Source organism: Rhipicephalus microplus, chromosome 8 (assembly GCF_043290135.1).
Source record: "Rhipicephalus microplus isolate Deutch F79 chromosome 8, USDA_Rmic, whole genome shotgun sequence".
Lineage (NCBI taxonomy): Eukaryota > Metazoa > Arthropoda > Arachnida > Ixodida > Ixodidae > Rhipicephalus > Rhipicephalus microplus.
The window spans coordinates 118,071,396-118,612,692 of record NC_134707.1 but is presented as its reverse complement, the minus strand read 5'-3'; the positions used below and the strand labels follow the sequence as shown (position 1 = coordinate 118,612,692).

Here is a 541,297-nt window from a genome sequence, read left to right as displayed (position 1 = left end):
CAAACGAAACTATTGTACAGCCTGACGTCATAGCAAATAGGTTTAATGCGTTTTTTCAATCGGTATTTACCAGAAATGCATCTAACGACCCCCTGCCCCATTATCAATGCAACAATCCAATGCCAGAAATAGACATCACTCAAGAAGGAATTTATCGCCTCCTACAAAAACTGCATGTAAAAAAACCTCGTGGTCCCGACCTTATGCCTTTTTGCAGAAAAGCGCAGATTGCATGTCAAGTTATTTGTACGTAATTTACAAGCGATCATTGGAAACAATGGTAATACTGAACGACTTGTGAAAATAGTACCTGCGCATAAATCTGGCTCTAAACAGAAAGTTAATAGTTACAGGCCAGTTTCATTAACATGTGCGTACTGTAAATTGTTTGAAAATACTATTTATAAGGCCATCATATTACATTTAGAGCATAACAGCTTACTATACAACCAGCAGCATGGTTTCTGTTCAGGACTGCCAACTATCACCAAACTATTTGAGATAAGTCATAATATAGCTGAATGATAACAGCCAAATTGATGCAAGTTTTTTAGATTTCCTCAAAAGCATTTAATTTTGTCCCCCATGCAGGCCTAGTTACTAAATTGCCATTGGTATACACAAAAAAGCAGTTTCATGAATAAAGAGCTACATTCAAAACAGGATGCAGTGCACAGCAGGGAATAATTGTGTGTCTGATTACCTTGACGTTTATTTTGGTGTGCCGGAGGCTCGGTGCTTGTGCCACTAATATTCCTGATCTACATCATTGATATTCAATCATGCATTTATCCACATGCTCAGATGCAATTATTTGCTGATGATTGCATAGTTTACAGAACAACAAATAGCAGGGACGACCAAATAGAATTACTATTTCCTTAGCTTCTATACAAATCTGGTGCTACAAATGGGAAATGAAACTAAATACAACTAAAACAGCTAGTATTCCCTTTACGCATAAACAAAAACCTCTTTAGTATCAGTAATTGATTGATAAATGGGGGGTTAAACGACCCAAAACCACCATATGATTATAAGAGACGCTCTTCAGTATCAGTATACTATCAACGACGTGCCGCTGAAGAAACGTGACGAAGTCAAATATCTTGGGGTAACGAAGAAATTAAACTGGGAATGTTATATAAATAACGTATTGTAACCGACTTGTAAAAGGCAGAGAAGAGAAAGAGAGGAAGACGAAGAGTCTTGGCATGATCACAGTGCGCTGCTGCGAAGGACCATCGCTCACCTCCTGTAAATAAAACCATTTCATCACAGCTCGCTCTGATGAAATGGCTCAAAAGGCTCTAAGCAAGCTGCATTTGTTGAGAAAAAACTACAAACGCACCTTTCAGCATTAAACGTAACACTCATTAGACCAGCTTTAGAGTATGCGGACATAATATGGTCTCCACACCAAAAATATTTAGCCAATAAATTGGAACACATACAGAACCTGGCATTGCGGTTTATATATTCAAAGTATTCCTGACAAACATCCATTATGAACTTGAGGGTCAGGGCTGATATCCAACCACTTGTACAACGCAGACTGGTTTCTACACTAAAATTTTTATACCTCCTTTATCAAGAATCTTATCGAATACCCGAAGCGACATACATTCATACGCAATTCAGGCATTCAACTCGGACAAATCATAACAAAAAAAATGCGCCAACAACCCTGTCATACTAACACTTTCAAATATTCTTAATTTCCTCTAACCATTTCCCATTGGAATGTGCTGCCTGCCGATACTGTAAACTGCTCCATTGTCGAAGAATTCATTAGCAGCATTCAGAATTTAGATTTCAAATGATAAAATAGTTGGTATCATTAGTATTTCACATGCTACCTTTTCAACATTGACAGTTATAATACTGGTTGCTGTTTATATGTAGACCTTGTTTACTGCATAATATTCATATTTCTTGTCATTTATATGGGCTCATGCTTATGGCTCTGTATAGATGGTTTTTTTTTTTTTCAACCTACTCCTGCATCGACCTGAGGAGGACCTGCAGCATTGTGAAATAATAGTAATAATACTAATAATAATAACACGGGGGAGGCGAGCATTTCGGGGGGCTCCAGCTTACTCGTGCCGGTCCTGGCTAGCGTGTTGCTGTTTCGCTATGAATGGCTTAGTAGGCTAGCTGGTGATGCATCATGGAAGGCTACACAGCACACATTGCTGGAGACGAAAGAAGAACACTCAAGGCATGTGCATAGCATCATGTCTTGTGTATTATTCTTTCATTTCCGTCTACGTGTAGCTTCATACTCTTGCAATATTTTTTCCTCCTTTCTTCATTTTTCTATGTCCTTTGGGTATGTCTTTTTTGTGTTTGCTAAATTGTGTGGCAGCTTGGGCTAGTTGGTATGGCATGGCGATAGTTATAGCGCGAGAACAAAACGACGACACAGAGACTTTCTTTCTTTCGACGACACAGAGATACAGAAACGTTCCTTGGCTGCTTGAATCTTATCTTGTAGCGTGCGCGCAAGTTCTTGTCGACCACATGTGTTTTTATTCTTGCATTCCTTTTTAATTTTCTTTTTTAGGTGAATGGTTTTGCGTGAAACCCAAAAGTTTTTTCTATTAACGCATTTTTGCCAGGAGAGAATGTAGTTTTCTTCTCAAAAATATACAGTTTGCTTAAAATGTAACCATCACGTATTTACAACTTGTATCAACGAAAACTGTAGAAAACGAGTGCCTAAATAATGCGAGATGGCATGTTCATTTGATTCAGAGTAATCTTTGATGACAGTTATTGACGAATTTACATGTTCACTGTTGCCTGAAATAGGGCAGTAGAATACGATGATTTTGTGGTCTGAGATACCACTTTCATAGTATTATCATGAAATAGACTGCTGACAAATATCGGATCGAGAAGAGAACATGAGAGGCCAACTATTCTGGTCGTTTCAGAAACTAATTGATCTAGAAAAAAAGGAAATGACATATACTACAATTGTTCAGCACTTGTGTCGGTATTTTCATGCGAACGGTTAGTCCAGTTAATTCCGGGTGAATGGAAATCACCTGTGATGGTAATATTTGAATGTGAATTGGTGTGCTGTGCAATATAACCTTGCATGACATAAAGGTACTCGGTCGTAGCATTTGGAGGTTGGTGCATACCGCCCAGCAATATACTTGTTCCATGAAAGGTAAGTTTACACTAGACGCTTTCATGACTCCTCTCTTCCAGCCCCTCCTCTTCTTTCAGCTTCTGTGGAAGCCGTACTAATGTGGCAGACGAAGGTGTGCTCCCTTCAATTCCAGAGTTGCAAGTGTACCTCATAGATGTAACTATGTAAGAACACCTGAAATTCTGAATGCTAAAAATCTCTGGTGTTCTATTTTACGAACTTTCTACTGGAATTCAGGTCCTATACAGCATTAATTGAGCCTTCACCTCTGTCACATTTTTAATTCATGTTGGAATCGGCGTTTTCTTGAGTCAATATATTAGCAACTGTAGCGAAGCCTGAAAGGCAGCTTTGATGCAAGACGGAAATCTGATTTGAAGCAGATTGAAAATCATGAGGGGCCACTTTCAATTAGATGTTGACTTTATCTTTGGGAAGTTCTACTGATAAGGGAAAAGGTGTGGCAAGTTGGGCAGATTGGAATGGGTAGTGCAGAAGACACAAAAGGTAGAGACGTACACGGCAAAAGCAAGAGCGGAGACTGAAAGGCAGCTTTGCCTCAATGGGATAGTGTAATGAGGTGAAGCGTATTGAAAAGCTGAAGGGTTCATTCATACATTGACCGTCTTTGGAAAGCTCACTCATAGTGGAGACCGAAAGTCAGCTTTGTCGCACTATGAGTGTGATGAGGTGAAGCATGTTAAAAATGTGAACTCGCTTTCAGCCGGACAATAATAGCATTTGTCATTGGGCAGTTCGAATAGTACGAATTCCAGTGCGAATCGAATAGCAAACAATATTAAAAATATATTTCAAATGTCAAATATATGCTCACCCTTACTATTAGCTTGTATATTACTGATTTGCCATACCTTCGTTTTGTTGCAACCCTGCAAACTAGCATCACTGGACCACACTCACTGCAACCATGGTGTGTTTTAAGTAAAACAATTTTTAAGTGCTTTAGTTTTTGTGATAGATTAATTCATGGCAAAAACTTAAGCACTTAAAAATATTTTCTTTCTCATAACCATAGGGATTTGAAACACACTTCCAAATTCAGAGCTAATGATGCCAAATTTTGTTCAGTCTTGCAAAACGTAAAACAAAACGAGGTCAAGTGACAAAAAAAAAAAAGGAAATGACGAAACAGGGGTTTGGAGACTGCTCCATGTGAGCAGGCTGGGAAGGCGCGTTTTGTTGCTATCATTACGTTTCCGCGCGGCGTGCCCTGTCGGACTAAAGAGCCCAGCAAAGGAAGCCCGTGTAATCGAAATCGCTTCTCTGTGGTTTTCATCGACGTGTCGATCATGTGTCGTGTAGGTATTTGAGGATAATGAGTTATCGAGGGGAGTGCCAAGTGAGAGCGGCCAGTCATGATTGATTTGTGGGGTTTAACGTCCCAAAACCACCATATGATTATGAGAGTAGCCGTAGTGGAGGGCTCCGGAAATAACGGCCAGTCATGTAGTCTCCCTTTTTGTGTGGTGGCAAACATACCTAGAAATATGTTCGCCTGCATTTGCGGATACGGCTGTTAGCACCATACAATTTACATCAAATTAATCCACTGAAGTTTACAGGTGTACAGGCAGCAGTCTTCCCGATGGCCCTTCGGTTCCCTCGCGGCGTTCGCTTCTAATTTTTGAAGTGAGCAGTTGACAACTACAGGGGTCAAGAAACTTGTGTATAACGCCATAATAGTGCCGTTGTTGTATGACGCCATAATGGTGTGCCCCAGCACCCTCTGGTGCCATGTACTGTAGTTTGTTACACACGTCAACACACGACTCGCCAGTGAGATGAGAGAGAACAACCGGTACCACCCGGCGGTTCCAGTGAAACGAGCACTCGCTCTTGTCCCTCGCTAGAAGATCAACCCGATCGTCGCTGCTCAAAATCCGAGGTGGTAGCATTTTTGATGGAGGCAAATATACATGAGACCCGTGTGCTGAAATGCACAGTAAAGGACCCCAGGTGGTCGAAAACTGGGTCCCTCATAATGTGATCTGTTTTGGGGATTTTAAACTCTGACAAATATTACTCTTCGGCCGATGGAGAGTGAATTGGTGCAACGCAGAAGCAAACGAGTCACCAAGTTAACGCAGCGTGGATGACGACCACAGGAATGTAAGAAGTTGAAAACGAACCATAACGGAAACAAAATACGTCTGTTTTTTTACCTGACCTCAAACTCTCTTGACAAGACGTAGCCATTTGCAGTGCCATTTGAAGCTGATCGCTTTGCTAATGAGCTCATATGTGACTTTCATGGAGGAAGGAAATATATAGGAGAGGCCATGACGTCATATTCGTGAAGCGACTGCATGGATGGATGGATTGATGTGGCTGTACCCTTTAGATCGGGCGGCGGCTAACGCCACCTAGCTGTAATACTTAGTGAACCAACAACTAGATTTATCTTTTTTTTTTTAAATAGTGAAGTTGAAGATTGGTACTTTGCAGTGAAGGGCTTAATTTTTACTTGCACCTTGACTTTAGCCAGCAATCAGATAACCTCCTTCTAGTTAATGTTACACGCTTGAAGTCTATTTTGCCCTCCTTGTCCCTAAGCCACAGTGCTTTAAAAAACTCTGCACCATCATCCTGAACTATACAGTGAAGCCCTTTACCGATAATTATCAAGTGTTCGGCAGTTTCCTCCTCCTCTCCATATGCACTGCATACCATGTCTACCCCTTCGTATTTGGCCCGATATGTCTTGTTTCGCAATACTCCCGTCCTGGCCTCAAACAGTAGAGAACTACCCCAAGTATTATCATAGATTTTTTCCTTGGCGATTTTCTGCTAAAAAGTTCGATAGATTTCTAGTGCGGACTTCTTAATCGTGCCAATTCCCCACATGTCAGTCTCCATTTCCTTCACCTTCTTAACAGATAGTTCTTTTTGGTTTGGCACCCGCTGTTTTCTAAGTATTTACCAGTCAATTTTCTCATTTGCTTCTTCCATTTTGTATCGACAATCTTCATGAATAAGTAGCTGAAAACCTTCCTAGCCCAACACTCCTCCCCATTTCTCTCAATCGCTTCTCAAATTTTATCTTGCTGCTAGCTTCCCTGCCCTCAAATGATGTCCATCCCATATCACCTTGTACTCCCTGATTTGGTGTATTCCCGTGAGCTCCCAAAGCAAGCCTACCTATTCCACGTTGCTTAATTTCTAATCTTGCTTGAACTTCTGATCTCATGCACAAGACCGCATTGCCGAACGTCAGACCAGGAACCATGGCCTTTTTCCATATTCCTCTCACAACATCATACCTATTGTAATTCCACAGTTCCCTATTTTTCATAACTGCTACATTCCTGTTAGCTTTAGTCGTTGCGTATATTTCGTGTTCCCTTAGGTACTCGGTCCCATTGCTTATCCATATGCCCAGATATTTGTATTTATCTGTTATCTCTAGCGTGACCTCCTGTGTCCAAAGCTCTCTACCTTCATTATTATTAAGAATAATGACTGCTGATTTTTTCCTAATAAATCTGAAATCTAACCTACCTTCCTCATTACTGCAGATGTCCATCAGTCTTTGCAAATCTTCCTTGTTGTCGACCATTAGCACTATGTCATCTGTGTACATCAATGTTTGTAGTGCCTGTTAAATGAGTTTTTCTTGTTTGACGAAAGAGAGATTGAAGCCAAGTCCACTTCCCTCTAATTTGGCCTCTAATCCTTGTAGGTACATCAAGAATAACAAGGGTGACAGAGGACACTCCTGCCTAAGCACTCATTTTACCTCTGCAGGCTTGGATATCTGTTTTCTCACTTTATAACTACCTTGTTACTTTTATAGATATTCTTTAAAAGATTAGTGATGCCATCTTCCACACCTAGTGTGTCCAGTATTCCCCACAAGTCCTCTTGAACCGTGCTATCGTACGCTCCCTTGATATCCAAAAATGCTAGCCACAGGGGCCTGTGTTCCTTTTCTGCTATTTTGATGCACTGTGCAGTGAGAACAGATTGTCTTCCAACCTCCTTTGTTTTTGAAACTCATTCTGCAGTTCCCCCAGCACCCCTCATCCTCTATCCATGGCTGCAGTCTTTCTTTTATAATCTGCATCGCCAGCCTGTAGACCACTGATGTCACTGTTATAGGACGGTAGTTGTTTATGTCAGCTTTGTCCGTCTTTCCTTTATAGATTATGCTCAGCCTGCTAAGGTTCCATCCATTGGGGACTTCACCATCGATTGTTGTTTTGCTAACTGCCTCCCTCAAAGTCTTTTTAGACTTCGGACTTAATGTTTTTATCAACATAAGTAGAATGCCATCTGGGCCTGTTGATGGAAGCCTCTTCTCAGCCCTTTCCCGCTCTCGTTGTGAAAATAGAGCCATTGCGCCACTTGATCCATCCTTGTCTATTGTGGTGTACAAGGCACTTCTGTGTTCAAATTTTTCTGTCACCCTTGTTCTTATATATTCCATAGCTTCGCCCCCTTCTAGCCTAGCACCTTTAGCTGTAGTTGTAAACCTCTGCTTTAGGCTCGTCTCATTTCTTAGCGAGTTTAGATGGTTCCAAAATTTCGCAGCTGCCTTTGTCTTTTTTATGCACTTCTGCCAGCCACTGAGCTCCCTTTCTTCTAATCTTTTCATTGATCGGAAAGGATGCATCCCTTTTACAGCTTAGAAAGATTTCCCTTTTTTTTTTCCCCGACATCATCTGTCCGTTCACACTGCTGCTTAGCAAGTCTGCGTTCCCTAGAGGCTTCCTGACATTTTGCTATGGCTCTCTTAACTTCCTCATCCCACCAACTCTTGGGTTTGTGTCTTCTTTTCCGGGGTGACTTGTCACGTGCCTTAAGACTGTTTAAGCTCTAACTTAAACAGTCTAATTATATTCGTGTATGTCCACACTGTTTTATTGTCCTCAGTGATTACTTTCTCAATTGGTTTAGTGGCTATTTCTATTTGCCTTTCTGAATCAAAATTTTCCTGCAGTTGCTCATCTTGTTTCCTTCCCACTTTCACTGCTCTTCCGAAACTTAGCTTGATACGTTTGTGATCACTACCCAGATTTCTGGAGCCACATTCATCTATGTGCATTCATCTATGTGCATCATACACCCTCTGTGACATTAGTGCATAATCTATCAACGACTGCAGCCTTCCTACCTCCCATGTTATTTGCCCTTCACACTTCTCAGTACTGTTACAAATGATCAAATCAAGCCTTCCACACATATTCATGATCATTTTGCTGTTCGGGCTGGTATACCCATTTATATCTTCTATGTGAGCATTCATATCTCCTAGTATAATTATCTCGCACTCTCTTTTTCATTTCTCAGTGTCCTTTGATATACACTCCACCATTGCCTGGTTTTCCTCTCTGGCCTTTGCTCCCATCCACAAGCACACCAAACCAAGAAGTGTCATCTGCCTAGCTACTTTCCCTTTTAGCCATAAATGTTCCTTTCACTCCTGCTTGGCCCTTTGCCAGTCTGTACTTTTATGAATGAATGCCCCAATACCACCCCCCTTTCTGCTACCTTCTTTTCTATTACAATATTTCCACGCGTAGTCCGCATTGTCAGGAGGTTGTTCCATGTCCCGAAGGTGTCTCCACAAACCCATATACCATCAGCTTCTCCTGCCTCAACTGCTCTTCTATCTCTTCCCACTTTAACCTATTCCTGCCACCCTGCATGTGAACATAGCTTATGTCTGACTTAGCTCGGCCCTTGTGCTTGCGTCGATTTCTTCTCCCACGGGCTCTGTGTGGCTTGAAGTTGAAATTTATTTCAGGCAAAAGCAAAAAAAAAAAAAAGGTACAATTTGCCTAGGGGACCAACGAAAAGGCATAAAAGCCTGACAAAGCACCTGCCCCCTGTAAACCCAAAACCCACCAAAATAACACAGTGCTCAGTGTAAAGTAAAGAGTCAATAAGAAATTAAGCATAAATAAGTTTCTACATGCAAAACGTGTACAGGAAAACATAAATGAGCGAAAAATTTGCGCAGGCAGTGAAATAAATAAAGCATATGCGTGTCCGAGATATGAAGCAAACTGTAGAGGACATAAACAAACACTAATGTAAGACATGTGAAATGCCTAAAGAAACTTTAAATTTGAATACAAGGTTTCAACAATCAAAAGACAACAACATCAATAAGGAATATGTTTGACCAATAATTGAAACACAGTTTAAATAACATAACCAAACGTTAATGTGATTTACACAAGAAAATACTTCAGGGAATATGAAACAAAGATGGTGACGGTGATTACGTTTGTGTAGATAGGAAGTGTTCCTGTATCTTCTTTTTAAAAATGCCATATGAGACTGTATTATCAATTAGAGAAGCTACAATCGGTTGTTCGTTCAGGAAATGTGAAATTTGATACAGTAGTTTTTGTGTGCCGTAATTTGTACGTGGTTTCTCATATGTATACACCCTGTGCCGTAGGTTGTGACTGTGATCTCTCAGGAGAAGCCTCTGATAAAACCCTGAGCGATCCGTTTGTACCTGTTTATAAATAAGCATTGCCAATTTTTGTTTCATGACGTTGGTTACCGTAAGTATTTTATGTTCCTTAAAGAGAGGCGCGGTATGATGCCTGATTGACACCCCTGATATTAGTCGTATAGCTTTTTTTTGCAAGGTGTGAATTTTGTCAGTGTTTGCTTTAGTCGTATTCCCCCATACAAGAAGACAATAATGGAGATGTGAGTGAACAATGGAATAATATAGTTGTTTTTTCAACCACAGAGGGAGGAGTTGTCGCAATTTGCAGATTATACCCGTGGATCTGGAAATCTTGGTACGAACGTGGTTGGTGTGTAAGGACCAGTCTAAGTGTTCTTGAAAAAGTATCCCAAGAAATTTATGCGCTGTGACACGTTCAATTTTCTGCCCTTCAAATATTATTGTAGGCTCGCTTGTGATAGCCTTATTGCGTGGGCGGAATAAAACATATTTTGTTTTTTTGGTGTTTAATTCTAATCTATTACACTTAAGCCAGTCAGATGTGTCAGCCACAGGTTTGCTTGTTGTTCAAGGTGATTGAGAGAATTACCGGCGAAGAATATATTGGTGTTGTTTGCGTAGAGAACAACACCGGGTGTTAGCAGTATGTTAGGTAGATCATTGATATGAATCAAGAATAGCAAAGGCCCCAAGATTGATCCTTGTGGAACGCCACAAATTATATTACCTACGTTTGATTTAGTGTCGCCGAGACTGGTGTACTGTTGCCGATTGCTTAGATAACTTTTTATAAGTTCTAGAGCCTTTCCTCCAATTCCATATGAAGCGAGTTTCCGTAATAAAATATGGTGCTTAACCGAATCGAACGCTTTTTTTGAAGTCGAGAAAAATCCCTATGGTAAGTAATTTATTTTCAAAATTGTCAAGTATTTTTTCTTTAATATCCAGTTGTGCTGTTTCAGTAGATTTTTTCTTTTGGAAGCCATACTGTTGTTGTATTATCACATTTTCTTGCAATAAGTAATTTGAAAGTCGTAGGTTGATAACTTGCTCAAATATTTTAGAGAATATAGGTAATAATGAGATAGGCCTATAGTTATTAAGGTCATTTTTATTACCACCTTTAAAGATGACAAATACTTTTGCAATCTTTAGCTCATCAGGAAAAATGCCTGAACTAAGAATTGTGTTAGCGATATGTGAAAGCGGCTTACTTATGGTATGGGCAACTGCTTTAATAGGCTGGAGTTTTAAGACAGCCACGCCACATGCACAATTATTTTTTAATTTTTGCAACAGTTTGTATATTTCGGATTCTGATGTGGGAAACAAGAAAACAGGATGAAATGTTGCTAGTTCCATAAGTATGATTGCTTATCTCCCCAGCAGTAGTCCCACAATCGCCAACTCTAAGGAAGTGTTCATTGAACCTATCTGCAAGTGGCGGACCTGAGCATGGTTCACCGTCTATCACGAGCTTCGATATAACCGATTTATCATCTTTGCACATAAGGTCATTGACCTTTTTCCAAACTTTTCTGGAGTCATTCGATATACCAGCAAACATATTTTCGTAGTACGCGAAACGCGCTTGTTTAATATCAGTGGCAAGTTTATTTCTAATTTTTTTGTATGTAGCTAATGTGTCCCAGTTTTTTGTTCTGATAAATACACTAAGCAGACTATCACGCACTTTTATTCTTTTTAAAAGGTGTGAATCTATTCATGGTTTTCTAGAACTACGGGTTTTTTTAATCGTTGTCTTAGGAAATGCAATGTCATAGAGACCTTTGATAGTGTTTGGAAGGAGGCGGTATGAAGCAACGGGATCTTTGATCTCTGTCACAGAGTTCCAGTCTGTACCTTCAACTAAGTGTTGAAAAATCGCAATCTTATCCGCAGATAATATTCTGCATTTAATGGTTGTATTCTGAATAGTTTGGTTATGTCTGGACAAGTATGACTTGAAGAAAATAAATAAGGGCAAGTGGTCGCTTAAGTCTGCTATCAGTACACCTGCGTCGCATTCAAATGGCTGATAGTTTGTAAAACATAAGTCGAGTAGCGTTTCAGATATGTCTGTAATTCTTGTCGGCATGTTAATTACATTTTGATACCCAAAAGAGCAGAAAGTATCAACAAAGTTTTGCCTATTAGATGTTGTTGCCGATAAGTCTATATTATTGTCACCACAGAAAATCGCAGGAAATCCAGATTGACAACAGTATTCTAGAACACTTTCAAGATAATTAAGAAGCACAGTAACAGAACCAGAAGGGGGTCTGTACATGAGGACAACAATTGTGCCGATGCATTTGATAATTAAACACTCATAGCCAAGTTCAATATGGGAGTATTCCAAAGTATTTTCATATTGGAGGGAGTTTTTAATATAAATCGCCAGACCACCTCCTCTTCTGTTCTCTCGCGATATTTGAATACATTTGTATCCAGCGAAATGTACATCAGGGTTATCACCAGAAAACCAGGTTTCTGTGAATGTCAAGATATCGAAATTATGTTCGAGTGTATCGAAAAAAAGGCTTATAGATTCTTGTTTGTGCCTTAGACTACGGGCATTTAGATTTAACAAGGATAGGTGTTTGACGTTTCGTGTAGCTTTTAATTGCCGAAAAGAAAAGGCATCATAATAATTCTGCGCCTGTGTGAAAAAAGCCATGAATTAAGTCGGCCAGAAAAGGAACTTTCTAGTTTTTTTTTTTTTTTAGTTACCGCAGCCCTTTTAGATCTTCAGCAGTTCTTATGTTAACAATTTGATGACGTGGGCTTCGTCGCATGAACATCTTTCCATTCTTAACCCAAAAAAACTGATAATGCAGCTCACGGGCTTTACACCTCATCAGCCAGAACAGCTTTTTGTTCTGTGCAGTTAAGTTTTCATTGAAAAAGGTCTTGGACTTCGATTTCCTTAGTTCTTGTCGCTGTTTGAGCCAGATATCTCGCGTCAGTCGAGATGTGAAGCGTACCAATATAGGGGTGGGCTTATCAGCCTCGTCTTGCCCTGCTCTTTTCGGAAGCTTATGGGCGGCTTCTACATCCGATTCTGACAGCCTAGGCAGCTTCAAGTCATTTGCAAGTATGTTCAATTTTTCGAGAACATTTTCATTCATTTGTTGCGGAAGCCCGTGAATTTCAAGGTTTAGTCTTCTGCCGTATTGGTCTAGATCGTTCACTTCTTGCTTGAGTTTGTCAATTTTCTGCTCTTTCGCGCGTTCTTCAAGCTTTTTCATTCGTGTCTTTAGGCAGTCTATATCTGCACCTTGTTTTTTCATTTGTGCTATTACTTCATCGTACTTATCGGACATTGCTTGTACGGACTTTTAAATGGTATCAACGGTGGCAATTATGCCTTCTAGTGCGTCCACTTTCTCTTTGATTGTCAGTAGTATGTTCAGTTTACCGTGTATTTCAGCAATTTCATTAGCAAGGTCTATTTCACGGTCCATTTTTTTCTTTTGCATTACTCGGGCCGCCTCGAACATTCGAGGTTCTGCAAGTCGGACATTTCCAAGAAGTTCTGGCCTCACACTATTTCTTTTTGTATGCGCTTTCGGTAACGCCTGAGCATGAACCGAGATGATACTCATAATTGTACTCTGAACATGATAAATACACAGAATCAGTTGGGATACACTTGTGACAGGCAACGCAGTTTTTTGCCATTTCATTCAGCAGCAGCGACAACCAGGTCTCTCGCTAACGTTTAAAACAGTGTAAAAGAATAAGGTCAAGCACCAACCTGCAAGTTGGAAGACGGTCATTAGGGATACCGCGAACAGGCCTTTCGGTGCCACTGCTGCTGAGCGTGTGTGCTATTGCGCTCAATGTTCACTGCTTTTGAAGATGGTCCTTGATGACGTAGGTCAGCACGTGGTCCTTTGGTCGTCGCGTGTTCATTCGTATCCTGCTCCTGTGAAGCTGCTGCGCGTCAATTCCTGCAAGTTGGAAGACGGTCGTTAGGGATACCGCAAACAGGCCTTTCGGTGCCACTGCTGCTGAGCGTGTGTGCTATTGCGCTCAATGTTCACTGCTCTTGAAGATGGTCCTTGATGACGTAGGTCAGCACGTGGTCCTTTGGTCGTCGCGTGTTCATTCGTATCCTGCTCCTGTGAAGCTGCTGCGCGTCAATTCCTGCAAGTTGGAAGACGGTCGTTAGGGATACCGCGAACAGGCCTTTCGGTGCCACTGCTGCTGAGCGTGTGTCTTGAATATGTGTGCCCCTTTAGAACCATCTTTGGCTCACTGTTGGCCTCAGGGCTCTGGGTCCCCCTAAAAAACCTGTGGCTTGACAGCCCATTCTATTAACGACCCTCCTGCCCGTCGCACCGCTGTAGTGAATGTCATCCTGTGCAAAGGGGCGAGCGCCGGGCTCGTACACGTCTTGGTTCACCTCCATTACGCTGTATCCGAGTTGCTGGCTCATACCCTTGACCACACAGTTGGCCTCCACTAACCTCGTTTCAATCCCACAAGACTGCTCCCAGACCTCTGGGACTGTGCACATGGTCAGATGCACACTCCCAGACGCTTCTCGAAGCTTATGCATCCCATCCTCTAACTGTCTCTGAACGTTCTAATCCTAGCCTTTCAACACATCATTGAGCCCAGCATGAATAATGACGAGATTTTCACCCTCCATGCTGTCCTCTACAACCTCCTGAGCTTTGGCCAGTGCATCCACCATGCTCTTCCCTGACTGATCCTCCACCCTCACTCTCCCATCTTCCTTCACTGTCGTGAAGACGCCATCCCTAACCCTGGCCACGTCAGAGTCCCCCACCACTAGGACCTTTCTACGCTCCAAACGCTGGCTTCCTGTTTGTGACTGCGCCCCTGTTCGCTTCACCTGTTTTTCTCTCTGCCGTCTGTCCTGCCCTGCTCGAAGACTGCCGCGCCACCGAGCTGTACGTATGTTCTCGGAGCCTCGTGCTGTGGCCAGACACAGCGGCCCCCTGACCTCCATTCTCGCCTGTCCCTTCCCGCCTGTCGCCTTCTCCGCTACCCATGCCTTCCGTGTCACACCGCTCGGGGCCGGGGCAAAGCGCCATCAGATTCTTTACCCACTGCTCGAGCCCGGTCCGCCCTTTCCGTTCTTTTCGAAGGTCGCCCTTCATTTGCTCTAATAGGCTGGCGGTAGCCTCCTCCCGCTCACGCGATGCTCCGAGCTGTTTTTGGAGTTCTATCCTCTGCTCCCGTTCCGCCCTAAGCTCCCCCTGAAGCCCCTCGATACTAGCCTCCATGCGCTGCACGGCCGCCTTCAGTGTCTCGCACAGCCTGCACACGGAAGCTCGCCTTCTGGGCGTCAGTCCAACTGAAGAATTCTGTCTCGTCCAAGTAGCACCAGCGCTTGCATTATTCGCCCTGCACCAGCTCATTCTCACCCGTGGTTTTCCTATAGCCTCCTTAACCATCGCCCGCCCGACCATTGGACCAAGCGCCCGACAGCCCTAAGCTCAACCCTAATCCCGCTATCGAGCCGCCTCCGCTAACTCTCCTACCTCAACAACTGTTAGAAGCTGCCACCTACACCGCACACACATGTGTTCAACCTCGCTAGTAGACTCTCACTAGATCTTCTTAGTGTTCGGCTCTAGCTGTTTAACAACTAACCGGGCGCCGTGTGCAGGATCGCGTGCGCCGGCTAAACCAAGAACTTCTATGGAAAATTGTGGCAGCAAAGGAATGACTTCCGTCAGATCATCAGTGAACGGAGGGCTGAGGCAGAAAATTGTTAGCGGGTTGGCCACCATATCAGTCCCAACAGCGCGGTGATCTAAACAGATAGAGACCTTCGCCGGCGGCTCCCCTTCGAATCCTGACACATTCAGCAGACAGTGGGAGATACTAACCGCACCACTGGGGACACTGCCCTCCATCTACTTCCAGGGCTTGCAACGAGTCGTGGCAAACACCTCAGGCCTCCTCACCCCTGAAGAAAAAAAAAAGAAGAAGCTGATCAGGCTTTAAACATCGGGTTTAATATTAAAAATAGTGGCTGGAGTTTTCTGTTTTTTTTTTCATTTTTCTGTTTTCCCTACCAAGCAGACTTCTGCCTAATGCTCACCTTTGCAATAAATACAAATATCTGGGCTGCACGCCCTGAACCCGGAGATAAGAGCTCGTTGCTGTGTTTTGTAGCCTGTCTACATTCCTTGGGCGTACAAAGAACACAAAAGCTCGGGTATGAGTAACTTGAGCCTAGGAAAAGCCCGTGTTGTCAAGCTTTTCGCAGAATGGACTGGGCGAACACAATGACGGGTGAGGAACCGCCGAAATTGCTTCCGCGTGTCAAACCTGATTATGAATAGAAATGAGTTTGAATTAAAAAAAGAGAAATAAAAAAAAAAACGGGCGCTGATATGCTGTTTCGGTATGGAGTCCTAAACTGCAGGTGTGCTGGCAAAATGTTTAGAAGCTCCTCAAGTTCTCAGGGGGCCACAGAAATGTTGGACCTCATTACAGTTTCAAGGAATTCGTTTTTGCCAGTGACTAAGCGTCGCTCACGGCAGGAGCGTTGTGTGAATTCCTGCCCCCTTCCTCCTTGGAATCCAGTCGGAAAGCTTTCAACGTATCACATGGCAGGAAATGATACAGCTGATAGTATGTGTTGTCACCACGACCTCTTCTAGAGTTCACTACATTTACAAAACTTGAAACTCGTCGAGATGGTGCTGTTCTATTGGAAACGTTTCTAGCGCAAAACAGTACATCGAGAGGGAATTCACAAGCGCCTATCCCGTCTCTCTCGTTCTTGTGAATATTTTGTTTTGCGCTCCGTAATTTTCCAATCACCACATTGATTCGTGCAAAAAAGGAAGCGGCGTCTGAGGACAAACAGTTAGGGGCGCTTAATGCTTGCGAATCGCGCTGCTCTGTTGCCTTGGAAGCCGCATGATTTATGAAGGTGGAATACAGTGCTCATTCTCCGCTGATTTGGTACGTAAATGTAGATTAAACTCAGTGTAAATCACGATGCTACGTAATGAAATTCCTGGGAGTTGCACATGTGCCGGAACATGTTGCACAACTCACTTCCATGCCCTCTTAGAGCCATGTTCATTTATTTAGAACAATTGTGAATTACACTAGACACACAATAATGAAGATACGGATAATGATTCAGTTTTTCCTCTCGTTATCATCGCAATCCGATATGCGTTCTGCGCTGAGAAAAGATCATACGAGTTTTGTGGCATGCATGAGCATAAATTGCTCATAATACTTTGCCATAGTTTGCGAACGGTGTACTCTATAAAGTATAAACGCATTACCTATTAGCATTAAAGTAGAAGCCAGTGCGATGCATAATATCAATATTACATCACCACAAATAACGGGCTTTTAGGAGCAACTCCTAACGTCTTGTTGGAAATTCTAGCTTCAAATTGTGAAATCACGGGACCAAATAAACTGCAAACAAATTTACAAATAGCTGTGCACCTCGGAAGTAGACAGTATACCTTAGTTTCTTAGTCATGTTAGCATATTAAGGTTGATATAAGGAAACACGCGCACGTTAATCAAACGCTGTGCTGATTTCAAAGTGCCATATCAACATTTCTCATTCGTGCTTCGCTTATCATCGATTCCCACTGTACGTGTGATCTGCCAATTTTTTTTTCTTTACATTCGTCAGATCAACGCAGCCGATGTCAACTTTTTCTTGACGCTCACGCGTTAAAATTACCCATGTGTGTTCTCGTCGTTCCTGGCTAGATATGAAGTGTCAATCACCTTGTAGCACATACCCACCGGCGGGTATTAGGCACTGCCTGGCGGAAAGTGTTTGAAGACGTACGCAACGAGATTGTTAAATTATGCACGTCATGACCCGCGAGTCGTAATCGTCAAACCGTCCTTCCATACTAATATTGGTTTACCGTGGAAGTGATCACGAGATCACCAAGACGTGGGCGGCTAGACAGACAGACAGACAGACAGACAGACAGACAGACAGACAGACAGGCACCTTTGCGAGTTTAAGGTACAATTAATTTTGTGCCCGAGTGTAAAATTTAGCACTCTTCAAGAATGAAGGACGTAAAGGTGCTCAGTCAAATTAATACAAGCTGAAGCCACAAAGGTTTGGCAATGGTTGTCAACAAAATATGGTACAACTTCACAGATATTCACATTATTATTATTATTATTATTATTATTATTATTATTATTATTATTATTATTATTATTGTGTGTGAGTTTACATAGAAAGCAGAAACAGGAAATATGGAGGGAACACAAAAAAAGTCACATGAGAACTGTCTGTAAACGTGATAACGAATCCGTTTTTTTTAAAGAGAGCTGAAAGGGCTCTATGAGCGTGGAACAGACATGAAGACAATTAAAACAAAACACTGATGCAAGCAAATAAAAGTAAGACGTTCCGACTCCCGAACGCGAGTCTTGTTCACAAATGAAAAATAAATATTCGTGAACCTTTTTCAAAAGTTTTTTTTTTAATTGTGCACAAGTACGGGAAGCTTGGTCTTGCTTTTATGTGCTTGTATCGTGGTCAGTGTGTTGTTTTAATTGTCTTCATTGTAGCTTAGCAATGAGACAGAACAGTGAAATGAGGGTGAGAAGGAGTGATCTGAGAGGTACGAAGAGTCTAAGGAGGAGAGTAGAGGCAACACCTCGTCGGAAAACTCCAGCCTCGAGGCTCTTTCTTCCGATGGAGGCGGAAATGTTGTAGGCCCGTGTACTCAGATTTGGGTGCACGTTAAAGAACCCCAGGTGGTCAAAATTTCCGGAGCCCTCCACTACGGCGTCCCTCATAATCATGAAGTGGTTTTGGGACGTTAAACCCCACATATCAATCAAATCAATCGAGGCTCTTTCCTTGTGACGTCACTCGATAGGTGCGGACTAGTGAAACAGAGGGGGCTGCTCGAGGGAGGTTATTCCCCCAACCAGGGAGACTCTTTGACAGCTGGTATGGACAGATACGATTCCAAAGTGGCACCAATATCTAAGATAGGTAGAGTCCGGGGCATAAATAGACGTAGCCACGAGCGCCGAGCCAATTCAGACATAGGGTATATTAACATGCAGGGTGGTAGGAACAGGCTGAAGTGGGAAGAGATAGAAGAACAGCTAAGGAAAGAGAGGCCGATGGTATACGGTTTCGTAGAAACACATCTCGGGGACATGGAACAACCTCCGAACAATCCGGACTACGCGTGGGAATATTGTAACAGAACAGAAGGCAGCAGAAAGGGGGGTGGTATTGGGGCATTCATTCATAAAAGTACAGACTGGCAAAGGGTCAAGCAGGAGTGCAAGGAACATTTATGGCTAAAAAGGAAAGTGGCAGGTCAAATGACACTCCTTGGTTTCGTGTACTTGTGGACGGGAGCAAAGGCCAGAGAGGAAAACCAGGCAATGGTAGAGTGTATATCAAAGGACATTCAGGAGTTAGGCAGAGAGTGCGAGATAATTATACTAGGAGACATGAATGCGCACATAGAAGATATAGATGGGTATACCGACCCGACAGGCAAAATGATCATGAATATGTGTGAAAGGCTTGATTTGATCATTTGCAACAGTACCGAGAAGTGTGAAGGGCAAATAACATGGGAGGTAGGAAGGCTTCAGTCGACGATAGATTATGCACTGATGTCACATAGGATGTACGATAAGCTCAGGGGAATGCACATAGATGAAGGTGGCTCCAGAAGTCTGGGTAGCGATCACAAACGTATCAAGCTAAGTTTTGGAAGATCAGTGAAAGTGGGAAGGAGACAAGATGAGCAACTACAGGAAAATTTTTATCCAGAAAGGCAAATTGAAATAGCCACTAAACAAATTGAGAAAGTAATCACGGAGGATAACAAGACAGTGTGGACATACACGAATCTAATTAGACTCTTTGAGCTAGAGCTTGTTAAGACGCGTGACAAATCACCCCGGAAAAGAAGACACAAACTCAAAAGTTGGTGGGATGAGGAAGTTAAGAGAGCCATAGCAAAACGTCAGGAAGCCTCTAGGGAACACAGACATGCTAAGCAGCGGGGTGAACCGACAGATGATGTTGAAAGAAAATGGGCAACCTTTCTAAGCTGTAGAAGGGATGCATCCCTTCTGATCAATGAAAAGATTAGAAGGAAGGGAGCTCAGTGGCTGGCAGAAGTGCATAAAAAAGATAAAAAGGCAGCTGCAAAATGTTGGAACCGTCTAAACTCCCTAAGAAATGAGACGAGCCTAGAGCAGAGTTTTATAACTACAGCCCAAGGTGCTAGGCTAGAAGGGGACGAAGCTATTGAATATATAAGAACAAGGGTGACAGAAAATTTTCAACAAAGAAGTACTTTATGCACCACAATAGACAAGGACGAATCAAGTGGTGCAATGGCTCCATTTTCACAACAAGAGTGGGAAAGGGCTGAGAAAAGGGTTCCTGGTAGTACATCAACAGGCCCAGATGGCATTCCAATTAGGCTGATAAAGACATTAGGTCCGAAGTCTAAGCAGGCTTTGAGAGAGGCAGTGAGCAACATAATAATCGATGGTGAAGTTCCCAATGGATGGAAACTTAGCAGGATGAGCATGATCTATAAAGGAAAGGGGGAAAAAGCTGACATAAACAACTACCGTCCTATAACAGTGACATCAGTGGTCTACAGGCTGACGATGCAAATTATAAAGGAAAGACTGCAGGCGTGGATAGAGGATGAGGGGGTGCTGGGGGAACTGCAGAATGGGTTTCGGAAACACAGGAGGTTGGAAGACAATCTGTTCTCACTGACGCAGTGCATCGAAATAGCAGAAAAGGAACACAGGCCCCTGTGGCTAGCATTTTTGGATATCAAGGGAGCGTACGATAGCGTGGTTCAAGAGGAATTGTGGAGAATACTGGACACACTAGGCGTGGAACATGTAGTCACTAATCTTTTAAAGGGTACGTATCTATAAAGGTAACAAGGTAGTTATAAAGTGGGAAAAACAGGTATCCAAGCCTGCAGAGGTAAAACGGGGGCTTAGGCAGGGGTGCCCCCTGTGACCCTTATTATTCATGATGTACCTACAAGGATTAGAGGCAAAATTAGAGGGAAGTGGACTGGGCTTCAACCTCTCTTTAGTCAAACAAGGAAAACTTATTGATCAGGCACTACCAGCATTAATGTACGCAGATGATATAGTGCTAATGGCCAACAACAAGGAAGATTTGCAGAGATTGATGGACATCTGCGGTAATGAGGGAGATAGGTTAGATTTTAGATTCAGTAAGGAAAAATCAGCAGTCATGATTTTCAATGACAACGAAGGTAGTGAGCTTAGAATACAGGAGGTCACGCTAGAGATAACAGATAAATACAAATATCTGGGCGTATGGATAAGCAATGGGACCGAGTATCTGAGGGAACACGAAATATACGTGACGACTAAAGGTAACAGGAATGCAGCAGTCATGAAAAATAGGGCACTGTGGAATTACAATAGGTATGATGTTGTGAGAGGAATATGGAAAGGGGTCATGGTTCCTGGGCTGACGTTCGGCAATGCGGTCTTGTGCATGAGATCAGAAGTTCAAGCAAGATGAGAAATTAAGCAACGTGGAATAGGTAGGCTTGCTTTAGGAGCTCACGGGAATACACCAAATCAGGGAGTACAAGGTGATATGGGATGGACATCATTTGAGGGCAGGGAAGCTAGCAGCAAGATAGAATTTGAGAAACGATTGAGAGAAATGGGGGAAGAGCGTTGGGCTAGGAAGGTTTTCAGCTACTTGTACATGAAGAATGTCGATACAAAATGGAGGAAGCGAACCAGGAAGTTGACTGGTAAATACTTAGAAAACAGCAGGTGGCCAAACCAAAAAGAACTATCGGTTAAGAAGAAAGTGAAGGAAACGGAGACTGACATGTGGAGAATGGGCATGATTAAGAAGTCCGCACTAGAGATCTATCGAACTTTTAAGCAGGAAATTGCCAAGGAAAGGATCTATGATAATACTCGGGGTAGTTCTCTACTGTTTGAGGCCAGGACGGGAGTACTGCGAACGAAGACATATCGGGCCAAATACGAAGGGGTAGACACAGTATGCAGTGCGTGTGGAGAGGAAGAAGAAACTGCCGAACACTTGATAATGTTCTGTAAAGGGCTTCACCCTATAGTTCAGGATGATGGCGCAGAGTTTTTCAAAGCACTGGGGTTTAGGGACCGGGAGGGCAAAATAAACTTTAAGCGGGTAGACTTAACCAGAAGGAGGTTATCTGATTGGTGGCTAAAGTCAAGACACGAGTGAAAATTAAACTCTTCACTGCAAAGTACGAATCCTCAAACTCACTTTTTAAGGGGAAAAAAATAAATATAGTTTTTGGTTCATTAGGTGTTACGGCTTGGTGGCGCTAGCCACCGCCCGATCTAAAGGGTACAGCCATATCCATCCATCCATCCATCCATCTCGCAGATCTACCATGCGCAATGTTTTTTTTTTTCAAGATCGAGCACGTATATATTTTGAAGCAAATCTAATAAAAGTATAGGATCAATACATCGATTTAAACAATCGAGATTCGTTTTGTGCTCGTGGCACATGAGGAGCAATACACCTCTTCGTTCTGAGGAGGTTGGGATCGTCTTTTTTTTTTATCGGCAGCGTCCAGAACTGTGCCATTTGGCTCAACCCAAAAGTCCGTCACCAATAGGTTCCTGCGGCACTACGGGATTTGTTTTAGCACTGTTTTTTCTGACCATCCTCACCAGTGCGGAGGTCGGATTGCTCCTCGTTCACCAGAAATTGCAGTGTCAGCTTGGTGACGGCACGGCGTTTCTCGGTACAAATACCTCGCGAAGTCCGTGTGTTCGCGAACGACAGAGGTTTTGATCACTTTGTCCACAGTCAGCACGTCTCTGCATGTCAAGTAGCTCAACGTCTTCGGGCACTACACATTCTGCCTGGATCAGAAGGACGTCCGGATGCTTTGTTAATAGCCTTCTTATACTTGTAATAACGTAGCATCCAGGACGTAATGGCCCTCCCGCTTGCAAACACAGACCTATAGGACTTCTACAGTGGAGATAACGGGAAGGTACTCTGCAAGCTTACCATATAATTCTCGGAGATGATAATAATAATAATAATAATAATAATAATTTTTACCATCAGTACAAAAAGTAATGATGGAAGTGGTGGGGAAAAAGCAACAATCTGCTTTACGGAGCTCGTACTCGACCCTATCGGAAAAAAACGAATGGTGGGCATGGTGGAAACCACCACCCACCATGGCGCATGGTGGGTATGGTGGGTGCTGCAGTGCCGGCAACACTTGAGCGCGAAATGACGTCAGAATCACCGTGATGAGCTGCCACAAAAAATAAAAAAGAATTCTATAAAAACGGTATAAAAAACACCCGTCCTGTAAAAAAAAAATGGCGTTACGGAGGATCGAACGTGCAACCTGCGCATTCCCATTCGAAGACGCTAACCACTGCGCCACACCAACATGACGGTCATTGCATGTTAAATACTTAGTTGGGATACAAACTTAAGGTTCAACTTAAGTTATGTTTGTCGTGTACACAACATAGATGAGATCTACACCTGCTACTAAATATTGCACATTTATTAAACACGAGCAACTGCGGCCTGTAACGATTGCCACTATGTTAATGGCAGTAGTGCTATTTTTTTTTACAGTTCACAACTTCAATGAAAAAAAAAACCAAGTGGACTGGGGAGCAGCAACAGTTTACCGGCGGGGTCTGCCAAGTTTAATATCCGTTTCGCGCTCGTTCTAAAGGGTGACATCTGCTCACGCTTTATGACGCTTCTAGGCTCATTTCATAGATACGCCCACCTAATTTATTTGATTGAGTATTGGGATGCTTTTCGCATAATGTAGAGGGTGGTCGCTCCAGCGCAATGCTGTAGCTCTTTCGCTAAAGCAACGACTACATAACGGCTTGGCCAAAACGAATGCAGTGTGCCGGAAACATTGCGCTATCATAATGGTTCACCAAGCACATGAATTGCCACGTCTGAGTTCTCGTACAAAAGCTAGAGAAGTGCCGGCGAGTGCGACCGGCGGCTGTCGGTGAGAGGACGCTTAATTACGTTCTCTGGAAGTGCTTTAATCGCGTCGCATCGATGTTTGTTGCTTCTTGAGCGGACACCTTACACAATGAAAAATGCTTCATTTAGGTTAACTGCATGATGCCATATGGCTGCACTGTATTGTCATACTTAATCGTCGTAATCGTGTATTCTGAAACCCGGAAGCACGGATAACACAATTGTACGGGCTCGGTCAGTAGGCCTAACCTTTGGTGGAAATCATGGTGGTAGAACATGTAGTGTACAGATCCCAGCTTGGTACACTATATGAATTGCCCGCCATTATAAGCCCACCCATCATCTGCTTACTGCTTCCCAGCATTATCGCGATGGTGGTCAGAGCTTCTCAGCTTGGTACACCATGTGGCCCACCATAACAAGCAGCACCCATCATCTGCTTAGTGCTTCCCAGCATTATCGCAATGGTGGGAAAAGTTTCTCAGCTTGGTACACCATGTAGCCCACCATGATAAGCACCACCCACCATATGCTTAGGGCTTCCCAGCATTATCGCAATGGTGGGCAGAGTGTTCCATTATTGCCCACTATCTAGCCTCTGCTTTCCACCATCATTTCCACTTTACCCATCATCTGTACACCATACAACCCAGTATGTCCCGGCATAACCACCATATTTTCCACTACGTCCCACCATGCCCACTAATATTTCCACCATGCCCACTATTATTTCCACTACGCCCACCATGTTTTCCAGTATTCACCATGGCAATTTTTCCAATAGGGTCAAGTAGCGGCAGCGAGGCACACACACAGATACAAAAAAATTACAGTTCCATACATATGTAAAATAAAGTGATATGCGTTTAAACTAGCGTGAGAAAAGAAATTAAATGAAAGAGAAAAAAATCATAGCATATCCACGGAGTCAATGATGATGAGTCAGGTGAATCTTCGGAGGGTTTTAGGTAAACCGTGAGTCGTCCTTCAGTCCGTCTGCCTGTCCATCAATTCGTTTGCACCTGCTGAGTGAACAATCGACCTAGGCGGTCACGTACGAGCTAGTGAGGACAAACCCATGGCTTTGCGAACTTCGCCCCTAAAACACATAGCCGGAGCATCACCGCATCGAGAGGTTTCCCGTGGTACCACGCGTGTCCATGTGTTCCCCAGTTTTCGCTCGCTTGGGAAATCGAGAGCACGCACACGCACCTTCGTGTACCAGCCGGTATAGTCAACGTGGCATCATGGTATGCATAATTCGCACGCCGTCTCCGCGTCCTTTCTTTAAATAAACCAAAGCTCGCAGACTGAACATACTCACAGCAACACGCAAAACATGAACACCTGAACGGCGAAGAGATGCGCCTGGAAATGCTGATGCTGCAGACGCTCGCCGAACGCGCGTTTTCGCGACGTATCGCGGTGACTGGTCGAACACGATTGCCACCTCAAGCGTCCGCCCCGTCTGTGCGAGTAAAAACTAACGGAAGGATGGTTGGATGGATGAATGTGAAGCCTTATTTGAAGTCCTGAGGTGCAAGACTCAAGGCACAGCGGGCCACTCCCCCGTTATGACAGTCAGGCCAAGCTCTACCACCGCGTCGTGGGTCCTATGGGCAGCCCACAGTTGATCCCCGACATCGGAGCTCTTGAAAGCGGATAACCACTTTTCTTCATTGCACTGGTTCGTGCCCCGCAACGAGGGACATCGTTAGAGCATGTGATCTGTAGCTAGCGAACTCGTTGCAGTGCCTGCAAGAACTATTAGGAACGAAACTACTGCCATCTTTTTTTTTTTTTACTAGAGGGTGTGATTAAGGGCGCGACTGCTTCACAATCGAAGGTTTCCTTTTGAGGCTTGCCAGGGATGCACGGGTGAAATGCCAGGACGCGCTTGCACAGGCTGAATTGGTCCTGTCTACCTCTTCTCCGGTGTCTCGTACCAGGCGTTCTTTAAGATCCCCAAATAATGTCTTTTCTACTAGCTTCCTAATATACGCTCCTTAAGTTTATCAGAGGACAGCTTAATTACTGCTCCGCATTTTCAACAGGTATTGCAGTGAGTGCACCTGCATTTTTTTTGTCACGTTCACTGAAGAAATTTATGCGCATAGCTGGTTAATAACAGTCATGTCTTCCTTCATTTCAGATAAGGAGCTCTTCGGACGTTGTTGCAATGGAGCGAAGAAAGCCTTACTCCCAAATTATAGACGCCATCTCACGAAGTCCAATCATCTGCCCTGAACTCTCGAGGGCAGCATTGGAGTTTCGAGCATGGAAAGGAAACGTGCTTTTCACCACGTTCCCCAAAAGTGGTACATACTAGGTGATGTACGTTACACAGTTGATTCTAAAGGAAAGAGAACCCGTAAGTGGCTTGCAAAAGTTTACGCGTGACATGCGCATGCTTGGAGTCGTCCAAATCGATTGGTGGAAGCCAAGTCTCCCACTGTGCCTGTTTGCCACCCACCTGCCCCTACGGAAAGACTCCATGAACCAAGATGCGAAGTACGTATACGTGGCAAGGAATCCGTGGGACATGTGCGTCTCTGACTTCCACCACACTAGCAGTTTGGACGTGTATCGCTTCTGGAGTGGAACATTCGAGGAATTCTTCGACGCATTTCTGGAGGGCGACTGCGCTGGCAATGGAATATAATTTGATCACGTTGCCTCGGCTTACGCCTTCAAAGACGAGCTCAACGTTTTCTTCGTCACCTACTAGGAACTGAAGGTGGATACTCGAGGGGCGGTTCTTAGACTGGCTCGGTTTCTCGCCGACAAGTAAAGCGACAATCTGGCAGAGCATGAAGGGGAGTTAACTTTTACGTCGATGCACTAGCCATAACATGAAACGCGTTGTTGCACCCACTAACCTTGGAGACATCGATCCTGAATGGCGCAACGCGGCCGTACGTATTATGGCATCCAAAAACGGGCCGCTTGCAGAAAGCGACAAGCAATGCAGCTACGTCAGAAGTGGCAGCGTAGGCGGCTGGTAACCATACTCCTCTCGGGACCAGCTGCGACGCTGAGAAGCAATGATAAAGGAGCTGTCGCGGCATTTCTGTGCAATGAACCTTTGGAAGGTCATACGAGAAGTAGCGCGAAGGCTAATTGGTGTAATTGATTGAAATAAATGGCGAAAAAATATCCTAATCGTGGTTCAATATAAAAACAATCGTGGGGTGTTTACCAACCTTTTCTATTATGTTTCATAACCTTTTCTAAGGTCTGCTAGCACTCGCAATGATCATGACAGCCAACACAAACTCGTCACGATGGTGGCGGTTGGTAGTTTATATGAAAACTAATACTGCCGTTTTGCGTGCAGTGGCGCAATTCGTACTTTAAAATTCATATTAAGTACATTCCAGGCTATATTATCCGTTGATATTTCATACATGATGCATGTGTATCCACACGAATCCAGCTCACAAGTTATATTTCTTTCGAGGTTTACAAAAAGCAAGGGGGAAGCAGGAAAAAGGCAGAGAGGGCGTGGCAAAGACACAGCAGTTATTATCTGGGGAGAAAAGCTGAGAGAAAAGTCAGGCCGCCTGGCCACAACTCCCAGATGGCAGAGTTCTCGTAAAAGAGCCTTTAAGAAAGCGCAGAAGTGTCCTGTCTTCTCTCCCCCCCCCCCCCCCCACTCTTTAAGAAAGAAGACACAGATTCGGTTCCATTCACACGGTGGATAAATCCTCCCAATCGCAATGATGTCACGGATTATCGAGTATGCGCGACCTCCCCGCGCCTGCTCGAAAGATACGGGGACCTTTTCTTATTGCTTTTTCCCTAGAGGGCTAAAACACTATTCTCCCCGCGGCAGGTGTTTGGCCACATTGTTGCGCTTGCTCCCGTCTGCAGCTGGCGAAACGGGAGGTGCTAGACACCAGAGTAGATGGGAAACACTGACCTCCTCCTCCATTCTCTTCGTACTTTGAGGGCCTGGGAACATTTGAGGGGAATTCTCCTCGCGAGATAGCGTCACTAGAACCCGCCTTTATCCCCCCAGGAATTGTCCCTCGTGTGAATGCCAACCAGTCGTTCAAGGGTTCTTCACGCAGCTGCGCTCGGGTGTCTTCCAGCGCACAGGGGACTGGGAGGGTGGCCATTGTAAACCAGTCCTAAAAAACACTATCCTAAGTTGTTGAATCATGCTTATTTCTTTCATTGTATCTGAGAGCTGAGGTTATCTGGGACTATGAGGTGATTTTCAATGGCACGTGTGAACATAACTTCAAGCAAGTGAAGGTGTAAGTTGTTGAAAATGCAAAATCTCAGGAGGGACTACTGTACAGGATCCACCCTCCCCTCAGTCTAAACACAAAGAGGAGTCAGGATCCCCCCCCCCCCCCCGTGATTTGCGCCACTAAACAGTACACATACTTGGTATGGCTGAAACTATGCAAAAAAAAAAAAAACCACATTTGCGATGGATTTTCTGGGTTATCGTTTTGACGCGTTCCCTGTAACTGGGGGGCCTTCGACTTATATAACGTCTGAACGTCGCATCTGTACCATAAGTCTGCGCTGAGCTTTACATGCCTTTGACGAGTGGGCTGAACAAGCCTATGCTCTCTGTGGGAGCCCAGTTTTCTCGCGCTATCGCTGCAGTGCAGGCGTCGTTTTCTATCTCCGTATGTCGGAAAACAGAACATTTGAATAGAATATAAAATTAGTTCAGGCTTGCAGATCTGCACCACGGCTTGACGCTGTGCTCAAGTTGCGGGCGCTTCATCGGAATAATTTTATCCGCATAAAACATTGAAGCAAAAGCAGCCTCGGACAGCGACAAAAAGCTAAAAGAACGCAAAAACAAGCTAAACAGTAAGATTTTAAGGGCGCGTTTCTGCATGGTGAACGCACAATGTTCCAAGAGACCGGCAGGTGCTGGAGGAGGAGAAAAACTTTATTCAACAGAGGAGTTTGGAGCACGCAGGCTCCCGGGCCCCCGCACGACCCCTTTGCGCTCAAGCGTTCATTTGGTGGTGGTCCATGACGCTGGCAGCCCGGTCGGCCGCCATGGTCTGCTCAACCGGGTCCTCTGAGCGCAGTAGGGTCTCCCAATCCTCCCAAGTCTTTAGGTGCTCTAGGGCCCGCGGGGGAGGATCCGCCGGGCAGTGAGAAAGGATGTGTATAGCAGAAGCATGAGGTTCAGGGCAAAGGGTACAGGCTGAGGTGAGGAAAAGGGGGTGATAGTGCGATAGAATGAGAGGAGAGGGAAGAGTGTGAGTTTGTAGCTGGCGCCAGAGGGTTGCCTGTCGGTTGCTCAGGGACTTGTGCGGTGGGGGATATAGCTGACGTGCTGCCCTATAGGCCTGAGTCAGCTCGTTGAAAGTGCGCGCGCGGTCCTTCGTGAATCCCAGATCGGAGGCCGCGGGAGCCCGGTTTAAAGAACCTCGGGCTAAGAGGTTGGCGGCCTCGTTTCCAGGATTCCCGCAGTGCGCGGGCACCCAAATCAACTCCACTTGACGGGGCGGGGTTGCAGCGGGCGAATCCAGTATGCAAAAAGCAGGGACGTGAACTCGGCCTCGTGCAAAATTTAAGATTGCGGTTTTGGAATCTGATAAGACGTACCGTGCTTCTGTGTTTACGATTGCTAAGGCAATGGCAGCTTCCTCTGCAGCTTCGGGGGACGTGTCTGGAGGGAGTGTGTGTGTACCTATGGGAGAGAGATTGTGATCCACCACGGCAGCGACCGCTTCATCACCCACGCAGGCTGCGTCTACCCATACGGCGTCTGGTTCGGCGCCGTAACATAGGTGTAGAGTTTTAGCGCGAGCTCTGCGACGTTTATCGTGGTGGTCGGGGTGCATGTTACGTGTGGTGTAATGAGGAGTTCGCGGTGCAGGGGTCTTGGTATGGGGAGTAATGTGGGATCATTGGCGGGTATCTGGATTCCAAGAGAATGTAGAATATGCCGACCAGTGTCGGTTTGTGTGAGACGAAGGTATTGTGCTTGGCGGTGCGCGTCTATAAGTTCCCCGATAGTGTTGTGAAGGCCTAACTTGAGAAGTCGATCGGTAGGTGTACTTATGGGAAGGTGGAGGGCTACTTTGTATGCCCGACGGATGAGGGCGTCCAATGTTTCAGTGTCGCGGCGAGAGAGTTGGAGGTAGGGGGTGCAGTAGAGCACACGGCTGAGTACAAAGGCATGAATAAGGCGACATAGGTCGCCCTCCTTCATGCCTCGGTAACGGCCTGAGACCCGGCGGATGAGGTGCGACATCGCCCCTGCAACCTGCTTGAGTCTCCGGATTGTGTTTGTGTTCTTCCCATCACTCTGGATATGCATGCCCAGTATCCGGAGGGTGTCGACCTCTGGTACCGATCTGCCATCCAGTTCGATGACGATGGGTGGGGAGGGGGAGTTGCGGCTTTTGGGGCGGATGCAGAGCAGTCCGGACTTCTCTGGAGAACAGGTTAGTCCTACGCTAACTGCATAATTTTGCGTTAGGTTGGCGGCTGTTTGGATGGTGTCCTGTATGTCACCGTCACTGCCATGGGTAGACCAGAGCGTGATGTCGTCTGCATATAGGGTATGTTTCAGATGAGGAACAATTGCCAATTGTCGAGCTAGGGGGATGAGTGTGATATTAAACAAGAAAGGTGAGAGGACGGACCCTTGAGGGGTGCCGACACTCTTTAGTGTGTATGTTGGGTGGGTGAGCGGGCCGAACTGAAGTTCGGCCGTGCGTGCTGTGAGAAAGGCCTGAATGTAAGTGTACGTACGTGTACCCACGTTCAGTGGAGAAAGTGCTGTCAGGATCGCATGATGCTCAACGCGATCAAAGGCTTTGGATAAGTCCAGAGCCAGCACTGCCTTTGTGTGGCCCGGAATGAGCTGGTCGAAGATGTCGTGAGTGATTTGTAGCATGGCATCTTGAGTGGACAAATGGGGGCGAAAGCCAACCATGCTGTGAGGGTATAAGTCACGGTCTGTCATATGCTGTGAAAGCCTCGCCAGTACAACATGTTCGAAAAGCTTGCCCAAACACGAAGTTAATGAGATTGGGCGAAGGTTTTGGAGTGTAAGTGGTTTGTTGGGCTTCGGTATGAACATTACTTTCGCGTGACGCCAGGACTGGGGAAGCGTTCCTTCCTTCCAACACTGGTTGAAGTACTCCGTGATGCGAGTGATCGATTTGTCATCCAGGTTGCGGAGTGTTGTGTTGGTAATCAAGTCGGCTCCGGGTGCGGATTTAGTGCGGAGAGTCAACAGCGCGGCTCTGACCTCCGTCTCGGTTATATCTGTGTCGAGTTCGGCATTCGGTTGTCCTGTGTATGAGGGAAGAGAAGTTGGTATGCCGGGCGATGTGTAGGTGTCGCGGAGTGTATCCAAAAGATCATTGGGGTTGTCCATGTGTGCGTGTATAAGCCGGGTGACGTGGTGCTGGGTAGTGGTTTTCGTGTGCGATGGGTCGAGGAGGTGTCGGAGGAGATGCCACGCCCTTTTGGTGGTCAGTCTGCCAGCAATGTCGTCGCATACCTGCCCCCTATTGGAGCGAGCGGCACAGCTCCTCCGAATGTATTTGGATTTGGGATTGTAGAGTGGCTAAGCGTTTCTTTAGCGTCCTGTTATGTTTACCCCGCTTCCACCGCTCTAGAAGGCTGTGGTGGGCATCCCATAGGTGAGCGAGTCGGTTGTCTAGTGTTGGAGTGTCTGTGGTGGTTTCAATTAGTTGCGTGTGATGTTGAATGTCAGTCTGAAGAGATTCCACCCAGTCGTTGATGTCGGTTATGGGATTGTCTGCACGGGTGGTACGCGCAGCACGAAGAGCGTCCCACTTAATGAGTTTGTGTGTCATGTATGTGTGCCGGGGTGGTTTGAACGGGACAGTGACTTGTATAATGTAGTGATCACTGCCCAGTGTGTGCTGTGTTCTCGTCCATGTGACAGTACGGAGGGAGCGACTAAGCACCAGATCCGGACTAGTGTCCATACTGACACTGTTGCCTATGCGTGAAGGTGTCTGAAAGTTGTTGTGGACGGAGAGTTGGAGGTTCTGCATGAGCAGCCAAAGCCTGCGACCTCTATGTGTAGTTGTTTTGTATCCCCAGTCAGTATGTTGACTGTTGAGATCGCCACCGATTAGCAAGGGATGTTTCCCCGCCAGTCGGTGCAGCTCCCAGAAGAGGGAATCCAGCGAGGCCATCGGTTGGGATGGGGGGTGGTAAATGTTGGCAATAAATATGGAGGGGATGGTATGTGTGTGGTGGATAATTTCTGTTATTACACAGGGTGTGTCTGATGTGATGTAATGTGTCTTGTATGTGAGAGCGCGGTGCACAAGGGTAGACGCTCTGGGTGCGTTTGTGGTGTCAGAGTGTGTGGAGCTGTAACTAGGAAGTGTGGCCTGTGTGGCAGTATCTTGGAGAAGAAGGACTTGGGGCGTTGGGGAGAGAGTAGGAAGTAGAAGCTGCAGGGGCGCGCGCTTGCCCCGAAAGCCACGGCAGTTCCATGTTATGATATGAATGGAATTGTTATTGGCCCGCACTGCCATAATGGAGCGTAGGGGGATGTATGAGCGGTGTTAGACTCTCGTTAATAGAGGTGTGGAGATCCGTGGCGGCACGTTGTTCTGTGAGGGGAAAGGGGGTGGCAAGCGGAGGGAGCTGTGTGAGGCATGTCTCTAGAAGGCAAACCATCCTCTGGAGAATAGTTTCCATGCATTGTTCTATCCATGCCTCTAATTTTGTAGTTATGTCACTGATAAGGGCGTTGAATTTACTTTCGATGCGACTTTCAAGTTCCTGGAGCTTCATGTCGAATTGGTCGGACAGATTTTTCAGCTTCGCGTTGATATCGATCGATCCGGAGGTGGGGGGATCAGTGCGTTGTTTTTTGGAGGGTGGAGGATGGGGAGGGATGTTAGCATGCGTTTGAGTAGAGGGTGGTGAAGGTATGAGAGAAGGGGTGCGAGGGGTTAGTGAGCGCTGTGTTATAGCTTTAAGGCGGCTTACCTCCTTCCGCAGTGCCCGGAGCTCACCATCGTTGTTGTGGTTCGGAGTCTGCTGGACGGGGGCTGGCGGCGATTTTTGTGCTCGATCGGCCCAGGTGAGGTCCTGCTTGGGTTTGAGGCTCCGGTCACGGGAGGCGGAGCGCGATGCATTGCGCGATGGCTTCTGAGGGGCTGGTTGTTTTTTCTCCTGGGATCTGGACTGGTGTCCGGCCGCTAGTTGGGTCGTGTGTGGCGGCCGGCGGGCGTAGCGGTACTTGCATTCAACGTTCCCGGTGTGGTGCCCGTCCCCGCAGACGATGCATTTCGGTGGGCAGGTTGGAGGCTCTGTTGGAACATGCTGATCGCCGCAATTATGACATCTTCCGCTTGCTGGGGCCGGACAAACGTCTTGGCGGTGCCCGATGCGGCGGCAGTTGTAGCACGCTTCCACTTTCGGTCGATGGGGGAAACATGTGTGGATGCCCGCCCAAAAGCGGATAGCTTTGGGCAGAGGGCCGGTGGCCAGGGTGATGAGGACGGATCGCTTTTTCCCAAATGGTCGAGCATCAATTATTGGGAGGTCCGGGTTGTAAGGGACAAGTCCCTCCAAAATTTCTCTGTGTGGCTCATCATTGTAGGCCATGTGAATAATGCACCGCACGGCATCGTCGGGAGGAGCGAGGTAGGCGGTGACATCTGTGCGGCTAGTGCCGAGAGAGATGGAAGTGAGCTCGGCATAAGCCCGCGCCCGAGCCTCCACAGGGGTGCTGAGTGTGAAGGTATTGTTGGTCGGATGTAGCCGCAACTGGTCTTGGGCGAGGGCTTCCTGCAGGGAAACTGCTGTCGTAGAGGAGATTGCTGTTAGAAGCGTGCGAGGGGTCTGCTTGGTTACGTCCAAACCGCCGCGGGGTCGGACAACGACCTTGAAGTCCCCCCTCGAGGGTTGCGGGAGAGGCGCGCGTCGTAAATGGCGAGGAGGAGCTGGTGGAGGAGACGGCCTTGAAGGCGTCGGCGTCCCATCTTGCGATTCTCCAACGGTTCGGCGGCCGTCGCTGCCACTGATTTCCAATTGGCCGATAAAGCTTGCTGGGCGTTGGAGACAGTTGTCAGCCGTCGCAGGGCGGTATTTGTTTCGGAGACGTAGGACGGTCTCCCATTCCCCATTTCCGAGTTCGGTTGCGTCGATATCAGTGCCATCTACGCGGTATTCCATGGCTAGGCGAGCGGTGACCACACGGAGGCGAGGCCTGGCGTAGGCCTAGCTCCGACGGGCACACAAGAAAACAGCACGGATCGTGGCACCGATCCCGGCGGGCTAGCGACAGTCAGGTGAGATCAAAGTGGGCGGCTGACCATCCCGAATGCAAAGCGGGGGAAATCGAGAGGATCCGGTCGAAATATAGGGCTCTGGTGAAAGTTGAGGCAGGAGCGCATGTGCAGCGCGTCCGCTCGCAACGGCTCCCAAAACCGGTCTCCGCAGGTGCTGGCAAAACCGTTTATTGACACAAACTAACGCTGAAGGTGGCGGTTCTACTGTCGCCATATTGCGAGTAGTTCTGGAAAAAATACCAGACGGCGCCACCAAGTCAGGACTGGAAGGCCAACATTTCGGAGGTGAACTGCCACACGTGTGCCGGCGCGCCACACTGCATGACGAGGGGGTGCAAATCGCGCTGACACGGTTCGAAGAAATGAGGCACTGAGCAGGGGCTTTTTTTTTCTCCCCTTCAACGACACCTCCATCTCTCTCCATGCTCACTAGCCCCTGACCCCTGCGGTCGCTGCTTTTCAAGAGATCCCTCATGTAGGCTGCGTAGCCTGCTTGGCCAGCTGCTCTACGTTCCATACAGTGCCGGAATGCGGGGTTGAGTGAAAAACTCTATCGCGGAGGTCACAACAATGTATACAATGGAGATCAAAACTTGGACTATGAGTATTCATGCGAGGTTCAACGGAACAGTTCGTTCTACAAATAATTGGGGTTGCTGGAGCATGATGCGGTTCGGTAGGACAGGAGAAGGCAAATTATATTTGACTAAGTATACTTCCTTCCCAGTATGACCTAAGCTTCCAAATTTTCAAAAAAAAAACAAAAAAACGGGTAGTTAGGCAAATCGCGTGCTAAGAAGTGCGGCCGCTGTGACTCACGGTGCCCAACACATGCCGACTGCATAATCATTAGTTTTCCCCACTATACATAGCGTAATTTATTTCATTAGAATTGAAACTTCAGCAGGCTACTATGAATTCATGTTTTGGTTGATGCAGCGTTTATTTATCACGTTGCCGTACGCAAACAATCGGACTAGTCGACAAACTATTTTTATGACGAAAATGAAGCAATTACCTCTTGTGTGTCATATGAGCGAGACTCGCACATGCGTAGCCTGAATGGTCCAGGTGCGTTATTCCCTTGTCCAAGGAACGACTTCTCTATTCGCGTACGCTATTTCAACATCATTTTTTTTTTTCCTGTAAAGGTCGTGGCAATAACATGAAGAGTGATCGTTTCGCCCAAATCAGTTATTGACTGCAAGCTCGTAGATTCGAGGCCGTTCCCTCAAGCTCTATAAACATCTCATGATGAAAACTGGGGCGGATTCACACAAACCTCCCAGGAGTGCAACAAGGGAGCGGAAGACTTATGGTACAGTGCATCTCCCATGCATCTTTCTACACAGCCGCTGCTTGTATTACTTCTATGTCGTACCCATTTCGAGTTCGTAAAGCGCATGCAAGGCAAAAACATGGGTACACAAATACAATAGTTGCAAAGAAGTTGAAGAAAAGGTCTTGTCGCACTGGATAAGGCTTTTGGATGCATGATTGGTCAATTCAAATAACTATGTCGGCTAACATATCTTCAAGCAACGAGTCTTAGTGTTGTGTATATGCCATGCAATGAAGGGCTGTCACGCAGTAAGCAAGATTGAGTCAATACACGTTGTTGTGACAATTTATTTAGTACGAAACGAGCGTCGGTAGCACTTGGTTACAGCCACGAATACACCTGAACATCACACACACACAAAAGCCCGCAGAACTACAACGCATACATTCAGAGAAATGTGAAATCGCACAAAGCAAAAGTACATATAATCACGACTTTCGGATGCGAACTTGTGACAGCAGAAAATGAAGGTGTATGTTTTATTAGTATTTTCCGTTATCCTATATCACACACGAACTTTTTACAAAAGTTCATTGGCGCTTCTGTGGTCATGTCTCTCGGTCATTGCTGCTGCAGAACGCACGTGAATGGCTGATGACACACCCGACACAAAGAAGTGAATTGCTACCTGATAGCTTGTTCGAGAAAGAGTCTTTGCTATCGTCAAATCTGAGCCTGCATCTGCCATTCGATATATACAAGGTCGTTCTCCTAATGTGCAGTTCTTTAGAGCGAAGCTCTTACGCACATACTGCTGCGTTGAGCGGCGGCGCCTGTTGGCGTCGTCGGCATAACCAATAGAGCGAACAAGGACGAAAGAGAGCGAACGCGGAGTCTGCTGATGTCACTCGCCACTGGCCTCTAACCTCGCCTTCTTCCTCCGTCACGCTCGCTAGCCTCCCCCCCCCCCCCCCCCCGGTAGCAGCTCGCGCGCGTGCAGGGCTGGCACGTGCACTGCGGCTGGCTTCGCTTGTCGTAACGGGGCTCTCGGCATTTCGCTTGGTTCGCGACGCCTGCAATGCACAAAGTGGTATGCGTAACGCTCGAGCACTGGCAATTCGCGTGGAAATATGTAAATAGCTACAACTGCAGATGGCCGAAACTACAGACGCACTTGGCGTTGCCCCAACACGAAAGTGCGCTCAAAATCACCATTAGAGAGCATCGTCACAATTGGTGAATTTCTTGACAGTGCACGCGCCCAGCAGTCCTACGACTCAAGGCTGTGGAAAATGTCCGAGTCGCCACTCTGCTTTGCCTCCTTGTTCTTCATCGAAGCTTGTTTAGACTGCTGGCGTGACTCAATTGCTTTCACATTCCACTGTGGTCTGCGTATGGGTATGCTGCGCGTAGTACGGGGATCTACAATTTCAGGTAACATGCAGTCTCTGTAAAATCTGATTAGTTGTGGAAGCATTCTGAATTTCCAAAAGTCATTATCTCTTTCGATCCGCTGTACGTGGATGCCCTTCGACGTGCAGACGACGAAGTGGCAGAAACTTCTTTTAGTGATATGCAGCTGGCCTTGCACTTGGTAGAAATAGTTATGAGAGCAGCTCAATTTGGATGGTTCGTGTACTTGGCTCCTTTGATTGTACTTTTTAGCTGCCTCGGATGGCTCCATGTCCTTCGCAGTGAATGGGCACTTCACCTCCACGATACCGTCGCTCGCAATTAATCCGTCTGGCGACGCCGCCAAGAATCCGTACTCTGGGTAAACAAATAACCCGCAAGGTTGCACAGCAGTTTCCATTTCTTGCTCGTATAACCGGAGTGCAACACGTTCCTGTTGTCTTCCATGCTCAAGAGCGGCACTGGTGAAATTTTTCTTATAGAGCAGGGTCTTCACGAGCGTGTCACTCGGTGTCCACTCCCTCCTTCGGCATACTGCATAGAAATTCGACGCCATTAGGCGCATGTTTCTTTCAAAATGCCATGTAGGATTATCAGCCTGTCCTCGAGTAGCCTTCTCAATTTCAATCTGCTGTTTCTCATTCACCTGCAGGCTTGCTAAAACAGCCCGTTCTTTCTCGGCATATTGCTCTGGTGGCATGTCTGGCTGCTGGCAATTCGGACCATAATGAAGCATTGAGTCGTTCACCGTAGACTCCTTGCGCTTATGCTGCTGGTGGCCATTTTCTTCAAACAGTTTCCTTCTGAGAGACGCTTTGTTTGCTTTCTGAGCCGTCTTCTTGCTTGCGTAGCGCTTCAAGACGGCTGCGGGGCTCTTGCAGGTTACAGCCTTGGATGTGGTGCAGTGCCACTGTGGCCCCAGCTGAAAGCTGAGCCCAGCTCAATAACAGCGGTGTTCATAAGAGCCCTTTTGACATCTGTTGATCTGTTTACCACCAGATAGTTTGGCTACCAGTGCCATGACTGCCTCGGCAAGATTACTTGTATCATCTGTCACAAGACGGTCAGCTTTTTCGGCAATTATATTGGCAGCGGTAACTATTTTCATTTGTAGCACCTTAGGCATACCATCATAAATGTGGTCACCTTTGGTGCCATCACAGAAGTAGTCTTTGCATGTGTCGTGGCAACCAAAAACATGTTTTAGGCCATTTATGAGGTCACCCGCAAGCTGGCACGTAAGGTCGGCTTTCTGGGCACGCTGCTTTTGTGCAGTACCCTGTACATCTCTAAGAATGTTTGCGTAGTGCTTTATGGCCTTCCGTGCACCATTCTTTAACCGCTTAAATCTAGGGCCACTTAGGAAAGCTGAACTGCCCTTTGTTTCTTTGGCTATGCCATAGAGCCGAGTGGTGTAACATTTCACAACATGGTTTGCACATTCCCTCTTTTTTACAAAGCGCCCGTACTCCACTTTCGTGAGTATCTGATGTAAAACGGACGAATCCCCGTTCCCTATGAATATCCGGTATTCCACACCATGCATTTCCACGCTTCTCTGGAAGCCTTCAACGATAACATCCGACTCCATTGCCCCTGAGCTTTGGTTCCAATTCTTGTAGCGCACATGGTCTTTCTTGCCCTTTCCCGTCCTAGAATAGTGCTCACAGGTACTGCACAGCTTGTTTCGTACTCCTAGGTAGAGGAGCTTCTTCGTGCGTTCTCCTATAATCACAGCGACACCAGAGTTGGCGGAATACCGGTGTCCATGACTGCGGTGTGACCACCCACCATCGACAATCACTGTAATATAGGGGGTTATGCCATCTTCACAGAAAGCCCCAGCTTCTTCCGCGAGTTTTTTTTCTTCTTTTCTGGCTTTTATCATTTGGTCAAAAAGGACGGTTTTCCAGCACTGCAACAAAACAAAAATTACAGCAGATTACAACGTCGAAATTGTTTTCACAATAGCGATGCCGCACTTTGTAATTGCGTCAATGCGCGAGTGAGCGCCTAGACAGGGCGATTACTGGCTCACTTGTAATCCTAACATCTCACGATCAATCGTTTCATTATATACGACGAAATGTTGCAGAGAAATTCTCATCGTGCCGTACTCCCGTTCAAAACGCTTGCCATGCACGTGCCACTGTCGCTTCACGTGAATTTTACTAAAAATAAAGCGCTGTACATCCTCCATCGTCTTCAGAAAGAGAAAATAAATATTTATCAGCTTATTTACCTTTCCCAGGGACTCCTCCCGGCGTAGAAAAGCCCCTTTGCTCATAGCAGGAATTTCCATGACTGCCATTGCTTCCTCGAACTGCGAGTGGCCCGATCCGATACTCATGAATGCCCAAACAGCAGCATCATTGACTCCTACGTTTGCTTTGTCAGTGAGGGACGTTGGTTCTGTGACGGGGTCAGTCGTCAACTTTCTGATTTCCTGACATTCACTGCAGGTAAAAGTGAGCTCCGACCAGAGCCCCACTCTCCGTTCTTTCACGAGTGCAAAACGTCCAGTCAGCTTAGGACAGCTGTGGTCGTCGAGACTACGAACAGCGTTCACGAAATGGGCCAGCGACACAACTCGTCTTCCGGTGATGATCGGCTCCTCTGGCTGAGTTGTGACGCTTGTCTCCAGACTCAGGCCCGGCAGCGACTCCTCGACGATGCCGAAATTGTCCCAGTATTCAGACGTTGCGTCATCCTCTCTGGCAAAACCACTGTCGTCCAAGCATGGCGTACAGGCGGCGCTTTGGCGTTGCGGTCTGTTGCTCTCCGGCGAATTCGCCTTCCTAAAAATTTTACAGGAAAGTACATATATGTGGTTAGTGAGCTAGCACCAGATGCACAGGGATCGTAGCAACTACACTTCCAAAGCTGGCATGAATAATAAGCTGGTGTGGTGAGGGACCGATGCAAAACTCAAAATAAAAGGGATAATTTTCTCAGTCGGGATAATTACTGAAAAGAATTTCTCCCGACAGTCGTCTACTATGGGTTGCTTGAATGTCGATAAAAGGCAAGATAGACGATACAGGTGTTTGTGCTGCCTTCCTTGAACCTAATCAATCAATCAATCAATCAATATATCAATATATAAATTAAATAATTTTGTTTCCAAAAAAGCATATTTACGGTAGAAAAGGGTGGCCGGGATAAAATATGAACCATTATGGATTGACAAGTGCGTCATAGCGTTTTGAGAGGATGGTTGGGCGGATAGGGCATGTGACACGCTGTGTGCGCGCGTGTCCGTTCGCTGTGGGATAAGCGCTCGTGTGTACAGAATCATTTGATTCGGTGCATCTCGCATCTTTTTTTTTTACTTTGAACACAGTCTAGCTTTTATAGAACACTTTCTCAGTTACAGTGCTCAGCTCTCAAGCACGCCGCGTGCTTGCGAAAAAAGCAGCATCAGACAAAAATCCACCACTGCTCAATGCCACCACTGCTCAATGTTCCGCCCGCAAATATGCTGTTCGATCGGACAAGTGCAGGTCAGAAAGATAGACGGAGCACAAGGTCACGATAAATAAAAGGCACCCAAGCAGATAAACACGCAAGCAGGAGCGTTGTGACGTACACACAGCGTGCTGTAGGTCCTGATTCGCCCAGACCTCTCGTCACAGCGCTAAGAAGCACCTACCCTTAGCCTTTTGATACACGGCAGCGACATTTCAGAGACACAAAGAAACAAGGCTTTTTATAGACTCCACACGTCCGTAGATCTTAGCACTTTCTTCTCACGGGCGCGCATTATCTAGAAGTGACTACGTGTCCAGCGTCCTGTACACGCACCTAAAGGCGCTGCAGCGACAAAGTACGGGCTATAGCATTGGACAGTTTTGTTCACCTGAAGCCGTAAAACAGAAGTTCTAACGAATCATCTTTGTACATATATAGCCGCCAAAACTAACATGCCAACATAAAATAGAGCAAAGTATAGCAGTGTAGCTGGCAACGTAAAGCTGATCATAGAAAGAATGTCGCCCACAACGTGACAACTTGCCTTCTGCTTCCTTCCTTCCTTTACGGAGCCCACATTGCGTCTGGGGTACAAAACGAGCTCGCCACCGTATCAAGAATAGGCTTCTATAATGTTTTTTTTTCTTTTCGCTGCTGTAGCTGCGCGCTTTTATTATCAAAAGAAACCACAATAATCGAAATGGTCTTACCTTGAATGGTGTGAAAATGCAGCTGCTGCCCGTGCTCGACATGTCGCGATGGCGGCTCTCTTCCTCTTCCGTGAAGCTCTATCCTTATGATTTGTCATGACTCATGTGAAGCCCGGCAAGGCACTCGTGCTGCAGGTACTCCCACAGGCACTCGCAGCGCACGCTAAGCAAACTCTAAAGAAGCCCTCTATGTGGGCATGGACACCAGAGGATGCGGCAGAAATGCATTCTATCTCTAGTGTCTCACGCTACTACAGCACTGTCGCCTTCCGTGCTGAGCACGCATTTTTGTGTCCGTCTTCATCCTCACTCAGTCCGCCTCCCCCCTCGTCATGCTGCCTCGCACCTTCAGGCTATCATAGTGGCTGTTATTCCACATCTCCAGCCCTCGTGCGAGGCCATCTAGACTATTCAGGTGTTATTGGTGTCGCCTTGGGCACCCCTTCTTCCCATGGAAGCACCTGGTAAAACGCGTTCCTCGCTCACTATTGACGGGGGACTAGCTGGAGGAGAAAGGCGCGTCGCGTTCGCACATTGTTCACTGATAGGCGCGTGGCTAATTTACTTATACGTACGTGGCTTTGGAAGTCTGCCTAGTTAGGAAGCACATGGCGGCAGACACCGGCTGTGTGTGAGAGAGGGTCGGGAGAGGAGGCAGTTGTCGTTACTTATGAAAAAGGGTTTATTGGCGACTGTTGGAACGGTGGTCCTACGAAGAAACACGATCGTGCAAGAGCAACGGTCAAGCAGATGCCGGCGACGATCAGCACGAGCCGAGCGAGCGAAGCCCAGCACCCAGTACCCAAGCGGTGGCAATGTTGCTTGCCAACGATGCTCTTTCTTCTTCACACTTAGGTAAAAGAGAAAAATTTAGCGGACTTTAGTCCCGAGAAGCTCTTGCTTTCTGTCCTCGCAGCTGTCTTGCAGTGTGCGAGAAGTGCACACAAGGCAAACACGACGAGTGGTCAGCGTTCCTTTGTCGTGAAAAGTGCTCTGGGTCGACTTACCCCTCGAAATCCAGACCTGCCTGGCGCATTTGTGCGATACGTCTTTCTAGCGCATTACCCCCGTTTACATGGTCGTGATGCGCCAGTTGTCGCATTCGTATAAACGCTGTGCGTGCCGTGCCGGCTTACGGCGAACTGTCGACGCCCGGCTGTACGCAACCATGCTTTCTTATCGAGGAAAGACGAACTGGACCCCACTGCCAACAACCGTGGAGACGGCGTGCCGCCCTCTTGTTGAATGAAGTTAGTTAGTCGCCCCAGCTGGCAGCCGACTGACTGGCATTTGCCTCGAGCTGTCAGGCTGTAATCAATTTTACACGAATGCCAGAGTAGCCCATCGACTTTGCAAGCGCGTTTCGGAAAGGTGATGCGACGCCGTTTGCAGGACCTCTCGTCTTCTGTACGCCGCAGCTACCATGTGGTGTCGGATTACAGCGAGCGAGTATCGGATTACAGCGACTTGTAGCTGGGCGAGTTGGTTTATGTAAAAGAATTAAAAAAAATAACTCATTAGCTTAGTCGTGCCTCGAGCATGGGAAACAGAAATTCGCACAATTTTCTGCGCGATCAACCACTATAGAAATAGGTACATATTAGCGCGAGCAAAATAACAATGATTTGAGAAAGGAGTGGCAAAAGGCAGGAATATCCCACCTCCCGACATTTCTGCTTCGTCCCACTTCTTTCTCGAGGGTTTTTGTTTTTTTGAGCTAATATTAATTCCTTATAGCGAAAGAGGGACGCACGAAGTTCGCACAACGGGGGGCCACCATTCCCCTCATCGTGATTTACGGCCCGTGAATCGACCGGCACTTGCAAAACTGCCCATTTTCTACGCATTTGTGCAATGCGCCTTCCACTGCTTACATGAATGCGAAGCGCATGTTTCGCACTCATGTAAACGTGTTTTATGCACACCGATGTCACCACACTTTCTTATAAACTTATCCTTTTCAGAAACGTTTCTGTTCTTTTCGAGCTACTAGGCGTAAGTCCAAGATCGGCTATTTCTACTCGTCAGCCTTATGACTCACGCTAACGAGTCAAGGAGCTGCTATCTTGACGCATTGACAGTTCTCCGCACGCCAGACTTCCCAATGACGAATTGTCAGCAGGTGCCGCATGCCCTTGACATTTTTCTCTATTCTTTTTCTCCCCTTCCCCCTCCCCGTGTAGGGTAGCATATAAGCCTTTCCTTTGCCTTTCTCTCTCTCTCTCTCTCCTTCAGGCGAAAGCGTCGGCAAGGTGCCTTGTCGCATGGTGTTGTACACTGGCACTGAAGAAAACCAACAAGTTTCTACTCGACGTTGCAATCCTTAGATTGAGTGGCATAAACCCTCAGTGCATAGGAAATATAGATGGGCTTCACCACTGCCGCTCCCCCACCAGACCTGCTCAGTGGGAGCATAGTCAAAAGTTATCCGCCTTTCTGCCTCCCTGAAGGACCTCACTTGTCGCGGGTGCTTCAAAGCATAAAAAAAAAAAGAGCCCTGGTGCCTCATTGCTGTCCCCGCACCGAAGTACTTTCTTACACCACGCCGTGCATTCAGCAAATTTCATGCCACTTCGCTTCGTTGTTACTGGCTGAAAAATCTGCAAGATTTTCAGGCAGTAGCATGATTTTAGCCAGTTTATGCAGTGAGCAACGGAATAAATATTGCTCGGTTTTGTGGTTTATTGAAACCGATGACGGATATTCACAGCCGACTCCGAGAAAAAAGTTTGCAAGCGCCCGCGTCCCCTTAGAGCGAGTTTGCAGTGATTATGAGGAGCGCCGTCATGGGGTAGTCCAGAACATTGGTGTTCGCGCATTTCGGCGCTATGGAAATGTGCGCTTGTCGTATATAAAGGCGGAAAGCGAACACGCGTCCTCAACTCCTGCCGCATCCATAGTTTTCCCCAGAGTAAATAAATGAAATAAACACGCAGAAAGTACAAAACAGACTTCATCTCATTCCTGTAGGTGTGCCTCGTTTCGTGTTTGTGCTGTTTGTTGTGATGGGTTCATACCAACAAGCGCAGCACGTCTGAAGCTTCGTATATTTCACAATAAAAAAAAAGATATTCACAAATACCTTACCCACGCACGTCTGCTCAGTTCGCTCGTATCGCTCGTCTGTCGTTCGTTTTTCTGCTTTCTTCTGACTGTCGTCGCACAGCCCTCGCTTTTCGCTATAGTCCGTGGGGGGTGAGGAGGGCGACAAAGACGTGCACACATAAAAGAGGGGCTTTCCAAGAATTTGGCTTTTCTTTTCCCGTGAAGACGCTCACCCCATCCTCTCGGAGGATACTGCCCACCTGTTTTCACGCTCTCCCGCGGTACCGCGCAGCCTCATGAGACTCTGAGGGGAGGAAGGCTTACAGATGACGGTGCATGGTTTGAAGTTAGAAAAGACGTTTTTTCCTGAGGCAAAATGTTTTTGCACGCCGGATTCGGGGAGACAGGGAACCTTCAAACTCAGCGCTTTCCTTATTTCTGTTTAGGTGGCGCTAGGGGAAGATTTTCGTTGCAGCAGTAATGCAGAAATGCAGCAGTAATGAAACACGGAGCACTTTGGGGACACAATAAGTACGAGGTAGTACGAGGCATCTGGAAAGGGGTAATGGTGCCGGCGCTCACGTTCTCTAATGCCGTATTATGCTTAAAGTCAGATATCCTGTCGGGGCTGGAGGCTAACCAAAAGGCAGTCGGCAGGTTAGCTCTGGGAGCTCACAGTAAGACTACAAACGAGGCTGTACAAGGCGATATGGGTTGGGCTTCATTTGAGGCGAGGGAAGCACAAAGTAAAATACGGTTTGAGGAGCGACTTAGACATTTAGATGAGAAGAACTGGGCAGCCAGAGTGCACAGATACATGTACCTGAAAAGTGTGGACACCAAATGGCGGAAGAGGACGCGAAAGCTGGCGACTAAATATAACTTGACCGCGGCAAATAAGCAAAGGGGGCCAGTTAAAAAGCAAGTGAGGGAAACAGAGACGCTCATGTGGAAAGAGAGGATGGAAAAGAAGGGATCGCTGGGAATCTACAAGGCAAGCAAACAAGAGATCCGGAAAGAGAACTTTTATGACAACAATAAAGGTAGTGCACTGCTCTTTGAGGCGCGGGCTGGCTGCTTGAGAACTCTAACTTACAGGAGCAAATATTCGTCACAGGATGAGACATGTGTTGGATGTGGCATCACATAGTCATGGAATGCCAAAAGATTCAGCCGGATAGAAATGGGGGGAAGGTCACACTTCCTGAGGCGCTGGGCTTCGCGGTTGATGGAAGCATTAACTGGTCAGCAGTAGGTATTACTAAGCAGCGGCTGGAGTATTGGTGGAGGAAAAGCAGAGAAGTCGATAAAATAACATCCCAGCCAAGAGTAGCGGCTGGGCAAAATTAAAAAGACATCCGAGTTGAGGGACAGAATTTAAACTCGAACTATTAAGGTAGGCTAGATGGCGCATGCCGTCACCCCGATTCAAAGGGGAGGCCTTTAATCATCATCATCATCATCATCATCATCATCATCATCATCGTTGTAGGGATAGGAATAATGTAGATTTCTCAATATTCCTGCAGTTCTTGTGTGCGATTTGTGTGCATAAGTATACCAGGAGACAGTAACTGTTATATTTTAGGCTATGCATGCTTAGATTTCAGCGCTATTTCAAGATAACGATTTTGTTGATGTTTACGGCACGATAAATTAAGACAATTTGCGAGCTTTGTTTCGTATTTCTGCTTGCTTTATTGAAAAACGCTACGTTGAGGAAATAGATCAGGGGTTCTAGTTTATCCACGTGCAAATTCAGCTAACGAACTTCAGTAGTTCTCCGCGAAAATGGGCCACGGTAGGTCTATCTAATGACAATATTGGACAATTTAGATCAATATAATTAAAAAGCGAGCGGGCGTACATAAATAAAATTGAGCACTCAAACGAAAAATGCCATCCTCTATATACACCCAAAAAATGAATTTTCTCTAGCGAATAGGTGCCGGATAGTCCGCATCGACATTTACTAAATTTGGCTATTTTCAAAAGCTAATCAACAATACAGTAAAAGTGCTAGAATAATTTGCTACGTTGAGGAAATAGATAAATATGTCTTAAATGTTCTGCGCAAAGAACAGTGCTGTATCTGGAGCAGATTTTTCAGAAAATGGTCACTGCTGACACACAGTCAGACCAAACCATGTAACTAGCGCTTATTCTTGGCTCTCCCTACCCAAATGCTAAAAGCTTACTTATTTTTAATAGATATGTTTAAAATGTACAAATATTAAGCTTTTCAATGACACATAAGTCAACTATATAGGACAAGAAGAACAGCCGCCACGTCAGTTGGAAAAGTGACAAAAACGATGTGTTCGTGCCGCCGGAGTGAGACCGCCGCCTGAAGAAAGCGCGCTCCTCCGATTTCTAACATCAATGTGAAAAACAGGCACCCAGCCGACAAGACAAAAGCTGGCGCAACGAAGAAACGAACATCAAAAGAAGCTGCGCTCATGCTTCTCCCTCCCTAGAAAGAGCCGCTGCCACGCCGATCAACCTCCTCGGATCTAACAACGAGCGAACTGTAGAAACATCTGTAAAGAAAGGGGCGTGGTGCTGCAGAGTTGCGTCGCGGGGCGCGGAATTAACCTACCGGAAAGATGTAGCCCTTTCCCCCAGACGATAATTATAGCGCGAGAACAAAACGCCGGCACAGAGACAAGAAGGACACGAAATACCTTCTTGTCCTTCTTGTCTCTGTGTCGGCGTTTTGTTCTCGCGCTATAACTATCGTCATGCCATACCAACTAGCCCAAGCTGCCACACTTTCCCCCAGCTTTGGCTGTGCGGCACGCCGACGAAAAGCTTGAAAATTTTTGAGGACACAGAAATAAGCAGTGGAGAGTGGCGATCAGCGAGTGAAGAGTATGTTTTTCGCCAGTGGCCGAAGGCGTGTCCTACAGTAGCAGCGTGTCAGGGGCCGATGTGTTGCCGGCGAAAAAGTTTCGTTAGTGAAGTGCGGTCAAGTGACGACGCCAGAGTTTCCGGCAAGAGAAACCTCGGACGCAGCGGGGCGACAACCGGTGCTGGATTTTTAATGTTTCTTGGCAGAGAGGCATTTAAGGTTATTGTCAAGAACTTTGGACTCGTTTGACGAGCATTTTTGCCTATTGGTTAGTTAATATTGCATTGTAGCGCGTGTTGTTGTTTGGGCCATTGTTTTGCAGATATTAGGGTACCTTGTGAGAATTGTCGTATTGTATTTGATAACTGCCGAGTGTACACGTTTGTTTGTAGTTTGTTCTGTTTTATCGGATATACATTTTTAGTTTTGCCACAGCCTGCGTTAGCTGGTGCACCAAAAGGACCAACACTTAATTTCCCACGCTTTCGGGCTGCATTTGGGGGGGGGGGGGGGTGATACGTCAGCTTTTGGAACCATCCCGGTGATTGCCTCCCTATCAACAGGAGAAGTGACATTTATACACATGTAAAATTGAACTTATTCGAGAAAAAATGCCCCCACCCTCCACTGGCTACGCCACTGGTTGAAGATCTAGCAATAGGAAAGATTCACCCTATTAGTGTCGAGCCTGACTAAGTGTAGATCCGGGCAGCCTTCTTTGTTGCCGTTTGACTTTCTCTTTGCGTCCTCCTTTTTTCTTGTTTTTTTCTACCAGGTTTTTCCGCGTTATTTCCTCTTTATTTCTATTTTCTTCCCATTTAATTTATCTCACTCTCTTTATTTATAGCTTGATTCCTCTTTCACTATTCATCATGGTTTGTGTTGTCTTTTTTCCCTAGTCATGGGCATAGTAGTCACAGTTTCTTTAGTCAATAACCACACTTCGAAAAATCATCAAAGCACTCGAAGAGGAACGATTCTAGGGACCTTTTTTCTTCTTTTTTTATTTTTAAAATTTATTTTTATGCCGTTTACGAGTGCCTGTCCATCCTGCCGTTTTCTGCTCAAGAATTTATTTCGCTACTGTCTGACAAACAATTAATGCGATTTAGTTCATATCAATGCACGCAGCTTGCGAAGGAATCACGATAACATTAATTATTTCCTTCACCCTACCAGACATCTTTTTTCATTTATATGTGTATCAGAAACCTGGCTTTCCGCTGTCGATTGTGATCTGTATAGCTTTATGTCGAACAAATCGGAGCACTGTCACCGTGCGTCTGACACCCATGGTGGCTCAACCACTTCCATTTATTCTGGCATTAGTTATAGTCGCAGGTTGGATATTTCAATTGCTATTCCACATTGATAATCAGCTTGGATAGAAACTGACCCGCAGGTCGCGGGTTCGTATCCCGGCTGCGGCGGCTGCATTTCCGATGGAGGCGGAAATGAAGGAGGCCCGTGTGCTCAGATTTGGGTGCACGTTAAAGAACCCCAGGTGGTCAAAATTTCCGGAGTCCTCCACTACGGCGTCTCTCATAATCAAATGGTGGTTTTGGGACGTTAAACCCTACATATCAATCAATCAATTCGTAATCTTAAAGATACTTCTCCCGGTGTGTATAACATTTGTGGACATCATTTAAACATGGTTCCTCATATCATTTCTCAGACCTTCACTTATATTATCAATCTTATTTTTTCTAAAGGTTCTTTTGCTGACTCAATTAAGGGACCGACAACTGATCTTGCTCGATTCAATTTTTTCCCGGCGTGACAAAAAGTTTACCTTTCGTATTGTTCGTAGCTGCCGTAGTTAATCCCAAAAGCACGTAGTCATTTTACAAGCAGTATTTTTTTATCTAAAAGGCTCTGAACACGGATGAGCCCTTTCATCCGGCAACGCTGAAAATTGATAGTGATGCCAGTAGCCTTTCTGGCGACTTGTGCATGCTGTCGTTGTTCAGCTTTTGCAGGAGTTCTTGGGACTATGCTTTAACCACGTTTGTTCGGAGCTTTACGGCTATTTTTTGAAAATAACAAGCCTTTACAATGAAGCGACGTGGCTTTATACAGCCTCTTTGTATTTGTACCGTGTAGTGTAACTAGTGCAACTAGTGTTCCGTGCGCTCACGCCCAAGGTTGTTGCGTATGTGTCGTGGGTGCTTGTCCCGTCGTCATTACTTTCTCGACACACGAGCCAAGACAAGTCACTGAAAACGTCACTGCGCATATGCGCGGTCGTGCCGACTAGCAGCTCGCACATGTGATTTCTGAGACAAGTTGTAAATAGAGAAACCACGTCACTCCAAAAACTTAGCGACCCGGGAACTGCGTGCACGGTTTCATGAGCAAGCAGAACTGAGAAAAGTTGCTCAAGACGTGCTGACGTAACTTTCGCTGACAAGCATTGAATTATTACGTGCGTCATGCGAAGGCAGCACTACTTTAATGCTTACTCTTAACACAGGCCTATATGTACATTTTCTATGAAGTAATATACTTTACTATCAAGAATGAATGAATAAACTCTCTTTGAAGTCCGGCAGTTTCCTCTGGGCGAGTTGGAGAAAAAGGGGATTAACCCCTGCCTTTTCCCACCCTACGTAGATTATGACGGTGGTGCCTCAGGCGACCGCTTGAAGTCCTTGGACCCGGGCTTAGAACACCTACCACGCTTGCCGGATGGCCCAAAGATGGTTGGCGAGCTTGTCGCTGGTGTGTGCGTGCACTATAGTTTACGACCACATGACAGGGCAGATCGGATAATTGAAGTTTCTGCCCCCAGGGGGCACCATAGTCTACTTTCGGGATTTTCAATGAAATAAAAATATAACTCAACTTTTTTTTTTCTACGAGGAAAACAGGGTTGGTTTGAGTCCCTATGAAGAACAGTCAGGCTATGCGTGCAGTCATTTCATTTCATGCTTTGGGCAGTTGTCGGTCCCTTTAAAGCGTGCAATGGTTATACCAACATTTAGGAAAGGTAATAAGGAAGATATTAAAATTAATAGGCGTATTAGATCTATTCTCTCATCATTAAATAAACTACTTGAACATCTATTGGCAAATCGTCCTAATGCTTACCTTTCGAAATTTAATGTTATAAAGCCTTCCTAGTTCGGTTTTCGTCATAAAAACTCCACTAACCATCCTGTGCTTTCTTTGACCGACTTCATGAAACATTACATTGATACCGGTAGCTGTTCTCTGGCGGTAATTAACTTGTCGGATTCACTCTTCTTGAATTTATCCAAAGCATTCGACACGCTCGATCACATTCATTCTTATCAATAATTTCGATTCTTAAATATGGTATTACCGGACCACCTCTAAGCTTTCTGAAGAGTTGCCTGTTCAACCGAAAAAACGTTATAGCTGGTGCTCTAACACTAAGGTTACTAATTTAAGCTAGATGTTCCGCAGGGTTCCATTCTCCCCCCCCCCCCCCATGTATTATTTTTGGTAGTGATCTTCGTGATGCCATGCTCTACGAAATAAAGTCATTGCCATACACATACACTTTGTTATGGAACTCTATTCCGCCTGATATCAAGTCTTTAGCCAATCTATTATATAAAAAACTTTGAAATTATATATCTTCCATAGCCATAAATTATTCTGCTATCCTCTTTGAATTGTGATTTAGCGAATGCATTATTGTAATTGTGCTTAATACTATTTTTATCGCTCCGTTATTTTATATAGTTGTTTTATAACGTCATTCTGTTGATGCTACATTGTTTTTCTCTTTTTTCTTGCATTTTTTTACATCCCTCCTTTATCATGGGCCCCCCACAGTCTTCCGACTGTAAGACGTCTCGTTCATTTCACGTATCGCTACTTTGTTAATAATAAACTTGGAACTTCAAACAGGTAGGCGCTGCGCCGTGCTCCCTACCGGACTGCAGAAATTAGGTGCCCTCTTTCTCTTCTAACCACTACCACCACCACCAAACAGGACGAAGACTTCTCTATGGCGCGAGCGAGCGCTCAAATGCCAATATGCTTAAACGTTCGCCAAGAAAAACGGCGGAGGGGGGGGGGGGGGGGGCTGAACTGCGGCTGCTTCTCCTAGATGAACTACTATTTGTATATAGTGTGCAGAACAGTAGTTATTAATCTTCTTACACTTTCACGACGAAAGCCTTTTAAGGTCTGCCACTAAATCGCGGCATTAATGTTCGCACATTGCTGGCCTGTTCTGTGTAGCGCTTCTACAGCTGGCAGCGCCGTCTCATGGTGTGCACAGCAGTCGTTGTAAAAAGTTTCCGCCGCACGGTACACTTCTATTCTCTAGTACAAGACAAAGTGCCCGCGCAGTTCGTACACCAACCAGTTACTCAGCAGTCACGCAGTGTCATTCCCGGTTATTCTCTGGTCATTGTCATGCCGTTCCACTAGACCAAGTGATACTCGCTAGTAACTTTCAACTCGCTCGAGTGATCCTACGTTGGGTTTGTTTCGAAGCCCTCGTTTCCCTCGTGCGAGGCACTCGGAACCACATGGCGGCACGGAAGCCTACTCACGCTTACGTTCAATACAAAGATGGAGACTCGGCGATCGTCTCTGTCAGTCTCATCAAGCACTACAGTCCGGACGACGTGATCGACCTGGCAAGCAACAAGGTCGTGTGCTGGAGGAAGAATAGGAAGGGATACTTATCCGAAAGCTACTTCCGCGGAGACATCTTGACGTTGGGATGTGAGTATATCCGTCATGTATACTTTCACGCGTGTCATGCAACGGCTTCGATCTCCTATAATCAGCTTACATTTCGTGACGCAAACTGTGTTTTAGCGCTACATTTCAGGCGATGTCCTGTTTGTAACGATTTCATTCAGTTAGACTGTGAATTTATGGCGCTCTCCAATCGTGTTCTTTGTTCGGGCTGTGTCCGTGGCAACGTTACGTAGGCTTATCCGTGCGATCAGCCCAACACTTAAAATTAAACGATACGGCGGCATAACATGGGTGCACTGCCGCCCCTGAAATTGCGGCCCCGTGTTTTGGTGCCCGTAACATTTGATACGATCCGGATGATGGCGGTTCACAGCGTTCATGTGATGCGACCGGGAAACGAATCGTGAAAGTACAATGGCGGTTGTGGCGCGCTGCGCCGTACATCGCTGTCGCGCATCGCACATGTTGACGGCGCATTTTAGCTCACTGGATTGACAACGGTGCTCAATTGCTGATTGATCTTTCATATAAGGAGGCCTATTCAATGCGATGACGAACATATATGGTAACACTCTGAAACAAATTGTCAATATTATTAAACCGATTAATTTGCGAAGGCCTACAATGAGATAACATGTCCTCGAAAGCTACATGCAGGTATATTGATCTGAAAACAGATGCTCTACTTTTGTGTGTGTTTTATAAGTGTGTGTTTCTTTTCTTTTCCATGCTCTTAATAACCATGGTTACATGTGAATAATGTTCTTTCTTTCTTTGTCTGTGTTATACCCGTGCCACACGGGCATAGAAAATGACATTTGGTGGCGAAGGCCTTCAGTTCCCGAATGACATTCGTTTCGCCGGCGCTGCTACACGTCCAAAGCGAATGACATTTGACTTGATGATGTCGATCACAGCACCTTCGAAGTGAGCATTGAGTGAATAGCAATAAAAAAATTAAGAAGCATTTACGAGCTTCATACACATCAGATAATCATCAAATGTAGAAATAAGCGTATTACGCTGTCCTAAGTTTTAGTTTCTTGCTTTGTTTTACAACGTTGCAGCCGACCGTAGCAACCTAAGTCAACACTAGTCAGATCCACAGCGTAAATAGACACTAAAATTGACAAGCGTTTCATTATCCATACTTTATTTTCTTCGTATAACGTTCAAAGCATCTTTTTAAGACTAGTGCAAATAAAAGACGGGAAATTTCATTTTTAGCTCAATATGATTTGTTTTATATACTTTCAGGTAAATCGCACTTCGCGAGCTGTGTCGTCGAGAGTAGGCATTTCTCAGTCAACTGAGTTCTGGCGAAGGCAGTTGGTGGCGAATGGCATTCGGACGAATGCCATTTTGTTCGCCCGTGTGGCACCGCGCGAATGGCAGTAAATCTGAAGGCATTCGGGGGTAAATGCCATTTTTTCTGCCCGTGTGGCACGGGTATTAACGATTGCAATTTCGTAAATGTAGACAATATTTTATTGTTCTCCTGCATGCTCAGTGTATTATGTATTGGTGACTTACAAGTATATATCGTAAACATATTGGGGCAGTTATCACCAATGAGGGGGCCTACATCCTCGTCAAGCTGTTTAAACGACAGCTTTTTCTACCCACTTCTTCATATTATTACACTATATTGGTGCGAAAATAAATGTCACTGTCATATTGCGTGTGATTATTGTTTATTCATAACAACAAAGTTGCGAGGATGAACAGGCAAAAAAGCTGCATTGAGCAGCTTGAGGGGAACCTGGCCACCTCATTCACTGGGCAGCTTCACAGCGATCACACAAAAACATGGTATACATCATGAATGAACTAACTTAAAAAACACAAAAACAGTAAACATCCATGGTCGGAATAAATAAACAAGGCCATTATAGAAACATTTGAAAAAAAGGGGAAGAAATAAGCGAAGTGCTAAAGACAGAGAAAAGGACAAACAAATAAGCCCTTAGCAGCACAAGCAATCACATAAATACGTCGCGTAGCTTTTTTAGCGACAGAGTTGATACACTGAGACCATTTTCTTTGTGTAGTTGATTTAGCACAGTAGGTAAACAGGATGGTAGCATTTGGTCACCGTATGTAGTTCTGTTTTTGTTAACAATCCAAGGATTAGAACACTGCACGGACCCAGACTAGCCTTAAAGCCCCTGGGCTGGCTAATGTATTGTCGGATTGAACCTTTAATAGGCCAGGGTCTTGTAATACATTGTAGTGGTTGTAGGTTGGCTAATGTTTTTTTTTTTTTGGCTTATGGTGTTGAACATCCCAGAACAACTCAGAATATGCGAGACGCCATAGTGCAGTGCTCCTGTAATTTAAGCCACTTAGGAGAGTAACCACATTTGATGGTAACCACATTTGTGCTAACAGCACATTCCAACAAAATTTGTGTTCATATGAAGTCAAGCTATGCTTTGACTTACGAATGAAACAAACTCTCCAGTCACTGTTAGTCCATAGATAAAGTTACTAATTGATTCTATGTTTCGAGAAGGGTCTTGAAACAAGCGAGACAGATCTCTGCCAAATTGTGTCTGCCTTTGTACAGCATCACACAATTCAAAGTAATTCTCCAAGAGCGAGAGTACTTTCTTGAAAGAGAGCTGAACAAGAATAAATAAATGTGATAATGGGTTCAATCGCAGAGCAAAAAACAATGAGTTAAAGCAGCAGTACTGCAAAGACTAATCGAGTCCAGTATGATGTGTTGCATGGAAGAAAATCGATTTCATTGCAGGGTTGAGAAGCTTGGCAGACTGTTGATTGCATTAATGCTCAACATATTGTCGCGGTACAGCGCGAACCAAAGGCAGATAAACGTTGACACAGCGACTCTCAGCAGCCGAACAGCAAGGTCGCCTTCTTTATCTTCAATCAGCCAGAGCTCCACTACCTGGTGCCCGCCAAATCCCCTTATCGTCGTTACTCTTGTTGTTGCTGGATTTGCAGGCGCGCTAGTTGCCTTGCTTCTTCCGCTCGTTCTGTAAATATCTCGGCGTCCGGTTCGACGTCGCATTCGTGCGCTAGCATCGCATCTAACATGGTTCGTACTTCCCTTCCGTGAATTTGGCTGAACGGGGTCATCTGGGTTGTTTCTTGCTTGGCAGTGTTGTATGCAAACGTGATATATGGCAAGATTTCGTCCCAATTTTTGTGTTCGACGTCTACGTACATTGAAAGCATGTCTTCAATTGTTTTGTTCAGACGCTCTGTAAGCCCGTTCATTTGCGGGTGGTAGGCGGTGGTCTTACGATGGGTTGTTCCACTCAGCATGAGGACTTGTTCCAAAAGAGCTGCCGTAAATGCGGTTCCTCTGTCTGTGATTACGACGCTTGGTGCACCATGCTGCAGGACAACGTTCTCGATGAAAAATTGTGCCGCCTCCGCTGTTGTACCTCTCTGGATAGCCTTTGTTTCAGCATAACGGGTAACGTAATCAGTCGCGACAATAACCCAGCGGTTCCCAGCCGTAGAAGTAGGAAGTGGGCCTAAAATATCCATGCCAATCTGGTCGAATGGTGTTCTTGGGACCTGCACGGGCTGCAGGAGGCCAGCTGGTTTAGTCGGCGGTGACTTCTGTCGCTGGCAGTCGAGGCAAGTACGAACATGGTGTTTTACGGCTATAGTCAGTCTTGGCCAGAAGTAGCGCTGCCGTACTCTGGCCAACGTTCTTGTGTAACCTAAGTGGCCTGAAGTCACCTCGTTCTGGCATGCTTCCAGTACTTCGGAGCGAAGAGCTGCTGGGATGACGAGCAAATACGCAGATCCTGTCGAAGAGAAGTTTCTTTTGTATAGTACTCCACTCCGTAAGCAAAATGATGACAGCGCTCCTACGAAAACAGTTGGTGCCTTCTGAGATCTTCCCTCCAGGTAATTAATTAGGGCAAGTAACTTAGGGTCGCCACGTTGTTGCTGTGCAATAGCGGTTGAGTCAAGCACACCGAGAAATGCTGTTTCCTCCTCATCGGATAGAGTTTCCGATTCAATGGGTGAGCGGGATAGACAGTCGGCGTCCATGTGGCGCTTTCCTGACTTGTGTACGACAGTCATGTCGTACTCTTGCAGCCTGAGACTCCAACGCGCTAATCTCCCGGTAGGATCTTAAAGATTTCTCAACCAACACAGTGAGTGGTGGTCGCTGATGACTTTAAAAGGGCGGCCGTATAAATATGGGCGAAATTTCGTGACCGCCCATACCACGGCGAGGCATTCCTTCTCAGTCGTGGAGTAATTAGTCTCGGCGCGTGTTAATGTTCGGCTTGCATAGGTGATTACTCTTTCTGTGCCCTCTTGCAGCTGCAGAAGCACAGCTCCCAAACCAATATTGCTGGCATCAGTGTATAGCATCGTTGTGGCTTTCTCATCAAAGTGGGCAAGCACTGGAGGCGCCTGTAGTCGCTGGCGGAGGTTCTTAAAAGCAGCTTCCTCTTCGTTGCTCCATTGGAAAGCAACGTCTTCTCTCGTGAGGCGGGTCAACGGCGATGCGATGCGTGCTAAGTCCGCGATGAATCGCCTATAATACGCACATAGTCCGAAGAATCGTCGGACAGCCTTCTTATCAGTCGGCACAGGGAACTGTGCAACAGCTGCGATCTTTTCAGGATCAGGACGAACGCCTGCGTGACTGACAACGTGGCCAAGAAATTGCAGCTCTTCATAGCAAAAGTGGCACTTTTCAGGCTTCAACGTCAAGCCCGCAGACCGTATGGCTTGTAAAACTGCCTCAAGTCTTTTAAGATGCTGGTCAAATGTTGCGGCGAAAACTACGACATAATCAAGGTAGACCGAGCAGGTTTTCCACTTCAACCCAGAAAGTTCGGTATCCATAAGTCTTTGAAAGGTAGCAGGCGCTGAAATAAACCAAAGGGCAACACTTTAAATTCATATAAGCCATCTGGTGTCACAAAAGCAGTCTTCTCGCGGTCTCTTGGGTCTACCTCGATTTGCCAATACCCACTCCTTAAGTCCATCGATGAAAAGTAACGAGCATGTCGAAGTCTGTCGAGAGAGTCATCTATACGAGGAAGTGGATACACGTCTCTCTTTGTCACCTAATTGAGTTTTCGGTAATCTACACAGAAGTGCAGGCTGCCATCTTTTTTTTTAACGAGTACTACAGGTGACGCCCAGGGGCTTTTTGAGGGCTGAATGACGTCATCTTCTAGCATTTTGTTGACTTGCTCTTGTATCACTTTGCGTTCCTTTGCAGCCACGCGATAGGGGTTTTGGTGAATTGGTCTCGCCATGTCCTCGGTAATTATCCGATGCTTGGTTAGAGGCGTGCGGCCAACTCTTGATGTTGTCGAAAAGCAGTCTTTGAATTCAGCCAGTAGCTCAAGAAGCCCCTTTCGCTCGTTCTTGGGCAAAGTAGTGCTAACTTCAAGAACTGGTGTCAAATAAAGTTTTGGCGCCTCGTCGACTACTGCCAAGCAGCCTTCTGCGTCCGCGATATCGTCGAAGTAAGCGACGGTCATGCCTTTTGGAAGGTGCCGGCGCTCATCACTAAAATTTGTCAGAAGCAAGTCCGTGCGTCCAGCGGCGATATTGACGATACCTCTTGCGACGGAAATGCCGTGTGTGAAGAGGAGCGAGGTTATTCGGTCTGCTACTCCTTCGCCGTCAAACTAGACAGCGGCTGCCACAGAAACAAGCGTACATGACCGAGGAGGGAGAACCACATCCTCATCAGTTAGACGCAATTGGTTTGGTTGCGCCTGTGTACAATCAGGTGCGCCCGAACTGTTGCGGAATGTCATCAAACTGTCTGGGATATTGATGACGGCGCCGTACTCTCGTAAGAAGTCCATACCAATAATTAGATCCTTGCAGCATGCGGCGAGAACGACGAACGAGGCAACGAAAGAAGAACATTTTATGTCAATTCTCGCTGTGCATCTTCCATGGGGCATCAATAACTGACCACCTGCCGTCCTTATTTGAGGGCCTGTCCACGGTGTCTTCACTTTCTTGAGGCGGATGGCGAGGTCCTGACTGATGATAGAAAAGTCGGCACCGGTGTCCACTAAGGCTGTTACTTTCTGGCCGTCAAGAATAACACTCAGGTCAGCGGTCACAATGTCGTCGCTCTCACGTCTTGTCGGATTTACAGCGTCGTGTAATGGGGGCTTTTCGTCGTCATCTTCATGGCCTGCAACCCTACCCCCGGAGGTCACCGCCCTCAGTTTCCCCATCGCGGGCTGGGTGACCTTCTTGCGTTAAGGTCCGCGGAGGTACGTCGGTGGGACGAAGGTAAATGAGCGGGAGAAGGAGAGCGGGATTGACGTCCCAAACCTGGCTGGCGGGTAGGTATTGCCTCCTCGTCAGAAGTACGGTATTCGTAAACGTGAGAACGGGCTCCATGGAAAGAGTCGTCCTCCCAACGTGGTATGTATTCTCCGTTCGCACGTCGATTGTCAGACCATGTTCGAAGAGGGCGGAACGAATCACTGCGGTGCCAGCAATGACGGGCAATATGACCTGCACCTCCGCAGTTAAAGCCTAGTGGACGTCGATCGATTGTGCGCCATGCGTCTGTTCTTCGGAGCGGTGGACGTCTGAGCCTCCCTTCTTGCGACGATGTCCATGGTGCTGCTGTGGACGCCTGGTGGTACGTCGGTTGGCTTGGCGGTCGGCTTAGGGTCTGCTCTTGCCGCGATGACCAAGGGGGCGTCGGCACTGGGTGATATGGCAGCGATGTACCAGATGGTGAACGTCGCAGAGCATCGGCAGAGCTCATGGGACCGTGCTCGTCACCAGGACTAGCGGTAGAAAATGCGTGGCGGATTTCGTCACGTACCAGTTCAGCGACGGATGCAACGGGGGTTTGAGCAACTGGATTCCGGAACTTTTGCAGTTCTTCGCGAACTATCTCCCTAATGAGGTCTCGCAGGGAGCTTTGATCCTCAGGTATGGCGGCAGCATTGATTGGGGCGCTGCTAGACATTCGATGATACTGCCTGCATCGTTGATGGAGCGCCCGCTCGATAGCCGTAGCCTCCTTGATGAAGTCAACTACGGTACTTGGAGGGTGGCACATTAGCCCGGCGAAAAGTTGCTCCTTAACGCCGCGCATGAGGTAGCTGAACTTCCTATCTTCACTCATGTTCGGGTCAGCTCGACGAAAAAGACGAGTCATATCTTCAGCAAACATAGTAACGCTTTCATTGGGTTTTTGAACCCGTAGCTCCAACAGCTGCTGCGCACGGTCGCGTCGATCGACATTGGTGAACGTATCGACAAGCTGTTGTCGGAAGTCACCCCAAGTTAACAGACTGGCTTCTCTGTTTTCATACCAAATTTTCGCACCGCCATCAAGGTAGAAATAGGCGCGTGAGAGCTTTTCTTGTTCAGGCCACAGATTAATCTTGGCGACACGCTCGTAGTGCTCAAGCCAGTCGTCCACGTCTTCATGGGCACCGCCACTAAAGTGATAGGGAACCAGCGGTTGAAAGATGGTTACCTGTGAAGGCTGTGTTGGCGGGGAGCCTTGGGGCACCGTTTGCGGACTGACGTTGGCCATTTGGAGAGGTAATCGGCACTTGCGAGGTTCTGTGGAAGGCGTGAACTCTGGAGCGAGGCCTATCAGCCGCCGACTGAACCGGTGCACGGGAGTTGCAATGGGTGACAATGCGTCCGAGGTAGATGAACGGCTCTCAGTGGGAGCATGGAGCATTAGGTAGGGTTGCGTCCCAGTACTTCCACCAGTGTCGCGGTACAGCGCGAACCAAAGGCAGATAAAACGTCGACACAGCGACTCTCAGCAGCCGAACAGCAAGGTCGCCTTCTTTATCTTCAATCAGCCAGAGCTCCACTACCTGGTGCCCGCCAAATCCCCTTATCGTCGTTTTGGTTCACCAGTACACACGCGTCAATATTAAGCTAAAAGTTGCAACCACTGCTGGCATGATGAGAAGAGGTGCCAAATAAATACTTGCAAAGGTGGAAGTGCTGCTCCAAACTGCTCCAAAAGAGAAATACTGCTCTAATGTGCAATGTTTACTGGTAACTGCTTGAAACCTGCTCCAAAGTGGTATTGGCAAACTAAAGAGAATGAAGTTGAACCATGGAACCATTCTGTGAGCCTAAGTGAAGCCAAAAGCAAGCTGTATACACTATCATCCTAGTATGCTACTCAGTGGCGTAAACCCAGAAAAATTTCAAGGGGTGACACATATCAGGCCATGGTCTCCAATACGTATCTTGTATTTTTATTTATATAGGAATTAAATCGTGCTTTCCAATAAAATTAAAAAAAATTGAGCATGGGGTTTGAGCTCTAGCAATTGCATTGTTTCGTTCAGTCTCTTTTTTTTTTCACCTTTTTTCGATGTCTATAGTTCACACAGCTGAGAGCATTTAACACAGGTATGCAGTAAAAGGTAAAATGCCTCTTAAAAAGCTAATTGTGCTATACTTAACTGTTGATTCAGTTATATCATGTGCTAAAGCTATATCTCGAGTGGGACACTTGCAAGGGGTGTGCTCCACAGCCTGAACATCAGGAAAGTCCAGACTCTATTGACCTCCAATGATCTACGCCAACTATACTGCTTGCACACTAGCTGCATACTACCATACAGCATGTTTAATAATAAATATAAATATTTATTAGATGCTTACATGATGTTTTAGACTTCAGGAGTTTTTGTAAACATGCATCTGCTCCAAAAACACCAATAGAATAACACTCAAGCTGCCCCAAAGACACTTGAGCCTGCTCCAAAGCACCATTTTTTCTGTTCCATAATCGGCTCCAAAAAGCAAAATGTCACTTCCATCACTGTACTTGCATACTGTTGAGCACTGACTATTTATTGTTGTTTATCTGCGATATTTTACGCAGATAAACAGATATCATGTTTTTTGAGGTTTTCCACCAGTGTGACATGGTTCACTGCTGATTGCTGCGAAGCTCCATCGGAATCAAGTTTGTATGCACTGCTTAGCTCCCTTCCGGAGTTTGCATAAAAGAGTCAATCGTGATCAGAAAAGTCAATTTCGATCAGGCTCAATCATTATCATATGTGGCCGCATGGCACAGGTGTCTTGTCGAGCCTTGGCAACTTCGTTATTTTATTGTTTTCTTATTCATTAATAACCTTAGTTGGCATGAGAAGTTCCGAAAATCAGTAGCTTGCACTATTTGAGCTTTCGTTGCTCCCTAAAGTACATAATGATTAGGAAAGAGTGAGTATCGTTTACTCATGCATCTTATTATGTAATATACACTTCACTGAAATAAGTGGGAAAAAAAAGATTTTAAGTGAAATATAAACATGTTTTATTTGTCGCATAAATCTTGACTAGCTTGAACTTCAAATTTTTGTATTTAATAAGTAATCACAGAAGTGTTTTCTTTTTTTTTTTTTTGATACGTAACAAATGGAAGGCATTTTTTTGGTTACCCTACATTTGCTTTATTAATTTCTCTTGGGTGTTGCCAACTCCTTTACTACAGCTAGTAATCTTGGGACCTTCTCTTGCATATTCACCTGTATTGTATTATCTGAATATGTTATATTGATTGATTCATTGATTGATTATTCTTCAGGTGGCATGGACAACCTAGTCTCTCGTAAACTAAGGCAAGGAAGGATTGTGCCAGAGCAAGTGTTTGAAGAAAGCTGCCAAGGCACTCGCCTCAAGAAGTCAACGCTCCAGGTCATCATTATGTTGACGATATTAATAACAGAAAATTACACTTTTTTTTTTTTGAGGACATCTAATCGACATGAAAGCTTGCCACTGAGCGAGCTGGTTCATACTTGCAAAGTGTAAAATGGTTGCATGCAAACCTGACAAAGACACAGAAGACTTGGATACGTGTAAACATGGACCTTTTAGATAGGCAAATTGGGATAGTTGGTGCATATTTACTGCAGACATAACTACTTAGCACCAAAAACAAGGGACAAGGCAGAGGTAGATGGAGCACATAGCTTCAACCAGGCTGAAGTTGTGTGCTTTGTTTGAACGCATTGTGCTTGTCCATGTATTTGCATACTTGTTAAGTTTGCGAGACCATTTTTCTTCTTTGCAAGTAATGGACAAGAATGGCAGCTTTGTAAAAGAGTGTTATTATTGATCAGTGCCTGCGCTGTAGACAGCGAAGTGATAATATAGTAGGAAAGCAGTGGTTGGCGTAGCAGTGCGGGCCGTTGGCCATGTGGGAACGTTGGAGAGGCCAGATTTGTTATATAGCCTGGGTTGCAGGGAGAGCCTGGCATTAGCAGTATCAATCGATTGGCAGTACCAGGGGTTGGTTATACAGCTGCGCCAATTTGATACAAATCCCCATTTCTGTGTCAAGCTGCGCCAAAACCATGAAATTTGCTGAAATTATGCCAAAATGCCCGACGAGCCTGAAATTGATCTCAGTTGCGCTTATTAAGCGAGAAATAGAAGCAACGTTGGTCACCTGCAGTTAGCGTCATCAACCAATCCAAGCGCGCAGACCCTAAACCACGGGGTCAGATATGTTGCCGTTAGGTCAGTGAGACGCGATCGACCAGCTAAAGCTAAAGATCGACCAGCAAAGCCGTACACCCATCGGTCCGCTGACGGCAGCGGATACTGCTCGGCAGGATGACACAACTTCTAGACAAAAATTCATTGCTGTAGCCACCAACACTTCGCAGGAAATACAAACTTCCTAGTCTGCAAACATGGCTATGGCATATTAGCAGCTATAGCTGGATGAGATTACCACGTTTTTCGCACACAAGCATGGTCGATATGCTGTGAACGCCAGCGTTTTCGGCGACCGCATTGCTTGCCATAGCAAAAGCACATTAAACATTTTTCTGTCTTTAAGTCTGTTATTTGTGTCATCCCGGTGATAAATATCTGGTGCTGTCATCGGATCAACTGGCGCGTGCCGTTGATACTATATCTGTTAGACCCCCTCTTGCATGTAAGCTCAGAAGTTGGGACTCAAACCTCACCCCCCTCGTGAAAAAAAAAGAGAGAGAGGGTGGAGGGGGCGTAGTGGTGTTCTAAAATTTCTTGGCCTTGCTCTAACCCATGGAGAACGCTGCTTAAACCACTTTTGCCGCGGTACACTAGTACCCCACAGAAAAGCGTTTAATGATGATAATGGGAACTTCATTTACTTGGAATGGGCTCTTAGCACCGTCACGGGACACAGCTAATTTCGTTCGCTTACTCATGTGTGTATAAGCCATATAATTGCTAGTACAAGTATGATTGCTGACTTCTAAAAAAATGTTACGAGCAATCATTTGGAGCTGTGTATGACATTGCTGGCACCTAAAAAGAACTGTGCGCAATTTTTTTTTGCCACACCTACTCCTCAGTTTCATTAATTCCCTGGTTTTCAATGTTGCCGGCTTGGCAGATCCACATTGAATTTGCCAAGTCTGTCAAAGCATTTGAAAGATGCGGCAAATGCTAACGTGGACTTTATCATTGTTTGCTCAATGTGGTGGTTCAAAATACTACTTTTATTGAAATAGCAGGGCTCATGTTTACTCTGCAGGATTAAGGTGATGTTGAAAGGTTTGTGTATACTTTTTTTTTTCTAAATGTACGCCTTTTTTTATGCGGCTACAAATTGAGTCTTTCGTGGTTAACAATGAATGTTTTCTTTTTTCTGAAAACTGCTCCAAAAGTGAAATTTTGCTCCTTTGAAAATTACTCCGAATTCTACTTCGGCTGTTTCACCCCTGCATTACACAAAACTCAAACAGCTGACTTGATCTGCTCGCACTAGTAACTGGACACACTTTTGTATACCAGTGGACTGTTTTGTGCAGTGTTGCTTGCATATAGTGTGAGAGTTTAATGGCAAAGGAAACACTTTCTCTTTCATAAGGCAGGTTAGTCTTCGAATATCCTTTCAAACCAAAGTTACTTGAACTGAAGCCTTTTATTTCAGTCATGGTCATTGATACTGCTGATTCAACAGAGCATAGGTTAAAGGGACACTGAAGCTATTTTGCAATAGCAAATTTATTGCAAATTCGGTATTTGCGATTTCTTACAACATGCCTACAACGGCCTTATTTTTTCATTTTCAAATAAACAACGGTGCTATAAACGAGCAAACTTTAACTAAGGCACCACCCCCCCCCCCCCACCTGGCATGCACTGAGCGCAGGATAGAGCATGGGAGACACGTGGGGAGGTGGCGTCATCAAAAGAGTGAGCCGTAGGCATACCTACCAACCTGGCAACAAATCAATTCCTAAAACCCCCGAGCAGGGAAGGGGGGAGAGGTGTAACAACATTTTTTTTTTTTTCATTTGTAGCTGTGATTGATTTGCTTTTAACGATAAGTGTAATCATGTTTTGCCGCTCTAAGTAAAATCGATGCACTAAATTATTTTCCCCCATTCTGGGCACCAAAAGAAAGCAAAAAAAAACATTGCAAAAGACAAGAGGGGGGGGGGGGGGGGTCCCAGCAAGCGCAAACACGGCGTTGCGGTCTCATAATGGCTTGGCGGGGCCAAACACAGGACTCAGTGGGCTGCCTGACTTCCACGATGCTAACTTCGAATCTCTGTGGAAAGAGCAAATCGCGAGCCGTTGCACAGACGCCGTTCATCGCAATCATGCTCGATCGGGGAACTAGTAGGCCGCGATCTCCCTGTTGCAGAACAGCTTGTAATGGCACCTTTAAGGAATATCTATTAGATTTCAGTCTTATTCGCCAACGAATGAGACCGTGTAACACGGGCGCTTTATTTTAATTCTGGCTAGGGTAATATTTTTCGATCGAAATCCAGAATCGTCGATGTGTTGATGGAACAATCACTCATATGGTAATCCAGACAACATTTAATCGTCACTGTGACATTCGATCACTGCCCAATACCACCACCTGAAGCATGATTGTAATGATTGATAAGTGGGGTTTAACATCCCAAAACCACCATATGATAATGAGAAACGCCGTAGTGGAGGGCTCCGAAAATTTGGCTACCTGGGGTTCTTTAACGTGCACCCAAATCTGAGCACACAGGCCTACAACATTACCGCCTTCATCGGAATCGCAGCCGCCGCAGTCGGGATTCGATCCCGCGACCTGCGGGTCAGCAGCTGAGTACCTTAGCTACTAGACCATCGCGGTGGGGCTGAAGCTTGATTGTAGTCCAAGCTGTTCACGTAGCAGCACTTAATCTAAATAAAAGATTTCTTGATTTCGATGATTGCTTGTGGGGCACTGAGGGAGTCTACCAACCTGGAAAAGTCGGGGAATTTCTGAAAAACTTGGCCAGGTCATGGAAACTGACAGAAGTTCTGTGCGGCCGCCACAAAATAAGCATTACCATTGATCAAAGCTTGTAATGTTGCTCTTCCAACTGCAACTACAGTGAGCTGCTAGAAGAGGTGGGAAAAAAGAAAGTGCATAACTGTTGCTTTTTAGTGTAAACGCGAAAAGATACACAGACTCATGGAACACAAAGTTTACTGACGCTTCGGCATTCAATATGGGAGAGAGCCCTGTTTACAATAAAAGCCATAAGAAATGCACGGCGTACCTAAGTATGCCTAAATACATGATGTAAGCAGTGAGAGAACATTGTCAGAAGTGTCCCACCACTCCTGTTCAGCGTATGTACAGTCATCAGTATCTGGATTCCAGGTGCATGCATGATGCGAGCTTATTTTAAATGAGGAGCATTTTATAGTCACACCTACTCGCAAATTCTGCGTTGGTGGTGGTGTCTACACACCTAGTGCGCATGCTCGCGTCTTGTGCCAACTGTTGCTCCCCCCCTTTCTTGCCTTGCAAGGCTCACGCAGGCAGCGTCTGCTAGTAAAATCTGACTGCTCACACTGCACAATCGTTCACTGACCACTCCGTATATGTAGGCACTGGATTTTGCGTTAAGAATTCAATTAAGGGAGTCTTTACTTGGCTTTCGCTTGACTTGATGCTTTGCTTACTTCAGTAGATGCGATGGAAGTAACAGTACCTTCAACCAGTAGTGGGGCACAACCCAACATCAGTGTCCCACCGCTCGTTGAAGACACCGCTGTTCCTTCATTCAATACATACGAATATTAAAGACAAAATAACAATTAAGCATTCCCAAACCATGTCCAATTATGCAACATTCACGCGAAGCCCCCAGCACTCTGTGACGCATTTAGTCGAGTGCCCCCCCCCCCCCCCCCTCCGTGGAAACATGCGGGTTTTTTCTATGTCCATAACACACGTGTTTGACTTGTCTATTGGTGGTCTGTGGATTCTGCGTGTTCAGCGAGCACAGTCGAGGCCATGCATTGTTTCTTGGCATCATATTTCTATTGTTTAGCTCTTTGCTTGAAATCACCAGTGTCAATGATGTACTGGTTGTCACAATTGTGGTAACTTATGGCATAAACAAGACCAAGGAAATCCCTGCTTGGCAACTTGTCCTTCACATTGGCTAAAGCATTCTTTAGGTTTCACGTTGGTACATGCACTATTTTGATGTTTGTTGCTTCTACATATTGCACAGCATATCTGAGTTTTGAACCACAATATTACGTCTACAAATTTATGCATGTTTGGCTAGGCCACAATTTTGGTTCGGCTTGAAGGCCGTCTGGTTTGTCTAGGCTAGTACTGCCGTCGGCAGAAGCCTGCCGTATTATTATTATTATTATTATTATTATTATTATTATTATTATTATATTAATATTACTATTATGATTATTATTGATCATGCAACAGCAAACGTGCTTAGATACACACTTATTGCTGGTAGCTCGTGTTTCAAGGCTAGCACTTGTGTAACCTCAGGTAAATAAATTTCTCATGTCAGTTTCGTGAAATATCGTAAAAATAAATCTGTAATAATTTTTTCGCGTGACGTCCACAGAAGAGTACGAAATTCAAGGCAATGTACCAATATCCATGATTCATCTGTGGAATCAAGGTAGCTGTTGCACCTTGACAGATTGCTTCTTGCCAACACATATTCAGCTATCGGCATTTTAAACGCTGTCCCCAGATTTCATTGCAGCCGTCCAAGGACTTCCGTTGCACTTCAAGCGTCAGAGTCCTGAGACAGAAAATACAAAAATGCATGTGCTTGTCGGAAAAAGAAAGAAGGAAAATTTTGCAATGCGGCTCTGTTCGTGCAACGTTGTCGTTATAGAGTTTCCTAAAAAAACTAGAGGGGACTCTGGCGCTGCGATCATTCAGGGACCATGGGAATGATGGGTAGTACACAGATTTGCCTGGTCTTCGTACTTGCAGGCAGCGAATTGCACTTGCGGCTTTGTTTGTTGCTGGATTCCGTTTCGTTTTGAAAAAAAAAAAAAAAGACGCATCTTTTTGAATCTCGTGACCTGATTCGAATTGGTAAGCCTAAAACAATAAGGTGGTGAAGCCAACCGCTGAAAATTTGCTGATTTTTGTTACGTGAAACAAAACAACAGCTCCAGGGCACACGAACACACATGGAGCCAGAAGTACGAAGATTAGACAAATCCGTGTACTGCCCATTATTACCATGCTCGCTGAAGCACCATGCACTGCAGCTCCCATAGACACTAGCGATAGAGTTCCCTGTTGTGTATATTTAGGAAACTCTATGCCAATGACCAGTAAAAACTTAAGTTGTAGCTTAATATAGTTTGTAAAAACATTCAGTCGACTATTTTTCCAAAAAATTGCAAGCACGTTGTCTTGTAGCGCCATCTTTGTCAGATTGTCAAATGCTTTAAAAATATACGCCATTTAAAATCTGACACGCAGGGCTCATGTGCTTCGAGAGGAAAAATTGAAGAAAGGGCGGTTGCTTTGGGTGACCACCATGCTGAAAAAGGATTCTATAACTGAAATGTTGAAAGTCTGTAAGTTAGAACCGTTAGAATTAAGTCTGTGCGAACAGAGGTTGAAAATGCTTTTCCAGACCTTACATTCAGGGGTGGAAGTAAATAAGAATGGTTATTTAACGGGCTCTTATAAAAGGTTTCCGAGAACAATGCACAGGACACTCATACATCCAATGTATGTTCGAAAAGATTTATTCCAATTTTCCTTCTTTCCCGATGCTATTAAAATGTAGAATGAGTTGCCGAATGATGTGGTGCAAAAAAGTACTTTGAGTGAGTTTAAAGTTACTTTTGACAGACATCTTGTTGATTATGGATAGATTATCAGTGTTCATGTATGTGTTTCCTTACAAATGTTCCATAAGTCATAAATGCTATGTTGCCAATATTATGAGTAAAAAATATATAATTGTGTGTCTCATAGAAGTGTGCTTTACATTACAAAATTCACCTTTGAAATGCTCTTCAAACATTTATGTAATATTGTGAAACTCAGTACTTCATTCTCCCTGTGTACAGAATTCATCTTACAAATGCTCTTCAAATATTTATGTAATTTTGAGCGACTCAATACTTCATCCTCCTTGTAACGATCCTCAATTAAGTGAGGGTTAATAGTATGACTAAATAAAAAAAAGTACTAGATGGGTCTCACCTGTAATTTGCATACTTGTGTCTTAACGGAGTAGTTGACAGCAACGACGCTTTGACATTTTCAAAGCGGGCTAACACAGATTTTGTGCACATAACTTTGCTCTTAATATATTTTTTTTTTACTAGGATACAAAACAAATATGCCACCACTCAAAATTGCTGAAGAAACCTGGAAAAGGCAAGATATTAGGGAAAAGACGCAGGGAGGATTTGGACTCTGGGACTGATGAAGAAGATGAACTAGTGCCTTGCAGGCGGTTCCAGGAAGCAAAGGGCAAGATTGCAGAGCTTGAAGGAAGACTGCGAGTTTCGAGGGAGCGGTTACACAAACAGCGGCAGCGAGACATCAAACTACATATTCTTCTTGATTATAAAATGGGTAAGCAGTAATCAAGGGTGCAACAGCTGGGCCAATTGCGCCAATTTGATACAAACCGTCATTTCCGTGCCGAGCTGCACCAAAACCATGAAATTTACTGAAATTGCACCACCCTGCACCAAAATTCCTCACTAGCCCCAAAATTTGCTTAGTTGCACGAATTTCAGCGAGAAATTGAAGCCACTTTGGTCACCTGCAGTTTGCGCCATCAATCTAAGTGCGCAGACCCTAGCCCTGAACTGCGGTGTCAAACATTCCCATAGGTTTAGGGCACTCGCAAGACGCTATTGATTAGCTAAAGTAACAAAGGTGCACCCCATCGGTTCGCTGACCACAGCAAATACCTATTGGTTGGACGACGCAACTTCTAGACAAAAATACATTGCCATAGACACCAACAATTCGCGGGAAATATGAACCTCCTTGTCAGCAAACGTGGCTATGGCATGTTAGCAGTTATAGCTGAAAGCGCGTATAGAGTTTTTCGCGCGCGAGCAGAATAGGCGTGCTGCTAACACCAGCGTTTCGGGCGACCGTGTCGTTCGCCATAACTGAGCCACCCGAAACTTTTTTCTGTCTTTAAGTTGCATTAGTTGCATCGCGCGGCGATAAATATACAATACTGTCGCCACATCGACGAGCGCATGCTGTTACTTTATCTGGTAAAATGTGTCTTGCAAGTGAGCTGAGATGTTGCGTCCTCAACCTAACTTCATCGTGGGGGGAAAAAAAGAAAGGAGGGATTTTAGCGGTGTTAGAAAACTTCATGGCCTTGCTCTAACTCGTGCAGAACGCTGTTTAAGTTACGTTCGTCACAGTACGCCAGCGTCCTGCAGAAAAGCGTAATGTTTTCTAAGGGCTCTTAGCACTAGTCGCAAGACGCAGCTCATTTTGTTCACTTACTCATACGTGTATACGCATCAAAACTGTGAGTACTAGTATGATTGCTGATTTCTGAAAATGTTATGGGCAAGCATTTGGAGCAGTGTATGACATTGTTTGCAACTTAAAAAAAAAATGCGCCCTCTTTTTTTTTTTTTCGCCCCCTACTCCTCACTTTCACTAATCCCCTGATATTCAAGATTGCCAACTTGGCAGATTCACATTTAAATTTAAAGTATTTGAAAGATGCGGAGAATGCTAATGTGGATTTACCATTTTTTGCTCTGTGGCGTGGTTAGAAATACTAGTTTTATTGAAATAGCAGTGCTCATCTTTACTCTGCACGATTCAGAGGATGTTGAATAGTTTGTACATACTCTTTTTGTTTTCTAGATGTGAACCTTCTCTTTTTATACTGCTCCAAATTTGGTCTTTTGTGACAAAAATTGAATGGTTTTTTGTCCGGAACTTGCTCTAAATTTGCATTTTAGTGCTTCAAAAGTAAACTTTTGCTGCTCCAAAAACTGCTCCAAATTTTATTTCAGCAGTTGCATCCCTGAGTTCAGTTTTTCTTCAGCACATCCTTTTTTAATAGATTCTTTTTTCTCAGTATAGAGTTTTCTAGTGAGAGTGTCTCGGGCGTTACCTTATCTTTTGCACGTTGTTGTAAATGTACGATCATGAGTAATACGAGTTCGAAGAGCGCACGTCAAACAGCCTCGAACTCTACATCGGCTGATTTGCAGCGGTCGCTGATAGAGATAAAGTGGAAAGTGTACCGCTTTTCCGCTATTTTGTTGCAAAGAGAGAGCTTGTCAGTGACCGCTAGCAGTGGTATGAATTCACTTCAACGCACCAGCCCAATGCCGTGACCCATCAGGGTATGTAGCAGCTGAGATATCGCCTGTTATATAGCCTGCCGTTATGCACAGGCCATGCTTGTATTATTATTATATCTAGGTGATGCTGACGGGAGATTTTGATACACATGTCCTATATTTATTTTTATTTTTGTGGGAATTCTTTTTTCAACAAAAGCTGTTATGAGAACACAACTTGGGTTACGCGCAGCGCCGTAGCTGTCCGCTGCCGGTGTCCGTAACCACTATCGCACGAAATAAGAAAAAAAAAAAAAACCTCAGTATCGAACCCGAGTCCGCTGCGTGCCAGCCTAGTACTATTCTACCACCGAGCCATGCCGGTGCTTGGGACTTGTTTCCAAACTTGCCTTGGCTGGGCTTGATGTCGGAAGAATAATTGTGTTAATATCAGTAATAAAGTGGACAGCAAAAGAACCAGGCATTGCACTATGTGAATAGCATAATGAGTGGGTCACCAATGCTCCAACCCATTGCAAAACCTTGTTCTTGATCACCTATTAACTGTGGCACATACCCACTTCAGGCATAATTCTTCATCGTCGTCAGCCACTGCATAAACAATTAGCACAACATTCCTTTTACGTGTTTAGCCGATACCGCGTTTCTCAGAAGAATGACCAAGGATAGCATAGCGAATGCTGGCCTACCATCCAGAAATTATTGCTAATGTTTTAGTGGGTACCCAGCAAGTGTGCTTGCAGCAATCCCCAGAATGTATAGAAAAGGCTCTTTAAGGCCGTTCTTCTAGCGTTCGCTGTGACTATGCTGCTCCTCCCGCGCAGGCTTGGAGTTTCTTTTTTTTTTGCATTATCATTTTTCGCGGCCGTTGCCACGCAATCGGCAGCCCTTTTGCAGCAACATTAGTGAAACTGGAGTGCCGACAGTAAGCAGAAGAGCGTAGGGTGAGCATTCGGTGTGGGAGGATTGCCTCACTAGTTTTAAGGATATTGCACAGCATTACAGACTCGCCAGGTGCAAATTTCTGTCACCACATTAAGAACTGAACAAAAAGCAGGCGGTCACGGAGTGACAACGGCTGACGAAAATGTTTCTGAATCCGGTATCTTGAATTTTCTGTTACCCAGAGCTTAATTCGCCACACTGAAAGTTTTTCGAGGCCAGGGCAACCCTGGAACATATGTCACGGTAGTGTAGTGGAGGTGGGGCTCCAGACAGGGACGCAGCCTTGAACTGAATGTGCTGGGAGAGTGCCCTCGACGAGCAATTGCGAGCCATCCCGCGAGTCGAGGTAGCTCACACCTAGGCGGTGATATTTGCCCAGATTCCTGAATAACTCGCCGGGAATTTTTTTCTTTTATATAATAAAGTCGCATCTCTCTTTTCACATTCCCACAAGGGGAGAAATGCGCCCTTGTTGCTAAGACATTAGTTACCGTAATTACTCGAATCTAACGCACACCTTTTTTTCGGTTTAGCGAGTTCATAAATCGCATGTGCGTTAGAATCGAGTACGAAAAAAAAAAAGGAATACGGTCATTCTATTGCCATCGGCATTTCCAAAATGGCCGCCCCCTATGTGCATCGGGCATGGCGCGTCGGCCATTTCTGCCTATGTGTTTCCCATGTGCACCACTTCGTACATGTGCTGAGGAATTTGTCATCTTGTAGTGCATTAGCACCGACAGCATGGAAGGGCCGTCTCCAAAAACTCGAGTGCACCACGATGTCGCTTTTAAAAGTCATCGCGTGTGCAAAAATGGACGAAAATCGGGCCGCATCGCGGTCGTTCGGAGTTCCCGAAACGTGCGTGCGGGACTGGCGGAAACAAAAGCAGAATATTGTCGACAGCAAACATTCACGCAAAGGCTTCAGTGGACCATAGCAGGGTCGGTTTCCGCGAATTGAAGAGCTGCTCGGCGAGTATATGATTGAGCAGTGAGCGGCCCGTGACGACAGAACTGCTCCAAGTGCAGGCTATGCAGTTAGCCTTAGAAAAAGGGCTAATGCGGAGCCAGTTTAAAGCGAGCAGGTGCTGGCTACCTAACTATATGAAGAGGAAAAGCTTTTCCTTCCGAAGGCGAACGGGCATATGCCAAAATTTGCCGGAAAAGTACGAAAGAAAAGCTTCACAGTTTTCAGAGGTTCGTCCTAAACTTGCGGCACAACAACGGCTACCTGCTTGGGCAAATCGGGAATGCTGATCAGACGCCTCTTTACTTCGACATGCCTGGCACCACAACCGTCGAGAAGAAGGGGGCGAAGCAAGTTCGTGTGCTGACATCGGGCCACGGTAAAACTAGAGTGACGGCAATGCTTCGTTGCACATCAGATAGGCCCAAGCTTCCCCGTACCTCATATTTAAACGGAAGACGCTCGCGAAAGGAGTCGTTTTGCCGAGTGGTGTGATCGTGCGGGCCAACGAGAAAAATGGGTGTGCTTTGCAATCGATGTCTTACTTCTTTTTTTCGTCGTAGAAACCGGGTGCGTGTTACAATCGAGGGCGCGGTAAAATCGAGTAATTACGGTAATATTTAATGTATTTAGTTAGAAGGAGAATACACTGCTTCAAAGTATATCCCAAGTTATGATGCTGTTGAATTTCAGACATGTCGACCGTTTCTTTACTACCGTATTTACTCGCGTAATCTTCGCACTCGAAAATTCTTGCATCCCCGATATCGCTCGACAAAAATAAATTTTTTTTCCTCAAGTAATTATCGCACCCCTGAAATTTGCCGCAATAATGTTGTCTGCTCGTTCCAGCCACTGATGATGATAGCATGCGCTGTCTGGCCCCATCTCTTAAGCATAGAGCGTACTATTATTGCACCGAAATTCAATCCAATCCAATACAAGCCAAAGTGGCTAGTGTGCGTTGCGGCGTGATTTGTATGATGTGTATGTAATCTTGTTACGTTATGAGGCGATATGGAAGCTACACAGCTGCTTTCAAGTTGAAAGTGATTAATCATGCACTAAACAACGGCAACAGGGCCTCCAGTAGGCCCTTCGGAATAGATGAGTTTTGTGTTCGCTACTGGTGACAGCAGCTGAAAGCCACCAAGACATGTGGGGCCTTCTGTGCTCCTAAGATTGGGATTGATGGTAAACTTTATTTCTTCAGAAGGTAACTGTGGACGATTCTGTTAAATGGCCATCAGCCCAATACTGACGTCCTTCGCTTACCTTTTGTCGACTCCTGTTGAGCGACGAACGCTACCGCTACGTCCACAAGCTTTGCGTACGGTATTCTAATTCTCAGGTATTTCATTGTGCCTTTTGTGTCTCAAATAAATGTAGCCTTGTGTTGAACCTGTCCTTTTATTGTTCTGGTGTGAGAATCCTGGCTTGCAGCCTCTTCGTTTTCTTTTTCGCTCTGTACGTTTTTGTGGAAAGTTTTCCCCGCGTAATTCTCGCACCCCCCAACTTGGCATCGGTTTTCTGTCCAAAAAAGTGCGAGGATCATGTGAGTAAATACGGTATATAGACAGTTCGGTTGAAGTCTTCAAAGCTATTTTTTTGAAGAAACTAATGAATAGGTCATCATGAAAGGTTTTTTTTACTGTTTTTTTCATAGGCTGTGCATTCAAGCAGAATTATTGAAATCGAACTGTAACTTTGCGTACCATGGCTAATTGTATGCAAAATGAATCTGCTAACTATTAACTTTTTTAATCTCTTTGTGATAGCGTGCCTTAGCTTAGAGGTGTGGTGATTGTGGAGGTTGGATGTACAAGGTAGTATTCTCACTACGTATCTCCCACGTCGTGTTCGAATTGCACCTCGAATTTAATAGTTATGACTGTTGGTGCAGCACCTATTTTGGTTCATTTGGACATTAAGTCTTATTGTTCACATTTTTAACATTTCATTGTTATAAATATTAAATTTACTGAAGCACTACAAGCCGAAAGCATAATTAATATAACTTGGACGGAAACAGTGAACTTTTTCGAACTTGATGACGTGCCTAAAGGTTGGCAGCACAGAGTGTGAATTCTGGCATGCGTTCGGAAATGCTCGCAATGATCATTGATGATATCGATAATGACTTTTTGTGTGCTTGCTTGTGTAGGTCATAGTTGCAAACAGTTCTGATTGCATTTATGTGGATGTTGCACCATGCAGATTCAATGGAGGCCTCGATCATTGCACTAATAAAGTTGGAACTGCATGGTACACGGCCTGCTTCACAGGTATGTAATACTCTAAGCTGGCGTTGGGGGAGAGCCGAGTTTCATTATCTTTCATTATCCAGAAATGTGTCGCATCAATGTTTCTGTCGTTGACATTGATTTTCACATTAGGCTCAATTTAGATGCCAGGTGCCATATTTATTTGCAAAATTATGGGATTCTTAAAAAATGAAATGGCAGACATTTAGATTTCCAATAGTTATGAAGCATAAATGTTCGTTGAAAAAAAAAATGCTTTTGAGCTTCACGAATGTAAGCATATGTCGACGCTAGTTCAACTCATTTCCTGACAAAGGGAGCTTTCTCGCGAAATTGTTGGAAAATATATATCATTGCGGATGACTCTCCCTTTCTGTTTTAAACCCATATCTTAACAAAAACAATTGGCCCATATTAAATTATTACTTTCACTGAGATATATATATATATGGGTCATTTCATGCCAAGTGTCCCAGACGTGGCGCTCAACCATTATGGATTCTGCCGATAAAATTTACACTCTTTTCGTATACCTCAAGGAGAATTGCGGCCAAACATTCTTGCTCGAACAATATTTTTGAAGACTGTGGCACCCCTTCAAAGTTAGCTTGCTTTTGCCAAAGTGTGCACAATAGAAAAATGTATATAAAATGATATTTTTTTGCGGAACTTTGAAAGAGTGCTTGAGCTACTAAAGGGGTTCTGTTTAGTTGTGCTACTAAAGCATTCAGAAATGTCTGCATTTATCTAGCAGTTAATTTTTTTCAAAAACCACAAAAGTCTTCAAAGTTCGCTATTTTTTTATGCTAGCTGGAATTCTCTCTAAGAAATCTTCATATTGTTGTAGTTTTCAGGAAAGCTTACTTTCGTACAAAAATGTCTAGGGTGGAAATAGACTTCAAATCTTCCTGGGAAAAATATTTGAATATGGCAGAAATATGCGACTTGTCTCATATTTGAGTGCATTTTTCGTACTGATGTGGTCCAAAAAACTTCTCGCGATGTAGCGTTTGATAGACCACTTTATGGTTAAAAAAAAAATTTGAAGTTGGCTTTCAGAACGCTTTCTGCGTTTCTTCGTTGCCACTTCATTGCAAAGCACGTGGTGGTCCCTTTGGCTAACACTCATCACAGGAAGGGACAAGGTGCGAGATGTATGTAAGTGGCTTGTGAGTAGCGAAAGTCGTGTTGCTTTGATGTCGAGGCCACGAGTATTGAGTTCGCTTTACGATGTGAGCTTGCTTGGCGTGCCGATTGGGAAGTATGGAAGCTGTACATCAGCTTGCACTATCGTTGGCACATTGTGCTACAGGGCTTTCTGCACTTCTAGTTCACAGAAACCGAGACAACTCAAGCACGTTGTGTACACTTTCCCTTACGTACACTGGTTTCTCTTGCGATGAAACTTTAGCTTTTCCATTGCTCTTCAGGGCAGGATTACGCCTGTGTCTGTGCAGGTGCTGACTTAGGCACGCAATGTCGCTGTGGTTGCAACTCCTTTTTGGACATTCAGAAAAAGCACCTCTGTCTCATTGGCAACACGGTGAAAGATTACTACTGGTTCCTCACTTCTGGACACTTGCACAACCACACAGTTTTCGCCAGTATGCTCACCTGCTCAGTTCTCTTGGGCCTATAAATGTCAGTGCCAGTTGCTCTGCTGCAAGTGAGTTGAGTGACGATTCTTTCAAGTTACCTTTTGACTACTGATTCAAAATCTGATTCGCTGAATGTCAGTCCATCATATGAGGTGCTACTTGCGAGTTGAGACTCGGTTCTTAATGAATGAAACAACATCACAAAAGTGTGCACGCCCAGATGATGCTGACTGGATCGAAGGCGACTTTTCTGCCTTCGAAAGTGTTTCCATTTGATGCCACTTTGTATACTTATATTTGTACATAAGTGAGGTATGTTTATTGCGGCATAATTTTTTTTAACTGTTATATGAGCTTTTTCTTCAACTTATCTTGCACTTGCTCAAAAATAAACGAAATGTTCGTAACAATAGTCCCCCCATAAAACCGCAACATAAAAAAGTTTTGTGTAAGAAATGTAAATGTGCAATAAAAAAAATTATGAACCATTTCTATACAATTCAGCATACAATTCAGAGTCGTTACTACCACATATCTCAACGTATGAAGACAACTCAAATTAATCAAAGTGGGTTTGCGGCGCGTGGTATGATTCATGCGAGAGCAGATTTGATATATGTATTCAAGCTGTCGCTTTCGGATATTTGCAAGCGTATGGTAGTATATCTTTCGTTAGATTTCTTATCATGTCGAGCAGTGAACTTTCTGGAAAACACGCTGCGTTAACATGAGCATTTAATCATCGTCCACGCCAGAGCTGCGACAGTGGTCCTTGCAATGTGAATCACGTGTCAGATATTCCCGAACAAGTAATAATTAATGCGGGAGGGAGCCCACTGTGTGTGTTCGCGCGGCAGAGTTCTTAAATTTGCATTGTGGACTTTGCGGTCATTTACATATTTCCATGTGGTGTTTCTAATGGCGTTAAGGGTTTCTTTAGAATGTTTACCGTGTTTTGTTTTTAGATCCAATCCTCCTTTCGTGCTTTGTCATCTATGCGCACGGTTTTGTGTTGAAGTTATAGATTTCGTACATTCGTTTCGCTCAATCAGAGGCCGTGACTTTTCAGGTGTTGTACTCATTACTAACCTATTAGAGAAGTGTGGCAGTTTGGGCTAGTTGGTATGACATGATGATAGTTATAGCGCGAGAACAGAACGACGACAAAGAGACAAGAAGGGCACGAGCGCTAACTTTCATGAAGTGTGGCAGCTTGGGCTAGTTGGTATGACATGACGATAGTTATAGCGCGAGAACAGAACGACGACACAGAGAAAAGAAGGACACGAGCGCTTCGTGTCCTTCTAACGATCTATAACTATCGCTACCTCCCAATTGAGTTTATTGCGCAGAGCGCGAAAACATGTAGAGGAGACAGTAAATCATGTGGCACAAAGAGCAATACACGAAAAAGGAAAAAAAAAAAACACACAAAGCAAAGAAAAAGGCAAAGAAAAGTCTAAAAGAAAACGAAACAGAAAAGTAAAAGTAATATAACTACATGCACGCACCGAACCTTTCGAGGAACCTTAGTTCCTTCTCGGGAAAAGACACGGAGGGCTTGATAATGCATAACACCAGTTCGCGTGCCATCTGCGCGACCTCGACGTTAACTCGGGTGCGCTCATCCCTGTTAGAAATGCAAGAAACGGGAAAGATGATTTTCTTGCTCAGCATTGCACTGAGTGTAACTGTGAGCCCCTTTTCAAGGGTACAGTGACGCTGTGTAAGCACAGAGATGCAGCACACCGGAGTTACGGTCAAGGCCGTGCAGATGGCACGCGAACGGGTGTCATGCATTAGCAAGCCCTCCGTGTCTTTGCCCGAGAAAGAACTAAGGTTCCTCAAAAGGTTCGGTGCGCGCAAGTAGTTACATCACTTCTACTTTTATGTTTCGTTTCTTTATAGACTTTTCTTCGCCTTTTTCTCTGCATTTGTTTTTTCTTTACTCATGCATTGCTCTTTCTTTGTGCCACATAGTTTTTGTCACATGGTTTATTGTCTCCTCTATATGTTTTCGCGCTCTGCGCAATAAACTCAGTTGAAAGCTAGCACTTGTGCCCTTCTTGTCTCTTTGTCGTCGTTCTATTCTCGCGTTATAACTATCGTGATATTAGTGAAGCCTTCGCTTCCAGTTTTTTGTGACCTGGTGTGTTCGCCATGCTTTCGATACAGCGAGGCGCACGCGCCCTTCTATTTTCGCTTGTACAGGTTACAGCCGATTCACGCATTGTGGCTCTTCCTGTGGGTACGTCCCACTTTCAGACCGCAGGTTATCACAGTCATGTTTTCATTTTCTTCGTTGCTTCTTTTTTTCTGCAGTTGCATAGCGAGGCTGGTACAAAAACAATGATTGTTAGGTTGTTTGAAAAATAAATAGAACTACCTAAAACTCCTTTATCAATTTATCATAGCCATTGAGAACTTTGTCGGTTCGTTTTGCAGTCGATTCTTTGTGCACTTACAGCGCACTTATTTAGCGAAATTGGTGTACTCGGTTGATGACAATATTCTTTTACAATAAAAATGTATATGCAACCTCGTGAGTATTCTTTATACTTCGCCACGGTATAAATTTCGAAAAAAAAAAAAAACATCACCTGCATTTATGTTAATCATTGTCCAAATTGTATCGTGTTGATAAATGACGGAGGCAACAGCAAGGTGCAGAACAAGAATGACTCGTTTTATTGCATGCGCCGTATTTATACCTTGGTAGATGTACACTGCGCATGTGCGGTGCCATATCGGTTGTAGGGGAATAACACGTGCCTGATACATCCTTCTGCCAATACAAAAGTTTTACAAAAGAGTTTATACTAGCTGCTGAATGTTTGCATCGTACGCAAGGCGCTGAGGTGGCTTGACTGAGCGTGTTGACGTAAAAAATACTTGGATGAGGTATTTTTTACCTCATCCAAGTATATAGATTTCGTACGTTCGTGTGTGTGTGTATAGATATATATATATATATATATATATATATATATATATATATACACACATACATACAGAAGAATAACTTCGGTTGCCGCAAGGTTACAAATATGAAAGTAGATGCGCTTTCACATAACCGTTTATTCTGCCGACGTTTCGATGGGAGTTCCGTCTTATTCAAGGCATAATAATATTTACACATGTTCGGTGTCTTCTTATAGCCTGTCGAGACAGGAGTCAAAAGAAAAGAAAAGGGGTCAAAAGAAAAGTAAAAAGAAAAAAGATACAACAAAACGGGGGGAGAAACGTTAAAAGTATAAAAAAAATCTAGGAGAAGAAGCAAGACCGACACGGGGGAATTAGAAAGGGGCAGCATCTCAACAGAGTAGGGTAGAGGTAGACGAGCTATGCAATCATTGTCAACAATACCTCCCCCGCACTCACTCTTCCCCAAGTGGGCAGTGTGCCGCCGTTCTTGTATTTCACCTTCCCGTGTAATCTGCTGGTGGCTCATTCCTCTTTCAAGTTTAGGACAAATTGATGGGGAGAGCTTAAGTGCTTCGTGTGCATGCTGGTGGCATTGGGAGAAATGAAAAAGCCGGTAATTGAGACGCTGCCATCGATATTCACTATATGCAATGTCTCCTGTCAATGAAAAAACAGAAAATGTGCGTTAAAAAAGGGGGGGGGGGGGCTGTACGACATTCGGGACCGCTTATCAGTGCTATCTGGCTGCGCTTGAAGAGGCAAACCATTTTTATATTGTCAGATGCATAGGCTAAAAGTTTTGTTAGCGGGTAATAGTATTGTAATGAGAACGGACTGATTAGAGAGAAGCGTTTGCGTCTTTAGTGGTCGTAACGCTGACAGAGTGCTCGGGTGTTCATTTATTCCATATTTTATGTTAAATTTGTAGATAAAATAAGATTCCCGTTGTTCCCGTTCTCTGATTGTTCGAAAATTGTTTTCTAATAGTGTAACCCTGATGTCATCAAAGCAGGGGTCTTTTAATGTGCTGTGTTTTGAAAGTGGAAGGCCTGGCAGGGATCGCACATGTGCCCGATGGTTGTTGAATCAATTCTAAACAGAGTGTCTGTCTGGCGCACGTATTGCTTGTTACATACCCCACATTCCGGGAGGTATATGACGCTGCCTGAGTCACAGTCTAGTGCAGCTTTTATCTCTTGCTTAAAATCCGAGTGGGTGCTTTTCGCCACTGTCATTGTCTGCTTGTGTTTGCATACCTTGCATCTGCTTTTTCCGCAAGGGTGCCACCCAATTTGAGATTTCACGCCTATCTTTGAATTTATTAAATGATCCTTTATATTTTTCGGCCGTCTGTATACCGCACAAAGAGGTGAAGTGAAAATTTTGGATAGTTGCACGCTCTGTTCTAATATGTTAAGGTGTTTTCTTAGGACCTTGTTTATGTTTGGTGGGTTGCTCGTGAAAGTTAATAGCAAGTTTTTGTTGCGGTGTTGATCGGCGTTTTTCTGGTGGTTGAGAAGAATCTAGCGGTCCAGATTTTCAGCTTTTTTAATGGCGCCATCGATGACAGCTGGCGGGTATACTTGATTACGGAGTACTTCGCGCATAGTGTGCTGTTTTTGTGGAAGTCCTCGGTGCGGGAGCAGATTCGTCGGAATCTGTGTGCTTGGGAATAGGGAATGCTGTTCTCACAATGTTGAGGGTGGCAGCTTTTGAAGTGCAGGTATTATTGCCTGTCCGTAGGTTTTCTGTATATGCTAGTTACCAACGCACCATCGTCAACTCGAATGATTACATCAAGGAAGTTTATTTCAGTGTTAGAGTAGGAGTGTGTAAAATTTATGCTGGGTGGTACTTGGTTAAATGCCTGTATGAATTTGAGGAGCTCGTTTTCCGAATGCGTCCAAATTATGAATATATCATCTAGGTACTGTTTATATAATAATGGTTCGATATCACACGATGAAAGAAAATTGGACTCTATGTGGTGCATGAACATGTTAGTGTAGTTTGGCGCCATTCTTGTACCCATTGCCGTGCCGCTGATTTGAAGCTAGCACTGGTTGTTAAGTTCAAAGCTGTTCAATTCGAGTACAAGTCTTGTTAAGATTTCAATTACTTTTTTGCTTGGATATGCGACAGGGTTGTGGGTGCCATTCGATTCAACAAGCGCCCTTACACCATCGTCATTTGGGATATTTCTGTAGAGTGAGCTAACATCCGATGTTACGAGAAATGCACCGTTTGGAATTTTTATGCTCGATATTTCCCGAAGGAAATGGTTTGTGTCACGTAAGAAGGACTCATGTGTGGGTGGCATGTCTTTGATTAAAGAATCGATAAAACTGGAAATAGGTTCCGTTAACGTTCCCGTGCCTGATATAATGGGTTTGCCAGGGTTTCTCTCTTTATAAATCTTCGGCAGCATGTAAAAACGACCAGGCGCCGAATGTACCGTAATAAGTGCCTTTTTAAGCTTTGAATCAATGGCGCCTTCGCGTGTGAGATCCTCTAGGGTTGTTACAATGATCTTTTTGTGCTCGGTGGTAGGGTCAGAGTCGATGTGTTTGTAAAATTGTTTGTTATTTAGTTGTCGCTTGCCTTCCTCAATGTAGTCCGATCTATTCAGAACAACAATCGCGCCTCTTTTGTCTGCTGGTTTATTGACGAGATCTTCGCAAGTGCTCAACGCGAGTAGTGCCTCTTTTTCTCTTTTTGACATGTTATTCATGCTTGGTTTGTGCACCTTGTATGCATGTATAACATCTTTTTGAACCGCGTCTATATAGAGATCCGGACGTCGATCTGTGTTGGCGTCTGAGGTCCATTGCCGTGATCTCTGTTGGCGTCTGGGGTCTACAACCTGCTCCTCGACCTACGGAGGCCATACATCACCAACTGGCTGGACAACGCGCCACAACCGGAGGCGGATGTGTACGAGCTTCGGGAGACGCCATCCTACTCCTAGGCACTGCGGCGCGACCCTCCCAATGCCACCTGTCGAGGCAGCGAAGGAAGAAAGAGAACCAAGCAGCCCCAGAAACAGCCGCTGTTCCTTCTACTGGCCAGCATATCCCGTTGGGAACCCCCTCACCGAGTGCACAACCGCCATCACGCTTGCCACGGCTGTCGACGACGCCTAAGAGACACACCCCAGAAATGACGGTGAAGGATAATCCGGGCCAATAACGACGGCCAGCTGTACCACAATGAAGAGCAACCAGTGGCCAGAATCAACCACCCGCAAGCAGAAAAAATCTGCAACCAACATTATCCAAGAGCAAGCAGCAACTACCAGCAGCCAACAGCAGTCGTCTACAGGCCAGCTCGTCACGGGAGGCTCCAACCCAAACCAGGTACGACCTCCGGGTACCTTGCGGCTCTATTCGCTGCGTCTGTGCAAAGTGACATACTGGCTGTGCGAGTGGGCAAACATCGTTCGTTTCAGATGAATTAGGCCATAGAACGGGTCCAAATTTTCTTAAATTTAGAAAAGTTATTGACAAAAGAATACGGCACGAACTTCACGTGCAAAGCCTCGAACAATATGTACTGGCGAGTACAGCTCCGAAGGGGCTGCGCTTGTGGCTAACACCATCGATGCATAACTTTGCCGAAGGTGAAATGAAACGGTGGAACAAAATTCTCGATCGCGCCACACAGGAGCTAACTAAGGTCACCATTGAACACTGTAGAAAGACTCCAAACGCACTGACAGACGAGGAGCGGTATGTAAGAATTAAACTTTCCTCTTTCGGAGTGGGAAGGTAAAGAACTCGACATATTTGAGCCCCAAGAAACGGAGGAAATAGAATAACTTGAGAGGAAGAAATTCGCGCGAGACTGTGTCACAAGCTATACCCACTGCTGCTTACAGAAAAAACACCAAACCACCTCACATTCAAAAAAATTTGCCACCGCACCCCAAAGAGCCAAACGTTATTAACCTTTCCGATAAAGAACTTAGCAAAGAAGAATTGAGTGTACTATTACGCGGACTTACATTCTGCCCTGGCAACGGAAGGTACGATGAATTCACGCTCCTAAAAGACCTAGACGACTTCGCACGAAATTTACGATTGGAGAAATATTTCTTCGATAAACCCCAAAAAGATAACGCACTTTTTCGAGGGGTAATCGCACGGCAATGGACCGAAGCCGCCAACAGAGATCGACATCTGGATGTCTATATAGGCGCGGTTCAGAAAGACGTTATACATGCGTACAAGGTGGAAACGTGAATAACACATGCGTTCAAGGTTATACATGCGTACAAGGTGGAAGCATGAATAACATATCAAAAAGAGAAAGAGAGGCACTACTCGCGTTGAGCACTTGCGAAGATCTCGTCAATAAACCAGCAGACAAAAGAGGCGCGATTGTTGTTCTGAATAGATCGGACTACATTGAGGAAGGCAAGCGACAACTAAATAACAAACAATTTTACAAACACATCGACTCTGACCCTACCACCGAGCACAAAAAGATCATTGTAACAACCCTAGAGGATCTCACACGCGAAGGCGCCATTGATTCAAAGCTTAAAAAGGCACTTATTACGGTACATTCGGCGCCTGGTCGTTTTTACATGCTGCCGAAGATTTATAAAGAGAGAAACCCTGGCAAACCCATTATATCAGGCACGGGAACGTTAACGGAACCTATTTCCAGTTTTATCGATTCTTTAATCAAAGACATGCCACCCACACATGAGTCCTTCTTACGTGACACAAACCATTTCCTTCGGCAAATATCGAGCGTAAAAATTCTAAACGTTGCATTTCTCGTAACATTGGATGTTAGCTCACTCTACAGAAATATCCCACATGATGATGGTGTGAGGGTGCTTGTTGAATCGTATGGCACCCACAACCCTGTCGCATATCCAAGCAAAAAAGTAATTGAAATCTTAACAAGACTTGTACTCGAATTGAACAGCTTTGAACTTAACAACCAGTGCTAGCTTCAAATCAGCGGCACGGCAATGGGTACAAGAATGGCGCCAAACTACACTAACATGTTCATGCACCACATAGAGTCCAATTTTCTTTCATCGTGTGATATCGAACCATTATTATATAAACAGTACCTAGATGATATATTCATAATTTGGACGCATTCGGAAAACGAGCTCCTCAAATTCATACAGGCATTTAACCAAGTACCACCCAGCATAAATTTTACACACTCCTACTCTAACACTGAAATAAACTTCCTTGATGTAATCATTCGAGTTGACGATGGTGCGTTGGTAACTAGCATATACAGAAAACCTACGGACAGGCAATAATACCTGCACTTCAAAAGCTGCCACCCTCAACATTGTGAGAACAGCATTCCCTATTCCCAAGCACACAGATTCCGACGAATCTGCTCCCGCACCGAGGACTTCCACAAAAACAGCACACTATGCGCGAAGTACTCCTTAATCAAGTATACCCGCCAGCTGTCATCGATGGCGCCATTAAAAAAGCTGAAAATCTGGACCGCTAGATTCTTCTCAACCACCAGAAAAACGCCGATCAACACCGCAACAAAAACTTGCTATTAACTTTCACAAGCAACCCACCAAACATAAACAAGGTCCTAAGAAAACACCTTAACATATTAGAACAGAGCGTGCAACTATCCAAAATTTTCACTTCACCTCTTTGTGCGGTATACAGACGGCCGAAAAATATAAAGGATCATTTAATAAATTCAAAGATAGGCTTGAACTCTCATATAGGGTGTCACCCTTGCGGAAAAAGCAGATGCAAGGTATGCAAACACATGCAGACGACAGTGGCGAAAAGCTGCCACTCGGATTTTAAGCACAGGATAAGAGGTGCACTAGACTGTGACTCAGACAACGTCATATACCTCCTGGAATGTGGGGTATGTAACAAGCAATACGTGGTCCAGCAGACACTCCGTTTAGAATTAGATTCAACAACCATCGGGCACATGTTCGATCCCTGCCAGGCCTTCCACTTTCAAAACACAGCACATTAAAAGACCACAGCTTCGATGACATCAGGGTTACACTATTAGAAAACAATTTTCGAACAATCAGAGAATGGGAACAACGGGAATCTTATTTTATCTACAAATTTAACATGATAAAATACAGAATAAATGAACACCCGAGCACTCTGTCAGCGTTACGACCACTAAAGAACGCAAACGCTTCTCTCAAATCAATCCGTTCTCATTACCACAGTACTATTACCCGCTAACAAAACTTTTAGCCTATGCATCTGACAATATAGAAATGGTTTGCCTCTTCAAGTACAGCCGGAACGCACAGATAAGCGGTCCCGGATGTCGTACAGACCTCCCCCCTCTTTTTTTTTTTTTAAAGCACATTTTCTGTTTCTTCACTGACAGGAGCCATTGTATATAATAAATACCGATGGCGGCACCTCAATTACCGGCTTTTTCATTTCTCCCAATGCCACCAGCACAAACTTAAGCTCAAACTTAACACAACTTAACACAAGCTCAAACTTAACACAAGCTCAAACTTAACACAAGCTCAAACTTAACACAAGCTCAAACTTAACAGCACAAACTTAACACAAGCGCTTAAGCTCTCCCCATCAATTTGTCCTAAACTTCAAAGAAGAACGAGCCGCCAGCGGATTACATGGGAAGGTGAAATACAAGAACGGCGGCACACTGCCCACTTAGGGAAGAGTGAATGTGGGGGAGGTATTGTTGGCAATAATGGCATTGCTCGTCTACCTCCGCCCTACTCTGTTGAGATGCTGCCCCTTTCTGATTCCGCCGTGTCGGTCTTGCTTCTTTTCCTAGATTTTTTATATTTCTTTAACCTTTCTCCCCCCCGTTTCGTTGTATCTTTTTACTTTTCTTAGACTTCTTTTCTTTTATTTTGACATTTTTTTTACTCCTGTCTCGACAGGCTATAAGAAGACACCGAACATGTGTAAATATTATTATGCCTTGAAAAAGACGGGGCTCCCGTCGAAACGTCGGCAAAATAAACGGTTGTTAAGTGAAAGTGCATCTACTTTCGTATATATATATATATATATATATATATATATATATATATATATATATAGTGGGAGTAATAATTCAATGGGCCAGTTAGTCTTTGTGAAGGTATGGGATATGGCACAACGGGAGCGTTGTCAACAAGGATAAATATATTTATTTCCCACCAGTTTCGGGAGGGGTCCTCCCTTCATCAGGGGATGAGTTATACTGACATGAATTTCCAAACTTCGTTGCTGCCGCGTCCCTCTCGCCTTGAAACATGTTTGCGAGAGTGAGAGGGAACTAAAAAAAGGGGGGGGGAAAGAAGAAGAAAGAAAAGAAAGACAGTAAAAAAGAGGAAGAACCACTGTCAACACTGAGAACGAAACCAACTGTCCGTGTACGTCCACATACGTTTCTTATCACGTGCTGTTCAGTTCTCGACGTGTGTTGGGCCACCCAAGATTGTCGCCGCGGTGCCGGGAGGGTCCGTGACGGCGTGCATAAAGAAAGGGTTTTCCCGCTTGCAAACACAGACCTATAGGACTTCTACAGTGGAGATAACGGGAAGGTACTCTGCAAGCTTACCATATAATTCTCGGAGATGATAATAATAATAATAATAATAATAATAATAATAATTTTTACCATCAGTACAAAAAGTAATGATGGAAGTGGTGGGGAAAAAGCAACAATCTGCTTTACGGAGCTCGTACTCGACCCTATCGGAAAAAAACGAATGGTGGGCATGGTGGAAACCACCACCCACCATGGCGCATGGTGGGTATGGTGGGTGCTGCAGTGCCGGCAACACTTGAGCGCGAAATGACGTCAGAATCACCGTGATGAGCTGCCACAAAAAATAAAAAAGAATTCTATAAAAACGGTATAAAAAACACCCGTCCTGTAAAAAAAAAAATGGCGTTACGGAGGATCGAACGTGCAACCTGCGCATTCCCATTCGAAGACGCTAACCACTGCGCCACACCAACATGACGGTCATTGCATGTTAAATACTTAGTTGGGATACAAACTTAAGGTTCAACTTAAGTTATGTTTGTCGTGTACACAACATAGATGAGATCTACACCTGCTACTAAATATTGCACATTTATTAAACACGAGCAACTGCGGCCTGTAACGATTGCCACTATGTTAATGGCAGTAGTGCTATTTTTTTTTACAGTTCACAACTTCAATGAAAAAAAAAACCAAGTGGACTGGGGAGCAGCAACAGTTTACCGGCGGGGTCTGCCAAGTTTAATATCCGTTTCGCGCTCGTTCTAAAGGGTGACATCTGCTCACGCTTTATGACGCTTCTAGGCTCATTTCATAGATACGCCCACCTAATTTATTTGATTGAGTATTGGGATGCTTTTCGCATAATGTAGAGGGTGGTCGCTCCAGCGCAATGCTGTAGCTCTTTCGCTAAAGCAACGACTACATAACGGCTTGGCCAAAACGAATGCAGTGTGCCGGAAACATTGCGCTATCATAATGGTTCACCAAGCACATGAATTGCCACGTCTGAGTTCTCGTACAAAAGCTAGAGAAGTGCCGGCGAGTGCGACCGGCGGCTGTCGGTGAGAGGACGCTTAATTACGTTCTCTGGAAGTGCTTTAATCGCGTCGCATCGATGTTTGTTGCTTCTTGAGCGGACACCTTACACAATGAAAAATGCTTCATTTAGGTTAACTGCATGATGCCATATGGCTGCACTGTATTGTCATACTTAATCGTCGTAATCGTGTATTCTGAAACCCGGAAGCACGGATAACACAATTGTACGGGCTCGGTCAGTAGGCCTAACCTTTGGTGGAAATCATGGTGGTAGAACATGTAGTGTACAGATCCCAGCTTGGTACACTATATGAATTGCCCGCCATTATAAGCCCACCCATCATCTGCTTACTGCTTCCCAGCATTATCGCGATGGTGGTCAGAGCTTCTCAGCTTGGTACACCATGTGGCCCACCATAACAAGCAGCACCCATCATCTGCTTAGTGCTTCCCAGCATTATCGCAATGGTGGGAAAAGTTTCTCAGCTTGGTACACCATGTAGCCCACCATGATAAGCACCACCCACCATATGCTTAGGGCTTCCCAGCATTATCGCAATGGTGGGCAGAGTGTTCCATTATTGCCCACTATCTAGCCTCTGCTTTCCACCATCATTTCCACTTTACCCATCATCTGTACACCATACAACCCAGTATGTCCCGGCATAACCACCATATTTTCCACTACGTCCCACCATGCCCACTAATATTTCCACCATGCCCACTATTATTTCCACTACGCCCACCATGTTTTCCAGTATTCACCATGGCAATTTTTCCAATAGGGTCAAGTAGCGGCAGCGAGGCACACACACAGATACAAAAAAATTACAGTTCCATACATATGTAAAATAAAGTGATATGCGTTTAAACTAGCGTGAGAAAAGAAATTAAATGAAAGAGAAAAAAATCATAGCATATCCACGGAGTCAATGATGATGAGTCAGGTGAATCTTCGGAGGGTTTTAGGTAAACCGTGAGTCGTCCTTCAGTCCGTCTGCCTGTCCATCAATTCGTTTGCACCTGCTGAGTGAACAATCGACCTAGGCGGTCACGTACGAGCTAGTGAGGACAAACCCATGGCTTTGCGAACTTCGCCCCTAAAACACATAGCCGGAGCATCACCGCATCGAGAGGTTTCCCGTGGTACCACGCGTGTCCATGTGTTCCCCAGTTTTCGCTCGCTTGGGAAATCGAGAGCACGCACACGCACCTTCGTGTACCAGCCGGTATAGTCAACGTGGCATCATGGTATGCATAATTCGCACGCCGTCTCCGCGTCCTTTCTTTAAATAAACCAAAGCTCGCAGACTGAACATACTCACAGCAACACGCAAAACATGAACACCTGAACGGCGAAGAGATGCGCCTGGAAATGCTGATGCTGCAGACGCTCGCCGAACGCGCGTTTTCGCGACGTATCGCGGTGACTGGTCGAACACGATTGCCACCTCAAGCGTCCGCCCCGTCTGTGCGAGTAAAAACTAACGGAAGGATGGTTGGATGGATGAATGTGAAGCCTTATTTGAAGTCCTGAGGTGCAAGACTCAAGGCACAGCGGGCCACTCCCCCGTTATGACAGTCAGGCCAAGCTCTACCACCGCGTCGTGGGTCCTATGGGCAGCCCACAGTTGATCCCCGACATCGGAGCTCTTGAAAGCGGATAACCACTTTTCTTCATTGCACTGGTTCGTGCCCCGCAACGAGGGACATCGTTAGAGCATGTGATCTGTAGCTAGCGAACTCGTTGCAGTGCCTGCAAGAACTATTAGGAACGAAACTACTGCCATCTTTTTTTTTTTTTACTAGAGGGTGTGATTAAGGGCGCGACTGCTTCACAATCGAAGGTTTCCTTTTGAGGCTTGCCAGGGATGCACGGGTGAAATGCCAGGACGCGCTTGCACAGGCTGAATTGGTCCTGTCTACCTCTTCTCCGGTGTCTCGTACCAGGCGTTCTTTAAGATCCCCAAATAATGTCTTTTCTACTAGCTTCCTAATATACGCTCCTTAAGTTTATCAGAGGACAGCTTAATTACTGCTCCGCATTTTCAACAGGTATTGCAGTGAGTGCACCTGCATTTTTTTTGTCACGTTCACTGAAGAAATTTATGCGCATAGCTGGTTAATAACAGTCATGTCTTCCTTCATTTCAGATAAGGAGCTCTTCGGACGTTGTTGCAATGGAGCGAAGAAAGCCTTACTCCCAAATTATAGACGCCATCTCACGAAGTCCAATCATCTGCCCTGAACTCTCGAGGGCAGCATTGGAGTTTCGAGCATGGAAAGGAAACGTGCTTTTCACCACGTTCCCCAAAAGTGGTACATACTAGGTGATGTACGTTACACAGTTGATTCTAAAGGAAAGAGAACCCGTAAGTGGCTTGCAAAAGTTTACGCGTGACATGCGCATGCTTGGAGTCGTCCAAATCGATTGGTGGAAGCCAAGTCTCCCACTGTGCCTGTTTGCCACCCACCTGCCCCTACGGAAAGACTCCATGAACCAAGATGCGAAGTACGTATACGTGGCAAGGAATCCGTGGGACATGTGCGTCTCTGACTTCCACCACACTAGCAGTTTGGACGTGTATCGCTTCTGGAGTGGAACATTCGAGGAATTCTTCGACGCATTTCTGGAGGGCGACTGCGCTGGCAATGGAATATAATTTGATCACGTTGCCTCGGCTTACGCCTTCAAAGACGAGCTCAACGTTTTCTTCGTCACCTACTAGGAACTGAAGGTGGATACTCGAGGGGCGGTTCTTAGACTGGCTCGGTTTCTCGCCGACAAGTAAAGCGACAATCTGGCAGAGCATGAAGGGGAGTTAACTTTTACGTCGATGCACTAGCCATAACATGAAACGCGTTGTTGCACCCACTAACCTTGGAGACATCGATCCTGAATGGCGCAACGCGGCCGTACGTATTATGGCATCCAAAAACGGGCCGCTTGCAGAAAGCGACAAGCAATGCAGCTACGTCAGAAGTGGCAGCGTAGGCGGCTGGTAACCATACTCCTCTCGGGACCAGCTGCGACGCTGAGAAGCAATGATAAAGGAGCTGTCGCGGCATTTCTGTGCAATGAACCTTTGGAAGGTCATACGAGAAGTAGCGCGAAGGCTAATTGGTGTAATTGATTGAAATAAATGGCGAAAAAATATCCTAATCGTGGTTCAATATAAAAACAATCGTGGGGTGTTTACCAACCTTTTCTATTATGTTTCATAACCTTTTCTAAGGTCTGCTAGCACTCGCAATGATCATGACAGCCAACACAAACTCGTCACGATGGTGGCGGTTGGTAGTTTATATGAAAACTAATACTGCCGTTTTGCGTGCAGTGGCGCAATTCGTACTTTAAAATTCATATTAAGTACATTCCAGGCTATATTATCCGTTGATATTTCATACATGATGCATGTGTATCCACACGAATCCAGCTCACAAGTTATATTTCTTTCGAGGTTTACAAAAAGCAAGGGGGAAGCAGGAAAAAGGCAGAGAGGGCGTGGCAAAGACACAGCAGTTATTATCTGGGGAGAAAAGCTGAGAGAAAAGTCAGGCCGCCTGGCCACAACTCCCAGATGGCAGAGTTCTCGTAAAAGAGCCTTTAAGAAAGCGCAGAAGTGTCCTGTCTTCTCTCCCCCCCCCCCCCCCCACTCTTTAAGAAAGAAGACACAGATTCGGTTCCATTCACACGGTGGATAAATCCTCCCAATCGCAATGATGTCACGGATTATCGAGTATGCGCGACCTCCCCGCGCCTGCTCGAAAGATACGGGGACCTTTTCTTATTGCTTTTTCCCTAGAGGGCTAAAACACTATTCTCCCCGCGGCAGGTGTTTGGCCACATTGTTGCGCTTGCTCCCGTCTGCAGCTGGCGAAACGGGAGGTGCTAGACACCAGAGTAGATGGGAAACACTGACCTCCTCCTCCATTCTCTTCGTACTTTGAGGGCCTGGGAACATTTGAGGGGAATTCTCCTCGCGAGATAGCGTCACTAGAACCCGCCTTTATCCCCCCAGGAATTGTCCCTCGTGTGAATGCCAACCAGTCGTTCAAGGGTTCTTCACGCAGCTGCGCTCGGGTGTCTTCCAGCGCACAGGGGACTGGGAGGGTGGCCATTGTAAACCAGTCCTAAAAAACACTATCCTAAGTTGTTGAATCATGCTTATTTCTTTCATTGTATCTGAGAGCTGAGGTTATCTGGGACTATGAGGTGATTTTCAATGGCACGTGTGAACATAACTTCAAGCAAGTGAAGGTGTAAGTTGTTGAAAATGCAAAATCTCAGGAGGGACTACTGTACAGGATCCACCCTCCCCTCAGTCTAAACACAAAGAGGAGTCAGGATCCCCCCCCCCCCCCCGTGATTTGCGCCACTAAACAGTACACATACTTGGTATGGCTGAAACTATGCAAAAAAAAAAAAAACCACATTTGCGATGGATTTTCTGGGTTATCGTTTTGACGCGTTCCCTGTAACTGGGGGGCCTTCGACTTATATAACGTCTGAACGTCGCATCTGTACCATAAGTCTGCGCTGAGCTTTACATGCCTTTGACGAGTGGGCTGAACAAGCCTATGCTCTCTGTGGGAGCCCAGTTTTCTCGCGCTATCGCTGCAGTGCAGGCGTCGTTTTCTATCTCCGTATGTCGGAAAACAGAACATTTGAATAGAATATAAAATTAGTTCAGGCTTGCAGATCTGCACCACGGCTTGACGCTGTGCTCAAGTTGCGGGCGCTTCATCGGAATAATTTTATCCGCATAAAACATTGAAGCAAAAGCAGCCTCGGACAGCGACAAAAAGCTAAAAGAACGCAAAAACAAGCTAAACAGTAAGATTTTAAGGGCGCGTTTCTGCATGGTGAACGCACAATGTTCCAAGAGACCGGCAGGTGCTGGAGGAGGAGAAAAACTTTATTCAACAGAGGAGTTTGGAGCACGCAGGCTCCCGGGCCCCCGCACGACCCCTTTGCGCTCAAGCGTTCATTTGGTGGTGGTCCATGACGCTGGCAGCCCGGTCGGCCGCCATGGTCTGCTCAACCGGGTCCTCTGAGCGCAGTAGGGTCTCCCAATCCTCCCAAGTCTTTAGGTGCTCTAGGGCCCGCGGGGGAGGATCCGCCGGGCAGTGAGAAAGGATGTGTATAGCAGAAGCATGAGGTTCAGGGCAAAGGGTACAGGCTGAGGTGAGGAAAAGGGGGTGATAGTGCGATAGAATGAGAGGAGAGGGAAGAGTGTGAGTTTGTAGCTGGCGCCAGAGGGTTGCCTGTCGGTTGCTCAGGGACTTGTGCGGTGGGGGATATAGCTGACGTGCTGCCCTATAGGCCTGAGTCAGCTCGTTGAAAGTGCGCGCGCGGTCCTTCGTGAATCCCAGATCGGAGGCCGCGGGAGCCCGGTTTAAAGAACCTCGGGCTAAGAGGTTGGCGGCCTCGTTTCCAGGATTCCCGCAGTGCGCGGGCACCCAAATCAACTCCACTTGACGGGGCGGGGTTGCAGCGGGCGAATCCAGTATGCAAAAAGCAGGGACGTGAACTCGGCCTCGTGCAAAATTTAAGATTGCGGTTTTGGAATCTGATAAGACGTACCGTGCTTCTGTGTTTACGATTGCTAAGGCAATGGCAGCTTCCTCTGCAGCTTCGGGGGACGTGTCTGGAGGGAGTGTGTGTGTACCTATGGGAGAGAGATTGTGATCCACCACGGCAGCGACCGCTTCATCACCCACGCAGGCTGCGTCTACCCATACGGCGTCTGGTTCGGCGCCGTAACATAGGTGTAGAGTTTTAGCGCGAGCTCTGCGACGTTTATCGTGGTGGTCGGGGTGCATGTTACGTGTGGTGTAATGAGGAGTTCGCGGTGCAGGGGTCTTGGTATGGGGAGTAATGTGGGATCATTGGCGGGTATCTGGATTCCAAGAGAATGTAGAATATGCCGACCAGTGTCGGTTTGTGTGAGACGAAGGTATTGTGCTTGGCGGTGCGCGTCTATAAGTTCCCCGATAGTGTTGTGAAGGCCTAACTTGAGAAGTCGATCGGTAGGTGTACTTATGGGAAGGTGGAGGGCTACTTTGTATGCCCGACGGATGAGGGCGTCCAATGTTTCAGTGTCGCGGCGAGAGAGTTGGAGGTAGGGGGTGCAGTAGAGCACACGGCTGAGTACAAAGGCATGAATAAGGCGACATAGGTCGCCCTCCTTCATGCCTCGGTAACGGCCTGAGACCCGGCGGATGAGGTGCGACATCGCCCCTGCAACCTGCTTGAGTCTCCGGATTGTGTTTGTGTTCTTCCCATCACTCTGGATATGCATGCCCAGTATCCGGAGGGTGTCGACCTCTGGTACCGATCTGCCATCCAGTTCGATGACGATGGGTGGGGAGGGGGAGTTGCGGCTTTTGGGGCGGATGCAGAGCAGTCCGGACTTCTCTGGAGAACAGGTTAGTCCTACGCTAACTGCATAATTTTGCGTTAGGTTGGCGGCTGTTTGGATGGTGTCCTGTATGTCACCGTCACTGCCATGGGTAGACCAGAGCGTGATGTCGTCTGCATATAGGGTATGTTTCAGATGAGGAACAATTGCCAATTGTCGAGCTAGGGGGATGAGTGTGATATTAAACAAGAAAGGTGAGAGGACGGACCCTTGAGGGGTGCCGACACTCTTTAGTGTGTATGTTGGGTGGGTGAGCGGGCCGAACTGAAGTTCGGCCGTGCGTGCTGTGAGAAAGGCCTGAATGTAAGTGTACGTACGTGTACCCACGTTCAGTGGAGAAAGTGCTGTCAGGATCGCATGATGCTCAACGCGATCAAAGGCTTTGGATAAGTCCAGAGCCAGCACTGCCTTTGTGTGGCCCGGAATGAGCTGGTCGAAGATGTCGTGAGTGATTTGTAGCATGGCATCTTGAGTGGACAAATGGGGGCGAAAGCCAACCATGCTGTGAGGGTATAAGTCACGGTCTGTCATATGCTGTGAAAGCCTCGCCAGTACAACATGTTCGAAAAGCTTGCCCAAACACGAAGTTAATGAGATTGGGCGAAGGTTTTGGAGTGTAAGTGGTTTGTTGGGCTTCGGTATGAACATTACTTTCGCGTGACGCCAGGACTGGGGAAGCGTTCCTTCCTTCCAACACTGGTTGAAGTACTCCGTGATGCGAGTGATCGATTTGTCATCCAGGTTGCGGAGTGTTGTGTTGGTAATCAAGTCGGCTCCGGGTGCGGATTTAGTGCGGAGAGTCAACAGCGCGGCTCTGACCTCCGTCTCGGTTATATCTGTGTCGAGTTCGGCATTCGGTTGTCCTGTGTATGAGGGAAGAGAAGTTGGTATGCCGGGCGATGTGTAGGTGTCGCGGAGTGTATCCAAAAGATCATTGGGGTTGTCCATGTGTGCGTGTATAAGCCGGGTGACGTGGTGCTGGGTAGTGGTTTTCGTGTGCGATGGGTCGAGGAGGTGTCGGAGGAGATGCCACGCCCTTTTGGTGGTCAGTCTGCCAGCAATGTCGTCGCATACCTGCCCCCTATTGGAGCGAGCGGCACAGCTCCTCCGAATGTATTTGGATTTGGGATTGTAGAGTGGCTAAGCGTTTCTTTAGCGTCCTGTTATGTTTACCCCGCTTCCACCGCTCTAGAAGGCTGTGGTGGGCATCCCATAGGTGAGCGAGTCGGTTGTCTAGTGTTGGAGTGTCTGTGGTGGTTTCAATTAGTTGCGTGTGATGTTGAATGTCAGTCTGAAGAGATTCCACCCAGTCGTTGATGTCGGTTATGGGATTGTCTGCACGGGTGGTACGCGCAGCACGAAGAGCGTCCCACTTAATGAGTTTGTGTGTCATGTATGTGTGCCGGGGTGGTTTGAACGGGACAGTGACTTGTATAATGTAGTGATCACTGCCCAGTGTGTGCTGTGTTCTCGTCCATGTGACAGTACGGAGGGAGCGACTAAGCACCAGATCCGGACTAGTGTCCATACTGACACTGTTGCCTATGCGTGAAGGTGTCTGAAAGTTGTTGTGGACGGAGAGTTGGAGGTTCTGCATGAGCAGCCAAAGCCTGCGACCTCTATGTGTAGTTGTTTTGTATCCCCAGTCAGTATGTTGACTGTTGAGATCGCCACCGATTAGCAAGGGATGTTTCCCCGCCAGTCGGTGCAGCTCCCAGAAGAGGGAATCCAGCGAGGCCATCGGTTGGGATGGGGGGTGGTAAATGTTGGCAATAAATATGGAGGGGATGGTATGTGTGTGGTGGATAATTTCTGTTATTACACAGGGTGTGTCTGATGTGATGTAATGTGTCTTGTATGTGAGAGCGCGGTGCACAAGGGTAGACGCTCTGGGTGCGTTTGTGGTGTCAGAGTGTGTGGAGCTGTAACTAGGAAGTGTGGCCTGTGTGGCAGTATCTTGGAGAAGAAGGACTTGGGGCGTTGGGGAGAGAGTAGGAAGTAGAAGCTGCAGGGGCGCGCGCTTGCCCCGAAAGCCACGGCAGTTCCATGTTATGATATGAATGGAATTGTTATTGGCCCGCACTGCCATAATGGAGCGTAGGGGGATGTATGAGCGGTGTTAGACTCTCGTTAATAGAGGTGTGGAGATCCGTGGCGGCACGTTGTTCTGTGAGGGGAAAGGGGGTGGCAAGCGGAGGGAGCTGTGTGAGGCATGTCTCTAGAAGGCAAACCATCCTCTGGAGAATAGTTTCCATGCATTGTTCTATCCATGCCTCTAATTTTGTAGTTATGTCACTGATAAGGGCGTTGAATTTACTTTCGATGCGACTTTCAAGTTCCTGGAGCTTCATGTCGAATTGGTCGGACAGATTTTTCAGCTTCGCGTTGATATCGATCGATCCGGAGGTGGGGGGATCAGTGCGTTGTTTTTTGGAGGGTGGAGGATGGGGAGGGATGTTAGCATGCGTTTGAGTAGAGGGTGGTGAAGGTATGAGAGAAGGGGTGCGAGGGGTTAGTGAGCGCTGTGTTATAGCTTTAAGGCGGCTTACCTCCTTCCGCAGTGCCCGGAGCTCACCATCGTTGTTGTGGTTCGGAGTCTGCTGGACGGGGGCTGGCGGCGATTTTTGTGCTCGATCGGCCCAGGTGAGGTCCTGCTTGGGTTTGAGGCTCCGGTCACGGGAGGCGGAGCGCGATGCATTGCGCGATGGCTTCTGAGGGGCTGGTTGTTTTTTCTCCTGGGATCTGGACTGGTGTCCGGCCGCTAGTTGGGTCGTGTGTGGCGGCCGGCGGGCGTAGCGGTACTTGCATTCAACGTTCCCGGTGTGGTGCCCGTCCCCGCAGACGATGCATTTCGGTGGGCAGGTTGGAGGCTCTGTTGGAACATGCTGATCGCCGCAATTATGACATCTTCCGCTTGCTGGGGCCGGACAAACGTCTTGGCGGTGCCCGATGCGGCGGCAGTTGTAGCACGCTTCCACTTTCGGTCGATGGGGGAAACATGTGTGGATGCCCGCCCAAAAGCGGATAGCTTTGGGCAGAGGGCCGGTGGCCAGGGTGATGAGGACGGATCGCTTTTTCCCAAATGGTCGAGCATCAATTATTGGGAGGTCCGGGTTGTAAGGGACAAGTCCCTCCAAAATTTCTCTGTGTGGCTCATCATTGTAGGCCATGTGAATAATGCACCGCACGGCATCGTCGGGAGGAGCGAGGTAGGCGGTGACATCTGTGCGGCTAGTGCCGAGAGAGATGGAAGTGAGCTCGGCATAAGCCCGCGCCCGAGCCTCCACAGGGGTGCTGAGTGTGAAGGTATTGTTGGTCGGATGTAGCCGCAACTGGTCTTGGGCGAGGGCTTCCTGCAGGGAAACTGCTGTCGTAGAGGAGATTGCTGTTAGAAGCGTGCGAGGGGTCTGCTTGGTTACGTCCAAACCGCCGCGGGGTCGGACAACGACCTTGAAGTCTCCCCTCGAGGGTTGCGGGAGAGGCGCGCGTCGTAAATGGCGAGGAGGAGCTGGTGGAGGAGACGGCCTTGAAGGCGTCGGCGTCCCATCTTGCGATTCTCCAACGGTTCGGCGGCCGTCGCTGCCACTGATTTCCAATTGGCCGATAAAGCTTGCTGGGCGTTGGAGACAGTTGTCAGCCGTCGCAGGGCGGTATTTGTTTCGGAGACGTAGGACGGTCTCCCATTCCCCATTTCCGAGTTCGGTTGCGTCGATATCAGTGCCATCTACGCGGTATTCCATGGCTAGGCGAGCGGTGACCACACGGAGGCGAGGCCTGGCGTAGGCCTAGCTCCGACGGGCACACAAGAAAACAGCACGGATCGTGGCACCGATCCCGGCGGGCTAGCGACAGTCAGGTGAGATCAAAGTGGGCGGCTGACCATCCCGAATGCAAAGCGGGGGAAATCGAGAGGATCCGGTCGAAATATAGGGCTCTGGTGAAAGTTGAGGCAGGAGCGCATGTGCAGCGCGTCCGCTCGCAACGGCTCCCAAAACCGGTCTCCGCAGGTGCTGGCAAAACCGTTTATTGACACAAACTAACGCTGAAGGTGGCGGTTCTACTGTCGCCATATTGCGAGTAGTTCTGGAAAAAATACCAGACGGCGCCACCAAGTCAGGACTGGAAGGCCAACATTTCGGAGGTGAACTGCCACACGTGTGCCGGCGCGCCACACTGCATGACGAGGGGGTGCAAATCGCGCTGACACGGTTCGAAGAAATGAGGCACTGAGCAGGGGCTTTTTTTTTCTCCCCTTCAACGACACCTCCATCTCTCTCCATGCTCACTAGCCCCTGACCCCTGCGGTCGCTGCTTTTCAAGAGATCCCTCATGTAGGCTGCGTAGCCTGCTTGGCCAGCTGCTCTACGTTCCATACAGTGCCGGAATGCGGGGTTGAGTGAAAAACTCTATCGCGGAGGTCACAACAATGTATACAATGGAGATCAAAACTTGGACTATGAGTATTCATGCGAGGTTCAACGGAACAGTTCGTTCTACAAATAATTGGGGTTGCTGGAGCATGATGCGGTTCGGTAGGACAGGAGAAGGCAAATTATATTTGACTAAGTATACTTCCTTCCCAGTATGACCTAAGCTTCCAAATTTTCAAAAAAAAAACAAAAAAACGGGTAGTTAGGCAAATCGCGTGCTAAGAAGTGCGGCCGCTGTGACTCACGGTGCCCAACACATGCCGACTGCATAATCATTAGTTTTCCCCACTATACATAGCGTAATTTATTTCATTAGAATTGAAACTTCAGCAGGCTACTATGAATTCATGTTTTGGTTGATGCAGCGTTTATTTATCACGTTGCCGTACGCAAACAATCGGACTAGTCGACAAACTATTTTTATGACGAAAATGAAGCAATTACCTCTTGTGTGTCATATGAGCGAGACTCGCACATGCGTAGCCTGAATGGTCCAGGTGCGTTATTCCCTTGTCCAAGGAACGACTTCTCTATTCGCGTACGCTATTTCAACATCATTTTTTTTTTTCCTGTAAAGGTCGTGGCAATAACATGAAGAGTGATCGTTTCGCCCAAATCAGTTATTGACTGCAAGCTCGTAGATTCGAGGCCGTTCCCTCAAGCTCTATAAACATCTCATGATGAAAACTGGGGCGGATTCACACAAACCTCCCAGGAGTGCAACAAGGGAGCGGAAGACTTATGGTACAGTGCATCTCCCATGCATCTTTCTACACAGCCGCTGCTTGTATTACTTCTATGTCGTACCCATTTCGAGTTCGTAAAGCGCATGCAAGGCAAAAACATGGGTACACAAATACAATAGTTGCAAAGAAGTTGAAGAAAAGGTCTTGTCGCACTGGATAAGGCTTTTGGATGCATGATTGGTCAATTCAAATAACTATGTCGGCTAACATATCTTCAAGCAACGAGTCTTAGTGTTGTGTATATGCCATGCAATGAAGGGCTGTCACGCAGTAAGCAAGATTGAGTCAATACACGTTGTTGTGACAATTTATTTAGTACGAAACGAGCGTCGGTAGCACTTGGTTACAGCCACGAATACACCTGAACATCACACACACACAAAAGCCCGCAGAACTACAACGCATACATTCAGAGAAATGTGAAATCGCACAAAGCAAAAGTACATATAATCACGACTTTCGGATGCGAACTTGTGACAGCAGAAAATGAAGGTGTATGTTTTATTAGTATTTTCCGTTATCCTATATCACACACGAACTTTTTACAAAAGTTCATTGGCGCTTCTGTGGTCATGTCTCTCGGTCATTGCTGCTGCAGAACGCACGTGAATGGCTGATGACACACCCGACACAAAGAAGTGAATTGCTACCTGATAGCTTGTTCGAGAAAGAGTCTTTGCTATCGTCAAATCTGAGCCTGCATCTGCCATTCGATATATACAAGGTCGTTCTCCTAATGTGCAGTTCTTTAGAGCGAAGCTCTTACGCACATACTGCTGCGTTGAGCGGCGGCGCCTGTTGGCGTCGTCGGCATAACCAATAGAGCGAACAAGGACGAAAGAGAGCGAACGCGGAGTCTGCTGATGTCACTCGCCACTGGCCTCTAACCTCGCCTTCTTCCTCCGTCACGCTCGCTAGCCTCCCCCCCCCCCCCCCCGGTAGCAGCTCGCGCGCGTGCAGGGCTGGCACGTGCACTGCGGCTGGCTTCGCTTGTCGTAACGGGGCTCTCGGCATTTCGCTTGGTTCGCGACGCCTGCAATGCACAAAGTGGTATGCGTAACGCTCGAGCACTGGCAATTCGCGTGGAAATATGTAAATAGCTACAACTGCAGATGGCCGAAACTACAGACGCACTTGGCGTTGCCCCAACACGAAAGTGCGCTCAAAATCACCATTAGAGAGCATCGTCACAATTGGTGAATTTCTTGACAGTGCACGCGCCCAGCAGTCCTACGACTCAAGGCTGTGGAAAATGTCCGAGTCGCCACTCTGCTTTGCCTCCTTGTTCTTCATCGAAGCTTGTTTAGACTGCTGGCGTGACTCAATTGCTTTCACATTCCACTGTGGTCTGCGTATGGGTATGCTGCGCGTAGTACGGGGATCTACAATTTCAGGTAACATGCAGTCTCTGTAAAATCTGATTAGTTGTGGAAGCATTCTGAATTTCCAAAAGTCATTATCTCTTTCGATCCGCTGTACGTGGATGCCCTTCGACGTGCAGACGACGAAGTGGCAGAAACTTCTTTTAGTGATATGCAGCTGGCCTTGCACTTGGTAGAAATAGTTATGAGAGCAGCTCAATTTGGATGGTTCGTGTACTTGGCTCCTTTGATTGTACTTTTTAGCTGCCTCGGATGGCTCCATGTCCTTCGCAGTGAATGGGCACTTCACCTCCACGATACCGTCGCTCGCAATTAATCCGTCTGGCGACGCCGCCAAGAATCCGTACTCTGGGTAAACAAATAACCCGCAAGGTTGCACAGCAGTTTCCATTTCTTGCTCGTATAACCGGAGTGCAACACGTTCCTGTTGTCTTCCATGCTCAAGAGCGGCACTGGTGAAATTTTTCTTATAGAGCAGGGTCTTCACGAGCGTGTCACTCGGTGTCCACTCCCTCCTTCGGCATACTGCATAGAAATTCGACGCCATTAGGCGCATGTTTCTTTCAAAATGCCATGTAGGATTATCAGCCTGTCCTCGAGTAGCCTTCTCAATTTCAATCTGCTGTTTCTCATTCACCTGCAGGCTTGCTAAAACAGCCCGTTCTTTCTCGGCATATTGCTCTGGTGGCATGTCTGGCTGCTGGCAATTCGGACCATAATGAAGCATTGAGTCGTTCACCGTAGACTCCTTGCGCTTATGCTGCTGGTGGCCATTTTCTTCAAACAGTTTCCTTCTGAGAGACGCTTTGTTTGCTTTCTGAGCCGTCTTCTTGCTTGCGTAGCGCTTCAAGACGGCTGCGGGGCTCTTGCAGGTTACAGCCTTGGATGTGGTGCAGTGCCACTGTGGCCCCAGCTGAAAGCTGAGCCCAGCTCAATAACAGCGGTGTTCATAAGAGCCCTTTTGACATCTGTTGATCTGTTTACCACCAGATAGTTTGGCTACCAGTGCCATGACTGCCTCGGCAAGATTACTTGTATCATCTGTCACAAGACGGTCAGCTTTTTCGGCAATTATATTGGCAGCGGTAACTATTTTCATTTGTAGCACCTTAGGCATACCATCATAAATGTGGTCACCTTTGGTGCCATCACAGAAGTAGTCTTTGCATGTGTCGTGGCAACCAAAAACATGTTTTAGGCCATTTATGAGGTCACCCGCAAGCTGGCACGTAAGGTCGGCTTTCTGGGCACGCTGCTTTTGTGCAGTACCCTGTACATCTCTAAGAATGTTTGCGTAGTGCTTTATGGCCTTCCGTGCACCATTCTTTAACCGCTTAAATCTAGGGCCACTTAGGAAAGCTGAACTGCCCTTTGTTTCTTTGGCTATGCCATAGAGCCGAGTGGTGTAACATTTCACAACATGGTTTGCACATTCCCTCTTTTTTACAAAGCGCCCGTACTCCACTTTCGTGAGTATCTGATGTAAAACGGACGAATCCCCGTTCCCTATGAATATCCGGTATTCCACACCATGCATTTCCACGCTTCTCTGGAAGCCTTCAACGATAACATCCGACTCCATTGCCCCTGAGCTTTGGTTCCAATTCTTGTAGCGCACATGGTCTTTCTTGCCCTTTCCCGTCCTAGAATAGTGCTCACAGGTACTGCACAGCTTGTTTCGTACTCCTAGGTAGAGGAGCTTCTTCGTGCGTTCTCCTATAATCACAGCGACACCAGAGTTGGCGGAATACCGGTGTCCATGACTGCGGTGTGACCACCCACCATCGACAATCACTGTAATATAGGGGGTTATGCCATCTTCACAGAAAGCCCCAGCTTCTTCCGCGAGTTTTTTTTCTTCTTTTCTGGCTTTTATCATTTGGTCAAAAAGGACGGTTTTCCAGCACTGCAACAAAACAAAAATTACAGCAGATTACAACGTCGAAATTGTTTTCACAATAGCGATGCCGCACTTTGTAATTGCGTCAATGCGCGAGTGAGCGCCTAGACAGGGCGATTACTGGCTCACTTGTAATCCTAACATCATCGTTTCATTATATACGACGAAATGTTGCAGAGAAATTCTCATCGTGCCGTACTCCCGTTCAAAACGCTTGCCATGCACGTGCCACTGTCGCTTCACGTGAATTTTACTAAAAATAAAGCGCTGTACATCCTCCATCGTCTTCAGAAAGAGAAAATAAATATTTATCAGCTTATTTACCTTTCCCAGGGACTCCTCCCGGCGTAGAAAAGCCCCTTTGCTCATAGCAGGAATTTCCATGACTGCCATTGCTTCCTCGAACTGCGAGTGGCCCGATCCGATACTCATGAATGCCCAAACAGCAGCATCATTGACTCCTACGTTTGCTTTGTCAGTGAGGGACGTTGGTTCTGTGACGGGGTCAGTCGTCAACTTTCTGATTTCCTGACATTCACTGCAGGTAAAAGTGAGCTCCGACCAGAGCCCCACTCTCCGTTCTTTCACGAGTGCAAAACGTCCAGTCAGCTTAGGACAGCTGTGGTCGTCGAGACTACGAACAGCGTTCACGAAATGGGCCAGCGACACAACTCGTCTTCCGGTGATGATCGGCTCCTCTGGCTGAGTTGTGACGCTTGTCTCCAGACTCAGGCCCGGCAGCGACTCCTCGACGATGCCGAAATTGTCCCAGTATTCAGACGTTGCGTCATCCTCTCTGGCAAAACCACTGTCGTCCAAGCATGGCGTACAGGCGGCGCTTTGGCGTTGCGGTCTGTTGCTCTCCGGCGAATTCGCCTTCCTAAAAATTTTACAGGAAAGTACATAATGTGGTTAGTGAGCTAGCACCAGATGCACAGGGATCGTAGCAACTACACTTCCAAAGCTGGCATGAATAATAAGCTGGTGTGGTGAGGGACCGATGCAAAACTCAAAATAAAAGGGATAATTTTCTCAGTCGGGATAATTACTGAAAAGAATTTCTCCCGACAGTCGTCTACTATGGGTTGCTTGAATGTCGATAAAAGGCAAGATAGACGATACAGGTGTTTGTGCTGCCTTCCTTGAACCTAATCAATCAATCAATCAATCAATATATCAATATATAAATTAAATAATTTTGTTTCCAAAAAAGCATATTTACGGTAGAAAAGGGTGGCCGGGATAAAATATGAACCATTATGGATTGTATGGATTGACAAGTGCGTCATAGCGTTTTGAGAGGATGGTTGGGCGGATAGGGCATGTGACACGCTGTGTGCGCGCGTGTCCGTTCGCTGTGGGATAAGCGCTCGTGTGTACAGAATCATTTGATTCGGTGCATCTCGCATCTTTTTTTTTTACTTTGAACACAGTCTAGCTTTTATAGAACACTTTCTCAGTTACAGTGCTCAGCTCTCAAGCACGCCGCGTGCTTGCGAAAAAAGCAGCATCAGACAAAAATCCACCACTGCTCAATGCCACCACTGCTCAATGTTCCGCCCGCAAATATGCTGTTCGATCGGACAAGTGCAGGTCAGAAAGATAGACGGAGCACAAGGTCACGATAAATAAAAGGCACCCAAGCAGATAAACACGCAAGCAGGAGCGTTGTGACGTACACACAGCGTGCTGTAGGTCCTGATTCGCCCAGACCTCTCGTCACAGCGCTAAGAAGCACCTACCCTTAGCCTTTTGATACACGGCAGCGACATTTCAGAGACACAAAGAAACAAGGCTTTTTATAGACTCCACACGTCCGTAGATCTTAGCACTTTCTTCTCACGGGCGCGCATTATCTAGAAGTGACTACGTGTCCAGCGTCCTGTACACGCACCTAAAGGCGCTGCAGCGACAAAGTACGGGCTATAGCATTGGACAGTTTTGTTCACCTGAAGCCGTAAAACAGAAGTTCTAACGAATCATCTTTGTACATATATAGCCGCCAAAACTAACATGCCAACATAAAATAGAGCAAAGTATAGCAGTGTAGCTGGCAACGTAAAGCTGATCATAGAAAGAATGTCGCCCACAACGTGACAACTTGCCTTCTGCTTCCTTCCTTCCTTTACGGAGCCCACATTGCGTCTGGGGTACAAAACGAGCTCGCCACCGTATCAAGAATAGGCTTCTATAATGTTTTTTTTTCTTTTCGCTGCTGTAGCTGCGCGCTTTTATTATCAAAAGAAACCACAATAATCGAAATGGTCTTACCTTGAATGGTGTGAAAATGCAGCTGCTGCCCGTGCTCGACATGTCGCGATGGCGGCTCTCTTCCTCTTCCGTGAAGCTCTATCCTTATGATTTGTCATGACTCATGTGAAGCCCGGCAAGGCACTCGTGCTGCAGGTACTCCCACAGGCACTCGCAGCGCACGCTAAGCAAACTCTAAAGAAGCCCTCTATGTGGGCATGGACACCAGAGGATGCGGCAGAAATGCATTCTATCTCTAGTGTCTCACGCTACTACAGCACTGTCGCCTTCCGTGCTGAGCACGCATTTTTGTGTCCGTCTTCATCCTCACTCAGTCCGCCTCCCCCCTCGTCATGCTGCCTCGCACCTTCAGGCTATCATAGTGGCTGTTATTCCACATCTCCAGCCCTCGTGCGAGGCCATCTAGACTATTCAGGTGTTATTGGTGTCGCCTTGGGCACCCCTTCTTCCCATGGAAGCACCTGGTAAAACGCGTTCCTCGCTCACTATTGACGGGGGACTAGCTGGAGGAGAAAGGCGCGTCGCGTTCGCACATTGTTCACTGATAGGCGCGTGGCTAATTTACTTATACGTACGTGGCTTTGGAAGTCTGCCTAGTTAGGAAGCACATGGCGGCAGACACCGGCTGTGTGTGAGAGAGGGTCGGGAGAGGAGGCAGTTGTCGTTACTTATGAAAAAGGGTTTATTGGCGACTGTTGGAACGGTGGTCCTACGAAGAAACACGATCGTGCAAGAGCAACGGTCAAGCAGATGCCGGCGACGATCAGCACGAGCCGAGCGAGCGAAGCCCAGCACCCAGTACCCAAGCGGTGGCAATGTTGCTTGCCAACGATGCTCTTTCTTCTTCACACTTAGGTAAAAGAGAAAAATTTAGCGGACTTTAGTCCCGAGAAGCTCTTGCTTTCTGTCCTCGCAGCTGTCTTGCAGTGTGCGAGAAGTGCACACAAGGCAAACACGACGAGTGGTCAGCGTTCCTTTGTCGTGAAAAGTGCTCTGGGTCGACTTACCCCTCGAAATCCAGACCTGCCTGGCGCATTTGTGCGATACGTCTTTCTAGCGCATTACCCCCGTTTACATGGTCGTGATGCGCCAGTTGTCGCATTCGTATAAACGCTGTGCGTGCCGTGCCGGCTTACGGCGAACTGTCGACGCCCGGCTGTACGCAACCATGCTTTCTTATCGAGGAAAGACGAACTGGACCCCACTGCCAACAACCGTGGAGACGGCGTGCCGCCCTCTTGTTGAATGAAGTTAGTTAGTCGCCCCAGCTGGCAGCCGACTGACTGGCATTTGCCTCGAGCTGTCAGGCTGTAATCAATTTTACACGAATGCCAGAGTAGCCCATCGACTTTGCAAGCGCGTTTCGGAAAGGTGATGCGACGCCGTTTGCAGGACCTCTCGTCTTCTGTACGCCGCAGCTACCATGTGGTGTCGGATTACAGCGAGCGAGTATCGGATTACAGCGACTTGTAGCTGGGCGAGTTGGTTTATGTAAAAGAATTAAAAAAAATAACTCATTAGCTTAGTCGTGCCTCGAGCATGGGAAACAGAAATTCGCACAATTTTCTGCGCGATCAACCACTATAGAAATAGGTACATATTAGCGCGAGCAAAATAACAATGATTTGAGAAAGGAGTGGCAAAAGGCAGGAATATCCCACCTCCCGACATTTCTGCTTCGTCCCACTTCTTTCTCGAGGGTTTTTGTTTTTTTGAGCTAATATTAATTCCTTATAGCGAAAGAGGGACGCACGAAGTTCGCACAACGGGGGGCCACCATTCCCCTCATCGTGATTTACGGCCCGTGAATCGACCGGCACTTGCAAAACTGCCCATTTTCTACGCATTTGTGCAATGCGCCTTCCACTGCTTACATGAATGCGAAGCGCATGTTTCGCACTCATGTAAACGTGTTTTATGCACACCGATGTCACCACACTTTCTTATAAACTTATCCTTTTCAGAAACGTTTCTGTTCTTTTCGAGCTACTAGGCGTAAGTCCAAGATCGGCTATTTCTACTCGTCAGCCTTATGACTCACGCTAACGAGTCAAGGAGCTGCTATCTTGACGCATTGACAGTTCTCCGCACGCCAGACTTCCCAATGACGAATTGTCAGCAGGTGCCGCATGCCCTTGACATTTTTCTCTATTCTTTTTCTCCCCTTCCCCCTCCCCGTGTAGGGTAGCATATAAGCCTTTCCTTTGCCTTTCTCTCTCTCTCTCTCTCCTTCAGGCGAAAGCGTCGGCAAGGTGCCTTGTCGCATGGTGTTGTACACTGGCACTGAAGAAAACCAACAAGTTTCTACTCGACGTTGCAATCCTTAGATTGAGTGGCATAAACCCTCAGTGCATAGGAAATATAGATGGGCTTCACCACTGCCGCTCCCCCACCAGACCTGCTCAGTGGGAGCATAGTCAAAAGTTATCCGCCTTTCTGCCTCCCTGAAGGACCTCACTTGTCGCGGGTGCTTCAAAGCATAAAAAAAAAAAGAGCCCTGGTGCCTCATTGCTGTCCCCGCACCGAAGTACTTTCTTACACCACGCCGTGCATTCAGCAAATTTCATGCCACTTCGCTTCGTTGTTACTGGCTGAAAAATCTGCAAGATTTTCAGGCAGTAGCATGATTTTAGCCAGTTTATGCAGTGAGCAACGGAATAAATATTGCTCGGTTTTGTGGTTTATTGAAACCGATGACGGATATTCACAGCCGACTCCGAGAAAAAAGTTTGCAAGCGCCCGCGTCCCCTTAGAGCGAGTTTGCAGTGATTATGAGGAGCGCCGTCATGGGGTAGTCCAGAACATTGGTGTTCGCGCATTTCGGCGCTATGGAAATGTGCGCTTGTCGTATATAAAGGCGGAAAGCGAACACGCGTCCTCAACTCCTGCCGCATCCATAGTTTTCCCCAGAGTAAATAAATGAAATAAACACGCAGAAAGTACAAAACAGACTTCATCTCATTCCTGTAGGTGTGCCTCGTTTCGTGTTTGTGCTGTTTGTTGTGATGGGTTCATACCAACAAGCGCAGCACGTCTGAAGCTTCGTATATTTCACAATAAAAAAAAAGATATTCACAAATACCTTACCCACGCACGTCTGCTCAGTTCGCTCGTATCGCTCGTCTGTCGTTCGTTTTTCTGCTTTCTTCTGACTGTCGTCGCACAGCCCTCGCTTTTCGCTATAGTCCGTGGGGGGTGAGGAGGGCGACAAAGACGTGCACACATAAAAGAGGGGCTTTCCAAGAATTTGGCTTTTCTTTTCCCGTGAAGACGCTCACCCCATCCTCTCGGAGGATACTGCCCACCTGTTTTCACGCTCTCCCGCGGTACCGCGCAGCCTCATGAGACTCTGAGGGGAGGAAGGCTTACAGATGACGGTGCATGGTTTGAAGTTAGAAAAGACGTTTTTTCCTGAGGCAAAATGTTTTTGCACGCCGGATTCGGGGAGACAGGGAACCTTCAAACTCAGCGCTTTCCTTATTTCTGTTTAGGTGGCGCTAGGGGAAGATTTTCGTTGCAGCAGTAATGCAGAAATGCAGCAGTAATGAAACACGGAGCACTTTGGGGACACAATAAGTACGAGGTAGTACGAGGCATCTGGAAAGGGGTAATGGTGCCGGCGCTCACGTTCTCTAATGCCGTATTATGCTTAAAGTCAGATATCCTGTCGGGGCTGGAGGCTAACCAAAAGGCAGTCGGCAGGTTAGCTCTGGGAGCTCACAGTAAGACTACAAACGAGGCTGTACAAGGCGATATGGGTTGGGCTTCATTTGAGGCGAGGGAAGCACAAAGTAAAATACGGTTTGAGGAGCGACTTAGACATTTAGATGAGAAGAACTGGGCAGCCAGAGTGCACAGATACATGTACCTGAAAAGTGTGGACACCAAATGGCGGAAGAGGACGCGAAAGCTGGCGACTAAATATAACTTGACCGCGGCAAATAAGCAAAGGGGGCCAGTTAAAAAGCAAGTGAGGGAAACAGAGACGCTCATGTGGAAAGAGAGGATGGAAAAGAAGGGATCGCTGGGAATCTACAAGGCAAGCAAACAAGAGATCCGGAAAGAGAACTTTTATGACAACAATAAAGGTAGTGCACTGCTCTTTGAGGCGCGGGCTGGCTGCTTGAGAACTCTAACTTACAGGAGCAAATATTCGTCACAGGATGAGACATGTGTTGGATGTGGCATCACATAGTCATGGAATGCCAAAAGATTCAGCCGGATAGAAATGGGGGGAAGGTCACACTTCCTGAGGCGCTGGGCTTCGCGGTTGATGGAAGCATTAACTGGTCAGCAGTAGGTATTACTAAGCAGCGGCTGGAGTATTGGTGGAGGAAAAGCAGAGAAGTCGATAAAATAACATCCCAGCCAAGAGTAGCGGCTGGGCAAAATTAAAAAGACATCCGAGTTGAGGGACAGAATTTAAACTCGAACTATTAAGGTAGGCTAGATGGCGCATGCCGTCACCCCGATTCAAAGGGGAGGCCTTTAATCATCATCATCATCATCATCATCATCATCATCATCATCGTTGTAGGGATAGGAATAATGTAGATTTCTCAATATTCCTGCAGTTCTTGTGTGCGATTTGTGTGCATAAGTATACCAGGAGACAGTAACTGTTATATTTTAGGCTATGCATGCTTAGATTTCAGCGCTATTTCAAGATAACGATTTTGTTGATGTTTACGGCACGATAAATTAAGACAATTTGCGAGCTTTGTTTCGTATTTCTGCTTGCTTTATTGAAAAACGCTACGTTGAGGAAATAGATCAGGGGTTCTAGTTTATCCACGTGCAAATTCAGCTAACGAACTTCAGTAGTTCTCCGCGAAAATGGGCCACGGTAGGTCTATCTAATGACAATATTGGACAATTTAGATCAATATAATTAAAAAGCGAGCGGGCGTACATAAATAAAATTGAGCACTCAAACGAAAAATGCCATCCTCTATATACACCCAAAAAATGAATTTTCTCTAGCGAATAGGTGCCGGATAGTCCGCATCGACATTTACTAAATTTGGCTATTTTCAAAAGCTAATCAACAATACAGTAAAAGTGCTAGAATAATTTGCTACGTTGAGGAAATAGATAAATATGTCTTAAATGTTCTGCGCAAAGAACAGTGCTGTATCTGGAGCAGATTTTTCAGAAAATGGTCACTGCTGACACACAGTCAGACCAAACCATGTAACTAGCGCTTATTCTTGGCTCTCCCTACCCAAATGCTAAAAGCTTACTTATTTTTAATAGATATGTTTAAAATGTACAAATATTAAGCTTTTCAATGACACATAAGTCAACTATATAGGACAAGAAGAACAGCCGCCACGTCAGTTGGAAAAGTGACAAAAACGATGTGTTCGTGCCGCCGGAGTGAGACCGCCGCCTGAAGAAAGCGCGCTCCTCCGATTTCTAACATCAATGTGAAAAACAGGCACCCAGCCGACAAGACAAAAGCTGGCGCAACGAAGAAACGAACATCAAAAGAAGCTGCGCTCATGCTTCTCCCTCCCTAGAAAGAGCCGCTGCCACGCCGATCAACCTCCTCGGATCTAACAACGAGCGAACTGTAGAAACATCTGTAAAGAAAGGGGCGTGGTGCTGCAGAGTTGCGTCGCGGGGCGCGGAATTAACCTACCGGAAAGATGTAGCCCTTTCCCCCAGACGATAATTATAGCGCGAGAACAAAACGCCGGCACAGAGACAAGAAGGACACGAAATACCTTCTTGTCCTTCTTGTCTCTGTGTCGGCGTTTTGTTCTCGCGCTATAACTATCGTCATGCCATACCAACTAGCCCAAGCTGCCACACTTTCCCCCAGCTTTGGCTGTGCGGCACGCCGACGAAAAGCTTGAAAATTTTTGAGGACACAGAAATAAGCAGTGGAGAGTGGCGATCAGCGAGTGAAGAGTATGTTTTTCGCCAGTGGCCGAAGGCGTGTCCTACAGTAGCAGCGTGTCAGGGGCCGATGTGTTGCCGGCGAAAAAGTTTCGTTAGTGAAGTGCGGTCAAGTGACGACGCCAGAGTTTCCGGCAAGAGAAACCTCGGACGCAGCGGGGCGACAACCGGTGCTGGATTTTTAATGTTTCTTGGCAGAGAGGCATTTAAGGTTATTGTCAAGAACTTTGGACTCGTTTGACGAGCATTTTTGCCTATTGGTTAGTTAATATTGCATTGTAGCGCGTGTTGTTGTTTGGGCCATTGTTTTGCAGATATTAGGGTACCTTGTGAGAATTGTCGTATTGTATTTGATAACTGCCGAGTGTACACGTTTGTTTGTAGTTTGTTCTGTTTTATCGGATATACATTTTTAGTTTTGCCACAGCCTGCGTTAGCTGGTGCACCAAAAGGACCAACACTTAATTTCCCACGCTTTCGGGCTGCATTTGGGGGGGGGGGGGGGTGATACGTCAGCTTTTGGAACCATCCCGGTGATTGCCTCCCTATCAACAGGAGAAGTGACATTTATACACATGTAAAATTGAACTTATTCGAGAAAAAATGCCCCCACCCTCCACTGGCTACGCCACTGGTTGAAGATCTAGCAATAGGAAAGATTCACCCTATTAGTGTCGAGCCTGACTAAGTGTAGATCCGGGCAGCCTTCTTTGTTGCCGTTTGACTTTCTCTTTGCGTCCTCCTTTTTTCTTGTTTTTTTCTACCAGGTTTTTCCGCGTTATTTCCTCTTTATTTCTATTTTCTTCCCATTTAATTTATCTCACTCTCTTTATTTATAGCTTGATTCCTCTTTCACTATTCATCATGGTTTGTGTTGTCTTTTTTCCCTAGTCATGGGCATAGTAGTCACAGTTTCTTTAGTCAATAACCACACTTCGAAAAATCATCAAAGCACTCGAAGAGGAACGATTCTAGGGACCTTTTTTCTTCTTTTTTTATTTTTAAAATTTATTTTTATGCCGTTTACGAGTGCCTGTCCATCCTGCCGTTTTCTGCTCAAGAATTTATTTCGCTACTGTCTGACAAACAATTAATGCGATTTAGTTCATATCAATGCACGCAGCTTGCGAAGGAATCACGATAACATTAATTATTTCCTTCACCCTACCAGACATCTTTTTTCATTTATATGTGTATCAGAAACCTGGCTTTCCGCTGTCGATTGTGATCTGTATAGCTTTATGTCGAACAAATCGGAGCACTGTCACCGTGCGTCTGACACCCATGGTGGCTCAACCACTTCCATTTATTCTGGCATTAGTTATAGTCGCAGGTTGGATATTTCAATTGCTATTCCACATTGATAATCAGCTTGGATAGAAACTGACCCGCAGGTCGCGGGTTCGTATCCCGGCTGCGGCGGCTGCATTTCCGATGGAGGCGGAAATGAAGGAGGCCCGTGTGCTCAGATTTGGGTGCACGTTAAAGAACCCCAGGTGGTCAAAATTTCCGGAGTCCTCCACTACGGCGTCTCTCATAATCAAATGGTGGTTTTGGGACGTTAAACCCTACATATCAATCAATCAATTCGTAATCTTAAAGATACTTCTCCCGGTGTGTATAACATTTGTGGACATCATTTAAACATGGTTCCTCATATCATTTCTCAGACCTTCACTTATATTATCAATCTTATTTTTTCTAAAGGTTCTTTTGCTGACTCAATTAAGGGACCGACAACTGATCTTGCTCGATTCAATTTTTTCCCGGCGTGACAAAAAGTTTACCTTTCGTATTGTTCGTAGCTGCCGTAGTTAATCCCAAAAGCACGTAGTCATTTTACAAGCAGTATTTTTTTATCTAAAAGGCTCTGAACACGGATGAGCCCTTTCATCCGGCAACGCTGAAAATTGATAGTGATGCCAGTAGCCTTTCTGGCGACTTGTGCATGCTGTCGTTGTTCAGCTTTTGCAGGAGTTCTTGGGACTATGCTTTAACCACGTTTGTTCGGAGCTTTACGGCTATTTTTTGAAAATAACAAGCCTTTACAATGAAGCGACGTGGCTTTATACAGCCTCTTTGTATTTGTACCGTGTAGTGTAACTAGTGCAACTAGTGTTCCGTGCGCTCACGCCCAAGGTTGTTGCGTATGTGTCGTGGGTGCTTGTCCCGTCGTCATTACTTTCTCGACACACGAGCCAAGACAAGTCACTGAAAACGTCACTGCGCATATGCGCGGTCGTGCCGACTAGCAGCTCGCACATGTGATTTCTGAGACAAGTTGTAAATAGAGAAACCACGTCACTCCAAAAACTTAGCGACCCGGGAACTGCGTGCACGGTTTCATGAGCAAGCAGAACTGAGAAAAGTTGCTCAAGACGTGCTGACGTAACTTTCGCTGACAAGCATTGAATTATTACGTGCGTCATGCGAAGGCAGCACTACTTTAATGCTTACTCTTAACACAGGCCTATATGTACATTTTCTATGAAGTAATATACTTTACTATCAAGAATGAATGAATAAACTCTCTTTGAAGTCCGGCAGTTTCCTCTGGGCGAGTTGGAGAAAAAGGGGATTAACCCCTGCCTTTTCCCACCCTACGTAGATTATGACGGTGGTGCCTCAGGCGACCGCTTGAAGTCCTTGGACCCGGGCTTAGAACACCTACCACGCTTGCCGGATGGCCCAAAGATGGTTGGCGAGCTTGTCGCTGGTGTGTGCGTGCACTATAGTTTACGACCACATGACAGGGCAGATCGGATAATTGAAGTTTCTGCCCCCAGGGGGCACCATAGTCTACTTTCGGGATTTTCAATGAAATAAAAATATAACTCAACTTTTTTTTTTCTACGAGGAAAACAGGGTTGGTTTGAGTCCCTATGAAGAACAGTCAGGCTATGCGTGCAGTCATTTCATTTCATGCTTTGGGCAGTTGTCGGTCCCTTTAAAGCGTGCAATGGTTATACCAACATTTAGGAAAGGTAATAAGGAAGATATTAAAATTAATAGGCGTATTAGATCTATTCTCTCATCATTAAATAAACTACTTGAACATCTATTGGCAAATCGTCCTAATGCTTACCTTTCGAAATTTAATGTTATAAAGCCTTCCTAGTTCGGTTTTCGTCATAAAAACTCCACTAACCATCCTGTGCTTTCTTTGACCGACTTCATGAAACATTACATTGATACCGGTAGCTGTTCTCTGGCGGTAATTAACTTGTCGGATTCACTCTTCTTGAATTTATCCAAAGCATTCGACACGCTCGATCACATTCATTCTTATCAATAATTTCGATTCTTAAATATGGTATTACCGGACCACCTCTAAGCTTTCTGAAGAGTTGCCTGTTCAACCGAAAAAACGTTATAGCTGGTGCTCTAACACTAAGGTTACTAATTTAAGCTAGATGTTCCGCAGGGTTCCATTCTCCCCCCCCCCCCCCATGTATTATTTTTGGTAGTGATCTTCGTGATGCCATGCTCTACGAAATAAAGTCATTGCCATACACATACACTTTGTTATGGAACTCTATTCCGCCTGATATCAAGTCTTTAGCCAATCTATTATATAAAAAACTTTGAAATTATATATCTTCCATAGCCATAAATTATTCTGCTATCCTCTTTGAATTGTGATTTAGCGAATGCATTATTGTAATTGTGCTTAATACTATTTTTATCGCTCCGTTATTTTATATAGTTGTTTTATAACGTCATTCTGTTGATGCTACATTGTTTTTCTCTTTTTTCTTGCATTTTTTTACATCCCTCCTTTATCATGGGCCCCCCACAGTCTTCCGACTGTAAGACGTCTCGTTCATTTCACGTATCGCTACTTTGTTAATAATAAACTTGGAACTTCAAACAGGTAGGCGCTGCGCCGTGCTCCCTACCGGACTGCAGAAATTAGGTGCCCTCTTTCTCTTCTAACCACTACCACCACCACCAAACAGGACGAAGACTTCTCTATGGCGCGAGCGAGCGCTCAAATGCCAATATGCTTAAACGTTCGCCAAGAAAAACGGCGGAGGGGGGGGGGGGGGGGGCTGAACTGCGGCTGCTTCTCCTAGATGAACTACTATTTGTATATAGTGTGCAGAACAGTAGTTATTAATCTTCTTACACTTTCACGACGAAAGCCTTTTAAGGTCTGCCACTAAATCGCGGCATTAATGTTCGCACATTGCTGGCCTGTTCTGTGTAGCGCTTCTACAGCTGGCAGCGCCGTCTCATGGTGTGCACAGCAGTCGTTGTAAAAAGTTTCCGCCGCACGGTACACTTCTATTCTCTAGTACAAGACAAAGTGCCCGCGCAGTTCGTACACCAACCAGTTACTCAGCAGTCACGCAGTGTCATTCCCGGTTATTCTCTGGTCATTGTCATGCCGTTCCACTAGACCAAGTGATACTCGCTAGTAACTTTCAACTCGCTCGAGTGATCCTACGTTGGGTTTGTTTCGAAGCCCTCGTTTCCCTCGTGCGAGGCACTCGGAACCACATGGCGGCACGGAAGCCTACTCACGCTTACGTTCAATACAAAGATGGAGACTCGGCGATCGTCTCTGTCAGTCTCATCAAGCACTACAGTCCGGACGACGTGATCGACCTGGCAAGCAACAAGGTCGTGTGCTGGAGGAAGAATAGGAAGGGATACTTATCCGAAAGCTACTTCCGCGGAGACATCTTGACGTTGGGATGTGAGTATATCCGTCATGTATACTTTCACGCGTGTCATGCAACGGCTTCGATCTCCTATAATCAGCTTACATTTCGTGACGCAAACTGTGTTTTAGCGCTACATTTCAGGCGATGTCCTGTTTGTAACGATTTCATTCAGTTAGACTGTGAATTTATGGCGCTCTCCAATCGTGTTCTTTGTTCGGGCTGTGTCCGTGGCAACGTTACGTAGGCTTATCCGTGCGATCAGCCCAACACTTAAAATTAAACGATACGGCGGCATAACATGGGTGCACTGCCGCCCCTGAAATTGCGGCCCCGTGTTTTGGTGCCCGTAACATTTGATACGATCCGGATGATGGCGGTTCACAGCGTTCATGTGATGCGACCGGGAAACGAATCGTGAAAGTACAATGGCGGTTGTGGCGCGCTGCGCCGTACATCGCTGTCGCGCATCGCACATGTTGACGGCGCATTTTAGCTCACTGGATTGACAACGGTGCTCAATTGCTGATTGATCTTTCATATAAGGAGGCCTATTCAATGCGATGACGAACATATATGGTAACACTCTGAAACAAATTGTCAATATTATTAAACCGATTAATTTGCGAAGGCCTACAATGAGATAACATGTCCTCGAAAGCTACATGCAGGTATATTGATCTGAAAACAGATGCTCTACTTTTGTGTGTGTTTTATAAGTGTGTGTTTCTTTTCTTTTCCATGCTCTTAATAACCATGGTTACATGTGAATAATGTTCTTTCTTTCTTTGTCTGTGTTATACCCGTGCCACACGGGCATAGAAAATGACATTTGGTGGCGAAGGCCTTCAGTTCCCGAATGACATTCGTTTCGCCGGCGCTGCTACACGTCCAAAGCGAATGACATTTGACTTGATGATGTCGATCACAGCACCTTCGAAGTGAGCATTGAGTGAATAGCAATAAAAAAATTAAGAAGCATTTACGAGCTTCATACACATCAGATAATCATCAAATGTAGAAATAAGCGTATTACGCTGTCCTAAGTTTTAGTTTCTTGCTTTGTTTTACAACGTTGCAGCCGACCGTAGCAACCTAAGTCAACACTAGTCAGATCCACAGCGTAAATAGACACTAAAATTGACAAGCGTTTCATTATCCATACTTTATTTTCTTCGTATAACGTTCAAAGCATCTTTTTAAGACTAGTGCAAATAAAAGACGGGAAATTTCATTTTTAGCTCAATATGATTTGTTTTATATACTTTCAGGTAAATCGCACTTCGCGAGCTGTGTCGTCGAGAGTAGGCATTTCTCAGTCAACTGAGTTCTGGCGAAGGCAGTTGGTGGCGAATGGCATTCGGACGAATGCCATTTTGTTCGCCCGTGTGGCACCGCGCGAATGGCAGTAAATCTGAAGGCATTCGGGGGTAAATGCCATTTTTTCTGCCCGTGTGGCACGGGTATTAACGATTGCAATTTCGTAAATGTAGACAATATTTTATTGTTCTCCTGCATGCTCAGTGTATTATGTATTGGTGACTTACAAGTATATATCGTAAACATATTGGGGCAGTTATCACCAATGAGGGGGCCTACATCCTCGTCAAGCTGTTTAAACGACAGCTTTTTCTACCCACTTCTTCATATTATTACACTATATTGGTGCGAAAATAAATGTCACTGTCATATTGCGTGTGATTATTGTTTATTCATAACAACAAAGTTGCGAGGATGAACAGGCAAAAAAGCTGCATTGAGCAGCTTGAGGGGAACCTGGCCACCTCATTCACTGGGCAGCTTCACAGCGATCACACAAAAACATGGTATACATCATGAATGAACTAACTTAAAAAACACAAAAACAGTAAACATCCATGGTCGGAATAAATAAACAAGGCCATTATAGAAACATTTGAAAAAAAGGGGAAGAAATAAGCGAAGTGCTAAAGACAGAGAAAAGGACAAACAAATAAGCCCTTAGCAGCACAAGCAATCACATAAATACGTCGCGTAGCTTTTTTAGCGACAGAGTTGATACACTGAGACCATTTTCTTTGTGTAGTTGATTTAGCACAGTAGGTAAACAGGATGGTAGCATTTGGTCACCGTATGTAGTTCTGTTTTTGTTAACAATCCAAGGATTAGAACACTGCACGGACCCAGACTAGCCTTAAAGCCCCTGGGCTGGCTAATGTATTGTCGGATTGAACCTTTAATAGGCCAGGGTCTTGTAATACATTGTAGTGGTTGTAGGTTGGCTAATGTTTTTTTTTTTTTGGCTTATGGTGTTGAACATCCCAGAACAACTCAGAATATGCGAGACGCCATAGTGCAGTGCTCCTGTAATTTAAGCCACTTAGGAGAGTAACCACATTTGATGGTAACCACATTTGTGCTAACAGCACATTCCAACAAAATTTGTGTTCATATGAAGTCAAGCTATGCTTTGACTTACGAATGAAACAAACTCTCCAGTCACTGTTAGTCCATAGATAAAGTTACTAATTGATTCTATGTTTCGAGAAGGGTCTTGAAACAAGCGAGACAGATCTCTGCCAAATTGTGTCTGCCTTTGTACAGCATCACACAATTCAAAGTAATTCTCCAAGAGCGAGAGTACTTTCTTGAAAGAGAGCTGAACAAGAATAAATAAATGTGATAATGGGTTCAATCGCAGAGCAAAAAACAATGAGTTAAAGCAGCAGTACTGCAAAGACTAATCGAGTCCAGTATGATGTGTTGCATGGAAGAAAATCGATTTCATTGCAGGGTTGAGAAGCTTGGCAGACTGTTGATTGCATTAATGCTCAACATATTGTCGCGGTACAGCGCGAACCAAAGGCAGATAAACGTTGACACAGCGACTCTCAGCAGCCGAACAGCAAGGTCGCCTTCTTTATCTTCAATCAGCCAGAGCTCCACTACCTGGTGCCCGCCAAATCCCCTTATCGTCGTTACTCTTGTTGTTGCTGGATTTGCAGGCGCGCTAGTTGCCTTGCTTCTTCCGCTCGTTCTGTAAATATCTCGGCGTCCGGTTCGACGTCGCATTCGTGCGCTAGCATCGCATCTAACATGGTTCGTACTTCCCTTCCGTGAATTTGGCTGAACGGGGTCATCTGGGTTGTTTCTTGCTTGGCAGTGTTGTATGCAAACGTGATATATGGCAAGATTTCGTCCCAATTTTTGTGTTCGACGTCTACGTACATTGAAAGCATGTCTTCAATTGTTTTGTTCAGACGCTCTGTAAGCCCGTTCATTTGCGGGTGGTAGGCGGTGGTCTTACGATGGGTTGTTCCACTCAGCATGAGGACTTGTTCCAAAAGAGCTGCCGTAAATGCGGTTCCTCTGTCTGTGATTACGACGCTTGGTGCACCATGCTGCAGGACAACGTTCTCGATGAAAAATTGTGCCGCCTCCGCTGTTGTACCTCTCTGGATAGCCTTTGTTTCAGCATAACGGGTAACGTAATCAGTCGCGACAATAACCCAGCGGTTCCCAGCCGTAGAAGTAGGAAGTGGGCCTAAAATATCCATGCCAATCTGGTCGAATGGTGTTCTTGGGACCTGCACGGGCTGCAGGAGGCCAGCTGGTTTAGTCGGCGGTGACTTCTGTCGCTGGCAGTCGAGGCAAGTACGAACATGGTGTTTTACGGCTATAGTCAGTCTTGGCCAGAAGTAGCGCTGCCGTACTCTGGCCAACGTTCTTGTGTAACCTAAGTGGCCTGAAGTCACCTCGTTCTGGCATGCTTCCAGTACTTCGGAGCGAAGAGCTGCTGGGATGACGAGCAAATACGCAGATCCTGTCGAAGAGAAGTTTCTTTTGTATAGTACTCCACTCCGTAAGCAAAATGATGACAGCGCTCCTACGAAAACAGTTGGTGCCTTCTGAGATCTTCCCTCCAGGTAATTAATTAGGGCAAGTAACTTAGGGTCGCCACGTTGTTGCTGTGCAATAGCGGTTGAGTCAAGCACACCGAGAAATGCTGTTTCCTCCTCATCGGATAGAGTTTCCGATTCAATGGGTGAGCGGGATAGACAGTCGGCGTCCATGTGGCGCTTTCCTGACTTGTGTACGACAGTCATGTCGTACTCTTGCAGCCTGAGACTCCAACGCGCTAATCTCCCGGTAGGATCTTAAAGATTTCTCAACCAACACAGTGAGTGGTGGTCGCTGATGACTTTAAAAGGGCGGCCGTATAAATATGGGCGAAATTTCGTGACCGCCCATACCACGGCGAGGCATTCCTTCTCAGTCGTGGAGTAATTAGTCTCGGCGCGTGTTAATGTTCGGCTTGCATAGGTGATTACTCTTTCTGTGCCCTCTTGCAGCTGCAGAAGCACAGCTCCCAAACCAATATTGCTGGCATCAGTGTATAGCATCGTTGTGGCTTTCTCATCAAAGTGGGCAAGCACTGGAGGCGCCTGTAGTCGCTGGCGGAGGTTCTTAAAAGCAGCTTCCTCTTCGTTGCTCCATTGGAAAGCAACGTCTTCTCTCGTGAGGCGGGTCAACGGCGATGCGATGCGTGCTAAGTCCGCGATGAATCGCCTATAATACGCACATAGTCCGAAGAATCGTCGGACAGCCTTCTTATCAGTCGGCACAGGGAACTGTGCAACAGCTGCGATCTTTTCAGGATCAGGACGAACGCCTGCGTGACTGACAACGTGGCCAAGAAATTGCAGCTCTTCATAGCAAAAGTGGCACTTTTCAGGCTTCAACGTCAAGCCCGCAGACCGTATGGCTTGTAAAACTGCCTCAAGTCTTTTAAGATGCTGGTCAAATGTTGCGGCGAAAACTACGACATAATCAAGGTAGACCGAGCAGGTTTTCCACTTCAACCCAGAAAGTTCGGTATCCATAAGTCTTTGAAAGGTAGCAGGCGCTGAAATAAACCAAAGGGCAACACTTTAAATTCATATAAGCCATCTGGTGTCACAAAAGCAGTCTTCTCGCGGTCTCTTGGGTCTACCTCGATTTGCCAATACCCACTCCTTAAGTCCATCGATGAAAAGTAACGAGCATGTCGAAGTCTGTCGAGAGAGTCATCTATACGAGGAAGTGGATACACGTCTCTCTTTGTCACCTAATTGAGTTTTCGGTAATCTACACAGAAGTGCAGGCTGCCATCTTTTTTTTTAACGAGTACTACAGGTGACGCCCAGGGGCTTTTTGAGGGCTGAATGACGTCATCTTCTAGCATTTTGTTGACTTGCTCTTGTATCACTTTGCGTTCCTTTGCAGCCACGCGATAGGGGTTTTGGTGAATTGGTCTCGCCATGTCCTCGGTAATTATCCGATGCTTGGTTAGAGGCGTGCGGCCAACTCTTGATGTTGTCGAAAAGCAGTCTTTGAATTCAGCCAGTAGCTCAAGAAGCCCCTTTCGCTCGTTCTTGGGCAAAGTAGTGCTAACTTCAAGAACTGGTGTCAAATAAAGTTTTGGCGCCTCGTCGACTACTGCCAAGCAGCCTTCTGCGTCCGCGATATCGTCGAAGTAAGCGACGGTCATGCCTTTTGGAAGGTGCCGGCGCTCATCACTAAAATTTGTCAGAAGCAAGTCCGTGCGTCCAGCGGCGATATTGACGATACCTCTTGCGACGGAAATGCCGTGTGTGAAGAGGAGCGAGGTTATTCGGTCTGCTACTCCTTCGCCGTCAAACTAGACAGCGGCTGCCACAGAAACAAGCGTACATGACCGAGGAGGGAGAACCACATCCTCATCAGTTAGACGCAATTGGTTTGGTTGCGCCTGTGTACAATCAGGTGCGCCCGAACTGTTGCGGAATGTCATCAAACTGTCTGGGATATTGATGACGGCGCCGTACTCTCGTAAGAAGTCCATACCAATAATTAGATCCTTGCAGCATGCGGCGAGAACGACGAACGAGGCAACGAAAGAAGAACATTTTATGTCAATTCTCGCTGTGCATCTTCCATGGGGCATCAATAACTGACCACCTGCCGTCCTTATTTGAGGGCCTGTCCACGGTGTCTTCACTTTCTTGAGGCGGATGGCGAGGTCCTGACTGATGATAGAAAAGTCGGCACCGGTGTCCACTAAGGCTGTTACTTTCTGGCCGTCAAGAATAACACTCAGGTCAGCGGTCACAATGTCGTCGCTCTCACGTCTTGTCGGATTTACAGCGTCGTGTAATGGGGGCTTTTCGTCGTCATCTTCATGGCCTGCAACCCTACCCCCGGAGGTCACCGCCCTCAGTTTCCCCATCGCGGGCTGGGTGACCTTCTTGCGTTAAGGTCCGCGGAGGTACGTCGGTGGGACGAAGGTAAATGAGCGGGAGAAGGAGAGCGGGATTGACGTCCCAAACCTGGCTGGCGGGTAGGTATTGCCTCCTCGTCAGAAGTACGGTATTCGTAAACGTGAGAACGGGCTCCATGGAAAGAGTCGTCCTCCCAACGTGGTATGTATTCTCCGTTCGCACGTCGATTGTCAGACCATGTTCGAAGAGGGCGGAACGAATCACTGCGGTGCCAGCAATGACGGGCAATATGACCTGCACCTCCGCAGTTAAAGCCTAGTGGACGTCGATCGATTGTGCGCCATGCGTCTGTTCTTCGGAGCGGTGGACGTCTGAGCCTCCCTTCTTGCGACGATGTCCATGGTGCTGCTGTGGACGCCTGGTGGTACGTCGGTTGGCTTGGCGGTCGGCTTAGGGTCTGCTCTTGCCGCGATGACCAAGGGGGCGTCGGCACTGGGTGATATGGCAGCGATGTACCAGATGGTGAACGTCGCAGAGCATCGGCAGAGCTCATGGGACCGTGCTCGTCACCAGGACTAGCGGTAGAAAATGCGTGGCGGATTTCGTCACGTACCAGTTCAGCGACGGATGCAACGGGGGTTTGAGCAACTGGATTCCGGAACTTTTGCAGTTCTTCGCGAACTATCTCCCTAATGAGGTCTCGCAGGGAGCTTTGATCCTCAGGTATGGCGGCAGCATTGATTGGGGCGCTGCTAGACATTCGATGATACTGCCTGCATCGTTGATGGAGCGCCCGCTCGATAGCCGTAGCCTCCTTGATGAAGTCAACTACGGTACTTGGAGGGTGGCACATTAGCCCGGCGAAAAGTTGCTCCTTAACGCCGCGCATGAGGTAGCTGAACTTCCTATCTTCACTCATGTTCGGGTCAGCTCGACGAAAAAGACGAGTCATATCTTCAGCAAACATAGTAACGCTTTCATTGGGTTTTTGAACCCGTAGCTCCAACAGCTGCTGCGCACGGTCGCGTCGATCGACATTGGTGAACGTATCGACAAGCTGTTGTCGGAAGTCACCCCAAGTTAACAGACTGGCTTCTCTGTTTTCATACCAAATTTTCGCACCGCCATCAAGGTAGAAATAGGCGCGTGAGAGCTTTTCTTGTTCAGGCCACAGATTAATCTTGGCGACACGCTCGTAGTGCTCAAGCCAGTCGTCCACGTCTTCATGGGCACCGCCACTAAAGTGATAGGGAACCAGCGGTTGAAAGATGGTTACCTGTGAAGGCTGTGTTGGCGGGGAGCCTTGGGGCACCGTTTGCGGACTGACGTTGGCCATTTGGAGAGGTAATCGGCACTTGCGAGGTTCTGTGGAAGGCGTGAACTCTGGAGCGAGGCCTATCAGCCGCCGACTGAACCGGTGCACGGGAGTTGCAATGGGTGACAATGCGTCCGAGGTAGATGAACGGCTCTCAGTGGGAGCATGGAGCATTAGGTAGGGTTGCGTCCCAGTACTTCCACCAGTGTCGCGGTACAGCGCGAACCAAAGGCAGATAAAACGTCGACACAGCGACTCTCAGCAGCCGAACAGCAAGGTCGCCTTCTTTATCTTCAATCAGCCAGAGCTCCACTACCTGGTGCCCGCCAAATCCCCTTATCGTCGTTTTGGTTCACCAGTACACACGCGTCAATATTAAGCTAAAAGTTGCAACCACTGCTGGCATGATGAGAAGAGGTGCCAAATAAATACTTGCAAAGGTGGAAGTGCTGCTCCAAACTGCTCCAAAAGAGAAATACTGCTCTAATGTGCAATGTTTACTGGTAACTGCTTGAAACCTGCTCCAAAGTGGTATTGGCAAACTAAAGAGAATGAAGTTGAACCATGGAACCATTCTGTGAGCCTAAGTGAAGCCAAAAGCAAGCTGTATACACTATCATCCTAGTATGCTACTCAGTGGCGTAAACCCAGAAAAATTTCAAGGGGTGACACATATCAGGCCATGGTCTCCAATACGTATCTTGTATTTTTATTTATATAGGAATTAAATCGTGCTTTCCAATAAAATTAAAAAAAATTGAGCATGGGGTTTGAGCTCTAGCAATTGCATTGTTTCGTTCAGTCTCTTTTTTTTTTCACCTTTTTTCGATGTCTATAGTTCACACAGCTGAGAGCATTTAACACAGGTATGCAGTAAAAGGTAAAATGCCTCTTAAAAAGCTAATTGTGCTATACTTAACTGTTGATTCAGTTATATCATGTGCTAAAGCTATATCTCGAGTGGGACACTTGCAAGGGGTGTGCTCCACAGCCTGAACATCAGGAAAGTCCAGACTCTATTGACCTCCAATGATCTACGCCAACTATACTGCTTGCACACTAGCTGCATACTACCATACAGCATGTTTAATAATAAATATAAATATTTATTAGATGCTTACATGATGTTTTAGACTTCAGGAGTTTTTGTAAACATGCATCTGCTCCAAAAACACCAATAGAATAACACTCAAGCTGCCCCAAAGACACTTGAGCCTGCTCCAAAGCACCATTTTTTCTGTTCCATAATCGGCTCCAAAAAGCAAAATGTCACTTCCATCACTGTACTTGCATACTGTTGAGCACTGACTATTTATTGTTGTTTATCTGCGATATTTTACGCAGATAAACAGATATCATGTTTTTTGAGGTTTTCCACCAGTGTGACATGGTTCACTGCTGATTGCTGCGAAGCTCCATCGGAATCAAGTTTGTATGCACTGCTTAGCTCCCTTCCGGAGTTTGCATAAAAGAGTCAATCGTGATCAGAAAAGTCAATTTCGATCAGGCTCAATCATTATCATATGTGGCCGCATGGCACAGGTGTCTTGTCGAGCCTTGGCAACTTCGTTATTTTATTGTTTTCTTATTCATTAATAACCTTAGTTGGCATGAGAAGTTCCGAAAATCAGTAGCTTGCACTATTTGAGCTTTCGTTGCTCCCTAAAGTACATAATGATTAGGAAAGAGTGAGTATCGTTTACTCATGCATCTTATTATGTAATATACACTTCACTGAAATAAGTGGGAAAAAAAAGATTTTAAGTGAAATATAAACATGTTTTATTTGTCGCATAAATCTTGACTAGCTTGAACTTCAAATTTTTGTATTTAATAAGTAATCACAGAAGTGTTTTCTTTTTTTTTTTTTTGATACGTAACAAATGGAAGGCATTTTTTTGGTTACCCTACATTTGCTTTATTAATTTCTCTTGGGTGTTGCCAACTCCTTTACTACAGCTAGTAATCTTGGGACCTTCTCTTGCATATTCACCTGTATTGTATTATCTGAATATGTTATATTGATTGATTCATTGATTGATTATTCTTCAGGTGGCATGGACAACCTAGTCTCTCGTAAACTAAGGCAAGGAAGGATTGTGCCAGAGCAAGTGTTTGAAGAAAGCTGCCAAGGCACTCGCCTCAAGAAGTCAACGCTCCAGGTCATCATTATGTTGACGATATTAATAACAGAAAATTACACTTTTTTTTTTTTGAGGACATCTAATCGACATGAAAGCTTGCCACTGAGCGAGCTGGTTCATACTTGCAAAGTGTAAAATGGTTGCATGCAAACCTGACAAAGACACAGAAGACTTGGATACGTGTAAACATGGACCTTTTAGATAGGCAAATTGGGATAGTTGGTGCATATTTACTGCAGACATAACTACTTAGCACCAAAAACAAGGGACAAGGCAGAGGTAGATGGAGCACATAGCTTCAACCAGGCTGAAGTTGTGTGCTTTGTTTGAACGCATTGTGCTTGTCCATGTATTTGCATACTTGTTAAGTTTGCGAGACCATTTTTCTTCTTTGCAAGTAATGGACAAGAATGGCAGCTTTGTAAAAGAGTGTTATTATTGATCAGTGCCTGCGCTGTAGACAGCGAAGTGATAATATAGTAGGAAAGCAGTGGTTGGCGTAGCAGTGCGGGCCGTTGGCCATGTGGGAACGTTGGAGAGGCCAGATTTGTTATATAGCCTGGGTTGCAGGGAGAGCCTGGCATTAGCAGTATCAATCGATTGGCAGTACCAGGGGTTGGTTATACAGCTGCGCCAATTTGATACAAATCCCCATTTCTGTGTCAAGCTGCGCCAAAACCATGAAATTTGCTGAAATTATGCCAAAATGCCCGACGAGCCTGAAATTGATCTCAGTTGCGCTTATTAAGCGAGAAATAGAAGCAACGTTGGTCACCTGCAGTTAGCGTCATCAACCAATCCAAGCGCGCAGACCCTAAACCACGGGGTCAGATATGTTGCCGTTAGGTCAGTGAGACGCGATCGACCAGCTAAAGCTAAAGATCGACCAGCAAAGCCGTACACCCATCGGTCCGCTGACGGCAGCGGATACTGCTCGGCAGGATGACACAACTTCTAGACAAAAATTCATTGCTGTAGCCACCAACACTTCGCAGGAAATACAAACTTCCTAGTCTGCAAACATGGCTATGGCATATTAGCAGCTATAGCTGGATGAGATTACCACGTTTTTCGCACACAAGCATGGTCGATATGCTGTGAACGCCAGCGTTTTCGGCGACCGCATTGCTTGCCATAGCAAAAGCACATTAAACATTTTTCTGTCTTTAAGTCTGTTATTTGTGTCATCCCGGTGATAAATATCTGGTGCTGTCATCGGATCAACTGGCGCGTGCCGTTGATACTATATCTGTTAGACCCCCTCTTGCATGTAAGCTCAGAAGTTGGGACTCAAACCTCACCCCCCTCGTGAAAAAAAAAGAGAGAGAGGGTGGAGGGGGCGTAGTGGTGTTCTAAAATTTCTTGGCCTTGCTCTAACCCATGGAGAACGCTGCTTAAACCACTTTTGCCGCGGTACACTAGTACCCCACAGAAAAGCGTTTAATGATGATAATGGGAACTTCATTTACTTGGAATGGGCTCTTAGCACCGTCACGGGACACAGCTAATTTCGTTCGCTTACTCATGTGTGTATAAGCCATATAATTGCTAGTACAAGTATGATTGCTGACTTCTAAAAAAATGTTACGAGCAATCATTTGGAGCTGTGTATGACATTGCTGGCACCTAAAAAGAACTGTGCGCAATTTTTTTTTGCCACACCTACTCCTCAGTTTCATTAATTCCCTGGTTTTCAATGTTGCCGGCTTGGCAGATCCACATTGAATTTGCCAAGTCTGTCAAAGCATTTGAAAGATGCGGCAAATGCTAACGTGGACTTTATCATTGTTTGCTCAATGTGGTGGTTCAAAATACTACTTTTATTGAAATAGCAGGGCTCATGTTTACTCTGCAGGATTAAGGTGATGTTGAAAGGTTTGTGTATACTTTTTTTTTTCTAAATGTACGCCTTTTTTTATGCGGCTACAAATTGAGTCTTTCGTGGTTAACAATGAATGTTTTCTTTTTTCTGAAAACTGCTCCAAAAGTGAAATTTTGCTCCTTTGAAAATTACTCCGAATTCTACTTCGGCTGTTTCACCCCTGCATTACACAAAACTCAAACAGCTGACTTGATCTGCTCGCACTAGTAACTGGACACACTTTTGTATACCAGTGGACTGTTTTGTGCAGTGTTGCTTGCATATAGTGTGAGAGTTTAATGGCAAAGGAAACACTTTCTCTTTCATAAGGCAGGTTAGTCTTCGAATATCCTTTCAAACCAAAGTTACTTGAACTGAAGCCTTTTATTTCAGTCATGGTCATTGATACTGCTGATTCAACAGAGCATAGGTTAAAGGGACACTGAAGCTATTTTGCAATAGCAAATTTATTGCAAATTCGGTATTTGCGATTTCTTACAACATGCCTACAACGGCCTTATTTTTTCATTTTCAAATAAACAACGGTGCTATAAACGAGCAAACTTTAACTAAGGCACCACCCCCCCCCCCCACCTGGCATGCACTGAGCGCAGGATAGAGCATGGGAGACACGTGGGGAGGTGGCGTCATCAAAAGAGTGAGCCGTAGGCATACCTACCAACCTGGCAACAAATCAATTCCTAAAACCCCCGAGCAGGGAAGGGGGGAGAGGTGTAACAACATTTTTTTTTTTTCATTTGTAGCTGTGATTGATTTGCTTTTAACGATAAGTGTAATCATGTTTTGCCGCTCTAAGTAAAATCGATGCACTAAATTATTTTCCCCCATTCTGGGCACCAAAAGAAAGCAAAAAAAAACATTGCAAAAGACAAGAGGGGGGGGGGGGGGGTCCCAGCAAGCGCAAACACGGCGTTGCGGTCTCATAATGGCTTGGCGGGGCCAAACACAGGACTCAGTGGGCTGCCTGACTTCCACGATGCTAACTTCGAATCTCTGTGGAAAGAGCAAATCGCGAGCCGTTGCACAGACGCCGTTCATCGCAATCATGCTCGATCGGGGAACTAGTAGGCCGCGATCTCCCTGTTGCAGAACAGCTTGTAATGGCACCTTTAAGGAATATCTATTAGATTTCAGTCTTATTCGCCAACGAATGAGACCGTGTAACACGGGCGCTTTATTTTAATTCTGGCTAGGGTAATATTTTTCGATCGAAATCCAGAATCGTCGATGTGTTGATGGAACAATCACTCATATGGTAATCCAGACAACATTTAATCGTCACTGTGACATTCGATCACTGCCCAATACCACCACCTGAAGCATGATTGTAATGATTGATAAGTGGGGTTTAACATCCCAAAACCACCATATGATAATGAGAAACGCCGTAGTGGAGGGCTCCGAAAATTTGGCTACCTGGGGTTCTTTAACGTGCACCCAAATCTGAGCACACAGGCCTACAACATTACCGCCTTCATCGGAATCGCAGCCGCCGCAGTCGGGATTCGATCCCGCGACCTGCGGGTCAGCAGCTGAGTACCTTAGCTACTAGACCATCGCGGTGGGGCTGAAGCTTGATTGTAGTCCAAGCTGTTCACGTAGCAGCACTTAATCTAAATAAAAGATTTCTTGATTTCGATGATTGCTTGTGGGGCACTGAGGGAGTCTACCAACCTGGAAAAGTCGGGGAATTTCTGAAAAACTTGGCCAGGTCATGGAAACTGACAGAAGTTCTGTGCGGCCGCCACAAAATAAGCATTACCATTGATCAAAGCTTGTAATGTTGCTCTTCCAACTGCAACTACAGTGAGCTGCTAGAAGAGGTGGGAAAAAAGAAAGTGCATAACTGTTGCTTTTTAGTGTAAACGCGAAAAGATACACAGACTCATGGAACACAAAGTTTACTGACGCTTCGGCATTCAATATGGGAGAGAGCCCTGTTTACAATAAAAGCCATAAGAAATGCACGGCGTACCTAAGTATGCCTAAATACATGATGTAAGCAGTGAGAGAACATTGTCAGAAGTGTCCCACCACTCCTGTTCAGCGTATGTACAGTCATCAGTATCTGGATTCCAGGTGCATGCATGATGCGAGCTTATTTTAAATGAGGAGCATTTTATAGTCACACCTACTCGCAAATTCTGCGTTGGTGGTGGTGTCTACACACCTAGTGCGCATGCTCGCGTCTTGTGCCAACTGTTGCTCCCCCCCTTTCTTGCCTTGCAAGGCTCACGCAGGCAGCGTCTGCTAGTAAAATCTGACTGCTCACACTGCACAATCGTTCACTGACCACTCCGTATATGTAGGCACTGGATTTTGCGTTAAGAATTCAATTAAGGGAGTCTTTACTTGGCTTTCGCTTGACTTGATGCTTTGCTTACTTCAGTAGATGCGATGGAAGTAACAGTACCTTCAACCAGTAGTGGGGCACAACCCAACATCAGTGTCCCACCGCTCGTTGAAGACACCGCTGTTCCTTCATTCAATACATACGAATATTAAAGACAAAATAACAATTAAGCATTCCCAAACCATGTCCAATTATGCAACATTCACGCGAAGCCCCCAGCACTCTGTGACGCATTTAGTCGAGTGCCCCCCCCCCCCCCCCTCCGTGGAAACATGCGGGTTTTTTCTATGTCCATAACACACGTGTTTGACTTGTCTATTGGTGGTCTGTGGATTCTGCGTGTTCAGCGAGCACAGTCGAGGCCATGCATTGTTTCTTGGCATCATATTTCTATTGTTTAGCTCTTTGCTTGAAATCACCAGTGTCAATGATGTACTGGTTGTCACAATTGTGGTAACTTATGGCATAAACAAGACCAAGGAAATCCCTGCTTGGCAACTTGTCCTTCACATTGGCTAAAGCATTCTTTAGGTTTCACGTTGGTACATGCACTATTTTGATGTTTGTTGCTTCTACATATTGCACAGCATATCTGAGTTTTGAACCACAATATTACGTCTACAAATTTATGCATGTTTGGCTAGGCCACAATTTTGGTTCGGCTTGAAGGCCGTCTGGTTTGTCTAGGCTAGTACTGCCGTCGGCAGAAGCCTGCCGTATTATTATTATTATTATTATTATTATTATTATTATTATTATTATTATTATTATTATTATTATATTAATATTACTATTATGATTATTATTGATCATGCAACAGCAAACGTGCTTAGATACACACTTATTGCTGGTAGCTCGTGTTTCAAGGCTAGCACTTGTGTAACCTCAGGTAAATCCTTACTTGTGTAACCTCAGGTAACCTCAGGTGTGAGATCCTCTAGGGTTGTTACAATGATCTTTTTGTGCTCGGTGGTAGGGTCAGAGTCGATGTGTTTGTAAAATTGTTTGTTATTTAGTTGTCGCTTGCCTTCCTCAATGTAGTCCGATCTATTCAGAACAACAATCGCGCCTCTTTTGTCTGCTGGTTTATTGACGAGATCTTCGCAAGTGCTCAACGCGAGTAGTGCCTCTTTTTCTCTTTTTGACATGTTATTCATGCTTGGTTTGTGCACCTTGTATGCATGTATAACATCTTTTTGAACCGCGTCTATATAGAGATCCGGACGTCGATCTGTGTTGGCGTCTGAGGTCCATTGCCGTGATCTCTGTTGGCGTCTGGGGTCTACAACCTGCTCCTCGACCTACGGAGGCCATACATCACCAACTGGCTGGACAACGCGCCACAACCGGAGGCGGATGTGTACGAGCTTCGGGAGACGCCATCCTACTCCTAGGCACTGCGGCGCGACCCTCCCAATGCCACCTGTCGAGGCAGCGAAGGAAGAAAGAGAACCAAGCAGCCCCAGAAACAGCCGCTGTTCCTTCTACTGGCCAGCATATCCCGTTGGGAACCCCCTCACCGAGTGCACAACCGCCATCACGCTTGCCACGGCTGTCGACGACGCCTAAGAGACACACCCCAGAAATGACGGTGAAGGATAATCCGGGCCAATAACGACGGCCAGCTGTACCACAATGAAGAGCAACCAGTGGCCAGAATCAACCACCCGCAAGCAGAAAAAATCTGCAACCAACATTATCCAAGAGCAAGCAGCAACTACCAGCAGCCAACAGCAGTCGTCTACAGGCCAGCTCGTCACGGGAGGCTCCAACCCAAACCAGGTACGACCTCCGGGTACCTTGCGGCTCTATTCGCTGCGTCTGTGCAAAGTGACATACTGGCTGTGCGAGTGGGCAAACATCGTTCGTTTCAGATGAATTAGGCCATAGAACGGGTCCAAATTTTCTTAAATTTAGAAAAGTTATTGACAAAAGAATACGGCACGAACTTCACGTGCAAAGCCTCGAACAATATGTACTGGCGAGTACAGCTCCGAAGGGGCTGCGCTTGTGGCTAACACCATCGATGCATAACTTTGCCGAAGGTGAAATGAAACGGTGGAACAAAATTCTCGATCGCGCCACACAGGAGCTAACTAAGGTCACCATTGAACACTGTAGAAAGACTCCAAACGCACTGACAGACGAGGAGCGGTATGTAAGAATTAAACTTTCCTCTTTCGGAGTGGGAAGGTAAAGAACTCGACATATTTGAGCCCCAAGAAACGGAGGAAATAGAATAACTTGAGAGGAAGAAATTCGCGCGAGACTGTGTCACAAGCTATACCCACTGCTGCTTACAGAAAAAACACCAAACCACCTCACATTCAAAAAAATTTGCCACCGCACCCCAAAGAGCCAAACGTTATTAACCTTTCCGATAAAGAACTTAGCAAAGAAGAATTGAGTGTACTATTACGCGGACTTACATTCTGCCCTGGCAACGGAAGGTACGATGAATTCACGCTCCTAAAAGACCTAGACGACTTCGCACGAAATTTACGATTGGAGAAATATTTCTTCGATAAACCCCAAAAAGATAACGCACTTTTTCGAGGGGTAATCGCACGGCAATGGACCGAAGCCGCCAACAGAGATCGACATCTGGATGTCTATATAGGCGCGGTTCAGAAAGACGTTATACATGCGTACAAGGTGGAAACGTGAATAACACATGCGTTCAAGGTTATACATGCGTACAAGGTGGAAGCATGAATAACATATCAAAAAGAGAAAGAGAGGCACTACTCGCGTTGAGCACTTGCGAAGATCTCGTCAATAAACCAGCAGACAAAAGAGGCGCGATTGTTGTTCTGAATAGATCGGACTACATTGAGGAAGGCAAGCGACAACTAAATAACAAACAATTTTACAAACACATCGACTCTGACCCTACCACCGAGCACAAAAAGATCATTGTAACAACCCTAGAGGATCTCACACGCGAAGGCGCCATTGATTCAAAGCTTAAAAAGGCACTTATTACGGTACATTCGGCGCCTGGTCGTTTTTACATGCTGCCGAAGATTTATAAAGAGAGAAACCCTGGCAAACCCATTATATCAGGCACGGGAACGTTAACGGAACCTATTTCCAGTTTTATCGATTCTTTAATCAAAGACATGCCACCCACACATGAGTCCTTCTTACGTGACACAAACCATTTCCTTCGGCAAATATCGAGCGTAAAAATTCTAAACGTTGCATTTCTCGTAACATTGGATGTTAGCTCACTCTACAGAAATATCCCACATGATGATGGTGTGAGGGTGCTTGTTGAATCGTATGGCACCCACAACCCTGTCGCATATCCAAGCAAAAAAGTAATTGAAATCTTAACAAGACTTGTACTCGAATTGAACAGCTTTGAACTTAACAACCAGTGCTAGCTTCAAATCAGCGGCACGGCAATGGGTACAAGAATGGCGCCAAACTACACTAACATGTTCATGCACCACATAGAGTCCAATTTTCTTTCATCGTGTGATATCGAACCATTATTATATAAACAGTACCTAGATGATATATTCATAATTTGGACGCATTCGGAAAACGAGCTCCTCAAATTCATACAGGCATTTAACCAAGTACCACCCAGCATAAATTTTACACACTCCTACTCTAACACTGAAATAAACTTCCTTGATGTAATCATTCGAGTTGACGATGGTGCGTTGGTAACTAGCATATACAGAAAACCTACGGACAGGCAATAATACCTGCACTTCAAAAGCTGCCACCCTCAACATTGTGAGAACAGCATTCCCTATTCCCAAGCACACAGATTCCGACGAATCTGCTCCCGCACCGAGGACTTCCACAAAAACAGCACACTATGCGCGAAGTACTCCTTAATCAAGTATACCCGCCAGCTGTCATCGATGGCGCCATTAAAAAAGCTGAAAATCTGGACCGCTAGATTCTTCTCAACCACCAGAAAAACGCCGATCAACACCGCAACAAAAACTTGCTATTAACTTTCACAAGCAACCCACCAAACATAAACAAGGTCCTAAGAAAACACCTTAACATATTAGAACAGAGCGTGCAACTATCCAAAATTTTCACTTCACCTCTTTGTGCGGTATACAGACGGCCGAAAAATATAAAGGATCATTTAATAAATTCAAAGATAGGCTTGAACTCTCATATAGGGTGTCACCCTTGCGGAAAAAGCAGATGCAAGGTATGCAAACACATGCAGACGACAGTGGCGAAAAGCTGCCACTCGGATTTTAAGCACAGGATAAGAGGTGCACTAGACTGTGACTCAGACAACGTCATATACCTCCTGGAATGTGGGGTATGTAACAAGCAATACGTGGTCCAGCAGACACTCCGTTTAGAATTAGATTCAACAACCATCGGGCACATGTTCGATCCCTGCCAGGCCTTCCACTTTCAAAACACAGCACATTAAAAGACCACAGCTTCGATGACATCAGGGTTACACTATTAGAAAACAATTTTCGAACAATCAGAGAATGGGAACAACGGGAATCTTATTTTATCTACAAATTTAACATGATAAAATACAGAATAAATGAACACCCGAGCACTCTGTCAGCGTTACGACCACTAAAGAACGCAAACGCTTCTCTCAAATCAATCCGTTCTCATTACCACAGTACTATTACCCGCTAACAAAACTTTTAGCCTATGCATCTGACAATATAGAAATGGTTTGCCTCTTCAAGTACAGCCGGAACGCACAGATAAGCGGTCCCGGATGTCGTACAGACCTCCCCCCTCTTTTTTTTTTTTTAAAGCACATTTTCTGTTTCTTCACTGACAGGAGCCATTGTATATAATAAATACCGATGGCGGCACCTCAATTACCGGCTTTTTCATTTCTCCCAATGCCACCAGCACAAACTTAAGCTCAAACTTAACACAACTTAACACAAGCTCAAACTTAACACAAGCTCAAACTTAACACAAGCTCAAACTTAACACAAGCTCAAACTTAACAGCACAAACTTAACACAAGCGCTTAAGCTCTCCCCATCAATTTGTCCTAAACTTCAAAGAAGAACGAGCCGCCAGCGGATTACATGGGAAGGTGAAATACAAGAACGGCGGCACACTGCCCACTTAGGGAAGAGTGAATGTGGGGGAGGTATTGTTGGCAATAATGGCATTGCTCGTCTACCTCCGCCCTACTCTGTTGAGATGCTGCCCCTTTCTGATTCCGCCGTGTCGGTCTTGCTTCTTTTCCTAGATTTTTTATATTTCTTTAACCTTTCTCCCCCCCGTTTCGTTGTATCTTTTTACTTTTCTTAGACTTCTTTTCTTTTATTTTGACATTTTTTTTACTCCTGTCTCGACAGGCTATAAGAAGACACCGAACATGTGTAAATATTATTATGCCTTGAAAAAGACGGGGCTCCCGTCGAAACGTCGGCAAAATAAACGGTTGTTAAGTGAAAGTGCATCTACTTTCGTATATATATATATATATATATATATATATATATATATATATATATATATATATATATATATAGTGGGAGTAATAATTCAATGGGCCAGTTAGTCTTTGTGAAGGTATGGGATATGGCACAACGGGAGCGTTGTCAACAAGGATAAATATATTTATTTCCCACCAGTTTCGGGAGGGGTCCTCCCTTCATCAGGGGATGAGTTATACTGACATGAATTTCCAAACTTCGTTGCTGCCGCGTCCCTCTCGCCTTGAAACATGTTTGCGAGAGTGAGAGGGAACTAAAAAAAGGGGGGGGGGAAAGAAGAAGAAAGAAAAGAAAGACAGTAAAAAAGAGGAAGAACCACTGTCAACACTGAGAACGAAACCAACTGTCCGTGTACGTCCACATACGTTTCTTATCACGTGCTGTTCAGTTCTCGACGTGTGTTGGGCCACCCAAGATTGTCGCCGCGGTGCCGGGAGGGTCCGTGACGGCGTGCATAAAGAAAGGGTTTTCCCGTAATGGGTCGGTCGGCATGCGGCGTGCGTAAAGGAAGGGTCTCCCGTTAATGGGTCGGTCGGCTCTTTTTACCTTTAATCTTCGTCCGTTTCCCTTCGATGGTCATCAAGTGGTAGGCGAACGAAAACACTTTGTATGTGCACGTGGAAAAAGGAAGAAAAGAAAAAAATGAATGGAGAAAAAAACGAAAGCAAGAATGGACAGTGTACACGTACGAGTCAGTCAGAAAAAAAGCATGGTCTCCAGCTGTCAATCTTTGTCACCAATTTTCTCCTGGCTTACTTCTCGGAGGCAGTTGAGTTTACCGGGGTCCTCGTTGATGCCGGCTACTAATGTTCGAAATTTGAAAGTAAAGTATGCCTCACGCTGTTCGCGCTCGCGTCTGTTTGAGAAACCGGACTGCAAAAGAGTTACGCTGATATTTTCAAAACTGTGGTTTGGCAGGCGCAAATGTCTAGATAAAGGTAGCTTCGGCAGTGAAGTGGCGTGGTACCGGTGATTATTGAACCGCAGCCGAAATGGCGTGTTTGTTTGGCCGATATATTCTGGTCCGCAGATGTTGTAATGTAGCATGTATATTACGTTACTGGAGTCACAATTAAGGCTTTCAGTTATGCAGACTTTGAAATCCGAGAAGTTCGCTTTGGATTCACGTGTTGTGACCATCTGTGGGCATACTTTGCATCGAGCTTTTCCACAGGGATGGCACCCTGATTGAAATTTGGGGGTGGTTGTTTTTGCTCTGACAAGAATGTCCTTGAGATTTTTATCCCGGCGGTACACCATGTGAGGTGGCTTCGCGAAGATAGAAGTTAGTCGTTTGCTTTGCCTGATTATGTTGAAATGGCGGGACAGTATGTTGTTGATTCGTGGCGCTGATGAGGCCTACCGGTACCGAAGAAGATGCACCGATATGCGGGAATTTGACAGACACGCGGAACACCTAAAGCATTCTTTATTGAAACAAAATTATCCCGAAGACATTATTGACGATGCCATACTACGTGCTCGCAACGTGAACAGGAATGATATTATTAAGGGACCAAACAGAGTATCTAAAACGACTTCCCAAACGAACCTTGTTAAAAAAAAAAAAAAAAAGGTCCACCTCTTAGCCAATAAGCACAGATTATTCCAACTGCGGGAGCGGCCGCGTCAACAGCACGGGTAAGTGAGCTCTGCACATGTCTACCTATAACTTTAGCAATTTTATTCCTAGAAGGGTCAGAGTGGTGTCTATTTGTTAGTGAAGATACAAGGAGTTTAACCGCTACAAATATTGCTATTACAAACGAAAATTTTAAATTTTACGAGCGGAAAACAGTGTGAATCTGTGAAAACAACAACAGTCGGACCACGTGCCCGATGCCGCGCAGTTTCCAACCGGAACAAAAAAAAAACTGCGAGTTGATGGAACTACATTAATACCTGTGTCACACGGGCGCGCAAAAAGTCTTTTAAGTAAGCGGTCTTTTACGAAGTTGAAGGACTTTTAACAAAGAGGTGTTTGCGGCGCAGACACACGGCAGCAACGATCTCCTTTTAGTGTTTTCGTTCGAAGACGCTAGCGAAAGCGTGGCGCTAGCAGTTAAAAGAGAAGCAATGAAAATTAAACGATGTATCACGATGTACAAATTAAAGACTTGTTGCACTGCTCGTTTCTTCAAATAAATTTAAGAGTAAGAGATGAAGAAACACCAATGTGAAAGTTTTTTGCACTAGATAAGGAAGCATTCCCATAACTAGCGACGTGCACAAGTCCGTCTGGCACCACTGTGCTTTTATTTACCGTATTTGTTTTTCGCTGCTCTCGACTGCTCTCGACACGTTATGGGCGACCGTACGGGAGAAAAAGCGAGGATCGCAAGCCTCACGGCCTGCCTTCTCGCTCTGGAAAGCGAGGCAGACGCTGCAAAAGCCGCCAAGGAGAGGATAAAGCAGCGCAAGACCGAGCGTCACCACGTGATATTACCGACGCGTTGTAGCTGCTTACGAGAGTAGAAAAGGAAATAACCATTAAAAGAGTTCATTACACCTTCTGCAGGATATGAAATTTGTTTTTACAAAGAGTTTTGGTGACAGAAAAATAAGCATTCGCTCTTTTTTTCCCACCACTCGAAAATTGCTGGCGCCCACTGGTTTCGAGGCTACTCATTCGGAGCCGTAAAAGAGATCGACGAACGCCGTTTACGAAAAAGACCGCTTCTGAAAATGAGTTCACTCTGTGCCGTGTGTCTGCTGTCAGGAACTCCTTTTCGGAAAAAGACCGCTTACTTAAAAGACTTTTAAGTGCCCGTGTGACAGGGGTATAAGAGGCCTGAGGTGCGGCCTCACCGGTAACCACCGCCGGGAACGCACTCCCTCACCAGAGAAGGATTGGCCACCCTGGTGCAGTATTTGGCCACTACCTTCCACATGAATACGCCAAATAACTCACGGCCCTCAGTCCTCAGCAGCTGCCAAGCAACTGACTACGGCAGCGGTCAGATCTGCGGACAGGGTGCTAAGAATCTCTGAACTACAGGCCGCCATTGGAACCTGAACTTGGCAACATTTAACGCTAGAACCTTATCTAGTGAGGGAAGTCTAGCTGTACTATTCAAGTAACTAGAGGGTGTTAAATGGGATATAATAGGGCTCAGTGAGGTTAGGAGGATAGATGAGGCCTATATGGTACAGAATGGGCACGTCCTTTGCTATCGGGGCTTGGCTGACAGAAGAGAACTGGGAGTGGGGTTCCTAATTCGAAGAAACATAGCTGGCAACATAGAGGAATACTATAGCATATAATGAAAGGGAGGTAGGTATCATAATTAAACTGAATAAGAGATACAAGATGAAGGCCGTACAGGTGTACGAACCTACATCCAGATATGACGCTTCAGTTGAAAGCTTCTATGAAGACGTGGAATCGGCAATGAGTAAGGTAAAAACACAGTATACTATACTGATGAAAGACTTTAATGCAAAGGTAGAGAAGAAGCAGATTGGAGACCAGGCAGTAGGAGATTATGGCATCGGTACTAGAAACGCTAGAGGAGAGCTACTAGTAGAATTCGCAGAACGCAATAATTTACGGATTTTGAATACCTTCTACCAAAATGAGGAAACCGCAAGTGGACATGGAGGAGCCCTAATGGCGAAAATAAAAACAAAATAGACTTTATAATGAGTGCAGACCCAGGCATCGTGCAGGATGTGAAAGTGGTTGGCAAGGTACGATGCAGTGACCATAAAATGGTACGGTCTCGAATTCGCCTAGACTTGAAGAAGGAACGACAGAAAATGATACGCAAGAAGCCAAACAATGAGCTAGCACTGAGAGGGAAAGTACCGGAATTCAGAGTCTCGCTTCAGAAAAGGTACTCGGCTCTTAGTGAGGAAACTAAACTTAGCGTAGATATAATGAATGATAATGTGACAGGTATCATTACGGAGTGTGCAGTGGAAGTTGGAGGCAGGGTAGTTAGACAGGACACTGGCAAGCTTTAGCAGGAAACAAAGAATCTCATTAAGAAGCGTCAAATCATGAAAGTCTCAAGTAGAACAGACAAAATAGAACTGGCAGAGCTTTCGAAGTTGATTAATAGGTGTAAGGTATCCGACGTAAGAAGGTATAACATGGAGAGAATTGAACACGCTCTGAAAAATGGAGGAAGCATCGAAGCAGTGAAGAGGAAACTTGGGATAGGCAAAAGTCGGCTGTATGCACTAAGGGACAAAGAAGGCAAAATAACTACCAATACGGATAGGATAGCTAAAGTGGGGTAGAAGTTTAACAGAGGTTTGTACAGTAGCCGGGACAACCACAACCTTAATACTATAAGAACTAGCGATAACCCAGATGACACCCCACCAGTAATGATAGAAGTCAGAAAAGCTTTGGTGAGCATGCAAAGAGGCAAAGCGGCCTGTGAGGATCAGGTAACATCAGATCTGCTGAAATATGGAGGACAGATTGTGTTAAAAAAACTAGCCACCCTAGACAGGAAGAGTACCAGAGTCTTGGAAGAATGCTAACTTTATCCTAATACATAAGAAAGGAGATGACAAGGACTTGAAGAATTACAGGCCGATCAGCTTGCTCTCTGTAGTATACAAACTATTTACAAAGGTAATTGCTAACAGAGTAAAGAAAACATTAGAATTCAATCAATTGAACTACCAGGATTTCCAACAGGCTACTCAACAATTGACCACATTCATACTATCAATCAGGTAATAGAGAAATGCTCAGAATATAACCAACCACTATACATAGCCTTCATAGCTTACCAGAAGGCGTTTGATTCAGTAGAAATATCAGCCATCATGCAGACACTTCGTAATCAGGGCGTCGATGAAGTATATATTGTGAGCGCTGACTATGTACTTCATCTTCATCTGTATGACCAAACCATTGTAGTGATCATCATCGTATGTCACGCGGGCTGGCTCTCTGGCTCGTGCGTCTGGATTAAAAAAGGATAACCTGGTTGCTGCCGTACCGGACGTGGTCTCATAAGTGGTGGAGCGTGCTTTGGTTTCCACGTCCTCCTGCTCTACCCGTCACCCCTGGAGCTCCGGTCTGGTCGACGGTTGTGCCCTCAAGCAACAGCGATGGCAGAACCCAACCCGCCCGCTGCTGCAACCGCTCCTTCTCAGCCACATAGGCTTCACTACACCGTAAGTACCTCTCATCGAGACCCTCCGGTATTTTCCGGCCTTCGCAACGAAGACGTCGAAGAATGGCTCGACAGTTATGATCGAACCAGCGTTTGTAATTATTGGGACGAGGCGCACAAACTGCGCTACGTTCCTTTTTACCTCGATGGCGTCGCTAAAACCTGGTATTACAACCACGAGAGCGACTTCTCCAATTGGTCGGCCTTCACGGGGCATTTCCGTCAGGTATTTGGCACGTCTGCAGGATGTTCTGTAGTAGCGAAACAGAAGCTCGCAACCCGCATCCAAGGGGACGACGAATCGTATTTGTCCTACATTGAAGATATTCTGGCTCTCTGTCGCCGAGCACAAAATGACATGACGGAGGCCGATCGCATTCGACATCTACTGAAAGGTATCAACTCTGTGGCCTTCAATGCTCTCGTGATTCAGAATCCGACCACCGTCCGGGACGTCGTCCCTACATGCCAACGCCTGGACGCGCTTCATTCCATGCGCCTTCCACACGCCTCCTGCGACGCTCGCTTTACCAAAGAGCATGAATTGCGGGCCCTTATCCGCACAATTCTCAGAGAAGAACTTCACGGCCTTATTCCAGGCAACCCTACCGTTGCGTCTGTTCACACACCTCCTCCCAACCTGCGAGAGATTATCAAGGACGAACTGGCATCAATGACAAGCGCTGCACATGCCCCGTCTCCTGTGCGCTTCCCAGTGCCTTCGTACGCAGAAGTTGCATCGCGGGCCCCTGCACCAGTTCCAACTGTGCCTGCGGACGTCGGATGCGACCATGTGGCTGCGATGAAAACGCAAGCGCCAAGGCCACGCCACTATTCAACATGGCGTCCTCCCCGCCCCATATGCTTCTACTGTGGCATAAGGAGTCATATATCCCGTTTCTGCCGCCGCCGTCAGCAGGATGAACGACGTGGTTACTCAGCTTACGAGAGAGACTATGCCCCGAAACCCGATGAATACGATCCCGCACCGTATCCATCCACCTTCCGTCAGTCGCCCTCCCCTCCACGGTCTCATGCTGGGCCTCATCCTTCTCGTTCATCTCGCCGCCGTTCTCCGTCACCGTTTCGGCGTACGTCATCACCCTTGCGTCCCGCTCCGATCTCTCGGGACTCGGAAAACTAGAAGGTGCAGTTTTTGGAAGGGAAACTGCTTGTCGTCGGAGCGCTACAACTCTTCCGTCTCGTCCAGCTAATTTACTGCCTGTTTCTGTGGAAGGTGTTTTTGTTGACGCTCTTATAGACACTGGAGCCGCAATTTCTGTAATTGAACGCGAATTGTGTTTTCGCCTGCGTAAAGTGCAAACTCCTTATGCCGGTCCCATGTTATGCGGTGCTAATGACAGTCCAATTCGCCCGACCGGGTTGTGCACTGCTCGTATTCTCATCGATGTAATCCGTCATCACATACAATTGGCTGTGCTGTCTTTGTGCACTCATCAGATAATCTTAGGCTGGGACTTCTTGTCAGCGGCGTCTGCTGTAATTTCGTGTGGTCGGCCCCTCATTCGTATTACGGACACTGAGCTTTCTTCTGCTGCCAACCTTTCGTCGCCCAACCTTGTGACAGCTGCGGATTTCCTCCTGCCTCCCGGACGAGAACGTGTCCTTACGATCAAATCACGAGACATTCTAGATGGTGACGCTGTGGTTGCTCTTTGCCAGCGCTGCATTTTTCGAGGGATCACCATCGCATCTTGTTTAGTGCGGTTCTCCCGTGGTTATGCAAGCATCACGGCCTGCAACACGACGCCAGAACCACTTTTTTTGCCTGAGGGGACCACTGTTGCCAGCATTACCGAAGGAGCACCGCTTTGTGTCGTCACTGGTTCATCTGCTTCGTCATTCTCAAAGTGTATGCCAGCGGAAGATGCATTTCCTGCTCTCAAGGCCACTTTGTGTGAACATCTCAACCCAACGCAAACTGATGCCTTGCTAGCGTTATTAATGAAGCACAAAACTTGCTTTGACGTTTGTTCCGAAGGTCTGGGTCAAACAACAGTGACCGCCCATCGTATCGACACCGACGGATCCCGTGTGATTCGCCGCCGCCCTTACCGTGTGTCGGCTTCTGAGCGCAAGCTTATAGAAGAACAAGTCAACGACATGCTCGCGCGCAACGTCATCAGGCCTTCGACAAGCGCATGGTCTTCTCCTGTCGTACTAGTGAAAAAAAAGGTTGGCTCAGTACGGTTTTGCATTGATTACAGATCACTCAACAAAATCACTCGTAAGGACGTCTACCCAATGCCTCGCATTGACGACGCTCTTGATACTTTACAAGGTGCCGAGTACTTTTCAAGTCTCGACTTGCGCTCCGGTTATTGGCAGATTCCAATGCACGAGTCTGATAAAGAGAAGACTGCGTTTGCTACGCCAGATGGGCTCTTTGAAAATTCAATGTAATGCCTTTCGGCCTGTGCAATGCCCCAGCCACATTCGAACGGATGATAGACACGGTACTGCGGAGATTAAAATTGGAGACCTGCCTTTGCTACCTGGACGACATCGTCATTTTTTCGTCGAGCTTCTCACAGCACCTGGAACGGCTAGACGAAGTCCTCACCTGTTTAGCTAAAGCTGGTCTCCAGCTCAACACTAAGAAGTGTCAATTTGCCAGTTACAGCATCAAGGTATTAGGTCACGTCGTCAATAAACATGGCGTTGAGCCCGATCCTGACAAGGTTGCCGCGGTACTGCACTTTCCTTCACCAACCACACAGAAAGACCTCCGCAGCTTCCTTGGCTTAGCGTCGTATTTCCGCCGCTTTGTACGTGATTTCGCTACTATTGCGGCTCCTCTGCACAAACTTCTGACCACGAGCGCACCCTTTGTCTGGTCGGATGACTGCGAAGCCGCTTTTCACACCCTCAAGCGATGCCTCACATCACGGCCAGTGCTTCGCCATTTCGACCCTGCAGCACCTACTGTGCTACACACTGACGCAAGTGGACTTGGCATCGGTGCTGTCCTTCTTCAGCGGTCGTGGCCTACGCGAGCCGTAGGCCACGACCGAACAAGTCGTGGCCTACGCGAGCCGTACTCTGTCACCTGCTGAGCGAAACTACAGCATCACTGAGCAAGAATGTCTCGCCATCGTGTGGTCCATACAAAAGTTTCGTCCTTACTTATACGGCCGGCATTTCACAATAGTGACTGACCATCATGCTCTGTGTTGGCTATCGTCTCTCAAAAATTTGTCGGGACGCCTTGGCCGTTGGGTACTACGATTGCAAGAGTATGACTACAGCGTCACATATAGGTCGGGCCGAGAGCACCAAGCTGCCGACGGTTTGTCCCGTTGCCCGCTCTCGCAAAGCGCCGAAGTGTCACCTTCCATCTGTTCGTCACCGCCCGCCAAAGTGACCAAACAGACGGCTGCTGCTTCGAAACAGTTAGTTGCCTCGGCGGAACTTCTTTCGTCCACAGATCTCGCCTCGCTCCAACATGCCGATACCTACTGCCGCACAATCATCGATCGGCTCACTGGCTTATCGCGTGCTCCAAACAGCCGGCTAAGACGACAACTTGCCCGTTTCAAGCTTCAAGAGGGAACATTATGTCGGCAAATTTACCATCCTCTCGATAACCAATGGGTTCCCGTCATTCCTCGCTCACTTCGTCTGGAAGTTCTACAAGCGTTTCATGACGATGCGACAGCTGGCCACTTAAGGTTCCACGAGACCTACGACCGCCTCAGGACTCGCTGCTTTTGGCCTGGTTTCTCCACTTCTGTCGCCAAGTATGTCGCTTCCTGCGCGTCATGCCAGCACCGAAAACGTACCACGTCTCTTCCCGCGGGGCCATTGCAACCACTGCCGTGCCCGTCCACTCCGTTTGAATTTGTGGGCATAGACTTATACGGACCTCTTCCGCTTACGCCAGCCGGTCACCGTTGGATTGTTACTGCCGTAGACCACCTTACTCGCTACGCGGAGACGGCGGCTCTTTCATCTGGTGCTACCTCTGAAGTAGCCGATATTTTCCTTCGCGCCATTATTTTACGACATGGCGCACCGCGTGTGCTCCTTAGTGACCGTGGCAAGACATTTCTTTCACATGTCCTTGCTGAAGTCTTACAGGCCTCTAACACCATCCACAAGACCACATGAGCGTATCACCCAGAAACTAATGGTCTGACTGAGTGTTTTCACCCAACTTTGTCCGACATGATCTCTATGTACGTGCAACCAAATCACAAAAACTGGGACACAATACTTCCTTTTGTCACGTTCGCATATAACACTGCCATACAGCGTACAACGAATTTCAGCCCTTTTTTTCTCGTGTGTGGCCGTGTACCGACTTTTGTTCTGGACACCACCTTTTTGTCCACATCCTCCAATCCATCTTCATCTCTCCCGGAAGAGTTCGCCGCTCGCGTCGCCCGCTGCCGTCAAATCGCCCGCGCCAACACTGCTACCATTCAGGACAAGAGAAAAATCAACCTTGATGCGAAGCGCCGAGTTGTGTTCTGCCCAGGCGACGAAGTCCTTTTGTGGACACCTGTTCGTGTACCTGGGCTCTGCGAAAAATTCCTTCACCGGTATCTCGGTCCATACACCGTCCTGGAACGAACATCTGAAGTCAACTATCGTGTTGCTCCTGTCAACGCGGCTTCTGATCGTCGTCGCCGCCACACCGAGATCGCCCACGTCTCTCTACTGAAACGATATATTCGGCTTCCCAACCCCTTCTAACTTACTGCCCTCTTTCGCGAAGGGGGGAAAATAGTGTGAGCGCTGACTATGTACTTCATCTTCATCTGTATGACCAAACCATTTTAGTGATCATCATCGTATGTCACGCGGGCTGGCTCTCTGGCTCGTGCGTCTGGATTAAAAAAGGATAACGTGGTTGCTGCCGTACTGGACGTGGTCTCATAATATAAACATCCTGGAAAAATATCTACAGGGGATCAACTGCTACCATAGTGCTTCATAAAGAAGGCAACAGAATACCAATCGAGAAAGGTGTAAGGCAGGGAGACACAATCTCCCCAATGTTATTTACCGTGTGCTTACAGAACATCTTTAGAAGCCTAGAATGGGAACAGTTAGGGATAAGAGTTAATGGAGAGTACCTTACTAACCTGTGCTTCACCAATGACATTTCATTGCTGAGTAACTCAGGGGATGAATTGCAACTAATGATTACGGACTTAGACAAGGAGAGCAGAAAGGTGGGTCTTAAAATTAATCTGCAGAAAAGGAAAGTAATGTACAACAGCCTCGAAAGAGAACAGCGCTTTGAGATAGGTAAAAGGTGCACTTCAAGTTGTAAAAGAGTATGTCTATTAGGGCAGGTAATAACCGCGGAGCCGAACCACGAGATTGAAGTAACTAGAAGAATAAGAATGGGGTGGAGCACATTTGGCAAGGACTCTCAAATTATGACAGGTAGATTGCCACTATCCCTCAAGAGGAAGACATATAACAGCTGTATCTTGCCGGTACTTAGCTACGAAGCAGAAACCTGGAGACTTACAAAAAGGGTTCAGCTTAAATTGAGGACGACGCAGCGAGCAATGGAAAGAGAAATGGTAGGTGTAACCTTAAGAGACAAGAAGAGAGCAGAGTGGATTAAGGAACAAACGGGGGGTTAAGGATCATCATCATCATCAGCCTGATTACGTCCACTGCAGGATAAAGGCCTATCCCATGTTCCGCCAGTTGACTCGGTCCTGTGCTTGCTAGTTGAAATCAAGAAGAAATGGACATGGGCCGGGCATATAGCGCGTAGGCAGGATATACGCTGGTCAATAAGGGTGACTAACTGGATTCCCAGAGAAGGCAAGCGGGTTAGGGGGAGACCGACGGTTAGGTGGGCAGATGAGATGAAGAAGTTTGCGGGTATAAATTGGCAGCAGCAAGCACAGGACGAACTTAACTGGTGAAACATGGGAGAGGCCTTTGTCCTGCAGTGGAGTAGTCAGGCTGATGATGATATAACCGGAGAAGCGTATGTCGCACTCGCGCATAAATAAATATAGCTTGAGTTTATTCCTGCAGTCTCACGAATTCGTTTCAGGAGTTGAGGCCTATTATTGCAAGCATGTTTGCTCTAGATATAAACCACCCCTCGCCAGTGTGTGTGTGTGTGTGTGTGTGTATATATATATATATATATATATATATATATATATATATATATTGCCGCGAACCATGCATTGGGTTTGTTTATTTGTGTTTTGTTTTTTCGGCCTGGCTGCGCCGGCCTGTGCTATCACTGTTTTCACAGCGTTTCGAACAAACGCTATCACAGCGTTTCGAACAAACGCTATCGAACAGCGCTTCGAGCGTTTCGAACGAACAGCGTTTCGAACAAACGCTATCACGGCGTTCTCGATACAATTCAACTATTCGAGAAACCCTCGCGCCGAGGGATATAAATTTCCGCACAGCCGATGCCACGACATTCGATCGCCGACGCTCACTAGCGTGCCCGTCGTTTTTGCCGGCCGCTGCTTCGCCGCCTGTGTATTCTTTCAGTTGTTAGGGGAGCACAGGTTCGCTCCAATAAACTTGTTTTCCTTATAGACAACTGTGTCGTCCTTTGCTGCATGACATCTGGTGGAGGTGCGGGGTACATGAACCCTAAGCCATTGCCAAGCCGACAAGCAAGCCCAACACGACAAGCACGCCCAACTCGTGTCAGCCGCCGACAGCAAGGCCTTCAGCCAGAGTTTGGACTGCTCCCGGATAAAAAAAGGAAAGAAGACGTAAAAACCATGATGATCAACGCAGGCACCATGACCAGCGCTACCATCCCTTCCGTCGTTCTGCAACAACCTCGTGAGCCCCCATCATTTTGAGGATCTCCTGGTGAAGACCCGGAAGAGTGGCTGGAGAAGCTGGAGCGCGTCCGCATCTTTAACAGGTGGGATGACGAAAAAACGTTTCGTCATGTCTTCTTCTATTTGGAGGATGTAGCTCGAACGTGGTTTGAGAATCATGAAGGCTCCCTAACCGACTGGACTGTCTTTTAGAGCAAATTCCTCAAAACATTCGCTACGGTTGTACGGAAAGAACGAGCCACCCTTTTGTTGGAGACGCGAATGCAACACCCTAACGAAGGTGTTGTACTGTTCGCTGAGGAGATGAAGATGCTGTTCCGGAGAGCTGACCCCGAAATGGCAGAAGAGAATAAGGTGCGCTTTCTGATGCGGGGAGTTAAACAAGAGCTCTTCGCTGGACTCATCCGCAACCCCCCTAAGACCGTCGCTGAGTTCGTCACCAAATCTTCGATGATCGAGAGGACCTTGGATATGCGTTCGCGGCAATACGATAGACCACTCAACACCCTTTCGGTGAACCCGGTAAACGCCCCTGGATTGGTGACGGAAGACTTGCGGGAGACCATCCGCGCCGTCGTTCGCGAGGAACTGAGGAAATTGTTCCCAGCAACGCCGCAGCCCCAAGTTGCCTCCCTCACTGACGTCATCCGCGAGGAGGTTCAGCAAGCACTGGGGAATTCCACGCCGTCGGAAGCATCTTGCGAACCACAAGCGATGACCTACTCCGCTGCTGCTCGTCGACCCCGACCCGTCCCAACCTGTTATCAAGAGGCCCCGCCGTACCGCCGCCCAATGTCGCCCGTCCGACCCCCTGTAACCCGAAACCAGGCGCCCAGGAAGACCGAGGTGTGGCGAACGCCAGATAATCGTCCGCTGTGCTACCACTGCACGGCGGAGAGGCCGACCACGTCTACCGCCGCTGCCCGTACAAGAGGCTGGGTTTGCGTAGGTTCTCCGTCGACGCACCCCGCCCGGGAGCCGGCCAGCGCCCATTTGAAATCGAATACCTGTCGTACATCAGCCGTGGACCATCCCGTTTCAACCGTTCGCCGTCGCCCTACCCGTACCAATCCCCCAACCGTCGCAGCGATGCTGACTTCGCCCGGGGAAGGTCCCCCAGCCCACGAGGGGAAAACTAAAAGCAGCAACTTCTGGAGGTGAAGTTGCACAACGGCGAGAAAATGAAAACCCTCCAACGACGCAAGACCGTGATTCACGACATGCCCTCATCCCGACGACACCCTGACGAGACCCCCCAAAAACGACGACAGCTACGCTGCGCGACGCGTACCCGAAATGACGAAGCCTGCCGCTGAGAATACGACGATGACGACGCATAGTGCCCGACCATCAACACGCACAAGCCGCGATACGACGCCCCGACGCACCCAAAATTCGAGGAAAGCGGCATCCGACGTCCAGTTGTCCATCGACGGCCTTGACGTAGTCGCCCTCATCAACACGGGAGCCGACTACTCGGTCATGAGCTGGTCATTCGCGTCCAAGCTAAAGTAAGTTACGACCAGATGGGACGGTCCGCACATACGCATAGCAGGAGGCCACCTCGTGACCCCAAGTGGAATGTGCACATCGCGCGTCACCATAGACGGCACTACGTACCCTTCGGAGTTCGTCATTTTGCCTAACTGCTCCCGCGACAAAATTCTCGGAATGGACTTTTTGACGGACAATGGCGCAATAATTGATATGCAGACCAGGTCGATAACGTTTTCTTCCGATCACTCCACGACGCCGCAGCCGAACTTCGGACACCGTGCTGATGTAAGGATCGCCGACGATCACGTCACCCTGCCACCCCGCGCAAGCTTGATGATCGCCGTCTATTGTGAAGGTGCTGCTCTTGACGTCGACGCTATCGTGGAGACTGACCAAACGTTGCTTCTAGACCGCGGTGTGTCTGTCGCAAGAGGCATTGCGTAGTTTAAGCAACGCATATCCCACGTTTTGGTCACCAATTTCACCGAGGAGTACCAGCATCTAAACAAGGGCGCTGCGATTGCGTTCCTCGAAGAAATGCAAGAAGCGAGTCAAGTGATCGCGGTCACCACCTTTGAACGCGCACGCGCAGATGCTTCCAGGCTGCCACATCCTTTCGACGTGAACCCAGCGCTGTCGCAAGAAAATCGGGACAGATTACTGGAGTTGCTCCGTCGCTAGAGCGAGTGGTTTTCCTCGAACTCGACGTTACGTCAGACACCTTTGGCGAAGCACCGGATAATAACCGAAGATGGAGCCCGACCAACCAGACAGTCACCGTACCGCGTTTCTTCAGACGAGCGCGAAGCCATCCGGACTCAAGTAGATGACATGCTCAGCGACGACATAATACAGCCATCGAAAAGTCCGTGGGCTGCGCCGGTTGTACTCGTGAAGAAAAAAGATGGCACTTTAAGATTCTGCGTTGACTACCGGAGACTAAACAAAATCACCAAAAAGGACATGTACCCCCTGCCACGAATCGACGACGCCCTCGACCACCTCTGCCACGCCAAGTACTTCTCATCCATGGATCTGAAGACCGGCTACTGGCAAATTGAAGTGGACGAGAGAGACCGAGAGAAGACTGCATTTATAACCCCAGACGGTCTATACGAGTTCAAGGTGATGCCGTTTGGGCTGTGCACGGCGCCCGCAACGTTTCAGAGAGTCATGGACACTGTGCTAGCAAGCCTGAAGTGGCACACTTGCCTCGTATACTTCGACGACGTTGTCGTATTCGCCCGGACTTTCGACGAACACCTCACAAGGTTGGAATCTGTACTCGAGGCCATTCGTACGTCGGGGTTAACGCTGAAGCCTGAGAAGTGCCGTTTCGCGTACGAGAAACTCAAGTTCTTGGGTCACGTCGTGAACGCCGCGGGAGTCCTACCTGACCCGGCAAAAACATCAGCCATTGCGAACTTCCCAAGGCCGAAAGATAAGAAGGGTGTGCGAAGGTTTCTCGGACTGTGCGCATACTACCGGCGCTTCGTCGCAAACTTCGCACGCATTGCAGAGCCACTCACGCGCCTGATGAAAGAAAGCACCCCTTTCAGCTGGGAAAACGATCAAGAAAAGGCATTCTGCGAGCTGCAACAACGCCTGCAAAACCCGCCCGTGCTCGCTCATTTCGACGAAAACGCCGAAACGGAAATGCACACGGACGCCAGTGATATCGGTTTGGGTGCCGTCCTCATCCAAAAGCAAAGCGGTTACGAAAAGGTAATCGCCTATGCAAGCCGTGGTCTGTCGAAGGAGGAGAGAAACTACTCTGCCTCCGAGAAAGAGTGCCTGGCTATCATGTGGGCCATTTCAAAATTTCGCCCATACGTCTATGGTAGACCGTTTAAGGTTGTGACAGACCATCATGGGCTGTGTTGGCTCGCCAATTTGAAGGACTCCTCTGGCCGTCTTGGGCGGTGGAGCTTGCGCCTGCAAGAGTTCGACGTTACAATATTCTACAAATCCGGCAGGAAACACTCCGACGCCGACTGCCTGTCCCGCGCCCCCGTCGACCCACCACCACAGGACTCCGATGAAGACAGTGCGTTCTTCGGAGTCGTGACAGAGAGCGACCTAGTTGCCCCAGCAGCGTGTCGACCCTGACCTCCGCGCCATGATTGACTACCTCGAAGGACGCAACGTCGCCGTGCCTAGGGCATTCAAGCGCAACTTACCAGCATTCAGCCTCAAAAACTACATCCTAGTGAAGAATTTCAACCCCGGAACGAGAACGAATTATCTACTTGTCATCCCCGCAGACCTTCGTGACGAAATTTTGGAAGCGTGCCACGATGACCCGTCTTCCGGACATCTCGGAACAGCTCGCATGATTACAAAAATCAAGGCGAAATACTTCTGGCCCCGCCTTACATCCGATGTCACCCACTACGTCCGGAGCTGCCGTGACTGCCAGCGACGAAAAACACCACCGACGAGACCCGCCGGACTTCTGCAGCCGATTGCCGTCCCAACGAGGCCCTTCCAACAGATCGGAATGGACCTTCTGGGCCCGTTCCCTACATCCCGATCCGCGAACAAATGGATTGTCGTAGCGACAGACTACATGCCGCGCTACGCAGAGACCACCGCTCTTCCTAGGGGAACTGCACAAGAAGTTGCAAAGTTCTTTATTAACCAAATTGTGCTGCGACATGGAGCCCCTGAGGTCCTAATGACGGACCGCGGAACGACCTTCACTGCGGAGCTCATGCAAGGAATCTTACGCTACAGCAACACAGATCACCGAAGAACGACGGCGTACCACCCCCAAACGAACGGACTAACGGAATGGCTGAATAAGACAATCGCGGATATGCTGTCTATGTACGTCGACGTTGAACATAAGACGTGGGACGAAGCCCTCCCGTACGTCACGTTTGCGTACAACACGGCTATCCAAGAAGCCACGCAGATGACACCGTTCAAGCTCGTCTACGGAAGACGGCCGACTACGATGCTCGACGCCATGCTTCCGCGCGTAGAAGACGGCGACCTCAACGCCGACGTCCAAGGATACCTCCAACGTGCGGAGGAGGCCCGCCAGCTCGCTCGAGTTCGTATAACGGACCAGCAACTGGTGGATGCCGGACGCTACAATCTCCGACGCCGAGTACCATCCTGGAGATTGTGTGTGGGTTTGGACTCCCATTCGACGACGTGGACTCAGTGAGAAACTTCTACGACGCTATTTCGGACCCTACCAGATTCTACGACGTGTTGGCGAACTAACATACGAAGTGATCCCCGATGGGGACTCCCGTACATCACGACGACGCATGCGGCCCGAAGTCGTCCATGTGGTTCGCCTAAAACCTTTCTACGGACGATGACGAACTTTTATTTTAATTTGTTTGGACTGTCTCTTATGTTAGCATCGGGTCGATGCACTCTTAGAGGGGGGGTAATGCCGCGAACCATGCATTGGGTTTGTTTATTTGTGTGTTGTTTTTTCGGCCTGGCTGCGCCGGCCTGTGCTATCACCGTTTCACAGCGTTTCGAACAAACGCTATCACAGCGTTTAGAACAAACGCTATCGAACAGCGCTTCGAGCGTTCCGAACGAACAGCGTTTCGAACAAATGCTATCACGGCGTTCTCGATACAATTCGACTATTCGAGAAACCCTCGCGCCGAGGGATATAAATTCCCGCACAGCCGATGCCGCGACATTCGATCGCCGACGCTCACTAGCGTGCCCGTCGTTTTTGCCGGCCGCTGCTTCGCCGCCTGTGTATTCTTTCAGTTGTTAGAGGAGCACAGGTCCGCTCCAATAAACTTGTTTTCCTTATAGACAACTGTGTCGTCCTTTCCTGCGTGACAATATATATATATATATATATATATATATATATACATACATACATACATACATACATACATACTACCGTGTACCGGGTAGCATAAAAAATATTCAAATTATGTTTCTTTGATACGCTTTCAGAATATAAAAACTGTGTCCAAAAAAAGTCCATAAAAGTGTCCAAAAATTATTGTCAAGCATTCCGGCTGAGAAAACACGATAGTGCTGAATAAACGTCACTATAATCAAAATGTGTTAGTTTAAGACATCTTCGTAAATAGAACAATGACTTTGTCACGCATTGCGTGCCATATTATTCAGTTACATGAATTGTGGATTTTTCTGCCAGCCTCAGAGCAAGAAGTTGGTTCTAAAAAAAAAAAAAAGATCAGGTGCTCGGCACGCACAGGAAAAATCAATTGGATTTTCACTAAATAGTGCCCCGTAGTCTACTAAATGTGCGATATGTCATCACTGACAAATGAGATTTAGAAAAAACACCGATTAGAACAACTGAGTGGGTGTTTGTCACCTACTCAGTTGTCAGCTGGTGTTTGTCACTGTTGTGACAAACACCAGCTAATTTGCTGCGGCTGCGGCCCCCCGAGGGAGCCGCCGCCACACGTTTCCCAGTCTCTCCCGTCCCAGCCCCGTCGCTCTGCAGCGGTCGCAACTGACCTTACGGCTGACACGCGTTCTCCCATAGGAAGCCGCTCCACGCGGTAGGCCGTACTGTGCTCTCTTTGATGCAGCGGCTGTGCATATACATTAAATTCAAAAATGTTTTTATTGCAGTTATTGAGCATCCAAATAGGTCAGGCTACACAGAAACAACAATATAAATGTTTTCTTCTCCAAATAGAAGAGGATTGCTGCACCACGTTATACATATACATTAAGTTCAAAAACATTTTTATTGCAATTATTGAGCATTGAAATAAGTCGGGCTACACAGAGAGAACAATATAAGAGTTTTCTATCCTAATAGAAGAGGATGCATTTAAAAATTTCTCTTTAACTGGTGGTGAAAAGTCAGCCAGCCACCCACTTGACTTAATATAGTCACTTTTGGTTCATGCTTCCTGCATTCAAGCTAGTTACATGAACCTATAGTTGTATATTACATAATGTAGAGTCTGTAATACAATGCATTTTATAGGCACTGTATGGAAAGTTACAATTATAAATTTCCAAGATACCAAACTGTATATGAATTTGTACATTTACACATTTCAGGTTCTTCATTTTCAAGTGTGTTGTAGTTAAAAGCTAATTCTCACCCCATGGGGTTCTTTACATGCATGTGAAGTGAGTTTACTGAAACATTTTCGGTATCTGCAATCATTATGTTAAAAGCAGTCTTATTGAAAACAAAATAAAATAGTATATATAACAAAAAGGTGTACCATAGAGAAAAATAAAATAACTTTGAGTACAGACAAGAGCATATGTGATTGCACAATCACCAACTGTCAGTGTGTAAAAAAGGAAGGAATCACGGAATTTTAAAGAAATGCTTGTTTTTATAAACTTACTAGTATTTGTGTATTCATATACCCTAAAAGCATTCTTGAGTATTATATATGTGTCATAAAAACATCGTGTTTATGTAGAAGTCACATTCAATATTTAGCATCAGTGTTTCAGCAGTGTGATGTTGAACTAATCTTACACAAATTCTGCCAAAATAGTCTGCTTGTGAGTTAAAAATATACGGCTAAATGAGATATAAATTGACTGTGCTAGTATACACGCGACCTACCAAGATGATAGTGTATGGCTTGTTGTTTAGACTCGCTGGATGATCATCAAAATTCACTGCTTAGTTTTCCAATGCCATTTTAGGAGGTGGCTTGGTACAGGTTACTAAAGAAAATTGCTGTTTGGAACAGCATTTCTTTTTTGTACCAAATGGAGGAGCATTTTAACAGTGGAATATTCAATTATTTCATTTATTTATTTTTAATACTGCAGGGCTCTTTCCGAGACCATAGCAGGTGGGCATATAAATTTGACAAACAGGTGAAAAAAACAAAAAAACAGGAAGTTTAGCAGGAATTCAAGCCGACATCCATGACATGTGTCTGTAACATACCCTCATCTATTTGCCATTGGTGTTAGCTCTTGAGTTGCATTGTTTATTCTATTTTCATTCATGTTAATCACATGTTTGTGCACTTTTGACCTTGTATAACCACACATCTGTATTATGTTACCTGTTTACATAATTTTCATTCCCGTCTGTTAAAATTCCGCGTATTTTGTACGCCCACTCCTGCCATAGCGCACTTAGCGCTGCAGTATGTGTAAATAAATAAATAAATAAATAAATGCTGTGCCGTGATCACAAAGGTATGCAATGTAAGTTGTTATTAATAACTGTCAAAGAATATCCAAACATACATATGGAAATCACAAAGAAACACAAATCAGTACAGAACAGAAGTAATAATTAAATATACAGATGATTTACGGATGTTACAAAAAGTATACATAAAATAGAAGTTCTGTGCATACATGTTACAGAAAACCAGATAACACTCTGCACTGAGCACTAGGTCATTGACATGCCTGAAATGGTGATGAAATGAATCACGGACTGGGAACATTACTGTACAATCAGATGATATTTTGTATTTTTGATACAAAGTTTGACAATGAATTTGCGTTAGTAATGAAGGGAACTAAACAGTCCCACTCTCTGACAGAGCATGAAAAGAACGAGTGTTTGAAAGTGTTATTGTGGTAATTGTACTCTCTTAGTGTGATTGAATATTTGTGTCGGGTTACGTGGGACTTTAATGAATAGATGTACAATTATGTGTCAATTTTATAATAGTTGTGTAGAATAGAAGCTGGAAAAGAAATTTCATGCGCGCTTGCTTCGCTCTAACTGCCAGAGTTTGGAGACCACAGCTTGTGAGCATATTTGTGGGAGAATCAGTTTTTTTGTATTTGTTGCAGATGAATCTCGCAGCCTTCCCTTCCAAGTTTTCCAGTTTTTTTTCATGTCAGTGACTGTGTAAGGAAAAAAAACACTGTGTTAGCATATTCTAATACCGGTCTAATGTACGTGGTATAGGCTAAAACCGTGGTAAATTGAGGGGCCAGTAGATCCGCGAAGATAAAATAGCTTTCGCACAGCAACTGCAGTAATAGTGGTGATGTGCGCATCCCATCGAAGATCTGAATTCAATAATACTGTAAATTTTGATGCTAATTCAAACAGGAGCAGCATTTCAATAGTAGCAGGCTGAAAATTCAATAGGAAATACAGGTTATGTTGGAAAAATTCTTATACTGGGCCAGCATACGTAGATATTTAAAGAAAAGGCGAATGAAGTGCAAAATTGAGACTTCGCGGCGGTACGGAATTTTTCTGACAAAGTGGTTTCATGACAAAGCAGGTCTATTGCGCAGTGAAACAATCTTTGGAGTGGGTGACATGTGGTGGAATGTCTTTTCAATCAACTACTCTCAAAGTTTGAGTGCTCATCACAGGAAATTTGACAACTGTAATATTACAGTTGTCAAATTTGCTCTATTTTAGTTGTCAAATTTCCTGTGACAGTTAGAGTTACGAGATATTAAAGTTACTGTTAAAGATAGAATTAGATTAGAGTTACAGTTATAGATATTAAATTACAGATATATATTTCTAATTTGACAAGCACTCTCAAATTATGACAGGTAGATTGCCACTATCCCTCAAGAGGAAGGTATATAACAGCTGTATCTGGCCGGTACTTAGCTACGGAGCAGAAACCTGGAGACTTACAAAGTGGGTTCAGGTTAAATTGAGGACGAGGCAGCGAGCAATGGAAAGTAAAATGGTAGGTGTAACCTCAAGAGACAAGAAGAAAGCAGAGTGGATTAGGGAACGAACGGGGGTTATGAATATTATAGTGGAAATCAAGAAGAGGAAATGGACATGGGTCGGGCATGTAGCGCGTAGACAGGATAACCGCTGGTCGTTAAGGGTAACTAAGTGGATTCCCAGAGAAGGCAAGTGAGTTAGGGGGAGACAGAAAATTAGGTGGGCAGATGAGACTAAAAAGTTTGCGGGTATAAAGTGGCAGCAGCAAGCACAGGACCGAGTTAACTGGCGGAACATGGGAGAGGCCTTTGTCCTGCAGCGGACGTAGTCAGGCTGATAATGATGATGGTCTCTAATTTAATATATCTAGCTGTAACTGTAATAATAACCCGATATTTGCACATAACTATTCAAAAATTAACTGACTAAACAAAAGTTCTGTGGCTAAACCGCTAAAACATGTTGGGGAGGGCTAGTTCGTATGCATCCAGACAGGGACATCATAAGGAGATGCCTCCATGCGTGCTACAGCACGCTGTGGGCGATGCTATCGCGGAATGCTGCGGAAGAGTGGGTAGGTGCATCGTTGTCTTCAGCAGGCTCGGCAGATGATACATCCGTGCGGCTGTTGCACACCTCCAAGCCTTCCACGGTGTCACCGCATCGTCGAGCCATGTTGTGCAGCACACCTTGGCTAATCATTGCCATAATGTGTGCGGAAAACGACGTCGCATATGAAACAATTTTCATAAACAAACAATTTGAACAATTGCTATAAAACGAGAACAATGCTGGGTCATCTTGTCGATTTGCTCGTTTCGCACCCGGGTTCTTTCTTGAGCTCATTACAGATATATCTCGTTTGCAGGACTGCACCTGACTGGGCTAGCTGGTCAGTACAAAGAGTGCTCGACAAATGGCGTTTTTTGTGTGTGTATTCTATGCTTTTTCGTCGAAGAAGCTATCGTGAAGTACTCGGGAGTCATGAGCTCTCCAGGGAATTCCGATAAAGACATCGGTGAACATAATGTCCGCATCACAGACCTCTGCAAAATTATCGAGTAGAACTTTTTGCGCTTGTAGTAGCTTTGTTCTGACTCAGCGGGTCTAGCAATTCGCACATGACATTCATCGATGGTACCGACAATGTCCGGGAGCCCCGTTCCGCGGCGAACGTACTTCAAGAAAGAGCTCTTGTTCCGCTCTTTCTCGTCGTGGTCTGACCAACTGATCTTCTGAGCACTGATGGAGTCCAGAAAGTTGAGCACTCGGCTGATACGCATGCACAGTGGATTCACTGATATCAAACTTGTCGGCTATCTGATACATAGTGTGCTGTGACCCTAGGTAGGAAAGAGCCACAAAAAGCGTCTTCTTCACCATTATTCTCGGGCGTCCCCGAAATGTTGCTGGATAGAAGCGAGATCGCTCGTATTCTTCCAGAAGAGCTCCACATGTTCTTCTTGATAGCCGGAACAGCTTCTGAAACTCGGATGTCGAGGTATGGTAGCACAACATGCTCGACGTACAAAGGCACCCTGTGCCGATCGTGCCTCTCCAACTTTGCTATCAGCAAAGTCATGACAAACTCGTCGCCGCTGCAGTCCTCGTCATTGTCGTAAATGCGTGTTCTGAAAAGGAGCGAAAAAAAATGCAGTGGCCGTGGCGAGCCGCTCTATGGCAATCAATTTTGTTGAGAGTGTGACGAAAAGAGACCAGCTTCACGAGCAGACGACGGCCGCTACTCCTGCGTTCGATTTTGCAACCTTCGGGCTGTCGCCAGGAGCGCGCGTAGCCAGCCTACGTCATTTTCTATCAGAACCGTATGCAGCGGTAGTTTTCGGGGAGCCCGCGGGTTTCCAGAACCAACCGAGGAATCCGAAAATCGAAGAGCCCCACTGGTTGGTGTTCTCACGAGGCAGATGAAACCACAGCATCGTGCCATTGAGAGTCCTTATAGTACATGCAAGGCTGTGGCCCTGCATAGGGCTCCTGGGCCCAGTGTACATGTATAGTATTCACAGTCTTCATTGCTCATTAATAAAGCCATCGTGATTGTAAAGTGTTTGCATAACTGTTTCAAGAGGAAGGCTGTGTTTCGTCCAGGCTTTCATGTCTAGAGACCACCACAGATTGTAGTGGGATTTACCCACAAAAAGTTCATAAATCTCACTGTGGATATGGGCTACTCCTTATCTTATTCCCAATGCTCACTACTCCCTTAAGGGGACAGACTGGTCTTTGGGACCAGAAAGGGGTAATTTTTTTGTAGTGTCATTCTAACTGTCCAGATTCTCTGTGCTGTTAACATGCAGAACCTGCAAAAAAAATGGGGAACAGACTTCGAGGCTTCTTTATAATTTGCCGGCACCCGTGTTAGAAGCTCTGCTTCGAATTTATGAACACCTTTATGAGGATTGCAAAACAAGCATACCATGATTGTTGCTCTTTGAAGAAGCTGTGTTTTCAGTTTTTTTCATTTTTCTCAAAAAAGTAAACTTATGAGTGTTCAATTTCGAGGCCTCAATATCTCTGTAGCTAGGGCAGGTACAACAATAATTTTTTTTTGCAACGGAAATCTGTATGTGTGTAGAATGCAAGTATGGGAGCAGAATTCAGAGCATAAACCTTTTGAATTAATTACTCATCAGAATTGTAACACAATTTTAACTGCTTTTGAAAATGGATATTTCATTTTGCTATAAAATAACCAAGAAAGGCCTAAAAACAAAAACCTCTTGCATACTTTCAATCTATAGTCATTAGTCTATCTTGGCATATCTTAAGTATCACTTTTAAAGGAGCACTTTTTTCTGTGGTGGCCTTAAACAATAGAGGGTGAACTTAAGTTATCTCAAGAAGAAGATGAGTTACAAGAAAACTAAGTAAATATTTGAAATCAGCAGAAAAACTTCATAATCCTGTGCAGTTTGATCAAGATCACTGCAAAAAATAAACAAAAAATGTATAGCCCCCTTAACTCACCAACACACCCGCTACTCACTACTACCACAAACTACCTCTACGCCCACCACTGCTTTCACCACCACTCTCACTTCAGTCACCCACTTCATTCAACCCACTTCATTCAACCCACTTCATTCAACCCCCTGAACGCCACCTGCTTTTTGGTTAGGAGCTCATCATGTGAGGCAGTCAGCCCATTTCAGGCACCAAGCAGTGCCCTCTCTAGAAAAGCATGTTTAGCAAATATGGGGCCGCATATTGTTGCTGTGACTGTGGAAGCACCTGACGACCCTTCGTGATCCTGTACAGCTCTTCGGGCATGGCAGCTACACCGGACCCTCCGTCTGCATTGTGGAGGTCACATTGGATGATGATAGGACGTCTGTTGTCCACTGGAACTTGGATCAAAAATGTAGCATGGCTGGTACCACCAGCGTAAGCACATACGGGCTGCAGTGCGTGTGTCCGTGCAGTACACTTGCATCACATTAAGGGCTCCCGAAGTTCAATTCTAGACAGAAGGTGGACGAAGGACTGCGCCCGACCTGCAACACTTTCATTGCATGCGGTAGATTTGAGAAATGGTCTAAAGGCTGATGGCAAGGCCTCTTTGGGTCACTTTTCATCCTATCATCTCAAGGCATCAAAGGTCATGATATTGCACTGACCAATTTTCGTGGAACCTTTTATCCTGCTGCGTGCACCCTGATACAAGAATAACATCCATGGCCTTGCAGACTGTCTTGCGGCACGGATCACAGCAAGTGGATAGTGAAAGCTTGCTGTGTTTAAATTGCTTGCCTGGCTGCATATCCCTCGTCAGCACATTCTGCTTCTTATGTCTAGTTTCCGACTTAGGAAAACTTGCCATGATCCTTGGTTGGGTTCGTGACTTGTGTGCAGACGGTGACATTGAGGGTAATCCTGGACCTGTGAGCTTCCCAACAACATACGAAAAAATGTCTGCACCTACATTCTTTGAATGGGCCCAAGACAAGGAGGGGCAAGGTACAGACATGCTCTCCGGTGCCAGGGCCTCTGTCAGCAACCATACGTGTGCTGATGTCAATACTGCCGTCACTAACAACGCTACGTGGCACTCTGGTCGGCTTGGCGAAGTGAAACGTCTTAGGCTGGGCACTTGGACAACTCTTTTGTACCCCACCAGTGTTCACGGCCCGCAGCAACTCCTCTCTGTCGCAGACATCAGGCTTGAGGACATTCACAATAAACATGTTGACTCTGTCCCTTCCCAAGATCTTTGTTCTTTAGACAACCCCACTACTGCATTGCAAGCTGGTGCATTCCGAGCTAAAGCAGAGCCGTGCAAAGGCTCTTGCATCTTTGGCGTAGACTCTGCACAGCCAAATAGCTAGGCTTGATCTCGACCAGTTGCGAAATATGCAGATGCTGCAGGCTGGCAAAGGCAGCTTTTGCACCTGTCTCCTCCTTCCGCCCCTGATGTAGTTGTGGCTGCAGTTGGACGCACCGGGAATGTCCTGAGTTGATCCACGGCCATGGGGAAAGGTGTGGCTTTTCCTCTGTCTAATCTGGGTCATTATCCATTTCTTAGTCGGCAGGGCACTGGTGCCATTGTCATCGGCAAAGGCGTGTCAGATTGTGGCACACTGACTGGACTTACCTATGCCTACCGCATCCCCATTACTGTAATGCAGGAAAATAAAGAAGGCTCAGCAGTGGTCCAATTGGTTGGCGAGATAGTACCTGAAGGAGATGCAATGGCACGGCGAGCCTTGTGTACTGAAAACAGTCCTACGCTAATGCTGCCTGATGGTTCAGGAGTGTAACTTGTAGGAGAGTGGCTTCCGGTGGAGGGCAACGGCACACCTACTATTTCGCCCATTCGGCAGTGGGGCCCTCCCTGCTTTGTGTACAAGGCCGAAATTGCTGCCCCCAGAGGCACCACCCTCACTTGCTCTGTAATGACCAAAAAAGAACGAGACCGCTTGAAGCACACGGTCATTACTCGCGACACTGACATCCCGAAGTTGTGTATGTTGATAAAAATTCTGGATCCCACCACATGCAAGGTGAGTGCTTTCAAGCTAGGCTTAATGTTAGCACGGGCCAACTATGGTGTAGAGTACGCTGCCCGCTTTGATGTCTTGACTGGCCAATCTCAAGTGCATGAGCCTGAAGTGTTCATCAAGAAAGATTCAACCATTACACGCCTCTTCAACAGTTCTGGTGTGCTTAAGGAGGACTGTGGGGGCCTGGTTCAGCCTACTTTTCTATTCTGTGGGTACTGGAACCGTGGGCACATAAAATTTTTTGCCAGTGAGCATTGTGTCCTCGATGGTGTGCGCTACTTGATCCTGCCTTCATGCTTCGAACAGGGGGGTAGCTTCGCTGAGGCGGCAGTTTACCTGGTGAGCCTGCTTCCCTGGCCCTGGGACAACATGAGTATCATGCTGGAAACTGCGGTGGATGGTGATCCCACTCCACGTAAGCAGATATAGATGTGGTATGGTGCCACCATGGTTGTGGATGGAGAACTGTATTTAAATGTTGTCCTCCACCAGAGAAGCACCATATTCTCTTCACCTGAAGAGTATGACGAGCCTCACCTTGTACAGTATCCCACCATGGGCCCCACTGCCGTGGCATTCTGGCATCTCTTTTCCCCCATTCCTGTCAACTTCAAGCTAGGCAAGGATCACTTTGTCCCAGCGTCTGCCTTTGCGGCTTCCTGGGCTCTGGGATATGACGTGGCCACCATCAACAGTGTACTTGCCAAGATCCAAGTGCACGGTTTATTCAACAATGTGGGCCGCTGGGTGTTCAAGGCTCCCTCGTTTGCAGTGAGTCACGCAGGGATCATGGCGACCCAGAAAGTGCAGCTGATTGATGTTCCAGCAGAGGAAGGTTCCGTGAAACCACTGCCCCCAACCATTCTGCCAACATGGACGATGATGATGATGTGCTGCTGTTGTACAGATGCTGGGCTGTGCCTGGCTACCGAATGCGTCACATTGACAAGGATGTCGTGTGGGCAGATGTTATTGAACTGCCCTTAGACGGACTGATCACACTGCCGCTCATCACCACTCTCAGTGCAGTGAACTGAGAGTGGGCTCTGGCACTTTGACAGCCCATTTGCTGGCACTACCGTTGGCATGGATCGCCACCTGCTCTCTGCCATCCAATTCGTCGCTAGTGAGCAACTATTTGTTGCTGGCACATTTTTCACTCCGCTTTAGGTACCGCCACAGACAGTATGCAGCTTGGGAGTTCAGGGCAGCTGCTTGGGTACGGAGAAATGCTGCTTTCCCGTGGACTGTTTTGGGAAGGGGGTGTACGGCCGCCACGCTTTGGCAGGTTGGTCCAGGATGTAATTGCGAAAGTAGTCAATGGCCCCGTTCTCACCACTGCCACCGGGCTGCCTCTTCTTTACAGACTCTTTCGGCAACGAAACTGGGAGCCACAAGTTCTGGACTTCACCAATGCTGTCCGCATTTCCAAGGCATGCCCAACACCAATGACTGACATTGTGGTATTCAAGTATTCAACCAGCAAGCTGAGGGAATCCCTTCCTTCCTTTTCTTGTGAGCCGCGCCAGCCTCGGCAAGAGGGACATCTTCGATGGAGAAATACAGGGTTGCCCCTTCTTCACCTACATTGGACCTTTCTTCCCATCACAAGATGGTTGCATGGAATGACTTGCCAAATGTGCTGCCCCAGTCTCTGTCGCAGAACAGGCTGATGCACAGCCAGTCAATGTATGAGCTTCGAGACTACGCAACTGGTGGCTCTGTGGCAGGGGCTCCAGCCCCGGGTGAGGCACCAACGGAGTTATTCAGGGGCTGTGACGAATGGGCAGATAATTCTTTTGATTTTGGCTCCAAGATGAAACCCTACCCATCTTTCTCACGATCTGGAGTGGCTGGATGGACTCCGTCACGTGTCACATCCTGGCTCTACAGCAAGAAGGGAAATGGTCTAGGTGGCAGCGATTGCTGGCTAACGGTGTGAATAGCGAGGCCTCGGGGGTGTGGTTTGCTTCTGGAAGAATTCCATGATAACGCTCTGTTCTGTGGCCGCCTGAAGGGTGTTGCTGTGCATGAGCACTGCGCACGTCTCAAACAGAAGGAAAAATACACACATATAGAGAAAACAATCACTCTAGGCTGTGTTATGTAATAGGGGAATGTTTGGGTTGTGAGTTGCTCCACCACCAGCCATTTAGCCCATCCACTCCTGCGCACCTATTGTAGAAGCAAAAGGAGAAAAAAGGCGTAGGGTTTGTGCAATAACTTTTTGTATACTTGAAATTTTTGTTGCCGCTGATTCAAAAGACAAGAGAGTCCAATATTAAAGTTGCGTTGTGATGACCTGGAAAGATGTTACCGGGCTTTTTAACTTGGTTTGTGGTCGATATATTAAGTGATCTGGCTGGTCACTGTGCGAATGAGACAGCTGCCGGTGATAATTAAAGTGTTGGGTTCTATACAAGCGACCTTCCTGGGTATGGAAGGAATGTAGTGCAGAGTTTTTGCTTGTTGTCGCTCTGCAGTGGTTAAAGGAAGTTGCTGAATAATTCCTTTGTTATCATGCCCCTTGCTACTCGTGTCATTACATCGATGTTATCCTCCTGTTACATCTGTGATTTTCGGAATAAAAAGTTTTAAGAATAAGGAATGGGGTTTTAAATTTTGTTCGAAGAACTCGTTCTCAGTGCAATTCATAGAGATCAAAAAATATTTTTTTTCTTCGTTTGTGCAACAATACAAGATCGTCATGGTGCTGGTGGCAAAAGGTGACATTATAAGAAACGTCACCTGACTAAGCCTCCAGCACCATGCACAAACAATCATGTGCGTGTGGTAAATCATTAACAAAAGTACTAGTGTGCATAAACAATATAAATGACATGTAGACAGTGGTTGAAATGCGTAAAAACAGAAATGCAGCTGTAGCTTTGTACGAGATACATCAGATACACAAATAATACAGACGGAATCATAGGAAAACGGACACATTGACCATAATAGCATTGTAATGCACAATAGACTAAACGAAGCTCTAAATGAGTAAACATTCAAAAATTGTATTTATGAAAGTTCACTAGCATCACAGCCAAGGAAATATATTTTGGATTGCGTGCGGAATGCGGCCAGCCTGCGATGTGCAGTGATACAAAACAATAAATCTTTGTGGGTATTTAGGAAGTTTGGAATTTGCCAGGTTAATAATTGTTGTCCATAATTTGTTCTGGTCTTCAACGTAATGTATGCAGAATGTCTCAAGTGGTACTTGGGGCAATTGTTTGTATAAGTGAATAGAAACGTTGCAGAGTCGGTTGCATATTGAGAATTGCGATTGTATTGCTGTCCTCCGCAATATATTATTGCTTGAGGGAGATATAGAGACTAACCCAGGACCAGAAACGACAAGCATTCTCATCGAGCTGAAAAAGCTGTCTGCTGGACAGTCCAAGTTACTAGCAGAAGTACAGGACATCAAAACCCTACTCCTTGCGAACAGCACTGCCATTTCTGACCTAAGCACATGTTTGGCCAGCATTGAGAAGAACTGCCATTGTATTGAACCCATGCCGGAGCAGCTGGAATCGATGCAATCGGACCATAGTTGGTTCGGCTAGTCCAATTGTAAGATTGGAGAACCGCCTTGACAAAGCTGAAGACCATTCAAGGCATAACAACTTGTTGTTCGACGGCATTTCTGATAATGACCCAAAAGAATCATTCGTGCGCTCCGAAGAAATAATTATTCGCCACTGTGCTGAACACCTCAACTTCACATTAGACCCTCAAATAATCAAGCGAGCACATCGACTGGGTAGACGCACTCAAGGTGGAAACCGACCAATCATAGTAAAATTCAATCTTTACAAAACCAAGGAAGCGATACTATTCAACGGCCGTAAATTAAAAGGCACTCCTTTCGGCATTAGCGAAGACTTTTCCCGGAAAGTGCAAAATGTGCGAAAGCGACTGTCTGCTTTTGCAGAAAATAAATCTTCCTTACTCGCTCCGTTATAAATCTCTGCACGTACCTCGAACGAGTCATCTCAAAGTGTCGAGTAACTAACATAGCTATCACGTCGTACTAAAACGCCCTGCTACGCTACACGTTCTGCTCAAAGATCGTGTAGCACGTGCTACACGCGCTGCCGCAAAGATCGGTAGGGAAGCAGAGGTGGTGGCATCCTCATTGTCGTTAAGAAAGAACTTTCATTTCGTACCATTGATATACATTCCGACCTGGAAATTCTATGGATCCTATGTTGTTCCAAGCCACAACTTGCTCTCGTAGGTGTGTGCTACTGCCCCCCAAACAGTTCTTCAGATTTTTCTACGAAATTAAACAAAATCCTAAGCCAGCTAGTCAAAAAGTACCCGAACGTGCTCCTTATACTTTTCGAAGATTTTAATTACCCCAACATTGTTTGGTCAAGCCCTCCACTAAGTACTGGAGTCTGAACTCTAAAGAATTCATAAATGTCTGCTTAAACTTCAACCTCACTCAACTGGTAACCGAGCTAACACGTGTCATGCTGGATAGTGCTAACATCCTTGATCTAGTATTGTCTTCAAGCCCTCAAACGCTATCTTCCATCACCTACCGTAATGAAATAAGTGACCACAAAGTGATTCATGCCACTTTTGCTTTTACCCAGCCCGTGTGTCAGTCACATAAGAAAGTCATCCCTCTCTATAATTACTTAGCGATCAATAATGAGTTTGAACAATTTTATGAGGAATACGAAGCAAAATTTCAAGAGCGCGACATTCATGAAAACTGCTCTCTTTTCAAAGAAAAAATAGCATATTTCAGAGGTAAATACATTCCAAAATTATCAATCAACGCTAACCGGCATAAACCATAGTTCACAAAAAAACTTGAAAAACTTGAAAAAAAAGCGACTTTTTCGCCAGGCTAAGTAAAATACACAGCAGGATTCATAGGAAAAGTACTACGATGCAGAATGTACATATCCTACCGCTATCCGACAAAGCAAGTTCACCTTTTTTCACTACAACCTGGCTAAGATGATCAGCGAAAACGCTAAGAAATTTTGGCAAACCTTCAATTCACAGTCAACCCGCACTATATCTTTGTACAACGAACAGGGTAAAATGCTATCAAATAAAGAGAGCACTAACATGTTTAACACCGCGTTTTTTTGTGTTTTCACCGAAGAACCTGATGAACCATTACCTACATTTCTTGCACCTTTTGAGGCTACAGTGCCTTTTATTACATTCTCGATAGACTGCATTTCAAACATAATTGCCCACATTAAACTGTCATCATCCGCTGGTTTCGATGAAATCACATCGAAATCACACCAAATTCATTTCTGCGGCTCATCTAACGCTGTTGTTTGCCCAGTCTCTGTCATCTGGAAACCTACCAAAAGAGTGGAAAATGGCTAAGGTCATTCCAGTCTACAAATCAGACAGCAAGAGTTCACCCCTAAACTACTGCCCCATCTCCATCACATCAGTGCCTTGTAAGATCATGGAACATGTCATATACACTCATATAATTAGCTTGCTTGATTCAAAAATTTTTTTTCACTATTCTCGGCATGGGTTTCTCAAGGAACGATCCTGCGAAACACAATTAGCTGCCTTTCTCCATGACCTGCACCTTAATCTAGACGCTAACATTCAAACTGATGCAATTTTTCTTGATTTCGGGAAAGCATTCGACAAAGTTGCTCATCAATGCTTATTACTAAAGCTCTCCCGACTGAATATAAACCCCGCAGTTCTAACATGGATTGAGCAGTTACTCACGAACCGCCTGCAGTAAGTGCGCGTCAATAACAACAACTCCGAGCCTCTTTCAGTAGAACCCGGCTTCCCTCAGGGTTTGGTATTAGACCCCCTACTCTTTTTAATATGTATATATTAATGACCTACTATTGCAGGTTACTAGCGAAATCCTCATGTTTGCCGATGATTGCGTTATTTATCATTCAGTTGTTGACATTACTGACCATTCTGTTCTTCAACAGGGCTTGTACAAAATTAAAAAGTGGTGTCAGTACTTGTTAATGGTTTTAAATACTGGTAAATGCAAAATAATGTCATTTTCTCGCAGTTCTAGCCGTTAAAATTCAGATATGAAGTAGCAAACCAGCAACTAGAGACCGTATGCCAATAAAATACTTAGGTGTGACTATATCGAATAATCTCAACTGGTGTGTGCATGTGACCAACGTTATTACATCATCTAACAAAACATTTGGGTTTTTACGATGTCATTTGCAAAGTGTTCAACAGTATGTCAAATTGCTAGCTTCCAAAACACTAATACGGCCCAAACTAAAGTACGCATCAGCCATTTGGAATCCTCGGCAGATATTCCTCACAGTTGCCCTTGAGGCTTTTCAGAATCGTGCCATTCGTTTCATTCATTCCGCCTTTTCATACGATATCAGCGTAACATCTTTGAAATTGGAATATGGTTTACAAGCACTTTCTAATCGACGCCTCATTGCTAGTTTATTATTATTTCATTAATTCTACCACAGCATGCTAAATCAAGCACTGTATATTTTACCACCATCACGCATATCCCATTGCATTGGTCACCCCTGAAACGTAGCCCGTCCTCATGCTCGCACAGTCACATTTGCGTCTTCTTTTTTTTCCTCGAGCAGCCAAGGACTGAAATGACCTTGCACAAGACATCGCTAACTCAAGCCGTATACTGCTTTCATTGAAGCGATCACATCACAATATACCGTTTAATAAAGTGTTCAACCTATTGTATATATCGTAACCCATTCATTATGTAATACCCCCTAGTAGGGTCTTTAAGGAATAAAAGTGAAAGAGAATTAATGAGCTTGGAGAGTCGATGAGCAAACATTGCACGAATTCTGAGTATTTGACTCACATGATATAAGAGGTGACATGTTCATGATTTGATAAATTATGAACAATATCGAGAGCTTTCTTTTGCATAATGAGTAACTTGTTGTGATTGTTTTGAGATGTAACCCCCCAAACAAGTACCGTATATACTCGCAAAATGATCACACTTTTTTTTTTTTTTTTTTCAGAAAATTGACTCCAACTTCGGGATGATCGATGATTACGCTGGGTAACTTTTCCGGGGAAAAAAAATATTCCGAGCACCGAAAATGCAAAAAAGTTGCTAATAAAAATTCTTACGATAGTTATTATTATAATAACCAAGAATAAAAGTAAATTAAGGCTTACCTTTGTAATAAAATGCACGCATTATGCAGGAGCAACATGCATAGCATGCTGCCCTTTTATTTTTTACCTTTCTGAGCCCCTAACGTTCATTCAGACTCCGAAGCGTCACTGGCGTCAGTGTCGTCACCGCACGATTCCCTATCGGAACCAGCAGTGTCTTCACTGTCCCACAAAGGGTCATCTTCCGTTCCGTTGAGCGCGTTAGAAATGCCAGCGACAGTTCATTCTGTCGCATGAAGCGTGTCGTTCAGCCGGTACTGGCGCGGAAGTGCTTTGTGGCTATTCCCAGCCTCCGAGAAACTGTGCGCACCTGCGTCCGTATCATGTCTAACGACACTGCACAACCATCCTTGCGCATGTCACCAATTTGAGGACTGCCTTTTCAATGTAGGGGAACTTGTCCGATTTAAATCCGCAAAAAGCCCGTCGCGTGCTGTTAGTAGCCATGAGCTTGTCGCGCTGTTTTTTCTAATATTGGATGCGGATTTCGTTGACGCCGAAACGTCTGCCGGCAGTGCAGTTGCAGTGCTCTAGCGCGTAGTCAAGCGCCTTCAGCTTGAACGCGGCAGTAAAGCTCGCATACCGCCCCATGATGAAAGGGCGCTTCCACAGACTACAAAGCACACCAAAAAAAAAAAAAATGTGGTCTCAGGAAAAAAAAACATTGCTGCAGGATGAACACGGGTCGACCAACAGGCGGCCGCCCCTGTAACAGTGCGGGATGTAAAAACAAACGTGGTGGCTGACGGAGCAAAGCAACCGCATTTTTTTCTTCTTTTCATCAGTTATGGAGGTTGTGAGTTCGTCAGGCACGTCAAAACAGTTTCTTCCATCTAAATAAGGTATGCTTTCATTTAAATCAGTAAATTTACGGCTTTCAGATCACAGAAACAATGATAGGCACGTTCAGCTGCCAGAGACATAAAAACACATGGCAGGCATTTAGTGAAAACTGCACCATTTGCCCTTACTGCAATCCTAAATGGCACGTTTCCGCCAATGGTGGGCAAAAATTAAGAATATGTTTGGTGCGTGCAGTTGGCGACCTTTAGAGAGTTATTAATGCAACATTCGACAGATAATAAAGGCAATGATCATTGGCGAGACTTGGCACACGACATATTGATGCGGCAAGATCGGGTGCGATCATTACGTGGGGAAAAAAATCGAATTTAGACGACAAAATTTAGCAGTGCGATCATTAGGCGAGTGTGATCATTACGTGAGTAAATACAGTATGCAGTAATGAAGGCAAGAATGTATTAAAAAAAAGTAAAGCTGTTGTTTAAGGTATGTAGGCAGTAAATTGCAATGTTTATTTAACATACCTATTGTTTTGGAAATATTGTGTATCGTGAAATCCACATGCTCAGTCCATCATAAATTCTCTTGAAACTGAACTACTAATAGTTTATATTGCATAACACGCTCAATTTGTTCACACCGAAATGTAAAAGTATCATCCAAGGAGGAGGAGGACGAATAAATGAGGAAGGACAGGAAGGTTAGCCAGTTCAGTATCATCCAATATCACCGATTTATTAATGGCGTGAAATACCGTGAACTTCGTTTTACTGACATTTAACTGCAGACGATTAGTATACAACCAAGCTTATATATTGTATAACCAGTAGTTTACCAATTGTACAAGAGTAACTAAGTCAGCAGAAGAATAGAATATGCTCGTGTCATCTGCATAAAGAACTATATCTGGGGTGGATGAACTAGAAACTATGTCATTAATGTAGAAGAAACAATGTTGGACCTAGCATTGTTTCTTGAAGGACGTCATACTTAATAGATTGCAAATCTGATTTTGTCATGAATATCTACAAACTGTACTCGATTTGACAGATAGGATTGAATTAGGTCTGACACATACCATGTATTTCATACATTGATAATTTAGTAAAGAGGATGTCGTGTCTAATAGAATCAAGTACCTTCTTAAAGTCTAAAAAGATGTCAAACTATATAAGTAATTTTTCATGTCAGACAGTAATCTTTTCTTAATATAAAGTAATGCACTTTCAGTCGATTTACCTTTTTGGAATCCATATTGATGTTGTGATAGTAGCTTGTGCTTGTGTATATAGGTCGCTAATCTAGAATGGATAACTTTCTCTACTATCTTAAAGAAATACGGGATTACAGATATAAGCCAGTAGTAATTGAAATCATCAACTGAACTTCCTTTATGCAATACAGCAATTCTTGCGATTTTCATCTTATCTGGAAATACTCCAGTAGACAAAATAACATTTGCTATGTAAATAATACTACACTTAAGATATAGGAAACTGTGGTATTGTGTGGCAGATGTGCCGCACGGATAACACAGGGCACGGCGCTGAAGCGCCGGCCGACAGGTGGTACGCAGCAGCCCGTGGTAGCCAAGCAGGAACTCCCTTTATGTACACAAGCATCTCAATATATACATATGTACAGCGCCCCTAGGGGCCAGCCTACCATATCCAAAACCGGAACCGAAACCCCGATACCACATCTTCCCCCCTTGAATACGAAGCACACTCGGGGTCCTACCAGCTAACACATTGCCTTATGATAATGAGCACGTATACTGCATGCATACCAAAAATACAACAGTATATCAGGCAAAGACAAATACACAATAGAATAAAAATGTACGGTATACACAGACAAGTGAGGAAATTCACAATATAACACGTAAAAAATTCCACAGCAAACACAGAAATGCAAGGCACACGCCACACACCAGCCTATCATCCCCTTCCTCGAGAGAGGATGTCTGCATAGGCATTGTCTCGCTTAAGTCTACGGCGTCGACCCCTGTAGTGGTGCCATTTCCACGACAGGCACTGTCGCCGCCCACAGCAGTCTGGTGCTACGTAGGAATCGGCCCATGTGCTGTCCTTCCAGGGTATTTCTGGCACACAGTAGGGGCAGGAAACAAGCATGAAGCGACGCTCTGACGGGACGCGGCTCAGCGCCACCGACGCAGGCGTCGTGCACAAAACAGGAACTGGCACGACCTTGCTATGACGATCCATTCTGAACATCATTTTACAGTCCTGCGTAATGGGCACGAAGACAATCAGCATTGAAAGGATCAAGCCAGCACCCATTCTGACAAACTCTGTCTGATCATATTTTTTTTTTTGCAAGTGCCCATGGCCACTTGTTTGCAGGGGGGGCCATCTGTGGTGTACTTTTCTTCTTCTGGCATGACAAGCTTGGGACATGAATTGGCAGTGGGTAGTCACCAAAAAAAAAAGAGGTAGTGGGAACGATGGCGGAATAAACCCCGCTATGTTTTCGAAACCGCGTCTCAGTGTTACAAGTGGTTATGATCCTTGAAGGCATAGCAGAAGACTGCTCGAGGGACGGAACTGATAATTTCGGTATCGTACAATACACATACAAATGATCACTTAGGTCACAAGTAATAACACTGGCACCAGTAACACCGCCATCTGAGATAGTTAAACATGAACCAATCAAAGATTCACTAGTGGGTGTATTACGAGAGGGAACATCAATAATATTAGTAAACCAAATTGAGTTTTTGCCATTGAAAAACTGCAGAACGGTCGGACCGGTTTGAAGAGTGTCAATATTGAAGTCACCAAAAATTACAACCGGTATATCGGACGAGGCGAAGTGATGTAGTAATGAGTTAAGGAATTCAAAGAAATCAGTCAGAGACCCAGAAGTTGGGTGCTAAATAACACCTATAACAAAGGGCCTATATTTGACAAACAGGGCTTCATGGCTAGGAAACATAACCAAAATTTCAGGAATAACATCGTACACAATATATTTCTTTATGTTAAGTACAAGGCCACCCCCAGTCTTAAGATCTCTGTATAATGCTTCATAATTATATCTCGAAAGTAAGAGTATGTCACAGCTACTGGTGTACCATGTTTCACAAAACGTAAGGACATCGAAATCATGTCGAAAAGAGGAAAAAGACACGTCCAATTCATCTCTCTCAATTCTCAAACTACGCGCATTTAAATGATACAAAGGGAAGAAGTTCCTAAGATTCTTATCCTTGAACACAGTGCTTTGAAACGATTTAACATTGATATAGCATGAGCCAGCCATTGCTTAAAAAAAAAAAAAGCAACTGAATAAACATTGTGTGAATGCTCGTGACCCTCATCACTCTGATCTCGAATGCGCATTGCTCTATCACCTTGCCCTTTGTGCACGAAGATGTGCCCACTCTTTTGCCAAGGAAAGTGATAGTTCCTTTCCTCTCCTTTCGATCGAGTAAGCCAAAGAAGCCGTTTATTCATGTGAGTCAAGTTATCGAGAATTTTTAGATCAGTCTGTTTTTCTCTCAGAAAGCAGCGACTTTTAATTCTTTTTTTTTTTTTTCAAGAGCTGCGATGAAAATCGTGCGATGGCAACCTGTGCAGGGCTTCCAAATCTGATTCCATTAGTTGAGGAAGTTGAAGCTCATGTTCCAAATTCTTTATGCTTCTCTGTGTCATGCTTCTCAGAGAGAAGTTCCATTGACTTTTCCATTCCACTCATCACTCATTGCTTCAGTGAGGGCGTCAACCTTAGCGACAAGTGGGAGAAGCAATAAAATCTCCTGATTCAGCTCAGTTAGCTTTCCATCAATATTAGAAACCTGGGAATAATTTCTCACTGGCGCCCCTCTGGCCTTGGCCGTCATGCACGTTATGCAGATCGAAGTGTTGCAAAACATTTCATTTTTACTGCACAAAGATGCAGCAGTTACATTTGCTGTTTATTGATGTAGCACCGGTTCTCTCGCTTGTTATTTGTGAGTTGCATTTAAAGTAGTGATGACTGAAAGAATGTGTTAGCTGTGGCTCAAGAGTAGGAAATATCTGTGTCCTATTAGGGAGCATGGCACAGTGCCATCGGGGAAGGAGAATTGATGGTGTTCTTGGGGGGGGGCGGGGGGGGGGGGAAGGATACTGCTATTACAAAATGGCTGGCCTGATCAATGATTTACTAAAAACAGTCAGTGCACAGCAGTCCTGGAAATGGAACCCAACGCCTCCCATATTTGGAGTGGATGCTCCATGCAAACTATCTCTGCTGCAGTTGTGAAGGATGTGTTGTCACTGAAACCAGCTGAGGAAAAGTGGGGAAAAAAGGAAAGAGAGATGACAAAGGATGGTGGAGCTGGCATGACTGGCAAGTCTCGGTGACTTACCATAAGATCCCAAGTAGGCACCTCCTGTCAGCAAGTCAAAATTACTGTCATAAGGGGAGCAGGGGCCTTTTGAAATGGCACCAATATAAACAGGAAAAAAAAAAAGAAAAACTCACTGCATGTGGAGTTGCTCAGAAGTCTTGCTCTCATTTCTTGCATGGCACATTATGATAGCTCACAAGCACTGGAAACGCTAAAGCAGCGTGACAAAACCATTACATACATGGCCTGAAAGAACCTCCAGTATTGAGCACACACAGTAGGTCTGAAAGATAAACATCTCGGAGGCCTTACGTTTACTAAATACGTCATCCTAGGTACCATCTTCATGAACACATCTTGAAGGCCATGCCAAAAGGCCAAAATGAAGAAAAATCTATGAGGCTTTACTTTTACCGGGGTGTCTACCAACCTAGAGAACCTGGAAGTCAGAAAATTTGAACCCTTCTGGTAGTCATGAAAAAGTCGAGGAATTTCTGGAAAGTCTGGCCCAGTCATGTAAACTGACTGTAGCCTGTGCGACCATCACAAAAATGAGCATTACCATAGATTAAAGTTTAGGAAGCTACTTTTTCGGCTGCAACTACAATGAACAGCTAAAAGTGGTGGAAAAAAAACAGTGCGCAACTGTTGCTTTTTAGTAAAGACACAAAAAGATGCACCTACCAAAAGAATACAAAGTTTACTGAGATTATGGCACCCACTCCTGGAACCTTATCCACAAAAATAGCCACAAGAAAGACAGCGTCCTAATACAGTTTTTTTTTTACTTTGGGACCCTCGCCTGTATATTTATTGATCTTGTAACTTTTTTTGAAAACAATAAACTGAAAATAAAAAAATGAGATGAAGTACACCTAAGTCACGTAAGCATTAGAAGTATATTGTTGAAAGCGTCCCATCACTCCTGTTCAGCATATGAACAGTTGTCTGCATGTGCTGGTATTTCAGGTGCAGGCATTATGCAAGCTTTCCTTTGGCCAGAACATGCGCACTTGACCAGTCAGTTTTGGAGGCCTGTGGAACCACATGTTCAGCGAGGGCATACGAGGTCACGTAGTTTCCTGACGTCATTTTCATGTTATGTTCAACAGCGAGGAGCATAAACTTTTTTGTAGATGTTCGATTCTGGGTGATAATGAATTGGGAATTTTTAGCTCTTTTCTTGAAATCAGTGGTCTCATCGATGTATTATTGGTTGCCACAATTGTGGCAGCCTAAAGTAAAAAAGACAATGGAAATTTTTGCTTGGCAACTAGTCCTTCACATTGTCTAAAGCATCCCCTAGCTTCCATATTCGTACATACACTATTTTGGTGTCTGTTGCTTCTACATATCACGCAACATATCTTACTTTCCAACCACAACATTCACGTTGTTAAATTTGTGCATGTTTGTCTTGACCATGATTTGGTTCCGCTTAAAGGCCTTCTGCTTCGGTTAGGACTGCCATTAGCAGAGGCTTGCTAGGCTATGTCATGCCTTTTATTATTATTATTACTATGATCATTATTATTGACAATGCAATGGCAAGCGTACTCAGCCACACACCTATTGCTGGTAGGTTGCAGTTCAAGAGTAGAGTTGAGAACTTCATCTAAATTTCTCATTTCAGTTTCTTGAAATGGTATTATTAAATCTGATTACATTTTAGCCCTATATCCATATAAGAGTACACAAATGAAGGTAACCCACGGGCATCCATGAAAAATCTATAGAATCGAGGGAGCTGTCGCGCCCAGACAGAGTCCTTCTTGCCAGCGCATGTTCAAACGTCATTGCTTTAATACCCCTAGCCTTCATTGTAGGCATCTGAGGACTTTGTCGAACTCTCAGCATCGGAGCCCAGAGAAATCAGTCGTTAACATGCATGTGTTCGTCGTGGAAAAGAAAAGAATGAAATAATTATGCAGTAAGGCTTCGTTCTTGCAACGCTGTTAGTCATTGTTCAATGTAAGGTGCACTAGTAGTGTTTTTTTTTTTTTCCTGAAAAATATATACTAGAGGTGTGTAATTTAGGTGGGGGGTGTAAATCAATAGTAAATATAGCAATCCATGTCGCATCAGATCTAATCCAATTTAAAACTTAAATATAAATAGTTAAGTGAATAAATACATGTCGATCTAATCTAATGCACATCCTAAGCGGCTTGGGCTGTAACCATTATAGTGAACTAGAATATATTCCAGTGGCGGAACCGACCATGCTCCGGCGTCCTTCTTTTACACAGATGTCTCAAGATGGTGCCTCTAAGTTTTCAAACAGCTATGGCTGCATTGCAGGACTGTTGTGGGCTTCTTTAAACTGTTAGCTGTAGTTAATTTTAACTTGTGTGTTTGCTTTCTGGTTCTTCCAAACGTTAAACAGCCAGCTTACTTGCTCTCTCACTTGGAGGTTTCATTTTGGCCAGATGTACATATTTTTTCATACTTACCCCGCGTGCTCAGAATATTTTGAGCACTTGTGGTACATTTATTTACTTATTTTATAAGAGCGCCTGATTTTTTTATCACTCGAGGGTCTGTTTCCAGTGCATAGAGTTTTCCAAGCAGATGTGGCAGTCATGGAATTGGCTTCAAACTATCATGGAAAACCTGAAAAATTCAGGGAACCTTGAAAAAGGAAATTGGTAGACACCCTATTTACTAACTACATCATCCTAGGTACTATCTTCAAGTACGCGTCTTGAAGGCCAGCCATGTTTATCAAGGCCATGCTTGAAGGCCATGCTGGTCATTAAATGTGAAATGCACGCGGAACCCCGAACATCGTCATGGGTGTCTTGTGCGAAGTTTAGGGTGCGATCAATACAGTGGGGTGGGATGGGGTTGAAAGGGGGATTAAATTTCGACGTCAAATTCTAGGTGCAGGCATCTAGAGTTGAGCTGCAAAGCTTGGATCTGATTCAAGCAGGTTGGTGTTGCATGGAAGCGTAATTGGTGTGTGTAGTCGGAGAGAAGGGAGGACCCTTTCTCGGAACAGCGTGGAAACATGTGGTCAGCTGGGAAATGGGAGATCAAGCAGATATAACTGCAATAGCAATTATTAGATACTTTCAGCTGATTTTTGTGGTCGCCGTCATGCATCGGATATGTATATGTATCTGTACATACAAAAAGGCGCATAGAAAAATAAGTAAATAAAGGTGCCCTCCAAAGATTCAAACCAGTGAACCCCTCGCTCCTCAGCGCACGGCATTATAAAACTAGGCAATGCTGCCCATTTTTTATTTTTGAACATGGTATTTAACCGAACGCATATTATGCTGTCTATCTCATTAACAGCAAGCTGTATACACACACACACACACCATTAACCACTGGTTTATTGTCAGTGGACTTGAAAGAAGCAATCTGGAACAGAGCTTGGATGTCTCACTTGTAGTTATGCAGCTCGAAACATGGAACGGCTAGTTCATCGTTTTTCAAAATTAAAATTATCTTTTATATTGATCGCCAATTATATGTCCAATTCCCTGTGGTGGGTGAAAGCCATATGGGTCATTCCATGCTAAATCATTTGTTTTTCTGACCATCAGGAAAGGCTGAAAAAATTTTCACATGTTTCACGAAGTGCAAAACTCGTCCTGCTTGTTTATTTCTGTCGCCAAAAAATTTTCCTCCGTGTTTATTAGAGTCTGTAGTTTTGCGTTCATTGAGCTAGAGAGCGTCAAATAGTTTTTTTGAAAAGACGTTTTTCGAATGCACTCGATAAAATAGTATTTACGGCAAAATAACAAAGTAATCTAACTGTAAAAATAATGACTGACTTATGTATATCAATTTTTTGAGGGCTTTTCTCATGAGCAATAGTGAATAAAGCTGCCAAATCTGGGATTTCTTCCCGGGAACATGGCAAGATCAAAGGACACAGATAAAATATGTGCCGGTGGCTTGTTTGACATTCTACAAATTGAAAATGATTTAAGCGCTGATAGTCTGAAAAAAAAAAAATTGCAAATTTTCACTTCTTAGGGGAAAAGCTCTGTATTCAGCGTCGAAAAACTCGTCTTGATAGTCAGACTGAAAATGGGCACAATATGTTATAGGAAAGCCCCATGTATCAGCTAAAGATAACTGAAGTTACTAAAGTGTATTATTTTTTAAATTTTTAGAAATATTTTTAAAGTTATGCATCTCCACCAGGTTTTCGTCTATAAAGCTCAAGGGGCATGACGCACTCGCAAGAACAACCTTCAGCAGAAGTCCACTGACATGCGATGCAGACAGCAAACTTGATGTCCTCTACAGAGCAATCGAAATGGAAATAGGGTTATCATCCGCATTCGATTGTCAAAAAAAGTGCACTACAAGGAATGGAGTCAGTGTGTTGACTTTCAGGTGAGCCATGCAGCTTTAGAGATTTAACCTTAGAAAGTCCGGGTAAAGAAATGGTCATAGAAAAAAATCTGATATCTTGTTTATTTGCTCTTGAGCTACAACAAAACATATTTACAAGTTACAGTGGTAGGGATGTTACATATAAAAAGTACAATTTTTCTCATATATGATACAGTGAGCTTTCCTAGAAAAATATTAGCGGCGCGCCAGTGTCATGCTTTAGCATCTGTAATAAATCAAAAACACAATTTCTTTCCTTGCTGAGGCAAAGTGTGATGCCACGTTTTGCACAAATGATGGAACCGAGCTTAATCTCACTTGCCAAACAGTTCCTATGGTGCTGCCACTGGTTCGTCACCAGTGCGTAATGTCCAACACCATATTTCTTGATGTCAACATTGGGCTCCCTTAGTAAAATTCTTCTCTTTCTAAATAGTAGGTGATGGTAAGCTCAATGGACGTCCCTTTTTGTTTTTCCTTACATCAGGCACTTTGACAGCCCAGTGATGAACACATATAGCTTGATTGTCTTGGTGATGATGAAGATGGATGCCTAAATGCATGAATCTCACCCACATGGGGGGATTGGCCAAGAAACGAGTAATTAGAGGGGCTCACATAATTGTAAATTTATTAAATTAGAGTGCACATTCACGTAACACCGCTGAATTAGATATGGTACAGGCGAACATACTTCGCTATCGTAGAGTCCCAAGCTACGGGACATCCCCCAAGTTTATACCTAGAGATCAGATAATGTATGAGGCTGAACAGTTCACGAGAGGTTTCAGAAAAAATACGTCATAGTTACATTTTATAGTGTAAAACGTTCAAGCTGGAATTCTATCACTTGCGGTGCTCAAATCGGTCATCTTCGATAGTCAGCTAGCGGCACTCTGGTGGCAAGAACTAGAAGCACGGAGGTTCTCTTCAGCGTTCCCTAAGGGCTACTAAAAAACTTTCGCTTTTTCACTTTCAGTTTTTAGCAGCAGGCGTAGCTTCAAATTTGGTGTAGCAAATATGATACGCTGGGCATTGTGGAGTAAAGAAAGAAATTCTACTTTCCTGGGGAGTTCTGCAAATGCCCAAGATCTGTTTTATGCATTTTATAAAAATATATAATCATATTCAGTACATAAGTCTTAGAGCACGCTCGTAGCATTGGTGCAGTACACTGATAAACACTACCGTAATACAAATGCTTAATTTTTTTCCGGCTTTCAGGAGAGTATCCAGCTCCCCGAGACGCAAAGCTTGTCATATGACTACATGAGTGAAAAACAACAAAGAACTGGTAGCCAAGCCAAGTCTTGTTTATCATATGCGTAACATATTATTGTATGCTGTATATCACCAGGAGCATAGAGAAGCTGCTTAATTTCCCCCCCCGCCCACAGTCCAGATATTTTTCAGTTGTGCATGTGCATACATTTGCTAACACATAGAAACACACGTACGAATGTACATGAAGTATATCGAAACCACCTTCTTTTCACACACTACCCTTGCCCTCCCCCCCCCCCCCCCAAAGAAATTTCCTGTGGCCACGTTCATTGTAGCACACCTTTGTTAGCAATGGAGTGCAGATGATAACCCCCTTCTCATTTCACTTGCTCTGTAGAGAGCGCCAAGTTTAATGTCTGTGTCCCAGGTCAGTAGCCTTGGCCTAAAGATTGTTCTTGCGGGTATGTCATGCCGCTTGAGTTATGTAGACGAATACCTGGTGGAGAAGCAAAGTTGCAAGAGGATATTCATCATCATCATCATCAGCCTGACTACGTCTTCTGCAGGCCTCTCCCATGTTCCGCCAATTAACCCGGTCCTGTGCTTGCTGCTGCCAATTTATACCCGCAAACTTCTTAATCTCATCTGCCCACCTAACCTTCTGTCTCCCCCTAACCCACTTGCCTTCTCTGGGAATCCAGTTAGTTACCCTTAACTACCAGCGGTTATCCTGTCTACGCGCTACATGCCCGGCCCATGTCCATTTCTTCTTCTTGATTTCGGCTATGATATCCTTAACCCCCGTTTGTTCCCTAATCCACTCTGCTCTCTTCTTGTCTCTTAAGGTTACACCTACCATTTTTCTTTCCATTGCTCGCTGCGTCGTCCTCAATTTAAGCTGAACCCTCTTTGTAAGAGGATATTCCTCTAATTTAAAAAATAATATCATCTAGTAACTTCACATATCTTTAGCTGATACATAGGGCTTTCAAATAAGATATTGTGCATATTTTTAGTCCCACCACTGAGGCAAGTTTTTTGACCCTTAATACAGAGCTTTTCCACAAAAAAAGTGAAATTCCCGATTTTTTTCTCAGACTATCTGCTACAACTTCAATGCCTAAATTATTTTTAATTCGAAGCATGTCAAAACAGGCCACCACTACATATTTTTTGTGTCCTTTGAGCTTGCCATGCACCTGGAAGAGAATCCCGAATTCGGGAACGTTATTCAATATTGCGTGTGGGAAAAGCCCTCGAAGAATTGATATTCGTAAGTAATTATTTTTACCGTTAAATGACTTCGTTGCCTTGCTGCATATACGATTTTATCGAGTGCATCCTAAAAACGTCTTTTCAAAAATATCGTTGTTTGACATCCTCTAGCTTAGTCTACGAAAAAGTACAGACTCTCATAAATAGGGATGAAAATTTTTGTCAACGGAAATGAACTAGCAGGGTGAGTTTCGCACTTCGAGAAACGTGGAAATTTTTTCGGCTATATTCGTGATAGTCGGAAAAATACTAGATTATTTGGCATGGAATGACCCGAATATAAAAGAACAAGCAAGCAAGTAAGCTTCTGCCACCATCCAGCTGCTTCCGGCGTCAACAACCACATGGCAATGTCTGTGACAATCTGAGGTGAATGTTTTGGTGAAGTGCATTACAAGTGCACCTTTTGCTACCATCATCGTTAACGTCGACTGACACCAAGGATAGAAATGCTGGTGAAAATGTTGTACGTGGTTCGGCTTTTGTCATGCCGCCGCCTGTCGTACGAAGACCTATAGAATAGCTCCAATGGAATGCTAGTCACACTGAAGCAAGGCAGGCTTGCATATATGGCCAGACACGGGAAGAGCATACTGCTGCGCTTGCAAGAAAAACTGCAGCTCAGTACATGTTGAAGCATGTTCACTACTTCGTAAAACAGTCCGATGTGTTGCTATCAGATTCTTTGTTTCGGCCTTGTGCGAAAACTGTGACTTTTTCTATAGCCTCGCATATATGTTCTAATACCATGTCGCCGTTTAAGTCTCCTATCTAAAATAACCGCAAATTGTCAAGTTTGCATGCTTCCGTGATGGTACTGAAGTGGAAGGAAAGGCTGTGCTTTAGATTAACGTAGACAGGACAAGCACTGGTCCTGCTGGCAGCATTTGTTCTCCTGCTCTCTGCTGTACTTTCTTGTGTTGCCATCTTTCCTTTTCCTTTTTTTGCTGTTATGTGGTCTAGCTTATTAGTGGAGAAGTGTGAAGAAGATGAATTCTTGTGTTTCATTTGAATTAAAAAGCAATTGGTGTGCTAAGTTAGCAGCTGCTCAGCTCTTGGAGCAGCCGTTGTTCATTTGCTATGGCAGCCATAGTCTGTGCCGTCACTTCTGTGCCACAAATTGCATCAAACTGCGCCAAAGTCTCGGGTTTGGAGCTGTCTATCACTGGCAATAGCCACGGCGGTACGTCAACACATGTGCAGCTTGTTCTTGTGGCCCCCAATATCAGACCCACGTACAAAGAATTATTCTGCTGAATAAACAGCGGTCATGCGTGCGTCCCAAGTATTCCACGATGCTGTGGTCGGTGCCAATGCAGCTTCTGATGTTTAATTCGGCTTTATGGCAAAACGCGCTCTCCTCAGAAACTCGTGACGAGTAGGCCAATGTGTAGCGTGAAGCGTGGCAGCGATTCATTGACGGACACCATTCATTTCAAAAACACTGTAAATAGCTCGTTAAAAATTACACTGCATGTAATTAAAGCAATTTTCACTTATGACTGCCTGCTTACTACCAGAATGTCTGTCATGTGTATTTTCAAACATAATGGAATGAAATCGGAGAATATCATAGGAATAGATAATAAGGAACAATGTCAAGTTCTCCGTGCTTTGCGTCCACAGCAAAGCACGAAGATGTAGGTGCCTAGATTGATAGATACTGATGGACAGATAGACAGAAAGACAGATGCTCAAAGTACCTACAGTATGCAAAGAAGTGCTTAGCAAGTAAAATTTTTGATACTTACCCCCCCCCCCCCCCTCTTTGTTGCGGTAACCATCTGGATTGGGACTATTTGAAGTTGGCGGGTAGGCCTGAAAGCTGGGCCAGTTGGTGATAGTACATGAACATATTTTAACACAGTGCACAACTACGCGGTGTCAAGAGAAGAACAGAGAAACCACAGCACTGACTCGCAACTGAATAACTGAATATTTATTATTTTTGCCACACTAAGGCAAAAATAATGTTCATAATATCAGCTGATATTTTTGTGCCTTATTGTGGTCACATGGGTGTGACGGTTGTAGTGTTCCTTTTTCGTTCATGTTTTTTTTAATAAAAATTTAGTTGCGAGTCAGCACTGCCGTTTGTCTGTTTTTCTCTTGTGTCTGCGTAGTCGTGCGCTGTGTTAAAATATGTTCAAAAAATGGGCAGGTATGTAAATGCGTATGTGCCGCAGAAGCACGTGTCAAATATTAGAAAGATTTAGTCTGTGTAACTCATAGCCATGATGACGAGTGTGGACACTCTAAATTTGCATGCTCATCAAAACCCGATGAGGGAACAACCACCTCTATAGCTCCATAAGAGGATAGGGCAAGTAGTGTGAAGGTTGCAGGTTCAGTATCGGCAGGGGCAAGTTGTCTTTTCGTCCACTTTACTTTGTTGTTGCAGATTCACTATCTGTGGAGGCAAGTTGTCTTTTCGGCCACTTGTCTTTGTTCACAGCTATTTTGTAGTAGCTACAATACACCTCTGCAGTACAACTAACATCCCCTATACTTTCCTTGGCTTTTCGTTTTTATCATTAAAATTGCATGAAACAGAGAAGCATGACCTCAACATTTCCTGCCTTCACGAATTTATGCAGCAGTGAAGTCGGTATCTAGTTGCTTTAAAATATATTATAAAGTACACTGCACTCACTAATTAGCACTGCTGTAGCAACTGCTAAGCTGCTATTGTGCTCAAGGACCACTATTGCAAAGGTGCTCTGTGGTAATGCCGTCCCTGAAACACGTCAGAAGCTACACATATAGTACATCACTATGAAACATTCTCAAGAATCCCTGCCTCACCTGCCAACCACTCTACTCCACCTGACAAAGCAGTGCTGGCCTGTGTGGGCGATATGCTCTCTTGAGGAGATTACTTGACGGGAAAACCATGAGGCATTACATCACATATTATTGCGATAGCAATTATATGGACACTCTCGGCTGGATTTCTCCGCCGGCGTTAGCATCACTCATCGTATATGTATACGTGTCTATATTGCAGGACAGCATCGATATCGTGGTCTTGACGCCAATTATTCAGCGAAGTCTCCAGACCAAATCTTCAGTTGAAAAAGATGCGCACTGTGATGATGATTATGTACAGGTGAAGAACAAACACAGTGAATTTTGTGCTCACACTAATTTCCCCTTCGCACGGAAGCAGCCAACTTTGCCATTGCTTAGGCTGGTGTGCATCTTAGGAAGTGTGTCAACCAAAAAACGTGGACAACCTCCGTGTCGCAGCAACGGTGGTCGGAAGGCACGACAGCGGGAGTTACGTGATAGTTCACTGGAGAAGTTCGCTAGACACTTAGGGGACGATAAAACGCGACTGAAACTTCTCGGACAGGCCGGGGACTTGCACTGGCGTCCACAACTGCGCTTCGTCTCCAAGATTAAACTCAACAATGCAGTGAGATCTATCGCAGCGAGTCCTCCCGTCCTGCTGACTTGCCTCCGTATTTAGGTGAGCCTGGTGGCGACGACTGGCAAGGCGAGAGAGTAGGTTGCTACTCTATGGCGTCGACGAATTGACAGCTGCATCAAACAGAGAGACGTCGAGATGAGATGTCGCTTGACGGCCGTAGAGGAAGAAGAAGGATGAATAGCTCGTGGTGTGCTGCATAGCAGTATTGTACGCAAAGGTCACAAATGGCAGGATGGTATCCCAGTTGGTATGGTCGGCGTTGATGTACATGGATATCATATCTGATAGAGTTCGAACGAAAGTGCTCAGTGAGGCCATTATTTTGTGGATGTTAACTGGAGGTCATTTTAGGAATGGTGCTACATGTGTGTAGAACGTCGTCCAGTACTTTTGGCAGAAACACCCTGCTACAGTCACTCAAAAGGACGCGCAGCACGTCGTGTCGTAGAAAGATGGCTTCCAAGAAGAAAGTGGTAATGTCCTGCGCTAATCCTGAAGGTAGTGCAGCTGTTTCGGCATACCTCGTCAGGTGATCAAACGCAGTGATAACGCATCACTTTTCGCTTGCTGATATTGGCAGTGGCCCGCAGAGGTCTATACTAATAACTTGAAATGAAGCCTCAGGACATTAAATAGATTGTAGCAGTCCAGCTGGAGATGATGTGTTTCGTTTGCGACGCTGGCAAAGCGAACATGAAGCAACCTATCGGGCCACGCAAGTGGGTAGCCCAGGCCAAGCAAGGCGACTGCGGATGCAGTCATATGTTTTGTGAAAGTCGAGATGACCAGCCTAAGGGTCGTCGTGAATTGCCTCCAATATCTGTATCTTGAGTGAACTAGGAGCGATGGGAACCCAGCACTGTTCTTCAGGACGAAAGACATAACGGTAGAGAATAGAGTTTTCAGTCTTGAAGTTCCGTACCTGGCGACGGGCGCGAGCGTTAGGAGAACGAGAATAGCCGTGAAAGCGTTGCATAATAGAGTGAAGTTCGTGTCGCTGCGTTGGCGAGACGCAAGCGTTTCGTTGAGAAAGGAAGGATGCGCATTGAGAGCGGTGAGCGAAATAAGTGCCAAAGATGCGTTGACGGGTTCGCGCACGGATGGTGACATGCCGGGTATATTGGACGATGGAGGCAACGGACAATGGCTAAGGGCATCGGCATAATTGTGTTTCTTGCCGGATATGCACGTGACGTCAAAGTCGTACTCTTGAAGGCGTAGTATCCAGCAGCCGAGACGTCCAGACGAGTTTTTTAACGTTGACAACCAGCATAAAACGTAGTGGTCAGTACGACGGTAAAGTGGCGGCTGTGGAGATATGGTCTAAACTTCTGAACAGCCCAGACGACAGCGAGGCACTTCTGCTGAGTGATGGTGTAGTTTTCCTCAGCTGGTGTTAGCGTCTGACTTGCGTATGCGATAACACGTTCACCAGAACAGCTGTGTAGTTGGGAAAGCACATTGCCGATTCCTTGACCACTGGCATCAGTACGGAGAAGAATGGGTGTTGCCTCATGGAATGACAGCTATGATGGAAGGGCACACTTTAAGGTGTTAAAAGCCATTTGGCACTCGTCGGACCAGACACATGATGTTCCCGAAGAAAGTAGCTGGTTGCCGAAGTAACCGAAGAAAGAAGCTCCAGGAGGTCTCGAAGTCAGAGAGGACTTAAGGATCGACAGCCGCCTCCACCGGTCTTCAAGACAGCAACGATATCGTGGTCTCGACGCCGTTTATTCAGCGGAGCCGCCAGAACAAATTTCCGGACGAAAATCATGCTCACAGAGATAATGGTTATATACGAGTTAAGAGAATGGAGAACAAACGCAGTGAATACTGTGCTCACAATATATATGAAAGTGCAAGAAAGAAAAATAATTAAGAAAAAGACTCTAGCAGGGAATCAAACGTGGACCTCCGAAGTGTGAGTGAAAGGCGTTATACACTGAGCCACTAAGGAGCACCTCCTTCGACGTTCAAACTGCACGCTATTTATATCTACTACTTACCACTAGTGATGAGCATCTCAGTGGAAAGAGCGTGTTTTCAGTATTACCAGCAAGATGGTGCAATGAGCGCGCGTCGCCACATCGTCACAATGCAGCAGGGCGCGCTCTCACCTCCCAAGCGGCTACCAGCTACTTTCTTCGAGAATGTCATATGTCTGGTCCGACGTGTGCCAAATGGCTTTTAACACCTTAAAGTGTGCCCTTACGTCATAGCTGCCATTCGATGAGGCAACACCCATTCTGCTCCGTACTGATGCCAGTGGTCATGGAATCGGCAATGTGCTTTCGCAACGACACGGGTGTTCTTGTCAACGTGTTATCGCATACGCAAGTCAGACGCTAACACCAGCTGAGGAAAACTACACCATCACTGAGCAAAGTGCCTCCCCGTCGTCTGGGCTGTTCAGATGTTTAGGCCATATCTCTTTGGCCGTCACTTTACCGTCGTGACTGACCACCACGTTTTATGCTGGTTGTCAACGTTAAAAAATTTGTCTGGACGTCTCGGCTGCTGGATGCTTCACCTTCAAGAGTACGACTTTGACGTCACGTACATATCCGGCAAGAAACACAATGATGCCGATGCCCTTAGCCATTGTCCGTTGCCTCCATCGTCAAATATACCCGGCATGTCACCATCCGTGCGCGACCCCGTCAACGCATCTTTGGCACCTATTTCGCTCACCGCTCTCAATGCGCATCCTTCCTTTCTCAACGAAACGCTTGCGTCTCACCAACCCAGCGACACGTACTGTCACTCCATTATGCAACGCTTTCACGGCTCATCTCGTCCTCCTAACGCTCGCGCCCGTCGCCAGGTGCGGAACTTTAAGACTGAAAACTATCCTCTACCGTTATGTCTTTCGTCCTGAAAAACAGCGCTGTGTTCCTGCACTCCTAGCTCACTCAAGATACAGATATTGGAGGCATTTCAGGACGACCCTTAGGCTGGTCATCTCGACTTTCACAAAACATATGACTGCATCCGCAGTCGCCTTGCTTGGCCTGGGCTTCCCACTTGCGTGGACCGATAGGTTGCTTCATGTTCGCTTTGCCAGCGTCGCAAACGAAACACATCATCTCCAGCTGGACTGCTACAATCTATTTAATGTCCTGAGGCTTCATTTCAAGTTATTAGTATAGACCTCTGCGGGCCACTGCCAATATCAGCAAGCGAAAAGTGATGCGTTATCACTGCGTTTGATCACTTGACGAGGTATGCCGAAACAGCTGCACTACCTTCAGGATTAGCGCAGGACATTGCCACTTTCTTCTTGGAAGCCATCTTTCTACGACACGACGTGCTGCGCATCCTTTTGAGTGACTGTAGCAGGGTGCTTCTGCCAAAAGTACTGGACGACGTTCTACACACATGTAGCACCATTCATAAAATGGCCTCCAGTTAACATCCACAAAATAATGGCCTCACTGAGCACTTTCATCGAACTCTATCCTATATGATATCCATGTACATCAACGCCGACCATACCAACTGGGATACCATCCTGCCATTTGTGACCTTTGCGTACAATACTGCTATGCAGCCCACCACGAGCTATTCATCCTTCTTCTTCCTCTACGGCCATCAAGCGATATCTCCTCTCGGCGTCCCTTTGTGTGATGCCGCCGTCAATTCGTCGATGCCATAGAGTAGCAACCTACTTTCTCGCCTTGCCACTTGTCGCCACCGCGCTCGCCTAAATACGAAGGCAAGTCAGCAGGACTGGAGGACTCGCTGCGATAGATCTCACTGCATTGTTGAATTTAATCTTGGAGACGAAGCGCAGTTGTGGACGCCAGTGCAAGTCCCCGGCCTGTCCGAGAAGTTTCAGTCGCGTTTTATCGTCCCCTAAGTGTCTAGCGAACTTCTCCAGTGAACTATCACGTAACTCCCGCTGTCGTGCCTTCCGACCACCGTTGCTGCGACACGGAGGTTGTCCACGTTTTTTGGTTGACACACTTCCTAAGATGCACACCAGCCTAAGCAATGGCAAAGTTGGCTGCTTCCGTGCGAAGGGGAAATTAGTGTGAGCACAAAATTCACTGTGTTTGTTCTTCACCTGTACATAATCATCATCACAGTGCGCATCTTTTTCAACTGAAGATTTGGTCTGGAGACTTCGCTGAATAATTGGCGTCAAGACCACGATATCGATGCTGTCCTGCAATATAGACACGTATACATATACGATGAGTGATGCTAGCGCCGGTGGCCAAATCCAGTCGAGAGTGTCCATATAATTGCTATCGCAATAATATGTGATGTAATGCCTCATGGTTTTCCCGTCAAGTGATCTCCTCAAGAGAGCATATCACCCACACAGGCCAGCACTGCTTTGTCAGGTGGAGTAGAGTGGCTGGCAGGTGAGGCAGGGATTCTTGAGAATGTTTCATAGCGATGTACTATATGTGTAGCTTCTGACGTGCTTCAGGGACGGCGTTACCACAGAGCACCTTTGCAATAGTGGCCCTTGAGCACAACAGAAGCTTAGCAGTTGCTATAGCAGTGTTTCAAAATCTCATTGCCATTGGTGCACTGCGCTGCTAAAGTAACTGTGCAGGAGCCACTCCTTAACCATGACATTGGGAATTGTCTGCTAAGCCAAGTCCTGAGTGGTTCCTGCACACTTGTTTCCACATGCAACTGGAAGGGAATCACAGCAGTGCTGCCCACTGTTGGTGTGATATGCTGCACATGGTAATCGTAGCTAACCTGTCTCCACACACCATAATACGGTGGGGTTTCTGAATTTGCAAGTAGCAACAAGTTGCAGAAGCACTGTTTTTTGAGTTATTTCCTTGCACCCACAATTATTTATCTGTGGGTCTTTGTAGACTTAGATCCCCCTGTCCTCATTGCAGCTTTACTTGAATGACTGGTTGGTGCTTTCACGAGGCAGATGCAATCACAGCAGTGTAGCATTGAACTATTGTTGGGCCGTTGCAACTGAACAGAGGCACAGTTCACATTGTAGATAGTATGGGCAGTCTTTCTCCTTGTTCATTAGGTGAGCTATCCTTCGTGAAGTGAAGTGTTTGCATAAGTGTTTTAACAGCGACAGTTTTTTGGTTGCGGCATTTCATGTCTGGGGACGACTGTAGATTGAAGTAGGATTTACCCAATTCGTGTGGGTAAATCCGACTACAGTTATGTGCCACTCCTTTCACCACTCCTATTACTCTCTACTCCTGCTAATCAACATTATGCCCACTACTGCTCCCACCAGTCCCACTGCTCTCTGCTCCCACAACTCGCCACCACGGCCACTGCTGTCTCGGCCACTCGTTCTACTTCAGTCACCCACTTCATACCACGTCATTCCCACTTCATTCAACCCCACTGCACGCCACCTCCTTTTTGTTTAGAAGTTCATCACGCAAGGTGACTAGCCCACTTCCATCATTCAGTGGCTGTGCCTTCTCAAGAGAAGTATGTTTAGCATTTAGGGAAACGGATATAATTGCTGTGACCAAGGAAGTGCCTGACGACCTTTTCTGATTTGTGCAGCTCTTCCGGCACGGCGTCGACACTGGACACTCCGTCTGCTTCGTGGAAGGCACATTAGACCATGATAACGCATCTGTTGTCCACTCGAGCTTGGAGCAGGGATGTGGCATGGCTCGTATCACCAGCTCAAGCACAAGCGGGCTGCAGTGCGTGTGTCCGTGCGGTACATGTGCACCACGTGAGGGGTTCCCCGAGTGCAAGTCAAGACAAAAGGTCGACGAAGAACTGTGCCTGGCCTTCAACACTTTCATTGCATGTGGTAAATTGGAGAAGAGTCTAAAGGCTGATGGCAAGGTCTCTTTGTGTCACATTGCGTCCTGTCTATCATCTCAGGGCATCAAAGGTCATGTTATTGAACTGACCAATTTTCGTGAAGGCTTTTATTTTGCTGCATGCACCCTGATGAAAGAATTACATCTATGGCTTTGCAGACTGTCTTGGGGCACGGAGAACATCAAGCCGATAGTGGAAGCTTCTCGTGTCTTGAACTACTTGCTTAGCTGCATAGCCCTCGCCAGCAGTTTCTGCTTCCTATGTGTAGTCTCTGACATTGAAAAACTTGCCACGATCACTGGTTGGGTTCGCGACTTGTCTGCAGACGGTGACATTGAGAGTAATCCCGGACCTGTGAGCTTCCCAACAACATATGAAGAAATGTCTGGGCCTACATTTTTTGACTGGGCCCAAGACAAGGAGGGGCAAGGTACAGACATGCTCTCTGGTGCCAGGGCCTTTGTCAGCAACCATGCGTGTGCTGATGTGAATACTGCCATCATCAACAACGTTTTATGGCACTCTGGTCGGCTTGGTGAAGTGAAACATCTTAGGCTGGGTACTTGGACAACTCTTTTGTATCCCACCAGTGTTCATGGCCAACAGCAACTCCTCTCTGCCGCAGACATCAGGCGTGAGGACAGTCGCGGTAAACACGTTGACTCTGTTCCTTTCGAAGATCTCCATTCCTTAGTCAATCCCACTACATCATTGCAAGGTGGTGCATTCCGAGCTAAAGCAGAGCCGTGCAAAGGCTCTTGCCTCTTTGGCGTAGGCTCTGCACAGCCAAATAGCCAAGCTCGATCTCAACCAGTTGCGAAAGATGCAGATGCTGCAGGCCGGCAAAGGCAGCTTTCGCACCCGTCTCCTCCTTCCGCCCCTGATGTAGTTGTGGCTGCAGTTGGACACACCGGGATTGTCCTGAGTTCATCCGTGGCCATGGGGAAAGGTGTGGCTTTTCCTCTGTCTGGTGTGGGTCATTATCCATTTCTTCGTCGGCAGGGCACTACGGCCATTGTCATCGGCAAAGGTGTGCCAAACAGTGGTGCACTGACTGGATTGGTATATGCCTACCGCATCCCCATCACTGTAACACATAAAGGTGAAGAAGGCTCAGGGGTGGTCCGATTGGGTGGCGATATAGTACCTGAAGAAGATGCAGTGGCACTGCGAGCCTTGCGTACCGAAAACAGTCCTACGCAAATGCTGGCTAATGGTTCAAGAGTGTCACTTGTTGGAGAGTGGCTTCCTCTGAAGGGCAATGGCACGCATACTATTTCCCACATTCGGCGGTGGGGCCCTCCCTGCTTTGTGTACAGGCCCGAAATTGCGGGCCCTGGAGGCACCACTCTCCACTCTCACCTGCGCTGTAATGACTGAAGAAGAGCGAGACCAATTGAAACACACAGTGATTACTCGCGACACTGACATCACAAAGTTGAGGCTGTTAATGAGTAGGCCCTATCCCACCACTTGTGAGGCGAGTGCTTTCAAGCTGGGGCTGATGCTGGCATGGGCCAACTATGGGGTACGGGACGCAGCCCGCTTTAACATCTTGACTGGTCAATCCCAAGTGCATGAGCCTGAAGTGTTCATCAAGGAAGACTCAACAATTACGCGCCTCTTCAACAGCTCCGGTGTGCCTCACGAGGATTGTGGGGGCCTGATTCAGCCAGCCTTCCCATTCTTTAATGGCTGGAAGCGTGGGCGCCTCGCTTTCTTCGCCTATGAGTGGTGTGTTCCCAGAGGTGAGGGCTTCTTGATCTTGCCATCATGCTTCGAACAAGGGGGTGGTTTTGATGAGGCAGTAGTCTACCTGTTGAGCCTGCTTCCTTGGCCCTGGGGCAACATGAGCATCGTGCTGGAAACTGGGGTGAAGGGTGACCCCACTCCACGCAAGCAGATGTATACATGGTATGGTGCCACTACTATTGTGCCTGGAGCACTGTGCATAAATGTTGTTCTGAACCAGTGTTGCATTGTAGACAGGGAGTATGGCGAACCTCCTCTGGCACAGTATCCGACTATGGGCCCCACTGCTGTGGAATTCTGGCCTCCGTTTTCTCCCATTCCCGTCAACTTTGAGGCTGGCCAGGACCATTTTGTGCCGGCGTCTGCCTTTGCTGCATCTTGGGCGCTGGGATATGACGTCGGTACCATCAGCAGTGTACTTGCCAAGATCGAAGTGCACGGTTTATTCGACAACGTGGGCCGTTGGGTGCTTGAGGCTCCCTTGTTTGCCATGAGTCACGCAGGGATTATGGCAACCGAAAAAGTGCAAATGCTCGACACTCCAGCTGAGGAAGGTCACGGGAAATCGCTGCTCCCGACTATCCCAACCAACATGGATGACGCTGATGATGTGCCCTTGTTGTACAGATGTTGGGCTGCACCCGGCTACCGCATAGGCCACATTCCAAAGAATGCAGTGTGCGCGGATGTCCTCCTTCCCCCTGACGGACAAATCACACTGCCTTACATTCCCACCCTCAGTGCAGTGAACTCTGGACTCTGGCGCTTTGACAGCCCATTTGCCAGCACTGCCATCAGCGTGGATGACCCCCTGCTTGCCGCCATCCAGTTTGTCGCTAGTGAGCAACTATTCGTTGGCTGGCACATTTTTCACTCTGCCTTAGGTATCGCCACAGACAGTATGCAGTTTATATTTTCGGGGCAAGGGATAGGTGGAGGAGAAGACAAATACTTTAGGGGACTGTTTGGGTATGGGTGTGGAGAAACGCCGGGCTTGAGCAACTTGGTCCAGCGTGCTGTCACCAAGATAGTCAATGGCCCTGTTCTCACCACTGTCACAGGCGTGCCTCTTCCATTCAGACTCTTTCCACAGCGAAACTGGGAATCACAAGTGCTGGACTTTACCAATGCCGTCCGCATTACTAAAGCATGCCCAACACCGATGACTGACATTGTGGTATTCAAATACTCAACCGACGTGCCGAAGGAGTTCCTGCCTTTTCTTGTGAGCGATGCCACCCTCGGCAACAAGGACACCTTTGATGCAGAGCTACAAGAACTCCCCCTCTTCCATGGACTCCCCGACTACGGCTGCATAGGGCCGTTCCTCTATGAGGGGGGTGGACCGGACTGCAGGAGAGTTCGAAAGGATGATGTGGTGGAAGTGTCAGCCCGGTCTCTGTGGCAGAACAGGCTGATGCACAGCCAGTCAATGTACGAGCTGCGTGACTATGTTACTGGAAACCCCGTGGCAGGGGCTCCCGTCGCAGGTGAGGCACCGATAGAGATCCCCCGGGGCCACGATGAATGGGCAGATTGTTCGTTTGACTTTGGCACCAAGATGACGCCCTACCCATTTTTCTCAACAGTCTGGAGTGGGTGGATGGACTCTGCCACACATCATGTGCTTGCACTACAGCAAAATGCAGAACAGTCTGCGTGGCACAGATTGCTGGCTAGTGGTGTGGGCAGCAAGGCCTCGGGAGTTCGGTTTCTTTTCTGAAGAGCCCCGTAATAACGTTGCTATTCTGTGGTCACCTGCAAAGTGGGGCTCTGTACTAGCACTGTGCATGTCTGAAACAGAAGAGAAAACACACTGAGAGAAGGAAACAAAAAAGAAACTATGTCGTGTTCGTGGTATGTGAGTGTGAAAGTTTTGGTTTTGGTGTCACTCCTTGCCAGCTTTTTAGCTTTCCCTCCTGCGCACCTACTGTAGAAGCAAGAAGAGAAAAGAAGCGTGTGGTTTGTGCAATAGCTTTTTTTTTTTCTATATTTGATAGACATCAAACTTTTCGTAGCAGCTGACTCGTGAGACAAGAGAATTCAGTATGAAAGTTGCATTGTGATAATATGTCAAGATGTTACCGGATCTTTTAAGGTGGTATGTGCTTGTAATACTTAATCGACCTGACAGGTTACTTTGCACGGAATAAATGGTGGCAAGTGATACACTGTTTAGTTCTTTTGAGCAGCCTCCCATGGTATGGAAGGAATGTAGTGTGTACTTGTTGGGATTTGTCCCTATGCAGTGATTAAAGGAACAGTCGCTGAATAATGCTTATGTTCATCATCTCCCTGCTTTTAGGTCTGTATCGCATCCACATTACGTTCCTGTTGAGTCTGTAATTTCTGGAATAAATGTTTTTCATAATAAGGAATGGACTTTTGATTTTTTGTCCGAGGAACGCTTGTGCAAAGCAGTTCACGGAGATTCTGTTCACTGGTGCAGCATCGACTCTCTCTTTTCTTATTTGGGAGCTGCATTAACAGTAGCAACGGCTGAGAAGTTGTTTGTGGCTTAATGGGGGCAAAAATTGGAACACGGTGAAGTGTCGTTGGGGGGAAGGGGAAATGGTCATTAAAAGAAGAAAAAAATTAAGGCAACTTTGCCCTAGTGGTGCCGAGCCTGAAGGGATTGATTTAATTGATTGATGGATTGACTGATTGATGTGTGGGGTTTAACGTTCCAAAACCACCATATGATTATGATAGACACCGTAGTGGAGGGCTCTAGAAATTTCGACCACCTGAGGTTCTTTAACGTGCGCACAAATCTGAGCACACGGGCCTACAGCATTTTTGCCTCCATCAAAAATGCAGCCGCCGCTGCTGGAATTCGATCCCGCGACCTGCGGCTCAGCAGCTGATACTTTAGCCACTAGACCACCGCGGTGGGGCGAGCCTGAAGGGACTGCAGATTTTAGCAGCCTTCATTGTTTCTTCTTGGTTTCCTTTTTTTTTATTTCCCTCTTGGTCTTTTATTTCAGTTTTCTCTGTTTTTTTATTTCTATTTTTCTCTCTATTTTTAGCCTTCTTTTCACTATTTCTTGTTTTGGGTGATTTAGTGGCTAAAGTACTCGGCTGCTGATTTTCATATGTGGTTTGCGTTGTTGTGTTTGTGTAGCCATAGTAGTAATTTCTGCACTTTACATCATGATCAAGACGCCCAAAGAATGAGCGGAAGAAGATCACTCTGGCGAAGAATAACAAAGATCTAAGCCGGTTGGTGCGCATTCATTCTGAAAGAGGCAGAGAATGCAAACATGGACACAAGATGGAAGTCTGGACAGCACAAACACCTCCGAACAACTGAAGATGCGCACAATGGCAAAAAAGAAGGAAGGCTCAAAAACTTGCACACAATCTGCACATGCCCATGCAATGTGCAAACCTATCAATCAGACACGCATGTTGGTCTACGTGAAAGATAACTGTTGAGGCATTCGACTTCATCTTTGTGCAAGTTAATGGACAGCTCACGCATGTGTTATTGATATTATCAATATGCGATGCTTCAATAATCGGGTGCCTTCATTTTTATGCCGGCACAAAACTGCGCATTCATTGAACTTTTTTAAATTTTGGTGTGTGTTTCCACCAAAATATACAAAAATTAGGGGGTGAGCGTCCGGTTAGTGATCTCTTATGTTCTAATAATCTCCTATATTCTGGAGGCTCACCTTCTAATCTGCAATTTTTTGAAGGAGGATATTTCACGTATGAGGGTGAAGTAGATCTTACAAGCGCTGGACCTGCAAACAGAACTTTGGCTCCTGCTTTCTACTTTACATTCTTGTGTGGCCATCTTTCTTTTTCAATTTTTTTTTAGTAAGGTGGTCTAGTTCTTTAATTTACTTTAGCTGAAGGGTGAAGAAGGTTAACTCTTGTGTTTCATTTGAATTGGAAAGCTATTACTTGATGCGCTAGCCTAGCAGCTGCTTAGCACTAGGAGATGCCCGCTATCACATGTCATAACAGCCATAGCTCAAGGGGGCAGACATGAAGAAAATACTCTTGTATTTTAATTTAGGTGTGTAGAGGCAAACCGGCAGTGTACCACAGAGGCATACTTTATCGTAATGGTCACTCTACATAAATGGGCTGATCCCAGGGTGGGATGTAATTGTCCCCCTAATGCCCTAGAAATGTACAGCCAATTAGAAGCAAGTCTTCTGGTGTGTCAGTGAATGCTGGTTGTAGCCCAGAGACAGTGTTAAAGACCGTAATTGAGAGACACTTCACGCACACACGCACTTTGCCTTCTACGTTGCTATAAATCTCGGGTGGTTGTATGTCTAGGGTGGTCTGCGAACAAACTGGGGTAAAGGAAAGCACAGTTGAAATCAAGGAGAAATGGACATGGGCCAGGAAAGTAGCGTGCAGGCACGATAACCACTGGTCATTAAGGGTAGCTGACTGAATACTAAGAGAAGGCAAGGATGAGAGAGAGACAGTAAACTTGAGGGACAGTTGAAATTGAAAAGTTAGCAGGTATAGTGAGGCAGCATAAAGCACAGGACAGGGTCGGCGCATTTGCAGCCCACGATTTTATTCTATTTATGTTGCAGTTGTATGGGACCAGGGATCAGCGTGACAGCAGGTGCGTGCATCAGGCAGCTAGTGCTGCTGCGTTTATTCAGTCCGTCACATTTATAATACACTCTGGGCAACGCCCCTTTGATCAACACGCGATAGCATCAAGATCGGGCGAAGCCCCTTGAGCTTATTGTGCGTAGCGCACGAGTTAGGCGCGATACGATACATCCTTTTTTCTCAGGAAAACAAAGAAACTGTGCAGTTATTTACATATGCTGAAAACACGATAGCTTGAGGTGGCACTTCGTAACAAATGAAGAACATTTGGAAACAAAGGGAGAGTTCAAGCAATTTGTTCAAAGTCTTGGTCATATTCTAGTCGTCGTGGTGGTGGTCTTTGCGTTCTCAGCGACCTTCTGGGTGCTGGCGTTGGACTACTCTGTGTGCCCGCAGTAGTTGGGTCATTGCTTGACACTGTGTCTTCGATGTGCCGTGCAGCTGTCGAGGTGCTTGGCTGTACGTTGCTCCCGTTGGGAACAGAGTCCTGCTGGAAGGATTCTCCAGTCGGTTTGCAAGTGCTTGCGGTTGCGCCGGAGGCAGCGCCCTTCCTGTGTGATTACGTGGTACGACCTTGGATAAGTTGACGGCTTCAGAACCCGTGCTTTGATGGCCCACGAGCCGCTCTGGACTCGCACAACGTCGCCTTCATGGAGTGGGGCTAGTGGCTGTGTGGACGGTCGAGACTGACGATGCTTGACGACTCGGTGGGAAGGGCCACACTGGTAGTCGGGTAGCTGCGTCCGCAGCCGGCGGCCCTGGAGGATCTCTGCAGGTGTCAGTCCACATTCCAAGGTTTCACGCTGATCCCTGATCCCACTTCTGATACCATGTATGGGACCAGGGATCAGCATGACAGCAGGTGCGTGCGTCAGGCAGCTAGTGCTGCTCCGTTTATTCAGTCCGTCACATTTATAATACACTCTGGGCAACGCCCCTTTGATCAACACACGATAGCATCAAGATCGGGTGAAGCCCCTTGAGCTTATCGTGCGTAGCGCACGGGTTAGGCGTGATACGATACAGCAATAAAACATGACTGATGGCAGGTAATGAAGTATTTAATTGTATGCTAATGATGACTGACAGTAAATTTCGCTAATTAACACTGTGGCCTTTTTCTTGGAATGTAATACTGAGTGCTTTCAAATTATCTTAAGTGAATTTTATGCATTCGCAGATAGTGCATCGTAATCGCATGTGAAGATATAAATCCTGAACTTATGTTGCATAAGCAGTGTAAAAGGCTGTAATTTTTGTCATCCTGTGACTTCATTTTCAGTGCAAGCACGACGCCAAACTCTCTTGTTTAGTTAGCCTTAGACCTGCTCTGCACCCCTCCCTGATAAAGTCCTCCACCACCGCATGTGATGTTAGCTTATACGTGAAATAGCCGGAGGCCGACGGTTCGTCAATCATAATGTAGTTAGAGTTTTTTTTGCCACTTAACAGACCATGGCTCTAGGCAATTCTTCAGTAACTTCCACAATGCTTGAGTTTTCCGACATAGCACGTGCATTTCATTAAGTTAAAGCGATGCTGCTGAGTGTGGGGCTGATCAAAATGGTGATACAGACAATGCCGCCTCGTTTCGGTTGACTTCAGAAGCTGTTGCGCTCTTTTGCAGTCCACATTTGTAGCACTTCGTACTCGGTGCACCCCAAAGGTTGTCTTGATTCATCGGGTTGCAGCCAAATGCCATAGCGGCAAATGAGTGGGTTGTCATATGCGGGCGAGGGCGGGCACAGTTGGCACGCTTGTTTGCGGTGGCAGTACGCTACACGTCTTTCACTTCGAGGCTCAACAAATGTCCGCAAGGGTGTGCACTGGTTACAGTGCTCACTTGCTTACCCAAAGGTAGCTAGTTCAATCTCGACCGTCCTCGTCTGATTTTGGTGGAGGCAAAAATGCTAGAGGTCAACGTACTTTGTAATGGCAGGGCTCAACGAAGTACATCTTATTGTCGAAATTTGCAGACCCCTCTACTCATCATCATCATCATCAGCCTGACTACGTCCACTGCAGGACAAAGGCCTCTCCCATGTTCCGCCAGTTAACTCGGTCCTGTGCTTGCTGCTGCCAATTTATACCCGCAAACTTCTTAATCTCATCTGCCCACCTAACCTTCTTTCTGTCTCCCCCTAACCCGTTTGCCTTCTCTGGGAATCCAGTTAGTTACCCTTAACGACCAGCGGTTATCCTGTCTACGCGCTACATGCCCGGCCCATGTCCATTTCTTCAGCAGCAGCAGCAGTTTCGTTTAACAGATTTTCGTTTACTGAGAGTCTACTGTATACATATCCGGGACATGACGGGGATGGCAAAAATCCCGGAAGAGTGTTCACATAATTGCTATTTCAATAAAAGTAATAAATAATTAGGTTTTAGGTAATGTAACTTAATTTTGATATGCAGTTTTGTTTTTTGAATATGTATGATATGTTTTTTGTATAGGCAATGTAACAGCATAATGGCCCTATGCTGCAGTGACGTTACCTTTGCAGCCAGTCTACATTGTGTGAAATAGATATCTTTGTTTTGAAGACATGAACATTTAAGAAATGTTTAAGTTGTGTCAAGCTGAACTTGATTAGTGTAATATTTGTTTATATATTCTCGATGCTGTATTATTCACAGTCTAACTGTTGCTTATCTAACCTGCATAATAGAGTTGCTTATGTGCTACTTCATAATTATGGAGTGTGCTTCAACTATTGATCGTTGTCTCGGAACTCGACTCTGTAAACTTGGTGCTTTAGGTTAGCATGCGAGCAACTGCCATCTTGTGTAAAGGTCACATGCTAAGCGACACTCTTTGGCAAAAAGTGTTCCACACTCATCACCTTGGCAGTGAATGCGCTGACTGGCACTCTCATGGACTCACATTCAGAAATTCAGCTCAATTGGTAGAGCATTGAACATGTAATTTGATGGTTGGGGGTTTGTATGCCACCAACACAAAAGAATATTTTTCTTTCACTTCTGTTCACTTCAGTGTTCGTCACTATTACTGCTCCACAGCTAAAGTCAGCAGTTAATGGCCCCTATGCTTGCTCTGGCCTAACTGTCTGATGGTTGCATCTACGGAAATGAACGATGCCCTCAAAAGAATTGCCTGTCTTTCGCTTGAATAGAGGGTATTTTCGTCTCTGTACATATGGAACATCTGTAAAATTTGAAGACTTCGTTCATAGATAAACCGGGTTTTAAGAACAAATACGCCTAGAGAGATCGAGCAATGCGTCTCAAGACACTCGATGCTGCCGTTTATTCTAGCCAAAAAACCCAAAGTGCCACATGGCATCACTTATTTTCCTCCTCTGCTAGTGTATGCTATGTTCACTGTTTTTAACATTATCCGCGTGAGCTGTTAGCGTAAATGGATAAGATGAAGCTAGCCATAGTGTTCTGTATCATTTCGAAGATACTGTTGCGCACATTTTGCATGCGTCGAATTACCTCGTTTACTGTTTTCAGGATTGGGCCACCTCGACTCCTAGAAAGGAGACGCCTGTGGCACCTGATCCTCCGCCAAGTCAGCCTAGTCGTGTCCTTTCATCACCTTGGGATGAACAAACATGCAGCCAGGAAGCCGTTGCTGCGTCTTTGTCACCTTCCAGCCCAAATAACGAAGTAAGATTGTCTATAGTCAATTGTATCTGTTCAGGCTTTTTTTTTTAACAGTGAAACTCTTTCAGCTAGCTGCAGTTTGTGCGACCAATCAGGAAACTATCGTCACCTTAGTTTATCAGAAACCTTGAATTACCAGAACTTGAGGTATTGAGTCCACTGTACATATTAGACACCTGTGATAACCCTTCAAGGCTTCAACATGCTGGAATAATAATAATAATAATAATAATGCAAGGGGGTTTATTAGCGATGCCAGGTAATAGGCAGACAGCCGGTACAGAAACAAATGCTCGGGCAGTCCAGTGTCTACAGCTCGTGCTCCCGCTCGCGCTTCGCACTCAGCGATGGTCCCACTAGTCATTGCCTTGCGAATTCCCCACTACAATAATAATAATAATAATATGTGATGTAATGCCTTAAGATTTAGTCGTGTACTAGTTATCTCCTCAAGAGAGCGTGTCACCCACTCAGGTCGGCACTGTTTTGCCAGGTAGGAGTAGGTGGCACATGAATGGTAATTCTTGAGGAAGTCTTATAGGGACCTATGTGTAGCTTCCGTCGCACAGGAGAGCCCGAGTCGCCAGAGAGCACCTTGGCGCTGACAGCCAACAGCCCTTGCGCACAGTAGCAGCTCAGTATATTCTGCCGCAGTGCTTCAATATCACTGCGCCACAAGAGCAACTGTTCAGGGGTTATGACTTCACGATGACATTGGGAATCGTCCATTGACCCAAGTCCAGGGTGGTGCGTGTGCACTTGTGTCGTTCACATGCACCTGAAAGGGAATCACAGCAGGGTTACCTGTTGTTAGTGTCATGTTCTGCACTTGGTAATCATGAGTGTTCTCTATCCAGTCAAGATGCAGAGGGGGGGGGGGGGGGGGGGGTTGCTGCCTTTGCAGGTGGCATCAGGTCACAGGAGTGCTAGCTTCCAAGTCCTTTTCTTGCACTCACAAACATTTGTGTGACCTGATGCCACCTTGGAACCTCCCTATCCTCATTGCAGCTTTACTCAGTTAGATTGAGTGTCTGATTGGTGTTTTCATGAGGCAGGTGCAACCACATTCCACTGAGAGTCTGAATAGTACTTTCATGGACTTGGCCCTGGATAGGGCTCCTGAGCCCAGTTTACAGTGTAAATGGTATTTGTAGCTTTACTTTTTGTTCATTAGGAAAGCCATGACTGTGCGTCCAAGTGTTTTCATAAGTGTTTCTACGAAGAAGCTGTTTTTGGCGGAGGCTTTCAGGTCCAAGGGCCATTATAAATTGTAGTGCGATTATCACGGAGAGTGGGCAAATCTCACTACGGATATGTTCTCATTTCCTCACCACTCCCTCTACTCACTACTACCACAACTGACGGCCGCTACTCTTCCAACCAGGCCCACTACTCACTACTTCCAAAACTCACTACTATACCCACTACTGCTTCTGCCACACCTCCTACTTTAGTCGCCCACTTCATTCAACCACACTGCAAGCACGTGCCCTGCTTATTGTTCAAGAGTTCATCATGTGAGGCAGTTAGGCCAGTTGAATAATTCAGAGGCACCACAGCCCTTTAAAAAAAAAGCATGTTTGTTTAGCATGTATGGGGCTATGTAGCTTTATGTGGCTAACGAAGCACCTGACGACCCTTTCTGATCCTGCGCAGCTCTTCTGGCATTATACCGGCTCCGGGCACATCATCTGCTTCGCGGAGGGCACATTGGACAATTAAAGCAGCTGTTGTTCATTGGAACTCGGAGCAGAGATGTAGCATGGCTCGTATCACCAGCTCAAGCACAACTGGGTTGTAGTGCGTGTGTCCGTGCAGTACATGTGCGTCACATGGGGGGGTTCCCGGAGTGCAGTTCTAGACAGACAGTGGACGAAGGACTGTGCCTGACCTGCAACATTGCCATTGCACCTGCTGAAATGAAAGAGGCTCGAAAGGCTGATGGCAAGGCCTCTTTGTGTCACACAGCATCCTGTCTATTATTTTGAGACGTCGAAAGTCATAACATGGTACTGACCAATTTTTGTGAAAACTTTTCACCTATTGTGTTCACCCTAATGAAAGAATTTCATTCATGGCTTCACATACTGACTTGGGGCATGGAGCACAGCAATCAGGCTATGGAAACTTCCTGTGTCTTGAACTATGTGTCTTGGCTGCATTGCCCTTGCCTGAATCTTCAGGTTCAGATGCGTAGTCTCGGACTTGAAGAAACTTACTGGGCCCGCAGGGTGTGTTCGTAACTTGTGTGTCGATGGGGACGTCGAGAACAACCCTGGGCCTCTGAGCAGCCCGAGAACATTTCAAGAAATGTCTGGTCTTCCATTCCCTGACTGGGTTCGAGATAAAAAAGGGCAGGGCACAGACATGCTTTCCGGTGCCAGGGACGATGTTAGTGCAAAGATTTTGCACCCTCACGCACGCCCGAATGTAAATACTGCCGTCATTATGAATGAATAGTGGGACCATGGCCTATGTGGGGAAATGAAACGTTTTGGTCAAGGCAGTTGGACAACAGTTTTATACCCCACCAGTGTCCGCAGCTCGCAACGACTACTCTCTGCCATCGACATCAAGCCCGAGGACACCCGTGGTAAACACGCTGACTCTGTCCCTTGCCTAAAACTCTTGTCTCCAGCCTATACTACTTCTCCGAAAGCACAAGATGGTCTATTCCCACTTGTTCAGGTCACCCCAACAAACGCACGGCCCAAGAGGAGCCCTTCCTCTTTTGCCAGAGGTCCTGCACAGCAGTATGCCCTAGCACAAGCCCAACCAACTCTGGAAGGTGCAGGGGGAGTAGACCATCAAAACCAGCCGTCACTTTCACCCAACCACGAGGTAGTTGTGGCTGCAGTTGGGTGCTCTGGTGAAGTGCTCAGTTCATCCAAAGCAATGGGGCTAGGTGTGGCTTTTCCTTTGTTTGATGTAGGTCACTATTCATTGCTTCACAGGCCGGGCACCATAGCCATTGTCATCGGCAAGGGAGTGCCTGAACGTAGCCCTCAGAGTGGTCTGACCTATGCCTGTCGCATTCCCATCATGGTAACTCAGAAAGCTATATGAGACACAGCAGTGGTACGTTTTGGTGGCGAGATCGTACCAGAATGTGATGCAGCTGCACTTCGAGCCTTGCATACCAAAACAAGTCCCACACAGATGCTGGGTAATGATTCCAGAGTGTCACTTGTTGGTGAGTGGTTTCCACAGGAGGGTAACGACGCACATGCAGTCTTGTGCATCCGGCAGTGGGGCCCCCCGTGCTTTGTGTACAGTGCTTGTTTTACTGTCCACGAAGGCACTGCTCTTACTTTTGATGTGGAGGCCAAGGAACAATGGCATTACTACATGGAGAGGACGGTAAGCGCCCTTGACAAGCTGTCTTTGACAAGCTGTCTTTCAACCCTCCTCCCTCTCCGACAACATGCGAGGCAAGTGCCTTCAAGCTAGGACTCATGCTGGCATGAGCCGAATATGGCATATCACGTGGAGCGTGTTGCTACAACATCCTCACTGGCCAATCGCAAGTTCACGAGCCTGATGTGTGCATCAAAAAAGATACACCTATTACGCGCCTGTTCAACTGCTCTGGTGTGCCTGACGAGGACTGTGGGGGCCTGATTCGGCCATCCTTCCCATTCTTCCGTGGATGGCAGCGTGGGCAGATAAGATTCTTTGCCAGTGTGCAGTCTGTTCTGAAGGGTGAGTCCTACCTCGTCATGCCGCCATGCTTTGAAAGGGCAAACAGCTTTGCTGAGGCTGCAGTCTACCTGATGAGCCTGCTTTCCTTGCCCTGGGACAACATGAGCATCGTGCTGGAAACTGGGGTGGATGATGATCCCACTCCACGCAAGCAGATGTATACAAGGTACGGTGCCACTACCATTGTGCCAGGAGAATTGAGTATAAATGTTGTCCTCGAACAGGCGAGCTACCATACTCGTCCGAACCTTCTATTCGACTGCATCCAACTATGGGCCCTACTGCTGTGGAATTCTGGCCTCCATTTTTCCGCATTCCTGTCAACTTCAAGCCAGGTCAGAATCACTTTGTGTCAGCGTCTGCCTTTGCTGCATCCTGGGCACTAGGATATAATGTGTAGGATATAATATGGGCTCGGTGGCTGTGCCACGAAACAGTCGACTAAGCCACTTCTTTTCAACATGCAGGTGTTTGCTTTTGCTTTCATCTGTGCTGCCCTGCTCGCTACCATTTCAACCGTCCCGCACTTACCTTCATCTTGCGTGGATCAGCGCACTGGCTATACACCAATTGTTCTTCGTCAAGCGATGCCAGCCACACCCCAGCTTTCATAGGCAACACCTGGCGTGAGCCTGAGCACCACTGCGTCATGGGAGCTGCCTACAACACTAACGTCAACCATCAGATCAGCTTTGAAAGAGCAACATCCTCGGGCACCCACCTGTGGGCTCGGTGGCTGTGCCACAAAAAAGTCGACTAAGCCACTTCTTTTCAACATGCAGGTTAGTCATTCATACAGCCTTTTTGCAAAAAAATCAAGTGACTACCTTTTGGTACTGCTCCCGAGCCCTCAGTGTTTGCTTTCAATTGTTGTAGAGTGTGTTCGTGTCTTGCGCCGCTTGTTACTGCTCTCGGGTGACGTTGAAAATAACCCTGGCCCCGTTGAAAGAAACCCTGGTCTTGATCTTAACACTAACCGAATTTCAGAAGTTATCTGCTGGACAATCTGAATTAATGACCGAGATAAAAGGTCTGAAAGGCGAGCTGGTCGTCGAAACCAGCAGCACAATATCTGAGCTTACCAAAAGGATGAACTCCGTCGAGAACCACTGCCAAAACATAGAAACCCTGCAGCGACAGGTCGAATCAGTTCAAGCAAACGCTTCCGAGACGATGCGAGCTATCTCTGATATGTAATCACGAATCAACGACGCTGAAAACCGAGCCCGTAGAAATAACTTAATCTTCTTCGGGATCTCCGACCCTGGTCCATCTGAATCTGCTGCTCTTGTAGAATAAAAAGTCATTCGGTTCTGCGCAGATCACTCGGACATAACCTTGAACCCGGAGCATATCGAGTGCGCGCATTGTCTCGGCCGCCACTGCAATGGTCGCAACCGCCCCATAATAATGAAATTTTTGTTGTTAAAGATAAAAGAAAAAGTCTTGTCCAATGGCCGCAAACTAAAATGCACAAGCTATAGAATCGGCAAAGATTTTTTCGCCCTGTGCAAAACACACGTAAACATCTTAATGCATTTGCCAAGAGCAAATCGGCCCCTTTTTCATTGCGCTACAAAACATTGTTCATAGGTTCAACAAAGTGCATCTACGATGAAAGTACAAAATGCGTAAAAGAATCCAAATAGCAATCCTTACGGCTTGGTCAAACAACCCGACGTCCGACAACGTCGCCTAGCCCTACCACTATTTTCTCAGCAATCTATACTAACATACGAAGTTTCTTACCGAAACGTGACATCATATCTAGCGTTGTTCTTTCTTTCGGGTGTAGCTTATTAATACTCACTGAAACATGGCTAACAGATGGTATTTCCGATGCGGAGGTCCTTGGTGATCTACCCGGCTTCAATGTCTTCTGCAACGACCGTCAGCATTGCCGCGGTAACGGAGTACTCATCGCTGTTAAATATACGTTGCCCTGTTCGGTTGTTGCTAACCCAAGGGACCTTGAAACGTTATGGCTGCTCTTTCGTTCAACTCCGCAAGTTATCTTACTTGGTGTGCTACCGTCCCCCTCAAGCAAACAGTGAATTTACTGTTAAACTGAACTGTGTGCTAGACACACTAGCAAAAAGATACGAAAACACGCACGTTTTGCTATTCAGAGACTTTAATTTGCCTCATATTAAATGGAATGACAATCCTCCGTCGTCACTATGCCAAGTCGAAAACCGTTTTCTTGATGTTTGCTTCAATTATAACTTTACACAGCTTGCGTCGGAAAACACGCGCGTCACACAGGACTCAGCCATCATTCTAGATCTCATTTTAACTAACAATCCTTTCAGTTTATCTTCAATGACTCAGCTGAAAGAAATTCGTAACCATAAAGTGATTCATGCCACTTTTGCTTTTGCTTTTCCGAAACGAGAATTATGGGATAAAACAATACGCTTCTATGACAAAGGTAACTAGGATGCGATCAACAACGAACTTATCTCCTTCTACCCTATCTACTGTTCCGAATTCCACAACCACACACTTCAAGATAATTGGTCGATATTTCATAGCAAACTTACTGAACTCGCTTCTAAACATATTCCTGTTATAACTGTCTGGGCCAATCATCATAAACCATGCTTCACAAAAAAGTTAAAAACCCTTAAAAACAAGAAGAAAAGGCTATTTTGCTCCGCAAAGCAACACGATTCCCCTGTGACGTGAAGCAAATATTATGAGGCAGAGAAAGACTACCTCTTAGCTGTTAGTCGCGAAAAATGTTCCTTCTTTCATGATACCTTACCCAGTGTATTGGATAACAACCCCTCAAAATTCTGGCAAATCTTGCAACCCAAGGTACCTGAAACTGTCATCCTCACAGATCATAATGACATACTGATCACTGACCAAGAGTGTGTCAATGCGTTTAACGTCGCGCCTTCATATGTCTTTACTACTGAACCTGCCACTCCTGGTCCTTCACCGCCAGCACGTTCAGACTCTGTCATGCCACCCATCGAATTCATCGAAAATGGCATAATGCTAATAATCAAAAAACAAGTTATCATCAGCACCCGGGGTAGACGTTCTCAATTCTAAACTGTTAAAAAATACAAAACATGTGTGTGCATCTTACTTGAAACTAATATCCGCCGAGTCTTTATCATCCTCCAGTATTCTCATCGATTGGAAGAGCAGGCAGGTCATTCCAATTTACAAATCAGGAAATAAAAATTCACCTATTAACTACTGTCCAATCTCTCTTGCAAGTGTACCCTGCAATGGAACATATAATCAACACCCGAATCATGCACTTTCTAGACACCACTAACTTCTTTCACCCTGCCCAACACGGCTTTCGCAAAGGCTTATCATGTGAGATGCAACTTGCCATCTTCACCCATGACTTGCACATTAACCTCGACAGAAACACCCAGGTTGACACTATTTTTCTCAATTATGCCAAACCATTTGACAAGTTACCTCATAAACGGCTGTTTCTAAAACTATGCAGTTTGAACTTTCCCCCGACCATTCTAAACTGGATTGCTGAATTTCTCTCTAACCGTCATCAGTCAGTGCATGTCAATAATCATACATCCGCACCTCTCCTCGTTACGTCTGGCATCCCGCAACGAAGTGTCCTGGGTCCCCTACTCTTCCTTATTTACATTAACGATCTTCCCTTCCATGTCTCTTCTCATATTCGTCTATTTGCCGAGGACTGTGCTATATATCGTGCAATTAATAACGACTCTGACCACAGTGCCCTGCAAGACGACCTTAACAAAGTACAACGCTGGTGTAACGACTAACTATAATGACCCTTAACCCCAATAAATGTAAAGTAATTTGTTTCACCCGCCGCCATCAGCCCTTGTATATGCCCTATAACATCAGCAATACTCCCTTGGAAAAAGTAGACTCATCTAAGTACCTTGGTGTCATTCTTTCATATGATTTAGATTGGTCTGTTCATGTGTCGCGCATTACTACCTCAGCTAACCTAACCTTGGGGTACTTAAAACACCATTTACGTCATGCACCCCCTCACGTCAAACTACTAGCATTTAAAACACTTGTACGTCTGAAACTTGAGTACGCATCCCCGATATGGTCCCCACATCAAGCATATCTCATCAATGCACTCGAAGCAGTCCAAAATCGCGTGGCAATATTCATTCATTCATCATACTCATATCACACAAGCGTATCGCTACTGAAGGCACGATCCGGCTTAGATTCATTGTCATCCCGGCACCGCATTGATTCACTAATCCTTTTTCACAAGTTCTATTACAGCTCGTTTCAACAGACACCGTACATCTTGGCCCCACCCTTACGCCTCTCCCTTCATACTAGGCATCACTTACAAGTAAGCCGTCCACGCAGCCGCACTACTATCTTCTTGGCCTCCTTTTTCTGCCGTTCATTGACTGAGTGGAACGGCCTGCCCCGTCCTATCGCTGATATCACCTGCCCATCATCATTTGCTGAGAAGCTTAAGCTCTAATTTACTCTTATGTTTATATGTGGCTACTAACTATATACATATCTGGTTGATGTGCATAATTTACAAATGTATGTATATTGTTTACGTATAATTTTTTTATTTAAATTGTGTATTATCATTATGTATATATGTGACGCTATGAGGAATGGCAGACGTGGCCTGGCTCATACCCCATGTTTATTCAGTTCTGCACTTCTTCCTCCTCAGCTTCTACCAATCATCAGTTCATACGTCACACGATTCCCCCTCCCCCTGAAAGAATGCACGAGCTACAATCTAGAAAGCATGAAAAAATGGAGTCTTATAAAAAAAAATAATGCCAGAAAATGCAGTAGTTCCATGCCACACGGCGGTTCCATGCACTTGCACAAAATGTTCACAGGAAAGGCAGTCCAGTGATATCTAGGAGACCTCAGGTGGGCGAGGTTGGCTGTTGCGTTCTGGTGAGCATAACCATGCCTTCAGCGTTAAAAATGATGATGGTACAACCTGGTTAGTATTGAGGAAGGAACAAGGCTGGGATTCCTTGTAGCGTTGGAAGGTCGGATGTCTCATGCGTTGGATTCTGAGACGTGGCTGCGACAGACGCTTTGTTTCTAAAATGCGTGCTTGTTGACGGATTGTGACGGCGTGATGCCTGCGGGCTGGCGGTATGCAAGAAGTGCGTCCGCATGTTTCTTGGCGTTTTCCGTGGTGTTGCGGTCTGTGTAACTCCAGGCGCAGAGAGCGTCTCTGGTGACTTTCCTCTGTGCGAAAAAATTTGACGTCTTGGAATGCTTTTTGGGTTAGAGATCTTATTTTCCGCTGTTCTTCAATTGGTGAGTGTGCTTCCGTTGAATTTCGCGTTCGTCGATGCCTTAGTTGCAGTCTATTTTGTTGTCGCATGAGGTTGCGCGCTTGGCTATGCTTGCTTTGCTGATGCTGCTCAGGAGATGGCTGTAGTGGCAAGCCTTCCGGAATGGGACATTCATTTACTTTGAGGTTTGACGCGTCCTGTAGAGAGCTGATGCATGGTGAACAGGTTTCTTGATTATCTGGCATGGTTGGTGGTGCGCCATCATTGCTAGCCTGCTCTTCAGAGGCTTCTGTGAAGTGGTTGATTACGGACGCTTCTGAAAAACAACTGCGTACGAGGTTTGATGTATGATTTGCTTCTGAGTTGGTTCGAATCTTGGATTGGTGACCACTGCATGAGAATACCACATGTGACGTCGCATCACCAGGTTTAAAATGCAAATTTTGGCATGTCTGCGGTGCCGTGGAAATGAACTCTTGCGACAAAAAACATTCAGAGTTGACAGATAGTTCATCAGGGGCTTCTTCTTCGCGGCTCACTATGAGTGGTTCTTGCGCCTCATAGCATGTGACGTTCGATGCGTCTGAGCCTTCTGTGTTTGGAGTTTCTAGTGGCTGCGCACTAGACGGCAACACCGCAACAGGGGTAGTTCGGTAAGGTTTGAGTTGTGAATGGCCCTCTTTCTGTGCAACTAACGATGCGAGCTGTTCTGGCGCATGAATCTGGATGGTAAGTCCAGGGCTTTGCGTAGCATCGTCCAAGCTCCGCAGCTCTATCCCGACCATTGTGAGCGTGCTAGATGTGAGATGAACATTGGGAGTCACGAAAAAGCCAAGCGATGGAAAACCAGGAGGCGGGCCAAGTCTGCGAGATGGGGAGTAAGCTGCTCCAATGCGTGAAGACTGACTTTCACTCTTTGAGTCATCTTGGTGTTGTTTGGTATTTTCCCCATGTGTCAGCTGGTCTACCATGAACAAGGCGTCCTTATGACACAAATAGTGACCGTTAGGAGCAGAGCTGCGTCGTAGAAAACCAGATGGTGGACCATGTATGCGAGACGAAGCTTGAAAAGCATCAGTAGGGTGAGCGACGTCTCGTGTCGTATGTTGGTGCCACGACTTTGGAAATGCCGACTTTCGTGCACAAGGGAGCTGCGCTTGATGGTTGGGTTTTTCCGAATATACGCATGGCCTTCTGTAAGTAAACGCATGGGCCACTTTGTCTTGAGGCACTTGTCGATTCGCGCTGGACTTTCGAATGCTTGAGGACTGCTTAGGAAATTGACGATAGTGTGCAGTGTTCTCTAGCTGGTTGGCAATGACTAGGTCTTGGTCATAGTCATTAAAACGGGTAATCATCTCCTCTTTGATTTTTCGCCATGACTCGTCGTTCTCGAATATGTGAATTAGGTAAAATTTAAATGCCTCACCGGTGACGTAGTCACTGAAGTTCGTAACCATCTCCCGTTCCGACCAAGATGCAGCGGTAGCGTGGAGCTCGTACAGGTAGAACCAGTCCTGCACGGGTCCATCGTCCGCTGCTCCGGTGTACTTAGGAATGGGAAGGTCATCTGATGCTGCTGTCATGATGCTTGGTGGTCTTGGTGGTCCGCGTTCTTCTGTGGTCCGCGTTCGGTCACTGCGTCTCGCTGAGGTCTTCGATGATGATGGCCGGGCGATGAAGTGGTTGCAAAGTCTTCATTCTGCCGACTTGTGTGACGCTATGAGGAATGGCAGACGTGGCCTGGCTCATACCCCATGTTTATTCCGTTCTGCACTTCTTCCTCCTCAGCTTCTACCAACCATCAGTTCATACGTCACATATATATCGCCCAATTGTAACCCCACCCCTTATATGTGATACCCCCCTTGAGGGGGCCCTCAAGGAAATAAAAAGTGAAGTACATGATCAAGATTGTGCTTGCCAAGATCCAAGCGAGCGGTCTCTTCGACAATGTGGGACGGTGGGTGCTTGAGGCCCCCTTGTTTGCCATGAGTCACGCATAGATCATGGCAACTCAAAGTGCAATCTCTCAGTGTTCCAGCAGAGAAAGGTTTTGTGAAACCCCTGCCTCCCACCATCCCTGCCGACATTGATGGAGATGATGTTCCTCTGATGTACAGATGCTGGGCTGCTCCTGGCAACCGAATGAGTCACATTCTCAAAGATGCTGTGTGGGCAGACATCACGTTGCCCCCTGATGGGCTGATCATACTGTCGAACATCCGCACCCTTAGTGCAGTGAACTCTGGAGTCTGGCGCTTTGACAAGCCATTTGCTGGAACGACCATCAACGTGGACAACCCGCTAATCTCTGCAATACAGTTCATCGCCAGTGAGCGACTATTTGTTGGCTGGCACATTTTGCGCTCTGCTATTGGTGTTGCCACAGACAGTATGCAACTTGGGAGCTCAGGCGAGTGGCCATGGCATGGAGAAACCATACACTTTGATGGATTGTAGGGGACGAGTCAGGACGACTCCCACGTTTGGGTGGCTTGGTTCAGGACATCATCGCCAAGGCAGTTGTGGCATACTTTTCTTCTTCTGGCACGACACACTTGGGACATAAGCTAGTAGTGGGTAATCTGCTGGGGAAAAAGAAAGAAGGGGTTGGAACAATGGCGGAGATGCATTAATAAACTGCGCTGTGTTTTCGGAACCGTGTTTCAGAGTGCTATATTTATTGGTGACCCGGACTACGAACGCGACCTTCCATGGAGCAGCTTGAGCATCTCGACAGCCTCAGCTCTGGTACCGCTGCCACTGCACCCAGCCATGTACCCTCATCGGGTGTTGTTGGAGGTACTACTACCATGACGCTACCACAGCTGTGGCTTGCCGATCCCTCCTTATGGTTCATTCAAGTCGAGAACAAGTTCTGGATTCATCGCATCACGTCAGAAGTTCGCAAGCATGAGCTCCTCGTTGAAGCGTTGCCACCACAGGCAATGGCCGAAATACGCGACATCCTCGTGGGCCCGCCTAGTGACACTCCATATACGACAGTCAAACAGGCTCTTCTTCACCGACTCGTTCCACCTAAGCATCGGCGCATTCAGCAACTTCTGTGCAACGAAGAACTCGGGGACCGGCATCCCACACAGTTTCTACGTCACCTGCAGCACCTGCTTGGGGACCAGCCGGACGGCTCGGAAACATTCATACTACGTGAGTTGTTTCCACAGCGTCTTCCACCTACCATGCGAATGGCTGTTGTCCCAGCTCAGGATAAGCCGCTGTCGGAGCTGGCAGAAATGGCCGATGACATGATGGACACTGCTTTGGCAGTCATAAACGCTGCCCACACCTCTCCGATTTCAGAAGCAGATTCCCTTCGAGAAATGGTAAAAGATCTCGCAGCTGAAGTCGCCAACTTGCGTCTGCAATTGCTGAGCATTCGCAACTTAAATGACCAGCCTCATCCACATTGACCATTTCTCACGTCAGCTGCTCCGCAACGGCCTCTCCACCAGCCCGAGCACTGCTTTTCACCTCAGAACACATGCTATTATCACCGGCGTTTTCGTGCCGCGGCTCGCAGATGTGTGCCACCCTGCTCATGGCGCATGGGAAACGCTCCGGCCGATCGTCAATAACAGCGGCGGGCGATCAAGGCCAAGCATCAAGCCGCCTCTTCCACATCACCGACAGAACCACAGATCTGCGCTTGCTGGTGGACACTGGAGCAGAAGTCAGCATAATTCCAGCGTCCTAAACTGACCGGCGTCTTCGCGAGAAGTCAACTCCTTTACAAGCGATCAATTCTTCGGTCATCGCAACTTACGGACAGAAGTCTCTGACCCTTGATCTCGGTCTTAAGAGGAAACTGCAGTGGTTATTTTGGATAGCAGACGTACGCTACGCAATCTTAGGTGCCGATTTCTTAAGGCATTTTCATCTGCTCGTGGATATGAACCGCTGTCGCCTGGTGGATAGCTATACCGGCTTATCAGTCAATGGTTTTCTGTCATGCGCTACGGCCCTAAACCCCACTTTCGTGAAACCGCCCACGTCACCATATACAGCTCTGCTCAACGAGTTTCCGGAGACTACAACGCAGTCTCCCAGGCATAAGACGCCCAAGAACACTGTGACCCACAGCATCCTTACCACAGGCCCACCGGTTCACTGCCGCTCTCGCCGACTTGGCCCTGATAAACTTCGAATTGCTCGCAACGAGTTTGAGCATATGCTACAGTTGCAAATCATTCGTCCGTCATCAAGCTCGTGGTCGTCGGCGCTACACATGGTTCCCAAGAAGAACAATGACTGGCGGCCCCGTGGTAATTATCGGGCTCTCAATGCAGTCACCGTTCCAGATCGATACCCATTACCCAATATTCAGGACTGTACTGCCTTTTTAACCGGCACAACTGTATACTTGAAGATTGATCTTGTGAAACCTGATCACAAGATCCCCGTTGAGCCTTCAGACATTCCCAAAACTTCAATAATTACCCCATTTGGGCTCTATGAGTATTTACGAATGCCTTTCGGTTTGAGAAACGCAGCTCAGACATTTCAGCTTTTTTGTAGACGAAGTTCCAAGTGTGTCGTGCCAGAAGAAGAAGAAAAGTTTGCCACAGATAGGCCCCCCTGCAGACAAGTGGCTGTGGGCACTTGAAGAAAAAAAAAATGATCAGACAGAGCTTGTCAGAATGGGATTGTAGGGGACGGGTCAGGACGACTCCCACGTCTGGGTGGCCTTGTTCAGGACATCATCGCCAAGGCGGTAAATAACCCCGTTCTTACCAGTGTCACCGGTGTGCCTTTTCTGTTTCGGCTCGTGCGACAATTCAACTGGGAACCACAAGTTATGGACTTTACCAATTCCGTCCGCGTTTCCAAGGCATGCCCAACACCAATGACTGACAAAGTACTCCATCAGTTTGCTGAAGGAGTTCCTTCCCTTCCCAAGTCGTACCATCTATTTCAACCAGGACATTTATGATGAGGAGCCGCCGCTTGGAGTACCCCCACCTTTTACTATGGTCCATTCATCTGTGCAGGTGGACCCATGTGCAAGAGGGTTCGAGAGCACGAAGTACCAAAAGTGTCACCCCACAGTCTGTGGCTGAACAGGCTCATGCACTGTGAGTCGATGTACGAACTGCGGGACTATTTCAACAGTGATCGCGTTGCAGGAACTCCTGTCCCAGGTGAGGTGCCTATAGAGTTTTCTCGCGGCCATGATGATTGGGCGGACAGGCCTTCTGACCTTGACATGAAGCCTACGCCGTTACAATTTTTCTCAACGGTCTGGAGCGGCTGGTTGGACTCCAGCACACGACACATGTTGGCACCACTGCAAAGATCTAGACCCACCGACATGTTCTCGGGGGTGAGGGTTGTTTTTGATGGAGCTTCATAATAACATTGGTAATCTGTCGCAAACTTCAGGGTGCTTTCACGCTATAGCTGTTCTGTTCAGGTCACTAACCAGCATGGTTACCTTGTACAAAACAAACGACTGCAAGCGAGTAGTTATGGTGAGTTTTGGATGAGCAACTTTCCAAGGTATGGAAGGAATGTAGCACACATTTGTTGCAAGTTATCCTTGCGCAGTGACCAAATAAACAATTGCTGTATGATGCCTATGTTCATGATTCTTCGCATTTCTTGTGCTATATCACTACCACATTATGTTCCTGTTCCTCCCATGTTCTCCCAACTGTTTCCCCCAAATTATGTTCTGGCTTTCCCTCAATTCGGGAATAAAAGGTTTTCAGACAAATTAACGGAGCTTTGATATTTGTTCGAGAGACTCCTGCTCAGTGCAGTCTCGAAAGGTCGGCTGTTTATTTGTGCAATATTGGCTGTTTCGTAGTTTGAGAGCTCTAGTGGGGAGAGAGTGGGTGGGCTGGAAGTGTGCATTAGTGATGGCTTGGGGATAGTAAAGATGCATGTCTCTGCAAACCATGAGGTAGCATGGTGCAGGTCAACTAATGGGAGGAAGGGATGGAAATGGGGAGTGAAAGAGTGAAAAATGCCATATTCTTCAGGAAGGAGTTCCCAAGCAGTCCCTGATCTGGTATCTTTCTGTGCTTGGGCAAAGGAGCGGAACGCAGAGGGAATAGGTCATCAGTTTTAGTGCAGCTTTTGACCGCCAGGAGCTGCCACTGGAGTTGACCAGTTTTTGCATGCTCTCTCCCATGAACTAATGTCGTGGTTGCATTCAAAGATGCTAAATTGTTCAGTTTCTGGCTCCATTCGCACTGTTTAAAGTATAGGTAAAGCTTGTAAACAATTATTGTGAAGCACTTATTGTTTGCGGCTATTTGATCAAGGTGCTCACACGTCATCTGCTAGGCCAATACCGGATAGCGCATGCCAGTGATATGCAGAAGATTGTTTTGTCCCCATCATGGTCGCTTGACTGAGAGTCGTTTTTTTTTTTACTTTATGAAAGTCTATTTTGAAAGCAGCATTTGCCAAGAGGTAATACTAAAAGCTTGGGTGCTCAGAAGTTCCCTCATGCATGCTACCATCTAGTGGTGTTTAACATTATACGCAAGCCATGAGTTCGTGCTCTAAATAGCACAAAATGACACTTGACTGCTTGCAGGGATACACTTGATCACTCGTTCCCTTCGTAAAGCTTTTGAGAATGACATGTTGCCACTAAAAAAAAAGCAACAATGAGAAAACGAGGAGCTATGCCAGGCATTCCACCATTTCAGAGCGTAAAGAAAAAAATCGTGGTGGTACGAAAGACAATCAAAAGAAAGTGGGGGACGTTTATGCTTTGCCTTTAAGAGTTGAACGCGATAGTGAAAACCGGTCCCTAGTGCGCCTTTCAACCGCTAAGTGCATGCTTATTAATATGTTTTATTACATACGTGCACGGACGCAGTAGATTGTACCAGCGCGCGCGCGAATGGTACATGCAGGTTTTTGATCTAAAGCAAGAGTCGCATGGCCTCCAAGACACACGCTGCGCGCTCGCCATCTCGTAGGCCATAAAAAGTCTCACAATGCCTCACAGACAGCATAACATTATCTAGCACTTGCTGCTTGCTTGATCAACGCCTCTGGAAAAGCATGATATGTTTTCCACTAGATGTACATAGTTGTCCATTTTTAAAGCTGTTTGAAAGTTCCTGTGCGTTTTTAGCGGCAATGGCTACACTATCCCGGCCTTTTTCGACGTAGTTTGAGGCCTCCCTAATGCGCCTACAAATCGCCAAATGAGCTCGTTTTCGTCGTGACACCTTTCAAACAAAATGCGTTAAAGGGGCCCTGAAACACTTTTTTCTGTAACCATTGAATGAATTCACTAGAAGAGCTTATTGCCTCACGAATTCAATGCCGCAAAAATTTTAAGAATCCGTCCAGTGCGAGTGGAGTTACAAAGGCTTGTCGCATGATGAAATTGTATTATCTCTTCTCTCGTCCCGACGAAATCGCTGGAAGATGAGCAGGGAGGTTTGTCAGGGGCAAAGAAACTACGTTACCCGTGCCTCGTGACCTTGAGCACTTTTTTTTTCTTCAAATGCCTAGTTTCTTCAGTGTGATCGCGCGCACACACGTGGACAAGTACATGCCGCCTCCCACAGCAATCTTTGTAACTTGCTTTTTTGTTCACAACCAACGGGCTCGACGCCGACGACGGAATTTATGCGACACAAGCTCTTTAACGCTATCGCGTTAAAATTTTGCTCTTCAAGTGTAAAGTCTTAAGCCGATTCTCAACTGGAGCCAAAAATTTAATGCCAACTTTAAACTCAAGCTAATGTGAAGGCGTGAAAAATGCGGCGTGTGGTCAGTTGCTTAGGCCCATCTTTGTATTTGCTAACAGATTGTTGTAGCCTAACCCCCGTATTCAGAAATGCTGCTTGACTTGTACTTGACTTGCCATCGACTTCAATGCAGCACATTGAATAGCATTGCCTTTGTGATGGCTACGGACGTTCATCACATTGCTTGCGACTGACGGACAAGAAAGGGTTTGAAGGATGTAGCATTGCCCCTGTGATGGTTAGGGACGTTCGTCACTTGGGTCGGGACTGACGTATGAGAAAGGATTTGAAGGAGCGCTTTAGAGTTAAATAGAAAAAAAGAGAACTTTGTAAAGCTCGCTAGTGAAAAGGAGATAGGAAAGCGATAAACTGAAAAATTATATGTACAGGGCAATGGTAAGAACGCGCAGCAGTAAGTTCTAAACTGTTCAAAGTTCGGCTTCGTTACTGCATGACGCTGTAGAGCATGTAGAGCTCTGGACTGATAAAGGAAAATAAGAAAAACGCCACCTGATTGTTCGGCAGCACTGTCCATTTGTCGTGGTGTGTGAGTCGTTGTGCAGCAGGATAGAAATGGCATGGAGGGTGCACGGTCGCCACGCGGATTTGCCACCATGTGCAGCACCGTTGTTGAACTTTTGGTGGCCAACCCAGCACGGCGGGCCGCGACTTTCGAGCACCATGATCAGTCAACAGTCTATGAAAGCAGCACCAGGCCGGCCTCGTCTACCAAACCGCTTCTGCCCACTGGACCCAGGCAGGAGCCGCACCGCAAGTCACGTCCTTGCACCTCGAAGTAAGCCATCGGGGCTGGACCTTGGACAGACTCGACATGGTCCCACGCCCGCATCAGGAATGCTGGCTGATTCTCGTCATCTGCAACCGTGCTCCAGAAGCCCTCGTGGCTTCCTCGGCTCTTCATCGCAAGGTCTTTTTTTTTTTTTTTTCCACACGTTGTGTCCTTGCTCATTCCTACTTCTTCTTTCGCACCCCACGCCACCTGCCCTCCGCTAATCAGTTTCTGTTTCGGATTGCCACTTCAAGTCATTTATGCTTTCGCATGACCCATAAAACATGACTTGTGCACCCTTTTGTCACAGCCTCCACAATCAGCTCCAACAAGGTTTCTAGGGCTGCTTTTACAGGGCACAAACGCAGTCTGTAATTGCCACGTGCTCTACGTGCTTATTCGACTTATTGACAACGCAGTTACACACTTTGTCTTTCACATTGTGCTAACGTGTATAGTGTAGTGGAGCTTCCATAGGCAGCAATGGTGTATCTCTGCCATCTACTGATACGAGTGCGACGGTACTGACTACGAGAACTGCTGCATTAAGCGCCACTGAAATACAACGGCATCGATGGGAAATGTCGCGCAAGTGAGTTCAGTGCAGTGATGGACATGCCAGGGAGAAGCATGAGGCCTTCGGGCGTTCATGAATCAATATGGGAACTCTGTGTCCTGTGTTTGTGAAGTTGAGCGCATCGCGACCATACAGATACTGTATGGGCTGCCGTATAGATACCGATGCTAGACCGAAATTATCATATCTTTGCTGAAGCGCCCTATCAGGAGGACACTGCTCACCAACACGACGCTGCATGCCAAGCACTTATTCACAAGATAGTCGCCGGCCTGCAAATCATGCTTCTTTAATGCAGCATACTCTCAGTTCAAAAAGGATTGATTGAAAAGTCGTTTGGTTTTGCTTGCACAGTTTGCGATCGCCTGACAATCAAATGCAATTCGCACAATGCTCCTGTGTGTGCAATGTCTTCGGAAAATGTTTACCGGTCATGAGTCGTTGAGTGTCGTAGAGGGCAAGATGCGCTACTAGATGTCAACATGAGTGCATCAACTTATCTAAGGGTGGTGTAGCCACTAAATACCAACAGACATTTTATATCATTGTATAATAAACATTGAACTACTTCTGTGGAGACAGGTTTTACTTTAGTGTGTTAGACCGATTTCTGTGAGAGTGATCAACTACATTTTTTTCTTCCTTTTAGCCTCCGTGGTAGTGAGCAAAGTGGTAGTCGAATGACTATCGACCTGTACGCTTTTGTTTCGCGGGGCAACCTGCTCAGCCTTTTGAACACATTTATTACGATACAGTGCGTGATAACTGTTGCTTATTTTGCTGATAACTCATGTGGTGTTTATGGGCTCTGATTCGTCAGCTTAGGGACATAACGTTAGCCTTACACATGACAGTCATCACGAGGTAGTGTTGCTACTTATAGACTCATTCAGTGACTATTTGGACATAGCGAAGTCACGTTTAGTGACACTTGCAAATGGCACGCTTGGTTTCGCATGATTGATGTGAGAAATCATTGTTACATGAGGGCATTTCCGTATTATGTCGCAGATGGTAAAATTTTGTGACGTGATCGTAACGTTGCAATACATGACGTCATTATATTACATTGCCCTATGGGCAAAATGGGCCTTTCACAGAAGCAGTGCTTAACCAGCTGAGGGGCAGATAGTTAGCTTTGTCTCCCATCCTTGAGGCAGTAAAAAAACCACACTAGGTGCATAAATATGTTGGAGGGGAGCAAAAGATGTTCAATCACTTGACTGGTAAGACAAATGGCTTTTGCCTTTGCAGTCATCTGAGGGGAATCCATAAGAGACCCTATGAGTTGTCTTTTTTTCATTATCAATAATTGGAAATAAAGAATAGAATCTGATTTCTTATCATTTAATTTGAAGTCATCAGAGGGGAATTTATAAGGGACCCTGTGAGTTGTCTTTTTCCGTTGTCGATAATTGGAAATAAAAAATAGAATCTGATTTTTTTCCGTTTGATCTGCAGAGTGGTACACAACAGTATGACATACTGAAGGATGCAAATGAAGTTGCAGTGGCCTTAAATAGAAAATAAATGTGATTAGTACTATAAAACTCAAGTGCTATCGAACCCATAGCACAGCCCGCGGAATTCGCACAGTGGGCATGGAAAAAAATGCGGACATAATGTATCTACCTTCTTTGCTGATTTGCATTTATTTTTAGGTTGTAGCCTGGATGATTGACAAAAAGGCAGAGCCATCTATGATACAATCAGAGACAATCTAGCATCTTTTCAGTGCCATAGTTATGAACGGAGCAAAAAAAAAAAAAAACGCATGGAACTTATGTTGGGGTCCACAACGGCTCTGCTGACGTGTTTACATCACGGACATGATGCTGTCAATTATATACTACATTCAAACCTCGTTAGTAAGTACCCGCTTTAAGCCTACTAGCGATTAAAACATTGTTGTGATGAATTCCTGACCGAGTCTCATGGAGACTAATGCATTCGCGAACCACCTAAAGCTGTAGTTAATGTTCATCTTATGCCTACTGGTTAGTGTGCACTAATTGCATACTGCGATAAAATTTTGCATTGGAAAATTTTACTTCACTGATGAACTCGCAGATGCAACAATGTGCCGCGAACGTTTTCCTGCCATGTCGATAAGCACAGATCAGCCTATCAGTTCAGCGCGATTGTGGCGATGACATTGCAAGTAATCATCGGGAAAAAACGAAGGCAAGGTGGCAATCACCGACAAACGCGCCAGTGTGGCTTATCGCCGACAAAAAGCCTCATCACAGAAATAATCCCCGGCTATCTGCTTGGGCATGCACGTGGGGTGTAACGCGACTTTAAGCCTACTGCACGCTTTTAAGGCGACTACCTCAATTTACTGAGTTGCTGATCGCTGCCACTTCGTCGTGAGGAACCGTGTTCAAGCGTGCTCCACTTTACAGAAATGAAAGCAGCTTGCTGTCGCGGAGTTTAGCATTGCGGGTCACGGGCACTAAGAAACCGTGCTGCATTATGCTAATGCATGCACTGTACAGCTAGCGTAGCGCTTCTACACGCACTCATTCAGCGATAGCCCAAACGTTGTTCTGTCCGCTGCCAGGACTGCTGGAGAATTGCGAAGAGCGTGTGGCTTGCAGAAAGCTTTGTGCATGGCCTTAAGCGGAGTGGGGGTACTCTACTGCAAGCGGATCGACAGTCACGTCGTGCGCCATGTAGGCGAAGCGCTGCACGCAACTACCCATGCAGTGAAAGATTTGGCTTTGTTACCGTACCGCACTAAAAAAATAACTGCGCCAGCTATACCTTAAAAGCAGACGGTGGAACCCATGTATCATGAACTGCCGATTATGCCCATTCTGTTGATGTATGTACTGGGTATCCCGGACACCGCATGCTATCGAACGGTTGTGCAAGAGTGACATAATCTTTGCACTTTGGCAAAAAGAAAGAAAAGCTTTGCGGTGGGCACTTTAGGCAATATATCCTGTGGCACTGAATTAATTCCTTTGTTGGCCGTGATGGTGCATGTCAGGAGATGCAATGCATAGTTAAGTTGCACTCTTCGGCAAGTAGGTGTTATCAGGGTTTCACTGTAATATACTGCAACGAAAAATAAGAGAAGGAAAGATTCTGTTGCGAGGCGTCAAATTAGCGCCCTCACTATCCCCAATGCGCAGTGCTAACCAGGCTAGACAACGTCCACGAAGTGTACGTTGTCAAGCCTGCTAATGGCAAGCCATTTATATACACCATACACTATTTGGCGGAGCTCAGAGCTCTGTAAACTCCAACGCGTGTTTGTCATCAGTAGCAATATGGTGCGATGTGCTCGTGTTGGGCGCGCCAAGGTCATCGCCTCAAACCTTTGGTTGAGTGCTGCCTCCAGGGAGCATGGTTTTTCCTGCCCACGCCCTTATCAGACACGTGATTCGAGAGGGCCCAAAGGTCACTTCGCTTGCGCCTGCGTTTACGAAAGGAGCACGCTGCTTACACACCAAGAAGTCAAGATTGTGGCAGTTACTTGCGCTTGCTCTGTGTATACTTCCGGGTTTGTTTCGTGCATGTTTACAGTTATTCCGCGCTTGTCCGGTGTATGCTCCTTTCGTGCGTGCTTTGTGCTTGAGATGCTTTGTGCGCTGCAAGTTTCGCGCTGCTTCCACTTCTTTGTACGATTTTGCAATTTGTTGCTGTAGCATTGATTCTTTCGCGCTTGTGGCCAAACGATGCACAATAAACGCTCAACTACCTCTGTGAAGAGACGTTTCATTTTCGTGTTATACCAATTCTTAGAAAGAGGGATCAGCGACGTTTTTTTTTTTTTTTTGTGTGTGTGTTTCTTTTCATCCCAGATGTACCTGCGAAACCCCGTGAGAAAGATGAATGCAATTAAAAGGGTCGTGAAAAGGTCCCTCCTAAAACAACAATGCGGATCAGCCAGCATCCACACGCACTATCTAGGTGATGTCAGCATAAGTAGAGCAGATCTGCATGGACGCTTTGGCCACCAAGGAAGGCGGCCACGTCGTGTGGAGGTAAAGCATGCGGTTAATGAATTGAGGGGAGAGCGTCTGCCCAGGCACTGCAAAAATAAAGGAAGTCCTATCCCAAGACATCCAGCGCCAGGCATGTGTACCTGCTTTTTCTCTTACAAAAACCACTGGGCGCACTGCCGTACTTCAAATCAAACCCAGAACTTCCCACATTGGCAGCGGATGCTCGTTGCCATGCCATGATTGCTGCAGGTTGGAAGGATGTGTTGCCACTGAGGGTAGCTGAAGGAAGGGGCAAAATAACTGAAAACGGTGAAGCTGGCATGACTGCAGCGTCTCGTAGACATACATATTGTTACGGATGTGATGGGTTTATTTACACTGAAAATGCCAGCACTCAACCGTCACAGCAGAATCACCGTTGCTCAAGAGCGTCCTCTCTCTTCTTTTTTTTTTTTTTCGCTCTTTCAGTCCGTGTTACATTTTCCTCCGGGCAAAACGAGGCTCACCGAGCGAGTAGAAGCGATCGGTTGTTGTAGGGCTTCAATCGGGCAATGTGCACAATTTGCGTCTTACGCGAACGCCGGTTCTGAGCGGTCACTTTCGCAACAACGTAAGTGATGTCACTTAGGCACTAAGTAATGACGAATGGTCCTGAGTACTTGGAAAGAAACTTCTGGCAAGGTCCCTTCCTTTGAATGGGCGTCCACAGCTAGACGAAGTCACCTATAGCGAAAATCACAGGCGGGTGTTTTGCGTCGTAATGGTCTTTCGCGCAAGCATGGGCGGAAAGAATTTGGAGCCAAGCAAGTCGACGAGCTTCTTCGGCGTGACACAAAATCTGCGCGACACTGGCGTTTTCGTTCGTTTAAAAAAGAAGTATGGTGTCAAGGAAACTTTGGGGATGACGAGCATAGAGGAGAAAGAAAGGTGTATAACCTGTGACCTCGTGTTTCGGGGTATTAAAGGCGTATGGAACAAAAGGTTATACAGCATCCCAGTTTTTGTGATCCGCTGCGATGTTACAATATACATAGCAGCTTCCAAGCGAACATTTTCTAGCTCCACATGTGCATTTAAATACTCGCGCTGTTCTGCATGCTTCTCTATCTAAAGCAGTGGAAAACTGGTACGTTTGCACGCTTTCACGATGGTACTGAAAGCCAGTCAGAGAGGACACAGGAGGGTAAAGTAGACTGTATAACTGACTGTCTTGCTGAGAGAACTTGCTGTCACGCTCTCTGCTTCACTTTCTTGGGTTATTGTCTTTCTTTTTCTTGTGATCTTTAGTAGGTCTCTGGCTGCTTTGTGTCTTTTTACACAGTTACTAATTACTATAAATTATTAGATTTAGTTACACTACATTATTCAATTTAGGTATGCATTATATAATAAGGTGGTCAAAACAATCTCATAGCATACTTCAAAGGCTTGTCTTGTAACGATTGTCACACACCCTGTAAATGGGATGCTGTTGCTGAGCTGATTTCAGGGTCTGAATTCCCCATGAAGGTGCAGACAATTAAAAGCCGATCCTGTTTTGTACCAGTGAATGCTGGTTGTGGTCCTAAGACTGATTCAAAGCTCAGAGTTGACAGAATACTCAGAATATGAGCATTCATATTTCAGCACATCTGCAAACATTCTCTGTACATGTGAAATTGGCTTTCATCGCTGTGAATTTTGGATGGTTATAACAAATCTTGGAATCGGCTGCTGCAAGCACTGCTGTCCAACCTATTTCTTTAACATAAGTGCACTGCTGTTGACTGCTGAGTTGATAAGTGTAAAAATGTTCCAAAAGCCAGGTTTATGATTAAAAATATAAAGCCAGGTTTTTGATTAAAAATATACTCCACTTAACACAACAAAGTATAACGAAAAGTACACAGACATTTCACCACCTATGGAGGTGGCATCCTCAGTATGCACTGACACCAAATGAGTGAAGGTCACCCAGTCTACTTCTAGTTTTGTATGCCTCTGTACACATCTGGTAAAAGACCACGAATGTTGTTGAATGTCGACTTGTCGTGGCAGATGAACCACGACTCATGAAGCTTTCTCTTGCCCCACCTTTGTTTCCGAGCCAGCATTGTCGCATTACTCAAGTTGAAGGCATGCCTCGTTTACCAGCAGTGTTTGACAAGTTCAGTTTTGGAATGTGTGGCTTGGGTGGCTACAGCCATCTATTAACACATCCCGTGTATGCGGTGGAAACCTGTCTGCAATCAAAGCTCCGTCCCAATGATTTATTTCCATTACATCAGGGAGCACAAGCAAGCTGGAGATTTCGAAAGGAACAAATGCATCGAGGTCCATCGCCACAAACTTGCTCGATTGTTGCATCATTGTCAGCCGGTACGTAAGAGTTTCAAAGTGGTACACAACCTTCTTTTCGAGGCAACCGTTCAGGCAACTGTCTAGACAACCACATCCCTCTTTTTTGGCAAAACAGGGAAATCTCGTTGCCATCGCTATCGAGCAATGGCGGCGCCCGTGCTTGCTGAACAGCGGTGGTTTCTGGTGGTGCCAATGCATGTTTTAGACTTCGTTAACATATTTTCAGGATCTGAAAATGCATAAAAATGTTAAATATTCGGGTTACTGTATAGCAATAAGTATCTGAGCCTGGAATCGCATCGTTAAATTTCGTTAAAGCGGGGCGGCAGAAGAAAAAATGTTCGTTGTGGCGACAGTATTTATGCATTGACTCCTATGGACTGCTGGCGGGGAAACGTGAATTTTTCGTTGTAGTGGGAATTCTGTTGAAGCCTTTTTCTTTCTAGCGGGGTTCAACTGTAACCGATAATTCATTATATACGAATTCGTTTTATCAAGGTTTGAGTGTATAACAAAACTCACTGATTTTCTAAAGAGTTCTTTATAAAGAGAATTTCATTATATGCAGGTTTGATACAAAATTCTAAAAATAAATGTACAAATAATGAAATAAAAAAGGTACTGAAAACAGTGCTCACCCAAAACACTTATTTTGCAATAGCAAATAGGACACAGTCAGTAGGTTTTCGCCATTGCTGCCATGTTCCGTAACAAGTTAAAAATGATAACATGCCCCCGCACATAGTAAGTTTTATGAGCGGGTAGAAGTGAGTGAGCGCTGCTACAGCTGACGTCAAATGAACCCGCCCGTCTCGATCGCATGAAGGATGCATACGATAACATCTCCTCACATTTTAGAACTGTCATCGAATGCCCATCTCAAACAAAAAAGAAACCACCTGTCTTGAACGAGCTCGAAACAAAAGGGCGGGGGTAGGGGGGGGTCGAGTAGCATCTGCAAACTTTGATTTTTACGGCACGGCGTACGTGCTATCTCGGCAAGCATTAAGGCATAAAGACTGTGTGAAAAAAGCACTTCTCTCTAGAGCGACCGTATTTGCACGGGTGACAAAAACTGTGCATTTTGAGCATTTTCGATACGTTTCCATTTTCTTGCACCGAGCTGCTCCAAAAACACAAAAATCATGAAAAGTCCACCAAACTGTTCCGAAAGAGCCACAAAGCAAGAATTTTGATGCCAAACTCAGCTTCAACTACATAGTTTTCTTAATAGCACCAGGAATACCAAGAAAATGAGACGCACCCAAGCATGTTTTCTACTTTGCATCTTTCTGATGATGAAAGCTCCCATGGTGCTACCATAGTCTCCTCTAGGCTGTTGTAAATTCTATGTGCGACCCTGCAAAAATGTGCTTCCATGCATCAAGCTGTTGCTATCTAAGCTGTGTGTTCTTGCGCCACTCTCACTTAGCGAAAATCACAGAGTTAGCCACACTAACCGAGTGACATCCGTAGCGGGGTTACCTCTCGGGTACTTTGTTGTGCGCAGCAGGTTCCTCCGGTCGTTGTGGTTTTCGTGTCGACTCTACTGCGTGCAGTCACCTACACGCATGCGTTCTGACATCCCTCTGCATGTGACGTGTCTCCTGGATGCTCTGGCGTGTTGGTTCTCAAACTTGGTTCCGTGAGTGTCAGAATGCGTGCAACCCGCTCTTGGTTTACCCCATTAGCAATTAATTTAGTTAGATAAGCAAACTTTATTGAATTTTGTGATAAAAAAAGCCATTGCATGCCAAATTCACATATCGTGTCTGCAGGTAGCAAGAGACCCACTTTGTAGCAGCACTGGAGACTCGTTCATAGTGCATGCTATGAAACTTGCACGATTTGCGAAGCTTTGATGCACATAATGTGCGTTAAACCATTTTGAATGGGCACCTCAGCGCTTCATTAATGACTCATGCCGCGTCGGAGATTAGTGGCACAGGTTTCATAAGCGGTGATTTCTGATATGGCTCCATTTTGTAATCTAAACTCAGAATCAGCTTTAAGGAGGCGTCACTGTGTTGTGCCGGCTCTGTTCTGCATGAGCTGTTAGGCTTAGCTTTATATTAGACTGATGTTTCGCTCGATGACTGGCATGCATTCTTGTTTTTTTTTTCTTTCTTTCTTTTTTTGCAACAAATCTGGCCTTCGTACGTTCGGTGGTTCGTTTTATGTGGACACATCACTTACCTAGCTGCGCTGTGCGGTGCGAGTGCTTCACGCAAGTCACGGAGCGGCATGGGTGGCAATCGCAAGTCTCTGTGTTTTTGGGAGTTCTGGATCAACGGTGATGGCATACGATATTAAAGAAAATAGAACAGGCCAATGTGGGCAGTATTAATAATGTGTTGTTGCACACATTTGAGAGGCGTTACGAGTACCATTCGCTTACCGCTTAGTGCCATACACACACATTTCACAAGATAGTCAGAGTGGCGAGGTTTTTTGGCTTTTTTACCGCACTATTGAATGCGTTCCAGTACGAGGTGGCCACGTACAGTAGTGCAGGGCACTTTTCTTGCCTGTTAAAAGTAGTGCAGGGCACTTTTCTTGCCTGTTAAAAGTTTGCAGTATTCTTGATGCTGTGCCAACTGCGCAGTTGAGCAGATAGAGAAGCAGACGTATGAAAAGTGAATGCAGTAATATGCTAAATAATGTCACTGTTTTTAAGGGGAGGCCCATTGTTACGGAACTATGATTCCTGTGCAATCACAATGTTTTTATTCTTTATGGGTGTGGTGCATTTTAATGTTTCTAATGAACCGAGTTTTCAAAACCTTTTTTTTTTTAATATTATTTCACATGTTTGTTGCGAGGGCTAGATAAGTCATGTGGTATTTAAAAAGTAGTGCAGTGCATACTTGGCAATAATCTGTGCAAAAACATTTTTCAAATTCTGTTTCAGTGTAATGTGTAATATAAGCCAATATGCACTTGTCCCCACGTTGCTAAATTTTTTTTTTCAAGCTCCTAGGATGACATATAAAATGCCACTCACTGCTCCAAAGCAAGAATTGCCTGCTCCAAAATCAAAATTTTGCTGCTCCAGAAACTTCTTCAAATTCAGTCTCGGCCGTCTTAACCCTGTATTTACTTACACCAGCATTTTGTAGGAGTTCCGGGATGTCAGATTCAGAAAAGCTGGCTGCCCGCCTTACTTCATAAAACGTTACAATTTGTTGCTATTGTGTTCATTGCATTGCATTCAAAATGATGTCATGTTTCCAGAGCCAATCGACTAATCGCAAAAGATATGGTCCCGCGAACTCGCAGCGTGCAAAGCGCGTGACAGCTGGGCGCCTTAGGTTCTTGATCTCTACTTAGCGCAGATACAAGGGAAGTATTAATAGTTGTATTACTGGCTGCATCGCATTGCACGTGCCATTTCGAAGAAGCCACCAGCATCAAATTTCATTAATACATGCTCGACATTATCATTCTCAGCATTTTTTTTTGTTTTTTTCTCATAGTGGAAGACTAGAATGACCTTTCTTCTGCAGGTGCCGACATAATGTGCCCATCATAATTTTTACATGTACCTGACCATTGTCCACCCGATAGCCTCCAAGTATTTACTGCTTTAAATGTTATCTATGTCTGTTAATATTCCTGTGTGTGTGTTTGATGTCTCTGCAAGTCGTCTTCATTGTCTGTAAAATATAAAGATGTGTATATGATTGTGCGGCAATGGCGTAGTGGTTAAAGCATCCGCCTCGCGTGCAAAAGGTCCGTGTCTCAAATCATGGTGCCGCTCAGTTGCCAACCGGATTAAAAAAAAAATCCGCGTGTTGATGGAACTGCATTAAGAGGCCTGGGGTGCGGCCTCACCGGCAAACACCGCCGGCAGCGCACTCCTTCACCAGAGAAGGATTGGCCACCCTGGTGCAGTATCTGGCCACTACCTCCCACATGCATACGTCAATTAACTCACGGCCCTCAGTCCCCAGCAGCTGCGAAGCAACTGACCACGGCGGGGGTCAGATCTGCAACGCAGCAGAGGGTGCTAAGAATCTCTGGATCCGGACAGGCCGCCATTGGAACCTGAACTTGGCAACGTTTAACGCTAGAACCTTATCTAGTGAGGGAAGTCTAGCTGTACTATTCGAGGAGCTAGAGGGCGTTAAATGGGGTATAATAGGGCTCAGTGAGGTTAGGAGGACAGATGAGGCATATACGGTGCTATAGAATGGGCACGTCCTTTGCTATAGGGGCTTGGCTGACAGAAGAGAACTGGGAGTGGGGTTCCTAATTCACAGAAACATAGCTGGCAACATAGAGGAATACTATAGCATTAATGAAAGGGTGGTAGGTATCGTAATTAAACTGAATAAGAGATACAAGATGAAGGTGGTACAGGCTTACGCGCCTACATCCAGCCATGATGACGCTTGAGTTGAAAGCTTCTATGAAGATGTGGAATCTGCAATGAGTAAGGTAAAAACACAGTATACTATACTGATGAAAGACTTTAATGCAAAGGTAGGGAAGAAGCAGGCTGGAGACCAGGCAGTAGGAAATTATGGCATCGTTACTAGAAACACCAGAGGAGAGCTACTAGTAGGATTCGCAGAACGCAATAATTTACGGATTTTGAATACCTTCTACCGAAAACGAGGAAAACACAAGTGCACATGGAGGAGTCCTAATAGCGAAAATAAGGATGAAATAGGCTTTATAATGAGTGCACACCCAGGCATCGTGCAGGATGTGGAAGTGGTTGGCAAGGTACGATGCAGTGACCATAGAATGGTACGGTCTTGAATTCGCCTAGACTTGAAGAAGGAACGACAGAAACTGATACGCAAGAAGCCAATCAATGAGCTAGCACTGAGAGGAAAAGTACAGGAATTCAGCGTCTCGCTTCAGGACAGGTACTTGTCTCTTAGTGAAGAAACCAACCTTGGCGTAAATACAATGAATGATAATCTGACAGGTATCATTACGGAGTGTGCAATGGAAGTTGGAGGCAAGGTAGTTAGACAGGACACTGGCAAGCTTTACCAGGAAACGAAGAATCTCATTAAGAAGCGTCAAATAGAAGAAGGTAAAGTAACTACCAATATGGATAGGATAGCTAAAGTAGTGTAGGAGTTTAACAGAGATTTGTACAGTAGCCGAGACAACCACAACCTTACTATAAGAACTAGCAGTAACCCAGATGACACCCCACCAGTAATGATAGAAGAAGCTTTGGGGAGCATGCAAAGAGGCAAAGCTGCTGGTGAGGATCAGGTAACATCAGATCTGCTAAAAGGTGGAGGACAGATTGTGTTAGAAAAACTAGCCACCCTGTTTACGAGGTGTCTCCTGGCGGGAAGAGTACCAGAGTCTTGGAAAAATGCTAACATCATCTTAATACATAAGAAAGGAGGTGACAAGGAGTTGAAGAATTACAGGCCGATCAGCTTGCTTCCTGTAGTATACAAGCTATTTACAAAGGTAATTGCTAACAGAGTAAAGAAAACATTAGACTTCAATCAACCAAAGGAACAAGCAGGATTTCGAACAGGCTACTCAACAATCAACCACATTCATACTATCAATCAGGTAATGAGAAATGCTCAGAATATAACCAACCACTATACATAGCCTTAATAGATTATGAGATGGCGTTTGATTCAGTAGAAATATCAGCCGTCATGCAGACACTGAGGAATCAGGGCGTCGATGAAGTATATATAAACATCCTGGAAGAAATCTACAGGGGATCAATTGCTATCATAGTGCTTCATAAAGAAAGCAACAAAATATTAATCAAGAAGGGTGTAAGGCAGGGGGACACAATCTCCCCAACGCTGTTTACTGTGTGCTTACAGGAGGTTTTCAGATGCCTAGAATGGGAGCAGTTAGGGATAAGAGTCAATGGGGAATACTATAGTAACCTGCGCTTTGCCAAATGACATTGCATTGCTGAGTAACTCGGGAGACGAATTGCAACTCATGATTACGGAGTTAGACAAGGAGAGCAGAAAGGTTGGTCCTAAAATTAATCTGCTGAAAACGAAAGTAATGTACAACAACCTCGTAAGAGAGCAGCGCTTTGAGATAGGTAATAGTGCACTTCAAATTGTAAAAGACTAAGTCTACTTAGGGCAGGTAATAACCGCGGAGCCGAACCACGAGATTGAAGTAAGTAGAAGAATAAGAATGGGGTGGAGCACATTTGGCAAGCACTCTCAAATTATGACAGGTAGATTGCCACTATCCCTCAAGAGGAAGGTATATGACAGTTGTATCTTGCTGGTACTTAGCTACGGAGCAGAAACCTGGAAACTTACAAAGAGGGTTCAGCCTAAATTGAGGACGACGCAGCGAGCAATGGAAAGAAAAATGGTAGGTGCAACCTTAAGAGACAAGAAGAGAGCAGAGTGGATTAGGGAAGAAACGGGGGTTAAGGATATCATAGTTGAAATCAAAAAGAGAAAATGGACATGGGCCGGGCATGTAGCGCGTAGACAGGATAACCGCTGGTCATTAAGGGTAACTGACAGGATTCCCAAAGAAGGCAAGCGGGTTAGGGGTAGACAAAAGGTTAGGTGGGCAGATGAGACTAAGAAGTTTGCGGGTATAAATTGGCAGCAGCAAGCACAGGATTGGGTTAACTGGTAGACCAAGGGAGATACCTTTGTCTTGCAGTGGACGCAGTCAGGCTGATGATGATTTAATTGTGAGATATGTACAGATTTGTATGTTAACATTAGTGAGCCTGCTCTTCATGTAAAAAGCCCACCTGGGGTGTTTAAGAAAAATAAACTCTCACTGACTTTATCCTCATGCTGAGGTTTGCCTCAGGAACACAAGGGAACACTGGTGACTGTGCTTAGGTATCCCACGTTACGTAGCCAATCGAGACCCCAAATAGTAGGCTTGTGCAAATGGTAAATTTTAGGTTTGAAGCGAGACCAAAGCAAATAGTGATTTAGGTCGAATAGTTTTGAACCGAATTCGAATAGTTTATGTCACACAATTTTAAAAAAGACATATTTGACATGGCCCAACTAACCCTGCATAGTATTTTAAAAAATTGAAACAGCCTGTGCAAGTGGGATTCGTTTTGGTTCAAAGGAAGTGGGAAAAACTTCAAATAGTTGCAGGTTTTGATTTTCAGTAGAATGCAAGTGAGAACCTGTAAATTATGTGGTTTTAAGATTTACTAGGAGCATATAAGCAGGTATAACAAAATTTTAAGCTTGAGCAATGATGAAACAATGTGAGGATAGGTTCATTTAACCTTGAAGTGGGGATTCGTGCCAGTGTGGATATTTGTTTGAAAGGCGTTCTCATGCCTTAGCATTGCTCCACCATAGTGAAACCACTTTTACAGGTGGTTACATGCGGACTGTTATAGATCTATTCTAGGCCTGTGCGAATATTTGAATTCTTCGAATATTTCAATGCATATTAAAATGTTTGAATTCACTTCGATAAGAATTTAAATTTTGAAATTTTGAAGTTTGAAGTAAGAGTACTATATTAATCCGCATGTGACTGCCTGTAAATATGGTTTTACTGCGGTGGAGGGATGCTAAGCCATGAACGCGTTTATGTAATGAAATCCACTTTGCCGCAAATCCCCCTTTCACATTTAAGGGAGCCCTGCAAAACTTATTGAGCATGGTCAGAAAAGGCTTCCAATCGGTAATCTAGGCAACCAAAAGCATGCGAGCCAAACATTATAGCGAAGCACGCAGCCTATTATTCACAATAAATTGTCCAAATAAGCAAAAAATTACTCTCTTCATGGCAAATGACACTGCAAGCTTAGAAATCACTTGTCACAACCATTGACTGATTTGAGCATGGCGCGCCCAGTTGTTACTGGGGACACCGCGCAAGCCCATCACTCTTCCACACGTACGTGCACGATCGCACTGAAAGGTGGGCTAATCGAAGAAAAAAAAAAAGAAAAAGTGCTCAAAGTCAGGAGGCGCACGTGACATATTTTCTTTTCCCGTGCCATCCATCTCTGCTTAGCTTGCAGCCTTTTGTCGGCACGAGAAGAAAGAATGCAATTTCAGAGTGTGGCAAATCTTTGAAACTCCGCTTGTTCCAGACGGATTCTAAAAATTTTGTTGTGGTGTATTCTTGAGGCAATAATCTTCTTTACTGAATCTATTTCATGGCTGCTTGAAAAAAAAAAAAAAAAAGTTGCAAGGCCCCTTTAAATGAACATATTACCCGCAAATCAATTCATCATATTACTAAGCTTGGAAGCTTGTTATGATGGCTTATAGGCTCCATGTATAATAAATTTTAAAATGTTACATATTTTACACGTTATCACTCGCATCTTACCAAAACCCAAATCTTGCTTCTACTCAAAGCTGTTTTGACTTCCTTTAAAGGAAAAAAAGGTGTCATTTGCATAGAGCCCCTATTTCAATTTTAAAAAATATTGTGCAGGTTAGTTAGGTCATAATAAATATTTCAATTTTTTTACATGTCATACTTATCATTCGAATTCGATTCAAAATTATTCAACCAAAATCACTATTTGCTTCAAACCTAATATTACTATTCGTGCAAGTCTAATCTATTCGTTCATTTCGAATGCTTCGAAATTTTAAGAATTCAAATTATGGTTGACGCAAATTCGAATACAGTACTATTCGTTGGACTATTCAAAGCATTCGAATGTTTGCTCAAGCCTACCGAATAGTTGTGTCTTCTTTTAAGTACATGCATTGTTTTTGGATTTCAGGGAGTAAGAGTAGTGGTATCTGGTTTTTTTTTTACAGATCCACATCGGCAATGGCTATTTTATCCCCGCTGGAGAGTGGTCCTTGCTGAAGGAGTTTCGTGCAGATGGGACCTTTTCGAGAGCATTGATGAGGTGCCTCTGGAAACGGGAAGAGCTGTTGAATCGAAGGGTCACAGGAACCGTGTGCCCGAGGTTCGTGTACCAGAGAGGAAAAACCAAGCCTGGGCTGTCCCCTCAGAAACGCGATGCTCTGCAAAGTAAGTGGATGCAGCCTTAGCAGTGTAATACCTGCATATGGTATAGCTGTTGTTTAAGCACACAAAGGACTACAAAAGAACACAGAACAAGCGTTCCTTCGTAGTCTTTCTTTGTCCTTTTAAACAACAGCTATACCATGCATCTCAACCAACTAGCCCAAGCGGAAATTTTCTTGTAATGCCTGTGTCATACGGGCGCTTTTAAAAGGCCACCGAATCGATGGCCGTTGAACGCCGCAGCTCCATTGACTTAATAAGTGGTCACACTGCTACAAGGCAGTCTTCAATAGCCATTCAGTGGCTCAGGTGTTTCTCGATGAAATTTTTGGTGCTGCAAATCATTGTTTTGAAAAAGCTGTTTGCCCGTGTGCTCAGATTTGGGTGCACATTAAAGAACCCCAGGTGGTCAAAATTTCTGGAGCCCTTTACTACAGCGTCTCTCATAATCATATGGTGGTTTCGGGACGTTAAACCTTACATGTCAATCAAATCATTATTTTTGTTTTTGTGTTATCGTAAGTGCAATGGTATAAATATATATAGATACATTTATTGGCAGCAGCGGCATCCTCCGATCGCCATCTAAGCCTATCCTCTGTTTTACGCAGCCGTCCTTGTCGGTAGCTGTTTCTTCGGTGATCGTCTTCGTGGTGCTGTACTGCCGATTCACTCTCTTGGACGGCGCTGAATCACCCACATGGGGTGAATCTGCGACTGTGCAGCCGCTTCGAGCTGTGTTGCTGGCATCGACAAATTCACCGCTGGAGATCGCTGCTATCGCGGCTAGCCCTATAAACAAGCCGGCATCGATGCCCACTCTTCACTGGCAGCAGCGGCATCCTCCGATTGCCATCTAAGCCTATCCTCTCTTTTACGCAGGTATTCCTACGTAGGCTTTTTTTCTTGTTATTTATTTTTCACTGCTGCTGCTGCTGCTGCCACCAAGTGTTCTTTTGTTTTTCTCTTTTTCCCTGAGTTTTCTTTTTTTTTTTCATACCTGTATCATGCCGACGAATGCAGAACTGTCTGAAAGAGTGGATGAGTTGTAAGATAAACTGAACAACTGAAGGCACGCATGAGCTCATGTTTGGTAAGATCCTACTGAGGATGGAAGAATCTGGAATCGATGTTGTTGAACTTAAGAGAGAAGTTTGTTCGCTGAATACCAGTGCTGAGCACTTGAATGCACTTGTTGAGGAGCTGCGTAGCCGGAACACTACATCAACAGATGAAAACAAGCAACTGAGGTACCAGAACCAATCATTGACCCGCAGGGTCGAGGAGCTTGAACAGTACTCTCGCCTTAGCAACGTCGAAATCAAGGGAGTTTTCTGTTCCTAAGAAAAAGATTGTGTTGAAATCATCAAATCTGTGGGGGATGAAATTGGTTGTCCCATATCGTCGAATAGTCTGGATATTGTTCATCGCTTGCCTACTCGATCAAATAACAAGAAAAACATCATCGCACAATTTTGTTCTAGAGCCAAGAAGGCTGAATTTGTTAGCAAAGCGCGTAAAGCCAAGCTCTGTCTTAGTGACATCGGATTCCCTGGCCCTCACAATTATCCCGTGTTTGTAAGTGAGCACCTGAACGCATGTAACAAGGCTCTCTTCTCCAAAGCTCTAACTCTGAAAAAAGAGAAAAACTGGATGTTCCTGTGGACGGACAACTGCCAAATCAAAGCTAGAAAAATAATTAACAGTAAAGCTCTGCAGATTCGAGATGAATCCGACCTAAACAGAATAGAATAGAGCTTATTGTTTAATTATTTGGTGCAACAAATATGGCTTCCACATTAAAACTAGATTAAGTGCATTCTTTCTTGAATGAATTTCATTCCATAATTCACTTTAACACGAGAAGTCTTCTTGGACACTTTGGCATTATTGACGATTTTTTCACTTAGCTATCTTGCTCGTTTTCGTTGATCACCATAACTAAAGCTTGGTTATCTAACAATGACAAAAATTCGTATTGCTTTCATAATTATAAATCTGAGTACTGCAATAGAGTAGCGAACAATCATGGTGGTGCAGCTATATATGTTTCTTCTGGTATTGCTTATCGATGAAGACATGACCTAGCACTAACTGTTGCCAATTGTGAATCCGTTTGGATTGAGACTGATAACTGCTTTTTAACTAGAGATAAGAAGAACCTCATATTTGGCTGCATCTACCGCTCTCCTTCATCATCAGTTAAGGATTTCTGTACCTGTCTTGACCATTTTTTTGCATACTATTTCACTAGAAAACAAAAATGTCATCATAATGGCTGACATCAACATCAGCTTACTTGATGAAGCATCACCTGCCTGTATTAACTATACCAGTTTGTTTCACGGTCATGGATACGACTGTTTAATTGACGTTCCGACACATGAAGATTTTAACGGCTCAGGAAAACTTATTGATCACACTCTCTCTAACCTGCTTGATCAACCAGAGGCAAAAGTTTTGCACGTAGACATTAGTGATGCTTAAAGCTCGCCTTATGCTTCAAAACTAATGTACTCTTTTGTACTTCTTCTCGCACCAGATATATTTTAGATAAAGATGGCTTCATAACGGCCATTGCTAACACCAACTGGTCTGAAATTAAGTCAATGAACGATTCACAGAAAGTGTTTTCAACATTTATTTCACTAATTACATTGCATTTAAGGAAGTTCACTTCCAAAAAGAAATGTAAAAAAAATTGTTGCTTTTGCTCACAATCCGTGGATCTTGCAACAGCTATTGGCAGAAATGCGCAAAAGAGATAATTTATATAGGAAAACTAAAAAACAACCATTTAACAAGAAATTACGTTCTCGTTATAGGAACTTATGTACCGTATTTACTCGCGTAAGCCTCGCACTCGCATAATTCTCGCACCCCCCACATCGCCCAAGAAAAAAATACAATTTTTTTTCCTCGAGAAATTATCGCACCCCCGAAAACTGCCGCAATAATGTCATCTGCTCGTTCCAGCCATTGATGATGATAGGGCGCACCATCTGGCGCCATTTCTTAAGCATCAAGCGTACTATTGCACGGAGATTCAATCCAATTTAAGCCAAGCCGAAGTGGCCAGTGCGCGTTGCGGCATGTTTTGCGTGTTGTGTTGGTAATCTTGGCACGTTATGGGGCGATACTGAAGCCACACGGCTGCTTCAGGTTGCAAGTGATAGATAATGCACTAAAGAATGGCAACAGGGCCGCCGGTAGGCCCTTCGGAGCCTTCAAATTTTGTGTTCGCTACTGGTGACGGCTGCTTAACGACACCAAGACGCGTTGGGCCTGCTGTGTGCCTAAAACTGGGATTGATGGTAAACTTCATTTCTTCAGAAGGGAACTGCGGATGATTCTGTTAAATAGCCATCAGCCCAATACTGACATCCTACGCTTACTTTTTGAGGGCTCCTGTTGAGCGTCGACCGCTACCGCTACACCCGCAATGCCCACAAGCTTCGCGTATGGTATTCTAATTTTCGACTATTTGCTTCCACTTTTTGTGTCTCAAGTAAATCTTGCCTTGTATTGAACCTCTGCTTTTATTGTTGAGGTAAGTTCTAATTAGTACTTCTTAAAGCTTGCTGTTAGTTGCTGGTGTGAGAATTCCGATTTGCGGCCACTTCGTTTTCTTTTTCACTGTCTGCGTTTTCGTAGAAAGTTTTCCCCGCGTAATTCTCGCACCCCCCAACTTTGCTTCGGTGTTCTGGCAAAAAAAAAAAAAAAGAGCGAGAACTATGCAAGTACATACGGTAATATTCTTAACTGCGAACTTAAAGCTGCAAAAAAGTTTTATTTTGAAAAAAGAATCTTACAGGCAGCTAACAACGCTAAAAAGAAATGGGAGATTGTCGATTCTTTTTTAAATAGAAACACGCGGCAAGACGAGGTACGTCAAATTTTAATTGACAGAATAGATCATGATTGTCCTTCCGATATAGCTGAGGATTTCAGTAGTTTCTTCTTCCCGGATAATTCAAATTCTCCTTCAGAAATTATCAACATGACTCGTTTACCCCACTCATTCTTCCTATTTCCTACTACACTGGACGAAGCCATTGCTGTAAAATGTAATCTAAATTGACAAATGCTGGAATAGATGAGATCTATCCCGCTAACATTAAATCTATTGTGCACCTAATAGCTGATATATTTTCATTTATTGTTAATTTATTATTTAAAAATGGTATATTTCCTCGTGAACTTAGCGTGGCAAAGTGATACCTGTACTAAAAAAAGGCAACAGATCTTTATTACATAACTATAGACCCATTTGTATATTGCCGTTCTTTGGAAAAGTAATTGAGAAGCTAATTGAAACACGGTTAACAAAATACCTCTCTAAGTTTAACATCCTCTCTTCTTGTCAGTTTGGGTTCCGCCATAAACATTCAACTGACATAGCGCTTATTCATATTACTGATCAGCTAAAAATGTTAATCGACGAAGGATTTCTAGTTGCCTCAGTATTCATCGATCTAACAAACGCATTTGACAGTATAAATCATAATATTCTGTTCACTAAACTCGAGTCAATTGGCGTCTAATAAAAAGCTACTTATATGTATAACAGAGTTCAAGTTGTTTCTATATCAGGCATTCATTTTCGACAGCGAACTACTGACATCGGTGTGCCCCAAGGCTCTATTCTGGGGCCAATTTTGTTTTTGATTTATATTAATGATTTACCTAATTGTCTTTCTTCATCCCAGTGCATTCTGTACGCCCACGATACGACTATATTCGCCTCTCATAAAGGTATCTCATCTCTCGTTAATATATTGGAGGCTGATTTAGATAATATTTTCAAGTGGTGTAATACCAACATGTTATCTATTAATGCTACTAAAACCAAATTTGTTGTATTCAATTCTCATCAGCGTAACGTACCATCAATACCACATATCAGTTTTGGTCCCCACTGCCTCTCTCATAGCCCAAGTTCACGCACCACATTGCTGTCTCTCTATTACTCCTTCGTTCCTTCTCATTTCACTTATGGTATAACATGCTGGGGAAATGCATACAATACTCATATTGCGTCCCTCCAGATTGTCCAGAACCATACTATAAGAATAATTACTTGCAGCCCACGCCTTTCCAATGCCAAATCACTACTACGCGAAAATAACATTCTCACCATAACTGAACTCACTAAATACAACCTAGGTATTTTTTTCTACAAGCTTATGAATAACAAACTTTTGCCAGCCATTTTTCCATCATATAATCTCATGATCTATAGCACTACTCGGTTCGCGATGAACAACAATTTTCTTTTACCCAAAATTCGGACTAACTACGGGAAGCAAACTGTAGCATTCACTTTTATTTCACTTTGGAACATTCTTCCCCTTATAAAAACCTCAAGACCATTACATCGTTTTAAGAAGGAACTAAAAATGCACTTACTTTATTTCGAATAACGAAAGAGTAACTTTGTCTTTCATTTAGGATACACATGCTTTGGTGTTCAGTGTATTTTGTGTATAGATCACTGTTGTATTACTTGTTTGTTTGTTTTTTCCTCTTCTCTTGTCATTTTTCTTTTGCTGTGATATGTTAAAAGCGAATTATTTTATGTAATCACATGTATTATTTTTCAATGTTTCTTAAATAACTGATCTCGCTACTGTTGCTACTATGATGTGCTTTTTATCTGAGTTTATTTTGTACAGGAGGTCCCGATGCAGTCTCTTGACTATGGGACCTCCTCCTGTATACAACGCGTTTATAACTTCACTCAACTTTTATTAATAAATTCTGATTCTGGAAAGCACAGGTGCCTGTAATTTTGGTCTAAACATTTCAATTAATTGTTGATATATATTACTGTGAGTATATATTTAGTTTTTAAGAAGTTGTTAAGCAGTGAAACTGTGGCCACGTTGTCATCACTTGTCAATGTTCGCATGTCTTCGCTGTTTCCGTTTTCGTTGCTCACTAGCCATCGAAGCTTCAACGGAGGTGTGGGTTGCTCTATTGATGTAGCACGTGCTTTACTGTTGAGTCAGTACACCACCGGTCCAATGATTTTCCAAACGCCTGTGTGACTGCAAATGCCTGTGGGCTCTGTGGAGTGTAATTACGAAGCTACATAGGTATTCACACGCGCGAGAAATCCTCAGGGGAGAAGTGGGACATTACAGGTGACTGAGTGTGTGCTAATGCATGATGTCATCATCGTGTGATCTGCAATTTTTTCTTCCCCCGATTCACATGGGGGACAAATTCTCAAGGGATAAAAATGGAGCCTAGTGATGTCAACTCGCGAGGAGATTTCCCCAGTAATATCGCCCGCTCACCCAGACGAGGCCAATGGAGGGGGAGGGCAGTGTTACCAGGCTACTCTGGTGGCTTGTACCGACCGCTTCACCTGCTGCTCTCGACGAAACCACCAGCGTGTTGTCGCTTTAGGCCAGAGCAAGTTCAACAGTGTGGCCAAACAGCTGAATGTTCAGCTAGAATAAGACGTGAACAAACAGCGCTGGACATGGAATAGCAGACAAAGGCACCGAGTTCAGCGCCTTCATCAGTCGTTCTCTCACCGTCCCATGTACAGGGCTGCATGTTTAACCAGCCTAGTTGGGTGCACTTTTGCAGTTCAGCTGGAAGCAACAAAGGCGGCAAATATATCGGCATAGTCAAGCAAAAAACTGGTGTTAATCGAATTTGTGCAGGGGGTGAGGAGTGCGAATTGAATTGAGTGGCTGTAACATATAGATAAAAAAAAACATGGCTGATCCCCCTATATAGGAAACAGTATAATACGAAAGTGAAACGTAGCTTTACAGAAATAGTTGAGTGTTTATTGTGCATTGTTTCAGGAACAGCAACAAATTATGAGGCCATGTTAAAAACGGCAATCAGCTCAATACTTGCAGCGCACACCTCAAGCAGAAAGCACTTAAAAAGTTAGCATACACAGAACGAGTGCAGACTAACAACTGTCACAGCACGATACATTAAGCACGCTGTTAAAACAGAAATACACTCAAAACGAGCGTATAAGTATACTTAGGACAAGCGCAAACAACTGTCACAATTCTTCCTGTGTCGTGTGTCATCAGAACACTCTTTTTGTAAACTCGGCCACGCAGCATGCAATGTGACCTTGGTCCTCTCTCTAATTAGGAGTCTGATAAGCGCGCGTGCTGGAGAGACCACACATTGTGGAGGCAGCGTTTTGAGGAAGAAACGACTTTTAGAGCGCGCCCAAACCCGAGCTCGTTGCGCTATCTCGCCACTGATAACAAAAACTTGCTAAAGTTTCAAAGCTCTAGAGACAACCAAACAGTGTATGGTGTATATAAATGCCTTGCCTTTAGTATTCTAGACACGGTTCGTTCCGTGGCATAGTGGCTAGCACCGCGCGCTGAGAATCAAGAGGTTGCTGGTTTGATTCCGTGTAAATGACTTACCTTCTACTATTACTTCCAAAATTTGTTTGTTCGCTGACGACTGTGTGATTTATCATAAAATATCTAATGACAATGATGTTCATTCTCTGCAGGCTGATCTCAATAACATACTTCATTGGTGTCATATTTGGAAAATGGAACTAAACATTCAAAAATGCAAGTCTATGAGGATTTCTCGGTCGAGTACAACTTGTCAAACTTACTTTCTTCACAGTCACCCCCTTGAAACTGTAACATCTTACCGGTACCTCGGCGTCCACATAACTAACACTTTGTCCTGGAAATTGTATACAGAACATATAGCGTCCAAAGCTAATAAAACACTGAATTACCTTCGAAGAAACTTCTTTCTTGCTTCATCGTCACTAAAGTTATTACTATATACCACGTACGTCCGTCCTCAAATGGAATACGCTTCATCTGTTTGGGACTCCGGTCAGGTAACATTATCACACATGTTGGAATCCATTCAAAATCGTGCAGCTCTTTTCAATTTGGCTAACTACCATCGTTCAGCTAGTGTAACTCAAGTGAAGGCATCTATAAACCTCATCCCACTAGTTACCCGCCAAAAGCGCACTCGCATTTGCCTGTTTCATAAAATATTCTATCATAATCCGAAACTCCTTTCCCGTTTAATCCAAGCTGCTCCGTTCATTTCTCTTCGCCGTAATCACCAACAAAAAGTCACAGTCCTCCATTGCAACACAGTAAAATATGCCCAATCATACCTCCCAAGAACTTGTAATGAATGGAATTCCCTGCCTGCATCAATAACAAGCATCAATGAACCCATTTAATTTAAGAATGTCCTTAAAACAATGATTACCTAATTACCCCCTGTATATATGTTTGTTGAACAGTTTATTTGTATTGCTTTGTGCCTTCACCATGTAATAAAAATAAAATTAGTGTTATCATTTGCTTTATTATGATGTGAGTTGTTAGGAGTAATAATCTTTGTACCCCAATAAGTGACAACATTTTTATGCCATTAGCTTTGTATTCCTTGTTTTTTTCATTGTTGTGCATGCCCTTCCCCTCTGAAATGTACTGTGTACCCTGAGGGTAAGATAAATAAATAAATAAATGTTTGCTTTCTTGTTTTGTTTTGTTTTTGTTTTTTTTTTTTTCATTGCAATCTCTTAGTATATATTTAGCCGTCACTTCCGGTGACGGGAGCATGTCAGTGGAGCCGTGGTGGGGCCCCGGCATAAAACACTTTCGTGTTAAAACATAGCAGTCCAACCGAAAATTTAATTTGCATTAACCAAAAGTTTGAATTCTCGATATTGTACTATATTTCTGTAGTATAATGTATTTGCTTTTAAACTTTACATGCACTTGAGTGTATGGGCTTTTCGGTTGTACTCAGATGTGGTTTCCGTTGTATTTCTCGTGCAGTGGCCTATTACCCCTGAGTGAAGACACATCCCGACACAATGCACACTGCTGACAGGAGGATGAGAGACCTCAGCAAGCACCTCGCATCTTTTCTTCATGATTTGTCAAATAAGCAATGCTTTAGATGATATGTAGCTGTAAGTTCTTTGCTCCAGGCAAAGGGGTTTTAAGCAACAAGCTCTACAAGGTGTCTCTTTTTTTCCTGAACTGACGAATTACCGGATTTACACTGTGATCATCTGGCCTCTATCATTACTATGTTTTTGGCCAATATTAGATGTTCAATGACAGTTTTACTGGAACATAAGGAAGGACTCTTGAATACAGTTTATATCAGTTATAGACTTTTGGGTGTGTGAATGTACAGTAAATTCCGATTATTCAAGTTTTTAATTCAGACAAATCTCAGATTCTCGGTTGTACTGATTTGAATATAAAGTCAAATGGCCTGATTGCTCAAATTTGGTTTATTTAGAAGTTTTCGCTTATGCTACTTGAGACTGGTAGTAACTACAGAGCCAAATTATGAGAGTAAAATAGCTAGAAGAATAAGAAAGGGATGGATCACATTCGGCAAGCATTCTCAAATCATGAATCTTAACGTGCCATAAACCTTCAAGAAGAAGGTATATAACAGCTGCGTCTTGCCAGTGCTTACCTACAGAGCAGAAACCTAGATGCTTACAAACAGTGTTCAGCTTAAATTGAGGATGACACAGCGAGCGATGAAAAGGAAGATAATAGGTGTAATCTTTAGAGACAAGAATAGAGTAGAGTGGATTAGTGAACGAACCAGGGTTTTAGGATATCATACTTGAAATCGAGAAGAAATGGACATGGGCCGGGCACGTAGCACATAGGCAGGATAACTGCTGTTTATTAAGAATAACTGACTGGATTTCCAGAGAAAGCAAGCACATTAGGGGTAGACAGAATGTTTGGTTGGCAGATGAGATTAAAAAGTTTGCAGGTATAACGTGGCAACAAAAATCACAAGACTGGGTTGAGTGGTGGATCATGGGAGAGGCTTATGCACTGCAGTGGGCATAGTTAGGCTAATGATGATAATGATGCTTAGAAAATGTTTTTTTTTTTTTTCAAATGAAGTTATAGAAATGCTGCTACAATTTCTCCAAACTGCTCCAAAAAGAGAAATGCTGCTTAATGTGCTCCAAATTGTGAATTTTGTCAATAAATACTCCAGAACTGCCTTAAGATAGATCTGGGAAACTGAAAACGGTGTACTTTAATTGCGCGACCATCCGGCGAGCCTAAACAACAACTTGCTCTATACTAGCAGATTGAGAATTTTGCATATACTAACATAGATATATATTTATCTGACAGACTATTTTTGTGAATGTGTGCGAGATTAGTTCAGCATCATAATGAGTACTAACTACACTAACTGCTGCTGATCATGATGACTGATGGGGGACTGATTACATTTACCACTTTATCAGCTTTGAGCTCATTTATGTCAACAGAAGTGGCGTTTCAATTGTATATTTTACTTCCAAAATATTTAAGGCCGACAATTCTGGTAAAATATGAAAATAACATAGAGCACATGTACCGATTTTAAACTATTCCTTTAACAAGTTGAATGTGGCAATGGCTGCTTTTGTGATTTGATGCTCAGCTTTGTTGCTTTTATATGATATCTATTACAAGTATTGGCATTTCAAATATAGATCACTCATCCTACTTAGTGTTCAGTGAACATCCATCTGCTTGATTACTTGTTTTGTGTTATTTCAAGTTCTTATGCACATGCAATATATTTGATAAGTATTCATATTTACTAGAAGTTTAGATGACGCTTAAACTCTAGGGACGGTTTGGAATATTTTGCCATCTGCTCCGGAAACATCAATAGTTATTCCATACTAGCATAGTTTTTCTTCTCCAAAAACACTTATGGTTGTTCCAGAGCACCACTTTTTCTTCTGTGGAATCTGCTCCTAAAATCAAAATGTTGCTTCCATCACTGCAAATGTGTATACTGTATCTGTATTGAACCTAGTTTTCAGACCTAATATTCTCCTGGTTTCTGTATTCTTCATATGTTTTTTCTGTTTTTGCCATGGGCTAACTGGTGCTGATCTTAATGTGATATTTTAACATGTTTCATGTTAAAATTAACTTTTGAATTTGCTTTTGTGTTCCTAAAAAAGAAATCTATTTTCTTTGTTCTATGACGTCTGAGCAAATCTATGAGTGAAGAGACTTTAGCCAGGCAGAGGTAGTCTGCCTTTAGTTACTTCAACCTACACAAATTTTCTTTTTGCCTAAATAAACTAAATGAACAAATGAATGCAATACCTGTTGCATTTGTTGCTTGCAGCTAGACATTCATGCTTTTATGTGCAAATGAACATATTGCTTGCCTACAAAGCGCCACAATAACCATCAATGCACAATTATAAAATGGGTCATTTACGTAAGTTTGCTTTATTGCAGAGTAATGATACGATTCCAAGAACAGCCAGGTTAGGGAAGTTTGCCTGCTTGCAATGTTCATCATCCTGTAGTGTTTACATATCGAAATGCTGAAGATATTACGAAATCGAATGTTAAAATTTCAACTGCTTGCAGCTATAATCTACATAACTAAAGAACATAACAAAACATGTCCGCCACGGTGGATCAGTGGCTAAGATACTGGCTGTTGAAGCAAAGGTCGCGGGATTGATCCCGATCGCGGCGGTCGCATTTCGGTGGAGGCGAAATGGCAAAGGTCTGTGTACTCTTATTTTATTAGGTTTCACTTAGCTGTACGTTTCTGTGCTACTAGGGAATCACAGCTACTGAAGCTGTCCGAACAGCTTTTACCTGTCCTCCGTGTTACAACTTTTTTTTTTTTTGGCAGAACAAATTTTAGTTTGAACCACACTAGAGTACACACGTCTGGTGTGCTCCCGCATTTTCACTTGGCTTCTAGTTTTTCTGTGTGAAGTGCGATTATTCACTGGCAGTGAAGCTGAAAACACCAAACCAACATGTAAGTTTTGGTCGTCGCAGACAGTGTAAAGTAATAGTGCTGTCTTGTTGCGCTGCTTGTTCTGACATCCAAAGAGGACGCAGTAGTGCCCAGGTGAGCGCTTAAAGAGGTCCTGCAACGCTCTTCAAAGTAACCATGGAATAGATTCACTAAAAAAGCTTACTGCTTCACGAATTCAAACATATTTAAAATTCATCTAGTACAAGCGGACTTTCTAAAATTTGTCACATGCTGCAATTGCATTTTCTTTTCTCAACAATAGCGCTGGAAGCTTAGCAGGGTGGGGTGACTTGGGGAAGAAAATACATCTTGCCCGTCTCGGGACCTTAAGCATCGTTTCTTTTTTTTTCTGCAAGAGCCTGGATTTTCTGTGATATCGCGCAGTCGTCAACTAGTTACGACCTCTTGTGGCAGCCCCACTAACAGCTGAGCGTGCCATGCTTAAATCAGCCATGTTTGGCCTGTGACGCAGTGATTTTTGTAGCGTGATTTGTTGAGAAAATGGGTATAAATTTTTACCTGACGGACATTTCGTTATAAATGTCAGGCTGCATGCCGCGATATAATGATTGGTTCGCATGTTTTCGGCAGCCCCGACTACCGATTGGCAGCATTCTCCGACCCTCATCAAAAAGTGTTTAACGGCCTTTTTAGCGCTGTACTACCTGCAGCGTTTTGCTGGTGTTTTCTTGGGTTGTGTCTCTCGGCGTGGTGACATAAATGCTGCCAGAAAGGGCGGCCAACCACATGAAAAGCACTCAGGCCAGCGCAACGAGACAAAAGGAAATGAATCTGACACGTCGCCAAGCAGTGTGCGGTGTCTGTGAATGGATTAGCGAACAAACAATATTCCTGATTACAGGTTTTATCCATATTTTACCTTTTATGCCAAATTGCAGTTCTATATTCAGGGGAATGAGTCCCTCTGCCATCAAAAGGCCTTTTCTTTATTTTACTTGTAGTGCCTGTTATTGAGAATAAGAAGAACCACAAGCCCGTAGCTTGACACACATTTTTGAGGTCACATATTCGGCCAATATACTCAAACCTGCTAATTCTACGGACAAATTTGAGGATGGCGGTCGGAAAAGGCGAGAAGAAATCCGGAGCGTATTTGCTGGGGAAGCTTCCGAGGAACTGGCTAAGTCTAATCACAAGATTTGTGGGTCACACCTAGCATGGCGACAACCTAATATATTCAAGGCGGGTGGAAGCTGGAAGCACCGAAAGTGCTGTACATAGCGGAAGTCACTGCCAACCGCGCGCTGATTGGTTCTCTATCCATCAAACCGCTTCCGGGCTCATGCGGAGTGGTTCTTAAGAGAAAGGAAGAGAAAAGTGAGCCCCGTTATTGCCTGCTTCAGTGAGCGACACCGCCACAGAGCTCACAAAGGGATGGGGGTAAGGAGGGATAAAAGGGTAGAAGTAAAGGTATAGGAAAGAGGAAGAAGAAGCAACAACAAACTGAGGGGATAGGAGAGACAGGAAAGATCGAAGAACGGTCACTGGAGTCCGAGGACGGGGTACACTTGCGAGAGATGTTGTCGGCGTCTGTAGATGGCGTAGAGCAGGTCCAGTAGGTCAGAGCTGCGCTGTCACCGAAGACAGCCGGCGACAGGAGGTGACGTAGGGCCAGCCCAGTCGGCCAGAGCTACGATAACGCCGAAGGTCGCGAGCGCGCGGAGCGCGCGGGCGCACAACCGGTCGCCACGAAATCCAGGGAGCGTCCCCGGGCTCATGCTGACGCTGTGGTGGCTAGAGAGACGTAGTGTGATGGACTCTGCATTCTCACTGGGGGTGGAGTACACTAAAGCTGTTTAGTGGTGTGACCGCGCCATGCGGCCTGATGTCTTCCGCGTTGCGTAAAGCCCCTACATGCATTTTTCATCGGCTAGGTGAAGTAGCGCCAACTCGTTTTTCCCCTCTCCTACAACCAGTAGTTGCCGCCATGATGTTTCTGCTGCTTTTCCGGTTCATGACCCACCTCACGAACAGTCCCACCAAGCGGGGAGGAAGATAAGCTCTCACTACTTGACCCACCCACCCCGCCTCATTCATGTTGTCCCACCGCTCGGCCGTCAACCCGATCGGGCAGCCTCGTGCGCAGCAGCGAGGTGGCATTGGTCACAAGCTTAGGATGAAACTCAAGACAACACTTGTTGATCATAAAAGAAAATATTCACTGTCTCACATGTTCAGAAACAAGATGAAAAAAAAAAAAAAGCGGAAGTAAGTGGCGCAATAACTGCCTTTAGGAAGCTCCAAAACCGGAACTAGGCAGCAGGGGTGGAACAACGATTGGCGCTAAAAAAGCGGCAGCAGACGCAATGAAGGGGTTTTAGTGTTGCCCGTAGAGGTGGCGCTGCAGTCGATTAGTACTGAAAGCACAGCGCTCCACGCCCAAGAACTGCTATGTGTTTCGACTCCCCAGCAGGCTATTTTGAATCCATTTTTCTTGTGCCTGCCTATCATTGACGTCTAGCACATGCTGTCATAACCCTTGAGCGATCACACACCAAAGTACAGAACTTTAGCTCAATAAACCCTTGTGAAATATCAAAAGTTATTTATTTTTTTGGAGTTAAATTTAAATGATTACAGTAGTTATGAAGACTATGAGTAAAAAATACCTGATCAGCATAGTGAGGCCTTATTGTCTCAGCAATATTACACACATTACATGAAGTTAGATGTGCTTCAAATTACGCTTGTACTCTTGTACTCTTGTGCTCTTGTGGCTCTTGTACTCTTGTGAAGATCAGAATTGCTCTTGTACTCTTGTGAAGATCAGAAGGCTAGGTCTATACAGTTGGTAATGCATTAATGAGAGAGAACTTGACTTTGGTGATTCTATCAATCATAACTATTAGGAGCTAAAATACCCAGCCAAAAGTGCACCGATCCAGGAGGTCGTAAATACAGGAGGGAGAGGAAAGCAATCTAAACCTCCTTCACCACGACACTTTTCATGCTTTTCAAAAGCTGTTTTATGCCCCCCCCCACTGAAAAAAAAAAAAATCACAGCATATCTACGAGGTGAATGATAACGAGTGGGGCGAAAGCGGATGCATGGACGGACTGACGAACGCTTCGCCCCACTCGTCATCATTCGCTCTAGGTATATGCTGTGACACCATTTTTATTGACATGCAATGCAGTGCAACTCGTTTTTACGACAACACGGGACATACGACCCACGGTGTAAGGAGCTTCACCTCTGAAAAAATCTTTTGTGTTGAACCTTTGCCATTGGCGAAGCTGAGTATAGCGTGTCTCCTTTCAAATGTGCAGTATAAATTTGACTATTCCGACAGTACGAGGTCTCAAAAATATTTGAAGCCTGAAGTAGTGTGCTAAAGAACTGTTGCAACCTTGAAGTGTCAGCAACCTTGCGTATTAAAGAGGTTACAAAAGTTAGTAAGCACCCAAGAAAGTAACAGCTCCTATTACTAACTCTTTGCATGTGATTACAAGATTTCTACTATTTTTTAAGAGTGCACGCCTAAAGGGCCACTCACCAGGTTTGACAATTTTGAGCTGACAAGCGCAATGCGTAGACGAGGCGTTCATGATGACGTCTGCCAAAATTTGCAACGCTACGCGCCGCGGCAATGGGTCAAATTTCAAGATAAAAGCTGCTCCCCCTCCCTTCTAACAGCGCACGCGTAGAGAATGAGGGCATGAGGTAGGCGTAGGAATGGCCCTACGTACACAGCACTGCGGTCACGTTGGTCCTCTACGTAGACGACTGTGCTCTGACGTTGTCAACAGTATACCACGTGACATGGCAAAAATTATTTAACACAACATGCGTAGTTTATGTATTTGTTGCTTTAAGGGATGAATAAAACTTGAAATAAATAATGAGACACAATAAAAAATTTTGCACGTTTTTCTTACATTTTTTTTCGTGAAATGCTACGAGATGCGGGGCTAATGTGCCAGCGTTTCACATGCGTTCCGGTTCCCGCGGTCAGCGCATTGAGCAGACGACCACCTTGAAACACTCCTACGCATTCGCGCACTCATTGTGCTCATCTACTCTACCACGTCTAAGCCAGCGTTTCCAAACAATCCCGCAGAAACAGGCAGAAGACCACAAAATAATGCTAGTCAACAAAGCAACGCCGCTCGCGTGCACGGGGGCTGGGCTTGTTCGGGCACGTCATGCAAACGTCACCTCTTGGTCGGATGCCGGAGAGTGTGGGGAAGAGGTTTGGCTTGCGAAGGCTACGCGGAGGAGCGGCAAAGGTTTCGAGCTCGTCTCCTCTCACCCTCGTTTCGAGCCGCTTCAAAAAAGCTGTTTTCTCCGCTCGTAATGAACCAATTCGAAAAATTTTTGTGGCAAAACGTTCCTCATCGAACATCCAACAACTTCCTTCCACTGTCTAACTAAGATTTGGTATGGGGCCTGGTGAGTGGCCCTTTAAGGTACAGCAATTCTGCCGTGAATATACATGAAGGATTTATTCGAATACAGTTCAAGTTCAACAAACAACTCAAAATGTAAGTGTGCGAGCTGCACCCTCACATTTCGAACTGGCAGATATGCTCAAATGTAGTAATTACTCCATTCTTTGTAAAGAGGCTTTATTAATAATAAAGTATAAATAGAGATTGCAAAAAATGCAATTGAAAGGGTGACAGCAAGGACAAATCTGAGTGCGCCTGTAGCCACAAAAATTTGGTGTTTCCTTCAGTGTCCAGGACTCGGGGTGCTACAGAATCTGGCACTGTACTGGACTCTACGTGCTATGCTTAAAAGCAGCAGTGAAGAAAAACTGCGCACAAAAAAAGCAAGTGAACAAGATAAAAGTTTCAACAAAGCAGTGTGGTAAGGCATCTTAAAGAACAAGATATAAGTCATTGTACTAATTTGTAATAAATTAGTGCATTGTGATCATATGTGCTTGATGACACTTGTATTTCATCTACAAAGAACAGACTTATAGTGAAAAATAACTGGATTGAAATTGGCAAGATCTTTAAATTCGTATTGATCTAGACAAGCAGGCGTAGTTTGAATAAATGCGAGCACGATTTAAGCACAAGATAGAACTAGCATTTTTTTTTTTTTTTAGTGAGTGTGCAGAGTTATTGGCACCTGTTTGAAAAATGCAGAACGGATGTTCTCTGGCATGTGCACGGTGGACACTCAACACTAAATATTTTTGTGCAAACCATTGCTGGTGTGTTCACTTACAAGCTATGCCATTTCTCTACGAAATAAAAAAATTCTCACTAACAATATCGATAGTACTCTACAATATGAACATCACATCAGAGGAAATACGTAACAGGCATTCATATCGAATGGCAGTGAAAACATTCAAGTTCTGGCTTACATGGCGCTGAAAAATGGGAGCTACGCAGTGAAACAACAAAGAAGAAAAATTCATCTCGAAAAAACACAGTGGTCGTTTCTTTGTTCAATGCAATATGCCCAGGCACGCCACACTCATACAAAGAGTCTTGCAGGTTGCAACACAACACTTGTGGAAGCAAGCACAGTACAGTACACTCTCAGTAAATGGAAATCAATAAACTGAACTAGTACTGCTTGAACGGAACTGTTATCTCTATAATGCTTGGTTTCGGGCTTGTATTCTGCACCCATGTTCACCTCTCAGTAAACAGTACTCCTGTTAAATGAAACATATTTTCGTGGTTCCTTCAGGTTTCGTTTACCGAGAGTCTACTGTACTCTCATATGAGTCCAGCACACCACTTATAGAGGCATCTCCACTACTATCTTCTGATGCGACATCAACATGCGGAAAAGAAGTCGACTCCGGTGTGTGCATTCTGTCCGTATCAGTTGAACCTTAGTGGACGTTCCCAGGCGCAGGAAAGTCGCACATGAACGGCTCGACAACAGCATTGAGTCGAGGTTGCTTTTGTCATCGATAAACAGCTTCCAGTGGCTTTTTCTTTCTTTCCGTTACTCTAGCTAGAGTATCTGATTGTGTTCACTCAAAAATTTGAAAAATGAGTCTGCTCCACCGAACTTGAAATATTCTACATAAATACAAGTCTGGTATGACTTTCACACTAAAACGAAAGTCGCATGTACGATTTAAAGGAGTTACAGTTTGTTGCCGTGACTGTATAGAAGTGCACGCCAACTGCAGATTGTCGGCAATGGAAATGCTGGGCGTCTGCCAAAGTTCCATGCACTGAGTATCCTAAACTTTCGCTCAAAGACAGACTGCCACCGCTCGCTCTGGCAAAGTCGTCATACTAGTAAGTTACTTCGCAGTGAACATAAAATCGGCATACCTGTGCTGCCAGCAAAAACCGCAAAGAGGCGTTATATACGCACTTTAAATAGAGTGCCTCAATGTGCTCGTTCGGGGGCGTGCACATTGAGGTGTTCTAACCTTAAATTCTTGAAAAAGCAATTGAAAAAAGAGCGACTATTACATTGCTTATTAAAAAAATATTAAGAGCAGCTTCGAGACGAGGCTCACTTTTACGAGATTAAAAATGCATAAATGCAGCAACGTTTTGGATGCCATGAAAACATAATGCACATAACAAAAATATAACGTCAATGCTCTCGATAACAATGGTCAATTCGTGATGCCGATGGGGAGTTTAAGAATGAATTTGTTGAAGCGGTATAAGGGATATGCCATATGTAAAACGTCAAAGGCATTGCTGACCTGATTCATCGGTTGGAAAAAATGCATGCGAACTGTCGCTTTGCAATGAGGAATTATTTTTTATCGAAGTTTTGTTTTTACAGTGTGTTTTTTTTTCTTATAACAGCACAGTCATCGCTTTTTTGATATGTGGTTTGGCATTTTTTAATCGTCAGCAAAACATACATCGATAGATGTTTCAAGAGAAGCAATCACTTCTGTCAAAACAGTCATAGCGCACGTGCGTTTGCACAAAACATCTTAATGACGTTTTGAAGTAAGAGTTAGGAACTTGTTTCGGCTCTAAAACGAATAGTGGCTTCAATGTAAGCTGAAAGAGGGAGGCCACCATACTCCAGAACACAAACTAACATATTTTCAGAAACCTCTATTTTAGGTCTTCTCAAAGACCAAGACATCTATAGCCGTTCGTACCCGTTTCAAGACGTTTTGTAGAGGTTTTAAGTTTCGTGGGTTTTATGTTATTTTTTTTCAATTGTGATTTAGCAATTGTATTTTTGTAGTTGTGTGTATTACTATGTTTCATCATTTAATTATTTTTCTATAGTTGCTTTGTAACATTGTTCTGTCGATACTACATTGTCTTTTAATTTGCCCTGGCATTTTTTTATATGCTTCCTTTATCATCGGTCCCCCTACAGTCTTTGGACTATGTGACTTTAGTGACCCTAGTCTGTTAAACGTACCCTTCATTTTATGTATTGCTACTTAGTTAATAGTACACTTCAAACTTCAAACAGATTGACGACTTCTCTTCGGTGCATGCGAGCACTCGATATGCTTGAACGTTCCCCAAGCAGCACGGCTGGATGGATGGATGGACACGGCTCTGCCCTTTAGATCGAGTGGCGGCACCTAGCCATAAAGTTAAATCATCATCATCATCATCAGCCTGACTACGTCCACTGCAGGACAAAGGCCTCTCCCATGTTCCGCCAGTTAACCCGGTCCTGTGTTTGCTGCTGCCAATTTATACCCGCAAACTTCTTAATCTCATCTGCCCACCTAACCTTCTGTCTCCCCCAAACCCGCTTCCCTTCTCTGGGAATCCAGTTAGTTACCCTTAATGACCAGCGGTTATTCTGTCTACGCGCTACATGCCCAGAATACGCGTCTACGTGCTACAGAATAAGAAGGGGTGGAGCACATTCGGCAAGTACTCTCAAATTATGACAGCTAGATTGCCACTATTTCACAAGAGGAGGGTATATAACAGCTGTATCTTGCCGGTACTTAGCTATGGAGCAGAAACCTGGAGACTTACAAAGAAGGTTCAGCTTAAATTGAGGACGACGCAGCGAGCAATGGAAAGAAAAATGGTAGGTGTAACCTTAAGAGACAAGAAGAGAGCAGAGTGGATTAGGGGACAAATGGGGGTTAAGGATATCATAGTTAAAAGTTAAATACTATCACTATATATTGAAGGACTGAATTTCACTCACACCTTGATTGTAGCCATCAATCTGTTAGCCTCTTCCTGGTTATTTCTACCCATTTAAAGTCTATTTTGCCTTCACTGTCGTTAAACTTCAATGCTTTGAAAAATTTCACGCCACTAGTGTTGCACTATAGGGTGGAGCTCTTTACATTATCAAATGTTCAGCCATTTCTTCCTCCTCTCCACACACACTACATAACATGTCTGTGCCTTTGTATTTGGCTTGGTACGTCTTGGTCCGTAATACTCCCGTTCTGGCATCGAACAGCAGACAACTACCCCAAGAATTATCATAGACCTTTTGCAATTTCCTGCTTGAAAGTTCAGTAGACCTCTAGTGGTGATTTCGTAAGCATTCCAATCTTCCACATGTCCCTCTCTGTTTCCTTTACCTTCTTATTAACCGATGTTTCCTTTTGCCTTCATATTATGCTGGTGTCTAAATACTAGCTTGACAATTTTCGAGTTCGCTTTCTCTATTTAGTATCAACATTTACCATGTGCAAGTACGTAACTGAAAACTTTTCTAGCCCAACACTCCTCTCCCATTTTTCTCAATCACTCCTCAAATTTTACCTTGCTGCTAGCTTCCCTGCACTTGAACGATGTCCATCCCATGTCGCCCTGTACCCCCTGATTTGGAGTATTCCCGTGTGCTCCCAAAGCAAGTCCACCTATGCCACGTTGTCTTATTTCCATTCTTGATTGAACTTCTGATCTCATGGAGAAGACCGCATTGCCGCACATCAAACCCGGAACCCTGACACCTTTTCAAATCTCTCTCACAACATCATAGCTATTGTAGTTCCACGGTGCCCTATTTTTCACTACAGCTGCATTCCTGTTACCCTTAGTCATTACGTATTTTCCGTGCCCCCTTACGTACTCAGCGGCGTTATTTATCTAAATGCCCAAACATCTGTATTTATCCACCATCTCTAGCGTGACTTCCTGTATCTTATGCTCACTGCCTTTGTTATCATTAAAAAACATCATTGCCGATTTTTCCCTGCTGAACTTCATATTTACCTATCTCCCTCATTACCACAGATGTCTATCGATCCCTGCAGATCTTCCTTGTTGTCGGCTATTAATACTATATCATCTGCATACATCAATGCTGGTAATGACTGTTTAATGTGTTTTCCTTGCTTAGCAAAAAAGAGGCTGAAGCCGAGTCGACTCCCCTCTAATTTTGCTTCTAGTTTCTGCAGATACAGCATAAATAACAAAAGTGATAAGAGACATCCCTGTCGATGTCCTCTTGTATCTATATTTGTTCAGATACCTGTTCTTCCCATTTTATAACTAACTTGTTACATTTATAGATATTCTTTAGAAGATTAGATATTCCATCTTTCACATCTAATGTGTCATGTATTCCCACAAATCTTCTAGGGTCACACTATCATAAGCTCCCTTGATATCTAGAAATGCCAGCCACAGGGGCCTGTATTCTTTTTCCACTATTCTATTTCAATACACTGCATCAATGAAAACAGATTGTCCTCCAACCTCCTTTGTTTACAGAACCCAGTTTGTAGTTCTCTTAGCTCCCCCTCATTCTGCCCCCATGTCTGTAGTCTTTTCTTTACTATCTGCATCACCAGCCTGTAAACTACTGATGTCACTGTTATAAGATGATAGTTGTTTATATCAGCCTTGTCCCCTTTTCTTTATAGATTATGCTCATCTTGCTTACTTTTCACCTATTTGGGGGCTTCACCATCCATTATTGCTTTGCTCACTGTCTCGCTTAATGTTTACTTAGAGTTTGGTCCTAGTTTCTTTATTAGCATAGTTGGGATGCCGTCAGGACCTGTTGATGTGCTATTAGGAACCTTCTTCTCTGCCCTTTCCCACTCTCGTTGTCCCAGCAGAGCCACTGTGCTAACTGGTCCATCCTCATCTGGTATAGTGCATGCAGTGCTTCTTTGGTGTTTAAATTTTTCTGTCATCATTGATCATATATTTTCTATTGCCTCATACCCTTCTAGCCTAACCCCTTGAAGTGTAGTTATAAACCTCGGCTCCATGCTCGTCTTATTACTCAGAGAATTAAGATGTTTCCGAAGCTTTGCAGCTACCTTTATATCCTTTTTGTATACTTTCATTGTCCATTGGCCCCCTTTCTTCTAATCTTTTCAATGATCAAACTGGACACTTTCCTTCTGCAGCTCAAAAAGTTATCCCTTTTTTTTTTTGACATCATCTTCCGGTTCACCCCTCAGTTTAGCATACCTGTGTTCCCTGTAGTCTTCCTGACATATTACTATGGCTCTGTTAACTTCCTCATTCCACCAGCTCTTGGATTTGTGTCTCCTTTTCCCGGTTGATTTGACTCTTACTTCAGCAAGCTCTCCCTCAATCTAGTTAGATTTGTGTACGTCCACACTGTTTTAGTATCCTCGACGATTATTTTCTCAATCTCTTTAGTGGCTCTTTCTATTTGCCTTTCTGAATAAATATTACCATGTGGTTGCTCATAATACCTCCTTCCCACTTTCATTTCTCTTCCAAAACTCCGCCCGATACCTTTGTGATCACTACCTTAGCTTACGGACCCCCATTCATCTATTTTCATCATCTTTAGCTTATCATACATCCTATGTGACACTGCATAATCTATCGTCAACTGCAGCCTTCCCACCTCCCATGTTATCTGCCCTTCGAACTTCTTGGTACTGTTGCAAATGCTTAAATCATGCCTTTCAGACATATCTAGTAGCATCTGCCTGTTGGATCAGTATAGCCATTCATATCTTCTATGTGTGCATTCATATATTCTAGTATAAACCTCACACTCCTCTCCTAATTTTTCAATGTCATTTTCTATGCACTGCACCATTTCTTCGTTTTCCTCTCTGGCTTTTGCTCCTGTACACAAGTATACAAAACCCAGGAGTATCATCTGCCCTGCCACTTTCCCTGTCAGCCATAAATGTTTCCTCCTTCACCCTTTGCCGGTCTGTACTTTTATGAATAAATGTCCCTATGCCAACCCCCTCTTTGCTGCCTTCTATTTAATACAATATTCCCATATGTAGTCCGGATTGCTAGGTGGTTGTTCCATGTCCCTTAGATGTGTTTTTGCAAACCCATATACCACCAGCTTCTCCTCCCTTAGCAGCTCTTCTATCTCTTCCCTCTTCAAGCTACTCCTGCCACCCTGCATGTTAATATACCCTACGTCTGAATTTGCTCGGCCCTCGTGTCTTGTCAATTTCTCCCGCGGACTCTGTGCATCTTAGATATTAGTGCCACTTTGAAATCGTATCTGTCTATACTGGTGGCCTCAGAGCACTGGGTCCTCCTAAAAAAGCTGTGGCTTGGTGACTCACCCTTTTACTTACCCTCCTGCCCATAGTACAACTGTAATGAATGCCATCTCGTGCAAAAGGACAGAAGCCAGGTTTGTACAGCTCTTTGTTTACTCCCATTATGCTGTAGCCGAGCTGCCGGCTCATACCTCTGATGACGCAGTTAGCCTCTATCACCCTCTTTTCCATCTCGCGAGATTTCCCCCAAACTTATGGGATGGATGATCATATGCACACCCTCAGAATCTTCTCTAAGCTTACCCACCCCATTCTTTAACTGTCTCTTAAGATTCTGGCTCTTTCCTTTCAGGACATTGTTGAGACCAGCATGAATGATGACGAGGTTTTCAGCCTCCATGCTGTCCCCCATCACTTCCTGTGCTCTGGCCAGTGCATCTATCACGAACTTTCCTGACTGAGCCTCCGCTTTTACTCTCCTGTCTACCACAAATCTTGTGGCCAAGGCGGCTTTCCTTTGTGCGTAACGTCTTGTAAATAAAGTGAATACCTGCCTATCGTATCATTAACTTCATGCAGTGGCGGCATCATATGGAGTTTGTTGGTGGTGGTCAGATTGATGAATGTATGAGAAACTTTGTTGGTCATGAGCTGCAAGACTTAACACTCAATGGGCCAGATAAAAAAAATTACATATTTGGTATGCTGCATGATAAGCTCATTTTATTTCCAGCAAAACTCTGTTTAAGTTCGACTGCTTTGCCCTGGTTTCCACTGGTGGCCATCTTCACTACCGAATAAATATAGCAGACAAGCGCCATTTGGTTTAGAAACCAGCCCAACATCATTCGACAGGAAAGTTAGAGAACGTACTTTGCTCGCCTGTCCGCTTGGATGCAATGCTGCTTCCTTTTTAATGGATATGATTAACGAGGAAAAACGCAGACGAATACGTCCTCCTTCATTACTGCATAATGTTGCACTTGAATACGCGGCAGTACTGCCAATGCCTTTTGGTTTTGTCACGGTGATCCGCGCCCACACATACCAGCCACCACTCTTGTCTGCGGGATCGGCGGAGAAGTGCGCGCTTTGACTTCCAGGGCCAGGACGGCCGTTGAAACTCCAGCGCTGCTTCCTTACAGGATAAGCAGATTCATGGCTGCTTCTCCTGGAAGAACAACGATTTGTATATAGGGTGCAGAACAGTAGTGCTAGATGCGAAGCAGCTCTATGACTAACCTGCGTAACGCTGTCCCTCCGTCTGCACCACTCCCCTCGCCGCAGGTGTTGGAGCGGTGCCAAGTAGCTTACGCCCTCCTAGCAATGCGCCGTGACGTCTCTCCCTTGCATTTCCGCCTCCATCGGAAATCCAATATAGCCTGTCTATGATTCTGCATAAATTCACCGTAACCAGTTCTCATTTTGTATGGACAGCTTAAATAGTGATGCTCTCCAAATATTCTATTGGCGTAACACCATTGCCACAAGCCAGCAAATTTATAATGCCGTTTTGTACTATAAGTGTAGTTCCTTCATTAAGTGCCAAAAGTGTAGGCAGGCAATGGTGCATTTTGTTTTGAGAAAATTAACTTGTGTATGTACACAATAAACACACACACACACACACATATATATATATATATATATATTGATAGTACACCTTTAGTGGTGAGCAGAAGAGACGTTTACTTTGTGGAAAACGTAGCGGTAGAACCGACCAGCTGTCAAGCGGAGCGAGCGCGAGCAGCAACAACACTCTTCCTTCTCTTCTTCAGCTGGCGTTCCGGCCTGTGCCAAATATCAATGCTACAAATCACTCCCCCCTCAGAAAAGGAGCCATCCTGGCGACCTATGGAACGGGTACGACGGGTGGGTCGTAGTGCGGCTTCAATCGATCTACGTGAACAGTCTCGCGGCCTCGATGCCGTCGGTCCGTTGATGGTTGAACCGGCTCAACAATATAGTTAACCGGTGAGGCCTGACGTAGGACTCGGTAGGGGCCTTCGTACTTCGGCAGTAGCTTGGTGGAAAGACCAGGAACAGATGAGGGAACCCGAAGCCATACCAAGGCGCCAGGCGAATATGACTGCGAAGACAGGTTTTCGTCGTGACGGTTCTTCTGGTACGCTTGATCTTGGGCGGTTAAGGAACGCGCGAGTTGCCTGCATTCTTCTGCATAGGTGGCGACTTCAGATAGAGTTGTGGATTCCGAAGCGTCTGGATGATACAAGAGAATGGTGTCCATGAATGAGGAAGGTTCGCGCCCGTAAAGGAGGAAGAACGGAGAGAATCCTGTCGTAGACTGAGTGGCGCTGTTGTAAGCGTAAGTTACAAAGGGTAGTATGCGGTCCCAGTTGGTGTGATCAGCGGACACGTACATGGATAGCATGTCGCCCAGTGAGCGGTTAAACCGTTCGGTCATTCCATTCGTTTGCGGATGGTATGCGCTGGTTGTCCGATGCACAACGTTGCATTCGCGAAGAAGGGCTTGTACCGCTTCGGAGAGGAACGTACGGCCGCGGTCACTGAGTAGCTCACGAGGCGCGCCATGGCGTAGAATGAGATTGTGAAGGATAAATAAGCCAACTTCACGTGATGTGGCCTCTGGCAGCGCAGCAGTTTCAGCATAGCGTGTCAAGTGATCAATGGCGACAATCACCCAGCGGTTCCCGTTAGGCGTATAGGGAAGGGGACCGTACAAGTCAATTCCGATGCGGTCGAAAGGGCGGGAGGGGCAAGGCAACGGCTGCAGTTGTCCATTGGCTATGTGTGGTGGGCTTTTTCGGCGTTGACATTTGGAGCACGAACGCACGTACTGTCGGACAAAGCGGTACATTCCGCGCCAATAGTACCGCAGCCGGAGACGTGCATACGTTTTTATCACACCGGCGTGGCCGCATTGAGGATCCGCGTGAAAAGAGTCGCAAATGTCGGCACGTAGGTGGCGAGGAATCACAAGCAACCACTTGCGGCCGTCAGAAAGGTAGTTGCGACGGTACAGGAGTCCATCGCGGATGGTAAAGTGTCGAGCTGTGCGCTGCAGTGAACGATTGGGCGTAACTTGGGACGGCCGAGACAGTAACTCTATCATAGAGGCTATCCAAGCGTCTTGGCGCTGTTCATAGGGCATGTCCGCGTACGAAAGTGCCACAGCATCGAGGCTGGATACAGAAGTACTTCCGTGTTCATGGGGAAGTGGAGAGCGGGAGAGAGCGTCGGCATCTGAATGTTTGCGGCCTGACCTGTAGACGACACGGATATCATAGTCTTGGAGGCGTAACGCCCAACGAGCGAGACGGCCAGATGGGTCTTTTAGTGACGATAACCAGCAGAGGGCGTGGTGATCAGTCACGACGTCAAATGGACGGCCATAGACGTAGGGTCGAAATTTTGTGATTGCCCAGACGATGGCTAGACATTCTTTTTCTGTGACTGAATAATTCTGTTCAGCCCTAGTAAGAGTGCGACTGGCATAAGAAACGACGTACTCGTCGTATCCAGACTTGCGTTGAGCAAGAATAGCGCCAAGTCCGACTCCACTTGCGTCGGTGTGTATTTCTGTAGGGGCATCAGGATCAAAGTGACGGAGAATCGGTGGAGATGTCAGCAATTGACGTAGTTTCGCGAATGCCTTATCGCAATTGGAAGACCACGCCGAAATGCCCTCGGTGTCAGAAAGTAGCCGTGTTAAAGGGGCCATGACAGATGCAAAATTACGGACAAATCGGCGAAAGTATGAACATAAGCCGATAAAGCTCCGGAGTTCCTTAAGTGTCGATGGCTTCGGAAACTGGGCGACAGCACGGAGTTTTCCAGGATCAGGTAGAACGCCGTCCTTGCTGACAACATGCCCTAAGATGGTGAGCTTCCGGGCGGCAAAATGGCACTTTTTCAAATTTAGTTGGAGCCCAGCATGTGTAAGGCAATGCAGGACACTTGCGAGGCGCAGAAGATGGGTATCGAAGTCTTTTGAAAAAACGACGACGTCGTCCAAATAGCAAAGACACGTCTGCCATTTAAGGCCTCGAAGTATGTTGTCCATCAGACGCTCGAAGGTGGCTGGGGCGTTACAAAGGCCGAACGGCATCACGTTAAACTCGTACAAGCCGTCCGGAGTTACAAACGCAGTCTTGGCGCGGTCAGCTTCATCCATGGGTACCTGCCAGTATCCCGATCGAAGATCCAGCGAAGAAAAGAATTCTGCACCTTGCAAACAGTCGAGAGCGTCGTCAATTCTGGGGAGCGGATAAACATCTTTGCGCGTGATCTTGTTAAGGCGCCTGTAATCCACACAGAATCGGATGCCCCCGTCCTTCTTTTTGACCAGTACCACCGGGGAGGCCCACGGACTGTTAGACGGCTGTATAACGCCACGATTGAGCATATCAGACACTTGATCGTCTATAACTTGGCGTTCGGCGTGGGAGACCCGGTATGGACGCTGACGCAATGGTGCGTGGGTGCCAGTGTCAATACGATGGACAATTGCAGATGTTCGGCCCAGACTGGTTTGTTTGAAGTCGAACGATGAGCGGAAGTGGTCGAGAAGTGTCAAGAGTTGAGTTCGTTGGTCAACAGGAAGGTCAGGATCAATCGATGGAAGGAAGACGTCGAGGGAAGAGGTGGCGGATGTGAGAGCGGAAGTAACACTGGCGATCTCAAGGCTTTTTGCTTGATAGGGCAGTTGACTGGTGCAAACACAATCGATGTCCTCAAGGCGGCCGATGCATTCGCCACGGAATAGGGTGACTGGTACAGAAAGGAGATTCGTGGCATAAATGTTTGCGCAAGTGGCTTCGACCGTCAGAAGAGCAAAAGGCAGAAGAACGTTTTTTCGAGAAGTGAAGTCTTCTGACGGCGTGAACATGACGTCCGAAAAAGCGGCATGGTCGCACGAGATCGGCACAATAACAGAAGACATGGGTGGAATATCAGTCTCCGCGGCGACGACAACACGAGAAATAGAAGGCTTATTATAATCGTCGTCGGAGAGCGATGACAATTCTAGTTCGGCCCGGGCACAATCAACAACGGCATGATGTGTGGAAAGGAAGTCCCAGCCTAATATGACGTCGTGTGAGCAGTGCGGAAACACGATAAATTCAACCACGTACAGAACGCCCTGGATGATTAACCGAGCCGTGCACGTCATAGAAGGGTTCACGTGATGCGCTGTTGCCGTACGAAGGGAGAGACCAGAAAGCGGAATCGTAACTTTTCTTAACTTGCGACACAATGCTTCACTCAATACAGACACGGCAGCTCCGGTATCTATTAATGCTTGAACGGGGATACCTTCAATCAAGACAGTTATTTCATTATTCGGTAGAGAACGAGGCCTTGTGGAGTTCGACGGTGGCGCAGTTCTTGCCTCCGGAACTGCGATGGTCAGTTTTCCGTTTGGGCAGGTGGTGCACGCCGAAGCATTGGTGAAGGCGAACGTCGGCGCGGGGAAGGCGATCGGCGTGGGTTGAAGGCGCGGCGGCTCGGCGGAGAAGTGTCCGAAGCTGCATGGAACGGCAGCGTCTGTGGTGGTTCTGTGGGGGCGTAGCCGTAGGTGCCATCAATAATGCCTGAGTGAGGGACGCGCCGGCGACAGAACCGCTCAACATGGCCAGGCTGACGACAGTAATAACAGATAGGTCTGTTATCCGATGTACGCCAAGGGTTGTTGGGAAGCGTTGAAGGACGGCGGTAAATGGGAACATGCGAGCCTGCCGGTACGTGTGTTGCGTAGAAGGCGTTCGCTTGGTGGGCAGGGTCGACGACGTTTGACGGCGCATGTACCTGCCTTCGCGCGACGTCAGCGTAAGTCAGGGGAGCGGACACAGGTGGTGGCTGGTACGTGGGGGGAAGTGCCTCGCAGACTTGCTCTTCGATGGTTTGGCGCAGTGACGAGGTCAGCCCATGCGTATTGCTGGGAAGCAAGGGGGCAAGGGACAACTGGCGTGCCACTTCCTCTCGGATAAATTGCTGGATTTGCGGGGTCAATACAGTCTGTTCTGGAGATATTGCACCAACGGTCAATGCTGGCGTGCTGGTCATGTCGAAAGTAGGCCGTCGCGTTGAAATGCGCTGTTTTCGCAACTCATCGAAACTTTGGCAGTGTTGGATGACTTCCGAAACTGTTTGCGGGTCTTTAGCCACCAGCATGTGGAAGGCATCGTCCTCGATGCCCTTCATAATGTGTTTTACCTTGGCGGTTTCCGACATGTCAGGATCAAAGCGACGGCAGAGGCCTACGACGTCCTCAATGTAGGACGTGAAACCCTCTCCCGACAGTTGGGCGCGATCCCGCAAGCGCTGTTCTGCACGGAGCTTGCGCACTGTCGGTCGGCCAAACACGTCCGCGAAGGTGGTCTTGAAAGTGGCCCAGTCGGTAAGCTCGGCTTCGTGGTTGTTGAGCCAGAGCTCTGCTACTCCTCTGAGGTAAAAGTGGACGCGGCCCAGTTTGTCGTTTTCGTCCCACCTGTTGTTGACGCTTACTCGTTCGAACGAAGAGAGCCAGTCCTCGACGTCCTGCTCATCGGTGCCGTTGAAGATGTCTGGATCTCGCTCTCTCGGGACGCCGGGACAGTGGACAGGTGGAGATGTAGGAGCCGTCTGCTGTGCAGCGTCGATGGACATTGTTGATGGCGAAGGTAGAGTTCGGTTGCGGAGTTCCAGGATGGAAAAAGGTACCCAGCACTCTCCACCACTTGATAGTACACCTTTAGTGGTGAGCAGAAGAGACGTTTACTTTGTGGAAAACGTAGCGGTAGAACCGACCAGCTGTCAAGCGGAGCGAGCGCGAGCAGCAACAACACTCTTCCTTCTCTTCTTCAGCTGGCGTTCCGGCCTGTGCCAAATATCAATGCTACAATATATATATATATATATATATATATATATATATATATATATATATATATATATATATATATATATATATATATATATATATATATATATATATATATATATATATATATATATATATATATATATACGAGTACGAACATTCAAGTCGCACGTCACCGCCCCATTAACAATATTCCTGCAGTACCCCTTAAAAGAGCCGCTATTTTTACGTGTGGTGCATTTCTCGTCCGGCTACATTAGACTTGATCTAGTTTTGAGACCTGATACTGTCGAAAAGGTGATATTTACAGGGCATATTTGTACGAAGACACGCTGTATTCAGCTTCGCCAACTGTAAACATTCGGTGAAAGGCTCCCGGTATTTTTTTATTTTTTTTTTGAGCGGAGGAGGGTGCATCAGAATGACTAACTATGGCAATTGGTGGTCGCTGTGAATTCGTGTAAATGTTTTCGTTTACCCTGAAAAGTTAAATTACGAAAATAATTCATGGTGTAGGGGGTTCAGGTTCGATTCTTTCCGCTTGCTTCTGTACCTAATTACGGCCTCCTGTTCTGCGTGCGTTTGACAGGGTATTTTTTTTTTATCTCACAGCTTTCTGAGCACTGCTAATTTCAATAAATTGGTTCAGTTATTCTGAACAATGTAGACGCCTAACCAACGAAGCAATAGTTAAGAGAGAAGCAATCAGAATAAGACACGCCCTTTCAAAATAATTTTTGGTCTTCCACAAGAAATTTTATGAAGCTCAAATTCAGTGTATTGGCGTGTCGCATTTCGAGGGTTATGGCGTCATGTGTTATACACGAATGACAGGCAGTTACGAAGAAATCTGGACCCAAAAAAGCGCGCCAGAGGGCCCAAGCGCAAAGCAGTTTGTGCGCGCGGCGCACGGCTTTTTTTAGTACCATTCGACTGCAGCGCCGCCGCTTCGGGCAGCGCAGATGCACTCTAGCGGAAGGCATCAGGCGGCGAAGCGCGGTCAAGCCGTCTTAGCGCATGCTCTACTACGACATCTACTACGACATACCAAAAAGTTCGGCACGGTTTTAAACTTTACGTTGATGAGACGAAGAAGAAGACAACATGCACTCTGATTGGCAAGAATGGATATCAAGCGTGCAGGTGCGGAATCGGTCGAGAGCATTCTTCAAGCCCCGTCGCTGGCGCAACGGCAAGAAAAAAAGCAGGTATGGAACCGTCACCGACGAAAAAGCTCACGGCCGATTGGGCTTTGTGCGGCAGCAATGTATGTGCACAGGGTTCGTGTCGATGTCTCGCTGCAAGTGTTTTTACCTCAAGATGTTCAGTATCTTCTATGGACGGAACTTGGAAGATGCCGAAAAAGTCCCGGCGTCGAGCGATGCTGAAGGAATGTCGAAACCTGCAGTGTCGCGCCCGTGTCTGATCACTGTTGGCTCCGCAGAATGGTACGCTGCCTTAGAAAAGCGCCTGAGCGTTATAAAGAAGTTCATCATCCCAAAACAGCGACCGTTAGATGGGCGCGTCCACGACGTCGAAGACGTGATGCCCAGTATGACAGCGGAGATGCAGCACGAGGTAGAGGCAGCCTTGGTGTCGACGCCGCCCGACGAAGTCCTTGCATCGGCCTTCCGGCTCAACATACGTAGGGCCGACATGCAAACACTCGCCGACAACCAGTGGTTGAACGATGAAGTGATAAACTTCTATATGAATCTCCTCGTGCAACGATCGGAGCAACAAGGTTCTCCTCGTGTCTACGCCTTCAACACATTTTTTTTCCCGATACTGGAGAAAAAAGGCTACGCTGCTCTGAAGAGGTGGACCCGCACTGTTGACCTATTTTCATATGACATCCTGCTGGTGCCCCTGCACTTCGACAATCACTGGTGCCTCGCTGCTGTTGATTTCCGCAAGCAATGCATTGCCTACTACGACAGCCTCTACTCGGAACGTGCACAGACAAGGTGCTTGGCCACGCTGCAGCAGTACCTGGAAGACGAGAGCCAGCACAAGCGGAACCACGGTCTCAATTGGGACAGCTGGACATTGAGAGCGATGGATGTGCCGCAACAGCAGAATTTCAACGACTGCGGCATGTTCACTTGTCAGTATGCCGAGTGTGTCTCTCGGGACGCTCTCATCTCATTTGGTCAGCAGCACATGCCGTACTTTCGGAAACGTGTGGTCTACGAGATTCTTCACAAGGCTATACTACCTACCAGCGTGAGCCAACGTCAGATCACACACACTAGCACCGCCAACGGGCCCGCAAGCGCTTATGGGAAAAGTTGGCAAGGTGTGATGGCCTGTCTACGGCCACAGTTCAACCAGCTGAGCGGCTCATAAGCGTCAGTCCTCCTTCGGCGTAAATAAATAAAAACAGTACAACTTGGTTGCCTAAAAGGTGCAAGCACTCTCCATGAATTCACGGATGCATTAGGAATCAATGTTCTTCGACGCTATTTACGAGTAAATTGTAAGGTTCTGGTATATGCAAAGGTTGCTCTATAAAGAAGCGCAATTTCGTAAAATAAAATACATTGACTAGACCACTGCGCGCCGCTCGCAGCATATGCATCTACCAACTTCCCTTGCCACTGTAACTGCATGTCGAGGCAAAAATAAAGAAGTAGGACCAGGAAAGAAATATGCACACCGGAAACGCCCACTCACGACTGAAAGGTTATAGCACGTGTCAACAAACAACAAAATGGGGCTGCATCGTGAATGTTACAGAGAGGGGCAAAAAGACTAACAACTGACGCGCGTGTTTACAGTTGATTACAGCGATAGCAAATGTTAATAATTGACTTAGACAAGGTGCGCTGTTCTTTATGGTATATATCCGAGATTTCTCGCGTGGTCTGGTTAGGGTGACTGTGCAAGATGAGCAGGCCTTCAAATGTGAAATTGAATGACTGAATATGCGAAGCGCGATTAGACTGCTTCATTCAATGAATTTTGATGCTCTCTGAGGAGCGTGTTGATACAACAACCCGTCCGATCGATGTACATATGTGAACACGAGAGGAATCCGGTTACCAATCCTTGCACAACAATTGAAGCAACGATTGGCATGCCTCTCATAGTACTTTTCTCTGCCCACTGCAGACGCATGCGATCTTTTGCGCTCTACGGAAGAAATGTTACTAGGCTTAATTGATGGTGCGGAAAACACAACCCTCACTTCGTATCGCTTCCCTCGGACTGTGCAGAACGTTTGCATGTGATAACTTGAATATTTCTAGTTTCTTCGCTAGTGAAGGTCGTCCGATTTAATCTTTGTTCGCAGTGCGAATGAGCTGCTAACGAACCGATGCAATATGATATAAGCAGGAAACCGAGCCTTCCTGCAGCGGGAAACTATTGCTCATTTGTAGCGCCCAAGTTTTTTTTTTGTTTCTTTCTTCGCCGAGCGTAAGCACATGAATATTCTTCATTCAACAACATTTTAATGCGCCGACGCGAAATTCAGTAGTGGTCTCACTCAATGCGGAATATACTGCCAGCAAACCGCAAATTATCAGAGCAAGGTATATGATAGGCTCGCACGCGCGAATTCTAGTTCCATCTCTGCGTCGTTAAACACTCTCAGAATGTGCTTACTTTTTCTTTCATTTAGCGCGTGACTTTTCCATAAACATAAAAAAAAAATCTTAGCGACATGGAAACTGCGTGCGCGGTTTCATGAGCGCGCAGAAAAGTTGCTCAAGACGCGCTGACGCAACTACAGTGGCCACTTATTGCAATGTTCGTTGACAAGCATGGGAAGATTGCGTCATGATTTATGGCTAACGCAGGCCTATATGTACATTTTTATGGATACCGGGTTTTATGTATCTTTTGCCATAAAGAAGCGGACGGTTCATTTTTTTTTTTTCAATACTGTTCGGGAAATTGTTGATCGCGTACACTAGTTCACGGTCACATGATAGGGAACATGAGATAATTGAAGTTTCTGTCACCAGCCGGCGCATTACACACCTTCGCGATTTTCAAATAAAATTATAACTCCACCATAACTCCACTTTTCACGAGAAAAACAAGCTTGGTTTGAGTCTCTATGAGTGACAGTCTTTCCATGCGTGCAGACATCTCATTTCATGTTCTGCACAGTTGTGGTCTCCTGAAAGCGTGCAAAGGTTATACCAATTTTGAAGAAAAAGCAATGAAGATGATCATTGGAAATTATAGGATCATGAGATCTTTTTCTCCGTCGTTAAGTAAACTAACAGAACATTTATTTGTAAAGCCTCTTAACATGCTTACCTTTCGAAATTTAATGTTATATAGCCTTCCCAGTTTTGTTTTCGTCATGTGCATGCTCTGCTTTCTTTAACCGACTTCATGAAACATTGCATAGATAGCGGTAACTTTTTGAGTTCACTCTTTATGGGTTAGCTAAAGCCTTCGACACGATCAATCATCCATTTTTTCAATAAGTTAGATTCTTATGCTATTCATACACTGTAGTATTACCGGAATACCTCTGAACTTTCTGAAAAGTCGACTGTTTAACAACAAAAAAAAAATAACGTTGTCCTTATTGGGGGCTTTTACTATAACACTAATATTGCAAAGCAATTAAGCTAGGTACGTGTTACGCAGGGATTCATTCTTGGTTCCCTCCTATTTATTATTTATATTAATGATTTCCTTGATGTCATGCAGCTTGTTCTACGACACAAAGTCATTGTCATTCACAGCCATTTCGTTATGTAACTATATTCTACCAGATGTAAAGTCTTTAGGTATACCTGTATTAACAAAAAAAAAAACAACATTCAAATTGTATTCTCTGCCATATATTATTCTAAACTGTCCTCTTTTTATCGTGATTTAGCAATTGTATTGCTCTAGTGTGTTTATTACATTGTTCTGTTGATGCTACATAGTTTTTTTTTTCATTTGCCTTGCATTTTTTTACATGCTTCCTTTATTATGGGCCACCTCCACAGTCTTCTGACAATGGAACCTTAATCTGTAAGACGTCTCCTTCATCTCATGTATCACTGTTTTGTTAATAATAAACTTCAAAAAGGATGAATACTTCTCTTTGGCGCGACCCAAACAGCACGGCGGCAGATCTGCGGCTGCCTCTCCTAGAAAAACTATAACAGTAGTTATTATTCTGCTCACAATTTCCCGACGAAAGCCTTCTAAAGTCTGCCACGCACATGGAGAAAGAATATTTGCCACTTAATCACAGCAATATGGTTCGCACCTAGTAACGTTTCAGTAATGTTGGTTCGCACCAACGTTATTAGCCTGTTCACATGGCTGGCAGTGAAGTTGTAGCGCTTCTGCGGCTAGCAGCGCCGTCTCGTGGCGCGCATAGCAGACGTTGCAAAAAGTTTGCAGCGCACGGTACACTCTTGATTCTCAAGTACAAGACACATTGCCCGCGCAGTTCGTACACCAACTAGCACTGAAAAGTCACGCAGACATTCGCGGTTATTCCCTGGCCATTGTCATGTCGTTCTACTAGCCCGAGCGACACTCGCTAGTAACTTTCAACTCGCTCGAGTGATCCTACGTTGGGTTTGTTTCGAAGCCCTCGTTTCCCTCGTGCGAGGCACTCGGGACCACATGGCGGCACGGAAGCCTACTCACGCTTACGTTCAGTACAAAGATGGAGACTCGGCGATCGTCTCTGTCGGTCTCATCAAGCACTACAGTCCGGACGACGTGACCGACCTGGCAAGCAACAAGCTCGTGTGCTGGAGGAAGAATAGGAAGGGATATTTATCCGAAAGCTACTTCCGCGGAGACATCTTGACGTTGGGATGTGAGTATATCCGTTCACGCGTTTCATGCAACGGCTTCGATCTCCTTACATTTCGTGACGCAAACTGTGTTTTAGCACTTTTTCAGGTGATGTGATCTTTGTAACGATTTCATTCAGTTTGACAGTGAATTATGGCGTTTTCCGATCGCGTTCTTCGTTTTGGCCGTGTCCGCGACAACGTTCCGTAGGCCTGACCAGGCCAACGCTTGCAAATAAACGATACAGCGGCATAACATGCGTGCACTGCCGCCCCTAAAATCGCGGCCCCGGGTGTTGGATTTGCTGCCCATAACATTTAATCTGGTCCGGATGATGGCAGTTCAGAGCGTTCATGTAATGCGATTAAGAAACGAATCGTGGAAAAAAAAAAAAAAAACAGTGGCGGTAGTTGCGTGCGGGCTACTTTGTTGTCGCGTGCTGCCTGATTGACAGGACATTTTAGCTCGATTGATAACGATGCTCAATTGATGTATCTAACTAACGTCATAGCGAACACATGGTAAACAAACACTCGGAATAAGTTGTCAAGATTATTAAGCCGCCTAATTTGAAAAGGGCCACAATTAGATAACATGTACTCGAGAGCCATAGGCAATTATATTGATTTAAAAACAGATGTATTTGATAAAGCTTCTGATACCTTTCACTTACAATTCTGGTGTTTGTTATACACGCGCGTTTTTTTTTTATGCTCCCTGTGACTATTTTGGGAGCATCTTTTTTTTTGTCTATCTGAAGGACTGCAATTTTTTAAAGTTAGGCAGTGTTTTATTATTATCCTGTATGCTCATTGTATCATGTATTGTTGACTTCAGTTGACATATTGTTAACATATCGCTGCTTTTTCTGCCCGCTCATTCGTATTATTATACTGCATGTATGGAAAAATAAATGTTATTGTCATATTGCTAGCAATTAGAGCATTGCTTGAACCCAGACTAGCTAAAAAGCTGCTGGGCTGGGTTACGTGTCATCAGACTGGGCCTGTAATAGGCCAGTCTCTTGTGCAAGCATGTAGTGGGAGTTGGTACGTTAATGTTTTTTTTTTTTTGGCTTGGAGGTGTTAAACATCACAAAGCGACTTGAGGCCGTGTGAGACTTCATAGTGGAGTGCTCCTGTAATTTCGCCAACTGTTCTTAGCTTTGAACTATCTAAGGCACATCTTCCGCTCAGTCCCATACAGACAGAGCCACATGTCAGTGAACCTCACTTGGCGCACACATCATTGCTTGAGATCTCTACTTCATGCTGTAGCCTACAGTTTTTTTTTTATGCGTCTGCTTTTGTGTTTACACCTGCAAGGTTCTCGTAGTTCGTTTAGTGCTAAAGGAACAATTTCCTCCTGCATCTACCAGCTATGTTACTTAATACCTGATAAACTTACAAAGGCCGATTTTGATCCTCTGTGCAACTTTAGGCAAGAAATGAGACTATTTTGTTAGTCGTGCCACAGAGATTACTAATGTCGTGCATAGTATCTTTTTTCTCTCTCTTTCGTTTCTTACCCTAGCGTTTAAAATGCGTTGGAAATGTTACCAAAGAGCATATACTTGTGCTTATACAGACCTGTCTATATATACTTGTGTATCAGGTAAAAAATGCAAATCTGCATTTCCATTCATAGGCACATATTTTTTTTTTTGTGCATATATAAATATATATTGATGCATACAAACTTTGTTTTTTTATTGCAACTGTATTTTGTATCACATATTACTTTATTTTTAATGTGTTGTACTTATTCTTTCTCTGCAATGTGCTGCTGCTATTGTTTCTAAAAGGGGGCAGGACCTCTGTCAAGCTGTGTAGCTTTTAGTCCTGTCCCCACTCTTTCAAGTGTGAAGAGAAATAAAAGTGATTGATTGATTGGTGTTTTTAATCTATGCGATAACAAGGGGCACATCCGTGATGTTTCTGGCTATTAGAACAGGTTTTTTTTATTTTCTCTGCTCTTTGCAGACTTTGCCACGTGCTCTCGGCACAACACGTTCAAGCGAACCTGTGATTTCTACTTTGTCTACCTGTCTTTACATGCAATCTTTCATTCTATGAGCCCCGCTGCAGTGGTCTGGTGGCTGAGGTACTCGGCTGCTGACCCACTGGTCGTGGAATCCAATCCCGGCTGCGGCGGCTGCATTTTTCGTTGGAGGCGAAAATGCTGTAGGCCCATGTGCTCAGATTTGGATGCACGTTAAATGAACCCCAGGCAGTTTAAATTTCTTGAGCCCTCCATTATGGCATCTCTCGTAATCGTGTGGTTGTTTTGGGACGTTGAACCCCACATATAAATCAATCATTTCATTCTATAAAAGATCTTGTTCACAGCCTGGCATAGACAGTAATTTTCAAAGTGTAAAGCAGATTGGCGACAACCCAGAGAGGGAGGTATATAGGTGCACAGTCTGTTGTCATCGTATCTTACTCTCGATCAGCTATTCTCCATCGTCTGTTTTTTTTTTATGCCCTTCGCTTGTGCCATGCTGCACGCTTACCCGAATATACTAACTTACCAACTGGCCCAGCCTCCTGCGTCAAATATTTAACATTTGGCAATAAGCAAATGAGAATTAGCGTTAGACTTGGATGTCTGTCATATAGAACACATTTTTGATGAATCCCAAGGCAGCGTCACTGTTTGACACAGTTGGTCTGTGATTCATTAATTTCGTCGTTCGTGGAAGCATGAGTGATATTGCGGCGCTCAAATATGTGGAAGTGCCCCCGTAATGGAAATGAACAGGCACCTAAGGAACAGGGTTACGAGAACAGGTGTATTGCATACCACATAAATACGTAAATGAAAAAACCACATCCATCGTAACTGAAGACATAAGATCCTCATCTTGTTGAAAATTTAAAGGTAGTCCAAACAAATTTTCCAAGTAATAAAATGGCACCTGTATCAAGCTTTATGGCCTCGTGAATTGATTTCATCAAAAATTTCTTGAATTTATCAAGAACTTGCTATTAGAGAATTAGTTCAAGCTGTCAAGCTAATCGCATTATTAACATGTCTCTTGAAGCCGACAATGGATGCATGTCTGTTGTCCTAGAGTTAAAAAGCATCTCCAACGAAGCAAAGAAAAGTGATGTGTGAGAGAGATCGGATAAAATAGTCCATGCCAGAGCCCTTTCACCTTTGAGACATGCGGTGGAAAAGTGACAAGAGCTTTCTTTGTTAAAACCCGAGTAAAAAAGGGGCTTTGTTTGCATCTAATTCAACACAAACGCAAACCGACAGCCTATTGCAGTAGCATCACGCCTTCCTTCCTGTCTTCCTCAAAGAGAAGCCAGCGCATCCTGCTAGCATTAACAGGGTTGGAACAGCTGCATCATTGTGCACCAAATTTGTATAGGTGCACCATCCTGTGTGAAACCACCCCGGTTACGCCACACTCGCTTATCAGTGCCGTACTGTGTCTCAGCACCCAAACTTAGATGCAAGTTTTCCTGTACCCAGAAGTTTGGCTGAAACATTGCGTTTTCAGTTTTATCGCAACAGTTATTGTTCATAGTTTCAGTTTTGTCAAGCAGCAGCTGTGATCTTTGATTGTAAGGTCACGATCGCTGGAGCACACGCTATCTCTACAGGCATCGGTGTGAATAGCTCGTGAACCCTTTTACGTGATGCACTCCCAACGCAAGGAGACTGCTAAAAAAGCACCTTTCAGTGATTCGTAGAGTTGCGTCATATCGGACTAAAAAGTGTTAGCTGTCACCCATATAACATTTGCTGCTATCGCACTCATTGCTTTGTCCTTGCGGGGAAACTTTCGGCAACTTGATGACAGCGCTGATGAAAAAAAAATGGTGGTAACAGTGTTCAAAAGAAGAGCCAGTAGTGTCAGGCTCTCGGAACAGCCTATTAAAGACCGATGCACAGGACGGCTCATCAAGTGCATGCTTGTGTTCTTCATTTCACCAGTGGGGTCCTTTATACGGCACTTATTGACTGTACATTGCTTATTGGCTGCACATATCAGCAGAAGGGCGAAGCAACAAATGCGACAGCAACAAATTGTAATGTTTGTTGACACAAAAGAAAGTTTGTTGAATGCAAATCGAGTGTTTATCGTATTCCATTATCACGCCAGAGTTTTTATGCCAGACAAATGGAAAGGTGTGTGAACGATTGTCTTGGAGAACATCACTATCAATGTAATAAGGCACCCACAGATCATTTTCTTGCAATTCATTGCCAAGAATGCGCATCTGTGCCGATGCTTCAAAACACTGTCATTATTAGAAAGAGCAACTGCGAAGTCGCTCGATTGATAATAGGAAGTGAGCAAATTGGCTATTACGGTAGCTCTTGCATCAGCAAGACTTCGCGAACACTGTCTGACAAAGAATTTAGTTTCCTGCACAAACAGTCAAAACTGCCATCTTTTGTCTGATTCTGCTGTAGTGATCTTTTCTGTTGATTCATGCGGTGTTGTCTGGTTCTTGTATATTACGAAGGTCACGTGATTTTGTGGCGTGCAAGGAAAGGCAATTTCGCTTGATGCAATCAAGGAATAAACTTTATTGTTGTAGTAGCACACACGTGCCTAGTGTGCCTTTTTATTTGTTCTCGTCAACACCAGCGCTAAGAAACTGTTCTTCTTGTTCCTCTTTCTCCTCCATATTTTATTGTGTTCTACCAGTGTGATATGGTTCATTGCTGATTGCTATTGAGCTCTATAAGGATCGAATTTGTATACAGTGATTGGCTCTCTTCCTCATGGTTGGATAAGAGAGCCCATCATTATCAGAAAAGGCATCTGGATTGGGTCGATTGTTACCAAAAGTGGCCACATGACAGCTATTAGCACTGCTGTAAACCATATGCAGTGATTGGCTGTCTTTTCGAAGTTGCATAAAGGAGCCAATCATGATCAGGAAAGTCAATCTAGATCAGGTTCAATGGTTATCAAAAGTGGCCAATGACACAGGTGTTAATAAGCTATTCTGTAGAGTTTTGGCAGCCTCATTATTTTCATGTTTTTTTATTGGTAACTTTAGTGGCCGTAACAAGTGCTTAAAATCAGTATCTTGCATTATTTGCACTCTATAATAACCATTTGCTTATTAAAATACACACTAAATAGGACAAAAATGTGGAGTATTGTTTACTAGTACGTTTGATTCTTTGTTAATTTCACTCTTCAGTGAAATAAACAAAAAAACTTCTAGGTGAAATTTAAACATCTTTTATTCATTTGACAAATCTTGCACACCACTAACTTCAACTTTTTGTATTTATGAACCTATTAGCTATCATGAAAATATTTGTTTGTCTTTTTTTGCGTGTTACATCTTGAATGCATTTTTATTATCCTAGATTTGCTTTTTTTCATTGCTGTGTTGTATTGCCAAGTGGATGTACCTACAGCTTGTAACCTTAGAACCTTCTCCTGCACTTTCATCTCCATTGTAATCTCTGAATGTTACTTTGATTGATTACTTGATTGACTAATCTTCAGGTGGCATAGACGACCTAGTCGCTCGTATGCGAAAGCAAGGAGGGACTGTGCCAGAGCAAGTGTTTGAAGAAAGCTACCAAGGCACTCGTCTCAAGAAGTCAACGCTCCAGGTGATCATCATGTTGCCGATATTAATAACGGCAAATTACACTTATTTTTTGTACGACACCTAACGGACATGAAAGCTTGCCATTGGTCAAATTGGTTCATACTTGCAAAGTAAAAAATGGTTGCACGCAAACTTGACAAAAACACAGGAGACATGGATACGTATAAACACAGACCTTTTAGATAGATGAATTGGGCAAGTTTGTGCATATTAATTGCAGACATAACTACTTGGCACCAGAAAATATGGACAAGGCAGAGATGAAAGACGGGACGGAGCACATAACTTGAGCAAGATTGAAGTTATGTGCTCTATTTGAACGGATTGCACTTGTCCATGTCTTTGCATCCTTGTCAAGTTTGCGAGAGTATTTATTTTTTTTCTTGGGAATAGTGAAAAAACATGGCAGCTCTAAAAGAATGTTATAATATAAAATGACAGCGATGCAGACAGAAAAAAATGTGATTAGGGGGTCGCTACCATGTGCATACCTGCCAAGTCTCCCGGATTGGCCGGGAGACTCCCGGATTTGGACCGTTTCTTCCGTTAGTATGGTTTTCATGAAAATCTCCTGGAAATCGAAATTTCTGTACGTGATCTGGCCGCATCGACAAAAAAGCAGCTTGGTATGCTCCAGGCTTTTCTAACCTACCCCATTTTATTACGAATGAGTTTAAGAAGTGTTCATCTAAGCGTACAGTAGAATCACAGGGATGCGAGACCGTGGCAGATACGAATTCGTGAAATTCCCCAGCCAAATTCCACTATGTCTACTGGGTCCAAATTCAAATGTTCTGAACACATTTCCTAATCGCGGCGGGTGATACGGACTTTAGCACGAAAATCGTCGAATGAAGGCCGAGAGCAGCGTACTCGAAGCTTTGGAAGTACGCGTGCGACCAGCGCACGCACTGTCTTTTACAGTGCGTGTGGTTGTCGTTGCCACAACCGCTGTGGATGAAACCGTGGTCGCTCTTGATACAATCATATATGGTGACAACGTAACTGACAGAGCCCCGAAAGTGTGCGCTCGACCAGTCAAAGCACTGCCGCTTTCCGCAAACTCTGCGGACAAAACTGTGGCAGATGCGATCATAGATGGCATAAAATGACTTAGTTTTGAAGGCGCGTGCACAGCCAAGCACACAGGGATTGTAAAAGGAACTACCTTTTTCCGCAACCGCCGCACACAAAACCGCAGTCCCAGCGATGCGATAGCGATATACGAACTCCGGGGACACGCAGCGGTAGATGAAAGGCCGTTAATGCGTAAAAAAAAAGTCACAGTTTTGCCGTAAGGGCGAAGCAATGAATGCAACAGCAACAACTTGGAGGGTCACGCTGAGAATGGCAAGCAGATCGAAACATGCAGCGCGCTGCTCACTCACAAATGATGCACGAAAATGACGCACACAAGACGAGAGCGAAGTAACGTTTACCGCTCGACACGTAATGCGCTGTTTAAAGGGCCAGTAAACAGCTCTCGTGTCCAAAAATTTTTAAGAAGAGATATATGAGCAGTTTTATTGCATAGAATATGCTGCACAGTTTATGCATATATAAATGCGCACATTTATTGCATAGAACATATTGCAGCAGAACATGCTGCTGTATTAATTTTGAAAATACGTGCTATATTAAAGAAGTTAGAGGGGTTAGAAAATCGGTCTAAGCTGTTTTCAAAATTTCGCGTGGCCTCACCCTTTTCTTCCTTCCATGAAGGGGAAGGTGTAGCCCATTGTCGTGACTCCGCCCACTTCAGTAACCTGACACGTCAGCGATTGACATCATCGGCGAACTCAATCAGTGGCAACGCACTTCCGCTTACGGTGAAGCATGGTTGTTTATTATTTGCCGTACCAGCCGCGGGTCAACCGTGTAAGCGCCGGGTGCGAAGTGTCGGCCTTAAATGATCAGGTCCCCTACGTACGTCGCTGGATGGCCGATTCGCTTCATCCATGCAGCACGCAAGGCCTTATCGTGAGGCACTCGGTGTCGATGCTTCCCCGCTGCCCAGTCGCTCGATTTGCAGCCGAAAACAGAGCAACGCTTTTTATCCATGTTGCTCATGTCAAGGGCGAAGTACGTTCGTGGGTGCGCACAGGCGCTCTAGTTGAGCGAGGAGTGTACACGTGCATGCGACAACTGCGAGACTGGTTCTTTCACCGCAGTGTCAAGAAACAAGGAGCAGTTTCGTAGCTGTGGGTGGGAACAGGAACTGACGTTGACTTCGCTACTGTTTTTCACACCTGATTAGGCCAATCTGCGAGCTGCGTGCTACATCACGTCCCTGATCGCGGAGTTCACGTCACTGCGCATGCAAAGGGGTCGATCAGGCATAGGAAAGATGTGCGGGAATTGTTTTTTTGGAGTAGAGGCTTTGTGCAGTGGCAGCGCTGTAATATTCAGAAAACGTGATTGCTGTGGTCTAATCTACGAATTGCCAAGCTTGCATGGTGGTGTAAAAAAAAGTCGGAGCCTGCTTATTTTTTTTTTATTTATTTATAAATACTGCGATCCTTCAGCTGAAAGATCATGGCAGGGTGGGAAAAAAAAAAATGTTCGAGAATCGGTACATACAAAAAAATAATGAAAACACAATGAATCGTACGATTTGAATATACAAGGCGAAGGTTCACAAACGCTTATTTCAACAAATTTTTCGAGTAACATAACACATAATAACGTAACACGTAGAATACGGGTTATAGACTAACACAATAATTACAATAAAACAAATAATACAATGCAATGTGTAGTGATGGTTTAGGCGATGCTGTTTTCAAACAATGACAGTTTCTTCTGTAAAACGACATCATTTGTCAGGCTATTCCAGTCATTAATAGTTCTAGGGAAGAACGAATACTTGTGGCAGTTAATCCGTGAAGGTAAAGGAGTTATCGTTTTACTATGTCGCTTGCGAGTTGCGTAACCGGAAGAATACCGAAGAATGCCTGCATTGTCAACATTTAAATGACCATTTATTAATTGATAGAAAAACTTAAGCCGGCAAGTGCGGTTTCTGTCCACAACGGGTTGCAGACCGCTTTTTACCAATAATTCAGATACGGATGTTCTACCGTAGGAGTTATAAATAAAACGTAAGCCCTTGTTCTGCACTTTTTCTAATTGATTAATGTTACGTTTAGTGAATGGATCCCATATTATTACAGCATATTCCAACATTGGACGAATGAGTGTTTTATATGCCAACATGCGTACAGACGGGGTAGAATATTTTAAGGATCGCTTTAGAAAAAAAAATTTCCGTAGACATTTACCTGTAGTTATATCGACGTGTTTGTTCCAGTTTAGATCATTAGTTATCCATACTCCAAGGTACTTGTATTCTGCAACTTCTGTAAGATTGACGCTATTTGTGCCGTACTGATAACATAAAGGATTTTTCTTTAGTGTTATTTTCATATAAACAGTTTTGTTGTAATTAATTGACATTTGCCATTCCTGGCACCAAGAGACGACCTTGTTGAATTGATTATTGAGCCTTATCTGATCTCCAGCAGTTGATACCTTCGTGTATAATACACAATCATCAGCATAAAGCTTTACACTTACAGAAAGGTCATTCATTATATCATTTATATATAATAGAAAAAAAAGAGGTCCGAGGACCGAGCCCTGAGGTACGCCGGAATCCACAGGTAGTTTGCTGGAACAACTGTCATTAAATGAAACAAATTGTTGCCTGTTTTCAAGATACGCTCGTATCCATACTATAAGTTTCGGATTTTTCAAGATATATTGCAATTTATGAAGTAATTTTTTATGTGAAACTTTTTCAAAGGCCTTTTGGAAGTCCATAAAAATGGCATCTAGCTGTTCACCTTCATTTAGTGCGGTAGCAAAATCATGGATGGTTTCAACCAGCTGTGTAGTGGTAGAATATCCACGTCTAAATCCATGCTGCGCTTTTGTTAGTACTTTGTGTTCATCAAGAAATGTAACAATCTGTTTGTGAATTATGTGCTCGAGAATTTTACAAGCTGTAGAGGTTAACGAAACTGGTCGATAATTCTTTATTTGAGTTTTATCACCTGCTTTGTGTAGAGGCTTAATTCGGGCAATCTTCCAGTCCTCAGGGAGTACACCTTCGTTCAAAGACCTAGTATATAACACACACAAATATTTCGCGCACCACTCTGCGTACCGTTTTAAGAAGGCATTCGGTATCTCATCTGGTCCAACAGATTTCTTAACATCCAGATTTAGCAATAAATTAAAGATACCCTCTTCAGAAATAGTGACATCTGATATTGGTGGTAGGTTCGCATCGAAAGGTGGGAGATGATTATTATCTTTTGTATAGACGCTGTTGAAATAGTTATTAAAGGCCGTACAGACAGCTTTTTCATCACTCTCTAATTTTCCATCTAAAAGAAATACATCGGTAGAGCACGTGCCCGGAGTGACCTCTTTCCAAAATTTTCTTGGACACGTTTTAATAAATGACGGCAATTTTTCGTTAAAATACTTTTCTTTGTCACGAAAAGATTTTTCTTTAATTTCTTCACGTATATTGCAAATAGTTGTTTTTAAATTAGGACTGTTAGCCTTGTTCGACCTTTTTTTTAACCGTTTCAACTTTCGCTTCAGCTGTAACGTCTCTCTTGTTATCCAGGGATTGTGATTCTCTACTTTCTTTGTAATTAAAGGGATAAAACGCTGCACACAATCTTCAATCATTCTCTTAAAGCAAAGCCACAGATCTTCAACGCTACGATTACTTGCATTGAAATGATCATATTCAAAGGCCAGAACATCAATTATAGATTCATCATCTGCTTTTGAAAAATTGGGAAATTTCTTCACCATCCTCTGCTGACTAAGTTCAACTCCCTTTAGCTTTAGTACCACAGCCTTGTGATCCGATATGCCATTTGTGACGCTGCACAACATGCTTTCTTTTATATTGCCACTTACAAGATATATATCTAGGATAGATTTCGTCCCCTGATCTATTCTGGTAGGGTCGGTGACTATTTGCGTCAAATCATATTGAAACATGATATCGGATATTTGAGTATCCGCAGCTTGACATGGGTCTGATATAAACGTTTCCCAATTCATATTTGGCATATTAAAATCTCCCGCTATGATTAATTTATCTTCGGTTTTTACGTGACAATGAAGGTAATCCTTAAGCTTTGCGATAACATCAAGGGAAGCATTTGGTGGCCTGTAAACGACACCAAGAAGATATTTAATATTGCCAATATACACTTTACAGAAGATGCTTTCTATGTCTTGAACGTCTGGCATTTTTACGACACGTGTATTATTCCTAAAAAGAATAGCAACGCCCCCTCCCCTCCCATTTCGATCCTTACGGAACACTCTGTAATTTTTCGGCACAAACTCACTATCAAAAACATCATCTCGTAGCCATGTCTCAGTTAGTAATACAATATCTGGGTCATGTGCTAAAAGCATGCCTTCCAACTTCTCAGCCTTATTAACAATACTGCGGCAATTTACATTTAACACCACTAAGCATCGTTCATCTAGTTTCCCCGAACCTTAATTTGGTTAGATAACTTATATCTTGTACTGGCCCTTTAAAGAAAAACGATGCACGATATATAATCACAAGTACAGATGAGTAGCACAAACTAAGAAGTGTCCCAGTTATACTTTGCTGTGTATGAAAAGCACGCTCTTTTCACAATGGGGACCTGTGCAGAGACGGAAGTGACCTTTGTGGGCCGGGCAGCTAACACAATCGTTCCAGTGAAAGCCGAAGGCACACAATTCTCCCCACCAAAGGATAAGCACGCGTGCGCAAGTACAAGTATCTACCCCCCTCCTCCATCTGCGGGGCATAGTACGCGTGAGAGATAAGCGTGCGTCGGCGCATTGCGACGAGCTGGGCGCCGAGTGCGGGCGACTTTTTTTCTTCTTGAGTGCTCGTATATATAGGTATATAGATACGTATACATATACGGTGAATGATGGCGGCCACGGCAAAACACCAGCCTAGACTGTCCATATTGTCACAAAGACACAGGCACGCAGGTACAAAATAGGGCGTTTACTTTCGCAACCCAAGGGCCAGAAACGCGAACACCAGAGCACGCGCACACAGATCTACTTCGTTGTCCTCTTCAGATGCTGGCTACTATAGTTGCCAGCCTACCTTGCGTCAATTCCCCCCTTTCAAGAGAGACCGTCCCGGTCGATTGATTGAGATGCTAGAGGTGGCCATGAAAGAAAAAAAAATGATCACGTCAATGAAAAAAAAAAAAGCCGACGCTGTTGTGGATAATAAGGAAAAAGTTCGAAGTGTTCATAAGTCGCGGGTATGGTACGGTTTCATCCGTACTACATGGACTACTTCTGGACGTGGACGTCTTCGGTTTAAACGGGTGTCGGAGCTTTGGGGAACTACCTCGTAATTCACGTCACTGAGGCAGCGCACAACTTCGTAAGGGCCAAAGTAGCGCCGCAATAGCTTCTCCGAAAGCCCACAATGTCGAACTGGTGTCCACACCCATACATAGTCACCTGGTTGATAGTGGACGCTCCTTCGGCCTTGGTTGTAACGGCGAGCGTCGATATCTTGCTGCGCGCGAATGCGGTTCCGTGCAAGCTGGCGGGCTCCCTCGGCTTTTTCAACGAAGTCGTCAACGCTGTCATTTCCGCTGTTGTCCTGGTCTACAGGGAGCATAGCGTCTAACGGTGTTGTGACGCGACGGCCATAAACAAGCTCGAATGGTGTTAGGTCTGTGGTCTCTTGCACAGCGGTGTTATAGGCAAACGTGACGTACGGCAAAATTTCATCCCACGTTTTGTGCTCTACGTCAACATACATAGATAGCATGTCGGCTAATGTTTTGTTTAACCTCTCCGTCAAGCCGTTTGTTTGGGGATGATAAGCTGTTGTTTTCCGGTGGTTGGTGTGCGTCAGCTTGGTGACTTGTTGCAATAACTCTGCCGTAAATGCTGCTCCGCGATCGGTTATGAGAACAGCAGGTGCACCATGGCGCAAAACAATGTCGTGGACAAAGAATCTGGCGACTTCAACTGCAGTTCCCTTAGGCACAGCTTTGGTTTCTGCATAGCGAGTCAGATAGTCGGTCGCGACAATTATCCACTTATTTTCTGAGGATGACGTAGGGAAGGGACCAAGAAGATCCATTCCTACTTGCTGAAATGGTGCTTGAGGTGGATCTAAAGGTTGGAGGAAACCGGTGGGCTTTGCGGGTGGAACTTTACGCCTCTGACAGTCACGGCAGGTGCGGACATAGCGCTGAACGGACGAATACAGCTGTGGCCAGTAGTACTTCTGTCGGATGCGCGCTAATGTCCGAGCAAAGCCTAAGTGACCGGCCGAAGGATCGTCGTGGCACGCCTGCAAAACTTCCTCACGCAGTGCCATTGGAACGGCGAGGAGGAAAGTTTCCTGGCTGCTCTCAAGATTTCTCTTGTAGAGAACATTGTTCCGCAGGCAATACGTAGCCAAACCACGCGAGAGTCGGCGTGGGACGACAACGTCTTCTCCTTGAAGATGCTGGATGACAGGAAGTAGCTCAGTGTCCTCACGTTGAAGCTCAGCCATCCGCACCACATCGACGATGCCAAGAAACGGTAAATCTTGTTCAGTGTCAGATGACGTCGGGGAAATAGGAGCACGAGACAGGCAGTCAGCATCTGTATGCTTATGTCCTGATCGGTAGACCACCGTTATGTCGTACTCTTGAAGGCGGAGGCTCCAGCGGGCGAGGCGGCCTGATGGATCCCGTAGATTGGCAAGCCAACAGAGCGAATGGTGGTCACTGACCGCTCGAAATGGCCGGCCGTATAGGTAGGGTCGAAACTTGCTAATGGCCCAAACGACTGCTAGGCACTCTTTTTCGGTGGTAGAGTAATTAGCCTCTGCTTTTGTGAGACTGCGGCTCGCGTAAGCGATCACACGCTCTGCGCCGTTCTGCCATTGAACTAGAATGGCTCCGATTCCCACGTTGCTGGCGTCTGTGTGGATCTCGGTGTCGGCAGTGTCGTCGAAATGTGCCAGCACTGGAGCTGTCTGCAGTCGATTGCGCAGCTCTACGAAGGCTTGTTGTTGTTCTTCCGTCCATACGAAAGGTACATCTGGCCGTGTCAGTCTTGTAAGAGGTTCCGCAATTTTCGAAAATCCTTCGACAAAACGGCGGTAGTACGCACAGAGTCCGAGGAATCGCTGAACAGCCTTTTTGTCTCCCGGGCGAGGGAAATCGGCAACGGCAGCCAACTTCTCCGGATCTGGTCGAACACCGCTCGGGCTAACCACGTGGCCGAGAAACTTGAGTTCCTGATAGCCGAAGTAGCACTTTTCGGGCTTGATGGTAAGGTTCGCTCTCCTTATTGCAGTGAGGACACTTTTTAGCCTTGAAATATGCTCGTCAAATGTGGTTGAAAACACAACGACATCATCCAAGTATACAAGACACGTCTGCCACTTTAGTCCAGCTAGTACAGTATCCATCATGCGTTGAAACGTGGTGGGAGCGGAACAGAGACCGAAAGGCAGCACTTTAAATTCGTACAGCCCGTCAGGCGTCACGAACGCGGTTTTCTCACGGTCGCCTTCGTCAACTTCAATTTGCCAGTACCCTGACTTGAGATCTAGTGATGTGAAGAACTGGGCGTGGCGTAGACGGTCTAAGGCGTCATCAATCCGTGGCAGGGGGTAAACGTCGCGTTTCGTGACTTTGTTAAGCCGTCGATAGTCAACGCAGAAGCGTAGTGTGTTGTCTTTTTTCTTTACTAAGACTACAGGTGATGCCCACGGACTTGTCGAGGGTTGGATGACGTCATCATTCAGCATTTCTTGAACTTGACGCTTAATCACCTCTCTTTTCTTCGGGGACACACGGTATGGATGTTGGCGAAGAGGCCGCGCCGACTCCTCGGTAACAATGCGGTGTTTTGTAACGGTGGTACGCTGAACTTTCGATGCTGTGGAGAAGCAGTCCGAGAATTCCCTCACAAGGTTTAGCAGCCGCTCTTTTCGTGAATCTGGCAAGTCTGGATTAACGTGAATGCGGCTTCCCAGGTCAGCACAAACTTTTGCATGTGGTGAAGTCGTATCCATTGTGCTGATATCGAAAAAGTCGGCTATTTCACTGAGGAAAGCGACAGTAGTCCCTCTAGGAACGTGCTGAAACTCATTGCTGAAGTTGGTCAGCAGAACTCGAGACCGTTTATTCTCTAACCGAACAAGGCATCGGGCTATGCATATGTTTCGTTTGAGCAGCAGCGGGATATTTGCCTCAGCAATACCTTCATAGTCGTTGAATTCGTCGAAAACGTCGCAGGCTACCAAGGTGAACACGCTACTCTTCGGCGGTAACGTGACGTCATCGTCAACAATTCTCAGAGCATTGACGTAACTGCCGTGAGGGTTGCGCGCTAAAGCGTGTGCCGTAGAAAACGTCACTTGCGACTGTTGCAAATCAATCACGGCTCCATTATCACGCAGAAAGTCCAGTCCGAGAATTAGGTCCCTCGAGCAACTCGGCAGTATTATAAAATCTCCGAGATACGTAAATCCGTGAATACTGACTCGCGCTGTGCACCGCCCCACCGGAGTAAGAAGATGGCCCCCTGCCGTACGTATCTGCGACCCAGCCCACTGGGTGGAAACCTTCTTCAGCCTGCAGGCAAGACCCATGCTCATAACAGAGGTGTCTGCTCCAGTGTCAATTAGCGCCATTACTTCTTCGTCGTCCACAGTTACCGCAATGTTTGATGTCACCACTCTTCGCATCCCGTTTGACTGCGTCTGTACATCTTTTTGCTGTTGTCGCTGTCGTCGTAGTGGAGGATCTTCCGTAGAGTCAGCGTCAGCGGCCTCACCTCCGGAGGTCGCTGAACTCATTTTTCCCGACTTGCAGGACTGGGTGAACGGCGTCTTGGAGCGCCGCGTGAATAGGCTGGGCTCGGTGACCTGTAGCGAGCAGGCGACGACGAGCGAGGCTCTTGTGACCGATGTTCAATACTGCGACGATTCGAGATGAAACTCTCTATTTCCTGTGGTCGCTCGCCAGGTCGTGGACGAGGGGCATTAGGCGAAAATCCACGGAGACCCACACGACGGTATGGACATGTCCGGTAGACGTGTCCGGCTTCCCCGCAGTGGAAGCAAAGGGGCCTGTGGTCGGGTGTACGCCAGATATCACTCTTTCTCGGTCTTGCTTCGGCGATCAACGGTGAGCTGCGAGGGCGGAAGCCTACCTCCATCTGTTGAGCGTGTCGCTCATTGGGGTAACATACGCTGGTGGAACTGCACGATGGACGACGTCGCACTGCTTCCGCGTAGCTCACCTCGACGCAGTGCCTCTGTTGTGGCGCCTCGGATGGTTGGGGAGCGTGAACGGCTTGCCGTAGCTCGGCGCGTACCATCTCCGCAACGGAGAGCTGCTCTGCAGGTGAAGCAGTCACCTGCATCTTTTGTAGCTCTTCCTTAATGAGAGCTCTGATAAGCTCTCGCAACGCGCTGATGTCATTGCCGAGAGTGACAGAAGTGACCTCACTTGGGTTTACACCACGGTTATACTGTCTGGCACGCTGTTGAAGGGCCCTCTCCATGGCAGTGGCTTCCTCATGGAACTCCGCAAGTGTCGCAGGCGGGTTTCGAATCAGGCCGGCAAAAATCTCTTCTTTAACACCACGCATTAGGTGGCGAACTTTCTTGGATTCGGACATGGAGGGCTCCGCACGCTTGAAAAGCCGATCCATGTCCTCTACGTAGGTCGTCACCCTTTCGTTAGGGCCTTGAACCCTTGCCTCTATAGCACGCTCCGCTGTCTCCTTCCTGTCCTCTCGAGCAATTGCCTTGAGAAACTTCCGTTGAAACTCCTCCCATGACGTAAGCGCTGCTTCATGGTTCTCAAACCACGTTTTCGCGGAGTCCTCCAGGAAGCAGTACACATAGCGTAGCTTACGCTCTGGTGTCCAATCGTTGATGACGGCGACCCGGTTGAAATGCTCGAGCCAGTCGTCGGCATCTTCAAAAGCAGCTCCATGAAATGTCTTCGGCGTCTTGGGCTGGTTGATAACCAGGTGCGCTGGTGCTGGCGCGGTGACGTTAGGCGGGGTTTGATTCATAGCCCTCTGACGTTCAGGCAGCAAACCGTGCTGTGGCTCGAGTCCCTGGAGACGACGGCTGGAACGTACGTGCACAGGGGTAAGTTCGGCTGAGCTACTCGATGGACTTGCGTCAGGGGTGCTCTCAGGGGACCGTATCATCTACCGTACCCAGCACTTCCACCAGAAAATGTCACAAAGACACAGGCACGCAGGTACAAAATAGGGCGTTTACTTTCGCAACCCAAGGGCCAGAAACGCGAACACCAGAGCACGCGCACACAGATCTACTTCGTTGTCCTCTTCAGATGCTGGCTACTATAGTTGCCAGCCTACCTTGCGTCAATATAACTGTTATCGCAATAAAAAGGGCCAGGCGCGTTTTTGGCGTTCCTGTCAAAAGAATCTAGTAGTGAGCAAAGCTTTGACCTGCACTTTTGTGGCAGCCAGCTGTGCCGTCCCATCCGTTCACGTGTGCCCAAGAAGACATAGGTGAGTTGTTTTGAAGGAAATAGATTCTTCTAGCTGTGTTGATCCTTTGAGACTCTCACCTTAGTGGGAAACCCTACCCTCGTGTGTTCAGCCACTCCAAGCCACTATAAGACCACATCGCTGATGTTGGAGCTTGTAAATGAGACCCTCCCCCACCCCCTCTTATTTTTCACGGTGTGTTTTTGCTTGTTCGTCTATGGGTTTTTCTTTTGGTGCAAAAAAAAAAAAAAACGGGCAAATAATTCATTGCACCCCCCCCCCCCTCTTTGTTGCGAAAATCTCCCGGATTCAGAATCCTTGAACTTGGCAGGTATGCATATGGGAACATCGGAAAAGCCAAATTTGTTATATAGCCTGGGTTGTAGGGAGAGGTAGGCATTAGCTGTATCAATTGATTGGCATTGCACAAAACTCAAATAACAGTAAACAATTGTATCGGGCCAGTTTTTTTTTTTTGAAGTGTGATGCCAAAGAGTTTCAAAGTGTTGCTGTTTTGACACTTGGAGTATTTGAGACAGTTTGTCAGCCTCTGAAACTAACACATGAAATGCCATATGATAATACGCTCAGGTTCCTAGATCTTTCGTTGCAATTTCAGGATGACCACGTTTGTTGGCTTTATGAGCCCAGGAGCAAAAAGCCTTTGTTGCCTTTCTCTTCTGCCCTATCATAGTAGTGAAGAGGTCTGTCGCACGAATGTGCCTTTTTAATTCCTTGAAAAAGTCTTGTTTTCACCTTGTGAAGAAGAGCTTTGAGCAACAGGTTTTGCGACTGCAGGCAGCAGGTTACCCGCAACGAATGGTTATAGGCGTCGCTGAATCGCTACATAGGGACCCAAAGAAACAAAATAGGCAGAGTATTAACACTTCCCTGCAGCAGCGTAAAATGACTGTTGTCCCCTATATCCATGGTGGGGCACACAATCTTAAAAAGATTGGAAATAAGGTGGGCGTCCGAGTGGTCATGTCTGCTCCAGAGAAACGGTCAAGAATATGTCACAAAATTTGTCCTGTTTCGAAAGAAAAGAAAGGATGCCAAATTAAGCATCGCATTAAATATGTTGAGTGTGCACTGTCAGTTGTTTACAGAGTGCCCTTGTTATGTGGTCTTGTTTATGTGGAAACAGCTGAAAGGTGCATAAATGAGCGGTTAAAAGAGCACCACAATAAAGTGCAAAAGGGTACTGATGGTCACTTGGCGATCCACTGTAAGGAGTGTGGTTGTGTGCCGTATTTCGATAACACGTGCCTGTTATATCTAGACAGAGATTTATTAACCTGTTTGATAGTAGAAGCTGTGGAAATGACACGTGATGATTTTGAGTGTGTTAATGCACCCTCTCTCACTCACACGGAATGAACTTTGTTTTTTTGGATGGGGTGATAGATAATAACGAATAAGTAATGTACGGGACTGCCACGTGGGCTTTTTGTTGTCTGCCTTTTATTATTCTTTTTTCTGTTTCACCCCCTTTATAAACGTTTGCAATAAACGTTTAGTTGAAGTTAAGCTGACAAGGACTTGAAAAATTACAGGCCGATCAGCTTGCTCTCTGTAGTATACAAGCTATTTACAAAGGTAATTGCTAACAGAGTAAAGAAAACATTAGAATTCAATCAACCAAAGGAACAAGCAAGATTTCGAACAGGCTACTCAACAATCGACCACATTCATACTATCAATCAGGTAATAGAGAAATGCTCAGAATATAACCAATCACTATACATAGCCTTCATAGACTATGAGCAGGCATTTGATTCAGGAGAAATATCAGCAGTCATGCAGATACTGCGGAATCAGGGCGTCGATGAAGTATATATAAACATCCTGGAAGAAATCTACGGGGGTCAACTGCTACTATAGTGCTTCATAAAGAAAGCAACAGAATACCAATCAAGAAGGGTGTAAGGCTGGGGGACACAATCTCCCCAATGCTATTTACCGCGTGCTTACAGGAGGGTTTCAGAAGCCTAGAATGGGAACAGTTAGGGATGTGAGTTAATGGAGAGTACCTTAGTAATCTGCGCTTCACTGATGACATTGCATTGCTGAGTTACTCAGGGGACAAATTGCTACTCATGATTATGGAGTTAGACAAGGAGAGCAGAAAGGTGGGTTTTAAAATTAATCTGCAGAAAACTAAAGTAATGTACACCAACCTCGGAAGAGAGCAGCGCTTCGAGATAGGTAGGTAATAGTGCACTTCAAGTTGTAAAAGACTATGTCTACTTAGGGCAGGTAGTAACCGTGGAGCCGAACCACGAGATTGAAGTAACTAGAAGAATAAGAATGGGGTGGAGAACATTTGGCAAGCACTCTCAAATTATGACAGGCAGATTGCCACTGTCCCTCAAGAGGAAGGTATATAACAGCTCTATCTTGCCGGTACTTAGCTACGGAGCAGAAAGCTGGAGACTTACAAAGAGGGTTCAGCTTAAATTGAGGACGACGCAGCGGACAATGGAAAGAAAAATGGTAGGTGTAACCTTAAGAGACAAGAAGAGAGCAGAGTGGATTAGGGAACAAATGGGGGTTAAGGATACTGCCACAGAGACTGTTTACACTATCCGACATTATGAAGAATCAGCGTCCACAGTTTTGTGCGCACTCCTGCTTGTGGCCGCACGACTCATGCCTCTTGTTCACGGGCACGAGTCAGTGTGGGTTGGAGCTGCGAAGAAGGAGAAGGTGCGTTGGCAGATGAACAGTTTTTGTTTTGGGAACCCTCTAGCGGACTCTTCTATCTTTCTGCACATAATTTTCAGGGCACAAGTTCGCCCATAATAAACTAGTTTTTGACGTTTCTTCTCTTGCACCCGTTACAATATCATAGTTGAAATCAAGAAGATAAAATGGACATGGGCCGTGCATGTAGCGTGTAGACAGGATAACCGCTGGTCATTAAGGGTAACTAACTGGATTCCCAGAGAAGGCAAGCGAGTTAGGGGGAGACAGAAGGTTAGGTGGGCAGATGAGATTAAGAAGTTTGCGGGTATAAATTGGCAGCAGCAAGCACAGGACCGGGTTAACTGGCGGAACATGGGAGAGGCCTTTGTCCTGCAGTGGATGTAGTCAGGCTGATGATGAAGAAGTTAAGCGCTTGTGTTGTATGTTCTGTGTAATAGTGGCTGTGCTTCCTACCAAGAAAGAAAGAAAAGAAAGATCAAATAACAGGCTTCCTAAAATCTGCTTGCACTGGTGACTGAACACACTTCTGTACACCAGGGGACTGTCTCGAGCTGTGTTCCTGGCATATACATTTGAACCCTTTTATAAGAGACAAATGGGTATAAGAGACACCAGCGTGTCTGTAGTAAGGCAACGTTCTGTCCGGCGTTGCATTAGTCAGTGTTGCCAGACTGCTGCCAGATTTGGTGCCGAAATTTGCCTCTGTATTTGCGCTTTCCTTGTGAGGGCTCTGTGTCGTCTGCGGTGCATTTTGCAAGTGCGACGTTGGCCGTTATAATTAACGAAATGAACGACGTGTAGCAGAAGTCAGGGCGCATTGCGTTGCTGTGTGTGCTGCTGGGCAATCAAGAGGTCGGTCTTGATCGTGCCTCAAAATTGGGGAATCGACGACGCGTCGTCTGCCGCGCCATTCGCTAGTGCGTGTGCGACGTTGTTTGTTCGCGAACGCATGGGTGGTGTTGGTCGTTTTTTTTAACGGAATGAATGGTGCATTGCAGAAGTCAAAGCGCGGTCTGATGCTGTGTGCGCAGTTGTGCAATTAAGAGCTCGATCTTCATCGTGTCTCAGCATTAGGGAATAAACGCGCAACAATGCATATGAGTACACGAGGGGAACTGAATATCAAGCTGAGAATCCCGAAACACTTAGTAATTGAAATTTTGGTCATTGGTGCTTATTGTGGGTTGGGCCCTGCAGGCGACGGCAGCTCGCCAAGTGGGGTCGCATTTCCAGGTACGCGCGAGATGCCCTTAGTTTGCTCCAGCAGTGGTGAAAAAGCAGCCTTCTGGGTGTATATAGCTGTAGCATATACGACTATCCAGCCCTGATGTTTATTCTTCATATGTACATGAGTCCGAAGGATATGGCTTGTGCTGACTGAGCTAGGAGGAGGGTAGCGTCCCCGTCGCCACGCATGGTCAACGCGGAATGATCAGCTGTGCAGAGAGCTGGACTCCCGACTTCTGAGATATGATCGGACGTGATCAGAAAATGGAAGCGCACCGTCTGCTGTGACGCTATTTGGTTTTCCTAGAAAACACGTCCTTGTGCGCAGTCAACTAGCTACGCACAGCTGCGGAGATATGCCAAGCTGTGGGGACATGGGTCCGACGTATATTGAAATGCGACATACAAATCCAGTTCCCCTTGATTGTGTACTCGTACGCGCCTTCATTCCTTAATTCTGAAACACTGTCGAGACCAACCTCTTAATTGCACAGCTGCACACACAACAAGAGAACGCGCCTGAACTTCTGCAATGCACTATTCATTCTGTAAACTTAAACGGCCAATGTCGCACAAGCACTCAGAAAAAGCACCGTGGACGACACAGAGCCCTCTCGAGAAAGGCACAACTACAGGGGCAAATTTCTCTGCCAAATTTGGCAGCAGTCTGGCAACACTGACCCCTAAAGTCTGTAATCGACTTAAGCAACACCAAAAAAAAAAAAACCTTGCCTACAGTAACATACGGGTGGATAAGAAAATGCATACAAGGTACGCTGCTTGTAAGAGACATTTTATGTAAAAGAAAAGAACTGCTGTTTAGAGCATGCCTCTCATACTCTCATAAAGGGGTTTGACAGTAATTGCGAGAGCTTGATGGCAAAGGAAGCACTTTCTCCGTCATAAGGCAGATTAGATTAGTCTTTAGATATCCATTTCAACCAAAGTTACTTGAACTGAACCCTTTTTATTTCGGTCATATCATTCATGCTGCTCTTTCAAAAGAGCATAGGTTAAAGGGACATTGAAGCGGTTTTGCATTCGCGAATTTATTCCGAATTCGGTATCTATGGCCTCATACAACATGGCTATGACGTTTTTCTTTAGTTTTTTGAGTTAGTTGACGAGCACGCTCTTACCACAGCCGTGATCAGCTTACTGTGCTGCCTGCTTCCACGATGCTAACTTCGAATCTCGGTGGAAAGAGCGGATCGCGAGCCGTTACGCAGACACCGTTCATCGCAGTTATGCTCGATCGGAGAACCAGTAGGCTGCGATCTCCCTGTTGCAGAACAGCTTGTAATGGCGCCTTTAAGGAATATCTATCAGATTCAGTCTTGCTTGCCAACCATGTAACACAGGCGCTTTATGTGGATTCTGGCTCGGGTAATAATTTTTTAATCAAAATCCAGAATCATCAATGCATTGCTGTAACAAGCACTCATATTATGATCCAGACAACATTTAATTGCTACCATAGCACTCGATAACTGTGGAATGCCAGCACCTGAAGTATAATCGTAGTCCAAGCTGTCCATGCAGCAGCATTTAATCCCAAAGGCTTTCTCCATTTTGATGATTGCTTGTTTGACACTGACTCATCGCATGCTTCTTGTTCGCTGTGAAGGGCGATACTGACTGCATCAACAACGCTGCCCTCTGAGCAGTTAAATCCATGATCACTGATGTTTCCTTACGGTGGTTGGGCGGACAGTGCTGATACATGGCAAAAAGCCAGTGCCGATGCTGCTGTTTCTTAACGGATTTAATATTTACAGTTCGACTTATTATTTGTATCAGTTTACTATAGTGAAATTAAGCACTGACATGCATCTTATACGTACCAGTCTGTGTTTCCGATGTCGGTGAAGGTGGCTGGTCGTGACTCGCTTTCCTGTGCCACCTGGGTGCTGACATCGTCTTCGGTCGTCGCTCTTATATTAGCGACGGGCTCGAACATGTACAGATAGATGTACAGCGAACTCATTACAACTCCCACAGTTTGTCATACTAATAACTACCCGATTTCAAGAGATGGCCCGGCATCGCCTTCCCGCGAGTGCAGTCAGCTGTCCTCATCTTCCTGACAATCATGTCACGGAGCTTCGACTAATCACAGCAGCGGCGAGACTCGCGATGGCGGTAGCGGTGCCTGTTGCTTGTTTTTGGCAAAATAAAGTTATTTGCGTTGGTTTATGCAAATTTTCTACTTGATTTTTGAGTTTGCCCTACGAAATTGTGCATCACGTCACAACCTCATTTTCTTTTGAAGTGTTTCAGTGTCCCTGTAACGCTTGACAATTTTTTGATTGTAAGAGAAAACTGAGATTGCTCATGCATGATGTTGTGATGGCATACTTCAGGTTGCTGGGAAATGCCTCGGCACGCTTAAAGAACTCTTACTACATACATCTCACCTGTAATTTGAATACTTGTGCCTTGACAGAGTATTTACCAGTGACGCTTTAACATTTTGAAAGTGGGCTAAAACAGATTTTGTGCAACGTAGCTTTGTTCTTACTATATCTGTTTTTACTAGGAAACAAAACAAGTACGCCACCACTCGAAAGTGCTGAAGAAATATGGAAAAGGCAAGATATTAGGGAAAAGGCGCAGGGAGGATTCGGACTCTGAGACTGATGAAGAAGATGAACTAGTGCCTCGCAGGCGGCTCCAGGAAGCAGAGGACGAGATTGCCGAGCTTGAAGGAAGACTGCGAGTTTCGAGGGAGAGGCTACACGAAGAGCGGCAGCGTAACATCAAACTACAAAACCTTCTTGAACATAAGATCGGTAAGCAGCGATTCCGTTTTTCTTCGGCACGTCCTTCATTCGATTCTTATTTCTCAGTCTAGAGTTTTCTAGTGAGGGTGTCCTGGCCGTTACCTTATTTTTTTCAAGGTGGTTGTAAATGTACATGTCTTTTCTGTTGTGAAGGCGAAATTTGTGTCTCATCCAACGCAGCTCTTGCAAAATGCGGTGCACAGTACCAAAACCACCATGACCTGAAAAATTCAATAAAAATTCATGTTTGAGCTGGAATTCAGCCAAGGTCTTCTGAAAGGAGTCAGGTGTTTTAGTGCAGAGACGTACCAGTACTTCACACCACTTTGGAGAAACGCCTCATGCAGTCATGTACAGCAAAGAGTTATGTTAGCTGGAATCGAGCCCAGGTTTTCTGTGCGACAGTCGGGCGTTTTACCACCGAGTCATACCAGTACTTCACACCTCTTTGGAGGAATAGAGAGGAAAGGCGGGGAGGTTAACCAAGCTTGGCTCGGTTGACTACCCTACACTTGGGGTGGGGGAAAGGAGGACTAATAGAAAGGAAAGAGAAAAGAAGAGGAGTAAGAAAGAGAGTGATGAATAGTGAGCTCGAAACTACACAGCACAATCTCACGCTGTTCTTTCACAAACGCTCGTGAGGTATGGTAGTCCTTAAGAAGTACAAGAGGGCTTTCATGGCTTTGCGCATATGCGAAACTGTCGGCCAAGGTTTCAGGATCTTCTTTTCTGTAAGTGGTCGTAAATCCAGCTGACAGAGCTTAGCTTCCATAATACATCATTCAGACTGGTATGCTGGGCAGTGGCATAAAATGTGCTCAAGCGTCTCCTCGCTGGCGCAGATGTTACATGCTGAAGCACCCCATGCAGTCATTTGCGGCAAAGAGTTATGTTAGCTGGAATCGATCCCAGGTTTTCTGTGCGACAGTCAGGCGTTTTACCACAGAGCCATGCCAGTACTTCACACCACTTTGGAGAAACGCCCCATGCAGTCGTGTAGGGCAAAAAGCAAAGACCAAAGATTCGAACACCAAGCAAGAAGAGAAAAGGCAAAAAAAAGTACGGACGGCAGAATTTTACAATGCTAGATTATATTCACAACAGCATCTTTGAAAAAAAAACTGGATCGCGTACATTTACTACCGATGATGACAGATTACTTCAGTCGACTGACGTTTTCAGAAGAAATGATTGTGCGTACGAGACAGTGTTAGAAAACGAGACCTTGACTTTTCCTATAAGCAGATGTGAGTTATGGTTGGTGAACGAAGAGTGGCATTGTGTTGATATATTTTATGAAAAAGTGAAATGCGAGCTTGCTTCCGGCGAACGACAAGTAGTGGGATGTTAAGAGCTTTAATTTCTGTTACGCTTCCTGTACCGTGATAGTTCGTTAGTATCAAAAGACAGAGTGATTTTTCACGGCACCATTCGTGTCAATATGGATTGATACGGATCCCAAATCGATGATGTATACTCTAGCTGAGGACGAATATGTGTGGTGTAGAGCAGTAATTTTAGTAAAGATGGAGCGAGAAAATGATTTCTTTTGATGTATACCAGAATACTGTTACCTTGGGATATTATGGGTTGGACGTGACGTTTCCATGAGAAATCGTTAGTTATGGGGATGGATGATAAGGGTATGATATGGCAGATTCGAAATGGAGTTATTTATGACATATGCATTACCTGCGAAGTCTCTCGGATTTCGACCATTTCTTTCGTTTGTGCGGCTGTCATGAAAATCTTCCAGTAATTGTAATTTTTGTGCATGATCTGCCCGCATTGACAAAAATGCAGCTCAATCCGCTCCAGGCCTTTCGCACACCCACCTCATAAACGAGTTTAGGAGGCTTTCATTTAAATTTACACTTGATGCGACCCCGCGGCAGATACAAATTCGTGAAATTCCCCAGCAAAATCCGCTCTGACCACAAGGGCCAAAATTAGAATGTTCTGAACACTTTTTATGATTCCAGTGGGGAATATGAATTTTAGTACCGAAACGGTCGAACAAAGGCCGAGAGCAGTGTGCTCGAAGCTTCGGAAGTGCGTGTGCGACTAGCACGTGTACTCTCCTCTACAGTGTATGTGATTGTCGTTGCCACAATCTTTGTGGACGAAACTGCGGTCATTCTTTACACAATTATATATAACAACAACGTAACTTACAGAACTCCGAAAGTGTCGTGCATCCAACGCTTGATCAGTCAAAGCAATGCTGCTTTTCGCAAACTCTGTGGACAAAACCATGACAGATGTGATCGTAGATAGCCTAAAATGACTTAGTTTTATGCTATCTTGTGCGCGTCGCTGTCATATATCGTATCTTGTGCGATTGTGATATATGAGGTTTGAGGGCATGCAGCAAACGCAGCGGTAGATTAAAGGCAGTAAAGACTTTAAAAAGCCTAGAAGCATGCCTAGAAGCGTTTTTGCGTTCCTGTCTAGAGAATCTAGTAGCAAGCAAAACATTGACCTACATTTTCGTTGCAGCCAGCTGTGCCCTCGCGTCTGTTCACGCTTGTCCCAGGAAGGCATACACGATTTGTTTTGACAGAAATAGATTTTGCTTGTTGTTTTGATAATGCGAAAGTTTGGGAGTATTTGCGCTCTTTCTTTGAAACTATCACCTTAGCGGGAAACCCTCCGTCTGTTCGACCTCTCCAAGCCATCATGACATCACAGCGCCGATGTTCGTGCTTGCGATTGGGACCCCCCCTCCCCCCTGATTTACGTTATGATTTTTTTCGTGGCAAAATGAAAAAAAATGGGGAAAATAATTCAGCGCAATGCCGTCCTTTCCTGTTGCGAAAATCTCCTGATTCAGAATCTTTGAACTTAGCAGATGTGCATATGTTGGACATGCTGCGTCAAAGTGTGAAACTCGCGTGTATTTGTATTTCTTAGTATTGAGCTTCATGCGCCAAGTGACCCACCAGTTGTGGGCGTGCTTCAGATCAGACTGTAGATTAGTAACATCATAGGTAGTAGTTATTGTGCAATATTTAACACAGTCATCAACAAATAAAAAAATATGATTGGGTAGAAGAGGACCCAGAACGGACCCCTGAGGAACGTCAGCTTTAACAGGGGCCATATCAGACACACTATCATTTGGGGCGACAAATTGATGCTGAGGCAGAAGAAATGCTCGAATCCATTTAATGATTGCAGGGTCTATATTTAGTGCGCTTAGTTTATGCAAGAGAAGCTTTGTCAATGGCGTTACAGAAGTCAAGAAATATGCCGTCAATGGGAAAGCCAGAGTCAAGGTTAGAATGCGGGTGATGAGTTAATCAAAGCAGCTGTGTTTCGCAAGAGAAAGATTTGCGAAACCCATGTTGAAATTTCGAAACAAAATTATTATCTTCAAGAAAAGTAACTACACGAGTGAAAAATGACGTGCTTCATTATTTCGCATATTATTGAAGTAAAGATATTGGTCGATAGTTAAGAGGACTACAGTTGACGACTGATTTTCTTGACCCTCAAGGGACCTCAAAAACGTCTGTAATATTGGGCAGTCCGGAAAGAAAAACAAATGCACGCGAAAATGCAACTAGCCCAACTTTCGATTCTGTTGCACCTTTTTTTACAGGTATATTTCGCTGAAAGAGAGGGCAATGAACTGCTCAAGCTCACACTCTCATCTTCTCGCACGTCTGCTCACATTCATTAGACAATATACCGCTTAAAAGTATGCTCTAAGGTACGATTCTGGTGACATATTGACTGTTTCTTTATTATATGATCATTCACTGTAATCTTTAAAGGTATTTTTCTCAAAACATGATTTTCGGCGACCTGAACTTATGCAAACTGATACTCTTTTTCTAATCAATATTTTCTCATGAAGCTCTCTCTACAATTTTTTTATTAGTAGAACTGTTCATTAAAGCATAATTATTGAAAACGAGCAGCAGCTACGTATCATGGCAAATTGTGTGCAAAATCAACCTGCCAGATACGTACCAACTTCTAACATGAAAGTGTTTCATGCCTGGGTCCACTCTGCTGATGTATTTTCGTCACTGTTATTAGGTAAAATGTATACTGCCAGATAGCCAAGAAAATAAATGAGAAGGCGTAGCAGGACGTTGAACCAGCAACCTCTCGCTCCTCAGCGCGCGACATTAGCCACTTTGCCATAAAACATTTGTTGCTGAACATGTTAACGGCGAGCCGTTTATATACACCATGTACTGTTGGCAGTCTTCAGAGCTGGGCTACTTCAGCGCATTTTCGTTATCAGTCGCAAGATTGTGCCAGGGGTGGGTGTTGGGCATGCGCATCCCAACTGTCGTCGCTTCGCGCCACCCTGTGCGTTGCGATGCGTGCACACCTCCAATGGTGTGGTCAAAGTGTGTGTAACTGTTCTCTGCCATGGTCGCTCACCCGTGCGCGTGCTTATCTCGGGTATAGGACGCTTTGTACTTCTTGTGCTCCTAGTGCAAGCTTGCTTTGAAGTTGCAGTGGTTTGAGAGAGCACGAAGGTCTCTGCGCTCGCTGCCGCGGCTGCGTATGAAAGGAGCATGCTGCTCACACAGAAAGAAGAATTCTGACAATTGTTCGGGCTCGTCTGGTGTGTTTTCGTTTTGTGCGTCTTTCTTCCTGTTTGAGCAGTGTGCTTTAAGTGTCGAGCTGTGACAGTTGTTTGTCCACGCTCTTCCTGTCTATGCTTATTTCGTGCATGTTTTCTGCTCGGGTGCACGCTGCAAGATTCTAGCTGCTTGTTGTTTCTTGCGTGGCATTGCAATGTGTTGCTGTAGCACTCATTCCTTCTCCTTTGGGGCGAAACAACGCACAACAAATGCTAAACTACTACAGTGAAGACATGTTTCGCTTGGGTGTAATGCCGATTCTTAATAAGAGGAATCAGCTATGTTTTTTGTTTCTTCAGTTTTTTTGTCATGACGTGCCATAGCCTAGAGATGTGGTGATTGTGGAGGTTAAATGCACAGGGTGGTATCCTCGCTGCGTATCTGCCTAGTCGCGTTCGGATTGTACAAAAAATTGGAAGTCATGACTGCTGGTGCAACACATATTTTGGCACATTTTGATTTTCATAAATATTATTGTTGACATTTTTAGCAGTTTCATCATTCGAAACCTTAAATTTACCTAAGCCCTACAAGCCAAAACCATAATTAGGTATAACTTTTGGACGGAAACTGCAAAATCTTCTTTTTTTCCAAGGTAGTGACCTACTTTCAGGTGGCAGTGCAGAGAGTGAATTCTGGCATGCGTTACCTAACGTTCGGAAATGTTCGCAATGATCATTGATTATTTTGATAGTGATATTTTTGTGCCTGCTTGTGTAGGCCATAGTTGCAAACAGTTCTGATTGCATTTATGTGTATGTTGCACCGTGCAGATTCTATGGAGGCCTCGATCATTGCATCAGTAAAGTTGGAACTGCGTGGTACACGGCCTGCTTCACAGGTATGTGATACTCTATGCTGGTGGGAGCCAAGTTTTATTATCGTGAATTGTGTCTTGTCAGTGTTTCTATCGTTTACATTGATTTTCACATTAGGCTCAATTAAGATGCAAGCTGTCATATTTACTTGCACAATTATGGGATTTAAAAAAAAAGGGTGCACATTCAGATCTGCAATAATTACGAGGCATAAATTTTTATCGAAAAAAAAAAATGGTTTTGAGCTTGCAGAATGTAAGCACGTCACAGGTTGGAATTCTTAAGATGGCTATCATGAATACGAAAATAAATCATGAACAAGGTATATGTTATGAATGCAGACAGAGGCGTAGCAGAGATTTTAAGCTGCCCTATTATCGTTCATGCTGTCATTTGTGTTATTACACAATGGAAGCATTGTCAATAATAATATGCAGTCGGTCACCGGATATATCAAACTTGGATATTGCCACATGTTGTTAGGCACCTACCGAAGTCTTGCGCCACTTCCTGCTCTTATGAATTCTGCCACACCAACTGACAAGCCAAACGGGCCAAGCTAAACGCGCCATGCAACGCTGGCTTCACGAAGAAAAAAGGCTTGCGGTTTTTCGAAGGAGTGGCACGCAGCGAGACGCATAAAAAAGTCGTTGACGAGGTTTTTCACGAGTGAGCTCAGGACAACCTTTGTGTATTTAGTTGATGGGCACAAGTTTGCCATAAATAAATAGTTGTTTTAGCTTCCGGCGTTGTACTTGTTTGGTACAATATATCGAATTATCTGGCTATATCAAGTAGTTGAGAAATTCTTTTGAATTTCCCATGCAAAGGTATAAAGTATAGGACCGGTGCACCCGTATATCGAACTCCTGCAGACCGGGCCTCTGCTATATCGAATATTGGACCGTGCCAAAGCCTAGAAAGTAAATTTTTCTACCAAATATTTATCAACTTTTGGCCGCATTCTACCAAGTTCCAGTCTGTTTTCGTGCGCAGGTGACGAAAAGGCGGTGTTATTCCATCACGCTGATCTGGTTCGTTGCGCGGTGCTTGCGAGTGCACCGCTATGTTTGTCGCAGCCCGTGCAAGCGCTGGATGCGACAGACTTGCTGTGACGCACCTTTGTTGCTTACGATGACCACGAGAACGGACTCGAAATAGCTGCTGAAGCTGTCATTCGCGTGAAGAAAAGTCTGTAAAAGTCTATTATGGACTATTCGAAGTGATCTTCCAGCTGTTGGGCCGAAGTTAGTGGAAATAAACGTGCTTTGTTCTTTATTATTTTGCTAGTTTTTTGCCTTCCCACGGCTGTTCTTCTCTGCGCGGTGGGCTGCAGTGATGTTGGGTAGTGAGTACATTCTCTCTTGCTGGCTAGTTGTCGCTAGAAATGGATAATGGCTATAAAGAACTAGTGGTTATAACGAAGTAAATACGACTCCCCTTCAACTTCGTTGTAACGAGGTTTGACTGTATACATATGCCGAAGTGCTCCTCATAGAAAGATTATGTGCTCCAGAACTAAATTTTTACTGCTGTCAAATGCTTCTAATAGCAACATTACCTGCTTAAAAATGCTCCAGAACTAAAATTTTGCTGCTCCAAAGTGCTCAAAAAGTAAAATTTTAATGCTCCAAGATGTCCTAGTCACAAGATTACTTGCTCCAAAATGCTTCAAAACTAAAATATTACTGCTCCAAAATGCTTCAAAAGTAATACCTTACTGCTCCTAAGTGCTCCAAAACTAATATCTTACTGCTCCAAAGTGCTCCAAATCGGCAGTCCCCAGTGGGATCACTGCAGATGCGACCGTAGACGGCACAAAACAACTTGACTTTGAAGGCACGTGCCTGGCCAGTGCACGCCGATTGATAAAGGAACTACCGTTTGCTGCAACTCCCGCGCAGAAAACCGTGGTCACGGCCAGAAAATAGCGATCTGCGAGCTCTGAGGGCATGCGGCTAACGCAGCGTTAGATTAAAGGCAGTAAAAACACAAAATAGGCTAAAAGCGTTTTGGCGTTTCAGTCTGAAGAATCAAGTAATGAGCAAAGCTTTGATCTGCAGTTTCGCTGCAGCCAGCTGCGCCGTCCCGTCCGTTCACGTGTGTCCCTGGAAGACATTCGAAAATTGTTATGTGGGAAATATACTTTGCTAGTTGCTTTAATCATTTGAGACTCTCCTTCGTGGGAAACCTACCCTCGTGTGTTCGGCCACTCCAAGCCACTATAAGACCGCAACGCTGATGTTGGTGCTTGCGATTGAGACCCTTCACCCCTCTTGCCTTCCCCGATGTTTATTTATTTTTTTTTCTGGTGCCAGAAAAAGTTGCAGCAAATGATTCAGGGCAACCCCTCGCCCTTGAAGTTGGGGAAATCTCCCGGATTCAGAATCCTTGAACTTGGCAGGTACTATGAGCACGGTGCAGGGCCATTGGGGAAGGAGAAATGATGGCGTCTTGGGGGGAAAAGGGTACTCACATTACTGAATGGCTGGCCTGGGTACCTCTGACTTATTTACTAAAAGCTCTCAGTGTGCAGTGGCTCTGGCATTGAAACGCAGCGCCTACCACTTTTAGGGTGGATGCTGATGCTCTGTTCTAGCAATCACCACGGCAGTTTTTAAGGATGTGTTGTCACTGAAGCCAGCTGAGGGAAAGTGTGACAGGAAGGAAGGAGGGATGACAAAGGTTGGTAGATATGGCATGATTGGTGAGTCTCGTTGACTTACCATAAGATCGCCCCGCCGCGGTGGTGTAGTGGCTATGGTACTCGGCTGCTAACCCGCATGTCGTGGGATCGAATCTCGGCTGCGGCGGCTGCATTTCCGATGGAGGCGGAAATGTTTTAGGCCCGTGTACTCAGATTTGGGTGCACGTTAAAGAACCCCAGGTGGTCTAAATTTCCGGAGCCCTCCACTACGGCGTCTCTCATAATCATATGGTGGTTTTGGGACGTTAAACCCCACATATCAATCAACATACCATAAGATCCCAAGTAGGTGCCTCCTGTCAGCAAGTTGAAATTGCTGTCATAAGGTGAAGAGGGGGTTTTCGGAATGTGATCAAAATAAACAAGCCAGCAACAATGTTGTGGTGCCAGGAAAAAAAGTTAGGAAAAGAAAGAAACAGAGTGCACGTGGAGTTCCTCTTGTTTGTTTCATGGCACATGGCACATTACGACAGCTCACAAACACTGGAAATACTGAGGCACCGTGATGAAACCATAGAAAGCACCTCCAATGATCAGCACACACAGTAGGTCTGTAAAATAAACAAAAATATTGGATGCCTTACTTTTACAAACTACGTCTTCCTAGGTACTGTCTTCAAGTACACATCTTGAAGGCCGTGCTTATGCACGCGTAACCCTGAAAATCGTCATGGGTCCCTTGCATGAAGTCCAGGGTGAGATCAGTATGGTGGGGAGGGATGGGAATAAAAGGGGAATTATGTCTTGACGTGAAATTCTAGGGGCAGGCATCTAGAGTTGGGCTGCAAAGCAGTGTTGGATCCGATTCAAGGAGGCCAGTGTTGCATGGATGCATGATTGATGTGTGTAATGGGAGAGAAGGGTGGACCCTTTCTCGGAACGTCCAGGAAACCTGTGGTTAGCTGAGAAATGGGAGATCAAGAAGATGTAGTTGTGATAGCTAGTCTTTGGACACTTTAGGCTGATTTTTGCCATTGCCGTCATGCTTCAGATATGTATATGTATGTATATATACAAAGAGATACAAAGAAAAATAAGTAAATAAAGGCGCCTTCCAGAGATTCAAACCAGTGACCCCTCGCGCCTTAGCACACTGCATTATCGAACTAAGCCATGCTCGTTATTTATTTTTTTTTACCGGGATATTCAATAGAACGCGTGTTATTATATCTATATCACTAACAGCGAGCTGTATGTATATGTGACGTATGAAGCGATGGTTAATAGAGGTCGAGAAGGAAGAAGTGAAAATGGAATAAACACGGAGTATGAGCCAGGCCACGTCACCCAGTCATCGTAGCGTCACACGAGTCGGCAGGATGAAGACCTCGCAACCACTTCATCGCCCGGCCATCATCATCGAAGACCTCAGCGAGACGTAGTGACCGAACGCGGACCACAGAAGAACGCGGACCACCAAGACCACCAAGCATCATGACAGCAGCATCAGACGACCTTGGCATCCCTAAGTACACCGGATCAGCGGACGACGGACCCGTACAGGACTGGTTCAACCTGTTCGAGCTCCATGCCACCGCTGCATCATGGTCGGAACGGGAAATGATCACCAACTTCACTGACTACATCTCCGGTGAGGCATTTAAGTTTTACCTGATACACATATTCGAAAACGACGAATCATGGCAAAAGATCAGAGAAGAGATGATTGCCCGTTTTAACGACTACGACAAGGACTTTCTCATTACCGGCCATCTGCATACAACCACACGCGGCCGTCACAGTCCACGCTTATTTCTCAAAGAACGTAGCTTTCCACCAGGTTTCCCTTCACGAAAGCCGGTATTTTCAAAGTTGTCGCTCCAGCACACGACACGAGACGTTGCTTACCCACCTCATGCATTTCATTTTTCGTCTCGCATACGTGGTCCACCACCCGGTTTTCTATCACGCGGCTCTTCAAGCGTTCCTGACGCTCACCGTTTGCCTCATGAGGACACCATGTTCACGATAGACGAGTTGACACACCGAGAAAATGCCCAGTCGAGCCATGCTCCTTCCGCACGGGTTCATGCATCACCGCCCGGTGCATACACACTCGACAGTCGAAGCAACACCGAAGGGTTGGGCACATCGAACGTCAGACGCTGCCATGCGCAAGAGCCTCTTGTAGTGAACAGTGCAGAAAAAGCTTCTGAAGAACTTTCTATCAACTCTGAAGCATCATCTTCATTGCCTGAATTGCATGACAACTGCTCAAAGACTACCAGCTGCCGACAGGAGACCCCATCAGGTTGTCATGAAAACCAGCGCGATGTTCAAGAAGGGCTTCCACCGCAATATGGTCCACAGCAACGTCAGCAACGCCAGCAAAAGCAAGTCCGTGAATCGCAGCCACTCCAACGGACACACCAACAAGGACGACGACGCAAAGCAAGCCTCTTAAAACAAATTCAAGAAGCGAGACAACTTCGCATAAAGGATCGGCGCCAGAAACGCATTTGGCACAAAATATCAAGACTGCGCCTAAGATTACAGCTCAGAAACCTCAGGAAACACCGAACAAGACAAGAAGTTACCAGTTCTACCATGCAAAGATTCAGACACCATCCCATTAGTTTACGACAACGGAGCCAACGCCACAGAAAACTACGAAAGAGACTGAACGTTATAATTTGTACAACGCATGAACATAGACATAATTCCTTGAACTTCAGTTCTTGTACACGCAGGCTGCAAGCACCAATTCTGTCTCAGCCGCGACACAAAATACAGCGCGTACGACAGAGGATTCGGCGCCTACGACATTCGACCTTCAAGTGCTCCAATGACTTCCAACCTTGTTCGTTCCTCGCAGCTGCTCAAGTCATGTCATGGTCAGTGCAGTTTTGCAGGACGTGGTTACTATCTCCAGAACGCCACAGCCAACCTCGCCCACCAGAACTCCCCCATTCACCGGACTGCCGCACTCATTTCTGAAGTTTTGCGAGTTTACGGAACACCACTGGGACATGAAACCAATTGTGCATTTTGACATTTGTGACTTTTCAACCTCTCCTTCTTTACTTTTTCTTGTTCGTAATTCATGCATTCTTTCAGGGGGAGGGGGAATCGTGTGACGTATGAAGCGATGGTTAATAGAGGTCGAGAAGGAAGAAGTGAAAATGGAATAAACACGGAGTATGAGCCAGGCCACGTCTCCGATTCATCATAGCGTCACATATATATATCATGTTAGTTAGAAAAACAGTCGGAGTTGGGCTTGCCTGAAAGTGCCAGTGTGATATCGCTGTGGCATAGCCACTTTCTCCACCCATCAAGGCTGTCTTTGAGTGATACTATCAATCTTGTTTAGAAAATGTCACCACAACACTGTTAGAGCCACTCGTTTTTTAGAGGGTTGATTTCATGCGACAAGGCGGTGCGGTCGAGTCTATTATTGTGGATGACTGGGTTCTTTAGATGGAGCAAAACGCACAATGGAAAGTGACCCTGTCATGGCATAGAATCCGTGATGCATTCGATAATGATTCATAAAGTGTGTTTGCAAAGAAAATCACATTCAGACTCAGCAATAACCTGTGTATTAACAAATACATTCAGCCTATTAAAAGAGCACTGGCACAAAAATTTCGCATCTTATTTTTTCTCTTTTGCAATAGGTAGCTTATGACGCATTTATCATGGCAAGAAACCTCATTTGTGCGCAACGGTTATTTATTTAGAGATATTATCCGGAGCGTCCAGTCACAGTTTTCATTTCAAAGAGCACTGAACTGAGCAGGAGCAGTTGCGATAGCAAGGTAAACGCGGCTGGCCACGTTACCACGCAAAACTGTCACGTGGCGGCTTGAGCGGGTGCTGCATCCAGCATACGCAGACCTGCAGGCATGGAGGAAGAAATCGCAAGTAGCGCAAGCACAAGGTGCATGCTGGCAATCATCCAACAAAAGTCTTGATGTAGGCTTGTTTACACTGGCACCGTGCTGATGTCGGCATCGTGAGGGGCTCCATACCTCGCTGTTTTAGGCTATGTTTGTCCTTGATATATCGTAGATGTTGTGAATGTCTTTACAGTAATTTATCTCACTCATTGTCTTGCCTTTGAAGTTTTGTTTTGGTGGTCCCTAATCAGTCTTTCTGTTCAAATTCGGTTGCGGAGATGGCAAATACATTGTGAACCGCTCGGGGTTGTGATGACCTTGGTTTGATTTATGTGCTTCTTGTAAATTTATTAGGATTATCTTTTTGAAGCTTTCTTTTAACATTAACAGTACTGCTGCTATGGAGCACTTGTGACAGTTAAGGTGGAAAGTTGGGCTAGTTGGTATCGAGAATATTAACTAGCCTGTAATAGGTCAGGGTACTAGGGAAACAAGAGACAGGGTTGAAAAGAAGAAAAACGGAGTTATACCAGGCTTTATTACGTATCCACATCCTCACAGCAAGCTCAGCGCTGCGGAGGCAACAGCGGTAAGAAAAATACTGACTAACACTTACATAAATCTGCACACTCTTCACCTGATCTACCCCACGGCGTACAGAGATATGTGCCCGTGGTGTGGAGCCACCCCAACACTCTTTCACATCACGTGGGAGTGTGCAGAGCACGACGAAGAGCACGACACCACTGGCACGTGGGAGGAATGGGAGGCGCTGCTGTCTAGCCCGCCCCAGTGGATCAGCTGCGACTGATCCAAAGAGCTGAACGGATGGCTCGCGCCAGTGGGGCCCTGGAATAGGGGCACTACCCTGCCGGAGAGACTTCGCTCTCCACCCCGTATATTCTTCGGGGCACTGGAGTTCAAGCCTGTCTGGATTATGTATATAATAAAGTTTTGTACTACTACTACTACTACTACTACATAGATCCTTCTAGTATATGCAGGCACAAATTGGTGGCGCATGTGCACAAGGGTACCATTGAAGTCAGAAATAGATCGCAGTGCCCGTTGTATCAACTTCTACGCAGATGCTCCTTGTCAGAGTGTGCCAGCGAGGGACTGCTGCCAGTGTCTATATCTTACGTGAAGCAGCTCTCTCACCACTTGAAAAAGATTGCGGAGAAGTGCGGCGCGCCCATTAATTTTATGGTGCCGAACAAGCTTGCATGCGTGTGTCGTGTTGAATGAGCAAAGCCCAGATGGGGCACAGTAAGTGACCTATGCCACCCGTTTTATTTAGTGCAGAAAGGCATTGATGTACATGGTTTTCCTGTCTTGCGGTCAATGTTGTATCGACCAAACTAGCTGGTGTATAAATGTAAGGTTGCAGGAGCATGGAGCGGCACCTTGTAGACCATTGTGGAAGATGCTCGTGTCACCCGCACTACAAAAAAACCGCAGTGCTGTGCTGGTTTGCAATGCTGGGGGAGAGAGAAACTTAAGAACCTTTTATCATTAAAAAATAATAATAAAGCTTATGCGTGTGTAAGCAGTTCCTCGCTGTCACTGTGACAAGGAGCTGTATTATCTGTGTGGAAATTGGTACCACAGGGATGGAAATGTATTTCTCAGTTCAATTTTACACTTGTGTGCATGTGGTCACCAATTAGTATTTCTATATGATTGAATGTTCTTCGTAATAAAGTTTAGTTCAAGTGTAGCGCAGTTTCATGGTTCTTCCTCTCGTCCCTGTCCCTTATTTGGCTAGTACCGCGACACAAATTTGCATTCAAGAAAGAAATATGCCTGCAGCTTCTCCCATTCTTAAAATGGCTCAAGCAAAACAGTGAGAGCGCTGGGCCAGTGTGTTGCTGCATTGAATGTTGTGACATGGGCAAACCACAGACATGCTTGCTTTAGTAGGCTTGAAGATAGGACTCCTAATAGTAGTGGTCACCAAGTTTCCAACTGTCGTCGAATCTCGTGCGAACTTGTGAAACGCAACTTCAGCTGCTGCTGCAGCCGAATGCTGCGCAAACACGGTGCATAGGCTGTTGCAAAGGCCGTAGCTCTATTGGTATGGTAAGAATCTCGAGGGAGTGAACAGGACGCTGCGCCCATGAGCAAATCGCTGCAAATCCCACCATGGACGCTCTCTTTATTGGTAGCATAGTGGCAGGTAAAGGCGCAAACCAATGCAGCGATCATCACTCCTCTCTATGATGCCGCTTCACCCTGTTTCTCTCTCTCTGCCAACCTGCTCTCCTACACTCTGTGTGCGTTGACAGTTATCGTGCACTCTGGACCCCATTCTCCGATTTTTTCACATTTCCCTAAACAGTCGCTCCCTGTGTGAGAAGCATTCTTGCTGCTGAAGTTTGAGTTAATCTCTGCACAAAAAATTACATCGGTGTATTATAAAAGGTAAACATTGAGAATTACCGATACATTTAAAAATTGAGAATTACTGTATATAGTGTTTTTTTAACATTAGGGGTGTTCCAATCACTGAGGACCCTCAATGCCCCAATGGGAACAGGCTATTGGGCAATCAGCTTAGTTTCTTTCATATTTCTTTTGCTAATGCTTATTGGTCTGTGGCTTACAGAATTGGCAACAGGAGTCCCCTGCAGTGAGGAAGAAACTATATCAGCTGTTTGCCCGGAATAAGGTATGTATCTCTGATAGAGCAAATTCTAGTTGTTTTTTTTGATGCCGTGAAAAACGGTATAGGGAACATTGAGTAAATTATGATATAGTTGGATTGCTGAGCGTGCATAAAGGACCTGACACATATAGGGGTGTTTCACATAACTCGAATCAAATATTCACAATATGAGAGAGTAACAGTAACTGAATAAAACCAACAACATATGTGGGGCTGGTTTCGGTATTTTTATGTTGTGCTTGATTGGTTAATGAACTATTATGAAAAATACAAAATTTTAAAATTTTATGGCCATGTGCATTGTGTTACATTGTTGAGGGCAATCCAAAACAAGTGATCCTTGTTCTTTTATTTGGGGGGGGGGGGGGGGGGGTAGATGTGCATGTTGCTATGTTGATTTTTTTTTGGATAAAACTGTGAAATTAACAGTAAAACCATAAGAGTGCACTTCGCACTCAAACGTGTACACCAATGTTTATTGCTAGGGATAAGCTAATGGTGAACCTTGGGCTGAAAGTGAACGTCAAGGGAATAGTGATTTGGTAGAATAATTATGAATTGAATAGTTTCGATAGTACATGTGGCGAGTTTTATGGAAAGGAAAGCGTTTTTGTTATGACCAAGCCAACTTTTTAAGAACAAGAACTAGGCTTATGTTAATGCCACCTTATATATTTGAAGCTAATTTTAATTGTACCAGGATTTGAGCTGTGGCAAGCTGCAAGTTATGAGGAGTATAATGCGTGCATTATGTTTTGAACTCTGCCACAGTTAGCTGACATGAGCTGGCATTACTTGCTTGTAAATAAAAATTCAAGAAAACAACTGCACGCAGGTAATACGTAGTGTTTGGGGATTGAAGCATGACAACTGAAGGCTAGATAATACATGCTTAATATTTATTGAAATATGGTGCAGGACACTGATAGCTTGTTACATTTTATGTTGGAAAAGAGATGGCATGTTTCCGAGAGGTGTAAAAATACTCATGTTAAGTCAAGCAAAGGCATACTGCTGGTCGATGAAATAGGAAGGGCAGGGAATGCCTACGTGCATAGAATGGCCTGTGTGCTACAGCCCCAGATGCTGGCGCAAGCTATTGCGGAAGCAATATTTTCAGGCTCTGCTGACGAAATTCGCTGTCCCTATAAGCCTGTGCAGCGCATCTTATGCTTTTATTGTGATAGCAATTATATGGACACTCTCGGCTGGATTTTGCCGCCGACGTCGCCGTCACTGACCGTATATGTATACGTATCTATATATATATATATTGTGATGTAACGGTGAAGGCAACCTTTATTAGGCCCAGAAGACACGATGAAGTGACCACGCCCAAGGCACAGAACTCAGACAAGCCAAGTCCCCACAGCAGAAGAAGATGACGACCACACATGATGATGAATATGTGTAAAGATAGATGATGTGCTTAATGAATGCCTACACTAACTTCCCCCTCACGTGAAAGTGGTCATCCTGACCGCAGTTCTTGGCCCCATTTTAAAGCGAAGATGAAAGCCGTATGAAAGTCTTCATGCGGGATACGTGGACTATTTCTGCTGCCCTGTAGCGGCGGTCCGTCGGAAGAAGAACAGGTGCCATGCGATAATTCACAGGAGACGTTTGCTCCAAGACAGTGTAGGGGCCAATAAAACGTAATTGAAACTTCTCGCACAGTCCGGAAGTGCGAATGGGTGTAAGAAGGAGGACTTCGTTGCCAGGGCTGAAAGACACGGCACGATGAGAGGCATCATATTCAAGCGTGCGATCCTGTTGCTTGGCTTTAGTGTTGACGCGAGCCAGCTGGCGGCAATGAAGTAGACGAGACACGTATTCTTCACTTGAAGATGAACATGGTTTGACAGGCGCAGAGAAGAACGAAACATCGAGGAAAGAAGAGGGGAAGCGACCGTGGACGAGGTAGAACGGCGAGTAACCGGTTGTGTGCTGTACAGAGGTATTATACGCAAAAGTGACAAATGGCAAAATGGTGTCCCAGTTTCTGTGGTCGGGTTCGATATACATCGCAATCATATCTGACAGTATACGATGAAAGCGCTCAGTCAGGCCGTTCGTCTGAGGATGGTAACTGAAACTTGTTTTGTGTGTAGTGCCAGCTGCCTTGAGCACTTCTTCGACGAGTGATGAAAGAAATACTCTTCCACGGTCGCACAGGATTACACGAGGAGCTCCGTGTCAAAGGATTACTGCTCGAAGGATGAAGTCGGCCACTTCCGAAGCTGATGCAGAAGGCACGGGAGCTGTTTTGGCGTAGCGGGTCAGGTGGTCGACAGCTGTAACTATCCATCGATTGCCTGTGACAGTCATAGGAAGCGGACCATACAGGTCAATGCCAACTACCTCGAATGGTTGCAGGGGAAACTGGAGCGGTTGTAATTGTCCACTTCAAGTTGATGTAGGTAGCTTGCGATGCTGACAAAGGGCGCATGAGGCAACGTACTTCGCGACACAGGGGGACAAGCCCAGCCAGTAGTAGTGACATCTTATGCGGTCATACATTTTCTGGAAGCCCATGTGTCCAGCAGACATGTCGTCGTGATTTGTCTTGAGGACTTGAGCCCGAAGAGAGCGAGGTAGAACGGGCACCCAGCGTTGACCATCAGGGTGGTAGATATGACGGTACAGGACGTGGTTGTTGAGCTTGAATTGCATCAGCTGTCGGCGAAGACGGGCGTTAGGGGGCCGGCAAGTCCCGTCAAGGCGGTCCATGATGCGGCGACAGTAAGGAAGGGTCAGCACGTTGGTGAGATAAGAACAAACCACACTCGCTTGGAGAAGTTGGGTCCAAAGTAGTTAATGACGAAACATGTAGTCAAGAGACGGCCGAAAGCTTCTCGTGTGCGGCAGTGGCGGGTTTGTTAAGTGGCTCCGAAGAGAGCGGGCAACGCGAAAGTGCGTCGGCGTCTTGATGCTTGTTTCCCGACTTGTATGTTATAGTGAAGTCGTATTCTTGTAAGCGAAGAATCCAGCGACCAAGGCGGCCGGACAAGTTCTTGATTGTCGAGAGCCAGCACAAGGCGTGATGGTCCGTAACCACAGTAAAGTGGCGGCCGTGGAGATAAGGTCGAAACTTTTGTATCGACCATACGACCGCTAGGCACTCCTGTTCGGTGATGGTATAATTCTTTTCAGCAGGGGTCAGTGCACGGCTCGCTGTAGGAGAATTCCACTAATGCCTCGACCACTAGCGCCTGTATGCAGGACCGTAGGCGCGGTTTCGTCGAAATGGCAGAGGACTGGTTCGGATGTGAGTGCACACTTCAGTTGGGCAAACGCGCTTCACATTCAGGAGACCACTCAAAGGCGACACCTGATCCGAGCAACTTGTGCAATGGTGAAGCTATTGAGGCGAAGTCTCGAATGAATCGGCGAAAATAAGAAGCGAGGTTGAGGAAACTGCGCAAATCTTTGGCTTTTTCAGGGCGCGGGAAGTGTTGGACAGCGGAAATCTTGTCAGGATCGGGACGAATACCGTCCTTGCTTACGACAAGGCCTAACACTTTAATCGTCTTGCTCGCAAAACGGCACTTCTTGGTGTTCAGCTGAAGGCCTGCGTTTGCAAGGCACGTAAGAACTTCGTCCAGTCGTTGCAAGTGCTGAGGGAAGGTTGACGAGAAAATAACGATATCGTCTAAATAGCACAAGCAAGTCTTCCACTTCAAGCCTCGTAAAACTGTGTCGATCATCCGCTCGAATGTTGCTAGAGCATTGCAAAAGCCGAATGGCATGACGTTGAATTCATACAGCCCATCTGGTGTTGAAAACGCTGTCTTTTCTTTGTCATCCTCGTGCATGGGTATTTGCCAGTAACCTGAACGCAGGTCTAGGCTTGAGAAGTATTCAGCACCTTGCAGTGAATTCAAAGCATCGTCTATGCGCGTCATGGGGTAAACATCCTTGTGGGTAATCTTATTAAGTGCTCTGTAGTCCACGCAAAATCGCACGGAGCCATCTTTTTTCCTTACTAAAACAACAGGGGATTACCAAGGACTCGCGGAGGGACGTATAATGTTCCGTTGCAGCATATCGGCTACATTTTGTTCAGTGACCTCACGCTCGGATGAAGAGATGCGATACGGTCGACGGCGTACGATGGAAGTGCCATCGGTCTGGATACGATGCCTAATAATGGACGTCTGTCCCAGAGATGAGGAATGGGCATCAAACTATCTCCTATGCTTTTGTAGCAAGGCAAGCAACTCATCTGTCTGTGAAGATGTCAGTTCTAGACTAATAGTCGCAGCAAGAACAGAAACGCTTGATGAACGTCTAATAGAAGGAAGGTCAGAACACGCTGGCATAAGCGGGACAGCAGAGACAGGTTGAGATTCAGAAACGCAAGCCATTGTGGTGCCTTTAGGAATGAGAATTGTCTCAGAAGTCTGGTTTGTAGCGTAGAGAAGTCCGGAGCCATTGTGGAATCGCGCTAGACCTGAAGCAAGGGCTATACCTCTTGCGAGACAGCGTGCAGATGGTTGGACAAACACGTCACCAGAGTCGATCATATTAGAAGTGATGGCAACTATCCGCTGATGACCAGGTGGTAGCTCGGTCTCTTCAGCAGCGAGCAAGTGAACGAGCTTGTCATCCGCATACAGGGCATAGTCAGTTTCCATCATATGAACAACATTTTCTCGACAGCAGATGGAAGCGTTCGCCGTAGACAGAAAATCCCAGCCTAATATAATCTGGTGGGCACACGAATTCAGCACAGCAAATTGTACAAAATGAAGAATACCAGCTATGAAAACACAAGCGGTGCACATAGCGGCACGTCTAATGGCGTCCCCTTGAGCAGCGTGCAGTGTAGGTCCATCATAAGGGGTGGTGACTTTTCGTAGACATGAGCACAAAGAACGATCAATCACAGACAAAGAAGCACCAGTGTCTATTAAAGCGTCCACGTACACACCTTCTATTAAAACAGCTATCGTATTATATGGACGCACTGGAGGAATTTCTGTCTTTTCGTTCGATGCAGCTTTTCCTCCAAAAGCTGCAGAGGTTAGTTTTCCGGGCGTTGGCTGGTGAATTGCGAGACAGGTCGCAATGGAGACGTGGAACGGCGGAGGGGTGAAGGTGAGTGGCGTCTAGTAGAGAGGTAGGAACTGGTTGGCTCAGATGTCGCAGTTGGAGACGGTGAGCGGCGTAGCGGCGGATCATAAGGATGACGTTGGAAAGCGTACCAGCTTGTCCCATCATCCCGTCCGTAGGTGTCGAGTCCACGACGCTCGTCCTGCTGACGCTTCCGACAGACGCGTGCAATGTGGCCCCGATAGCCGCAGTAATAACAGATCGGACGATGCGGCCGCCACGATGGGTGAAAGGGCTGGCTAGTCACACTCGGAGTTAACGAAGCCAGCGGGACAGGCATCGAGTGTGCGGGCATCGGTTGTACCACGGGTGATGAGCCAGCGAGGACTTGTGCATACGTCGGCTGGAGTCGAGGTACTGGAGAGTCTGCATACGCTGGCCCGGTCATGGACGCCAACTCCTCTTTGATAACATCCCGCAAAACAGTGTTGGAGGGGGGAGGTGGACTCGGTGTCATTGAGAGGCTGAAAGATTGCAGCTCTTCCCGTATAATCGCCGGATCATGGCACGCAATGAGGCATCAGTCGTGGTAGTGTTTTTCAGAGCTGTCCGGCGGTAACCGTTGGGATTCAAGTTCCTCTAGGCGTTGGCACGGGGCAACAACGTCAGCGACTTAGTCGGGTTTTGAATGACCAAGGCATTGAACGCGACCGTGCCTATCCCTTTCAATAGATGACGAACTCTCTCTGATTCAGACATGGACGTGCTGAAACGGTGACAGAGAGCAAGCACATCTTCTATGTACGATGTGTAGGACTCACCGCATTGTTGCTTGCAAGAATTCAGTGTCTTCTTCGCGAGAGCTGCACGAACCGCCGGGGTGCCGAAAATTTGGCGAAGCTGTTGCTTGAAACGTGGCCAGTCCGTAATGTCCGTTTCATGATTGAAAAACCATGTTTTCGCTACGCCTGTGAGGTAGAAAGAAACACGGTGAAGCTTGGTAGGATCATCCCAGTTGTTAGTGGAACTCGCTCGATTGAACTGGTCCAACCAATCCTCCACATCTTCACCTCGAAGTCCGGCGAATGTGGGCAGCTCACGCTGGTGCGCGGTGATAATCCACGATGGATAGGCCGTGGTAGCCGGGGCCGTGGAGGTAGACGCAGAAGCGCCGGTTGGCTCGTCCTGAGGCATGTTACCAGACACCTGGCACAAACGACGACCTGAGCGCAGCTCCAGGAGGCAGATCGGGCTGGGAGAAGACGGAAGATCGTAGAGCACACTCCACCACTTGTGATGTAACGGTGAAGGCAACCTTTATTAGGCCCAGAAGACACGATGAAGCGACCACGCCCAAGGCACAGAACTCAGACAAGCCAAGTACCCACAGCAGAAGAAGATGACGACCACTCATGATGATGAATATGTGTAAAGATAGATGATGTGCTTAATGAATGCCTACAATATATATATATGTATATATGAAAACCTGAGAAAGAAAAAAAAATCCAGAAAAAGACTCCCGTTCGCGGAATCGAACTTGGCATTATTGAGACGTGAGTGCGAGGCATCAACCACTGAGTGATGGAGGAGCACGTTCCTGTACGTTCGAATGGCAAGCTATTTATATCTACCACTTACCGCTGGTGCTGGGGATCTCGGAGGGACTATCGTGTTTTCAGCATTACCAGCAAGACGGCGGAATGAGCGCATGTCGTCACATAGTCCTGACGCGGCTGCGCGCGCTCATTTCTCACGCATAGTTTGCTCCCGCATAGAGTATAAGGGGTGGGACGCTCGATTGCGCGCCCTTATCTCGCAGCGGGGAGGATCGTACATTTTGGCTAGCCTTTGGGTTTTGCCGGAATGATTTTTAGTAGTTCCTGGGCGCACAAAGGTCACTGCAATTGTTACAGTCTCCGTTTGCGAAAAGAGCGCGTTTTTTATACTCAACAAAGTAACAGCTGAGATGCTTATCCGTTTTCATCTGTACCTGTGAGTATGTTTCGTTCGTTATTTGTGCGTGAGAAATGCGGGGCATGTTTTGATCTGCTTGCCATTCTGTGTGTGACCTTTCAATTTCTTGCTATCGCGTTCATTGCTTCGCCATTGCGACAAACTTTTTTTTTGGACAGCCAGCCGATTCATGAGTCTTGTGACGAGGTCAAGCCCACACTTTTTAGAAATCAGCATAGTTGAGGAGCTGGTGTTTCTGAATAATAAATAATGCAACAGCCATCTGATCAAAGTCAATCCTGTATGTAAAATGAATGTTTATTTCTTAATTCACTATGGTTTGTTGGTGATTGGAGTGATGTGCTTCGTTTGCAAGTTTCACTGCACGGCATCATTATTGAGAATATTATGCTGCACCTAATAAATGTCCTTGTATAGCATGAGCATCCTTGAAATACAGTGCTTCGGTGTCCGCGTTCCTGTATTTGTATTTTAGGGTAGCTTTCTTGTCTTGCTAAGGATCTCAGGTATAACTTGTCATATACAAATGCATCTAGGTGTTGCACACTCTAGGGAGGCTTCGCTGGTCTAGCAATGGTGTATCGGGAGACTCCCAGGCTTCGGACCTACTCTTCTGATTTCCGCGTACAGTTCAGTAATCATGAGCTGTAATTTTTCTCCAGAATTACTCATCAAGGCAATGTCATTGGCAAATTGCAGGTTACTAAGATACTCTTCATTAACTCTTACCCCTAACTCTTCCCAATCTTGGCCCTGGGAACCTCTTGTAAACACGCGATGAATAGCATTGGAAAGATCGTGTCTTCCTGCATTATACTCTTCTTTATTGGTATTCCACCAGTTTCTTTATGGAGGATTACGGGGGCTATGGATCCACTGTAGATTTCCTCCAGTATGTTTATGTAGCGTTCAACGATGCCCTGATTCAGAAGTGCCTGCATTACTACTGATGTCTTGACTGAGTCAAACGGCTTCCTTTAATCTGAAAGCTATGTACAGGGGTTGGTTGTATTCCGCGCATTTCTTTATTACCAATTGATAGAAAGAATATGATCTGTTGTGGAGTTGCCTGTATGAAATTCTGCTTGGTCCTTTGGTTGATGGAACTCTAGTGTTGCCTTAACTTTATTATCTATTCTCTTTGTAAATAGTTTGTAGAAAATGGACAGTAAGCTGATGGGCCTGTAATTTTTCAAGTCCTTGACGTCTCTTTTTTTATGGATTATGATGATGTTGGCGTTCTTTAAGATTCTGGTACCCTTCCCGTCAAGGGACACTTCGTACATAAAGTGGCCAGTTTTTTTAACACAATTTCTTCGCTATCTTTCAGCAGGTCCGTTGTTAAGTCATCCTCACAAGCGGCTTTGCCTCTTTGCATTCCTTCTTGTAGCTTTCCTTATTTCTTGTGTCGTTACTGTTAGGATGTTGAATTCCTCTGGGCTGAATTTAAATGGTTTAGTAGGTGGATGAAATGGTGTCAGATTGAGTTTGTGGCTATTTCTCGTGGGTTTCAGTTTATCTGAAGACAAATATTCGTTAGTTAATGCTTAGCGTGGGTAGTAACAAGAATATGGAGCAACTTTAGGCCTTCGATATGTTTCGAATGGCTTTCTTTTGAACTGATTTCAGTGTGTTGATGTCAGATACTTTATGAGGGTTCCATACAGGGTAGGCAGGGTAGGATTGGACGGATGAGTGCTTTATATGTGAGCAATATCGTTTCGGACGAGTATTTTTAATGTACAATTTAAATAGCCCAGTTTCTCTAAAGCTTTATTGCAGGTGTATTCGATATGTTTAGACCAAGACATCTTGGCTCTTCCGCCATTCTACTTGGTACTGTGCTTGCTGCTGCCACTTTACACCTGGAATCTTCCTAATCTCGTCTGCCCACCTAGCTCTTTTGATATAAACACGCGTGATTGACAGGTCCCAGCCCGGGCAGCTAGGACTTCATCTCCAACTGAAGCTCAACAGATGATACCATTAGTTGGGTGAATATGCAGTCAAGCGAAGCACACTTGCGGGTTATATGAAAAAGGCTCTATTGTGTGCATCAGTCATCGTATAAAAATTTTTGATGTGTTTTAATCTACCGGCACTTCACTCTGGACCTTGAAGTATGGCTTCATGGCAGCGTGGATTTTTTCTTACTATCGCAGTCGAATCCTGCTACAACGAAATTGATGGGATGTGCGAAAAAATGTATGATTGAAGATTTTCATTGTAGTGAAGTTTCACCTATAGACCACAATCAAGATGGGAGCTGAAAGATGGAAACAACGTAGCGGGATAATCAGGGTGAACAGTGAAAGTGCCTCAGACAGGCTGGCTGCCGTTTCAATAGGAGGACCTATCTTTGTCAAAGGCACTGTGTCGTCCTTCGCGTGCTGGTTTTAAGGGGGTTAGTAGCGAAGTATCAGGGTAAACAGTGAAAGGGCCTCAGACAGGCTGGCCGACATTTCGATAGGAGGACCTATCTTTGACAAAGGCGTTGTGTCATCCTTGGCATGCTGGTTTTAAGGGGGTTAATGGTGAAGTATCAGGGTGAACAGTGGAAGTGCCTCAGACAGGCTGGCTGTCATTTCAATTGGAGGACCTATCTTTGACAAAGGCGCCTTGTCATCCTTGGCGTGCTGGTTTTAAGGGGGTTAGTAGTGAAGTATCAGGGTGAACCGTGGAAGTGCCTCAGACAGGCTGACCGACTTCTCGATAGGAGGACCTATCTTTGTCAGAGGCGTTGTGTCATCCTTGGCAAGTTAGTTTTAAGGGGGCTGGTAGGGCCGAAGATGATGAATAAAACCGGGACACCAGCAATGAAGATGAGCAGATCGTTCAGCGATGTCTTTCAGATGCTGCCCTCGGAACTGTGACTTCGTCACAGTTCCGAAGGCAGCATCTGAACAGTAAGAATGTTTTACTGTTGTGGGATCGCATGAGAGTAGCCACGGAAATGCCATTTCGCGCTAGAGAGGAACCAGATGCAGATTACGCTTCCGGCTGAACTTCACTTGGATTGGTGTTAGTTCCTGCTTCTTTGATTTAGCTGATTATTGCATACATGTCTCTTTTTTGGGGCGAACTTTAAGTGTCGGATTGTTTGCCATTTTGGGTAGTATTAAGGGGAGATGCGAGTCGAAAAATCACGTTTTTAGCGAAATTTCTCTTATTTCTGATTTTTATTGCATTGTAATCTTCAAACCTTCTTCTTTCATCTGTGAAAATTTCAAAACTAAATTCGAACCGCAAAATGCAAAAAATGTGTATGAAGGCATAAAGGTGGTTCAAAATTTCGTGAATTTGCGCCGATATTGGCCATCTTTGACTGCGCGCTGCTCCCCGTTGCAGTGCCGCCCGCCATCGCGATCGGTTGGGAAAGTTGCATCCGGCCTTCTTCTTACAGCTCCGACGACCGCCAGTTTCGTACGTGGGCAAAAAAATAAATAAAAAACGGGGCCTTTTTATCACATGGTTTGAGCGGTTTGAAACGCGCGGCACCCTAAGCCGCATCGCCATTGGCTACCGAGTCATTGTCAGCTGTGTTGGTGGCGGCCATCGGCATTTGGTCCGTCTGCTTTTCTGCGCATCTACGCATATTTCTGCAATGACAAGCCCGAAAAAGTGCAACGTGAGACCGCAGAAGTTTCGAACGAAGCACAAGTTCAAGGGAAGGCGGCGTAAAGCGCCCCGAACGACGGCGACGAACGAGAATGCGCCTACGTGTGCTAGGCCTGACGGCGGCATCGACGAGTGCGCGAGCGACAGTGGCTGCGATGAAGGGATTGACGCTGCGCTTTTTTTCGTCAGTGCTTCGGAAAAGAAGCTCGGCTTCTTCAAAAAAGACGAAAGACAGCGCGATGAGGTTTGTGCAACGACAGTTTTGTGCGACACCCTCTTGCTGACGGCACTTGTGGCAGGTGCGGCATGCCCTGCTTGCGGTATTCAAAAACTTGCTGTTCGGGAGCCGGCAGAAAAGCGCAAGGGACTTTCGTCGCTCCTCGAACTTCATTGCGAAAACAGCGAATGCTCAGCGACTGTTCTTTCGTGCTCCTATACGTCACTGCATGTTACGGCGGACGGCAGCAGCCCAGTGAGCCAACGGTACGACAGTGGGAACTCCCGAGATAGTTTCGCTGTAAATGTGAAGGCGGTGGTGGCTGCACGCAATGTCGGCATTGGGCATGAGCAATTGTCGAGATTTTGCTCCATTATTGGACTCCCAAAGCCAATGCACCACCGAGGATTTTTTTCGATAGCAAAGAAGGTGCACACCGCTGCCATGGCAGCTGTGAGTGAAAACTTGCGCCGATCCAGAGAGTTGACGAAAGAAGTAGCAGGCGAAACTGATGTGGCTGTTATGTTCGACGGCACTTCGCAGAAGAGGGGCCACAAAAGCCACAACGGGATTGGCGCAGTTATCTCCTTAGATACTGGCCTCTGCTTAGACTTCGAGGTCATATCAAATTACTGCCTGACATGCAGTAGGCACAAGGATATGGGCCCAGACGAGGAAGTGTGGCAGGCATTCCATGGCCCAGTCTGTGAAAAAAATGTAGACTGTTCCTCCCATGCCATGGAAACGGAGGCTGCAATGCGCATTTGGCAGAGAACATTGACTTATGACACCCCACTGCATTTCATGACATTCTTGAGTGACAGTGACAGCAAAGCATATAGTGCAGTCGCAGAGTCAAAAGTCTATGGTGCTGTCAATATAGAAAAAGAAGACTGCACTAATCATGTGGCCAAGAGACTTGGCACCGCGCTACGGAAGCTGCATGTGCCATTACCACGAGGGCAGAAAATGAAAGAGCCAGCCATTCAGAAGATCCAAACATACTATCAGATTGCCATAACAAGCAACAGGGGGAGTGTACGGGATATGTACACTACAGTATGGGCTTCGTACTTCCACTCATGCTCTACTGACAATGCTGGCAGCCACAAGTTTTGCCCTGCAGGAACAGAATCGTGGTACAAACATCAACGCGCTAAAGCACTTGGTGAACCTGCACCACGCCACACACCTCTCCTGACAAAAGCACAGGGATTGGCTGTTTTGCCCATTTACAAGAGGCTAACGGATGAGAAGCTCCTTGCTCGATGCATCAAAGGGAGCAAAATTTGGCTACTTTGCCCCAAGACTAAGTTTGTCTCCCGAACGGTTGTCGAGACTGCCGCAGCTATGGCAATCCTGTGGTTCAACAAGGGTCATGCTACTTTCGAGCACATCCTGGAAGAGCTCAACATACTGCCATCTAGAGATCTAGTTACTTTCAGTGATTCCCGCGATGCGAGGCGCATCAAGAGAATGTCCGAGCGTCTGACAGCAGAAGCAAGGGCCCACCGTCGTCGTGGAGTGAAAAGGGCACGGCTAGAAGAGAGTGCTCGCAAAGACCGTGAGGGCACAACCTATGCTGGAGGACAGTTCTAGAAACTTGCAGTGCTTTTCAAAGTTCTGTTGAACATTATGGCCAAAGATTATGCATTTCTAACAACTCTGTGATAAAAAAAAAAGGTTTCAAACTTTCAAATGCGTTTTTCTCCTTTTGCAGTTTTGTGTGATCTGTGCTTCTTATACACGCTAGTTCGTATACTTAGAATTGTCATACCTCTATGAAATTTTGCACATAGCATGATGAAGGCCCATAGAGTGCAAGTATCTATTCAGATTGGCAGTGCTGCTTGATTATGTTTTTCAAAAATTATATAACATTGAAAGCCCTTGGCAACTAGAGCCAAAGTAAATTTTTCTATTTTATTACTGTACTTCACCTTTTTACACACAAAATTTATAGTTTTTTGCACTCTACAGTTCCAAAGGATCATAGTCAGCTATATCTGCATGCTTTATCTCGAATTTTTATAGGTCAGAATTGTTGCATAACAATGGCCATAATTTTGCAGTATCTGACCTGCAGAAAGAAAACCAAGCAATCTACATGAAAATAAATGACATATTTGAAAAGAGGAGAAAAAACTCTATCAGCATGCCAATTTGTGTTAAATTCAGACTCTTATTAAAGAAAATCGTTTTTCAAGTAGCATCTCCCCTTAAAATGTGTTTGTCATGTCACCGCAGACTCGCGTCTCTCTCCCAACTCCATGCACTGCGAGCGCTGTCGAGATAAAATTGTGACATAGAGGCAGCATTCAATGGCCTTTATGCTTGCTCTGGCCTAACTGTTTGATGGTTGTGTCTACGAAAAAAATTGATGCCCTCAAAAGAATTGCCTGTCTTTCGCTCAACTATAGTTTTGAGATGCTGTCCATGAATGGAGTGTATTTTCGCCTCTGCATATGGAGGATCTGTAAAATCTGAAGACTTCGTTCGCAGATGAACCGGGTTTTAAGCACAGATATGCCTGGAGAGATCGAACTGTGCATCTGAACGCTGCCCTTTATTCCAGCCAAAAAACCTAAAGTGCCACATGGCATCCTTCATTTTTGTCTTCTTTCGGCGCGTACTATGTTCCCTGTTTTTAACAACATCCTCATGGGCTGTTAGTGTAAATCATTGAGGTGAAGCTAGCCCTGGTGTTCTGTATAGTTTCTAACAAGTGTTTCAGTATACTGTCGCACACGACATTCCGCATCGATCCTATTGGCTTGTTTATTATTTTTAGGATTGGGGCCCCGTGGTCCCTAGAAAGGGGATGCCAGTGGCAGCCGATCCTCCACCAAGTCAGCCTAGTCGTGTCCTTCCATCATCTCTGGAAGAGCAGGCATCCAGCCAGGAAGCTGTTGCTGCGTCTTCGTCATCTTCCAGCACAAATAATAAAGTAAGTATGTCTATAGTCTGTTGTCTTTGTTCAGGCTTTTTTTAAACAGTGAAGCTCTTTAAGCTAGCTGCAGTTTGTGCGGTCCATCAGAAAACTATCATCTTAGTTTAATCGTAAGCTTGAATCATTGGACCTTGAATTACTGAGTCCACCGTGCCTGTGATAACCCTTCAAGGCTTCTGAATGCTGCAATAATACTGATGATGATAATGATGATAATAATATATGATATAATGCTTTATGGTTCACCTGTGTAGTAGTGTCCTTATGTTTGTTTGTTTTACTTGTTTTATATGAGCACCAGATTTCTTTTACCATTCGAAGGTTTATTTCCAGTGCACAGTTTTCCGAACATGTTATGGAATGTGCTTCTAATCATCATGGAAAAGCTGGAGAAGTCGGGGAGTTTGTAAAAATCAAATTGGTAGAGACTCTGTGAGAGTTTGAATACACTCAAACCTCATTATAACAAAATCACACCTGCTAGAAATACTTTGTTAAATTTGAAAATTCGCTATAAAAATAAATTTGCACCACTGTATCTATGACAGAGCTATTCTTCATTTACTTTGTTGTAACCGATAATTCGTTATATCCACCTTCGTTATATTGAGGTATGAATGTAGTACTTTCATTGTATTGGCCCCTGTATGGGGCTCCTGAGGCCAGTTTTGAGTGTAAGTAGCATTTGCAGTTTTACTTTTTGATCATTAGGAAAGCCTTGACTGTGCGTCCAAGTGTTTTCATAAGTGTTTCTATGGGGAGGCTGCTGTTGGTGGAGGCTTTCAGGTCCAAGGACCATCATAAATTGCAGTGCGGTTACCACGGAAAGTGGGTAAATCTCCTAGGGATACGTGCCACTCCTCTCACCACTCTCTCGACTCACTATTACCACAACTGACCACTACGCCCACTACTCTTCCCATCATGCCCACTACTGACCACTCCAAAAGCTCACCACCACACCCACTACTGCTTCTGCCACCCCTCTTACTTCAGTCAGCCACTTCATTCAACCCCACTGCAAGCCCCCTGCTTTTTGTTCAAAAGTTCATCATGTGAGCCAGTTAGGCCAGTTCAATAATTCAGAGGCACCAGGCAATGCCTTCCCAAGAGAAATGCATGTTTAGCATGTATGGGGCTGGGTGTAGCTGCTGGGGACAAGGAAGCACCTGACGACCCTTTCTGATCCTGCGCAGCTCTTCCGGCATCGCACTGGCCTTGGGCACTCCGTCTGCTCCATGGAAGGCACCTTGGACAATGATAAGACATATGTTGTTCATTGGAACTCGGAGCAAGGATGTAGCATAGCTTGTATCACCTGTACAAGCACAAGTGGACTGCAGTGTGTGTGTCCGTGTAGTACATGTACACCGCGTAAGGGGATCATTGAGTGTAATTATAGACAGAAGGCATATGATGAACTGCGCCTGACTTGCAACACTGCCATTGCATCCGGTGAATTGCAGGGGTCTCAAAAGGCTGATGGCAAGGCCTCTTTGGGTCACACAGCATCCCGTCTGTTATCCCGAGGCATCGAAGGTCATGGCACTGTAGTGACTATTCTTTGCGGTAACTTTGATCCTGCTGCGTGCGCCCTGATGGAAGAATTCCGCTCATGGCTTTGCAGACTGTCTTGGGGCATGGAGCACAACAAGTTGACAGTGGAACCTTCCTGTGTCTTGTGCTGCTTGCCTTGCTGCATATCCCTCGTCAGCATGTTCTGGTTCCTATGTGTATTCTCCGACTTGATGAAACTTACTGGGCTCACAGGTTGGGTTCGTGACTTGTGTGTTGATGGGGACGTTGAAAACAACCCCGGGCCTGTGACCTGCCCGAGGACATATGAAGAAGTGTCTGGACTTCCCTTCATCGATTGGGTTCGAGATAAAGGAGGGCAGGGCACAAACATGCTTTCTGGTGCTTTGGCAGATGTTGGTGCTTGGGCAGATGTCAGTCCAGCGACCATGCTCCCCAACGGCTTTGTGTGCACAAATGTAAATACTGCCACCATCATGCATTGTTCGCACCTTAATCCAGATGGCCGAATGAAATCTTTCAGGGATGGCAGTTGGACGACAGTTTTATACCCCACAAGTGTCCGCAGCACCTTACAACAACTCTGTTTTGGCGACATCATGCGTGAAGACAGCTGTGGAAAGCACGTTGACTCTGCAGCTTCCCAAAAACTCTGCTCTCTAGTTGACAGCCTTTCTCCCAAAGCTCAAGAGGGTCCATTCCCACCTGCTCAGTTCAGCCCAGGTAAAGCACAACCCAATGAAAGCCCATCTTTCTTTGCCGAAGGCTCTACACAGGAAAACACCCAGACGCAACCCCCGATAGTAGTAGAAGGTGCAAGCAGTGCAGCCCATCAAAGACGGCCAGCAACCATCCCCGAGGTAGTTGTGGCCGCAGTTGGGCGCTCCGGTGAAGTGCTCAGTTCATCCACAGCAATGGGGCAAGGTGTGGCTTTTCCTTTGTTCGATGTAGGTCACTACCCATTTCTTCATAGGCCGGGCACTGTAGCCATTGTCATAGGCAAGGGAGTGCCTGAACATGGCGCTCAAAGTGGTTTGACTTATGCCTGTCGCATCCCCATCACGGTAACTCAGAAAGGTATAGGAGACACAGCAGTGGTCCGTTTGGGTGGTGATATCGTACCAGAATGTGATGCAGTGGCACTTCGAGCCTTGTATACCAAGACAAGTCCCACACAGATGTTGCATGACGATTCCAGAGTGTCACTTGTCGGCGAGTGGTTTCCACAGGAGGGTAACGGCACACATTCGATATCATGCATTCGGCGCTGGGGCCCCCCCTGCTTTGTCTACAGTGCCTGTATGGCTGCCCACGAAGGCACTGCCCTTACTTGCACTCAGTTGGCAAAGGAACAATGGCGTCACTACATGGAGAGCACGGTAAGTGCCCTTGTACTTGAGTTTGACAAGCTGTCTTTTCACCCTCCTCCCTCTCCTACGACATGTGAGGCGAGTGCCTTCAAGCTAGGACTCATGCTGGCATGGGCCGAATATGGCATACCAGATGCAGCGTGTTGCTACAACATCCTTACTGGCCAATCACAAGTTCATGAGCCTGATGTGTTCATCAAGAAATATACAACTATTACGCGCCTGTTCAACAGCTCTGGTGTGCCTGACGAGGATTGTGGGGGCCTGATTCGGCCAGCCTTCCCATTCTTCCGTGGATGGCAGCGTGGGCAGATAAGATTCTTTGCCAGTGTGCAGTGTGTCCCCAGGGGTGAGCCCTACCTCATCATGCCGCCATGCTTTGAAATGGCAAGCAGCTTTGCCGAGGCGGCAGTCTACCTGATGAGCCTGCTTCCCTGGCCATGGGGCAACATGAGCATTGTGTTGGAAACTGGGGTGGATGGTGATCCCACTCCACGCAAGCAAATGTATACGTGGTACGGTGCCACCACCGTTGTGCCTGGAGAACTGTGTTTAAATGTTGTCCTTCACCAGTACCCCATGTGCTCGTTATTTGGTGAGGATGCTGAGCCTCCAGTATTTGCACTGTATCCAACCATGGGCCCTTCTGCTGTGGAATTCTGGCCTCCATTTTCCGAGATTCCTGTCAACTTCAAGCCAGGCCAGAATCACTTCGTGCCAGCTTCTGCCTTCGCAGCATCCTGGGCACTTGGGTATCATTGGGGGGACATCAAGTGTGTGCTTGCCAAGATCCAAGCCTGTGGTCTCTTCGACAATGTGGGCCGTTGGGTGCTTGAGGCCCCCCTGTTTGCCATGAGTCATGCAGGGATCATGGCGACCCAAAAAGTGCAAACGGTCACGCCTTCTGCAGACAAAGGTTTCGTAAAACCTTCGCCCCCAATCGTCCCATCCAATATTGATGATGACGATGTTCCTCTACTGTACCGATGTTGGGCTGCTCCTGGCAACCGAATGAGTCACATTCCAAAAGATGCTGTGTGGGCAGATATTTCCTTGCCTCCTGACGGACTTATCACACTGCCCAACATCACCACCCTGAGTGCAGTGAACTCTAAAGTCTGGCGCTTTGACGAGCCATTCGCTGGGACGACCATCGACGTGGACCACCCGCTGATCTCTGCAATACTGTTTGTCGCCAGCGAGCGACTTTTTGTCGGCTGGCACATTTTGCACTCTGCTATGGGTGTTGCCACAGACAGTATGCAACTTGGGAGCTCAGGCGAGGGGCCAGGACGTGGAGAAACCATACACTTTAAAGGACTGTTTGGGGACGGGTCGGGGCGAATCCCACGTTTGGGGGACTTGGTTCAGGATGTCATCGCCAAGGCAGTAAATGGCCCTGTTCTCACCACTGTCGGCGGTGTGCCTTTTCCTTTTAGACTCTTTCCACAACGCAACTGGGAACCACAAGTTATGGACTTTACCAGTGCCGTCCGCATTTCCAAGGCATGCCCAACACCGATGACTGACAATGTGGTATTCAAGTATTCAACTAGCTTGCCAAAGGAGTTCCTTCCCTTCCTATGTCACCCCGTTTATGGCAACAAGGACATCTATGACGAGGAGGAGCCGCATGGAGTGCCTCCAGCCTTCTACTTTGGGCCATTAATCTACGCAGGTGGACTTGAGTGCACCAGGGTTCGAGAGAATGAAATACCCAATGTGTCACCCCACAGTCTGTGGCTGAACAGGCTGATGCACAGCCAGTCACTGTATGAGCTGCGGGACTATGTTACAGGAAACCGTATTGCAGGCGCTCCCGCCCCGGGCGAGGCGCCGATTGGGTTTCCCCGTGGCCATGATGAATGGGCGGACAGGCCTTCTGACCTTGGCATGAAGACTACGCCATATCCGTTTTTCTCAACGGTCTGGAGCGGCTGGATGGACTCCGGCACACGTCACGTGTTGGCACTTCTGCAAAGATTCACACCCATAGTCCGTGCCTCGGGGTCGAAATATGTTTTTAAGGGAGCTCCATAATGACATTGTGGACCTTTCAGCAACTGCAGGGTGCTGTCTCACGCTAGTGCCATGTGCATTCAGGTAAAAAGTAGCAGAGAATGCTAAAAAAATTGCATGGTTTGTGCGATTGTAAGCTTAATAGCTAGATAATTTTGGTGTTGGCAGGTTCAGGAGAGTTCAATATAAATGGTATATTTTGTTATTTTTGAAAGGTGTTGCTGGCCTTCTTTGAGGTGTTCTGTTCAGGCACTAAGTAGCATGGCTGGTTACTCTGTACAAAACAAACAACTGCAAGCGAGTAGTTATGGTGAGTTTTTGATGAGCAACCTTCCAAGGTATGGAAGGGATGTAGCACACATTTGTTGCAAGTTATCCCTGCACAGTGACCAAAGAAACAGTTGCTAGTTGCTATAAGATGCCTATGTTCATTATTCCTTGTGTTTCTTGTGATATATCACTACCACATTATGTTCCTGTTCCTCCCAAGTTCTCCCAACTGTTTCCCCCAAGTTATGTTCCGGCTTTTCCTCGTTTCGGGAATAAAATGTTTTCAGACAAAAGAACGGTGTTTTGATATTTGTCCGAGAGACTCCTGCTCAGTGCAGTCTCTAGAAGTCGGCTGTTCATTTGTGCAGTACCGTCTGTTTCGTAGTTTGAGAGCTCTAGTGGGGAGAGTGGGTGGGCTGAAAGTGTGCATTAGTGATCGCTTGGGGATAGAAAAGATGCATGTCTCTGTAAACCATGAAGGAGCATGGTGCAGTGTCCTTAAGCAGGAGGGGGAGGAGGAGGAAAGGCGAGTGAAATGGGAAATGCTACATTCTTCAGAAAGGAGTGCCCAAGCAGTGGCTCCTCTTATCTTTCAGTGCTTGGGCGAAAGAGCAGGGTGCAGTGGGAACCGGCCATTGGCGTTACTGTGGCTTTCAGCTGCCTGGCACTGCCATTTCGAGTAGACTTGATAACTCTGCAGTTATCAAATACAGTACAACTCACAAGGTACTCCGATACACTCAAACCTCGTTAAAACGTAACGGGATATAGCGGAATAGATGAAATTCCTCTTGAAAGCTCCATTGAAAACCATGCATTTTAAACCTTGTTATAACAAAGTAAAATCGACCAGAAAATGGATATAAGATGAACTAAATTAGTCTATAAAAAAATACCGACCAATGTGTGTTATATACATCGTTTTCTGCAGAGTTTGACGCTCGTTCGGAGCGGCTCTTTCAAAGCTTTCGCGCCGACCTTACAGCCACGCCACGTGCAGGCGAGAGAGCCGTCCTCCTCTCAGAGCCAGCGGAGAGGACTGAGGAAGCGTTCAGCGAGTCACGTGACCGAGAAGTGGCGCTGCGGTGCAAAGTGATTTCCCTCTCACTTAATGGGGCAGACTGGTCTTAGACATTTTTCGTTTATTCTTCAGTGATCACGATCAAACTGCACAGGGTTATGCAGTTTTTTCTGCTGATTTCTAATTTTTAATTAGTTTTCCTGTAACTCACCTTCTTCCTGAGATAATTTAAGTTCATCCCCTATTGTTTATGGCCGTCATAGAAAAAAAAGTGCTTAATAAAAGTGATATTTAAGATATCCCAACATAGACTAATGACTATAGATTGAAAGTATGCAAGAGGTTTTTGTTTTTAGGCCTTCATTGGTTATTTTGCCGTAAAATGAACTATCCATTTTCAAAAGCAGTTGGAATTATCTTAAAATTTTGATTAGTAATTAATTAAAAAGGCTTGTGCTCTAAATTCTGTTCCCATACTTGCATTATACACACATACAGATTTCCGCTGCGAAAAGAATTATTGTACCTGCCCTAGCTGCAGAGATATTGAGGCCTCAAAATTGAATAGTCATAAATTTATTTTTTTTGAGAAAAATGGAAAAAACTGAAGACACACAGTTTCTTCAAAAAGCAACTATCATGGTGCGCATGTTTTGCAACCCTCATAAAGGCGCTTATAAATTGGTAGTAGAGCTTTAGACACAGGTGCTGGCAATTTATAAAGAAGCCTCAAAGTCAGTTCACCATTATTTTGCAGGTTCTGCATGTTGGCAGCATCAAGAATCTGGACAGTTAGAATGACATGACAAAAAAATTACTACTTCCTGGTGTGTGAAAATTTGCAGAGATATAGAAACATACTTGCTAAAACCAAAAATGTGAATTTTCAAAAATTAATTTTTTCGTCACTTTTTGGTCTCGAAGACCAATCTGCCCCCTTAAGAACAAACGATGGGGAAGCTTCAAAAAACTTACATTTATTCACAAATCAGAGGACATCCGTCATTAATTGAAGTAATTGGTGATGCGCGTCTGCACACGTTGCCGCAAGTCAATCAATTACGCACGCAGTTGGCAAAGCATAGTAGCGCCCGGCTAAGTCCAGCGCCAACACTCTCTAAAGAGGACGGCAACGACTGCGTCTCCGCTGCTACCCTCTGCACCGAGAAAGGAGAACTCTCCGTGACAGTTCTTATTTTTTCCTCTCTCTCCGTGTGCGACCTTAAAATGAGAAGGGTCTCTACGTGCAGAGACTGAAAAGGGAGAAGCGTGGCACAGGCGCGTCGCAGATCGGCATTGAGAAAGAGCAAACAATCCGCCACAGTCTTTTCTTTCCTTTTCTTTTGTCTTCGCGTGCAGCGTTGAGAGTTGCCGCCGTGGGATTAGGCATGGCGCTGAGAACATTTTAGGAGGACGGTATGTTCGAAATAATCGTCGCTAGTGCTTGCGCGTTCAAATTACAGGGCGTTTTCATCCATTGGAATACATATAGCTTTGACGGGACCACAGCGCGAGTTCGAAGTAACCGAAGTTCGAATTAAGCATGTTCCAATTAATGAGATTCGACTGTGTTTATTTTCCGTCGCACGCCTGGTCGCGTAGCGGTTCATCGGGCCGCGAGGCGGTTTCCTTCTTTGCATGCTTATAGGTGTGCGCCCATCTGAGCATACATTGCCACAAACTGTTATAATCCATATAAATAAATAATAGATATAACAAAATAATTGTGGCTCCCCTTTGTTTTACCGAGGTTTGAGTGTACTTTCACAACGGGCACAAACAACGGTCGGTCTTTGGTCAGATCTTAAAGTTGATAACAAAACAAAATATATTCATTGTGAAGGCAGTGTAAACAACACACAAACATGCACACTCGACAGTTATCAAGTACAGTGCAACTACCAAGGTGCTCCGATACGTTCACAACAAGGGGCACAATTAACAACTCATGCTACAATGCAATTTCATGCATTACCAACTAAGAACGCTAAAAACTCGAATGTTGATTCAGCATATTCAGTCCAAATTTCTTGGACTAATAATCTAGAATGTCTCCTTTCCGGGAGGGACTCGCACCAAATCCAGCATTAGTCGTCGTCTGGTTTATCCAAGGTTTCTCTTCCAGGAAGCACTCCTCAGAACTTCCCCACTCTCACATTGCCCCCAGAACTTCCCCACTCTCACTTGAGTCTTCCAGATCGGCTGATGGCACTTCATCAACAAAACCTCTTTGCCGAAATCACCATCGGCCACTCACGCACTGTCACTGCAGGACAGGCACTCTCACACTGGCTACATCACATACTGACTTTCTCTCCTGCTCGCCTCCCTATATTGCTTGCTTATATCCATTTGCCACGATATTCTTGAAGCTTCCAGGTCTTTTATCTCTAGGCATTGCCAATGTTAGTGAAAGGGCGACATCTTTGTCATAGTTTTCACACGTCGTGGCGTGACACTGCATTGCATCACCCATTCCTTCCAGATGCTTCTGGATTTCCCTCGGCGTTGAATCTGATACTGCTGTTGGTGGGATGGCCGCTGTTTAGAAGGGGAGGGGAAGAGCGTGCGCGGCATTTTTTTGTCCTTGTTTCTTCGTTGGGTTGGCTTCTGTCATCTCACATTAGTGCCTGGTATTTACGCAGCCATTAGAAATTGGAGGCATGCGCTTTCTTGAGCACTGGTTTGTGACATTCACCTGTTTGACCAACACCCTAGATGAATTAGTAGAAGCACGCAAAACGGCCCAATATGAGAGACTAGCACTAACAGGAAGATTCTTGAATGCCATTATGTAGGCTATGCAATGCAGGAGAGAACCAAGGCCGGTATATCACGAGGTATACGCAAAGGGATAAACGTTCTACTAATTCCAAGAGATATGCACCCAGAGCAAAACATTACAAAGTGTGCAGAGAGGGTAAAGACTCTCAGAACTGGATATGCAAATGTCCAGGACCACACACCCAAAAAATGGCAGTAGCAGCCATAAATAAACATGGTAAGATAACACCCAGTTGGTCATTGACGCTTATTTCAGATTTCCCAAAAAAGGTAGGGGGGTCCTCGCTCGGGTAGGGGTGCTTCCTCAGCATTTTACGGTAGAGTGGACACTGGCGTTGCGACCATTCAGCCATTATAAAATTATGGGAAGTACACAGATTTGCCTAGTCTTCGTGCTTGCAGCTTCATACGCACTAGTGGCTTTGTTTTGCTGTCGTGTTTCGGTTTTGTTTCGAATAAAAGACAGGACCGTTTTCAACTTCGTCACCCAATTTGAATCGGCGGGCCCATTTGGTGAAGCATAACTCCTAATCTTTAGCTTAACTGCATATTGCGGCAAAGTAAGTTCAGGCCACATGAAGCCAAAAGAACGAAGATTAGACAAATCTGTGTGCTGCTCATCATTGCCACGCTGGCTGAAGCATCGTGTGTTGGAGCTCCCGTAGACACTAGCACCAGAGTTGCCTTTAGTGTATTTGTAGGCAAGTCAATGCTTTGCTGACTAAAGCAGCAGACGGTGGTCTGGCGCCTTCTCCAAATGAACACTTATCTGAAGCCGGGGGCCTACAGCTGTTGTTACACCGGCCTCGCCGCGGTGGTGTAGTGGCTAAGGTACTCGGCTGCTGACCCGCAGGTCGCGGGATCAAATCCCGGCTGCGGCGGCTGCATTTCCGATGGAGGCGGAAATGTTGTAGGCCCGTGTGCTCAGATTTGGGTGTACGTTAAAGAACCCCAGGTAATCCTAATTCCAGAGCCCTCCACTACGGCGTCTCATAATCATATGGTGGTTTTGGGATGTTAAACTCCACATATCAATCAGTCAATGTTGTTACACTGTCCGATACGATGGTGAGCTTTGCCCATGGGCCACTGGCAAGTGGTGACCATTTGCCAGTAGCCCACGTTCGCCTCGGCTCATAGGCGGTTACGTCACGCGCTAGTGATTCAAAAGTCCTGAGCCGGTCCAAACGGCCTCGGGCCACCTGTGTGCTTGATGCTGTCTGCATCCGCTGTGGCATCTGCAATGCCATGTGCTCCGTCCATGGCTGCAACACTGGCCACAATGCCGTTTCAAAAGAGAAATGCTGCTCCAGGCTGCTCAAAAATGCAATATTTTTTAGTAACTGTTCCGAACCTTCTCCGAAATGGTGTTGGGAAAACTAAAAACAATTAAGTTGAACCATGTAACCGTCTATCGAGCTTAAATGAAATAAAAAATAAGCTGTATGCTGTCATCTAGTAGCTGCGTACTAGAATATTGACAATGCTATGCGTACTATCATTTTCTGTATATAGTTGTATATTGGAAGCAGGCTATTTTGGTGAAATGCGTGAGAGCCTTCCTGGTTACACTAGCCGCTGCTGTGAGGACTTTGATATATACATGTGACTGAATACATTGAGTACTTTCATCACCTTTAACCTCGTTTATGTCACAGGTACAAGCAGATTAAATGTTAGTTCATTAAGCTTATTTGATTTCTTAAAATTTCAATGCTGTTTACTTTCATAAATTATGACAAAAATTATTGTTGTTCATTCACCATCCATCTGCCTAATTATGTTTCCTGCAATTTGCAGTGATAATTATATCTGGAATATGTTTAATAATTAGCAATAATATTTAGAGGAGGCTTAAGTTATGCATTAAGCTCCAGGAGTCATTTGGAACATTTTGCTGTCTGCCCTGGAAACATCAACAGCTACACCACGCATTTTTCTGTACTGAAAACAATCGAGGCTGCTCCAAAGTGCCAGTTTTCCTGCTCCAGAATCTGCTCCTTCTCCTGGCGAGTATCGGGAATACCTTCGGGAATAAGCACACACTCAGCGGGGCCAGAACGCTGACGACAAGAAGTGGGTGCGCTAACAATGCAAAATCTAGGAACGTGCGAGAAGCAGGTAGTGAGCAAGAGCGCGTCGAAAATTTCCCGTGTCTAACTTAAGATGGCTGCAAAGTCGTAAGCACTGCGTCGTCATCTGCCAGCGGCCCTGAAAGAAATCGTTTGGACAGTCCCGGGCCGCCCGCAGGCCTCCATGAACACGTCCGAGTGGGCCCGGATTTGTTGGTGGAGCTTCCAGTTGGTCCTCGAGAAACAAGAATGCGGCGGTGGTGTCCTGGGCCCTCAGGAGCCGCTTGGGATTTGAAAATTGAAAAAGCTTGATAAATGCCAGTCTTGCGAGGAATGGGTGGATCTGATACGCATTCTGTGAGCTTGCCCTCAAGTGTCTTTCATCACCATCATCAGCCTGAATATGGCTACTGCGGGGCAAAGGCCTCTTCCATGTTGCACTTATCAATCCAGTCCTGTGCTTTCTGCTGCCGCATTGTACCTGCAAACTTGTCAATCTCATCTGCACACCTGATTTTCAGTCTCCTCTCATTCATTTGCCTTCTCTTGGAATCCAGTCAGTTACTCTTGATGACTAGTCAGTTACCCTTGATGACCAGCGGTTGTCCTGCCTATGTGCTCTGCACCCTGTCCATGTCCATTTCCTCTTGATTTCAACTATATCATTAACCACGGTTTGTTTCTTGACCCACCTTGTAATTTAAGTTGAACCCTCTTTGCGAGCCTCCAAGCTTCTGCTCCGGAGGAAAGTACTGGTAAGATGCACCTGTTATATACCTTCTTAAAGGATATAGGAAGACTGCTATTTATGATTCGAGAAGGTGTCTCTAGAGGACCACAAAACAGGTAATGATGGTCAGTCGGAAGTTTTACTGCTGAGCTCGAATCCAGAAGAGCACCTCTGGGCCGTCCAGCTTGCCAAAAACGCCGCCAGGACTCTAGGGATACTTGACGTCATTTACGTGAGGAGCTGTGTCCCAAAATGCTGCATCCAACAAAGCTATTTTTCTCCGGCCCTCTCTCATTGAGGAGCCTTCCTCCTCCTTTCCCTCTTTCTTCCATGCAAGCATTTTTCATCCAGTTCAAGCCACATTCACGTGCAATTTAAAAGCGAGGGTCTCCAAAAATTTTATTCACCAGTGCGCAACTGAACTCGCTTTCCTTGCTTCAACAAATGGGTGTGAGTAATGTAGGTTCCTTGCGCTGTTCGCACCTCAGGTGCCCGAAGTGACTTCGCAAGTGCGAAACCAGAGAAAATTTAATCAAGGCTCTCCGCAGGGCCCTCCTCGCAGAACCCGGAAAAACCCCCGAGGAGGGCCCTGCAGAGCCCCTAGGTTTTGTAGAACACACTTGAGGAAACCATGTGGTAGAGCATCGGGTACGTAATGCGAAGATTGTGTGTGTTAAATGCCTCCAATAGGAATAGTGTTTTTTTGTCCTCTTCAGTTCATTTCAGTGGATGTCAATATTAAGTGCGAAGCACTTTTGTATCAAGACGTGGAATCTGCAACAAGTAAGGTGAAAACACGGTATACTATACTGATGGGAGACTTCAATGCCAATGTAGAAAAGAAGCAGGCTGGAGACCAGGCAGTAGGAGATTGTGGTATCGGTACTAGAAATGTCAGAGGGGAGCTATTAGTAGAATTCGCAGATCTCAATGATTTACAGATCTTGAATACCTTCTACCGAAAATGAGGAAACCATAAGTGGACATGGAGGAGCCCTAATGGCGAAAGTAAGAACGAAATAGACTTTACACTGAGTGCACACTCAGGCATCGTGCAGGATGTGGAAGTGCTTGGCAAGGTACGATGCAGTGACCATAGAATGCTACGATCTTGAATCCGCCTAGACTTGAAGAAGGAACGACAGAAACTGACACGCAAGAAGCCAATCAATGCGCTAGCACTGAGAGGGAAAGTACAGGAATTCAGAGTCTTGCTTCAGAACAGATACTTCGCAGTTATCGAGAAAACCAGCTTCAGCATTGACGCAATGAATGATAATCTGACGAGTATCTTTGCGGAGTGTGCAGTGGAAATTGGAGGTACGGTAGTTAGACAGGACACTGGCTAGCTGTATCAGGAGACGAAGAACACCATTGAGAAACGTCAAAGCATGAAAGCCTCGAATACAATAGACAAAATAGAATTGGCAGAGCTTTTGAAGTTGATTAATAAGCGTAATGTATCCATTGTAAGAAGGTATAACTTGGAGAAAATTGGAACATGCTCTAAAGAATGGATGGAAGTGTCAAAGCAAGGAAGAGGAAACTTGGGATAGGCAAGAACCACATGTATGCACTAAGGGACAAAGAAGGCAAAGTAACTACCAATATGGATAGGACAGCTGAAGTAGTGAAGGAGTTTTACAGAGATCTGTACAGTAGCCAGGACAATGACGACCTTGATATAAGGACTAGTAGTAACCGAGATGGCACCCCATCAGTAATGATAGAAGAAGTCAGAAAAGCCTTGGAGAGCATGCAAAGAGGCAAAACTGCTGGTGAGGATCAGATAACATCAAATCTGCTGAAAGATGGAGGACAGATTGTGTTAGAAAAGCTAGCCCCCTTGTTAACAAGATGTCTCCCGACAGGAAGAGTACCAGAACCTTGGAAGAATGCTAGCATCATCTTAATACATAAGGAAGGAGATGACAAGGACTTAAAGAATTACAGGCCAATCAGCTTGCTCTCCGTCGTGTATAACTATCGACCACCTTCATACTATCAATCAGGTAATAGAGACTATAGACGAACACAGAATCCAAACACTATACATAGCCTTCATAGATAATGAGAAGGCATTTGATTAAGAAGAAATACCAGTGTTCATGCAGACACTGCAAAATCAGGGTGTCGATGAAGCATATATAAAAATCCTGGAAGAAATCTACAGGGGATAAACTGGTACCATAGTGCTTCACAAAGAAAGCAACACAATATTAATCAAGAAGGGTGTAAGGCAGGGGGATACAATCTCCCCAATGCTATTTACCGCGTGCTTACAGGAGGTTTTCAGAAGCCTAGAATGGAACAGTTAGGGTTAGGAGTTAATGGAGAGTACCTTAGTAACCTGCCATTCGCTGATGACATTGCATTGCTGAGTAACTCAGGGGAGGAATTGCAACTCATGATTACAGAGTTAGACAAGGAGAGCAGAAAGGTAGGTCTTAAAGTTAATCTGCAGAAAACGAAAGTAATGTACAACAACCTTGAAAGAGAGCAGCACTTCGAGATAGGTAATAGTTCACTTCAAGTTGTAAAAGAGTATGTCTACTTAGGGCAGGTAATAACCGCGGAGCCAAACCACGAGATTGAAGTAACTAGAAGAATAGGAATGGTGTGGAGCACATTTGGCAAGCACTCTCAAATCATGACAGGTAGATGGCCACTATCCCTCAATAGCAAGGTATATAACAGCTGTATCTTGCCGGTACTTAGCTTCGGAGCAGAAACATGGGGACTTACAAAGAGGGTTCAGCTTAAATTGAGGCTGATGCAGGGAGCAATGGAAAGGAAAATGGTAGGTGTAACCAGAAAAGACAAGAAGAGAGCAGAGTGGATCTGGGAACAAGCCGGGGTTAATGATATCATAATTGAAATAAAGAAGAGGAAATGGTCATGGACTGGGCACGTAGTGTAGACAGGATAACCGCTGGTCATTAAGGATAATAATGGATTCCCAGAGAACGGAAGCGGGTCACGGGGAGACAGAATGTTAGGTGGGCAGATGAGATTAAGAAGTTTGCAGGTATAAAATGGCAGCAGCAAGCACAGGACCGAGTTGACTGGCAGAACATGGGAGAGGCCTTTGTCCTGTAGTAGATGTAGTCAGGCTGATGATGATGACTTTTCCATCTACGTATCTGTCTAACTATCTATCTAGCCGCCTACGACAGGGTGCCCTTCTGATTACCCCCTAACTTGAGGTAAACCAAAATTAGTATGGAAGGGCAAGATGACTTGACGAATATGACTCACTGGTTATGACGTGAATAATGTTGCAATTCCATCGCATATGCCACCTAATTCATTCCGCCAGACATCTGGCTTATACCAATTGGCAGATATTGGCCACACACTTGTGGTATGCGGGTATGTGCCACAGATGATGGCCAGGAACGGCGAGGACAGATACGAGTAATTTTAATGCGTGAGCGATAAGAAAAAACTGACACTGGGACCGTTGACCCAACTAATGCAAAGAACTGTCAGCGTCCTAGCAGGAATCGAACCCCAGTATTCTGCATGGCAATCAAGTATTGTACCACAGAGCCACTCCAGGTCTCTTAACTATTTATACCCTAATGTTCGCGAAATGTGGATTGTGGTTGCAGTGCTGGCTGTCCAATGTTAAAAACATTACTTATATACTCCTATGATACTGCCGTCACGTTGGGCTAATGTCAATCAGAGTTAGGCACCATCAGCTGAGGTTGACTTGTGAAGCAGTGTCCAGGTCTACAATCCTCGGGAGTGCCAGCGCTTTATATCAGCTTACCGCTTGTGGTGTTGCTAATATTTATTTTGCTGTTGGCGCCGTTGCACAAGTGTAAACAACTGGTTAAATAAAACATATGGTTGTTTAATGTATGTCTGTGCTTGCATTTGTACATGTGTTCAGTGCCATTTCATAATGTTTCGCTAAAAAAATTACAACACCGTCGCCTTTCATACGCATGCTTCACATTACATCGATTGCAAGGTACGTGGGATCTGCCGAGTTTTTATTGCACTTCAGTTTAAGGCAACTGTTAATGACCCCTGGCCTAATTATCTGTTCAAATAATTTGACTTCGTCTAACAGAAATGAGCATCTAGATTAAGTGTGCTGTTTTTCGCTGAACTATCGTTTAAGGACGCTGTCCATGAATGAAAGGTATTTTGCCTCTATCATTTTGGAACGTCCTCATCTTACTTATTTACAGCTTTTACTTAAATAAGTAAGATGAAGCTTATCATGGATTTCTGTATCATTTTTAAAGAGTGTATTATACAGGTGTCACATGGTGCACTGCTGAGCACAGTTAAGCCTGATACTGATAAAATTGCTCTATCTTGGCTCTTTCTGCAGACTGCGTAAAAGCCAATCATAATCAAGAAATTCAATCGAGATCAGGTCTGATAGTGATCATAAGGGACTGTGTGACAGTGTTGGTATTTTATTGCAAACGGTATTTCTCATCCGTCATATTGGCTTCTTTTATTGCTTTCAGGCCATGGGCGTCGTAATCCCTAGAACTGAAACACCCGTGGCAGCCAATCCTCTGCCAAGTCAGCCTGGTCGTGTCCTTCCACCTCAGGAAGAAGAGGCAGACGGCCAGGAAGTCGTTGGTGTGCCTTCGTCACCTTGTAGCCTAAATAGTGACGTAAGATTGTCTGTTCTATTGGTCAGGCACTTCTTCTCTTGTGTCTTCTGCTAGAATCAACAAGTACAATTAGGCGATATCATGTCAGCGATTCTGTATCCCTTAAGAGCAAGAGTGTTCCGATCACTCAAAGACTGTGAATGTTTCGATGTCCGCCTCGGTGTAACAGTGGCTTGGATGCTCGGCGGCTGACCCAAAGGTCTGGGTTCGATCTTGGCGGTTGCAGGCGAAATGGTTGGGGCTTGTCTAGCATGTGTTGTCAACAAGTGTTAAAAAACACCAGATGGCCGAATTTCACGAGCCCTTCAGTACGGCACCTCTCATATCGTTGTTTTAGGACATAAAACCCCAGATATCATGTGAGTGTCTTAATGTGAACCTGTAATTCGGCAGCTAGCTTACTTCGATGTTTTGAAATGAATTCAATTGATTTTAATCAAGTGCAAGAAAAAAACTACACTTCGTAAAGACAGGATTAAATACATTGATGCCTGATGCGGTCCTCCCATTTACTGATGGTTTGTGAATGCTTATTTATCTGTGCCCATCAGGATTCACAACAGGAGGCCACTGCTGTGCGGCGGGAACCTGCTACGCCACAGAAGGTATGCACATTTCAAAAATGTATTTGTATCTCGGTAGTGAAATATTTGGTAATCCATGGATTATGTAATAGTAGTGTGTCGCGTAGCACACTGGTATCATTACTTTTTATTTACACTTTTTTATTTATTTATACTTACACCTACAGCACCCTCTGGGGGCATTGTTGTAGGGGGTTTACAAATTCAAAGTACATTTAAATCAGTGTGGACAAGTTGAATTGCATGGCACACAAAAAACATGGCACACAAAAAATAAAAACAAATCAAAAATAGCTAAATCACAGCATGCAATATCATTGTGTGACCTCATACTCCTTTAAAAGGGAAGAAAATGCTGTGGAAGGGGTGGTCACAATGTTTTTGAATCCACTGAATGTATTTCTTCTGTTATTTTTTGTTGGAACGCTTCGTGGTTAGCTCGGATAGAGCTAAGTTCATCAAGAATGGCAGACTGAGAGATCTGCATTGAAGGTAATGTCATGATGGTTTCGAACATCTGCTTTTCCTGTTGTGGTGTTAGAGGGCCTGGGTTTTGCTTTATATCCCCAGATAACAGCAAAATTGTTTTCATCATATGACCACACGCGACAGCATTCGCGTGCAAGGCCGACAGGTAGCAAAGCACCGAACAAAGAACAGCAGTGGGATCTGTCGCCGATTTCTTGAATGGCCTACCGTATACAGGGAGGTAAAACTAACTAACCTGAAGAAATACTCGACGTAAGTTTCCGGCAGCCATGTCGGCACCAGATCCCAAAGTGGTTGAATGGTGGCTGTGCTTTTGTAGTGCTTCGCTGTCACGGTGCTTCCACAGTTGCCAGCTGCATATCCGCCCGCAATGGAACGTTAATATCGTTGGCAGCGCCGTCATGTCGAGTGGCATTCGGACCGCAGCAAAGCAAGGAATTGCAATGAAGAAGTCTTGCGTCACAGAAATGTCCGGCAGAGCCGGACACACCGCTGATGCTGTGGCGTCCCGGGCAATCACTGTCATCTGCATCAACTGAAGAAATACTCGACGTAATTTTCCGGCAGCCATGTCGGCACCAGATCCCCTGGTCGGAAATGGTCGGAAATGAACTAACATATGTCCATACCTGCCAAGTCTCCTGAATTGGCCGGGAGACTCCCGGATTTGGACCGTTTCTTCCGTTTGTACGGTTGTCATGAAAATCTCCCAGAAATTGAAATATTTGTGCGTGATCCGGCCGCCTTGACAAAAAAGCAGCTCAATCCGCTCCAGGCTTTTCGAACCTACCCCATTTTATTATGTATGAGTTTAAGAGGCATTCATCTAAGCGTACAGTAGAATCTCAGTGATGCGAAACCGCGGGAGATACAAATTCGTGAAATTCCTCAGCGAAATTTCACTATGCCTAATGGGCCTAAATTCGAATGTTCCGAACACATTTTCTAGTCACGGCGGGTGATTTGAACTTTAGCACGGAAATTGTCGAACGAAAGCCAAGAGCAGCATACTTGAAGCTTGGGAAGTACGCGTGCGACCGGTGCACGCACTGTCTTCGACAGTGTGCCAGATTGTCATTGTTACAACCGCTGTCGACGAAACAGTAATCACTTTCAAAGCGATCATGTATAGCGATGATGTAACTGACAGTCCCGAAAGTATGCGTGCATCCAACACTCAACCAGTCAAAGCAACACTGCTTTTCGCAAACCCTGCAGACAAAACTGCGGCAGATGAGATCGTAGACGGCATAAAATGACTTAGTTTTGAACGCGTGTGCGCAGTCAAGTGCATGGGGATTGAGAAAGGAACTACCATTTGCCGCAACCGCCGCACACAACATCGCGGCCGCGGTGGCGCGATAGCGATCTACGAGCTCTGAGGGCACACAGCGGTAGACCAAAGGCAGTAAATACGTAAAAAAATGTCACAGTTTCGTCTCAAGGGCGAAGCAATGTATGCGACAGCAACAACTTGGAATGTCACATTGAGAACGGCAAGCAGATGGAAACGTGCAGCGCACTGCTCACGCACAAATGACGCACGAAAACAATACACACAAGACAAGAGCAAACTAACAACGTTTACCGCTCGACACGTAGCGCGCTGTTTAAATACACAAAAAAAGCGATGCTCGATACATAATCACAAGTACGAATAAGTGCAAACAAGTTTCCCAGTTATACCTCGCTGTGTATGAAAAGCGCGCTGTTTTCGTGAACGGCGCCTGTGCATAGACCGAAGATACTTTTGTGGGCCCAGCAACTAACCCAATCGTTCCAGTGAAAGCCAAAGACACACGATTCTCCCAACCGAAAGATAAGCGTGCGCCCACAAGCATCAACCCCCCCCCTCCCCCTTCCCATTCCTGCGGGGCAAAGTACGAGTCAGAGATCAGCGCGTGTCGGTGCATTGCGACGAGCTGGGTACCCAGCACGGGCGGCTTTTTTCGCTTTTTTTTTTTCATTCTAGAGTGTTAATATATATAGATATATATAGATATATATAAATAAGTTTACATATACGGTGAATGACGGCGGTGGAGGCGACGGCAAAAAACCAGCCTAGACTGTCAATAACAAAAGGGCCAGATGCTTGGGGTTCCTGTCAAAAGAATCTAGCAGGGAGCAAAGCTTGGACCCGTGCTTTTGTGGCAGCTAGCTGCGCCGTCCCGTCCGTTCACGTGTGTCCCAGTAAGACTTGCACGAGCTATTATGAAGGAAATAAATTCTGCTAGTTGTGTTGAGCCTTTGAGACTCACCTTAGAGGGAAACTCTACCTCCGTGTGTTCGGCCACTCAAAGCCAACTGCAACGCTGATGTTTGCGCTTGCAATTGAGACCCCCCCACCTTCACTCCCTCTTGTTTTTCGCAATGTTCTTCTTTGTTTGTTTGTCTTTGGGTTTTTTTTGGTGCCGAAAAAAAAAAAAATAGGAGCAAAGGATTCTGCACTCCCCCACCGCTGCGGAAATGTCCCGGATTCAGAATCCTTCAACTTGGCAGGTATGTGTCCAAGGGCGGAAGGAGGACTTTTCTTGTTCTAGGCCAAGCAAAGTTGGCCACCGTTCAGCTATACAGAAAGCGCAGGATGGCCTGTGTGGTAAAGTGTCCGATTCCAGGGATGGCAGAATCATGGAAGCAGTATTTTCGGCCTGTGCCGATGAAAGGGGCTGTCCATCAATGCCTGTACAGCTCTTCTATTTTTTCTTTTCGGTCACCCAGCCATTGAGACCTTGCTTTGTGTTGAGGTTGAACCTGTGCTACCCGCACTGAGCACTGAAAGCGTATTTGAGAGCCTGTTCTTTCTTAATGTGTTATTACAAAACAACCATCTAAGCACTGCAGTGGGCTTCTGCAAATGTATATAATCGAGGTTGCTTTGATTTGAATTTGAATTGAAATTGTGAAGTACTTGAAATGAATTAATAAATGTGTACAAGTCCGCATCAAGCCCTCCTTCCCCTTCTTGCAAAGGTTGTTTTACTGCGGTGCAGAAGTGCTGCACCGTGAAGACACCTATCCAGGGGAAATTTGTTCTCTAATGTTAAAGGGGTACTGACACGAAATTTTTCACATATCGTTTTTTTTTTGTGCATCGAATGATAGCCCAAGCCCCTCAGAGCATAGGAAAAGCACCGGTAGGAGTGAGTGCGCCCTGAAAAATTAATTACAGCATGCTTTTAAAAGCTAGTTTCGGTTCCTACAATACCCTGACGTCATGACGTGGTATAAGCAGCACCACGATGCCGGAGTAGTAGTAGTATGTGCACGTGCAAGTTTTCGTGGCGTTTTCTCGTCCATGCATCGCTACTTCAATCGTCTGCTGCACGCCGCACGCGTGGCAATTGTCGCGGCAGGAGGACACAACGTTGGGGTGCCATCACTCTTGAAGGCCAACTGAAATGATATTTGGCACTCTGCAAAAAGTCAATATATATGTAGTTTAGTTAGAGGCTGTGCTTCCTGCCAAATGTCGCCTTCGAAACACAAAGACATACCTTAGAATGCAAACGACGGTGTTTTTGAGAACAAAATTTAAAAAAAAATTATGCCTTTACAGCTGACCAGAAGTGACGTGAACGACAGAAATATTGTCTGCTCCGTGCTCCTCGAGTATGCACATCGCAGACGCACCCCTTAGTGTGTGGTTTTTTTTATGTTAACTTAAAAAAGCTGCGTGAACATGCCTCTTATTGAACACTGGTCCGTGCTTCCCACTGGTGGGTTTGCAATGTCTGACACCCGTATTCAGAAACGCTGCTTGACCTGAACGTGACTTGCCATCGACTTCAATGGAGCATGAACGCGTTTCGAATGCGCTGTCTTCAGGCGGTGCCAAGCATAGGAAACCCTTTGGTGCCAAGGCAGCACAAGTGCACAGATACATGTCAAATGCACTGTATTGAAAGTGGTTTCAATGCAGGAAAGAGCCATTCAGCGGCAGGGAGGATTGCTCACAAGGAGCGACACAGCGACGTTGTGTGGTAATCGTCATATCTGGTTCTGTCCGATTTACCGATGTAGCAGAGTAAACTGCGCTTGGTTTCCACCTCAGCCCCACTTGTCTCAGCACCAGATCGGACTGGAATCGGTGGAACTTGCACCTACTGACCTTCGTTTCACTTTCACAAGACAATTCGCAGGGAGAAATATTGGTGCCATGACAAAAAATTCGAAATCAAACGATTCATTTGCCCTTTGATAATCGTGTATCTTGTATTCGCGTGCACGCACACTATTCCAGACTGCTAGATTGCTTCACAGGTATGCTGGATGACAGTAGGGGATTTTAGCTTGTACATATGCTTCTTTATGCTAACGTCTTACCGGAACGCATGTTTTTTAACGTTTTAGCTCCCCAGACGTAAATGTTAACGTACGTACGCAAACCTGTGCCTTTACATTTTCGCAAACCATAAATGGTGATGCTAACTGACTTTAAACTATCTTTAACTGACACAGAATTGAATCACTGCTGCGGCAAAATCACAAAAGGTTTCTTTATCAAGTACAGTGTTCTCGTATGTGGAAAAGGATGAAGGAATACAAGGTTACAGCCACGATGGTATCGACATCTTGTGATACTTTGTGCAGCCAGTCATGAACACGTTGGCTTACGCGTAATTTTTTGAGCTGAAAAGGATTTAAAAGGTAACTCATTCCTAATAGCGCCGCTGCGCGGTTTTTACGCCGGATGTACAACGCACAATGTTTCAGCAATAACAATTTTGTGATTTCCTAGTTTACTTTGGCCCCATGAGATGGCGCCACCCATGCAGTCGTCAAGGGGCTCACAGGTTCACGATTTTGATGGTATAATAATAATCTGGTGGAAACAATGTAATCGCTATTGGCTCTCACACTTCGACTCATTTTGACTCGACGGCTGGAGTCTCCGCAACGTGGATATTGCGAGTTCCTACGAACGAAGATGGGTTGGCGAGATAGGGCCGCAAACGTAGAGCTTACTCGGCGGGTAGCTTATATTATGTAAAGGTTTATGTTCTGTGAAGACCTGCGTATGCGCAGATTCTATTCAGTATCCGGTAACGCAGTAACGTAAAGAAGTGTACCCACGGGCCGAAGTCCCAAATGACCGCACGGCACAAGCAGACAATCGAGACTGCGACGTGCAAGCTGCCATTTTTAGTGTTTTGGTGCTTCATGTCAGCACAACTTGCCAGACTGCTACTTGAAGTCACCAGGATTAGTACTGTAGCCTGACGTCAAGTTAGTGTCAATGTCGGTAGGTGTGCGGTAAGAAAATTATTGCGCCGGAAAAAAAAATGCAGGGCACATGGATTAAAATGTTATTACAGTGAACTTTATTTAGGCCCAGTATTTGTTGTTCCTCGGGCGTCTTCTGACTCATTTGTAGCATGGCACATTGCAATGCTGAACAGCTGTTTCGAGCGATATATGTAATGGCTGGAGGCTACGAAGTTTCCCAATGCATGCTATTGGCAATCTTGATGGCCTCTCTAAAAGGAATCCTGTTGCTCACGGCACGTCCTATTTTTTTTTTTCTTGCGATCAAGGCAATTGAAGAGCGCATCGTTCACGTGTTCGCTGAACACTGGTGCACCATTATTGAGCTTCCGTTCAAGTTTTGCCTTTCTGTAGTTTAGCTGCAGCAAATTATCGAAATTCTTTTCCCATTCCTGTATCCGCTTCCGGTCGAGCTTGAAATATTAAGGCATCTGGTGGACATCCTTTCCGTTTTCTCGATGCCATTGAATAACCTCGATTCTCTTCGCCACTCTGTAGGACTGCGTAGGCATAGCTGACCTGTCACTGCAAACACAAAGCAACAAATGGCGCAGAGCTTGTGTTGAGCAATCGGGCTGTAGTGCAAAGGAGGATTGGGTTGGATTGGAATCGTGGTAGCAAGCAGGACCACAAAAAAAAAAAAGCAATATTTGTGAAAAGATCTACAGAAACTTCTTGTCAACTGGATGTGGCAGGCCACTATATTCTGGGTGTGTTGTCGCAGAGCAGTGGAGGATTGGGTAGTTTGCTCGGATTCTTACAGTATATTGTGCAGGCTAGTTGGGTCATGACAAATATGCAAATTTTTCTTTAGAATATGATACTTACTATTAATTTAGAGCCTAAAACTTCCTGCTTGCACAAGCATAAAAAACAAATTTTGTTTTAAAACAAACGATTTAATTCTCTTGTGTTCATTGTTTATTCGAGCTGTATGCTTGAGTTGCAAGTTTTAATGTGCTGCAACATTATTTATGCCGTCACACTGCTCTTAATGACTGTTCGTGAGCGTCTCCGAAATGAAAAGGCATTTCAGCATCTGTTGCTGTATTTGTATTCGGAGATACTTTTCCCCTCTGTTTACATAACTTTTGCTGGAATAACCTGTTATGTCAAAGGCAAATGTTGCTCAGTATCTGTATTTTATCCTTCCAGCTCATGTACATCGTAAAAAATTCTTTTGGGGCCAGTTGGTTTGGTTCATTGTAGAGCAAGGAAAAAAGAACGGGAAAACACACCCGCAAAAGAGAAGACGACAAGGACACTCAGGCTAGTTTTTAGTTTTATTGTGTGTGAAAGCACAATAAAGGCTAGTTGCTAGAGTGCTTCTGTCTTTGTGTTCATGGGCCTTTATTTAGTCTGTGTTCACTAGCTGTTCCTTCTAAGTGTGAATTTTCAACTCGCCCAAGAAACAGCACTATATTCTTGGTTTTTGATGATATGATGCCTAGATTGCACAACAGCTGTGCATGCTTCCGTCAATGCCGTATAATTTTAGGTAGCACTGAGCTTCATCAATTTACTAAAGTCGTGGACCAGCCACCGGTCATCCGCGAGCGCCTCGGCTTGTAGGTGGCTACGTCACATACATGTGATCCAAAAGTCCCGAGCCAGTCCGAGCGGCCTCGGGCCATCTGCGCGCTTGATGCTGTCTGCATCTGCTGTGGCGTCTGCTATGCCGTCTGCTCCGTGGCTGCAACACAGGCCTTAACACCGTTCTGATTCCAACCTCAACAGCAGTTAGTGAATGATACCCATTGCCGTTGCAATGCAACTTACTGTATACTTGGGCGCACACGCATCGAACACACGCGTGGGCGCACCACCGCTTTTCTCTTGGCGAGTACTACGTGTGCTTGTTCCACTTTCGGGAATACACACATGCTCGACGTGGCTCAGAACGCCGATGACGAGAACTGGGTACGCAATCAATGTGAAATTCAGAAACATGCGAGAAGCGGACAGAAAAGCGGAAAGTGAGCAAGAGCGCATCGAAAATTTCCCCTATCTAACTTAAGATGGCCGCACAGCCTTGCGCACCACGCAATCGTCTGCCGGCGGCACGAAAGAAATCCTTGGACAGTCTCGAACCATCCACAGGTCAGCAGGCACGCGATAAACGAACGTGCATCCGAGCGGTCCCGCACCAGTGGGCGGAGGTTTTGGTTGGTTCCTGAGAAAAACGAGTGCGGTGTCGACGCCCGGAGCAGCCGAGACGTGTAAGTCGAAAAAGCTTAGCTATAACCAGTGTCTTGGATTCATTTAGTTGTCCAACTAAGAAACAAGCACATCGATGAAACTCTCTGTCTCTTGCTCGACTATTGTTTAGAGACACTGTCTGTGCTTCCATGAATGGAGTGTATTTTGGCCTCCATCATTGAGAAAGACTCTCACTGGCCTTTATAAATTAAGGATGCTCTGGTGTTCTGTTTAACTCCAAAGAGTGTGTTTGTGTTCTGTTGTACGCAACATTCTGCATTTGTTGCAATGCCCCTTTTATTGTTTTCAGGATCGCCATGCCTCGACTCCTAGAAAGAAGATGTCAGCGGCACCTGGCTCGCCTCTGCCAAGCCAGTCTAGCCGCGTCCTTCCATCGCAGGAAGAACAGGCTGGCAGCCAGGAAGCCGTTGCTGCACCTTCATCACCTCGCAGCCCAAATAATCATGTAAGATTGGTGTTCAGGCTTCTTTTTCTCTATAGTTTTTTTTTTTAAGTGAGGCTGTCTGGTGCTAGAATCAAGCAGCACAAGTAGGCAAGATTTAGGGTGGCAACAAATCCGACACAGCCGCTATATTGTGTTATAGCACACAGACACAGACGGTGGCAGATGCCTTGAATAAAAAGGAATAGTAAGAATACTGTTGTGTTAATTCATTATGTTTCTGTAGTCATGACTTGCGTTTTTTGCCATGTTTGCACGTCACCTTAAAGGATCTGTGCTACACTTCTGTAGCCTGGTTTTTTTTTAACACTGTCAATTGGTCGCCTTGGGTCCAGAGAATGTGCGAGCCAGACATTATATTGCCTGGCCTAGCACTTGTGATTAATTGCCGAAATTGACTAGAAATCATTCTCTCTTCTCCCTCCAAATGATGCCATATACCCAAATGACCAATTATGCCCAAATTCACTGGCATTGGCTAATTTAAGCATGCTATGCTGCATAGTTATCGCGGCTGTGACATTAAGCTTGAGTGAATATTTAAACACTAAATATTTGAACGAATAGTAACATATTGGAGATTGAATTCTTGGAAATTTAAAATGTATTCAAAATGAACGAATAGGCATATGTTAGTCCGCATGTAACTTTTGGTAAAGGTGGTTTTGAGGCATTAGAGTGGTGCTCTGCCATGGATACACCTTTCCAGGGAAAATTCGCACTGCAACAAAGCCCCGCTTTAAGGGGAAGTGAACCTATTACCATCAGATTGACTCTTCCTTTTTAGGGGTGAAGCTCCTTAAAGCGGCACCCGTTCGTCCCTCGTAGTAGTCATATTCATAGTAGTGTGTAACCAGTCTTACGTTTTGATCTCCAAGGTGGTGCCAGTGAAAGATTTCCCCTGTGCGTTGTTGAACAATAAAAAATTCGCAGCATGCGCGTTAACTAAAAGCCGAATTATCCTGTCTTTCGTTCCCCATTAGCAGCCATTGGCATGTACATTGAGCACTATCTGACAAGAAAGGGTTGCCACGTTATACTCGCTGAGCGTAACCTCCTTGGTTTTAGAAAGGTTTAGCGAGCGTTGAGCCGTAGTGCCATGAACACAGTGAACTAGTTGTAGTGGAGCATACGCACTAACGCGTATGCGCCTTCCTAAGAGAACGAAAAACCCCGTGCTTTGATTGCGTGAGAACCTGTGCTGCCTTTGCCAGACTTGCCGTACGCCCATTTTCCGTCGCGACCTCGTTGCGACTCCACTGTTCGAATAAACATCATCGCATTTGGTGGAGGCTGCTGAGATCCCTAAGCAGACCTGGAGCTCTGCTCTCGCGAGTTGGCCGAAAGACCACCGTACAACATGACTGACGCAGTTGCCAACCAGCCCGTCCCAGCACAGCCAGCACCATCGGCTGCCCCGTCGACCTGCCCCGGTGCTACCCGTCAGCGGCACTCACCAATCTTCAGCGGCAGTGGTGAGCAAGATGTCGAAGACTGGATCTCCTTGTACGAACGCATAAGTGCCAGCAACAAGTGGGACAACGACTTTAAGCTCGCCTATGTTATCTTTTACTTGGCTGACGTCACTAAGCTATGGTTTACCAACCGCGAAACCACCATCGCCAACTGGTCCACCTTTAAGACCCTCGTGACCAAAGCGTTCGGTCGACCAGAGGTCTGCAAACTCCGCGCTGACCAGCGTGTACGCCACCGAGCCCAGCAGCCTGGCGAGACGTTTATTAGTTATATTGAGGATGTGCTCGATTTCTGCAGGCGTGTTAACCCATCTATGCCTGAAGAAGAGAAAATTCGACAGATTCTCAAGGGCATCGAGGATGGCGCATTCCAGATGTTGCTGGTGGAAAGCCCGACCACGGTGGCAGTCCTCGTAAGCCTGTGCCAGAGCTTCGATGAATTGCGTCAGCGTTCCATCACCTGACAGAGTGTCCTATCATCAGATTCGATCTCGGCCGTCGCACTCGCAAATGGCAACGCTCGCCAAGGAACTCTGTCGAACCAGATTAAAGACTTCATCAGGGAGGAAGTCGCCCGACAGCTCTTTCTGCTGCCATATAGCGACGCGCCCAACACAAGCCTGCCTTCGACACTGCAGCAGGCCATACGCACTGAAATTTGCGATGCCCTCCCTACAGTTCCGGCTCCTTACCCATGCACTTCGGTACCATCTGATCTCTCAACTGCCGGCTATGCGCCACCTGTGCCACCTTCACCTCTCAGCTACGCAGCTGTGGTCGCGCGCGGCCCCCACCGCATCCAGTCACCTGATCGGCTCCACCTCTTTCGGCCTCACCTCGTTTACAGGCCTCCATCTCGCTTTTTCCGTCCACCTAATAAGTGGCGCACCCAAGACAATCGTCCTATCTGCTTCGCATGTGGCATCGCTGGCTACATTGCACGCTTCTGCCGCTGCCGTCGTACACCTGCGCACACATGCTTCGGAACTCCTACCTACGCGCCGCAGCAGACCACCACGTCTGCATATGAACAGAAGCACTCCGACTCGGATCGCCGCCCATCAACTGCTCGTTTCCCATCCCCTCGTTGCCAATCGCCATCGCCTATCCATCGTCGACCACCTCCTGAGGAGGGAAACTAATCAGTGCAGTTCAGGAGGCAAAACTGCAACTTGTGCGCAGTTCTCAAGGCCTCCATTTTCGCCGCAAAATGATGTTGATGTCAATGTAGAGGGAGTCGCCACATTAGCGTTAATTGATACCGGAGTCGCCGTTTCTGTGATGGACGCAAAATTTTGTCGGAAACTGAAGAAAGTGACCACATCTCTCTGTGGCATGGTGCTGTCCACGGCTAGCGCGCAACGCATTCATCCCTCGGCTGTGTGTACAGCACGCATCGTCATCGAAGAGGTTTAGTACGTCAAGCAATTTTTTGTTCTATCATCTTGCTCTCATTGCCTTATCCTGGGTTGGGATTTCTCATCAAGTCATGAAGCTATCATCGATTGTTCCCATGCCGAAGTGTCCCTTGTGCCAACATGTGAATTTCCACCATCCGACCGTTCTCCTCTGCTCTGCAAACTCGTCGTTGACAACGACATCACCTTGCCTCCGGAAGCTTCAGTCTCTATTAGCCTCTCATGTGTGGCGCAACCTGGCGTCACGGTGGTGTTTACGCCATCTCCGGTTTTTACTGAACGCAAGGGCATCGTTCTCCCATTTGCCGTTCTTACAATTGCATCTGGTTTAACCGTAATGCTGGTTACCAACTACTGCAACTACCCAATTGGCTTACTTCGTGGTGAAACGTTGGGATATGTGCAACCTGTCGACCATATCGACGATATTATTCTTCCCGACGAAACGCCATGTCACATTGCCGCAATCACTCATGCGTCTGAGCCATCAAGTTCGTCAGCCTTCGACAATGCTATTGACGCAGACCTTTCCCCCTCGCATTGCCGCCAACTTGTTGCTCTCCTTAACAAGTTTCGCTCTTCTTTTGACTTTCAAGAACCTGCTTTGGGCCGCACCACGACTATCACTCATACAATTGACACCGGCTCACATTCGCCTCTGCGACAGCGTCCTTACCGCGTTTCCGCCAAAGAGCGCCGCGTCATTACGGAGCAAATAGTTGACATGCTTAAACGTGGAGTCATGCAGCCTTCTCAAAGCGCTTAGTCATCACCTGTGGTTCTGGTAAAGAAAAAAGATGGCACTGTTCGATTTTGCGTGGACTATCGCCACTTAAACAAGGTTATGAAGAAAGATGTCTACCTGCTACCATGAATAGACGATGCTCTTGACTGTTTACAAGGTGCCGAGTACTTTACATCCTTGGATCTGTGTTCTGGGTATTGGCAGGTGCCAATGGCTGAATGTGGTCGCGTTAAAAGAGCCTTTGTAACGCCGAATGGCCTATATGAGTTCAAAGTCATGCCATTTGGGCTCTGCAACGCGCCTGCCACATTTGAGCGCATGATCTATACCATCTTGCGTACCCACAAGTGGAAAACTTGCTTGTGTTACCTGGACGATATCGTAGTCTCTTCATCTGATTTCCCGACACATCTTGTTCGTCTCCATGAGATTCTGACGTGTCTAACCTCTGCAGGCCTACAACTTAACACCAAGAAGTGCCACTTCGCAGCATGAAAACTAAGCATCTTGGGATATGTCATCACAAGAGACGGTGTTCTTCCGGATCCCAATAAGCTTCGAGCTGTCGCTCACTTACCGTTGCTCACATCACTAAAAGCCCTATGAAGTTTCGTCGGCCTCTGCTCCTACTTTCGTCGCTTCGTGCGCAACTTCGCGTCCATCATCGCACCTCTGACGAGTCTGCTTTCCAACAGCAAAGGTATATCTGCATGGTCACCTGCATGTGACGGCGCATTTCGTCAGCTGCGCCACCTACTGACCTCACCACCTATTCTTCGTCACTATGACCCCACTGCTGCCACAGAAATTCACACCGATGCAAGTGGCATCGGTCTTGGGGCAGTTTTGGCACAACGGAAAGGCACCCAAGCCGAATACGTAGTCGCCTATGCAAGTCGGGCTCAAGAAGGCTGAATTGAATTACTCTGTGACAGAGAAGGAGTGTTTGGCCATAATCTGGGGGTTGACGAAGTTTCGCCTGTACCTTTACGGCCGTCCTTTCGAGGAGGTCACAGACAATCACGCTCTATGTTGGCTGTCCACCTCGAAGGACCTGTGCGGACGCCTGGAACGTTGGGTACTTCGATTGCAGGAATACGACATTGGTGTCATATATAGTTTCGGTCGCAAGCATGCGGATGCCGATGCACTTTCGGGATCGCCATTAACACCAGATGTGGCTTCTCTGTCACCCCGTTTTACCACCTTGTCACCAATCGACACCACTGACATGCTTTCAGAGCAGCGTAAAGACCATACCTTACATTGTTACTCGACTACCTTACCGATCCGTCTGCTGTCCCTTCCAAGAGAGCGCTACGCTGGCAAGCAGCCCACTTTTCCATGCGAGACAACATTCTGTACCGCTGCAGTTAAATGCCTGGTGGTCGGAAGTGGCTCCTTGCCGCCCCAACTCATATGCGCTTTGACATCTGCATGAATTTCCATGCAGATCGCCAAAGTGCTCACGCAGGTGTCCTGAAAACCTACGAAAGGCTGCGCCAACGATATTACTGGCGAGGAATGTATCGTTTTGTGCAGAAATACGTTCAGTCTTGCACTACTTGCCAAGACACCTCCGCGGCATCTTACTGGCATGTTACAGCTGCTCCCGTGCCCAGCTCGCCCATTCGACCGCGTGGGTATCGACCTCTATGGCCCCTTTCTATGTAGTGGCTCTGGAAACTGGCGGATTATTGTTGGCGTCAATCATCTATCACGCTACGCTGAGACTGCAGCTACACCGACAGCGACTGCCCACGAAGTTGCACTCTTCATTGTGCACAGCTTCATTCTCCGCCATGGGGCTCTACGGGAATTACTCAGTGATAGGGGTCGAGTGTTCCTGTTGGAGGTCATCCAAGCTATTCTTGCTGAATGCAACATCATCCACCGTAAATCTACCGCATACCATCCACAGACGAATGGTCTCAGTGAACGGTTCAACTGCACACTTGGCGACATGCTGAGGATGTACACCTTCTCCGACCACACTAACTGGGACGCTGTATTACCTTTTGTTACCTTCGCTTACAACACCGCGACGCAAGCGACTACCGGTTTTTCACCATTCTTTCTGTTGTACGGCCGCGAACCTTCCCACCCGCTCGACACTATACTCCCGTACTGCCCTGATGCATCTGAGTGCTCCCCGCTTTCGGAAGTCGCCAGATACGCTGAAGACTGCCGTCAGTTGGCTCGGTCTCTGACAAGTGAGGCTCAAGCTCTACAAAAGACCTGACATGACGACGTTCATAACGTAGCTCCTACGGTTCGTACTGGCTCCCTTGTGTGGCTTTGGTTGCCCCCGCACGTTCCTGGCCTTTCTTCTAAGCTTCTGACCCGGTACCATGGTCCATACCGTGTCATTGACGCGACCTCGCCGGTGAATTACATCATTGAGCCCCTAGCACAATTGCCAGATTTGCGCTGTTGAGGACGCGAGACCATGCGCGTCGACCGTCTCAAGCCCTACTACAACCCCCTCATTGTGCGTACTCCCTGAGTCGCCAGGATGGCTACTCTTCACCCCTGGGGTATTGTAGTGGAGCATACGTGTTAGTACTAACGCGTATGCGCCTTCCAAAGAGAACGACAAACCCCGTGCTCTGATTGCGCGAGAATCTGTGCTGCCTTTGCCAGACTTGCCGTACGCCCATTTTCCGTCGCGACCTCGTTGCGACTTCTCTGTTTGAATAAACATCATCACATAGTATATACTATGAACTCGAGGTGGGTAAAAGCGGGATGTAGATATGAAGCGCAAGCCGTAAGAAAGTAAAAGCCGAATTCTCCTGTCTTTCATTTCCCATTAGCAGCCATTGGCATCTACATTGAGCACTATCTAGCAAGAAAGGGTTGCTACGTTATACTCGCTGGGCGTAACCTCCTTGGTTTTAGAAAAGTTTAGCGAATGTTGAGCCGCAGTGCCATCAATACAGTGAACTAGTATATACCATGAACTCGAGGTGGTTAAAGGTGGGAAGTAGACATGAAGCGCAAGCCGTAAGAAAGTGTGCGTGTGCCACCTCTCGTTTAGTCCTTGGAATGTCCGCTGGATGGTGGTGATTCTATATAGGGAATATATGATGAAAAGATGCGAGATAGTGGTACTTGGAGTGTTGAATAGATGGATGAACGGACACACAGACAGATGCATGGACAGATGCACGGACCGATGGACGCATGGACGCACGCACGAACGAATGCAGGGACGGACGCACAAATGGACGTGTGGATGCACGAACAGATCCACGCACTAACGGTCACACAGACCGGACGGATGCTTCGCCCCACTCTCCATCATTCACTCCGGAATATGCTGCGATTTTTTTTAGGCTTATAAGCTTGTTATTCTGTGAAGCTTGTTATCTTGATATCCTTGTTATCCTATGAGAGACACCCTCTGCTACGGTGTCTCTCATAGTGTCACTTCGGTATAATTATTGGTGCGAGATTGGGCTCTCGAGTTATAGATTTAAGAGGCTGTTTTAGTTTGTAATTTCTTGTTCATCTTGAGTTTGTCTATGACTGTCCCTTCTTTTTAATAATAATAATTGATTTATATTGATTGATCGATACCTACACTGTGCAGAGTAGCTGTAACAGCATTCAGTGTTGAACATTGGCTCATCAATCCTGCTTCTACGGCACTTGCCCTGATAATCTTCTAAATGGACTTTTTGCCTTTGTTACAGGAGCCTGAACAAATACAGCCCGAGGTAGACACGGATGCTCCCCTGTTCAAGCCACTCAACGGAAAGGCACGCTGCATTTGTTTATCTGAATCAAACTGGTTTAAATCACACAATTTATTTTACATATGTGCATGTAAATGCCACACTCAAACTTCATTTTAACAAAGTTGCATCCTACACGGAATTAAGTTTATTCTACCAGAAAATTTGTTATAAAGGTGTATTCTTAACACTTGATCTATTAATGAGAGGTAGTAGATAATGAAGCCAAAAGAAGTATAGGAGATGTTATTAGAAGGAGTTATAATGTAAATGCATTGAAAAAAACGCTGGATGAAAAGGTAGCTTGTTATCAGCAGAATCCGGCCTGTGACCTTTGAATAATGTGTCTAATGCTTTATCATTGAGCTACGATGGTGATCATTCCTCCATCTACTTTATAGGGTACATGACTCAGCAAACTGAAATCTATTAAACAGAACTGCTGTTTAAATAGAACTACTGTCTGCAGCGCAGTTGATTTTGTACTTGGGTTGTCAACCCTTGCTCATGTCTCAGTAAATGAAACTGCTGTCAAACGAAACACACTTTTAGATGCATAGCAGCCCTTTGACTAGTTTGTGTAATCCTGTCTCTCTGTACGAGCGTGCCGCTTGCCGCAGGTGTTGGCCCGATGCCAAAAAGGTCACGCAGCTGCTGCGCGTTGACGTCACCCTCTCTCTTACCAGCCGCGACCGTCGCTCGCTACACTCCCAACTCGCCGGTTCATGCGCAATAAACCTGACGCACTCCTAACGTACACGTTGAAGAATGTATAGTAAATTTCAAAACTTCACTTATTTTACAGGTTATCACTTCAATTCTATTGAAAGCGAGGCCAGGATTCCGGCTCACGAGGGGCTAGTTCCTTAAACGTCCACCACGTGCTGCATGAAGTTGAACCCTTCCCCCCGCTCGCTTTTTTCTCCTCCCACCACGACGCTGACGAGTTCCCTACGGAAATGGTTTTGCTCTTAAACCTGTTCTCGCCCGCCCCTCATTGTGGGAACCAAAGAAAAGCGCCCCGCTGCCAGCGCATTCTTACCCCTGCGCCGTGCTCCCCACCGGGTTGCAGAAATTAGGTGCCTTCTCTCGTCTTCTAACCACTACCACCACCGTTTAAACGCCGGCCGGTGTAGAGTACGCGAACATGTTCCGGACCAGCCATGAATGGTTTTTCAGGCTGAGGACTTCTGTCTTTCTTTGGCTCGGTTGAGCTCAAGTCCTTACAGTTTTAATATATAGTCATAGATAATTCATATACGAAGAAGCTACGATCAACCGCATTACATTCTTTAGTTTGTTTCTCGTCGTAGGTAATCTATAGTATTCATAATATCAGGTTCAATACTTAATTTGTGGCTAAGCCATATTCTTTGCCGACCCGAACTTTTTCTAGGGCAGAACAAAGTTTTTTAATCTTCTTTTTTTTAGCTAATAAGCTATTTGAAAGCATGCAAAAAATTAAAGATGTTAGTACAACTATTTTCACAGGAGAACCATGTCCACATACTGGACACTGTTATTCAGTTGTTGAACATATAGGTACACACACTCTGGCATTCTCTTTGAAAAAGCGCTGCTTTTGGCCCTGTTAGATTAATAGCTTTATAAAACACAAGCGAGGTTTGGTTTGACCCAAGAAAAAGTTTCTCATGGTTGGCTGTAGCACATAGCGTTCAGCACCACAAAGTAAACAATACGTAGAAGAGAGCGTGTCTGTTTTGTCTACAATTCAACTTCATCAGACACCGATCCCCCTCATGCTTCATGCTGTTGATAGATTCCCAGCATGTCCCAGTTTAATTTTTCTATGACTGGGCTTGAAGAGTGTCACGTCAAGCCACCTCTTGTTTTCTTTCTTCCTTCTGTATTAAGCACGATGTGCACCAATTGCATCTTGGTGTCGAATGTACTGGACATACTCGATTCTCGCATTGCCAGCAAAGTTTTGATTACAAAGGCTACGTTTTTTTCTACGATGTATCGAAAACACATAACAGAGCGCGTACAATTTAAATGATTTCTATGGTGCAAAGATATCTCCTGAAATACTTTTGTATACTTGACCGCATCGGGCGCACGTGTTTTTGCGTATATCACGCAATTACTTCTGGTGGCCAATGAGTAGGTTGATATATATGTGGGGTTTGACGTCTCAAAGCCACCGTATAATTATGAGAGATGCCGTAGTGGAGGGCTCCAGAAATTTCGAACACCTGGGGTTCTCTAACGTGCACCCAAATCTGAGCACATGGGCCTGCAACATTTCCGCCTCCATCGAAAATGCAGCCGCCGCAGCCGGGATTTGAACCCACGACCTGCGGGGCAGCAGCCGAACACCTTACCCACTAGAACACTGTGGTAGGGCGGCCAATAAATAGGTGGGGCTGAAGGATGAACTACTCTTAAAAACATGTTACTCGACTCTTACAGAAGCTACCAAAGTGGTTTCAGTTCCGACTGTAGCTCTGCTTACTTTTCTGCATCACTTTTTTGTCATGTTTTTGTCAATACTAAGTGTATGTACCACCCTGCTGAAATCACCAAATGATGATTGCAGTAACTGTAAATAAATAGTAATAATAAATAATATGTTCGATACACTAGTCATGGGGTAGGAAAGGAATATGCTTGGCAACCACATGGTAAACGCTCCGAGATCGTACTCTCTAGTTAACCCTTGTGGAAGCTCTTTCACTTTGTTATTTCTTTGTAGCGCTTATTCTTGGCATAAATGTACATAAGAAACTGAGTATAGTTCCATAGAAAAAAACAAAAAAAAAAAACAACAGACACTTAGGACGGACAGCACAGTTACAGTGTAAGCTTGAGCAGCGGCTTTTGTAGACCTTTTTGTAATTTAGTGTTAGCATCTAATTTGCTGGCATCTCATTGCAGGCGTCTTATTTTATAAAGCACCCAGCATAGTTCCGTAAAGTCTCCTTCAAACAATGGCTGCTTCAAGGGACAGCATGCCCCTGATTGTTTTTGCACTACTACCTTACAACATTTAATTAATGAGGTTTGCAACTTCAGATTATGCAGCATCGTGTGTTTTACAAAAGATTTGCTACACCTAGAACTATTGTCTTTATGTTTTTGGCACATTTCAATCAACTTGATATATTAAAAATAGTAATTGATAATTTATTTATGTAACACTTCATCTGGTTAGGTTTCATTGCGACATGTGAAAGTAAATTTCATGGTGTTATTGCGCACATTACAGGTGCTTTTTGCAACAGATAGTCGAATGTGCAAAGATCTCCGCGTTGTTGATATATGTGTCGAAGGCCTGTGCACCAATAAAGCAGCTATCTAATGGGGTCGTTGGCCTACGATGTAAGGGCTAACATGCTCATCTTAAAACCAATTTTAAACCCACACTGTTTATTTACGTGTACATCTCAAGTATGTAGTGCTTCCTCTTGCGCCTGGATATTGTCAGAATTCAGAGCTTGATTTTGCGATTGATGAGTGAATGCACCATAATTATTGCCTATATTATATAGGAAAATAGTTATGATAATCCACCTTTTTACTCAATGGTCTGGCTGATGTATGTGTAAACATGGCAACGGCAAGAACACTAATCATGCTGCTGTAGCCAAGAAAAAAAAAGTGATGCAGAACATTTTGTATCAGTCTCTAAAGCAGTTATCAACTGATAGTATTTTATTAGTTGCTAACGTGAGGTCATTACTGGCAGCGATATGCTTTTATTTTTCCTTCCAGGAAAAAGAAAGCTGATGTTCACGGTTGGTGCCATCGTATAGTGTTACACCTTCAATCCGCACACATCTCAGACAAGAGTCAAGAGTGCAGAATGAAAATCTAGGTGAATTACACGCTTGACACATGTAGCATTTCATTTTCAACAGCTGAATCTTTGAGCTTCATTTCCAGCCTGGCCGACGGCCACTTCGAACTCAGAACACATGCGTCAGGCTAAGTGGAAGCAAAGCATAGCCATATATATTGTTACATGAACGACGAGTCGATAGACTGTCTTTAATATTGTCCCTGTATAATATAGCAAGAAGGGAGAAAGGAAACTGAGGAAGAGGAGGAAATTAGAAAGGTGTTGGTGTAGGCCACCAGCACCGTTGCTTCCACAGTCTTCTCGTGTGCGCCAGTTAAATCTCCTTTTTTTTAGCTCAGCAATAACAATCGTTTATATATTATTGCTATAAAACCCGCATTTTTTCGCACAGTGCTAAAGCGCCCGAAGTGGTCTAGTTTGTAAATGTTATAAAGGGAAGCGACAGTGAAATCATCATTGAACTAGAATAGCATTTTGTTGGTAAACCTGTCTTTTTTTCTTTCTTAAACTGTTCACCGTATAGGTAGGTCTGTTTTATGGAATCAGTCGTTGTCAGCTTTTGAGTTTGAGTCACCAGAGCCCCCTCTAATTTGACTACTCTAATATTAAGACTAGTGTAGTTGCAGAGTAACAGAGCTTTTGCGGAAAGCAATAGAGATATTAAGTGGCTTTTGCCGCACTAAATGCTCATATTAAATTATTCATCACAGATGGCAGGGTTACGTTCTTGGTGCTGAGGTGTACGGGACGAACTACTGGAGCAACAGCTGAGTTTTAGTGCCGGAAAGCAACACTGTAACACAATATTTAGCTACGGCATTTTTTTAATTATGGTAAACGACAGCATAAATCACACCTAACATTTATTTTCAGTTGGCTTACCACTTTTAATACATCTCAGCAACCAGGTTTTACATTTATCAACAGAAATGTTCACTTTTTACACTTTTGTGAAGCCCCATCGAGAGGTAAAGACTGAAAGAAATATTACCCAGCTTTGTGTATTTAGATGGCATTTGTTTTCTTTCCGTTTGTGCCTGCGTTTTTAGTATTATAAGTGGGCGTCACGGCGTGTATTGAGAGAACGACCACTGTACCGTGTAGAGGGAACCGTGAAAGACACACTACGCGACAACCTTCCCTCTCTGGTCACCCCACTGGCAAAACATAATTGAAGCCAGCCAAGCGCATTGTCATGCCATATGTGTCAGGCGCCAGTGAAAAGCTCTCCGCGATTCTCGGAAAATCAGGGTTCGAGGTGGTTCGCAAGCCTGCTTCGATGCTCACCCTCTTGCTTCCACGGCCGAAGGAAAAAGCAACACCAGCGAGTAGTCTGCAAGTTGCCGTGTTCAGAGTGTCCAGCCAGCTATACGTAGGCAAAAGCGAATGTTTCCGTTCAGAAAGCTCGTGGAGCGGCCGACAGGCTTGGACTGGCGTTCCCGACATGAAAGTCAGTCGCTGAGCGCTAACGTGCGTCTTGCCGGGCAGCAACAAACTTTCGCGCCCACTTGTTAAGATTACGCCAACTTAAGAACGACGTCAGGAAGGCAGAAGTACAAAGCGGCACGTTTGCAGAGCCCTTGAGCAGCCCGACCATATGATCGATTTCTACAGCTTTTCTGTTCTAGAAACAGAGAGGAATTTCAGAAGGAGGCCCTTGCGTGAATCCTGGCACATTTACAACACGCCAACAAACTTGAACCACTCTCTAGGAACAATCTCCTCAGTATAGGTTCACGGCTTTGGAAACGTGTTGGAAACGGAAAGCCGCAGCTTTGGCAAAACAAGACACAGATATGTTTTGTGACAAACACAGACAGATCCTGAGGAAGTTACCAAGTCGTTCCTGACACCTCAGGCCCTCTATAAACTTCTCAACTTCCTAAACCTTCTACCGAGCCCAAAAGATTTCAGTCAAAATGCTTACATTAAAGCTTATAGAATTTACACTCCACAATTTGTTTATAGCTTATAGAATTTACATTCCACAATTTGTTTTACGGGAAAACTTGGCGATCCGGAACAACTGAGGTCATGCAACGTGAGCAACATCCTGCATAACTAAGGGCACAGAATGAGTGCGTATCTGTAGGGCAGGCATCCGTAAGTAAAGGTGTGTCCAAGTATTGTGAAAAACAAACAAAAAAAAGTGTTTGCATTTATTCAAGCGGGCTTTCGTATGCCTTTCACACAGGCCGCCCATAAGTTTGCTTGATCAGAACAGTGGTCGCGCATATAAGAGAATACCCTGGATGACGGGCTGCTTCTGAGATCACACGCACATGCACACACACGCACACACACACACACACACACACACACACACACACACACACACACACACACACACACACACACAGACAGACAGACAGACAGACAGACAGACAGAGCCTGTTCAGAATATTTCTAATTCACTCTTCAGAGACTCAAATACGATAACTTCGAAAAGCACTGGTTTGCGTTATTTGGTTACGAACCCACAGTAAAGCTACTTGCGCTTCCCTTCGGAACGTTGTAATTTATTTTAGTGCGGTCCCGGGTTCTTAAAGGAAAAAGCTTAAGTTTTTATAGTTAATTTACCTTTAATGTTTTGCAGAAAAATAAAAACCATTACGAACCGTTAGGGAACTTTTTTTTTCGCTATGGAACGGAAACGGAATGGAACTTTTTGCGGTGGAACAAAACTAAAACCAAACTGGAAAACCCTGCGATAGCATTTGCTTCCCGCACGTTAGCCCCTGTGGAACTAAATTATTCTCAGGTGTATCCCGAAGGACTGGCCATTGTCCATGGAGCCACGCATTTTCATCAGTACATCGCGGGCAGACATGTGACTGTCCTGACTGATTACAGGCCACTCCTGAGTATCCTAGAGCCCCAGAAGCAGATTCCAGAGCTATTTTCGCCTCGTATAATCCGATGGTGCATTAAGATGTCAGCATAAGACTACGACGTGGTGTACTGTCTAACACCGACGCACTGAGCCGCTTACCCCTCAGCGAAACCATTGAGGATACACCTCAAGTTGGCTGCGTGCTCATGTTCAAAGCGCTAAATAAGCCGCCCCCCCCCCCCCCCCCTACTAACGGTTGACGAAGTCACAATGGCCACGCAAGATGACCCAACATTGTTCAAGCTGTACAACGCCCTGATGGAGGACAGAGTTGAAAACTTCAAGAATGAGAACTTCAATGCTTTTAACAAAAAAGAAATGGAGTTCAACTATCATCGTGGTTGTATCAAATTGGGATCACGAGTTGTCATTCATGGGCCACTTCGACAACGAGCAATGGCTCTCATTCATGGCGGACACCGAGGCGTGATCACAATGAAGTGCGCCCGCAGCTACATGTGGTGGCCAGGAATCGGCAAGGGCACCGAGATAGCTGCAGAGTGCACAGCCCGCCACTTAAATGATCGCGCTCCGACTTGAGCTCCAGCACTGGACTAGGGCAGACCGAGCACACCTTGGCACACATTCTTGGTAATTCCGGATGCCTACAGTAAATGGGTTGAAATTCACCAAGTGAACAAAACAACATCGACAGATGCCATCGATTTCCTGCGCTTGTTGTTCAAAACTTTCGAATTACCCCACAAGGTGGTTTCAAACAACGGAATCGCATTCGTGTCAGCCAAAATACAGAAACCCTACGAGTGACAACTGCATCACAGTGGGGAAATCTGGTCCGAACCACCCAGCCACAAACGAACAGGCCAAACGCTACGTGGTAGAGCTAAAACGTGCTCTTGCAAGTGCGGGGTCATTACAGAGGCGCATTGCATGCTTTTTTTTTTTTTTTTTTCAAGCAACTTGCAATGAGCCAGACGGGCCAGGTACCGGAGTATATCATGTTTTCTTGCGAGCTGCGAATGCACATCTCAGCCATCCTGCCAGAACCGTCTTGAAAGGTCACACCACATAAGGAAGACGCCTCGCGTTGCCGGCAACTCCACAAAGGACAACCAGTGGTCGCCCGCCAGTTTCATGGAACGCCCGAATGAACGGCGCCCATCGTAAAAAAAATATGGCAGGAGATTTTGGCTTGTTGAAGCTAAGGCCCCTCCATCGCGTCTTCTACCGAAAAACGCATGGAGGGGCTTTAGACCGTGCATTCCCGCTTCCAGCCAGCTGCAGGGATGCGCCCTGCCCTCCACCTGACCTCCCCCCATGATACTGTTGGGGCAATAAGTGGGCCCGCGCACTGGCTGCCTCTCCTTTGTACTCCTCATCCCTTTTATGGCCCACAGCGGACTGGAAAGCCAGCACTTGGACCATTTGGACTATGCTGCGCACAAATGCTTTTCTTGAAAGTAATAAACTCAGTTTCCTGTTACGGACGCTTGTTATTCCAGCTACCGTGGACATTACACAGTGCAAATAGGGTTATTTGTTCCTAAAAAATTTAACCTCCCTGCCTTTCAGCATTATATTTGTTTCTTTTAACTCACTTCCATGAACATTTTTAAAATTTAAATCGTTAAAGTTGGAGAGTCGCATAATGAAAAAGAGTAAGTGGATTTATTTATTCTAGATTTGTTATGTATTTTAGAGAAAAACTGCTAGTCAAGTGCCGGCCTTTGGGCAGGGGTGTGTGGTGCAGTGGACGCAACAATGTGTAGGAGTTACAGCAGTAGATATAGTTTTGAACGAAAGCGCGATGATTAAAAAAAAAAAAAGAAATGACAAAATACGGTCCACGGTCCCAAGCACAAAACAAAAACTATAAAAACAGTGCCCACTAGGTCATGTTGTTTGGGTAAAAAGTAAAAAGAACTCAAATACCAATTGTAGGAAAAATAAAGCCGACAATGTTAAAAAGCGAGACTTTGCAGAATCGAAGCATTGAAGAATCGTGCAGAAGCGAGGCTTTGAACCTCAAGCAATCAGTCTGATCAAGACAGGTATTAAAATGAAGAGCACTGTAATATATATGAAGGTGTAGTTATGAGCCATGTGAAAGAGCTAATGCACGATGAAACTAGTTGAGATCGACAGTTTCAAGAACCTTTGGTGGCAAATTCTTCCACTCTTCGCTTGTTCGGGAAAAAAATCGTACCTGTATATAGGGGCTCAGTCACTCTTTCAAGACTGGAACACGTGTTTTGTGGTGCCAGATTGGTTCGATATAATTAGTTTTTCTTTTGCCAGCTTATTATTATATATGAGATAGAACAGCTTCCTTATTTCGTGATAACGTCTCCATTCCAGGGTCTCCAGTTTAGCGCTTTCCAGAAGAACTGACGGATATGTCTTACTTTTGGGCATTGAAAATGACTTTCACAGCTTTTCGCTGTACTGATTCAATATTATCTGTGTTAGCTTGCGTGTGCGCGTCCTAGACAGCCGATGAATTTTCTAGTATTGGTATTATGTACGTTTCACATGAGATCCTTTAGGTTCACTGCATGCCTTAGCGAGTGCCCATCTTAGGTAGCCTAGTATTTTCAAAGCCTTTTTCTCAGTATAAGACTCATGTTTGTTCCATCTTAAATCAGATGTGATGACAAAACCAAGGTGCGTATACTGTGAGACAAAGGACAAGAATTGATTGCCGAGGTTGTATTGATATTTTGATGGACCTTTTTTGTGGGTTATGGTCATCGCCAAAGTTTTTCTCGCGTTAAAGGTCATCTGTCATTTTGTGCCCCAATGTTGAATCTTAGATGAATAATTATTTAAAAGAACCTGGTCGCTGGAAGCGTTCACTACTTTAAAGCACGCAGGCATCTGCAAAAAGCTTTAGATTTGCTGGGTATCACGGGTGGAATTATTGATATAAACCGGAAAGAAAAGAGACCCGAGGACGGATCCCTGAGATATGCCGGATTTAAGCGACGCGGACGGCGAGTTCATACCACCACTCATATTATTGCGCCCGGTGAATATTACTCACAATTTCAAAGCCTGACCAGGGATGTGTTAGTTAATTAGCACTTAACCAATCAGTAGATAACTGTAATTACCATGTAAGCTGTAAAACTCGAGAATGTGCTGTTAATTCAGGGGTCTATGTGGTACATACACTGAATGTTTGGAAACACGCACTTTGTCTTTTTTTTTTTTTTTTTTTTCAAAATACCCCGTTGATGTGCTATACTATCGATCTTTACCTCAAGGAACCCTAAATATAGTTTCACGGGGTCATGAATGTGCCTTCCATAAGAATTCTCTCTTTTTACGCGCACCCTATTTTATATTTACGTGGCACTGTAGGGTACACCATCTCAACGCTAGATGGAGCTACAAGGGCTTGACGGCTGTCGCACCCTGAACAAAACTGGCCAGGGAACTTTTTTTTTACCACGCGATTCAAACACGCTCTATACCATCGTAAACTAAACATATGCCAGTACCTAAATCCCAGAAAGCAATTGGATATCTTTAAGCCCGTCTCCGGGGCAGCGATTCAAATGCGGTAAAGCAGCTAATATTTCTGAGAGCACCCATAGGCGCTGTGCATTTTCTTTTAATAAGCTAGGGAACTCGCACTATTGCAACTACGATACTGTAACTCCAGCCGAAGAAAGGTTCATACAGTTGTTACTTGAAAGTGTGAAAGCAATGAGAAAATCAGAAAGGGAGAGGAGTTATCATCGTTTTGCTCTCCTGTCCCATAGAGTGACGCGGGGCCCCGCCCCCAACGTGCGGGAAAGCGCGCCTCCTGCTTGGGGGCCGGAATCCTGGGGACGTAAAATCTGCGACTATGTAAAGTTGTTTCCACTTCTTTCTTCTTATGAACCAAAAAATAATGGCACTTGCACAGGCTTTGTTTCAAACTTAAAAGTTATTTAACAGGTTAATAGGCCATGACAAATAGGCTCATTTTTTGAATAAAATGTGATATATGCTATTTGAATACGAATCGAAATTATGCAACCCAAATCTATATTTGCTTTGAATTTGCTTCGATCCTTAAATTCACTATTCACACAAGCCTAATGATCACAGTTTGTTAAACGTGAAGATATGTGTATAATTGTGAGATATGTACAGACTACTCTATTTGCACGTTGATGCTGGTTATCCCACCCTCTATTTGATACCCTCACCGAGGGTCTTTAAGAAAAATAAACTGACTGACTTTAGTCTCATGCCTAAATTGTTTTGCGGACCGAAGGGAACACCACTCACTGCCTAGTCATCCCAGGTTACGTAACCAATTGAGAACCCCTAGCAATTCCTTCTCTCCACAAGCATATGCATTGTTTTTGAATTTAAGGGAGTTAGAGTAGTTGTATGTGTTTTTTTACAGGTCCACATTGGCAATGGCTTTTTTATCACTGCTGAAAAGTGGGTCTTGCTGAATGAGTGCCGTAAGGATGGCATGTTTGCGAGATCATTGATGAGGTGCCTCTGGAAACGGGAAGAGCTGGTGAACCGAAGTGTCACAGGAACCGTGTGCCGGAGGTTCATGTACCAGGGAGCAAAAGCCAAGCCTGCGCTGTCCCCTCGGAAACACGATGCTATACAAAGTAAGTGAATGCAGCCTTAGCAGTGTAAGTGTTTCGGCTCGGTGGAGAATAATAACGGAGGTAAAAGGAAATTCATGTGGGTGAGAAATCTGCAGGAGAAAAGTGGGACATTACAAATTAGTGAGTGGGTGCTATTTCCGGATGTCGTTACGTAATCTTCAATCCTTGCTTCTCCCCAGAGGATTTGTCTCCCACTTTACACGGAGGACAAATCCTCAGACGACAAAGGCAGAGCCTAGTGACTACAACCTGGGAGAACGATTCCCCGCAAATGTCCCCTGCTCCCGGGGACAAGGCGAATGGAGAGGGAAACTAGTGTTACCAGGCTACTCTGGGGGCTTGATGAAACAACCAGCGCGCTGCTGCTGCTGTCTGCCAGTAGAAGTGCAGTAATATGGCCAAACACCTGCCCGAAATTCTTGTACAGTTGATCCCGGATATATCGAACTCCAAGGGGATCGTAAAATAGTTCGATATATCGATAATTCGAAATATAAAATATGCCTACCTAAAGCTTACCTGAATATGAATACTCCGCACATCACTGAGAGCTTTCAGAGATCGTGACAAGCGGTTTGTGACCACTTGTTACAAACCGCTTGTTCTCCAAAGCACAGAAAATACGGAACACAGCGCAATGACCACGGCCCTTTATTTGGCATGAAAAAAGTCCGTGAGCTTGGACTGCTTCTTCTTTTGCGCCATGAAGTTCATTAAACTGTCTTCAAGTTTGCTGACGCTGTCCAAATGCGAAAGTCCGGCGCCTTCCATTGCGCGGCAACAGTGGCGAATCATGCTGAACGCCGACGCAAGCTCAGCTGCAGTAGGCGGGTGGATATCTTCATCGGAGTCGCTTGTTGCCGCTTCTTCGGCAGCGGCAATTGCTATGTCCGCCACGATCTCCGCACCGTTGAGATCCACCACAGCCTGCGCGTCATCGTCAGCACTTAAAAAATCGCGCGCTGTTGCGCCATCTTGGATGGCACCTGGAAATGCCGCCAGCGCCTGAAATTCACCGTCGAAACACTCAACGCCGTCGTCTTCGGTGTCCGAACACGTCTCGTCAGGAGTCACCACACAGCCCGCTTTGCGGAAGCAGTTTACGACTGTGGTTTGTTTCACGTCGTTCCAAGCGCCTGTCAGCATCTGTGTAGCTCCAAGAAGGTCAACTTTGAGTTCGATTCCCAAACGAAGGTTCATCAGGAGCCTCTGCACCAGTCGTCGCCTGTACCCAACCTTGAAGGCTTTGATAATGCTTTGGTCGAGAGGCTGCAGCTTCGCCGTAGTGTAGGCCGGCAAAAATTTCACGGTGATGTTTTTCAGTGGGATGGTAGCGTGGTAGGCCGAACAATTGTCGAGAAGGAGACAGACTTGGCGGCCGGACTTCTCCAGCTCGGTATCCCATGCCCGGAGCCACACCGTGAACAGATCGCGTGTCATCCACGTTTTTTTGTTGGATGCGTAGCGCATCGAGAGACCTCTTGCGTTCTTGAAGCAGCGTGGCGATCTGCTCTTGCCGATAACGAATGGCTGAAGTTTGCACGAGCCGTCCATATTTGCAGGGAGCAAAATGGAGATGTGCACCTTGCTCATTTTTCCGCCATGGCATTTGCTGCCCTTGAAGTGCAACGTCTTGCTTGGCAGCATCTGCCAAAACAGGGCAGTTTCGTCGGCATTAAATATTTGCGACGGCGAAAAGCTGTTGCAAATGTCTGGCCATTCGTCGGACAGCCACTTCTCAGTGCTGTTGTTGCAGCTGGTTGCCCCGCTTTTACACTAGAGGGTCTTCCTGACGATGCCGTAGCGATTTTTAAAGCGTTGCTGCCATCCTGTGCCACCAGTGAAGTTGTCTTCACCTGGAGCGGTTGTAAACCACCTTGCCTTTTCCATGAGCATTGGGCTATCAACAGGAATGTTTTTTGCCCGAGTCTCCAAGAACCAGGCGTACAGGGCTTTCTCAACCTTATCGTATTCCGGTGCACACACGGGACACGCTCCAGAACAGCCGCACTGCGCTGCCTTTGCCTTCACATCAGCTTTGTGGTGCAGTATTGTGCTTAAGGTGCTCCGAGGAATTCCGAATTCCTTGGCAATCGACGACTTCTTTTCGCCGGCCTCCACCCGTTGAATATCTGCGTTCGTTGAGAAATCCAACTTTTTACGTTTTTTGCGTCCATGGCTCCGAAACGCGTGACCCGGTGCCGCAAAAACAAAACCAACATGCACCACACTTCACGAGTTTCCCGACAGAGCAACCACTGCCACTGGCCAAACGGCGAGAGCGGACCACTTCGCCGCTCAAGCAAACAGGCTCAAGCGTGCAGAAACTGGATTTTCTTTCCTCCTCAACTGTCTCTTGCCTGCAATCTCTCGCCCGCGTTCTTTACCACGCGGCTGAGGCGTCCAAGGTCACTCTAGCGACGCGACGGAGCCTCTCTCTCACTGAGCGCAGGAGCGCGCATGAGAACTCGTCGCCGGAACCTTCCCAGGAAGAGCGAGGAAGCGCTCTTGCAGCGGCGCTTGACGCGCGGGAGTGTTCGAACTATCGCATGTGGCGGTGGCCGGGAGTTCGATACACGCGTATAACACAGCGCTATACTTTTGCATGGGATTTCCAAGGGGATGTCAGGCTCTTCGGTATATACAATAATTCGATATATCCGGGTTCGGTAAATCCTGGATCGACTGTATATCCCTCACCGCAGGCAATCGTTCGTCCTGTCAGTCAAAAAGTCCCCGTTTCCTCTAGAAAAGGTGGCGAGGTCGCGCCTACTTGCTAATCCGTGATGTCTCTTTTCACATGATCCGCAGTCCTCGCTTCTCCCCAAAGGATTCATCCCCCATGTGAATAGCGCTAAAGTGCATGTGGACGAATCAAAATGGTTCTGATGCTCCAACTCAATTTCAACCCTTGAGACTGCTTAGGGTGTATGTCGCACCAGAGTCGTGGATATTTGGCTCAATACAAAGTGGACGATTGGGCCAGTTGGTGACTCATGATCAATCTGTACTGCACGGTACAAAGCAAAGAATGACAAGCGAACTGCACTTGCCCTGTTCTCTTGTCATGGTTGTTTTCTGCTGTGCAGTATACATCGCTTGCACCATAAGCAGTACCGCAATGTAACCACTGCGTTTATCAGAACCACAAGTTCAAAACGTGTGAGCAGGCTGCCGCACGAGTCTGACGTCAAGGCGTGCGACTACGGGTGTTTCCATTTGTTTAAATTTCCGATTGTTTGCAGACTGTCCGAGGACCCACCCACGTTCGCTGACTAGGGGAACATTCTAGGGAAACTCAACTAAGGTGGTGCTATTGCATTGTGAACTGGCTCGAATTTTCAGTCCACCTGAACCATGCAGACAACCCTGTGTTACTATGCAGAAACCGTTGACTAGCAACTGAAGTTTCTCATGACGAGTGGTGCATTGTTTTATTTCTCGGGTGCTCTCGTCGTCTCAAAATAGTAGGGTCCCCTTAAGAAAACTCGACTTGCGGCGCAAGCTGAAGGAAAATGAGAAGGGAGACGGGAAAGAGCGCAGACTAACAACTGTTAATTGTCGAGTTTTCAAGTATGAACCAAGTAGTCTGAAAAGAAGTACTGGGACCTTTCAGCTTTGCCTTGGGGAGTTGGTCGTAATAGCGGCGTCCGCATGGACGCACACATCGAGACACGCATGCTCACACGGACACACACTCTCGTCTTCCCAATAGCTAGCCTGCCTTCGAGTTTCGTTTCTTGGTAGAAACCTTAAGTGTGTCGCAAGGAAAGCCGAAGCGCAAACATCCTCCGGCTCCCATTTTATTTCATCTACCTCGAATTTTCACTCGCAGCTAAGGTTGCTTTTTTGCTCACAACCAAAGACATCGCCACCACTTTTAAGTCAAGGAATCGGCACTCTCGGGGGAAAACAATGTACAGTGAGTAGAACCCCACTGTTACGCTTCTCACTGCTGCGTTTTCTCGGCTGTTACATTGTTTTTCATCAGTCTTAGCATACCTCCCATAGAATCCCATGTATTGTGAACCCTGCCGTTACATTGCAATTGTGAGCCCGTTTCTGCATGATGCATCGCAACCTAGTTCGTTGAAGCTGCCCGGGCACCGCCATTTTCATTTGGCGTTTTACAGTCTTGACCTGGCTTGGCTACGGAACATGCTGCAAGAAGCTGCAGTCAAGTTGGACAGGCCGCCCCTATAAGGCCATTTGTGAAAAGTGCTATCACCATAATCCGTGTGCTTACAACGAAAGTTTCACTACGGAATGCTGGAAGTGCGTGACAGTCAGTCTTCACATCAAACCACCTCTGCATGTTTGTGACTCATCTTCAATTACTGTTTTGCATGCTAACCTTGTTATATGGTTGAACTTGTCAGTGCAATCTTTGTTAAACCTATATGGCGTAACGTAAGTGGAAAGCGCTTTCCGTTGAGGGAAAGCTGGATGCACTTGCAGCAATCGACAAGCAGCCAGCCCGAAAAGTGGTCGACATTGCCAAAGACCTTGGACTGCCACTGTCAGTGCTAAACAGCATCATCTCCAGGCGTGCCGACATTGAAGGGAACGCCGCTCTCTCCGGCTCCAAAGCCAAGCATGCTCGTGGCGTCAAGCAGGGGAACCTCGACGATGCTCTTCTCACCTGGTTCAATCAAGTTCACGCGGAATATTAACTTTGATGGCAGCATTTTACCTGAGGAGGCGATGGAAATAGTTGACAGACTGTGCATAGCTGACTTTGCGGTGTCAAGTGGCTCGATTGACCGTTTCCGCAAGAGGCATAGCATAGCTTACAAGACGGTAAGCAGAGAAGCGGCAAATGTGAACGTGGAAAGTCAATGATTGGAAGTCACACTATCTGCTTTAATTGAGGGAAACAAGCTTCATTACATTTAGAACGCTGACAAAACAGGCCTCTTTTTTCTTGCGCAGCCATCAAAATTAGTCAAGGAAAGCAGCGCAGCAATGTACATGTTGTTCAGAAACAATGTGATTTCGAGATATGACACGTGTTTATAATTGCAGTACGATACATCATGGTGGTGTATTTTTCTGCCAGGTTACCTTAGACGCTTGAAAGTCACAGCTCCACTGCAGTGAACAATTTTCTTGAACGCCTATCTCAGATCATAAGCAGACGTCAATGGAAAACAACAGTCTTACTTCGCAAAGTGATATGCCTCGTGCAGCTGTCTTTGGAATGAGTTTTGAAGCGAGCAGAGCTCCGATGCTGCGTTCTCATCGACTTGTGGCAGCACAGCCAGAGGTTCACTCACCGTTAGGCACTGGATGACGAAACGAATGGCCGTATTTCCTCGGTACGAAAGTTCTGCCAACTGTGGCTCAACCTCTTCGTGACCTGTCCTTATGGAGATGCTATCGAACGATTCTGCGATGGCAGCCTACAAAAAATGGCCGACACGCCCAGTGTTGCCAGAGAACAAGTGTTATGAATATCCCTTATAGCAAACTCCTAGCTGTATTATGTTTACAGAAGCCTTGACTACCAGTCAGCAGCATTTTCTCATCGTGCCTCAGAAGTGTTGCACGATTCATTTAGGCTTCTGTTGTAATAACTTTCATGAGGTCATTAAGTTTGTTCATTAAGGAAAAGTGCCTAGTGAAAGTATTTCGCTATTTTGGTGTCTTGCATCTTACTGGCACCCATTGTACAGATGGGTTCATAGTTAAAGGGAACAATCTAGTGTGCACCATGTCAAAATTTCGCTCTCTGGCAAAAGCATAGTGGCTAGGATTTGCATAAGACTACTGCTGGTTGATTCTGCTGACTCCGTTTCATAGACTAGTGCAGAGCACGGACAATGTTTCTGCATCTACTGGCACTTATGAGGCCCGAAATATGACAGGTGCTTATCAGAGTGTTCTCTTCAAAAGTGGACGGCACTGTACATGTCGGCTCTTTTGGCTGGCTGCACTCTAATGTGGCTGCTTGGTTTCTGTTGCATTTTTCGTGCAGTGGCCTTTTACCACTTCGTGAAGACGCATCCCAACACAATGCTCTCAGTTGACAAGAGGCTGAGAAACCTCAACAGAAACATCGGATATTTCCTTCGTGGACTTAAATAAAAGTGTTTCAGCAGGGGTGAGACAGCTGCGCATATTGCGCTTTTTTTTATGAAGTTCCCTTTTCCCGTGCCGAACTGCTGCAAATCAGCTTCAAAAAGCAACAATTTTGATGTCCATCCACGTCAACTTCAGTGAAGAAAAAGGACTGAGTTAGCAACATGATTTTTCAAGCAGAGTTAGGTAGTGAAACTAGTTTCCAGAACCTTTTTGTCAATCATTTCATATGTTAGTTACTTGCATAGTATGTAAAAAGGTGGCACAGTTTATACCTTGTCATAATCCGTAAAAAAAAAAAAAACTTTCTCCAAATTTGGTAGGTAACCATAATTGTGCATTTAACCATATGAACCTGCTAGCCCAGCAGCACGTTTTATGGGTTCATATTTCTCCAAACGCCGTTTCGGTGTTATGTGTACTCTAAGCCAATTAAAAACCCACACTTGCTCCTCCTCCTCCCCCAACCCGGTTGCTACTAATTTGCTTTTCAAACTCCTGGAGTGACATATTAAGTGTTGTGAGCTGCTCCAAATCGAGGTTCATCTGCTTCAAAATCTAAATTTTGCTGCTACAAAAACTGCTCCCAATTCAGTTTCAGCCGTCTCACCCCTGGTTTCTGGCGAATTGCCCGACTTGCAGGGCCTGAGTCGTTGTGATGTTGACATGAACATAAGGGAGGACTCCCTCAGTACTAATCAGAGCACTCGTAGAACTTTATCTACAGTAGACTATTGGTAATCCATACTAGAGGGAACTTAAGGACTTTATTTGACTTGCGTTGCGATTCTTATTGTTTCTCAGGGCTGCAGAACAGCTCGGCACGATTGGATGCCGACAATCGTATTGTTATTTGTTACTTTACAACACGTGGATGCGTGCGAATAAGGGACGAAATATATTATGTGACTGGTAGCCCCTTTTGGTTAAAAATTTTTCCTGCGTGGCAACAATGTACTGCGACAGGCACTTCATAAAGTGTTCAGCATGTGACAGTCCAAGCCCAAACCGTTTCTGTGTTTTTTCTTTCTCCTCAGGCATTATGCAATTATTGGTACTGTAGCATTGATATTTGGCACAGGCCGGAACGCCAGCTGAAGAAGAGAAGGAAGAGTGTTGTTGCTGCTCGCGCTCGCTCCGCTTGACAGCTGGTCGGTTCTACCGCTACGTTTTCCACAAAGTAAACGTCTCTTCTGCTCACCACTAAAGGTGTACTATCAAGTGGTGGAGAGTGCTGGGTACCTTTTTCCATCCTGGAACTCCGCAACCGAACTCTACCTTCGCCATCAACAATGTCCATCGACGCTGCACAGCAGACGGCTCCTACATCTCCACCTGTCCACTGTCCCGGCGTCCCGAGAGAGCGAGATCCAGACATCTTCAACGGCACCGATGAGCAGGACGTCGAGGACTGGCTCTCTTCGTTCGAACGAGTAAGCGTCAACAACAGGTGGGACGAAAACGACAAACTGGGCCGCGTCCACTTTTACCTCAGAGGAGTAGCAGAGCTCTGGCTCAACAACCACGAAGCCGAGCTTACCGACTGGGCCACTTTCAAGACCACCTTCGCGGACGTGTTTGGCCGACCGACAGTGCGCAAGCTCCGTGCAGAACAGCGCTTGCGGGATCGCGCCCAACTGTCGGGAGAGGGTTTCACGTCCTACATTGAGGACGTCGTAGGCCTCTGCCGTCGCTTTGATCCTGACATGTCGGAAACCGCCAAGGTAAAACACATTATGAAGGGCATCGAGGACGATGCCTTCCACATGCTGGTGGCTAAAGACCCGCAAACAGTTTCGGAAGTCATCCAACACTGCCAAAGTTTCGATGAGTTGCGAAAACAGCGCATTTCAACGCGACGGCCTACTTTCGACATGACCAGCACGCCAGCATTGCCCGTTGGTGCAATATCTCCAGAACAGACTGTATTGACCCCGCAAATCCAGCAATTTATCCGAGAGGAAGTGGCACGCCAGTTGTCCCTTGCCCCCTTGCTTCCCAGCAATACGCATGGGCTGACCTCGTCACTGCGCCAAACCATCGAAGAGCAAGTCTGCGAGGCACTTCCCCCCACGTACCAGCCACCACCTGTGTCCGCTCCCCTGACTTACGCTGACGTCGCGCGAAGGCAGGTACATGCGCCGTCAAACGTCGTCGACCCTGCCCACCAAGCGAACGCCTTCTACGCAACACACGTACCGGCAGGCTCGCATGTTCCCATTTACCGCCGTCCTTCAACGCTTCCCAACAACCCTTGGCGTACATCGGATAACAGACCTATCTGTTATTACTGTCGTCAGCCTGGCCATGTTGAGCGGTTCTGTCGCCGGCGCGTCCCTCACTCAGGCATTATTGATGGCACCTACGGCTACGCCCCCACAGAACCACCACAGACGCTGCCGTTCCATGCAGCTTCGGACACTTCTCCGCCGAGCCGCCGCGCCTTCAACCCACGCCGATCGCCTTCCCCGCGCCGACGTTCGCCTTCACCAATGCTTCGGCGTGCACCACCTGCCCAAACGGAAAACTGACCATCGCAGTTCCGGAGGCAAGAACTGCGCCACCGTCGAACTCCACAAGGCCTCGTTCTCTACCGAATAATGAAATAACTGTCTTGATTGAAGGTATCCCCGTTCAAGCATTAATAGATACCGGAGCTGCCGTGTCTGTATTGAGTGAAGCATTGTGTCGCAAGTTAAGAAAAGTTACGATTCCGCTTTCTGGTCTCTCCCTTCGTACGGCAACAGCGCATCACGTGAACCCTTCTATGACGTGCACGGCTCGGTTAATCATCCAGGGCGTTCTGTACGTGGTTGAATTTATCGTGTTTCCGCACTGCTCACACGACGTCATATTAGGCTGGGACTTCCTTTCCACACATCATGCCGTTGTTGATTGTGCCCGGGCCGAACTAGAATTGTCATCGCTCTCCGACGACGATTATAATAAGCCTTCTATTTCTCGTGTTGTCGTCGCCGCGGAGACTGATATTCCACCTATGTCTTCTGTTATTGTGCCGATCTCGTGCGACCATGCCGCTTTTTCGGACGTCATGTTCACGCCGTCAGAAGACTTCACTTCTCGAAAAAACGTTCTTCTGCCTTTTGCTCTTCTGACGGTCGAAGCCACTTGCGCAAACATTTATGCCACGAATCTCCTTTCTGTACCAGTCACCCTATTCCGTGGCGAATGCATCGGCCGCCTTGAGGACATCGATTGTGTTTGCACCAGTCAACTGCCCTATCAAGCAAAAAGCCTTGAGATCGCCAGTGTTACTTCCGCTCTCACATCCGCCACCTCTTCCCTCGACGTCTTCCTTCCATCGATTGATCCTGACCTTCCTGTTGACCAACGAACTCAACTCTTGACACTTCTCGACCACTTCCGCTCATCGTTCGACTTCAAACAAACCAGTCTGGGCCGAACATCTGCAATTGTCCATCGTATTGACACTGGCACCCACGCACCATTGCGTCAGCGTCCATACCGGGTCTCCCACGCCGAACGCCAAGTTATAGACGATCAAGTGTCTGATATGCTCAATCGTGGCGTTATACAGCCGTCTAACAGTCCGTGGGCCTCCCCGGTGGTACTGGTCAAAAAGAAGGACGGGGGCATCCGATTCTGTGTGGATTACAGGCGCCTTAACAAGATCACGCGCAAAGATGTTTATCCGCTCCCCAGAATTGACGACGCTCTCGACTGTTTGCAAGGTGCAGAATTCTTTTCTTCGCTGGATCTTCGATCGGGATACTGGCAGGTACCCATGGATGAAGCTGACCGCGCCAAGACTGCGTTTGTAACTCCGGACGGCTTGTACGAGTTTAACGTGATGCCGTTCGGCCTTTGTAACGCCCCAGCCACCTTCGAGCGTCTGATGGACAACATACTTCGAGGCCTTAAATGGCAGACGTGTCTTTGCTATTTGGACGACGTCGTCGTTTTTTCAAAAGACTTCGATACCCATCTTCTGCGCCTCGCAAGTGTCCTGCATTGCCTTACACATGCTGGGCTCCAACTAAATTTGAAAAAGTGCCATTTTGCCGCCCGGAAGCTCACCATCTTAGGGCATGTTGTCAGCAAGGACGGCGTTCTACCTGATCCTGGAAAACTCCGTGCTGTCGCCCAGTTTCCGAAGCCATCGACACTTAAGGAACTCCGGAGCTTTATCGGCTTATGTTCATACTTTCGCCGATTTGTCCGTAATTTTGCATCTGTCATGGCCCCTTTAACACGGCTACTTTCTGACACCGAGGGCATTTCGGCGTGGTCTTCCAATTGCGATAAGGCATTCGCGAAACTACGTCAATTGCTGACATCTCCACCGATTCTCCGTCACTTTGATCCTGATGCCCCTACAGAAATACACACCGACGCAAGTGGAGTCGGACTTGGCGCTATTCTTGCTCAACGCAAGTCTGGATACGACGAGTACGTCGTTTCTTATGCCAGTCGCACTCTTACTAGGGCTGAACAGAATTATTCAGTCACAGAAAAAGAATGTCTAGCCATCGTCTGGGCAATCACAAAATTTCGACCCTACGTCTATGGCCGTCCATTTGACGTCGTGACTGATCACCACGCCCTCTGCTGGTTATCGTCACTAAAAGACCCATCTGGCCGTCTCGCTCGTTGGGCGTTACGCCTCCAAGACTATGATATCCGTGTCGTCTACAGGTCAGGCCGCAAACATTCAGATGCCGACGCTCTCTCCCGCTCTCCACTTCCCCATGAACACGGAAGTACTTCTGTATCCAGCCTCGATGCTGTGGCACTTTCGTACGCGGACATGCCCTATGAACAGCGCCAAGACGCTTGGATAGCCTCTATGATAGAGTTACTGTCTCGGCCGTCCCAAGTTACGCCCAATCGTTCACTGCAGCGCACAGCTCGACACTTTACCATCCGCGATGGACTCCTGTACCGTCGCAACTACCTTTCTGACGGCCGCAAGTGGTTGCTTGTGATTCCTCGCCACCTACGTGCCGACATTTGCGACTCTTTTCACGCGGATCCTCAATGCGGCCACGCCGGTGTGATAAAAACGTATGCACGTCTCCGGCTGCGGTACTATTGGCGCGGAATGTACCGCTTTGTCCGACAGTACGTGCGTTCGTGCTCCAAATGTCAACGCCGAAAAAGCCCACCACACATAGCCAATGGACAACTGCAGCCGTTGCCTTGCCCCTCCCGCCCTTTCGACCGCATCGGAATTGACTTGTACGGTCCCCTTCCCTATACGCCTAACGGGAACCGCTGGGTGATTGTCGCCATTGATCACTTGACACGCTATGCTGAAACTGCTGCGCTGCCAGAGGCCACATCACGTGAAGTTGGCTTATTTATCCTTCACAATCTCATTCTACGCCATGGCGCGCCTCGTGAGCTACTCAGTGACCGCGGCCGTACGTTCCTCTCCGAAGCGGTACAAGCCCTTCTTCGCGAATGCAACGTTGTGCATCGGACAACCAGCGCATACCATCCGCAAACGAATGGAATGACCGAACGGTTTAACCGCTCACTGGGCGACATGCTATCCATGTACGTGTCCGCTGATCACACCAACTGGGACCGCATACTACCCTTTGTAACTTACGCTTACAACAGCGCCACTCAGTCTACGACAGGATTCTCTCCGTTCTTCCTCCTTTACGGGCGCGAACCTTCCTCATTCATGGACACCATTCTCTTGTATCATCCAGACGCTTCGGAATCCACAACTCTATCTGAAGTCGCCACCTATGCAGAAGAATGCAGGCAACTCGCGCGTTCCTTAACCGCCCAAGATCAAGCGTACCAGAAGAACCGTCACGACGAAAACCTGTCTTCGCAGTCATACTCGCCTGGCGCCTTGGTATGGCTTCGGGTTCCCTCATCTGTTCCTGGTCTTTCCACCAAGCTACTGCCGAAGTACGAAGGCCCCTACCGAGTCCTACGTCAGGCCTCACCGGTTAACTATATTGTTGAGCCGGTTCAACCATCAACAGACCGACGGCATCGAGGCCGCGAGACTGTTCACGTAGATCGATTGAAGCCGCACTACGACCCACCCGTCGTACCCGTTCCATAGGTCGCCAGGATGGCTCCTTTTCTGAGGGGGGAGTGATTTGTAGCATTGATATTTGGCACAGGCCGGAACGCCAGCTGAAGAAGAGAAGGAAGAGTGTTGTTGCTGCTCGCGCTCGCTCCGCTTGACAGCTGGTCGGTTCTACCGCTACGTTTTCCACAAAGTAAACGTCTCTTCTGCTCACCACTAAAGGTGTACTATCAGTACGCATGATCTGACAAGTTTGCCCATTTTGTAGGCAGGCAGTTGTCGCTTTATGCGCTACTGTGAGTGATAAAAGCGCGGATATTCAGCTAGATGCATCAGAGGCAGTAGCGCTGTCTCTGTTGGCATTGTTGGCGATTTCTCAGTATAGTTCTGTGAAAAGATTTTATTAACAGAATTTGTGCACGGGGGCAGCTTCAATTCAGTGGCTTTAAAAAGAAAATACATGGAAAACATAACAGTCAAACCAAAACTTTAAGATTTGTTTGAATTAACTCAAAGTTTTGAATTATGAGAGTTACAGTTATAAAGAGTCTGCTGTATCTCAATATTATATCTTGCTTTTCAATTTTAATGGTACTTGTACATGTTGACTTTTTCGACTGGCTGAACTCTGATGTGGCCGCTTGGTTTCTGTTGTATTTCTCGTGCAGTGGCCTATTACCATTTCGTCAAGACGCATCCCGACACAATGCGCACAGCTGACAGGAGGCTGAGATTTCTCAACCAGCACCTCGCAGGTTATCTTCGTGATTTGTCAAGAGATGTCATTGGCTAGATGTCTCCAATGTGTAACTGTAAATTGTTTGCCCCGGGTAGAGGCGTTTTGGGCAACAAGCCCTACAAGGCATTTTTCTTCCTCGGCTGGCCCGATTTACACACTTATCGTCTCGCCTCTATCGTTTCGATGTTTTTGGCCAATATTACATCCATGTGTGCATTAACAGTGTTGTGTGAACCTAAGGAAGGACTCGTTCAGTACAAATGACAGCAGGTATATTAGAAAAATTAGCTATGGTATATGCGGTAGCATTGATAATTCAAGTAAGTCTAAATTTTTGGTGGGACCATTATGTTTTGAACATACAGTACTCATGGATTCAAATGTGACAATAACTTTTTTAACGACTGGTACGCACAATTGCTTGAAATTACCGCATCATTGCACAACAAATCTCATCTTAAGATAAAGTTTGCTCTGATCGACACGTTCAAGTAAAAATTACGCCAATGTGACCCGAACTGAAAACAGTGGAATTAAAAAATGTGAGTTACTTAGTCCTAAGTTGTCCTATTTTAATCTGTGAGTATTGCACTTTAAAGCCACTTAATACAGTCAACCTCACGACACAAATTCGGCTAGTTGAAACTTCTTGCTCATTCATGCTGAAAATTATCTGCTGCTTTGGTTGCTTCTTGCTAAACAACCACTTTTTGTGTGTAGATAAAGCCTGCTCTCAAAATGCCATACTGTGCGCAGCTACAATATCATAGTGAGGGGTTGGGGAGGAGAAGATGGTCGCACCTTTATCACGTGCCGAATGCTTTTTGATGTATCTTTCACAGCAGTATATTGGTACCATGCGGGAAAGTGTTTTGAAGTTGGGAAGGGGCTATTGTTTGTCATGGGGCCCCACACATTTTGTTTGTTGCTGCATTCCTAAGAAAGAAATAACATCACAATGCTAGTTGGTATGTTGTGCTGAGCAGTATTGATAATAACTTTTGATGGTTCGAACTTCTAATGACTCACAAAAATGTTTAGGTCCCTTCGTGTTTGACTTATTAAATGTCTACTGTAGTTCTAATTAGAGCAGTGCAAATAATAAAATTTTCGGTGGGAAGCAAATTTGAAAATTGAAGTGTGAGTAGAAATTGAGTCAAATATTTTTAATGTTTTTCAAATATTTCTAGAATATTTTTCTAATAGTTCAAAGCTAAATTGTGGGGGAAAAAAGATGGAGAGTATTCCTGAGCATATTCTTACAATATAGCAGAATGAAAGTGTTTCTTTTGGCAAGGTTGATAAAGCACTGACAGGGTGTTACTTTACGTCTTATCAAGAATGAGACAATGCTGAGGCCAAATTGTATTAGTACGTGATCTGGTGTGACCAAAGAGTTGCCAACAATGGAGGCCTTGTTGACAAAGAAGTGAATAATTGCACTTCATAGCAGGCCGAGACGCCAATTTCGGTTTGATTTCAACAACCTATGTAAGCGCTAAAGGCACGTACGTAAGACGAGGAAAGGACACCTCTGTGTCTTTCGCCCGTCTTACGTACGTGCCTTTAGCGCTTGCATAGGTTATGGATCAGTACTAACTAGCCCGAACGCCCCGCCGACGTGGTTTAGTGGCTAAGGTACTCGGCTGCTGACCCACAGATCGCAGGATCGAATCCCGGCTGCGGCGGCTGCATTTCCGATAGAGTTGGAAATGTTGTAGGCCCATGTGCTCAGATTTGGGTGCACGTTAAAGGACCCCAGGTGGTCGAAATTTCCGGAGCCTTCCACTACGGCGTCTCTCATATTCATTCGGTGGTTTGGGGGCGTTAAACCCCACATATCAATCAATCAACTAGCCCAAACCCAGTGCCTTCTAAGTTGATTTCAACGATTATCGTTGAAATTAAACTGGTAGTGACATATCGGCACGCTGATAAGTACGATTATTCACTTCATTGGGAACAAAGCCTCTGTAGCAGGGCCCAAAACGTCATTTCTGTTTTTATTTAAACAATTTCTTGGTATTTGCTAGTTCCCACTGGCTTCTAAATGATAAGTTTTTTTTAGTAATCCAAGTGCAACAGAGCCCTGTTATTGGCAAAACATTTTTGATGTGTAAGTACAGTTTTGTGTTTGTGGTCAAAGGCGAGAGACCTAATGAAACCAACGCTGGTTTCGTTTGTATGGGTGGTAGTTGTGTCTGAAGAAACAACGACCACCTTGAACTATTCTCCATCTATCGTATTCATAAAGGAGAGTTACTGTGACACTGCTATGCACGCCTCCTTATAATCCGGTAGTGCATCATGACAAGTTCATGTATAGACTGCAAAGTGGTACATTAGACTCTCGATGATTCAGAATCGAGGGGACATCGGTATTTTGTTCGAATTATCAGAGCTAACTAGTGCTGTGAAGTTTGTTTTCGAAGGACCCCAACTTACTGATCCAATAAAGTTTTTCTTTCCTCCTCACCACAACAGCAGCATTTGAGACAGCACTGCATGATTACCAAAAAAGCTTTTCTACTTTAGTGATCATATTTGCTATTTTATACAGTCGAAACACTGATATAAGAGACATATGGATATAAGAGACCCCAGTATGCCTATAGTGAAATACGGGTTGATAGGAAAGTGCACACGAAGTACCCTCTTATAAAGGGGTTCAAGTGTACAACACGTGTGTATAACTGTGTGACGAAAAATGTTGCAGTCCCGCAACACTAAATAGCCGCCTTTCATTCTTTGGGCGCATTCCCCCATGACATCATAGTACTGCGGTGAAAGCTGGATTAAGAAGCGCTTGGAATGCAATAAAGGCCAGAGCATCTGTTTTTTTTTCTTTTCTTCATTAGCCATTATGCAATAGTCGGCACACGCAGTTTGGCTAGTTTGGCCATTTTGTAGTCGGGCTTAGTTTCCGACTGGTAGAGACGTGGAAATGTGAATGGTCAGCTAGATTAAGACGTGAACAAACAGCTCTAGACACGGAACGGCAGACAAAGGCGCCGAGTTCAGCGCCTTCATCTGTCTCTCATCGTCCTGTGTCCAGCGCTGTATGTTTAACCAGCCCAGTGAGGCGCACTCCTGCAGCTCGGCTAGAAGCAGCGGAGGTGGAAACAGGGCAGCTTGTATTATAACCGAAATTTAGCAGGAGGGGAAACTTGAATCAAGTGTCTTTAAAATAAATCGGCAGCATAACAGTCCAACCATAAATTTAATTTGCATTGACCGAACGTATGAATCATCGAGATTCTACTGTATTTCTGTTGTATAATGCCTTGCTTTTTAATTTTAGCCGCACTGGTATGTATGTGCACTTTTGGCTGGCTGTACTCTGATGTGGCTGCTTGGTTTCTGTTGTATTTCTTGTGCAGTGGCCTATTACCACTACGTCAAGACGCATCCCGACACAATGCACACAGTTGACAGGAGGCTGAGAGACCTCAACAAGCACCTCGCATCTTGTCTTCTCGATTTTTCTAGGAGCCGATATGCTAAAAATCTAGATGATATGTAACTGTAAAATTTCTTGCTCCAGGCAAAGGGGTTTAGGGCAACAACTCTACAAAGCATCTCTTTTTACAGCGAAAGATTTTATGAGATCGCAACACGGGTCATGTGCGGCGCTATAGTTGTCCGCCGCCACTGCCGCCGTAGTCCGTAATCATGATCACACACACACAAAAAAAGAAACTCTTTAAACACTAAGGACACAGTAGGATTCGAGCCCGAGTCCCCTGCAGGCCAGCCCCAGTATTCTACCACTGAGCCACACCATGCAAATTAGCCTTAGGCAGGCTTGATGTCGGGAAAAGAACTGCGTTATTACAAGTAACAAGGTGTTTGAAATGGCAAAGGAACAACAAGGCGTCACACAATACGAATAGTGTAACGAGTTGGTCGTCCAATGCTCTAACCCATTGCATAGGCTTGTTTTTGATCACCTGTTAACTGTGGCACATACCCACTTCAGGCATAATTCCCCATCGCCATCAGCCACTGCATAAACAATTGGTACGAAATTCCTTGCAACTGTTTAGCTAATATCACGCCTCAGAAGAATGACGAAGGATAGTATAGTGAATGGCGGCCTACTACCCAAAAGTTATGATTATTAATTGCATTGTGGGTACCCAGCAAGTGGGCTGGTTTGTACCAGTTACCAATGAGTGTTTAGAAAAGGCTCCGAAAAGCCGCTCTTCTAGCTTTCGCTGTGACTGTGCTGCACATTCCACGCAGGCCTGGCGTTTTTTTCCCGAGCTGGTGAATAGCCTAATTTACACTGTGATCGTCTGGTATCTATCATTACGATGTTTTGGCCAATACATGTACACGTTCATTAACAGTTAATAGAATTATAGGTATGGCAGTTATAGGTATTTAGGTATGTGAATACAGTAAATTCAAGCTCTTAATTCAAAGAAATCTCAAATTCTTGGTCACATTGCTTTGAATGTAAAGCCAAACTGCTCAAATTCGGTTGATTTAAAAGTTCTGCTGATACATACCTACAAGATGTTCCTTCAAAATGTGTATTTTTCTATATTGTTCTTAGTTTTCTTAACATTTTCCTAGTTTCTGTATATTGTATACATTTTTTCTGATCTTGCTATAGGCCATTTGTGGCTGATTTTAACGTGTATGTTTCAATTATGTTTTCTACTTTTTGAATTTGCTTTCGTCTTCCTGAAAATAAAATGTTTTTTTTTACCACATCTCAGCAAATGTACGGGTGATCGGACTTTAGTCAGGCTGAGGTAGTCTGGCTTTAGTCCCTTCAATCTATGCAAGTTTCCTTTTTTGCCTAAATAAATGTATGAATAAATGAATGAAATATCTGTTGTCTTTTTTTTTTGCTAGTGGCTGAACATTCACGTGTTTGTGCAAATAAAGATTATTGCCTGCCTACAAAGCTCCACACTAGCCATCGATTCACGATTACAAACGGTTTATTGCAATGTAATAACAAGATTACAAGAATAGCAAGGGTAGAGAAAATTTTGCCTGCTTACAATGCACGCCAACCTGTCGTATTCAACATATCGAAATGCAGGACAAATTACGGAAATGAAATGTTGGAATTTCAACTTCTTGCAGCTCCAAACTGCACAACTGAGGAACATGACATTATCATATTGTCCGCCACGGCGGATCAGTGGCTAAGGCACTCGACTGCTCACCCGAAGGTCGCTGGTTCGATCCTAGCTGCGGTGGTCGCATTTCAGCGGAGGTGAAATGGGAGAGGCACGCATTTGATTGTACTTAGTCGCACGTTTCTGTGCTGCCCTGTGGTCCAGGGGGTCGGGGCTACTCAAGCTGTTCGAACAGCATTTACCCACCCTCCTCTTAACGTTTTTGTTGCGGAATAAATTTTAATTTGAACCACACTAGAATATACAAGCCTGATGTACTTCTCGCTCACTTTCACTGGGCTTCCAGTTTTTCTGTGTGAAGTGTGATTACTCAAGCCTGCTAAGCCTACCCGCAAACATGAGGATGGTGGTCCAAAGCAGTAAGAAAAAAAAAAAAAAAACCAGCGTTTTTGTAGTCAAAGTTTCTCGGGAACAAGCTAAGTCAAATACAAGCATCGGTTAAGAACTTGTGGATCACACAGAGAATGGCGGCGACTTGTTAGATTCGAGGCGAGCGCCAGTTGTTAGCACCGACAGTGCTACTACATAGTGGAAGTCACTGCCAGCCGTGCACCGATTGGTTCTCTGTCTATCGAATCGCTTCCAGATTTGGTGCCGTCACTGCAGATGCCTGGAACGTCCTAAAGCAATGCTTCCTCGAAGTGGACGTTTCGACCACTGTTACTGGTAGTGTTGACGCTGAGTCGCACTGGCAAAAATGGGTGGTCTGTCCGCTCATATATGGCCAGTGCCTGGGTGCAAATGCAACACATTTTGCTACTGTAACACAGGATCGAAGCAGACAATGCGAGCATGAGGGATTGAAACAGCACCCGCGCTGCGCTCATCTGTACCTTGCGCGCTCCAAACTTTTCTTGATTAGGCGCGGTGCCAGGATTTTCTTACCGAGGTTGGGTGGGGGAGGCACCCATGACAAGCGAGTTACTTCATGGGTACTGACAGGCTGTGAACATATGCATTTTGTTTTGTCTATGCTTGCTATTGGGGGGAAAATGGTGGCAGGTAAAAACTAGGGGGCTCCAGTCCCCATACCCCCCGCTGTCTAGGTGTGCACAGGGGTCTCGGGGGGGGGGGGGGGGGGGGCACGAAGTCAATGTATGTGGCTGACTTTGTGCCCCCCCCCCCAAGTTGCAGTGCCCCCTGCTGACTGTCCCTGATAAGGGTGGTGGCCGCCTCTCTGCAATTTGTTCTTCCAAGGTCTTGTAAAGAGTTCCTCCCCCCTTCTCGGCGCCAGTGCGCATGGGAGGGGGGAGGGCACTCTGTAATGATAGATACCTATCAAGTGGGATTAAGCAATATGAGTGAAGGTTATGATGGATCACGCTAATTTGGTCCAAGATGAGATTGCATAGCTGTGAATACATTAGACCCGACTAGGCTGTGTTTTTTTGGAATAATCATGACTGAATAAATCTGGATTAATAAGGTAATCCTGAACATTTTACATGTGAGTGAATTGAGAACGACCAGACTTTCGGTGACTTGTGCATCGTCACATTAAACTGGTTCGCTTAAATGCGATTGAGCTGGATTAAGGTAATCTGAATCTTGAACCATCAAATTTTGAGGAAGATGTGATCGCTTAGCCTATTCAATGAGCAAAGTTTAAGGTGTGCAACGAAGCAATTCTAGATGGCGTTGGCTGAGGCATCAGCGCGCTGACGCTGACAGTTTTCACGGCGTGATCGGTGTGCCATTTAAGTATCGTTATATATATTTTTTTTCACAAAACATACCATTATTTAGCACCTTTTGTCACTGGTAAATACTTGGACCATTCCTAATTCTGCCAACTAGGCAAATGCACCGCATTTGATTCGCCTAATGCTTCAAGTTGACTGCGAATCAGCGAAACTTGTTTAGTGCTCCACATAATGTGGAGAGGTACTGTTGGATTAAAGGAAAATGTGAATTTTGAGCTACGTTCGAGTTCACTGTCAGTGACTGCGCCAGCGCTGGTGTTGAGCGAGAACTGTTGACATATTCTGGTTGGAGAGTCAACTCCCTCTGACACGTTATGTATTTGAGGCGGGCTTTGAAGAATAGTAAAGTGTGTGGAGAGTCGGTGCTTGAATAACAATAAATATGACTGTGAAAGCGAGTGAAGGAGCAGTGGCAGTTCAAAAGGGAAGGATAGGGTTAACTGCTGAAGAAGAACGCGCCTGTTTGGAGCGTATGAATGGAATTACGTATAACGCTCTACAGTCTAAATGAGCAAGATCTAGCAATTTAGCGCATACACATTTAAACAGAACCAGTCTAAAAACTAGAAAACATGGCATTTATTGAAGAAAGAAATAAAAAAAGAATAACAGGCGAAATGCCCCATGAAACAGAAACGATCCCAACCTGTGGTTTGAGATGAATGAAACATTAGTTTTTGTTCTATAGATATGTACACTCCTCCTAAGATAGGAAGACACGGTTAAAGCACATTCTTCAGAGGAATGAAAGTAGCCTTACCTCAAATTATCACTAACTAGCACAAACCAGTATCCTTCTACAAGTTACTTTCTCAAAAGTTATTTGCGAATTTTTTGGCAGTATTAGTGCTTTGTGCAAAGAGAGCGAGCATGATGTCAGAAGAAGTAGATCATCGAATGTACTCTTCTGTGCAAGACTGCCGTTCTGATAAAACAAACTGGCACCAAGAATGCTCTAACTACATTGTGATACGTAACATGCACATGAAAGTCAACTTGGATTACTGTAAATATCTCTGGCTTCCACTGTTTTTGTATCTTGAAACATGACAACATATCATTGCAATTCATGATTGAGATAGCACTAACTTTATACCCTGAGTTGTTATTGCTCACATTTCATGACCTCCAGATTGCCAAGTTTCTTCGTGAACCGAAAAATGATTTAAAAAATTTAGGTTTTACTCCAGCATAAAATAATAGGTCATGTTCCAGTTACGTTCCTGTTCCGTTCCGACACACTGGTGTTAATGCACGACGTTCTCTGTAAAGAAGCAACTAATAATGTGTTTGTGTAATTTGGTGGTTTCATCAAAGTGTGTAACAAAGTTGTGTTAATATTTATGGTATATTAAAGTGTAAGACAAAGTAAGCGAAACGCCTGTGCCTTTGCCGATATGAGTGCAAAGGACTCCCTCAAGCTATCTTTGAATGGCTTTTTCCATAGCTTCCTATCATATGTGTTGTGATAAACGACTATATCAAATCAAATTGATCCAAACTGAAATAAAAGAAACATAGAAGGACTGGGCTTCAACATAACAAAGCCTCATTCGCTTTAATTTCATGCATAATCTAAATCCGGCAGTTCGAGAAACCCATCTTTCAGAGAAACGTCTTCGTCACTAGTTCGCTCCTCAACAGGGTTCCTGGTGAACAAAGCCACGTAGTCCCGTGAGTCCTGTGGTATGTACATTAGCTGAGCCACGCTGTCATTATCGGCCTCAATATCACTTCTACAAATGCTGTTAGTTTGAAGTTTTGCAGAATCTGCTAGACTTTCGCCGACTTCGTCTAAAGCATCGCTCTGGCATCTCTTGCCAATGCTGCTTGCTAGTGGAATGGTTGTGAGTAGGCCTGGTTTCCTCGATTTTTTGCCTGTATGCTTGCTAATGGTCTCCAACGTGCTTGTAATGAATTCTGTAGATTTAGAACATGAACATTCAGCACGTTCTTTCTCACACTCAATACCAGATATCCTATTGCGATGTTTGGCTGGCCTGCCTATGCTGTCACTTGCCACACTAATGACTTGTATGACAAAATGTCTTTCACTGCCAACCATGGGGTTATCAGAGGAGTATTTGATATTTCCCAAATTATTTGAACATTTTTCGCCATCGCAGTACAGTTCTTTCGTCACAGTTTTGCCGTGTTCGGCAATTCTTGGATTGAATGTCTCGTCTGTTCGATGAAGTTGTTTCCTGAAAGCCATGCAGTGAAGATGCTGCCTCTTCTCATAGCGAACGCGGAGAAGCCCGATGTGCTCGAGAGCTTTGCGCCAGCTGGCGATCATGGCAGCGTTTCGTTGCTGGTGCTTGGAGTCTGGCGTGACGATGAACAATAGGCCGTTCGGCTTCAACAACGAGGCTGCCTTACGGCAGAAGGACCACCGCTGTGTGCAGGAGGGCAAGTACTCGAGGACAAGACAGAAGACGACCACTTGAAAGCTGCTCTCGCGCAGAGCCTTCAGGGGTGTCTCGAGACTGCCTGCCAGATTCTCGGCCCCTCCAGGCATGATGTTCAACTTCAAGAAGTCGCATTCTATGACGTCCTGCAGAGGCAGAGAGAGAATACAGGGCAGATTTCAATATAGGCAGCTGTTATGCTAGAAAGTGAGTTTTTAGGCAAGTAGCTTCAGTTATGAGTTGTGGGCACTGTTCAGAACAAAAATATGTGCATAACATTTAAAGCTTTTAAGGGTAATACACTCAAGCCTCATTATAACAAAGTTGCATCATATCGTAAAGTAAGTTCCTTATATCCGAAAATTCGTTATAAAGGTTATTCCTAACACTGTATCTATTGCAATGCTATTTTTCATTTTCTTCGTTATAACCGATATTTAAATGTATACATGTTTGTATCAATATCCACCATCGTTCTGATTAAAAAATTTTGTTTTTGGAGCGACCCTGTACTAACTTTAGATTGTGGCAAAAAGAAAACTTATTTGTACAATTCCAAGCAAGGGATCTCCTTCAGTAAGTTGACTTACTGGCAGAGTGGAGGGAGGCTGCTTTCCCTGGACAGCCCCAAAGTCCAAGATGGCATGATGAGAGTTATAGCGCGAGAACAGAACGGTGACAAATAGACAAGAAAGAGCCGTCGTTCTGTTCTCACGCTATAACTATCATCATGTCATACCAACTAGCCCGAACCGCCACACTTTAAGATGGCATTAGCAAAGTTTACCACCAGAAAAAATGGAGTGCATGTGGACTTTCTCAGAAGACTTCTCGCTCTTGCTTATGACACGATGCATTACAACCACTGCTAACAAATACAAGAAACGCAATCTCACTGTGATCAGACCATGAGAAGCTTGCTCGGAAACAGGTTGCAGTTAGTTCCATTTTGATAATTAGCTCTTGATAGTGAAGAAGTAAAGTCCACATCGCAGTTCTGTTTGCTCATAGAGAAGAAGCGTAGATCTCTCTCTAATATGTGTATGATACCTGCTTGATGATGTTCTAAGTTACATATATTCTCATTATTTCTTCACTTCATTGTTTTTTCATTTGATTTCGGGGGCCAAGGTGGTACAACCCCCCCTCCTGCTGAAAATTTTCCATTTTGCTTGCTTACACATACACACACACACACAAATGCGTGCGCAAATATACATAAAGCATACACTCAAACCTTGACATAACGAGCACGGATATAACAAAATATTGATTAAAGCAAAGTAAATGAAAAAGAGTCTTGCAACTAATTTTCGTGTAAGAGGCAAGAGGTGAGTTTGAGACTTCTGCTTTAGGGGCATCACACCAGCTGGGAGCGTTCTGCGCTGCCGGCACTGTTCATAGCAGTTCCTGGAACAGTAGTGGGTGCTGAGAAGGTTGGGAGATGCGGGAAATGGCTGACATTGCTGACAATCTCGTTTTCGGCGCATGAAACACCACGAAATGTCCTCTTATCTAGTTCACAGCGTGTCTGCCAGTAGAAGAAGTTTGTAAAAAACACATCAAATTCATTATTTGTCTCTGTTTTTTGCCTGAAATGAAGGTTGTGTATATCGATTTTAGAGCCCGATCTTTCAATTTGGCGGCAAATCTTGGTGGCAAGAAGTTTGGTCAGCATCCCTTCAACATGTGTTTGTTCCATCAACCCATTCTGATCCCTTAGGGTTACACCTATCATTTTTTTTCCACGGCTAGCTGCATTACCCTCAATCTAAGTTATTGTTTAATAGAATAAATGAGCAAGCAGCAAAGAAAAATCAGACTGCATGTGCGGGAGCAGTGGGAAAACCCCAAATGACTTTTCTTGACAGTGATTGCCACCCTGACACAGTCCAAACCCATTTTTTACCAACTCTGTTAGAGATAAAAATATCTGTGTCAGAGCCAAGAATTATTTACAGACGTATATTCATGACACTGCTTGAATGGCAAAAATATGCTTCACTTACATCGCTGCAACCAAAAATTTTCTATACTGTGGTTAGATACAATAGATAATTCATTACATCCACATTTGTGCACAGACACTTCAGCACAAGTACTTTTTTGAAATCTCAAGCTTTATATGTAATCATAAAAGAGCCCTTTACCTCCGTAGCAGGTGTCAAATCAATGGCAACGGCATTAATGTCAGTGTAGGCACTGAATGGGTTGTAGCAGCTTCCAACGTCAAGGAGACACACCTTTTCTTCAACTAATCCCAAGTTCCTGAAAAAAAAAAACATTAAAAAAAATACAGGTGTAACCCAACACTGTGTACTCATTGTGTTTCCATGATTAAAATGAAGCGCCTGGAATGTAAATGCCTGCAAGAGCATTGTGATGATTTCTCAAGGATTTGTATGCTTTTAAGAGGTGGTTTTGTGGCTTACCCAGGTTGGTGAAACATTTCATGCCATAAGAATATTAAGGTTAGGTGATAGTATTGATGATTTTGTTTATACCAATGGAACGTTCGCAGAAAGAGTGAGAGTAAAAGCAAATATCACCTTGAATGGTACCATCATGGGAGCGTTAACTGGACGAATAGAAGAAAAATTTTATTGAGGTCTTGAAGGATACCACCCCATTTTATAGAAGGAGGATCGCGGCCATCTCCCACGTTAAAAAAAAAAAAAAAAAAAAAAAACTAAAGAGTTGCCAATTTTCGACAAATGTAAATGCCACATGGAGGAGAACGCACCCCACAACTTTGTCTTGAGAGAGCATGCACTTTTGCAACTGCTGATTTGATCAGCGGTGAAAGTCTTACTGCTTGCAACTACGATAGCGATCAAAGAAAGGAGAAACTACATGAAATACAGGACAATGACAGACGGACCAAGCACTGATACACAATAAAGCTTTACTCCATCTCTGTCATTGTCTTGTGTTTCGAGCCATTCCTCATTTCCTTGCACCTGTATGAACCGGCCCAAATGAGCACTCTAGCATGATACTCTGCAAAGACATTTATTAAGTGCAGCATAATGCTGTATGTAAACCTTCAGTGCACTAATGCTTGCAGAGAACATATTTATTTATCACAGCACCCTCAGTACCATTAATAGATTACACATGGGGGAGGGGGTTACAAGGTACACAGTATGTAACAATGGTATATTTACAGATATCAATGGCAATAAAAAGTACGCAATGTTGCAGCAATAGTAACAAGTCTTGGCCACCGAAATCGACATAATTATTGGCAACAAATTGAGCTATGCTGGAAACGGCATGGTTCAAGTGAATCACTCGAGTCACTAACGAATGCCGTGTAATTGAGCAAAGAAGTATGATATACCATCTGCTCCACTTGGTAAGCTGAGAAGGTTGTTGTGACAATCGAACTTAATAAACAGGAGCTTCTAAAATAGGCTGTCTTTTATACAACGTCAGTTTGGCCTCAACACGACTTGCGAAAGAAAAAAGTCTCAACCTCTGCAGGCGAGCACAAATTTGTGTCATAGAGAGTCAACACTATGTTCCTAGACAGGTAGTCCTGCAGGATGGTGATATCTCTTCTCAGTTTCCCCAAGTACCAAAACATTTCCGCCCTCACAGGGGACTGTTCTGACCGTTGAGAAGCCATAGTCGGTCCGAATCTTCAGAATCCTCAGCCGTGTGGCTCAGTTGGCACCAGGCCAGGCGGTTAGGGTTTCCCCTGCTCATATAGGCTGGTCGTATACCTACACCAAATCGACCCCAATATGTCAAAACTGCATATTCAAGTATTGCCTTCCTAAAACCGTGTTCTTTGGGAGTGAGAGGGTTTAAAGCCTCCTAGGTTGCTCCTCCTCGGCGCACCCATTCGGACTGCAGCAGGCACTTGTCACCTGGGGCTGAGAAGGTAACCCTTCAATAAAACTGCCACCACTAGCAATGCTACCTGCACCCATTTCAGCAAGTCACAACAGGCTTCAGCGGTGGGAGAGCCTTGTGCCACAGAAAACTGTTTCATGCTTGTAATTCAATTAGGAACAAACCCTAACGTGCTGCAGGGGTGCCTGATAGCAAGACGAAAATAGCCATCTTCAAGTCACTTCTACCTACTCCACAGTAACTGCTTTTGGAAACAGCTATGAGAACTGAATGCATGCAAAGTGTAGCAAAGGCTCAGTTTCAAGGCGGTATCCGTTTTCTCTTGTTAAACTTTAGTTTAAAGTGAGCACTTGAGTCATGTTTTTTCTTTGTCCTCGTAGTTAGTGCATGACCTCTTGTAATGATGAATACATACTAACTGACCCAGTATTTTGCTTTGCACTGTGGCTAGACTGATCGAACTTACTGTCTGGCTTGCTTGATAATAGACTCGGGATATTGCAGACCCATCTTCCTGTAGTGCCTCTGCAGGCTGCGCTCCAGACCACCTCCAAAGAAGTACTCCCTGGTAAGAACGAATGAACAAGAATTCATCAAGAGGCTCGTTTCTTTGTTACACACAGCCCAACAAAGCCATTCCAACGTGGTCGCACTGAGCGAAAGGCACAGACAACTGAACAAGTAGAGCGCTCTTCATTGTTTGTCTTTTGCGCCTTTCTCTCAGCACAACCACATTAAAATGCCGTACGAACTAACCCCAGTAGAAGCTTTGCCAGTGAAGCGAGAAAGCGTAGGAGACATCATTTGCAGTTTATAGTTGTAGTTCAGTAGTTATAACATGAATACAAAAGAACTGAAGTGAATTAAAAAGCTATGTATCATCAGTAAAGAAATAACACATGACCTGCGATCCCTAGTAAGGACACACTAAGCACTGTTCGTGCTGACACCTTGTAACATTTAAAACCAGAATTGACATGTTCGAATACAGTTTATGTCCCTCAGCGATTTAACGCTAGTGCTATGAGCGTTTGTAAACTGCCACGTTGTAACTCTTCGTCTGAGCTTGAAGTGTGGTGAACGATTCCCATTTTTCCCATAGCCCTGGTGAGGCTGCAGTATCGAAAAATGAATAAATGAACAATCTGAGGAAATATTGTCGACCGTAATCTGCATATCGATCCACATTGCAGCACTCTGAACTTGTCATGCAGGAGTTGGAATAGGTACAAAGACGTCGTGAATGACTGCTTTTTCACCTAATTTTATTGAAATAGCAATGAGTTGTAGTGCCATCGTTGAGCCCATCTTTCTTCTTACACCCTTTATGTACAGTGTTTGTGTCAACAGCTAATTTATTTTGGCACACATACAGCCCTTTTTACTCGAGGCAGCTTCTTCGAATTCTAGAATTACTGATTAACAAAGCAAGTCTGTCTGAAAAAGCAAAAAAAAAGAGAAAAAAAAATCCAGCTAGCTCCCCTTCACGGACATTGTCGAAACAGCGAAGCCTATGCTGCCTGTTCTTCATCAGGATATGTCATACCTCTCTATAGTTCTCAAGTCTTTTGTTAATTGGGGCTTAGCTTCTGCCTCTTTTGCACGAGCATGGTTGGCTCAGCAACGACATGCCCATTCTCGCGTCAACTCTCGCTGACGCTCATGTTGGGCACCTTCTTCATTGGGAAAATAGGAGTTGTTTGCCATTTTGAGAGTGCAAGCTCATGAACACTGATAGTGACACGCTATCTTACACTCCACTGCGTCTCGCCGTCGTCCCATGTTGGTGTGTTGCTCGAAGGTTTACCCCTTGACATCCGCCGCCTTCACTCTTTGAAGTGTACGCAGCTCTTCCCTTCCTACGGAGGCTAACTATCGCTTCAATACGAAGCCACGTGATCAGCACTACTACAATACCCAACATGAAAACCTCGGCTAAGAACAGCATCGCTGTTAAGGTATAATAGAAAAGATCTTAAGTTGCCCTCATCTTGAATTATAAACTTTTAGGTTGGTGCAGCCTTGATAAAAACTAACAGATAGTGAAGATGAGACATTAATTGTACTGTCCTAATAGTATAGTAGTGATTGCATATTCATGCAAAGAAATTAAAGTGGACAAAAAGGCAACTTGCCGCCGGCACGAACTGAACTGCAACCTTCGAATAACACGCCCGAGTCTCGTACGAATTGAGCTACGACATTAGTCATCTTCTCATCCACTTTATTGGGTATGTAACTAACAGTCCCAGGTTTGCATGCACGTGAGTGCCCGATAAAGTGGACGATCACCACCATAGCTTCATCGGTTAAAGCATTCGGCCCATTACCCAAAGGTTGCAGGTTCAGTCCATGCCAGCAGCATGCTGTCTTTTCTTCCACTATGCCTTTTTTACATCAATATCACAATCACTACGATACAATTAAAACAGCACAATTAATGTCCCCTATACATTCCTTGTTCTCGTTATCTGTTGGTTTTCACAAAGGTTGCATCAAACAGAAGAACGAGCCTTCGAAATTCCCACCTTTCATTCAACTTTTGGGCTCTTGCCGGTGACAGGTTGTCTTTTCGTCCACTTTTCTTTCTTCACATTTACATTACAATTACTTCTAATAACAACCCCTATACTTCCCTGGCATTATTGTCGGTTATTCATCATTAATACTGTGTTTCATGAAGCAAACCAGGCATTTAAATTTAAACTTTCTTTCAATTTTTATGTTGGTAATTTACAAGTCTTTTTTGCCAGGCTGCCAATTACACTCAAACCTAATTAAAACAAAGTCGCATCTGCCATGAAAATACTTCGTTTAATCAGAAAATTTGTTACAAACAATTATTCATGACGCTGTATTTATGGCAAAGCTGGTGGTCGCTTACTTTGTTATAACCAATACTTTGTTAAATTTGAATTCGTTATGTTGAGGTTTGAAAGTAGTTTGCTCGCTGAAAACACATCTGCTGCTGTTTTTAAGTGGTTTTTGTCAATGTTTAATTTCTCCCTACATAGACATACTTTGTCTTAGAGTTTTCTTAACAGCATCATTTCGCAGTATAGAGGGTGCTCCAGATAACCTTAGCAAGAGTTTAAAAATATCTGGATGCACTCTATCATGACACAGAAAAATACACGTTGCTGACTATTGCATGAAGTAAGTTGCAGTATTTTATACGTTCCGCATAACTGCTGAATTAGGCAAAATTAATTTGTCAACTTTTGAAGCAACGAAGCTGGGTGCAAAATTCCAATTCGAAAGTTGTCGATCTATCTACCAAGGTGGAAAAGTGGGCATGTTGGTATTCCATGTTTAAGAAGGGTAAGAGCGCACTGAATACATATACACAATGTGTGTGTGTGTTCTTTCTTTGTGTATTCGTATTCAGTGCGCTTTTACCCTTTTTAAACATCGATCTATCTGCTTAGGCAGTTTCTCACTTTTTATTTATTAGTGTTTTCTGTTTCAGTGAAACAGCTTTCGTTAGGACAACTCAAAACAACCACACGCACGAACATGTATAAAAATGTCCATACACACACAAGCACAAACACATCTACAGAGACACACATACAAACACACCCACACACACAAACACCTGCCCATGTACACATGCATGCAAATACATCTGCAAAAAAACACCTGCCTACACACGCACATGCCCACACACCACGCCCACCACTAATGCAAATCCAGAAAAATTACAAGGACACACTTATCAGGTAGCCATTTTGTTTTACAAACTTGTTTTATTTTCAAATTATTTTAAAGTAGCGTCATGCTTTCATATTTGATTTAATTAAAAAAAAAAGGAGCACCAGCGTTGGCGCCGGATGAGGGAAAACAGCATCGCACAGCCAATGTTGTCAGCGCACGGTTTGCGGCAGAGTTGGTTTATTAGTGTTCTTACTTTTACTGCTGATGTTCTTTCAAGGAACGCATTCATAGTCGAGCAGTTGGATTCAGGTTCTTATTGTGAATGGTTTCCAACAGATATTCGACATAAATAATGACAGCTGATCGCTGATCCTTTGTTTACTTCGCATTTGAAAGCCCTGTGTAACAAATATATAGTGCGGCACGTCAACCTGTAGCATTTCATGAGTCTCGTGCTCTACAGCATAGAGTTTTCTAAATATAAACTAGAGGAAACTCTGGCATTAGTGTCTATGGACGCACGGTGCTTCAGCGAGCATGGGAATGATGGGTAGTGCACGATCTGTCTAATCTCCGCACTTCTGGCTCTGTGTGTGTTCGTGAGGCTTGGAGTTGTTTTCTCACGAAACAAAAATCAGCAAAAGTTCTGCAGATGTGCTTCATCACCCAATTCTTTTAGGCTTACCTTTTGAAATCGGAGCACAAAGTTCAAAAGGGTTCGTTTTTTTTCTTTGAAACAAAACCGAAACCAGCAATAAACGAAGCCACAAGAGCAATCCGCCGCCCCCAAGTACAAAAACTAGGCAAATCCAAGTACTACCCATCATTCCTATGGTCGCTGAACAATTGCGGCACCAGAGTCCCCTCTAGTTCATTTTAGGAAACTCTTATACTCTACAGTGCTTATTGAAATGACCAGCAGATTTCATCTTAGCACATAACTTATGCTCATCGCAAGGGCTTCAGACTGCAAAGTTAGTTTAAGAGAAAGTGCGATATACTTATCAAGAAATGCAAATGTGATGTTAGAAGGACGGATCTCAAGAGGGGACCTTGCAACGGGTTCTCGCCCCCAAGCCTGACTACCAGGGGCGGTCGGAACTCCCGGATCTGCCATGATTTATGCCCCTAATCACAGGTCGGCAATAAAAGGTGGAGCTCACTCAGACACCCCAATATCTGACTCACTCGAATTCAGGCTCCCCAAAATTTTCCTCCATGGGGCTCACTCGGACCCAAACTCACGAAAATATCACTCCCCCCAGACTCCCGGCCCAGTCTGAGTGGGTAGACTCGTGAGGGAGTTTGCAGACCTGTGCCCCTAATTTACTCACACAAAAACATTTCTTAATCTCAACTTGTGTTAAGGATGTTTCTCAGTGCAGTAGGATTTTACAATGGCTGAGTAAACTAAGGAGGTAATAGAGCAAGGATTAATTAATAATCGATGTTACAGCTGTTGGCTCTTAAAAAATGCGTCCTTGCCTCATGGTGTCATGGCACCACTCGATGCGATCCTTGCACGGCCAGATGGTCGTGGCCAGCTGGAGCATGCTCTCGGCATACTTGTTCCTCGTCTCCACGTCTTCGCAGTGGTCTCTCCACACTTGATCCCCATCCCCATCTGAAATGATATAGACACATGAGCCTAGAGTGTGCATTCTATATATCGCTCACTCCATGCACTGCAGGCACAATGTCGTCCACTGCAGTGGTTTCGGTGCTGGCGCAAAGGTCGCGGGTTAGATTCTAGCCACAGTAGAACAGTCGCATTTCGGTCGAGGTGACACGCTTGAGGTCTGTGCGATGTTAGTTGCGGTAAAAGCACCAGATGTTCGAAATTTTGTGAGCTCTCTAAGTGCGCCTCAGTATCGCACCGTGATTTTAAGTGTAATCTTAAGGGCTCGCTTTCTTTGTTAGGCACAATATTAATTATTTGTCGGTTAGTTCTCATTAATATTATACCATGGTTTTGGCACGTAAAAGCCCAGAAATTGTTATTAGCAAAAAATTTCTGCTGTTGTCAAAGATTTCGTGCAGGCTCATGGATTTAACAAAGTGGTATTTTCTTAACCATCACTACAGAAGAGAAAGCAGAGTATTGGTAAAGCATCAGGCATATAACTCCAAGGCTGTGGGTTTGGATCTCAATGAGCGATAGTCTTTTTATCATCCACTTAAATTAAATTTACACCATTATAATTGTCATTAACTATAGTTAATAACAAGAATTATTACTGGTGGGAACACATCACAAAAAAAAAGCAAGAAACAAGGAAGAGCAATGACCAGTGCTGACTTACAGCAGCTTATAATAAATTGTAAGTAAGCACCGCGTATGTGTCGCCCTTGCTTGTCCCCGTCTTCTTTTGCACTGTGTTCCTTCCAATAATCAATCAACACGCCCAAGCTTCGATGCTAAAACAATTAATATTCCCTACATTTTTCCTGGAGTGATTGTCTGTTGGGTTCAGTTCTTTGTGTCTAAGGCAGTGGGAAAGACTACATGTATGCCATAGCGGCGTGTATACTTTCACCACAATAAAAAAAAAAGGTGTACTTGTTGCACACTCACTACATAGTGTAAATGTTGCTCATGTACGAAGTGCAAAGCTGATGTTATTCTTGTTTTCTGTATTGCTGATTTGTTACATTGGTGAACAATCATAGTATCTGCACAGAGTGGCCACCTGCTATGGTCTCAGTAGAGACTGGAAGTACTGCAAATAAGTAATGAATAAACGTGGTATGACGCTGTAAGTAACAATGTGAACTTAAATTTTCTTTCGACCATTATACAAGAATATATCGAACGAATATCGATATAAGTATCTCAGACCACAGCAAAAACACTGAATTTGCACACGCTTCGCTGGTGTGGGAATTCCTTTCTCTCTGTTCACACACACACACACGTGCACTTTGTGCGAGCTGCCACGGCGAAGACGAAACCATGCAATACATGTAACATAGAGGCGTGCGAATGCGGGCCAGTAAGTATGTGTCCATACTTTAAGATAGTGCAAGGTGAATACGGACGAGATTCGGTCCGTGTTTACCTCGCGCTCTTGTCACTGTGGATCCACGCAATGTTTCCGGAGTACGATCATACGATCATCACGTTGTACTCGCAATAAATGCGCACATTCGATCATTGTAGACTTTCTGACAGAAGAGGAGCCCTTCGGACCATGAGAATTGAGAACATCGATTTTCACGCAATAGCGTACCGAGAAGCGTGATCGTTAAAAGGGAACCTTAATAAACCTCGTACACACACACACACAGGCGCGCGTTCGCACATGCGAGATACGATCGCAACCGCGCTTTCTATCAAAGAAGCAACTGAAACGGTAGAAAAAGCTCACTCGTCTGGTAATCGAGCCTCAGTTTCTCGTGAACGCCTCGAATGACGGCTACGAGTTCCTGATGTTCTTCACGAGTCATGGCCGCAGTCTTCAGGCGAGGTCCCTCACAAACCGTCGCGGTTGCGTCGTAACAAGGCCGCTGGCAAGTGATCCGACAGAGTGCACACTTACTAAGCAACGCGGAAAAACAACGGAAGCGGCTGACTCGTAAGAGAGACTAAAAACTCCTCGAAACTGCACAATCTCGCAAGACAGCGAACAGGTGCAACCACAGAACACCTACCAGTTGTGCAACTGGTTGATGGAACTACCATGGTAACCAAAATTGAAACCAGCTTGTTATAAGCCTGCAATCGCAGTTTCGCACGCACCTGTTTACACTAACGACATTATCAAATTAAAAAGTTACCATCTAAAACTGCACGAACAAATTATTCAAACATTCATATATTACGTAACATGCAAAGAGAAAGGTCAATATAAATTGTGACTTTGTTTACGTTTATGCGAAACTGTCGGAACAGTGTGCGTGCCACCGCCAGGCCACCAACCGTCGGAGCTCGAGGGCTCGAGTGGAACGGCGAAGGCTGACATTTGCTAGTGGTATGGTGAGTAATCAATGTTACTTACATCAATTAGCAGAAAGTTCCTTCGATCTCTTCGGGCTTGTGCTATCCTCGGGTCAAGAAGTTGCTAGCAAAACTGGCTGGTGGCCTGGCGGGCGGCCGTTGAAGTAATGCCGCATCTTCTTTCGGTCTTTGGCGGTCTACCGCGACCGTTCCTTCGGGAGTTTTGAAAACCCTGTTGTGGTACACAACGTATCCGAAAGTAAATTTAACCGAGGCTCTTTTCGCACCATCTGCGCCCTTGTAACGACGTTGGTTTGAGTTCCGTGGCGTTACTAGTGTTTTTTTCCGGGAATTCCGAACGGCTAGTTTCGGGGAGGGGGTCTCGTGCATGAACGGACGGGCATCTTCGAGTGGTCGCGCGTTGCCCAATTTTTCTGTACAATTGTGGACACGTGACGGCCGTTCGGCGCCCCCGCGTTACGTTCGGAAAATTCCTGCCCCGAAATAACGACGGAGCGAGGTCCTCGAAACGCAGCGAGCGTGATTCACGCGACTGGCAATAGTAGTACGTCGTGGAACGTCGTTGTGTGTGGCGCATATATCGTCTCATCAGTAAACACCGAAAAAGGAAACTGATCCATTTTTTTCTTTTCTTCGCCGTACACAGTCTTTGATTCGCAGTCTTTCCGCCGTTTGTGTGTAGTAGGGGCCTAGTTACAACTACACCGTGGGGAGGGTTAGTTCTCGCGATTAGGAAGCTGGTTCGGTGTGCGCGAAGTTGGTAGTGGCGGGGGAGCTTGCGTAAAAATGACCCCCCCCCCCCCATTCTCCTCGCCCTAATCGTGGTGGTAGGAGTCTGTCTCTAGAGAAAAGAAACATACCCGAAAAGTATGTGGGTTAGGGCGGCGCGCCCCCTTGCATTCTCGGCAACCGCCTCGCGTGCGGCGCGCTTTCGCGTGTCGGGCAAGTGGTGGCGTGAAAGAAACGAACGAAATTTGGTCGGTCGTGATGGTGTAGTGCAAGCGCGTTCCATTGCACTCGCGTTTCTGTAGGAACTACCCCCCCTCCCTTTCTTTGCTCGTCGCGTCAGCTGCTTGGTGTTGTTGACTCCCACGATGTCTTTCGGCTGGCGTCGACAGGGCGACGTCACAATCTGCGACGGAAAAAGCTGCGTCAATCGAGAGGCCCTCCGGGGTTTCGGGTGGTTACGTTGTTTACTGGTGCCCCCAGAAAAACCTGGCGTGTATGCAGAAAAAAAAAGACACTTGCCAAGTTTGTGTTTGTTTTCTTTAACAAAAGCTTGCTGCACCATTGCGAAACTGGCAAAAATTAAATGTGATTCTTGAGCATGAGTTCAAAGTGCTAAAAACAACAGACACAGCAAGAAACCCACAGATCACTATGTGTTTCATATTTCTTAAGATATCATGTGTGTTAGCTGAGTGCAACTTGCATAATGTTGAATTTTACCTAAATTTGCATTTTATTTTTATATAGAGGTTCACTCGTAGTGTGAAAAATCAATGCAGCAAGGCAGAAGCATTATTATGGGGACACTAAATTGAAGTGCTGAAGCAGCTTTGAGGTATGCATTTTTTTTTTCAGAATTCTATTTGCATTAATTGTCATTATAGGATAATGATCACAAGAGGAAACGACTGTTAAAGTTTTATTTTAGAATTTCTCAGTGAAACCAGCGATATGATAACTGTGCCAAAAGGTGGAACTTGCTACGTTTCAGCGAAAATTCCGTTATTTGCCTTACTTGATTGTCAAGACTCTGTGCTTGCAATTTTCTGAAAAAATAGTCGGCATAATGTTCCTAGAAACCACATCAAGCTACCACTTAAATTTGGAGTGGTGATCGGAGCATCAGTGGAGAATTTTATATAGATGAAAAAGCTGCTAGATGCAATGCTGCCAACCAGACTGGCTTATATTGCATAAAGTTTTCTTATACTACTGGACCACACTGGTTCGGTGTGCGCGAGGTTGGTAGGGGCGAGGAAGCTTGCGTAAGAATATGACCCCCCCCCAATCTCCTCACCCTAATCGTGGTGGTAGGAGTCGGTTTCTAAAGAAAAGAAACATACCATGTTTAGTTAAGTTGCCGATGATTGTATAATATACCGTTCTATAAACTCCAGTAATGACCACTTAACCATTCTAGCAGATCTCAACCATATTTGTAACTGGTGCCACAAGTGGCTTATGAAACTGAACTTAACAAAATGCGAGGTAACGTCTTTCACCCGTAAACACGTAAACTCTGAATTCTCCTATTACTTGAACAATACCATGCTTTCCCACACTTCTTCCTACAAATACCTAGGTGTTCTTCTCACAGAGAATCTTTCATGGGCCTCGCATATCGAGTCTACCTGTGCCAAAGCATCACGTTCACTGGGCTACCTACGCCGCAACTTGAGAAATTCCCCTACTAATATTCGAAAACTAGCCTTTCTTACCTTTATTCTGCCAATATTAGAATTCGCCTCAGCAATTTGGTCTCCTCATCAAAACTACTTGATTATTATGGTAGAAAGGATTCAAAATAGAGGTGCCCGCTTCATATCACGAAACTACGACATCACGTCAAACATAACGCAAATTAAATCAGACCTTCAGCTGCCGTCATTGGATAGCCGTCGCAATATTGCTCTTCTCTGTCTGTTCCAGAAATATATTACCTCTAATAAACGAACGCGGCTTCAGCTTCAAACACCTCACTCTTCTCACGCAGATTGCATAATCAGTTCAGCTTCATGCGCATATACGGGTCAACTAATGCATTCAATTCATCACCACTGCCTCGGGCCGTTCGTCTTTGGAATGACCTCCCTGATTGCATAGCCTCCATATCTAATCCCGATGCATTTCGCCGTCAGCTACTCACTCTGTTCACCATGTCACCCTGTTTTTGTATTCTGAGTGCATTGCGTAACGGTGATTTATATTCCCCTTGTCTTTTATTTTAAAATGTATCCCTCTGTCGCCATGTTCATATCAACAAGTGCTGTATTCCCTCAAATTTACCTCGCCCTGTATAGCCTAAAATGTGATCTCATTTATATATATATATAGTTTTTCGTTGTTCTTGCACTGATCCTGCCTGTAAACTGTTCGTTACCTGTCTGTGCCATTCCGATTCCTCCCCCTCTTACCCAATGCCCTGTTCTGGGGCCTGTAAGGTTTTTTTTGAATAAGAATAAAGAAGTACGAAACTCCTGCTGGCTAAGCCAGGACACAATAACACCTAATGCGATGACATGGTTTTGAATGGCTGTCATCTATTTGACTAAGTCTTAATTACTGTAAGCAGTGTGTACTGTAAGCACACTGAGATAGCCTATTTCCTTATAGATTGTGCATTTCACGAGAACTTGTTGAATATGTTGTGATATATTTTCATTACAGCACATGCAGGTTGCTTAATGTTTAGGTCGGCTTTTCCGAAGCAGTCGCCACGCTTTATCAACGATTCGACAAGCTGAAGTGAACTGTGAGATTTTACTGAGAAAGCATTCGTGTATCTTCTGTTTCTCGACCACATCAACAGTTCACGTTTGAGAACTTGTCGAACATGAGCATGAAGCCTCGCCTACTAGCAGATTTTGAATAGCCGGGATTAGATTTCAGGCACAGAGGATCAATTGTTAAACCTTTTGGTTTAGTTACCAGTCTCAAACCAGTGTAGTAATTGTTCTCATCATAAAGCACCACATCATGCACGTCACCATGCAGCCAAGCCCTAGATTAATTTGAAAGCACGAATGTCGTCCAAAACATTTTTTTAGATAACACCCTTTTGAGGCAGAGTGCCACGCTACACAAAGCTGACACCTAGTGGATCTCATGGCTAATCAAGGTTTTTTTTTTTCAAAGAGGGGGAAAAATAACGAATTGTAATTGGAAATAATGTAAAAAAAGGAGGAACATAAATGTTCATTTTTAGTGTGAATGTTGCATATCAAGTAGACTCTCGGTAAAAGTAAGTCTGTTAAATGTAACTGCTGCCTATGGTACGATTGGTTTCATACCTGAATAACGCACCCTCCGTTTGTCTCTCGTTAAATGGAACTCCCGTTAAATGGAACACATTTTCTGGTCTCTTCAGGTTCCGTTTAAAGAGATTCTGCTGGAGGGTACATTAAGTTGGAACATATCTGTTAAAATATAACGCCACACTTGAAGTCAAAACTGTAGTGTGTCGCCCTACATAGGTAGTTACAAGGGAAAGTGAAAAAAGGCGGGGGGAGGCAGTCCTGGATGTCGAGCTGGAGGGCACATAGTGCTGCCATGGGAGCTGCTAGTTGCTGCACTCTGTCCTAGATGGTAAACAGAATGCATGGGAAGCTAACGTTGCTTATGCTTCCAGTACTGTAACAGAAGCATCAGGGAAAGTTATACTTATTTGCAAATGCGATGTGGATTTATAAAAAAAATGCTAGGTGGTCTGAGCTCTTACCTCTAGAGGGACTGATGGCTGTCCGCCGAAAAACGACGAGCAGTAACCTAATTTCATCTTTTGGGGTATTGTAAGTCGAGATGCATGTGTGTCGACATGGACTTCACTAAACATGTGCCACAACTGATCCTGCTTAGAGACAGATTTTTCGTTTGAAATATTTGCTTGGTAACTATTCCGAATAGTTGTTATGCTGCTGCATGGTGGTTTTAGCTGTGCCAAACTGACTTTGAATAATCACATTCCTTTCAAACTTCACCATGTGAATTTTAGTGTTACGACACGAATTTTCAAAGTGTTTTTGCATACTTCGGATACATTACGTCAATGAAATTTTCTGACACTTGCTGTGTCATGACTGCAGGCTCGCTTGGAACACAATGTAGAACAAGTTTTATTGCTTAAGCGATTATGTAGGCCCTAGCAGGTAATGTTAAAAGGCAAGTAAACAACTTTGAGGTCCATAAATTGTGATAAAGACAAACTGCACTTTTTCGTTGTTGACATGCTGCCTCAGGAATTGTGCCAATGCTTACAATTATAAGGCAGTTACAGGGGTTAAAAGATTGGCTTCAGCTAGTTTCAAATTTTCACGCGGTCTCGCCCCCCACCCCCCCTCTTTTTCTTTACTTGGAGCGGAAGGCACAGCCTGTTGTCTAGACTGGTTTAGACCAATTGACGAGCCGTGTTGCTACGTCAAGTTGCCGATTGGTGACTTTACATCACTTCGTGTGAAAGGACGATTGGTCAGGCGTAGAAAAGGAGCACTGGAATTGTTGTTTGAAATGGAGGCTCTGTGTGGCATGCAGCTTTGTAATATTCGGAAGACGTGATCACCGTGGTGTACTCTATGAATTGCCGAGCTTCTTTGGGAGATGTAAAAAAAGAAAAAAAAAAAAAACTGTCGGAGCCTGTTGACTGGCTCTTTAAAATCTACAACCTCACAGCACATTGGTACGCGAACTTCAAGGTGGTGTGGCCACATGTGTTTCCTTTCCTCGTGTTTTGTTGCCTAGCAAACATCACTGTAACAGTGGTGCTTGTGGTGTTGTGAAATTGTAATTTACTAACACGAAAGCAATCATTTAAAGCAATCGTTTTTGTCTTCAGCGTTCCTTCAAGGTGACACTAAAGGGAAGCTATGAATCGCTTTAGGTTGATAAATTGTACTCTGAGAACTCTTAATTTCACCATCTTATGTTCATTTATGAAAAAAAAAAAAAAATGGAAATAAGTTTTGTTTTTTTGCAGCAATTTCGTGCTGTCGCGGATTTCAAAGTGTGTTCCTCTTTATATATCGGCAACATCGACTTAATGAGAGTTGGTTAAACTTGGTATATTAGAGCCTTGGATCTCCTTGGGAGACAGTGTACTTCTTTTTTCCCAATTAGGAACCACTATGAATGAGCAGGTGCCCTCAAAGTCGATAAGGCGATGTTGCGGCCTGCATTTTCGTTTTGAACATTTTCTCCCTGGCCAAACGTCCTCCCGCAGCAAGAGCGGTGTTTTATGTCTTGTGAAAGAGTAATCTGCTATTGTGAGAAAAATCGTTTTTGTTCTCAGTAACCCTTTATGTTTGATTAACTTGCTGACGTTTTGTCGTCAGCGGCGTCCCATGTCTCTTTGTTGTTTTATACCCCGGAGCATCATCATTCTCAGCCTGCGTTAGTACACGGCGGAACGGAGGCCTTTCTCAATGATCTCCAGTTTACTCTATCCTGTCCAAGCTCATTCCATCTTGACCTTTTGTCATTTTGTCACTTCGTCCAACTGTCTTCCTTCCATGACTAGGTTTTCCATCCCTTGATAAGCATTCTGTTTCTCAACCATTCCGTCTACTGGTTCTATGCTACGCATTACGTGGCCAGCCCTGGTCCTTCTTTTCTTTTCTTTTTTCTCAGTTCATGCCAGCTAAGATATCTGCAACTCCTGTTTGTTCCCTGACCCATTTCGCTGTGAAAACCTAGAGCACTGCATAGCCTGCTTGAAACAACAGGCTCTTTCACTTTTGCCAGCTGATGGAGAAGGTGGATCTGCTGTTATGCCTAACGTGCTGTTTAATGCTAAATCCTTAGAGGCAGTGCATAATGTTTTTAAACCAGACGATGCTATGCGTGTTGGCAAAGTTGCCATACAACACAAACACAACCTCAGGGCATCCTCAGTATGCCTCCTTGAGGACAATATGATGCCCTCAGAATGTCCTCTTATGGTACTAGAATGGCACGAATCACGTCCCCTTGTTCTTACACATAACCTCAGCACGTCCTCAAAACAACACTTCAGGACTTTTTGAGTATCTTTTCAGATTTATAGCATGGCCAGTTGGTACTGTGTGCAGTAACACTACTTGGATTTAATTATTTTCATGCTATTTTCATACATCAAAAGAAAAGCACCTGCGAGGTCTCATGTATATATACTGTATCAATTAACGAAAAGGTGACAAAACAAAGCTTGTTGACTGAAATTTATCTAACAGTAATTAATCGCAACTGACAGCTTTGTCAGGCATTCGAGTCCACGTATAGTCTGGAAAAAGAGGAGCAGTATTAAGGCAGTCAACACAGCTCAATCAACCGCGTTTGTGATCTTCCTCAAAAGTTTGACACAGTGTCCTGATCACCACATGTATCGTGCCCAATGCACTCACTAGTGTTAGAGGCTCCGCCATGACAGCCTACCAGTACACTCGACATGGGCTTTGACTTGACTTGCCAGAGGTTGGGCCATGTGTCAGATGCAGAAGTCGATCCTTTCACGTTGGGACCAGGCTGCTTCGAAGCACAAGTGATCGCGATTGGCTGGTGTGCCAGGCTGCTTCGAACCACACCTCGCCGTGATCGGCTGGTGACAATACATCGATGATCAGTCCGAACGTTGAGCAGCCCAGTGCACCCATCAACACGGCAATTTACCTCCTGTCGTCACCTACGACTTACACTCTCACACATATCTCACTTTCAACCATGCACACAAATAACAAAGGGCACGAACCTTCACTAGTAAACAGCACTGTGGTGGCATAACAGCACCTTCCTCATGTGACCTTCCCTGACAGACCCCATTTTGACAGTCAGTTGGCTTGAAATAGCTTGGCTACTTGACTATGCAGAATTGTGCCACATGGTCAATGTTGCCAGCTACTAGTTGATCATTACGCGTTACAGCGGCGTATAATGACTAATTTAAGGCTGTGACAATTAAGAACACACTGTTTCAAATGGGCATTTTGCAATACCAGGTTTGATACCTAAGCCAATTAATAACGCGTGCCTCATTAAGTGGAACGGGTAATTTAAAAATTTTCCGCCAAAAGAAAGAAACAAACGAGACGAAAATATACAATAACTTTATCACTGTATGAAACGAACTTGTGGGGAAAGTTTTCACATATGAAATGCATTTACTTGGTGCGCAGTGGTTTTGAGGAATTATATGCAAGTGCTCAGTGCAATGCCTTTGTCATCCCCAAAAGATCCTTAACAGGACCTTTTCCGGACCAATTGTTGTCCTTAGAAAGCACTCGAAAAGACGTTTCCGGGTCAAACCAGCTTGTGTTGTCCTCAGTAAGTACTAAGGTCAATGGGAACTGTGCGAGGACGATTGCACCATATGAGGACGACCTCAGGACATCGAGTGTTGTCTGGGTTAAAGCACACGCAAAAAAATTACTACATTTCAAGCTGCTAGAAGATAATTATGGGGCGAAGCTTTCGGAGGTTATTATTGTGATTAAAGTTGAGATAGTACTGAGACTGATTGTGGTTGTAATACTTATATATTTTTTTATTCAAAGAGATAGTGCTGAGACCGATTGTGATATAGCGGTGATTCTTCTTTATAGCTGATAGGAGGTTCCGGGTTACGCTTTGACTTCATTAGCTTCATAGCTTCATTAGCTATCGTCTCTGGTGTAGAATTTTCTTGTCGGTATTGCCACCTTGCATCCGCTTCAAGTTGTCTCAACTGCGCGTCAGCTTGGCGTTTTTCCCGCTTAGCCTTTGCTTCCTTAGCCCTAGTCTGTGGTGTAGAACTTAGTTGTCGCCGTCGCCGCTTTGCATTCGCTTCATCCTCTTTTGTCTCTGCGGTAGCTTCCCGTCCACGGCGACGTTGATACTCAGCACGTCGCGCTTTGCTGCGTTCGTCTTCGTCCATATGAGAGAAGAGAATGTGTGGTATGAAACGTGGTTATATATATATAGCGTTGACAGCAGCCCCATCACATCTACAATTAACCACAGCGCCCTCTGTTGCTTATAAGTGGAAGGTTACATGCAAAACGGTTACCACCAACGCCCTCTGTTGCTTATAAGTTGAAGGTTACTGGTGTTACGGACAGACGGGACACAGCGGACATCGTGAGGTCCTAAGGAGCTTCGCCCCTAAAAGTTATGCAGTACGCTAGGTTCTCACAAGCTTTCAAAAGCTATTGACAAAAGCAATAAGCTCTGCTTAGAAATGTTCTTTACCGCCATGACCCACAAAATCGGCTGTCCGTTAAGAGTTATTGTCACCGAATGTGGCACCTGGCAGAGTGAGTAGGCTTATTTTTACAAGAAAAACTAAACTTGCTAATTGAGGGCGATCCTTTTTTTGGTGAAAGACTCTCAGACTCTCAACTTTTAAAGACTAGTGCCAGATGGCTTCACGCCTTATCCATTGACATTAAAGACTTTACTACCTGCTTCCGTATGACAAACTGCTTTTATATGTCGAAGAATGCATTTACACATTTGGGTCATCAGCATTTCAAACTTTCTCAGGTTTCAACAATCGCAGACTATTAGAACTGTTGAACTCATTTCCTTCACGTGGAATGATCATACATACATCCAGAAAAGTGGGATATGCATTGGGTCATGTTTGGCACCGTTCCTGAGCGACATTTACCAAGCATATCACGACTGCTTCATAGCAACCAGACTAGATGATTCCGTTGTTAAAGTGTGGCGATTGGTTGATGATTTCTCAATTATTGTTGACTGTGCAAAAGAAAATTTTCTTGACATTGGGCATGGGATTGTAGCCTCTTTTTCATAGCTCTCTGCAACCGCTGCAGTTGATTTGCGAGTTCCCTGTAAACAATTCGTTGAGATTTCTTGACTTGGAACTTTCATGGCATTCATCTCATTTATGCTGGGCATATTAACCTGGAAACGGAAAACCACATTTGCCCTACAACTTAGCGCATTCAAAACTAATCAAGCATAGCATTGCAAACCGATGCCTTACCGATGCTCTGAAAGAGTCTTGCCCTGACGCTGTGAACAGCAGTTTTTAAGCGCAAGTAGGCCCACTGGAAGATGCCGGGTAGCCTATAGCTTTGCTGTCGGCTGTCATTGAAAAGCTACTGAGACGGGATCTACGAGACAATGGGAAAGAGCATGGAAACACCAACAAAAAGTACCCTGTTGTTCTGCTGTATGTACACAATGTGTCACATAGGCTCAAGAAGATAGCACACGTCAAGTGCAGGTGGCTTTCTCGGATACCGAGAAACTTCACCCGTGCAAAATGGTGAACGCACAGCCCTCCCGGGGTCCTGCATGTTCCATGAACCACAGGACACTGTTCGTCTCCTGTGCAGCAGGGGTTGTTTATTGAATCCTGCTGATGTGTGGGAAATGCTATATTGGTCAAACGGGCAGGTGCATAAATTACCGCTTGCGTGAACACCATAATGTCTTCAATACGGTGCAGGGTCACATTGGTGTTCATCATCGTGTCTGTGGATGTACACCCTGCTTCAATCAGAGCAAAGTGATGGTGGCAAGTCATAGGGTTCAGCTGACTCGTGACGTTATCGAAGCAGACACGATACTTAAGCTAGCTGATAAGTGCATTAGCACGCCATCTATTGCACTTTTACATTCAGAAATTGATCACTGAGAAGGGTTTCAGGGCGCATGAGGTGATATGCTCAAACTAAGTCAAATGATGAAGTAATGTTCGTCGCACATGTAGTACAGTCGACTCTAGTTAATTCAATTTCGAAAGGATCTCTGGATTTTCTTTGAGTTATCATAAGTTCTCACATAGATGACTCTGGGTGAGGTGACACCACACATTATGATTAGGCATTGATTTCATCCCATTTAAAAAATTTTCAAGTGTTTTTAAGCTCTAACTGCATGCAGTGAACAGAAAGCAGAGGTGTAAAGCCCACAAGTTTATTGGCCATTTACTGCTGATCAGACCTTTTAAAGAAATTGTGAATTACCAACTGCTTCATTGCTACAGGTATGTGCCTTCAGCACAAAGCTTTCTATAGAAGCATCACTGTTTACCATGCCTGTGCTTTGTTTCAAACATTTGTTTACTTGCAAAGCCTTTTTCTTGAAAGCCTGAGTTGCTTCTTTCTCATTTTTAGATTAAGCACACATATTTATACACAAATATATAAGCATATAATTAGTGGGAAAGCAGCTGGTAATTTCTGATATGGACCTGAAAAAAGTTTGAATCAACCGAATGATTGAATTATTGATGATTATGATTGATGAGTTTCAATTAAGATGCATTTAAATACGTTGAAAGAATAGAATGCCGACCAAAAAATGAATTTTGTCTGAATTAACCGAAAGTATGAATTATCAGAGTTTGAATTATCGCGAGCCCGCTGTACATCCTTTCTTGTTTTTTTTTTTGTCTTATACTTTCTTAGTCTCGCACCCTCTCCCTTGTGCATTGTATAAATGCATTTTTTATCGAAATAAAAGATCTTGTTGGAAATAAGGGCTCTTTACTTATGCTGTCTTGTCCTTTTCCTAATTGTTCTATGCACTGTTAACTCTCTTTGAAATGAGTCCACAGTGATTGTATACTTTTTGCTTAAATTACAGTGGCAGATTTTGTAATATTTAAGATGGGCCTTTGAAATGTGCCCCAGCTCATTCTTATTCTTGTATACATTCTGATGTATGGTTTTAAATCTTAAGCTCTTTGTTTTTCCAGGCTATTCAGCATCATCTTTGTCTTCATCATAGCATAAACCAAATCAGTTCACCCGAATTCGCCATTCTAGTTCTATTTAATACATATTCTTTAAGCTTGAGATTTTTTTCTGTAGCCTGAAAAATAGAGTAACTGTGTTGTGCAGGGGCCACTTTATTTTCTGTCTCCTTCCACTTTGGCGAACATTAAAGGGGCCCTGCAGCACTTTTTCGGCACGGTCAGAAAACACTGCTGCTCAGTAGTCAAAGCTCTCAAGAACATGTGAGCCAAACATTACATCGCGGCACATGGCCTCGAATTTGCAATGAATTCTCAGTCAAACAAACTGTTACCTCTTCTTTCTACAAATCATGCCACATGCCGAAATTTCACGCCCATTGGCTGATTTGGTCATTCTTACCATGGTCATTGTTACCACGGCCACCACGAGAGGCTGCCACACATTTGCACGTGCTCTCACAGCCACGCTGAGGTTCAGGTGCGTGTTGAAGGTAGTAGGAAAAAACATTGAAGGTCATAATACACGTGTCCTGTAACTTGCTTGCCCAATGCCACACTTGCCTGCTACTTTACAGTGCGCTTGTTTGTATGAATGAAGAGAGAAAGCAATCATAGGGGTGCAACAAATCCCTGCAACACCGGTCTTACTTCACGAATACTAAAATTTTTCGTGGCAGTCGATTCACGAAGTAATGAATTCTTTTAATGAACCCATTCAGTGTTTTCTTAGATAAGAGCTACTGGGCTCCTTGGATGTAAAGCTCTATCGATCTCGCTTATGGCTGAGGGATTGCTTCACTTAGCACACTAGCAGACACGTATTGATTACGTATTGATTACCCCAGCAGATAGCCGTCATATTGACAATGGAAGGAACATTAGTGCTGGCTTTTTTTATGCCAGTGAATGTAGTAAGCCTCATTCATACTATTCTTCTGACAATTTTATGTCATATGTTGTGGTTTATTACCGTACAAGTATAGAGGGAACCAGACGTGGAATGCGGCAGTCAGGTACAGTGTACCCACTCGAAGTGTAGTGTTGCTCGGGCCCTTGGTTACCGACCATAAAACCTCGGTGTTATGATCACAGCTCATTGGCATTTGGGGGTGATACCACTTTTTTTGTGCTTCCGCCCGAGGCCCATAAGCGTGCAGTACAATTTAGTGAGGTGGTCACGAACTGTTTTCACACTGTGTTGTTTGATACGAATGCGCACTAACCACATAAGTATCAGCGTGAACATAGGCTGCCTGTGCTGTTGCGGAATACGCCTGGGCAATCACGCATGGGAACCAAAAGTGGGCATGTGGGCTGCGCTGTCAATTGACCATGAGCGGTGCGTCATTCCAGCGGCGTGCCAACAGACATCATTGTGCGCATGAACCTCAGAGGGCTTAACGCACATTACGGTGCGTCAACATTTGGGATACAGATGCCACATGTGGTGGGAAATTGGCACTGTGCTTTTATATTTGTTTTTTCTTTCAACGAAATTTCAGTTGCCAGTATCTGCCTGTCCGTGCACATTCTTCCTTCGCCTCTGATAACGTTGTCTTCAGAACGGGACCATACCAACTCGCCCAAATGATCTCTCTGAGGAGCAAGCAATTTTGTTTTCAGTCGTAATTGTAAGCACGTTTATGGATGATTTATAGGTTAGTGTAGATTTCAGTGCGATTTAAGATTTCAATATTTATTATGTTGTGTGGTAGTTGAAACATTAGTTTTTAGTTGTTTCATTCAAATTTGTAGTTTTTAGATCCCAGTATTAATAAATATATGTGACGCTATGATGAATGGGAGACGTGGCCTGGCTCATACCCCATGTTTATTCTACTCTGACTTCTTCTTCCTCATCTACTTCTCCTAACCATCGCTTCATACGTCACACGATTTTCCCTCCCCCCGAAAGAATGCGCGAGCTACAATCTAGAGAGCATGAACAAATGGAGTCTTATAATAAAAAAGTAATGCCAAAAAATGCAGTAGTTCCATGCCACAGGGTGGTTCCATGCACTTGCACAAAAACGTTCACAGGAAAGGCAATCCGGTGATATCTAGGAGACCTCAGGTGGGCGGGGTTGGCTGTTGCGTTCTGGAGAGCATAGCCATGCCTTCAGCGTTAAAAATGATGATAGCACAACCTGGTTAGTATTGAGGAACGAACAAGGTTGGGAGTCCTTGTAGCGTTGGAAGGTCGGATGTCTCATGCGTTGGAATCTGAGTCGTGGCGGCGACAGACGCTTTGCTTCTAAAATGCGTGCTTGTGACGGCGTGATGCCTGCGGGCTGGCGCTATGCAAGAAGTGCTTCCGCATCTTTCGTGGCGTTTTCCTTGGTGTTGCCGTCTGTGTAACTGCAGGTGCAGGGAGCGTCTCTTGCGACTTTCCTCTGTGAGAGAAAATTTGACGTCTTGGAATACTTTTTGGGTTAGAATTCCTATTTTCCGCTGTTCTTCAATTGGTGAGTATGCTTCCGTTGAATTTCGCGTTCGTGGATGCCTTCGTTGCAGCCTACTTTGTTGTCGCATGAGGTTGCGCGCTTGGCTATGCTTGCTTTGCTGATGCTGCTCAGGAGATGGCTGTAGTGGCAAGCCTTCCGGAATGTAACATTCATTTACTTTGAAGTTTGAAGCGTCCTGTAGACAGCTGATGCATGGTGAACAGGTTTCTTGCTCATCGGGCATGGTTGGTGGTGCGCCATCATTGCTAGCCTGCTCTTCAGAGGCTTCTGTGACGTGGTTGATTACGGACGCTTCTGAAAGACATCTGTGTACGAGGTTTGATGTATGATTCGCTTCTGAATTGGTTCGATTCTTGGATTGGTGACCACTGCATGTGATGTCGCATCACCAGGTTGAAAATGCAAATTTTGGCAAGTCTGCGGTGCCGTGGAAACGAGCTCTTGCGACAAAAAACATTCAGAGTTGACAGATAGTTCATCAGGGGCTTCTTCTTCGCGGCTCACTATGAGTGGTTCTTGCGCCTGGTAGCATGCGACGTTCGATGCGTCTGAGCCTTCTGTGTTTGGAGTTTCTGGTGGCTGCGCACTGGACGGCAACACTGCAACAGGGGTAGTTCGGTAAGGTTTGAGTTGTGAATGGCCCTCTTTCTGTGCAACTAACGATGCGAGCTGTTCTGGCGCATGAATCTGGATGGTAAGTCCAGGGCTTGGCGTAGCATCGTCCGAGCTCCGCAGCTCTATCCCGACCATTGTGAACGTGCTAGATGCGAGATGGACATTGTGAGTCACGAAAGAGCCAAGCGATGGAAAACCAGGAGGCGGGCCAAGTCTGCGAGATGGGGAGTAAGCTGCTCCAATGCGTGAAGACTGATTTTCACTCTTTGAATCATCTTGGTGTTGTTTGGTATTTTCCCCATGTGTCAGCTGGTCTACCATGAATAAGGCGTCCTTATGACACGAATAGTGACCGGTAGGAGCCTTTGAAGAGCTGCGTCGTAGAAAACCAGGTGGTGGACCATGTATGCGAGACGAAGCATGAAAGGCATCAGTAGGGTGAGCGACGTCTCGTGTCGTATGTTGGTGCCACGACTTTGGAAATGCCGACTTTCGTGCACAAGGAAGCTGCTCTTGACGGTTGGGTTTTTCCCAATATACGCATGGCCTTCTGTAAGTAAACGCGTGTGCCACTTGGTCTTGAGGCACTTGTCGATTCGCGCTGGACTTTCGAATGCTTGAGGACCGCTTAGGAAATTGGCGATAGTGTGCAGTTGTCTCTAGATAGTTGGCAATGAGTAAGTCTTGGTCATAGTCATTAAAACGGGTAATCATCTCTTCTTTGATTTTTCGCCATGACTCGTCGTTCTCGAATATGTGAATTAGGTAAAATTTGAATGCCTCACCGGTGACGTAGTCGCTGAAGTTCGTAACCATCTCCCGTTCCGACCAAGATGCAGCGGTAGCGTGGAGTTCGAACAGGTTGAACCAGTCCTGTACGGGTTCGTCGTCCGCTGATCCAGTGTACTTGGGGATGTCGAGGTCAGCCGATAGTTCTGTCATGATGCTGTTCGTTGTCCTCCTAGGCAATGATTCGGTAGTCAATGTACGGTCAGGGCGTCTTCTGGGTAACTGCGTCGATGATGAGTGACTGATGAAGGGGCAGGCAGGTGTCCATCCTGTCGACTTGTGTGACGCTATGATGAATGGGAGACGTGGCCTGGCTTACCCCATGTTTATTCTACTCTGAATTCTTCTTCCTCATCTACTTCTCCTAACCATCGCTTCATACGTCACATATATGTGTCAGTGAGTCTGTCAGTCTATACGTGGTAAAAATTAACCTGATTGCTTTTCTTTGAACCGCTTCTATTTTATTAATCCGTTGCCGGTAAGTGGGAACCAGGCATGGCTGGCATATTGTAGCACATGGCTGGCCTATTGTATTGGGGCATATTTGGAGCACTTATCAAAAATGTCGAAAATACCTGTGGAAAATACCTTAGCAAAGTAATTATTTTTAGCATCCTTTAGTTCGCTTCACATATGACCAACGGCTACAGTCAGATCATGTCTAGTTGGATTACATGCAACGTATTTGAAATATTTGTTAGAAGTTTTATTGAAGCTTGTTAGATTAGTTGGTTTCAAGTTTGGTTGTTTTCTTAATTGCTTTATATTTCTTTCGCATGTATTAAGTGACTTTGTCAAGTGTCTAGTCTCGTTACACACGGGCACAATATGTAGAAACTTTGGTCCCCTCCTCCAAACTGGCCTATGACTGAGGTCTTCAGCCTTTGATCCCCCCTCCCAAGCACAGGGGCACGTGTCAGTCATTCGACGACCCCTGTGGCTGCTTTTACGGCAGCCGCCTGCACATACAAGTCGTTGACCTTTCACGTTGCTGCTGCTTCTCTGCTGATGGGTTTTGTCTTTCCGCCAACGTTGGCACGGGTTCAACAAAGGGAATCTTGGAATTGCAGCTGCTCGTTTTTTATCCCCCTCTTCCTGCTTCGATGCTTCTTTTTTGCGTGTTTGGCTGTGTTCGCATGCAGACGCATGATGCAGTTTGTTTGTATTATCTTTATAGTCGGGGCACTCGTATATCTGCCTGCTGAGCAGAAAGAAGCAGCTTACAATTGTTTTCTTTTCTGGAAGACCCCCTCTGCCACCAAATACGGCTGTCCTAATAGTTTTCGTACTAGGGTTGGTTCCAGTTTTTCTGCAGAAGTTCTTCTCTAGAACTTACTTTTGTTACTTATTAGTTTAGAGTTCGTAAGAGACAATCTGGTTTAGAGGAGAGCACAGTCATGCAAAACTTGCTCTTCCTGAAATGCTCATTGATAAGCATGGAATACAAATTTTGACTTGTTTGTCCTGATTTTGCAGTGAATAATTTCATTAAATGAGCTGCAACCTTGTTTACTTCAGGCATTCAAGTCAGTGTCTTAACAACGCACTGACACAAATTTTGTTCCTTGTTTTTTTTTTTTTTTGTTGTTGCAATAGGTAGTTCATGACCCACTTATCAGGGCTGGAAACCAAGTTTGTGAGAGTTCGTGACGGTTATTTATTTAGAGATGTTTTCAGAGCGTTGAGTCACAGTTTGTTTCAAAGGGCACTGAGCTAGCCAGGAGCAGTTCAGGGGGCAAGGTAAACACAGCTGGCCGCGTAACCATGCAAAACTGACTTGGGCGCTGCACATGAGAGAGTGTGCAAGCGGGCGCAACACTGACAGCCGGCACACCTGAAGCTACAGACTCACCAAACTTTGGTTTGGTGACTCTGAGTTTGGTGAGGGAGGTAATTGCGAATAGTGCAAGTGCAAGGCGCATGCCAGCAACCAGCCAACACAAGCTTGTGACGTAGGTTTGTTTGCATTGCCTCTGCGTTGGTGTCGGTGTCGTGAGGGGCTCCGCGTCTCACTCAGTCTTGCGGCGTTCGCTTTAAAAATGATCTTAAATGCATTCTGAGCTATATTTCTCTCGATATTTCGTATGTCTCTAGATAACTCTATCTCACTCATTATCTCAGATTCTAAACTTGTGTCAGTGCCAGGTTATGCTGCCACTGCGGCTGCTTGAAATCAGGAGAGGGGTCAAACCTCGCCTTTCAGTGCAATGGTTGCGGTTGTTGCTCAAGACTGAGTTTGGCTGTGTTCCTCATGTTATTTTTTTTTGCCTCATGTTATTTTTTTTTTTTCACGGGGGTATTTTTTTCACATGTGCTTCTGTTGGGGCCGACTGCCGAGGGTCTTGTGCTCATGCACACATTTTCTGCCTGTGGCGATGCTTTCCAGTAAACTTTTAAAGTTTCTAGCAGTGCTTTTTTTGCCTTTCTCACTTTTTCTGTTCCATTAATTGTGCCTCACTAATTGTGCCAAATATATATCACAAACAGGCCCAAACCTCTCCTTTTCTATACACCTCAATTTTTGTATATTTATATCCATGAAGCTATCTATACCTTTCTACTTTGTAAACTTATACTTCAGATGCTGCTTTGCATCCTTGAGAAACTCGATATAGGAGCTTAAAAAAGTTCTTTAAAATCTTTGATTTTGGGCTGCTGAAACCTGTGTGAACCCTGCATAATTTCTCGGTCTAGAACTGTTGCTCAATACCAGTTGGGTTTTAGGTTTTTGAAATGACCTGCAGCCATTGCTCATTATTTTCCTTAAAGACGTGTAATCCAGCCTCTCACGACAAACAGCTGCTGTGACTCTTTTGTTCAGTATTACACATGTATCTATGGCTCATCTTAGGAGCCAAAGCTATGGGGGCTTGTTGGTGCATCTTGAAAAAGGCAGTAACTCAGCGCTAGTGAAGATCAGGACGACATGGAAGAGACAGCGGACACGTGGACGCCAATGTCACCAGTGCCTTATCCTTGTTGTCCTTATCATCACCAGCGCTGAAATACCGCCTTTTTCAAGTATATCTTTCAAGGGGAATCATTTGTGCCAGTAGTCTTGCGCAACTCTGTGCAACACGGCATTTTCACTTGGAGAAGTGGCTTGTACTACATTTATACAGGCACCCCAACCTCAGCCATGACAAACCTTAGTTCCTTTGAACCGTAGTTGCATCCAGTTCGACAGGAAGCTTAACGGCAGTTGTCTCTCTAACCATGGTTGCTCTGAACCGTAAGTCGGCGAACTCTCATCGGTCGGCTAACGCGGACTCACTCAGACTCAGATCGAGCCTTCAGTCTGAGTCTGATTGAGTCCGGATGAGTAGTATTTTCGTGAATCTGAGTCCGAGTAAGTCCGCTTCAAGAAACTTTTCGTGAGTTTGAGCCCGAGTAAGTTAGCTTCAGAAAGTTTGGTGAGTCTGTGTCCGAGTGAGTCCAAACCGCCATATTTATTTCTTGAGGGAGTCTTAGTGAGTTTTACTTTCTTTTGCCAAGCTAAGCTCTAAACTGAGGAGGACCACCTCAGTTAAAGGATCCCTGACAGCAAAAGTATTGTTTGAAAGATGTTTACTTTACTCTGTAGCTCTACGTCTGGTAATGCTGAGATTTAATTGTAAATACTCAAATGCATCCTATAATTCTAGCATCATTAATCCAGAATGATTTGTTTCGGTTTGAAATGTTTGTCTAAATCCGTAAAAAACTAGCGCCCTGCAGTGCATGAGACTACGTGCGCTCAAGCTTCGGTGACGCTGAACGCGCCCTTTTCAAATAGGGGAACCCTCGGGCGTTGAAGAATGAAATGATGTTGGTGCTTCGAGCGTGTCCCCCTCAAAAGCATTCCTGGCATATGCAGCCAAAGCCACCTAGGGAGCCGCCCGACAACAGATTTGAAAGGGTTTGGCGAACAATAGTCTTCACTGCGTGCCAGTCGGTGTATTGCGCACATCGTGCAAATGTTCTTTGACGTCAACACTGATGTCTGCAACGTCCTGAGCGGGCCCCCGTCTACGTCATACCACAGAAAATGTCGATTGCACCTGAATACTCGGGACAAGCGCGCACCTTTAGCATCGCATTGTCGGCGCTGCATAATAAGCTCTGTGGTGTTTAGAATTGCATATCCATGCATTTGGAATAAAGAAACACACTACCTAATACTTTTGGTGTTGCTCGTCAAATAGGCATTATATTTGCTTTTCAATTGGCAATGTTCACAAGTACAAATGCCGGCACTGCATAATAAACTCTGTGGTGTTTAGGATTGCATATTCATGTATTTGGAATAAATACACTACCTAATACTTTTGGTGTTGTGTGCCAAATAGGCTTAATATTTGCTTTTCAATTGGCAATGTTCACAAGTACAAATGCAGCCACAAGATCAAGATGGGCAAGGGGTTAAACTTCTATTTCATGGCTAATTTGCTTTGACAAATAAAAAAAAACACAGACAAAAATTTCTGTGAGGTATCGAAAGAAGGACTATCGTGTTGAAAAACAAACTATTTAATGGTCATGACGACGCCAGCATCGCATGTACGGAGTGTAGGCTGGGGAAGCGCCGTGGTGATCTGGCGTTTCATATTGCTGCACCCAAATGGCGTGACAATGGGTAACCTTTGCAGAATTGGCCATGGACAAGTCTGGGTTTTGAAACAGTGTGCATAATTGAACAAAGGGCTCTAGTGTCAATATCGTTTTCGCTAGTAGGAATGTGGTCACCCCAACCTCGAGGGTGCTTTCGTGAACACTTGTCGTCCTTTTGTGTGCAGTGGTTGGTGCGCCATGTCCTTTCGGAAGGGACTCAGTCGGAGCAGCAACTACGACAACAGCAGTAGCGACACTGAGGACGCCTCCCCGGAGGATCGGGCACAGACCAGGCGCGACTCCGACAGGTGAGTCATACTACCTGCATACTATGTCACGCTTATAACCAGTGTTCAAGTACTCCAGTGGCATTATTGCAACCTGCAATGTCACTGTTTCATAGTGGTATTTGAAGCATACAGTATTGAGAACGACGCTGGTATAGTAGCGACACTGGAATAGGTTATTTTGAAAACCTAAGATCCAACTAGAATTGAAAGCAAATCGCTCAAACTCGTGGCCCACAAATATCCTGCTTGTGACACAACCCACCCATGCCTTTTTCTCACTGTACTTTGAAAAAATTTTTATTATGGTTCTAAACCTCGCATACATGACTAGCCTCAAACATTATTTTTCTGAGGCACCCCATGCTTCACAAAGCTGTGGAAGAAAAATTTCAGTCACTCCAAAGATCAGTGTCGATACGATTCTGCAAATTTGATGCCAAATGACTTTCAGTAGTGACTCATCTATTAGATGTTGTGAAACCTTCTTAAATGGCAACAATGGCTTAAACTCTGCTCATACTAACTTCTCCCCCGAGAAGCGTTCGTCACTCAACAAGAGCGCTCAAAAGGTAAGCGTATGATGTCTGTATTGGGCTGATGGCTATTTAACAGAATCTTCCGCAGTTTCCTTCTGAAGAAATAAAGTTTACCATAAATCTTAGTTGTAGGAACACGGCAGGCCCAACGCGTCTTGGTGGCTTTCAGCTGCCGTCACCAGTAGCGAACGCAAAACTCGTAGGCTCTGAAGGGCCTACCGGCGGCCCTGTTTCCGTTGTTTAGTGCATAATCTATCACTTTCAAATCTATCACTTTCAACTTGAAAGCAGCAGTGTAGCTTCAGTATCGCCCCATAACGTGACAAGATTACCGACACAACATACAAAACACGCCGCAACGCACACTTGCCACTTTGTCTTGGCTTGGATTGGATTGAATCTGTGTAATAATAGTACACTTGATGCTTAAGAGATGGCGCCATATGGTGCACGCTATCATGATCACTGGCTGGAATGAGCAGACGACATTATTGCGGCAGTTTTCGGGGTTACAATAATTACTCGAGAAAAAAAAAGAAATCGTATTTTTGATGGGCGATGTGGGGGAGCGAGAAATATGCAAGTGCAGGAATTACGCAAGTAAATACGGTATATTAAGTGTGGAGATGCTAGGGAAACAGGACAACACAAACCACGTATAAAAATTGAGAGGAAGCAAGCGAGAGATAGAAAGAAAGGAAAAGTAGGAGGGAACAAAAAAAAAAAAGGACTGAAGAGGAACAAAAAAACCTGTCCAGCTGCGTACTGTGAAGCTGCCTCTTTTTTTTCATTTGCGTTTTCTTGCGCACCGTCAAGGTGTACCACCAGTAACTCTGCTGAAGCTGTCCCTCATCACATCAGCATTGTTACTTTCTGAAGGCATTCTTCTTTTTTTTTTTTTTGGCATTAGGCGTGTGCAAATTACCTGGAACACTATGCGAATAGTTCATGCTGAATACTATTCTTTTGTTTCACAGTTCTGTCTGTGGACAAAGCTATCAGTTTCTTACTTTTGCTTAAGTGAGTTGTCTTTGGGACAGAAACGTAGTGTGACGTTCTTGAGATGCACTCCGCGAGACTGTTTTGCGTTAACTCAGTGTTCAGCTGTGAGATTTTTTTTCTAAGCAAGGTGTCCAGTTTCTCAATTTGTAAGCATTGGCCTAAGATATTCTCAATTTGTAAGCATTGGCCTAAGATATTTCTGATATGCATAGTTAGTCAGTGCATGCTAGCTGGATACTGGGCCACCCCTCCTGGTTACCTGATAAGCCATTTCTGAAAGTCTGTATACCACTTTGTTTTTTTAAATTACCAGGAGACAAAAAAGAATTAAAAACTTGTAATGAAGACTTAACCACACACTTGTGTGACGTGAGCATGGGGCCACACGAATTTTCGTGAAGAAACAGTGGAACTGTTTACTTTCTTGCTCAGCTTTGCTGTCCTACTCTGCTGCCCAGAGTGGGTAGGCGCAGCATGCTATCTCGATTACACGCATGTTGAAAACACTCGATGATGTCAGCGATTATACTGTTAGCACGCAGCCAACAATTGAGGAAGGCTACTCCCACATGTTTTTAGTGTCTGGGCGGTGCGGTTAGGAAGTGCAGCGAGAGGCACTGGTAAAGTAATAATGTTTGTGGTAGTTGTGACTGCTGCGTAGCCACAATTTCATCACTGCCAAGTTGAGGTACCATTTCATAGTGCAGAGAATCAAAGGGCAAAGTGTTGCTCGTGGGCGACTTACGTTGCTTTGCGGATTAAGAGGACTAGATGAATGTGGAAGAGACCTGCCGGTGTGCCTGTGTGGGCCACAGTTCGGTGGTATTTGCAAACTGTAATCACTACAGCCTTCTGTGCGAATTATTGTGCTTGTTTGGAAGGTTCAGTGAAAGAGTTCAGCATGAACTAACTAAAGAGCTATTTTAACGTCTCTGCTGTAAAGTACTGGCTTCCAGTTGCGTGGCATTGTGGGATGCTTACGTGCCAACTCTCGATTTTGTCATGGGCATGAACGTAAATCCCCTAATGTATTGCCATAACCCCAACCCAACTGAAAATAACAATAACAAATGAATTATGACGAACTCTATGCTGCCCCGCCGCGGTGGTCTAGTGGCTAAGGTACTCGGCTGCTGACCCGCAGGTCGCGGGTTCGAATCCCGGCTGCGGCGGCTGCATATCCGATGGAGGCGGAAATGTTGTAGGCTCGTGTGCCCAGATTTAGGTGCACGTTAAAGAACCCCGGGTGGTCGAAATTTCCGGAGTCCTCCACTACGGCGTCTCTCATAATCATATGGTGGTTTTGGGACGTTAAACCCCACATATCAATCAATCAGAACTCTATGCCAGTGGCATGATGGTGGGCTTCCTCCAGGCAAAGAAACCCTCAGTTCTGAAGGCTTTTTGCCTGGAGGAAGCCCACCATCCTGCCGCTGGCGTAGAGTTTGACATAATACGCTGCGAGAAATCTAGTGCTAGTATTTGTGGGGAATGCTGGAAACAGTATGGGAATGATGGGCAGTGCAGGATTTTTCGCCTTGGCTTTTCTCTTTTGGTTTTGTATGGCTATTTTGGCTTTATGTGGCCTGCATCCACTTTGTTGCAAGACGAAGTTCAACAGACGTCGAGCTCTTCCACTCCACCGCCTTAATCTTTAGGCTCACCAATTTAAATAGGCTCACTAAGTTCGCAATTATGGATGTTTTATAAACTCTGAAGCAAGAGCCAAAACAGTAAACAAAGAGCTACAAGTCTGTTGCAAGTCGCGAGCCCAAAGGCTAGGCATATCCTGTGCTACCCAACATTACTACCATGGTGGCTGATTGATTGCAGCACCCGATTTCCCTCTAGTAAATACTGTAGGAAACACTGACTGCATGGTCCTCCTCACTGCCTTCTGAGGTAAAGTGATGCGAAGCCGCAGCGTTTGTAAGAATTTTGTTTAGAAGCATAGAAATTTGGGCGAGTATGTAGTGATCCATTATATTTTGTATTTTACGCACTCCTAATACTACTATGGAAGAATTGAATGTTGCACAAAGCGTAACACAGAAATGAGAAGGCACATATGGACACCATACAACGCTTTGTGGTGTGAACCACCCACTACAAAAGGCACACACGTTACTGTACCTTTTCCTTTAAAGGGGCCTTGAAACGCTTTTCCAAGTAATCACTAAATGAATTCACTGGAAAAGCTTATTGCTTCACGAATTCTAGGCCGCAAAACTTCGTCCAGTGCGAGTGGAGTTAGAAAAGTTTCGCATGCTGCAATTGCATTCTCTCTTCTCGTGCCGATGAAAGCGCTGTAAGCTAAGCAAGGAGGGGTGATAGGGCTACAGAAAAACGTCACGTGCCCTTCGTGGCCCTCAGCACTTTTTTCTTTTTTTTTTTCTTCGAATGCGCCGCTTTTTCGGTGTGATCGCACACGTGGAGAAGCCGCGGCCTCCCGCGTTGATCTCTGTAACGAGTGAGCACTCCATGTTCAAATCAGCCAATGGCTGATAGATGGGTAATTCACGTGTTATTTTTGGGCATATTCCGCCATTTGTCGAAAAAAGAGAAAGCAGTTTTTAGCTGAGTTTGATAATTTATTGTGAATTCTAGGCCGCGTGATGTGCTATAATATTTGTCTCGCGTGTTGTCGGGAGCCTCTACTACCGATTGGCAGCGTTTTCTGACCATGCTCAAAAAGTATTGCAGGGCCCCTTTAAGGCCAAGTAGGGAGTGCACACCAAGTTCGAAAAGATTTGAGGTGCACAATTTAAAGCATGTTAGGCATTACACAGAATGCAGCCATATGCGAAAGCTTCACTAGCACAGGCCATCTTGAAGTCAGTTCGCACTAGGGACAGGATATTACTATTGTGTTCGGCTCGTGGCTTAAGGATCCCCCAATTTTTAACCTGAAAGGCCATAGGTGGCTCATCGAAGCGAGGATTGGCTGCGGTGGCATCAACACGAGCGATGCAGGAAAAAATGATGTCACTTCGATATCATCAGGTAAGGTGACGTCACCACGTGAATTCGTCGCTTGCTCGCTCAGAAATGGCGGGGCCAAACTAGCGCGCGTGTAGTCTTGCTTGGCCGTGACTCAGAGCACAGAGTTTCCTATGAATAGCATAGTTACCTATGGAGAGGTGGGAATAATGCAGCCAACAGGAAACGGTGGAGGGTGTGGTAATTGTTCATGTCAACAAGAGGTGGCGCACGCGTAGCTTCTTAGATCGCTCTCTCCGGTCAGAAACATCGTAGCATGTGTGTCGCACGCATACTGTGTGTGCGGTCGTTGCTATGTTTGCGCTTTCGTTGGTGAAATTTTAAAGTATTGCCATGGCGTGAATTAAGATGAGCAAGCCTACAAAGCCTACGACGAGCAAGCCTGCAAAGATGAAAGACTCATCCACACCACTGCTTCAGATTCAACAAACTGAAAGTGTTATGGACTTTATTTGAGCGCTAACAAAAAATAAACCTGTTTTGGCTGCAGACAACATTCCACAGATTTAACTAACAGCCTGATCAAGTTTTATGTAATGACGAGGCTGCATTTTATATTAAAGGCGGAAAACATGGCACGAGAAAGCAAGTGGCGTAAACGAACACACTATTTAAAGCTTCATCGGATTGCTTAAAGAGACCTTGAAACACTTTTTTGAGTAACCATGGAATTAACTGGAAAACCGTATTGCCTCACAAACTCAGCGCCGAAAAAAAATTTAAGATTTCGTCCAGCACGAGCAAAGTTAAGATTAGTCACACGCTTCAACTTAAGCGGGGAGGCATGGGAGGGGCAAACAAAAAAGGCACACGTGCCTCGTGACCTTGATGATGATGATGAACAAACCTTATTTAATTAGCAGTTGAGCATTTTTTTTTCCTCTTCGAATACGTGGCTTTTTCAGTGCGACCGCGTGCGCAGGCGTGGACAAGTGGCGGCCTCTCGCGGCGATTTCTGTAACGACTGAGCGCCATGTTCAAATCAGCGAATGGCTGATAGATGGGCATTCTACGTGTGATTTTTGAATGTATGCCGTCATTTGTCCAGGGAAGAGAAAGCAATTTTTAGCTGACTTTGATAATTTATTGTGAATTTCAGGCCGCGTGCTGTGCTATAGTATTTGGCTTGCGTTTTCTAGCTGCCTCTACTACCGATCGGCAGCGTTTTCTGACCATGCTCAAGAAGTTTTGCAGGGCCCCTTTAAGTTTCGTTACACGACTGTACTTTGGTTTTCTTTGAGTGTTTTAAAACTGCTTCTTGCACATTGGCGATGTGCAAGAATAAACCCGTAGTTTTAACCCTGTGTCACTCGGGATGAAGAAAATGCACGTAACATGAAATTTTCATGTTGCAGATGAGAAGCAAACAACCGCAAAATTAGAACAATTACATAGTACTGTCTCTAAAAGCTGCATTGCATTTGAACGGTTCACGTAGATGGCGTTCTTTAGTAATTAAGCGCCTTTAGTGACTCCTGCGCCTATGTTTTAGACGACACATATAACACTCAGTGTAATCGCGAAGTATGCTGCCTCCTACGTTTGTGTGGCATCAGAAATAGCTCTTTTGCGCAACGCCGCGCTGAAAGCGCCAGCGTGGCCGCCAGTTTATAGTAAGGTTGGCCGCCAGAGTAAGCCTGACCACACTCGGCCGTTGCAGCCAAGGAGGATTAAAAAAAAAATTGCTGGAGCGGAAATCATTGCCTATGAGTGAAGCCGTGCTTCTGGCAAGATGGCGGTTGTGGCGGCCATTTCTCTAGGGGCATGATAAAGTGTCACCTTTCAGTGATTAAGACCGGAGTGTTCCCCTCGCATGCCCAACGAGTGTAATGTGAAAACTTTTTCAGGCCACATAGTGCTCCAAACGTTACTAGTTTTCCTTAGTGAGCCTCTAATTAGAGGCAAAGTTCTTAGGAAATTGAGTCACCCATACTCGTTTCTGTGTGTAATTTCGTCGGGAACAACTGTCTTTTAACATAGAACTAATGCAGAATCCACACTAATATATCAAAGCCACTTGATCATTAAGTGGGCACAATCAGAATAGAGCATGTTTCCGCCATCTTGGCAGTGCCAAAAGCTGGCTTCACTTATACTGGCAAGGCATTGCGGGAGCTTCTCCTTATTGGTTGCAGCTCCCGCTAGCTGAAACCAAATCCTCCTTGGTTGCAGCTAGTCATCGCGAGGCTCTCTGACGCGGCATCTTGCCCCCTCCCTCTAAAGAGGGTGGGGGGCACAGCCTCGCATAGCCGCGTGACCTTTTTCTCTCTAGGGAGAGGGCACGGCGCCGCGTCAAAAAGTTCTGCCCTGCAACGGTTGCTTGTGGTCAGGCCTTTAGCGTCCGCTGCTTCACGTCTACACATTGTTGCGACCCGCGCCTCCGACGACGACGTTACGAAGGTTGCCTCGAAATATCACCGCTGCAACCACTGTTTCGAAAGATGGCGACGCCAACATGGTCCCGAAGGCGCCACTGCTTCGAATTCCACCGGGAAGGTCACCAGCCATTTGGTCGCGTAGGTTTCTCAGCTCGCGACTGCTTCTGCGCAGAGCTGACAGGCGAGCGGACGAGACGACGGTGAGTTAAACAAGGTTTATGTACAGCATATATACAGAGGCGTTACAAATTCGGCACTGGGGCCGACAGAGACGCGAAGAGCCCAGCTCTTTTCTCTAACACATAGCTCTACTCTCATATGGGTCTGCTAACACATAGCTCAACTACCACATAGCTCAACTCTCCATCACATAGCTCTCTTCTCTGACACACAGCTCAACTGCGACACACGTCTGCTCTCACATAGGACTGCTACTCGCGAGGCGCCGCAGGGCTTCTTTTATATGCACCGGGTCCAACCCAAATGTCCAACCAGAAGCGCCGCTGGTTGCGAGGTCAGACTCCTCCAATGGGGTCGCCGCTGGGCCGCGTCATTCTTTCTCATCGAATCTGGAGAGGCTGCGCTGCAGGTGGCTGCACCCAAGGACGAGTGACGTCGCAAGCATTGCGTCAGACCCACCAGACAGGAAGACGCCGGTTGTTTACTCGACGGGCTCGCGGGCTGAGGTGACTCACTACACGTGCGCGCCAGAAAGGCGCCGCCGCGTTTTGACGCCGTTGAGTTGTTCGTGTCAGGCGGGCTCGCGGGCTAGCCTTGACACAGATTTCCTTTTTCCGAGGCATGGACGTTCGCTGCGGACTCGCAGGCATAACAGCACCCCCGCCGCCAGACAATGCGCCGGAAAGACGAGCTGCTTCCACGTGGCTCGGATGTCAAGCGCGCTCGTTCGCCAGGTCCCTCCAGGTTCGCCTCCAGGCCCATGGGGAGAATGCAGCTCCAGACTCTGTCCCGGGAACACATCCCATTCTTGAGGACGGATCCCAGCTCCACTGGCTTGTCACCACTTGTCGACCAGCTTCGCTCGTCTCTTCTGTCGATCCTTGGTTTCAGCACGTGTCGATAGTTCTGCAACTTGTCAAGAACGGTTCGACAACAGACAACACACGACACAAGCCCTTGCTCACCCAACAGAACACCAGACAAAGTATAGTACAACATATACCTAGCTACGTGTCTATCGGAATTTCGTTCCCTCTACATCAAGAGGCACATGTGGGACACAAAAGACTCTTAAAACGACAACTTAAATTTTTACATGCAAAACAACGTAATGAATTAGAATAAAACGTAAAGTTGGCTCCTTGAGCTCATTCTGGACGAGAGCGCTCAGCTAAGGCCGTGATGAGGACTAAATTTTGCCCCGAATCGCCAGCGAGAAACCGAAAGGTGGAGAAGGTACTAACTAAACGCACGGCTCGATGCGTCTGCATTAGCGTTTAGCTTTCCTTTTTTGTAGCGAACGTCAAAGTTGTGCTGTTGGAGTATCATGCTCCACCTTAGTAACCGGCCACTTTTAGGCGACGATACCTATGCGGTACCAAGAGCAGCTCACACTTGCGACGTTGCACAGGGGAACAACCATACGGCTTGCTACGGATTGACTCCTCATTGGTTAGCGCGATATCGTGTTCAATCACCGTCGGGTTTCCGGGACGGTCCGAGAACACGTCTTCAAACTCGGAAACAATCGTTCTCAGGTCTTCCTTTTGGACTTCACTTGACCTAGGCTCTAGGTTCAACTCCTCCAAGGTTACCTCCGATCCCCTTTCGATTACATCACTAGAACTCAAAACTTCTGCTCCCTCTTTCTCTGGAGCATTCAACAACAGATTTACGACCGCTTGACGTTGAACGTATGGTTTCATCAAGTTACAGTGGTAAATTTTGTTCGGCCGCCTTCCTAACTACAATTCATAATTGGTATCAGAAAGCTTCGATATTACTTTGGCAGGCCCTTCCCAATAAACCTCAAGCTTGTTCTTTTTGGACGGCCGCAGCAGCAATACTTGACTGCCAACTTCAAATGTGCGCTTCTTCGCCGATTTTTCGTAGTATTCCTTCGACAACACTTGTGCAGCCTTCATGTGGCTTTCCACTAGCGCTTTATTAGAGGGGTCCTCACGCTGCTCTCCAATGAGCGTCTCTCGATCATCCCTCGACAGATCACTCCAACTTTCCGCTACAAGCGAGAGCGTTGCTCCCCTCTCGCTTTGACTCAATGGCGCCATGTCGTCTCCCCCTGCTACGGAAGCCGCGCCGGTCGCTTCGGCGACGGGACGCTCGAGTGACTGCTCACATGACTCACGCGGAAAATTTCCTCTCGGAGGTTCCGTCGACCCGCCGACAAGGTCACTTGAGAGTTCACCGCATTGAACAAGATCAAGCTCCTGCGAAAGCTTCCGCGCTTGCGATCGCGTGAGGGCCATGTACGCTAAGTTGGAGAAGAACGATTTACCCTGCTCTTTGAGAAGCTGCTCCGAGTTAGAGAAAAGATAAGGAAAACTATCGGGAAGCGCGGCGTGCTTTGATATCCTCCCAGGCCTCATCGACTTCCTCAGCCGACACTCCTTCATCCTTCATGATCTCAAAGATCGCCTGCTTTTGTTTCGCACGGCCCAAAGTAATGCCGAGTTCCTCACAAATTTCGATGAGTTCCTTCACTTTAAGGTTCTCCATCGTTCACACTAGCGTCTTGCTGTTTGCCCCTGTTAACAATTTACTTGCCGTACCCACTATAAGCCAACTAGCAAGAAGCGCAAGCAATTTTTCACACTCCCGTGTTTACCACCTCCGCATTAACTTTGGTTTCAAAGCACTTCGACTTTGCTTGAAACGATCAAAGGCCACTTCAATGCTTCACACAGCCCTTCTCTAAACTACTACAACCTGAGCTAGAGTAGTCTGGTGAACTGAGGGGAAAACATCAGGCACTCACCGCATCGATGTCGCTGACGCCGGCCGATCCCGCAGCTGCCAACCACTGTTGCGACGCGCGCCTCCGACGACGTTACAAAGGGCGCCTCGAAATCTCACCGCTGCAACCGTTTCGAAAGATGGCGACGCCAACACGGTCCCGAAGGCGCCACTGCTTCTAATTCCACCGGGAAGGTCACCAGCCGTTTGGTAGCGTAGGTTTCTCAGCTCGCGACTGCTTCTGCGCAGAGCTGACAGACGAGCGGACGAGACGACTGTGAGTTAAACAAGGTTTATGTGCAGCATATATACAGAGGCGTTACAAATTCGGCACTGGGGCCGACAGAGACGCGAAGAGCCGAGCTCTTCTCTCTAACACATAGCTCTACTCTCAAATGGGTCTGCTAACACATAGCTCAACTACCACATAGCTCTACTCTCCATCACATAGCTCTCTTCTCTGACACACAGCTCAACTGCGACACACATGTCTGCTCTCACATAGGACTGCTACTCGCGACGCGCCGCAGGGCTTCTTTTATATGCACCGGGTCCAACCCAAATGTCCAACCGGAAGCGCCGCTGGTTGCGAGGTCAGACTCCTCCAATGGGGTCGCCGCTGGGCCGCGTCATTCTTTCTCATCGAATCTGGAGAGGCTGCGCTGAAGGTGGCTGCACCCAAGGACGAGTGACGTCGCAAGCATTGCGTCAGACCCGCCAGACAGGAAGACGCCGGTTGTTTACTCGACGGGCTCGCGGGCTGAGGTGACTCACTGCACGTGCGCGCCAGAAAGGCGCCGCCGCGTGTTGACGCTGTTGAGTTGTTCGTGTCAGGCGGGCTCGCGGGCTGGCCTTGACACAGATTTCCTTTTTCCAAGGCATGGACGTTCGCTGCAGACTCGCAGGCATAACAACATGCACTTTAGCGGGAGACGGTGTAATTTTTTTTTGTTCACTATGTCATCTTTATTTCGACGAGGGAATCGCCACGGCGGCGTACGCAGAATTTACTGCGCTGCCGTATAATGTTTTCCGCGGGACGCGCTCTTTTAAGTGTGTATACACTTTATAAGCGACCCCAAACCATCCACCGCCGTCGGCGGCGTCCGCAGTCTTCCCTCTATCTTTAAAAGGAAGAGGACTTGGCGGGCCGCAGCGCGACGCTCTACGGAATAAGCCACGGACGCTGACACGCGCCTTATACCCCCTCCCCCTTCGCTCGCTCCTCCGCTCTCCTCGCTCGCTGCAGCTGCGCGCGCACCCCCCTCTCTCGTGCGCCCGCCTTCTCTCTCAGTCTCCCGTCGAGAGTGGGTCGTGAGGGGGAGTAAAGTTAAAATCCGTTGGCATTCGCCAGTGAGTTAACGTAAACTCCCCCGTGTGATCAAATTGCGATTCCCAGGAACCATTACACCATAAAGGCACCATAGTGTGATTAATAAATATAATAGTGCGAATTAATAAATACCCCTCATAGCATCACCCCGTGTATTCGCACTTAACCATGTTCACCCTCGGGGAAATGCTTGGGAGTTTTTTTTAGGAGTGAAGCTCCTCGCATGATGCCCGTTGTCGCCGTCGTCAAGGGAACCTCGTCGGACCGAAACACATATATGGCGTTCATTGTGCGCGTGTGGTTTAAATATGGACAGTGCTCTGTCCGTCCATCCGTTTGTCCGGAGAGGCGTGCACTGGCGCCGCTGTGGGCAGGCGACGAGATGGGTGAGGGAGGGGCTTCGTCGGCCGAGCAACAACTGAGAGCTCTGATTACGAGGGCGCGGCGAGAGCTGGCACATTCGCGCCTTCTCGACAAGCGTCTGTAGACTGCTCCTGTACGTGCCTCGTTGACACCGCTTGCTTCCTTACGACAGATGGTTGAGCCCCCCCCGCGATCTCCGACGACAGCGCAGCTCCGACCAACTGGGCTCGCCCTACGCCATCTGGTTTCGCTGAGTGGTGCCCCCGTCCTCGGACTCCTGCGACCGTGTCCATCTTTCCTGTCTCCTCTTCACTTCCGTCGTTTTCTGTCGTTTGTTGTCCCTGCGCCTCCCTCCCTCCTTCCTCTCTCTATATATGCCTTTTAATCCCTCCTTACCCCCATCCCTCGTGAGCTACTGTTCAGGTGTCGCACTCTGATGCAGACAGTTACGAGGCTCACTTTTCTCCTCTTTTCTCTTCAAGAATCACATAAGACGGCACGAAAACCGATATTCAGTTGCACCAGCGTTTTGCAGAGCTGCGATAGATTCAGATCCAACGTAGTTCGCTGCTAGGCTTACTTGGAACGTTTCGTATTGTTTTTATCGCATTCATTGCTTCACACGCAGTGAAGTATGTTTTTTCTCTTTTTTTTTTTGCCCCATCGCCTTGCGCATCTCCAGATTTTCGAGATTCCCGGCTTGGCAGGTATGCTTTTGTATGATGCAAAACAAGATCAGTGGATGCCACATGGGCCCGTGCTGAAAAGTTTCATACTTAAGGACGTAAGGAGAGGGGGAGGGGGTGAGTCTGCTCCATACTTTTGGCGGTATATTTTGAGATAGAGGGCGAGTGCCGTAATGTGTCCCTACCTCCCCCCCCCCCCCGTCGCCCCCACTTCGGAGGGTAAATCTGTGCACCCCTATGACCTTTAATATGCCAGACTTGTGAAGTCATTGTTTTTAGTATTCAGGGCTATGGCGATGTTTATATATATATATATATATATATATATATATATATATATATATATATATATATATATATATATATATATATATATATATATATATATATATATATATATATATATATATGTATGTATGTATGTATGAGGACCGTCCTTGAAGTGCAGCATAGCTGCCAGGATTGTTTTCCTTCCCACCTTTGTCTGCCGAAAAGTGGGGAGCAATGGGAGACCGTTGTGAGATGCTCGTCACTGCTTTTTCTTTCGGACTCGGCCATAGCTAGGAGAAAGGGATGGTCACCACCTCCCACCCCTATTCGATGGTGCTGCGAATGCCTATGTGCGCGCGCACACAACACAGGTACGCTCACAGAGCGAGAGCGAATTGTTCCTCTGTGCACAGAGCCGCATCTCGATATTTTGTTGAAACACAATGTTTATCTTTGTGTGGCATCTTTTACATTTTTCCCCGCGCGTCCACTCTTCACCTGCTGCCGTCTCAAGCAGGACTGGCGCTATTGTGAAAAAAAAAAGAGTAAAAAATTAGCCACGTGACCCATTCCTCTCAAGCATCGCAGCTGTGTAAATAATGGTTCACCGTTTCGCGCGGTGCGCGAGGCCCCTGTATAGTCAAAATATTTTTCTATATAGGGCTCGCGTTCGAACCGTTCTGTTATCGTCTGCTCGCAGGCTTCTGCAGTCGTCTGCTGGTCACAATTTTGTTTTGTTGGGTAGTTGATGTATCGTTTTATTTGCGAACGGCCACCTCTGTATAACTCCCGCGAGAAATTGCGAGATCGATCGTCGACGTCTGCAGCCGGCAGCTGCTGTAACGGAGAATCCAGCGAGCGGGCGATAAAACGAGAAATGGCGGCGGCGTATATCGGCGTTTTGCAGTGACCGCCGAGGAGGGTCCTTCGTTTACTTATTTTATTTTTGTCGTCTCTCTCACTAATTAACCCTTCCAATTTCGATGCTTGCACGTTCGTACGGGGCGATTCTCAGTGCACGGGATGCGTTCCGCCGCCTTAATCAGTCCTGTGCTGCATTTTACTTCCAACGCGATCCCGCATGTATTACGGCGTGCGGTTCAGTCTCTCCTCTGCCGCCGGCCTAGTTTCTTTTTTACTTTTTTCGTGGCGGATTTGCTTCCCCGATGTACTATTGCGGATTTAAAATGCTCGCATTGCAGATCCGCTCCTTCTTGCCGGAAATCGGCAGTATTTATTTCTTTTTCTTTCCTTCTGTATTTATTTTTATCATTTTCTTTAATTATCTTTCCTTATTCATTTGTTTCTCTCTTCGTTAATCCATATTTTGAGCCGCTTCTCCGGTGGTCAGTCCTGCATGGAGCGTGCTATACGTTCCGCCCGATCAGAGGGATATGAAGTGAGATTAGCGATAGAATTAATCCGACAGATACGGAAACGATTAAGCCGCCGTATGTGTGTGTATGCGTGCGTGATGAGTCGCTCGTCGTCTGCTATCGGCGTTGGCTTTCTTTCTTCGGAGAGCTACGCCGCCTACTCGGCAGACGGTCGCGAAATGACGTCTTGACTCTCTCGCCCCGATTTCCGTGTCGAGCTCGTTTTTAATTTGAGCGCTTCTGTTTGTAGGCTTTATCGTTTTTTTTTTGGTCGCATCTTATCGATCGTCTATCTCCTTCGCTGCTTCAAATTAAATATGATACGCGCTTCCTGTGTTCAACCATCTGCAAGGAGTCTTAGCGGCGAGTGATGATCGCCTGCGTTCGTTGAAGCGGGGCTTTGAACGCTGTATACGGGTTTCCGATTTGACAGTAGTGAATAAAATGGTACTATCGCTGTCATAGTTAGCGGCTGTCGAAAGCGCTGACTGGCCCATTATCGTTGTTTGCAGCAAGTTAAGTGCGGGCAGCTATCTGTAGCAGAAAAGACGTGGATAAGAAAGCGTGTGTGGGGGGGGGGGGTTGCATTTCCGCGCGCCATGTTGTTCCGTGCTCAAAAACGCTTACGGACTCTTGACCCGTAAACATGGCTCAGCGGGATGGCTCTGGTGCGAGGGAAGCGGATGGAATAGTACTTCGAAGTGCGCTGAAAAGGTCAGTTCGGTTTGATTTGGCTATCGTAGGTGTGCCGCGCGAGCTGTGGTGGTGGTGGGGGGGGAGTGATCCCCACCACCATCAGTCACCTGAAGGGGGTTGGAATCGTGACCCACACCTTTTACTCAGTCTGACATTTCACATCACACGGTTTTACGCGCACGATCCAGGGTTGTATGTGGCCACGCATGCATTTTTTTCGACGCCATTCTTCTCGCAGTATAGTGTTTTGATTCCTTCTGCCTCATTTCTCCCACCAATCCTCCAACCGACCCTTACTCATTTCTATCGCGGATGTGTCAACCTCCCGCGGGATCGAATCCCGGCTGCCGCGGCCGCATTTCCGATGGAGGCGGAAATATTGTAGGCCCGTGGGCTCAGATTTCCGTGCACGTTAAAGAACCCCAGGTGGTCGAAATTTCCGGAGCCCTCCACTACGGTGTCTCTCATAATCATATGGTTGTTTTGGGATGCTAAACGCCACATATCAATCAATGTGTTTACCTCACCAAATTAAACCCTGAAACTCAAGAAAGCTTCATGTGTAGGCTCGTTTTCAAGCATACCTTCGGTTGCATAATATCTGCGCACTGATAGAAAACATGCTTCTTCGCTTTTACAGAGTGTCAGTTGCGTACAGGATTTAAGCAATTCGCATGCTGTGACGCGTGGTTCTAATCTGGGCCTGATTCTCCAACCGAGTATTTCATTGCGGCCGCTATTGTGACTCCTCGGCCGTCGTGATGCCTCTATAGTGTCCTTTACCGAAGTAGTTTCATGCGCGTACGCCTTCGTAGTACGCTTAAGTACCGTCGAATGTGTAAAGGGTTCAATTTAATTTCAATTTTATTTACCAGAAAACAATCTGTAGGGACACTTAGGCAAAAAGCTGTTGCAGCAGCTTGACGAAGGTCCAATGTGTCCGCACATGGATGGCAGTAGCATATAAACGACGCGTGTCAGTGATTCTCGCAGAGCATTCACATTGAAATTCATGGCATACACTGTGAAAGGCTGTATACATAACTATCAGCATATGCCATTTACATAAATCAAATGTAACATTAAAACTTCACACGTCAATGCAGTGTAATGAGTTGTTTTAAGTTACAAAGATAACAAATACTCGCGCAGAAGTTTTTTTATTGATTTATTGTGGCTGCATGTTTGTCCCGGTTGAATGCGGTCGGTAATTCGAGTATTGTGAGTTAAAAATTAAAGGCTCTAGTAGTTGCGGGACCAAGGTACCTTCCGTACCACAGTGTTTCATTTTGTTTCGTCAATCTTGGCACGAAATTACCTTAATTTTGGTTCTTTGTACCGATTTGCATTTCCATTGCGGGGCACTTTAGGACCCCGGCTTCTCTCGTTCACTTATGCTTCTCGTGTGGACCCCTTATCGCGCTCGCTGCAGAGTTAAGTGTATTACATATTTCAGAGCGCTCACTACAGGCCATAACAAGGCTTGCTGTGCTCAAACCCGGGTTTAAATTAGTGTAAAGTAGTGAATTTAACAGAAATAGCCGAGAAGTAATCGCATTAATTAAAGGGGCCCTGGGGACACTTTTCTGAGTAGCCATGGAGTTGACTTGAAGAGGTTTTCGCCTCATGAACTGACACTCGCAAAAATTTTTAGAATCTGTCCATACAAAGAGTTGGTCTAACGCCGCGATTGTGTTCTCCCTTCTCTCTACCCGACGAGAGCGCTGGAACCTTAGCAGAAAGGGGTGGCACGAGGAAAGGAAATACTTCACGCGCGCCTCGTGACCTCGAACACTTTTTTCTTCTTCGAATACGCGCTTTCTTTAGCGGGACAGTGCGTGGACAAGTCGCGGCCTCACGTGGCGGCCCCATTAACGATGGAGCGCGCCATGCTCAAATCAGCCAATGGATGATTCTTGGTCTGTGGCGAAGTGGTATTTCAGCCTGTGACGTCATTTGTCGAGTGAGGAGAAAGCGGTTTTTAGCAGACTTCGAGAATTTGTTGCAACTTGCAGGCCGCGTGCTGCCCTGTAATATTTTGCTCGCGCGTTCTCGAGAGCATTGACTACCGATCGGCAGCGTTTTTCGACCATGCTCAGAAAGTGTTGCAGGGCCCCTTTGACGTTCAGATCGCATAATCGTTTCAGGAACATTGGACTGACTCCGGCGGGGCGCATGAGAGGGCGCCACAGCCTCGCCGAGTGAGCGAATGCGCTTCCCCCTGCGCTCGCACTGCGTCGCCACTAGACCACACCTGATAGAGTAAACAACCTGACGGAACTCGCGGCTGACGCCCTGTACTTTACCGTTACTAGAAGGAATGCGATAAAGCGCAGCATTAAGTAGCTCACGTGTCGTACATCTAGTTTGCCAATCTGCCTGACATTTCGCTCCTGCCGGAGAAACCCTACATGTTCATCTCAAACATTGGCTGACGTCATCGACGCCTCGGTAAACAGAGCAGTGTGAACTCCACGAACGGGGAGTTCACACTGGTAGCCCGTGCTACGCACTTCTCAGGTTTCCTGCAGTTGGACAGCCGCTGTACGTTTTCCTCGCCCGCGACGTTGCCGACGCACGCATCATGATCTGCGACAATCGGAAGTGACCGTGGAAATAGTGGGCTGTACTGTCGCATTTTCCTTCTTTTTGGGTTTTGACAAAAAGTAATGTCAGGGATTAGATACATTCCAGGGGGGGGCTTGTCGCTGCTTGCCGAGGCTGTTGTGCACGCGTGGTCGCCCAGTGTATACCATTTCCCGTAAGAAATCTCGGCGCCGCCGTCTTGGGCTGTTAAACCGATGTTTTCTTGTTTTTGCATATGACGACGTGAACTAATAAACGAAACATTGTGTGCGCCAACTCAACCGTTCTCATGCGTATCTCGTAACACTGTTCGTTTACTTGTTAAATGTCCAAAAGACAAAGGTTAACAAACCGATATAGCGGCACGTATACTCATTCGTAAAATAGTCTTAGTCTGGGACCATCGGAGGTGTGAATACAGGTTTTTCCGTGAAAGTCATTTTCGTTTGCATTGACACCAACTCTTGAGCGAAATTCGACAAGTCCGCTCCATAAGCTTTTCCCACCATCAAGACAGCCTGCGGTGATGGTATTTTCGGGAGACTCGATCATGTCGTTAAAAAATGTTATTTTGGGACAGGTGACCGAGCAAGTCTTGCGCAAGGGCTCTAAAAGACATTTTGGAGAAGGCTAACATTGCTGCCATGAACGCTTGGAAATCTTGCCGAAAGCGATGTATCGGTCGATATCGGAAAAGCATATTTCACATCCTTTTAATGGGTTGTTACGATCGGAACATTACTTTTTTAACATGAAAGTGGTGTATGCCATGGTCCACCATGGATTCACTGGCGTACTTCTGTCATGGAAGTGATGTTGAAAAAAAAAAAAAACTTGAGCAATATTGGTGGGCACTGAGAATGTGGGGTTGTATTTCGGCCGTTTCGGGTATCGTTTTGGCGGACAAGCAGACAGACCAAAAATTTCTGTGTCCAAGTACCCCAGGGAAGACTATCGCCTTTAATATATACTAAGAAATTGCAAAGAAAAAATCAAAAGACAAACATCTGCAGCGCGGAATCGAAACAGCAACTTCTTGATTCTTGGCGCGCGGCGCTAACCCCTACGCCACAAAGCGTACGTTATCAGGAGTGCTAACGGCAAGCCATTCATACACACAATACACCGTATGGCTGTCTTCAGAGCTTCGAAACTTTAGCGCGTTTTCGTTATCAGTGGCCAGATGGCGCGGCGGTCTCGCGTTCGATGTGCTTGTTCTCAAGGCCGCCGGCTCCACGAAGCGCCGGGTCCTGCGGAGCGTGGGGTCTCCCGTGCGCACGCTTATCGGACTCGTGATTTGGGAGAGGACCAAGGTCACTTCGCACGCTGCCACGGCCGCGTTTACAAAAGGAGCGCGCTGCTGACACGTGTCGTAGGAAGAATTGTGACAGTTGTTAGTACACGCTTGTCCTGTGTATGCTGATTTTGTGGGTGCTTTCTGATTGAGGTGTGTGCCGCAAGCTGCTTGCCGTTCCTAACGAGACTTTGAAATTTGTTGCTGTTGCTGAAAGAATGCACAATAAACGCTCAACTACCTCTCTAAATACACATTTCACTTTCATGTAATACCGATTCATATATAAAGGTAATCATGTTTTTTTGTTTCCTTTTCTCTGCAGACTAACTGGTATTGTTTTTCAACATAATTCGTATTTATTGGAACACCTTCTATAAAAGTACATCTAAGTGAGCTCGTTTTTCAGGTGACGCATGTGGACATCCTGACTCAATATTCTAGCAATGTACCAAGCGTTTTTTTTTTTTTTGAAGTGAAAGTCTGCATTTGAACTCTGTTTTACTCGCTGCTGAGCAACTGCAGCGTACGGTGTTGTTCATCACGCTTTTGAAGGTTGTTTAGCTAGCTTGCACTTTCACACCCCGCATTTAGCACTTCAGTTGTAGCTACGGTCAATACTTAAAATTATATAACGGTATTCAACCCACACATCGAATTGGTGCTTAGCGAAAACGTTTTCGCCATCTTTCAACAATAAACATAAGTCGTTGCTGGTAGCGTACGAGTCGATTTGGTAGCCCGCTGGGAAAGCTTCTGTTGAAGACAATTGTAACATCGTTCAGCGGGCATCGTCGACAATATCTCCAACAAATCGGCAAAATAAATGTGGCTGCCATCTGAAAGTGTTGCAGACACTTGTCGATGTAAATGTAAGCAGCATGTCCCGTGTGTAGCTTCGAAAGACCTTTCGGTTGCTTGCCTTTCGCGAAACGCGAAGTGGCGTAATTACGGCTTCTGCAGGTGCAGGACCATACAGTTCAAGAAAAAAAAACACGTTCCGTTCGGAGTGACACATAGGGCAGAGAGGAAGTGTAGGGAAGGTGAAATCGGGGTGGAGTTTGCACGACCCCCCTCCCCCCTACACACAAATTACACATGCGCAAGAGAACCACAGACAGCGGCAAGCACTCGTGTTGAGTGCCGTCGTCCGGCGACAAGCATGCACGATTTCACCGCCATCGGGTGCAGCGGACTGTTAACGACATGCTTGCGTGGCGGCGGCACCCGTCAGACAAAGGTTGCGGCGCACGACAGCGGGTGCCTATTAAGCGATCGGCGCTCGAACGATAGCTAAGAAAACCGACAACGATTGAATGTGATGTCGCTGTTGCAAATCGCGGGGACGACGCAGCACATAGAAGGGTTTCGCTCTTGCTTTGTCCTTTCCCGCAGTACACCACGGCCAAATTGCTACAAGCTATCCAACATAACGGAAACGAGGGCTTTCCTCCCCAGGCGGGTCGGTGTTTTCTCGGTAATCGGAAAACTTGCGCTTCGCGATTGAGTCTGGTTCTACTACTGCGAACCGCCTTGCTTCTTTCCTTTTTTATTGATGCTACGCGCCCTCGCTTACCTACCCATTAGGGAATAAGTGGGCGAGGTCTCTCACTGACTGGCGCCTGCCAGCGAAACTGTCGAACGCAGCGGCGGCTTCTCCATCGGTCGTAGTCTGTTATCCTTTGGGTTTTTTCGACGAAGCCCAGGCCGAGCGGGCAGAAAGGCGGCGGGAGGGGGATAATCTTTCCCCGTACATCCCGGCTTCTCGTTAAAAGCTCCCGGACGCGATGCGGTTTTTGGGTCCGCTATTTGAAATGTCAGCGCCGTGGCCCGCGGCCATTGGCCGCCTAAAGGAAATAAAAGAAAGGGAGATGAAAAAAAAAAAACCGACCCCCTCGGGCACTTGTGCTGGAGCGGCGCGCCCGCTTGACTGGTGGCGACATTTCTGAGTGGGGAGGGAGGAGAGGAGGATGAGATGTGAAGGAATTCGGGTGAAGTGGGAAGGGATTTTCTTGAAGCTCTTCTCTCGCCTGCGGTCTGGACTGTGAGAGGGAGAGAGAGGCGGGAGGCTTCCCTCCTCGATGGCGTAGCGAAGGGGAAAAAAAAAAAAAGGGGGTGTCTTTCAGGAGTTGAAAGTCCCGATGGAGTGGCTGTGCTGGAATGAAGGCGCCCGGTTTCAAGAACCGCAGTTCCAGTTTCGCTTCATTTTCTTTTAAAGACGCCTTGTTAGTGGTATTACATAAAAGATAATGGATTAGTGTATGATATACATAATGCGTATCTGAATGCTATACATAATGCGTGAGGATAATGTGCTACGTACGCAAGCACAAATACATAGACCTAAGTTAATACAAACAGAAGTTGCGCGAACATGCGTGTGTTAACACAAATCCCCATTATTTCGAAAACTGCGCACTCTACTACACGTCATAAACGTCCAAGGGCCAATGATGGCGGAGATTTGGTGAGGCGGGTCGTTCGAATTTGTAGCGACGCGGGAGAATCACGGCCGGATGAGGCGGTGAGGGTAACTGTGCGCATGCGAGGGCGGCCCGCTTCAAAAGTGTGCGATGAGACGTGCTAAGCTGTTTTGAAGTTTTTACCCTCCGTGGGGGTCTAGCAGTCCCGGTTCACGACGGTCGACCAGATGGTCGCGCCATCGAATCCCAGAAGCGGCGGCCGCATTTTCGATGATGGCAAAAGGCTGGAGCTGTGCTTAAATTTAGGTGCACGTTAAGTATCCCCGGGAGGTCAATATTTCCAGAGCCCTCTCATAACTGTATCGTGGTTTTGGGACGTAGATCTTCAATTATTATTGTTTAATTTTTTATTTACTTGTTCTCGACGGTCCAGAATTGTGTTGAGATCGGGACGGAATACCCGTCTCCACAGAACTATGGCCATTGGTGATGAGGGGTGAATGTTACCAGCGTAGGGACTTTCGTGAAACACTGAGTAGCGACTCCAGTGCGCGGTCATTATCGCGGTGGCGAAAGAAGCATTGCATCAATCGCTGTAGCGCTTGCGGTAACACCAACGCTGGTATAGCGGCTAAAACACCGGGCGTCAGTGGCGAAACAGGTCATTGTGCAGACGGTGTGCTGGCCTTGCCATTGCACCCATTTGATTTTTACTTGTTTTATTCCTCATGCCGCAGCGGTCTGAAATGGCTATTGCAGGAGTGAGTTTATACAGTACAGAAAGGGCAGGAATAGACAAAAAATACATTAGTGACAACGAAAAATGCTTACAACAATTAGTAAGTTATACTTTTGGGATACACGATTTTCAACAAGAATAGTCACAAAATAATTTAGTGGGGGGGGGGGGGGCGGACAAATGCAGCCGGGTATGAAATTCTATAATTATGTAGTGCGTGTAAAGAAACTCTACATGAGTGTATCAGTGCGTCAGAAAGTTTACAAAAAGATAGAGTGTGGAAGTCAAAAGATAGAGTGTGGAAGTCACTCATAGAGGAAGGCATGGTGAAGGATGGACAAGCTGTGTCTGAAATTCGATATGAAGTGTTCGCTACGTTGTGAAAATATTTCAGTGACTCTACATCGTGACGTGCACGCAAAGCTGATGGTGAGAAGCGGTGGTCGTACCTGCAAAAAATGAAAGCCACAGCTTTGTTTCGAACTCCACTCTCAGTACGGCGGACAGTTTGTGAAAGCTCTGGATCTGCTTGGGGAGCGGCGATTTGAGGTTACTTACCGGTACCTACTCGCGGGGCAGGATTCTGGAGGCTTACGGAAAGGGCTCAGCTCGAATCGAGGTTGTCTCGGTGTGTCATGCAAAAAAAAAAAGAAGAAAAAAGATAGGTGTGACGTTGAGGGTTAATGAAGACAGTAGAGTATGTCAGCGAACAAACGTTTGTTATGGGCATGTTAGTCTAAATTGAGAAAAAATAGGCATGAGCCGGGCACGTAGCGCGTAGGCAGGATAATTGCTCATTAGTACTAACAATATGCATTCCAAGAGAAGCCAAGCGCGTGATGGTGAAAGTTTGGTGGGTGTATGACGTGGTCGCAGCGTGCACCGTACTGGATAAATTATTGTCAAAACATGGGTGATGCTTCTGCTCTGCTGTAGAATTGGCCATGTTAAGGATGATGATGGCGATGTAAGGCGTTCTTATATATATATATATATATATATATATATATATATATATATATATATATATATATATATATATATATATATATATATATATGCAAGAAAGAGACGACGAAACTTTCGTGGAAGCGTGTTTACTAAACGTTTTCAGTTGGTGGACCAGCCTTCGCCAGAGTGGCTGGTTCATATATATATACATGTTACATACTGCAGCCCGAATTGGGTGGGTTTTGCTATACATCAGCACACACAAGAATACAACTCTTAACAAACAGGAATAGAACTCTTAATAAACGAATTCCGAATCAATACTTTCATGCAAGAAATTACAATTCTTAATAAACAAATCGCGAATCAAAACAGGCAATTATATATATATATATATATATATATATATAAGCATCGAACGCGTTATTCGAAGGTCGTAGGTTCGATTCCTGCTCACGGAAAGTTATTTTTTCACGCACTTTTCTTTATATAGTGCTTTTCTTTTTACGCATACGCAGATTTTGACCCACTTCGTTCCGACGATAGGCTCTGGCGTGTGATTCTGACAGAAATTGAACAGCTTATAGGGTTATCGTTTGCTAAGTAAAAGAAAACACGCAGTTCGGCAAATTTTCCGCGAGACATTGCCATTGCCGGCAGGCTTTTAATTTCATGATTACAACGAAACTGCAGTACGTGCACACAACGTGGGCAGTGAAATATTTACAAAAATAACTTGAAAAGCAACGTTTACTTTACAGACTAATGAATGTTTGATCAGGATTAAAAAAAAAAGCAGATCCCACGTACAGTGGGAATCGACGATATGAGAAGCATGAATGAGGAAGGTTGATATGTCACTTGAAATCAGCACAAAGTTACGAGGCGGACGTAAATTATGCCGTACATGACACGCATGGCATGATTATCATGTTTGCACCAGTAATGTACCTTGATCGTCCATTCACGTCGCGTAATACCAAATTTCGTATATTTGGAGCGAGCGAATCGGTCGCGAGCACCCTATGAGCGTTCAAAGTAGTCATGTTTTACATGACACGCATTACGTGATCATTATGTTTGGACGTGTCATTTACCTTCGTCGTCCATTCAAGTAACGTAATACCAAATTTAGTATATGTGGAGCTAGCGAAACGGCCGCGAGCGCGCTATGAGCGTAGCATGTAGTCTTGTTTTTACATGACACGCATCTCAATATTATTATGCTTGCACAAATAATGTACCTTCGTCATCCATTCACGTCCTGTAATACCAAATGGGATGTATGTGAAGCTAGCGATACGACCGTGAGCGCACCATGAGCGTGGCGTGTAGTCATGACTTACTTGACATGCTTTATGATTTCCACGTTAGGGTCTGTTACGTTCGCCATGCAGGCATGTCATACCATACCAGTTTTGCAATATTTCATGTGAACGAAACCGCCGCAAGAGCAGCAATACCATGAAATGTAATGACATACATGACATGCAGGGTTTTAATGTTATGATGAACCAATTATGCTCGTCATGTAGTCATGTTATAACATACCAATTTTGGTATCGATACCATTATCCAAACGGTCAGGAGAGGTAGAGGTCGTAGGCGGCTAGCTACATGGATAGATAGATAGATAGATAGATAGATAGATAGATAGATAGATAGATAGATAGATAGATAGATACGCTCAAGGTCGTCGAAGTTCGCTAAGAAATGCGTGACATTTAATTTATTACGCTTTGATAAGAGGTGACGAAAACTTTTTCTTTTTTGATAGATGGGCTGGCTAATTGGTGTGTAATGCTTGATGTGTGATGGGATCAAATTTTTAATGATGTATTGAAGTAAGCGGCACGTTTTAGTTTGTGTTGTCAGCAGCTCGATGATACAATCCGAGGTAGATCTTGTTGGATTAGCATTACAAGGTGATCACTTTAGAAACTATTGGACGCAATATTAGCTGATTTACGTATTGGAAGAAAACAATCGTTCGGTTAAACTGGGGTCCTTCATGTGTGTAGATAGCGTGGTGAATGAGGTATGTGCTGAAGATTGTAAACACTTTAGAACATTTGCAGAAGATTCACGTCGGTTTAACACAACACAACAGTACTCATATACGTTTTACTACCCTGACGCCGTCACTATACACTGGCACCAAATGAGCGGAGGTCTTTCAGTCCACTACTATGGTCACCTACGTCCTCGTTGGTAGTTTCAAGCCAAGTGGTCGTGACGGATGTACGATTCCAAAAGTTTATGGAAAATATAACGGACGACGTCGATATAAAAAAGTGTGTGACTCCTCCAGTAGTATTGACGTGGCTTGTATATAATTATCAGTGCCACGTCAACTTTTTTAGAGGATCATTATAGTCTTCTGGATAGTCTTCTGGGAGTCGTGTGACCCAGAAGAGTGAGCATTCCTGTTTAAAGAGAGTCGTACTCGTGTTACATTAGAACTGTCTGAAAAAAGTCGCACGTATTCTCTCTTTTATAGCTCAAGACCCGCGTGTCCTTAAGCCGTAGCGTGATCAGAATCTATGCCTTATAACGTACCAGCGAGGCGATCGTGCATTGCGACAATGCCTTTCAGGGAAGCCCGCGGCAGTTTCGGCTTCCCGATAACGCCGTTCTCGTTTCCTTGCGTGGCAAAATTGCGGCGCTTCGCGCTCGGTGGTCCTAGAATTGCCCGCATTAACGGCGTTGCAGCCAAATATGACCGAATTGACGAGAGTTTGATGCCATCAAATAATGCAGGGCGGGCGGGGACCGGAGAACGTGTCCCAATTATTGGACTTTCCGAATTAGAGAGTGTCGAATTAACGGGATCTTATGTTGAGTGAATGAATTGACACATTTTACGTGCGTTTGAAGGTTCCGTGAGCGCCACTGTTGAGGACGCCACTGTTCGCTTCGTGCGCGCGACTCCACTCCGGCCGAGTCCGTAGCTCCTCCAGCGTCATTTTCACGTTCGGCCGCTAGGGGAGTATCACTCGCTTCGTCGCCGAGGTGAGCCCTCGGTCCCGGGGCCAGTTGGTCCCAGAGACGCGCAGCTGGAACAATATTTGCAGGGGGAAGCGCCACGCTCCTGAAAGTTCGCGCATTTTTGGAAGAAAAGCGCGCGCCCGCTCTTCGTCGATGAATTGTGCGCGCGCCGCCTTTGGCGCGCACTTGCGGCGCGCTGTTTAAGTCCGGTGTGGGCTTGGGCGATTGTGACTTGTGCTCAGCAGCTGCAGCGCCGTAACGTAACATTGCAGCTGTTTTGAACTATTGGTGCTTTAAGACGAAGCAACTACTGATATTGGAAATGGTGCATCTGTATGGCGACATCGTCGGACTTAAATGTGCGGCTGGAATTTCGCCGACTGCCCCGCAGGTTCGTTCTTGTTGACCTGTGCAAGTCATCGCCGGTCCTTGCATCTGCGCCAGAAACGATCACTGCGCAGACTGCAGTCAGCTGTAGAATGTTGATGTTGTGCTAGGGGGCACCTTGTTCTTCGCTCCGTGGAGCTGGTATTGGTGTACGATTGGAACTATACTCGGTGAACTGTCAGCCTGTACTACAATCCACTAAGCTGCTGAGAACTTCAGTGTTCCGTAGGTAATGACTGTGGCGACGATGGAAAGTTTTCTTGATACATTCGGCGCAGCAATACCGCGTTTCCAAACAGTGTTTCCTGTGAAAACGTGCCGTCTCTGCGTCACCAGTTGCTTCGCTTGAAACCCGCCTCAAGCGTCGTTGTGGGTGCAGCTTCTCGAATTCGTTGTGGTGCCTTGGGAGTACTTGTTCATCCTTAAGTTCGAAATTTCAGAGCTGCAAAAACCTCCACACAATGCTCTCTGCATTGGCAACGTTCCAGTAACTCCCGCACTTTTTTCATTCACGAACCTCGTCGTTTCCCCATCCACGAAAGGGAATATCCATTGAAAACGTAGTGTATGTTTCGAACAATTATTTCTACTTATTATTTTTGTGTCTGCATTGATATAACCCATGCCTTTACCTTTTCTGTAACTTTGACAAGGGCCTCTTGCCGAGATTTTAACTTTTAGTGGTTTCTCTCTGCGGGAAGACATTGATTGAATAACCCGGTACCTGCGCTATTCACCGTGCTCTACCAGTTATCCGTCATTGTACCAGATTTTGCCTAAAGGAGGCCCTAGTTAGCCCTGATTACCGATTGGGCGACACGTATTTTACGAACCGCGACACCTCTCCGGTTTACTCTTTCCTCCTTTTGTGGTTTTTCGTCAAAGAATGGTTATGGCAACTAGGTTACGTCTGGACGAAGGCTCCGTTTTGCACGATACTGCATATTGACGGCGTATAGTAGGGCCGCAATTTTCTAGCGCGAAACATTTTTTTTCTCCTGAAGCTTAAACTCCTCAACTTTATTCTTCGTCTTCATGTCGGAGTTCTCCTTGCTGTTCAACTGTCTTTTCTTTTTAAAGGCCTGTTTTTCAAAACTTTGTATATATCGTTGGGGATAGGTTCAATGCGTATTTACGTTTCCTTGTAGCCTTTCTCCTTTCACGTAAACATTTAGCTTGGAAGCATGTACAGGGCGTTTATTGGGGACCAACATTTTATGACTGAACTTTACCGCACTGGACTGTCAAGAACTTTGCAGTGGCTTGGCTATTGACAATTATCTTTAGCGCTTACTGTACTTGTCCATGTAGTGACGTCAGGGATTTGAGCAGAGAGGTCTGAATGAGCCTTTGTGAATTGGTGATGGAAAAAATGCGCTTTTTAGTCGTTTGAATACATAGTACACATTCTGAAAAGTTTCTTTCTTGTTTAGTTGCGGTTTCCTGATCGCTACATTCTCTAGTATGAGAAGGATTGCCTTTGGCATGTGACTGAACTTGCCCATAACTTCATAGCATTCCAGAGCCGCTTGTGAAGCGCTGCAGTCATTCTGCGCGACCCTGTACAATCTTAGTGACCGCCTGTCCGTGGCAAAGCACATTCAGAGTTAGCGAATCAGAAGCGTGCTTTTGTTTACGTGCCTCACAAGAAAAGCCAGCTGTCAAAAGCGACCAGCTTCACTCGAAGCGTTCCCGAGAGCGCCCAGCGCGCTCCAGTCTTCTGAGCTTTTTTGTTAGTGTGCTTATTTGCCCCGTGCTTTGGTGGTGCATCTTGGGGCGTCGACAAAACGTGTAATGCCCGGCAGAAATTGGACCGCGGTTGGCGGTGTTTCAGCGATCCTGTAACCGTCAGGTTGCTTTCGCATCATGCCAGATCTTTACGCCGAAGACACTTCGCGTTTCGCGGACTGAGACCGGTGTGCCTGCATGCCTTGTGGAAACTCCGTTAGCTCCTGGTCCCATCAGGCGACGTTGCTGTGTGGGCTCGCTCGTCTCGTAGTATGTGCCTGTCGCGCGAGGACGCCTCGCCAGAACTGCTCTTTCTTTTCGGCGTCCTCTTACTGCTGCACACCCCGACTTGCGTCTTCGTGGCTGCGCTCCGGTGTGCCGTCTCCTTGGAGGACGTCATCGCCGCACCGACGGGCGGCAACCGCCGTTACCGACGAGAGGGCGCGACGCTTGGAAGACGCCTGTGCCCCTGACAGTGACGAGTGATGTTGACGTTGCCTCGTCATCCGCGTGGCGTTCTGTCGGTCCTAGGTGTCTCTCTGCGCGAGCACAGCCGCCTGTCCGTGGTCCGAATTTCGGTCGTCATCTCATTTCTCGCGAAAGCGTGTTCTTTTAATTTTTTTCGTGGATGCGCGCTACGAGGTGCCTAACATAGCTGGCGGTTATTCGGCAGTTGGAGGATAGCTTGCTACTGGCGTGGAAGGGTCGTCAAATGTCAATGAAGCTGTTCTTGAACTCTTTTGCAAGTGGATGGACCAATGTTTCTTGCATCGCCCTTTGTTGTAACGAGCGTAAATTATTTCTGCGAATATCTTCTTGCCTGCACCCATCGTTCTGCTAACTCGCTCGTACGATACTGATAGGGGAGCGCTTTGGTTACAAAAAACGGTTGTCAGAATGGCCTGCTTCTTTCTTTAGACTAACATTTTTTGGTGCTACGACGGGGTCTTCTCGCAGGGTCAACTACTGAATGCGTTCGGCGACGCGTTCATCCAAGTTCTTTACTGCTTCACTTGTCACAGGTTGAATTGGCGACTGTTCGTCCAGCGAGCGTTCTTATATCTGTCGAACGGCATTCGCCCTCGCGAATAGGAAAGGTTGGTAAGAGGCGTGATTGACCAAGTTCGTTTCACCGGTTTCCTGAAGCCGACGTCTTATCATCTATATAGCCTACTCATACTTAGCGCCTAGCCTCATCTACTGCTATACCAAGGACGCGAAATGCGGGATTTTGCTGGTTTTCACGACTATGTTTACGTTTTCGCGCTGGATGTAGTCTTGCGCGTTGAGTGACAAGGTTGTGTCCTTCCCGGCCGCTGCTGTGTTGGTATATCTTGATATTTCACTCTGGGTTTCTACAGTGCTCGCCCTGTTCAGCTGATTCGGGTTTGCTGCTTAACGTGACATAAGTGACAGTCGAGTTTGTCGATAATCTCATATTTTTTGGAAGTTCAGCACCAGCCATATTGCGAAAGCTGTCCTGCTTTTCCGTTCGCTGTCCGTCCCCTTCAATAAGCGGCGTCCTTGCGAAAATTTCGGAGGAGTGTCGTACCTTGGCTTTCACTTCTGCCTTTCTAGTCATCGGGTCTGGTAACCGCACTATAAATTGAACGCTGCCACCTATCTGTTTGAACTGTCTAGAACTGAAACGCATCCTTCGACGACCTTGAGTTTCACTGAATATAAGGCCAAAGTGTACGAACGAACTCCTCCCTAGCCGTCGCGGTGGACAAACCGGGACTTGCGTCGCGAAAGCAGTGTTTGCTCGGCCTTCTCACTACGAAGAAGTCTCGTCTCGCTACCGAAATTTGACGTTAACGTTGGGAAGTACCATTGCACTGCCCCGAGATCTTTCCGTGAAAAGTGGCTGCAGAGTTCCAGTTGTGAAGAGTTGCCGACGGGCCTGCCGCATTCGTGAACGGATACGACTTTCGGAAGTCAGCCACTAGTCTACCAAGTTCGTCAGTGGGTACTGTCTAGCTTCGAGGTTCCAGCTTGGGTGTATGTGTGCGTGCGTGTGTAATGCCCCTAGATTTTCGGGCGACGCGCCGTGCTCCAAGCCCAGCTCCCGCGTCGACGGGACGGTCGACGCGTCGTGGCTTCAACAGCGGCGTCTCTGCTTCTCCTCCTCCTGCTGGACCTCAACGCGGGCCCATTCGGCGGCGACCGCGGCCTCGCCGCCGGCGGCGACCTCGCGCTCGTTGAGGTCGTCGCGCTGAGGTCCTCCGGCTTCGCGACGACTCCCCGCGCCGCCACGGCGCCCCTGGCCGCTATACCCTCCGTGCCGCGCGGCCTGCGACGACCGCTGGCCTCGGTCGCGCTGCCGTCGTCGTCCCTGCACTGCGGCGGCAGCGGCGACCGGGGCCCCCCGTCTTCGGCGCCGGACTTTGGCTGCGTGGACGCCGCGTCTTGCAGCCCGTGCCTGCCCCCGCCGGCGACGTTCACCGGGTCGCTACCGTCTGTGTGCGCCTTCCACGCGTCCGAGTCCGTGGAACCGTGCGACGTGTCCGCTGCGGTTGTGGCCGCTGCGCTGTCGTCGGCGTCGACGCCCACGAGCCGTCGCGCCCCGTCGGGTTTGTGGTCGCCCCTGTCGAGACAACCTTCGGTGTCCTCCGCTCCGGGCGCCGCCTGCGCCGGAGACGCCGTGGTTGACGTGAACGGTGACGACGACGACGACGATGACAACGGGACGACAGCCGGTGGGGACCTTTTGGCGTGGACGTCTCGGAGGCCCTTCGTGCGCCTACGGCTGGTCGTCATACTCGTCATTGCCTTCACAGTGGTCGGTTTCGTCGTGCTCTCACCGCTGTTCCACTGCTACATGTGAACGCTGGATTATCCCTTCGCGTTCTCCTTTTATCCTACCCATTGCTGTACGGTGCCGGAAGCTGCCGGAATTCCGCGCCTCTATAGAAGTTTCGAACATATCTTTCTCCGCGCGACTTCGCGACCTTTGCGAGTGGCTGGGCGGTTTTGCCTGTTACGTGTATACAGCATGCTCGCGCTACGTTATGTCTGAGGCTCGTTTTTTGAGTGCTCGAGTGTTGCTTGTTCAGCGTGTACCGTAATAACCCACTTTTACCCGCCATGCATGATCATGGTAGACGCCTTGTCGATAGTCGCGTTGCCTCTGTTCCTTTTTCCCCTATTTCCGTCTGAGTTAGGGCTCATATGGTGTGGATGTGCGTAAAGAAGTGTTCTTTGTGTTCACTGAGCGATTGGCCATTTGTTTTTTGTTTTTCTAATACTAACAGTGGATCCCCCAATACGTAGATGCTAATAGATTGCCGTCCTAGCTAGAATTTTATCCTCCCAGAGAAGCGTTCATTTGTTCTGCTCTTACATGCATTCCCGCTTGTCCTCTTGTTTCGAGTCATAATAGACATCAAACGTTGTTATATTTCGGCTGGCTCGTAACTCACTTGTGTAAATTATTTACATGCATGCCAAGAAAATATCATTTAGGGCTCGTTTTTGTTTCACACGACGTTAATGGGAACTTACTAGCCGTAAGGCGCAAAAAAAAAAGAGTGTAGGATATATTATGTTGTAGTGATAGTGTTACAAATGGGAAGTAAATAAAGTGGACTGAAATAGAAGTTGCCGCTTGCAGGGACCGAACCAGCTATATTTTATTTATATCATAAAAACTACATGGTATTTTAATTACGCAGAAATAATTATCCCCTAGTATCATTTGAATTATGGTCAGTTCTCACATCAATATATTATCATGCTCATCATCATGATCATAACCATCATCATCATCAGCCTGACTAAGCCCGCTGCATGACAAGGGCGTCTCCCGTGTCCCGCCAGTCAACTCGGTGCTGTGCTTGCTGCTGCCACTTTACAACCGCAAACTTCCTAATCTCATCTGCCCAACTAAGTTTTTGTCTCTCCCTAACCCACTTGCCTTCCCTTGAAATCTAGTCTGTGGTCCTTAATGACTAACGCTTATCTTACCTTCGCGCTACGTGCCCTGCCCATCACCGTTTCTCCTTCATCTCGACTATCATGTCCTTAACACCCGTTTGTTCCATGTATATACACACACAGCACTAGTGTAATACGTGTTCTACACTATTGTGCATAACTTGTCGTCAGCTCTAACTGGCGCTGCGGCTTCGCTGTGCTTGCCTCCTTCGGCAAGTGTTTCAATCGCCGTTGTTTTTAAATTGCAATTCTGTAGATAGTACTAATAAGTGAAGCTATATTTGCAGTTGTATGGGCTTCGAAAGCCAGCAATTTCTGGAACACCAGTTTAGTACTTTTTAGCGACGCCGTTCTGAGGTTCCTTGCGCCAGTTTGTGTAGTAGCAGTGGGTTAACAAGTACGTAGAAAAGCAGCACACATAAGGTAGGTCGCATGTCCAGAGTAAGCTGGGCCTTGCTGTGAAGAGACTGAACTGTTTGACAATATAAAGCGCACTGGGTTGCAAACGAATCCATAAATCAACCTAGAATGTGGACCTGTTGTCAACCTGTTGTGTAAGCGTAATTTATCAAGCATGTAAAAACTCACTGGGTTTCTTATGCAGTCGCCTGCACTCCTAAGAAAACAAAAAAAAAATCCTTTCTTTTTGGTGAATTTTGTGTATAATCTCTCTTCGAAAATATACGTCAATGCTCTTTTGTAGATTATTACTCTCTTTTTTGAAGAGTGGTTGAAAGAGTTCACGTGCACAGCAGGGTCGGGTAAAATGAGACACATGGCAATGCGTGACAGTCTGACTTTACCGGACACTGTAGCTAATAGAATAACTACTTTTCTTTGTTTCTATTTTGCAGCAATAAGTTTTGGTTCTTGTTTACCTTTTCATGTGCAAAAGTGGATGATTGCTCACAGAGTTCGCGCGGAAAAAAAATAATGTGGCTGGTGTGTCAAGTGTGGTCGTGACCCGTCAAAGGGGGGTGAAATTATGCTTGGCTTTTATAGTATTCGGATCCGTAAATGACGCTACTCTTGCGTGAGTACAGCAACGTAACACCGAAATTTTAGTTCGTTTGGTATCCGCGGACAAAGCGCACATTTCTTTAAAATTTTGGCATGTGAGAGGGGCAAAACGCGACAAAAAGACATAATTGCCCTAAAGAATGCCTTATAAATTGAACTGTTAACTTACACTCATTACATATTATATTTCTTTCTTTAGGAATACAAGAAAATATCATATAGAGCTTCCTGGGAAGAAAGCCACTTAAAAAAAGCACTAACTGGCGTTCAGGACATGACTCTGAGCCTAGCACTGAAATTCTGAGTCTAGCACTGTTTTAAATCTATTGCCTCACTAAGCTTGGCGGACGAAGCTAAAAAAAAAAAAAACCATGAAACGCGGGATCAGTTGGGAATCAAAACGGCAAAAAGGAATAAAGATGATACGTCAAAACATCTCTAGCATCCAGTCATTGAATAATTCAATGAAGTGCAAGCGTTCAACAAAAGACATTACCACAAAGAAAGACTGGTGGTGTTTGATCTGAAGGGAGTTTTGGAGCAACACAACGCCGCGTTCTGTCTAGATTCAATGTGTGGAGTGCAAGGACCGGGCTCCTTAAGACTTCTTAAGAACCCACAGAATGAGTTTCAAGTCTTTCTACTGCAGAAACTGAAGGAATTATTTTTTTTTCACAATGTCGCGTTTTGGCTTATTTTTATTTTTAAAATGCTTTGGACGGTGACAACGTGGCAATATTTATGTAGCACATACCTTGGACTCAAAGGAGAGTTTCTGCATTGAAGTTTACTTGTAAGGAGTGAAACAATAAATATTCACTATTTTAAAATTTTAGCCGCATTTTATCTCACTCTACCTTACATTTTAAGGGAGTGACATATGTGGCACGTCTATAGGGCTCACCGGAAGCCCGTAAGAGTCGCAAATAGTTTGTCGTTTCTAAACGTTCAAGACGACTCGAAGGCAAAAGCTATCCTGTGTGTTTGTTTTACTGGTCTCTTGATGTTTTGCCTGCTGCTGTGTTGAGTGGTGGCGTTGTAACCGACAGAGCGAACGAGGAGGTATAATATAGTGATTGTTGGAGGAAAGGAAGAAGGAGCTAATTTCTGTTTGCCCATTGGCGACACGGCTATGTGTCTTGTAGGGGGAGGGAGGGATAAAAATATAGAAAATAGGTGGAGAGATAGAGAAGTCAAGCGATGGAAAAGGCGATGGAAAAGTTTGGAGCCGGCTGAAAAAGTCCAATGACGGAGCACCACTCGGCGAGAGCTGCACGGCGTCAGGAGACCGCGGAGGGCGAACCAGTCGGCGGAAGCTGCGCTGTCGTCGGAGATCGCGGGGACCCAACCGTTCAGCTTGAAATCCTCCGAGCAAACCTCAAGGAGGTGAGAGAGCGAACACGGAGCTTGGAGGAGGATGAAAGAAGGCGACAGCGAGCAGAACGCGAGGGAGAGGGAACGACAGTGGCGAGACGACAGGTGCCGTCACAGTAGTGCGCGCTGCGGTGTGGTAGTCGATGTCGTCATCATCGTGGCATGCGGCGAAAGCGGCCACCCACACGATATGCGATCGGAGGCCTGTCTGTGGCGGCTGTTGTGGAACGCACCCACGTGCTCGTTGCCTTCCGTGGTCTCCCGGTTAGCGAGCATGTCGCGCGGCGCTCCGTCTGGGGTGGTTAATAGAGGTTTTTAGCAAGCTACGGAAACACGTTACGGAAAGGCGGCAATACGAAACCGGCTGACGAGTGTGCATGCGCGACCATTGTACGCGTGTCGGAAAGGAACCGCGTCGTATCACCGTAAAGCGCGAGACAGACGTGCGATTTTCTCTGCGATTCGGCGTGTCGTGCGACGATGCGACTGCCGGAGTGGTGACGTTTCGTGACGTATCATCGCGTCGCACCGTCGCATAGTCGGTGCGGCGAGCATCAAACCGGCCAGATATTTTCGTCGCAGCATCGCACCGCCGCATGGCAGCAGCCAATCACAGCGCGAGCATATGAGTGGCGTCACGATGCTAGTGGCGCCATCTCCCTGTCGACGCTCCCATCACCCGTGGCTCCAGGCGAGTCGATGGAGTGGTGCGGGCGTGGTTTTGCTGACGTCGCCGACTGCGGCGGCGTGACAAACATCGAGTACATTTCCCTGGTGACGTGGTATTATTCCGGATTGAATAAAGTGATGCTTGAAGTGTGCCTTTTCTGCACGACAACGCCCGTTTTGAAACTGCTAGCGTGATCGTGAGCAGCGATGCAAGGTCATTTCGGAGGTAAACACAGCTACCGGCGTTTCTGTGCTGGCTCGCTTCTCTTCCACCTTTGCTCATCACATCGATGGCATCGATAAAGTAATAATGTATGCTAACGCATTACATACGAGCGCAATGCTTCACAGTGTTATCAAGAACAAGCGCTCGATGACGAGCTCTCGTGTGAACGGCGTAGGCGACGGCCGGCGCCCGCGATGCTAGGCCTACCTGTCGGAGTCGTGAATAATCAGCTGTTGTGACGTGGTTATCGTTCACGAATGCGATTTATTAATTATTTTTTATAGAACGAAGCATGGCTGTGCAATGTTGTTTGTGTTGAGCCTCATTACGAGGATACCAAGTCGTTCGACCCCGCATGCCGAGGCGCCGCATGGGGGCGGAGCCTGCCGCTGATAGCCCCCTTGCCCTTGTCCCGAAACCTCGCATGCGGCACGCCGCACCATGCGACGCCGCATCGCACCGAAAATCGCACGTCTGTCTCGCGCTTAACGCGTTTCCGTAGCTTGCTAAAAACCTCTAATGAGCTGTGCGAAATTGTCCGCGCCTGCCACGCTGTTCACATGGTGGTTCTCTTCATGGTATAAACACAAATTATTGAAATATGTGGAGGGGGGTGTTCCATAAGTGCAACTCATAATATATGCACAACTCCATACAAAAATGAAACATACACGGAAACATAGAAATGGAAACACAAGTGAGCACCAGCGGTGCTTTGTAGACCCACATGGTTCCTGTAAGTAGGAGATCGCGTAATTTTTTTTTAGCCTCAACCTCGAATTTCTGCTCTTGGACACCGCTGCTTTTTCGCTCACAACCTAACGCGCGCACCGACACCAGAATTTCTGCTTAAATGAGTTCCTTAACACTGTCGCGTTGATAGGAGAACGTGCTGCGCTGCATCATCAGCCTTTCTCACGGTTGCGAGAGAGAGGCATGGGCTTCACCTTGTATGTGGAATTAACTCCGACAAAAAAAGTCAACGAAAATTTGCATGTGCGGCTCTTTAGAATTGGCTTACAAGATAAGGCGAATAAATGGGGTAGCATAGAAGGCACCCCAGAATGAGGCTAATAAATTAGGGGCGCATTGTCTTATTGTGTGACGCACTCGATTGATAGTCCTCTTTCGTCGGCTCTACGTACATGCACTCCGAGAATAAAAAAGAGTGAGGTCTATTTTGAGCGTCTTTTCGGCTCGTAACAATGATCGTCATCGTCTAATTCATCGCGTGCCTTTCATCACGCTATCGCCTCACGGCAGACGCTTTCTGGTGGTCACGAATGGCGCGCGTGCCATCGGTGTGACGTAGCGTCCTCTGTTGAAAGCGTAGAGTTTCCTACAAACACACTAGTGTCTATGGGAGCTACTGCAACGCACGGCGCTTCTGTGAGCATGGGAGTGATGGATAGTACATGGATTTGTACTTATCTTCGTACTTTTGGTTCCGGCTGGCTTCGCGTGACGTCGAAGCTGCTTTGTCACGAAACGACAATCGGCAACTGTTCAGTACTTGCTCTTTACCACCTTGATCTTTTGTGCTCGTCATTTCAAATCGGGTCACGAAGCTCAAAACGGTTTTTTTTCTTTTATTCGCAACAAAACCAAAACAGTGCAGTAAACAAATTTACAGAGTGCGATTCAGCGCCCGCGAGCATGGAGACTTGGCGAATCTGTGTGCTACCCATCATTCTTACGGTCGCTGAACCGTCACAGCGCCAGAGCCCCCCTCTAGTTAATTTTAGGAAACTCTACGATTGAAACATAGGAATGCGAAATTTTCAAGAAAGGAAATGCAAGAGTGGGATATGGTAAATAGATGTATCCGAAAAAGAAAAACAAATTATTGGGTCATTATCGGCGGTGGCGTCGTTAGTTGTGAGCAAAAAAAAAAAATCATGCGCGTGACCAGAAAGTCGAGAAACATACAAATAGAATAATAAAAAAATCTTGGTCGGAGTGAGGATTGCTACTGGGTCGTTTGCGTAGCAAGTGTTCTACCACAGAGCCATGCGTCTGCTTGGAAATAGAGTGAAAATAACTCCCTCTGCTTGGTAATGCAAGGAAAGTAACTTGCATGCTTTACAAGCACAAGCGTCTTGTATACTTTATTCAGTATGCATTATGTAATATCGCCGTAATCACCCGTGGTACAAGGGTACATCGCCATTAAGTGTTGGTAATAAGCGCTTGTCTGTGTCTTAGCGGCCCCTGTCTACGTGTCGCGCTGGTATTTCAAGTCATCGTTAATATCGGACACGACTACGCAAAATCAGGAAGGTGTCCCCCCCCCCCCCCCTCCCGTTACTCCTTTCGCGTAGACACAGCCATAACGACGCGGGTTAAAGAAAATAACAGGAGTGCTGCATAAACGCTTACCTATTTTGTTCATCAAGTGCGACAAAGGCCCGATAAGAAAAACTCGAGGTAGGGATGAGCTTTCATGGTTTGCGATTACGGAGATGCTCTTCAACTGCTTCCACTATTATGTTTTGAGTCTTGTGACAGCGCTCGCGCTTTGCCCAAAATCGAAACGAAGGCGAGAGAGAAAGCTCATATAGATCACTAACTACAACACATAAGCTTTGCGGGTTTGATTCTAGGCAACCGGGATCGCCCCTCCCCCCCTAAAGAAAAAGGGCTTCGAGAGGTGTGCGAAGATCGTTTCGCAACTCTTTCTTGCCAAGGGATGGCTGCGCGTGCCGTAGCCTCACGAGAGAGGCTGTTAGTACCATGCCGTGGTGAAAAGACTCGAAATTACGCGGCATTTCGGCGTCGACCGGACAAGACTACAAAGATGCAGGGCCAATTGCGACCGAATAGCTGCGCGTGGATATACGATATACATAAAGCGCGCGTCTCGCTTCTCTCAATCGTCTCGAAACGCCGCTTCTTCGGACAGCGAGCGGGCTCGCGTACGCAAGTACATTCCCCGCCAATGCCGGGCGTCTCGTCGGGGCGAACGTGTTTGCCCTTGCTCCGACCGGCGCCCGCACGAAGTATAAACCTTTGCGAAAACAGGGGCTCCCGTTACTTTGTCCTTCTCTCGGTCACACACGGCCACACAGGAGGGAGCCATACAATGGAGCTACAAACGGGGAGATAAAGTAGAAGTGGACTAGAAAAAGCGTTCGTCAGATAAGGACGTCAGCGTTAGGGGGACAAAAAAAGAATGAAGCGGGGTGCTCCCTTCTTGATTGAAGGCAGTATGCCGTGCATGGCTTTGCCTTTCTGTGTGGCAGCGGCTGGGCATGTACACCGTATACCCCTTCAGCCTGCCTATTACCGTAATGAAGATGCCCTGTCCTTCAGTCCTCCTCCTCCTGCTTTTGTGGATGCCGACGTGGAGACCCTTGTGATACACCTTGCGAAGCCTTTTTTATTCTTTATCTTTGGAGAGCGCTAACCTTTGTATGGGGTCCACGTTCCCAGTGGCCGCCAAGCATTCTTCCCGGTCGGCGTGGCCAAGTCACGTTCCCGCTCGATGACGCCATTAATACACCGCTGCACTGCGGAACGACTCTCCCGGGGAGTGTTTATGAGGGGGCGATCTCGCAAGGCGCTTCCCGAGTTGTCATTTTCACTTTAGCCTTTATTGTAGAAGAATGGAATGATGACACGCGGAAGCAACTCGCTATTGGCACTCGTCCATCTCGTATACACGCTTCTGCTGCCGTCAGAATTTTCTGTCTTGCAATTAATTGCTTCAAAGCGTCGTTCGCGCGCGCGAAAGAAGTCAAAATCTTGCGTCTTTCTTAATAAACAGCTTGTGCGCGCTTGCCATGGCGCGTCGCGTGTGGACCACAGGTTGGTCGCCGTATGCGGCCCATTCCAAGCGGTTGCTACGCGCTAACGAAGCTAGCTCCCGAGAATGAGGATTTTCGGTTTTTTTTTACTTAGGGACCCTTAAAAATTTTTGTTTTTATGCGAAGTATTTCTTTGCGAACTTAGGCGACTTTAAGCGTATCTATCTATCTATCTATCTATCTATCTATCTATCTATCTATCTATCTATCTATCTATCTATCTATCTATCTATCTATCTATCTATCTATCTATCTATCTATCTATCTATCTATCTATCTATCTATCTATCTATCTATCTATCTATCTATCTATCTATCTATCTATCTATCTATCTATCTATCTATCTATCTATCTATCTATCTATCTATCTATCTATCTATCTATCTATCTATCTATCTATCTATCTATCTATCTATCTATCTATCTATCTATCTATCTATCTATCTATCTATCTATCTATCTATCTATCTATCTATCTATCTATCTATCTATCTATCTATCTGTCTGTCTGTCTGTCTGTCTGTCTGTCTGTCTGTCTGTCTGTCTGTCTGTCTGTCTGTCTGTCTGTCTGTCTGTCTGTCTGTCTGTCTGTCTGTCTGTCTGTCTGTCTGTCTGTCTGTCTGTCTGTCTACACCAAAAGTTGGTATGGCACAACATGACTGTATGACGAGCATAAGTGACTTGTCATAACATGAAATCATTACATGTATGTCATAAATATGATTTGCATTTCGTGGTATTGCAGCTCTTGCGTTGGTTTCGTTCACATGACATATTGCAAAACTGGTATGGTATGACATGACTGCGTGGCGAACATAAGTGACAGACCCTAACGTAGAAATCATGACATGCATGTCATGTAAGTCATGACTATACGCCACGCGCTGATGGCGCGTTCACGGTCATTTCGCCAGCTTCCCATATACCAAACTTGGCATTACGGGACGTGAATGGAGGACGAAGGTACATGACTCTGGCAAACTTGATAATCATGACATGCGTGTCATGCAACATTACTATCTGCCACGCTCCTGATGAGCTCCCGGCCGTTTCGCTAGCTTCACATACAAAATTTGTTATGCGACGTGAGTGGACGATGAACGTAACTGACACGTCCAAACATGAGAATTATAATATGCGTGTCATGTAAATCATGACTGCATGCTATGCTCCATAGCGTGCTCGGGGCCGTTTCGCTAGCTCTGCATATACCGAATTTGGTAACATGTGACGTAAATAGACGAGGAAGGTAAATGACACGTCCAAACTTGATAAACATCACATGTATGCCATCTATACGGTATAATTTTCGTCCGCCCCGTAACGTTGTGCTGATTTTAAGATGACATATTAACCTTCCTCTTACGTGCTTCGGATATCATCGATTCACCAATTTACGCGGGATCTGCCATTAAAAAAAAATTTGCCAGCCATGGTAGTACGGCGTTCGATCGCTGCTACGTGACTAGATAGACTTAGGTTAAACTTTATTTTTGGGCTTGTTGGTGCGTGCTACAAGAAAACTAGACGACGCAAACTAACGGGGAAGAATAGGCGGAAGGAAAGCAAGCGACTATTTCCTTTCACCTATTCCTCCCCAGTGGTCTGCGTCGTGTAGTTTTCCCGTACGTGACGAAATTATCGGCTACGGGGTGTGCCCAAACAAGATAGAGCACGATGTCCTAATCAGCATTTCCGATTTTGGAGAAATTCACTCTGTACTTATAGGCATTAGCGCCTCAACAGCGGTTTTGAACTTTGTTTTGTAAAAAAAAAAAGTGCGTCGAAAGTAAGATATATGCATTGCGATGGTGGGAAGCGCTTTTCCGGAAATCAGTTGATTTCGAAAATTAGATACCACGTCATTAAAGAAATGGTGCGCTTCTGGGTGTATTGCTGTTAATGTAGTAGTGATACGCAATATTGTGAGGCGAAATTTCAATTTTCTTTTTGCTTGTTGAAACGATTCTGAGGAAACAAATCACAAACATACCAAACCGTACAAAATACTTGTATTTAAGGAATGTAATACTGCAGACATCCTTACTGAGGATCATGAAACTCTGCACAGAACTTCGATACTTTCGCTTTCTTCCATAAAATAATGTTCGCGCTTTTGTCGCGCAGTGTTAGTGTTTAGTGCGTAATTATGGTGAAACGTAAACGGTTTACCAAAAAAACACCTAAGTTTAAGAATCTTTTTTTTTTCAGAGAGGCTATTTTTAATTTTTTAATCCCTCTGATTAAACTCAGACCTCATCTACCACTCTGTGCGAGGAAAAAAAAACATTATCGGCATGTTTCTCTGCAAAGGACACCAAAAAACGATAGTTTGCTGTTAGGAGGCGCTGCATGAGGTATGGACGCAATCTGGCAACACTGTAGACAAAACTTTTTGGAACGGAGAGCAAATGGGTGGCTGCACCATGTCGTTTTGGAGAAGAGTAGGGAACAACCGCTTTTTGATTCTTAGCTTCGAATTGTCCGCCCAGAGTAATAAACACTGTGATCACGAATACTCAAATTACGTATCTATGCATTTTATAGACGGTTTTACGCAGCGGTGAACGGGCACTGCTACGTTTGAACACGTGATTTAATTGCTTTCTCATTTTTACTTTTTCACTGTCGCCGATGACCGGCCGATTCTCCGCCACCGCTCCCGGGTATAAGGGCACAAGACATAGTCCGCGCCAACATTTCTGTTTTTTTTTTTCCTTTTCTCTTAGGCACTGCGCCGTGTCGCCTTATGGCTGACAGAAATTAGGTGCATTTTACCTTCTTCGAGAATTACTACCACCAGCGTATCTCGCCGTAGGCTGCAGGACAAGTCCGCCACTCGCCACATCGCGGCCGCGCCTCCGAGCAGAAGGCCTTGGCGTTTCGGTGCGGTGGCGCTGTCTATTTTGCATATAAAAACTAGCTGCGGAAAACCACGGCCTTCGAGATTGTGGCAGCGCGGCGTCGCGCGCCCGCAATCTTGGAGGCCATGGGAAAACCGGTTATAAAGACACACTACCTAATGCTCGCGTATTGATGTTGCGCCCAAATATGCGCAATATTGTCTTTTTTTTATTGACCGTGTTCACCAGTAATAACGCAGCCAGAAGATCAACATGGGGCGGAGAGGGGGGGGGGGGCGTTCAGCGATAGGCTAAACTTACGTTCACGTGGCTGAATCGGTTGACAGACAAACAGAAAGACCAAAATTCGGCGTTGAAGTATTCAAAAAAAAAAACTGTCGTATTTGAAAAACAAACATAAAAAACATTGAATATATATTTCTTTAACAAGTTTTAACGCGTCACATGCGACCAAATCAGGCGTGCGGGTGGACTCGCAAAATTCGCGGTACACTTTTAATTGTGTAATATGACCCTACTAACACTCAACAACTGTTGGCGTTTCGCAGTTTTATGCCTCCCCTATCTCATCTTCTGAGCGCAGTTCTCATGCGAAAGTGGAGCTCTTTCGCCGCCGAAGCGGCACTTATGCAACGTGAGTGCTTGCAGAATCGAGCGGCCGCTGAGACGGATCTGTCAAGGGACTGGTCTCAAGAGCTCCCCGTACCACGCGAAATGACTGCGCATTTGTTGTTGCGGAGTTGCTTGTTTTAATTACATTGCGTGCAATTACTTTGAACTATTGATACCCGATTTTCAGCCCATAACGAACGGCGTGGCCGCAAGGCTAACTTGGTCTCATGTAACGCATTAGAAATTAACTAAAATATAGCAACGTTTTTTATACACGGAATGGTAGATCTGATCCTTGACGTCAACGGGATTTTAAAGAAATTAACGATGACCTTTTGGCGAGAAAAAAAAAAGATGTTTTCCAACTTTAGTGTTTTTGGTAAACGACTTAAGTTTCATCACAAATATGCAGTAAGACAGTCTGCGATGTAGCATCGAACGTCATTTAAAAAGAAAGCGAAAGTATAAAGTTGATATGGGACGAGTTTCAAGTTGTTTGGAGAAATAAATTTCTGAAGTACAGGTGTTTCGTGCTGTTTGTCATGCTTTTTAAATTTTTGTCTCTAAAATTATTCATTAAGCAAAAAAAAAAAACATTTGCCTCATGACATTGCGTATCACGTGTTCTGTAACGGGAATAAATACAGTGATTGAGAACCGAACCGTTTTGTGTACTCGAGTGGGTTGACGTTCCAGAAATCACAAAGTTTGCGTGATAGAGTTTTTCAACGCCAAAAGTTACATAAATGTATATCAGATGAATACAATTTCTCTTTCACAAAACATGGATCTAAACCTCGTTGTTTTGGCGTTAATACTTAGGTTTACAGTACGTTTAATCAAAATCCGGAATGATGACGAGGACATCGTGTTCTATACCTTACCTGGACTGGTGGTTTCTTTTCGCTAAGTCAGCTTGTGTACATCCTTTAAAAAAATTATTTTTAGAGCTGTGCCATAAGTTCTGAAGAACGTCATCTTCTTTGTCGCTAAATATATGCCCAGCTGACGCAGTTTCATTGAAGGCGCATACAGCATTAAAGTTAAAAAAAAAAAAAAAACTGCCTGCGAACATTTTTGGTCTTTCCTCGAATCGGCAATCTCCCCTCCTCGCGGCCATTTATAACGAACGCGATGCTAAATATGACTTCGCGTCTCGAACTGAATGCGCCCACTACTTTGCGAGGGGCCGAGCGGTTCGCTCTAATTGGACACCGCAGGTGTGCTATTTTCTGAAGACAAATCTCGGCAGTTGCCTCACTGAGAAAAAGCGCGTTGCGTGGCTATATATGATTTCGCGTTGCAGTAAGAAATATTCTTCGGAATGCGTGTTGTTACCACTTCAGGGGCGTTTTTTTTCTTTCCTTTTTTTTTTTAACCGCGTGTCAGACGAGAACGGAGTGCTTGGTTGGGGATATTTTGTTTCCCTGTTTCGTGGCGCGTCATTTCAAAGTGACTGACGTCAGAGGGCAGCGGTCAAAGCGCGCTCGTTGCGACATCTACACACGATGCCGGTCCGTACTAAGCCTCTGTTTCCTAATACTTTTTTTTTTTCATTTGGCATTTGGTTATTTGCCCGATTTCTCGCCGCAAGAACGAACGCTTGGAACCTCCCGAATCCCCGCGAAGTCGTGTTATAAGAATGGAAGTTGCAGAAGAAACGTCCGGTTATTTTCGGCTCGACGATGCATGCTTTATAGAGACGCTGACGCGCTTGCGCGGCCCGATGACGTCATTGTCTCGTTATACCCGCACGTGTCAACCAGCATCTGCAACGCTATTTCGGTCCCGAGGATTAATTCTGATTGCTATTGCGTAGCGATGCAACACACGCGTCATGCAAGCCTTATTTAACGCGTGAAATGAGCTTCAAGGGCCCCCAAAACAGCCTCTGAAATTGCTCGAATTCCGCGATCGCCGGCCAGCAGTGCTCTCAATGTGCTATCCGGACTACCAAAGCGCCATTTTTTCCCCCTCGAACTAAGCATTTGAATTTTACATGAAGTGGCGGCACATAGATATCATTTCTATACCAACTCTGAGTAGGTGCGAACGCTGAGGGTAAAATAATGTCTGGTGTTTATTTTACGCGCCCTGACATTGCACAGTATACTCTGGTTTGTAGCATCCGGCCCCGAACGATTTGCGGCCGCTTAGGCTGGTATCGAACCCGCAACCTTCTGGTCAGCAGCCGGGTGCCGTAACCGCTGTGCCACCGCGGCGAAAGACGATGCTCGCTCGGGGATATGTGTGTGTGTGATTCGTGGATCGCAGAACACGATGGGTGATCGCGCTCTCGATTGGCTGGCGGCAGGTGCGGGAACCAACGTTACTCTGTCGCTCTGCTTTAGAAATGAAACTCTCTCGAAATGTGGTTTGGCCCCTGTCGGCGACTCGAGCAAGGTATCATTGCCGATCCCCTTTGTGGGTATGAGTCTTCTATAGGCGACAAGAACAAGAGTGTTTTGAAAAGGCTCTCGAAGGCCGCTCTTCTAGCTTTCGCTGTGGCTGTGCTGCGCCGTCCGCGCAGGCCGGGTGATTTTTTTTTATTGGTGGTCAGTAGAAGCGTTGATTGGGATATCACGGCAGTCGAAAATATGGCCGAATCAACCGAGTGCCTAATTATTGATTGCAAGTGCTATATAAGAAAACAACACACAAGTATCTGTTACGTCAGTACATTTTTCATCTTCTCGACGAATGCAAAAGTGCCGCGCTTATTTTGCGTAAGAGAACTTCAATATCGGCAGTTTTCCTCATTCGCAATTTCGTTCACTTTGTGGTCGCGGCTAATGTCCTCGTGTCTTAACCCAGAACGTGTTATATGAAATTTCGGTGGCGCAATGGCCTGCAGCTGAGCATGTAAGTTAGGAGTGTTAATTTGCCAGCATGCGGACCACGGAGAAGCAGTTTTTTTTCTTTTTGTTTAGCTTGCGTGTTATTCTTGCGCATTGCCCAAAGTGAAGATACCGCTTGCGTCATCGACCCTGGATGAAAGAGTGGTAACTGCAGATAGGCTCACATTAGTGTCCACGCGGTTTCGGTTGTTCGCGAGCGTCGTATTCAGTGTGGCCAGCCAGCTCCGGCTATAATGAGCGGATCTGCGCTGCTTCTTCGATTTTGCCGAGTTTCTCGTAGAATATTCTAGTCACTTGTCGCGTTTCCTGGTCTCATTTGCATTTTCCTAGGAAATAGTGCGATTCTGGTAATGGTGACGTTCGTCGATAGCGTGTTTGTCGGTGAGTAGTTTAGTGTTAAAAGTAGCACATATATACCGTGAAGCAATCAACAGTAACGTTAATCATGCATTGGAAGATGTGCATTCTACCGAATGGCAATGTTGAAATAGAACATATCTGCTTTTGTTCGTAGGTGTGCGAGTTCTCTCTTTGCAAGATTATCAGTTTTTTTATTCACCTCTTTTTACTACTTGAGTGACATATTTTAATTAAAATATTTTAAAGAATGGAACCAGTCATTACAGTTCCGTTTTTTTTGCGGGGGGGGGGAGGGGGATTTTTTGTAATTTACTTGTTAGCTTGGTCGCATCGGCCAGCTCTGGCTGTACCGAACCTGTGTGACGTCACGTAACGTCGTTGAATATTTGACGCGTGCTCCTACGTGAAGTTATTGGCAACGTTTGTAGTTGGATTCTTCGTTCCTTGTATGCTTTCTACTTTCTTTTATCGAGTGAGCGCACGAGCCAATCGAGTCTGTTTTCCACCAAGTTGAGGTCGGGCCAATAATGAAGTTCCATTGACGTTTCCGCGACAGGCCGCTTCCGGGAGTAGATCGGACTTTTTTTTTTTTTTTGAGACGCAACTACGCTGAAAAAAATGCATATTGAAGGGGGGTGAGATTGGGGGGGGGGGAGGAGCCAAATGTCATCGCCTGTCGTAGCTAAGTGCGCTCCCAAACTCTTTTATCTGCTTATGCTTGGAACTAATGGGAGGGGAAAAAAAGGCTAAAAAAGTATTGTAAAAACTGTTCCCCATGTCCTGTTTGACTTCTCTGCCGCTGTACATCCTGGAAGTTGGACTTTACCGTGGAAGTGCTCTCGGCGCTAACGATGAAAAAAAAAAAAAATGATGCTTTTTACTTTAGGGTGAGACGAAGAGATCAGCGTGCTATATGTATGCAAATTTGTGTGTGCGTGTACCGACTTTTGTTTTATGTTTTTTTTGGGGGGTGCATATCTGTGTTTTTGCTTTCTCGAAAATACGGCTGGCGTTCATCGATTGACGGCTCGATATCGATACGGCGGTGCTTGCCTTCCTCTACCCTCAACCACCTCGTTACTGCGCGGAAGAGTTGCGTCATTAGGAATGCGAATATCGACCACGGCCGGAAGTGGAAGTGGAAGGGGGGGGGGAGGTGTCGTGAGATAACAGGTGCTGACAGGCCGACGTCAAACGGGCTTCGGATTACTGTTTAGTTTTCTCAAAACTGCTCTGGCGTTTCTACAGTTTCTGTTAAAATAGAAGGGAAAAAAGAAAGTTTTTTCGTATCTCGGAAATGAAGTTTTAGCCTTATCGGTGCTAAATGAGCGCAATGCAAGGCGAGCGTGGAGGGCGCTTTTGGTCGCTGCGTGTACAAATTCCTTTCTGCTATCGGCAGAGTGTAGTTGTACATATCCACATGATCACAGCAACCCCACCCACCTCAAAAAAGAAACAAAAGAAGAAAGAAAAGCAACGTCCGTTCGTGTGGCGAAATGCATGCGTGTTCAAGTCAGCTAGCGCCATCAAGCGTCGTCAGCGGAGCGAGCCCGGGCCGCCGTGCGCTTGGTATCGACGTCTGTTGCGTTGAAGATATTGCTTTCGACAAAAAAAAAAAAAAGAAAAAAAAACTGTACGTTGCGATAATATCGCAGTTTCAGTTTGTTTGCAATCTTCTTTGCGTTGCAGGAACTGAGAATCGATTCTGCTCGGCCCAACTTTTTCTTTTTTTTTTTCTGCGGCGCAACAAAAACACCCCCCCCCCCCCCCACCCGCCACCCCCCTCAGTGTTGGTTAAAACTGCAGAGATTGATTCCAAAAGCCCCTGGATATTTTGTTGGCGGAATCTCTCCAGTGCGGAGCGAATGAGTGGTGCCAGTTCCGGGAGGCGTATGTGGTGCGCGCTGTCGTATGCTGTTGTGACTTCGCAGAATGTAGGCAAAAACGTGTATAAAAATAGAAGCATACGTGGAAGCAAGCGAGAAGAATAGAAAGAAAAAGGGAATTAATTGGCAGAAAATAGAAAAGAGCAAGAAGCGTAAAGAAATGATGACTTGAGAGGAAGAAATACATTGAAACGAAGGAAGACAGAGAGAAAAACGAAAAAAAAAATGAAAGAAGAAAAATATCGAAGACGAACAAAGGCCACCAAGCTCCGCACTTGATTGCGGCTTGGTACCCCTGTGGTGGAATGCACGTGCAAGCTTGTCTCGTGAAAAAAGGCCAATTCGGTGCCCCGAAAATGCCGGGGCATAATGGCGCCCCAAAAATAAAGGTGTCACGAAACAGGTGGGACGTTACCGCTTATACGTGCGTGGTCGTTTAATTCCGAAAAGCGGGCATCTTTCACGCTCTCCAGCGCGAGCAACAAATCTACGTGTGACAGATGCGCCACGAAGACGTTTTTGAAAGGAAGCGTGCGTGAGCTAGGATATGTCGAGTCATTCGGTACATCAAATTAGTAGTTGGGTCGAAGCGTGTTTTCTATAAGTGGCTATTTAGTTTCAGTTTTTTTAACAATTCAACTTACAATGATCGGTAAAAAAGAATTCATGGCATCTCTACGGAGTTAGTGATGATCAGTGCGGCGAAGCGTCCGTCCGTCCATCCGTGTGTGCGTTTGGCCGTCAACTGTACGAAATTGTCAACTATTCGAAAACTACTAACGCCATCTAGTGATTTTATTTTCCAAGGACACATACACACAACGCCATCTATTGGGCAATTCGTAAACTAGAGGGGGCTACATACTACTACTACGACAGATGGGGGGGGGGGGGGAATGAATGATCCACAGCCTAAAAAGCATCGCCCCCCCTAAAATGAAATGCACAAGAGGGTTCCAAAGTCAGTGTATTGCAAAATGGACTCTCGCTTAAACATACTCGAAAAGAAGGCGTACAGCAAGAACAGGGAAAAGATATATTAGATACGAATCCAGAAAAAAAAAGAAACGTATAACATCAAAAATTAACTAGAGACATCCGGAATATATGAAAAAACAGGCAACATTATACAACAAAAAAGGACCAAAATGAAAGTAAATAAAGCTTTCATAAGGAAACGTATTTCTAGAGAATAAAAAGTGTTAATTCATGCCTTAACCTGTTAAAACAAGTCAGTTGTCTAAGTGATAGTGGAAGGTCATTATAAACTTTGAGCGAAGTAACTTCAAGTGATGATGGGCTCGGACGTGCTGTAGAGTATTATGACGTCATCTCGCTTTGCGCGTCGCCTCGTTAGCGCTCCTCTTCTCAACCCAGGTGTCGCCATATGGTGAGGCGTAATTAATGCCAATACGGCGCACTCATCACATCGGCTGGCTAGTTTCGGGAGTAGTGCAGTTATATGCTTTTATCGATCTTCAGGAGGAAGCGCCTGGCGAGCGGGCCGCCGGGTCGCGCGCTGATTTATTCGTCGCGCGCTGATTTATTCGTCGAGCGCTGATTTATTCGTCGTCACGAGCGTGCTCGTACGTCGGGAAGCAATAAGCCGCTGCGCCAATCACCTGTCGATGTATGCCATTGATATTTTTCTGTGAACCAGAACGGTATATATATATTCTAGAGTGATGCTACTCGTGCGCCAATGTGCGCCAAAATCGGTTTCGGGAGCGGTGTGGTGGTGGTAGTGGTTAGAAGATGAGAAAAGGCACCTAATTTCTGCAACCCGGTCGGGAGCACGGCGCAGTGCCTGGGAGCGTCTATCAGCAGTAATAGCCACGTCGGCGCTTCAAAATATGCTCCTTGCTCTCGGGGCCACAAAAGTCACAATAACGTACCTAGAAATAATCCGCTAAATAAACAGTGGTAATGGAGGCGGAAATGTTGTAGGCCCCTGTGCTCAGATTTGGGTGCACGTTGAAGAACCCCAGGTGGTCGAAATATCTAGAGCCCTTCCACTACGCCGTCTCTCATGATCATATGGTGGTTTTGGCATGTTAAACCCCACGTATATATCTATATAAACAGTGGTAGCGTGTGTGTCCTATAAGTAATCCGCGATGCTATGCTTGGTGACGATGCAATTTCTGTTCGCTTGAAGGGCGCAGTGCTATATCTCAAAGCATACGTGGCGCTCTTTCTGTCTCGTCTTTTTTTTTTCTCTTTGTCAACCTTGCGCCACGTATTTCAGCATACGTGTGGTGTTCGATATATGTGCGGTGTTTGATATACGTGTGGTGTTCGATATCCGTACTGCGGCTTGGACGAATAGAGACCCTGGGACACTTCTTGTGTAGAGCGCCCAGCTGGCCGCTCCAGCTGCCGTTTTTTCCCCCAGAAATATGGAAATATAGACGCCGTAATCATACCAAACAAGGTCATACTGTGTGTTAGGCCCTTGTGCTATAATGTAAACATGAACGGGAGGTTGTAGCTAACGTGAGATAGAAGCCGCGGCCAACAACAATGTTGACAGACACGAACTTCCCTGCTCTAGGTAAGTGAGATATTCTATCTCTACAGCACGAACTGTGCGTACGAATGGACTTTTAAAATGGCGCGACGATGGTGTGGCCTATGTGGCCACCCCAGAAAGCGAAGCACTTTTCGTCCAGTCTGTTAGCGTTGAGAGTGCAAAGGTATAATGTATACCAGCTGTATATAATGCCTGCCGAAAGAGCGCGCGTGCCAGCGATCGCACCTAAAGAACAGTGAAAGATTTAGGGACTTTAATCACACCCTGAAAGTCAAAAGTTCATAACGACGCCCTCCGCCCTCTCCCTTGCGGTCCTAGTTCTTTTCTGCTTCTTGAACAGGGGCGGCGCGTTCCTCTCTGCTTGAGTAATAATCTATGGCAAGCCTAACATGCGGGTTGATGTTATCGCACCGGTCCTCAGTGCAAAGGAGATAGGTCGGCTCTCTTTATCTCTGAGCCCCGCCGCGGTGGCTAGTGGCTAAGGTACTCGGGCTTCTCCAGATTCGCAGGTCGCGGTATCGAATCCCGGCTGCGGCGGCTGCATTTTTGATGGAGGCGAAAATGCTGTAGGCCCGTGTGCTCAGATTTGGGTGCACGTTAAGTAACCCCTGGTGGTTCGAATTCCCGGAGCCCTCCACTATAAAGCGTCTCTCATAACGTTAAACCCCCCATATTGATCGATCTTTTTATCTCTGCGTTTGCAGGGTACGTCGCCCCCGCTCGTGTGCTTTTACCCGCATGTAAAACACATGCTGCGTGCGGGAGGGAGGGGGCTGTTATTGATTTGGACATTCTACAAGACATGACGGTGAGGACCAGGAGCGGAACTGTATTCCTTCCTTACGTACATATCTATGTGCTATTTTCTTCTCAACACAAACCTACTGGACCATAGCATTTTTATTTCGTGGCGCACCCCATGCGGTCATCATGTGTTGAAACATGGCCGCTGAATCAACTTTACATTTCATACTGGAGGTCCACATTTGGGCTGTTTTAATTATCAGTGTTAATGTGTTTCTTGAATTCTGAGGTCAGTTTACTTTCAGAAATCAGCTACAATTGATAGGTGGGAAGCCCTTTTTTTTCGATTTACAGCGTTCGTGGGCAATGTTCAAATGACCCCTCTTCCCCTCCCTTTGCGATGTTATCTTCATTAGGGAATTTCCGAAGTCAGCGTTCGATGCGGTCGGACGCTCGCCCGCAACACGTTAGCGCACGGCGCATGCGCGTAGCGAACGCAAAGCTTCGCGTTTTGCGCCACGGTACGTGCGTCTCGTGCTAACCTCTCGCGGGCTCTCGTTAAGTGACGGAAATAGCTGGCGACCGCAACGAACGCTAACTCGATTGTCTCGGCCCTTGCGGGAGACGGGTTGCTGCCTATATGGTCCGCCAGCTGAGTTGGGTTTGAGACCCCTGTCTCAAATACTGTTGGCTGCACTGCACGCAATTGCTGAGCGTGTACGCAGCTAAGTGGGAAGTGGAGCGTCCCATCAGACGAGGCCTGCCGGCATCCAGCGCTCCTCGGCGCCGGGACAAGGACAAAGCGTTTGCCACATGACGTGCCGCCACCTTCATTACGTAATTGACGGCGCTGCTGCGGGGCCGCTCTCATTCGACCACTCTTGTTGTTCTCGACTGCGCTCCGCTAGCCTAATCTTTGGCGTTGCGAACCGTTCGGCTTTTGCCCTCTGAAGTCGTCCTGCCTCTGGTTGCTGTTGCTTATGTTTGTCGCTCTTTGTGTCGTCTTCGCGGCATGCACTGTTGTAGATTTGTGTACTTTTTGCTCCTTCGCGTTATGGTCTCCAATCTCAGTCCACTTCGCCCTCTTTTATATAGGGCCTTTCGCGGAGCCCGGGCATTTCTGCTTGCACACGCAACAAGGGAAGCGCGCCACAGATGGGGAAAGTTATTTCTTCCATCCTTGCGCCGTGTACAGTATAGTGCAACTGCGTTTGGGTTCTTCGAAAGAGCATCCGGCTTGTCCATGGCTCAGAGTTCGTTGTCATTTCGATTCCTCGTTTCAAACTTCGCCGGAGGCTCTATATTAGCCAGGGGCTCAAACGGGAGGGGCGGGGGGTTTCGCGATTGTTCATTACTGACCATTTGATCGCACAACATCCTCTTCGCATTACAGGTTCGGGGACACACGAGTAAAAATATGCGCAAAAAAAAAAAAGAAAACTAATCGTAAATTTGGCGTCATGCAGGCAGTTGCGTGGTCGCATCACCGAACGCTCGATGTGATTTATGCGTTCGAAAGCGCAGCGCGCGCGTGCTCGGATATTTTCCCCGTATTTCGCGAAGCCGCGTCGCTTGAGTAAACAAAAACTTGGCTTTCTCGTTTGTTTTTTTTTGTTTTTCCCGTCTTCGATCGTGTCTGCGTGCTTCGAGCGCTGCGTTTTATTGCGCGAGCCCAACCGTGACGGCAGGTCACGCACTTAATTTGTCAAAACGTCGATTCGCGACGCCCCCTCGTGCAGTTTAACGGTCTGTAATGCATACTTGCGCAACGTCGCGAGACGACGTGTACATGCTTTGAATTGAAGTGCGCCTTGGGACGCGTGTATGCAGCTGATAACACGTGCGTGCAGCTGATAACGAGCCTTACGTCTGACCGTTGGAACTGTTCTCCCGGCTCGTTGGTTATACCGTTGCTGAGCGCTGTATACGACGTCATTTACGGTGACGCTCCGAGCGAAAGTTCGCCGTCGCCGTGATGTGCGGTATAATTGAAGGACGGAGGGGGCACGTTAGTCGTCGTGATAGGAATACCAGCAATCGTCGTATTGGGTTTATATATATCCGCTCAAATTTGTCGTAAATGTGCCAAACACCTATAGACATTGTGCCAGCTCTCGTACATCACTGAACAACAACAACAACAACAACAACACTCGGCGATACTTCTGCGAAGACGTGGTTCATCTTCATGTTGTACCGCGACTCTTACGAAGGAGGTTCAACCATGTATTTTTAGCGCGTGCAGTATTTTTCAAGAAGAAAAAAAAAAGGGGGGGGGGGGGGAGTGCCATAGTCTCGATTTTATAGCCACGTGCGATGTCTTGCGTGGGCGTACGGTATTCGAGTGTTGCAAAATAATATGAATTATAAAAAATTGAAAGAAAATGTTGAGGTTCTGGAAAATGAATGGGCGGCGGCTTGGTACGGTATTATATATAGCGTCGCGGAATTACGTTTTCCTGTCCCTGCATGCGGTGAAACTAGTGTAGGTACTGCGTGTTTCTATAAACATGTTGATCGCACTTTCACATTACCTTTCTTCGTGCACTGTTCGTGATTATGAGCGAAATAACCACTAACCCGCTATATCAGCATAACGATGACTATAAACCCCAACGAGCTGAGGGATCTCGTTTCAGTTTTCAGTGCTGGGTGTGTAATCCTCCTTGCTTGTAAAATGTGTACTCCCTTGCCAGTTTTATGCAATTTTCGCTTGAGGGATCTCTGGCACGGCATTTGTTCAGCCATTATAGGAATTAAGAGTGTAGTACCTGAATTTGCGTGGTCTTCGTTGTTGTGGTTTCGAATGCGCTTGTGGCTTTGTTTGTTGTCGCGTTTTGGCGTTTGTTTCGGATAAAAGAACGGTTCGTTGTTAAACTACGTGAGCCAGTTTCAATTTGTGGGCCCCAAAAATTTTGAAAGTGGCAAAGTCGAGCTTGAGAACGTCTCCTGAGCTTCGTCGGGCGACAAAACGGCCGCAGGCGCGAAATCGGAGCCAAACGGACGAATTCGTCTGCTATAGGCATGATTTGTACGCTGGCTGATGTGCCGTGCGGTGAACCTGCCAGAGACACTAGCGCCAAGTTTTCGTCAAGTGTACTACTATTAGGAAACTCCATCGAGCGTCGTACACATCGGTAAAAGTTTCCGTTTGCAAGAATTCAATACCAAACAGACGTTTTGGTGGTTTTCTTTCTCACTAAAAGGGTGCAAGTGCTCATAGCTACGCCACCTGTCGAGTGTTCAGACCCTCACTTTAAACGGTTGGTGGCCACTGTTCACAAAAGTATATTTCTATATCGTAAAAGGTGTTTAAGCCTACGACATGATGAATGCACTAGACCATGCACCAGACTGAGAATATGTGTCTGGTACCACCCAGTCGTCTTAGGCAAATGCATCGTTCACTCATTTGAGTAGTGTTGAAGAACACCAGGTGGTCAAAATTGCCGGAGCCCTTTCACTACGGCGTCTTTCGTAATCATATCGGTTTTGAAACTTAAAACGCCATACATTATTATTATTATTATTATTATTATTATTATTATTATTCATTTGAGCAGTACTGAATAACGTCGGCGCTGGAAGCACGACCACTGAGTGACGCTAAAACTTCAGACCTGTGCGCCGCTCAAAGTGCACGCTGAATGAGAACTCAGTTACGTGCAGGATGACATCGTGAGGGACGCACACATAGCGTTTAGCTTATAGCGTGTAGCGAAATGCTTCAGAAAAAATGGTGACGTAAAGGTTGAAGATTTCGTTGGAAGTGCGCATTATATATAGTCTTGTTTTTTCGCGTGTCCCACAGGCTTCGACTGCCTTTGGCTTTCGGAAACGCCGGGCTCAATCAAGTCCAGCCTGTATAGAATTCAACATTTGGAACTGCCTCGTTCGGACCTAAGCCATTTCCGTTGAGCGCGGAGCTCATTGAGAATAGTAATGGAAAAAATGGGGATTCAGCTGCCGAACGTGACGGGGAATATTCCGCAAGTTCGCTTTCGCGCACATATAGTGCGTTACGTGTACCAGAGTATATTATATGGCCGTGCTTGGGAAGGAAAGTGGGCAATAAAAAAGGTGGCGCGACAGATTCCAATGTAAGCGATGTTCTGACGAAACGGCGTCTGGGTTCAAAGGTATATGAAATGCAAACGAAATGGAATCGCGCCGACCAAATGAAAAGCCCGCTTCGCTGGTCCACTTTATGGTGAACAAGGCTGCCACAGGGTAGCCGTAACATCATTTTAATGTTTTAAACATTTTTTATTTTGCTCGGCGCTGTTTCATTTCGTTTGTATTTCAGCTTCCAGTGTAACCTTGCTTGAACCGAGATTTCGCAATGCCCCTTTTTTTCATGCTTCGGTATTGCTGCATATGTGCTACAAGGTTATAAAGTTTTGCAATTGGAGCCCGTGCCTTAGCATTCTTCCAAGCTAAGGTGCAGCGGTAGTGCTTACCGTTATTACAGTCTTCAAAGCTTTCCAGCGGCTTCTGGAGATGGGTAACAAGCAGTTCGCGTTCCGTTGACGTTGATAATGTTGAATTGTGGACTGAGTGCGCCTAGAGAGCTTCTGGCTGATATGCTGTCCTTTGTTGAGCAGTGATATCAGTAGTGTCCCACAGAGGTTGTTTGCGAAGATGGTCGATTTCGGCACTCAAACGGATTGCGCAGATCGACAGACACTCCGGAACGAATCGAACTTTAGCAGGTGCACGCACAGCCAATGAGTTAATGGGGCCGGGAGCTCTAACGAAACACTTTATATTTTTTTCGAAATTCAGTAGGTGGTCTAGTGGCTAAGGTACTCGGCTGCTGACCCGCAGGTCGCGGGTTCGATTCCAGGCTGCGGCGGCTGCATTTCCGATGGAGGCGGAAATGTTGTAGGCCCGTGTGCTCAGATTTGGGTGCACGTTAAAGAACCCCAGGTGGTCAAAATTTCCGGAGCCCTCCACTACGGCGTCTCTCGTAATCAAATGGTGGTTTTGGGACGTTAAACCCCACATATCAAATCGAAATTCAGTAGCAACATGAGAACGGTGGCGGGCTTCACGTTTGAAACTGCAGTGCAAGAACTTGCACTGCAAAAAATGCCTCGGACGGAGAGGAGAGGCGCTAAACTTCAACTTTTCCTACAATCGCTGTCTGTCTCTCGCTCTCTCTGTGCTTAATTATATAATGTACTGTGCATCCAGTAACCTGGCCATAAATATATTTATGGAGAAGTGTGTCTTAACCATGAAGGGCGTGTTCGTGCTTGCATATTATTTATGCACGCGTTTATACGCAAAATTGCAAAATGAAAAAAAAAAAATGTGGCAGCATATCCACGGAGTGAATGATGGGGAGTAAGGCGAAGCATTCGTCCGTCAATTCGTTCTTGCTTCCATCCGTCCATGCGTCCGTCTGTGTGACCGTCCATGCGTCCATCAGCCCGCCCGTGCGTGCGTCCGTCCCTGCGTTCGTCCATGCAGCCGCCCCTGCGTCCGTTCATGCGTCCATCCATTCGTCTGTCTGTGTGTCCGTTCGTCCATCTATTCAACACTCCAAGTACCACCATCTCGCATCTTTTCATCATGTATTCCCTATATAGAAGCACCGCCATCTAGCGGACATTCCAAGGACTAAACGAGAGGAGGCACACGCACACTTTCTTACGTCTTGCGCTTCGGGTCTACTTCCCACCTTAACCTCCTCGAGTTCATGGTATGTACTAGTTCACTGTATTCATTGCTCTGCGGCCCAACGCTCGCTAAAGCTTTCTAAAACTCACGAGGTTACGCCCAGCGAGTATAATGTAGCAATCCTTTCTTGTCAGATCGATAGTGCTCAATGTACATGCCAATGGCTGCTAATGGGGATTGCAGCGTGCGCGTTAACTAAAAGCCGAATGCTCTTGTCTGTCATTCCTCCTTAGCAGCCATTGGCATGTACATTGAGTGCTATTTTTTATTGTTCAACAGCGTACAGAAGAAATCTGTTACCGGCACCACCTTGAGAGGTCAAAACATACTTGTTACACGCTACAACGGCTACGAGGGACGAACGGGTGCCGCTATTAAGAGCTTCGCCCCTAAAAATCCAGCCTTGGAGATTGTGCTGCGAAAGCACTGCTTCCCGTACGCTGATAGCCCTGACAGCGCTGTTTCCCCTATGCCTCATAACGCAGCCTAGGCACGGTCGCACATAACTTGTCGTTGCTCGGTAAAATACCGCAGAACACAATACAATCAGTGCGTATCTGTAGCATACAGTCATCGCGTATTTGTACTTGCGTTAGCTACTGCGAATAATATAGTAAATCATTAAAAAAACTACACTTCGAATGTGCGTTGGCAGCGCCTCATCGATTAATGTGTGTGTGTGTGTGTGTGTGTGTCTGCGGAGACGTGGTGAATGAACGGCGGTGCGGCAAGAATTTGACGGAGAGAACCTCCATCTTGGTATGTACTGACCGAATAGTTGGCGATGCCATGATCTTTCGAACATGCAGCGCGCTGAAGGATACGAAAACATGCACGCGTAGACGCTGCATCTTGGCTTAGAAGAGGCGAACAACAACAACAACAACAACAACAACAACAACAACAACAACAACAACAACAACAACAACAACAACAACAACAACCATTACAAGCAAGAGGCAGCCTTGTAAATCTTGGACGATGCGCCCGTTGCTCGAGGACCCTCGATTTCGAAGCTTGTGTGTGGAAGGGAGAAAGTAGCGCCACGCGAAGGGAAGACGACGAACGAGATTCCCGCTCCCACTCGATCCGGTCTCTCGAGCTCCGGGCATTCGAGCGTCTCATGGCTTCCTCGGGTGGCCGGCCCCGGCTCACGCATCAATGACTCGGCAAATGAAAACCGCCACTTCTCACAGCTGGCGTTTTTTTTTGTTTCTTATTCGTGTTCTTCCATTTCGCTCTGGTTTCATGACATTTCTTCAGTTGTTATTTTTCTTGATGTTTGGACTTTCCCGCTCAATGTTTGTAATCGTGCCGCCGGTGGTGTACTGGACAACAAAACAAAACGTGCAGTGGATGAAGCTAGTTTGCGGGTTCCATGAAGGCGACATGCATACAGAGCCGTGTGCTATGGGATGACAGTGCACGTTTAAGGGATTCTAAAGAGAAACTGTGACTTGTTTTGGGTTGACAAACTGCACTGTGTGAATGGACCCTAATTCCTCATGTTTCAGTTTCAAAAGTTCATTATCAGCAGAGACAATCAGGTTTGAAGTTCACTTTTTTTAAGTACCGCGCGGAAATCTCCGCACGTGACGTCATGAATTTTCAAATATACGCATTTTTGCGGCATTGGCTCGATGAATACTTCTGAAACTTCGCACGCTAGGTCTGTGGTACCCACAGATGACAATATACTTAATTGTTATGGAACAGAAGTGACGTAAGGACCCAGCTGACGGCTTCGAAATCTGTGACGTCACGATGTTTGGTGCGGGAATCTTAAGGTGGTGTCTTTATTTTTGCATTTTCTTTTCGGGTGTTTTCTAGCTTGCCAAGCGTCGTGTCGTGGTAAGAGTGGTGTTTTTTTTAGATTAGGGAAATTTTTTTTGGCTATTACACACACACACACACAAAATCGTTTTACTCTTTCGGTCGAAATTTCCGAAGCCCTTCACTACGGCGTCTCTCGTAATCATATGGTGGTTCTGGGGCGTTAAAACTCCTGGTAATATATAGGTTTAAAAAAAAGCACTCACATGACGAGGCCTGGAAACAGCAAAGGTGAGAAAACCTGTAATTACTATGAGAAAATTGAGGGATAGAAAAAGGAAAGCAGGAAATGATTGAAATGCGAGGCGGATCGTCGACAACGGCAAAAGGCTAAAAAAAAAAAAACAAAAGCTGGGGATGAGTGAAACGTAGAATTTGCATATTTATGGGCGCTCCCTGGGTCGCCTGCGTGTTTTTTCGCCCAAGAGAAGGCTTTGTGTTGGTTCGTTGGTTGAGCGTTTATTGCAGTAATAATGATAGAGCTGTCATCCAAGGAAGTCGTACTGTCATCACCGTACTGTAGAAAGTTCGCCATATATGCTGTCTCTTGCTTTGTGCCTGAGTACTTGTGACTCGAAATTCATTGCGCCCCTTAATATGCTTAGTCGTTCTGTTAACTTATGGCATCTTTTTTTTTATTGAAAAGATGCACAACTTTGACATGATTTCGCCACACTTTGTCACGTACGTAAAGCTTAATATTTTACCTTTTGAGATTGCGCTTCAACAAGGTATATCTACACGTGCTTCTCTTATTGGTGTAGAATACAATTACGCGACTTTTCTGTGTGGATAGCCATGTATGACAGCCGACATGCTGGTCAGTGCATGGTCCTACATTTCCGTTATTCACCCCATATATGGCAGTTCTTTCCCATATAAGGATCTAGTTGTTGAATAACAAAGTCTAGCCTTGCTATATATGGCTGGATTTGAAGCCATATATATGAACCAGTCTTGCCATTTATCGGTAGCCGGTAGCCACATATGCATAAACGGTAGTCACATGTGCAGGCACGTGTGCTCGCATATGGCGACACGTAAATTAGTGTCGTATATTGCATTTCGGTAAGGGTAGTCGCAGTTTATTCGTCAATAACCAGAAATTTCAATCAATGTGGTCGTTGTCGTGGCTGTAAATTCACGCCAGACGTGCTCAGCTGTGTGAATAAATCGAACTCGAACGAAGCTCACTGAAAGCAACAAACGTCTCGCAAAGGCGAAAGCGTGGGGTCGTTATGGTGTGGCTTTTGTTGAGAAATCCCTTTTCGTCCCGAACTCTAGAGCAGCATTATCTGTTCCTTTTCTTTCTAAACACGCTTTTTATTGTAATGTTGGTCTTCCGTTATTTATAGTTTATTTTGGGGAGAGGTGGCTCGCATCTCCCATTTGGAAGCCAAGTCTAGACGGATTGGGTTCGTCTGTCCTCAATTTTTGTCGGATCATTTTTACGCGCTAATCTGATTTGAGCTCTGCGGCGCTATTCGCCCCCCCCCCCCCCGTGTCTTCTCGACGGTCGCGTGACGACAGATTTTCGCGGATGCCTTTTTTTTCTTCTTTCAGAAATATTTCCTTCGAAATGTGGCAGGCCTCCCATAGTTCCTTCGCCCGCTTCCGACCCGCGAGCTTGATTTGCCCGGATGGAGATTCAACGACAGTGCGTTTCCGTAGCGGCACTTGTGTACTTTTATTAATATATCTGTGTACACGAGCGCGAGTACTTCGTTGTTATGTATATTTGTTCCAGACTTCTTGAAGCAGAGTGAATGTGCGAAGCGTGGCCTCATCCAATGAAAATACCACGCAGTGCGAGGGATGCAAGCAAGCGTTAGACTTAAACGGATAGCACGCCCCCTTGTGCACTTGCCACGTCGCATCGAATTTCTGGCGTCACTTGACAGGCGACGAAGCTGTGCGATTAGCGTCTCGCCTTGTCGCCTGCAATATAGTCGGCCGAAGCCCGAGCTTTTCAGCATTCGTATTCGAGCCTCTGAGAGCTTTGAGAAGCTGCTTTTCAACTGGCACGTTTACAAAAAAAAAAAAAAAATGCTTCGCTTTGTTATCTGTCGCCCTTTCACTTGGCGCTTTGTTTGAATTGGAGCCGATTTTTTTCGTCCGCCGCGCTGGTGTAGTGATTACGGCGCTCGGTGGCTGATCCGAATCGCGGATTGAACCACCGGCGGCTGCGGGGGAATTTCGATGGAGGCCCGGCCGTGTATCTGTGCGTTGTCGATGCGCGTCAAAGAACGCCAGATGGTCAAAATATTTCGGAGCTCTTCACTACACGACGTTCCCCGTAATGAAGTCGTGTTTCGTAGACATGAAACACCAGATATTAATCAGTCTCGATTATGATGCAAGCGTGTGTGTCTTGCCGTAATCCCCGGCGCTTTCGCCGTGGCCAAGGAAGCGACCGTGCTCCTCATTTTGAGTAGCGGATATCTATATTGCGTATTAGAGGAAAGCATGCTGAGTTGATCTGTGATAAGCAATTTCATCATGCAGTTTAGCTCGTAATAACTTTAAATTTTTTTCAACTTTATTTCACTTTTCATTTTTATTCTTGCATTGGGAACATATGCCCTCAGTGTGTGTGTGTGTAGGCGGTCAAAAGTGTTCAGGCAACGCTGTCTTAGGAATACATGGGATAGTTGCCTGGCAACTTTTGACACCCCTGTACGTCCACGGCCCTTGAGAGGTGATGGAAAGGGGAAGGCGCAGTGAGAAGAAGCGACGCCGCTCCCACAGATAAATGTAGTCGCTTCTTAAAGGCCTTACCACGCGCACCCGTTGCAGCGCGTCAGAGAGAGAGAGAGAGGTTTAGGAAAGGTAAAGACGCGGCTTCTGCAGCCCTAATTGGGAGCACGGCTCAACGCCTGTAGGGAGGTGGGGTGGAAGAGGGCATTAAAGATCTAAAGAAGAGAAATGGCGCGTGGCTTTATGACGCGGCTTCGCACTCTCTGAGAGAGGGCACGCAGCTATGCAAAGCTTGGTGCCTTCTTTCTCTATGGGGAGATGGCGCTGCGTCAGAAAGCCATGCGCCGTGCAACGGGGTCGTGCGGTCAGGCCTTTAAAAATCTCAGCACATGTACGCGTAGCAGCGCGTCCGCGCGTCTCTTAAAGTTACCACTATGAGTATCATTTTCCTTTCCATCGCTCGCTGCGTTGAAGTAACTTGAAGAATATTAATGGGGTGGGGCACATTCGCCAAGCATTCTGATATAGTGAATGGTAGATTGCCACTAGTCCCCAAGAGGAAGGTGCATAGCAGCTGCATCTTGTCGGTACCTACCTACGGAACAGAAACTAGGAGGCTTGCAAAGAGGGTTTAGCTAAAATCGAGGACAATAGGAGAATAGTTAATAAAGAATAGCTCATAAAAAAACTTGGGCCATCTCCCGCTAAAAGGAACCATGTGTAGAGGCGAAGCAGCGGGCGCTAACGATTACACTGGCGGCGACGTTTGACGCTGACGCTCATCAATCAAAAGCCAAGTAAAAAAAAAAAACGCTCTAAAGGGAATTCCGAAGTGCGATGCAGTGCCTACATATAGACAAATTCCACCGGACTTACGTCACGAAAATGCGGTGGCGCTATCTTGGTAAGGCAAAAGACGCTCGGCGTACCGCAGGTTCTGCTGGGTTTTCAATGGTGCATGTGGTCTTCTCAGTCAAGCAACGAGGAAAAAAAAACGGTATGCTGACGAGCTGCGTAGCGGTTTTATTTATTTATTTATTTATTTATTGATTGATTTATTTATTTATTTATACTGTCAACCCTCACTTGAGGGTCATTACAGGGAGGGAAGCATAGGATATGGAAAGTAAATACAGACATTGATATTTTCAGCAACTTTGAACAATAACACAATAGCATATTCATTGCTCGGCAAAGTAAACATCAAGAGCACATTCAAATTTTTTAACGTCAGAATTTTCAACAATATGTCGCGTCAATTTGTTCCACGCTTCTATAACATCAGGGAAAAAAGATTTGCGAAAGACGTGGATGTGAATCGCGTCTCACAGCTTAGTTTTGATTGTTGGCGCACATTGCAGCCCTCGGCGCTTATGGCTTTCGCAACGCTTATGGCGTCGCACAACGTCGTTTTGTTGGCGCAAATTTAGAGTGTACTAGAATCTAGTACACTCTAGCAAATTGCAGCCCTTAGCGCTTATGGCGGAAGTTACGTGCGGACGTCGCTATTATTTTAACCATAATGTCCACGTCGGCCTACTTGCGTTCACAAACATGGAATGAGTCTATACTGTGTGGCGAGTGAACGGTTGTGCAGCCGAGCAGTCGTTTTTTTTTTTACTAGTAGACGCTGCCTGCGTCGGCCTTGCGAAGTGAGAGAGGGGGAGCAGAGCGATAACTTGGCGGGAGGAGGAAGAGAAAAACTATCTCAAGAGGGAAAGGTGCGGTGGTGGATGATGATGATGATGAAAAACATTTATTGTAAAAGAGAGAGGTACGGGGCCAAAGCATGACCCTGCTACATGGTCGGCGTCCTTAGTCCGGGACACCGCATGACGAGGCCCCTACTCGCGCCCGTCTCACCAAAGCCCGTTGAGACTCTAGTGATGAGCTGTCGAGGAGGGCAGTCTCCCATGCCTCTCGGGAAGGGGTAGGGGAAGGGGGTAGGTGGGGATTTTTCGGACATGCCCATACCATGTGGAAGATATCACACGTCTCCCCACAGTGTGGGCACCGCCCATCTGTGTTCGCATCGAAATGCTTTAGGATTGCAGGACAGACTAGAGTACCTGTCTGCAGGCGCCTTAGAGTTCGCTCTTCCGCCTTACTCAGCCCCTTCGCAGGAGCCGGGTAAAGGCGGTGAGTGTCACGATAATAGGTGAGAATTTCTTTGAACCGCAGCAGCGGTGTATTGGCCTCCGAGTCATAAGAGCCAAGGTGAGGAGCCCGGTGGGTAAGCGCTCGGGCGGCCGCGTCAGCGGCCTCATTACCTCGTAGGCCCTGATGGCCAGGAGCCCATACGATGCGTTTCGGGGCTGGATCAGCGAGAGCCCGTTTTAGAATTTGGCTGGCTAGGGGGAATATCTCTCCTACCAAGTAATGAGTACATGCTTTCCTGGAGTCCGTGATGATAACTTTCGAGTTGGGGTCCGCAGCAGCAAGCGCTATCGCGACTTCCTCAGCGCGCTCTGGATTTTGTGCTCGGAACGAGAGCCCATTGACATGCTTTTCCCGGTGAACTACAGAGGCCGTGTAAAATCCCGTGGGCGAAGGCCCTGCTATATCTACGTAGAATACACCAGGTCGGGAGCCGTGTTGCCCCTCAAGCGTCCGAGCCCGCGCCTGTCTTCTGCTTTCGTGCGTGTGCTTATCCATGTTACTGGGGAGTGGAGCGACCGAGATCATATGCCGCCACAGTTCCGGAATACGCTCCGCCTCCTCTGCAGTGCAAGTGTGCTGTATATGTAAGCGGTTTAGCAGGCGGCGCCCGGGAGCCGTCTGCACGAGCCGCGTATATTGATTCATAGGGTGGGCCTCCCGCAACTCCTGGTAGGAGTTGAGCACACCTAACGCCCTCAGTTTGGCGTTGGAAGTGGCCACCGGGAGATCCAGAGCTCGTTTAGTAGCCTTACGAATGATGGCATCTATTCTTTCGTCTTCTTGCTTATTAGTGCGAAGGTATGGGACGGCGTAGAGGATTCGGCTAATCACGAAGGCATGCGCGAGCCGAAGTGCGTCCCTGCCCCGCAGACCACCCCGCTTGTTGGAAACGCGGTGGATCATGCGCCCTACCTGTTCGCCTATTCTCTTGAGTTTCGCTATAGTGGAGTCCGGTCTGAGTCTGTGGTGAATGAACAGGCCCAGAATTCGGAGCTCCTCCACCTCTCTGATGGGAACCCCAGACAGGGAGATGTGTATGGCTGACTTATCTCTTGGATTCGCTCTAACGTGCAGAAGCTCTGATTTGTTTGGAGCACATTGGAGTCCACAATCGTTGGCATACGCCTCGACTATGGATGCGGCCTGCTGAAGGCGTTCCTGCATTTCACCAAGGCTCCCTTCAGTGGTCCAGATTGTAATATCGTCGGCATATACTGCGTGTTGTGTGCCTTCCACCCTGGCCAATTCGCTTGGAAGGCGCATCATAGCAATGTTGAAAAGGAGTGGTGATAACACTGCTCCCTGTGGGGTACCCCGTGTTCCCATAATGTACGGGCCATATTCCTCGTCCTCGATCCGAAGAAGTGCCTGGCGTTTAGAGAGAAAATCTCTGACATATGCAAAGGCCTTAGCCCCGCAATCAGTGGAGCTCAAGTTAGCCAGGATGCTGCTGTGTTTAACATTGTCGAAAGCCCCCTTCAGATCGAGGGCGAGGATGGCTTTATCATTGTGTTGCATACTTATGGGCTGTATGACGGCCCTATGGAGCTGGAGAAGGACGTCCTGTGCAGACATGTGTGGGCGAAACCCAAACATGGTGTCTGCAAAGAAGCCCTTGCCCTCAAGGTATGGGGAGAGGCGATCCCGTACCATCGTCTCCATGAGCTTGCCCGCGCACGAAGTCAGTGATATGGGCCTCAGATTTTCCGTATTCACGGCCTTGCCTGCTTTGGGGATAAAAGTCACAAGTGACGTTTTCCATTCGGAAGGGAGCGCACGGCCGTCCCAGATCTCGTTCATGTATTCCAATAAATGGAGGTAGGCTGTGTCAGGGAGGTTTGCCAACAGCTTTACTGTTATGCGGTCCAGCCCCGGAGCCGTACCCCTGCGCATTTTAGCTAAAGCCGCTTTAAGGTCATGCAACTCAAAACGGGCATCGAGTTGGTGGTTAGGCTTACCAGAGTACGTGTACGCCGGCCCAGGCGGGTCCTCCGTACGACAGAGATACCTATCGCACAGAGCATCCGCAAGCTGTGCCGGAGTGCCTTGGTACCCTTGCAGAGCTCGCCGGAGCTGCTTCTGCGCCTCCCCTCTCGTTTGAGAGGGGTCTATGAGACTGCGAAAGAGACGCCATGTCCCATTCGAGCTCATCTGACGAGCTGCGGCGTCGCAGCGGGCTATCCAATTTGAATCTGAGAGTTGGGCAGCATACGCTGCAGCTTGTTCCGTGAGTTGGGCTATGCGGATACGTAATTTGCGATTAGTCTTCTGCTTTTTCCAACGTTTTGTTAAGCTTCGGCGCGCCTCCCACAAGTGTAGGAGGTGATTGTCAACTGCGGGGGTTTCTTCGTTGGTTTGGAGGGTAGTAGTAAGTCTTTTCTGAATGTTGTTTACGTGTTGAGCCCATTCTGCATAGCCTCCAGAAAATAGTACGGGAGGGATAGTCTGATTGCGAAATTGGGTCCAATCGGTCAACTTGGCTTGACCGCATTTTTTATGAGCTGACTTTTCCAGGAGTGTGACCCGGAGAAGGCAGTGATCACTGCCTAGAGAATCGCCCAAGTTCTCCCAGGTAGCATCCTTAGCGTTTTTTACGAGAGAGAGGTCCGGACATGTGTCACGGGTTACCGAGTTCCCCACTCGAGTGGGGTACGCCGGATCCGTGAGCAGCGTGAGGCGAAGGGTGGAGATAAGCTCCGCCAGCTTACGTCCTCTGGCTTTCTCGTAGTGATAGCCCCAGTGAAGGCTGGGAGCATTGAAGTCTCCCACGATCACTAAGGGGTCCTTGTCTGCCAACTTGATCGCCCGGAGGAAGATTTCGCTAAAAGTTACGCGGGGCTTATGCGGGGGGCTGTATATATTTAGGATGTGTATTGACTGGTCGCGACGTCTGAGAGGCAGTACTCTGACCATTGTGTATTCTTGTTCAGTACTTAAGTTTAAATCGACCTGAATCGCGGTATATGCCTTGTTCACCAGGATGCATGACGAGGGCCCCCCCTGGAAAGTGCTATAGCCAGAGAATTTAACGTCCAAACCGGGCTGCTGCAAAGCAAGCAAGGCGGGCATGTTTCCGAGGGACTGCAAGTAGAGCTGGAGGTGCGACCGTTTTTTCCAGGCTCTAAAACCCCTGCAGTTCCATTGTATAATCTCAAATTTTTTTAGATATTTAGCTTGTTTATTAGATTGGCTAGCCATATTTTAGTATTTATTTACGGTGCAGAGGACCGGTCCGGACCTGGAGCCGGCCCCGAAAAGCCTTCTTCTGCTGCCTGACGGGAGGCCGGCTTGCGCTTAACCTGCGGGGAGTCGGTCTGAGTGGTGTTTTTAATTTGGGCGATAACCCAGGGCTGCATGGCTTTAAGAACTGAGTTAGAGACCTGCGCCACAATTTCGGGAAGTGCTTGCGTTAAGGCTGCCGTGAACATGTCCTGAAAGGACTCGCGGACTGCCGACATAATTTGAGTGGGGAGGGCTGCCACGCTCGCCTCTAATTGCTCGGTTTTTTGCTCTAGGGACTCGATGCGACCGATGGATCCGGTAATGGAAGCTGGTCCAACTACCGTGTCCGCGTCCTGCCGCGAGACGCTAGTGAGGCGGGATGTGACGGAAGAGCCGTCATCCCTGTCCTCTGCCTCGGCTTCCTGCACTGGCTCGGATGACCCAACCTGCTTCGCTTCTAATTCCTGAATTTTGCGCGCAAGAATTTGGTTCTGGCGCCTGAGCTCCCCTATCTGCTGCTGTAGGGCGGTTTCGGTAGGGGAGGGAGAAGAGGAAGGTCCAGAGACTGCCCCACCCCAACAGCTCACCTGTGCTTGGACGGGTGTCAAGGGTGGGAAGTCCTTGACCAAGGCAGGAGGCTCCGTCGGGGTCCCAGGCTTTACATTGGTGGAGTGCCCGGTGTCGGTCTTCTTGAGTTTTGGCTTATTCGACTTGGCGGCTGGTGCTTTCTTGGGGCCAGCCTTGGGAGTCGGAGCCTGTTTGTTCCCCCCTTTCCCCCCCGTTGTCCTCGGCTTGGATCCGCGTGGGGATCCCGACTTGACCGGCTGCCGGAACCGTCCAGCACAACCGGGAGCTCCAGTCTTGTGGCCACCGCCGCAGAGGAGGCAGCTCGGAATGCACTGGTGTTCCGTAGGGCCGTCAGGAGTAGCAGCAGGTACCTGAACGCCGCAGCTTGTGCAGCGGCCGGGCTGCGGGCGCGGGCAAGTATCTGCTCGATGGCCCACTGTGCCACAAAGTGGGCATGCAGGCACTGTCTTCTTATACAAGCGAACAGGGAGCCGTTCGCAGTTGTATAACACCGTCCGTGGCACCTTGGTCCCCGCGAAGGTGATCACCGCAACCGGGGTGTCCCCAAGCTTGCGCACAGACACTATATTTGGCTCAGCACTGAGCTTGCTTTTCACAGTTTCGGACGTTTCGTCTTGAGAGACATGCACGATGCCCCGACAGAACTCACCGGAGAGTTTGGGATGTCCCCGGGATGTTAGCTGGCGGCCCCCGACTGGCAGCTTAATGTCCCGGAGGAGTCTCTCGGCGGCGTCCACTGATTTGAGCGTGCACACAAGTACATTCTGATCCCAGAGGGGCCACACCGCAAGTCCCACACTTGCGTCGGCTCCGAGGATGCTGCGGACTGCAGCGCCGGCTTCTCCAGGACCAAACGTGGCCTTGAGGTCGAGCGTCTCACGCGGTTTCAGCACCACTATGACGTCGTCTTCTTCGATGCGCGGCGTGTTCTTCGGCCGCCACTGGAGTTGCTTGGCGCGCTGCGAGGCGACGCTCGGCGCGTTCTTGCCCTGTGCTTGCTGAGGGCGAGACGCTGCTTGTTGTTTGGCTGCAGGAGCCCTGGCGTCTCTCGACGCCACTGCTGTGTTCTTCCTTCCGCGCCAGACGCGGACCATATCCTGGAGGTACTCTTCCTCGGTTGGTAGAGGTGTCTCGGTTTGAGCGGTATCCATCTGTATTATCTGTAGGGACTCCGGATCGTAGCCGGTGATTTGATTTGGAGACGCCATTACCGGGGAAACCCCGGGCAGGGCCAGCGCGGCCCTTACTGCGGTTAGGCTTAACTCCGCGGTGGTTTGGCGAAAGCTTCAAGTGACCAAAAAAGGGTCAGAAGACGGCCCACCTTGACAAGACGTGATGTCTTCGGTTGCGGCTGACGTTCTTGGAGACGGTGGTAGATGGCTTGCAGGAGGACGACTTGATGTGACGCAAATAATTGCGATATTTCACAGAGCCGACGTGGGATGCGACCGCTCCCGTCGATCGACGCCAGCGCCCCCGCGGTGGTGGAGTGTCAGAGGAGCCTACCCAGCGTAGGTCTCCGCTACCCTCTTGGCCCAATCCAAGATCTGGTCCTGGACCTCGGACGCCGAGCTGCACATAGCAGCCTCCCACTGCTCCTTACTATTAATGCGTAGAGAATTGGGTGGCGGGTTTCGAGTACACCCCCACATGATATGGTCTAGGTTAGCTCTTTGTTGACAGAAAATGCAGCTTTGCGGATGTCTTCCTTGCGTCTGCACGAGACGTGAGCACGCGGCGCGAAACGCGGGCATGCGCAGTGGGGGTGTACGGAGGGACACTGTTACACAGGCTAGTCAAAGGGCATCTAAATAAGAGGAGGGGGGGGGGGGGGAGGGACCTCATCACTTGACCGCGGGCGCGAACCACCGCGCGTACCGCCCAGCCAACCAGGGAAGCCGCCAAAAATATCGGGAGGCTGAGATCCACCGCACGCTGCCCGATGTTCTAGGCACCGTATATTTCTTTAGAAAAGCCTGTTTTAGAAGCGATGCTCCTTACGCCGTGGGTCGTACGTCTCGTCTTTGTATTAGCACGGCTGCTGCATAAAAACAAACGTTGTTTTTTAGATAAATGGATGGACAGATAGACAGGCAGAGAGATTATTGCACGGATGGACGGAAGCACGAACGAACGGACGGACGTGCTCACGGACCGGCGGACGAACGCTTCGCCCAACTCGTCATCATTCACTCCGTGGATATTCGTGATCTCTTTATGAATCTTTTTCTCAGGAATGATTCGTTGGTTTGGCGGTAAAATTTCGAGTTGGTAAAAGCATCAAACATATGGGCAACTGGGGAGGGGTTTTTTTTCGGGGGGGGGGGGGCGATCTTGGTTTCCTTGTACGGGAAAATTAGTAAAATGGGGTTTCGTCAAATCGAGTTTCAACTGCACTTGAATTACCCCGGAACGTTATAGTATAGAAAAATTAGTTATTGATTTCAAGTAATCGATTACTTGTAACTTATTACGTACAACTCTCGGCTGGAGCCGTTTTCGCTTTTAAAGATTCCTGTCGCGTACGCCATCAAATATTTCTCTCGCGGTCACATTTGGTGCGTATATGCATGTAGGCCATCTTGAAATGTGCTATCAAAATACAGAACAAATTAAAAAAAATGAATGCTAAAAATTTCAGCGGCCTACGCTTCTACACAGCTTAACGCTAAGTCATGTAGTATATCACGAAACAGCTATGAATGTTTCTATGCACTGTAATGTTTTTTTTTTCGTTCTGAAACGTTTACGTTCTGAAACTCGTACATATTTCTATTAGTAGGTTGTAGTTACTTAGCCGCATGCTTCAGAGAGTGATTGATCAATGATCGGTTTTGGCTTATGACATTTCCGAGCCTCTTACCGCCAACCGTTTTTGCGTTTATGTAGCTGCTTGAAGCGGGGCGCAGCTGTGCATGCCGGTACTAATCATTGCGGCTTGCACTGGTAGCGCACACGCAAGGATTATTATGCGCGCTGTTGTTCAGGCTCTTAATTAGGACAGCCTCCTTATTGCCCGCACGAGGAACGGGGTCCGCAGGCGCCGAACGAGATGCTTGGCCTCGCGCAGTGAGTTTACCTAACGTTAACGCCGCGCTGATGCCTTCGAGTGCAATAAAAAAAAAGCGAAGGAAAATGGCTGGAGAAAAGGGGCGGTGTGTTCACTGCTTAGTAAGTGAACCGCACTGCGAAGACTCGCGAAGACTTTGACGGGTTGATGTTCGGCATTGGAGTACAGCTATTTGGGCTAGTTGGTCGAATTGTGTTAATATGGTTTGTTAATAGTTTTTCGTTGAAGGGGGACCTACATTCAGAAAGTGTTAAATATGTATAAGTAAAATGCAACCATTTCAACAACGTGGAAAGAGGTATAGAAATATATGTAATACAAACTGAATGTAGCCAAATTTTAACAAACATAGGTACAATAAAAACACTGCTTAGAACATTAAAAAATAGAGAAAAAACGATAAATGTTGACTATATGATTAAATGAACAAAGGAATGATCAAAGCAAGAAAAGGATGAGTAGCTTTGGCACTAATAATAGGAAATGAATATGAACAAAGGCAGATAATATTGCATATCTTAGAATTTCAAATTATCAAGAGGAAATGTGAATAATGTGTTCCTAAAACAGATCAATGATGAAGACTTGCTTAACGTTAAGATGGAGACTGTTACAGGTCGATAATGACGTGAAAAAAAAAAAAAACAGGAGCGTCTCCCATAATCTGTATGTACTAATGGCAGTAATAACTTTTTCTTATCTGCGAATATTGTTCCGTTGGTGTTAGCTATAATAGCTTCAAAAATATGTTCACAGGAGGAGGATGCTTCATTACTTTAAATAACACTATGCATTAATTGTATGTGGCAAGACTGTGTAGTTGAAGGATTCTGTTATTATGAAGCATGTCAGACCAGCTGAATAAACTCAGCGTTAGTATATGGACGGCTTTATTTTAACGTCATGGCGGTAGAGAGCTCGTGTCGCAGAAATTCTGCCGTCGGCGTCGGCACCGTTGGTTGTGAGCGAAAAATCGTCCGTGAGTGAGAAATCGAAAAGAAGCAAATGTAATAAAATTTTTGGTCCCATTGGGTATGGAACCCGGGCCGTTCGCGTGGCAAGCAGGTGTCCTACCACAAAGCCCAGATGTTACTTGCAGCAGCTTCGGAAAAAAAAAAAAAAACACTACACAAATGTCATGTAGTGGAAGGAGTCTCCTTAACGCCTTTTTGTCGGCAGTTGTCGCGACGAAAACAAGCCCATTGGGTGATTTGTGGGTGAATGTGGGAGGCCATCAAACTACGATGAAAAAGACCGGGATCGTGCAGCCATCGCCGCTAAAAACACACAGGAACTTTCAAACAACTCCAAAAATGGACAACTATGTCCATCTAGCGGAAGACATATCATGCCTTTCCAGAGGCGTTGATCAAGCTAACAGAAAACGCTAAATAATGTGCTGCCGTCTGTGAGGCCTTGTGAGACTTTATGACCTTCGAGATGGCGAGCGTGCGGCGTGTATCTTGGAGGCCATGCGACTCTTGCTTTAGATCAAGAACATCTATGTACCATTCGCGCGCGCGCGCGCTGGTACAATCTACTGTGTGTGTGTGCGTGCGTGTGTGTGTGTGTGTGTGTGCGTGCGTGCGTGTGTGTGTGTGTGTGCGTGTGTGTGACAAAACATATTAAGTATGCACTTAGTGGTTGAAGTGCGCACTAGGGGCCGGATTTCGCTCTATCGCGTTCAACTCTCAAAGGTGAAGCGTAAGGGTCCCCCAATTTTTTTTTGTAAATGTTGTAGTGGTTCTATGTGCGTTCAATAACTGGTACTCCAAGACGTGATGCAGTAGATAACGTGACTGTAAATCAAACAATAATACAGGGTAGTAGTGTATGTTAGCTGAAATAGTACCTAGCTTTCATTAGAACTCTAATATTAGGAGCAAGTTTGCGCTCCAGGTGGCCGATGTGTTTCGTAAATTTCAAATTTGAGTCTAAAGCAACACCGAAAAATGAACATTCATAAACTGCACTAATTACATGTAAATAAAGAATGACAGTGGGAAGAGTTTCTGGTTTTTATGACTGGAATGAAAATGCGTAAATGAAGTCTTGGTAGGATCTATCTTTCAGCGGACTAAGACGGCTCCATGCTAAAATATTGTTCAAATCAGTGTTCAACTTCGATGTAAGAGCAGTTAGTGATTGATCGCTAGCAAGCAATGTCGTGCCATCTGCGTAAGGAAAGCTTCCGTCTGTGATAGGTGGTTAGGCATAGGTGGTTACCGTCGTACGCTGTAAACCAATTTGCACCCTCATGGTAGTTTCAAGCAAGCGAAACGTCCTACGTAACCAAAGCTCGAAGAAGAAAAAAAGGTGCATGGGTATTTTTCTTTCTCAAGTAGCCTTGAAAGGGTGACGTTTTAGCTGAATTACTATTTGGAAGCTAAGGTTGTTTTGCTGTAACGAGTCACCCATGGCCCATACAGCAGCGTGCCAGATGACAACTGGCACTGGCTGATTAAAAAGGCGAGTTTAGGTTGAAAGATATGTATCAATTAGGTAAGCCTAAGTGATACATATCTGATACATATAGTGATACATATACATATATGTATAGATATATCTATACAAGCATGCCATAAATTTACGCTTATTCAAAAAGTTTAGGGTTCATTTATACGGAGCAGTAATATCCCTACTGGTGCTGAACGGGGTCTTAGATGCTGTGGCTATTGTTGCGAAGCGCGCCTCCGACGACGTTACGAAGGGTGCCACGAATCTCACCGCTGCAACCACTGTTTCGAAAGACGGCGACGCCAACACGGTCCCGAAGGCGCCTCTGCTTCGAACTCCGCCGGGAAGGTCACCAGCCGTTTGGTAGCGTAGGTTTCTCGGCTCGCGACTGCTTCTGCGCAGAGCTGATAGACGAGCGGACGAGACGACGGTGAGTTAAACAAGGTTTATGTACAGCATATATACAGAGGCGTTACAAATTCGGCACTGGGGCCGACAGCTTAGAGGCCCGAAGAGCCGAGCTCTCCTTTCTAACACATAGGTCTGCTCTCAAATAGGTCTGCTACTCGTGACGCGCCGCGGGGCTTCTTTTATATGCACCGGGTGTATTCTTTCAGAAACCAAACGTCCAACCAGAAGCGCCGCTGGTCGTGAGGTCAGAATCCTCCAATGGGGTCGCCGCTGGGCCGCGTCATTCTTTCTCATCGAATCTGGAGAGGCTGCGCTGCAGGTGGCTGCACCCAAGGACGAGTGACGTCGCCGATCATTGCGTCAGACCCGCCAGACAGGAAGGCGCCGGTTGCTTGCTCGACGGGCTCGCTGGCTGAGATGACTCACTGTGCGTGCGCGGCAGAGAGGCACCGCCGCGTGTTGACGCCGTTGAGTTGTTCGCGTCAGGCGGGCTCGCGGGCTGGCCTTGACACAGATTGCCCTTTTCAGAGGCATGGACGTTCGCTGTGGACTCGCAGGCATAACACTATATATATCAGATTGTCGCTTTAAAGTTGTGCACCGTTCATGGTACAGAGCCTTACGATTCGCTGCGTTGTGTATACAGTGTGTACCTTCTATGCTCTGTAAATGCGTGTTTCCTAACTACTACATAAGCTTTCACATTTTTTCTTCAGTTGCAAAGGTGTTTTAGGCCATTGGAAACACTCGATGATAAGGGTGCTTTGCCAGTGGCAACACCTATTGGTATGGGTGTTTTGATACGTTAGAAACACGGTTTTCCTGTGGTATAACGGCGCGAGCTATAGACAAGGCAAGACCCCCTTGAGGGTGTAAACTGTTCTAGCGTATACCTACTTGTCGGCCGGAATCTCTCAGAGACATGGCAGCACCAAGGGCTTGACTGATGATTGTCCTGGTGGACGTCGGGGTTCGGGCTGCAGAGCACAGCCTCCCAGAGCTCCGCAGAGCCAGCGAGCTATCGTACTTTCGTACATGTCCGCACCATGTCGACCGAATTTGCTACCTCATAAAAAAAGTGTGCGCTGTGACCCGAACGACCATCGTTGTATTATGCACAAACGAACAAGTCACGAAGCAAGACGAAGATGGGACCCGCGCTGGTGTAACAACTGTACGATTTTATTTTAAAAAAATGGTTATACAGAAAACGTAAACCAAACCGAAGCCTGCGACTGATATCAATGCCATCTCTTGTTCCGATCTGCATACTTATGACCGCCACTTTGATCGATTATCGGTCAGCGCAGGCAATGCCGCATGCGAATGTGCGAAGCAACACGGAAGCGAAAATATTCCCTAGACAAGGACAGAAATACAACATTGAAAGCGGGACTTGCTACAAAGCGTGCATGATCAATCTTGACATGCCCGCATCCCATTTATTGAGCTCACGTGGCCGACCGCCCGCAGAATGCGTATGGTATGCGATTCTGACGAACGATGCCGAGTATTAGCGAGGAATAAAGTGATTACGAAATGAGGGTTACGAAAGGGCGCCCCCCCGATTCTTCGCGGATTGGCTTTGTCTTGGGCTCTTTACGACGAGCCAGCAGAAGGAAATGACAAACGTGAGATTAGAAGAAAATCAACTCTGAAGGGAGAACTAATCGGTATTTTTATTTCCCACCTTTTTTTCCCCCCCGCTCGTTCACCGTCGCACAATGGCTGTCTAGCCGCGGGTTCGCGCAGTCCTCGGCTAAACAATGAATGTCGGAGCCGATAAGACTGCACTTTTGGCTGATTCATTGGGTCGCGTCTTTCTCTTGAGGTAACTCGTCTCTCAAAAGATTTTTTTGGTATTTGTTGCAGTTGATTACTATAGGATTTTGTTTTGCCCTTGTTCAGCCCTGCATGTGACCGATCGCCCATGAAAGTCAAGATGGGGGCTTAGTGGCAGCTTAATTGGTTCCCGGAGAAGGGCACCTATATAGTACTTACTTGTTAATCATTTGCCTATCCTGGTCAGCTAGAGCTCTATAGCTTAGTTTTCGATAAGCCTACTTCACGTCGTCGACTCATCACTCATGTTGGCGTTCCTATTGGCAAGTTTTGAATCAAGTGAAAGAGAGTGTGTGAAGTCATTTTACACAGGCTAATACAGCCAGTGCTCGAAGCCTTTGAATAAAAGGGTGCTGTGGACAAGGAACTTTGCCGTTACGAAATCTTTGGATAAAACAATTTTATCACCTGCATATTTTTCCTAATTAATTTAGCAGTGCATTGGCTGAGAAACTTGGGAAAGTCACTGCTCTAGTTTGCGGCACTCAGTTTTTCTCTCTCTCTCTTCTCGAGACAGTATAGCAGTCAAGCATACCTTGTTCTCCGAGTAAACGTCGCCTGCAGTGATTGCGCAAACGCATTGGCTGTGCTGCCCTGGCATAGACCTCCGCTTTTTACCACTTCATTTTACCGTAGTATATCGCATAGTGGAGCACAGGCGCTTTCTTCTGGGAGCCGTAAAAGGAGCGCGGCGCAGGGTCGGAATAGGAGAGGTCGCCATCTTGAGACGAGTGCGCACGCCGCCAGGTGCCAGATCAGGGCACGCCGCCTTCTCCTCGCAAGTTACTTTCGCCAGACGCAATATTAATGAGATCTAATGGATAGCCATGTCGAGGAAAGTGTAGAAAATATTATATGAGGTAATATTAATGTAATTGTGAAGAAAGAAAAGTAGATGAAACATGACTTGCCGTGGGCAGAGACCTAACCGGTGACATTTAAACGCAGTAAAAGATGACAACGTTTTGGTGGGGTAAGGGAGAGAATTCCACATTTTGATAGCACAGAATGATGCCGTCATTTTGCCGTAATTTGAAATGCTTTCGGCAGGAAAAAGTTATTTTTTTTCTGAGCAAGACGAGTGGTGTTATTATTTTTCGAGGAAGGCAATGAAATAAACTCGTGCATGGGTGCGTGAGATCCTGATTGAATAAGTTGAAGATTATAGTGATTAGGCTGAGTGCGTATGAATCGCTAGTTTCTTAGTGGGTAGGATATTAATGTTACTACGGCTAAAGTTCGAAATAATGCGCAGAGCTTGGCTTTGTATGTGTCAAACAGATGAGAAGTGGCACTGATACGTGTTACCGTATACAGGAAGCGCGCATCAGTGCCACCGAATGTGCCAGTAAATGTGAAGATCAGTGTTGAATGGGATTTCGTGCCTCTTAATGTGAATACGAGAATCTTCACATTCAGCCGACAATGCGTAATTCTCATCCAGTGTTTTCAGTTTATGTATGCCATATGTGTCATTGTCTCTTTTTCCCACCGTGCAGCTTCTCCGGCAGCGGTGGCGCCAAGCTCAAGCCGTGCCTGGTGAGCAAGCTGGAGGACGAGGACGGAAGGAGTGCAGCAGCGAGAATCAAGTGAGCTGCGCCGCTTATTGTAACACTCCTATATGTACGCAAGGGGATGCACGCTGTGGGTGGGCTATACGACCCGAGTTGTATAAACTCATTCCCGTGTCCGGCTGGGTGGAAAAGTGGCGGTGCTTGGCTGCTGACCCGAAGTACCGGCTGCAGCAGTCGCATTTTTATTCGGGTGAAGTGGCTGGGACCCGAGTGCGCTGTGCGATATCGGTGCACCGCGTTAAGGAACACCAGGTCGTCAAAATTTCCGGAACCCTCTAGTATAATCATTGTTACAAGTATTCTACCCCCTTGATTTGGGACGTACCCCCCCAATATATATATATATATTCATGTGTAGCCGGACAATACCCTTAAGGGGCTAGATAGAAAGAAGACCAAAGAATGTTGAGCAAGGCGACCGCAGCTTCAAAAGAGCAGCATTGCGAACGGCGACTTCCACGCCGGGCCGGATGTCGTCAGCCCCTGTCTCGCTCGAAAGGTCATCTTCGCTAATGCCGGTCCCCGCCGGAGTTTCAATTTTCGTCGTCGGGCCGGGTCTAGTTTTGTCACGTGGTTTCGAGACACGTGTGGCGTGTGTGTACTGCTCAATACCACTGCGCGTAGTTGAAAGGTTGGGACATAGTGGTTTGCTTCTACCTGGGAGGGTGTATATTAAGGGAATTTAAGGGGTGGGTGGGAAAGGGCAAAACATATAGCGAAACGATGAATGTGCCGCCACTGCTTGCAAATCCGTTTGACAGACTGCAGCGTCACCAACAATGTTTTCAGCGGCGTTATTTTCAATTGTTTTCTAATTATTGTTGAACTCGCTGTTATGCTTGCACTGTAGCCTGCTCGTACCCAGTACGCAGTGCACTCTCGCTTCGCCGGTTTAATGAATATTTAAGAATAACCATCATTTAGGAAATCCCCGGCGGCTTTTCTATGCAAACATCTTTTTGTTAAAAGAATTTCTGAATAATAAATATTCTGGTTTAACGAACTTTATCTGCGTACCTCGGATGGTATTCGAGATCAATTTAATTTAGCGTTCTGCAGCACTGGCATAGAGGCAGTGCGAGCCGCTACCGGAAAGTACATCTACCGACGGTGATGCAACATCTCTTGTCTTTAGAGTTACTGTATATGCTACCGTATTATGCTACCTTCGCTAGCATGTACAGTAACTCTACTTGCCTTGTGCATGCAGCGCCGCCGAGGCAGAGCGGCCGTGCAGGAGACCAAAATGAGCCACTCGCTCGTCAGTACTTGCGCAGAACCATCACATTCGGAAATTTTTTCTAGTGTTCGACCGGAAGCGAAAGAAGTGCGCGACAAATACGTTGTGACGGCTGAGGCAGGTTCAGATCCCCTTATCAGTAGCCGAGGCTGTAGAATATATGAGAAACTCACGAGGTTTGGTGTAACAGCAGCAAGCTGTGCCAGAGGCAGTGTACAGAGACGTAGACTCTCTGGGCAGCTCTGTCGGTTCTTGTGCTTTAAGAGCACCAGTCCGACTGAAGTTTGCAGAATAGTTTTCTAAATAAACTTTGTTGCACACGTATGACCTTATTTCTGCTGTGTCCGATGCTTTTCGTAATTCTAGGGAATATTTCTAGAAATATTTCTTTGGGTTCCTTGAAGTTCACTTGCGGGAGAGTTCACTGTAGCTGGATCCACTCACTCGCTTCACTCGCTCTAACCGTTAAGCTTTCCATTGCGCAAGTAAAAACGGGTACCATAAACTTTAGTTGTCGGTCTCGTTAAGGCAGTCTTCAAACGTTACTTACTTGCAACTCGCAATGAGCAAATAAATATTACAAGCAGACAGCATAATAGAAAACAAGAAGAGCTTACGCGTACGCGCGTTCCTTCGTCGGGCACAGATTCGTGGTAATTGATTAGGGGTAAAAAGCGAGGGTCACTCTGCAACAAAGTCTTTAAACGTGCGCTTCATTTCCCCATCACCGCTTTCCTGCATCGCTCTTTTTTATTTATTTTCGAAAAAAGTTACTCGCGCATTGTGTATAACTGACGGTATCTTTCGCTCCTCCTGCTGCTGTTGCCTCAGTTACGCAGTAACTGCAACTTTCGTTTGCCATTATAAGCATATATTGCCGTCCTTCCGCTGGAGTTTCCTGTCACGAGACCGCGCACGTGTACCCGCGCCGTCCGCTGTTATTTACCGATTGATTGATACGTGGGGTTTAACGTCCCAAAACAACCATATGATTATGAGAGACGCCGTAGCGGAGGGCTCTGGAACCTTCGACCACATGGGGTCTTTAACGTCCACCCAGATCTGAGCACGCGGGCCTACAACATTTCCGCCTCCATCGGAAATGCAGCCGCCGCAGCCGGGATTCGATCCCGTGACCTGCGGGTCAGCAGCCGAGTACCTTAGCCACTAGAGCACCGCGGCGGAGCGCTGTTATTTACCGAATTTCGTGTTACGGTTTCAAGCTTTTCCGAACAACGCGAAGTTGTCGCTTAAGAGCCCTTACACGTGCTACCCGTACAGCCGCAACGCTCGTACCGGGACCCCTGCCGCGCGCCAGCGTGGCATAGAGGTCCCGCCACGTGCGGAGCGGGTGTGCGGCTGTGTGCTTGCATCGCAATGGGGCTTGAATGTTTGCACGGCGCATATTTGAACGTGCGCTTGAATGTTTTCACGGTGCATATTTGCGGGTGCACGCATTGGCGAGTCGGTGCGGAAGTATCTTCGGCCTTCGACTTTGTTCCCGTATCGTTTGCCCCCCCCCCCCCCCCCTAAAAAAAAAAAAAAACGTGGTAACGTTGGTTCACGCAGCGTGCGGGAAGTGTTTTCGTTTTGAATACAAATTGCTATACTCGTACGGAAAACAGCGACGCTTGAGCCAACGAAATGAAAAAAAAATGCCATCTCTCACTAAAGTATCCCATGCGCGGATGTGAAGCAGCGCTAGTGCTCACTTGTGTGTCCATTGCTATGTTTTCGTGTCTGTTTTGTTTGTGTGTGGGCTTGTGTGTACAGGGTGTCCCACATAGCTTGAGCCAAGAATTTGCAAATGAAAGACACTTCAGTTGCGAATTGAACGGAACGTGTACTACTCGCACTAGCCTGTAGGTACTCGGGCTATTCTTTATTTTTCCCATAGTAATAATTAATAATTCTTAGTTACCTATTCTTTTAAATTATAAGCATGAAACTCGAACTGTAAACACTGAGATGTAGAGCACTTTAGGAACCACTGACAAAATTGTTTCCTGTACGATACGTCTAGCGCTGTTATTTTTTTCCGCGTTGTAAAAAGAGCCTATAGCAGCACTATAGCAGTGCGTTCACGGTCTGTCACACGGCTTCTTTTCACATTTGGCGGGCTTTCTTTACAACGTGGAAAAAATAACAGCGCGGGACGTATCGTGCAGGAAACAGTTTAGTCGGTGGTTTCTGAAAGTGCTCTACATGTCAGTTTTGATGCTTTGAGTTTCGAGTCCATAATGTAAGCAAAATTGGTAATTAAGAATAATAAATATTTAGTATGGGGAGAAATAAAAAAAATAGCCTGAGTACCTACATGCTAGTGCGAGTAGTATGCGTTTGGTTCAATTCGCCACCTAAGTGCCCTTCATTTTCAAATTCTTGGCTCAAGTTAATTGGGACACCCTGTATATTGAGCACCGCTTATGTTACCCCCCTCTCATTTGTGTGTAATACTGTGTGGATACCGCAAAGTGAACACACAGCGCTGCTAGGGTAGTGCAGTAAAGCGAGCGCGCGCGGCATTATATCTACACGAGCGCACAGCTGTGGCGAAAAGTTAAACGGGAGAGAGAAGCGAAGCGGAGGCAGCGCTCTGCCACCTCCTCCTCCTCACCTTCTCGTGCTCTCGCGAGGAGAGGGGAGAGTTGACGCGTGCGCGGTAAAAGTGGTCACGCCGCACACTACCGGATTTAACGCCGCCATAAACCGCTTTGCGTTAAAAAAATATATATAACCAGTAGCCCATAAGCAGCTGTGCCTTTTTCATAGCGGCTGCTGCACACACAGGCATAAATACATGCTTCAACGTAACTGTTTGTTGTCGGGGTTTGTGTTCGCATCGGGATATCCTAGCTTGTTCATAAGTAAACCCAAGCTAATGCCGTAGCTTTGTGAAGATGTAGGGAACTAGAAAATATAGCAAGTTTTGCGCGCATGATCGCCGCGAATGTTCTTCGATAAACACATTCAGTAACATTGAACTTAATGTCAGTCGGCTATCTTTCCTATACAGCCTTGAACTACTCAATGCAAATCATGGCAGCAGCCGTTACACCTTCTGGCAAATCCTTCGTAGCGTGATTGGCCAGTGATTTCGATTTAAGACGTTTTCTTAGCCTCTCTGTGAACTTCATACCGACGATTGGCCAGCATTTTGTCCAGGCGCACTTCCCACTTTGTCACAAGGATCGTTCGCCGACGTTGAATTGTAACGCGTTTATAAACGTCTTTTCAGCTACGTTAGAAAGAAAAACAGGTGGGGGGGGGGGGGGCACCACAAGGATCCTTCATAGGGTGTCGGAATAGTGAAATCATCTCGGATTGAATTAGAATTGGATAGTGTCGATAGTGGCTAAAATATCCAATATCGAATACAAAATACTTTGTGGGACACTGAAAGAAACGAAATCTCATCTCCTCTAACTTTAATTAGTGACTTCTACGGATGGACTACAAATTGTCATGTCGTAACACGAGCTGTTCCACACGACCTCGCTTGAGGATATCTTGTCGGTATGTTATGGTGGTCCCTGCTGTTGGAAACACGCGCTCACTGAACGCCTCAGTTGCAGGCTTGGGAATAGTATCGCATAGTGATTTCGAGCCGTATCTGGATGAAGTGCAGCCCCACGCTCTTTCCCTTATTAGATGCAAAGCTCTTTATGTGGTCGAGCTCGATACGGTGGGTGTGGCCACACTCACTGCGCATGCGCGAAAGCTGACCCCAGGAAACGCGCCAGCACGTTCTGGTTTGTGTAAGGGGCTAGGTAAGACTCTGTCGCCGCTCCCGCTTGCACTTTTGGCGATAATGTGATGGCATCTGGGAACGATATTCTTCAGACGCGCGATGAATCGACGCTTTGTATCTTATACCTGTGTCGCACGTTGAACTACGATCGCGATTAAAGGGCCAGTCAACGGGTTCCGAAACGCGCAGGAAAAGCTCGCGCATTTTTTTCCTGCGCGTGACCAACCTCCTTATAGGCGCAGTGACGTCAACTCGGCGATCGGCGACTTGACGTAGCACGCAGCTCGTCGGTTGGTCTAAACCAGGTCTCAGCAAAGAGTAATGAAGTTGGCGTCACTGATCGTCGAGTTGACGTCACTGCGCGTATAAAGAGGTTGGTCGCGCGCAGAAAAATATGCGCGAGCTTTTCAGACGCGTTTCGAAGCTTGTTGACTGGCCAGAAAAGCCTCATCGGGATCAAATATCTCAACTGTGAGTGGCTATACCTCCTGCAACTCGCGTAAAGGAGCCAATCACGATTGCGCAAATTCCATCCGGATCAGGCTCGACCGCGATCAAATGTAATCGTGTGGCACCGGTGTTATTAGTCGGAACGCGCTGGCACGCGATTGCGCAATCGGGCCGGGGTATGTGTCTGTGCAAGAAGCTGTGGCCTCGACCCCTTACCCATCACGCAATGGCGTCGGGGAATGAGATACTGCAGACGCGAGATGAACGAGTATGTTCCCGCGTGGCATAGTGATCAACGTGCGTGGCGTGCTCCAAACAAGATTTCGAGACGAGCAGCACCAACAGCAACTAATGGTGTCCTCCACTATATACATCGGGCAAGGTGCCCCTAATGAACGGAACTTTGAATCGACCTAAACGCTGTTTCGCACCCTGTTCACATCTCCCTTTAGTGGGAGATGTTGCAATTTTTCAGTGGAGTCTCCCTTCGTCGGGTTCGTGTCCCGCTGAAGTGTTTTTGAACCTCTTCACTATATACGGTCTGTCCTCAGTGTGCCGGTTATTTTTTGATAGCAGTTGGACAGTCTCCCAGACTGTTCTCTGCCCCCCCCCCCTTTTTTTTCTTTACTGTAGTCATGACGTGCGGCAAAGACAGTGTCCTTTAAAATCAACATGTGATCTACGAGGAACCGCTTCATTCAGCCATGTCAGCTTTTGAACCTATCGGTTGTAGTTTTAACGAAAGGCCTACTGTAACGGCGTTAGCGTTAACTTAAGCCGGCTCACTCTAAGTTGCACCATTGGACATCCTCGCAGGTATTCGTCCGATCGAATTTTCCCAAACTTCGAATACTAGCTATTCGAAAGTCCGAATTGAATCATTCGACTAAGGACGATTCGATTCGAATTCGGAACTCGAATTTTGCACACCCCTTGATTATTATCAGTGGTGGAAAACCTGCGCCAATCGCGCCAACCTGCGCCAACTGAATATTACACTCCTCCAATACACTGCTCCGAAAAGGGTTTTTTTTTTGTCCAATTCGCGCCATTGCTGCGCCACAAGGTGGTTTTGGAACCGAATGTAATGTCGACAGCTCGCATCATGAGAGGCTATTACGCGTGGTAGCCATGTTGTACACTTGCGCCGCTGCAAGAGCACGAAATCAACCGATGAATGATTTCGACTTTCGCGCGATTGTGGCGGTGCCTCTTCTGATAACCGTTGGCGAAGAACGAAAGCGATGTGGCGACTACTGAAAATACCGCCAGTATGACTTATCCTCGACAAAAAGCCAATGTGTGTGGCGTAGCGCTGCTTTAAGCCTACTGCACGCTTTCAATAGGAGCGCCGAGGCGTCGACGCTGCCGCCTCAATTGATGCGCGGGACTGTGTTCTGCATGCATCGCTTTGCAGAAACGATAGCTGCTCGTTGTCGCTTAGTTTAACTTTGCAGATCGCGGGCACCGGGGCAGCAAATGTAGCACGCGCTTTCATTGGGCGACAGGCCAAAGGCACCTCCGCCCGCTGCCAGGACCGCAAGAGCACCGCCTGCGGAAAGCTCGCATCGTCGCGTTAACGCAACAGGCCGCACCTGTACGCGGTCTGAAGTGGGCGCAAGCCGCTCGGCAGGGTGTGCACGCCAAGTAGGCGAAGCGCTGCACGCAAATAGGCGGTAGACGATTGGCTCCCTGCGAACGTACCGCGGCTGAACACCTGCGTCAGTTTTAAGGGCGAAGCTCCTTAAGGCGTGGGCTGTGTGTCCCCTGTATGTAGCCAGCTCTCGTTTAGTTCTTGCAGTGTTCACTAGATGGCGGTACTTGTAGCTGATGATGATGCAAGATGTTATTAACTAGATAACGGTACTTGTAGTTGATGATGAAAGATGCCAGATGTTATAAAATAGGAATGGTGTCGCATATGGCGCGTGACGTTGCTGGAAGGCAATCGCTCGATTTAGTGCGGCAACGTGCTCTAAGGGGTGCGTTGTAAAAAAATTGAGTGGACAATGTACCGAGGAATCATGAATTGCCAGGTTTTCCTCCGGAGCTTCGCCCACTCAAGATCATTCACTTCGTGGATATGGCGGCGCTTTTTTTACCAAGTAGCGGATCGCGACGCACATTTATCGCGGACAGCCGATTATGTCCCGTTTCGTCGCTGTGTCAGTCGCTGCGTTGGCTGCGTGTTTCAGACTCCGTGGTAGTTTCGAAATTCACTTTGGTGTCGCCACCGCGTGCCATCGAACGATCGTGCCAGAATGTCAATAATTTCTGACCATTGCCAGAAAAAAAAAACGGTTTCGTGGTGGGCTTTTCAGGCGAAATTTGCTGTGGCTCTGTACTTATTCTACCTTCTTTAGCGGCGCTGGCCCACGTAAACAAAGAAATGCTTTTTGGTACTTGGTCATTGGCTTGCGCATGGGGGGGGGGGGGGGCAAAGCTAGCCCTATACATTGACATGATAGTGAGTGAGTGAAACAACTTTATTGACGATCCTGCATAAAGGGGGAAGGGGTAGGGGGATTAAAGCGAGACACTAGCGTGCTCGGACGTCCCGGAGCAGCAACCTACTCGCGTCAAACCCGTGGGGGCGCCGCTTTCGGCCGCTGGCGTTCCAGGATGCTAAGCACGTGCTGGACCACGTCTCTTTGGTTGCCTGGCTCTCGGCGGATGGTTTTGCTGCTTATGGCAGTTGGCATTACTTCTTGGTTACCCGGCGGTAGTGCACAGTCTCAAAGGAGGTGTCTCTGGGTGGCTCGCGCCTTCTTGCAGTGTTGGCATACATCAGTGGTGTAAACCTCCGGGCAAACGTGCTCTGCCCAGACGGGGGTCCATATGGCTTGTACTTGCAACTGCCGTAGTGTGGCTGCTTCTCTGCGTTGTAGGTCTCGGTGACATGATAGAAAACGAGACGCATTCATTCTTAACAACGTACGCTCCGTGGCCCAGTGGTTAGCGCCGCGCGCTGTGGAGCGCGAGGTTGCTGGTTTGCGGCCCCGCGACGGAACCTTCCCTTCTCGTTTTTTTTTCTTTGCGATCTCTTGATAGTGTCACGGGGTCGTGACGTGGCCAAAGATAGAAAACTTCGTGTTGGGATTTAACTGTTTATTTGGGCGAACCTGTGCCCGGTAAAGGGAAAGTCTAATTACAGCAGCAGTCTTGCACAGATAGCAGTCTCGGACTGATAGCGGCGAACGCAGCGTCGGCCTTCGATCAACAACTGACAAGCGGCGAAGCGCGTCGGCATTTATACCCTTGCCGTCGAATGTCCTAGCGTTATCGCTGGCGGTGGCGTAGGTTCCAGAACAATCTGTACCGTTCGCACAGTGGGCGTGATCTTATCGAAATGATCTACTACAGTCCGGAACCTTTTCGAAACCTGCAGGCGCGGTTTGCGCCGAGAATCGTGTGGTGTTTCCGAACGATAACAAAAACTTGTGAAATGGAACGTGGCATTGCCCCCTTCTGAAAAAAGGCATCGTCCCGATGCTTTAACTAAAGATCAAGGTACAATAATAATGCAAGAAAGTACAATCAATAAATTTCAATACAACAATAATACAAAAAACACTGTTTTAGTTTGTTAACGTGCATGAAACGGCTTGAGGCGCGCGACATGCACGACTTCAGGTCGCGATCGGCGTCGTTGAGAGTTCGTGATGCCGTCGGGGACAACCTCGTAATCAAGTGGGCCGAGACGTCGAACCACCTTGTACGGTCCGAAGTACCGTCGCAGAAGCTTTTCACTTAGTCCACGTCGGCGTATCGGCGTCCACACCCAAACACGTTCACCGGGCTGGTATTCCACGAAGCGTCGTCGAAGGTTGTAACGGTGGCTGTCGGTCGTCTGTTGATTCTTGATACGAAGACGCGCAAGTTGTCGGGCTTCTTCGGCGCGTTGAAGGTACTCGCTCACGTCGAGGTTTTCTTCGTCGGTGACGTTGGGTAACATGGCATCGAGCGTCGTTGCCGGGCTCCTTCCGTAGACCAATTTGTATGGAGATATCTGCGTCGTCTCCTGCACCGCCGTGTTGTATGCGAAGGTCACATACGGAAGAATGGTGTCCCACGTTTTGTGTTCGACATCGACGTACATTGACAGCATGTCGGCGATCGTCTTGTTAAGCCGCTCGGTGAGGCCGTTGGTCTGTGGGTGGTACGCTGTCGTCCGGCGGTGGTTTGTTTGGCTGTATGCCAAGATCGCTTGAGTTAAGTCGGCAGTGAATGCCGTTCCTCTGTCGGTGATAAGGACCTCCGGAGCGCCGTGACGTAGGACGATATTTTCGACGAAAAACTTAGCTACCTCGGATGCACTGCCTTTTGGCAGGGCTTTTGTCTCGGCGTAGCGGGTGAGGTAGTCGGTAGCTACCACGATCCACTTGTTTCCAAAAGCCGACGTCGGGAACGGCCCCAGTAGGTCCATACCAATCTGCTGGAAAGGTCGGCAAGGTGGATCAATTGGCTGCAGAAGTCCCGCTGGCCTTGTCGGCGGTGTCTTGCGTCGCTGACAGTCCCGGCATGTCCTCACATAACGAGTGACGTCGGTTGTAAGACGTGGCCAGTAGTACCTTTCTTGTATCCTCGCGAGCGTGCGGGAAACACCGAGGTGCCCTGCCGTCGGATCGTCGTGCAGGGCCTGCAGGAGTTCTGGTCGCAGAGCTGAAGGCACCACAAGGAGGTACTTAGCTCGAAGCGGTGAAAAGTTTTTCTTTTGTAGAAGACCGTTTTGTAGAAAGAACGACGCAAGTGCGCGCTTGAATACCTTCGGGACTTCGGTGGTCCTGCCTTCGAGGTATTCTATTAGGGCTTTAAGTTCCGGGTCGGCCCGCTGTCGTTCAGCGAAGTCGTCGGTAGTTATCGTTCCCAAGAAGTAGTCGTCATCCGAGTCGTCGGGTAGCGGTTGGTCGACAGGCGCACGAGAGAGACAGTCAGCGTCGGAGTGTTTTTTGCCGGACTTGTAAATGACAGTAATGTCATATTCTTGAAGTCTCAGGCTCCATCGTGCGAGGCGACATGAAGGGTCCTTCAAGGTGGCTAGCCAACACAAGGCGTGGTGGTCGCTCACAACTTTGAAGGGCCTGCCGTAGAGGTAGGGGCGAAATTTCGACGGCTTGACGGGGGCGTCCGGTACATGAATGAAGCAGCACCTCCACCAGATGTCACGGGGTCGTGACGTGGCCAAAAACAGAAAACTTCGTGTTGGGATTTAACTGTTTATTTGGGCGAACCTGTGCCCGGTAAAGGGAAAGTCTAATTACAGCAGCAGTCTTGCACAGATAGCAGTCTCGGACTGATAGCGGCGAACGCAGCGTCGGCCTTCGATCAACAACTGACAAGCGGCGAAGCGCGTCGGCATTTATACCCTTGCCGTCGAATGTCCTAGCGTTATCGCTGGCGGTGGCGTAGGTTCCAGAACAATCTGTACCGTTCGCACAGTGGGCGTGATCTTATCGAAATGATCTACTACAGTCCGGAACCTTTTCGAAACCTGCAGGCGCGGTTTGCGCCGAGAATCGTGTGGTGTTTCGGAACGATAACAAAAACTTGTGAAATGGAACGTGGCAATATATGTTTCACAACGTCATATCCGTGACGGAAATACGCCAGTGGAGCAGTGGTGGACCCCGGCATAAAACGCTTTCGTGTTCAAAAGACCACCTCCCTTACGAACTCTTACAGGAGAGTGCATGTGACGTCATAACCTTGGCAATGCATTTCTGGGGGGGGGGAGGTCACGTGTACCAACAGATGAGAGGGGCTTAATGGCGGCGCCCAGGGAGCCTTCGTTGACCAGTTGCGTAGGTTCTCGTGAATGAATAAAAACATGTCTTATGTAGCGTTTGTTTGTTGCGCTTTCATTTCTAAAAAATTCTAATAATTGGAGCATGGCATCAGGTGAAACTACGCAGGGCGAAGGTTCGTCGCAACGACCCCCCCTCCTCCCGATCATGCCAATGTTTGGGGGTGACTTAGCGTCTTGCCCCCGCCCCCCCCAATCCTCACAGGTTAGGCGAACGCCTACCCTCCCTCCCCGTGCACATGTGCACGCCTACGGTGAGAGTCGTTATCGTACAGCAAGTGTTGCTTGTTGTTCCTTACCTGCGCGCAAGTCCGTCCAGTAGAAAGGATCTTCATGTTTACTGGCTTGGGTTTTCCGTCCGTCGCAGTCACAACCACGTGACAATCTCATTGTCCAGCTGGCTGTTCCCTTGCGCGTTCAGGCTTGCCTAGAACAATCGAGAGTAGCTATGGACCAGTCGAATGACGCGACAGTTGCGGTACATCTGTATAATGAATCGCGGGCGCCAAATGATAAGCTACTTACTGACACTAAACAGTTTCAAAGAAAGCAGTATTTATACTGTTCCTTTCTTTAACATTTTTCTGTGTGCTTTAAAATGCAAATCGACATGATCTTGCAAGAAATGCTTTATTTTATGATCATTAATGATGTAATTTTGCTGTTCTGTTGCCGAATGGTGCGAGAGCATTCGCCAAAACTGAATGGCTTTTTCTTTGCTTTCGCCCCATAGCATCACTGTTTGTGACTTTTGTATATTCTACGATGTCAAAATTATCTGGATTGATCGGTTGTATATGCGGTGTCGGGTTCGGTGATAAGTTTTCTTTACGCCCGGAAGAACACTCCCTTGACGGGCGTGAGATGGCTTCTGCCGCACAGTCAGGAAGACGGAGGATGGGTTCTCCGAAGAGGAGCGCGCCAGTTTACGCTTCGATGCTACTCCCGTCGTCTGGCAGGCAACAGCTGTCGCACTCGTTAGGCCTAGCGAGGGGCCCGCGGTGGGCTGAGGATGAGTGGCGCGCGGGAGGAAGTCGAGTGGAGAATGATAGCTCTTGCTTCCCGCAAGTTTTGTTAAAGTGCTTGCGTCTTTGAGTTGGGTGCTGCATCATTTGCTGATCTCGCGTTGCGTCTTTGGAAGCGGCTTTTTTCTTTTAACGTTTGGCGGTGCTTGTGTTGTTTCCTCTATGAACGTGTAATCCGTTCGTCTTAAAGCCGAGTTACTTGATGGCGCTCGCTGACTCTTGTAAACCTTGAAGTCGTCTTTCACTTTAGCCATCGCCCTCGCTCTTTCTAGCCTTAGTTTCCCAAGTTTGCTTTACATTTTCCTTACTACTTCATCCTACGTTTTTTTTTATTCTAATCAGCTCGCACTTTCTTGTCGCATTGGTAGGCGTACAAGTATTATTTTTTCTTGGTTAAATGTCCTAATTCTGTGCAAAACTCCGTTCTTCAGGCTGCTTTTGACGGCTAAAACATCGCAGCGATTTACCAAGACGCCGATAAATAAAAATCTATTTTTAATGGGTTTTTTTCGTTACAATCTTTATGCATAAAGAGAAATGAAAAAAAAAAAGTCTCAGTGGTGCTCAAAGGACGTGATGTAGTTACGAGAAACTGGGCACTCGTTATGCAAACGTATAGGGGGTGTGCACTGAGCCTCGATTCGCAAGAGGGCAACATCAACGCCGTGACATTTTGGAGGTCCGTTCGCATGGTTGTCCGTGCTTCGACGTGCAGGACGTGCTCAGCAGGCCTTTATATATTCAAGTAGCCGTGCGGATAACGGATACAGAGCGTGCAGCGAGTTTTATGCGCGTGCGGCGAGCGCCGCGGACCTCCTAAATGGTGACCCCGACGCCATCGCGGAGGACCTCGAATGCATACCGTTCACGCTGTGGGGACGCATTCAGTCCGCCTTCATGTCATGCCCACGTCGTGGCCTCCAGGCAGTTGTAGAATGTGTCATCAAGGCGCCGGTCGGAATCGTAACGCAGCAAAGGGTAAATAGAACCAACGTATATGCCTGCACAGGCCGCTACAGCAATTGAACAGGGCAACGTTAGCACGCGTACGTTTTTTTCAGACGAGAGGGTACACACGTGCTTAACGATAAAAAGAAGAAAAAAAAAGTCAGTTTCGCCAAAAGCGCGAAGCAATGAATGCGATAGCAACGTATTCGAATGTTTTACAAAGCAAGGCTAGCGTTTTTAGGAGCAGTAATATTGCACTAAACATGCGCTTGCTAAGTAACCAAATTTCCTGCGCCGCGGCCACACTATACATGACCACAACGAGGCTCGTGCGTAGTGACGGCGTTGATATACGAAGTGAAGCTGGCAGTCAACTCATTTAGATCTCATCTCACGTAACTTTACAAAATGGTGGTGTAATAGAACACGGCCGCTCCGGGTACACTTTTGGCACAATGTTTTTTGTGTTGACAGTGCAGCTAGTAGAAGCTCCCACTTGCTGTGGTGGCACAGGCCGCACCCTGATTGTTGCCGCGATAGCGCGGGGCAAACTTAAGAGCCAGGCTCCCCCCCCCCCCCCCCTCCCTACCCCTGTTCGCTCACGAGATAAGCGCGCGCGCAGATGACCCCGGCCGGAAAGGCGATCTTTGCTCCCCCCCCCCCCCCCCCCCAAAAAAAAAAGGAGTTATAGCGCATCCTTCCCCGTGTGTGTGTGTGTGTGTGTGTGTGTGTGTGTGTGTGTGTCTGCGTGTGTGTGTGCGTATATATATGTGTATATACACGTGAATGACGGCGGCGGCGACGGCAAAAACCAGCCGAGACTGCCTATATGATTTCTATAGCAATAAAATAAATAGTTTTTGGTGTCGCGTTACCAAGCCGCCGATCATAGGCGTGTGCAGGGGGGTGGGGGGCTGCCCCTCTATGTCGCCAAAGAGGGGGGCGCGAAGTCGGCTCAGCCCATATATTTGGGGGTGCTGTGACTCTGGTGGTAATAGCAGCCTAATGCACAGTCTACTCCATACATAATAACGAGGGGTGACGCTCCCGATGGGGACTCTTCCCCACGCCTATGCCACCAGTCTCCTACGGGGTGGCTTCCCTCCCAAGATTTGCAGCTACATCGAACTTTCCGCGGCCACCGCTGCTCTTTCCCTCGCAACTGACTACGCAGTCGCCGACTGAAATGTGTGCGAAGCTGCGTATAGCCGTTCCAGTAGCACTGCCCGCGCTGCAGCTTCGTGACCGTTGACGCGTGTCTTATAGGCTGCCGATAGCAAGGCCCTGGTGATAACCGCCCTTTTTAGTCTTTTGCCCAAGCTGTTCCCAGTGGCTAATAGCGTTGTGTCGATGAGGTGGTGGTGTGCATACATGATATTTCGTGAGCCTTTCGTGTTTTCTTGCGTTACATGCTATTTTGAATTTTTTATGGATCTAGAGAACTGAAAAAGAAAATGTCTCAGTGGCACTCAAAGGATTCATTGATTGATTGATATGTGAGGTTTAACATCGCAGAACCACCATATGATTATGAGAGACGCCGCAGTGGAGGGCTCCGGAAATTTCGACCACCTGGGGTTCTTTAGCGCGCATCCAAATCTGAGCACACGTGCCTTCAACATTTCCGCCTCCATCGGAAATGCAGCAGCCGCAGCCGGGATTTGATCCCGCGACCTGCGGGTCAGCAGCCGAGTACCTTAGCCACTAAAGGTCCTCAAAGGAAGTGATGTAGTTACGAATAACTGAGGATTCATAATATTAACCACGTGTACCAAACTACCAAACACGCGGACTGCCAAACAATTGGAAGGCCACGCTCCCCTGTCCTTATCTTCTCCATTTTTCAAGCATTGAACTAGGAGTAACAACCTTAGCTTGTAGTGGCGACATGATCTCAACAATTTCTTTTTCATTAAATCCTTAAATCTTCGAGCACGTTGTGTGTGGTGTACTGCAGAAGCCGACGCGGTCAGCTATTGTCCAGCAGCCAGTCGGGAAGTGCTGGCCACGGGGGCAGCTCATCGGGCAGCGGCTCCAGCTCCACCGAAAGCAGCGGTGTGCCGTTTCGCGTGACCCCGGTCGGCGTGATGGCTACGGGCGGCAACGGTGAGTGCGTGCCTGCAGTGGCGGCTGCCATGTCGGCGCTGTCCACAGGCTCGGACGAGCGGGTCACCCTCATCGTGGACAACACGCGGTTCGTCGTTGATCCCGCGCTGTTTGCTCTGCAGCCGGACACCATGCTGGGACGGTGAGCACCCGTATATAGAGTTTTACGTAAAATACACTAGATGAGTGTCTATGGGAGCTGCAACACACGGCGCTTCAGTCTGCACGGGGATGATGAGTAGTACACTGTTTTGTCTCATCTTCGTACTTTCGGCTCCATATGCCTTCGTTGGCCCTGAAATAGCTTTGCTGCTAGACGGAGTCCAGCAAAAGTTCAGCTGTTACGCTTTTCAGCACCTTGGCTTAGGCTGACCAGTTCAAATTTATTATAAATTTAACACGGTGGTGCATTTTTTTCATCGAACCAGAATTAGAACACAGCAATCCACAAAGCTACAAGTGCGTTTGAAGCCCGCAACCACAAACTCGGCCAATCTGTGTGTTTTCCATCATTCTCATGGTGGCTGAATGATCGCAGCACCGCAATCTTCTCCAGTTAATTTGAGAAACTCCATGAGAACAGCCATGTTTTACTGGCATCCTTATTTTGAAACACGGCAACTATGGTTACCGACATAGCCTGTTTCAGTCAGTTTTTGGTGCCCTGTGTGCAGCTGAGGTTTTCGTATGGCTTGGGCAATGTTTTATAGTGGAGCAAAGCCGGAACCGCATGGTGCTTTTCGTTATATAAAAAAACCATGCGTGACACACGGAGAACGCCTGCATTGCGGCAGATGCAAATGCATCGGCACGGAAAGGAGGAGAAAGTTTTTATTTATCCCAAGAAGGAAAGATGCGGTGGTGGAGTGTCAGAGGAGCCTACGCAGCCTAGGTCTCTGCTACCCTCTTGGTCCAATTCATGATCTGGCCCTAGACCTCGGGCGACGAGTGGCACATAGCAGCCTCTCACTAGTGCTTACTTTGAGGTCTTGAGTAAGAATTATTACCAAAAGGCAACACAACCTACACATAACAATAAGATCTGGACATTCTAGGATTAACGCCGATGACATATAGGCAGATGGTGCGCTGCATTGCTAGATATTTGTAGAAAGCCCACACCGGCTTCAAAAGGTCAGTGTCGTCTGGAGTCATCGGAAGAGACCAAACAAAGTGTGCAACCTAAGCCCCGCTTGTCGAACGAACGGGCGACGTGCTGCGCGAGGTGTTTTCTTTTTCTACTCTGAGTAGGAAGACGCAGCGGTGTTATTTAGTGATGGCGGTCGTCAAGTGATTCTGCTTCTTGCAACCAGGCCATTGTTACAACGTGAACTGGGCCATAACTGGGTGTAACTTGTGCCAGAAATCGCTCTCTGCATATCGCCATGCATTTCCACTTTTATACCCCTCCGGGTCCATCAAGAACGATCTTGTTCACAGCGTAGAAAAGCTGAAAAATGAGGCGAGTGCATAGGACGAGTGCATGTAGCGCATGTGTAAATGGGACGAGCGCGTGTAGTGCCAAGGCAAGCAATTATGAGGTAACTGTGGGAGAGAAGGAGGTGAACGGAAAAGAGAAGCTAGAGGAGGTCGACCGGAAAAGGCAGCGAGAGTATGGGTGACAGGGAAAGTTCATTGCATAGGGGAAAGCATAGCATCAGCCAAGCATAAGCAAGATAGAAAGCCCAGCTACAGCAGGTTTGTGAAAGGCAAGTCAGCGGGAGGAGAAAACACTAGAGGGCTTATTGGGCTGGTCGGTACTTGTTCAAGTAAACTAAAAACAACCCAAACCGCAGGACAAAACGAAGATGGACCAAGGGCGGACTTACCGCCAAAGTTTTATTGCGTGAAAGGGAACATGGATACACTAATGGGTCATGAAAAGATGTGGGGAAGAGGGCAGTCTTGACAAGAAATATCTTAGAAAGAAAGTGCCGTCATCCACATGAAAGATAGGCGAGTTTCTTGGTGAGTAGCGCTATAAAACGCACACCCACATATCACCGTTTTTTCCCATGCAGTAAGCTTATATTTCATGCACTCTGGTCACCATACCGCCTTAGTATTGCTGCATGAATGAATGTGGTATGGTAACCACATACGAGATACAGTTCAGCATAGTAAAGCGGCTTCAGACTTATCACCGAGGCTCTTCCTCAGCTCTGTTTCTATTGAGCTCCGTGATAGCGAAGCCACTCTTTATATTATGTTATAAAAAAATCAGTGTCAAAGCTATTGGTAAATAATTCTTAAGAACATTGAGGTAAATTCTAGTAGTAGCAGCGATTACAACGGACTTTGAGTATTCACTCAAGTGAATACGAGGGCAACACGTACATACTTTTTAATTAAACATCATTAATAGGGGTTTGTTATAAACCTACTTCGCCTAAAGCACAATTGTAATCAGTTTCCAACTGCCTCTCTGTGGATTCTAATGGACTTTCTGCCATAGTGGCTGTTCCGATGCCCACCATTTGTTTTTACCACAATGATATCTAGTCAGATAAAAGTTCATTGCTTACGGTGTGACTGATCTTAGATTGTTCTGCAAATGTTCCTCCATCTTTTTGTGAAGTGGAGAGACCGAGCAGCCCATTGATGATTCAAAGTACGACGCCACTGTAGCAATGCCCTTACATATAACGGAAAGACAACATATAAAGAAATGTAGTATTTCAATACTACATCTTTCGCAATGTTTCTTACAGTATCAAAAAAAAACAGTAGCCCACAAATGGCAGAGATGCAAAGTTATATAAAAAAAAGAACAGGTGTTGCAAGCGTACATTACAATCCGTGAGCTCAGTTTGATGTTATAGAGTCTTTCTCATTTTCAAGTTAGTTGCTAAATGTAATGGAGGTACGCTTACTTTGTAGGCACGTGCAGTAAATAATTTCTCACCTTAATAATTTGTATTTATCTCATTGCCTGTAGTTTCCTCCACCTGCCACAGCCTTGTAAATTGTAGTTTTAATAATTCATCGTGACAGAGTAATGAGTCTATATTTTTTGCTTTGAATCTTTTTAATGTTACACACATACGTGATATTTGAACACCTTTCCCGTCTTTATTCCTATGCGGTTTATATTCAATATATTGTTATTCATATGTTTTTATTTAAATTAAAATGATCATGTGTATATTGTGATCCCTGGAGCGTGCATTTTGAATTGGGCTATCAGGAGTGACTGACAGCCATAAAGATGAAGGTGCTGCAACATTGTGCTGTGTACAGATGCTTTCTTCATTCATGCCAGTCCTGTTCCAGCTGCACTGTCTGGCTATGAAACCTAACCGACTAGCTAATGAAGCTAAAAGTTCTGAGATGTGGTAGTCTGTGTGGCAGCATAATTAATTTAAAATGATTGCTTTGCTTTCAGCATGTTTGGCTCATCACTGGAGAACAACATTACGAGGCCCAATGAGCGGGGAGAGTACGAGGTGGCTGAAGGCTTGTCTGCCACAGTTTTCAGGGCCATCCTGGTAAGTGCGATGGTGTGAGACATTTTTTATCAAACTGAATATTCTGAAAGTATTCGATGTTTCAGTGGTGCAATGATTTTTGCATTGTGACTGCACATGTAGTCACATAATGCAGCAGGTGGAGCCACATTTCAAGATTTATTTCATTCTTGTTACCTCTGCATGCTTAAACCATATAAATATAGAGGCATGAAGAAAGAACTGGTCACTATTCTTTCATTGCATTATATATAAAAGCTGGGGATTCCTTTTTTCTGTTTAACTGTCTAACACCCAGAGAATCTAGCTGTGGTGAACTTGTTTCTAGGGGGCACATTTTAAGGTTGGTAGATTAATTTTTTCAGTGTTTGCAGAAGCACGTTTTCTAAACTATAGGCTCTAGAACAAAACGACGACACAAAGACAAGAAGGACACGAAAGACGCGAGCACACAAAAGACACGAGCGCTCGTGCCTTTGGTGTCCTTCTTGTCTTTGTGTCGTCGCTTTGTTCTCACGCTATAACTATCGTCATGCCATATCAACTAGCCCATGCTGTCACACTTCTATGGGCTCTAGATTATGAAGTGGGTAGAAATAGTCGTAGCGAGATGCAAGTAGTACCTCTCCATGATATTCGCTGTTTGTGAAGGCCCGCTCGTGAAGTGCATTAGTTTTGGGAAATATTGGCTGCCTCTGGTTATGATAAATGAAGGGAAGTCACTTTCTTTGCCAAAGTTGCAATGAACACACACCTCTTGAGGCGACCTCAGAGTTTGTGTTGAAGTTGCACTTCACTCGCTGCTTCCTCAGAACTGTGAGAGGTTAAAAGATGCTGGTGAATGTTAGTGTAGTGATTGCTGCATATTCCTTCACACATCCCCTTCTACGCTCTTAAAGGACTACTACAAGACTGGCGTCATCTACTGTCCTCCAAGTGTCACCGTGCCTGAGCTGCGAGAGGCATGCGACTACCTTCTCATCCCGTTTGATGCCCAAACTGTCAAGTGCCACAACCTCAGTATGTAACTGCCATTTTGTTCTCTTTGCTGCAGCTTAGGTGTTTTATTTTATTGCACTCCTGTTGTCACCCCATACCTAACTTGCACTTGTCAGTGTGGCATCTGCCTCTCCCATTAGTAGCTAAATTTCATTGATAACTCTGTGTAAACAGATTGAATATGAACATTGAAGGTGCCAAAGGTATAAGCTTAGTGGATCCTATATTAGCAATTATCAAAATGGTAATAGAATCTAAATATGATCAATAATTATTGTTAAGAGAGAAAGTCGTGCTACAGGAATGGCGTATAGTTGTGCAAATTTATTGAATGTTTCATTACAACTTGCAGGTGCTTCTGCTTATCTTAAGAGGCAAGGTGTACATCACCTAATAGTCAATACATTGATGTGTATGGTGCTAGTCTATGCCTTGTTGCTGTGTTTTGTGATGGAGCAGCAACTATTCTTTACCTCTCTCTTCATTCACTAGGGGGCCTTTTACACGAGCTATCTAATGAGGGAGCTCGCCAGCAGTTTGAGAAGTTCCTTGAAGATTTGATTGTCTGCAGGATGGTGATTGCTGCACAGGTGAGCGGTCATACCTCCTTTTATCTGGATACCTCTCACCATAAGGTCCAATGAAGTTGTGCTTGTGAATTTTAATAACTCCCTCGAAATTTCTTGATTAGGCTTTTGGAATAGCAAAGGCATCATTTGTAGTGACAATAGTTCTTGTAAGCCAAAAAATAAAAAGTCCAGATTGGAGTGCTTCCACTTTGGATAGATTTTAGTGCTTTGAAGGCGTTGCTTACCAGTGCACACTTGCACTGACTGAAAGACAGGTTACAGTGGGTTACGTCAGCTGATCCACCTTTCTGCATGTGACTCGGTCTGGACCCTTGCAGATTTCAAGAAAAATATTTGTTTCATCTAGCCTTTTCTTGCAACCTCTTAATGTTTCCAAAAAGGCTGTTCTGGTTGGGTATTGACAGCGAGCTAAGTTTTATCACACATTATTAAATTATCCTAATAAAACTTTGCATCCAATAAAATCTATCTTTAAATATTGATTTTAACATCATATCATTTACTTAAGCGATTCATTGGTGGTCTTCTCATATTTTCACTGAATCCAAGATATGAATAAAAAAGGTCTCCGATGACTTTTCTAAAAAAACTTGTGCTTTGATGATGCAAACACATTGCATTGTTTGTTTCTTTAGATAGATAACTTACCTCATGTATGTGTATGTGCTTTTTTTGTTTTTAATCTACAGAGAGGTGACCGCGAGTGTCACATAGTGGTTCTCCTGGATGATGACACAGTTGACTGGGATGAGGAGTACCCGCCGCAGACAGGGGAAGAGCATTCCCAAAGTGAGTAAATTAATGGGGAACATTTGGCTTTGTTGTAGGCAGATTTATTTACTGCATCCAGTAGAGTAAACCTTTGCATTTTAGTGAAGTGCTGTGTGTTTCCTTCCTGTGTCCCCCTCATTATCCACACTGTGTGTTTTACTACTTACTGTTTTTGTAAATATAGGGGGTGTCCTAGAGAAGTCAATAGCCATGTTACTTTGCTTATACTTTTGCCTTTGTCTTTTTCAGTCATTCACAGCACAGCTATGTACCGCTTCTTCAAGTATATAGAAAATCGAGATGTTGCCAAGCAAGTGCTCAAGGAGCGTGGCCTTAAAAAAATTAGGCTTGGAATTGAAGGTGAGTGCTGCACATATAGCATTGTTAATTTTAAGGCATCTGCAGTGGGCAGCAAGCTATTACCTGCAACATTCGCCAATTTTCTTGAAATTGTCTATAGTTTTGATGCAATTTGTGATTATTTGATAGCTGATACATTGCTAGTCAAGCCTGAGGTGGGGAGGAATTTCTGCGCATAGTTGAAAACTTCATGCAAGTGCCAGTGATACTTTCTAAATGTTACTTGCATGGCATTGATTTTTTGTTCAGGGATGATTTAGTAGAGCTGCTTGTCACAATAGCACCTCTGTTTCCCAAACTAGAATACAGAAAAATTATGGTAAAGTCATGGCTACTTTTGAAGAAATAAAATCATCGCTATAGGTCTTGTGATAGATTGTATTTACTATGCTATGTAGATGGCCCCGCCGCGGTGGTCTAGTGGCTAAGGTACTCGGCTGCTGACCCGCAGGGGGCGGGCTCGAATCCCGGCTGCGGCGGCTGCATTTCCGATGGAGGCGGAAATGTTGTAGGCCCGTGTGCTCAGATTTGGGTGCACGTTAAAGAACCCCAGGTGGTCTAAATTTCTGGAGCCCTCCACTACGGCGTCTCTCATAATCATATAGTGGTTTTGGGACGTTAAACCTCACATATCAATCAAATCAATTATGCTATGTAGATGAATGGCCGGTGCTACCATACTATGATATCCTCTATATTTGCCATCCGTCAATTTCAAACCGCCACATCTTCAATAGATAATGGGCACAACTGGGAGAGTTATGGCAATAAATGTAATTTATTCACTGTGCATATGAAATAGGATACTACTTTTATTAAATGGTGCACATCCCGAGACATAAAAAGCAGAAGCAGCTGGCATCCTACAGTAAAATGTCGAGCAAGCCCTCCCCCCTCCCCCCTCCCCTATACGGTAAAGAACAATTAGACTAGATTTGGGATGGCGGCGCTTGCTCCAGCCGGGACCGATCAATGGCGCTTATTTCAGATCTCCTGAAACAAGCAGCTTACTCGAGTGGGGGCGCTTGCTCCACATTTGACGGTAATATGATGGATACCAAGAAAAAATAAAAGCAATCAGAAGTGGTAAAAGATTGAACGTTAACACAATGTAGTCAGAGACTTGGTAGCATGAGTGCAGCCTTTTGGGAAAGCTGCATAATGAAATTAGGACACTCCTTCTGTTGACTATTATCTAAAGCTAACGACAGTTGGGTACGACTTCAGAAGCCTACGATATTTTGCTTAAGCCTGCTGTTAGTGTGTACGTGCATGAAACTGATCTCATGAGCCAAACTGCCATTGACCATGCTTTCGGAGAACATTGCCGATTGCTAAGTGGGACTTGTTCAATTTTGGAGGTAATCTGCCATCTTCTAGGTTAGGTCTGTCCAAACTATTACTGGTCGCTAAAATGAGCGCGGTCAAACTGCATCCTTCTGCAGGCTACCCTACGCACAAAGAAAAAGTGAAGCGTCGACCAGGTGGGCGCTCTGAGGTGATCTACAACTACGTGCAGCGTCCCTTCTTGCGCATGTCCTGGGAGAAGGAGGAGGCCAAGAGCCGGCACGTCGACTTTCAGTGCGTCAAGAGCAAGTCTGTCACGAATCTTGCAGCCGCCACTGATGGGTCTCCTCCGGTGGCCAACTCTGGCGCCATACACCAAGCGGCTATCGCTGCTGGAGTCGTAGGTGGTGGTGCAATCGGCGGTGTGGCAGCCAATGCGCCCGTAGTCGTGCACGTGCTACAGCAAGAGCTTGGTGCCGTCGGAGGGGTGGAGGAGCCTGTTGTTCAGCCGCAGGAAGAAGTTGTGGTGCTGCCCAAGGAATCTTATCCAACGGTGCTCTTTCCGCCTGACGACTTGCCGTAGTGTCGACAGGCCTCGCCAGGATGAACTTGCATTTTCACAACAGTGTTGAACCTCAGGTTTTTTAGTGCCAGGACACAGCTTTCGTGTTTGTGTAAAAAAGTTGGTATGAGGATGGTTACAAATTAGACTCATCAAGGCCCTGCACTGCAGCACCTCGTTTCATTGCTTCACGTTTTTTACTGGCGGACACTGTGTGAGTACTGAGCCTGGATGATCAACGCTGTGCGATGCTGCTTCCATCTTTATTTTGTCGCAAGCAATGCACCCAGTTGGTTGTTGAAGTCTTTTATGCACGACCGAAAGGACAATGAGCCATGCAGCATGTCTTGCACTGGGGAGTGCCGTTGGGTTATCGATCAGCACATCCGCCTCAGGCCTGGTCATTTGTGTGAAAAGATTTTTGCTGCACATTATAGAAGTGACTATCACATAAGGGTTCACTTGCACATTATAGAAGCAACTATCACATAAGGGTTCACTTCAAGAGTTAATTCCTGACGTCTTGCACTACCATCCCAAAGTTCAGTGAGAGGGAGTCAGCTTTGTGTGAACATTGGAACATATTACCAATAATTTGCATCCCATTTTGTATTCCCATCCATCATTCGCAGCTCTTGCGATGCAAATCTGAACTTTTGGACACTGGGTGAAATGCAAGTTGCGATTTCTACAAAGCTTGAGTCTTGTTCGACGTATGTATTTCATTGAAGAGTACAGTAACCTTTCTAAAGCGAACTGTCTCGAGAAAGTGACAGCTTTTGAATAAGGACAGACTTCGGTAGTCATTTAACGGTCAGCCAAAGCCCACAGCATAAGTTCCTGGTTTTCTCGACTCATTGAAAACACGAACCGCTACACAACACCGTCATAAGTGCTTTTCGTGGCTGCTAGACTTCGTTGAAGTGTTTCTGTCAGTTTTGGTGACAACCGAGAAGAAAGCAACATTTCTGAGACTGTGGCAGCAGTGCCTCTGAGTGGACTTTCTCATGTGTTCATCCCAACGTGCCTCGGTTAACATGAAAGTAAACATTGAGCCTTATTGCAATGTGTGATGTACTTTCTTGCTACTGCACCTAGTGGAAAACGTTTTCTTCCATCCCAAGCTCGGGCGCATGCTTTTTCCAACAATGTTTGCTATTAACAGAGCGGTGGTTGCCATTGTCAGCAGATTTGAAGAAGTCTTCAGCAAGTTCTCTGTTAGATATTATGGCAAAATGACTTCTAAGCATTTACATAAGGCACCAGATTGTTTACACCAATAGATATTTTGCTGAAATTTGTTCTGTTGTAGGTGCAGTTGGGTACTTTGCTGGCAACAGTGTGAAAAGGTGTAAAGCCAATTTAATGCAGCATCAAGTAGCATAAGAATGTTACTAGCACTTCAAGGAAACTTTTCCTGTATGTTTTATATATGCCAGAAACTGTTTAAGTTAATCCATGCCTTCTTCTGACTACTTCACATGCCTGTTTTAACAAGTAAGCATATGTGACATCTGTATTTTACTTAATTATGATGTCCCCAGACTTTTCTTGTAAGGTCACTGTTCAGACTATTGTAAATACATGTCTTAAAAATTTGTGACACAGAGCTGCATAGGGCAAATAACCCCACATTCTAATTTATTTGAAATAAAATGTCGCTATGGCAAAGTTGCATCCAACCAAAGCATGCCCTCATGGTAACCCAATATGGTTACTAATGCTATTGTTCATTGCTTATATTTGTAAGCAAAATATTTTATTAACTTTTTTTTTTTTCAATCCATACGGTATCTGCATTTGTTATCATGAGGTTCTGCTGTAATGAACTGACGATATGGCACCATAAATTGTACTTGCAATGGGAATCCGGCACAAAAATATTGAATTTGTCATTTGATTGGTGTTGTTAGTGTACCTAAAATACTTTTCATGGATCCTCCGACAACAGTGGTGTTCCTCTAGGTCAACAAGGAGCACCACTTCTTTCTTGTTGCAGGTGTAGTGGCCGTCCTTGTCCAGCACTCATGCATCAGTGGCCTTTGTGCTAAATGGCTTTTGGACTTCGAGTTGTCAGAGTGGTGCGGGGAACACAGCTGTTGTCTGCTGTGCACTTTTCAGTGAGTCGTCATGGAGGCTAATGGAAGTGCTGTTTTATACAACTAGGATTGGGGATGTGATGTTGCTAGTAGACGTATTAATTTCTGAAAGGTACAGTGCAGTGAAAGCTCACCCCTCTAAGTTAATTAGGAACTGCTGATAGTTTGTTAACTAATTTATGAATGCCTTTACTTCATCATTGCTAAGGCTAACTGATTTTTCGTTAGCCATATTTCGCGAATCCGTATGTCACGAGGCATGATCGTTATGCTCTTTCTACTACAAGGAAACGGTATGCTTGTTTGGAAAAATTTAGCTCATTTGATAGCTGTATTCTACTTCAATGATGGCGTCTTTGGGTATATTCTGTAATGGCGCTGTTCTGATTTTTAAAACAAATATTAACTGTTGAAATCCTGCACTGAAATAATAGTTCTTGAGGAATCAAAAAAAAAAGACAGCATTTCAGAGATTGATATAGGTTTAAGGCGGTGAGTTGTCTAGAAAGAAATGCTGTGTGGTTAACATTAGGAAAGGTGCCCCTGTCAAAACGTTTGCTCCGGCAATCTACGTTTGACAATGTCTCTGCTCTTCATAGGCTGCAGGTCGTGCAGCAAGGTGACTTACGATTTGCTACTGAAACTTGAAAGTGTGTATCAGAACATTTACTGAAAAGCCTAGTTCATTGCTGCTTTACAAGATTACAGATTGTTCTATCTGTAATGAAGTTGTCAGAAATTTAGCACGCTGTTTGACCAAACATTGGTTTGTATTCAGCAAACGATGAACATCACAGTTAGCTGTAATGCCACACTTAAAAACGAATAGAAGGAACCATGTGTAGAAGCATTTCTCCACACCGGATGGTCCCCACACTGCATATAAGGCTGAATTTTCCAAATTCTCATTAAAACATAAAATCTGGGCACTATGCTGAACGTGACTTCGTTATGTGCGTTGGGCAAGAGTGCGTATTGCTGGAAGTCGCATGCTGGTTTTGTAAGGAGAAAAAGAGGATGGGTCAGGTTGTGTTCACTTGTCACTAGCACTCGTACACCAGAGCTTCAAAGCACTTTCAGGTTGCACAAACTGGTCTGTTGGAACTACTCTAAAGAAGCTTTCACGGATTTGAATCCATGTAACTTTTGATATGAGAAATGTGTTTGTGCTCTGTTCTACGTGCAGTCTTCAATTATAAGAGGCGTGTTTTGTGTGGAGTGTTTGATACGGATATTGTATTCTCATGTGCGCAATTGCACCTTTAGCCTGTGCCCAGCATCATGAAACGTCCCACAGTTTGTGCTACAGAAATAATTCTGGAGCTGTAGATGCAGCTGTAAGGACATGCGCTATGCTGTGTGTATGAGAACAATGTAGATAAAATGAACTAGTTTGGCTTTTTTTTGTGTGTGCAAGAGTCGCCTGCTTTTTTGCACTGACGAGGTAGTGGCCGTGTCTCGCGTGTTATTAGCGTTCAGAGTGTGTATACTTATGTGCGAATATTGTTGCATTTTATACAGTGTTAAGAATAACACACAGTGTTCTGTGTTGCGTGTGTTACATTTGTGTGGGAGTGTGCCACGGCGTGACTTGCTTCCTTTTGTACAGAACCGGACGGTTTTAATATATCTCTACACATATCCCAAGCTGCTTGTCTGTGTTTACTTGTGCACTTGTCTCCACCTGTTGGTTGTTTGGCCATTAAGTAGAAGTATTCATTAATTTTGGGAAAGTAGTAATCCTTGCTTGAAGATCAGATACCTTCAAGAACTCCCTTGTCCTCTCTGCGTACATTTCGTATATTTTTTGTTCTGGTTCATTAATGCACAAAGTAACCCAAGTTCTCATGTTTTTGCATGTTATTGGCCCTTTTAATTTACAATACTGCCTATAATCAACAGGCATGTAATCAACAACAATGAAGATTCATTAAAATGCTAGTTAAACTGTAACATGTTATACAATTTTAGCCTTAGGGGGCCCTCAAGAACGTTTGAGATGCCTCTATTTTTTGTTTTGTAGCCTATAGCTGTGGATGATCATAGTATGGATCTAACCACCAATATCAAAATATTTATTTTAGGCACTACATTTCTGCCGACTGCGCCAGCGTGTAGTGACGCCCGGCAGAACTATGGCGGGCGGAAACGACGAAGCTGAGCGCAAGCCTATAATTATATGTAACGTTCAAATTGATCGTGGCTTGGCATGAAAACCCTATGACTGGATAAATGTATCGTTAAGAAAGATTGTGGCCTGGCTGAAAACGGGTTACTATAGAGTTTTGTTTTTTTCTGTTTTTTATTCAATGAACCCTGATTACAGGACAACGCAAAAACGGAAAAATCTAGCCTCCTCCACTTTGCAAACATTGTTGAAATAGCGATCTCGATGCTCCTCCTTCATCTGGCTATCAATACTTGAGTGTTTTTCAAGGGATCCCTTCATTGGTGCTTAGCTTTGGTCTCTCTTGCGGGAACATGGCGATGGCTCACCGATAAAATATTACTGTTGCCGCGTCAGCTCTTGCTGTACCGCGTAAGCTCTTGCTGACGTTTCTGTCGGGCGGCTTCTTCCTTCAAATATTATGAAAGTTCATACTCACTATTGAAAAAATTTACACTTCATTCCAAAGCGTGTTCTGCGAAAGCCTGTGGCCATTAGGCTATGCCATGTTTTTATATGCGAAGCATCGCTTGCTCGGGCCTATTTCCCCCAGCGTCGGCGGCGTCCGCACTCGCACTACGCATGCGCAACTCTCCACCTCTCTCTCCAACAGCTGCTCGTTACTCTTCGAATTCCCAATCTCTTTCTTGCGCTCGCTCCTCTCTCTCTCTTCCAGGTATCCCTCCCAGGGGCGTTAACACCCCTGTTGCACATACATGTCCCTTTTCCTCTCCTTCGTTCCCCTCTCTCGTCTCGCAACGCCGACGCAGGGAGCGTCTGCTTACCCACGCTCGCTTCCCCCCCTCTCCTCTAGGCATTCATCCCCGTCTTGTTTACACCAGCATTGCGCATGCGCGACCCCCCCCCCCCCCCTCTCGTGTCGCAACGCCGACGCAGGCATCGTCTGCTACAGTGCTTATAGATTATTTTTGTATATGTTTTAATTGTGCTTGTATAGCATATAATATCGGGAGAATGCACATCTTTTGGGCGCTTCTGCGAACCCTTTGGCGTAGAATCGCTTGCCGGCGCGCCTGCACTTCTGAGGAAAAAGTGCGCGCTAGCTGGTTTTCGCTCAAACTGTTTGTTGGCAAATATTATATCAGCACTGTGCATATTGTTTATTAAAGATTCGTCGTAACTGTTCATAATATAATGTTTGGCAGAGCAGTGATGTTCGAATATTTTACGAAACTTAACAGGGCACTTAAATTTCTGCAATAGGTTCATTCGATTCACCCTACACTTCATGAGCTAGTTTACGGTGGTGCCGTCTGGATGCCGCCGTCGTGCAGGGGATGCTTCAGCCAAGGAGGTTTAAATAAGGTGGCCAGAGTGGCAATTATTGCTCACGAGTGAAGACGGCGGATTATTACCCACCGTAAGATGGCGGCTATGGCAGCAGTCTTACTAGTGGGCATGATGAGCTGTTGGCATTCGGCGATTGACTCGCATGCGCAACCAGTTACGTGGCAAGCTTTTCGGGTCAGATAGTGCTCAAAGTGCCTCCTTGTGTTACTACCTTTCCTTAGTAAGCCTTGAATTCAAGGCAAATTTTATCGAAGATAGTGTCACAGATACTAGTCTCTGTGGGTTATTTCAACGGAAATGTAATTTTAATTTATAATTGCAGTAGCTTTTAGACAAACAGACCAAAGCCACTTGATGTCCTAGTGGGCACCACCAGAAAATAGCACGTTTCTTAGATCTTGGCAGGGCAGAAGCTGGTCTCATTATTGCTGGCAAAGCGTTGCGGGATCGTACACAGCAGCATTTCTTTTTAAACGTCCTTGGTTTCAGCAAGTGCAGCAGCAGCACGACGCGGAAACGAATATGAAAATGCATATGTCGTGCAAGTCCTATGCTACTTGGCTGCCTGGTGGGTTGGGGCTGTGATAACTTATTCGTAAAAGACTGTGTCGCTTAAATTGCATTGCATGTGCAACTACCGTAGAACATGCTTGTTGGGAAGCACTGAAACAGAGAGGAATGTTGTTCTCCGATGCAGCTGCAGCCTTCTTGTGCTGCAGTCTCGGCACAACCTCGCGAACAGGGGCAGAAAATTAGTAGTGAACTTGTCTGGCACGATGGCTGCACGTTTTGGAAATCAATACCGCGGTGCCACCGCCGCCATGTTGAACTCGTGAAACGAATGCCGAAATGCAGCGTCTCCGTGAACCGGTTCACGAACTGCAGGTGAAACAATTGTAATGAAACCTGCGACACAACTGTGGGTCTGTATCATGACGGGAGCAGATATATGTGGGCACCGACAGACAGATGATCGTTTGGGACAATCCAGGTTTTCGCCTACGCCCTCTGTAGTCCACCTGGATTCTCGCTGACCTACTTAACGCAAAACGGCTCGATTCCTACGCTGAGTCAACTCTCCCCTCTTGACTCTCCTCTTATTGGTTTATTTCCGCGAGGCCTTGCTCTCCCCCTTCCTGGCATGCCTCTCATTAGTTCGCCCTTGCCACTCTCACTGTGCAGTACTCCCAATTTTACAGGCCTGGCTCTCGCCACACTGTGATGTCATGCGGTCGGCGCTACGTCATCGGACGGGTAACCTCGACTAATAACTTAGTTTTTCAAAAAGATCGCAAGTACAAAGAACGAAAGAGACGCTGGCTGCCATTTCACCTTTGGCTTTTTAAATGCGAAGCAGCCTAGGGTCGAGCTCAATCCGGTGTGCGGCGTGACCACCCTTACTGCGCTTGCGCGTCGGCTCCCCCTCTCCCGCCTCGCAGCGCCGACGCAGGAAGCGTCTGCTAACCTAAACGCTCGCTTCCACAAATTTCTCCAAACTCGCTCTCTGGATTTCGTGCCGACCGGTTGTGCCCCCGTGATCTCCGACGACAGCCAGCTCTGGCCGACTGACTCGCCCTACGTTATCTTCTGAAGCCAACAAGAGCTCTCGACGAGTGGTGCCTCGTCCTCGGACTCCTGAGACCGTGTCCATCTTTCCTATCGTCTCCTTCCTTCTGGATGTCGCTGTCTCTGCGCCACGCTCTCTCCTTCCCCCTCTAACTCTATACCTTTTAATCCTATCCTTTTAATCCCTCCTTACCTCCATACCTCGTGAGCTACTGTTGAGGTGTCGCACTATTACGCAGACAGTTACGGGGCTCACTTTTCATCTTCTTTTCTATCTTTTAAGAATCACATAAAAAATCTTCCTCCCCGTGATGTTTACTGGCAGGCGCACCCTTACTGAGATTGCGCGTCCCTTACCCTCTCTCCTCTCGTGCGCTCCACCCTCTCTCGCCTCGACACGCTGACGCAGGCAGCGTCTGCTAGCGAGTTTCTTAAACTGGCGGCTCGGGCTGCACAACCGTTCACTAGTCACCCCGTATATATATATATAAGCACTGGATCTTGACCTCCAATCTAGTGGTGGTGGGAGATTTATCCTGTGCATTGTTGATCAATGAAAACTTGCAGCGTGTGCCTTAACTTAAAGTGGAGTGCGGGTCTTTGTGAGTTAAACTCTTCACTGCAAAGTACGAATCCTCAAACTCACTTTTAAGGAAAAAAAATATAGTTTTTAGTTCATTAGGTATTACGGCTTGGTGTCTAATTGTTGTCTTCTGTCTCTCAGTGCCCATTATGGTGCATTCAGACGACGAACCGAATCCGGATTTGTCATGGACGCGGACAGCTAATCCGCGGATGATCCGCCTGCAGGCGCATCTACACGACGGACGGTGTCCTAGGGGAAAACAACCGGATTACCCTCGACAGCTGATTCGGCGCTCACCTGCGCCCGCTGGCAGCAGACCGGTTTGAGAGTATTCAACATGAATGCCCGCAAGAAGCGACGCTTGGCTACAGTGTACCAGCCAAGCTGCGATGTCTGTCGCCTAGTGACAAATGAACGAGGAGTGTTATTCTTTCAGGAGAAAAGGTAGTTGCTGGCAGAATGTTCTTTCAACACCATTGTTCCCCACTTGTAGAACAACGCGTCTCCCGTCCGTTCTTAGTAGCGGCACGTCGCTGGTTGCAGAAGTTAGAATATTTCCCCACCATGGCGGCTAAGAATCTCGCGTGTCAAAACAACGGCGGCGACATTTCCCGAACCACAAAAATGATTTCTGCTGTTTAATCCCCCGAGAACGAAGTCCCCGGAAACTAAGAAAACCATGCTCAAGCGTAGATGTTGCCGACCAGTCAAGCAGCTAGCTGTCCGCGAGCCATGGAGGACATGCCGCGAGCAGACGAAAAGTGTACTGGTTGCCACCAACCCTGAGCTATTCCGCTGAAGTACCGGCTGCCTCCCGCCAGAATCCCGATGTGAAAAATAGGTTGGGGTCATCCGTCCGCGAGCCGCGCGGACGAGTCGCGGACGAGGGGAATCGCTGCTGCGAGGTCACGTGACGCGCCGTCCGTCCCGCCACATCCGGATTCAGTCCGTCGTCTGAATGCACCATTAGCAGCGATTTTCATCAGGGGCGGCGCCAGGGGGGGGCAAGGGTGGGCTGGAGCCCCCCCCTCCCAAATTCTCGCCTGCCCCCCCTATGCCCACCCAAGTGCCCGGAAGCATATATTGAAAACCTAGTAGGAGCAGAGCTAGCTTGCCCCCCCGGAGGAACTCACTTTTCGTGGTTGCCCCCCCCCCCCCCCCCCCCCAGTAAAAACATCCTGGCGCCGCCCCTGATTTTCATGTTCCAGTAGGAAACACGATAACCAATCAGATGCGTTCTGAGAAAACTGTGCCCTTTGAAATAAACGTTTCTTTTTGTCAGAAAGTCGGTTTAGGTACCTATTGTACCAAGGTACGTTACTGTGGGGAAATATACGAAGAATAGACAAGTGATAAAAGAAACAGAGTCACTTACTCACGGCAGAACCAGGTCTAAAAGGGACGATGAACTTGGTGTGGGCGAAGCACCTAAGTGCGATAATGTGAAACCGGTGCAAAGATAAAGTTATGATAGTCGGTTGATGATGTGTGAGAAATATAGCAATTAGGATTAAACAATCGCGAAGGTTTTCACTGAATGATGCGCTGGCGGGTGGGGAGCGGTAACAGAGACCAATAATCATCTTTTTAAGGTTTGCTGTCTAACACCATTCTGTTTCCAAATCACTAGTAATTAGAACAACAAAACTACTGAGAGTTTCAGTAATTCCGAGTAATACACCACCACTAACTGAATTAGAGCGATCATTGCAATATCTTCGATATTTTTTCATTGCAGTATAGCAGTTAATCGTTGGACACGTTGCCGGATAACCACGTTTCAGTGATGGCTGTGATGTCAGCATTACAATAATCGATTAGGGTACATAATTAATCTCTCTTTGGCATTAGACATTATATGTTAGAGAACAGCAGTGTGGAGCTAGTCCTGCAAACATTTTTCGAGCCGCGACCCCTCTCGCTTCCTAAGTTTTTTGGTCTACGTCGCTCGTCTCGGTCAAAAAAAAAAAAAAAGAAAGAAGGGAAGGGGGCAGTCTGTTTGGCAGACCAGTTTTATGGACGGGATCATTGTCTTCATCATAATAGTAAGTAGGCAGTTTTTTATATCGCAGTTGATGTGGAACCTAAAGGTTCTTGGCGAACTCAGCCAGTTTTTTCTAGCACATCGGGTTCCAGCCCCAAATTTCTGTTTCATTTCATTTTACTTACTTAAAAGCCCAACAGGGGCATTACATAAGGGATGGGTTTTCATACGTTCATTATACATTGCTTAGAAATAACATTTCAATAAGTGTTATTGAACATGACATTGATAATATGAGTACACGATGCTTAGATATATACAAACAGTTGTAATGATGAAAATTACATACATACAGTGATTTTTGTTCTGAAAGATGATGAGGTACTTGTTGAATGAATGCGGGTGTGCTGATTAGGACGGAAATTTTGTGTGGCAGACTGTTCGAATCTGTGGCTGTGCGAAAAAAAAAAAACCTGAAAGGGTAGTTGTATGAGGGGGGGGGGGGGGGGCACTTGGTTGATGTGCCCAGTTCGATGTGACGTTCAGCCTGCGAGAATAGTGTATGGTGGTTGATTAGGTGAACAATGAATGATAAAAGTTGTTGTGAAAGAGCGATAGGAATAATACACCGCGACGATAAGCAAAGGGTGGCACACCTAGATCCTTTCGTATTGACGACACGCTAACACAATATGAATATTGAGAGTATATGAACAGGGATTTACACAGTTTCAGGAGCGTTGCCTAAATATGCTTAAAATAGAAATCTTCATTTAATGACGCAGTACTTTCAACTCCGGACGTTTCCGAATGATTTGTTCTTTTTGTTCTGTAGGCTGCAAACTTGACGATCAAGGGGCGCTTTTCTTTCCAGCACACAGACGACCGGCCCTGTGAGCTCTTGTCGCTAGTTATAAAAAGATTTGTCGTGTTATTTATGATATTCAACACTTATTTCTCAGACTGCGGCGCGTTCTCTGAGGTATGGTCTTGTATTCCGTGAAACACAGGGTTATCGCGGCGAGAGTGGTGTTCCGCGTTATCAAACCGCACCTGCAAATCACTTGAAGCTTTCTCGAAATTCTGCATTGTTTGTGGCAAATCTCACCGACTTCGCTCTGCCAATGATCGATATTTGCCGTTTAATTTTCAGCTTCTGCAAGCCTTTCGCTGATGCCAGAAGTAACACTAGAAACTGTTTTGTGCTCAACGATTGTGTCCGAAATCTTTTTTCTACGTCTTTCATTCCCATAGCTCCCTGGTTTCGATCCTTTGTGGTTCTGAAGATCTCACCTAAAGATTCTGGTGGTTCCTTGGAGGGACCAGGGTTAGTTTCAACGTCACCACACATCAGCAATTATGAACAGAACGGTTCAATAGTGGCTTCAGGGCTTGGCAGCACGACGACGAAGGCATTAAGATTCTCAAAACGGGATTAGGCAAAGCTGTAGCGTCCACCAATCTGCACGAAGAGCGGGAAAAGACGTAAGCCCTCCTTACATACATGCTTCCAAGCCCAATAACGAGTGACCTTGCAGCGCCGAGATTTATGCCTCCCGACACAGGCATGGGTGATAGCGTTGCGGCTGCGCATTGGTGTTCAAGTCTCGGGTGCGGTAAAGTGCACACATGCTGGTAGTGCGAGCTAGAAGGTCGGCGAAGACGGGATTCCAGAGTAGGCAGGCATGCAACCGAGTAGACCAAAGTCGTTCGCCGAGAGATCCGTCGAAGTCACAGGCCAGGGGGCTGTCGCAGAACTCCATCCGAACCACTGAGATGGTGGTGTTCCAGGCAAAGGACGGCAAGCCTACAATCCTCACGAAGAGCGGAAAAGTGCGTAAGACTTCCTTTCCGTACACGCTTCCAAGCTCGCTACAAAGTGAGCGATAAATTTCAAAATGGCATGCGGCTGCATTCTGGGTAATAGCATGCTTTAGACTACGAGCAATTATGCGTGTCAATTGTCTTCAGATTTACTATACCTCTTGCGTGGTCTTAAGGGAATACGCGCAGTAACGTTTTTTTTTTGCCCGTTAACTGTTTGGAAACCCGCCGGGTTTCGATCTACAATAGCGGGCCCGGGCTTCCGCTCACGTAAGGTGCCAGGACTTGTGGTCTTCCTTTGCCATATTGTTTGAAAAAGGCAGCACATGGAGGGCGTATCTCCCCTCCAATGGCAGTTAAATGCGATCTTCCGTGATGTTGATGTGTGGAATGCGTAGGTGGGCTCATGCTTCCAGCCCAAGACACAATTCACGCGGAGGAAGTCGCCATTCGATTCGCAGCTTGTCACTGCACATCGCAAACCATCATCTTCGACTCTGGGAGGGCCTGTAGAAACATCGTTAACGGTTGTGTCGTTTACCTAGCTTACCAAATATTACAGCTTTCTGACTATCAGGGAACCCCGGCACCCCACCGTATAGACGAGAGCACGCCTATCTCGAACGCAGGCGCCTTCGGCGGTATACTCGTGCGCCCAGAGACGCCATAATTTGCAACTGCCAAGGCGCGCCTCGTTAGCATGGAATGCAGTGGTTGTGGGAGTTTAAAATGCGAAAAAGTGCCTGTTCATGCTGCTGCTACTTATAAAATGTCATCTGGGTCACTTCGATGTCATGTGATGCGACAACGACCAGCGCAAGAGGAAGAGATTGCTGAGCACAGCGCATCGCGGGAAACGTGCCGGTGCGGTGTTTTGCGATTTTATCTACAGCGAAAAACGGCGAGCTTTACCGCCTTAGGATATAATCGCAATCAGCAGAAAAACTACGAGCCCTGTGAAGTGAACCAGTAAGTGCACCTATTGTGCTTATTCAAGCGTGACTGCAGCTGTTTCGATTTACAGCAGCGATTTGCGTGCAGTATGCCTGTAGTATGAGGCACAAAACTGTTCCCGTACCCTTTCGCAGGCCGCATGCCAATAATAGTGTCACGTACCAAGAGTCGTAGAGAAGGGGCAGGAACAGCGGGGCAGAAAGACACGAGCGTGCATCTTCAAAACGAGGCGCTAACCACACTTGTTGTTGTTTTCCTATTGTTAGTGGCGCATACCCACTGTGGCGGATTGGCCAAGAATCGAGTGGCTTCAACATTTACTGTTCATATTTGGAATGATGGAGGTTTAACAGAAAGATTACCGATAGCCTAGGAAAGTGTGGTGCTAAATGTAATGCATAAAATATTTACATAAACGAATTTATTCTCAGAATAGAGCAATAATCAGATTTTATACGTGTATAATTATGTGAACCTGTTAGGATAATGAAACTGGTTAATTAGTCAACCTATTAGTTGCATCAATATAGTCCCGGACGGCCGCGCATACTGTCGCATTAGAGAAACCAGAAATGGAAGCTCCAAAAGACAAAATGACAGGCAGAGATAAGTCCATACCAATACCACGTAAAGGTATTTCTAATAGTGTTTTTCTTAATGTGTTAAACCGCCTGCAGGTCAAAAAGAAATGGTCTATTGTTTCCAGTTCATCACAGAACGCACACAGTGGCGAAGGTGCCTGAGCAGACCTGTGTTTATAGAAATTTAGATTTGGTACCCGGCAACGCAGCCTTGTGATAGCTACTTCTTGTTTTCGAGTGCAGCAAAAGTCTCTTCGTCAGGGATATAATAAATGGCGATAATATGTAGAGTTTGTTAGTGCTGAACCTTTAAAGACTTGCATAAGCGTACGTCTGCGGAATCGAGCAGCACTCACATAAGCGGATGATGGACAGAGTGGTAGAATTGGTTGGCTGATTGACGACTTAGCTAAGGAATCGGCTATTTCATTTAGAAACAAACCTTTCTGTCCAGGCACCCAAACTAATCGTACTTTTCTCAAATGTGCTGGTACTAGTGCATGGAACGCCTTTGTTACGTGATTATCAGCACCAACAGAAAGTGCCGCACAGAGAGATAGGGAATCTGTTATTATGACAGTTGATGTAATTGCTGTATCTAACTTGCGTAAGGCGAGCACTACTGCCAGAAACTCAGCCACAAAAACAGGTATAAAATCGGGTAGTCGAAGGGAATAAATCCAATTTAAAATCGGGCTAAAAATACCAACCCCTGACTTTTCGTCGTTTTGAGATGCGTCTGTAGCAATAATAACGTTCGTTGTAATACGGCGCAGGTGATCTTGTAGTAAACCACCCAAAATATTATGGGGAAGTAATTTGGCATTATTAGGAAAAATGTCGAATGGAATTTCCACCGGGACTAAATTATCACGACTCGGCATGATGTCGCATACACGTACGTTTAGAGGCTCCAGTAAATTTTGCACAAATATAATTTGTGGCGTGTGAAATCGCGGCCATCTAGCAGCAAAAAATGATTCCGGGGTGGAAATAAAGGCCGTTTCTGAATGTCTTAATGGTGATTCATAAATTCTTAAGAATGTCTGAACAGTCAGAAGGCGAATTCTACAAGAAAGCGGAGGGACCCTCGATTCGAGATACAACACATTGTTGGCAACTGTTTTGGGAAGGCCAAGGCACAAGCGCAAAGCTTCTCTTTCCTGAAGAATTAGAGGCCGCAACTTGTAAGCTGGAACTCCAGAGAAAAGTACACAACCAAATTCCAAAATGGGACGAACGTACATGCGATATATCATTACCAATGTGTCTCTTCTCATACCTATGCGGTAATTGCTTAGCCTACGTAATATGCCAATGGCCTGCACACCTTTTCCGGCGATATATTCGATATGAGGTCGCCAGTTAAGCGATGTGTGATAAATTACTCCAAGGTATTTAACAGATTCCACCTGTGGTATATTCTCATGATGGTAAGACAGAGAGATGTTCACAGGGTATTGCAGCGGGAAAACAAGGAGGGCACATTTACTCGGATTAAGTAAAAAGCTGTTGCCATCGAGCCAGCTCTCCAATATATTAAGGTAAGTCTGCAGCCGTTCATATAAGGTCTGAATGTTATCTGCCATCGCAAAAAATGCGATATCATCTGCATAAACATAAGTTGTTATATCCTGTTTACGTGGAATGGTGCTCATTAGTAAATTAAATAGCACCGGGGAAAGCACCGAGCCTTGCGGTACTCCCCTCGTTTGGGTATGAGTAGATCATGAAAACCCATCTTTAATACAATAAAATTTCCTGTCTGCAAGAAAATTGTGAACCCACACTACTATGTATGATGGAAAATCGAGGTATTCTAATCGATCTATCAAAATACAGTGCTCCACGGTATCATATGCTTTAGTGATGTCTAAAGTAACTGAAGCTGCATATTTTTCATGTAGCCGAGCTAATTGAAGTCGACTCTCTAAATCAACATGGGCATCCCAAATTGAACAACCAGCCCTGAACCCAATTTGAGAAGGACTGAGAATTGACCTCATGGTAATAAGTTCATGAATTTGTATATTGATCATTCTCTCAACCAATTTCACTAAGTTTGATGTCAGTGCGATCGGCCTTATGTTATCCAACGTGTATGCATCATTTTCTTTTTTTAGCAACAATACAATTTTGGCAAGTTTCCATTCTGGAGGTATCCATGCGTTCCCTAACGAATAATTCAAAGTTCTAGCAAAAGATTAGGCGATTCCTAGAGTAAACATTTCAACATAGAGTTCGTGATCCCATCTGGTCCGGGAGCCGTCCTCGGTAAGCATAATACTGTCTGACTCAATTCAGCTGAAGAAACTTCTGGAAATTCATGCAAGTTTACCAGAACGGGCTGAATAGCCAAAAAATTAGCAGTGAAGCGGCGTTCTAAACCTTGCGCTATGTCTTCTAGAGAGGTGTTCATTTCTTCCGGCGTCAAGATACATGACTGTAACGTTAAAGGTGCTGGCAGTACCTTTCTTGTCCGAAGTTAAGCGAACAAAGCCCGCTTATTTTTAGATTTAGAAAGATAATCAAAATGTCTATTGTCGTATTCTTCTTTCGCGCGGTTCACTGTACCCTTAAATACGCCAGCAAGGAATTGATAGTCCTTCCAGTTTGTTGGGCTCTGATTAAGAAGAAGTTTTTTCCAAGCGGCTTTTCGTCTTCTATAATCGCGCGTACACTCATCATTCCACCAACGAGAGGAGGATCGTTTATTGGATGGAATAGAAAATTCGGAATTTTTTCTAGATCCCTCCAGCATTGAACCAATCGTAGATGCTGTCTCCTTAGTACTGGCATTTCCAAGCTTGGAAATGGCAGAACGGAGGCAGGTTTGAAATTTGCTATGGTTGATGTATATGCGTTTTGGCTGATCTAAAGTTATTGTTGGACAAGTAATGTCAAAAACTAATGGAAGATGGTCGCTGTTAGTTGCCGAATCCAGAACAGCCCATGACGAAACCTTGATTGCATTGGAGCAAAACGTTAAATCCAATACTGAGCTAGTTTGACCTCGGACAAATGTTACATGACCTTTATTCAGACAGGAGTGGTTGTGATCAATAGTCCATTCCCATAGTCGCCTACCACAAGAATCGGTCCTTATACCCCAAGACAAATGATGTGAATTAAAGTCTCCTGTGAGTACAATTTCCGTTCTACATGCTACCAAAACGCTGTCAAGATAACGCGTACTTTGCACACCGGAGGGGAAGTAACAATTTACAATTGAAAAAGGGTGGTATCCGGGGAGACACAAGTCTAATGCTAATATTTCACAATCTAAGTCTAACATTCTGAAAGAAATTTTCGCCCTATGGCATAATTTACCTGATACAAGGATCATTAAACCACCACCACGTGATGGGCGATCTAATCGAAAAGCACGAAAACCTGCAAGATGAAAATTTTTATCTGGTGTGAGCCAAGTTTCTTGGAGAATTATAATATCAAGATTAAAACTATTGCAAAAGTAATATAAGTCGGTTGAGGCTGAGAATATAGAACGGCAGTTCCACTGTAGTACCCTCAACTGACCTATGGTGTTGAGCGCACCACAGAGGCGCATGTCGCGCCCTTCTTAGCATCTTCACGCGAAATAGCTGATTCATTCCGTTTAGATTTGGACTTGAGATCGGTGAAGATAGGGGATCTGGTACGTTTATTAGTTCGTATATCGAGTTCCATATCTGTAGCAGTACTTGTGCTCGGCTGAGGCGAATGTCGGTCCAAGTGCACCTGTGTTCGTGACTGCTTAGCCTTGCCTGCAGATGCAGAAAGTTCGTCCAACACTACATTGCGTAGCTGTGTGGCATCGCTGGTAATGTCTAATACTGCAGGTTCTGTACTAGTCTGTACCGTTTGTCCAATCTGACGTGAAAGAATTTGCACCAAACAGTCGGAAAGGTTAGATATGAGTTTATCCAATGCCTTACTCACTGCCTTTTCCACAGCAGTTTCAATAGCCTGCGATAGGCTTGAGTCCATACTGGAAGTGCAGCGCGCTGTAATACGAGAGTATCCAAAAGCCCTGTCTCTAACTATGTCAATGGCTTCCCTTCGAGAACAGCGGCGGCGGTCAATAACTTCTAGGATTTGAACCTCCCGGGAAAGAGCGGAACAGTCACAGTTGTCGGTGCAGTGACCACCCCCACAGAGACTACACTTTTCCACTGTTGCAGTACACTTGCTTGAATGATGACTCTCTCCGCAGGTGCTACAACGAACGTTAGATTTACATGCTCCCGCACTGTGGCCGAATCTCCAGCAGTTCTTGCATTGAATCGGACGAGAAGTGAGGGGTTCTACTCGGAAGATTAGTGGCCATAATTTTATTTCTGACTGGCATTTTGTGCCCACAAATGTCGCGATGACAGATTCAGTTGGTATCCTCTCGTTGTCGACTAGGCGATTACACCGGTAAATTGAAATTACTCCTGCTCCAGGGAGCCTGTCTAGGGTCTCAGCTGGACTCAGCTTGGAGTCGACTCCCCGTACAAGGCCTTTGGTACAAGCAAGGTGAGGCGGAATAAAAGCACTCACCGGGGTAGCAGCAAATGAGGTGCATTTGAGAAGATCCTGCACGCAGGTCTGATCCGGCGACCTACACACGATACCTCCTCGCCCTAATGGGCGCACATCTGTGATGGTCTGGAAATGGTTTGAAGTCGTCTTAAGTTCCTTTTGAACCGCCTGGGGGTTTGTAAGTCTGATGAAGCCTCCATTTGTAGGTACCAGTGCCACGGGAATGCTGTCGATACCACTGCGGAAAAAGGAGTCTAATGGTAATTCGTTAGAAGGCAGGGACGCTGACCAGGCGGATCGCGCCTGGCCAGGAGAAGTAGTTGACATGAGCACTAGGGATATGGTTAGACTCAGAAACAAACTATATAATCGGACTCTAAGATAAAAAGTTAAAACCACTCAATCCTCAGCCAAGAACACCACAGCAGGTTGAGCGCGGCCAAGCCCAGCAGAGACCGCCAGACAGAACCGTCGAATGCCAGAGATCCCGGGCCGATGATCCGAACACGAAGGCCAAGCTCCAGAATGACAATCTGCAAGACCGTCTTAGTCCTGCTCTGCAGCTAGTCTCTGCAGCTAGCCCAGACTAGCTGCAGAGATCCAGAGATGCCAGAGATCCCGGGCCGATCATGAGCGACGAATGCCACACTTCTTCTTCGTTCTCCTTGCCCTTTTCGGCTCGCTAGGGCTTGCCGGCTCACAATTCTAGGTGGCATTATTCCCCCGCCCATTAGAGCATCGACCCTATGCTCATACACAAGGGGACAGCAGGGTCGATAAGGAAAAAAAAAAGAGAAACGGTAGCTATAGTGCACAGGGCATATGCAGGTGCAAAAAAATGGTCTGAGGTTGGTCATAAGAGAAAAAACCATTAACAGAGTTCACAGTTCGTTCGAGACCCAACGGACAATGTAAAAAAATGAAAAAGTTTGCTGCCCGGGCACAATAAGGCGAGTATCACCGCGTAATATAAGGCTTTAAGCGGACAACATGCACAATCTCTGTTCGTGGTGAGTGGCGCTGTGTCGTTGCCGAGCCTCCGTCTGGAATAACTTCGTAGTTGACCTCGTTCAACCGCCGTAATACTTTGTAGGGTCCGAAGTACTTGCTCAGGAGTTTTTCGCTCAGACCCCGCCGTTTAACAGGAGTCCAAACCCACACTTGGTCGCCAGGTTGGTAGGCGACTTGTCGGTGGTGGATATTGTACCTACGGCATCTTCACATTGCTGCGATCTTATGTGCACGCGAGCTAATTGACGTGCTTCCTCTGCACGCTGAATGTAATCGTCGACATCAGGAGTTAGTAGCTCGTGCTGGCGATGTCACAAGGAATCATAGCGTCTAGCATGGTTTGCACGTCTCTACCGTAAACGAGGCGGAAGGGTGCGAACCTTGTCGTTTCCTGGGTGGCGGTGTTGTACGCAAACGTTACGTATGGCAGGATTTCGTCCCACGTTTTATGCTGCACATCCACGTACATAGAAATCATGTCCGCCAGCGTTTTGTTCAGCCTTTCTGTTGAGCCGTTACTCTGGGGGTGGTATGCGGTTGTCTTGCGGTGGTTCGTGTAACTGAGCTTGAAGATGTCGTCCAACAGTTTTGCCGTAAACGTCGTCCCTCGGTCAGTGATGATGATTGATGGGGCACCGTGACGAAGCTCAATGTGGTGCATGAAAAACTGGGCGACTTCAGATGCTGTACCGCGTGGCAATGGCTTCGTTTCAGCGTAACGCGTCAAGTAATCAGTTGCGACGATGATCCACTTGTTTCCGGAGTGAGACAAAGGACACGGTCCAAGGAGGTCCATCCCAACTTGGTAAAACGGCGTACGCGGTGAATCGATGGGTTGTAAGAGGCCTGCAGGCTTTACAGGTGGTGACTTGCGACGCTGACATTCGCGGCATCCTTTCACGTAGCGTTTGACACAAGCTGCGAGTTTTGGCCAGAAATATAGCTGTCGAACCCGGTCGAGCGTCCGTGAGTATCCCAGATGGCCGGATGTCGGCTCATCGTGGCAGGCTAATAGGATTTCATCACGAAGGTCTTGAGGGACGACTAGAAGATAAGATCTGCTGCCAACACCGGTGTTTTTCTTGTATAATATGTCGTGTCATAAGCAAAATGACGGCAACGTACGGGAAAGTGGACGAGAAACAGACGCGGTGCTGCCTTCTAAATGATCGATGATGGGTCTCAACTCGGGGTCCGCTCGTTGCTTACTGAGGAGGTCCGCTCCCCTGAGAGTACCCAGGAAGGCGCTGTCGTCTTCTACAGCTGTATGGTCGGATTCCAGAGGTGCTCGTGATAGCGTGTCGGCGTCTTCGTGCTTTCTACCCGACTTGTATACAATGGTGACATCGAACTCCTGAAGTCGCAGACTCCATCGTTCTAATCGCCCAGAGGGGTCTCGGAGGTTAGCCAACCAACATAAAGCATGGTGATCACTCACAACTTTGAATGGGCACCCATATAGATAAGGCCTGAACTTTGTAATCGCCCATATTACCGCGAGACATTCCTTCTCTGATGTTGAATAGTTGGTTTCGGCACGTGATAGAGTGCGGCTCGCGTAGGCAATCACACGTTCGATCCCATCTTGTGTTTGCAGCAGGATAGCTCCGAGACCAATGTTGCTTGCGTCAGTGCGCACCTCTGTGTCAGCGTCCTCATCGAAATGACCGAGTACAGGAGGGGAAGACAATCGATCTTGCAGTTCTGCAAAGGCAGTCGCTTGATCGTCAGTCCACTGAAATGGGGTGTCGTCACGCGTAAGTCTAATGAGAGGCTCCGCAATTTTAGAGAAGTTTTCAATAAACCGGCCATAGTATGCGCAGAGCCCTAGAAATTGCCGAAGACTTTTTTTGTCTGTCGGAGCTGAAAAAAGTGGCCACAGCGGCAGTCTTCTCGTGATCGGGCCGAACGCCTGCAGCGCTCACAACGTGACCCAAGAACTTCAGTTCATTGTAGCCGAAATGGCACTTCTCTGGCTTGAGGGTAAGGTCAGCGGATCGTATGGCTTCAAAAACACTCCGAAGGTGACGAAGGTGCTCGTCAAACGTTTTTGAAAAGACAACGACATCATTTAGATAGACGAGGCAACTTTTCCACTTGAGGTCAGCGAGAACGGTATCCATCATTCGTTGGAATGTGGCCGGAGTGGAACAGAGGCCGAAGGGGAGCACTCGGAATTCATACAGACCGTCAGGAGTTACAAAAGCCGTTTTTTCGCGGTCACGTTCATCGACTTCAATTTGCCAATAACCACTTTTGAAGTCTATTGAGGAAAAGTACTTTGCTCGCCTCAGCCTGTGAAGAGAATCGTCCACTCGAGGCAACGGGTACACGTCTTTCTTTGGGACGTTATTCAGCTTCCTATAATCGACACAAAAGCGAAGTGTACCATCTTTCTTCTTTACAAGGACCACTGGCGATGACCAAGGGCTGCTTGATGGCTGTATTACACCGTCTTGAAGCATTTCGTTCACTTGCTTTTGAATCGCGCGTCGTTCGGTTGGTGAAACGCGGTAAGACTGTTGCCGTATATGGTGCGCGTCGCCGTAGGTGATAATACAGTGTTTGGTAATCGATGTTTGGCGGATTCTCGATGAACGTGCAAAACAGGCGTGGAATTCTATCAACAGGTCGTTAAGCCTTCGTTTGTTTTCGTCAGAAAGCGTTGGATTTATGTCGACGCCCCGGAGAGGTGCTTCGGCATTGTCGGTTGCCTCGCAAGCAAAACACTCAGTCACATTAGTTACTGGGTAGGCATAGGCGATGACAGTACCAGAGAAAAGGTGTCGGCGCTCGTGGCTGAAGTTCGTAACAAGTACCTCGCAGTGGCCAGCCTGTAGGTCTACTAGGCTTCGTGCTACGCAGACACTTTGGGAAAAGAGTAGGGATCGATTGCTCTCCGCCACCATTTCACCGTGTGCTGATTTGTTACCCGCCACTTGAACCATAACACTTGAGTGCGGTGGTATCGTCACAGCATCGTCAATTACCCGCAGACATACTCGATTGTGGCTGGAATTATGCTCTGGTGTGGCGCTTTTCGTTGAGAACGTGACGAGGCGTTGTCGTATGTCGATGATAGCATCGTGCTCCCTCAGGAAGTCCATGCCAATGATCAGGTCTCGAGAACACTGACGGAGAACGCTCAAGCTGACAACGAAGGTAGAACCACGAATCTGTATTCGTGCTGTGCAAATGCCGAGTGGCATGATGATGTGCCCGCCAGCAGTACGAATTTGCCTGAGGTTCCAAGGCATCGTCACTTTCTTTAGGAGAGCAGCCTGTTTTTCACTTATTATAGAAAAATCCGCACCCGTGTCAACTAAAGCACTGACTTTGCGACCGCCGAGCAGCACTGGAATATCTAATGAAATATTTGCGGAACCAGCTGGTGTCGTCGTCGTCGGGGAATCGTCAGTTTGCGGAAGCGTCGCTAGGAGGCCTTGAGCTTGTCCAGTATGAGCGGCCTCGCCCCCGAAGGTCGCTGTGGTTAGTTTTCCCGGCGCGGACTGGGTGACCGACCTTGCGCCACGCTCTAATAGGTGCGGTGATTAGAAGAAAATCGCCGCGGCGACGGGGAGCGTGACTGGTGCAAGGATGACGAAGTTCCGCGCTGCTGAGCCACATACTCTTCAATTTCAGGGGGCCGCTGACCGAACCTGGGTGGTGGTGAGTTCGTCGAAAATTCGCGTAGTCCAAGTTGTCGGTAAGGACACTGTCGGTACAGGTGCCCAGCTTCACCACAGTGGAAGCAGAGAGGACGTCGATCAGGCGCACGCCAGACGTCTGATTTCCGCGAGATCAGGCGAGGTGCGCTGTAATATGGCGCCGCTTGGACCGTCTGCAGCATGGCTGGGGCCACGGTGCGATGCGGAATGCAGGTGTTACAGGTTGCCGCAAAGCTTGAGCATACGACATGCGGGGGAAGTCACCGGGTGGTTGATAATCCCGCATGCAAGGCGGTTCTCTTAAGGCATGCTGGACTTCGTCTCGGACAATGCTGGACAACGAAGAGGTAGGGGGCTGCGAGGGCACTGACAGCTTCTGGAGTTCTTCGCAGATGACTGAACGTATGAGCTCTTGGAAAAAATCCATTTGGCCACCGAAAGCTCCAAAGTAGTCCATAGTCGAAGCGTTGACGTGCCGCTCGTATGACGGGGCCCGGTGCCTAAGAGTGCTGTCGATGATGACGGCTTCCGTGAGAAATTCTGACACAGTCTTAGGTGGACTGCGTACAAGCCCACCGAAACGCTGCTCTTTCACCCCGCGCATGAGGTACCGTACCTTCTTTTCATCTGGCATGCCGGGGTCAGCTCGGTGGAAGAGGCGCGTCATTTCCTCGACATACATCGCAACCCCTTCGTTCGGCAGTTGTATGCGGGACTGCAGATCGCTCTCAGCTCTCTCCCGATGGTCAGGGCTGGCATATGTGCCAAGAAGTCGGCGTTTGAAGTCTTCCCATGATGTAAGAATACCTGCCCGGTTCTCGCACCAGACATGTGCGCCGTCCAAAAGACTGAAATAGACGTGCCGCAGTTTGTCTGCGTCGTCCCACTGGTTGTGCACGGCAACGAAATCGTAATGAACAAGCCAATCTTCCACATTCTCAAGTGCAGTGCCATAAAAAGGATTTGGCGTTCGCGGTGTGAGTAAGGTGCAATGGAGCGGCGTTGTGCCGTTCGTACCGGTTGGGTTGGTGTCGGCAGGGCTGGTCGGAGCTGCCATGTTGTTTGCGAGCAGTCCAAACTTAGAGGATTGCCCTCGGATTCTTCTGCTGGCGCGGTGCACAGGAGTGACCACCAGTACGACGCTTGTGTTCCTGGTATGTGGAGGGGTACGGTGCATAGATTACCCAGCACGTCTACCAGTTTGTCACGTACCAAGAGCCGTAGAGAAGGGGCAGGATTAGCGGGGCAGAAAGACACGAGCGTGTATCTTCAAAACGAGGCGCTAACCACACTTCTTCGTTCTCCTTGCCCCTTTCGGCTCGCTAGGGCTTGCCGGCTCACAACTCTAGGTGGCAATAGGATATACGTATTAAGACTCACGCGTGGATGCATGC

The 541,297-nt window shown here is 46.0% G+C and overlaps 8 protein-coding genes and 1 long non-coding RNA gene across 16 annotated transcripts; 5 read left to right on the top strand and 4 right to left on the bottom strand.

Annotated features, from left to right (window-relative positions):
* Positions 1-36,190: 36,190 nt before the first annotated feature.
* Positions 36,191-41,847, bottom strand: LOC142768363 (uncharacterized). The gene is made up of 3 exons (XM_075870333.1): positions 41,819-41,847; positions 38,873-39,428; positions 36,191-38,545 (listed from the first exon to the last, which is right to left on the bottom strand). Exons 1-3 carry the CDS (start codon positions 41,845-41,847, stop codon positions 37,571-37,573), a joined length of 1,560 nt encoding a protein of 519 aa, XP_075726448.1. The 3' UTR covers positions 36,191-37,570.
* Positions 41,848-50,770: 8,923 nt separating this feature from the next.
* Positions 50,771-190,327, top strand: LOC119165906 (uncharacterized). Its single transcript, XM_075872507.1, has 5 exons — positions 50,771-51,417; positions 60,968-61,077; positions 67,990-68,242; positions 74,095-74,162; positions 188,545-190,327. The coding sequence occupies exons 1-5, from the start codon at positions 51,219-51,221 to the stop codon at positions 190,195-190,197; spliced, it is 2,283 nt and encodes a 760-aa protein (XP_075728622.1). The 5' UTR covers positions 50,771-51,218; the 3' UTR covers positions 190,198-190,327.
* LOC142769190 (uncharacterized) lies at positions 99,739-105,395 on the bottom strand. The gene is made up of 3 exons (XM_075872194.1): positions 105,367-105,395; positions 102,413-102,968; positions 99,739-102,094 (listed from the first exon to the last, which is right to left on the bottom strand). The coding sequence occupies exons 1-3, from the start codon at positions 105,393-105,395 to the stop codon at positions 101,120-101,122; spliced, it is 1,560 nt and encodes a 519-aa protein (XP_075728309.1). The 3' UTR covers positions 99,739-101,119.
* On the bottom strand, positions 169,850-247,529 carry LOC142769347 (uncharacterized). The gene is made up of 3 exons (XR_012885789.1): positions 247,478-247,529; positions 172,871-172,947; positions 169,850-170,625 (listed from the first exon to the last, which is right to left on the bottom strand). It is a non-coding gene; the product is annotated as an uncharacterized LOC142769347 (long non-coding RNA).
* Positions 202,910-243,277, top strand: LOC119164584 (uncharacterized). 3 transcript variants are annotated; one of them, XR_012885788.1, is made up of 4 exons: positions 202,910-203,276; positions 231,917-232,136; positions 232,745-233,015; positions 240,956-243,277. XR_012885788.1 is itself a non-coding variant. In XM_075872508.1 (3 exons), the coding sequence occupies exons 1-3, from the start codon at positions 203,271-203,273 to the stop codon at positions 240,970-240,972; spliced, it is 243 nt and encodes an 80-aa protein (XP_075728623.1). In that variant the 5' UTR covers positions 202,910-203,270; the 3' UTR covers positions 240,973-243,277. The 3 variants fall into 3 exon arrangements, 1 of the variants encoding a protein (XP_075728623.1); XM_075872508.1 differs by lacking the exon at positions 232,745-233,015; XR_005108880.2 differs by lacking the exons at positions 202,910-203,276; positions 231,917-232,136; positions 232,745-233,015 and adding an exon at positions 233,027-235,447.
* A 15,607-nt stretch (positions 247,530-263,136) lies between the features above and the next one.
* LOC119164587 (sentrin-specific protease 1) lies at positions 263,137-264,590 on the top strand. Its single transcript, XM_037416810.2, has one exon. The coding sequence runs from the start codon at positions 263,289-263,291 to the stop codon at positions 264,531-264,533; it is 1,245 nt and encodes a 414-aa protein (XP_037272707.2). The 5' UTR covers positions 263,137-263,288; the 3' UTR covers positions 264,534-264,590.
* A 396-nt stretch (positions 264,591-264,986) lies between these two features.
* On the top strand, positions 264,987-381,159 carry LOC119164588 (uncharacterized). Of its 5 annotated transcripts, XR_012885787.1 has the most exons (14): positions 267,143-267,975; positions 273,442-273,551; positions 291,582-291,834; positions 297,206-297,273; positions 306,408-306,470; positions 320,126-320,281; positions 336,580-336,732; positions 337,284-337,337; positions 345,583-345,738; positions 353,072-353,137; positions 364,193-364,412; positions 370,390-370,515; positions 377,199-377,285; positions 380,650-380,679. XR_012885787.1 is itself a non-coding variant. In XM_075872503.1 (13 exons), the coding sequence occupies exons 1-13, from the start codon at positions 267,777-267,779 to the stop codon at positions 380,790-380,792; spliced, it is 1,728 nt and encodes a 575-aa protein (XP_075728618.1). In that variant the 5' UTR covers positions 267,138-267,776; the 3' UTR covers positions 380,793-381,159. The 5 variants fall into 5 exon arrangements, 4 of the variants coding, with proteins under 4 accessions (XP_037272708.2, XP_075728618.1, XP_075728621.1 ...); XM_075872503.1 differs by lacking the exon at positions 370,390-370,515 and having other exon boundaries at positions 267,138-267,975; positions 380,650-381,159; XM_075872506.1 differs by lacking the exon at positions 377,199-377,285 and having other exon boundaries at positions 267,145-267,975; positions 380,650-380,875.
* Positions 381,160-385,663: 4,504 nt separating this feature from the next.
* Samtor (S-adenosylmethionine sensor upstream of TORC1) lies at positions 385,664-398,338 on the bottom strand. Of its 2 annotated transcripts, none has more exons than XM_037416814.2 (5): positions 398,056-398,338; positions 395,543-395,681; positions 390,867-390,965; positions 388,690-388,807; positions 385,664-386,685 (listed from the first exon to the last, which is right to left on the bottom strand). In XM_037416814.2, exons 2-5 carry the CDS (start codon positions 395,608-395,610, stop codon positions 385,696-385,698), a joined length of 1,275 nt encoding a protein of 424 aa, XP_037272711.2. In that variant the 5' UTR covers positions 395,611-395,681; positions 398,056-398,338; the 3' UTR covers positions 385,664-385,695. The 2 variants fall into 2 exon arrangements, with proteins under 2 accessions (XP_037272711.2, XP_037272709.2); XM_037416812.2 differs by lacking the exon at positions 398,056-398,338 and adding an exon at positions 397,426-397,645.
* Positions 397,959-518,170, top strand: mri (BTB/POZ domain-containing protein mrityu). The gene is made up of 10 exons (XM_037416815.2): positions 397,959-398,033; positions 418,067-418,189; positions 494,195-494,284; positions 509,444-509,734; positions 512,978-513,080; positions 513,959-514,079; positions 514,551-514,648; positions 515,338-515,437; positions 515,669-515,779; positions 517,225-518,170. The coding sequence occupies exons 2-10, from the start codon at positions 418,080-418,082 to the stop codon at positions 517,647-517,649; spliced, it is 1,449 nt and encodes a 482-aa protein (XP_037272712.2). The 5' UTR covers positions 397,959-398,033; positions 418,067-418,079; the 3' UTR covers positions 517,650-518,170.
* The last annotated feature ends 23,127 nt before the right edge of the window (positions 518,171-541,297 follow it).

What these genes read in the sequence shown, in the direction of transcription:
- LOC142769190 (XM_075872194.1), bottom strand. Translation starts at nt 105,395, where the DNA reads ATGCGCCAGGCAGGTCTGGATTTCGAGGG. An exon ending in GCAGGTCTGGATTTCGAGGG is followed by an intron (nt 102,969 to 105,366) that starts GTAAGTCGACCC and finishes TAAAATTTTTAG; the next exon opens with GAAGGCGAATTCGCCGGAGA. An exon ending in GGGAGGAGTCCCTGGGAAAG is followed by an intron (nt 102,095 to 102,412) that starts GTAAATAAGCTG and finishes GTTTTGTTGCAG; the next exon opens with TGCTGGAAAACCGTCCTTTT.
- LOC119164588 (XM_037416811.2), top strand. Translation starts at nt 267,777, where the DNA reads ATGGCGGCACGGAAGCCTACTCACGCTTACGTTCAGTACAAAGATGGA. An exon ending in AGACATCTTGACGTTGGGAT is followed by an intron (nt 267,976 to 273,441) that starts GTGAGTATATCC and finishes ACTAATCTTCAG; the next exon opens with GTGGCATAGACGACCTAGTC. An exon ending in CTTCCAGCACAAATAATAAA is followed by an intron (nt 320,282 to 321,480) that starts GTAAGTATGTCT and finishes GATCCTGCGCAG; the next exon opens with CTCTTCCGGCATCGCACTGG.
- Samtor (XM_037416812.2), bottom strand. Translation starts at nt 397,504, where the DNA reads ATGACTCGTGAAGAACATCAGGAACTCGTAGCCGTCATTCGAGGCGTT. An exon ending in GAGGCTCGATTACCAGACGA is followed by an intron (nt 395,682 to 397,425) that starts GTGAGCTTTTTC and finishes ATATCATTTCAG; the next exon opens with ATGGGGATGGGGATCAAGTG. An exon ending in TGGTGCCATGACACCATGAG is followed by an intron (nt 390,966 to 395,542) that starts GCAAGGACGCAT and finishes CGTTCTTACCAG; the next exon opens with GGAGTACTTCTTTGGAGGTG.
- LOC119165906 (XM_075872507.1), top strand. Translation starts at nt 51,219, where the DNA reads ATGGCGGCACGGAAGCCTACTCACGCTTACGTTCAATACAAAGATGGA. An exon ending in TCAAGAAGTCAACGCTCCAG is followed by an intron (nt 61,078 to 67,989) that starts GTCATCATTATG and finishes TTTTTTTACTAG; the next exon opens with GATACAAAACAAATATGCCA. An exon ending in TCTTCTTGATTATAAAATGG is followed by an intron (nt 68,243 to 74,094) that starts GTAAGCAGTAAT and finishes TGCACCATGCAG; the next exon opens with ATTCAATGGAGGCCTCGATC.
- mri (XM_037416815.2), top strand. Translation starts at nt 418,080, where the DNA reads ATGTCCTTTCGGAAGGGACTCAGTCGGAGCAGCAACTACGACAACAGC. An exon ending in GGATGGTGATTGCTGCACAG is followed by an intron (nt 514,649 to 515,337) that starts GTGAGCGGTCAT and finishes TTTAATCTACAG; the next exon opens with AGAGGTGACCGCGAGTGTCA. An exon ending in AGGGGAAGAGCATTCCCAAA is followed by an intron (nt 515,438 to 515,668) that starts GTGAGTAAATTA and finishes TGTCTTTTTCAG; the next exon opens with TCATTCACAGCACAGCTATG.
- LOC142768363 (XM_075870333.1), bottom strand. Translation starts at nt 41,847, where the DNA reads ATGCGCCAGGCAGGTCTGGATTTCGAGGG. An exon ending in GCAGGTCTGGATTTCGAGGG is followed by an intron (nt 39,429 to 41,818) that starts GTAAGTCGACCC and finishes TAAAATTTTTAG; the next exon opens with GAAGGCGAATTCGCCGGAGA. An exon ending in GGGAGGAGTCCCTGGGAAAG is followed by an intron (nt 38,546 to 38,872) that starts GTAAATAAGCTG and finishes GTTTTGTTGCAG; the next exon opens with TGCTGGAAAACCGTCCTTTT.
- LOC119164587 (XM_037416810.2), top strand. Translation starts at nt 263,289, where the DNA reads ATGCACTCTGATTGGCAAGAATGGATATCAAGCGTGCAGGTGCGGAAT.